Source organism: Schistocerca cancellata, chromosome 2 (assembly GCF_023864275.1).
Source record: "Schistocerca cancellata isolate TAMUIC-IGC-003103 chromosome 2, iqSchCanc2.1, whole genome shotgun sequence".
Classification (NCBI taxonomy): domain Eukaryota; kingdom Metazoa; phylum Arthropoda; class Insecta; order Orthoptera; family Acrididae; genus Schistocerca; species Schistocerca cancellata.
Genome location: NC_064627.1, coordinates 831,085,311 through 831,662,026, shown reverse-complemented (window position 1 = coordinate 831,662,026; position 576,716 = coordinate 831,085,311). Strand labels below are relative to the sequence as shown.

Here is a 576,716-nt window from a genome sequence, read left to right as displayed (position 1 = left end):
TACGGTTGGAAACGAGTTCTTAGCCACGTTCTCAACTGTCTCCGATGGTCAGGACTGTAGCGGGTGTCCCAGAAAGAATGGTCAATGTTGAGGGATATGACAGGAGCGATCATTGGAAGTAACTAAGTATAGTAAACATAGCCTCTAAAAAGCATACCTTCAGAGCTAAGAACACTTGTTCATCTTTGACACTGTGAAAAAAACTCTTCTACTGCAGGCTCTTTGCTTTCCATCTTTTCTACATCTACACGTGACGGTGTGTAGCGGAGGGTACTTTGAGTACCTCTATCGGTTCTCCCTTCTATTCCAGTCTCGTGTTGTTCTTGGAAACAAAGATTGTCGGTATGCCTCTGTGTGGGTTCTAATCTCTCTGATTTTATCATCATGGTCTCTTCGCGAGATATACGTAGGAGGGAGCAATATACTGCTTGACTCCTCGGTGAAGGTATGTTCTAGAAAACTTCAACAAAAGCCCGTACCGAGCTGCTAAGCGTCTCTCTTGCAGAGTCTTCCACTGGAGTTTATCCATCATCTCCGTAACGCTTTCGCGATTACTAAATGATCCTGTAACAAAGCGCGCTGCTCTTCGTTGGATCTTCTCTATCTCTTCTATCAACCCTATCTGGTACGGATCTCACATCGGTGAGCAGTATTGAAGCAGTGGGCGAACGAGTGTACTGTAACCTACTTCCTTTGTTTCCGGATTGCATTTCAAAATGGTTCAAATGGTTCTGAGCACTATGCGACTTAACTTCTGAGGTCATCAGTCGCCTAGAACTTAGAACTAATTAAACCTAACTAACCTAAGGACATCACACACATCCATGCCGGAGGCAGGATTCGAACCTGCGACCGTAGCGGTCGCTCGGTTCCAGACTGTAGCGCCTAGAACCGCACGGCCACTGCGGCCGGCGATTGCATTTCCTTAGGATTCTTCCAATGAATCTCAGTCTGGCATCTGCTTTACCGACGATTAATTTTATATCGTCATTCCATTTCAAATCACTCCTAATGCCTACTCCCAGATAATTTATGGAATTAACTGCTTCCAGTATTGTAGCAAAATGATAAAGGACCTTTCTTTCTATGTATTCGCAGCACGTTACACCTGTCTACAATGAGACTCAATTGCCATTCCCTGCACCATGCGTGAATTCGTTGCAGATCCTCCTGCATTTCAGTACAATTTTACATTGTTACAACCTCTCGATATACTACATCATCATCCGCAAAAAGCCTCAGTGAACTTCCAATGTTATCCACAAGGTCATTTATGTATATTGTGAATAGCAACGGTGCTACGACACTCCCCTGCGGCTCACCTGAAATCACTCTTACTTCGGAAGACTTCTGTCCATTGAGAATGACATGCTGAGTTCTGTTATCTGGGAACTCTTTTGAGAGGGGAGGTCCGATTTGTGGGAGCTTCAACACACTTCCTTTCCATATTTTGGGAGGAGGTAGTATGGACCAAAACAAGAAAAAATTGTCCAGTATACATTGGCTCTGACATGCATACCTTAACATCTATGAGCACTTGTTCATTGGACTCTTTTCTGTTTGGTCCACACCTCTCAAAATATGAAAAGTAAAGAGCTTGCAGTAGAAGAGGTTTATTTCGCAGTATCAAAGACAAAGAAGTGCTCATAGTTCTTAAAGTATGCATTTTAGAGCCCTTGTTTACGAGACGTTTTTGCTTCGAATGATCCCTGAATATTGACCATTTCTGCTGGAGCACGCTGTATGTATGCTTGTATTGTATTGTATTGTATTGTATTGTATGTTGACCGGGGGCCTAGGAACGACGGAGAGGCTCCGTCCCCGCCGCAGCTGCAGTGGTCCACAACCCCACGACGACTACCGCAGTCCACTTCATCCCTCCGCCGCCCCACACCGAACCCAGGGTTATTGTGCGGTTCGGCCCCCGGTGGACCCCCCCCAGGGAACGTCTCACACCAGACGAGTGTAACCCCTATGTTTGCGTGCTAGAGTAATGGTGGTGTACGCGTACGTGGAGAACTTGTTTGCGCAGCAATGGCCGACATAGTGTAACTGAGGCGGAATAAGGGGAACCAGCCCGCATTCGCCGAGGTAGATGGAAAACCGCCTAAAACCATCCATAGACTGGCCGGTTCACCGGACCTCGACACAAATCCGCCGGGCGGATTCGTGCTGTGGACCAGGTGCTCCTTCCCGCCCGGAAGGCCGTGCGTTAATCCGCACGGCCAACCGGGCGGGCGTATGTATGCTTACTAGTCGTATTGGCGCGATTTCTCTCACGTTTATTGTTTTGCTTTGCATGGGTTAACTGAATCTTACTGCCAACATTTTGATACAAATCTAAAATCATATATTCAGAAAAGCCTTGACTATATTTAGCTTGAACAATGATTTACGATAATAGGATATTCATCAGTGCTATTGCTACTGTTATACATGACAAAAACTGCCGCAGACTATTAAGAAATATACCCGTCCACGTACAAAGCGTTGTGCAATGGAAACCTGTGCACAATCAAAAGTTGCCACCTACTGACTTCATCTTGTATCAAGTGTTAACAGCTTGAACACACATGATGATTATGCTTACTAGTAACAAAGGAGTAGTTAGGCGTATGTAAAATTACGTTATTATGACGTTACTCATGCCGTGTCCATGCAGTAAAATCTTCTCGGGTTGGTCGCCGCGTTAGTCCGCTCTGTGGCCGTGACTTTTCGAAGACAGGATCTCTCCTTCCATCTTCTCAGTAACGACAAAATATCGTTGATATTGTTACGAAGCACACACCGTCACGCGCTGTTCCTTAGATGCTGAGCTACGTAAATGTGGGAAATAGAATTCTACGGCCCCTGCGACCCCACGCCGCACAGGGTTTCATAACAGCTGCTGCTAATTTGCATACGGCTTCTTCCTCGCCAGCAGTTTTCAGCGAATATTGGCGTTCCTCACCGTTTTAGGTCTTCCCATTGTACAGAGAGTCCGCTCGCAAAGACGAGACGGCTGTTGTCGTACCACGCTCCTGCCCCAAACCGTGGAAATCCAACCTGTGTCTCTCTTTCATGTTTTCAACTCCGTCACTTTTCCGGCCAGGTGATATTTCGAGTGTGTGTGTGTGTGTGTGTGTGTGTGTGTGTGTGTGTGTGTGTCAATAAATGTGGAAAATAGTTTTCAATGTTTTGATGCTTTAAACCCCGACACTAAAACTTTGAAACGTCATGTAAGCTGCGATATGGTTGTTCTGGTCTTCAGTACGAAGACTGTTTTGATGCAGCTGCGCACTCTACTCTATCCCGTGCAACTACTGCAGTCCACAAATATTTTAACCAGCTCACTGCAATCATCCCTTGGTCTCCCTCAAGGATTTTTAACTCCCACACCTCCCTACATTGTCAACTGATCATTCCTGGGGCCAGGGTGTGTCCTATCAACCGATCCCTTCTTTTAGTCAAGTTGTGCCATAAATTCATTTCTTTCCCGTTACGATTCAGTACCTCCTTATTAGTTACTAGTTGTAAAAAAAAAAAAAAAAAAAAAAAAAGTTCAAATGGCTCTGAGCACTGTGGGACTTAACATCTGAGGCCAACAGTCCCCTAGGCTTAGAACTACTTAAACCTAACTAACCTAAGGACATCCCACGCATCCATGCTCCCGAGGCAGGATTCGAACCTGCGACCATAGCAACAGCGCAGTTCCGGACTGAAGCGCCTAGAGCCGCTCGGCCACAACTGCCGGCCTAGTTCTGTCCTTTTAATCTTCAACATTCTTCTGTATCACCACGTTCCGAAAGTTTCTGTTCTCTTCTTGTCTGAACTGGCCCATCATTAACGTTTCGCTTCCGCGCAAGGTTACACTCTATCCAAATACCTTCAGAGAGCGCTTCTTAACATTTAAAGTTGTGTTAGATGTTAACAGATTTCGCTTTTTCAGTAAAGTTTTCAGTGCTACAGCCAGTTTGCATTTTGAATCATCTCCACTTTGTCCACCATCAGTTATTTTGCTCCCGAACAGCAAAACTCATTGACTGCTGTTAGTGTCTCATTCCAAGTCAACTACCTTCAGTATTACCTGATTTCATTCGACTACATTCCAATACCCGCGTTTTACTTTCAGTGATATTCGTTTTATAAGCTCTTTTCAATATTCCGAGTCTACAGTTGCATCAAACGAGTCTAAGATCTAAAGACCACACAAAAACCAGCAACATTTAATTAAATGAGTGAAATGTTGTGATGCGTAATGTTGGTGATTATGTCCCAGTAATAATTTATGCTTACAAACGAACTTTCAGTGATGCGCAGTTCCCAAAGTGCCGCGTCGATTTAAAGACTTGATTACTTTTTGGTTCACATAAGTTTGCATTAAGAGAAGGATACAATTTTGTAAGTCGAGGCTGCAATTAATTAATACTATGAGTGTTCAAAATGGATTTGTTCCGAAAAATGCTCAGAGTATGGAAAATAAAGTATAAGTTCCAGCTCAAAGGTTGTAAACATGTCGTATTTTAATATATACTTGTTATGCGAGAGACATGATGGTAGCTCTACTCTAGGAACTCGCTGGATGAGGCTGCAGAACTCTGCGTTTAGGTAGACCGATAAACAGGCAAATGTACATCAAAGAGTCAGTCCGTCACTGATGACTGAAGTACACAAAACAGGATGTAGGTTTGATATGGACTGAAGCCAACTTCACATAAGGGACTGTACCATATTTCTGTGGTGCAGAGCTTTACATTTTACGTATTGCCTGCTACTGTTAAGTGCTTGTTATGAAGGGGAGTCTTGGTTCTCAATTTGTTTGTGATCGTAGGCAGTGAATTTTTGAAGATACGGTTGGCTTCATCTCGTGGTGTAAGTGGCTACCCAATAGGGCCAATATAGCTTGCAGGAGTGTGTTTCTTCACTCCGCTGCCCGAGGCGGCGTATTAAGGGACTGTGAAAGATCCTGCCCGTATAGTGAAGTTCATGGCAGTATAGCTGGAATTGTCTTATGGCTGGTTCTTGCCGAGTCTCTTGATGTAGAAAGCACGCTGGGAAGTTTCTTAGACATGGAAGAAGTGCCACTGTGCCTTTTTTTGGATTAACTTCGAAAACGATTCGCATACTCAGAACGAAACTACCATCTTCCAGCATAAGCTAGAATTTGGACAACGCTACATATCTGTATTTCACCATAACTTTGATATCGTATTCACTACAGGCGACGCTAGAATCCGGTCTGTCGCCACAATTAGTATTTCACAAAAAAACAGACGCCAAAAAATATTGTCGGTGTTCTGTTATGTTTCTATTCGCACAGTTACGACGGTCACATGCCATAACGCAATGACGTCACGGGAAGATACCAAAAGAAAAAGAAATTTGCTAACATAGAATATACAGTTCAGTGTTTTTCAGTGTATTTTCTGAAAGTAGCTGTATGGAGTGTTGCCACATATGGATGAGAGACATGGATGGTAAACCGTTCAGACAAGAAGAGTACAGAAGATTTTGAGATGTGGTGCTACAGAAGAATGCTGAAGATTAGGTGGATAGAGTACGTAAGTAATGAGAAAGCACTGAAAAGAATTGGGGAGAAAAGAAATTAGTGCCACAACCTGACTAGAAGATAGGATCGGCTGAAAGGATACATTCTGAGACATCGAGTTATCACCAATTTAGTATTGTATGTGTGGGGTAAAAATTGTAGGAGGAGACCAAGAAATGAATACAATAAGCGGATGCAGAAAGCTGTAAGTTGCAGTAGTTACACGGATGTGAAGAGGCTTGCACAGGATAGAGTAGCATGGAAAGCTGTATCAAACCAGTCTTCGGACTGAAGACCAGAACAACATATAATTAATGTTATTGAGCATTAAATATTGTAAATACATGTTGGAAATAAAGAAATGTACTACAAGATTGGCAAACTACAATTGTTATTCCACAATTTAAAAAAAGAGGACCGGACGATACGTGACCATTATCGAGCTATTAATCTTTTGAACTCTAGTTACTACATATAGTGAAAGTAATAACAAATGGACCAAAGATACCTTCAGAAACTTTTATTACAGAAGAACAGAATGGGATTCGGATAGGAATATCTTGCTTGGACGTGTTTCCCCAGTCTGACAAATTATTGAAGGAAAAAAAGCAGAGAATACAATCATCCCATATACATCGTGTTTATCGACTGTGAGAAGGTTTTTAATAAAGTGAACAGAGTAAAACTGTGGGAAATTTTAGAAAAGAATGATATACCTCAGCATGTAATGAGTGTAATTCAGAGTAAGTACATAAGCAACAAAATTAAAGTACAAAATGGAAGTCAATTTGTGAGAATCATCTCTCAAGGAATGAGACAAGGGTGCACTCAATTACCTACTGAAGGATAACACTAAAAAATTGGTTTCCATGGTGAGGAGCAGTTAAGAGAAAATTGTAATTGATGACGAATCGCTAGAACTAATAAATATTTTTAAAGACCTGAGATTTTTCAAATCTCTTCTATTACAACCAGTTATAAATAATACACTCTGCAAAAACTTCAGCTATAAGGTGACCCACTAGCTTGTTGCAAACTTATTGATACAATAAAGAATTGTGACATCAGAAATGAACTGGGTGTCGAAAGCCTACTTCAGAAATAGAGGAGTGCAGAAAGAAATGGCATAAATAAATACAAAAAAGGATGTAAGCTCAACGAATACGTAAATTAATATACGAGGGTATCTCGTAAAGTAAAGATACACTGTACGCCAGAGGAACAGAAGAGTTTTGGCGAGAAAATTGGCAACACTGGTGTTAACCTTGAACCGTTAGCTTTCTCCTCGCGGTCGTTCGGCAGTTGAACGTTGCTTCTGGTTGGAGTAGGTCGTGTTTAAAATGGCTGCGCCGATGCAGAATCCCGCCAAATGCGAAGTGCGCTCCGTCATACGTTTTCTTCATGCAAAAGCGGATATTCAAAAAGAAATTGTTTCTGTTTATGGGAACATTATGAATCGACAAAATGTAACGAAATGGTGTCGTCATTTTTCTGAACGTAGGACCGATGTTGATGACGAACAAAGAACAGGTCGGCCATCTGTGATCTCTGATGCCCTTCTTCAGGAAACAGAGGAAGCAATTCGTGCGAATAGACGTCTCACATTGAAAGAATTGCATCAGATCATACCGGATGTGTCAATGATAACTGTTTATGACGTTGTGACTGTCAAGTTAGGGTAGAGGAAATTGTGTGCGTGCTGGGTTCTAAAACTGTTAACGGAAGAATACAAAAAGAAAAGGATGGGCTTTGCACTCGACTTCCTCACACGCTATGCTGAAGCAGGTGATTAGTTCCTTGATCACATTGTGACAGGTGACGAGACGTGGGTTTATCACCATACACCTGAATCCAAGCAACAATCAATGCAATGGCGCCATTTGAATTCACCAAAAGCCAAGAAATGCAAAACGTCGATTTCAGCGAAGAAAATCATGGCTTCTGTTGGAATTTATGGCTCCTGGAACGACAATTAATGCTGCTGCATATTGCCAGACTTTGAAACGTCTTCGAAGGGGAATTCAAAACAAACGCAGGGGAATGCTGACGAGTGGAGTCCGCTTGCTTGATGACAACGCTCTCGGCCTCATTCAGCGCTCGTGCCCAAAGCACTACTCAAACAATTCAAATGGGACGTTTTGGACCATCCGCCATACAGCCCGGACCTTGCGCCCACCGACTTCCATGTTTTCCGTTACCTGAAGTCACATCTTGGTGGAAAATCATTCCACGACGATGAAGAGATCAAAGATGAAGTTGAAATGTGGTTCCGACAACAGGCGGCAACCTTCTATGACTGTGGGATACAAAAGCTTGTGCATCGACTTAACAAATGTTTGGATAACGAGGGTGATTATGTCGAAAAATAACAAATATTCCAGTTAATAAGATGTAACTGACGTTTTCTAAATAAATGTTCTATTTAAGGACTGTGAGCCATTGTATCTTTACTTTTGAAAATGCCCTCGTACAAATATACACCCCAAGTGACGTGAGATGTTTCGCGTCCTAAGAAGAGATGAAAGATCAGCTACAGTCTACTTGAAATTGAAAGAGGAGAGTCTGCTTAAACCAAAACTGGTTATAATTATTATTGTTATTATTCAATTAAAGACGACTATGTTTTCAATTCTGGAAGTAATTTGTTGGTAAGCTGGATGCCGATCTTTTGACTACATTGTTTCCCAGTCGCCAGTCCGTTGTACATTTCTCGAGCTCTCGACGAAAATCCTGTAATTGGTGTAGAATTACAGCAGGTGATCGCCTTATGGAAATTAGCGCGGCGTCATCTGCGTAGATGTACTAGGTGGTGCGTGGTACAAGACAAGGTAAATCACCGATCCCTTGGGCAGTTCTCTCGTTAGGAGGATACGCTGTTTGCAGGTCGCACTGTGAATTTACCTCTACTGACGTAGCACAACAAGTAGGACTGCTGGTGGAGGCGTTGAGGCGAGTCGCGGGTTGCCTAGCCGTCAGGCGCAGTGCCGGGCAGCTCGGGTCGATACGCGGCACCTGGCCTCTCTCTTTCTCCCTCCTCACTCTCTCTCTCTCTCTCTCTCTCTCTCTCTCTCTGTCATTGCAGCTGCCGCTGGCTGTCGCTCAACATGAGATTCCGCCATGCGCTGACTCACGCCTTGCAGTGACGCGGGACCAACCAAGCGGCGGTGCTACTGCGGAATCTTCACTTGCCATTAGCACCCCTGACCACAGAAACCAGGCGACGAATGCTTACAGTCCGTATTTTTCTTTAAAAATTCTATTGGGACGTCTTCTCTTTCTGATGTCGATTTCCCTCTTACCACCAGCAAGTCAGTTACGCTGAAAGCGCAGTTATGCGATCACGAGGACAAAATGAGTACGTTGGTGGTAGCGTTTTACATCTCACTTGTTTACACTGTTCTGAATTTGAATAATAACAATGATAATAATAATAACAACTTGGATAATCTGATGAGAGACTTCAGACTGAAACTTACGTTGGAAAACATTATCCATGAAACCCTTGTGGACACATTTTAATATACGTATAAAAAAATACCATTGTGTTTGATTTTTGTATCGATAGTTTCTTATTAATTTTTATTTTTATATGTTTTAGCCCTTCCAGCCCCTTGTAACCCAATTAAATCAGTATATTATAAATCGCATGTGATCAGAAGCGGATATTTTTTTAGGGACTCCCAGTGTAATTTGGATGCAATGAGTTATCTATACAATTGGGTACCAACAAAGCGTAAAAATACTTTAAATTTAATTTGAGTTGTAAGACACGCCAATATTATGACGAAAGAATTGTTTCACGCCACGGGATTGACTTCACAAATCAGTAGAATAAAAGAATCCGCCTCAGTGGAGAGCGGGCAGTAACACTTGGGCTGTCGTGTGGCCAACCGTTGTGGCGACAGTCTCGGCAGACGCGGCTTCTGGCCACGGAGTTGACTGACCTGTTGACGTTAAGTTTGGGTTACCTGCTGTGACGTCAGGAAAGCGACTGCGCGAGAAAATCCTCTACACTACTGGCGATTAAAATTGCTACACCACGAAGACGACGTGCTACAGACGTGAAATTTAACCGACAGGAAGAAGATGCTGTGATGTGCAAATGATTAGCTTTTCAGATCATTCACACAAGGTTGACGCCGGTGGCGACACCTACAGACAGAAGCGCCTGCGATGGAGTACTCAACGACGAACCTGGGTGCACGAATGGCAAAACGTCATTTTTTCGGATGAATCCAGGTTCTATTTACAGCATCATGATGGTCGCATCCGTGTTTGGCGACATTGCGCTGAACGCGCATTGGAAGCGTGTATTCGTCATCGCCATACTGGCGTGTCACCCGGCGTGATGGTATGGGGTGCCATTGGTTACACGTCTCGGTCACCTCTTGTTCGCATTGACGGCACTTTGAACAGTGGACGTTACATTCCAGGTGTGTTACGACCCGTGCTCTACCCTTCATTCGATCCCTGCGTAACCCTACCTTTTAGGTCCTGTACGGGCCTTTCTGGATACAGAAAATTTTCGACTGCTGCCCTGGCCAGCACATTCTCCAGATGTCTCACCAATTGAAAACGTCTTGTCAATGGTGGCCGAGCAACTGGCTCGTCCGATTACGCCAGTCACTACTCTTGATGAACTGTGGTATCGTGTTGAAGCTGCATGGGCAACTGTACCTGTACACGTCATCCAAGCTCTGTTTGTCTCAATGCCCAGGCGTATCAAGTCCGTTGTTACGGCCAGATGTGGTTGTTCTGGGTACTGATTTCTCAGGATCTATGCACCCAAATTTCGTTAAAACGTAATCACATGTCTGTTCTAGTATAATATATTCGTCCAATGAATACCCGTTTATCGTCTGCATTTCTTCTTGGTGTAGCAATTTTAATGACCAGTAGTGTACTTATGCGATGGCCTGTCTACAACCGAAGTTTAGCGGGTGTGAGGGGGCGCTGTGATTAGCACAGTGGATTCGCATTCGAGATGACGACAGTTCAGATCCGAGTCTGGCAGTCCAGATTTACGTTTCCCGTGGTTTTTCCGAACCGCTGCAGGCAAGTGCCGGGATGGTTCCTTCGAAAGGCGATGGCCGATTTCCTTCCCCATCCTTGAAACATTTCGAGCATGTACTCAGTCTCTAATGACCTCGACATCGGCGGGACGTTAAACTCTAACGTTCCTTTTTTTAAGGGAAAACTTGAATGCAGCGGCTCCGAACCTTACTGATTTACACCATCTCGTGGCTTTATTAATTTAGCTGATCGGTGAATATCAAATATGGTCGCTTACCCCCAACCATCCCATGGTCGTTATGCTGATTCTAGGTTATTTCCTCCAGATATGTTTCGCATTTTACTTATCACATGAAAATTGTGAAGAAATGTTTCGCATTTTACTTATCACATGAAAATTGGGAAGGAAAAAATTTCATAACAAGAAAATGTGCTTATGTTTCGTAAGTGAAGTTACAGTGCGACGTCCAGCATGTGACCAGATGAGGGGAAACGCGGATACCAACCAAAAACGCGAACTGTAAGTAATCACTTATTTAGGTATTAAACAAGACGTGAACTGTTTTGTAATCTACAAATATCGCATATCAAAACAAAACTATATCATTCAACATTCCACTGAAGGCGCCTTTAACTAAGATGCGAAACGCATCTGGAGGAAATAAAACACATTGTAGCAATAAAAGGCAGCTTTTGTTTACAAAATGAATATTTATGTGCTTGCTGCGCATGATGACCGCGCAAACAAACTTGTCATCCGATGGTACTTTACCTAGGCAAAACATAGATGGGTCCAGATGGCTGAGGAAAATTACTGTTAATGTATACATTTTAGTATTAAATATATCGACTTGTCAATTAAATATGCAGCCTACATGTGATTATTATCATTGGAATCATATTTAAGTACACAATTTTAATCGGTGATTGGAAACATGAATATTACGTGATTCATTCTTCGTATGGACTGGACTGCACAGCTACTGATGGTTCTTCATATGTGTGATACATCTCAGAAAAGCCTCAGGTTTACAAGTTGTCGGAATAGTTTTTCACTCACTGCACATAAGACGTGTCTGCCATTAGGTACAAACTTTGTTGAATGATGCTAAAGCATAAAAGAGCAAAATAAATTCGTAACTACGAATTATTCCAATGTAATATGTATTATGAACCAGAACAATTGTCGTCAACTTGCTGGAGGCACTAATGTGTAGGTAATGTAACAACTAAATTGTCCAATGAAGCCGCCAACCAGATGGAGTTGCCTCATGCATGTGTATCACTGATTGTATGACAAGGTATTCGGCAGCTGGGTGATCATGTTAAGATTCTGTGTCGCGGTCATTAGAACACAATGGCGGGATTTGGCGGTGCACTTTCAGCGCAGGTGCCGCGTCACTTAGTAACCCTAATATCTGTCGCCATAGTCTAGTAATGCCAGTCGTAGTTTTGGCTGTTGTCAGTTCGGTGTTGTTCTATTTCTCCAAATAATCTTTCTGAATTGATGGTACAATCGAAAATCGGCTGTAATGACACTGTGGACGAGTTGCAGCGATTCTCTGTGCTCGAATTACTTTTCTTTTTTGTTTTCGTTTTGCTGACCATTCAGACCTCTTAATCCTCGAACCTACGTCGTTATGCTGTTATTCCTGTTTCATGGTAACAAATGCTCATTGAGCGACGGCGACTAATAGTTAAGGCTCTAGACTCTGATTCAAGAGAATAGGGCTCAAATCCTTGTCCAGCCTCCCAAATCTAGGCTATTCTGTGATTTCCTAAATCGTTTAAAACAAATGCCAAGATGTTTCTTTTAAAAAGGAGGTTACCGATTTTCTTCTCAAAGTTTGTCCTTCGTCTCTAATGACCGCACCATCGATGGGACTTTAAATCCTAATCTTTCTTTCTCTCTTTCTTTCTCAAGTACTTGGTGTGGGCGTCCCGTGCATTCGTAGGTGATCGTAGTTACTTGATTAATGCTGGTCTTACAGTTAGGACAATGTGCTTTTGTTCGCCAGGAACGATTTGCAAACTCTGTGTAACCTGCTGATTTGGGTGTTTAAGGTTTCCCTGAAACCACTTCAGATTGATGATTCCGCCATCAACCTTTATCAACTGGTGGTGGTGGTGGGGGGGGGGGATCTTGCATTTCTTTTGACAACGATTTCTGCGACACGTTAAAGATTTTAATCTTATGCTTAATGTCATGTGCACATTTCAGTTATTGCGTGCTGTAAAATACTATTCCACTTCTGCTACAATGATCTTTATTACTGATACTACCACATTCGGAGGGTTAATCCTCCATCTTCAGACATTTTTAACACTGTCAATTACAATCGTACGGCAGAGAATTAATTATCACCTTCAATTTTTGTAGGGCCATCACGCTAGCAAGCTTAGCATCAAGAGCCCTTACATCGATCGTGCAGCAAAACATGTCGCCTTGCCTTTGTCTTAAGTTTGGGAGTAAGATACGGCATTTGTTGCACCATCGGTTTATGGGCTTCTGATATTAAGCTAAGCTAAGATTGAGGATTAATCCTCCGAATTAGGTTGCATTATTAATAAATATCTGTGACACATGTAGAATTTCATTTACTGCATCTTATCATTTTTTTTTCTTCATATGTAATTTCTGTGATAACGAGACTTGACCTGACTGCCTTTTGCTTGAAGTGTCTACAAAGTTGATTCATTGGTAAATGTCAACCACAACTATTCAGACGTGAAGTTACACCTTCTCTCACGAAATGGTCTCCAGCAGTTAATGTCTTCTTGATCTTGTCAGTGATGCTGCCTTGATCTGTAATGTGACTAGAAAACGCTGCCGAATCTGCTACAGTCTTTCGCCACATGCCCCTAAGTTTGCAATAATTACGTGGGTACGCTCACTTTTGTAGGTCATATTCCTATACTAACTGCACATACATAATTTATTACACTCCTGAGTCAAACAGATCTTTGATTTGTTTATAACACTGCTCTGAAACGTGACTCTACTCCGATGTTCTTCGTAGAGAAACGGCATTTAACGTTATACACCAAATGCTGGTTTTAGCTGCTGAGTTGTCACTTTGCTTCGTCTCTGCTGAAGGTGAATTTTTTTCTGGTTCTGACCGCTAACTTCGCCACTGTTTTAAAATTTGTAATTGCATTTTGGTCGTTAATACAGAATTTTGCTGTCTTCTGTAGAAAGTTTCCTCAGTGAAGGCGGTAATATCCCCAAAGTTATCTTGCTGGAGCATATAAATGTGCTGTGTTCAAGCTGCCTTTCGCAGTCTCAGTTATAATTACTCCAGCCTTTTACCCGCTCTGGTTTGGAAACTTTTCAAGGCCTCACTAGGGGACCTGAATAGGAATAAAAAAGATCTTTTTAGCCTTCCTCATCTACATCCACAGCAGTTTTCTCAGCAAAATGTGTAGAAGCTGTTGCGGACCGACTTGCCTACTCTTATTTTAGTAGTTCTGTGCGTCACTGTTGTCCCTAAGAGCTAGTATCTTCATCACAGAAAGATCCTGCATACTGATGCGTGTGACTAAAGTATTGTTCTGTAATCACAACGTAGACAAAACTCAGTCACGCAATGTTCTTTGCGAGTGTGACAGAAACGCAGCAGGAGTAGCCACAGGCTTAAAGAGAGCTTTCAGTTCCTTCATAATAACAATATCACTCATGTAGCGATACTATGACGCCTGGACGTGCACCACATAGCACCCACGTTCCAACTCAACGAAAACGAAAAACTCGCCTACATACACAGCCTGACAAAAAAAGTTAAGCTCCCAGAAAGCATGGTCCGATGTCAATGTGACCTCGAACTGACGCAAATAGTACCAGGTCGTACGTAAATGATGAGAGTTACAATCCTCTGTAACGGTAGAACGGAGATCAGAGTGATTTAGTGTTGTTAGCGTTTAGTGTTACCAGCCCCAGTCAGGTATATCAGGGCCGTGAATAGCGTCAGATTGAAGTAATCACTTTGCAATACAAGGCGACGCTGCGTAATCATGTGAAACAGCACTATCAGCACGTGACAGAGTTTGAAAGGGGCCTCATTGTGGGTCTACATTTCGTCACCTGGTCAAATCGTCCAATGTACAGATTTGAGAGGCATTCATATGTGACAGCAGCCCGATGTTGAACTGCACGAGAACGTGAAGGCAGCCATACTCGCCGTCAAGATTACAGTCGACCACGTCAGACCACCACAAGAGAGGATCGCCGTACTGTGCACCAGGCTCATCACAGTTTTTCACATCCGCGGTATGCCATCACAGAAAAGTAAAGCAACATTCTGTCATCCCGCATCATTGGTAGGAGACTAGCAGCACCCAGACTAGGAATTACAATATCATGCATTGTTGTTGTTGTGGTCTTCAGTTCTGAGACTGGTTTGATGCAGCTTTCCATGCTACTCTATCCTGTGCAAGCTTCTTCATCCCCCAGTACCTACTGCAACCTACATCCCTCTGAATCTGCTTGGTGTATTCATCTCTTGGTCTCCCTCTACGATTTTTACCCTCCACGCTGCCCTCCAATACTAAATTGGTGATCCCTTGACGCCTCAGAACATGTCCTACCAACCGATCCCTTCTTCTAGTCAAGTTGTGCCACAAACATCTCTTCTCCCCAATCCTCTTCAACACCTCCTCATTAGTTATGTGATCTACCCATCTAATCTTCAGCACTCTTCTGTAGCACCACATTTCGAAAGCTTCTATTCTCTTCTTGTGTAAACTATTTATCGTCCATGTTTCACTTCTATACATGGCTACACTCCATACAAATACTTTCAGAAACGACTTCCTGACACTTAAATCTATACTCGATGTTAACAATTTTCTCTTCTTCAGAAACGCTTTCCTTGCCATTGCCAGTCTACATTTTATATCCTCTCTACTTCGACCATCATCAGTTATTCTGCTCCCCAAATGGCAAAACTCCTTTACTACTTCAAGTGTCTCATTTCCTAATCAAATACCCTCAGCATCACCTGACTTAAATTCGACTACATTCCATTATCCTTGTTTTGCTTTTGTTGATGTTCATCTTATATCCTCCTTTCAAGACACTCTCCCTTCCATTCAACTGCTCTTCCAAGTCCTTTGCTGTCTCTGACAGAATTACAATGTCATCAGCGAACCTCAAAGTTTTTATTTCTTCTCTCTGGATTTTAATACCTACTCCGAACTTATCTTTTGTTTCCATTATTGCTTGCTCAATATACAGATTGAATAACATCGGGGAGAGGCTACAACCCTGTCTCACTCCCTTCCCAACCACTGCCCTTTGATGTCCCTCGACTCTTATAACTGCCATCTGGTTTCTGTACAAATTGTAAATAGCCTTTCGCTCCCTATATTTTACCCCTGCCACCTTCAGAATTTGAAAGAGAGTATTCCAGTCAACATTGTCAAAAGATTTCTCTAAGTCTACATATGCTAGAAACGTAGGTTTGCCTGTCCTCAATCTTTCTTCTAAAATAAGTCGTAGGGTCAGTATTGCCTCACGTGTTCCAATATTTCTACGGAATCCAAACTGATCTTCCCCTAGGTCGGCTTCTACTAGTTTTTCCATTCGTCTGTAAATAATTCGCGTTAGTATTTTGCAGCCGTGACTTATTAAACTGATAGTTCGGTAATTTTCGCATCTGCCAAGACCTGCTTTCTTTGGGATTGGAATTATTATATTCCTCTTGAAGTCTGAGGGTATTTCGCCTGTCTCATACATCTTGCTCACCAGATGGTAGAGTTTTGTCAGGACTGGATCTCCCAAGGCCGTCAGTAGTTCTAATGGAATGTTGTCTACTCCCGGGGCCTTGTTTCGACTCAGGTCTTTCAGTGCTCTGTCACACTCTTCACGTAGTATCATATCTCCCAATTCATCTTCATCTACATCCTCTTCCATTTCCATAATATTGTCCTCATGTACATCGCCCTTGTATAGACCCTCTATATACTCCTTCCACCTTTCTGTTTTCCCTTCTTTGCTTAGAACTGGGTTTCCATCTGAGCTCTTGATTTTCATACAAGTGGTTCTCTTTTCTCCAAAGGTCTCTTTAATTTTCCTGTAGGTAGTATCTATCTTACCCCTAGTGAGATAAGCCTCTACATCCTTACATTTATCCTCTAGCCATCCCTGCTAAGCCATTATGCACTTCTTGTCGATCTGATTTTTGAGAGGTTTGTATTCCTTTTTGCCAGCTTGATTTACTGCGTTTTTATATTTTCTCCTTTCATCAATTAAATTCAATATTCCTTCTGTTACCCAAGGATTTCTACTAGCCCTCGTCTTTTTACCTACTTGATCCTCTGCTGCCTTCACTACTTCATCCCTAAGAGCTACCCATTCTTCTTCTACTGTATTTCTTTCCCCCATTCCTGCCATTTGTTCCCTTACGCTCTCCCTGAAACTCTGCACAACCTCTGGTTTAGTCAGTTTATCCAGATCCCATCTCCTTAAATTCCCACCTTTTTGCAGTTTCTTCAGTTTTAATCTACAATTCATAACCAATAGATTGTGGTCAAAGTCCATATCTGCCCCTGGAAATGTCTTACAATTTAAAACCTGGTTCCTAAATCTCGGTCTTACCATTATATAATCGATCTGAAACCTGTCAGTATCTCCAGGCTTCTTCCATGTATACAACCTTCTTTTATGATTCTTGAACCAAGTGTTAGCTATAATTAAGTTGTGCTCGGTGCAAAATTCTACCAGGCGGCTTCCTCTTTCATTTCGTAGCCCCAATCCATATTCACCTACTATGTTTCCTTCTCTCCCTTTTCCTACTACCGAATTCCAGTCACCCATCACTATTAAATTTTCGTCTCCCTTCACTATCTGAATAATTTCTTTTATTTCGTCATACATTTCTTCAATTTCTTCGTCATCTGCAGAGCTAGTTGGCATATAAACTTGTACTACTGTAGTAGGCGTGGGCTTCGTGTCTATCTTGGCCACAATAATGTGTTCACTATGCTGTTTGTAGTAGCTTACCCGCACTCCTATTTTTTTTATTCATTATTAAACCTACTTCTGCATTACACCTATTTCATTTTGTATTTATAACCCTGTATTCACCTGACCAAAAGTCTTGGTCCTCCTGCCACCGTACTTCACTAATTCCCACTATATCTAACTTTAACCTATCCATTTCCTTTTTAAATTTTCTAACCTACCTGCTCGATTAAGGGATCTGACATTCCACGCTCCGATCCGTAGAACGCCAGTATTCTTTCTCCTGATAACAACGTCCTCTTGAGTAGTCCCCGCCCGGAGATCCGAATGGGGGACTATTTTACCTCTGAAATATTTTACCCAAGAGGACGCCATCATCATTAACAATACAGTAAAGCTGCATGCACTCGGGAAAAATTACGGCTGTAGTTTCCCCTTGCTTTCAACCGTTCGCAGTACCAGCACACCAAGGCTGTTTTGGTTAGTGTTACAAGGCCAGGTCAGTCAATCATCCAGACTGTTGCCCGTGCAACTACTGAAAAGGCTGCTGCCCCTCTTCAGGAACCACACGTTTGTCTGGCCTCTCAACAGATACCCCTCCGTTGTGGTTGCACCTACGGCACGGCTATCTGTATCGCTGAGGCACGCAAGCCTCCCCACCAACGGCAAGGTTCATGGCTTGCATATCATGCATAGGCTGCCGTTAATATCACGACAGTGACTGTGAAGCGTCTAATGCTGGTGAATGGCGACGCATTGTGTTCAAGGTTCTGAAAATGGCTCTGAGCACTATGGGACTTAACTTCTGAGGTCATCAATCCCCTAGAACTTAGAACTACTTAAACCTAACTAACCTAAGGACATCACACACATCCATCCCCGAGGCAGGATTCGAATCTGCGACCGTAGCGGTCGCGTGGTTCCAGACTGTAGCGCTTAGAACCGCTTGGCCACCAAGGCTGACCAAGGTTCTGAATCTCGGTTTTGCTCTACCCAGGATGACCGTAGTTTGCAAATATAGCAGCGAGCTGGGAAGAGGTTCCACTCTTCTAATGTTTTGAGGAGACTCCTAGCACTATGATCTGGGGAGAATCGCGTCTGACTTCAGATCACGATCGGTAGTGATTGAGAGAATTCTGCCAGCATAACGAGACGTCACAGACATCCTCCGTCCTGATGTATTACCTCTCATGCGACGGTATCAAGGAGCTATTTTTCAGGTCTGTCAAGAGAGCCAGTTGCAAAAGAAATAAGATACATAATATACGAAAACAAGAACAACATATTGACAGGAACAAAAACTGAAGAAGAAAAACCACGCAGAAAAATAAAAAACAAACTTAAAAACAACGAGGCACTCATTACAAGATCAGACAAGGGCAGCACCATGATAATAATAAAACAGGATGAATGCAAAGATATAACCTTAAAATTTCTGAAAGACAACAACATAACGAAGTTAACCAACGACCCAACACAAAGATACCAGAAAAACACACAAACACTTCTAAAAAATATCTTACATATATTCACAAAACAGAAAGCGAAATGGCTGAAATAAAAGAACCCCCAAGCACCCACACTGAACAGCCTACTAAAGCTCCACAAGGAGGGCTTTCCGATATGCCCCGTTGCAAATCTCAGAAGTGCACCCACATATCACTTAGCCGGAGAAATGCACACATACTTACGGAAACATTACATATACACAAATAACAGAATCATCCACAACACCGAAGAGCTGATACAAAAAATCAATGACATCAACGTACTCACGACAGCCACACTCACATCATTTCACATCACACCACGTACACCAATATCCCCACGACAGAAACCATCAACATCATCAAACAACAATTAGAAGAATAGGCAGAAATTCCCAAACCCCACATAAAAGAAATAGCTAGCATTCTAAACCTAATCGCAGAGCAAAACTATTTCTCATTTGACAATCATTTCTACTCACAAGAAGCGGACTTCCAATGGGGTCACCCGTCAGTGTACTTCTAGCCAATATTTTTCTTATTTCATATTGAAATTAAAATATTTGAAACAATAGTAGGACCCAAACAATACCATATAATGTATTGGTATCGTTATCGAGATGACATCATATGCCTTCTAGATGAAACACCCAGTCGCGTCCAACAACTCCATAGTGATATGAACAAAGTCCACCCAAAAATAAAATTCACCTTAGAAGCAGAAAACAATAAAATGTTAAATTTCCTTGACCTCACAATATACAGACACAACAACCAACACCAGTTCTCCATATTCAGAAGAGTAACCACCACCAGCACAGCCGTTCACAAACATTCCAATCATCCGATTACATACAAACTAGCTGGTTTCCGATATATGCTACACAGATTGAATAAAACTCCACTCACTGAAAGCGACTATAACAATGAATTACAGACAAACAGACAAATAGCTGCAGAGAATGGATATGACACAAACACTATAGATAAACTGAACCACATACACTCCTGGAAATTGAAATAAGAACACCGTGAATTCATTGTCCCAGGAAGGGGAAACTTTATTGACACATTCCTGGGGTCAGATACATCACATGATCACACTGACAGAACCACAGGCACATAGACACAGGCAACAGAGCATGCACAATGTCCGCACTAGTACAGTGTATATCCACCTTTCGCAGCAATGCAGGCTGCTATTCTCCCATGGAGACGATCGTAGAGATGCTGGATGTAGTCCTGTGGAACGGCTTGCCATGCCATTTCCACCTGGTGCCTCAGTTGGACCAGTGTTCGTGCTGGACGTGCAGACCGCATGAGACGACGCTTCATCCAGTCCCAAACATGCTCAATGGGGGACAGATCCAGAGATCTTGCTGGCCAGGGTAGTTGACTTACACCTTCCAGAGCACGTTGGGTGGCACAGGATACATGCGGACGTGCATTGTCCTGTTGCAACAACACGTTTCCTTGCCGGTCTAGGAATGGTAGAACGATGGGTTCGATGACGGTTTGGATGTACCGTGCACTATTCAGTGTCCCCTCGACGATCACCAGTGGTGTACGGCCAGTGTAGGAGATCGCTCCCCACACCATGATGCCGGGTGTTGGCCCTGTGTGCCTCGGTCGTATGCAGTCCTGATTGTGGCGCTCACCTGCACGGCGCCTTACACGCATACGACCATCATTGGCACCAAGGCAGAAGCGACTCTCATCGCTGAAGATGACACATCTCCATTCGTCCCTCCATTCACGCCTGTCGCGACGCCACTGGAGGCGGGCTGCACGATGTTGGGGCGTGAGCAGAAGAGGGCCTAACGGTGTGCGGGACCGTAGCCCAGCTTCATGGAGACAGTTGCGAATGGTCCTCGCCGATACCCCAGGAGCAACAGTGTCCCTAATTTGCTGGGAAGTGGCGGTGCGGTCCCCTACGGCACTGCGTAGGATCCTACGGTCTTGGCGTGCATCCGTGCGTCGCTGCGGTCCGGTCCCAGGTCGACGGGCACGTGCACCTTCCGCCGACCACTGGCGACAACATCGATGTACTGTGGAGACCTCACGCCCCACGTGTTGTGCAATTAGGCGGTACGTCCACCCAGCCTCCCGTATGCCCACTATACGCCCTCGCTCAAAGTCCGTCAACTGCACATACGGTTCACGTCCACGCTGTCGCGGCATGCTACCAGTGTTAAAGACTGCGATGGAGCTCCGTATGCCACGGCAAACTGGCTGACACTGACGGCGGCGGTGCACAAATGCTGCGCAGCTAGCGCTATTCGACGGCCAACACCGCGATTCCTGGTGTGTCCGCTGTGCCGTGCGTGTGATCATTGCTTGTACAGCGCTCTCGCAGTGTCCGGAGCAAGTATGGTGGGTCTGACACACCGGTGTCAATGTGTTCTTTTTTCCATTTCCAGGAGTGTAATTAAATAATTGTGAAAACACACAACACAAACGAGCACACATGAAGAAGAAACACCCACATCAACAAACAAGTGGTTCACTCTCACCTACAACATTAAAGCAGTCCACATAATAGGCAACACACTTAAAAAATAAGGGCTAAAAATAGCCTACAGGACAGATAACTTATCACCGAGGAAACTAAGGACATCCAACACAAGCACAGACAAACACAACACATCTGGTATTTACCAACTAACATACCAGGACTGCAAATCAGTTTATATAGGACAGACAAGCAGAAACTTAAATACCAGATACACAGAACACAGAAGGGCATTATAAAGTGACAGCTGTCATTCAACATTTGCTGAACACCTTATGGACAATAAACATAGCTCAACAGACATCAACACTGATTTGAAAATTCTTAAATGCAGCAACAGCCCCCCATAAAGACTTATGACTGAAGAAAATTATCAAATAAAAAAAGCCATAGTTGAAGGAAAGCAAGTAATAAATGAATACACAGCTCTCTGCAAAGGAGCTCTTTCCTCTGCCCTCAAAGAATTATTAGATAATACCAACCTATAGAGCCCCCATCCCCCTCACACGTACAAACAGACACATACATACATACACACACATAAAACTAAAAATAAATAAATAAATATATAGAATTATAATAATAATGATAAATCCTCAAACCTGCTCTCTCTCTCTCTCTCTCCGTAATTTTTGCGTAAATATTTTGCCTACTTTAAGTTGTATATAGTTGCAGGAGACAAACTGTAAAGAAAAACATACACTGTAAAAACGTAATGCAGCAGGAAAACCACACAATGTGGTAAGAAGGTGTGAATACACAATTTTATGTGCTCTTCAGAAATCTGTAATTACGATTTAGAAACTAATATTTATCAGTATTTAAACAGTAAAGAACATTCCTTATGTTTTACAGCCATAACAATAAAAAACACTGATGATGCTGCAACTGCACTGGTACATGTCTGGGACAAAAAACAAAATTGTGTTTTGCTAAAGGTGTACCACACCCAAAAACATATGTAAATGACTTTATTTTAACTGGGAAAAACAAAACAAACATAAAGTAAACCATGAACTGAAAACAGTTGAGATTAATGATGAATTTGCAGTTAACAACTCCATTATCATAAACGCTGTTAAAGGGAACACCGTAATTGTCGTAAATGAACGGTCTACGTGAGGAATGGTCCACGGAAAACTGGTGTATTTGTTACTTATGTACCACCCACCAGCTTCCTCACGAGGTTCACTTGTGTTTGTACTTTGTTAGCTGTGTTGGAAAGATGTTTATTATATGTCAGCATCCTGTCTAATATGACACGAATATATTCTGGCTTATCGTTATATTTCACTATGCCAAGAGAACCAAATCGTTGGCTGATCTTTGCTGATGCTAGACGATTAAAGAGGTGAAAAAAAAAACGTATTTCTGTTTTGGAATAATTAGATCTAATTGGCGTGTCTTACAATATTAATAGGGTTTAGTGAGGCTGTCAGGTGTTGTTCTCATTCAGAAAGATATTGACTCTGATATTAAATTGCATGATCACCTGCATATTTGACTTTCCGGAAGGTCAAGTTCGGCAGGTTTCCTGTGTACGCTGGAGCAAGAACAGAGCCTTCAAGCAAGCCATCATTGAGTACACAGCATCTGCTGTTATTTTCACATTGGTATACTTCTAACTGCAGATTGCTCAACATGTTGCTTAAGAGGTTACGTAGTGTTTTACAATACATTATTTTCATAAAATTCAATATTTGACCCTCGCGTTGCACACTAACGTAAGTTGCCAGTAGGTCAACGAAAACTGGTAGCCGGCATATGCGTGAGTGGTCAGTAGAGCACTAGCTCGCAGCAGCTTCCATGACATCTAAATCCAGGATGAGTGGCCAGTAACTGCATCGACCATGGACGGCAACATAGATTACCTCTACCAATAGCACAAAACCGACGAACACAGGGATTGTGCATACAAGAAGAGCCGTTAATGTTGTTAATTGCTGCTGTCACTACTCTTTAATTGCTTTGTCTCCCAAGATGTTTGCATGCATCTTTGCTCACTGATTATTTTCGCTGAGTAACTTGAGGCAGTCGCTGGAACTATGTAATACGATCCACAGTAATGAAATTGCAGAGACTGTGGAATATCACTCGACAGAAAAGACTTGCGACGTCGTGAGCCCACTTCTCCAGCCGCTCTTCCGGTCCTCACGATATGGAGAGTGACACTTCTGCTTGCACTACAAGGCAGCACTCTCACTTTTCACCAGAGTTGATAGCATGGCTCTGCACTCCAAACTCTGTGAATATTTGTAGTACATATATCGCCAGATGCAATTGTGCTCAGAGACGCAAATGGAATAACTGAATTGCAGTTAACATTCCAACCAAGTCAAGGGTTCTCTGACGCAGTGGACTGTGTTTTAGTAGCCTCCTTTCATTAAATATCTTAATTAATAACTCAGTTGCATGTTTTCATGTATATTATTCTCTGTTAGCCTTCTCAAAGCACAACTCTTTGATTTCATCTTCGATTATTCACCTTTAGAAATCAGGCGATATACTTCTTCCAAATGTAGACTTAACAAAGATAGATCTACCAAATGACTTGCGCCCAATGTAGTGCTACCAAAAATAGTTACTACATAATCGGCACCGTAAATGGGACTTGACAGAGCTTGCTACAGTACGTTAAATTTTTTTTATGTTGAGGGTCAGTTGCTAATAGTCGAGAACAAGCCACCGACTTTTTAAAATTCAGAAGTAACTCTGAGAAGCAAGCAACTCGGAGAAGAGCAAAGAGAAAGTATGTTAATGACATCATCGTGAGCCGGAAGCAGACTTTAAAGAAGACCAGGGAAAGGTATCAGACAAAAGTTTGTCAAAGACCTAACCAACGATAGTGAAATCGCCGAAAGATGAAATGAGTACTTTGACCAGCTTTCTAACTGTATTGAACACGAAGTACGGTTTTATTTCCCATCTGTAACCACCTCTGACCCAGATTAGACTCTGCCGACATTGGATGAGATCAAAACCAAATCAAATGGCTTAGGAAGAATGCGAGCCAAAATGAAGACGGAATACAGGTCTAGGTGATAAGGGAAGGAGGCGAGAAACTTACAGAAAGACTACACCAGCTGATACAAACAATCTGGACCACTACCAGCAGAATGGAAAACGGCTTTGATCTGTACAGTCCATAAAAAGGATGACAAATTGAAATATGACAGCTATTCAGTAGTCACTCTGCTTAATGTATGCTATAAGATCCTGTCCAACAGCCTCAATACATAGGAATCAAAGCTTTTTAGAATCATTAATTGGTGAATATAAGAAAAGTATTCGATCATGGTGGTCAGTGGTAACGTCACGTTTTTGTTCTCCCCCAGCGCACTGGAAAAACAAGAGAACACGGTAAATAACTGCACATTTTGTTTGTTGATTTAAGGAAGGCCTATGACAGCATATGCCACAAGAGTGAAGCTAGGTGGCTATGGAATTTTTCGTGTAATAAAGGTTATTTATTATTTGGGGTTGAAGTTTAATTATTTCTGGCTGTCTTTGGGTTTATCTGGTGGAGTTATTGTTAGATTTATTTGTTTTCGTCAGGTTGATTTAAAGTCTTTAATTGCTTATTCTTCTGTTGCTCATATAAGAATAGTTATTGGTGGATTAATTACTATGAATTGATGGGGTTGTATGGGTTCACTTTCTTTAACAGTCGGTCATGTTTTATGTTCTTCTGGTTTGTTTTGCTTCTCTGATATTATTTATGAACGTTTAGGTAGACAAAGATTATTAATTAACAAGGGTATAATTAATTTGATGCCTAGGGTTTGGAATGCTATAGAAATTCATCAACCTAGTATATATCGGCCTAAATGAATCACACGGTAAGCTGAAGATGGAAAACCGAGCAACAATTTACTTCGAAATTGTGACGGGTCTCAGCTACGGAGATGGTTATCTCCTAACCTGTTCAATTCCTGTTCAGTTTTATCCTTGAGAGGATCATATGTGAGGCTTTTAAAAAGAACATCGAAGGGATCCAACTTGAAGGAAAAATCTGACATATTTTCCTTCTCAGCAGCTCTGAAGAGAAACAGAAACAAATGGCCAGGGCGCTGGAGATAGCCGCCAGCAAATTCGGCCTACACCTTAACAAAACCAATACGGTTTACTCGTTATGACTGGTAGCCAAGTTCACGATACTGGACAACTACAACACTGCAGATGGGATACTGGTCCTCCAAGAGTGTCCACGAATTTAGATTCTTTGTAAGGTAGCAGAATAAATGGTCAGATTCTCACCTTACATGAGAGCTTTATACAACACAATAGGAAGGTGAATATGGCACCTAACTTAATTCAGCGATAATAAGCAAATTTGCCTAGCAGTATGTAATGCAAAAAGGGATGACATTCAATCGACAGTAATTAACACACTGTTCCTATAATGCATGTTTGAGTGAAAGGTGAAACAAGCAGTAAGAGGCGTTTTAGTTTGGAATTCAGAGGGACGACGCAGAGGCAAGGCCGCGCTACAGTGGGTGTCATGGAAACCACTTAAAGGGGTGTCCCAGGCGGAAAGTCAACAAACGTCCAGGTGACTCAGATGGGGAGAGCGAGTAAAACGGCCCATTTGAGGGAGGACAGGAAAGAAAGCTTTTAGAAAACTGCATTTCGGAGTTCGAAATGGATACGAAACAAGACCAGTGACGCATTTTCGATCATATGTCCAGCGAGTGGTATACACGTCAGAGTGTCAATGTATGCATTTAGGCGTCTGAAACGGGCACAAAACGTCCGATTAGCGGAAACGCGCTAGGAAGGAGCCAGAGTTTCGACGCAATTTAATGGTAGGGACCTTGTGATTGGTAGAGAGAGTTTCCACAAAATAAGAGGAACGCTCCTATTGGTCGAAAAAAGCCATGACGTGAAGAACGGAAGAACCCAGGTGGGGAGACAGTTCGGCTGTGAGTAAGACAAGACAGAAATTTTCTGGGACTCTTCTCTGAATTGGCGTCAAGTGCAGAATGGAGCGCATAACGCTCTGTACGACGCAGAGGAGTAATTTGTGTGAACACTGCATTCACAGCGGCTAATATCCAGCTAGAAATTATCTGTAGCATCGTTTAGCTCCAACTGTGGAGAAATGAACCAGCCAATTAGTTAAGTGTTCTTGTGAGAACTGAGAGGACATTGTAATATGCACACTGATCCAACCATGTGCATGTATATCGCCACATTCTAAGACTAGGGATGAGTACATGTTCTCTTGCATAACGAGAAACATAGGGAAAGTTTCTGCTGGAAAATTCTGCAAAGTTGCAATTAGTTTCAGAGGAATCTCAGCAGAAGAGAGCGGCCTAGCAGACGACAGCCCATTGCAGCTTAAGGTAAATACCGCGTACAGAGGTGTAAACTTGTTGGTTCACCAGCTTGCGTCCACTGTAAACTCGAGCGACCTTGGGTGATCTTTTGCTCAATTAGTCACATAACTAACCATCCACAGTAGACTTGATTGTCACCCTAAAAACAGTGCCGAACTTTGAACCGGAATCGGACGATTTTCGTAGTACTGACCAACATCATAACGTAAGTGTAGGAACAATTTTGTAAAGAAACTTCTAGTTAAACTTAAATATTGTCGTGTTTAGGATAATTTAACCTTCTGAGAGTTAATATTTAATATTGCTGTGTTTAGGATTGTTTCATTTTTTATGTTGACAAGATGCGTTATCCTGACAACTTTTTTTGTTGTCACATTGAAAACTGCGTAAAAGCATGTATTTTTGTGCTAATGTTGCGACATTAAACATGTCATTTCAGCTTACACAGATATGTTCAATCCTAGAGTAAGTAAACCAAAAAATATTGCACCTTACAACCTGGTAGCACATATCACGGAGAGCTTGTGATGTGAAGCAGAGATCAACGCCTTAATCCAGCAGAAAATCGATCCTCCTACAGCCTAACACAACAGCTTCGCTCCAGATGTCTCTTTAGACGGCTCAGGATTCGGCTGTATAAAACCTTGATCCATCGCAGGGGACTTATATGGCCCTGAGACGAGGAGTACCCGAAAGCAAGACTTCCATGAACTTCTCATATTTGTGGAGTAGTGCTGTGGAAGATCTTGGATGCTGGACTCAAAGACGGGTGGATGGAGAATCAGACACAGCGATGAATTAGATGAACTGCACTGAGCTGCCAATATAGCAGCAATCATCAGAAGCAAGCGACCACAGCGACTGTGCTGTGGCTCGGATGGATGGCGAGGAAGACGACGGGTGGTCATGAAAGCTGCTGGATTTCATCCCCACAGGTGGGCGACCCCGGGAAGACCAAGGAAAAGATGGAGGGATGGTATCCTTGACGACATGCAACAGTCATTAATTGTTACTGAACGGAGGGCAGATGGCAGAGATTGATAGAAGACGATGAAGAAGGAAACATGTTGCAGATCGCGATCCGTTGGGCCAGATCTCGTAAAAGTAGAATAAGTAAGAAAATACATTGAGTCATGTGATACCTCCTAATATCGTATCGGACCTCCTTTGCTCGGCATAGTGCAGCGACGCGACGTGGCACGGACTGAACAATTTGCTGGAAATCCCCTGCAGAAATATTGAGACATTCTGCCCCTATAGCCGCCCATAAATGCGGAAGGGTTGTCGGTGCAGCATTTTGTGCACGAGCTGAACTCTCAATTATGTCCCATAAAGTTTTGATTGGATTCATGTCGGGCGATCTGGGTGGCTAAATCATTAACTAGAATTGTCTAGGAAGTTCTTCAAACCAATCGAAAATAACTGTGTCCTGCACCTATAAAAATTCCGTCGTTGTTTGGGATCATGACGTCTATGAATGGCTGTATACGGTCTCCAAATAACCGAACGTAACCATTTCCAGCGAATGATCGGCTCTGTTGGTCCAGACGACCCAGTCCGTTTCATGTAAACACAGCCCACACCATTACGGAGCAATCACTAGCTTGCAGAGTGTCTTGTTGACAACTTGGGTCCATGGCTTCGTGAGGTCTGCGCCGCGCTCGATCTTTGCGGTCAATTCTTACCAACTGAAATCGGGACTCATGTGACCAGGCCAGGATTGTCCGGTCTTCTAGGGTCGAACCGATATGACCACGAGCAGGGGCCCATTAACGCCAAATTTCGTGGCATTGTCCTCACGGATACGTTCGTCGTACGCACCGCATTCATTTCTGCGGTTATTTTAAGCAGTGTGGCTTGTCTGGTAGCATTGACAACTCTACAAACAGCTACTGCTCTCGGTCGTGAGGTGAAGACCGTCGGTCACTGCATTGTCCGTGGTGAGAGGTAAGACCTGAAATGTGGTATTCTCGGCACACTCGTGACGCTGTGGCTCACGGAGTACTGAGCTCCCTAACATTTTCCGGAATGGAGGTCCCATGCGTCTAGCTCCGTCTACCAATCCGTGTTCGAAGTCTGTTAATTCCCGTCGTGCGGCGATAACCACGTCGGAAACCTTTTCACTTGAATGGAATGATCACAAATGACAGCTCCGCCAATGCATTGTCCCTGTGTTCCTTCTGTACAGGACACTACCGCCATCTGTATGTACACATATCGCTATGCCATGACTTGTGTCACCTGAGTGTATCTGTTCACACGGAGGAAACCAGTTCTGAACGACAGACTCCAAATAGCTGACCGATTTATCCCATGGTCGCCGGGAGTGATGTATCTCGGTGTCTACCTTGACAAAAAATTACTCTTTACGCAGCATATTGACGACAAGAAGACGGCCGCCCAGAAGATGGCCAGGTCGGTGATTCCGTTCCTGAAGAGTAAGGATCTCAACCCTAAGACTAAACTCCAATTGTATAAGGCAACGGTGGAACCCACAATGTTGTATGGCTACACCTCGTGGGGAACTACGTGCGTCTCCAACTACAACAAACTCCAAGCGCTGCAAAACATTTGCTATCGATGGATCACAGGAGCTCCATGGTGGACAAGAAACGTCGACATCCGCACCGCACTCCACGAGACCACCATACAAGAGAAGGTCCGTGACAAGGCTCTACGAGTTTTTGACAAGATCGATGCCCTTAGGGACGAAGTTCGACAATTACAATCGGTAGGAACGGTAAACCCTGCAAGATGGCACAAGTATCGCGTACCGAAGTCAATAACGTTTCACCCCCCATAGGCGCTCTGTCATAACACGAGGAAGCAGTCACACATAACAGCCTTGACACATTTCACCCTCCACAGGAGATAGACATCACCAAAGACAGCAGGCTAAAGGACCCATTGCGTGCCCAAGCCAAACTGAATGCGTAATAAATAAAGTGTTTTCCTTTTATCCTTACATCCCATCCTAGAAGAATAAGTCATCAAGGATTATCTCTTCAGTCCACACTACACACACACACACAAAGAAAAAAAAACTGAGTGTATTTTAACCATTCAGAAAGTTAGGCGGATGTTCCATGAGGTCATGCTTAGTTCACGTTTGCCGACTGTACAAAATATTGCTTACGTGGTGGTGGTGTGGTCTTATTGATTGTAAACTTTCGTCGTTTTCTTGATTCACTGTTATTCGGATATTATGCTAGTTTCTATTTTTGAACAAGGTTACTTTTTTACCGACAGTGTGCTCGGTGCGTGCAGAGTTCACTCAAAAGAAGGCAACTTCGCCTGAATCGCTGCTAAACATAGCGAGGCGCACGCATCCCCGTGCCGCCGTGGGCGGGCTGCACGCGACGCCCAGAGTGGCAGTCGAGTTCCGCCACAGAAACGCGTTTGAGAGCGGCGCCGGCCGTGCAGCGCCGAGCTGTGCTGTACTCTGCAAGCGGCAGCCGCCGGGCCGCGCCGCGCCTCGGGTCGATACGTCCTCCACCCCCGCACGCGCCGCGTCGGCCGTTACGCAAGGCCTCGTGACGTCACGTCCGGCGCCCTGAATGACTGCTGCCGTGGGTGGATCGCGCCGACGGGCCCGAGAACGACGGTAAACAAAATAACGAAGTATGGAGCGAGCATCGCAAGAGACGTGTAGGCAGTGATCCGATACTGTTTGTTAACGGGCTACAAAATCAATAATCTCAAACGAAGTCGTTAACAGTTGGGTGGCCGAGTGCCAGTGGGACGTGTTGTAATATTTGAGGAAAACAATATTTTGAAACTCGCTGACAGATGAAAACTGTGTGCCGCACCAGGAAAGTCAAGATCCCAGAGCCGAGACCCGGTTCGGCAGAATGCTTTATGTGAATTGAAGGTGCTGGGGGAAGAGGGGGGAGGGAGCGACAGAGGAAAGGGAAGAAACTATTGATATCAGCTCCATCAGGACTTCATGCAGAATCAGCGGCGAGTGAAAATGTTTGCTGGACCGGGATTCGAACCCGGGATCTCTTGGTTACTAGGCAGTCGCGTTAACCGCTGCCCCATCCGGACACAGTGTTTATCGCACGTGCGCCATTTATCTCGGGTCGCTTCGCCTCTCCACCGACTCATATTCCCATCGAGCGCCACCCATTCCCACTCCCCGTCCATTTCCTCTTTACTCGCTACACTGAAGCGCCAAAGAAACTGGTATAGACATGCGTATTCAAATAAAAGAGATATGTACCGGCAGAATACGGCGTTGCGGTTGGCAACGCCTATATAAGACAAGCGTCTGGCACAGTTGTTTGATCGGTTACTGCAACTACAATGACAGGTTATCAAGATTTAAGGGAGTTTGAAAGTGGTGTTATGGACGGCGCACGAGCGATGGGACACAGCATCTCCGAGGCAGGCGAGGAAGTGGGGATTTTCCCGTACGACCATTTCACAAGTGTACCGTGAATATCAGAAATCCGGTAAAACATCAAATCTCCGAGCCGGCCGTTGTGACCGAGCGGTTCTAGGCTCTTCAGTCCGGATCCGCGCCGCTACTACGGTCGCAGGTTCGAATCCTGCCTCGGGCATGGATGTGAGTGATGTCCTTAGGTTATTTAGGTTTAAGTAGTTCTAAGTCTAGGGGACTGATGACCTCAGATGTTAAGTCCCATAGTGCTCAGAGCCAACCTCAAATCTCCGACATCGCTACGGCCGGAAAAAGATCCTACAAGAACGGGACCAACGACGACTGCAGAGAATCCTTCAACGTGACAGAAGTGCCGAAAGCCCACTCGTGTACCCTTGATGGCTCTGCAGCGTAGTATACGCTGATGTGAAACTTCCTGGCAGATTAAAACTATGTGTCGAACCGAGACTCGAACACGGGACCTTTGCCTTTCGCGGGCAAGTGCTCTACCAACTCAGCTACCCAAGCACGACTCACGACCCGTTCTCACAGATTTACTTCCGTCTCCTACCATCCAAACTTCACAGAAGTTCTCCTGTGAAACTTGCAGAACTAGCACTCCTGAAAGATAGGATATTGCGGAGACATGGCTTTGTCATAGCCTGGGGGAAGTTTCCCGAATGAAATTTTCACTCTGCAGCGGAGCTTCGCAGGAGAACTTCTGTGAAGTTTGGAAGGTAGGAGACGAGGTACTGGCGCAAGTAAAGCTGTGAGCACGGTTCATATGTCGTGCTTGGGTATCTCAGTGGTAGAGCACTTGCCCGCGAAAGGCATAGGTCGGTGTTAGAGTATCGGTCCGGCACTCAGTTTTAATCTGCCAAGGAGTTTCCGACATTGGACTATTGATGATTGGAAACATGTTGCCTAGTCGGACGAGTCTCGTTTCAAATTGTATCGAGAGAAAAGCGACTCCAAAAAAATGGTTAAAATGGCTCTGAGCACTATGGGACTTAACTTCTGAGGTCATCAGTCCCCGAGAACTTAGAACTACTTAAACCTAACTAACCTAAGTACATTACACACATCCATGCCCGAGGCAGGATTCGAACCTGCGACCGTAGCAGTCGCGCGGTTCCGGACTGAAGCGCCTAGAACCGCTCGGCCACCAAGGCCGGCAAAAAATTACTCCAATTCGAACAAACTATGCTCGTGGCACTAGCCGTCTTGAGTCTATTCATTGTTTCCCTGATTATTACCTTGAGCAGAATATAGTACTGTAGCTTGTGTACAAGCATCACGCTTTCCACTTTGCCGTTGCCGTGAGATGACACCCTCCAGCATGTGGTAAACATTCATCACAACCACTCTCCTTTGTCACTTCTATGACTATCTCATGTATGGCGCCCCGTGGTGCAGGGTGGGGCGGCTATGAGCCAGAATGACGTGAGAGGCTGGGTAGAGGCGAGATGGGAACCCAGGTGTCTCCAGGGAAAGGCAACTGCTAATGTAACAAGTTCTTTTACTGACATATCTACGCTGCTTGCCACACTCGGTCAGTGACCGGCTGGCCACTGACTTGGTGATGGGCTGGCTGCCCACATACCCCGCGTTGCCGACACGGTACTACGCCGCGCCGACGGCCTCGTTATGTAAGCTGGCTACGTGGATCCCGCGCCAGCGGTATGCTAAGTCGACGTTTCTGTGTCCACTACGACGTCCGGCACTGTCCGGTGGTGTCACAGCGGGGATGTCCACAGCACTGAGACGCCCCGGCGGCTGGTGTGCGCGGGAAGCGACCCGCTGCCCCTGAGCAGGAGTCAGTTTTGCTGCCGGTGATGACCAAGCGTCGCCGGCTGTGTCGTGGCAGTAATCCGTGAGGGATTGCAGAGCTGTTGTCCTACCGTGGCCTCAAACCGGTAACCGCTGTTGGCAGGTCCATCTGGCGTCCTCGTCGGGCACAGACATGTCCTGGTGGGTCTGCGAGACTGAGAATAATTCTGTTACAAAAATGACCAGTACTTATAGTCAGCAGCGGTTCCGCAATACACTGCTATGGCTCGCGCTAATATACTCATTACACGCTAATAATTCTGATATTTGATTTATGATAATAAGGTCGTGGTCCAAGGCATAATTCTCTGCCTGACATTTCGTCTTCCGAATTGGAGACTCAAATAAGCTCAGCAAGCCGAACTGTTTATATACATCCACGCTACGGTCGAATCGTGACATTGTGAGACCTCTGCCTAAGATCGCGGAGTCGCACCGACGTATGCTATTGAGCTTCTAGTGGGAAACAGTTGACGCTGTTTGTTTTATTTAGCACTAAGGCTCACAACTTCTCTAATTTCAGTTCGCTTCCTTTTCTGTTGAAATAGCTTTTTGAGCTTTTGAATTTCTATGGCTTCTCTTTACGTCCCTGTATAGTAATAATTAGAACCTCATAATGAAAAAGAATCAGCTAAAAGAAAAGTTTTCCCTCCATTTGTAAAAACCGTCACAGATTGCAGTAGAGTACTCTTGCTACAGTTAGAGTATATAAATCCTTAGTACTTGGCATCAGTTGGTATATAGAAACTACGAAAAGAAACATTAACACTCACCTGCGGGAGAACAAGAGCGATTGTCGTCTGGGATAAATCAGCAGTAGCAGATCATGCACTGGGACAGGGAACCGCGAAGTTTGTTTCCCTGATAATGTTGTTTTATCATAAGCTAATCGTTCTGCGCTGTAGTGTACAGAGAGGCCATATAAATTCAAAAGCATAAAAATCATATTTACCAGCACCAACTCTTGCCCATTTCAAGTTCGGTAACATACGTCGCGCTCCTCCGCAATCATAGGCTGAGGTCTGATGACGACACGAACCGCCTGTTGTGTGGATACATACAGACAATTCGGCTTGCTAAACTTGTTCGAGTCTCTAACAGCTTTCTGAGTCGTTAAAGTCTCTGATGAAGTCTTTAGCATTGGAAGACGAAATGTCACGCACAGAATTATACGTTAAACCATGGCCTAATGCGATAAAAGAAATATCAGCAATGACGCAAATACCGGTCTTGAAAGCCTTCATCCTGTGATGTTCTGTTGATCTCGTATCTCCTGTTCACGTTCCTCAGTCTCTTATTAACTGAAATCCCTTGTAAGTAGGAACAAAATTCGTTGTCTTTCGGGATCGAGACTGAGTTATATCTCAGTTAAATTTACTGCGACTTGAAAATTTGTCCTCAAAAAGGTAGAACCACTTTCTGCTTTTTGGAAATATTTTGATTTTTGTCGTACTGTTGACGACCGGATGCTTGACGCTTAGAACACAGCAGTGGCTGTTACAGTACTGCAAGTCATTATTCCTCTCCTATTTTTCTTTTTCTATCTATCGAAACATTGTCTAAAGCTGCCTTAAATACGGGATGGACTATATAACTTACGAGGGTTGTCCAGAAAGTAAGTTCCGATCGGTTCAAAAATGGTTCAAATGGCTCTGAGCACTATGGGACTTAACTTCTGAGGTCATCAGTCCCCTAGAACTTAGAACGACGTAAACCTAACTAACCCTAGGACATCACACACATCCAAGCCCGAGGCAGGATTCGAACCTGCCACCGTAGCGGTCGCGCGGCTCCAGACTTAGCGCCTAGAACCGCTCGGCCACTTCGGCCGGCAGTTCCGATCGGTCGCGAAATGGAAACCACTGGGAAAATCCGGTAAAGATTTGCACAGATGTTTTGGACAGTGTCTCTAGTATGCCCGTCAATCGTGACGTGTCGCTCTTTTCAGTTTTGAGTGAACTGTGAGCACGAAAAGATGGGTAGGGAATAGCGTCTCCCGCCAAGTATGAGAGCCTGGTTAGAGATTTCGCCTGTGTCATGTAGCCCACATAACACAACTGTCGGGCAATTCCTTCTTCATGCTAATTCTCGGCCGCACACTGCAGGGCAGTGAAGACGCTCCTGCAGCGTTTCCGATGAGAAGTGTTTGCCCACCCACAATACAGTCCGTCATTGGCTCCCCCTGAGTCTCATCTCTGCTCACGAGAACTGCTGCCTATGAAGACATAATTTTTCTACAGGCAACGAGCTGCAGAGCAGTGTAGCTAAGTGGCCGAAAGCACAGGCGGCTGCTTTCTATGACGAGGATATTGGAAAGTTGATACAACACTACGACTGAACTCGAAGTTGGAGCGGCGACTATGTAGAGAAGTAGGTGGAGTGTGTACCTAACTAAAGGCAAATAAAACGTTTCTGGTTTTCACTATGGTTCCCATTTCGCGACCGATCGGAACTTACTTTCTGGACAACCCTCGTACATCATCAAAACCTGGGGCACATGGTGTACGTCGGGTTGCCTATTTTAAGGTACATGGAATATTTTCCGTACCAGTAGTATTTTTGACTGCCAGGTACAAAAACTCATAAACTGCTCCTATTGTTGCCTGTACAATTTTAGTTTCCTTGTGTTTATTCGACATTAATTTAGTATTGTAATAACTGATTTTCAGGCCTACCTTAAAAGTTACTGTATTGATCATCTTGTGGTTGAAGCTTTTTTCTTGTCCGCGTGTGCTTCCTCTTAATCAATGTCGATAAAAGTTAATTCTGACCTACACGTAAATTATTTAAAGGCTTACAAACTGTACCATAATCAAAAACTGATGTTTCCAATATAGAAACATTACAAATACGAGTATGTACTCTACGGCTATTTGTGTTTAGCCAGTTGTAACAAGGAAATATGGTTCTGCCGTGACCAAACACATTTCTTTTCTGTTTTACTACTCAAACATGTTCGGAGCAGTTTCTACACATTCAGCAGGTTCTAACATAATGACAACAGCTCTATAAAACGAGAAAATAAAAAAAAGACATTTGGAAAAGAAATATCCTATGGCTGATTATGTGATGCCTCCTAATTTCTTGAGCGCTGTACTCGTATATATATATATATATATATATATATATATATATATATATATATATATATATATATAAGTCTATATACCCTAACGTCTGTTGCTTATTTCAAAAGAGTGGTAACGCTGTGGGGGCCTTTGCACCCCATACCACTCAGTCGGTTTAGCGTCCGATTTGCGTTGCTTGTGTGTTCGGGACTTCTTAATATTGTATGATTCATGTCTTCTGCTTCTCCACAAGTACAGGAAGGACAAACGATCAGTCCCAGACGATGAAAGTATTTTTTTAAAAACAACCGTGATTGAATATATTTCGTGTAATGGTTGTATCAAATCTTGTTGACTTAGTTTGCTTAATATACCAATGACTTGTCGAGATCACAGGGTGAACTGCTCTATAATGTTTCCCTTTCTCGTTGCTCATGCGCTCATGTATGAGTCCTGTATTCGGTACCTTTGGATGACGTGGCGCTCCTGAAACTGCGCCTTTTTAGATGGTTAATCGGTCTGTTCCTTCCCGCCGATGTAGCTGTGTCCTTTGACCAAGCGTAATGTACTTCCTGTAGCTCATTTTTAGCCTACTAACCGGATAAATTAAAAACAGTTGTTTGTTTATGAACATGTTACGCAAATTCCTTATGACTCATTTACTCCTTTTCACACTTTTCGAAGTCGGCAGGTTTTTTCTCTCGCCGCTAGCAGAGTCTACAATTGAAAAAAACTTAATTGCACTTTTACCCTTCGCCATTTTCTGGCTTTTAGGAATCCGTATTTTTTTTTGTGTCGAAGAAAAAACTTGCCTGTTTCCAAACATGTAAAATGGATTAAGAAAGGCTGTGAGTATATTGTGCAACACATTGATAAGTAAAAACTGTTGCTAATCTATAAATGTCAAAATGTGCAATATTCACAGAGCCATCAGTGTATATGCTTTGAAACTAGCAAAGAATAACGTCTGTTGGTAATACTCTGTTAACCTGCAGTATTCTTCAGATATAAAAACGAATAACAACTGATAAATAAAAATTTAGTTCAGATAGAGGAATGATGTCTCAGATAATCAGTATTTAATCAATGTCGTTAAAAGTTAATTCTAACCTACATGTAAATTATTTAAAGGCTTACAAACTTACCGTAATTAAAAACTGATGTTTCCAGTATAGAAACATTACAAATACGAGTATGTACTCTACTGCTAAGGCCACACATGCGGCTGGCATGTTACGAGGACGCTGAAGGCTGTCATGACGAACTGAGGTATGGGTGCAGGCGTATCCAAGATGGTACTCTGTAAGCCGAATTTTGTTCCCTGCTTGTGCGATACAGAAGTCACCGCTACTCGCATTACGAAGCAATGCTGTCTATTCAAGTGCTACAGTCTCAGCGTCCAGATAAAGTCGTAGCATTCAGTCTCGTATCCGTCACAGCAGCTCGCCAGTCACTGCTGGCTCCGAAGTGGTTCTAGTTACAAATAGGCGATCACCATGTTAACAATTACAGTAAACAGAGGACTGTTCCACAGCACCTACACGTGAAGATACTTCCAAAGCAGTCACAGGGTAGACTGAAGACAACAAGTAAGTATTCTCTTAAGGTATAACGAATCAGCTCGTTACAGCTGTAATTTCACAGTTTGGATACATAGCCGTTAAAATGTCATAAACGATTTTTATTAATAAGAACTTAATTTTTGTGAGAAGGTCTTATGGGACCAAACTATTGAGGTCATCGGTCCCTAAGCTTACACACTACTTAATCTAACTTAAACTAACGTACGCTAAGGACGACACACATAGCCACGCCCGAGGGAGGACTCAAACCTCCGACGGGGGCTGCCACGCGGACCGTGACAGGACGCCTTAGACCGCGCGGCTACCCAGCGCGGCTATTAATAAGAGGCGGCCATGTTGCAGACGACATGCTGTATGTGAAACGCACAACAAGGAACGAAAGTAGAAACATTCAAAAATGCAGAAAGTAAAATGTACTACGTCCAACATTAGCAAAAATTAATACAACACAGCATTAAAAAAAATACATTTTTCTCTATGTAATTACCTATATTTCACATGTTATAGAATGAACGAAAACCCACTGATAAGGGATAGCTATCGGCGAAATTAATTTGGGGAGAACAAACAAAATATTTTCATCAAGGCGGGCCCACAAATTCCATATTTCCGATTGATGATGGGAACCTTCTTCGATGTGTAGCATTCCTTGACTCTTGGGACAGACGAATTGCGACATATCCGATGAGAAACGTTGGAGAACAAATAGCTCACAAACATTTCGTAAGGAACACGGAGAGATGGAGTAGTTGTATGGCTCGGTAAATGTCTTCAAGCATTTTCTACGACCAGCTATCCACACGGGGGCCCTCCACTGAAATTTGGTTAGTAACCTATCCTATGAGGTCACATTCATATGTCCATATGACCAGTAATCCATACGGGGGCCCTCCACTGCAGTTTGGTTAGTAACCTATCCTATGAGGTCACATTCATATGTCCATAGTTATTGATTTCCCTGGGTAGAGGGTCTCTTTCAGCAACATAACATGCGCTGCCACACGAGAAGTAATACGAGGGGCTTCAATAAATCATGCAACAAATTTTTTTTCTCGGACAATTTTGGTTTAAGAAATGTGCTATTTGCTATGGGATATCGTGGAATATTCTCGCTTCAACCCCTAGAGTTTCATGAAGTTCTATTAGGTGGCGGCACTATGCGTAGCCTTCAAAATGGCATCTTTATGGAGGTGCGATCCAAGCAGAGAGCTGCCATTGAGTTTCTTTTGGCGAAAAACCGGGGCATCGCAGATATTCATATGCGCTTGCTGCATGAATACGGAGACCTGGAAGTGAACAAAAGCACAGTGAGTCGTTGGACGAGGTGTGTGTCATCATCGCAACAAGGTCACGCAAATCTCTCCTATCTCTCGCGTGCCGACCAGCCGCACACAGCTGTGGCACCTGCAATGTCGGAACGTGTGGACAGTTTCATTCGAGGTGATCGACGGGTTGCAATCAAACACCTCGCTGCACAATTGGACGTATCTGTTGGTAGTGCGGACACACTGGTCCACCAATTGGGGTAGTCAAAGACGTGTGCGCGCTGGGTTCCCCGCCGCCTAACAGAACATCATAAAGAGCAACGAAGGACCATCTGTGCGGAATTGCTTGCGCGTTACGAGGCTGGTCGTGACAATTGTTTGTCGAACATCGTACCAGGCGATGAAACATGGTTTCACCTCTTCGATCTGGAAACATAACGGCAATACATGGGGTGGCGCCACACCACCTCTCCTCCAAAGAAAAAGTTCAAACCCTCACCTTCATCCGCTAAATTCATGGCGACGGTCTTCTGGGACTCTTAAGGGGTTATTCTAATTGATATCCTCCATCATGGAGAAATTATCGGCTCTGAAGTGTATTGTGCTCCCTCTAGGAAACTGAGGAAACGACTTCAGCGTGTTCGTCGTCTCCAAAATACAGCCCTAATCCAACGCTAGGCCTAACACAAGCCTGTGCGCCCGAGAGGAGCTCACAAAACATAATTGGACAGTTCTTCCTCATCCATCCCACAGCAGAATCTCGCATCCTCCGACTTCCCTCTGTTTGGTCCAATGAAGGATGCACTCCGCAGCAAGCAGTAACTGGATGATGGGGAGGTTATTGATGCAGCAAGACTTTGGCTCCAACGTCGGCCAGTGGTACCATACGGGCATACAGGCCGTCCTGGTAGGGTGCGTAAGGCTGTCGCAATGAACGGAGATTATGTTGAGAATCGGAGTTTTGTAGCTAAAAGAGTGGAGAATAATATAGTGTATTAGAATCACCAAAAAAACCAACGTGCTTTCAGAAAAACAAGAATGTGTTGCATTACTTATTAAACGCCCCTCTTAAATGGCTTGAAAAATATAAGGTACATTTTTAAATACTGTCCTTGATCCCAAATTTCCAGAGTTTAATCCAGTGAAACATCTACGCCATCTCTTCAATTTTCTCATTAATTCCCAGGTCGCAGATCTGAGTCCAGTTACTAGAATTCTTCTGTTGATGTTACACATGTATCTCTGTACTTTCCAGATAGTGGGCTGGAGCTGAGAAATTAGTACTTTTTCAAATATCGAGTATGTGAGCCAAGTACAAGGTATGGGAATTACAACCTCCCACATGGTTAGGTATCATTGATAATGTTTTAGGAGGAGGAGGAGGAGGAGGAGGAGGAGGAGGAAGTGGAGGAGGAAGGGGAGGGGGAAGAGGAAGAGAAAGGGGAAGAGGAGTATATTACTATTACTACTAGTTTCCTACAGTACTGAAACATGAGTCCAATGCCTCACCAATTGGGCTATAACTCGTTGGAGGTTCGAATCCTCCCTCGGGCATGGGTGGGTGTGTTGTCCTTAGCGTAAGTTAATTTCAGTTAGATGAAGTAGTGCGTAAGGTTAGGGACCAATGACCTCAGCAGTTTGGTCCCATAAGACCTTACCACAAAATTTGGGTTATAACTCCTGCACCTTACAACTGACATGGATATGCAGCACTTGAAAAAGTACAGCCTCTCGACGTCAAACTCACGATATGATAAGTAAGGAAATACTTGTTTCATGAAAATAGCAACATTCCCCAATAAAATTCAAACTTGTGATCTGAGAAGTATGGAAAACCTGTGCAAGTGTCGAAATACCGAAAATATCATAGTCCCCTAAACGGGTCTTGAACGAAGAACTTTACAGGTGGAAAATCTCTATACCGGAGGAACGACATGTAGGGTATTTCTAACTGAATGAGAGTTCTTTATTATTATTATCATCATTGAACAATCTGTTTTTTATGAATTTACTGCCCCCATCCACATTAAGTACCGTTAGGGCAGTAGTTAGAATTCTCGTCCAGCATCTACTCATATTTACATTGCAAGTCTTTCTCCATACAGCCATCTACAGCAGCGGGTAGTACTGCAGATAAGATGGCGCATGATACCTGCAGAAATCCATCAGCACATAACATGGTCTCATCCACATGTACCTGCTGTGCGTGCTGCAAACGGCAGTTATTCTGAATACTAATAGATGTTCATAACAATGTAACATTGCAGTGTACAATACAAAGTTAATCCTTTCCTTAAACTTCGTGCACTGTGTTGAGACTTCCATGCGTACGTAGGGAATTAAAACTTGTGACACGAATTATAACATTTATTCTTCGTCATAAGTACTATCATCATCATCATCATTATTATCGTCACCAACTTCTTCAAGCATTTGAACGACGAATGTAAACTCGTCTCTTCGTGCTAGGTTCGTTATTTACATTCAGTCGGCAGCCGCCTTTAGTTGGACAACGGAATACCGTGTGCTCTTTGTTTTACAGCTCAGTTTCAAAATTACACTTTTTGATTACTTTCCCTACGTCAAACGCAAATCGTTGTAATACATCTTTATAGCAGGAAAGTACTAGTTGGCCTACGCACAAATATGAACGTCATAATAGCACAATGTAACATTTGCAAGTTGTTAACGAAATTATATAGACTGATGACCTCGCCTTTTAATCCCATAACCCCACTGAATCAATCAATGAAATTATAAGAAAGAACGATGAACGTTAATTACCATTTTGAATGGAATTAATAGATTTGAGACAGCCTTTGACTGAGTATCAACAAAACCTTGTAAGCCAGAAACATTTCCAATAAGTTTAGAACACATGTCGAAGTCTCAGCATTTTGTGCAGTCCGGTACCACTACAATAAAATAATCGCCACGTCTTGGGTCACAGATCCGGACTGTTTAGCAGTTACCAGTTAAATGGAACTAGACACAGGGCTGTAGACCAATTAATTAAAAACTCGACGAATTTGATCTCTGTATTTACACATTAAAAGTAATTTTCCCAAGATCCTGGTCACTCTGAGGGAGTAGAACGGAAACGAAGAGTCGCATTGCATGAATTACGGACCTCTTGTACTACAGTCTCTTTGCTTTCGTTGTTTGGGAGCAGGCAGTATGGTCCTAAACCAGAAAAAAGGTCCAGTAAACATGGGCTCTAAAATGCATACCTTATGAATCTTTGCTGCTATGAAACACATTTCTTGTACTGAGCAAGTTCTGATAGCTCTTAAGATAAGTACTTTAGAGCCCAATTTTACTGGACGTTTTTCTCTTGTTTGGACCATACTGCTTACTCCCAACAAATGGGAAACAAAGAGCTTACAAAATGGCTCAAATGGCTCTGAGCACTATGGGACTTAACATCTGAGGTCATCAGTCCCCTAGAACTTAGAAATACTTAAACCTAACTAACCTAAGGAGATCACACACATCCATACCCGAGGCAGGATTCGAACCTGCGACCGTAGCGGTCGCGCGGTTCCAGACTGAAGCGCCTAGAACTGCTCGGCCACTCCGGCCGGCAAAGAGCTTACAGAGTGACAAAGAAGGAGTAGCCCATACCATCCAACTTTATTTACACTCTTAATTTATAAGATAAAGCATAAATTTTTTGTTGATAATATTCATTTTCAAATATTAATATTAATATTAAGATAGTAAGCACATGTTACATAAAATGTCAATTTTGCATAAACGCAAATCCCCTTCAAAACCTCATTATGCAGGTAATCCCATTTAGTTTCTGATTGTATTGTATTAAGCCGGCCGGAGTGGTCGAGCGGTTCTAGGCGCTACAGTCTGGAACCGCGCGACCGCTACGGTCGCAGGTTCGAATCCTGCCTCGGGGATGGATGTGTGTGATGTCCTTAGGTTAGTTAGGTTTAAGCAGTTCTAAGTTCTAGAGGACTTATGATCTTAGAAGTTAAGTCCCATAGTGCTCAGAGCCATTTGAACCATTTTGTATTGTAATAATTAATTTCACTAGAAATGCAATGCTCGGTAAGGATTGTACTTATAAAATATCGTACAGTCAACTGTCCGTAAATTCGTTTGAACTAATACGTTAAACCCAAAGGTAAGATCCCATTCACTACGAAGAGTTATTTACCCTTATTTAAGTAATGCAATTATAGTTGCCTAAACTTAATTAGTTTATCAGATGTAGTTAATTAAAGATTTCAAGTAGCCTAAACTTTCAGAACAGTCTATGACAAAATTACTGTAACATTCCAGGATTTATTCACATACTTTTGTTGATCTGAAGTTTCTGCATCTAATGACATCCATATTATGTGACAATCTTCATTAATTAAGAATTACTTAACTTTCAATAACTAAATTTCATCGTTCAGTGTGGTTGCCATACTTATAATCCAGTGAATCTCAGAACGTATCATAGTTTTGTTTTGTACATTTTAATAGCTACTGCTCATATCCAATATTTTTTAAAACCAAACTTTACCATACTTTCTACTGCTATTAAAGAATGAATATTTTAACCTACAGAATTTTCGAACTACAACTGAATAACCAAATTGCTTAATATCCTAGAGCGAGTCTTCATAAGGCCAAAGCTCGCGCCATTTGAGTTAGTTTGCTTTGACTCTACGTTAGTCTACGTTCAGTCTTAACTTCGATTCCATGTCGGTGAGTTCGCGTAGAGTCTCACAAGTCTTAGAATTGCATGGATCACGTCATTGGATTGCGTTTGTTATTCCTTCAGCAACACGTTTCTGTCACAGATAAGTATGCAATGCATCTTCTATTTGCGTTTATTTACAATAGCCTCGGGAACCGTTATATTTGCAATAAACGTTGCGTAAGGAATACCGTGTGAAGCCATCTGCAGGTTGTAAGCAGTATCTGATAGTATGAGAGTAAAATTCTTTGAGTAAATGTGCAGTTATTGCCACTGTATGTTGTAGGAAGATTAATAATATTTCGTGTGCCTGTAATACATTTCAGAACCGCTTAGATGGTTGTTAATGAACTATTATTGCCACTATTAGTAAAGATCTGTAAATCACTTCTGTAAAGACCAGCAGAAAACGTGACATTTAATGTTCTTTTGCGTGATTCGCAAATGTCCATCAGTGTCAGAAATGAAAAGAGGAAGAATTTTCCATGTGAAACTATAAAGTAACTGAAATTACAGTGAAATCCAGACCATTAGCTGCTTACAGGCGTTGATAAATATCAATGGGGACAGTTGAAAATGTGTGCCCCGACCGCGACTCGAATCCGGGATCTCCTGTTTGCATGGCAGACGCTCTGTCCGACTGAGCCATCGAAGTCACAGACGATAGTACGACTGCAGGGACTTATCTCTGGCACGCTCCCCGTGAGACCCACATTTCCAAGCATGTAAGCAGGACATCCCGGTTCGAGTCCCGGTCGGGACACACAACTGTCCCCTATGATATTTATCAACGCCTGTATGCAGCTAATGGTCTGGATTTCACTGTAATTTCGTTCTTCGAGAGCTGCAAGATCACCAACGGTATCTGTTCTTTCGGACATCTTCATATAAAGTAACTGTTTGATTTTTCATTTAGTTGGACACGGAATCCCGTGACATAAGTTTTCAGATGGTGAACCAACGTGCCTGTGGAGCTACCGAGTGCAGGTAATTCTACAGGTTTGTGCCGAAGAGTGACAAGGTCCACTGTCAGAAGTATCAGAACGTTTTCGCTGATAACTTCCAATTCTGTCCCTTACCTCAAACTGATACATGTACTCAGTGCTGGTTTTAGAACGTTTTTCCATACAAGCGACTTATCATTTGGCGTCCCTGCCTCCCCCCTCCCTACATCACCCTCGGACCCATGTCAGTTCTTGCTGCTAAACAAATCTTCCACTTGGGCGCGCCGACGCCCCCCTCAGCTTGACGCGCCAAACGGCCGCTATGAACTGTGATACGTCCTGTGCAGAAATCTCACAGTTGTGCCTCCCTCCCATTCTGGCGCCCCAAGCGTTTGGGCTTGTATCGCTTGGGCCTTAAACCGGCCCTGCATTTATCCTTCCCTATCATTCCTAAAATACTGTAACATCGTCATGGAAAACAATTTACAACCAAAAATTAGTTCAGAGACATTTGGCATTTCATCCTAGAAATACATGGAAATCCAAGGAAAATGTGTTGCTGAAACAAAGTGACTGTATTCATGACTCACTGTCGCCACTGAGGAATGCCAATGGTTAAGGCTGGCAGTTGGGCAGTTAACAGGGTTCTTCTCTTCGCGTCTCTCGCCTGCTAAAATCAACCTAACACTTCGGTAGAGCATAAAACTCACAGAGCGTGTGTTTCGTGATGAAAGCAGTTCTGTCCTGCTTTGTACACTACCTTCCATTAAAATTGCTACACCACGAAGATGACGTGCTACAGACGCGAAATTTAACCGACAGGAAGAAGATGCTGTGGTATGCAAATGATTAGCATTTCAGAGCATTCACACAAGGTTGGCGCCGGTGGCGACACCTACAACGTGCTGACATGAGGAAAGTTTCCAACCGATTTCTCATACACAAACAGCAGTAGACCGGCGTTGCCTGGTGAAACGTCGTTGTGTTGCCTCGTGTAAGGAGGAGAAATGCGTACCATCACGTTTCCGACCTTGATAAAGGTCGGATTGTAGCCTATCGCGATTGCGGTTTATCGTATCGCGACATTGCTGCACGCGTTGGTCGAGACCCAATGACTGTTAGCAGAATATGGAATCGGTGGGTTCAGGAGGGTAATACGGAACGCCGTGCTGGATCCCAACGGCCTCGTATCACTAGCAGTCGAGATGACAGGTATTTTATCCGCATGGCTGCAACGGATCGTGCAGCCAAGTCACGATCCCTGAGTCAACAGATGGGGACGTTTGCAAGACAGCAACCATCTGCACGAACAGTTCGACGACGTTTCCAGCAGCATGGACTATCAGCTCGGAGACCATGGCTGCGGTTCCCCTTAACGCTGCATCACAGACAGGAGCGCTTGCGATGGTGTACTCAACGACGAACCTGGGTGCACGAATGGCAAAACGTCATTTTTTAGGATGAATCCAGGTTCTGGTTACAGCATCATGATGGTCGCATCAGTGTTTGGTGACATCGTGGGGAACGCACATTGGAAGCGTGTATTCGTCATCGCCATACTGGCGTACCACCCGTCGTGATGTATGGGTTGCCATTGGTTACACGTCTCTGTCACCTCTTGTTCGCATTGACGGCACTTTGAACAGTGCACGTTACATTCCAGATGTGTTACGACCAGTGCTCTACCCTTCATTCGATCCCTGCGTAACCCTACATTTCGGCAGGATAATGCACGACCGCATGTTGCAGGTCCTATACGGGCCTTTCTGGATACAGAAAATGTTCGACTGCTGCCCTGGCCAGCACATTCTCCAGATCTCTCACCAACTGAAAACGTCTGGTCAATGGTGGCCGAGCAACTGGCTCGTCACAATACGCCAGTCACTACTCTTGATGAACTGTGGTATCGTGTTGAAGCTGCATGGGCAGCTGTACCTGTACACGCCATCCAAGCTCTGTTTGACTCAATGGCCAGGCGTATCAAGGCCGTTATTACGGCCAGAGGTGGTTGTTCTGGGTACTAATTTCTCAAGATCTATGCACCCAAATTGCGTGAAAATGTAATCACATGTCAGTTCTAGTATAATATATTTGTCCAATGAATACCCGTTTATCATCTGCATTTCGTCTTGGTGTAGCAATTTTAATGGCCAGTAGTGTATTTCGGGGTGACGTAATTGCAGGCATCCGACGTTCAAACCATGGTGAAAATGAAATATTGCTATTGTGGAGTCTAGTGTAACCGCTATTATTTGCCTTTTTCTAGATGGAAAATAGGGGAATTAGTGATTACGGTGAGCGATATATGTACTGTTAAAAAATAATTACGGAAGTAAATGTACAGCATTTCAGTAACATTTGTAATCGTGTGAGCGTCAGAATACTTGGCAGAATTTCAGCCTTTTCGAAACTGTGGAGCTACTCTTATAATGAGCAGGGGAAGCGGTTGGTCACAATGTGGCTGCGTCTATTTCCTAGGGTGCAGACGGCACTCTGTGTTCAGCGTAACTACCTTACCCTCCCACGTGTGCTTGCCTAGTGACGTCACCTCTACTCTCTCGAAATACACCACTGCCGCTCCGGCACACACTCCCCTTGATGGAGCTATAACAGTATCGCAACTGTATCGCTTAAACGAATTAGAGACAAATTCGCTACGCGCATTTACTTCAAGATTATATCTCGGCACTTCGCTCCACTCTAGTAGGTCAGGGGTCACCGGCAGCGAACCAGACCGGGGTAGGGTGCGAAAGAGGCTTTAAACCGAGGTCGGTATTGTCGTTCCCGGCACTACTTTGTCAGCAGCGTGAAAAACTTGTGAAGCTATTTACACGTCATTTACGAAAATTGTTATTTCTTTACCAGATCCTTATACGTTCCAGAATGAGTCATTAACTCCGCAGACGCTGTCGAGTTTTCGAGATTTTTCAGACACTCTAGCAGATTAAAAAAGTGTGCCTGTCCGGTACGCGAGTAAAGCGTTTACCTGATGACCTAGCCAACCCCGACTCAGAATTGCTTAGTCACAGTTTAGGGCGTCTTTTCCAGAACAGCTTTTCATTCTGCATCGGAGTTCGTGCGGATTTGAAGTTTTCTGGCAGATTAATACTGCGTGCCATGCCGGATACTGATCCCGAAAGGTTGCCTAGGAGCTGTGGCTAACAAAGAAAACATACGACAATCGGCTATTTGTACGAGTCAATGCAGTCAAAACATCCAGTCATTTGTGTCACATACTTTGATACTCGCAAACTCACTCATCAAGATCTATATTGTGCTTCCCATTGATCTAGAAACATGGTATTCACAGTGGAAGTAAAGTAAATAGTCTGAAACTTGTTAAATTGTAATTATAACACATAAAAATATATTTTGGTATTTGAACGCACACTGCATTCATCATGCGTCAAAAGCAAAATCGTTACTGCACGAAAACGTAAGCAGTAAGTTGTTGTGCCCGCATCTCGTGGTCGTGCGGTAGCGTTCTCGGGTTCGATTCCCGGCGGAGTCAGGGATTTTCTCTGCCTCGTGATGGCTGGGTGTTGTGTGCTCTCCTTAGGTTAGTTAGGTTTAAGTAGTTCTAAGTTCTAGGGGACTGGTGACCATAGATGTTAAGTCCCATAGTGCTCAGAGCCATTTGAACCATTTGAGTAAGTTGTTGTCATGTTTTAGTACGTAAATAATAAATGTTTTATTAAGTCTTCTCTCTCTCTCTCTCTCTCTCTCTCTCTATATATATATATATATATATATATATATATATATATATATATATATATATATAAGCTGAAATTTCCATCTCGCTTCTTTTTGTACGTTCGGGCTAGCCTGAGGAACTACTGCAGAGATTTAGATACGGTCTTGGAATTCCCCGGACCAATATGTTACCTGTATCGGTACCGATAACAGGGAAAAATCTTTGAGATTCTCGGTTTCCAGGATTGTTGAACTACATGTTTAAGTTTGCATGGAATCCTCAATGCACAAGTTCTGCTCTCTCTTGGCCATTTTTTTTTATTTTAAATTTAAACAGTCTTGATAATTGATTTAATAAGAATTTATAGTTGCAATAAAAACTGGATTTTCATATGAAGTATGTAATTAGAAATAAGAAAACGTGCATTTTTCATAAAATGGCAGATATATGTTAATTAGCGTGTGTTTGGTTATTTTCATATTTAAATTTTGTGGGTATTCGAACTGAATGAAAATAAAACGGAAAATTATGACTGAAACAAGATTTGATTCAGCGAGTACCAGTCTCGAGCGCTGCAGATATTTTTTCGACCTTTATGTATTTTCTAGATCATGCGCCTTTGTTTAACAATTTGGATCCGCCAGGAATCAAATCCAGGCCTCACGCATGATAGACAAGCTCTCTACCACAGAGCCACACTGAATGCCGAAAATTCAACCTTACTCTAGCATACTAAAGATAGTCGGAAAACTTCAAAGTCGACATTCTCGAGAATTTTTTAGAGTTTGGTGGAAATGCTTTGTCGGACTGACAAAGCATTCACGTACCATAAATATTAAAACGTCACAAAATCCGATTGCCGTTTGTCTCCTCGTAAGCCATTTCGCCGCAATATTATTTTCCAGGAGGGCTAGTCACTCAGGATGTGCAGGAGAACTTCTGGGGAGGCGAAAAAGTAGGAGCCAGGCACTGAGGGCGGGTCGTCAGTCGTGCCGGGAGAGCTCAGTCTGTAAGAGCACAGCCCCGAAATGCAATGACGCAAAAAATCGCAACTCCAAGGAGGAGTTGTGTGACGTGAACTTAAGTTGGTAGGCGTGTTTCTACATCTGAAAAATGGTGTTTGTTCAAATTTCGCTCCAGTCGCATTAGACAGCCGACAGCAATTCCACTATGAGGGTGCAAATCAGGTTTGCCTTAAATACACTCTGTAAAGCTCATGAGCGTTATTTACCTTTAAGACTCGATGTGCTGAATTGATGTTAATCAAGAATGCCTTTAAGGCGAGAAACACGCAACTGTCAACACCTGGCTGAGTTTGAGCGAGAAGTTGTACTAGGGCTCCGGGAAGCTGCATATTCCTTCTGCGGTATTGCAGGAGGACTTGACAGGAATGTACCCATTGTACGCGATTCCTGGCAGCGGTGGTCACGAGAATGTACGGTCGCAAGAAGACCGGGCTCCGGACAACCGCCGGCCGTTGTGGCCGAGCGGTTCTAGGCGCTTCAGTCTGCAACCGCGCGACCGCTACGGCCGCAGGTTCGAATCCTGCCTCGGGCATGGATGTGTGTGATGTCCTTAGGTTAGTTAGGTTTAAGTAGTTCTAAGATCTAGGGGACTGATGACCTCAGATGTTAAGTCCCATAATGCTCAGAGCCATTTGAACCATTTGAACCGGACAACAACGTGGCACTACCGAGAGGGAAGATCATCGTGTTCGGAGTATGGTTCTGGTGCATCGTAGTTCATCTACAGCTGCGATCTGAGCAGCAGTTGGCACCACAGTGACACAACTAACTGTTCAAATCGATTACTTTGAGAGGCACCCACATGCCTTGCTCATACTGTGGCATCAAGCAGTCAGGCCTGCAAGATGAGTGGTCTGCCAAGCGAGTGGATTCATTCTTATTTATCGAGTAACATGAACTCTAGTACTCACAATTAAATTACAAATTATTCTCGTGTATGAATATTACGCAACGGAAACGCACATCTGACTATTAGTAATTTACACAACTCTGACTGTTCACTACGCACTGCCAATACCACATTTTCGTTCTTATTCAACGGCTTTGATCAACACGTGGCCATCGCACTGCATATGAATGGCGCACACATTATAAATTCTGGGTATCATGGCAACACACTATTCGAAGGAAAAGGCCACCAGTCTTTTTCTTTTCACTATCTTATTTATTCCGATAAATTCTATAACCTAAACACACAAATTCTATAACCTACAACAATAACACATGAGAAATTCCGCCCAGTGGGCATGGCTTTACATTGGTGATTCTCTATCTTATGGTCTCGTAATTATTTAACGCTACAGTGCACTTTCTGGATACAGTGGTGGATCTTTTGCTATATCTCACACTTCGACTCCCACAACCATCATCACGAAACTTTCCTCCAGACCGAGCGGTACAAAAGGAACATCGATAACCCACTACCACACATACTTAAATCACATGACATACACCACACTGCAACATGGAACACAACATAAGGAATAGTCACAACATTATAATCACATCACTTTCAGCTTTCCCACTTCAATTAGTATTCATCCCAGTTTCACACGACACTGCCCCACTTCGTAACTTTTCTTTCCTACTACGAACTCTGGACGATATATGCACGTCTTCCTGTGCAATGCAAGCCAAGTGGCGTTGCTGGATAGTACTTCTCTTTATCCTTTGTCTCATACACAGATTGAGACTCACACAGTACTCACCACGTGGAAGTACTCGTCTCTAATTTCAAGTCCTGCACACGCCATTTCTTAAATATTTCCAACTTATAGTACACACGCTAGTAATTCAGCTTAACTTAAGCACTCGGAAGTATTTCAACTTATTGCTACACGTGGTTTCATTGTGACCGTTGGTCACTTCCGAAGATTACTACGATCTCATTAATATTACCTGCCTGACATTTAATTCTCCCCACAAAAGTTCCTGAAATAGAGAAATTATTATTCTAAACTACTCTTATGTATTTCACATGCATACCATGTCTCCACTCTTTTGTCCTTACGGAGCACGCCTAAGACAGGTCTTACCAACACTATATCCAGCGGCAGAGTGCTGAAACATGGCCGTTCTTCAGGTCATCTCACACCTCTCTCGAGGTGGGGGAAGACCATGCTGCTACCGTATTGGTCAGCCACATTTCAGGCGCTCAAAGCCCCGGTAAGTTTCATCTCTTTGGTTCCACCAAAGGTGGCCAAAGGATGGTCTCAAAGATGATCATATATTCACATTCACTATCTGCGGTTAGCAGACGACCATACCTTCATTCATTTCACAGATCTCACCAAACTGGATGTAGGGATTTATTTTGTGGGAGTGCACATGTGATCAATTAAATAAATAAATTGTCATTCTTTCCCGCACTGGTATCCGACTTCCCTGCATTAATTGAAATTGAGTTATTTTTACAAAAAATATGTTGTACTGACAAGAATAACGAAGAATGTTGTACCTATTTTCAATGTCGGGCGGTACTGTACCCTTTCAACTTCAAGGACAGCGCGGAGCCAGACTGCCCTGTATCGTGCATTCCACTGAATGCGGACCGTCGCCTTTGCCTCTTCAGCAGTGTCAAGCGAGAGCTCATTGGAGGGCTGGGTGGAGGTTGAAAGGAGTATACTGGGGCACACCCGTAGGTGTATATTAATAAATTAAATTGAAACTAGTATACTGTAAACGATGAATGTCTCTGATAGGCTAGATCAGTGGTTCCCATCAGGTGGTCCGCGGACCCCCAGTGGTCCACGAGCTATGCCAGAGGAGTCCGCAAGATGCTATTAGAATAAAAAATATATTAAATATATTTCGTATGATAAAACAGATTTTTTTGTTTTGGCCGCTTCCTGCATGGGCAGAGCTTTAGCGAACGCTAACTTCTGACTCTTAATTTGGCTTTTTTAGGTGCTTGGTACTGTGATATGACAAGGTACCAATCATGAGGGGTCCTCGAGAAAATTTTTTAAGTACCCCTGGGCTAGATAATACGGAACGCTAACTGTGCGCTACCGCAGAGCCAAAGATACTGTACTGCTAATGTTGGAATAAGAGAGTGCTAGGCGCTCAGTTGTAGGTAGTTGTCTGTGAGGAAAAGACGATGGAGTAGGCAGTCCTTGGGGTGTGCTGCATGAAGCCACCAAGACTTATACTAACGTAGGAATGTTAATATGGTTGAACACGGAAGCAGAACAAGATTGTTTGTGTGGCCGTCCTCCGCAGCAAGCACAGAAATACTTGTTTTGTAAATAAAACCACCTTTTCCTGCTGCCACTTAATTTATTTATCCCAGACGCGTTTCGCCTTTGTTTTTGTTCTAAGGCATCGTTAGTGGGATCTGTAACGATACAGTATTTTTAGTTTTAGATTATTAAACAGTTCACGTCACGTTCTTTTATGTAAAAAAGTAATTACTTACGATTTGCTGATCTTCGTTTCCTCTCATCTGGTCTGGAAGTCGCAATGCCACTTTATTACTGACATACAGTTACAAGGTCAGAACGCAAAGTTGTGCTTGTATGTCAGTAATAAAGTGGCAGTGCGACCTCCAGACCAGATTAGAGGAAACGAAGATAAGCAAATCTTAAGTAATTACTTTTTTACATATCATTATATTCGTCACATAATCATGTTAAAAGAAGTGACGAATGAATGACAGAGTTAACAAAACAAACAGCCAATACCAAAACAGGTGAGTGTGGAACCAAAAATCGGTACTGATGCCAGGAAAAGAAGTGTGAGAGAGAGAGAGGGAGGGGAGAGACGGCATGACAACAGTCAGGGGGTAGCGACATGCACATACATAGATGGCGGTAGTATCGCGTAAAGTCCCGCATGACCGAGTAAGCAAGCACGAAATACGAGACGGGGCTAGTACACCCTAACTGGATTGGCTGCCTGCTCTAGTACTAGTGACCGAGCATAGAAGCCATGACCGAATACGTAGCAGGTAACTTCAATCACATTACACGTGTCAGTATCCGTGTGATACTGCAGCCAGTACGGGTTTCTCATTTTTCGTGTGTATCTCTCTGTAATGATGCAGCGCGAGGAAGCCAGTGCAGTAAGACGTAAGATTAAAACCAATGTTTACACACTGAAGAAACGGGAAGGTCTAAAAAGCCAAGTGTGGAGTACATTTCTGTTGGTTGTAGACGAAAGCAGTGCGTCCACTGGGTACGTATCGTGCATAAACTGCTCCACATTATTGTGTTTCCAGTCCAGAACCACTCATTTAAAGAAACACAGTTGCAAGAAACCTCACAAAGATACCGCTCCTTCAGGATACCGGTTGTAATAGAAAATAGTAACACAGCAAAGTGTGTTGCAATGTTTGCTAAAGATATTAGACCTTTTAATGTTGTTTCCAGTGAAGGTTTCAGAGAACTAGGCCAAGAATTAATACATCTAGGTGCGCATTATGGAGAAGTTAACGTGGCAGATGTCATGCCACATCCCTCTACTATAAGCAGTCATGTCAAAGAACAAGCTGATGCAGTACGAAACAGCATATGTTATTGCGGAAGTTATTAACAAAACAGTGCTGCGACAGTTGATATGTGGACTGATTGGCATAATCAGGTGCACTATTTGACGCTTACTACAAATTACATTAACACAGATTGGTCTCTTGTGAACGATGTTTTATTTACAACAAAATTCCCGGACGTTAAGAAGACGGGAGTAAATATTATGAAAGAAATTGAAGAGAGGATGGCTGATTGGGACATTTCGCCGGACATGTTGCACAGTTTTGTTTTTGTCTCCGACCAGGGTGCCAATCTAATAAAGGCTTTGGAAAATCACGAAAAGACTCCTTGTACTGCTCATTGTATAAACACAGCACTTAGCCATACTTTCGATGAAAATAACTTCTTGTTAAATCATGCCCCGAACATCGCATCAACAATAAATACTGCAAACTCATTGTAAGGTACATTAACAAAAGTGGCCTGTGCTCGTCTTTGAAATCACCGTTGAAACAAGAGGTCTGCACACACTGGAACAGCTTGTACACTATGCTGGAATCCTTACACACTCAGTATAACGAAGTTGCTGCTTTGCTGACGGAAAAGGACTCCGCTTACAGTTTGGAAGGATATGGCAATGAGCTTACAGGAAAACTTGTGCGTTTTCTGAAACATTTTAAAGAGGCCACAGATGAATTAAAAGGCGAAAAAGAACCGACAATCCAGTTAGTTCTTCTTTGGTTTCACAAACTGCAACAAATTTGCAGTGTCAATGACACTAACTGTCAGGTGATTAATTGCTGCAGTTAAAAGCACTGTTTCATTGTGATACACAATAGATTTATAATTAACTAGCGTAATTGATGTGTACTAACAGATATGTATTTTTTAACAGGAGGTACAAAGGATTAAAAATCCTGCCCTGACTTTCGTTTGTGAGAAGCTTTTAATCACTTCCAGGCATAACATTGCTACGTTTCTTTGGCCGTCTTTCCGTGATCTTAATATGCTTGAAATAAATGAAGCCAACCGATCTGGCCGAGCGGTTCTAGTCGCTACAGTCTGGAACCACGTGACCGCTACGGTCGCAGGTTCGAATCCTGCCTCGGACATGGATGTGTGTGATGTCCTTAGGTTAGTTAGGTTTAAGTAGTTCTAAGTTGTAAGGAACTGATGACCTCAGATGTTAAGTCCCAAAGAGCTCAGAGCCATTTGAACCATTTCAAATAAATGAAAAGCAGGAAATTCTTAGCAATGTGCGACAAATGTGTGCTACTTACGAAGGTACAACATGCAATCATTGGCATAATCGTTTTTGCATAGTTAGTGGATAGTGTATTACAGAGAAACGGGAATGTTATAATTCGTATAATATTTCATTAACGCAAAACACCTCGTTTTTACGGGAACGTTTCGATGATTTCCACATCAGTTCTGAATTACTTGTCTCTTTTGTTTATTATCATAGATCCTTCAAGTACTATGTCATCACCACCCAGAAAGAGAGATCGTTTCAAGGAATGGAGGAACAACAAGACATCCGCAGCAGATGAAGTAGATTTCTACATTTTAATGCACCCCGGAGATGATGATGACATCTTAAAGTGGTGGAGCAGACATAAAACGGATCTGCCAGTCCTGGCTGCAGTTGCAAGACGTATTTTATGTATCCCAGCAACAAGCGCACCCAGTGAAAGATACTTTAGTAAAGCCGGCATGTTACTAACAAATCGCCGCAGCCAACTAAATCCGGAACGCGTTGGTGATTTACTGCTGATCAACAATATCTATAATTTTATTTCTGTTGCAAAGAAGTGAAAAGTATGACGAGTTACGTCTGCAAATGGTTAATGTTCTTTGTATGCTTTATTTATGAAGATGGTTGTCTTCTAGATTACAGGGACAACACTTATTTAATGTTTCCTGTTAATGAAAGGAAAAATATATCTTCTGTTCGGAAATGAGACTCGTCGTCTATCCGCGATTGTATTGCTACATCATTTTACTTTCGAAGTGATTTATGAATTTAGCTGTGTCGCGTACCTGTTCTTGGAAACGTTACTTTTGTATTAAAATAGAGAGAGACAGAGATAAATACATTGTGTGTGTGTGTGTGTGTGTGTGTGTGTGTGTGTGTGTGTGTGTGTGTGAGAGAGAGAGAGAGAGAGAGAGAGAGAGAGAGAGAGAAGAGTTGGATTTGTACAGTACAGTGCAGCGAGCAGGGGCGAGGCGGGGTGAGACGTCAGCGGTGACCGGTCATGCTCGGTTATCCGCGTGTCCGGAATCCGGACAACAGACATGGGGCGAGTACGTGACCGAGCCGAGTCGTGTGCGGCGAGCCGTGACCGGTCAAACATTGAGTGTTGCAGCACTCTAGTATCGCGTACACAAGGTATAAAATGGTACAGAATTGGCGGAGCTGTCATTTGTACTCACGTGATTCATGTGAAAAGGTTTCCGACAGGATTATGGCCGCACGGCGGGAATTAACAGACATTGAATGCGGAATGGTAGCTGGAGGTAGATGTATGGGTCACTCCTTGTCGGATATCGTTAAGGAATTCAGTATTCCGAGATCCACAGAGTATGCCGAGAGTACAAAATTTCAGACATTACCTCTCATTACGGATAACACATTGGCCAACGGCCTTCACTTAATGACCGAGTGCAGCGGCGTTTGCGTAGAGTTGTCAGTGCTGACAGACAAGCAACATTGCTTGAAATGGCAGCAGAAATCAATGTGGGACGTACTTTGAACGTACCCGTTAGGATAGTGCTGCGAACTTTGGCGTTAATGGGCTATGGCAGCAGACGACCGACTCGAGTGCCTTTGCCAACAGCACGACATCGCCTGCAGAGCCTCTCCCGAGCTCGTAAGCATATCGGTTGACTCCCACACGACTGCAAAACCGTGGCAGGATCAGATGAGTCCCGAATTCAGCTGATGACAGCTGATGGTAGGGTTCGAGTGTGGCGTAGACGTCTACGTGATTACTCTGCTATTCGCAATAAAGTGCCTGGCAGAGGGCTCAACGAACCAACTTCAAGCTGTCTCTCTACCGTTCCACTCTCGAACGAAAAATGGCTCAAATGGCTCTGAGCACTGTGGGACTTAACTTCTGAGGTCATCAGTAGAACTTAGAGCTACTTAAACCTAACTAACCTAAGGACATCACACACAGCCATGCCTGAGGCAGGATTCAAACCTGCGACCGTAGCGGTCGCGCGGATCCAGACTGTAGCGCCTAGAACCGCTCGGTCACGCCGGCCGGCCCACTCTCGAACGGCACGCGGGAAAAACGAGCACTTAAATTTTTATGAGCAAGCCCTGATTTATTTTATCGTGATGATCATTTCTTTCTATGTAGGTGGGTGCCAACAGAATGTTTTTGCAATCGGAGGAGAAAACTGGTCATTGAAATTTCATGAGAAGAAAGAAAAACGCCTTTGTTTTAATGATTGCCACTCCAATTCACATATCATGACTGTGACGCTATCTCCCCTATTTCGCGATAATACAAAACGAGCTGCCCTTCTTTGTACTTGGTCATCCGTCAGTCCCACCTGATGCGGATCCCACACCGCACAGCAATACTCCAGAATAGGGCGGACAAGCGTGGTGTAAGCAGTCTCTTTAGAAGTCCTGTTGCACCTTCTAAGTGTTCTGCCAATGAATCGCAGTCTTCGGTTTGCTCTACCCGCAATATTATCTATGTGATCGTTCAGATTTAGGTTATGTGTAATTGTAATCCCTAAGTATTTAGCTCAATTTACAGCCTTCAGATTTGAGTGACTTATCGCGTAATCGAAATTTAGCTGATTTCTTTTAGTACTCATGTAAATAACTTCACACTTTTCTTTATTCAGGGTCAATTGCCACTTCTCGCACCATACAGATATCTTATCTAAATCATTTTACAATTAGTTTTGGTCATCTGATGGCTTTACAAGACGGTAAATGATAGCGTAATCTGCAGACAATCTAAGACGGCTACTCAAATTGTCTCCTATGTCGTTAATATATATATCAGGAACAATAGAGGGCCTATAACACTTCCTTGGGGAACGCCGGATATTACTTCTGTTTTACTCGATGACTTTCCGTCTATTACTACGATCTGTGACCTTTCTGACAGGAAATCACGAATCCAGTCTCACAACTGAGGTGATACTCCGTAGCACGCAGTTTGGTTAGAAGACCCCACGAAGCCATGAACCCAAGTCGACAAGGCATTATGCAAGCTGGTGGTGGCTGTGTCTACATGGAATTGACTGCGTCCTCTGGTCCAGCTGGACCGATCGTTGACTAGAAATGGTTATGCTCGGCTAGTTGGAGACCATTTGCAACCATTCATTGACTTCATGTTCCCCAACAACGATTGAGGTTTTATAGATGACAGTGCACCATTTTACCGGGCCGTAATTGTTTGCGAATAGTTTGGAGGACATTGTACACAATTCGAGCGAATAATTTAGCCACCCATATCGCCCGACATGTCCTACCGAACATTCACTGGACATAGTCGGGAGGTCAGTTTGTGCACGACATCCTCCACCGGCAGCACTTACCCAATTATGGACGGCTATCGACGCGGAATGGCTCAATATTTCTGCAGGGGCTTCCGACGACTTCTAGAGTCCATGCCATATCGAATTGCTGCGCTACTCCCGGTAAAAGGAGATCCGACAAGTTATTAGAAGGTATCCAATAACTTTTTACTCTTAAGTGTATACGTAAAGATTCATACCTTCTGCTACAAAATGTGATTTGATTTAGAGACCAGATATACACGACTGGCCATTAAAATTGCTACACCAAGAAGAAATGCAGATGATAAACGGGTATTTATTGGACAAATATACACTCCTGGAAATGGAAACAAGAACACATTGACTCCGGTGTGTCAGACCCACCATACTTGCTCCGGACACTGCGAGAGGGCTGTACAAGCAATGATCACACGCACGGCACAGCGGACACACCAGCAACCGCGGTGTTGGCCGACGAATGGCGCTAGCTGCGCAGCATTTGTGCACCGCCGCCGTCAGTGTCAGCCAGTTTGCCGTGGCATACGGAGCTCCATCGCAGTCTTTAACACTGGTAGCATGCCGCGACAGCGTGGACGTGAACCGTATGTGCAGTTGACGGACTTTGAGCGAGGGCATATAGTGGGCATGCGGGAGGCCGGGTGGACGTACCGCCGAATTGCTCAACACGTGGGGCGTGAGGTCTCCACAGTACATCGATGTTGTCGCCAGTGGTCGGCGGAAGGTGCACGTGCCCGTCGACCTGGGACCGGACCGCAGCGACGCACGGATGCACGCCAAGACCGTAGGATCCTACGCAGTGCCGTAGGGGACCGCACCGCCACTTCCCAGCAAATTAGGGACACTGTTGCTCCTGGGGTATCGGCGAGGACCATTCGCAACCGTCTCCATGAAGCTGGGCTACGGTCCCGCACACCGTTAGGCCGTCTTCCGCTCACGCCCCAACATCGTGCAGCCCGCCTCCAGTGGTGTCGTGACAGGCGTGAATGGAGGGACGAATAGAGACGTGTCGTCTTCAGCGATGAGAGTCGCTTCTGCCTTGGTGCCAATGATGGTCGTATGCGTGTTTGGCGCCGTGCAGGTGAGCGCCACAATCAGGACTGCATACGACCGAGGCACACAGGGCCAACACCCGGCATCATGGTGTGGGGAGCGATCTCCTACACTGGCCGTACACCACTGGTGATCGTCGAGGGGACACTGAATAGTGCACGGTACATCCAAACCGTCATCGAACCCATCGTTCTACCATTCCTAGACCGGCAAGGGAACTTGCTGTTCCAACAGGACAATGCACGTCCGCATGTATCCCGTGCCACCCAACGTGCTCTAGAAGGTGTAAGTGAACTACCCTGGCCAGCAAGATCTCCGGATCTGTCCCCCATTGAGCATGTTTGGGACTGGATGAAGCGTCGTCTCACGCGGTCTGCACGTCCAGCACGAACGCTGGTCCAACTGAGGCGCCAGGTGGAAATGGCATGGCAAGCCGTTCCACAGGACTACATCCAGCATCTCTACGATCGCCTCCATGGGAGAATAGCAGCCTGCATTGCTGCGAAAGGTGGATATACACTGTACTAGTGCCGACATTGTGCATGCTCTGTTGCCTGTGTCTATGTGCCTGTGGTTCTGTCAGTGTGATCATGTGATGTATCTGACCCCAGGAATGTGTCAATAAAGTTTCCCCTTCCTGGGACAATGAATTCACGGTGTTCTTATTTCAATTTCCAGGAGTGTATTATACTAAAACTGACATGTGATTACGTTTTCACGCAATTTGGGTGCATAGATCCTGAGAAAGCAGTACCCAGAACAACCACCTCTGGCCGTAATAACGGCCTTGATACGCCTGGGCGTTGAGTCAAACAGAGCTTGGATGGCGTGTAAAGGTACAGCTGCCCATGCAGCTTCAACACGATACCACAGTTCATCAAGAGTAGTGACTGGCGTATTGTGACGAGCCAGTTGCTCCGCCACCATTGACCAGACGTTTTCAATTGGTGAGAGATCTGGAGAATGTGCTGGCCAGGGCAGCAGTCGAACATTTTCTGTATCCAGAAAGGCCCGTATAGGACCTGCAACATGCGGTCGTGCATTATCCTGCTGAAATGCAGGGTTTCGCAGGGATCGAATGAAGGGTAGAGCCACGGGTCGTAACACATCTGAAATGTAACGTCCACTGTTCAAAGTGCCGTCAATGCGAACAAGAGGTGACCGAGACGTGTAACCAATGGCACCCCATACCACCGCGCCGCGTGATACGCCAGTATGGCGATGACGCATACACGCTTCTAATGTGCATTCACCGCGATGTCGCCAAACACTGATGCGACCATCATGATGCTGTAAACAGAACCTGGATTGATCCTAAAAAATGACGTTTTGCCATTCGTGCACCCAGGTTCGTCGTTGAGTACACCATCGCAGGCGCTCCTGTGTGTGATGCAGCGTCAAGGGTAACCGCAGCCATGGTCTCCGAGCTGATAGTCCATGCTGCTGCAAACGTCGTCGAACTGTTCGTGCAGATGGTTTTTGTCTCGCGAACGTCCCCATCTGTTGACTCAGGGATCGAGACGTAGCTGCAGCATCAATTACAGCCTTGCGGATAAGATGCCTGTCATCTCGACTGCTAGTGATACGAGGCCGTTGGGATCCATCACGGCGTTCAGTATTACCCTCCTGAATCCACCGATTCCATATTCTGCTAACAGTCAATGGATCTCGACCAACGCGAGCAGCAATGTCGCGATACGATAAACCGCAATCGCGATAGGCTACAATCCGACCTTTATCAATGTCGGAAACGTGATGGTACGCATTTCTCCTCTTTACACGAGGCATCACAATAATGTTTCACCAGGCAACGCCGGTCAACTGCTGTTTGTATATGAGAAATCGGTTGGAAACTTTCATGTCAGCACGTTGTAGGTGTCGCCACTGGCGCCAACCTTGTGTGAATGCTCTGAAATGCTAATCATTTGCATACCACAGCATCTTCTTCCTGTCAGTTAAATTTCGCGTCTGTAGCGCGTCATCTTCGTGGTGTAGCAATTTTAATGGCCAATAGTGTAGATATCCGGATTTGACTGAGAATTCTGATCGCTGAAGTTTCCCCAGTGCAGGTAACTAATCGCTAGCTACGTAGTAAGATAGTGGGTCTGACACCTTAGGTCTCCTGAATTGTTCGTTCCAAAGCAGTACTAAAGGGTCATGCTTTATAATAAGTTTCGCATTATAACTGCTTTGGTTCTGTATAAGCTACCAGCTTGGAAATGACATACAGAATAGTTTAAACATCAAATGATGCAGGGTACAATATACAGAACACTTCTCAACAAACTGCGCACGGTGGCGCTGGCAGCAGTCCACATGCGCAGAGGTGCGTTAGTGCACGTCAGAGTCGGTGCAGCGAGTAAGTGTGCAGACGTTTTCAGACGTACTAATGGTGACTGTGTGTTGAAAATCGCTCAGAGAAGACGTATTAATGACGTTATGAGAGGTAGAATACTAGGGCGACTGGAGGCTGGTCAAACACAGCAGGTCATAACACGGGTCCTCCGCGTGCCACAAAGTGTGATCTCAAGATTATGACAACGATTCCAGCAGACAGGAAACGCGTCCAGGCGTTACTGTACGGGACGTCCACAGTGTAAAACACCACAAGAAGGCCGATATTCACAATCATTGTCCGCACACGGGCACGGGGTACTGCAGGTAGCCTTGCTCGGGACCTTTTGCAGCCACTGGAACAGTTGTCTCCAGACACACAGCCTACAGACGACTCAACAGACATGGTTTATTCGCCTGGAGACCTGCAAGGTGCATTCCACTGACCCCTGATCACAGGAGAGCCCGTATAGCTTGGTGTCAAGAACACAGTACATGGTCATTGGAACAGTGGTCCCAAGTTATGTTCACAGACGAGTCCAGGTATAGACTGAACAGTGATTCTCGCCGGGTTTTCATCTGGCGTGAACCAGTAACCAGATACCAACCCCTTAATGTCCTTCAAACGGACCTGTATGGGGGTCGTGGTTGGATGGTGTGGGGTGGGATTACGATTGGTGCACGTACACCCCTGCATGTCTTTAACAGAGGAACTGGAACAGGTCAGGTGTATCGGGACGTCATTTTGCAACAGTATGTCCGCCTTTTCAGGGGTGCAGTGGTTCGACCTTCCTCCTGATGGATGATAACGCACGGCCCCACCGAGCTGCAATCATGGAGGAGGTACCTTGAAACCGAAGATATAAGGCGAATGGAGTGACCTGCCTGTTCTCCAGACCTAAACCTCATAGAGCACGTCTGGGATGCTCTCGGTCGACGTATCGCTGCACGTCTTCAAACCCCTACGACACTTCAGGAGCTCCGACAGGCACTGGTGAAAGAATGGGTTAAACCCCAGCAGCGGTTCGACCACCTGATCCAGAGTATGCAAACCCTTTGTGCGGCCTGTATACGTGTGCATGGTATCCCATATTGATGTCGGGGTATATGCGCAGGAAACAGTGGCGTTTTGTAGCCCATGTGTTTTTTCTACTTATCTCTACTTTCTCTACTTACCACCAATACCGTGGACTTACAGATCTGTGTCGTGTGTGTTCCCTATGTGCCTATGCTATTAGCGCCAGTTTTGTGTAGTGCCACGTCGTGTGGCACCACATTCTGCAGTTATCCTTAATTAATAATTAATGAGGCTTATCGAAGGTTAAATAATAGGGCACTGGCCATATAACTTTGTAATATTGGGGGTTGAGCAAAGTGAAAATTAAAGTACTGTAAAACGTACTATGCACCTGTCTGCTACACGATTTACAGTAGTGTGTGTCGGAATCCACAACCCATTTTTCAGCCAGTGTAGCAACGCAATACTTCGACACCGAGGACAATCATTAAAAAAATGGTTCAAATGGCTCAGAGCACTGTGGGACTTACCATCTGAGGTCATCAGTCCTCTAGACTTAGAACTAGTTAAACCTAACTAACCTAAGGACATCACACACATCCATGCCCGAGGCAGGATTCGAACCTGCGACCGTAGCGGTCGCGCGGTTCCAGACTGAAGCGCCTAGAACCACTCGGCTGGCATACAATCATCAACAAACAAAGAATTAAAAGCAGGCGTAACCGCCACAAGGGCCCCCCCTCCCAAACCAAACATCATCATCATCATCATCACCACCACCACCACCATCTCCCACGTGCTGGCCGCCCTCAGGAAATTGAAGAAACGACTTCACGCTGTTCGTCACCACAAACGGTAAACGGACTTCTCCATGAGAAAACAAGGCTTCACATAAGTCTGCACACCTGAGAGTAGCTCACCAAATTTCATTGGACTATTCTTTCTCATCTATCCTACAGGCCGGATCTCACAGCTTCCTACTTCCATCTGTTTGGCCAATGAAGAATGCCTTTCGCGGGAAGGAGTACGTGGATAAAGGGTAGGCTATCGATGCAGCAACACGTTGCCTCCGGCGCCGACCCGTATAGTGGTATAGTGGTACAATGAGGGCACACAGGCCCTCCTAGTAAGGTGGCGTAGCCGCTCGGAGTGGCCGTGCGGTTCTAGGCGCTACAGTCTGGAACCGAGCGACCGCTACAGTCGCACGTTCAAATCCTGCCTCGGGCATCGATGTGTGTGATGTCCTTAGGTTAGTTAGGTTTAATTAGTTCTAAGTTCTAGGCGACTGATGACCTCAGAAGTTAAGTCGCATAGTGCTCAGAGCCATTTGAACCATTTTTAAGGTGGCTTAAGGCCGTCTCATTAGATGGAGGTTATGTTGGAAACTGGAGCTTTGTAATCAAAAGAATGGGGGATAATACGGCATATTGAAATCCTGAATGAAGGGAACCTGCTTAAAAAAAAAGTGTTATATTACTTATTGAACGCCCCTCATGCTTTCTTTAATATTATGTTTGTATTTATTCGCAATCTGTAGGAATGAAAAAGTATTTTAGTTTCTATTTGATGTCTTGTGTTTTTTGTTCTACATTTTAATATTACTGGGGTATTCTCATTTTCGTGCGATTAGTAATCAGAAATAAATGATGCATTTGTAAGTTATGATTCAGTATTTGTTAATAAACATCCAATCTATATGAATAAAAATCAGTAGCCGCATGTCTGAAAGACGGCTCGGCCGATTTGGCTATTTTTTTTTTTTTTTTGTGGTTGTAACTATCAGGACAAGGTTTGTATGAAATAAAAGTTTTGGAAAATCCACCGGAAAAGTCGGTGATTTAGGTGGTTTCTGTATGAAAAGCCCAATGAAAGAAACGTGACTTTCAGTTTGACAGTTCTGCTGTCGCACTTTTTCATTATGACAACAAATCCCGAAATTCCGAAATAGAATATATTGAAAGCCATATCTCAATGTGTTATCGATGGTGATCATATCTTTGATGTGTTGCAAATGTTGAATTGATGTCAGCTCGTGATAATTGGTGTGATGCAAACATTCAATTGATTTCTGTTCGTAGTTTATTTATTTGGAAAAAATGCTACCGGTGAGGCGTTGAAATACCGCTTGGCGTACTCGCAACGGAAGCCAACTACCTGATCGTCTAGTCAATGGAACTGTCGAAGAGCGTAGGCAGCGTTTGGAGGCAAATCGAATAAGGCTCATATATCAATGATTCCAACGGACTTGCCCATTCATTCTGGCTTCTATTCCAATCAAGGTTCCGTTTATAACAACAATAAATAAGGTCAGAGAGAGGGAGGAGGAGGGGATGCACAGAGGCAGTGAGTGTTAAGAGATGTGCAGGGAGACGTGGGAAAGGTGATATATAGAGGGAGGGAGAGGAGGACACGGATAGAGAGAGGGTGGAGAAGGATATTAGGACATACAGGGTGTTAAAAAAAGATACGGCCAAACTTTCAGGAAACATTCTTCACACACAAATAAAAAAAAGATGTTATGTGGACATGTGTCCGGAAACGCTTACTTTCCATGTTAGAGCTCATTTTAGTTTCGTCAGTATGTTCTTCCACCTACGCTCAATGGAGCACGTTATCATGATTTCATACGGGATACTATACCTGTGCTGCTAGAACATGTGCCTTTACAAGTACGACACAACATATGGTTCATGCACGATGGAGCTCCTGCACGTTTCAGTCGAAGTGTTCGTACGCTTCTCAACAACAGATTCGGTGACCGATGGATTGGTAGAGGCGGACCAATTCCATGGCCTCCACGCTCTCCTGACCTCAACCCTCTTGACTTTCATTTATGGGGGCATTTGAAAGCTCTTGTCTACGCAACCCTGGTACCAAATGTAAAGAGTCTTCGTGCTCGTATTGTGGACGGCTGTGATACAATACGCCATTCTCCAGGGCTGCATCAGCGCATCAGGGATTCCATGCGACGGAGGGTGGATGCATGTATCCTCGCTAACGGAGGACATTTTGAACATTTCCTGTAACAAAGTCTTTGAAGTCACGCTGGTACGTTCGGTTGCTGTGTGTTTCCATTCCATGATTAATGTGATTTGAATAGAAGTAATAAAATGAGCTCTAACATGGAAAGTAAGCGTTTCCGGACACATGTCCACATAACATATTTTCTTTCTTTGTGTGTGAGGAATGTTTCCTGAAAGTTTGGCCGTACCTTTTTGTAACACCCTGTATATCCAATTCCCATACATATTTAGAAATTGCGAAGCATTGTCGGGTTCGCTGGGTTGATTATAAACATAGAATTCAAATAAAGATAAAACAGTTGCTTATAACTAGAATTAAACACCGACCTCGAGTTTGTAGGACTAGAACGCTAGATACACAAGCCACAGGCTGATATTTTGGATTCTACGATAATTTTTGTACTTAAAAGTGTTCGGATCTTAGCCATGAGCCGATATGTTGATTCTACGAAAATTTTGTGCTTAACCGTGCCTGGGTCTCCAGATATCGAAGCCGATTTTTCCAAGTGTTTTTGAGAACTGCGTCGCACTGCTGTGTGTGACTGTTGCCTGTGCCCTGACCCTGAGTTCTAGAAGTATCAAGAAAACGGAAGAGGACGTGTCCGTGACATGACCTTGGCTGGAACAGCAAAGAGGCCTAATCCTTGACGTGAAGATGGAGGAGAAGAAGAAGAAGAAGAAAAAGAAGAAGGAGCGGTGGAAGTGGAGACGTATATGTAGTGGTGAAGGTAGATTAGGGATGGGGTTTATCGTTGAAACAACTGGTTTCCGATAATATCGGTTTTTTCCCACGTCAGTTTAACCTGGTTGTTAAAACCGCTAAAAATAGCCGGTTTCTGAAGTAAACGATTTTCGGTTTTTTACTCCCGTTATCTTTTGCAGTAAACGTAGAAGTCGAATAAAGATTGAAAAATGTTGACTCTCTCAATTTCAAGATACATAGAATCAAAATATTACATTAAATCGGCAAATAAAAGAAAACTTAGCGTGTCCACCGTTCGCTGCTTTTCTCGAAAAGTTATAAGTGGCTGAATAGTCCATAAAAATCACAATTATTCTGCTTGTTGTTTCTAAGTTTTTGAAACTTTGCTCAAAATCATGTTGTAATGGGGCATCATACCACTGTTTGGGCATTACGAATAGTGAATGCTAAACGGTGGAAACTGAGATTGAAGTACTATGTTCTTAGTGTTGATTTGTCCGTTTTCAAGGGCTACAAGCAGGTAAAGGTATATTATGTAGACCCAAGAAGGTGATCAGCTAAGAATGAGATTTTCACTCTGCAGCGGAGTGTGCGCTGATATGAAACTTCCTGGCAGATTAAAACTGTGTGCCGGACTGAGACTCGAACTCGGGGCGTGAGTCATGCTTAGGTAGCTCAGTTGGTAGAGCACTTGCCTATAATGATTTGTTGTTAAATTTTAATTTATTTGTTTTGGATCGTGGGGCGCTCAGCTGTTCGGTTATCAGCGTTTTAATTTATTACTTTTATCATAATTTCCTTCCTCTTTTATTATGTCATAGAAATGGCAAACAAATTTTTAATCTTTTAAAACAAATGGAGTATTGTATTTTGATAGCTTACTTGTTGTTGTTGTTGCGGTCTTCAGTCCTGAGACTGGTTTGATGCAGCTCTCCTTGCTACTCTATCCTGTGCAAGCTTCTTCATCTCCCAATACCTACTGCAACTTACATCCTTCTGAATCTGCTTAGTGTATTCATCTCTTGGTCTCCCTCTACGATTTTTACCCTCCACGCTGCCCTCCAATACTAAATTGGTGATCCCTTGATGCCTCAGAACATGTCCTACCAACCGATCCCTTCTTCTGGTCAAGTTGTGCCACAAACTTCTCTTCTCCCCAATCCTATTCAATACCTCCTCATTAGTTATGTGATCTACCCATCTAATCTTCAGCATTCTTCTGTAGCACCACATTTCGAAAGCTTCTATTCTCTTCTTGTCCAAACTATTTATCGTCCATGTTTCACTTCCATACATGGCTACACTCCATACAAATACTTTAGAAATGACTTCCTGACACTTAAATCTATACTCGATGTTAACAAATTTCTCTTCTTCAGAAACGCTTTCCTTGCCATTGCCAGTTTACATTTTATATCCTCTCTACTTCGACCATCATCAGTTATTTTGCTCCCCAAATAGCAAAACTCCTTTACTACTTTAAGTGTCTCATTTCCTAACCTAATTCCCTCAGCATCACCCGACTTAATTCGACTACATTCCATTATCCTCGTTTTGCTTTTGTTGATGTTCATCTTATATCCTCCTTTGAAGACACTATCCATTCCATTCAACTGTTCTTCCAAGTCCTTTGCTGTCTCTGACAGAATTACAATGTCATCGGCGAACCTCAAAGTGTTTATTTCTTCTCCATGGATTTTAATACCTACTCCGAATTTTTCTTTTGTTTCCTTCACTGCTTGCTCAATATACAGATTGAATAACATCGGAGTAGCTTACTTAGTAAAAATATTTCCAGAATATAATGGTGCCGTTCTGCAGTACAGCAGGTGTCTGTGCAACAACGAGAGACTACGTTATAGACCCGGTGGGGGCGAGTCTTGGACGCTGCGCGTACTCTCGTAGCTTAAGCCACGACACAGGGCAACAGGGACAGTGTGTCTCAGCAGTGCTGTACCAAATCCTACGCCACGTGTTTGTTTCTGTCTACATTGTTATTAAAATAGCACTGATCGCTTTCTCATTTTCTACAGTAACCGAATATTTAGATCCAATACAAATTTTGTACGAATAAAAATTACTCCTTTTTTTTTAAAAAAAAAAAAACAAAAGAAAAGGTTTGTTCAAAGACGAAAAATTTTAGCACTACTACTATGGCTAATTTAGATTTTGGTTTTTTAATTCGGTTATTAGTAAAAAGTGAGAAACAACAGTTATAACCGATACCAAAGAAATATCGAACAATGGCAGCTATTCAGATACCGGTATCGGTTTTAACCGGTCGGTTTTTCCTATCCCTAAGGTATATACAGAGGTAGATTATATCTCCTTCCTGACGCAAGTGTAAATGTGATACGGTGTTTGTTAATCACATGCCGTGTTTGTGAAATGGTAGTGTGCATCAGTGCCAGAAGTCCTCGTTAAGTCACGACACGGCACGCAGTGTTAACTCCCACGACTGTAAGGAGCCGAGCCCTTTTAATAAACGCCCATAGCCACTAACGCCACAGTAGTTAGGGGTAGCGACGGCGCTCTCGGCGCACGTCCTCACTCCGCCTCTGCAGGCGCTTGTCTCGCCGCTAAAGGTCAGAGTTCAGTGGAAGACGGCAGAAGTGGCGGACGGAACGCGAGAGACGAGGCGATTCTGCGCAGCGGCTGACGTGCAGAGGTAACGAACTGCGGGCCGCGATGTGTCGGCGCCAGACACACAGCTACACGCTCTGATGAGCTAACGAGGCTTCCCCGGGGACCAGTTAATTACCCGCCTTGCCCCCAGCTGTTTGCGGCCACCGCCAGCAGCGCTTCGCTCGCCCGGGGTCACAATTACCTCCGCCCTGCAGGCCGTTTGCTCAAGCTAGTGACGTCACCTTGACTCGATACTTAAGGCCCCCGTACACACTCAAACAACTTGTCAATCGGTACTATGTACCGTACTGTTTGGCTTGTTTGTCAGTCATAAATCGTGTTTGCGAGAAACCTTGATTGACGGAAAATGTGACAAGATGGTGGTCGTTGTTTGAGTCGATATTTCGCCGCATATGTTTAGTGAAACATATTACCATCTAACTGCCGGCCGGAGTGGCCGAACGGTTCTAGGCGCTACAGTCTGGACTCGTGCGACCGCTACTGCCGCAGGTTCGAATCCTGCCTCGGGCTTGGATGTGAGTGATGTTCTTAGGTTAGTTAGGTTTGAGTAGTTCTAAGTTCTAAGGGACTGATGATCTTAGAAGTTAAGTCCCATAGTGCTCAGAGCCATTTGAACCGTTACCATCTAACTCACTACATCGTGAGTTTCCACAAAATGGAAACTACGTTAAAGTATAAAAATAAAACAGCACTGACAGTTAACGAATTAGCAGAGGTATCACATCTTTCCCAGCCATATACACTGAAGAGCCAAAGAAACTGGGACACGTGCCTAATATCAAATGTTCAAATGTGTGTGAAATCTTATGGGACTTAACTGCTAAGATCATCAGTCCCTAAGTTGACACACTACTTAACCTAAATTATCCTAAGGACAAACACACACACCCATGCCCGAGGGAGGACTCGAACCTCATCCGGGATCAACCGCACAGTCGTGACTGCAGCGCCCGAGACCGCTCGGCTAATCCCGTGCGGCTGCCTGATATCGAACAAGCCCCCCGCGAGCACGCAAAAGCGCCCCAACATGATGTGGCATGGACTCGATTAATGTCTGAAGTAGTGCTGGAGGGAATTGACACTATGAATCCTGCAGGGCTGTCCACAAATCCGTAAGAGTATGAGGGGGTGGAGAAAAGCACGTTGCGAGGCATCCCACATATGTTCAATAATGTTCATGTCCGGGGAGTTAGGTGGCCAGCAAAATGTTTACACTCAAACGAGTGTTCCTAGCAACTCTGGACGTGTGGGGTGTCGCATTGTCCTGCTGGAATTGCCCAAGTCCGCCGGAATGTACAATGGACATGAATGGATGCAGATGATCAGACAGGATGCTTACGAACATGTCACCTGTCAGAGTCGTATCTAGACGTATCAGGGGTCCCATATCACCCCATCTGCACACGCCCCACACCATTACAGAACCTTACCAGCTTGAACAGTCCCCTGCTCACATGCAGGGTCCATGGATTCATGAGGTTGTCTCCATACCCCTACACGTCCATCCGCTCGATGCAATTTGAAACGAGACTCGTACGACCAGGCAACATGTTTCCAGTCATCAACAGTCCAACGTTGGTAATGACGGCACCAGGCGAGGCGTAAAGCTTTGTGTCGTGGAGTCATCAAGGGCAAACGAGAGGACCTTCGACTCCGAAAGCCCATATTGATTATGTTACGTTGAATGGTTCGCACGCTTGTTGATGGCCCAGCATTAACATCTGCAGCAGTTTGCGGAAGGGTTGCACCTCTGTCACGTTAAACACTCGTGAAATGGTCGTACCGGAAAATCCCCACTTCATCGCTAACTGGGAGATGCTGTGCCCCATCGCTCATGCGCCGACTGTAACAACACGTTCAAACTCACTTAAATCTTGATAACCTGCCATTGTAGCAGCAGTAACCGATCTAGTAACTGCGCCAGACACTTATGTGTCCTATATGTCCAGTTGGCGACCGCAGCGCCGTATTCTGCCTGTACCACATATCTCTGTATTTGAGTACACATGCCTATACCAGTTTCTTTGGCGCTTCAGTGTATAACGCAGAATGAGTTCATGAACAAAATCAATATTGTACACATAAGTAACAAGCGGAAGCCCCATGAAATAAAAGAAATCTAAGGTCTCCGGGTCTTCCACGGAAGATGTGGGCTACATGTCGCCACTTTGTGGTATTTTAATGAGATAGAACCAAGTAGAAGAGAATAAATTTTCTCTTACGTGCGTCTTTTTCCAAATGTGATGGCGAAGTAGCTTTAAAGAACTTATTAAACGTTTCATTGTCCATCTCAGCAGAAAGGTCATGTGATCATCAGGCTCTGAGAGTAATCTTCCTTTGTCCGCCCGGTTAGCCGTGCGGTCTTACGCACGGCTTGCCGGATTGGGTAGGAGCGCCTGGTGCCCAGCACGAGTCCGCCTGGCGGACTTGGTCGAGATCCGGTGAGCTGGCCAGGCTGTGGATGGTTTTTAGGCTGTTTTCCATCTGCCTCGGCGAATGCGGGCTGGTTCCCCTTATTCCGCCTCAGCTATACTATGTCGGCGACTGCTGCGCAAACAAGTTCTCCACGTACGCGTACACCACCATTACTCTACCACGCAAACATAGGGGTTACACTCGTCTGGTGTGAGACGTTCCCTGGGGGGTGGGGGGTGGGGGGGGTTCCACCGGGGGCCGAACCGCACAGCAACCCTGAAGGACTAGTTAGGTATGGGGGGGGGGGGGGGCGGGCGGAGGGGTGAAGTGGACTGCGGTAGTCGTCGTGGGGTTGTGGACCACTGCGGCTGCGGGGGGGACGGAGCCTCTCCCGGCCGACCGGGGTAGCCGAGCGGTTCTAGGCGCTACTGTCTGAAACCGCGCGACCTCTACGGTCGCAGGTTCGAATCCTGCCTCGGGCATGGATGTGTGTGATGTCCTTAGGTTAATTATTATTATTATTATTCGTTACAGTCAACTTTGGACTACGCTAAGCATCAGTCATTTCTTGTGCTTTTTCTTGCGTTCTTCCCAGTACTTCTTCATTTTTTCTGAGTGGGCTTCTTTACGTTCTTGCGACCAGGTTGTTCCCGTCTTCTTTGATTGCGTTCGGTCTTTGAATCCCTGTATTTTGTTGATGGCATTCCTATATTCCATTCTGTTGTAAACTGTCTCTGGTATAATGTTCATTTCTGCAATGTCTTCTTTTACTTCTTTCAGCCAGTTAATTTGTGTCTTCCTGCTTTCCATGTATTCCAGGATTTTCTTTGCCGTTCTTTCTGGTGCCATTCTTTTGACATGCCCATAGAAACTCAGTCTTCTCTTTTTAAAGGATGTTGTCAGTTTTTCAATTTTCTCGTATAACTCTTTATTGGATCGCAATTTATATTCTTGTCCATCCTTTTTAGGTCCTAAGATCTTTCTCAGTATTTTTCTCTCTTTTATTTCCAATTTCTCCAACAGACGTTTTCTGTTCAGTGGGATGCATTCAATCGCATACAAACTTTCTGGTTTTATTACCGCATTGTAGTGCCTGAGCTTGGCATTGATGGAGATCGACTTTTTATTGTATACATTTCGGCATAGCTGGTATGCCGTTTCCATCTTTATTGCTCTTTCCTGTAGTGAAACATTTGGTAACCCTGTCGGTGTAATCCATTCCCCTAGTGATGTTAAACTGGCAAAATCTTTGTACATGTACTGGCTTGTTTAATAACTCCGCTGCTAGACAAGCGCGATTTGGCAAACATTTTTGCTCGTTTACCAATAGTTCACTCCTCATCTTGACGCCAGTCTCTCTCTCTCTCTCTCTCTCTCTCTCTCTCTCTCTCTCTCTCTCTCTCTCTCTCCCCCTCTCCCCCTCCCCCTCTCCCCCTCTCCCCCTCTCCCCCTCCTTCTCGCCACGACGCGCTTACCGATACCAAGTACTGTATCAATAGTGCACCTACAGAAACAGTATTAAATGTACCAGTAAGCCAACATTTTGTTTATAGAATGAAATTTTCACACTGCAACTGATTGTGCGCTAAAATGGAGCTCCCTGGCGAATTAAAACTGTGTGATGGACCGAGACTCAAACTCGGGACCTTTGCCGTGCGCGGGCAAATGCTCTACCAACTGAGCTCTCCAAGCACAACTCACATGCCGTCTTCACAGATTTACTTCCACCAGTATCTCACCTCCTGCCATCTAAATTTCACAGATGTTCTCCTCCGAAAGGTCCCGAGTTCGAGTCTTCGAGTCTTGGTTCAGCACACGGATTTAATCGGCTTGGAAGCGTTACATTTTCTTTGAATACTGGTCTGATCTAGTATTTATATTTCTTTTAACGCCCCTCAAATGTCCACGGGCAATCGCCTTGCAAGTGGGGCAGGTTGTGTGGAAATGGGGAGAGAGCGTGTTGGAGTCGGGGAGGGGGGGAGGGGGGTGGAAGGCGCAATACCAGATACTGGGCACTGGGCACTTTCTGCCTAGCAGAATCTGGAACACGGGCTTTTAATTCACTCTAGAAGTCTCACATATTTTTAGAAATGATTGTGTTTCTACTACACCACAGATTAAGTTTTGGCGAGCACGATGGGGTGTACTGTGGCTTTAGCAATCACTGTGGTTTATTTGGTTGTGCTGCTACTCGTGGGATATATCGTGGTTTTGTAGGTGTGGCCGTGGTTTCGACGCTACGCTGCAGTCAAGGCAGATGGTAACATTTACAGGACATTACCGAAATACAGTCCCCAGTATTTTCTCTGTTCTTCTTCTAGCCCATGCTGAGCTCCAAAAAGAACACTCCCAACTTCTTAGTGCATGGTGTCCATCAACAGTTCTCAGAACACTCTTCTCTTCTCTCATAAGCGCATGGCTGTAATATACCTCGCCGACATTCATCTGCAATTCCCACAAGGCCATCCCCCTGCCCCGCCTTCACCTACACCAGGGCCGGCCACAGCGCGCACGGCTAACCGGGCGGGCTATTTAAATATTTAATTGGCAATGAATGAGCAAAACATTACAACGATGGATAGGCGCAATTCCTTCTGGTGTACATCAAGAGGCAATTTGTATTAAGTTTACAGGCTTGGGGCACATGAGGAAATTGGTGATAAGACTAGTACATGTTCTGACGTCACATGTATTATTCCGCTGTCAGTTTTTTTGATGGAACTGAACGAAGAGTATGGAGATTTCATATTTTACTGCAAAGTACATTCATTTTGTCAAGAGGCATGCGTGAAACGTTTTTTAGATTTAAACCCCGTTGTTGTTAGATTTATGAAGAAAAAATGACTACAGAAACGAAAATTAGAACATCCAAACAGATTGCAGACCTCGCATTTTCAGTGGAGTTGAATGCACACTGCCCACAGCAAGACAATCCAAGGTATGGAACAACTTATTTATTATTTGACTGGGATGCTTTTAAAAAGAAAATTACACTGTAGAAAGGAAAAATTCTGACAAATGCTGCCCTCTTACATAACTCACTGACATTAAGGAAAATGCGAGATTTGAAGAACTATTGTGGCTTTGAAAGAATTACGAAGGTATTTTTCCTGGACGTTTTAAGAACACTGCCTATCTTACGTAAGTTTTCCAGCCGTTTTCGAGACTGCCGTTTTAGTTGAAAGCGCCCCTGTGCATGTGCGCATGAAATTGATTGATATGCCATATAATTCTCCGTTTTAAAGATAATCCTTTTACGTTGAAGTTATCCACGACATCTACATTGTTTTCTTCAGAGTTCGCACGTCTCCAAAATGAGGTTGCAAAAATGACAAACTGAGTCCAAAAATCTGTGAAACTGTTCTGTCTCTCCACTTGCTGACCAGATAAAAATTGGGCCGGCCGCTGTGGCCGAGCGGTTCTAGGCGCTTCAGTCCGGAACCGCGCGACTGCTACGGTCGCAGGTTCGGATCCTGCCTCTTGCATGGATGTGTGTGATGTTCTTAGGTTAGTCAGGTTTAAGTAGTTCTAGGGGACTGATGATCTCAGATGTTAAGTTCCATAGTGCTCAGAGCCATTGGAAATGAAAATGTAAATGAGCGTTTGGCGTCATTGGCCGGGAGGCCCCTTACGGGGCAGGTCTGGCCGCCTCGGTGCAGGCCTTATTACATTCGACGCCACATTGGGCGACCTGCGCGCCTGATGGGGATGAAATGATGATGAAGACAACACAACACCCAGTCCCTGAGCGGAGAAAACCCCCGACCCAGCCGGGAATCTAACCCGGGCCCCTTAGCGACCCAGCCGGGAATCGAAGCCGAGACGGCAGTCCGTCACTCTGATCATACAGCTATTGGAGCGGGCGCTCAGAGCCATTTGAACCATTTGACAAAAATTGTTATGTCTTCAGCGCGCCAGAAATAATTAAATAATACTGAAGATTTGTTTTGTTTTTGATATATGTTGTTGAGAAATGTGACTGCATTGCCATTTAAGAGGCCTCTCTTCAAGCTCAGACAGCACGCAGTGGTTCTAGGAGTAGTGTGCAGCTAGGCTGAGCACTATGTCACGACTGACGAGCAGAGCTCTGGGCCGCCCCTGCCCTAGACTTTCACACAACTTAACCGCAGCAACAGTTTACCTTTCGTCTGTGTACAAATAAGGCCCACAGTAGCTGAGCGTGGATTTACTTGGCAGTTGGCACGACTGCTCCTTAACGTGGCTGACTGGGGAGACGATGACCGCTTTTCGTCAGTTAACCGTTGGTTCTACTGGCCATCTGCAGCGAAGTTATTGGATGTTCTCTACATTCATCTAGTCAAATGCTGGACCTGGGATACAGATTACAACAAACAACAAAAGACATACAGCTTTCAAAACGTGTTTGTTGATTTCTTTCATTCGATATTAAAATAATAGAAGACATGAAAAACAAGCAGTACATCGTTTAACTTGATGGGTTGTGAAGTTTTGTAAGCAAATAAACTATTATAAACGTCATCAAAAATAGAATAACCGAGTTTTTAAATTATTTCGTGTTTTCCTGTTTTGGGAACTATATTCAGTGTCATCTTTTGGTGATTGTTCTTACTGACATCCTACAGGATTTGCTCAGCTGTTCTTTATATATATTGCAATTGACATTGTTATCCATAGATGATTGATGGATGAAAAAAAAAATTGTGAATTTTTCTAAATCTGTTTCCTAACTTGCTGGTTATTTAGTTGGATACTTGTTAAATAACAGGAAGATAAATTGCCAGACAAGTAACTAAAAAAGTTTTGGTACGCCTAGTCGTAGTAATGATGTAAAAACATACGCTTTGTGTATACTAATGAAACACTGTAACTTTTTAAGTATCGAAGTTATCTAGCTTCAAAAAATATTGAGGGGATACATTGCAATCCTCGGAAGTACAATAAGTTTCGAGTAACCTCTGTTAAATTTAGTTATTGGAGCGCATTGCGCGTTCCCACTCATGGAATCATTTAAGTTGAAAATGTATATTCTTTCCCCCTCTTAAACAAATTTCGGTGGACGCCCGTGACCGCTGTTAAATAATTTACCATTTTCACTGAGTAATTTTGATCTTAGAAAAATGAAACTTTATGCACTCAATTAGGTGAATTTTAATGAACAGTGTAGTCAAGTTGCATCCACTACTCACTTTCGTATTGAACACACTTCTTGGTCTTGTCGGTTTGTCCATGGCACAGGCTTTTATTTCACTGCAGCATGACTGTTCTTATTCTGTTATCTTTATGCCTTCTATACATGTAACAAATTCCACGTTTTCTTTTGCGTCCTTGGTATCCGATTCATCGAAACTGTTCCTGGTGAAAAAGGTGTGAAGGTGTTCGAAGTAAGACTCGTTGTTTCAAATGTTCTTCATAACACCAAAAACAAGTCTTTTGTCTCCTATCGTTAGTATCAGGAACATTGCGTTCGAAAATTATATTAGATTTACGTGCAACAAACTATAAGAATGCCTTGAAGAGATAATAAGTTCACAAGAATAAAACTGTAAACACGCTACTCAGTTTACAGTCCTCAATAGTGGCTAACTTCTTGTCAGCAAGAAATGCACCCATACTGTGACTATTGACATTTGTTACGATAAATAAATTCGTGTATCTATTTGCACCCTGCCATTAATGCTGTCTATGTTATAATAAAAAAAACGTTCTTACCCAAGGTAGATTCAAATTTTTAGTCATTCATAGAAGGAGACGAATTTTCCTTCGTCATCGCCACCAAGCGAGGTGGTAGAGTGCATCTAATACTCGGGCCAATGATAACAATGAATTAGGTGGTTTTTGGCGTAAAATTCTAATACACCGACGAAAGGGAACATGTCATAGCATGTAGAATTTTTGTAAAATAATTATTTCATAATCTTTTAATGTTAGTATGTGCATTTATGAATGTACTTGGTAGGTGGGTATCGAATTTCAGAAAGGTATCACAATAATTCAATTAGTATAGCTGCCGGTTGTTGTCTTCAGTCTGAACACTGGTTTAATGCAGCTGTCCACGGTCGTCTATCCTGTGCAACGCTCTACATCTGTGAGTAGCTATTGCAACCTTCTGTTTCGAACAGCATACTATACGCATAGCTAGGTCTCCCTCTACAACTTTAACTGCCTCCCCCTACACACACATACACACTTCCCTCCATTACCGAAATGCAAATTCCAGGATGCCTCAGGATGTCTCCTATACATGATACCTTCTTTCAGTTAAGTTGCAACATAAATTTCTTGTTTTACCAGTTCCATTCAGTACCTCCTCATTAGTTACTCGATCTACCCATCTAACCTTCAGCATTCTTTTATAGCACCACATTTCAAAAGATTCTTTTCTCTTCTTGTCTAAACTGCACATTGTACATGTTTCACTTCCGCAAAATGTTACACCAAAAACAAATATCTTCAAAAAAGAATTCTTAATACTAAAATTTATATTAGATGATAAAAAATTACGGTTTTTGAGAAACGCTTTTCTCGCTATTTCCGGTGTGCATTTTATATCCTTTCTACTTCTGCAATCATAATTTATTTTGCCGCCCAAATATGAAAACTTTTCTACAACATTTACTGTCTTAATATTAAAGAACAACTTCCTAATGTTCTGCAAAATTATATATATTTGGTCGCGAACCGGCTTTCGGCCTCTTAGGCTATCAGTTGACAGAAAAATAATAAGTTTTAGTCTCGCAGAAATAGCCACATTAACTAAAAAAGGAACAAAGTTTTTATGTACGTGGTGTTTGCGCTTTCGGACATGTCCGAAAGAACAGATAGCACATATATATAATTAAGGCGAAGACGGTCAATGATCTCTCCAGAGCAGATGCACAACGGTCTCGAGCTCTCGCGGGAATCGGCGGAATGCTGCGAATAGTGAGAATAACGGGCATAGGGCACTACGTTAGTTGTTTGTGGCTAAGTTGAGAATTTGGGTCTGAAAGGAGGCTTATTAGGGTAGTCCGTGGAGTTGCGATGACCACTGTGTCTGTATAGCGCAGTCGTCAGCACATCTGTCTAGTAAGCAGGAGACACGGGTTCGAATCCTGATCTAGCACAAAGTTTCAACTTGCCCCATTGATATAAATCAATGTACACAGACAGCTAATGTCTTCAATTTCTTTGTGTCTCAAAGTTTCTATGTCGAGATAGCCATGTGACAAAGCTTGCACTTCATTTATTATTGCTGACGATCTGCCCCTCTCAGCCCAGTATAAAACATCTGAAAGCGTCGAGAAACAACTTTCGTCTGTTCTTGACGGCCCGAGAGAATATTACAAAATGAACAGCTTGAAATCAAACGACATTCAGCGCCTTCCACCTCCACAATATACATGCCAACTATAAGTTAAAAGTCTCGTGGCTATCTCCACTCAATCACGGCTCTACCCCCAAATACTTCTAGGGTATTCTATATAGTAGTCTGACATATAGGCAGCAATGTGACAGCGTTAAAATGAAAATCGCAGCACGAAACAATAGCTTAAAGAAACTCAAAAGCCGGCCGCTGTGGTCTAGCGGTTCTAGGCGCTCAGTCCGGAACCGCGCGACTGCTACGGTCGCAGGTTCGAATCCTGCCTCGGGCGTGGATGTGTGTGATGTCCTTAGGTTAGTTAGGTTTAATTAGTTCTAATTTCTAGGGGACTGATGACCACAGATGTTAAGTCCCATAGTGCTCAGAGCCATTTGAACCATTTGAAATTCAAAAGCACAAGTTCGGGAGAAATCCCACATTTGCTTCGGATATCGGTTCTAGTATTGTCTTACTCTGCAGCAGAATATGCTTCTCCTGTGTCGTACCAATCTTGCCACTCGCAACGGGTTGACATTGCCGTTCACCAAAATTGCCACAGGATCACATAATGCTTGGCGCTAGCATCAAAAATGGCTCTGAGCACTATAGGACTTAACATCTTAGGTCATCAGTCCCCTAGAACTTAGAACTACTTAAACCTAACTAACCTAAGGACAACACACAACACCCAGCCATCACGAGGCAGAGAAAATCCCTGACCCCGCCGGGAATCGAACCCGGGAACCCGGGCGTGGGAAGCGAGAACGCTACCGCACGACCACGAGATGCGGGCGCTAGCATCAATCGAGACGATCCAAGCTCTGGTCGGAGTAGCACTTCATGGGAATCAACCTGCTGTTCATCGTCTTTGTAGCAGGAAATGCTTTACCTCAAATACCGCTCCCTTTGTGAAGTCAAAGGCGGAAGAGAGGCTTCAGCGCTTGCTGGACAGAGCTAAATTGGATACTACCAAAAGAAGACCCTCAGGAAACAGCCTGTCACGACCGACATGAATATTACTTAATCGTCTTCTACATCAAGATTCTGCAAGCCACGTGACGGAGTTTGGCGGAGGATGCTCTGGTACCACTAATGCATTCCCCCTTTTCTGTTCCCCTTGCGAAAGGCGCGTGGGAAGACTGCTTGTCGGTAAGCCTCTGTACTAGCTCCAATTTCTCGAATATTCTGGTCGTGGTCATTTCGCGAGATGTATGTGGGAGGAGGTAATACGAGGGGCGTTTGAAAAGTCCGTGCAAAAATAAAAACTACTTACCTGTTTGGGGTAAACCTTTTTTATTTTTCGACATATTCTCCTTTTAGACTTATACACTTTGTCCAACGCTGTTCTAATTTGTTGATCCCTTCCGAATAATAGGAATTGTCCAAGTCTGCAAAATAGCTATTAGTTGCTGCAATCACCTCGTTTGAATAAAATCTTTGTCCCGCCAGCCATTTCTTCAAATTGGGGAACAAATAGTAGTCCGAGGGAGCCAAGTCTGGAGAATAGGGGGAATGTGAAACGAGTTGGAATTCTATTTCCATTCATTTTGAGACCACAAGTGCTGAGGTGTGTGCTGGTGCATAGTGGTGGTGGGAAAGGACTTTTTTGCGGTCCAATCGCCGGCATTTTTCTTGCAGCTCGGTTTTCAAACAGTCACATAAAGATGAATAATATGCACCTGTAATAGTTTTACCCTTTTCCAGATAGTCGATGAGGATTATCCCTTGCGAATCCCAAAGACAGTCGCCATAACCTTTCCGGCCGAAGGGATGGTCTTCGCCGTTTTTGGTTCAGATTCTCCCTTGGTAACCCATTGTTTAGATTGTTCTTTGGTCTCAGGAGTATAGTAAAGGCCTGCGGATTCTTCCTGAACAGCTGCAAACCATCCTTGCAACACTTCACACGATTCCGTTTTTGGTCAAGCGTGAGCAGTCGCGGAACTCATCTTGCGGATAGCTTTCTCATGTCCAAATGTTTATGCAATATATGATGCACCCTTTCATTCGAGATGCCCACAACACTAGCAATCTCACGCACCTTAACTCTTCTGTCATCTATCAACATTTCTTGGATTTTATCAGTGATTTATGGAGTCATAATCTCCACAGGGCGTCCAGAACGTTCAGAATCACTTGTGCCCATACGGCCACTCCAAAAATTTTGAAACCACTTATAAACTGCTCTAATCGAAGATGCAGAGTCACCGTAATGTTTATCAAGCTTCTCTTTAGTCTCCTGAGGCTTTTTGCCTTTCATAAAGTAATGTTTAATCACCACACGAAATTATTTTTCGTCCATTTTTTGACAAGCGCTCGACTTCTTTGATTCACACTAATGCCAAACACAAAGAAATAGACCAATATGGCTGAAACTTGGTGTGCGTTCTTTCCAAAGATGCTACTAACTAAACATGACTTCGATACGCGCCGGTGGTGCCATCTCCCGGACTTTGCACGGACTTTTCAAACGCCCCTCGTATGTTGTCCGACTCTTCTCAGAAAGTGCTGTCTCGAAATTTCAATACTAAGCCTCTCCGTGATGCAGAACGCCTGTCTCGTAGCGTCTGCTACTGCTTTTTGTTGACCATCTCGGGAACGCTCTCGCGCCGTCTAAACTGTCCGTGACGAAACGCGACGCTCTTCGTTGGTTCTTCTCAGTTTCCTCTACTAGCCCTACCTGGTAAGAGTCCCATATTTATTAACACTACTCAAGAATCGATCAGACAAGCTCCTTATTTCCTTAAGATTCTTTCCATGAATCTGTCTTGCATCTGCTTTTCTTACTATGTGATTTATGAGGCCATTCCACTTACGGTCGCGCTGGATAGCTACTCCTTGATATTTTACGGTAACTACTGGTTCTAACAGTTTCTCTCCAATAGTGTAGTTGTACATTAGTGGATTTCTTTTCCTATGTATGCTTAATATGTCACGTTTATTGACGTTCAGAGTCAACTGCCAGTCCCTGCACCATTCATCAATCCTCTTTAGGTCCTTCTGCAAACTGTTGCTGTCATCTGATGTTCCTACTTTCTTATAGACAGCCGTATAATCTACGAACTGTCTTAAAGAGCTTCCAGCACCCACTCCTAGATCACTTATATACACTGTAAACAGTAAGGAACGCGGTATCGACCTGAGTGCCGTTGTCTACAGCACTGTGGATCTCATGGAGGAACAGAGCGAGCTGAGTTTCGCAAGATCTCTGTTGCGCAATCCATGTTGATTTTTATAGAGGAGATTTTCGCTCTCGGAAATCGTCATAATTATTGAGCATAAAACATGTTTCTTAATTCTACAACAGATTGACGTCAACGATATAGGCTTATACAGTGAGATGACAAAAGTCATAAGATACCGATATACACACGTACAAATGGCAGTAGTATCGCGTACAGCCGGCCGTTGTTGCCGAGCGGTTCTAGGCGCTTCAGTGTGGAGCTGCACGACCGCTACGGTCGCAGGTTCGAACCCTGCCTCGGGCATGGATGTGCGTGATGTCCTTAGGTTAGTTAGGTTTAAGTAGTTCTAAGTTCTAGGGGACTGATGACCTCAGGTGTTAAGTCTCATAGTGCTCAGAGCCAATTTTTAGTATCGCGTACACGACAGACCACGACATTGGCAAACTGTCATTAGATGGTTCATGTGAAAAAGTTTCCGACATGATTATGGCCGCACGACGGGAATTAACAGATTTTGAACGCGGAATGGTAGTCACAACTAGATGTATTGGACGTTCCATTTCGAGAATCGTTAGGGAATTCAGTATCCCGAGATCTACAATGTCAAGAGTGTGACGAGAATACCACATTTCAGGAATTACTTCTCACCACAGACAACGCAGTGGCCGACGGTCACCATTTAACGACTGAGGGCAGCGCCGTCTGCATAAATTTGTCAGTACTAACAGACAAGGAACATTGCGTGAAATAAGTGCATAATTCAATGTGGGACATACGACGAATGTATCCGTTGGGCCAATGCGGAAAAATTTGGCGTTAATGGACTGCAGCAGACGACCGACGTGAGTGCCTTTGCTAACAGCACGACATCGCCTGTAGCATCTTTTCTTGGCTCGTGACGGTATCGGTTCGACCGCACACGAATGGAAAACAGTGGCCTGGTCAGACGAGTCCCGATTTCAGTTGGTAAGAGCTGATGGTAGGGTTCGAGTGTGGCGCAGACCCCACGAAACCATGGACATAAGTTGTCAACAAGGCATTGTGCAAGCTGATGGTGGATCCATAATACTGTGAGCTGTGTTTTCATAGAATGCAGTGGGTCCCCTGCATGATCAGCTACTTGAGGATAATATACAACCATTCATGTACGTCACATTCCCAAACAACGATCGAGTTTGTGAATGACAATGCACCATGTCACAATAGTTCGCGATTGGTTTGAAGAACGTTTTGGACAATTCGAGCTAATGATTTGGCCGTCCAGGTCGCCCGACATGAATACCATCCAATATTTATGGGACATAATAGAGAGGTCAGTTCGTGCACAAAATGCTGCACCGGCAACACTTCCGCAGTTAGGGATGGCTGTAGATGGAGTTTGGCTCAATATTTCTGCAGGAGATCAACGACTTCTCGAGTCCACGCCACGTCGAGTTACTGAACTACGCCGGGTAGAAGGACGTCCGCACGAAACTTGGAGGTATCCCATAACTTTCGCCACCTCAGTGTAATTACCTGCACCTGTTCTACGGCCCTTCTTGAAAACGGGAATAGTCTGTGCTTTTATACAGTCGCTAGGAGCCCTTCGTTGCTCCTCCGAGCTACAGTAAAATGTTGTTAGTAGAGGGAGCAAGTCCTGTTGAAACGTCCCCTTTGAACATTTATACAAGACTGTGCTTAAACTGACACACAATATTTTTAGCGCAACGCAATTTGACTTTCAATAATCCCTACAAAAGAATGGCCCTGACTAACATTAACCTATACCTTTCACAAATCACTTACCTCACCAAAAATCTTCGTTACTCGAACTACTGCAATACAGCGAGTGCCACTACTGCCAGCTAAATAAAAGATTCAAACTACTGAAGGACTAACTACAGATAGGCATAGTTAGCAAATGAAAGATTTTAATAGAGAACAAACAATGTATTTACCTTAATAATCATAATATATATAGCAGTTCATACCATCCAGTCTTACAAATTTCAAATCTCCGCCATTTCTCTCCCCACATCCACCACTGCTGGCGGCTCACCTCCAACTGCGCAACGCTACGCGCTGTTAACATCCAGCTGCCACTGCCCAACACTTCAATGGCAGACAACAATGCAAACTAGCCACAGACTGCACACAGCACAGCCAGTGATTTTCATACAGAGCGCTACGTAACGTTGCCAATAAGAAAACATAAACAGCAATGCAAACTAGCCACAGACTGCACACAGCACAGCCAGTGATTTTCATACAGAGCGCTACGTAACGTTGCCAATAAGAAAACATAAACAGCCTACTTACACTGTCGCAAAATCTTTGTAAAATCTTATGGGTATCTCATTTGGTGCTGATGCCTTTCCACTACTAAGCGATAGTAGTTGTTTTTCTTCGTGTGGGAACTAGGCAAAGTAAAACAGCCATGTTAATACGGAGATTGTGTGATAACCAAAGTGTGTCCTGTGCGTGTGGTGCTGAGTAGACGATGCACCACATCTTTCACTACCCTGTTCCCACCACCTCATTGTGACGCGAGAGGATCTAACATCAGCAAGCCCAACAGCAGTGTACCTTGCTAAGGCGCTACTCTTCGTTTAAATGGTTGTCGTTGGCACACTAAGAAGAAGTTATCAAGACTGCTGCCACACAACGACAATCCCGCTTCTCTGTAACGGGAATGCCTGCAGGCTTTCGCTCAAGTGTTCGCAGGCGTTTGGAGTCTCTGCTGTCCGTCAGTCTTTAAACGGAACAACCGTTTCAGAGCGAAGCTAACACTTCATTTAAGTCGTTCCTTTCTGACTTTCGGGGAAGCGTTACTACCTACAGGTGCGGCTTAGGTTGACCCTTTTGTCCTGCGAGCTTGGCGGTGAAGTATTACAATAGGAGCCAAATACAGTAGTTTTCGGCGCATGTCAATGCATCGTGGTTGCCAAAAAATCTCTAAAAACAAGCTAACAGCTAGTTAACAGCAGTGAGGAGCGTCTTGCAAGCAGAGGGCTCTGATGTGAATCTTTTATTTCCAGGTTCGCGGATGGCGACTCTGTAGAGTGTAGACCATCTGGGAAAGTCCACCAGCACACCAAGGTAAGTGACCACAAATGCTGTGGAGAGGACAAGACTACATACAAGAGTGAGTTGGGGCAATAAGAAACCCATGAAAAATTTAATGTAGTTATTAATTTAATTGGGAAAAGTTTAACGCTTCCAGATCTGTAAGTCATTTTCTTCAGTAGATCAGGTAGTTCGTAATCAGCCTAGCAATACATTTTTTTGTACCACTGTTATAATGTATGAAATTAAATCCGTTAAACTTGTAGATCACCTTATACGAATTTACGCTTAAGGCATGGCTTTTGCAGTATAATGAAAGAATTATAATCTCACTAAGTGCGCAGAAAAAACAATTATGCAATTAGTTTCAAAGCATCTACCTCTTCGGAGACTTTTTCCTGTGCACTTCTTAATTTAAATCTGACGTTGGTGAGTTTCAAGGAGTCCAGGAGTGGACTGACTGGGCCGATTCAGATGATTTACTGTGCATTTGATTTCGATCAGTGTTTAAAACGACAATGTATGATTAGGAGACGAATTTTTGATAACTTAAACATATTTTGCAGTTGTTTTATTGTTAGTTTCTAAGGGAAACCAGCGAATACGTTAATACGTAAAAGGTAGTCAAATGGAAACGATACAGCTAGGAAAAGACTAATTAAACTGATTATTGTGTCAAAAGTAATAGGCATAACTCTTAATGCGCTGGGGAGAGATAGGGTCTGTATGGCCCACGTTGTTGCCGATGCTGTATCGACTACGCTGCAGAAGTTTCGCTGGGGATCCCTTACACATCCTTCATATTGCCCCGATCTCTCTCCATGCGATTTCTGCTTTCATGGCCACCGATTTGCTTCGGACGAAGAGATGCACGCTTGGATAAATTCCAGAATAGCGACGTTAGAAGAAAACAATGGAAATTCTGCCTTGAATTTGGATACGGTGGAATATTAGTTAACGCCACAGCAATTCCTTTTCTATCAATACACAGTCATGGTACAGTGACACTCTAAGGTCTGGTAGCGTAAATTACCAGCTACCAGCTCCTTGAACTGCGATCGCAACGACGCCTGCAGACGCAACCTTCTTCACGTAGCTATCCTGCCCGCTTGATGTATCAGAGCGTGCTTTCGCTCTGTAGGGATTCGGAAAGTACCGTGGTTACCTCCACTATTGCTGTAAGCCAACCAGCATCCCATAAGATTTTCCTGAGAACTTGGTTAAGGGTAGGCTCTATATCCACTTCTTTTCTCCGCAATTCACCTTATCGTGTTTGACAGAGGGTATTTTGTGAACCACTGTCACTTCCCCCCTTTCCTGTTGAAGTCCCGACCGGTGGTCAGGAAGAATAATTGTTGGTAGACCTCCGTGTGATCTCCAACCATTCTAATCTTACTTTCGTGGTTTGCTCACGATATACGAGTAAGAGGAAGCGCTATGGTTGACTCTTCTAGGTACGTATGTTTTCGAAATTTTAACAGACCATACCATGGTACGTGTTGCTTTCACGATTAAAACGAACCTGTGACGAAACGCGCTGCTCTTCTTTAGGTATCTACGTTTCCCCCATCAGTGTACGTCCCAGATGATGAGCAATAAGCGAGTATCAGTCGACAAAGTTTTGTAAAGTACTTCCTTTGTGGTTTTGCTTCGCTTTCTAAGATCCTTACAATGAATCTCAGTCCGGCAGGTGTCATTCCTATAACTAGCTTCATGAAGTGGTTCCATTTTAAATCGATCCGTGTGCATATTGTTAGATACCCAGTCCCTCTGAAACCGTCACACAACATATTACAGAATATAGTACACGATTTCTGTCGCTGCATAATTCAGTTTAAGAAAAGAAAAAGCAGTACCGCGAAGAAATTATTCGAATGGGACTAAAATCTGTAGGTGTGATGTACATGTACAGGCAAACAAATGAATACAATTTCAGAAAAATTGGACGATTGATTCAGGAGAAAGAACTCCACAAACTGTGCAAGTTAATAACGCGTTGGTACACCTCTGGCCACTACACAACCAATCATTTGGCTTGGCATTGATTGATAGAGTTGTTGGATCTCCTCCTGAAGGATTGGTGCCAAACTCTGTCCAACTGGCACGTTAGATCGTCAAAATCTCGAGCTAGTTGGAAAGCTCTGCTCATAATGCTGCAAACGTCCTGAGTTGGGGAGAGGTCCGGCGACGTTGCTGGCCAAGGTAGCGTTTGGCAGGCACGAAGAAAAGCAGTAGAAACTCTCGTTGTGTGTGGGCGGCCGTTATCTTGCTCAAATGTAAGCCCATGATGGCATTCCATAAAGGGCAACATAATGGGGTGAGGGAAATCGTCGACGTACCGTAAGGGTGCCGCGAATTACAATCAAAGCAGTCCTGTTATGAAAAGAAATAGCACCCCAGACCATCACTCCCGGTTGCCGGTTGGGCGGCAACCAGGCTGGTATGCCATTATTGGCCAGGGCGTCTCCAGACACTTCTTCAATGGTCATCGGGGCTCATTTTGATGCGGGACTCATCACTGAACAGGATTCCACTCCAGTCAACGAGATTTCAGGCCGAAGACGTTTCTGGAGACGTCGTGGACAGCGGTAGGATACCAACTCACAGTCGCCTGCCATACGGCCCGAAACCAGGAGTGATGCTCTGGGGTACTATTTCTTTTCATAGCAGGCCCCTTTTGGTTGTCATCCTCTGCACCCTTACAGCACAGCGGTAGTAGACGATATTCTAGGCACCGTTTTGTTGCCCTTCATGGCGAGCCATCCTGGGTACACATTCACCAAGATAATGCACGCCCCCATACGGCGAGAATTTCTACAGCTTGTCTTCGTGCTTTCCAAACCCTCCCTTGGCCAGCAAGGTCGCCAGATCTCTCACCAATTGAGAGAAAGTTTGGAGCTTTATGAGGAGGGCCCTCGAACCAGTTCGCGTTTTTTATGATCTAAGTTGGACAGAATGTATGACGATATCCCTCAGGAGGACATCCTACAATTTTATCAACCAAGCCGAATAACTGCATGCATGAGGGCCATAGATGGACCAACGCGTTACTGAGTTACTCAATTTGTGAAGCCTTTTCTTTTGAACAGATCATCCATAAATGGTTCAAATGGCTCTGAGCACTATGGGACCAAACATCTGACGTCGTCAGTCCCATAGAACTTAGAACTACCTAAACCTAACTAACGTAAGGACATCACACACATCCATGCCCGAGGCTGGATTCGAACCTGCAACCGTAGCGGACTGAAGCGCCTACAACCGCTCGGCCACACCGGCCGGCAGATCATCCATATCTTCGGATATTGTAATCATTTGCAAGTCTGTACATGTTCATCACATCTGCTGTTTTCCATCCCATTTGTGCAATTCTTTCTTGGTGCGTAATTTTTTTTTTCTTAAAGCGTAATTGCAATCAAAATTCAGTATCGCCAGTGTCCCTTTTGTTGCGTTTTTCCCTTCTCTTTTTATCTTGGTGGAGGACTGCAGATTTGAAAGTAGTCAAGCAGGTTGGGAAGAGGGAAGTGTTTTTGTTGAAAGCCAGGGGCGATATACTTCTAAGGGCCAAGGCAAAGTTTCAGTTCTAGGTAGCTAGGAGCAGCATTCGCGGCCCTCATCCACACTCTCCGGGCAAGACACGGAAAGGCCTTTCTGCTGGAAAAAAAGAAAAAGTAACAGCAGCATTGTCTGCAGAATCCTTTACAAATACAAAATATCTCTAGATAGCCGTCCCTCTCCAGAGGCTAGCGTGTGAATCTCCGTTACCTCAGGAGATACGCTACGAAATAATGTTGGATTTAAATTTCAGAATCCAGCGTTCTGATTGGTTCATATTGTTAATTTCCGTCATATTGTCATATTGTTAATTTCTCGTCTGTCCCTACATAGGAGGGTATCATAGGTCTGTCTCAGAACAGTTTAGCCGGCCGGAGTGGCCGAGCGGTTAAAGGCGCACCAGTCTGGAACCGCACTGCTGCTACGGTCGCAGGTTGGAATCCTGCCTCGGGCATGGATGTGTGTGATGTCCTTAGGTTAGTTAGGTTTAAGTAGTTCTAAGTTCTAGGGGACTGATGACCATAGCAGTGGAACGTCCCCTTAGAAAAATTATACATGACTGTGCTTAAACTGACACACAACATTTTTAGCGCAACGCAATCTGACTTAGAAAAATCCCTACAAAAGAATGGCCCTGACTAACAATAACCTATACTTTTCACAAATTACTTACCTCACAAAAATCTTCGTTACTCGAACTACTGCAATACAGCGAGCGCCACTACTGTCAGCTAAATAAAAGATTCAAACTACGGAAGGCACTAACTACTGATGGCATAGTTAGCAAATGAAAGATTTTAATAGAGAACAAACAATGTATTTACCTTAATAGTCATAACATGTATAGCAGTTCATGACATCCAGTCTTACAAATTTCAAAACTCCGCCATTTCTCTCCCCCACACCCACCACTGCTGGCGGCTCATCTCCAACTGCGCAACGCTACGCGCTGTTCACATCCAGCTGCCCAACGCTACAATGGCAGACAACAATGCAAACTAGCCACAGACTGCACACAGCACAGCCAGTGATTTTCATACAGAGCGCTACGTAACTTTGCCAATAAAAGAACATAAACAGCCTACTTACAGCGGTTAAGTCCCGTAGTGCTCAGAGCCATTTTTCAGAACAGTACCACGGGGTGGGAGACATTTTCTGTCTTCTTCGTCACCCCAGAGCACTACTGGTTAAACATAGCGCAAATCAGCAAGAGTACGAGATCGTTTGACATCTTTACTTAAATTGTACTGGAGAGAACTGGCAAAGTCTACCACCATTGGCCGGCTAGATTCCGTCTCTGACAGAGACTGTGAAGATGAAGAGTGTTAGCAGGGAAGACAGAGGCTGCTAGAAGACGGTGAAGATTTGTTGCCGGACGACTGATAAGCGGAGCCTTGTGGTCACACAGAAGGATGTTTCCACTTGAGCACTGAGTACACACACAGCCCTGAACTTAGTGTCCAGCACTGCCTACCAAATTACGCTGCGAGTTTGGTAAATGGGCCAACTTTGCTATCACCGAATTCGTAGGGATACAATGTTAGTTCGCCCCCTTCAGATGACAGTTACTTAGTTTTGATGCTTTGCAGCTAGATAGTTACCTTCAGTAAGTGCTTTGGCGATTTTACTGGTGTTCAAACCTATTTTTCTGTGATCTTGCTGTAATTTACCAACTATGCTTAGTCACTGGCCATATTCGTGTATTATTCACGTAATTTTGTTTTTATTGTGCTCACCCGCCTGTTCCAAGGATAGAGTTTATCATTAACGAACCCTTATACAAGTGTTAAATGTTCAGTTGTTTCTATCAGCGGTTAAGTTTTGTGTTTTGCTTTTTTGATAATAAACTTGAGTGTTACAGTGACCACTTCTTTCTGTTACAGAATAGATGATACCACATTCAGTAAATGTTTCCGTGCATGATATTATTATTTCGATTAATTAATTTTCTTGGTCATATGGGGTGCTCCCATTCTCTGCAGGTCACCAGAGATCGGACTATAGCATCAGAGGGATATTGTAGTGCTTCGAGAATATACACGTAAATTCTGGAACCACTCAACCTTCTGCCACCTCGAACACGCGATATTTTAAAGAAAAATGTGAGGGAGAGCCTATTTACTGCGCAACACATGTCTGTGTGTGTACAAGAATGACGTTGGTCTTTGGAGGACAGGAGTTGCGTCAGAAGAGCAGCGCCGACAAGTTTTAGCCGCTCGCGCCATAGACGCTGGATGTGACGTACAAAGAGCAAGCACGCGTTATTCTTTGACAGTGTAATGATTGTAATTGTTATGAACAATTGAAACATGTTTTGCCTAGAGACTCTTACTTAATCTTGGTGGTAGACTTGCGAGAAGCAAGAACTGTTTTTGAATTTCTGGTGGTTATAAAACCCACCACAGTGTATTTATTTTTGATAATATCTAACGGGTATCGTCGTAGTTGACTTGCAAGAAATTGTATGTTTATGTGAAACTCGTGGAGATGACAATGTACCTGAACTGAAAGTATGAGGTTACCGAGCTATTTCTAGTGAGAGAGAGAGAGTATTTGTTAGTTCATCTAAGCAGCACTATTTCTTCGGAGATGAAGTTGTGGAGATCGACGCAGCCGCATATACAGAGAAGAGGATAAAAAAATGGCTCTGAGCACTATGGGACTTAACATCTGAGGTCATCAGTCCCCTAGAACTTAGAACTACTTTAACTTAACTAACCTAAGGACATCACACAGCCGGCCGGAGTGGCAGAGCGGTTCTAGGCGCTACAGTCTGAAACCGCGCGACCGCTACGGTCGCAGGTTCGAATCCTACCTCGGGCATGGATGTGTGTAATGTCCTTACGTTAGTTACGTTTAAGTACTTCTAAGTTCTAGGGGACTGATGACCTCAGACGTTAAGTCCCATAGTGCTCAGAACCATTTATTTGACATCACACACACCCATGCCCGAGGCCGGATTCGAACCTGCGACCGCAGCGGTCGCGCGGTTCCAAACTGAAGCGCCTCGAACCGCTCGGCCACACCGAACGGCAGAAGAGGATCGGCCAAAAGTATCAAGTAAGTCAACTGTAGTAAGAGAAGTGTGAAGTTCGCAGTCGAGCTTTGCATCGCTTCTCTTGTCGACGAAATCGTTAGAGTATGCGAACCAGCACAACCGGCATCCCACAGTACCTCAAATGTTTAATGGAGATGTTTACTTCGAATGATTGATTGACGATTGGATAATAATAAAATAAATTATCTTGCCAGCTATTTACCCACAATACTTTACATTCGTTTGTGTTGAGAGTAAAGCGCACTTCTTCCTGTACGTGGGTACAATTTTCTAGCTTTGCGACTTCTCTATACACAACAGCATCATTCCTCAACAGCCTCATGGCCGCTTCAGACGTTATCAGCTAGGTCATTTACATATTTATTGTGAAGAGTAATGACCTATAATACATCTGTCGGGATTCTGTCATTGATTGTTACCATTAATTCAGCCCAAACGTCAACGGTAGCAGGAAACTTAATTCTTACTATTATTCAATAAAGTGCGTGTCTGTTTGTATGCTGGGACTATCATATTATACACATTTTTAACAGGGTGGCACTATAACAGAAATGAGGCAATACAATAAGGAAGGACCAACAACATCTATTAACAGTGTCTTAGAAAACTTTGGTTAACTGTTAGTAACAGGAGAATGCGTGGCCCTTGATGTCCTATACATAAAGCAATGAAATTTAAATAACTATAGCCGACATATTGGTTCTGAGAGAATCAGCAGCTGTATCGATATTTGAAACAATTCTCAAAGTACTTGGAGAGAAAATACTGACGCAACTACTTAGATCTGAAAGTGATCCAAAGAGACTGAAATATGTCATGTACAAGAGTCGGAAGGTGTGCTGAAAACTAATGCCTCTGAATTTCTTATGCCACAACTCTTAAAGCTTTATAAATAAAACAAACTTCATTAACTTTCTACTGAGTGGTTATAACTGAAGTGCAGCTACTTACAGAGGTCGAATCTATGACAGCTAAACTTGGTAAATATTCAAATGCGTTAACGCAGAACCGATTTACGTTGGAAAAAATTAGTCGCAATTTTGGACACCAAGAGCAATTTTGACGCTGTAAATTCAAGAAAGAAGTGTAGAAATGCTTCTGTCTGTAATGGATTAGAAAGGGGACGTACGAAGAAAATGTCAAATAAGTGGGAAACGTATAATTTCGATTTTATTATTAACTGTTGCTTACACAATTTGTTCCAAATGAGTATGGGGGTCGTCGACAAGAAACTGTACAGCGCCAGATTTGCACCTAGTGGCCAAAATTGGAACTAATTTTTTCCAGCATAAATCGGTTCTCCGTTGATGCATTGGCAATCTACCAAGTTTCACTGCCATGCGATACTTACAACTCACACTGGATCCTCGTGAGAAGCTTCACTTTATTCTTCATGTTTATAGATTTGTTTTTCAACATAGTCACCTGGGGACAAACTCATTTCTCCTAACGATAAACCAGCTTTTTTTTTTTTTTTTACACCGTCTCTGTAGAATGTTTGACTCTATTGACGAAGTCACAACCCCACCTCTGCGAACATGTCTTCATCACTATCAAAGGGAAGTCCGCGAACGCGTCCTTTAAGTTTTAGAAACGGTGAAAATCGAAGGGGTCTAAGTTGGGACTGATGGAGGATGATAAATGACAGTGAACCCAAGGCATCGGATTGTTGCAGATGTCACAGTGCTCGTGGTCTGGCATTGTCATGCTGAAGGAGAGGTGCTCAACATGTGGATGAACTCTTCGAATTCAAAACTCGATTACAGCACGCCGCTTCTCAGGCGGCTTATGCTACACACCGACATTTTAAACGCTACTATCTGGAACCCTCTAGCGGTAGAGGGCAGCGAATATGTAGACACGAAGAATAAAAATGTAGAATGTCAATGATGATTGTTTTATTTAAAACGCCGACGTAGTTATTTTATACACCACCATGTGCCACGCTACAATTTGGAACTCTATAGAGGCAGAGGATTCCAAGTTGCGTCAGCGAAGCAGGGAAGTTGTGTAATACGCATGTCATGTAGTATGTCAGCCAATATTGAGAACAAAGGAAAAAGTTCGGGGGCATCACTTTTCAGCACGCCCTCACAACTAAAAATGTATAACTGAGAGTGAAGAATAAATGAGAGTTGTTTTAAAAATCTAAATAATTTGGCTGTCTCCTGGCAGTCTATGATATTATCTCTATGTCTGACAAGGGGACCCTCCATACTGTAAATCACGGATTTTGATGCGCTTCAAATATGTTGTAGAGGCACTTACCCTAAGTATCAGGCCATCCGGTTTTTTAGCGACAGGCCTTAATTTTTGAGGAAATCGATTTTGAAGTACATAGCGTACTTTGTATATCGGTAACATTACATACATCTCGAGCAAGTCAGCGTAGGGCAGTGGTAAAGGTTCACGGCTGCCGCGCTGGAGGTACCGTGTTCGAATCCTGCTTGTGTAATTTTTTTTTTCAAAATCGACCGACTTTTTCAATTTTATTTCAAACAATATCAACAAACAGGGTAAAGTGTGCGAAATTATAAATGCTCCCGACTTGATGAAAGATAGTAGAGTGATCGCTTCTAGGGAAGATTCGATAAAATTACATTCGCTAATCCTACATCAATTCAGCGCACCTAATTTTGAAAGCATGATTAGATACGCATGGTTCGCATCGAAATTAGCGGATGAAAGAGAAATATTTTTGAATGCAAAAGAATTGTGTTACCCGGTATTGCTCATGAAGAAACCGTGCGCCTGCAAGACAGTTGCTTCCATAAAATGCGCGTGGTGCTGCGAAAATTTGTGCTTCTGTTGTTTCTGTGATAAGTATCACCCACAATATTGTTCTGGCATATCAAGCAACGTGGACGATGAAAAATAAGATTTTGTAATATTGTATGAAAGAAAAAATTAACAACTGAATATATCTTTATAATTTCGCACTCCTTACACTGTTTGTTGATATACTTTGAAATAAAATTGAAAAATTCGGTCGATTTTGAAAAAAAATTGCACGAGCACGATTCGAACTCGGTACGCCGTGAACCTTTACCACTGCCCTACGCTGACTTGCTCGAATTGTGTGTAATGTTACCGGTATACAAAGTGCGCAATGAACTTCAAAATCGATTTTCTCATAACCCAAGGCCCGTCGCTAAAGAACCGGATAGCCACGTACTCAGGATAAGAGCCTCTACAACATATTTGAAGAGCATCAAAATCCGTGATTGACAGTATGTAGGGTCTCCTTGTGAATGTAATCATGTGGAGATCGGAGTCTTCCGAAGTTTGTCTCTTACCCCAGTCCCATCTTCCCCTCTTCCTCCTTTTCTCTTGCCTCTTCTCTGCCTCTCTCATTCTTTTCCATCTCTCTCCCTTCTCCCCACCTCTCTTTCTCCCCCCCTCCTCCCCCCTGCGTTCATTCCTCCAACTCTTTTCTTTCTTCTCTCTTCCTTTCTCTCCTCCTACTATCCCTCTCTTCCTTGCTTTCTTTCTGTTCTAATGTCCCACTCCCCTCTACCTTACTCTCTCTTCCCCTACCTCCTTCTCACACCTTCTCTCCCGCTCCTCGCCACCTCTTTTATCACTCTTGTCTCATGCCTCCTTCTGCCGCTTTTATTCCATTTATTGACGCACGCTTGTGCGTTTGAGTGAGGAAAGGCAGGAACAGGAGAAGAGCTGGAGCCAGTATTGGGAAAGGCAGACAGCGTGTGTGGCTCGTCCCGAAGGCCAGCTGACGGCGAGAGGCCGGAAGCGCGAGTCGGCCGCAAGCGCCACGCACGGTGTCCGGAGTGGAGTTACACACATCCGCTACCTAATACGGAAAGCTCAGCTGCTGGAATGCGCAGGCGTGCCTCTGTTTCGTAACCACGTCCCGTGTGTAAACGATGGAGACGATCTAGGCAGTACCTGCGGAATTCACTTTCGGGACAGATGACGCTTCTTTCTTCTTCTGTAGTGGTCAACCAAGGATTGGTTTGCAACAGCTACAATGGCAGCTTGTCTCCATCTGTGCGTCTTTCAGCTTTTCTCTTCATTTCTTTATAGGTGTTGCATCCCACATCTTTCACGATTTGATCCATGTACCTCAGCTGTGGTCTTCCTCTTGGTTTTTTTCTCCCGACATATTCCTCTATGATTGTGTTCAGGAGTCCTTTTTGTCTTAATAGATGACCTGTAAATTGCACTCTTCTTTTAACAATGAAACTCCAGAAGCTTCTCTTCTCACCTGCTCTTTCCAGAACCACTTCGTTTGTGACCTCGTCGATACATTGTATTTTGAGCATGCTTCTATAGCACCACATTTCAAAAGAATTTAGCTTCTGCTCTTCCTCTGTCCCGAGAGTCCATGTTTCACACCCATAGCATGCCACATTCCACACATATGATTTCAAAAATCTTTTCCTGATTTCAAGGCTGATGCTCTTAGATGTTAAGAAGTTTTTCTTCTTGTTAAATATTACGCAATTCGTTGGTTTTGTGCTAGCGTCGCTTCTGTACTTTGAATTTGTATTATTTATTTACGCAGTGTCTACATAAACAAAAACAAAACGTAGTAATTGCGTGAACTGCAGGCGGCCGTGCTAAATACCTGTATGTTAAACTTGGACAGGAGAGGTGGCCGAATATATATCTAAGAAGTAGGATAAATGTAGAAGGAAGACGCAAGAAAGACACAAGAACAAAGACTGAAAAAGATAAAAACGCTTTCTACAAAAAGAAATAGTACATTCTCAGGATTAAAATGTATACTGCAGGTTATTCTGTAAGTACTCTACACAGAAATAACATATTGTTAGGGAGTTCTTCAATCCATATGTGGCATACAACAAACCAGTGCTTAACAGCATTGGTTAAAAAACAGTCTTGGTTGCAATTTTAGTTTTTTATTTTTCAACGACGCGTTTCGCCTTATTTAGGCATCTTTAGGTTATCTTAATTTGGTATTTCTTAGAAGAATCCTTTAGTCAGTGTAGCCAAAGGGCATCGTCAAATGTATCAGGCCAACATTCTGACATGTTCCACATCCTGGAGGACCTCCTCACTACGGATCAAATGGAATGAAAGTAAATCTAATCTAATCTAATCTAACATCGCCTTCGTTGAACTCAGTAAAAACTAGAAATATAAAATAGTAAAATCATTCAGAATGATTTTACTATTTTATATTTCTAGTTTTTACTGAGTTTAACGAAGACGATGTTGGCCTGATACATTTGACGATGCCCTTTGACTACACTGTCTAAAGGATTCTTCTAAGAAGTACCAAATTAAGATAACCTGAAGATGCCTAAATAAGGCGAAACGCGTCGTTCAAAAATAAAAAAAAAATAAAATTGCAACCAAGACTGTTTTTTAACCAATGCTATTATTAGGGAGTCTCTCTTCCTTCATCAAAATTTATGGTCTTGAAAAGTAACGATTGATAAATTTTTTCCGACTTTTTACAGAAAGAGTTTGACTGACTCTCTTGCATGATAGAAAAATTTAAAAAAATGTATCCCTGTTCATTTCATGCTGAACACACAGATTTTTGAATTATTCTGCTATCTTTTGAAATAAGTTGGAAATTAACCTTCCTGAAAACCACGTTCTCCATTAGAAAATGCCTAACAATCATTTTCAAAAATGGCTGCCGGAAAGAAACTAAAACTTACCAAAATTTTTCAGTGTTTTGTGTCTACCTATAGGGAACACATGATAAAAAAATCGGGTAAATAAAAAATGTTGAGCAACATTGCCTGGTTGACTTCAAATGGATTGACCCAGCTGCTAACATCCAAAAATATAAACAGTGAGACCAGAAAAAGATTTATGAATAGTTACGTTGTAGCGTACAGCTCTGTACTGACGTGAAACATTAACTGTGAAGAACACAGTATGGAAAGGACTAAAAGCCTCTTAAATGTTACAGGAGGCTGTTGTAGATCAGACGAACTGATAGAATTAGAAATGAAGACGCCTGACAACTCACGAAGAAAGAAAAACGCACAAACAACATAATCAACCGTAGAGTTGGATGGGTGGGCACATATGGCATGAGACTTTGTTGAAAACTGTAGGCCACGCCGAATGGCCGGGCGCTTTGAGGCGCCATGTCACAGACTGCGCGGCCCATCCCGCCGGAAGTTCGAGTCCTGTGTTGTTCTTAGCAAAAGTTAATTTAAGTAGAGTGTAAGTCTTGGAATTCACACACGTTTGGAAACTGTAGGTGAACTGTTGACAGAAGCGAAAAATCATAGGGTTCTTTTGTGACGTACGTTATTTCTACCACATCACTCCTGCCTATGAACAATTATCGTGTCTACGTGCCGATAATATGGGATGCTGTGTTTACGCTAGTATGTATAGGGTTGCTGGCAGTCGACCGGAATGGAGAACTGCGTCAGACCAAACTTAAGGTTGATAACCAAAACACCCCAAGCAACATTTACGTAGTAAGCGCTTCCTGTTTAGTTCCATTTCTCAGGCATCTGTAATGAGATATCCCCAGTTATTTTACACATTCTGTTAAATAAGTTTGCCAATACTAATTGCAATTAAAGTGTTCTTCTGTTTTAGAAATGAGTCTCGGGATATTGCAGCTCATGTTCTACGAATTACAAAGAAAGTTATCGAATGTCTCGAACAGCTGAAGAAACCTCTTCTCCCAATACAGCGTTAATTGAAGCTACAGACGATACTGGAAATAAAGCATTAAAGTTGTCTGGTGTAAATAAACACCGTAAATTTGAGTTGCGCAACAGGCGTTAGCATGAACTCAACATATCGTGACGCAACATGCTACCAATAACGAAAAATATAAAATTCTTATTTTCTCGTTCAATAAATGAAATAATAACAAACAAAATGGAAGTGCTTCAGATTAATTTAATCGACTATATCAAATAACATATTAAAACTGAATTTAACTCCGTATCTTAGGGACTGTGACACAATCTACTATCACTCATTTCGAGAACATTTTAGCTTAGTGTGGTTGGCAGCTATGTGGGTTAGTCCACAAATCTAAAAGTTCGAGACCCAGTCCTTGTTGCTCGTAGAATTTTTCCCTCTCTTGTCCCTTCTTTCACCGTTGGTAAAGCTTTAGTAGTGTGAATAATGCCAGGCTGCTGATAGCAAACCTCCTCCCCCCCCCCCACACACATACGTTTATGCATACACTTACACCACACCTCATTCGGCAAAAATGCTGCCTTCTATCTCAAGGGTGGTTCGATCAATGGAGTGCTTTCTCATGCACGGTGCTGTTGAAGTGTACCATCTATAGCGGCTCTACAATTAAGCACGGGCTCCGAACCAGGTTGGACCACAGTGCTCCGCTTACACTAAATATCCGCTCAGACGATAATACAATTGTATGAAAAGTACTTAAATAGGCATCGAACTCAGTAGGCTTCTGAACGAAGTAGGAGCCGATATATTCTTTCTCCAGGAACAATATGTTCGTGGTGGAAAATTTCCATGGTTTCCAAAGCATTATAAGATAGTCACAGGGAGACACAAGAAGCAAAGCCTGCGATATAGTAACGAACTCGACTTCCCGGTAACAAATATTACACTGCTCTCTTCAGAGAACATAGCCACAGCTCGAATCGCTCACTGTTGAAATATACCGATGATTACATCAGATACAACAGATACTAGAGGACAAATAATAGCCGGCCGGGGTGGCCGAGCGGTTTCAGGCGCTACAGTCTGGAACCGCGCGACCTCTACGGTCACAGGTTCGAGTCCTGCCTCGGGCATGGATGTGTGTGATGTCCTTAGGTTAGTTAGGTTTAAGTAGTTCTATGTTCTAGGGGACTGATGACTTCAGAAGTTAAATTCCATAGTGCCCAGAGCCATTTGAACCATTTTAACAAATAATAGTTGACATCGTAAATGAATACAACCTCTTTGTATTAAAGAAAGCATAAGAAGCGTCGACATATTGTAACCCTAGAGGAGTCAGTATATTGACATATCACTAGCAAACAAAAGCTCACAAGCACACAAAAAGTTGGAAGCACTGAACAAAGCAACACACAATGACCACAAGGTCATAATCATTCACACAGGTACAAACGTGAACACACACACACTGCGACCTCACAACATCAGCGACTACTTCTAGGCTGTACCAACTGGCAAAAAATTAGAGACGAGGTAGAAGATTTCTCCCTAAACGCTACACAAGCAGACTACAAAACACGTGTTGTAACAAACTTACTCCAAAGAGCGCTGTCGGGAGCCATTCCGCGAGCGAAAGCTGGGCGGAAACATTAGCTACTGGTGTCTACGGAGTTGACAAGGCTACGGAAAGACTCACGTGACTAAACAAGATACTACCAAAGGCGTAAGACAGCACCAGAACGACAGGCCAGACTTTACTGTAGTGCGAAAAGAACCATAAGAACAAGACTATACCACTGGAACAACATTGTTAACATGCAACTGCAAAAGAACATATGGAGAGAACTGTTTAAGCTACAGACAGAATGAATGAAGATCCTATCAGCTCTGTCACCATTGATGACACAGGGCTGAAGATGGTTGGCAGAGTATGTGCTTAGCAACCTCCTGCCTGCTAATGAACACAGACACGACTAACATCCCCATTGGGCTTACGTGACCGATGAACAATATTTACCTAACTGGCGGTATTACCATCACTTTCGCCCCTGAAAAGGTAACGCTAGCCGGCGGGAATGGAATACATTCGGAAACTCTTAAAAATACTATCACATAGATCGCTCCTTCTCTAAGCGACTGATAAGCGATGCCTTAAAACAAGGGAAAGCTCTTTGCAAAATAGCCAACCTGCTCATTATTAAGAAATCAGAAGACAGGGACCCAACTGATCCCAAAACGTACGGGTCAATTTGCCTCCTAAAAATATTGAATGAGGTACAAGAGCGACTCCTTTTTGATCAGCTGCAATCGCACTGGCCAACACCAAGTCCACACCAATAGGGTTTTAGGGCAAAAAGATCAGTAACCAACGCAGTCAACCGCACTTTAAAAATAATGCACACGACAAACGATAAATATGCAGTTGGGATTTTAATCGACATCGCAGGGAACATTGCGATCAAACCATTCCTAAACAGCTTGGATGCCGATGACAGGGAAAACGGAATATTCGCCTACGCGGATGACTTGTGAATTGTTGTACCAGCATATACACGAGCACATGTAAAAAACGAAGCACACTACGGAATGTATCCAAAACAGTCTCAAAAACAAAACACTATATTTATGACACGAATAGGAACTAAAACGGAACCTAATTATCAAGTTGGATAACATTAACGTAAAGAGGAAACAAGTAACACAATATTTAGGAATACATATTGACGAACTCTCAATGTGAACAACAGACTGCCAATTGACAAAGCGACGAAACTAATGCCCAAACTTGCAAGGCTAAATACCACACAATACAGACTACCTCTGAGCACGCTACGAACATATCACACAGCTTTCTTTGAAGCCGTAGTATGCTTTGCGGCAAATGCGTAGGGACACCGCCTGTGTCTAGTGTCCTATAGAAACACAATGAAGTAAGCAGACAGGAGCGTACTACTCACTTGTCAGAATGTCGCGTGCTTTTGGCACCACATTCGTAAAAGCCTTGTGTATGGTTCTGTGGACTTTCTCACTTGGTATCACTATCTACCAAAGAACAAAGGCATACTGGGTAAAGAGCGACAAACACGACAACGTCCGGGAAAAAAACATTGTACACGATGGAGATCTAAACAGCTGGCGCCTTTACACGTATCAGATATAGTGGGAGGCGATCGACAAAAGCCGTCGCGTTTTCTCCTTCTTCCCCAGTATACGGGAACGACTGAAGCTGAAACAATGCGCTTCCAAGTCGATGCATGTTTCGCTTTTGACCGGCTACGGCTCATACCCGGCACAACTGAACAGCGTGGACCTCAGCCAGGAAGCTACGTGCACGCGTGGGGCATATTGATCGCCTAAACACGTGGCATTACATTACAACAATTTCACACGTTAAGAACTGTAACAGAATACAGTGACATCAAAGAAATGTTACGAGATGCAGACAAATGATGTACTCTAGGCAACATCGCTGATAAGGTTTCAAGAACACTGCATGGCGTCTACAGACAAGAAAATCCATAAAGTAGAGCCATGGTATGACACAAGCTCAGACTCAGACATAGACACTGATGCAGAAGCAGACACAGAAGACGACACAAACACAGCAACAACAACTACTACAACATCAACAACGACACAGGTGGATACATAAGGAGTGTAACATCTAAAACAGATAAATAAGACAATTAAACTGAAGACCCAAAGAAACTGCTTAATATACTGTAGAGCCCCCGCGAGCTCGCACAAGTGCTGCAACACGGTGTGGAATGGACTCGCCTAATGTCTGAGGTAGTGCTGGAGGGAACTGACACCGCCGGCTGGAGTGGCCGAGCGGTTCGAGGCGCTTCAGTCTGGAACCGCGCGACCGCTACGTCGCCGGTTCGAGTCCTGCCTCGGGTATGGATGTGTGTGATGTCCTTAAGTTAGTTAGGTTTAAGTAGTTCTAAGTCCTAGGGGACTGATGACCTCAGATGTTAAGTTCCATAGTGCTCAGAGCCATTTGAACGGACACCATGAATCCTGCAGGGCTGTTCAAACAGTAAGAGTACGAGGGGATGGAGATCTCTTCTGGACCGCACTTTGCAGGGCATCCCAGATATCCTCAATAATGTACATGTCTGGGGAGTCTGGTGGCCAGCGGAAGTGTTTAAACTCAGAAGAGTGTTTCTGGAACCACTCTGCAGCAATTCTGGACGTATGGGGTGTCACATTGTCCTGCTGGAACTGCCCAAGTCAGTCAGAATGCACAATGGACATGATTGGATGCAGGTGATCAGACAGGATGCTTACGTACGTGTCACCTGCCAGAGTCATATCTAGATGCATCAGGGGTCCCACATCACTCCATCTGCACACGCCCAGCACCATTACAGAGCCTCCATGAGATTGAACAGTCTCCTGCTGAAATGCAGAGTGCATGGATTCATGAGGTTGTCTCCTTACCCGTACACGTCCACCCGCTAGATACAATTTGAAACGAGACTTGTCCGACGAGGGAGCATGTTCCCAGTCATCAACAGTCCAATGTCAATGTTGAAGGGCTCAGGCGAGGCGTAAAGCTTTTTATCGTGCCGTCATCAAGTGTACGCGCTGTACATTCAGCTCCGAAAGACCATATCGATAATATTTCATTGAATGATTCGCACGCTGGCATTTGTTGATGGCCCAGCATTGGAATCTGCAGCAATTTACGGGAGGGTTGCACTTCTGTCACGTTGAATGTTTGTCTTCAGTCGTCTTTGGCCCTGTTCTTGGAGGATCTTTTTCTGGCCGCAGCAGTGTAGGAGATTTGAAGTTTTACCGGATTCCTGATATTCACGGTAGAATCGGAAAATAGTCGTATGGGAAAATCCCCGTTTCATCGCTGCCTCAGAGGTGCTGTGTCCCATCGCTTGTGCGCCGACTATAACACACCGTTCAAACTCACTTAAATCTTAATAACCTTGTAAGGTGCAATATTTTTTGGTTTACTTATTCTAGGATTGAATACAACTGTGTAAGTTGAAATGACATGTTTTAATGTCGCAATATTAGCACAAAAATACACGCTTTTAGACAGTTTTCAACGTGACAACAGGAAACAGTTGTCAGGATAATGCATCTCGTCAAAATTAAAAAGTGAAATAATCCTAAACACAACAATATTAAATATTAACTCTCAGAAGTTTAAATTATCCTAAGCACAACAATATTAAAGTTTAACTAGAAGTTTCTTTACAAAATTGTTCCTACGCTTACGTTATGATGTTCATCAGTGCTACGAAAATCGTCCGAAACCGGTTCAACATTCGGTACTATTTTAGGATGACAATCAAGGCTACGGCGGACGGTTAGTTGTGTGACAAATTGAGCAAAATATTACCCACGGTCGCTTGAGTTTGCAGTGGACGCAAGCTGGTGAATCAACAAGTTCAGGCCTCTGCACGCGGAATTTACTAGATTCCAGCATGACCGAGTAAGTGAGCGCAAAATACGAGATGGGGGAAGCACACCCTAACTGGATAGGCTGCCTGCACTAGTTCTAGTGACCGAGCATAGAAGACGTGACCGAATACGTAGCACGTAACTTCAAACACATTACACTTGTCATTATCCGTGTGATACTGCAGCCAGTACGGGTTTCTCATTTGTCGCGTGTATCTCTCTGTAATCATGCACCGCGAGGAAGACAGTGCAGTAAGACGTAAGATTGAAACCAATGTTTACGCTTTGAAGAAACGGGAAGGTCTAAAAAGCCAAGTGTGGAGTATATTTCTGTTGGTTGTCGACGAAAACAGTGGGTCTACTGGGTACGTATCGTGCATAAACTGGTCCACATTATTGTGTTTCCAGTCCAGAACCACTCATTTAAAGAAACACAATTCCGAGAAACCTCACAAAGATACAGCTCCTTCAGGGATACCGGCAGTAATAAAAAATAGTATTACAGCAAAGTGTGTTGCAAAGTGTGCTAAAGATATGAGACCTTTTAATGCTGTTTCCGGTGAAGGTTTCAGGAATTAGGCCAAGAATTAATACATCTAGGTGCGCATTATGGAGAAGTTAACGTGGCAGACGTCATGCCACATCCCTCTACTATAAGGAGACATGTCAAAGAACAAGCTGATGCAATACGAAACAGCATAATGTCTTCTGTTATTGAGGAAGTTATTAATAAAACATGTGCTGCGACAGTTGATATGTGGACTGATTCGCATAGTCAGGTGCACTATTTGACGCTTACAACACATTACATTAACACAGATTGGTCTCTTGTGAACAATGTTTTATTTTCAACAAAATTCTCGGACGTTAAGAAGACGGGAGTAAATATTATGAAAGAAATTGAAGAGAGGATGGCTGATTGGGACATTTCGCAGGACATGTTGCACAGTTTTGTTTTTGTCTCCGACCAGGGAGTCAATGTAATAAAGGCTTTGGAAAATCACGAAAGAATTCGTTATTTTGCTCATTGTATAAACACAGCACTTAGCCATACTTTCGATGAAGATAACTTCTTGTTAAATCATGCCCCGAACATCACATCAACAATAAATACTGCAAAATGCATTGTAAGGTACATTAAGAAAAGTGGCCTCTGCTCGTCTTTGAAATCGTGTTGTCTTCATCATCATCTCATCCCCATCGACAAATAAGTCGCTGAAGTGGCGCCAATTCAAAAGACTTGCACCAGGCGACATGTCTACCCGACTGGAGGCTCTAGCCACACGACATTTCATTTTCGTTGTAACACGCTGGAAGAGCTTGTACACTATGCTAGAATCCTTACACACTCAGTATAACGAAGTTGCTGCTTTGCTGACGGAAAAGGACTCCTCTTACAGATTGCAAGGATATGATAGAGAGCTTGCAAGAAAAACTGCGCATTTTCTGAGACCATTTAAAGAGGCCACAGATGAATAAGAAGGCGAAAAAGAATCGACAATCCAGTTAGTTGTTCTTTGGTTTCACAAACTGCAACAAATTTGCAGTGTCGTAATCACTGCAGTTACAGGCACTGTTTTATTATGATATGCGACAGATTTATATTTAAGTAGCGTAATTAATGTGTACTAACAGATATGTATTTTTTAATAGGAGGTACAAAGGATTAAAAATCGAGCCTTGACTTTCGTTTGTGAGAAGATTGTGATCACTCCCAGACATAAAATTGCTACGTTTCTTTGGCCATCTTTCCGTGATCTTAATATGCTTGAAATAAATGAAAAGCTGGAAATTCTTAGCAATGTGCGACAAATGTGTGCTACTTACGAAGGTACAACATGCAATCGTTAACATAATCGTTTTTGCATAGTTAGTAGATAGTGTATTATAGAGAAACGGGAATGTTATAATTCGTATAATATTTCATTAACGTAAAACACCTCGTTTTTACGGGAACGTTTCGATGATTTCCACATCAGTTCTGAATTACTTGTCTCTTTTGTTTATTATCATAGATCCTTCAAGTACTGTGTCATCACCACCCAGAAAGAGAGATCGTTTCAAGGAATGGAGGAACAACAAGACATCCGCAGCAGATGAAGTAGATTTCTACATTTTAATGCACCCCGGAGATGATGATATCTTAAAGTGGTGGAGCAGACATGAAACAGATCTTCCAGGCCTAGCTGCAGTTGCAAGACGTATTTTATGTATCCCAGCAACAAGCGCACCTAGTTAAAGATGCTTTAGTAAAGCCGGCATGTTACTAACAAATCGCCGCAGCTAATTAAATCCGGAACGCGTTCACGATTTACTGCTGACCAACAATAACTATAATTTTGTTTATGTTGCAAACAAGTGAAAAGTATGACAAGTTACGTCTGTAAATGTTTAATGTTCTTTGTATGCTTTCTTTATGAAGATGGTTGTCTTCTAGATTACAGGGACAACACTTATTTAATGTTTCCTGTTAATGAAAGGAAAAATATGTCTTCTGTTTGGAAATGAGACTCGTCGTTTATCCGCGATTGTATTGCTACATCATTTTACTTTCCAAGTGATTTATGAATTTAGCGAATTTAGCTGTGTCGCGTACCTGTTCTTGGAAACGTTACTTTTGGATTAAAATAGAGAGAGACAGAGATAAATACATTGTGTGTGTGTGTGTGTGTGTGTGTGTGTGTGTGTGTGTGTGTGTGTGTATGAGAGAGAGAGAGAGAGAGAGAGAGAGAGAGAGAGAGAGAGAGAGAGATGGGAGTTGGATTTGTACAGTACAATGCAGCGAGCAGGGGTGAGGCGGGGTGAGACGTCAGCAGTGACCGGTCATGCTCGGTTATCCGCGTGTCCGGAATCCGGACAAGAGACATGGGGCGAGTAAGTGACGGAGCCGAGTCGTGTGGGGCCGGACACGAGCGGATTGGACCCCCGTCAACAGGCGAGCCGTGACCGGTCAAACATGGAGCACTGTAGTATTTACCTTAATCTGCTATGAGCTGTCATCTGCTAGGCCGCTCTCTTCCGCTGAAATTCCTATAAAACTAATCACACCTATGCTGAATTTTCCAGCAGAAACTTACCCCCAATGTTTCTCGTTACGCGAGAGAACATATACTCATCCCTAGTCTTAGAATGTGACGATATTCGCGCGCATGGTTGGAGCAGCGTGCATATTATAATGCCCTCTCAGTTCTCGCAAGAACAATTAACTAACTGGCTGGTTCGCTTCTCCACTGTTGGTGCTAAATGATGCTACAGCTAATTTCTAACTGGATACCAGCCGCTGTGAACGCAGTGTTCACACAAATTATTCCTCTGTGTCGTATAGAGCGTTATGCACTTCATTCTGCACTTGACGCCATTTCAGAGAAGAGTCCACGAAAATTTCCGTCTTGTCTTACTCATAGTCGAACTGTCTCCACACCTGGATTCTTTTGTTCTTCACGTCACGGCGTTTTTCGACCAATAGGAGCGTTCCTCTTATTTTGTGGAAACTCTCTCTACCAATTGCAAGGTCCCTACCATTAAATTGCGTCGAAACGTTGGCTTTCTTCTCCTTCCTGGCGCGTTTCCGCCAATCGGATATTTTGTGCCCATTCCACACACATAAATGCATACATTGACTCTCTCACGTGTGTACCACTCGCTGGACACGTCACTGGTCTTGTTTTGTATCCATTTGGGATTCCGAAATGCAGTTTTCTAAAAGCTTTCTTTCCTGTTCTCCCGCAGATGGGCCAGTATACTCGCTCTCCCCGTCTGAGTCCCCTGGTCGGTCTTTGACTTTCCGCCTGGGACACCCCTTTAAGTGGTTTCCGTGGTACCCTCTGTAGCGCGGCCTTGCCTCTGCCCTCGTCCCTCTGACTTCCAAACTAAAACGCCTCTCGCCGCTTGTTTCGCCTACCGCTCAAACATGCATTATAGGAACGGTGTGTTGATTACCGTCGCTTGAGTGTCATCCCTTTCTGCATTACATACTGATAGGCGAATTTGCTCATTACCACCAAATTAAGAAAGGTGCATATTCACCTTCCCGTTGTGTTATGTAAAGCTCTCATGTAAGGTGCGAATCTAACCTTCATTTATTCTGCCACCTTACAACCTTTCATTGTAGCAGCAGTAACCGGTCTAACAACTGCGCCAGATACTTGTTGTCTTGTGTAAATGTTACCACCCACAGCGCCATATTCTGTCTGTTTAGATATCTCTCTATTTTAATATGCATGCCTACACCAGTTTCTTTGGCGCTTCAGTGTATAAGAAGAGCAGACATGGCACGTTATTGCTCCATGGATCTAAACTGCATTTTGGCCATGTCAACTAAACAAAGTATAATGAATAATGTAAACAATGAGACAATCACCTAAGGGAAACGCCATCCGGATACAACATGTAGTACTAAGTCTAAGGATAGGAACACAAATAGTGCAGTGGCCATGCCCTACATAACCATTTAAAACATGTAGCAAGTAGTACTAGATCTTAGACACTAGATGGTTCAAATGGCTCTGAGCACTATGGGACTTAACATCTGAGGTCATCAGTCCCCTAGAACTTAGAACTACTTAAACCTAACTAACCTAAGGACATCACACACATCCATGCCCGAGGCAGGATTCGAACCTGCGACCGTAGCGGTCGCGCGGTTCCAGACTGTAACGCCTAGAACCGGTCGGCCACACAGGCCGGCATAAGACAAGGGTCTGGCGCAATTGTTAGATCGGTTATTGCTGCCACAACGGCAGGTTATCAAGATTTAAGTGAGTTTAAACATGGCGTTACAGGCGGCGCACGAGCCAAAGGGCACAGCATCTCCGAGGCAACGATGAATTGGGGATTTTCCCATACGACTATTTCACGAGTGTACCGTGAATATCAGGAATCCGATAAAACATCAAATCTCCGACATCGCTGCGGCCGGAAAAAGATCCTGCAAGAACTGGATCAATGAAGACTGAAGAGAATCGTTCAATGTGGCAGAAGTGCAGCCTTCTGCAGATTTCAATGTTGGGCCATCAACAAGAGTCAGCGTGCAAACCATTCAACGAAGCATCATCGATATGGGCTTTCGTAGCCGAACGCCCACTCGTGTACCCTTGATGACTGCACGACACAAAATTTTCCCCCTCGCCTAGGCCTGTCAACATCGACATTGGATTGTCGATGTCTGGAAATGTGTTGCCTGGTCGGACGAGTCTCGTTTCAGATTGTATTGACCGGATGGACGTATACTGGTATGGACACAGCCCCATGAACCCATGAACCCTGCATGTCAGCAGGGGACTATTCAAGTTGGTGGAGGCTCTGTAAGGGTGTGGGGCGTGTGCAGTTGGTGTGATATGGGACCCCTGATACGTCTAGATACGACTCTGACTGGTGAAACGTATATAAGTATCCTGTCTGATCGCTTACGTCCATTCATGTCCATAGTGCATTCGGACGGATTTGGGCAATTCCAGCAAGACAATGCGACACCCCACACGTCATGTATTGCTACGGAGTGGCTTCACGAACACTCTTATGAGTGTAAACACTTCCACTGTCCACCAAACTCCCCAGATATGAACATTATTGACCATATCTGGGATACCTTGCAACGTGCTGTTCAGAAGAGGACTCCACCGCCTCGTACTCTTACGGATTTATGCACATCCCTTCAGGATTCTTGGTATCAGTTCCCTCCAGCACTACGTCAGACATCAGTCGAGTCCATGCCGCCTCGTGCTGTGGAATTTGTGCGTGCTCGTCGAGACCCTACACGATATCGGGCAGGTGCAACAGTTTCTTTGGCTCTTCAGTGTATAATCTACCTGGGAATTGTACACAGTTAAAGCGAAATGGTAAGTTGTTACGAGTAACAGGTATTCAGGGTATAAAAACTGTCTTGCCTGTGCCAGTTCCCATCAAAATATCCGCTTCTATGACGTTATGTTGGAGGGAACGAGATAATGCGGCTCTCAGAGTTACGTCGCGCCTCGCTTTCGGAAGATGTTTCCAGAGAGTGAGTTAAAGCCTGATGTTCTCGATCTGCAGCAAGTCTCGCTTCACGATCTTCATTGGATTCTTGAGATCACATAGTCCTCAATCTTTTAGCTGTTCTGGTGTATTCAGAAACACTCGACAATTTTCTAGGCATTTTTATTCGTAAACAAAACCAAATCAAAATTTAATAAGTAGGTACCTAAGTCACAGAGCAAACTTGATAAACTCGTTTTTTTTTTTCTAGCAAATAAAATCTGACCTATCGAAAGAAGCAAAGTAATGTCATAAAGTTTTTAGTACACAGTGAAATCAGTAAAACTGTATATTCTGGCCAAGTAAGTGTTCTACTAGTTTGTATTGTTAAGGATAAGGCTGCGGCTCCTAATTCTGTCAAGGACATAAACTTCCAAAAATACCCGTCAGATTAACCTCCATTAGGAACGTGGGTGCACTCAACGACTGTGATATGACTTTCAAATGATAAAGCACAGCAATCAGTCGTCGTTTTCCTAATGGTGCATTGGTAATGGCTAGGCAGTAGCCGAAATCTAGATTTTCCGAATAAAATCTGCAAGAAAAGGACGACTGATTGGTGTGCACTGTCATTTGAAATTCGAAAAATACATTTGTCACAGAGTCGAAAAAAAAGCGCCGTCTATTGGTTCGTTGGTGTACTACGCCGTGATAATTAAACATCTGAACTACTAAGCTGAGCAGACGATTTTAGATAAAACTTTAAATTATGTTTTTTTTCTTTTTCGTGATCCGATTTTGATAAAAGAAAGTCTGTACGTTGCCCCAAGCTACATTCAAATTACCAGTGAAAATCCCATGAAAATTGACTTAATAGTTTTCCGAGATTAGCGTGTTCAAACAGAGACACAACAGTTTTACTGTTTTGTTATTAGTATAGATTTCATTTTAACAGCAAAATAAAATTTGCAAATCGCCCTTTCCTGTCTTTCTATTATTTTCTTCTAAATTACTAACATTTATATTTTTCATATTCCGTTTCCTGCAACTAATTTAATTTTCTTGGTAACTCATTGTTATTTCTCCGGTTTTTATTGCACAAAACAATTTTTACTAGTAACGTGAAACAGTGTACGATTTGGCGTCAAATTAAAACCTTAAATATCTTTTTCTTTTTTGTTTTGAACAAACGTGACACAGAAGCGTGCTATTTTTTCGCATAATCTCCATGTCTTTCAGCCGGCCGCTGTGGACGAGCGGTTCTATGCGCTTCAGTCCGGAACCATGCCTCGGGCATGGATGTGTGTGGTGTCCTTAGGTTAGTTACGTTTAAGTAGTTCTAGGTCTAGGGGACTGATGACCTCAGATGTTAAGCCACATAGTGCTTGGAGCCATTTGAACCTGTCTTTCAAAACACTTCCTCCAGCGCATGGGAAGTGCACGGATATCTGTGGAAAAAAAAGAAAAAAATAAATTCTTTTGGTCGTATGCGCAGCCACTCAAGGACAGCCTGCTGCACCTCTTCATCAGAACGCAATTTCTTTCCTCCCATCGCCTCGATGAGTGGTCCAGACGTTTGGTAATACTCGGTGCGAGGTCTGGTGAGTATGGTGGATGTGATGGAGTATCGCTGTTTCAGCTCTGGAGCGAGATGGCGTGGCAGCCGTCTTACAGACACTTCCCGAAACTTCAGCACTTCATGAATCATGTGAGCGCTGAGCCATGACTAATGTTCAGATCTGCGGTTATTTCATCCACCGTCATACGACGATTTTCCATCACAATAGCTTCAACTGCTGCAGTGGAATCTGGTGTCACAATGCGGCGTGCCTGACCCGGGCGCTGAGTGTCAGTCACAGAAGTCACACTATTTCCGAACTTCTATCGCATACACTTGCTGCAGTGATATACGTACATGCATCACCATACTGGAACTCCATTCGACGCTGGATTTCAATAGGTTTAGTATCTTCACTGCTCAGAAAACGTATGACAGAATGCTGTTCTTCCGGGGTGTGCGTTACACTTGGAGGAGCCATTCTGAACGGGTTCAAATGGTTCAAATGGCTCTGAGCACTATGGGACTTAACATCTGTGGTCATCAGTCCCCTAGAACTTAGAACTACTTAAACCTAACTAACCTAAGGACATCACACACATCCATGCCCGAGGCAGGATTCGAACCTGCAACCGGAGCGGTCACGCGGTTCCAGACTGAAGCGCCTTTAACTGCACGGCCACACCGGCCGGCCATTCTGAACGGGTGTTGAGGCCATGAACAGTACTGCGAACTTACAGAGCAATGGCGTGAAACGCCGATTATTAATTACGCTTTAAGGTTCTTATTTGACTCCCCCTCGTATTATCATATGTAAAATTGTAAAATGTGTGATCTGTTTTTAAGACATTAGGTAGTTGATCTTAAATATACATCAAAGTAACGTCGGTTTGATGCAGCTTTCCAGTTCTGTTTTTTGCCCAGTTACTCTCTTCATCTGAACATAACTACTATCTCCTACACAGTTGAAGAGCTTCTTTGTGTACTCATATTTAGACCTGCAACCTGCAATTCTTCCCTTCTACCATCCCTTCATTTCCAGTTTTCCGCAACGGTTCTTGTCATACTGCTTGCGCACCTATTCTGTGTCTTAGATTCATTATATTCGTGTCATTTTTTCTTGTTGTCCAACGCAGGACGTCTTCATTTCTCACCCTATCAATGTAATTGATCTTCCACATTCTCGGGTAATTCCTTCTAATTGTTTTAGTTCTATCTTTTTCGTTATTTATATTTTGTACTATTGAAGAACTGTGCACTAAGGGTATGTTTTTACAAATACAAGGGTCATTCTAAAAGTAAAAAAGTTTGTTTCTCCAGAGGTGCAACATATTTTGATATCTTAGCTATTTTCCTGGAAGAATCCTGGAGATACTAAAAGGTATCAGATAGATTATATAATGGTAAGACAGAGATTTAGGAACCAGGTTTTAAATTGTAAGACATTTCCTGGGGCAGATGTGGATTCTGACCACAATCTATTGATTATGAACTGCAGATTGAAACTGAAGAAACTGCAAAAAGGTGGGAATTTAAGGAGATGGGACCTGGATAAACTGAAAGAACCAGAGGTTGTAGAGAGTTTCAGGGACAGCATAAGGGAACAATTGACAGGAATGGGGGAAAGAAATACAGTAGAAGAAGAATGGGTAGCTCTGAGGGATGAAGTAGTGAAGGCAGCAGAGGATCAAGTAGGTAAAAAGACGAGGGCTAATAGAAATCCTTGGGTAACAGAAGAAATATTGAATTTAATTGATGAAAGGAGAAAATATAAAAATGCAGTAAATGAAGCAGGCAAAAAGGAATACAAACGTCTCAAAAATGATATCGACAGGAAGTGCAAAATGGCTAAGCAGGGATGGCTAGAGGACAAATGTAAGGATGTAGAGGCTTGTCTCACTAGGGGTAAGATAGATACTGCCTACAGGAAAATTAAAGAGACCTTTGGAGAGAAGAGAACCACTTGTATGAATATCAAGAGCTCAGATGGCAACCCAGTTCTAAGCAAAGAAGGGAAGGCAGAAAGGTGGAAGGAGTATATAGAGGGTTTATACAAGGGCGATGTACTTGAGGACAATATTATGGAAATGGAAGAGGATGTAGATGAAGATGAAATGGGAGATAAGATACTGCGTGAAGAGTTTGACAGAGCACTGAAAGACCTGAGTCGAAACAAGGCCCCGGGAGTAGACAACATTCCTTTTGAACTACTGATGGCCTCGGGAGAGCCAGTCATGAAAAAACTCTACCATCTGGTGAGCACGATGTATGAGACTGGCGAAATACCCTCAGACTTCAAGAAGAATTTAATAATTCCAATCCCAAAGAAAGCAGGTGTTGACAGATGTGAAAATTACCGAACTATCAGTTTAATAAGTCACAGCTGCAAAATACTAACGCGAATTCTTTACAGACGAATGGAAAAACTGGTAGAAGCCGACCTCGGGGAAGATCAGTTTGGATTCCGTAGAAATGTTGGAACACGTGAGGCAGTACTGACCTTACGACTTATCTTAGAAGAAAGATTAAGAAAAGGCAAACCTATGTTTCTAGCATCTGCAGACTTAGAGAAAGCTTTTGACAATGTTAACTGGAATACTCTCTTTCAAATTCTGAAGGTGGCAGGGGTAAAATACAGGGAGCGAAAGGCTATTTACAGTTTGTACAGAAACCAGATGGCAGTTATAAGAGTCGAGGGGCATGAAAGGGAAGCAGTGGTTGGGAAAGGAGTAAGACAGGGTTGTAGCCTCTCCCCGATGTTATTCAATCTGTATATTGAGCAAGCAGTAAAGGAAACAAAAGAAAAATTCGGAGTAGGTATTAAAATTCATGGAGAAGAAGTAAAAACTTTGAGGTTCGCCGATGACATTGTAATTCTGTCAGAGACAGCAAAGGACTTGGAAGAGCAGTTGAACGGAATGGACAGTGTCTTGAAAGGAGTGTATAAGATGAACATCAACAAAAGCAAAACGAGGATAATGGAATGTAGTCAAATTAAGTCGGGTGATGCTGTGGGAATTAGATTAGGAAATGAGACACTTAAAGTAGTAAAGGAGTTTTGCTATTTAGGGAGTAAAATAACCGATGATGGTCGAAGTAGAGAGGATATAAAATGTAGACTGGCAATGGCAAGGAAAGCGTTTCTCAAGAAGAGGAATTTGTTAACATCGAGTATAGATTTAAGTGTTAGGAAGTCGTTTCTGAAAGTATTTGTATGGAGTGTAGCCATGTATGGAAGCGAAACATGGACGATAACTAGTTTGGACAAGAAGAGAATAGAAGCTTTCGAAATGTGGTGCTACAGAAGGATGCTGAAGATAAGGTGGGTAGATCACGTAACTAATGAGGAGGTATTGAATAGGATTGGGGAGAAGAGAAGTTTGTGGCACAACTTGACTAGAAGAAGGGATCGTTTGGTAGGACATGTTTTGAGGCATCAAGGGATCACAAATTTAGCATTGGAGGGCAGTGTGGAGGGTAAAAATCGTAGAGGGAGACCAAGAGATGAATACACTAAGCAGATTCAGAAGGATGTAGGTTGCAGTAGATACTGGGAGATGAAGAAGCTTGCACAGGATAGAGTAGCATGGAGAGTTGCATCAAACCAGTCTCAGGACTGAAGATCACAACAACAAACAGCTATTTTCTTAAGTAGTCACCGTTCAGAATTAAACAATTGTTGCATAGGTCTACAGGCTTTCCTGAAGGTACACTCAGCCGAAGCAGCGTTGTTGCGAAGAAGCACAATGCCTCTGCACAACAATCCACACCGTCCCTTTTGAACGGCACGGGGTAGTTGGTGTGAACGCACTGGCATAAGACCTTTGGATTTATGGTGCCTCCTCTACGCCTAAAGCAGATGACTAGGACGCCCTCTCGACCGTTAAACACAATAGCCTAACCTTTTTTTTTTGTTAAGAATTTGATAAAGAACTGGATCGTGAAATCCCAGGAGAGCACAAGCTCAGTCCACAACAGCGAAACATCAATCCTGTTGAATTTTTTTCTCAATCCTTGAGTTTAGTTCGTCAATCACAACTAAAAGTCTCCCTTATCGTTGTCCATTATTGGCTTTTCGTTCGTCCGCCATTAAACGTGCACCAGTTTCGAACTGAAACCTACTTCATCACATTTACATAGACTTCGGCTATGTGCCTGTTGCTTTCCATGAGGCACAGTTCGGAAACCGTATCTCACTACGAACCTCACACTTGGTGGAATCGTTAATTTCGTTACATATTTTAAAATCCACATCTATACTCTGCAAGCAACAAATCTCATGGAATGTTTGAAGTGGGACACACTTGCAGATAGACGGCGCGCTAAACGGAAGGGGCTGCTCACTTAATTCCGAAATCCGATCTTCACCGAGGATGTAGAGCATATATTATTACCACCAACTTTCAAATCGCGCAATGATCACCATTCAAAGATAAGGGAAATTAGAGCTCGTACTGCGACGTTCAGACAGTCGTTTTTCCCTCGCGCGATCCGCGAGTGGAACAGAGGGGGGGGGGGGGGGGGGGGGGGAATATGACTTTGGCGCGGATTGTGCCCTCCGCCACACACTGCTTGGCGGCTAGCGGAGTATATATGTAGATGTAGATGTAGACAACATTACGGCGTGCGCCAGAGGGTATTTTATGTACTCGGTCAACGTCGTGATTTACCGCCAAGAGTTGCTGATAAAATTTATTTACTTAACAACCAGTTTTGGTCATGGACAATCTTCAGGTTCATAAAAGCATTTACAACAACACATTACGGCTTATAAAATCATTGGCATCAGATCTGTATATGAGCTAATAATAAAACCGCCGTGTCTGTCTTTTTGAACATTCTTATCTCCGATACTACTAGACGAATTTTCGTGGGGTTTTGGTTGGTTGGTTTGGGGAAGAGACCAAACAGCGAGGTCATCGGTCTCATCGGATTAGGGAAGGACGGAGAAGGAAGTCGGCCGTGCCCTTTCAAAGGAACCATCCCGGAATTTGCCTGGAGTGATTTAGGGAAATCACGGAAAACCTAAATCAGGATGGCCGGACGCGGGATTGAACCGTCGTCCTCCCGAATGCGAGTCCAGTGTGCTAGCCACTGCGCCACCTCGCTCGGTTCGTGGGGTTTTCACTTGTAACTTGAACGTAGCTTGGGGCGACGTGCAGGCTTTATTTCATCGAATATTGTAATTTAAAGTTTTATTCATAATCGTCTGCTCAGCTTAGTAGTTCGGATGTTTAATCATCAAGGCGTAGGACACCAAAGAACCAGCAGATAGAGCTGTTTCTTTTCTTAACTGAGTTACAAATCTATTTTCGGACGTTTAAGTCAGCGACAGAATTAAACACTGCAATCTTATCTTTACGAATACAAACTAACAGCGAATCTCCAATCATACTACTTTTGATGTTGTACACAAAGAAGCTTTGTAAGTGAAAACTAAATTTCACGTACACGAAGCCTCTGGCAGGTCAGTGAACCGTCAGCCCGGGTTGGGATTAAAATGGTAGACTGGACGTAATATGAACACAAACACACGTAATGAATACCTGGGCAACGCCGGATCCCTCAGCTAGTAATAAAATAAAATCCATGTATTCGTCACTATTGTCACATAGCAACTTAAATTACATCTCCAGTCATAAACTGCACCAGACAGGGCAGTACTTATACAGTACGCGGAATGACCTTACCGAGCGCTAATGCTAACTGCTGATGTATCACTTTTACAAGTATAAATTATGAGATAAAAATCCTAGTGACGTATTTCTACATCTTCATACAGAAATATGAGTTACAGTCAGTATTAGCAGCATATTTCTAAATATTATAGTTTATTACGCCTCAAACGACCAAGAGTTGTAAGTGGCTTTTCAGATTTACTTTGGTTTCCGGGTCAATGTCTTTTCATAATCATTCCCCGTAGAGCAAAGAGATGAGCGCAGGGTTCCTACATTATTTTATTTATTTATGCGTTCTATTCAGCAAGACAAGGGACCTCAGACCCTGTCTTGGACCTGCATCAAACCAGACATCGTTACATAATTAACACAGCAGTTTGCATAACATCAATCCGTTACATGATGATAATTATGACTATTATTATATTTAGTCCATTAAATTTCGAGCATTACGCCGCGAGAAGTTGAAAATGCACATTATTATATTTATTAATGAATGTATTACAGTAATGTTTATCGTATTGGCATTGCTGTAAGTGATTTCCTCACAACATAAAGTTCCTGTCGAATATCTGCAATGACATTCTAACAGATTTGCACAGCAGCTGTACAGATGAGATCAAATCTGGAGAAGGAATTGAGTGATCCGAGGAAGAGCGAGAAATAGTAGAATAATCTCTGTTGATGCATCGTGGCTACGGGACGGCGGCCGGGCAAATATTTACCAAAGAAAGATACCTCAACATCCGTATGTTTTCAGAAGTTATTTTATACAGACGAGCAGTTTCGGCATCACATTAACGCCATCTCCAGGACCCTATGCACTCCGTGTATAGATAATCAGATACATCGATGTTTGAGTGATTGGAGCCATCAGTAGCGCGAATTTGTATGCCGACTGTGTACTGCGGAGACTTGATTTGAGCTGTTTTCAAGTCTTCGAAGAACACACTCCACAAACAAATTCACGGAATCAGGATATTGGTGGCCTCAGTTATGCATGCATGGCTGTATCTGATTTGTCTACACATGGAGTACATAGTAGGCTGAATTAATGAGACGCCGAAACTGGTCGTCTAAATAAAATAACCTCTGAAAACATGCGGTTGTATGGCGATTTTTCTTTGGTAAATGGTAGGGTAATTATGCATATGACACAGAAGAAAAAGCGAGAAACAGATATGGATTAGGAAAGTTGTGACAGCAATACTCGTTTCTCTGTTGAGCAGAATGAAAATAGCTGGGATATGGCGAGAGGGAAGCTACGCCGACGGTAACGCTATCATAAATAAATTGTTTCCGAAAAGTTCCATGTACTCTCATTTCTGCATACGCTATCGCATTACAAGCATGAATTAATCTTTAGCTATTTCATTCGAAGCGATATTGATAGATCCATGAGCCAGTTTTCGAGTGATATAGCGCGCTTACTGCATTTCTGTAATCCAGTGAACTGTTTAACCAAATCCCGCATTTCATTGTGAGTAGATGCGTGGGTGAACCCGCGAAACACGTGTCAGTTTCCCAGGATCTGCACATTTGATGGAAATGTCACGCTGGGGCTCTATTTACACGCGATACTGCAGAAATCACGCTATGTAAATATCTCATTTTCAACGAGAAGCGAAACAAATCATGCGTTGCTTTCAGATGTCTCATCTGTGTGCCGGATCACGAACTCGAATCGTAATAGGCCGGATTATGTACGATATGGAACCTTTAGTGCATTGGCATCGGACGTATCTAATAACAAGAGATACGTATACGAAATCTTCATCCTTCTCCCGGTTACTTTTTTTTACAGAACACACATCGCTGTATGGAAGTCTGGAGAATTAAATTGCATCACACTGTGCTGTACTGGTATCTTAGTGATGGTGGACTAATTGTGATACTGTTAATAGTGAAGGCAGTATATTTCTAAGTAATATAATCTCTCTCACACACACACACACGCACACACACACACACACACACACATTGTAAGGTGCGATATACTACTGCGATGTTTCGACACAGTAAGACATCACCTTGCCTTTAACTTGGCTCCCTGTTACGCTGATACTCAGGTACAACAACCATCTTATTGTTTATCGGAACACGTGAACCCTAACTGAAGCGTGTTCCAAGATGGCCGCCGAGTAAGTGACGCCAGAAACCATTTCCAGAAAGTTAAGTGATTTAGACAGGAATATAATTTAGTTTAACGCCGATAACAAATTAAATACATGCATTAGTGTATCATTTAGTCTTGCCGTTAAAGGTTTGACTTTTCTTTGCGTATTTTTTCAGAAAACACGAAAAGATCGTAACTTCGTGAAGTCGCGCTTAGGCTTAAATTTTGTAATCGTGTTTGTTTCTTGTTTCACGGTAATTTAACTAATTTCTAGATAACAAATAAGTAAACTACCGTAAATAGCGTATAACTTCATTGTTTTAATACAGATTTCAGGAAAACGGCGTAACTTTATATCAGAAACTTGCTTATATACATTTGTTTATAGGCCTAATTCTCGTAACGTTTTTGGAGAATCAAAGTTAAAGTATTTCGTTTAATTGACCTTTTTTACATTCCATCGAGTGAAATATAAAATAAATAGCGTATACCTTCATTGTTTTAATACAGATCTCAGAAAAACAGCGGAATTTTAAATCAGAAACTTGCTTATATACATTTGTGAATAGGCTTAATTCTTGTAACGTCTTTTTTGATTTTCGGTAATTTAATTGATTTATTCTAGCTAAAGTATTATTTTTGCCATGAGTGAGAAGTGCCAGACTTGCCGTAGAATTGTTAGTTCCGGGATTTGGTGTGATGGATGCAGTAGTTTTTTTCACTGGGGGGACTGAGTGGCGTGGGTGTCGGGAAAGTGGATCAGGCTCATCAGTGGTTATGTAGGATTTGCAGCAGAGATAGGAAGATAGTGGAACAGGACGGGAAAATTGCTGCCCTTCAGGCTGAGCTAGATCAGGCTAGGGAAGATCTGGACAGGTTAAGGAGGGAGAAGGGCAAAGAGAGGTGGGAAGTGGCAACAGGTAGCAGAAGGAACAGGCCTAGAACTAAGTCTGACTGTTTTGTGGTGAATGTCAAAAATAAGTTTGACCTGTTGCTTCAGTTAGAAACTGATGAGCCTCAAGCAGAGGTAGGTGTAGACAGGACACAACAAACTTTCAATAGGAAATTGAAAAAGAATGTAGGAAAGCCATTGAAAAGGAAGAAAGTTTTGTTGTTAGGTAGTTCTCATGCCAGAGGTGTCGGCCAACTTCTGCAGGAGGAATTAGGACCAGAATACCAGGTCACAATTTTTTTCAAACCAAGTGCTAGTCTGGATCAGGTGACAGAGGATTTAGGTTCACTCTGTAAAGGATTTACCAGGGAAGACACCGTGGTTATTGTGGGAGGGCCAGGGAACAGCATCGACAGAGATCCTGGGTACAGTATAGAGTGTGACCTGGTAAAGATTGCGTCGGCATCGAGACACACCAGTGTTGAGTTTGTATCTGTCCTGAGACGCCATGACCGGCCTCATTTGAACTCTGCTGTTGGGAGAGTTAATTTGGAGTTGGAACGGCTGCTTGGGTCGGGTGCGGGGGCTCATATTGGTGTGGTTCCTGTTGATTCTCTCAGTAGGTGGGACTATACCAGGCACAGCCTACATCTCAACAGGAAAGGGAAGGGGAAACTGGCTGGGGTAATAGCAGGAAATTTAAGGGGGGGAGGCACTGCCATGAATGGTAAAATACCAGTGGTTACAGGTGTTGGAGCAGCACCTTTTTTAGGATAGGTAAGACAGAAAGATGTCAAGTTCTACGAAAGGTCAGGATTGAAACAAATCTTCAGTTTAGGAAAGAAATTAAACAGCACAATTCTAGCACATTGGATCACCAATCACCGCTGCCAATTATAAATTTTCACCAATCACCAGAAATTTTATCTCCACCAAGTTGTATCTCAGTCCTAGGTAAAGTATAATTAAAAATAATGTAAGTATATTTCATCAAAATATTGGGAGTTTAAAGAATAAAATAGATGAGCTTCTGGTTTGTTTAGAAGATTTAGAAGCTGAGGATGAAATAGATATACTATGCCTGTCTGAGCATCACATTGTTACTGATATGGATAAGGTAAATGTAAGTGGATATAAGCTCTCTGCACATGTAATGAGAGAAAATATGGAGAAAGGAGGAGTTGCCATATATGTCAAAAGTCATCATTGTGCAAAAAGTATAGAAACAAAAAAGTTTTGTGTAGAGAAACATATAGAAGCATGTGCCTGTGAGCTTAAATTAAATAAAGGCACATTTATAATTGTAACTGTATATAGGTCCCCATCAGGAAATTTTCATCTATTTCTGAAAAATTTGGACTCCTTGTTGTGCTATCTGTCAGACAGGGGGAAGCAAATTATTATTTGTGGGGACTCCAATGTAGATTCTCTGAAAGAGGGTAATAGGAAAAATGACCTTGAAGTATTACTCAGTTCTTTCAATTTGACACCCGTTATTGATTTTCCTACTCGGGTGGTAAAGGATAGCAGCTCACTGAAAGATAAATTCTTTATAGACCAAGATAAGTTTAACCAGATAAATGCTCAGCCTGTTGAGAATGGTCTTTCTGATCATGGTGCACAGCTAGTTACAATATATGACATAGCTCCATTCAGCAATACTAAACAGTCCTCCAAAGTAGTACGTTCAGTCAACGATTTAACAATTGCAAATTTCAGGGAAAGCCTACAGCAGTTAGACTGGGATGAGGTGTACCGTGAACCTGATGCCAATTTAAAATATAATTTATTTCATGACATTTTTGTAAATGCATTTGAAAACTGCTTCCCCAAGAAAATAGTTAAATATACTCGTAAGAAACCTTGTAACAAACCATGGCTTACTAAGGGTATTAAAATATCTTGTAACCAGAAAAGGGAAATGTATCTGACAGCAAGAAAGAGTAGTGACCCAGAAACTATCAAACATTATAAAAACTACTGTGTTATATTAAGAAAAGTTATTAAAAAATCCAGAAGTATGTGTATCATGTCTGAAATCAGCAACTCTGATAATAAAATTAAAACAATTTGGAATATTATTAAAAGAGAAACAGGTCAACCAAGAGCACAGGAAGACCGTATTACCATCAAATTGAATGAAAACTTTACGAACAAAAAGTCAGAAGTTGAAAATATTTTTAATAATCATTTTCTAAATGTTGTGGATATAGTAGGATCCAGGTGTTCATTAGAAGATGCCAGGCTGTTATTGGAAGAGGCCATACCTATGCAATTTGATACAATTGAAATTTCACCCACTTCTCCCTCTGAAATTAGGAAAATAATAAACTTGCTTAAAAGCAAAAACTCACATGGAATTGACGGCATTTCCAGCAAAATACTAAAAGCTTGTTCTCAACAGATAAGTAAGATTCTCAGCCACCTGTGTAATAGCTCTCTGGAACAGGGCATTTTCCCTGATAGACAGAAATATGCTATTGTTATATCTTTGCATAAAAAGGGGGATAGATTTGATGTCAACAATTACCATCCAATCTCCCTTCTAACAGCTTTATCCAACATTTTTGACAAAGTAATGTATTCAAGAGTAGCTTCACATATCTGTAACAAACAAGTACTAACAAAATGTCAGTTTGGTTTCCAGAAAGGTTTTTCAACAGAAAATGCCATATATGCTTTCACCAATCAAGTTTTGAATGATCTGAATAACCGAACACCACCCATTGGGATTTTTTGTGATCTCTCAAAGGCTTTTGATTGTGTAAATCACGAAATTCTGCTAGACAAGCTCAAGTACTGTGGCATGAGTGGGACAGTGCACAAATGGTTTAATTCGTACCTAACTGGAAGAGTGCAGAAAGTTGAAATAAGTAGTTCTCATAATATGCAAAGATCAGCACATTCCTCAAACTGGGGAACTATCAAGAATGGGGTTCCACAAGGGTCAGTCTTGGGTCCTTTGTTGTTCTTAATATATATTAATGACTTGCCATTCTATATTCATGAAGAGGCAAAGTTAGTTCTCTTTGCTGATGATACAAGTATAGTAATCACACCTGACAAACAAGACTTAACTGATGAAATTGTCAATACTGTCTTTCAGAAAATTACTAAGTGGTTCCTTGTAAACGGACTCTCACTGAATTTTGATAAGACACAGTACATACAGTTCCGTACAGTGAATGGTATGACGCCATTAATAAATATAGACCTTAATCAGAAGCATATAGCTAAGGTAGAATATTCAAAAATTTTAGGTGTGTCCATTGATGAGAGATTAAATTGGAAGAAACACATTGATGATCTGCTGAAACGTTTGAGTTCAGCTACTTATGCAGTAAGGGTCATTGCAAATTTTGGTGATAAACATCTTAGTAAATTAGCTTACTACGCCTATTTTCACTCGTTGCTTTCATATGGCATCATATTTTGGGGTAATTCATCACTGAGGAATAAAGTATTTATTGCACAAAAGCATGTAATCAGAATAATAGCTGGAGTCCCCCCAAGATCATCCTGCAGACATTTATTTAAGGATCTAGGGATATTCACAGTAGCTTCTCAGTATATATACTCTCTTATGAAATGTGTTATTAACAACCAAACCCAATTCAAAAGTAATAGCAGTGTGCATAACTACAATACTAGGAGAAAGGATGATCTTCACTATTCAAGATTAAATCTAACTTTGGCACAGAAAGGGGTGAATTATACTGGCACTAAAGTCTTTGGTCACTTACCAAATAGTATCAAAAGTCTGACAGATAACCAACAAGTATTTAAGAAGAAATTAAAAGAATTTCTGAATGACAACTCCTTCTACTCCATAGAGGAATTTTTAGATATAAATTTAAAAAAACAAAAAAAATTAATAAAAAATATAAAAATAAAAAAAACACAAAAATGAAAAAGTTGTTATATTAACTTAAGTATGTTGTTAAATTAACGTAATTATGTCTTGTATTGGAAAATTTGACTCGTTCCACATCATTACGAAATATCGTATTCATGATCCATGGAACTAGTATTAATCTAATCTAATCTAATCTGACGATTCCGTATTGTGTTCGGGGTTAAAAATAAATTCAGTATATGGTTAGCGATATAAGCACACCTATCAGTTAACACATTTAGTAGTTTTCTATACTTCACTCTCTCGGAAGATCGTATTACCGTTTCCTAATGAGGTAAAACAAGCTTTTGTAATCATACCGTTGCACAATACTCTGAAAAATGTATCGCAGACCTGAGCGCCTTATAAAAAAATATCTCAATCGACACAGACTCTATTCAAGATTAACAGGGAAATAAAAGATAAAATCATCACGGACTTATATTAAGAGACGCCAGTATAGGCGGAAATTTACTTACTCAAAAAACGGTTTAAGATGTTTCCTGCCTTAGCGTATGATATTGCCTTCCTTGGTGTTTACAGACATTAAATACATTTATTTACCTGATTACGTATTCTTGAGCTGTTTCATTCTACTACGATGTTATGGGACTGCATGAATATCTCTTTTTCTTATTACTTCCTTTCATTATTTAAATCCATTTCGGCATTTAAATCATCTGCGCGTCCAGCTGTTCTCAATATACGGCAACGATATCACTAACTCTGTTCGGTTGGGATACCATTCGACAAGTAACCGAAATGAGGTACTATCCGTTATTGTTTTCTGTTAAAAATCTAATTACTTATTCGTTTTCATCTCTTTTTATTTTTAGCTATTTTTAGTGCTGGCTAGTTGCCGAACTGAAAGTTGACCTATTTGTCCATATTTGCTATAGAAATAGTAAATTTACGACTAGCTAACACTTCGCCAATCTAAGATGTTAAAATCTTTTGTTATTTTCTTTCAGATTTTCTCTTATCCGTAATCCTTGTTGGTTTTCTCACCCCGAAGTGAATCAAACTAGCATTCTTTCTATTCTTTTATCTTTACTAGCTAGGCGTAATGTTAATTTAATTCTGTTCTTAGCTTTTTTGTGGTGAAAAATATGTCTACCTAGAACATTGTACATTCTGTACTACAGCGTATCCTTTAGGTTCCAGAAGCTCTGGAGTACTTAAATAAATACATCTACCAAAGAGAAAGTTAAATTGAATTTTCTTTAAAAATTTTACAGCGGAAACCACTCGGCTTGGTAATTCTGAATTCGCGCACAAATATTCATATTGTCTTATCCTTGGCCGTGATCTAAAGTAAATTCCAGTTGATTAGTATCATTAAAAATGACAGCATCTACCGAAACTTTGACTTCATTATTAACAGTAAGGCGTGACCTTTTTCAGCATAGCAGTTGTAGTGGGACGCCTAAGGCCAACGCCTGAAGAGGTAGAGCTTTTCATGACGGGACTAGGTCTGTCTTGGGGGACACCTCATAGCTACCTACGTTAACGGCAGTCACTTCTCAGGACTCGACTTACCGTACCCGTGAGCCTGCTCTCCAAAAAATCTGAGCCCACCAGACACCAACTATGACCTACCTTCTCTAGATGAAATGACTTCTACGATGATTCAAACTAGACTTCCTATCTCTCTCATGCAAAAGCTGTTCGGAACCATTAATTTGAACAAACATGTAGCGCCACCTCAAGTCTTTACAATAACTTCATTGTCGGTGTTGGCCTGCGGTGCATCTGAACGGTGGCCGGCTGCCCCGTTGTGTTGTGTTATCGCTGATTTCTGCTGTGACCAGAAGCTGCCTCACTGCTACCACGTGCATCAGCTTACTCGTGACTTCATACGAACCGGCGCATCTAGACAATATTAACAACAAATATACATAAGCAACCATACACATATATTTCCGTAGATTACCATTGTTTCGATACGCATTTATAACCGGTTGTCGAGCAAGAGTAAAGGCAAATCAAAATTGTCCTCCTGGCACAAAACGCACGCACGCACGTGCAAACACACACGCACACACACACAATTGAATCCAAGAGCTGCATCTAAGAACGAGCTATGTCTCAGGTAAGAAGTAGTTTCGTCAGAAATTCACTTACGCCTCGGTTTACGCGTTTATGGTTTACCTTAAAAATTATCAATGAAGTTCCAAGTCTTTTTTTATCATTTGATGTTTGATATCTTACCGAGTCGAAAATATATAGTGATGTGAATGCAGTTAAATAAATGTATTCAAACACCACCTAATTCAGAGAGTCGTGGACCAAATAAGACATCATTCTGGATAATGTCGTGAATGATTTTGCACACTATGGTTGCAATGCACCTTGCACAGAGTTTGACAGAAATCTCTGGTATATTAATCGTATGAAATTATGTTCCAGAGACATGCATAGTGAGCAGGAAACTTGAGATCGAATCTCAGCCTTGGTATCAATTTTAATTCATTGATTTGGCCTGTATTCGTTATCACAGATGAAATTGATAGTTAATCTGTCTCTGGAACATACAATTTCATATGATTAATGTATCACGCACTCTTGAGGTACAGGCGGCTTTATGCCCATTTCATTCAATGTTGTCTGAAGTTATTAAACGAATATACAGTTGGGTATAACTAAAAATGTGCCTATATCTCTATAGTGACAGCATAAGTTAACAGATGCCACTATTACATTTCAGATTATCTGAGCATCTCTGCTTTTTTCCCCCTAAAAGTGGTTTCACTGTTTTGTTCTATTATTTGCGGGAGAAAGCTTTTCAAATCCAAATCTCTTACGCGTTGAAACATTCATCACAGTGTAGTGAAATATTTCTAGGTCGTCGCAACAATGTTTAATTGCCTGTAAAAAGTGTCATGTTAGCGCATAGAGATCGATGCATTTAAAAAATTGTTCCTCTGTAGCTTGTAATATTTTCAGAGTGATGAATTAGCTTCTGTACCCTAGAGATTGCGAGTATTTTGACTTAGAGCACATCGCGCGCCGTACTAGTAGTATCCGGCCGCAGCGCGGCGCCACAGTCGCGCTCCGTATTGACGCAGGTCGCGAGCCGTATATCGACCAGGCAGCTCGGTCAGCGCCGGGGATGCGCGCGCATCGAGGTGACGTCACTGCAGCCGCTCGGGCTCTCGAGCAGCGCGCTGCCTCAGACAGTTGACAGCCACCGAGGAAGGAAGGTTACGTTTCGGCGAAAAATGTGCGCACCCGCAAACGCGAGACGCGCCACCCCGGGTCCACCGCAGTGACGTCACGCGATTCTAGCCAAGTACACCCTTTTTCTGCACGGCAGACGCTGCATCCCGCTCTAGTGTGCTCCGATTCAGAACCGTGAGAGCTGCAAACTGTAAGTACATCTTTGGTGTGTCCGTTGGAGAAGCGCTGGCGACGCATCTGCGAGAGAGGTTCGCAGCTGCGGTGTAGCGTAGAGTTCAGCTATCAGCCGCTGCGCGATGCTATTGTCGGCATGATGAGTGACACGGCAGCACAGATTTAATGTGGCTTTCCATAATTCTAAAGATTAACTAGGAATTCTCTAGATCACTTAGCCGAAGAATTGTGGCTATGTTAATAGTACACAGACGTCTCGTAGGTCAACATCATTGGACACATATACAATTGACTTGCGTTTACAAAGGAAAAAGCGGAACCAGCAAGCAGACGGTTTCCCACCGAAACGGCGCTTTGTGTTCAACCAGTGTGACGACGACCCGGTTGCGAAGCGAGTTTCATTCTGGCACAGTTCTGTTGGCATGCAGTGTTAACTAGTCGCACTGAAAGATATTTTTTATAATACGTTAGTGCTTCTTTATTGTTTCTTAGCTTAAAATTGGGTGGTCAGCGTTATGGCCATCATTTGGCAGTGGACGATATTGTGTTGCTTGCCGTGTATGTGACATTTGCGAGCAGTATTCTTGTGTTCCTTTACGAGCGTAAATTGGCGTCAAAGCACAATATGGGAACTGCCGCGAATTAGACGATCGTCATTGTTTCGATGATTACTGCCCTCTTTATCATTAGGAGTAAAGCTGACAGTAGACGCGGCGCGAATATCGGGACTCCAATATGCAACGATTTATTTTTATATGTCATTTTATTGGCCTCTGGGTACACCGATACAGCCAGTTCAAGCCTACGGAGTTACCTTTCAACAAAGGGCTAATTAATTTTTTAAAAAAAATCCACAACACTTAAATAAGTAGAGCGGCCAGAAATCTTCTGCATCATACATGAAGAAATAAACAAAGTAAAACACACACGCACACACACGCACGAAGTAATCGATTACGCTCTGATAGCAACATGCAGCCGCTGAAAACTTCTTGGGAAAATATTACATTTTGTTATGCTCAGAGTTGAAGAGATATCGATTTTTTGCTCGAATAGGATATTTTATACCATATTTAGATAAAATATTCATTGGGAATAGATTGTGTTATTTTTAATTTAAAAAAATGATATAAGAAACGCCTTGATACCAGGACGCAGGATCATTTAAAGAGTAAGAAGTACGATCCTCCCCCACCTCCCCCTCCCGTTTCCTATACATTTTTTATAATTTACGTACGCATGCTCCAAAATACTTCTCGGAGATTTATCTGACATGTATTACAGTTTTTCTGTATTTACCTTGCAGTTTATTTAATTATAATGAAAAGCAAGTTGACAATGGGGAGAACGTAGACGTCGCGCTACAGACGGGTCCGTCTGTTACCACGACATCTTTCGCATACACGTTGGTTGGCTTCGTCGACTTTCAACCCATCCCTCACACCCCCATGAACCTATACCTGAGGCTACGGTACACATTATTTCAGATCGCAAACAAGTTTTCGAGGGCGGGGGGAATCTCACACTGGAAATTCTTCAAAGGTGTAACGGGAGGGAGAGAGAGAGAGAGAAATACCACTGTGTGTGTGTGTGTGTGTGTGTGTGTGTGTGTGTGCGTGCGCCAGCCCCTGATTGCCATTGTATGTGTTAATAATAGTCACGCGCAGTGAAGCAGATGTGAACGGAACCTGTGAGAACTGCGCTTTCAGCAACACAGTGACAGATTGACCTGTACTGTGAGCCGAGGCAGTGGAGAGAACAGGTGCGGCAGTGGCAGCGGTGAATGGCGAGGTGTTGGCTGGTTGTGCAGCTGTCCGCCAGTTATCGATCGGCAAGCTCGCGCCCCGCCGGCACCGACCCCCGGCTGTGTGTGGACCTCTGCCTCTAACACCGACACCCGCTCTCGACCTCGCCCTCCCCTGAGCCGCTCCTTTTAAAGACACATCACCCGCCGCGTGTCGCAGCCATCATCATATGGACCGCCCCTCCATATGTTTCACAGGAGCTCACTGTTTGGAACTTACCCTGCCCCGGTATCTTTTTTGGAAACGAGTGCCATTATTGGGAGTAGGAATCAAAGTGTCAGGGAGAAGAAATAAAAACTTTGAGGTTTGCCGATGTCATTGTAATTCTGCCAGAGGCAGCAAAGGACATGGAAGAGAAGTTGAACGGTATGACAGCATCTTGAAAGAATGATATAAGATCGACATCAAGAAGAGCTAAAGATGGATAATGGAATGTAGTCGAGTTAAATCAGGTGATGCAATGGGAATTAGATTAGAAAACGAGACACTGAAAGTAGTAGATGAGTTTTGCTATTTCGGCAGTAAAATAAATGATTTTGGCCGAAGTGGAGAGGATATAGGATGTTGACTGGCAATGGCAAGGAAAGCGTCTCTGTAGAAGAGAATTTTAACATCACTTATAAATTTAAGTGTTACGAAGTGTTTTCTGAAGGTATTTGTATGGTATGTATATCGATGTCAAACATGGACGATGAACAGTTTAGAGAACAGAAGCTTTTGAAATGTGGTGTTATAGAAGCATAGAAGAATGCTAAATACTAGAAGGGTAGATTGCATAACTAATGAGGAGGTACAGCCTTTGAAATGCTATGCTTTAGAAGAATGCTAAATATTGGAAGGGTGGATTGCGTAACTAATGAGGAGGAGGTGCTGAACAGAATTAGGAGAAAAGAAATTAGTGGCGCAACTTGAATAGAAGAAGGGATCGGTCGGCTGATCGCATTCTGAGACATCAAGGAATCACCAATTAGAGGGAGGTGTGTGTGTGTGTGTGTGTGTGTGTGTGTGTGTGTGTGTGTTTTAGAGAGGGAGGAGAGCCGGAGGCTAAAATCGTAAAAGGACACCAAGAGATGAAAACAGTAAGTAAATTCTGATGAATGTAGGGTACAGTATTTATTCGGAAATGAAGAACTTTGCACAGTACAGAGTTGCGTGGAAAGCTGAATCAAACCAGACGATGATAACATAGTGGACTGGAAAAAAAATGGTTCAAATGGCTCTGAGCACTATGGGACTTAACATCTGAGGTCATCAGTCCCCTAGAAATTAGAACTACTTAAACCTAACTAACCTAAGGACATCATACACATCCATGCCCGAGGCAGGATTCGAACCTGCGACCGTAGCGGTCGCGCGGTTCCAAACTGAAGCGCCTAGAACTGCTCGGCCACAACGGCCGGCGGGAAAAAAAGCTATAATGTTTATGACTATATGCAACACCTTGCAGAAACGGCTTAAATCAACACCACCCACACTTCGGCAATGCAACAAGACCGTCCACTATGAAATATGGGAAATACAGGGAAAAAAGTCGAAAAACATCGTGAAACAAAAAAGTGTAACTTATAACTATTTATATCAGTCTCAGGCGCGATACAATAAAGTTTCTACATCTACATACAAGCTTCGCAAGCCACCGTACGGTATTTTGTGGAGTTTACCTTGAACTACTACTACTAGTCATTCCTTTTCCTGTTCCACTCGCAAATGGAGCGAGGGAAAACTGATGTCTGTCTGCATCCGCATGGGCCCTGATATCTCATATCTTGTCTTCGCGTTCCCTACACGAAAAGTACATTGGTGGCAGTAGGATAGTTCTGCTGTCTGTCACAAATGCTGTCTTTCTCAATACTGTTTCGCGAAAAGAACGTCTTCTTCCCTCCGGGGATTCCCATTTGAGCTCACGAAGCATCTCCGTAGTACTCGCGTGTTGATCGAACATACCGGTAACAAATCTAGCACCACTTATCTAAGTTGCTTCGATGTCTTCCTTTAATCCGATCTGGAGAGAATGTCAAATACTCGAGCGGTACTCCCCAAGCTCAAGAATAGGTTGTACTAGCTTACTTACACGGTCTCCTTTATACATGGGCTACACTTTTCTAGAATTCCCTAAGTACACCAAAGTTGACCATTCGCCTTCCCTACAACGGACCTCGTTGATTTTGTCCCGCTTTGCAACGTTATTCCTAGGTATTTAAAGTTTTCCACATTCAGAGCAAGCTGGCATTCATCACACCAAATGAAAATTCCATCCAAGCTGCCCCCTTTCCTTATACAATCACTCAGACGACAGTTTCTTGTACACTGCGGCCATAACAGCGAACAGTCGCTGATGGCAGCTCACCTTATTAAGACTTTCGACCATCTTCACATATTTTTATCTTGTTTGCAGTGGAATACACTAAATTTCTCCGTCGCGTAGGGCTGTCTCAACACTAAAATTCGTTCGTATTTTAATGTTGGAGCCGACATGCACAACGACGAACTGACGTGTTACACTGAAACGAAATTAAAATATCCGAAGACTTTCGCTGATGGCTGAAATCGGTAATCACGTGTATCGCTTCTAAACCTCGACTTTAATAAATATTAAATCATATATTTTCAACGGTAACTGTATCCTCTGGAAGACATGATGTCGGCTCATGCAGTAGAAGTAGCTAACTGTCTTCAGTGTCTTATTCACCACTGAATTTGTAACTGTCACTTTACGTAAAATCCAATACGGATATGAGCATTTCTAAAACGGCTGTCTAGAATTCCGTCGCCTGCGATTTCCGGTGGTTCATGATTGGAAGTCATGACACGTCTACATCTTCAAAAACTTGTACAGCTAGCCATTTTCTGAGCTGTAATAGCGCTCTAAGGGAATGTCCGCAAATATCTGTACTGTCGTGTTGGCAGTCTGCGGAGTGCATCGTCTTAGTTGAAGATAACTGCAGATCTCGGCTTTCTACCTCATCCTTCCTGAACGGCACAAGTGTTTTCAAAGTGAATAATAATACGCCTGAGGTGTTATTGATGTCTATTGTACCATACAGTTCACCACGCCGCATTTTGGAGTTTTTCACCATTGCTGAATCAGAATAACATCAATGCATGGTAAAAAAAAACGCATTTCTTTACTACCAGACACGAAGTAGAAGAAAATATCCTCTTCATATCTCCGTTGGCGTCTAAAAATAAGTGCCCAAATGTCATTGTTTTTCTTTTGCGAGGATCTGTTCGTGTTTTTGATATGCACATTGCCCACAGCTTCTAGCTAACAGTTCGGTGCTGTGGAACCCAAACCACCTGTTGAAAATTCATAGTAAGTCGAAAAGTAAGCCGGCGAGTATCCAGCACTTCCATTCATGCGCTTATCGATGTCTGAAAAGTGTTTAGTGCACTTTCCCTGCCACTACTCAACGTCCTCATTCGTACGTCATCCGCTAAATGCTTCACATCAGAGCCTTACTTTTTCGCCACCCGTTACTTTTGGTCCATGAACGTCACACAAATCAAGACCAATATCGGCCACATTACGCATGAAGAAATGAATGCGTCAATGTGTGACTGGCTGGATACTGGCTGGATACCCTGACTTGGACGTAACGTCACCTAAGTACTCGTACCACTGACATGTTTCTTGCGGCCTTTTGATAATTATGTATTAACGACGTGATGAACAACACAGAACATTCAGTTCAATTCCGGCTCCAACTTGTGCTTGTTCATACACTGTACACGGGTACTCCGCCAGCCACCTCATCTTAAGGATACTTCTGCCATCACATTCATTTGTGCCCCTTCCTGTTCCAGTCGCGACTGGGGCGTCGGAAGAACAACTGTCTATCAGACTCCGGATAAGCTCTAATTGCTGTGATTTTGTCGTCGTCATTTCGCGAGATGTATGTTTGAGGAAGTGACATGTTGCCTGACTTCTAAGAAGGTACGCAGTTATAATTTTAACCGTAAACGGTGCGCAGAGCTAATCCTTTAACATCTGTCTCTGGAGTTTGATGAATAGCTCTCTAAAACTCTGGCACTTACTGAACGAGCCCGTGACAAAATGCGCCGTTCTTCTTTAACTCTTCTCAATCTCCCCTATTAATCCCACCCATTAAGGCTTCCAGTTTGAGAATCAGTACTGAAGGCTTGGTCCAAACGTTCAGACAAAAAAGTAGTCTCCCCAACAGAAATCATTACAAACATCATTTAATACTGGGTAATCCTTGGACTTGATAACCGCCTGGATTTGGTTAGGAAGTGAGTCCTCAAATTGCTGCAGCACCCAGATTAAGCCATTCGCGGAGGATTTGATCGCGCAATTCCATCAAATTGCGGAGATGATGGCGTCGGTGTCTTACTTGCTACTCCAACATGTCCCATAGATTTTCTACGGGGTTCAAATCAGATGATTTTCCAGGCCAGCCGATATGTAATAGGGTGGGGGAGTGTTCAGAAAACCCATCACATCTCCTTCCAACCCGATGAACTCTGCTGTTCTGAAAAGTGGGTGTGTCAGTAGCATACTCGTCATGCGCTGTTGACTGAAAGGCAACACCTGCTCATTCAGAATGTTTAAAGAAACGTGGTGGTTCATGTTAGTTGTTACCTCAATGAGCGGCCCTAATTCATGATAAGAAGAACTCCTTCAAAACTATACAGATCCACTTTCGGCTCGAGTCTGACTCTGCGCACATTCGGGATGAAACGCTTCATTTGGCCTTCAGTGTACTCGACGTCGTGCGTCATTTGAATGTAGGAGACAACGTGATTCATCAGATCACATTGGTTCCGCAAGTCAACTACTGTCCACGTTCGATGGTTTCCAGCCCACTAAAGACGCTCAGCTTTATTTTCCTGTGTGAGAAATGGCCTCACGTGAGGTGACCAACTCCCGATATTAATTGCATGCATTTCCCGTCACAATATTCTCTCTCTGACAGGTAGGGGTGGACATTATTAACTGCCTGCAACAATTCCTGTCGGGTTTGGAAGAGATTTTGATTTACAAGCCGTCAAAAGAGTCCCGGTCCCTCTCAGGGAGGATGTTTTTTCCGATCTCAATTTTGACGTCGTATTCCGTGGCCACGTGGGTTACACCACCGCTTGTAGACACGTTGCAACTTCACACACTGTATGGCCATGAACGCGGCCAATCATAGTTGTCCTTTTTTGCCACTGTCACGTCTTTACATTTACCCATATATACGTACAATGTCGGCATGAAACATAAATGTTTCACTGATCAGTACTTCCTTGTACTCACGTAGAGGCACTGCACTCGCAGTTGAGCACCTGACTAGATCTTTGTGCCGTGCGTAAAGCCTTAGTGACAAGGGTGACTGACTGTTCGTTCGTTGAGCTTATAAGGCGCCTCTTTCGTGGATGAATGACGTGTTCTCAGAAAGTGCCTTTTACCTCATTTGTAATGACTAGTTTTCAGACAGAAACCTACGATCGTGCATCTCCAATAGGAATCGTGATGTTTGGCTCAGACTAATTGCTGTTCGGATGTTGTTGTTGTGGTCTTCAGTCCTGAGACTGGTTTGCTCCAGCTCTCAATGCTACTCTATCCTGTGCAAGCTTCTTCATCTCCCAGTACCTACTGCAACCTCCATCCTTCTGAATCTGCTTAGTGTATTCATCTCTTGGTCTCCCTCTACGATTTTTACCCTCCACGCCGCCCTCCAATACTAAACTGGTGATCCCTTGATGCCTCAGAATATGTCCTACCAACCGATCCCTTCTTCTAGTCAAGTTGTGCCACAAACTTCTCTTCTCCCCAGTTCTATTCAATACCTCTTCATTAGTTATGTGATCTACCCAACTAATCTTCAGCATCCTTCTGTAGCAACACATTTCGAAAGCTTCCATTCTCTTCTTGTCCAAACTATTTATCGTCCGTGTTGCACTTCCATACGTGACTACACTCAATACAAATACTTTCAGAAACGACTTCCTGACATTTAAATCTATACTCGATGTTAACAAATTTCTCTTCTTCAGAAACGCTTTCCTTGCCATTGCCAGTCTACATTTTATATCCTCTCTACTTCGACCATCATCAGTTATTTTGCTCCCCAAACAGCAAAAAACTCATTTACTACTTTAAGCGTCTCATTTCCTAATCTAATTCCCTCAGCATCACTCGACTTAATTCGACTACATTCCATTATCCTCGTTTTGCTTTTGTTGATGTTCATCTTATATCCTCCTTTCAAGACACTGTCCATTCCGTTCAACTGCTCTTCCAGGTCCTTTGCTGTCTCTCACAGAATTACAATGTCATCGGCGCACCTCAAGGTTTTAATTTCTTCTCCATGGATTTTAATACCTACTCCGAACTTTTCTTTTGTTTCCTTTACTGTTTGCTCAATATACAGATTGAATAGCATCGGGGAGAGGCTACAACCCTGTCTCACTCCCTTCCCAACCACTGGTTCCCTTTCATGTCCCTCGACTCTTATAACTGTCATCTGGTTTCTGTAAAAATTGTAAATGGCTTTTCGCTCCCTGTATTTTATCCCTGCCACCTTCAGAATTTGAAAGAGAGTATTCCAGTCAACATTATCAAAAGCTTTCTCTAAGTCTACAAATGCTAGAAACGTACGTTTGCCTTTCCTTAATCTAGCTTCTAAGGTAAGTCGTAGGGTCAGTATTGTCTCACGTGTTCCAATATTTCTACGGAATCCAATATGTTCGGATAGGGCCATTGCTCATAGACATCATTCATGAATGTAACAGCGTGAAGAGTTGATATATAGTCAACCGAAGTATCGTGTCCCATATACTTTACATTGGCTACCAGAAGGTAGATTTGGACGTTTTCATAAGTAATTTCAGTTACCACATGAGAGGTATCGTTAGGAATAGGATGTTTCGGTTAGTGAAAACTCTAGACCAACAAGTCCAAATATTTTACTTTACAGAGAAATAACATTTATACTTCATAAGACATTTTATGATGTGTGTGGTGGGAGTTACTTTGTGTACCACTATCATTTGAGAACGTCACATCGGAAGAAATTCTGTAAGACTCCGAATGAACACGAATTCGTTTGATTTTTCCCTTTATGACCATTTCACGACATCTACATCGCAGAAATAAACATGTTGCCCAACGCTTCTTGGAACGTTTTCTGCCAGGAATTTCAACCGTGAAATTCCCACGATACACAATGCCTCTCTCGCAGTGCTTGCGACTAGAATTACATGAGCCTTCTGTGCGACATACAGGGACGTCTGATGCATAGTTTGATAATTTCTCTGTCTCTCCTACACTGCTCAACAGAAGTTTTGAATACTATGCTGTCTACGTCACTAGAGGTGTCGTTGACCCAGGTACTTCATGTATTATCCACTTAGTCCATATACTGGATGGTGTTTACTAATGGCATGCGTTGTGGCCGTTTCCCAGTCGTGTAAACACACAACTGCCGCAGCGGCACACCGCGAGCAGTCCAGCATCAACAACAGCTTCATTCTGTTTGTGTTCAGCACTGCAGTAACATGCCACGTAAAGGCATACAACATTTTGCTAGAGTCGGGATAGTGGCTTTACTTTCAGCAGATCGTACACAACAAGATGTTGCCGATGGGTTACATGTCACTCTAAGTGGCGTATAAGGTGTGGAGAAAATACAAAGAGACGGGAAATGTGAACGCTAGACCTCGCTGTGGTCATACTCGTATGACAGCACCAATCCAGTGTCGTTTCCTCCAACTGTCGGCTCGCAGGCGCCCAACATCAAGTGCCAGAAATATTATCAATGACTTCTCCCGGGCAACAGGGATTCATATCTCAGACCAAATAGTGCGTAGAAGTATGCAACGAGAAATTTTGCACTGAACCAACGGAATCGACGCTGTCGAAGGATCCGGGCTCCTGCACATCAACATTGGACATTGCAGATTGGTGGTGGGGGGGGGGGGGGAGGGTTGTTCTGAAGGAGGAGACCAGACAGCGAGGTCATCGGTCTCATCGGATTAGGAAAGGACGAGGAAGGAAGCCGGCCGTGCCCTTTCAAAGGAACCATCCCGGAATTTGCCTGGAGCAATTCAGGGAAATCACGGAGAACCTAAATCAGGATGGCCGGACGCGCGATTGAACCATCGTCCTCCCGAATGCGAGTCCAGTGTGCTAACCACTGCACCAGCTCGCTCGGTGCAGAGTGGAGTAATGTCATGTTTGCTGACGAGACCAGGATTGGTTTTCGACCGGAGACTAGACGTGTTAGGTTTTGGAGAAGCGCTGGACGACACGAGAAACGCCGATACGTTCAGAAAGTCCATCTGTTAGCAGGTTGAAGTGTAATGTTGTGGGCGGACAGCGGACCCCTCTAATTTCCGTCTATGGCAATTCGGCTGGTCCCTGATACACACAAGAGGTCTTAAAACGATTGTAAGGCCCTACAGACGTGAAGTCGGTGACAATTTCATCCTAGTCGATGACAATGCAAGACCGCACCATACTCTAGGAATGGCTCGGTATCCCCAAAGATGCAACATCAACTGAATGCATTGGCCAGCACAGTCCCCAGATATGAGTGCAACTGAGCACGCATACAACCTGTTTAATGTGGCGTCGGAATCCATCTGACAGTCTCCAGGACCTCACTGCAGCTGCCACTGAGTAGTGGGACCTCATACCCCAAGATGAACTTGATGGTCTCATACAGAGCATACTTCGCACAGTGAAAGAACTCATCCGCGTACGGGGAGGATATATTCACTACTAAAGACTGACAGTCATCATAATGAGATAAAGATTTTCACTGTTTCTGTTTTCAAGTTGTGCACTTAGGGGAGAGCTTCCTTTGCTTTGTAACGATTTTTTGTTCAAAAAAATGGTTCAAATGGTTCTGACCACTATGGGACTCAACTTCTGAGGTCATTAGTCCCCTAGAACTTAGAACTAGTTAAACCTAACTAACCTAAGGACATCACACACATCCATTCCTGAGGCAGGATTCGAACCTGTGACCGTAGCGGTCGCGTGGTTCCAGACTGAAGCGCCTAGAACCGCACGGCCACTTCGACCTGCTCGATTTTTTGCGACTAACCAAAATCGTTCTTGTTTTCAGAAGGAATTACATTTATTTTGTTAACGAGATGTTGTACAAACCTCAATGGGTGTGCCATAAAAAGTCATTGTAATAAACTCTATCGTATTCCAAAGTTTTGTTGGGTGTATACATTACTGTTTGTAAAAACTGCAAAATCCAGAAGCGGTGGTCTAAATGACTCCAAAATCAGAGGACGTATAGAACATGGAACCATGATAAGTGATTAGGTGTGCAGAGAAGTGATATGCACGTAGGCCAGAAAGTGCCCTCTTATGTGTGACTGGACAGGCAGTGTAATGCCACGCTGCGTCAGTGCAGAAGTGTCAAAAGGTGTGGAAACGTGCAAGCAAGTTTCGGTGTACCTCGTCGATGTAAAGACCACAGTACCAGCATCTCAGTTCCAACGGGACAGTGATTGGTCTCTCGGGCAGAGGTTTGTCATGCCGTGACATTGTGACTCGTACGTGTGGAAACAGTGGATAGAGGAGTGTCGCGCGCACCGACTAGCGGGTACTGGGCCACACAGTGAGAGCGTAAAGCGGGATGGCCGTTATTCCGTTATTTTGACCGTGTGGTCGTTCGTCTACTATGTTGGCCCGACAACGCAGCGCTGCCTCGGGTGTGAACATGACTGTGTCGGCACCATTGCTGAGGTTTGGACGCATGCCATTGCGTCCATTTCCATTGACCAGTGACTATCAATGCCACGGTCTGCACTGTGCACATAACGCCGTCACTGACGTGCTGAGTGGCAAAACGTGTTGTTTCTGGACGATTCCCGCTTCAGCTTGTCCTACAGTGATGGCCACGTACGTATTTGACGCTACCATTGTAGGCACAATCGGAAAGACTGCATTGTTCAGTGGCGTATCGTATAAATGCAGTGTTGAGGCTTGGGGCAGCAGAGCTATAATATGTTCTCTTGCCTCCTACAAATTGAGGGCTACCTTAATAGCAACCTCTACATCAGGAAGGTTTTAGAGCCCGAGGCAATGACCCTCCAAGTGCCATATGTAACCAAAACAGTGCCTGGCCACATGTGACGAGGAATGTGCAAGCCTATTTCGGAGAATGGAAGGTATCATATCTTCCCTGGCAACCATGTTCACCTTAAATGCCAATCGTAGAACACATCAGGAATATGGTGTGTCATCAACTTGATTGTGCTGGTCGTTTTGCGGTGATTTGTGGACGCTCTTACAAACCTCGTGGTAATGTGTTCTCCATCAGCATATCCAGGTCCTCTTTGATTCCATGTCACGAAGTCTAGAGACTCTGATTACAGTACGTGGCAGCTTCATACTGTATTGAATATGCACGGTCAACGTGCATGTACAATTCTGCAATTCTAATCATTTGTGTACTTCATCTCCCTGGTGTGTGGAATAAATTTCATTGTGATCACATGTCTCGTTCTTGCTGTTGCAATTTTCATAAATAGCAGTGTATTAATCGAACTTGGTAAAGGTGAACAGACCGACGAGCAGTACTGGAAATCGGTGCAAGGAATGTTTTGTGAGATACTTCTTTCTTGGATGAATTACATTCAAAGAAGCGCCGTAGATACACTGGAATATGTCTTCAGCGCTGTAGGGAAACCATGGAAAATTTGAAGCAGGGTAGATCTCACGAAAGAGAGTTCTTTGTTTCAACCACTACTTCAGCTCGCTCGGTCCTGACCGTAAAGAATACATGAACTCGCACAATTAAAAGATCAGAGGAACACAACCGTTGGCCCTCGTCACGCACGACGACTTGAACAAATGCAGTCACATATTTATATTCGCTTAGTGTCTCTCGTTACAGACTCGGAGGTTCCAGGTTCGATGCCTCGTGACCTTTCAGATGTATGTGTTGGATCATATCTTCTCGTTTGGCGTACACTTATCTTGGAGAAACTAAACGAGAATGTGATTCAGTAAATAAGCAGCGGTACTGACACGCAAGTAGTCGGAGTGACGTCAGCTTAATGGTCACACACCCACCTGGATGTTACACCACTTTTTACTATTTGTATACACTATCGCTGTTCTGGAGTTTCTGGACCGTCATCTATGATAAAAATTTATTGTGGTAAATAAAAGTAACATAAATTCGGTTTTGATCTGTTTGCCCCGCTTTCATGCTTTGCAATGCGAAACCATTACACTACTCCATTTTATTGTTCATCTTTCATGTGCAACTCTTGTTATGATAAGGAACATTGGTAGCGTCTACGCAGACAGATACAGTTCCGGAAACAGAAACCCACAACTCCACGTTCGTCTCACAGGCATTGTAAATTTAGTTCATCAGCAAACCAAATATGAAGAACATCAACATGCTGCTGACTCGACCACACCAAGGCATTTAGTTACCTCTGTGTGTCCGTCAGCTGTCACCGAAAATACTGACTCTGACTCGTTGAGTTTGTGAGACCGTAGTTTATTGATTTGGTTACGTGGCGAATAGCGTTAGTGCTATTTAAGTATAGCAACAGCGTTTCATTAATCTGATAGCGAGTCCGATTACGGTGTAGCAAGAAACAAGCTCACAGCTACATCTGCCGTAGAACTGAGTGGTTCACGTCACGGAAAATCTTCCAGACAAGTGTGTAAAATTTGTGGAGAGTTAAATCCTGTAGCGCTGGTGTAGAGAAAGTAGACAGCTGCTGTGGATATCTGGTTAGATAAGAGTGGGAGTACGTTAAACCAGCGTGCTGAAACCAGTAAGAGCAGCCAAGTCACGCCCCGCGGTCTCTGAGTCACTGGGCTCTCCTTATTATATTGAACCGTTGAGTCTTAGTGCAACAGTATAAGAGGTAAGAATTGTTTACTGGGGCACCATTAGAGGTTTGGTTCAGCCGCCTAATTAAATAGGATTTCTTTTCTCGTGCTTAATGACCCACTACTCTCGCCAAGTGCAGGAGTTGCATCTTAGGTGTATCGGGTGGAGTTTGATGACGATGAAAGGGGTGGTGGCAGGCGGGGGGAGGGGAGGGGAGGGGAGCGGGGAGGTGGGCGACCAGATGCTCGCATATAGTCTACTCCTTCAGAATAGCACCAAGATGACTGCCAAGTTTATCATTCCTGTCCCAAGGACGAATAAGGAAGAATTACGTCACATGGCCTCACTCTGTGACCCACTTCGGAGAAGCTTGGGATTTAATCCAGGCCTTAAGCATAAAATATGGTGATCGGGAACTTGACACTTTCCTCTCTTCTCCTTTTGCTGGCTAGGTACTTGCGGTGAAATTTTCTTTCACGACAAGGCTTCCAAACGGCTTCCTTTGAGCTAAGCACCTTTTAGCGACCTGTGATATAGAGGGGGATTTGTTGAGTAGTGAACATTCGAAGACTGTTCGCTCATATTCTTCAAAAAATATTGCGCAAACATTTCTTCATACTGTTCATTGTCGTTCTGTTCTTTCTCGTGTGTATGTATGTACAGTACTGGACAGGGTCCGAGAAACCAAGAGATGAGCTCTCGACACATATTCTGTGTTTTGAGTATTTGTTACTTGCAAGGGCCATCCTGTGAAGATGCTATGAATGCTCAGTATCTGCAAGGACGGTCGATTTCTTCCCAGAAGATTATAAAATTCTAGTGTCATGCTTATTTCCTTAAGACAGATTTCGATGGCAATCCACCAAAGAGGAGTGTTCTCCCTTCAAACTTTCCTGATATGAATTTTTGCGTGTAGCTTCCTTCCGTCTTGCCTTCGCTTTCAGCGTTGCACTCTGTAGGATGTAGAACATTGCGAACGAGGGCACGTTAGATGTTCCTGTGTGCACCACTGAGTGCTGGCAGTGTGAAATGTTTGGATAACGGTCGTCCCACAACACTGTGCGAGATATACTGAGGTTCTTCAAAACCATTTGGAAATGGCATAGATAGTATAATAAACTGAATATTATACCACAGGTAGTCGCCTGGCGAAACTGTTCTCACGTAACAAATATTAACCAATAGTGTTTGGCGAGAACAACGTTTTTCTTCCAACGATTCCCATTTAAGTTTATGAAATGACATTTTCGGCAGACGGCTGTAAGATAGGTGGCATCCAGTTTATTTTATCATTGATTTCGACATGCAAGAAATTTTAAAGCTGTTTTGAAGAACCTTATTACACGTCGCAATTTAAGGTCTGACTACGACGCCCCAAACCATTTTACACAGACAATCTTATGATAGGGTACATGATGCGCGCTCTTCCAACAGTGTACAAAGTCAGATGGACTTCACATAACAACCTTAATTATCATGTAATAAAAGCCAACTACGCCCATGAAACATGATGATGATGGTAATGATAGTATTCCTTGGCGGCTACTTTGGTGTAGAGGTCTGCATTTTGGCTGATCAGGGAACTTTCCGTCTCGAAAATTTTAGAAATCCGTGTCACGGATTGGTTTCTTCATCCGAGGAAATAGGGACAAATCTCGACACATGTCATAAGAATATACGTGGTGACTGGGGGAGGGGGGAGGAGGGGGGAAGAACTGGGGAGAGAGAAAGCTCAAGGAAGCAGCTTTGCCGCACTGGCGTGGTATTCTGCAGACTCCATCCATCCAGTGGGTGGGTCATGTTCAAAACGTCGTGCAAGGTATTGAAAACTGATTTTCAGTTTTTGCACTATCGCCTCGATTGTGATATGTACGATACTCCACTTTCTCAAAGGGCTGCGGATTTTTTTTTTTCAACTGTTGAACCTATCCCACTAAGTATCGGAGTTGCATTCGGATGACGCCAACATCTTCCACTATATTTCAGCTGACAACCATTCAGCCGTCTTCAGGTGAGTGATTTACATTCGAGACTGCTGGTGCACGTCGCTAAATTTCTACCAAAAATTGACGCGGGGACGCATGCGCATAGGTTGCTGCTACCTGAGCGACCTCTGTCGAGTTAGCGCCCTCTTCGCATATTGCTCAACTGTGGGGCGCAGGCGCATGCGTAACGGTGAGACCAGATGCACGCCCTCTATCGGAATGCGTGCCGCCGAAGCCAAAATTCAGATGTCAAATTCATAAAATTAACTTTCGCTAGTCTTGTCATTAGGCATAAAATGTTTTCTATCTTCAGAATGGAACCATGGGGTCCCACGCCTTATCCAGCTGCAAGCCGCCATCACGATTAATAAAATCGTCCACTAAAAGTATTTTCACTGATTCCTTAATACGAAACTAAATCCCAGAAGGAATCCGTCGAGGCCAAGATTTCCGTGGCGTGGCAGTCGATAGAACGTCCTGTGGAAATACAATGCACGGCTATGGCTGACTTACTGCTCAGCGAAAGGCGAGTGATGCGATCATGTACAACGCACCTTTCACGTACTGAGGGTGCGGTTTGAGCATTGTAGGCTTTGCTACAGTGGCATGGTATTCTGCAGACTCCACCCTTCCGCAGTCCCAGGTCGTCCTTTACAGAACGCAGAAGAGCACCAGGCTTGCTTTGTAGGTGGCAGGAAGACGACTTGAATATAACGTTTCCTTAGGATTCTGCTTGATCTCGACGAAACATTGGCGACGCATCGGAGGAACAAGAACGCCCTGGACTTGAACAGCTCCTTTTCTTCTTGACCTTGTGAGTGGTCACGCTTTTTCCTTCTTCTTAAACCTGTGCTGATATCATGTGGAGAACATTATCTTTGTGCCGGCCGTTGTGGCTGAGCGGTTCTAGGCACTTCAGCCTGGAATCGCGCGACCGCTACGGTCGCAGGTTCGAATCCTGCCTCGGGTATGGATATGTGTGATGTCCTTAGGTTAGTTCGGTTTAAGTAGTTCTAAGTTCTAGGGGACTGAGGGCCTCAGATGTTAAGTCTCGTAGTGCTCAGAGCCATTTGAACCAGAGCCATTATCTTTGAACACAGATATTAGGTATTCCAGCTCCTTTACAACGCTGTCTCTATTAGAAGCAAATTACGCCTGGTGCACCAAAGGTCGAAGGACGGGCAAAGTTTGTGAAGGTTGGTGACAGCTAGACGCCTGCAAACACAGGTCCCTATGTAGGCACTTACTGTAAACGGAATGCCCCAGTGATCCATCCGCTTGCCGACTGACCAAGGAACGGCAGGCAGGCGCCCTTTTCCGGAAGTCTGGAGTCTACACAGTACTTTGCCAGTATGGCCAAGTCTACATTGGGCAGACCACACACACATTACGTGGAGAGTGCGTTGAACATGATAACCATAAGTCACCAAATCAAAATTATTCTTTATTAGATTCGTTACGTTTTGTAGATTATTCTACCACGGAACTCTTGGTCCCAACGAGATCCTTCCGGGATTAAATTATTAAGGAATGTTGGAAATACGTTTGGCGGAAGATCTTATTACTCTCGGTGGCGATTTCCAACTTGATAAGATGTGGAACGCGAGACTAGAAATCTACTTTGCATGAATCAGCATGGGTTTCGAAACAGACGATCGTGTGAAACCCAGCTAGCGCTATTCGACCACGAGTCTCAGAGGGCCATAGACACGGGTTCCCAGGTAGATGCCGTGTTTCTTGACTTCCACAAGGCGTCTGATACAGTTCTCCCACAGTCGTTTAATGAACAAAGTAAGAGCATATGGACCATCACACCAGTTGTGTGATTGGATTGAAGAGTTCCTAGCTAACAGAACGCAGCATGTCATTCTCAATGGAGAGAAGTCTTCCGAAGTAAGAGTGATTTCAGGTGTGCCGCAGGGGAGTGTCGGAGGACCGTTGCTATTCACAATATACATAAATGACCTTGTGGATAACATCGGAAGTTCACTGAGGCTTTTTGCGGATGATGCTGTAGTATATCGAGAGTTTGTAACAATGGAAAATTGTACTGAAATGCAAGAGGATCTGCAACGAATTGACGCATGGTGCAGGGAATGGCAATTGAATCTCAATGTAGGCAAGTGTAATGTGCAGCGAACACATAGAAAGAAAGATCCTTTATCATTTAACTACAATATAGCAGGTCAGCAACTGGAAGCAGTTAATTCCATGAATAATCTGGCAGTAGACATTAGGAATGATTTAAAATGGAATGACCATATAAAATTAATCGTCGGTAAAGCAGACGCCAGACTGAGATTCATTGGAAGAATCCTAAGGAAATGCAATCCGAAAACAAAGGAAGTAGGTTACAGTACGCTTGTTTGCCCACTGCTTGAATACTGCTCAGCAGTGTGGGATCCGTACCAGATAGGGTTGATAGAAGAGATAGAGAAGATCCAACGGAGAGCAGCGCGCTTCGTTACTGGATCATTTAGTAATCGCGAAAGCGTTGCGGAGATGATAGATAAACTCCAGTGGAAGACTCTGCAAGAGAGACGCTCAGTAGCTCGGTACGGGCTTTTGTTAAAGTTTCGAGAACATACCTTCACCGAAGAGTCAAGCAGTATATTGCTCCTTCCTACGTATATCTCGCGAAGAGACGATGAGGATGAAATCAGAGAGATTAGAGCCCACACAGAAGCGTACCTACAATCCTTCTTTCCACGAACAATACGAGACTGGAATAGGAGGGAGAACGGACAGAGGTACTCAAGGTACCCTCCGCCACACACCGTCAGGTGGCTTGCGGAGTATGGATGTAGATGTAGACTTCTGTAGTATCTTCAGTAAGAAAACTTTTACGCTTAATCTGACATGAATTTTAACTGTGCCCGCCCGTATTCCCACAGAGGGCGTGTATGTTGTATCAGCATGACGCATGTGCCTTCCGAAATATCATGGAAACATGTCGATGTCATCCGGTTGCAATGCCAAACTTCATGGAATACTTATTACACCGGGAAAATTTTAAGACTCACGACTGTTGAAACTGTTGCCAAGTTGAAAGCAACGTTGAATGTTAGGAGCAGATTCTATGTCCGGCCGATCTGCGAACCTCGAGCCGCACCTTATTCTAAAGCTATCTGACTGTGTTATTCGCCACGTGAGACATGTCGGCCACTAGAGCACAAGTGTTCAGATGTTGACGCGACACAGCTTCCCGATGAGTCAGGCAATTCCCAGAAGGCCGCGCGGCAGTTGTCACCAAAGAGAGGAGACGGATGCAGAGCAGCGTCAGAACTGGAGCATTTAATCTGAAAATAGTAAACGTACCCAAGGTGAAATTCTTCAGGCCTTTAGAGCAGAAAACAAGGAAGTTGCGCACCTAATAGTGTGATGAGACGAAATGAAACATGACTGTACTGTGATAGGGGATGTTGAGCGTTCTAGTCTGGGTGTGAAGCCATCTATTATCCAGAAAGGAAGGAAGAAAGTGATTCGAAGTTCGGACGAAACTTGAGGCTGATCGGGATAATGAAGCTGTGGGCATATTTAGGGGATGTTACATTATAATATGCACTTTTGCATCGACCACAATAAATAAAAGGCTAAGCGAAAGTATGACTATAGAAAAAAGCAAATATTTTTCTTCTGATTTTGCTGATGCTGTTCTAATCGATATTAGGTCAGGAATATGGAGCAAAAGGAAGATTATTCGCTGAAAGAGTACAGATTGTGAGGCCCCTTGGCGGGACCGAGAAATGATGCGTGGGGCGGCTTCCTTTTTCATAACAATTACTGATTTTATTTAAATGTTGTTTAAGATTGGCTTCAATTCCGAGTGAGAAACTTCCGTAAAAATTTAACTTACGTCTTCTAATGTGAGTCGGGTGAACCGCCCGCCGCGTTAAGGAGAAAGGCATTTGGATAAATTATGTTACCAGTATAAAAGTCGTAACTGGGGCTTGGCATCTGATACTATCGGAAATGATACACCCCTACGGGCGCTGCTAACTAAATATTTGAACACAAAATTTTAATCCAGGGAATATATATTTGGCTTGGCTGCACACAATGATTTAATAACTGCACGCTGTGTAAAGCTACTGAAAATAAGCAAACACTTCTACAACAGTTAGTCTCGTATAAAATACGATACAGTCTTCAATAACATTACAGGTAATGAGTCTCGTAGAAATAACTTGCTAGCAATCATTAGGAAGTATAAATGGTAACCGCAATAGCCCTCGCGGAATTACAAAGCGGTCAGCCAGAACGAATACAGTTCAAAGACTGACTGTATTACGGTGTCGTTTTTGTCTTGATTTCTGAGGAAACAAAGGCTGATTGTGGGTGCCGTGACTCTTTTTCTTACGTCATTGCTCCGCGCTTTCACGCATTTACGTAACTTTCTCGTATATGTGAAGCTGGGTGGCGGTTCGGAAGTTTTTACAGTATGCATGCAACAGATTTTTTTTAAAAAAAGAAAAAAGCCTGTAATAATGTACAATGGGGAAACATTTCCAAAAATTTTGAAAAGTTCTAGCCAATTTACTTCACATTTTTACACGATACTTTTATAAACATTCGGATGGACATATGATGTACACTTTTTAAACGACAATGTGAACTCGATGCTACTCTCTAGAACAGTGAAAACATACGACTTGACTGGAAGGACAAGAGAATGATTAATTCACTAAATTAGAACCAGGGCACAAAAATAAACATCAGTAACGTAGAGGAAGAGGTCAGGATTAGAAAAGGATGGCCCCTATCCCCATATTTAATGTGTTCATTGAGAAATCTATTCAGATAATGAAGGACAAGACAAAGGGAAACAAAACGAATGGTGAAGAGATACACTGTATTTAGATTTGTCGATGATATTGTGATATTTGCAGAATCCAAAAAGAAATGACCATAATATTGACAATCCTATCAGACACTAGTAACCTATGGAAATTAAAATTGAACAATCGGAAAACAGAATTAATGGTAGAACAGAAAAGTGTGGGAGAAATTAAAATCGATATAAAAATTGATGAGTCAGAATAATGCAGGTGAAACAATTTTATCATCTCGGTAGTATATTCAAAGAGGACAGTAGATACTTAATGGAAATGAAAATAAGGACAGCATTGGGAAAGCAGGCATTTATGACTAAGAAAAAAATTGTAACCAGCAAACATATGAACATAGTTGTCAGACAGTCCTTTCCCAAATCATTTGTTTGGAGTAACTTATCTATGATAATGAAAGTTGGACTCTGGATAAATTGGAACGGAATCGACTGGAAACTTCTGGAAGGTGGATATGGCGGAAAATGACAAGAACGAGATGGACGGAAAGAAAAACCAGCTTGGAAGTCCCGAGAGAAGCGAAAGAAGAGAGGCGATTGGTAAGGAAATGGAAAAAGAGAAAAATAAAATTTTATTGTAGATGTCTTCAGACACTGCACATTCATAATTAATATTCTTTTTGGGAAAGTACTATTAAAGAAAGGAAGAGGATGACCTAGACTGAAGTATTTGGAAGACAGAGAAAAGGATAGGATGTGACAATCACATGGAACTGAAATGAGCAGTCAATGACAGAAGAGAGCGTTTGCGTCGACAGGGCATTAGCCCTTAAAATGTGTATGCATGTACAGATTTTCGGCTAAAACCTAGTGGGGAGGTCTGTCTCATATCACATAGACCAATGATACCAACAGAATTACGCATTCAATTTAAGCGAGTGAAGGTATCGTTTACAGTAATAATAAAGATGGCTCAAACTCGGACATTAAAATACGTTGGAACTGATTTACAATCAGAATGTTTTTCCTATGGTTAATTTTAAGTGCCCTTTCACTAAATCTTTTCAGCCATAGTTACGCAAAAGCTAAAACTGTATTCTTTACTACGGGGACACAGGCTATTAATTTTTTTTTTAATCTAAAGTTGTATACACAACAATATGTATAGGACGTCTCTCCTAAGAGTCCTCAGGAACATTTTCTGTAGTGTTTCAGCAGATGTTTGCAATTTCCTTTTTGCCTTGTGTAGCTGGAGTCAGCCCAGGCAAAAATAGTGGTCATCACGTCCTTCATGCGACACGCAGTGTCGGCGGAAAGTGTCAGTTTGTTCCCAAGTAGAAACAAAATCATTTTCAAAGCGGAATTTTACGTGCCCATTCGATAGTACAGTGCCAGATTAGTCTAGTGCGATATCTGTTTTATCGCTGTATATTAACAGGGACAGTAAAACATGAAGAATAACCAGTACACCAGCGGCGACTCAGTAGCGCTGAATACTTGGCGGTAGCGGGCAGCGCAGGCTTCCTTCGTGTTTTACTGTTCCCGTTAATATACAGCGATAAAACAAATATCGCCCTAGACTAATCTGAGACCGCTCTATCGAATGGGCACGTAAAATTACGCTTTAAAAATCATTTTGTTTCTACCTGGAAAGAAACTGACTCTTTCCGCCAACACTGGGTGTCGCATGAAGGACGTGATGACCACTATTGTTGTCTGGGCTGACTCCAGCTACACAATGCAAAAAGGAAACTGCAAATATCTGCTCAAATACCACAGAAAATATTCCCGGCAACTCTTAGAAGAGACGCCGCGTACACATATAATTGTGTAAATATACTGTATTGTTTTCTTCTCACAGTCGTACTTAACTACGATAGCAAATCATTTAAATAATTCGACAAATTTTTCACATAGTTGGTTGTATGGTCTCATTTGACGGACTGGTAGTTCAGAAAACCAGTCCATACTCTTGCCACACTGTATCCAACAAAAATAAAATGTACATGCTGAAGTTTTGTAATTGTAATGTTTACAAAAAAATTAAATACCTTAAAACAATAAAAACCTAACCAGCGGAGTCTTTTACATCCATATTCTGTATTATTTATTATAATTTCGAGTTCCATACCTTCAAAGCGGGCGAAGTCGCAACTAGAAGCAGAAATTTGCGTCCTGACGCAATTCCCAAGGATGCCCCAGCTTAGGACGTATATCCAATTCCATATACATGTAGCTATTGCGAAGCGCTGCCATCGTCGCTGGTTATTAATGAAAAGCTCTTTTCCCCACCTGTCATCCTTCACTCATCACTAAGTAATCAGTTAGGATTCATAATCTTCTCTTTTACATTTGGAATTAATATTTTAGCTCGGAATTAAATAAAATACACATAACCGCACCGGTACATGCATTAGGAAAGTAAATTTGCCATTTAGAACCTATGTGCACAAAGGAGTTATGAAGGAAACACGGAGCAGCTGCCTGGATGTCGTCCAAAGAGCGCTTGCAGATCGGAGCCGTCGGTCTTCAGCTGCAGCCAGCAGTCAGTATGTAACTCCTCTCCCAGAACCCCTGTTGAACGAGACCAGCGGCGTTTGCGTATAGTTGTCATTGCTAACAGACAAGCAACACTGCGTGAAATAACCGCAAAAATCAGTGTCGGACGTACGACAAATCTATATACTTATATGGATATGGTGTCTGTTCTTTCGTACATTTTTCTGACCTGCAACTGTCTAGAATGAAATTAGAATTATATATTAATACATTCAGCTGCTGATGGGCGTTGATATGTATCAACGGGGACAGGTGAAAATGTGTGCCCCGACCTGGACTCGAACCCTGGATCTCCTGCTTACATGGCAGACGCTCTATCCAGTTGAGCCACTTAGGATACAGAGGATAGTGCGACTGCAGGGACTATCTCGCGCACGCCTCCCGCGAGACCCACAGTCTCACCTTATAAGTCTACACACTACATTCGTAGTGTCCCTACCCAACACACTCATTACTCGTGGAAGAGATTCTTATCAAGTCCCGTAAGAGTTCGGGTAATATGTGCGCATCCGCACAGAAGAAGAAGGTCATGGCTGGTATTGCCATGTCCGAAAGAACAGACACCATATCCATATAAGTATATAGTCCGGCAATACCGGTCATGACCTCCTTCTACTGTGCGGATTCACACATATTACCCGAACTCTTACGGGACTTGGTAAGAACCTCTTCCACGAGTAATGAGTGTGTTTTGTAGGGACACTACGAATGTAGTGTGTGGACATATAAGGTGAGAATGTGGGTCTCAAGGGAGGCGTGAGCGACATAGTTCCTGCAGTCGCACTATTCTCGGTGGCTCAGATGGATAGAGCGTCCGCCATGTAAGCAGAAGATCCCGGGTTCGAGTCCCGGTCGCGACATACATTATCACCTTTTCTCGTTGATGTATATCAACGCCCATCAGCATCTGAAGGTATTAATATATAATTGTAATTTCATACGACGAATCTGTCCGTTATGACAGTGATACGAAATTTGGTGTTAACGGAGAATGGCAGTAGACGACCGACGCGACTGCCTTTGCTAACGCCACGACATCACCTGCAACGCCTCTCCTACGCTCGCGACCATTGGACCCTACACGACTGGGAAACCGTGGCTGATCAACTGAGACCTGGTTTCAGTTGGTAAGATCTGTTGGTAATGTTCGATTGTGGCGCAAAGCTCACGAAGCCGTGCACACACGTCGTCAAAAAGGCACTGTGCAAGCTGTTGGTGGCTCCATAATGGTGTGGGCTGTGTTTACATGGTATGCACCGGGTACTCTGCACCAACTGAACCGACCATTGCCTGGAAATGGTTGTGTTTGGCTACTTGGAGACCATTTGCAGCCATTCATAGACATCATGTTCCCAAACAACGATGCGACACGTCACCGTGCCACAATTGTTCACGATTGGTTTGAAGAACATTCTACACAGTTTGCCCGACATGAATCCCATCCAACATTCATGGGATGTAATCGAGAGGTTAGTTCGCTAACAGCGTCGTGCACCGGCAACACATTCGCAATTATGGATGGCTGTGGAGGCAGCTGTTGTTGTTGTTGGGGTCTTCAGTCCAGAGACTGATTTGATGCAGCTCTCCATGCTACTGACTGCAGCTCGTGGTCGTGCGGTAGCGTTCTCGCTTCCCGCGCCTGGGTTCCCGGGTCCGATTCCCGGCGGGGTCAGGGATTTTCTCTGCCTCGTGCTGACTGGGTGTTGTGTGATGTCCTTAGGTTAGTTAGGTTTAAGTAGTTCTAGTTCTAGGAGACTGATGACCATAGATGTTAAGTCCCATAGTGCTCAGAGCCATTTGAACCATTTTTTCCATGCTACTCTATCCTGTGCAAGCTTCATCTCCCAGTACCTACTGCAACCTACATCCTTCTGAATCTGCTTAGTGTATTCATCTCTTGGTCTTCCTCTACGATTTTTACCCTCCACGTTGCCCTCCAATACTAAACTGGTGATCCCTTGATGCCTCAGAACATGTCCTACCAACCGATCCCTTCTTCTAGTCAAGGTGCGCCACAAATTTCTGTTCTCCCTAATTCTGTTCAGTACCTCCTCATTAGTTATGTGATCTACCCATCTAATCTTCAGCATTCTTCTGTAACACCATATTTCGAAAGTTTCTATTCTCTTCTTGTCCAAACTATTTATCGTCCACGTTTCACTTCCATTCATGGCCACACTCCATACAAATACTTTCAGAAACTACTTCCTGACTACTATACTCTATACTCGATGTTAACAAATTCTCTTCTTCAGAAACGCTTTCCTTGCCATAGCCAGTCTACATTTTATATCCTCTCTACTTCGACCATCATCAGTTATTTTGCTCCCCAAATAGCAAAACTCATTTACTACTTTAAGTGTCTCATTTCCTAATCTAATACCCTCAGCATCACCCGATTTAATTCGAACACATTCCATTATCCTCGTTTTGCCTTTCTTGATGTTCATCTTATATCCTCCCTTCAAGACACTGTCCATTCCGTTCAGCTGCTTTTTCAGGTCCTTTGCTGTCTCTGACAGAATTACAATGTCATCGGCGAGCCTCAAAGTTTTTATTTCTTCTCCATGGATTTTAATACCTACTCCGAATTTTTCTTTTGTTTCCTTTACTGCTTGCTCAATATGCAGACTGAATAACATCGGGGATAGGCTACGACCCTGTCTCTCTCCCTTCCCAACCACTGCTTCCCTTTCATGCCCCTCGACTCCATCTGGTTTCTGTACAAATTGTAAATAACCTTTCGCTCCCTGTATTTTATCCCTGCCACCTTCAGAATTTGAAAGAGAGTATTCCAGTCAACATTGTCAAAAGCTTTCTCTCAAGTCTACAAATACTAGATACGTACGTTTGCCTTTCCTTAATCTAGTTTCTAAGATAAGTCATAGGGTCAGCATTGCCTCACGTGTTCCAACATTTCTACGGAATCCAAACTGATCTTCCCCGAGGTCGACTTCTACCAGTTTTCCCATTCGTCTGTAAAGATTTCGTGTTAGTATTTTGCAGCCGTGACTTATTAAACTGATAGTTCGGTAATTTTCACATCTGTCAACACCTGCTTTCTTTGGTATTGGAATTATTATATTCTTCTTGAAGTCTGAGGGTCCTTGTTTCGACTTAGGTCTTTCAGTGCTCTTTCAAACTCTTCACGCAGTATCATATCTCCCATTTCATCTTCATCGACCTCCTCTTCCATTTCCATAACATTGTCCTCAAGTACACCTCCTTGTATAGACCCTCTATATATTCCTTCCATCTTTCTGCTTTCCTCTCTTTGCTTAGAACTGGGTTTCCATCTGAGCTCTTGATATTCATACAAGTGGTTCTCTTTTCTCCAAAAGTCTCCTTAATTTTCCTGTAGTCAGTATCTATCTTACCCCTAGTGAGATATGCCTCTACATCCTTATAGTGGAGGCAGCATAGCTCAGTATTTCTGCAGGGTGCTTCCAGCGACTTGATAGCCCATGCCACATATCGAGTTCGCTCGTACAGCGGGCAAAAGGAGGTCCGAACTGGTATTAGGAGGTACGCCGTGACTTTTGCCACCCCAGTGTACTGGGGGTAGATAGTCAGTAACTCAGCTTTCATGGGAACAAACAACAAGCAACCTCTGCTGAGTTGACGGTCTTACTTGCCACTTGGCCACACTGAATTATAATTGAATAACAAAAGAACAAAAACTTAAGGAAAAATTCGAAGTAATATACTGTCCGGGCGAGCTGTGCTGTTGCTGCTCGTACGTTTTAAGATAGAATTTGCATGTGCACGGATAGTCATAAAATTATAACGCCTCTTTTCACACAGAAAAAAACGGCTGTGTTGCCTGGTGAGGTGAAACAATCCTCGGGAAAGCAAACTTCGGTCGGTATCGTCCTAGACCTTGATGGCTGTAGGCCAAACGTGCGAGGATACGGGTACCAGCAGGAATCAAACGTACAGTAGTTGTCACATGGAAGCATTCAACTTCACCAAGGATATCTCTCTCTCTCTCTCTCTCTCTCTCTCTCTCTCTCTCTCTCTCTCTCTCTCTTATCCTCTTACTGAGGCGATGTCTATCACATGCTGACGATATTTACAAAAGGTAAATAAGAACAATTACACTTTTGTTCTTAAGGCATCTCCCTCTGTTCTGGGGATCTGGGTAGAGAGAACGTGCAATGCCTTCTGTTTTTTCTAGACACTACTGTTTTTGATTTCTAATAGTATTTGCCAGCGACAGGTGCTGCTTTGAAACATTATACGACATTTATCAAAAACGAAAGAGGGTACGACACAAGCAGGAGAATTTAAAAAAAGGAGCTATGCGCTTTCACTTATCAAACTAATGGATAAATTGTCAGAGGATCTATTAAAAGGAAAAAAATTCCTTTGAGCATCGAGATGCGGGAATACTTCTGAATGAAGTGTGTGCGTCTGAGCTACGAGGGAATTACTCGATGCCCCTCTAGGAAATAATTTATTGAAATTCAGTGGAAAAAAATCCAAAGCCACCTCATTGAAGCAGTTTAAATGTGGCTCATGAGCTCATGGAACACACGAAATAAATAAACAAGGATCAACATGGATGTGATATTGCACAGAATAACTAAAATTCCTACACACAAAGAATAAAATATGCAAGTAATACAAGGAATTAATTAGAAGATGGTATTTTTGTAACGCTATAGAAAACAAGCTAAATTAAACAAATAGGGCAATCAGTTGCAGCTAAAGCTTCCTGAACAGCTTTAAAAGAAAGGTTCTTAACATAAAATGAAATGATAGACCCAGGTCATGATAATTGGAAAAACATCAGTAGAATGAAACGCGCTAATTGCAAATGGCAGCACGAAAGAATGGCTATACCGACAATGCTCTATGATTAGGATATAAGCATCATCAACTTATAAGTATTTTGGCTTGCTTTAGTGCAGTAGAAACTATTACCGCAAGTATAACTTAAAACGTGCATCGCGGATTGTAACACTAGCCGGTAAGAGCTGAAACCAACACCACGATTAATACAGACTGGACAACCACCTTCCATTCATTAGCTGATATGCTGGCGTGTGTGTATTCCATATTACAACGAAAAATCACAAACAATGCCACGTCTCCGTAAGATAGTCTTACCTTCAAATAGTGTTTCTGACAGGGAAGAAGCTCATATATTTAACGCACCTTTCAGTGCTTCATCTCCTTGTTTCGCCTTTCCCATCCTTCTTATCCTGAAAACTGAGAGATTCGGCATGTAGGATGTATTTATTTTATACACGCAGTACAAGCTGGGATGTTTAAATGTACGACGGTACTAATGCATCGTATAATGTAACGAGAAAGCCTAACTAATAGCCTATAAAATTTAATAACTATTTTATTCTTGCAAAGGACAATAAGCAACAACAAGTATCCAGAATTGCCATTGAAAATAATTTGCTGAATTTCACGAGACCTTCAGTATAATGTTGCGGACACCAGCTGGACGTTGGTGAAGCCTTTTTATGTACACTGCAAAGATGTTGTAGGGAAAAAAGAGCCTGTAAATATTTTTTTATCCATTGATGAACTCTCTTCATACCACCTAAAACGTGGGAGATTATATGACTTAAGTGAGGCATTCGGACCAGCCGTCTGGTATCGTCTATGTCTTCCCACTACCTGCTGTCTCATCGACAATTTATTTGACTGAGCAAAAGCTTCATTTTGACTCTGAAAAGGGAGGCTCATGCCGTGACTTGTCAGAAGAAAGAGCAAGGCATTTGCTGGAGGTGAATTTGGAAAATTCCGTAAAGGATTACTAGGTACAAATTCGCAATCGTTTATTCCTGAACAACTGTATATTTTGATTCTGTACCATCTGGCTCGGTGTTAGGTACATATTGTTTTATGCTAAAAGGCGCTGAGCTGCTGCAAACAGTCTTGATGTAACCATGATCTACACCAAAGTGGAGAACAAAAGCGGAGAACATTGCACATGATGTGTTTATTTGGGATTTTTCTTCCTCAAATGATGACGCCAGAAACTCGGATAGAAATCCGAAAGCACACAACCAGTTACATTGAGTAGTCCTTAGAAAACACACGTGGATCTTTGTAGCGATGTACTCCAGGGTATCAACGATAGTGTGTTCTATTTCTGTTTCTATGACTGAGAGAGTGAATAAGCCAAACGAGAGATTGGGCCATTTTTTATCTTTATTCACTCTTTCAATATTGCTAGTCATATGTTTCCCACGGGAACATGCTATCGTGCACTCTACGCATACCTCAATATTCTGTTGCGTGTGTGAAAAATGCGACCGGCCGCTGTGACCGAGCGGTTCTAGGCGCTTCAGTCTGGAACCGCGCGACCACTACGGTCGCAGGTTCGAATCCTGCATCTGGCATGGGTGTGTGTGATGTCCTTAGATTCGTTAGGTCGAAGTAGTTCTAGGTTCTAGGGGACTGATGACCTCAGATGTTAAGTCCCATAGTGCTCAGAGCCATTTAAAACTGCCCGTCAATCACAGGCATCTGGTGTCACAAACCTCTGGAAACCTGTCAAGCACTTTTCGAATCCATAGCAGGCGGAATCATTGCTGAATTGCGTTCCAGAAGTGGACCAACACGCTTTTAAGTAGGCCGTAATGTTTTGGCTCACCAGTGTAGAACTGCAGTTCTTATCAGTGACGTACTCGCCGATGGTGTGTACGTGTACGATGTTGCTTTGACATTCCACCATGCCTTCTGGGTTCTTCACTTTCTTCGTCTTGTAGTGTAGAAAAATTGTAAAGTGGAATTCAGTATATTCCTTAGCAAATTTGTGTCAATATTTGACAGAAGCTTTTCTGAGAAGTTACCCAGAAAGTCTATTAAAAGAAAGGTAAGCAGTGGATAACTAAAGGGATTAAAATCTCATATAAGAAGAAAAGGGAAGTGTATACGTGAAGATCTGACATTACTTGCATTCTGCAACAAAATACTGTAATATTTTAAGGCAAATATATAAAATATCCAAAAATCTGTACATTCTTAGAAAAATAATGCAGATGATAAGATTAAAAATGTGTGGGATGTCCCGAAACGGGATACAAGACAAACAATCGGTGCACAAGGTACCATCACAATTAAACAAAAGGACTAAATGAAAAAAATGTGCTGAATAATTCGAATATTTTTGGAACGAGAGAAAGGTTTAATGACTAGAGGGAAAAAAAAGAATAATCAAAGGTGTCCCACAGGGGTCAATTTTGCGTCTCTCCTATTCCTTATACATGCGCATGACCTTCCGTTTAACGTTCACCGAGCAGTATTCGTACTTTTTGCAGACGATACCAGTGTAGTCATAGATACCATTAGAGAGAAAGTAATAGGAGAGGTTGTTGATGATGTGATATTGGATGTATCTCTCCAAGGAGTTTGACATATTAACTGCTCCATCTCAATATCTACATTCGCTAATGAAATTAGTCATAAATAATACAATCACAGTTTTGAGAGGAATAATGATGTCCATACTTACAACACTAGAGGAAGAAATGACCTTGTCACCCATTGTTAAAGCTGTCAGTCGCTTAGGAGGGATTCGGTATGAAACATCAAAATTTTTTCACCCTTTGTTTAATAATAAGTAAAATGTCTGACAAGTAGCACACCAAGTACGAACGTGATTTTGGCTTAAAACTAATGGTGTTTACAAATCTTGTACAGTAGCTCGTTCCACGTCATTTCCATAGTTCTGGAGGACAAGAGAAACGTTTCGTCAGGAAGCTCCACAACAGGGCGCACCCCGTTGCTGAGTGAAAGATCCATTCACGTTCAGGGTCTCTCTTTGAGCTTCTGCCAATTCATATTTGTTTTGTTCCATGACATCCTGTAATCTCGGTGCCCCGTGTTAGTCCAACTCGATAAGACTCCTACACACAAGCAGCATTCCAACATAGGTGGTACATCGTGTGTAAATAGATTTCTGTTTCCAGTATGATACCAATGAATTGAAGGCTGTCACTTCCACAAGCCACGACAGTAGTTTCGTGTTAGTTCCAGTTGATTGCCCCACGGTTTATTTCTTGCAGTGTTTGTATGGTACGTTTGACGCTTGCTAGGTATGAGGCTTGGTATGGTATGGTATGATATGGTGTGGTATGGACATGTTCTGTCCGCAAATGCTGGGTTAATCTAAAATCGTATGTTTTCCGAATGTCAGTATCCACAGAGAACCTTTTTATATCGATCTTCGGCCCTTCAAAGCATCATGTGTGAGGTGGCTATCTTAGAATCTATTTCATCGTGAGATTTATTAAATGTAAGAAATAACTTTTTGTTCAATGTAATTTTTTATGTTAAAATTTCATTAGAAGTTAGCGGCAGCTTGATGTTTGTTTTATAACGATAATTCTTTGCGTCAGTTATCCTACTCGGTTTATATAACACTAAAGACTGGCTTATGACGGTGAACACAATGGCAGAAACAGATCCGATGATTTTAACAGGAGCGAAAATTTCTAGGCAGAACTCAGTTTCGCTAACTCGACGGTTTCTCTCATTAACGGCAGCTTAGTGATCTCTGGGCAAACGAAAGTGACCTACTGAGCTGTATACACATGCAGAGAGAGTACGAAAAGCAACAATCCGGCCTGAAACAGTTTCCATTTCATTTGATCTGACGCAGTAGAAATCTGAAATTCTTTTCCTGTAGTGGATAATATATAGTTAGTGTAAAACCTATGTGCTTTTTCAATGTTTCACCCTTAACGCAATCATTCATTAATAATCATTTAATGTATCAAAATGGTTCAAATGGCTCTGAGCACTATGGGACTTAACTACTGAGGTCATCAGTCCCCTAGAACTTAGAACTACTTAAACCTAACTAACCTAAGGACATCACACACATCCATGCCCGATGCAGGATTCGAACCTGCGACCGTAGCGGTCACGCGGTTCCAAACTGAAGCGCTTAGAACCGCACGGCCACACCGGCCGGCTACTTAATGTATCTTGTTGACACTTACATCCTCTCTAGTTTCGTTTCATCTAGATCAGACGTAACAGATGGTATCCAGAGTCCTAGAAATGTTTTTCACTGTGAAGGTCGTACTACTTTTCTTTTGTGAAGCTTTAGCAGATATCTTGCGGTTTTCTGTTGCTGTCGTTGCTTGATGCGCTGGTAAGTTCACAGAACTTAATATGCCCATGCTATAACTCTGGTAGAGTGCCAATAACCCACTAATGTAAGCTTCCCATCCAGTATAGAAAGACTGATAATATTATGTGCCAATGCAACAGGAAATTGTATTAGAAATATTCACGGTTACGAATTTACGTCTGTATTTGTGGGTGCTGTTTTTCCCCGCATCTGCAAAGGTTAAGCTGTCCTCAACCCGAAGGTTGGTCTGAACGCCTCACTGTTTTCTCAAGCGTAGGCCAATTTTTGATATATTCTGGCAAGATTGCGGCTATCAAGCCCCCTCGTATGTCTAACCAGGATTTAACATACTTTACGTTATTTTCATTACGACAAGCATGTTATAAGTTACACCTAAAACAGTTTCTGTTCGTTCTTGGTTACTGGAAAAAAACACACAAATTACAGACAGGTAGATTTAAACTACGAGCGCTAGCAGCAGTGGACTTCCAATTGTAAGTGGTAACACAACGTTGCTCTGTCCTATGGACGGACGATAAGCAGTGAATTATAGGTGTTCTGGCTCGTCTTGGCAGAAACAAGGAACTTTTTCAATAACACGGCCTTTGTAAATATGTGCTAAAGGGTCGAAGTTCATATTTTATATGAAACTATTGATCCTTCTGTCTCTCAGAAGTGGCTAGATAGTCTCCTACACAACCTGGGGCAAGTGCGTATCGTTTCTTGCAATAGTAGTAGTAAGTCGTTGCGCTGTGAAAGATAAAGAAATAATCACGGAAAATCTAGACATAAATACCCACTACCTTAGAGTAGTTACATTCGGTTCGCAGTTTTTCGTGTGGTAGATTCTCCTGGCAACTCATACGAGATCCAAAATGAAGCGCAGGCTTCAAAACCACATCTGTTCTGTAGGACATTTGCAAACTGCTGTTTCCGTAAACAACTGAAAGTGAACATTCGTAGGCGTGGCTGGTTGCCCTTCTAATTTTCTGAGTAATTGGTATGAAAAACGGGCGATGTAAAATATTTCATCACTGAAAAAATTTGCTGTTTCCCTTACCGTTTTCCCCTTCCCTTGCTTCTTCCTCTTATAGTTCTACTTGCCTTTGACTTCATCGCGTTTCTCGCCTTTCGTCTCCTTCCCTTCTTTCTGTGAGTCTTCTCCTGTTCCTCCTACTTTTTCCACAGCATCCATTTTCTATTCTGTCCCAGCCTTCCCTCCTTCGTTCCATCTTTTCACACCCAGGCTTCTCTTTCCTTCCACCCATCTTTGTATGCTCCTCCTCGTACTGTTACAACACTTATTCTCTCCATCTCTCGTCTCGCTCTTATTCATCTCGTTTGTTTCTCGACGTCTTAATCTGCTTTAAAAATTAAATCTTTATATTCACTTATTACATACTTTGCTTAAACTGCATCTGATTATTTTTTCCCCTATTTTAAAGCAAGATGATACATTTTCCCCACAATGGAACAAGCTGCTATCATTCACTATTGCACTCTTACAGCCTCCAACCCAAGGTTGCTGAGGCACGTTTGCAGCGGCAACCAAGTGGAAGCTGGTTCGAATGTTAGTGGTAAAATAAATTTTCATCATCAATATTTCTCCGGTGGGAACAGGTGATGGTAAGAAATTACTGATTGTCTTACTATGGGCTAATGTACTGAATTAAATCCCTAACTTCTCTGAAGTGTCTCTTGCTCTCAAAGCATTTAGCACTGTTGGTAATTTTCTGTCGGATGTACGCATTACACATAATGCTCCCCTTGCTGTCACTTACGAGAAATAGACTACGCCGCCGCCAGTGCCTCCTCCCTCTTCCCTCTTCCCTCTTCCCTCGTCCCTCTGTGTCTTCGTCAACGGTCACGCCCTCAGTTACACTCTTCACACAGTCATCATTCCTCACAGTTATACTTAAAGCAACAACAACGACACTCCAGAAAGAAAAGCTGTGCATTAGATTCGAGTGAAGAAATTTCTAAGATTTACCTCGCTGCACATTAGAGGACATCATAACCGACAATCTCACACGTCATTTACATATACACATGTGTTATCTGAAAATAATTATTGCATACTTAAAATGTGACGATAAAATTGTCTGTGTGTAGTGTGTGGCTTTTGGTTTTTGTTTCTGTTACGTGTTTCACTTTCTCCAGGTTTGTAGGTTACGTATGTCCCAGAACACCTCACGTGAGTGTTAGGTAACATGAGAGAATTACGGAGATACTCAACAAACAACAATGTCAGACACTACAAGAGTTGACGGGTGATTTTGGCGGAGGAGACCAAACAGCGTGGTCATCGGTTCTATCGGTTTAGGGAAGGATGGGCAAGGAAGTCGGCCGTGTCCTTTCATAGGAACCATCCTGGCATTTGCCTGAAGCGATTTAGCGAAATCACGGAAAATCTGAATCAGGTTGGCCCGACGCGGGTTTGAACCGTCGTCCTACCGAATGCGAGTCCAGGGTGCTAACCACTGCGCCACCTCGCTCGGTGGACACTGTAACAGAGGCGTTGCGTATCACAGAGTTCGCACTTGAAATTCCGAGAGTCCGCGTTTCAAAATATTACTTCTTCCCATTCCGTCTTGCGAAATGACCAGCTCGTGGGAAGGCTTATGGACAATTGCTCTTATTACACAACATTCGCGCATGGAATATGGGAAGGGGGGAAGTGATTGTGATACTAAAAGCACCCTCCACCGCACACCTTAATGTAGCTTCCGGAGATAGATATAGATGTAAATGTGGAGCCAAGCAGCTAGCAGAAAATGTCGTTATTGTCCTCACGTTGTCGACGATAAACTGTAATTGCTGATAACATGTTAGGTTTGTACTTCACATTTTATCTCTAATGAAACAATTGGTGCGCGATTAAAAACCGTGCAATGGACTATTGCATGTAATCGCTGCATTGCTGGACGGTTTTCTCCTCACTTGCTATGGTTGTTTGTCTTGCTCTATTTGACTAAATTATTTCAGTACTTACGAGGAAAGATTTTACATTGATGAGCCAAACATTATGATTACTGGCCACCGCGAGACTGAATGCCACATGGTAGCGTTACGACTACGTGACGCAGTTAGGAAAGTGTTTAAGCAGAGCTGATACGAATGGGGAAACACTGAAGCAGCGATAAGGGGAGCAAATCGTGAAATCCAAAGACATGACCGACTGAGTCAAAGGACAGATCATAAGGGCCCCGCATATGACAACGATTATCTCAAAAAAGTACGAAGCTGGCCGGCTGTTTGCGTTTGTCTGTCGTTAGCATGTAGGCAGAGCGGTTAAATGACGGTCAAACCACAAGAAGTCGACAAGGTATTGGACGCCCACTGCAAATAACAGAACATGGAGATCCGAAGCTTGCCGACTCTGTAAAGTAGAATAGTGGCGATCTGTGGCGGATCTGGCGATAGCGTGCAGTGCTAGTGATGGCAGAAGTTTTTCGGAGCGCGCCGCTCAGCGTACATTGTTGAACATGAGAATCCGACCAGAAGAATACTGCACGTTCACATGTTGACCGAACAACATCGTCAGTTAGGATTGGTGTGGGCACGGGATGATCGGGGTTGGACGATGGACATGTCACCTGGTCGGATGAATCATGTTCCTTGTTACTCCCAGGTTAAGGGCCCTGTCCGGATGTACCATAATCCGAGTGAACGGCTGTTCCAGATATGCATCGCGCGAGGGTGGCAGGCCTGTGGGTGTAGCATTATGCTATGGTGGATATTCACTTAGACTTTCATTGGGTCTGTTGTAGTAATCGAAGGCACCATGACAGGTGTGGACTATGTTAACATTATTGTCGAACATCTGCATTTCTTTTTGCTTGTTGTCTTCCGCGCCGACGGTGAGATCTTTTAGTAGGAGAACTGCCCATATCACACTACCAGACTCATGCAATACTGGTTTGAGGAGATTGATAGTGAACTCACATTGATGCCTTGGATGCCAAATTCGCCTGCTCTGAACGCGATGGAACGCAACAGAAACATTATAAGGATCCAGCTCTGTGCCCACAAACCATCAGCCCATAATGTATGGGAATTGCGTGGAAATACGGTGCCACATACCTCCGGAAACCTACCAAAAACTCATCGAATCCGTGCAGTCCAGAATCGCTTCTGTACTGCGTTACAAAGAAACACCAACACGCTATTTAGCAGGTGGTCATAACGTATTGGGTCATCAGTGAGTATTCTCACAGTGGGCACTAATAACACCCTCTTTTGCTCGGGAAAATCTATATTGTTTGTATGTGCCAATATTTTTAAAGAAATGTCTTTAACCTCTCAGTGCGTCCAGTCGTTAGATTTACGGAACCCCATGGTTCTGAAGTACGAACAGCTTTCAGAAAATGAGAAACGGTGACGGCAGAGAAAAGGAAAACTAAATTCTGGTATAGATAAAACTTATTAAAGAAAAAAGCTTAATGAGAGCGATTGTTTTGCAGACGAATTCACGCATTGCAATTTATATCCCACGTTTCAAAGTAACAGTCACTTTTCTGTTCAAGTTTCGTGTGTTCGATTGGTGACTATTACGCACAAGCACAACTTACTAAAATAATGTATTTAAATGTGTGGTAGCGATGGCCGACAGAGCACTAACGGGCTATGTTCATCCTTCCGCTTGGAAACGAGAGCAAACTACATCCGTTTAACGTTGACTGTGACAAGCACGCGGCAGGTGGTTATCATTTAATCAACGCGACCTATTTGATCAAACAATTCAAGTTTCACATCTGTTTTAATAGTATCGGAGACTGCCTTTGTGTACGATGAGTCTTTCTCAACTTCCAAATGAAGAGGCGCGTTAGAGATGCACCACACAAACTGGTGGAGCAGAAGCACAATTTAATACTGTAGCAGTAACGTGTGCGCGATACCAGGAGAGACCTATGCACATCATCAAGTGTGAGTGGCGGATCGATTGGTCATTCCTGGCGTAAGCCCCTTGCTTACGGACCGAACATTGGTATCTCCGGCACAAAATGAGATTAACATGAAATTAAGATCAATATTCGTATAACAAAGAACCCGATAGTATCAGATTGCAAGATCGTGGCGAACATCTCGAGCTAGTCACATTAGCTAAATATTTTGAGGCAACGATATGAAGCGATTTGAAACAGGACGAACTCGTAACAACAGTGTTAGAGAATAGTAGAAGACTTGGATTTGCCGCAAGGGTTCACGGAAATGTGTAGTGCATCTACTGAAGAGCCAAAGAAACTGGTACACCTGCCCAAAATCGTGCAGGGCTCTCGCGAGCACGCAGAAATGCGGCAACACGACGTGGCATGGACTCGACTAATGTCTGAAGTGGTACTGGAGGGAACTGACACCATGAATCTTGCAGTGCTGTCCATAACTCCGTAAGAGTACGAAGAGGTGGAGATCTCTTCTGAACAGCACGTTGCAAGGCATCCCAGATACTCGTACGCTCAATAATGTCATGTCTGGGGAGTTTGGTGGCCAGCGGAAGTGTTTACACTCAGAAGAGTGTTCCTGGAGCCACTCCGTGTGTGGGGTGTCACATTGTCCTGCTGGAATCGCCCCAGTCCCTCGGAATGCACAATGGACATTAATGGATGCATGTGATCAGACAGGGTGCTTACGTATGTGTCACCTGTCAGAGTCGTATCTAGGCGTATCAGTGGTCCCCTATCACTCCAACTGCACGCGCCCAATACCATTACAGAGCCTCCACCAGTCCCCTACTGACATGCAGGGTCCATGGATTCATGAGGTTGTCTCCATACCGGTATACGTTCATCCGCTCGATACAATTTGAAATGAGACTCGTCCGATTAGTCAAAATGTTTCCAGTCATCAAAAGTTCAACGTCGGTGTTGACGGGCCCAGACGAGGAGTAAAGCTTTGTGTCGTGCAGTCATCAAGGGTACACAAGTGGGCCTTCTGCTCCGAAACTCCATATCGATTTTCGTTGAATGGTTCGCACTCTGACACTTCTTGATGGGCCAGTATTGCAATTTGCGGATGGGTTGCACTTCCGTCACGTTGAACGATTCTCTCCAGTCGTCGTTTCCGGCTGCAGCGATGTCGGAGATTTGATGTTTTACCGGATTCCTGATATTCACGGTACACTCTGAAATGGTCGTACGGCAAAACCCTCACTTCGTCGCTACCTCGGAGTTGCTGTGTCCCATCTCTCGTGCGCGGACTATAACACCACGTACAAACTCACTTAAATCTTGATAACCTGCCATTGTAGCAGCAGTTGCCGATCTAACAAGTGCGCCGGGCACTTGTCTTATATAGGTGTTGCCGACCGCAGTGCCGTATTCTGGATGTTTACATATCTCTGTATTTGAATACGCATGCCTATACCAGTTTCTTTGGCGCTTCATTGTGTAAAGGACATTGCATTTAAGATGGCAATGCGATCAATTCTAGTCTTACTTCAGCGTCAGGAGTTCTTATCACGCTGGCATGACAGGAGGCCGAAATAACTCAGAGGCGCGCTTCTAGGATCGTAACTGGTGTTTATAACCAATACGAAAGTATAGCAGAGAGGTTTGAGAAACTTAAATCGGGATATTTGGGGAAAAATTCTTAGGATTTTTTGTTAGATAAATGGATAGAACCGGTATTTTACGAAGACTACGATAGTTCTGCTGCCACAATCGCGAAGGGATCACGAGAATGAGATAATAAAGATTAAGACACGTACAGTGGCATATAGACATTCATGTTTTCCTCGCTCACTATGATACTGCAATAATGGTTACATAAAACCTTTGTAGGTGTAGCGAATGATAATAGGTCGGAAGATAGCGCAGGTTTGACTCTTTGAATCTGATGATGACCACTAGGCGGAACTATACAGCCTGACGGAAAAAACGAGCACCATCGAAGGTAGGAGGAAACGAAATGAACCTTCACTGGTCAAAAAGGTACATGGTGTTTTTTCAGCGATTATAAAATCAAGCCAGATTTACAAAGATCATGACAGTGTAAAGTTGCATCCGTTCTGGTCTGGATGCTTGCACTGGTTCGTTTGGGAAGGGTGTCATAAAGCTGTGTGTCTTCCTTTAGGACAAGCTGGCCCTCAAGTGTTATAAATGGCCCTTAATATCCCGAATATTGGAAGTGGGACGGAGTTGACGTCCGAGCTGGGTCCACAGATATTCTATCGGGGACAGAACTGAGTGTCTTGCTGGTCACGGGAGTACGTCAGCATCACGCAAACAGTTCGTAGAGACACGTTCCATGTGTGGACGAGCATTGTTCTGTTGAAAAATGACACCACAATAAAGTCGCATGAGAGGTAATGAGGACGCCTGATGTCCGTGACGTAACGTTCTGCAATCAGAGTTCCCTCAATCGCTACCTTCAGTAACCGATGGTTCCACACACCATAAGACCAGGAGTAGAATTTCTGTGTACTTCCTAATCCGGCTGCTGCGAATCTCTGCCCGGTGGTGCGTGATGACACAGAATATTGCAGGCAGCCCGTTACTTGTTCCCGGTAACATACGCAGATGGAAGAGGATTACGATATGGCTGCTGTACAGTACAGTTGTTCTCCCTTATGGCATTAGACGTGGTCGACCTGAAACTCGTCTACTAGCGTGCCTGGCCTCACGTCCCCATGCAGTAGAACGTCGGTCCACTGTCACATCCGAACGCCTCACATATCTGTATACTACACGACTCGACCAGCCGGCCAAATGGAGACCCACAATGAGGCCCCTTTCTGGCTTTTCGACATGGTATCTCCGTATCATTCACAGTGAACACTAACCACATATGACGCTTTTCGTGCCTCTTATATACCCTGCCAGGCCTGTAACATCATTAAACACGAACAACACTAACGCACTCCAATGGACGACCTACCCGACACAGGGAATTCCAACTGTAATCACCTGTCGATCTGAGCCGCCAGCAACGTTCCAGAGAAATATATACCACAAATTTACATAATGCGAGTCTTCGTGGTTGGTGTCTCACAGCATCTTTCCTTTCATCCGACCACGTCTTCTGGATGCTACTTTTTTTTATCAGGCAGTGTTACTATTTGGACAGATTATTGAATATAATTGATATTTTGATAGTGCAGTTTAATAGAGTGTTATTAAAGGAGATTGCTTACTGCTATTGACACTCTACCTTCAAGAATTACAATATACACAAATCGTCATCTGTTTATCATTATTCAGTTTTCTCGTGTTCTTCGTAATTCCAAGCGAATGTTATATTGTTTACTAAAACAAGGTTGTCAGTCTCCCCTTTCTTCGTATATCTGAAAAAGTGCTCCGTCTGATTATTTCGTTAACTTCTATCTGACTTGGGAGAGACCTGCTATGTTGGGGTTAGCACGAATCCTCGCATACAGTTCGGTTACGCTTTGAAATTTTGAAGGTAGCAGGGATAGAATACTCATCTGCATCCGGAAGGTCGTTGTAGTTCGGTATGCGTCTCTTTATCATGATGTACTGGCTATTCTTGGTTGTCTCTTGGCTATGTAGACTTGCAGTCCTTAAGCTGATCTTTTGGCTGTCAGCAAGCTCAGCTTGTGCCTTAGCTTCTCATCCCTTGTCATGCTATAGACCGGTGTATTAGCAAAGAAATTCCTGTCCTGGTCTGTGACATCTTGTCCACTGACACACCCTAGACGATCTGAGCCGCCAGCAACGTTCCAGAGAAATATATACCACAAATTTACATAATGCGAGTCTTCGTGGTTGGTGTCTCACAGCATCTTTCCTTTCATTCTTCTGATCCCCACGGTTGTCATACGTTGAAAATACACGACTCAGTAAAACGCCCGGAGAATGTAATAAAAATGGAAATGCTTCCAAAAACTTTTTGTCATTTGAGGAATATAAGTTGTCATCCACGTGCAGTTAGCTTTGAGGCGACAGCTTTTTTTTAACTGGGGCGCTCATGGCACACGTTGGCATGTAAGAAGCCCAGTGCTTGCACGACCTTGTACATGGGATGTTCCATGACTCATGTGCCCACTGTTTTGGCACCATTAAGTGATCTGACAAAGAGTTTCTTGCCACTATAGTCATCTTACACGCAGAACTACTACTAGCATCGTGACATCAGGAGTCTCTCTCTCTCTCTCTCTCTCTCTCTCTCTCTCTCTCTCTCTCTGTTCCTCTCTGTCTCCCCCTCCCCCCTCTCTCTCTGTTCTTCTCTATCTCCCCCCCCCCTCTCTCTCTCTCTCTCTCTCTCTCTCTCATTCTCTCCAACACGAGCTACTTCTAGTGTTATTCCATGCGGACTACGTGTACAATGGCGCCAGGAAGACTTTGCCGCAGTCTACTTCCCCTCCTGCTGAAGCCATAAATCCTCTTTCTTTGATCAGACTTCCTCACAAACAGTGCTGGAACTTATACCATGTAACATTCGTCTGCAAATACAGATAACCGCATTGATTGTTCATTTCCGTGGCATTTCCGGCCTGCAGGAATTATGGCGCTCCCACATTTGTGGACTCCTTCCTTTGCACTGAGAAGACACTTTCGCCACTTGCGGAATCGGTTTGAAATAAAAAAAATGAAATGGATATCATTCCAACACAAGAAACATGGTTAAGGATGCTGCGCATTCCAGCAGAAGATAAATGAAATAAATGTCAGGCATCTTAGCAGTGATAGTCATCAGTGATGTACCCATGGAAAAATTTCACTTCGCGTTAAAGCTTTGGCATAAGAAACCAAAAACCTCTTTTGTTGCCTTTCAACTACGGGTAGTTTACGTGGTCCCAGCCCGACGACCCCTCAGTTAAACCTTCTCTGCACGTCAGACACGCAGACATTTCTTCGCGAACGTTTTTACCGTTTCAGGGGGTCAGCATAAAATTCCGTTGTTGTTGTTGTTGTTGTTGTTGTTGTTGTGGTCTTCAGTCCAGAACCTGGTTTGATGCAGCTCTCCATGCTACTCTATCCTGTGCAAGCTTCTTCATCTCCCAGTACCTACTGCAACCTGCATCCTTTTGAATCTACTTAGTGTATTCATCTCTTGGTCTCCCCCTATGATTTTTGCCATTCACGCTGCCCTCCAGTAGTAAAATGGTGATCCCTTGATGCCTCAGAACATGTCCTACCAACCGATCCCTTCTTCTAGTCAAGTTGTGCCATAAAGTCCTCCCCAATTATATTCAATACCTCCTCATTAGTTATGTGATCTACCCATCTAATCTTCAGCATTCTTCTGTAGCACTACATTTTGAAAGCTTCTATTCTCTTCTTGTCTAAACTATTTATCGTCCACGTTTCACTTCCATACATGGCTACACTCCATACAAATACTTTCAGAAACGACTTCCTGGCACTTAAATCTATACTCGATGTTAACAAATTTCTCTTCTTCAGAAATGCTTTCTTGCTATTGCCAGTCTACGTTTTATATCCTCTCTACTTCGACCATCATCAGTTATTTTGCTCCCCAAATAGCAAAACTCTTTTACTACTTTAAGCGTCTCATTTCCCAAGCTAATTCCCGCAGCATCAACTGATTTAATTCGGCTACATTCCATTATCCTCGTTTTGCTTTTGTTGATGTTCATCTTATACCCTCCTTTCAAGACACTGTCCATTCCGTTCAACTGCTCTTCCAGGTCCTTTGGTGTCTCTGACAGAATTACAATGTCATCGGCAAACCTCAATGTTTTTATTTCTTCTCCATGGATTTTAATTCCTACTCCGAATTTTTCTTTTGTTTCCTTCACTGCTTGCTCAATACACAGATTGAATAACATCGGGGAGAGGCTACAACCCTGTCTCACTCCCTTCCCAACCACTGCTTCCCTTTCATGCCCCTCGACTCTTATAATTGCCATCTGGTTTCTGTACAAATTGTAAATAGCCTTTCACTCTCTGTATTTTACCCCTGCCATCTTCATAATTTGAAAGAGAGTATTCCAGTCAACATTGCCAAAAGCTTTTCTCAAGTCTACCAGTGCTAGAAACAAGATTTCCCTTTCCTTAATCTATTTTCTAAGATAAGTCGTAGGGTCAGTATTGCCTCACGTGTTCCAACATTTCTACGGAATCCAAACTGATCTTCCCCGAGGTCGGCTTCTATCAGTTTTTCCATTCGTCCGTAAAGAATTCGTGTTAGTATTTTGCAGCCGTGACTTATTAAACTGATAGTTCGGTAATTTTCACATCTGTCAACACCTTCTTTCTTTGAGATTGGAATAATTACATTCTTCTTGAAGTCTGAGGGTATTTCGTCTGTCTTATACATCTTGCTCACTAGATGGTAGAGTTTTGTCAGGGCTGGCTCTCCCAAGGCTATCGGTAGTTCTAATGGATGTTGTCTACTCCCGGGGCCTTGTTTCGACTTAGATACATGTTGGGAATTACTACTGATGTGGTATTGCAGCGCTTGTGTCAGTATTTACTTTCCGTTTAATCCTATATTCACCTCCCAAAAGATCATTAGGTGCCTGGAGTGGTTTAGAGCCAGGACAACTTCCGTCTGCAGACGGCACGGATCCCGGCACCGGGCGATTGGGCGCAGCAGCTAGCACTCCGCACTCAGATTCAGAAGGAGCGGAGTTAGAACACTCTTCGGAGTATCCACATTTACGTTTTCCGCGCTTTCCCCAAAACATTTATGTGACTGCCGAGTGGTTCTGCTGAAAACACACTATTTCTTTCCCCAAACTTGTCCGCACTCTATCTATAGTGACGAGACACATCTTCTCCAATCCTACATCACGTTGTCTGCGGTATCTGCGATACCAGTTCAGATGGCTCGTTGTTCCTAATTAATATATGAGGGCCTCCGGACACAGTATGTATGGGACGACAATTTATTAGTTGCATGTACGATTCGAAGTATTTCTGACTTAGCCCAAGACTGGTAATTCGACACTGGAATAGTTATAATGTTGTAAGAGCTTCCTGGTCGTTGTAGCTACGAACCAAGTTGATATTTACAAGTTGATAGTTAGGAACCGTGCGTATTTATGGCTAGTTAGGTATAAGTGTGGTGATACTAAGAAATTTCTTACATATTTTATAGCCAAGTGGAAGGGCATGGTGAATGTATTTAATCTTGAAAAAAGCTGTTGATGCCGCCGTTGTGGTATCGAACGATGGGCTTAGAGAACTAGGAAAGGGAAAAAGTGATGGGATCAGATTGGATTGTTCTGAGGAAATGGCATCGCATTTGTCGTGAGATAACGAATAAAGCTCATGAATTATTCATAAGACCTCAGACTGAGAGGAGATAAGTTTGAAGAGCTGTTTCGGTTAAGGGAACTTCGTATTGCCAAAACGAATACGTTAATATTATGTACAGTTCCGTAAGAACCGTTCTCGGTGTAGAACTTTGATATATTAATCATCGAGAGAATCACTTTCTTGCCTTTCCGCTTACAAGAATTCTAGCGAGCAATTCATCGTTTTATTATTATTATTATTATTATTATTATTATTATTACCGGAAACACTGCTGGAGGTGCTACTGTGTTGCATGGTTTCTGGGATATGTAATTTGGCTATTGAAAATACTTTTACCCAGACACAGACTTTTGTTTTCAGTCACAATATACACGTTGTTTGGCAAGTAAATCGTCTTGCAGTATATCTCCATTCTTATTTCAGTAATCAGTTTCCTCATAGTATATGTCAGGTAATTTTTTGTTGGAGTAACCAGCTTGCTGCTATATTGTGTCATGCTTCTAATACGTTATCCGTTTATGAGAAATGGATCGTCAAAGAAAGAGTACAGCAACAGAATGAAAACTAAGAGGATGTGTAGAGCAGCGTATCAGTAATAAGCGATTAAGATAGTTCACAGATGTCTGCCGTACAGTGCCATCAGCGCACTCCTCGTGGGTACCAGAAAGGTTAGTGTGCAGTGTGTCACCGAATTCGTGGAATGAAGAGGAGTCGTAGAATGGAAACGTGAAAAAAAAGAAACACCAGTATGCTTTCGTCGACGTGGAAGGGTGTATCATGAGCATGTGAGCTCGAGCGGGTCAGAATATTAAGTCTCCGGACTATAGGTCTTCATACGGCGACTGTTGGCACTTGCACGGAATGGTGCCTCGACGGTGATTCAAGTAGAACTGCGCGATACAGGTCATTCGAACGCTGCAGCGTGTGGATTTTGAATCACGCAGTGTGTAGCGGAAGGTGGAATGAATGCCATCTTGTACTTCTGCCAGTATCTCGTCTCCTACCTTCCAAACTTCCAGGCTGTGGCTAAGCCATGTCTCCGCTATATCCTTTCTTTCAGGAGTGCTAGTTCTGCAAGGTTCGCAGGAGAGCTTCTGTAAAGTTTGGAAGGTAGGAGACGAGATACTGGCAGAAGTAGAGCTGTGAGTACCGGGCGTGAGTCGTGCTTCGGTAGCTCAGATGGCAGAGCACTTGCCCGCGAAAGGCAAAGGTCACGAGTTCGAGTCTCGGTCGGGCACACAGTTTTAATCTGCCAGGAAGTTTCATGATTATGATAACTTCTAATACGATCTTGGATCGACGCTACCCTCTGGAACGCCTGTAGACCTGTTTGCGTCGTGTCGGTTTGGCACCCGCTGTCCATAAAGCACAAATTCTTCGGCCTTACTGAACATGTGAACGCTATCTCTGGCGTCCCCAGTGACAAAATGTACTCTAGTGTTTTTTACGTTTACGTTCCACTTCCGTCTCCCCTTCCACAATACGGAAGACAGACTTCACACCAGTATTTGAGCCGGCTGAAGTGGCCGAACGGTTCTAGGCGCTTCAGTCTGGAACCGAGCGACCGCTACGGTCGCAGGTTCGAATCCTGCCTCGGGCATGGATGTGTGTGATGTCCTTAGGTTAGTTAGGTTTAAGTAGTTCTAAGTTCTAGGGGACTGATGATCTTAGATGTTAAGTCTCATAGTGCTCAAAGCCATTTGAACCAGTATTTGAATGGCACGACGGACGAATACTAAGCGTGATGGTTCGGTGTCATATTGGATGCGAGATGCGATTGTTACTCCTGTATACTGATGACAATCTGAAACTCAACCGTTACATAGTAGTGTTACGGCGCCCGATATTCTGTCTTCTCCTAAGGAAACTCCAAGTCCTTTATTTCAGCTGGACAATGTCCAGCTACATGTGGTGAGGAATGTACGAGACTGTTTCTACGACCTTAGACTGCAACTGCTTCCCGTGAAACGCATCTGGAATAAGGTTGACTTGCAACTTGTGACGGTCTTCCAACAGTTGCTGTTGATGCGTTGTGGGTACACATACTGACGCGTGAAGTTGTATTCCTCCAGAAAATATCCAGGCCACCTATGATTTCGTGGCACGACATTTGGGGACTCATGACAGCGCCTTGTACGAGCTCCACACCACGTGAATTCTCAAAACCAGAGATACTGTACCGTTGTGTATTCGCAATGATGTGTGTACTACCACGTACCTAAACTGTGGTAGAAAGTTCTTCGTATTGCTATTTCCACAAGCATTCAAAGCAGTATCACGATTAAGTCAGAGAATCAAAAGATGTTACTGTTTTCGCTGGCTGACAATTGAGTAAGTAGGTACCCAACAAGCTAAAAAAATCACGTCATAGATACGCGCATTGCATACTGTCGGAAACTACCTAACTGTCGGGGGATACTGGATATATTCCCTATCCGCTAGCACCTGCTGCTCGTAAACTAGCTCCGATTCTTCTCATTAGACTCTGACACTGGATGTAAGCGTGATGAAAAAGTAGGTGATAACTGCCAAATATTTAGATTCCGTCTGTGTTACAGTTGTTGCTTCCAGAGAGCAAAGTTTTCTAGAGCAAGGTGCTGTTTTGTTTCTAATTGGAGGAGGCACAAATATGACAAATCTGTACGGTATTACAGGTATCTTCTACATAAGAAAATATTCGTGTGGACACACTTCGTCCTAAGGCCGAGAATGTATCTTGGAATATACTACCTCTCTGATGTGTGCAATTAGAAAAAATCAGAATCCAAGTCTCTGCCGTGCGCCAGTGTCTCGTAGAAGGAACTTTTGCATTTAAAATAAAAGCTGTAAATCACCAGTAGCATTGTTATTACTGTTACTTATTAATATTGTGTACCGTATACAGCCTTAAATTGCTCAGCAATTGATAAGTAGTAAAATCAACATCTTCAGTATACGCTGTAATGGTATCAGTCAAGTCACATTTTGCATCCAAATGTATTACGCTGCAGTCAACACCAGCACTACTCAGGATGGCTACTTCTGCCTCTGCCTCAGAGTGGCGGGGCAGGAACCGTGGGGTGCGATTTACCAATACCACAAAGACCGCCGATTCAGGAAAGCTCATTCAGCACCTCTTCCGTACAAGATATCGGCGGCGGCGAGTGTGGTCTTCGAGCTGCAGCGGCTTGTCTCCGTATGACGGGAGACGCTACACTCACCTCGGTAACACTTCTCCGTGACGTCACTGTGACGTGTACATTCTCAGATTCGAGAGTCCGGGCGTCTGTCGACTTCCCTGTCCGTGTCTAGTTCTGAAAAGTGGGAGAAGCCATATTCGATAGGTTTTAAATAACTACGTATGTCCTGTGAATATAAGCTGCTTCAAATATTGAAGATCTCTCGAAAACGCAGTGCTGTAGGTATCATTTGTTATAATTAAATATAAGGCAAAAATATAATGGTAGCTGAAGTCTTCACCGTGTTTAAATATGGAACGAAGCTGCAAGGTGCAAGGTACGTAGTGGTTAGTGTGTCGGGTTATGAAAAGGAATCTAGCTGGTGCGTCGGTTCGAGACCTGCTACATCAAAATTTTATCCTCATTCGCTTTTTTAAAAAAATTCCAGGCCCTTATTAATGTAAGGGAAGCATGTTCTTAATATTTTATGTTGTGTTCATATAAGAGCGCTCTCTCCCAAGAATGAGTTGTAACTATCAATAATTTACAAATTAAGCATGAAACACGCAAATGCCAGTAAATGTTCTAAATACTTTCATTGTCTGGTAAAACAAAGTAAGTACCACTCAAAATAAAAATAAAACTTAGAAAAGAGTGATACATTTGAAAAAGAATTAAAACATAACTTAGTCTCAGCCGTCTACAAAACTATAAAAGAAAATTTACAAGATACTTTTTTTAGGAGACTTCTTTTCCGAAAAAGAACACCTTATTCGCAAGCAAGCGCAATATACTCTGGTACATGAATGTACGTGCAGCTCTTTTTTTTTCGTTGTTTCAGTTACTTGCAAAAGTGCAAAGGAAGCAGTTGATTTTTCTAGCGGGGAGTTGTAATTCTACCCACAAATTAGAACACACTTCACACAACCACTACACTCGGTAAATGGTTCAAATGGCTCTGAGCACTATAGGACTTAACATCTGAGGTCATCAGTCCCCTAGAACTTAGAACTACTTAAACCTAACTAACCTAAGGACATCACGCACATCCATGCCCGAGGCAGGATTCGAACCTGCGGCGGTAGCGACCGCGCGGTTCCAGACTGAAGCGCCTAGAACAGCTCGGCCACCCAGGGCGGCCAATCACTACACTTTTAGCAATGTTAAGTACTTTCCGTAATACATAATTACGGTATGTTAATAATGAGTATGAAATTGGCAGGTTCTCAGTATCAAAGAACAAAGAGGAAAGCATAGTTTCCCGAGTTGCAGTGAATGTACCAATTGAAGATATGAGTTGCTGCCTTACTTCGCGAGCAAGAATGGCTACCACAATCACAACGATACTCTGTATTTACAATTTTTTACGGTTTCTGAAGAATGTTACGGTAATACTACGTTTATTATACTGGTGTGCGGAGCATGTATAATTTTATATGTGTAACTAGACAAAATGACATTATGTATGTGGTCCTCAGTCAATAAACAGATTAATAAAAACAAAGCCAATAGACAAAATCGAATAATATGAAGTAAGATGTGACTTATCCATTGGTACGTAGCCAATAAACCCGTGTCAATTTTTTAATGCTAGTAGGCACAAGCAATGATTGGGTATTTGCAAACCATTTCTGAAAAGAACATAACTTTCTTGTTACACAAATTACTTTCATGCTTGGAAATATTAGGTAGTGAAAGCAGCAACCAGTCACGTTACATCAGATCGGTAAACTGCCATGTGGCATGTATCAATACGACGATGGAGGCAACTTCCAAGTGAAATCGTGAAAGTATAGGCTCAGCGAGGTGACACCTCTCCTTAAACAGAAAATGGATGACCATTCCACGGGAGGCTCAGACTCGCTACGATCACGAAAGTCGATAGGCGTCCAGGACGTCCGAGGGCCAGGAGAAAGACAGGCCGCAGCGCTGACGTCACAGCGCGTGACAGTGCAAGAGTGCCAGCAGCCGTTTCCGTCGCAGAGCAGCAGTTAAATAATTCTTAACTGCGCATGCGTGCAAGCTCACGATATCATAACAAAAGTTACGACCTTGAGTGGGCACGTTTTCATTGGCATTGATTTGCCCGTAGGCGCTGTACGGAGCCGAGCGTTCGCGAAGTTTGGCGGACAAGGTGACTAGTGTGACGTCGCAAGGCCGTCGCGGGGCCCGCATGCCTCGTCGGCCCCGTACACGTCATAGTGACGTCACGGAGAAGTGTTACCGAGGTGATCAAAGCGTCTCCTCAGCAAGCGCATGGCTCTGCAGCGACGCGTGTGCTCACCGGGTAGCGGGCTTGCTGTCACAGCGAAGATACAGTGGCCGGTGTAGCGGCCTTGCTGACGCGACGGTGGGGTCATCATGGCAGCTTGCAAGCTTACGCTGGACCGTAGACAGCTACAAAGAGCAGACCAGGCGTGCAGAGGCCCTGCGCCGAACCCAGGACCCTCAGCGTCTCTCAGAGTGTCAGACGATGACACCTTGGAAATCGTCTTCACCCGACGGCACCGGCTCGAGACTCGGAACCGTCAGGTCTAGCTGACGGCTCACAGATCAGCGGCTTCGCCTAGCTGATGACGCTCTTTGATGACGTTGAAGCTGCTCGGTCCTACATTGGACTGTAGGCTGACGTGGATTCTTCTGTTGCCACCAGTAAAGATTCCTCTCACGAATTATACTCTAAGGTGTTGTGAATCCAGGGCACCTCAGAAATAAACTATATTCTTAATGATCGCCAACTCCACCAACACCTGATCACTTACTGCTTCCTTAATGGCTTTGGCTACAACTGTCAGCAACTGATTTCGGCTGTCAAATTTCGCTGCCAAGGTTCGCAAGCTTACTTTGTTACTTTCATACACTACTGACCATTAAAGTTGCTACACTACGAAGATGACGTGTTACAGACGCGAAATTTAACCGACAGGAAGAATATGCTGTGATATGCAAATTATTAGCTTTTCAGAGCATTCACACAAGGTTGGCGCCGGTGGCGACACGTACAATGTGCTGACATGATGAAAGTTTCCAACCGATTTCTCATACACAAACAGCAGTTGACCGGCGTTGCCTGGTGAAACGTTGTTGTGATGCCTCGTGTAAGGAGGAGAAATGCGTACCATCACGTTTCCGACTTTGACAAAGGGCGGATTGTAGCCTATCGCGATTGCGGTTTATCGTATCGCGACACTACTGCTCGCGTTGGTCGAGATCCAGTGACTGTTAGCAGAATATGGAATCGGTGGGTTCAAGAGGGTAATACGGAATGCCGTGCCGGATCCCAACGGCTTCGTTTCACTAGCAGTCGAGATGACAGGCATCTTATCCGCATGGCTGTAACGGATCGTGCAGCCACGTCTCGATCTCTGAGTCAACAGATGGGAACGTTTGCAAGACCACAACCATCTCCACGAACAGTTCGACGTTTGCAGCAGCATGGATTATCAGCTCGGAGACCATGGCTGCTGTTATCCTTGACGCTGCATCACAGATAGGAGCGCCTGCGATGGTGTACTCAATGACGAACCTGGGTGCACGAATGGTAAAACGTCATTTTTTCGGATGAATCCAGGTTCTGTTTACAGCATCATGATGGTCGCATCTGTGTTTGGCGACATCGCAGTGAATGCACATTGGAAGCGTGTATTCGTCATCGCCATACTGGCATATCACCCGGTGTGATGGTATGGGGTGCCATTGGTTGCACGTCCCGGTCACCTCTTGTTCGCATTGACGGCACTTTGAACAGTGGACGTTACGTTTCAGATGTGTTACGACCCGTGGCTCTAACCTTCATTCGATCCCTGCGAAACCCTACATTTCAGCAGGATAATGTTCAACCGCATATTGCAGGTCCTGTACGGGCCTTTCTCGATACAGAAAATGTTCGACTGCTGCCCTGGCCAGCACATTCTCCAGATCTCTCAACAATTGAAAACGTCTGATCAATGGTGGCCGAGCAACTGGCTCGTCACAATACGCCAGTCACTACTCTTGATGAACTGTGGTATCGTGTTGAAGCTGCATGGGCAGCTGTACCTGTACACGCCATCCAACCTCTGTTTGACTCAATGCCCAGGCGTATCAAGGCCGTTATTAGGGCCAGAGGTGGTTGTCCTGGGTACTGATTGCTCAGGATCTATGCACGCAAATTGCGTGAAAACGTAATCACATGTCAGTTCTAGTACAATATATTTGTCCAATGAATACCCGTTTATCATCTGCATTTCTTCTTGGTGTTGCAATTTTAATGGCCAGTAGTGTACTTTTCAGTAACCCCTGAACATTTGGTGATAACTATAATTTATTACAAGTGTTGCGTCGTTTGTGTAGTGTATCTCCGGGTAGATCAAAATATCTGCGATACATTTGGTTGTAGGAGAATATTCAAGATCGTAAGAGCTACTTGAAATTTGATTTTATTCACATCGAGAATAATAAAAAAGAGTGAAGCTTAACTACTGCTACATGAACGGCGACACCGCATCCCAGTAGCAACTTATTTTCAGTTTCGATCATTAATGTAATGCAACTCGTAAACGTCTGTTGCTTAGAATCTGTAATTTGTATTTTTCAGCTACACTCTTTTTAATAGACTGGTCTGTTCCGTATGCAGTATCAAACAAGGAGTTATCTTCAGCCATACCCAAAAGGGGTGTTATCTGACCGTTGCTGTTCGCGATGTACACAGCTGACCATTAAAATTTCACCACCACATAGAGCGAAATTCTACTTATTGTGCGTATATTGTATATTACGAAGAACAGGGTAAAATAGGATAAAACCGGGTGTGCGGGTCAAATTGGGTAGCTTCATATTTCCGTGACTAGTGCTGCCGTAGATCTGATAACATCGACTAGCAATCGTCATTCTGGGAGTCAAAATAGCCGTCATTATCGGCCGCCTGTCACGTTTCCTTGTATACAGTTTTCAACTTTTTACTGACATTTTGCGCGATGTTGGTGCTTCTTGGAGCAATGTCTTGAAGAGTAAAATAGCCCGATAAAAAATAGTTAACTATTTCGATTACCCATGTTTTTACTGTATTTCAGTGTAGTATATTTAAGGACTTATATACGTTTTCATGTGCTTTTTTGCAGCAGAATAAAACTTTTGTTGTTTTTAATTTTTTCCATTCATTTAAATGGGTAACCCATTTTACCCTAGGGGGGGGGGGGGCAAAAGCGGTTTTTTTGTACCTAACTAGGTTTATTAATTTTTATGCTGTATCAAGTATCACGTGTTGCCCGTCCTGTTAGCCGTGCGGTCTGACGCACTGCTTTCTGGGCGGGAAGGCGTGCCAACCCCAGCACGAATCCGCCCGGCGGATTAGTGTCGAGGTTCGGTGTGCCGGCCAGTCTGTGGATGGTTCTTAAGGCGGTTTTCCATCTGCCTCGGCGAATGCGGGCTGGTTCCCCTTATTCCGCCTCAGTTACACTATGTCGGCGATTGCTGCGCAAACACTTGCTCCACGTAGGTATACACCATAATTACTCTACCACGCAAACATTGGTGTTACACTCGTCTGGTATGAGACGTTCCCGGGGGCGGGGGGTCCACTGGGGGCCGAACCGCTCAATAACCCTGGGTTCGGTGTGAGGAGCGGAGGGGTGCGTGGACTGTTGTATCCTGTTGTGGGGTTGTGTACCACTGAGGCTACGGCGGAGACGAAGACTCTTCGTCGTTTCGAGGTCCCAGTTCAATTCAGTCATGTTGTTGAATATGTAAAAGATCTGAATAACGTCGATCACTGAAAATAATTTATATAAATTAAAAGTTAAGGTACCTGGTTTTACCATTCTTTAACTAAATGATTAAACTTGTAGGTCATTTGGGAGTAGGGCCTATACACCTTGCAAAATTTAGCTCACTGAGGTGCTACCTCAGGTAACAACAGCCGGTCTAGCCTGGGCGGCCATCAAGTCAAACCGAATTTGGGTGACGGATACGGGTACGTATTTCCTTCCTCCTTTAACTGTATGCTAGCGGTCATCAATCTTAATGGCTGGGAAGAGCAACCTACGACCACATCTTTTCAGTTGGTAAGAGATATGAAGAACGTCCTGGCCAGAGCAACAGTCGAAGGTGGGTCAGAACACCACGGGCAGCGTGCGGTGCAACGTTACATGGTTGAAAGATATCATCACTGATATCTAGATGACAGGGCTAAGACATGGGTCTTAACACGTCAAAAATGTAACGGCTGCTGTCGAAATTATTGGCTGTCCGAACCACGGGTGCTCCTGTTGTGTACCCAGTGCCACCACATACCATCACGCCACGTTCTGGGTCCGAACGTTGATGGCGAAAGCATCTTGGCAACATTGATTCTCTTCGGAGTGTCCGCAAAGGGAAAATTCCGTCGTGATGGTGTACACGAAAGCGAGAGTAGTCCGTAAAGACGAGGTGGTGCAATTTCCGTCTCCAGTGTTATCGTTAGGTGGACCGCTGTCGACAAGCACCTTTCTGCTGCCGCATCTACATCTGCATCTACATCTAGGTTTATACTCCGCAAGTCACCCAACGGTGTGTGGCGGAGGGCACTTTACGTACCACTGTCATTACCTCCCTTTCCTGTTCCAGTCGCGTATGGTTCGCGGGAAGAACGACTGCCGGAAAGTCTCCGTGCACGCTCGAATCTCTCTAATTTTACATTCGTGATCTCCTCGGAAGGTATAAGTTGGGGGAAGCAATATATTCAATGTCTCATCCAGAAACGCACCCTCTCGAAACTTGGACGGCAAGCTACACCGCGAAGCAGAGCGCCTGTCTTGCAGAGTCTGCCACTTGAGTTTGCTAAACATCGCCGTAACGCTATCACTCTTACCAAATAACCCTGTGACGAAACGCGCCGCTCTTCTTTGGATCTCCTCTATCTCTTCTGTCAATCCGACCTGGTACGGATCCCACACTGATGAGCAATACTCAAGTCGAGAGAAGCCGCAACAATAATCGCCGTGCAGAGAGGCCGTGGTGTTGCAGACGTCGTCGCACTGTCCACGTGGATACTTGTCTTGATGCAGACGAGTCTATTTCCTCACTTAATGTAGGGTGTGGCTTTACGATTCCGCGCGGCCCAGCGTACAATACACCTGTCATCTAGAGTGGACGTCACATGGGGCCGTTGACCTCTTCCCTGCTGTTGAGTATGGCCCTTCGTGAAACCATCGATTACATACACATTCGCGTGACTGCCATGGGATCGCGACTAACGCGAGGAGCAAGCCGGTACACGTTGCTGCTCCTTGCACAAAGCATAACACGACCTTCCCACAAACAACAACATTCAGATGCGATTTATGAATGGAGAACCCGCTGCGTAATCTAATGTTTTGTACAGAGTGTACGCTGCGTTACTGCTACCTACTTTGTGCGATTGTACTGAAGTGCATTTGCATGCCAAATGACAATTTGACGCTTGTTGCGTGCCGTCTACATCATGTTGCAATTTTAATGGCCAGCAGTGAGTGTGTGTGCGAGGGAGGAAGGGGCTGGGAAACGAGAGGGGGGGGGGGTGGCGCAGGGAAAAGAACAGGTGAAGTCAAACCAGTGTAATACAACACAGTGACTCGAGCAAAACTTGTTAGAAACCGTATGTCTGGAAAGTACTGTCCTTGAGCTGCGGCCGTAAAAGTTAGTTAACCCGCGACGAACGCGAGAAAGGAAGTCCGTTTAAACCTAATTTCCTCTGGTTAATACCTATTACGCTTTAGAGCGCAGTCGCCCAAGAAACAGATCAAGGTAACCGTTTAAGGTGAATAGTCAAAGCACGACAAACTCTATGCTGCCACCCATGGCCAATTTCGTATACTTTTCTGGAGAAAGTTTCGTTATTAAATAATTTATGCCATAACTGCCGTAATGACGATAGGCGTGCTGAAAAGTAATGCTTTAGATTTTTTTATGTGAAAACTCAAAGCATTTTAAATGAAACAGACGTTATTAGCATACTACAAATTTATTTTTCATGTCTACATATCTGCAGCCGCTGCCCCTGGAGAACTCAGAATAGTGTTGTGTAACAGGGCGGAGTATAACGTAACTACGTCGGTGCGTGAGAAACAGCGGGCGATAATGGAGTTACGAATTCGAAGAGTTCGTCCACACATGAAGTACTCTTTCCTTCAGCATGACACTGCTGGATTTCCGGAAGGCTTTTGACACTGTACCTCACAAGCGGACTGTAACGAAATTGCGTGCTTATGAAATATCGTCTCAGTTATGTGACTGGATTTGTGATTTCCTGTCAGAGAGTCACAGTTCCCACGCCCGGGTTCGATTCCCGGCGGGGTCAGGGATTTTCTCTGCCTCGTGATGACTGGGTGTTATGTGATGTCCTTAGGTTGGTTACGTTTAAGTAGTTCTAAGTTCTAGGGTACTGATGACCATAGCTGTTATGTCCCATAGTGCTCAGAGCCATTTGAACCATTTAGCCAGTCACAGTTCGTAGTAACTGATGGAAAGTAATCGAGTAAAACAGAAGTGATTTCTGGCGTTCCCCAAGGTAATGTTATAGGCTCTTTGCTTTTCCTTATCTATATAAACGATTTGGGAGACAATCTGAGGAGCCGTCTTCGGTTGTTTGCAGATGACGCTGTCATTTATCTGGTTCTAGGCTCTTCAGTCCGGAACCACGCAGCTGCTACGGTCGCAGGCTCGAATCCTGCCTCGGGCATGGGTGTGTGTGATATCCTTAGGTTAGTTAGGTTTAAGTAGTTCTAAGTCCAGGGGACTGATGACCTCAGATGTTAAGTCCTATAGTACGGTACTTAGAACCATTTGAACTGTCGTTTATCGACTGATAAAATCATCAGAAGACCAAAACAAACTGCAAAACGCATTAGAAAAGATATCTGAATGGTGCGAAAATTGGCAGTTGACCCTAAATAACGAAACGTTTGAGGTCATCCACATGAGAGCTAAAATAAATTCGTTAAACTTCGGTTACACGATAAATCAGTGTAATCTAAAAGCCGTAAATTCAACTAAATACCTAGGTAAAGGAAAAAATTTCAACAACGAAATTAAAAAAAAGTTATTGTACGGAGAAAACGAAGGATCTATTATTGCGTCGAATATGTCAGTAAACCAAAAAGTTGACAAAAATAAATCAGAATTTAAATTTTAAATACTCTAGTATTTTCGGATATATTTAGTGAAAATCTTCGAAATTTCTACCTGCAACATAGCTACAAAGTTCACGTCCTCGAAGAAGTGGTTGACGCACCTTCTAGAAAATCATTCTCTTCTTGACAATGATTCTCTTTCCCTCCATTATCCTCACTACCAGCTCATCCCTGACTGGCTGCCGTTTTGTGGCTCACCCAGCTCCTGTGACAAATGTTACAAGATGGGCGTTGTGCCTCAACAAGAGATTTGTTGTCAACATTTCCAGAGCCCACGTTCCTAGATGAGTCGAGCAATACATTCCACCTTGCAACAGACACCTCGCGAGATGAACTCTTCCCGCCTTCTATTCGTTATCGTTTTACCTGTCTAGCTCGGGATCCGCTGTTCTCAAGTTCCTGCAGTTGTATTTTTGTTTCAATCGGCCCCCGGAAGCCCTTCCTGTTCATAGTCGTCAGTTACTTGAAACTGTGTCCGCCCCCTGAATCTGAATTGTTCTGTGCGTGACCGTCTATTTTAACTGTTTCTGTACAGTATTTTCTGTCGAGGAAGGTGGGGACCAGCAGAGCACTTGCATACACGAGCGTGGGAAACCACCTAAACACCACACTCAGGCTGCCCGATGCCCCAGCCACGGTCATTAATCCGCCGCGCGAATTGGCTCCGGATCTAGCAACACGTTCCGTTACGCTATACGAACAGGTATCGCCAAATCCCGTTGGCGATAACATTTGAACTAATGCAGAGACCGCCCAAAATTCGCAGATGGAATAGAATAGATGATACAGATACTGATACGTGAAGTACTCTCCGCACATTGTGCAGTATGATTTGCGGAGTATACAGGGTGTTACAAAAAGGTACGGCCAAACTTGCAGGAAACATTCCTCACACACAAATAAAGAAAAAATGTTATGTGGACATGTGTCCGGAAACGCTTAATTTACATGTTAGAGCTCATTTTAGTTTCATCAGTATGTACTGTACTTCCTCGATTCACCGCCAGTTGGGCCAATTGAAGGAAGGTAATGTTGAACATGTGCCTTTACAAGTACGACACAACATGTGGTTCATGCACGATGGAGCTCCTGCACATTTCAGTCGAAGTGTTCGTACGCTTTTCAACAACAGATTCGGTGACCGATGGATTGGTAGAGGCGGACCAATTCCATGGCCTCCACGCTCTCCTGACCTCAACCCTCTTGACTTTCATTTATGGGGGCATTTGAAAGTTCTTGTCTACGCAACCTCGGTACCAAATGTAGAGACTCTTCGTGCTCGTATTGTGGACGGCTGTGATACAATACGCCGTTCTCCAGGGCTGCATCAGCACATCAGGGATTCCATGCGACGGAGGGTGGATACATGTATCCTCGCTAACGGAGGACATTTTGAACATTTACTGTAACAAAGTGTTTGAAGTCACGCTGGTACGTTCTGTTGCTGTGTGTTTCCATTCCATGATTAATGTGATTTGAAGAGAAGTAATAAAATGATCTCTAACATGGAAAGTAAGCGTTTCCGGACACATGTCCACATAACATATTTTCTTTCTTTGTGTGTGAGGAATGTTTCCTGAAAGTTTGGCCGTACCTTTTTGTAACACCCTGTACATTGAGGCGACAAGTCATGGGATAGCGGTATGCACATATACAGATGGCGGTAGCATCGCGTATACAAGGTACACTCATGCTCATAAATTAAGTATAATGCTGATACATGGTGAAACTACGCTCTGGTGGACGGTTTGCGGGTTTAAATCACCTCGGGGTATGACCATGCGGAGCATATGACATGCGGTCGTCGCACGGTGGCGCTGGCAGCAGTCCATATACGCAGAGGTGTGTTGGTGCATGTCACAGTACGGTGCAGCGAGTAAGTGTGCAGACGTTTTCGGACGTGCTAATGGTGACTGTGTGTTGAAAATGGCTCAAAGAACACATATTGATGACGTTATTAGGGGTAGAATGCTAGGGTGACTGGAGGCTGATCAAACACGGCAGGTCGTAGCACGGGCCCTCCGTGTGCCACAAAGTGTGATTTCACGATTATGGCAACGATTCCAGCAGACAGGAAACGTGTCCAGGCGCTACAGTACGGGACGTCCACAGTGTACAATACCACAAGAAGACCGATATCTCACCATCAGTGCCCGCAGACGGCTACGGAGTACTGCAGGTAGCCTTGCTCGGGACCGTACGGCAGCCACTGGAACAGTTGTCTCCAGACACACAGTCTACAGACGACTGAACAGACACGGTTTATTCGCCCGGAGACCTGCAAGGTGCATCCCACTGACCCCTGGTCACAGGAGAGCCCGTAAAGCCTGGTGTCAAGAACACAGTACATGGTCATTGGAACAGTGGTCCCAGGTTCTTTTCACGGACGAGCCCAGGTATAGTCTGAACAGTGATTCTCGCCGGGTTTTCATCTGGCATGAACCAGGAACCAGATACCAAACCCTTAATGTCCTTGAAAGGGACCTGTGTGGAGGTCGTGGTTTGATGGTGTGGGGTAGGATTATGATTGGTGCACGTACACCCCTGCATGTGTTTGACAGAGGAACTGGAACAGGTCAGGTGTATCGGGACGTCATTTTGCACCAGTACGTCCGCATTTTCAGGGGTGCAGTGGGTCCCACATTCCTTCTGATGGATGGTAACGCACGGCCCCACCGAGCTGCCATCGTGGAGGAGTATCTTGAAACAGAAGATATCAGGCAAATGGAGTGGCCTGCCTGTTCTCCAGACCTAAACCCTATCGAGCACGTCTGGGATGCTCTCGATCGGGGTACCGCTGGACGTCTTCAAGCCCCTAGGACAGTTCAGGAGCTCCGTCAGGCACTGGTGCAAGAATGGGAGGCTACATCCCAGCAGCTGCTCGACCACCTGATCCAGAGTATGCCAACCCGTTGTGCGGCCTGTGTACGTGTGCATGTTGATCATATCCCAGATCGATGTCGGGGTACACGCGCAGGAAACAGTGGCGTTTTATAGCACATGTGTTTCGGGACGGTTTTCTCAACTTATCACCAATACCGTGGACTTACAGATCTGTGTCGTGTGTGTTCCCTATGTGCCTATGCTATTAGCGCCAATTTAGTGTAGTAGTATGTTGCGTGACACCACATTCTGCAATTATCCTTAATTTATGAGCATGAGTGTATAAACGGGTAGTGCGTTGACGGAGCTGTCATTTGTATTTAGGTGATTCATGTGAAAGGGTTTCTTACGTAATTATGGCCGCACGACGGGAATTAATAGACTTCAACGCGGAATGGTAGTTGGAGCTACAGAGTGATAATTACTGAACTATATGAACAAAAACGTAAATTAGTTACAAACTACGGCGTGCACACACTTTATTCGACATGTAAACGTGACTACAGATATTCGAATTTAGGTTATGTCATGTTCGATATGCCTGCCATCATTGGCGATGAAGTGGCGCAGACGAACAGCGGAGTTCCCCATGACAAGCTGAAGTGTCGGAACATCGATACTGTCGACGACCTCCTGAATGGCTGTTTTCAGCTCAGCAATGGTCTTGGGGTTATTGCTGTATATCTTGTCTTTAATATAGCCCCACAAAAAGAAGTCGCATGTGTTCAAATCCGGAGAATATGGCGGCCAATCGAGGCCTATGCCAGTGGCCTCTGGGTGTCCCAGTCAGAATGCTGTCCCCAAAGTGCTCCTCCAGGACATCAAGCACACTTCTGTTTCGATGCGGTCGAACTCCGTCTCGCATGAACCTCATCTTGTCGAAATCAGGGTCACTTGGGATAATGGGTGTGAAATCGTCTTCCAAAACCTTCACGTACCGTTCGGTAGTCACCGTGCCACCAAGGAATATCTCACCGATTATCCCGTGACCGGACATTGCACACCACACAGTCAGGGGTTGAGGGTGAAGAGACTTCTCGATCTCGAAACTCGGATTCTCCGTCCCCCAAATGCGCTGTACCATGACATTTTCATGCACAAATGGCCGACAGCGACAAGGCGCGTGCGCATGTGCATACTAATTCCCATCACGCCCCGCAGCCAACCGTGCAGTTTGAACGTCCCAACGCAAACCGTTCAGAGATTATGACAATTTTATTTCATATAGTTCAATAATTGTCAGCCTGTACGCACATGGGACATTCCATTTCAGAAATCGTCAGGGAATGCAGTATTCCGATATCCACGGTGTCAAGAATGTTCCGAGAATACCGAATTCCAGGCATTATCTCCCACCACGGACAAAGCAGTGGCCGACGGCCTTCTCTTAACGACCGAGAGCAGCGTCGTTTGCGTCGAGTTGTATGTGCTAACAAACAAGCAATACTGTGTGAAAACGCCGCAGAAATTAATGTGGGACGTTCGACGAACGTATCCGTCAGAACAGCGCGGCGAAATTTGCCTTAATGGGGTATGACAGCGGACGACCGACACGAGTGCCTTTGCTAACAGCTCGACATAACCTGCAGCGTCTCTCCTGGTCTCGTGACCCTATCGGTTGGACCCTAGACGATCGAAAAACCGTGGCCTTGTCAGACGAGTCCCGATTTCAGTTGATAAGAGCTAATGATAGTAGGGTTCGAGTATGGCGCAGACCTCACGAATCCATGGACCCAAGTTGTCGACAAGGCACTGTGCAAGCTGGTGGTGGCTCCATAATGGCGCGGGCTGTTTTTACATGGAATGAAGTGGGTCCTCTGGATTTCGGCTATTTGGAGACTATTTGCAGCCATTCATGGACGTCATGTTCGCAAACAGCGATGGAATTTTTATGGATGGCATTGCGTCGTCTCAGCGGGCCACAGCTGTTTTGTGACTGGTTTGAAGAACATTCTGAACAATTCGAGCGAGTGGGTTGGCCACCAAGACCGCCCGACATGAATCCCATCGAACATTTATGGGACATTCTGCGGGAGACTTTAACGAATTGTTGAGTCCAGGCCACGTCGAGTTGCTGCGCTACTCCGGGCGCAAGAGGTCCGACACGATATTTGAAGGTATCTCATGACTTTTGTCATCACAGTGTAATCCGATGCGCAAATACGATCCGGGTCTGGCCCCACCTTCTGTCCCGCGAGCTAGCACGCTGCGCGTTACGCTATACGAGCGGTTATTTCTTGAAGTTCCCACGAGGGGAAAATTCTAGCTAGTGACAAGAGCTAGCAACATTTGCAGATACAATAGAAACTATGAAAAGGTTAGTGATACGCGAAGTACCCCCCGTCACACTCTGTAACGTTCTTGCAGCCTGCATGTGCAAGGATAGATATAATTAAATGTTTTGAGACCTGTGAATGTATCTAGAGTGCTCCCTGGGATATTATTACTTTATTTATTACAAAAATCCCATTATGTTCTATATAAAACAGGCTATTTTAATTCACTTTTATTTCTACATTAATTTGCTCATGTTGAGCCAGCCGGTGTGGTCGAGCCGTTCTAGGCGCTTCAGTCTGGAACCGCACGACCAGTATGGTCGCAGGTTCGAATCCTGCCTCTGGCATGGATGTGTATGATGTCCTTAGGTTAGTTAGGTTTAAGTAGTTCTAAGTTCTAGGGGATTGATGACCTCAGACCTCAGATGCTGCCAGCCGGTGTGGCCGTGCGGTTAAAGGCGCTTCAGTCTGGAACCGCGTGACCGCTACGGTCGCAGGTTCGAATCCTGCCTCGGGCATGGATGTGTGTGATGTCCTTAGGTTGGTTAGGTTTAATTAGTTCTAAGTTCTAGGTGACTGATGACCTCAGAAGTTAAGTCGCATAGTGCTCAGAGCCATTTGAACCATTTTTGAACCTCAGATGTTAAGTCCCACAATGCTCAGAACCATTTGAACCATTTCTTTGTTCATGTTGATAGCGGCTGTAGTCAGTGGCTGTGGATTGAATTACTTGAAGAAAAAGAGCAACCATACACTTTTCGTGTGGCTTCATTATACCAAGACGCGTTTCGGTCTTTCACTCGTCTCCAATTGACATAGAACGTATATCTAGAATTAAACTGAAAACCAAGCAATATCAGTATTTTCATCGCGAATTGTTTTCAAATAACGTTGTTATAAAAGTTATTGAAAAATTACTGAATAGTCTTTGAGGACATCCATGGGTTTAAGTTAATGCAAATGAAAGGCACACATGGTCCAATACTATTTAAAAAATACCTATTAAATGAAATGTCGCGTGGCCTACCAGCCTGATGCATGTCTTTCTTCACGCGCCACTCCCGTGGCTTGCGTGCCGATTTCGCTGCTTATTTTAAAATATGAAGCCGCTTTTTAGTTGGCATCACGAAGCTGAGTCGACCCGTTTGAAACGCGCCCATCATAGAAAAAAATCTGAGGTGATCTCCAGGAATCAAATGCACGACATCCGCCTTATTAACTAGCGAAGCTAACCACTTTTTTACGAGGATTACGAACTTTATTTATATTCTGCTTTTAAAATTTGCCTCTAAAAAATACGTATCGTTACACAAATATTTACAGAATTGAAATTAAATACGCATATTCCACTAGAGTGAGCAATGTCCAGGCTCTCTGTTCGAATTTCACAGTCAACGAACAGACCTAATACACACGTGTGCGCCTCGTCCTTGGCATCGTACTACCTGGTGTCATTACTGCTTGTACCGGAGTTTTCCTGTGATCAGGAGTCCTCTGTCCTCAGCACGTAACGCCAGTGAGGCGCATCCTGTATTTTGGGGTTCTGGGATCAGGAAATACTAACGCTAATTTCAAAATGGTTCAAATGGCTCTAAGCACTATGGGACTTAACATCTGAGGTCATCAGTCCCCTAGAACTTAAAGCTACTTAAACCTAACTAACCTAAGGACATCACACACATCCATGCCAGAGGCAGGATTCGAACCTGCGACCGTAGCAGCAGCGCGGTTCCGGACTGAAGCGCCTAGAACCGCTCGGCCACAGCGGCCGGCAACGCTAATTTAAAGTGAGTTCCTTTGCATCGTGCTTCTGGATTATCTTCCTTCACTAGGCTAGTAATTTCTCGCATCCATCCGTGCATATACACTCCTGGAAATTGAAATAAGAACACCGTGAATTCATTGTCCCAGGAAGGGGAAACTTTATTGACACATTCCTGGGGTCAGATACATCACATGATCACACTGACAGAACCACAGGCACATAGACACAGGCAACAGAGCATGCACAATGTCGGCACTAGTACAGTGTATATCCACCTTTCGCAGCAATGCAGGCTGCTATTCTCCCATGGAGACGATCGTAGAGATGCTGGATGTAGTCCTGTGGAACGGCTTGCCATGCCATTTCCACCTGGCGCCTCAGTTGGACCAGCGTTCGTGCTGGACGTGCAGACCGCGTGAGACGACGCTTCATCCAGTCCCAAACATGCTCAATGGGGGACAGATCCGGAGATCTTGCTGGCCAGGGTAGTTGACTTACACCTTCTAGAGCACGTTGGGTGGCACGGGATACATGCGGACGTGCATTGTCCTGTTGGAACAGCAAGTTCCCTTGCCGGTCTAGGAATGGTAGAACGATGGGTTCGATGACGGTTTGGATGTACCGTGCACTATTCAGTGTCCCCTCGACGATCACCAGTGGTGTACGGCCAGTGTAGGAGATCGCTCCCCACACCATGATGCCGGGTGTTGGCCCTGTGTGCCTCGGTCGTATGCAGTCCTGATTGTGGCGCTCACCTGCACGGTGCCAAACACGCATACGACCATCATTGGCACCAAGGCAGAAGCGACTCTCATCGCTGAAGACGACACGTCTCCATTCGTCCCTCCATTCACGCCTATCGCGACACCACTGGAGGCGGGCTGCACGATGTTGGGGCGTGAGCGGAAGACGGCCTAACGGTGTGCGGGACCGTAGCGCAGCTTCATGGAGACGGTTGCGAATGGTCCTCGCCGATACCCCAGGAGCAACAGTGTCCCTAATTTGCTGGGAAGTGGCGGTGCGGTCCCCTACGGCACTGCGTAGGATCCTACGGTCTTGGCGTGCATCCGTGCGTCGCTGCGGTCCGGTCCCAGGTCGACGGGCACGTGCACCTTCCGCCGACCACTGGCGACAACATCGATGTACTGTGGAGACCTCACGCCCCACGTGTTGAGCAATTCGGCGGTACGTCCACCCGGCCTCCCGCATGCCCACTATACGCCCTCGCTCAAAGTCCGCCAACTGCACATACGGTTCACGTCCACGCTGTCGCGGCATGCTACCAGTGTTAAAGACTGCGATGGAGCTCCGTATGCCAATGCAAACTGGCTGACACTGACGGCGGCGGCGCACAAATGCTGCGCAGCTAGCGCCATTCGACGGCCAACACCGCGGTTCTTGGTGTGTCCGCTGTGCCGTGCGTGTGATCATTGCTTGTACAGCCCTCTCGCAGTGTCCGGAGCAAGTATGGTGGGTCTGACACACCGGTGTCAATGTGTTCTTTTTTCCATTTCCAGGAGTGTATGTGTGGTTCAGTTGATGCAACATTTCCTCTACTATGCTCTATAAGACTGTGATTTTTTTCCTGTACTGTACAACACTCTTACGAACAATGGACAAGTATTCTCTGTCCACGGGTATTTCTGGCTGTTATTTCTTCGATGATTGGCTCGATTGCTTCCGAATTCAAATTATAATTACGAGCACGTGCCGAAAAGTAATGCCTCAGAATTTTTTATGTGAAAACTTTTAAAGCTTTTAAAATAAAATTAACGTTATTTACATTCTATATTTTATTCTTCACGTCTACATATTTATTTCTCAGCATAGTCATCCTGGCGACGAACATATTTCTCCCAATGAGAAACCAATTTGTTCATACCGTCATTGTAAAATGTTTGACTTTGTTGTGTGGGAATGCATGGAGGATGATGGACGACAGTAAACGCAAGACGTTGGCTTGTTGCAGATGTAGCAGCGCGAATGTATGGTCAGGCATTGTCATATTGAAATGGTTCAAATGGCTCTGAGCACTATGGGACTTAACTTATGAGGTCATCAGTCCCCTAGAACTTAGAACTACTTAAACCTAACTAACCTAAAGACATGACACACATCCATGCCCTAGGTAGGATTCGAACCTGCAACCGTAGCGGTCGCTCGGTTCCAGACTGTAGCGCCTAGAACCGCTCGGCCACTCCGGCCGGCTGTCGTATTGAAGGAGAGGGTGCTCCATGTGTGGACAAACGATTCGAATTTGTGTTTACAGTTTTCTGAAGGTCTCTCACGCACCGACATAGTTACATTGCACACCACCATGTGACAAGCTACAGCTCGGAGCCCTCTAGCGGAAGAGGGCTGCAAATAAGTAGACATGAAGAATAAAGATGTAGAATGTTAATAACGTTTGTTTTATTTAAAAAGCTAGAAGTTCTTATAGTGTTGTTGTTATGGGGCCCATTGAGCACCGTGAACACTGTTATCAACAACCTCTCAACACCAGCAACAACAAACTACCGCCAGGCCTCAGAGACGAAAGTATATAATTGAAAGTCACATTCTTCTTTTATAACAAGCGAACAATTGAAAGTGGTGCCCAGGTTCCCGCAATAAAGAATCCACTGGAAGTAAAGGGAAGCTAGCACACCCGAGAGACGGGACAGTCAACTGTTCTCGTTCCGGTCTCGAATGCCGTCGACACGAGCCGATGTGCTACGTGAAACCGGAGGTCTTGTTCTCGGACGCGGTATTCGAACGCTGGAATAGAGAATATCTGTGTGCTCGGAAATGCCCAACAGTGGCCTGCAACATCGATTTGCTCCAGCGCAGCTGCGGACGTCTGACCGGGGCAGCCGGTCGGCCGGAGTGAAGGTGTGACGCAGCGAGAGCGCCAGCGTCGTTATGCGCGTGCGCAGTGCGTCGCCCGCCGTATCGACCGCGGGCTTCCTCCGCCTGTGCCGGCGGCGCCGCCTCCGCCGCAGCGCCCCGGGCGGCAGTGGTGGGGGCAGCTGTGCGTCTGCAGCCCCACGGGCGCACCAATCACCTGCGCCGTTTCTCACTCGCGCGCCCCCACTACGGTGCCCCGCGCAGCGCAATATCCGATGTCTTACCAGTCCGCACCCCGCCTTATTGCTGCTTCGGTCTCTCCCCAGCCCGATAAGCGATATCGATTGTTGACCTTGTTGCTGCTCTGTCTTCAAACTAGTAAAAAAAGGGACTAGCGGTACTTCGTATTACTTAATCTACGGATGGCAGAGAAGCAGTTACTTCTGTAAAATATCTGGGAACGATTTAAAGTGGAATGATCATATAAAATTAATTGTTGGTAAGGCGGGTGCCAGGTTGAGATTTATTGGGAGAGTCCTTAGAAAATGTAGTCCATCAACAAAGGAGGTGGCTTACAAAACACTCGTTCGACCTGTACTTGAGTATTGCTCATCAGTGTGGGATCCGAACCAGGTCGGGTTGACAGAGGAGATAGAGAAGATCCAAAGAAGAGCGGCGCGTTTCGTCACAGGGTTATTTGGTAAGCGTGACAGCGTTACGGAGATGTTTAGAAAACTCAAGTGGCAGACTGCAAGAGAGGCGCTCTGCATCGCGGTGTAGCTTGCTGTTCAGGTTTCGAGAGGGTGCGTTTCTGGATGAGCTATCGAATATATTGCTTCCTCCTACTTATACCTCCCGAGGAGCTCACGAATGTAAAATTAGAGAGATTCGAGCGCGAACGGAGTCTTTCCGGCTGTCGTTCTTCCCGCGAACCATACGCGACTGGAACAGGAAAGGGAGATAATGACAGTGGCACGTAAAGTGCCCTCCGCCACACACCGTTGGGTGGCTTGCGGAGTATAAATGTAGATGTAGATGCACACCAGACAAAAAAGTGTAGTCATCCACAGGGGACAACCGTCTCCGTAGCGCAGCGGTAGCATTACCGCCCATCATGCAAGGGGGCCCGGGTTCGATTCCCGGCAGGGGACTAGGTGTTGTGTGTCCTTCATCATCATTGACACGCAAGTCACCGACGTGGCGTCAATTCCTGCCTCGGGCATGGACGTGTGTGATGTCCTTAGGTTATTTAGGTTTAAGTAGTTCTAACTCTAGGGGACTGATGACCTCAGATGTTAAGTCCCATAATGCTTAGAGCCATTTGAACCATTTTTTATTGAGTTTTGTTAGACAAGTTATCGTTCGTTGAGAAAATATCACGGGAAATATGCAAATAACTAAATTAGTTCACGGAAATTATGACGGGGAAAAAGGAGGCAGAGAGATAGAGAGAGAGAGAGAGAGAGAGAGAGAGAGAGAGAGAGAGGGTACGACCATTGGCTGCCGTCTGGTGCCTACCACTTATCTCGAGGAAACATCAATCACGAAACGTCATTGCAAATATACAAACACACCAACAGCTTGTACCCCCGTCAATTTGAAACTACATGTATATCAATTAATAGTACAAATAGTATATCTATCTGCATATTTTAAACCATAATCAATATATTAGTCCAACCTTAGCTTAGTTACAATAAATATGTATATTCCTTCTTCCCCGTCATAACTTCCGTGAATTAATTTAGTTATATGCGTATTTCCCGTGATATTTTCGCAACGAACGATAGCTTGCCTAACTCACAAAACTCAATAGTCCCAACTAAATAAAATCAATAATTTGAACCCCCATATCAGCCTGATATATATATATAGAGTGTATCTTTCTACATATCTTTCCCTCGGTATCAATGTATTACTTTGGCATTTACTTAGTTATAACAGGTGACAGGTGTAAGTTTAACAAACACACAGCTGTACAGTATCCAAAACTTAGCTCTCTTTCTCGCACTCGTTTAGTCCTTTATCTCTAAATCAGAGCCAAAATTGTTATTTATGTATAATTTAACACTGTTGGCAACATAATGGTCCACTTAAGATTTGTAACACGTCACGTGCTTGCATAAACGAGGACAAAAGTTAAGCTACATAAATTTGACAGTAAACGACTTATATGCCACCTGAAGTATTTACTCCAAAAGTGTGTTCATTAACTCAACCAAATATGTCCACAACGCATTGACTGTGAGATAATAGTGTTGTTTTGCTATCTGTTCTTTGTTCTTCTAAATGCTGTTTCCGTTTTTTCCTATATGTTATTTGAACCAAGTAGTTTCCAGACATCTTTTTTGTTTACAAAGTGTAACAGTTTTTACATAAAGTATTACGACAGGGAAAGGAGCCTGTGACCACTGGAGGTATTGTTTCGTTTTCAAGTTTCCCTTTACGTTTAGTTTTTAGCCAGAAACCTCCCCAAAACTATGTTCTGCAATAATGTTTTGTTTCTCCACTAGACAGTGCCACACACACATGTTGTATTAAATCCACCTGATGATGGAGGTTTAAACCTTTGAAACGTGTTGTGGATGTAAATAAACATTGACTGTTAACAGTAGACTTGGTTGTTTCATTCGATATCAATAACAGTCACGGTAAAGCCTAACCTAAAATGTTCGCACTTAAAGTAATCAGGAAGTTATTTTAAGTATAGTATCGTCTAGCACTGCCTCTAATCTTGATAATGGCGTCCACTCGACGAGTAAGATACTCGGCAGATTTAATGAGGTGTGCCATATTCAGCTGAAGCCAATCATTCATGATTAGACAGCGTAAAAGTTGCAGGGATGTTGACTGCTACATTTCACTCACTGTTTCAAATAGTCCCAGGCGTATTCTCTGGGAATTAATGGGACAATCGAGATGAGATAAGATGTCTGAGTATTCATTAAAACAGAAACGTATGCGTGCAGTCCTGTGAACACGGCTGTAGTCATCTTCAAAGATGAAAGTATCCATAGCATATTAATCGACTACAGTATTATTGCACCTGGGAGTGAGGGCACTTCGGTCGACTCTTGTGTTTACCTGTGGGCTTGAAACCGGTCAGAATGTGTTCAGCTGTTCGAACTACCAGACAACTTGCTCCTGAAGCTGTTGGGACTTCCACGGTATATACGACACTCGAACAAATTAATGTGGATTTTTTTGACTCTAATGTCAGCGCGCGTTTTCGATAACGACCACGGGAGGCCAAGTGCAATACGAGGTGCATTCAAGTTCTAAGGCCTCCGATTTTTTTTCTCCGGACTGGAAAGAGATAGAAACATGCGCATTGTTTTAAATTGAGGCCGCGTTCACTGTCAATACGTCCCAGAGATGGCAGCACCGTACGGCAGACGGAATTTTACCGCCAGCGGCGAGAATGAGAACTGTTTTAAATACTTAAAATGGCGACGTTTTCCTTACTTGAACAGCGTGCAATCATTCGTTATCTGAATTTGCGTGGTGTGAAACCAATTGAAATTCATCGACAGTTGAAGGAGACATGTGGTGATGGAGTTATAGACGCGTCGAAAGTGCGTTCGTGGGTGCGACAGTTTAATGAAGGCAGAACATCGTGTGACAACAAACCGAAACAACCTCGGGCTCACAAAAGCCGGTCTGACGACATGATCGAGAAAGTGGAGAGAATTGTTTTGGGGGATCGCCGAATGACTGTTGAACAGATCGCCTCCAGAGTTGGCATTTCTGTGGGTTCTGTGCACACAGTCCTGCATGACGACCAGAAAATGCGAAAAGTGTCATCCAGGTGGGTGCCACGAATGCTGACGGACGACCACGTGACTGTCCATGTGGCATGTTGCCAAGCAATGTTGACGCGCAACGACAGCATGAATGGGACTTTCTTTTCGTCGGTTGTGACAATGGATGAGACGTGGATGCCTTTTTCAATCCAGAAACAAAGCGCCAGTCAGCTCAATGGAAGCACACAGATTCACCACCACCAAAAAAATTTCGGGTAATCGCCAGTGCTGAAAAAGTGATGGTGTCCATGTTCTGGGACAGCGAGGGCGTAATCCTTACCCATTGCGTTCCAAAGGGCACTACGGTAACAGGTGCATCCTACGAAAATGTTTTGAAGAACAAGTTCCTTCCTGCACTGCAACAAAAACGTCGGGGATGGCTGCGCGTCTGCTGTTTCACCAAGACAACGCACCCGCACATCGAGCTAACGTTACGCAACAGTTTCTACGTGATAGCAACTTTGAAGTGATTCCTCATGTTCCCTGCTCACCTGACCTGGCTCCTAGTGACTTTTGGCTTTTTCCAACAATGAAAGACACTCTCCGTGTCCGCACATTCACCAGCCGTGCTGCTATTGCCTCAGCGATTTTCCAGTGGTCAAAACAGTCTCCTAAAGAAGCCTTCGCCGCTGCCATGGAATCATGGCGTCAGCGTTGTGAAAAATGTGTACGTCTGCAGGGCGATTACGTCGAGAAGTAACGCCAGTTTCATCGATTTCGGGTGAGTAGTTAATTAGAAAAAAAATCGGAGGCCTTAGAACTTGAATGCACCTCGTAATATTGTGGTTGGGTAGTACTCATCACGGAAATGTCGAAGAAAGGGCAACACTTAGTTAGCTAGAATCTGGATATTGACTAGGATGGTCACATTCGAGGTAATGTGAATGAGTTTGCCAAGAAACGGTACGAAAGACACCTTCAAAACATCACAGAAACATGTCTGGCTTAAACTACGCCCTCCGACACTGCCGGCTGAATACCTTATCGGGCCGTCGGTGCAGCCATCATTTGAGGAGAGGCAAAATGCTGGCTTGTCGGACCACACTACACGCCTCCAGTCAATCTGCTAATGCCAATCTTCTGTTCTGTGTGGCCCATTGGAGACAAGTAACTGTGTGTCACTTTGACGGACGGCCTTTTGCGAGGTACCCGATTCCAGATGACCAGTGTATGCAGGCCTCTGCGCAATGCTTGCTGAGGAACGTCTTGAGGTGGACGTGCATTCACTGGCTGCTGCAATTCCTGTATGGTTTGAGAGTGAGTGCCATTGACAAGGCGCGAGGTTCGTCTTCTTCGTCTTCAGTCCCTGTTGGTTAAGATCTTTTTCTTTTTTTGGGGTTCAAATGGCTCTGAGAACTATGGGACTTAACATCTATGGTCATCAGTCCCCTAGAACTTAGAACTACTTAAACGTAACTAACCTAAGGACAGCACACAACACCCAGTCATCACGAGGCAGAGAAAATCCCTGACCACGCCGGGAATCGATCCCGGGAACCCGTGCGTTTTTTCTTTTTTTTTTTTTACGTGCACTCTTCTTACGCTGTGTAACATGACTGTGATTGGAACAAAAAGGAACGAAGGAAAATTAGGGTTTAACGTCCCGCCGACATCGTGGTCATTAGAAACGTAACACAAGCTGGGAACGTTTCAAGGATGGGGAAGCAAATCGGTGGTGTCCTTTCAAAGGAACCATCCCGGCATTTTCCTGCAACAATCTAGGGAAAACACGGACAACCTAAATCTAGATGGCTGGACGCGGATTCAAAGCGTCGTCCTCCCGAATGCGAGTCCATTGTGCTAAAGACTGTAAGTCACTCGCTACGAGTGGAACAGCATTCCTTGTAGACGCATTGGACAATCCGCGTTGATACCCCAACAAATAGAGCAGCCTCATACAATGTGTGGTAATGGGTTCGTCCAAACACAATAGTTCATTTTTGCCATTCTATTGCATCTCCTAACCGACCCATCTTGCTAATTCGGTGGCACATACACACAATTGTACTGCCGTCAGCGGTGGAGGGACAGATAAGTCTCGCGCTAGTTGTATACTATCAACAGCGCTTCAAATCTACCGTTGTGCTGTCTTACGGGATTGACCAGTATTTTATACCGTGAGCCTACAACATCTATACTACGTTCTCCCCGAAAATTACAAGCGAGAGCAAAATTTTTCTGGTTCATTTTCGGTCTGTACATGTTACGTTGCCGCAAAACTTTTCCATTATCATTCAGCCGTAGGCAGGGCTCTAATAGTGACGAGGAGCTTTAATTCCGAAAAAAAGCTCTGCGTATTGTTCATCACATAAAAAGCCCATCGCGCTTATGAGAGGAATGCGTAGCGAGGGAATGCTGCATCCCTTCTGTATTGGCTCCCATCGTTTCCCCTCCCTCTGCTCCTCGTCCCCACTCCCTTCTTCCCACACCCGACGAGTGAATGTGGGTCAGTAGGTCGCAGGGGAAACAGTGAGGAGGGGTGACGTGGGGCGGAGGCCACTGCTAACTCCCTCCCGCAGGAATTCCCTCTGAATAGCGCCTGGGGAGATCGTGCTAATCCTCTGCCTCTGGATGGTGCGCTTGTACGTCAGTGAAACCAGATAGGTTTCAGAAGTACGCTGATCAAATAACCAGTGAATAGCGATAATATCATGCCATATGAACTCGGCGTATTTTTGTCGTAATACTGGCACGAGACAAGTGTGTGACAATCGGGACCTGATTTGGAGCTCTGGCGGTTGTGACAACGCGGAGTTCCCCGAGGAAATCCTAACTTAATAATGTTTTCTTAGGAGCTCTAACATAACTCTGTCTTTTTAGCACTGTTTTAGCATTTGTCAACCCATAAAAGCGTCCGATAATATCAAATGGTGAAAGATGTTTGGAATTCTCAGACAAAAGTTACAAGCTATAAGAAAATACGGATAATGCACATCGGTATCAGTACACGCAGAATATGAAAAATAACAAAAAAAAGGTTTAAATGGTTCTGAGCACTATGGGACTTAAAATCTGAGGTCATCAGTCCCCTAGAACTTAGAACTACTTAAACCTAACTAACCCAAGGACATCACACACATCCATGCCCGAGGCAGGATTCGAACCTGCGACCGTAGCGGTCGCGCGTTTCCAGACTGAAGCGCCTAGAACCGCTCGGCCATCCCGGGCCGGCGATAAATAACAGAAAACGGATCCTAATAATTATAGAGAAATCTCCCTTTTACCAGTGACATAATCAGATCTTGTCCAAAACACGTTGAAGGAGAGTTGAAGCAGTATTAGAGACACAATAAGCAGAATATCAGACAGGATTTAGTAAGGGAAGGCGCTGCGCAGAGCAAATGCTAAATCTAAAGAATATATTCAGCAGTAAGGAAGAGCAGAAACTTTAAATATACCGAGCGATGTGACGCAGTGGTTAGCGCACTGGACTCGCATTCGGGAGGACGACGGTTCAAATCCGTGTCCAGCCATCCTGATTTAGGTTTTCCGTGATTTCCCTAAATCATTTCAGGCAAATGCCGGGAGGTTCCTTTGAAAGAGCACTGCCGTCTTCCTTCCCCATCCTTCCCAAATCAGATGTGATCGATTACTCGCTGTTTGGTTCCCTTCTCCGAATAAACCAACCACACTTTAAATAACTGATAACTTTTATAGATTTTTTTAAAAAAGGCGTATAACTTAATTGATAGAAATGCATTGTCAGCATTATAAAGGATTCGGACTCAATAATAAAACAACACAAATAATTAAAGGAACTTTAATAGGCACAATATCAAAAGTAAAATTTTGAAATAAAATCAGGAGTAAGGCTTTTCAACTGCACGTTAGGAAAGCAGAATGCAAGAAATACACCAACATTAAGTATGTTCAGCTAGGAACAAACCCAAATAAAATGATCATAGACTGCCTAGCCTCTGAAGATGACATGACATGGCATTAATTACTGACTCACTAGACAGCGACAAAGAACAAATCACAGAAATACACAAACAAGCAGACAAAACAGGACTAAAGGCAAATATCAGTGATGCCCCCCCTCCTCCCCGAAATCTTAAAATTCATAATAGCACAATATCTAAAACGAACTGTTCTAAATACCTAGAAGAATGAATTACAAGCAACAAAAACAACAGATAGCTATAGAAAATAGAGTACATAAAATGGAAACGGCATTCCGCACGAAAAAAAAACGTAAATAATAATCAAAGATGTCCGATGCCAGAAGGTTTCGACAGTTAAAATTAGTTATCAACGGCTGAGGTTGCATAACTCTGTCCTGCCATTATTTTTTTTTTTATATGATGGAGACCGGGATTCTATGCAGAATTTGAACTAAAACCTCCATCACTATTTTCAAGGTTACTTGCTAATTTATTCTCAACTGCTTTCTTAATAACACTATATCAGTAGCTGAAAGAGCATCTCCATGTTGTTATATTCTATAGAATAAACGGTGTCAAGACATTGTTCTCCAACATCCGACTTATACGGCTGTTGTAAGCGTGTATGGCGCTTAGCTTAGTACACAGTTTCTCCACGGTCCTGATAATCTGAACAGTATCAGACATGCCACATCTACAAGGAATACGATTCGCAAACAACAATAGACATCCCTTTACGCAAACAAATACCAGACTTAATAGACCCTAAAAGGATCCTAATCTTAGACCGAGAGGTCGGTCAACTCATTTCGCATCATATTTCCGCAAAATACCGCCAATCTTGTTGGAGATGCTCCCTGCTTAACGCAGAAAGACTGTAGACCTTGGTACCAGCTCGGTATTATTATCGCTCACCAAGTGCACGGTTGATCGATAACGTAACGCACGTTTGATCTGTCTTTTACTATATCCACTATGACGAAAGATGACCTCAATACGGATTAAGTCAGCTGACAAACTTTCAGGGCCTGACATGACGTGGGCCCTGTGAACCGAGATAGGCTACGAAATACTCCTTCAAAAAATGGCTCTGAGCACTATGGGACTAAACATCTGCGGTCATCGGTCCCCTAGAACTTAGAACTACTTAAACCTAACTAACCTAAGGAAATCACACACATCCATGCCCGAGGCAGGATTCGAACCTGCGACCGTAGCGGTCGCGCGGTTCCAGACTGTAGCGTCTAGAACCACTCGGTCACGCGGGCCGGCAGATATCCCTTCAAGCTGAGCTGGACGGTGACAGCTATCAGCCTGTAGATAAAAGTCAGCGTGTGTAGGCTTCCTATAAACAGTATGTCCTAACGTGCCGTCAGATTTCCTCCTGACCAATAGACAAAGGAAGAGAAGGCAGCTACCCTTTTCCACTTCCATCGTGAAACGAGTATGCGTATGAATTGATTCAGGTGTTATAAAAATTTGTTCAAATTTTCACTGCCATGAGACCAAACGACAAAAATATCGTCTACATCCCTGGAAAAGAAAGATGCAGTTTTAAAAGCTACCGACTCCAAGGCTCGTTCCTCGAAATCTTCCATAAACAGATTTGCAATACTAGACGACAACGGGCTTCCCACTGCAACTCCATCTGTCTGCTTATAGTACTAGACACTGGATAAAAGGTAAGTGGCAGTGAACACATGTAGAATTAGGTTCGTTAATTCAACAGCATGCCTAACTTCAATTAATCGTTACGAATTAGACAGAGAAACATGCGTGAAGATAGAGGTCACATTAAAACTTAACTGGAATATCAGATTCAGTCGTACGCATTCCGTCTAATTGACATAGGAAATTCGCCGAGTTCTTAATGTGATGCTCACACCGACCAACTAGTGGCTTCAACAGAGTAACAAGATGTTTTGCTTCACGACATGTCGGAGTAGTGTTACTGATAATCTGATGAAAAGGAACGCCTTCTTCGAGGATCGCCGGAAGGCTATATAACCTAGGGGGAACAGGACAATAAGTATTAAGACTCTGATTTTCTCCTTCGACAAGAAACTTTTCTTCGGGAATCTGTTAGTCTGTCTCTCACGTTTTTCTTCTTCCTTGTCAAAAAACAGTGGGACAGAGTTAATACTGTCTCGCCGGTTGTTTCGCAATTTTCGGTATCGGTAACTTCTGGAGTCGATCATCTTTGGTTGTGTGGTGGCGCCAGTGTTTACGGCGTGTGCGTGTGTGTGTCTGTGTTTTATTTTATGGTTCTGGTATTGCTCTGCAAACCGAGGTCTTAAATTCACTTGCACAGCGCTTACTTGCTGCAGTTTTACCTTTTTACCTTGATAATGAGTGGGTGGTCACCTGTCGAAATATAGGTGGTTGTCGACGACGGCACACGGATGCATTCCCGTAAGTTATTTGAGCATTGTGTCTTCTTGTGTTTTACTTTTCAGATATTTGATAGTTGCTCCACACATCACGTTAAACCTCTCCACTTTGTTTAATACATCCTCATGGTTATCGTAAGAGATGTTATGATCTATATCACAGAAATATTTCACTCAGTGGAAAGAGTATCGCATGACTGGCTATACTTCTACAGCTATTGATCCTCACTTCTACTACTTTTTTTTGGATCAGCCCCGTACTAGCGACAAGATGGTGGAATAGCAAAATGCCTGTCATTTTGAGTTATCCACAGATTTCTTCAAATCTAAAAGCAGCCACCTCTGTGCAGATCGCTATTGGCTGAAGGAGAATTCTTTTTGTTTAATTTATAACCATGTTTCATTTATAACAGTTCTTGGAGCTAGTCTACCTCTTCATTACAAAGGCTAAAGCAAACCATCCACGTTACTAGGACAGTACATTTCAAGAGAGGTAGACTGTACTACTGTGTACTTGACGGCGGCGTTTTGAACTGTAAAGTTTGACGCCGACTGATCTTCAGTGCATCCATGGAGTCACTCAGTCTCTGACTATATGCAGCACTTGAAGACGAGCTCCAACGGTTCGAAATGTATCATAATTAAATAAGTCAAATAACTCTAAAATTTTACATAGTTTTTGGTGACGAAAAATGTGTATATACTAAATAATACCACGTGTCCTATAGCTTTAGAGCTTTAGATACTGATCTGCTACATCTTGTGTAGATGTCTCTTGTGATCTTAACATGAAATAAAAAGAGTCAGTATCTAGAATTGCTTCCCACTCCTGAGAGGTTACAGCCAACTCCATATCGTCCTATCGAAGATATTTAATTACATGCACATTATAATAACATACTACAGTTAACGTTATGGTACGTTAAAAGGTAATCCGTATCACTACAGCGAATGAATGAATTGACTGGGAGAAAAATTGTGAATCAATATTTCGTACAGAAAACTTTGTCAAAAATTGCCGAGTTGGCAGTTGCTCTTCCAGGATCCACTCGGGCTGCATCTCTAAAGATTCCGATTCTAGAATACACTGCCTATGTCACCAATGCACTCCTAGTGACATTGACCTCCTGTTGATGAGAATAGCAGATGGGATGCATTTTCAGCAAACGGCACTGCTGATAAGGCTGTTTCCTTCAACAGTACGATATATCTGTGTATCAGAGGTTAGTTTTGGCTGGATGTTCAGTTAGAGAATAGGCACTCAGTTGGCACATGACTGAGCGGCGATACAGAGGGGAAACCATTGTGGTAGGCCTCAGAGGAAGTGACTGTAGTACCGAGACACTCAAATAAATTTACATCTTTGTGTTTTCCGGTGAGTTGAACTGATATAAAGTTCTCTGGTTTGCAGCCTTGTACGTTTGCCGAAATCACGTAACAATTCAACACTTCGCCTTAACATGCACAATTTCGAGAAGCTAACCCGACTTGGAATCCGAGAACTTTGTACTAAATGAAACTAAATAGTTTTCGGGGGTGAACACTATCGATTTTAACTTACAAATTATCTTTTGATCCACACTTTTGTAGTAAGTTGTTTGAGACAAATACATGGATTTACCGCTGTTGAAACGTCTAAAATAAACTAATCCCCCTTATCCTTTTTCAGCCCGACCACTTTTTTAAGAAACTGGGAGAATAAGTTGAATTCTTCCATAATTTTGGCGTATTAGACGATGGAAAAAAAATAATTAAAAAAATCTTTACCTAAAAATTTAATGGTAAAAGTACAAGTGCGATCATGCGGTTTAGGTTTTATTTCAATTTAATTGTTCCGTTTTACTGCAACATATTTGATATTATGAGGCACAGTAATTAATTAAGGCTTGTTTTTATTTTACTTTTATTTGTTAGAAACGCTATCAAAATGTTACATAGTTACAACTCATATTTTATGGTATAAAACGTAATAATCGCAACAAATTTGTAGCTCTAGTAATACAAAGACATGGTGCAGAATGCGTCACATTTTGTGGAAGAGTTTGAAACAATTCTTTCCCTTTGCACAAAAGAAGTACTGGTTCTGTATATTCGTGGCCACAAAATAGGATAGCGATCATACTCATCGTATCGTTTGTCCATGCCTGATCTAAGATTAAGTTAGTGTATTTTTCCCTTTTCGAGGTGGTTAACTCATCTTTTAATAGTGCCTTTCACTTTTCTGCCTGGACAAGACAAAAGATACTCTTCGAGAGACATCCTGAGTAGAAGAATATCCATAATGCTCTTTTTCGCAGTCTTATTTACTCGACTCTACGTTCTGTACAGAAACTAGCAGTTGACAACTGAAAGATCTACGAAAATCAGTAAACACTGACGAAACGCCACTCAAATCAGAATTCTCTAAGACAGAACTAATTTTATAGTTTGTGAAAAATGCAAGTAAGAAAGCTAATATGTGTCCAATTTTTGCCATAAAAATGTAGAAATAGCAGCGATAGAGGAACACACAATATTCTCCATTCAAAGCCAAAGTTATGCAGTAAAGAACTAACTCGCTCAGTCGCGCTAGTTCAAATTTATCGCAACATTATTGTGCACTGAGCGGTTCTAGGCGCTACAGTCTGGAACCGCGCGACCGCTACGGTCGCAGGTTCGAATCCTGCCTCGGGCATGCATGTGCGTGATGTCCTTAGGTTAATTAGATTTAAGTAGTTCTTAGTTCTAGGGGACTGACGACCTCAGAAGTTAAGTCCCATAGTGCTCAGAGCCATTTGAACCATTATTGTGTACAGACATGGCATTACTAATAACTGGCGATATTAAAACATTATACACTCCTTTCCAAACAATCATACCCAGCAGATCGCCGAAACAACTCATTTTAACTTAAAAACGAGCTCTCACCTGGCGACGGCAAGGTGCATTCATCCTGATAAAACTCAATTACGTGTACCGCAATCTACTGGCGCCGAGTGACAGCATAAACAAGCGAAATGCGTAGCGCTGAACCTGCACAATCGTTGCAGGTCGGTTGGGAGCAAGGCAAGATACTCAGGCCGACAGAAGAAAATAAAAACTGAACCCGCATATTAGTGTGGGTTGGGATGGAAACGGATATGCATACACTTTTTAAACGGCACTAGGAAAGAGTAGCATGCTACGCGGTAGTGCCTACGTAGACAGACGTAGCTCGTCATTTATCCCTGACGAAACATCGTAAATGAAAGGAAACATAGGGTTTAACGTATTGTGGACGAGATGGTAATTAGATACGGAACAAAAACTTACATTGGATAGCAGTAGCGAAGGAAATCGGCCGTGACGTTTTCAAAAGAACACACCTGATATTTGCCTGAAAATATTATGGGTAACCACCGTGAACTAAGTCTGGATGGCCGGACGTGTATTCGAACACCTTTCCTCCCGAACGTGAATCCACTTCCTAAGCCAATGCGCCACCTCGCTCGTTGATAGGTTCGATGAGAATGTTTCGGCCATACTCTGCAAAAGCGCTTCCTCTGCTACAGCTAGCTTCCTTTCTAACACAGAAACAAACACAGATTTACTAATTTGGTGCTGCATCAGGCTTTCGATTACTCTTTCACACAGAAACTCGTCTATCGCCATTAAAGTCGTCGAAATAAAGCTAGTCTTCCGGTAGCGGCAAGCCTGTCCCTTCCTCTTCCTTATCTATTAACTCTTGTGGCACAATCTTATCTTTGAAGCGTCAACTTGACAAATCAGTCTGCGGGCATCTGTATGACTAGTATCTGGTAACTGGCAGACTTCCTAAACCCGTCCCATCAACTACGAGGGTCACTTCAAAAGAAATGCACACTATTTTTGTAAAAATACAGTTTTCATTCTGCGTGTGTGAAAGTTTTACAGTGTGTAGATACATCCTTCCAGCTTGTTTTCAAACTTCGTTCAACCTGTTACCGAGAGTGGCGGCGTCACAGCATGTCTTCAAGATGGCTGCTACACTTGACGTTCGTCAGAAGGAACGTGCTGTCACATAATTCCTGTGCTGTGAAAACGAGGCAGTGGGAAACATCCACAAGAGGTTGAAAAAGGTGTATGGAGATGCTGCTGTCGATCGTAGTACAGTTAGTTGGAGGGCAAGCAGGTTACGTGATGAAGCGGGCACGGCAATATTGAGGGTTGTCCTCGCAGCGGCAGGCCTCGTGGTGCACACACTCTAGACAATGTGCAGAGAGTTAACGAACTGGTAACTGCTGACAGACGCATCACAGTGAACTAATTGTCACGCTAGGTTGGGATAGGGGAAGAAAGCGTTTGCAGAATACTGAAAGTGCTGGCGTTAAAAAAGGTTTGTGCCAGCTGGGTTCCCAGGATGTTGACAGTGGCTCACAAAGAAACAAGAAAAACGGTATGCAGCGAACTTTTGGAACAGTATGAGAATGGTGAAGATGAATTTCTTGGAAGAATTGTGACACGTGATGAAACATGTCTCCATCATTTTTCACCAGAGACGAAGAGGCAATCAACTGAGTGGTATCCTGAAAATTCATTTAAGAAAAAAAAAAAATTCAAAAACACACCATCTTCTGGAAAGGTTATGGCTACGGTGTTTTTCGATTCCGAAGGACTCTTGCTTGTGGACATCATGCCAAGTGGAACCACCATAAATTCTGATGTATATGTGACAACACCGAAGAAACTTCAAGCTCGACTGAGTCGTGTTCGACCACATCTGCAAAATCAGGATGTTTTGCTGTTGCACGACAATGCACGTCCACATGTCAGTCAAAAAACCGTGGAAGCGATCACAAAACTCTGATGGGCAACACTGAAACACCCGCCTTACAGTCCTGACCTGACTCCGTGTGACTATCATCTTTTTGGGAAACTGAAAGACTCTCTTCGCGGAACAAGGTTTGAAGATGATGACTCCCTTGTGTACGCTGCCAAACAGTGGCTCCAACAGGATGATCCAGAATTTTACCGTGATGGTATACAGGCGTTGGTCCCAAGATGGCGTAAGGCAGTTGAGAGGGATGGAAATTATGTGGAGAAGTGAAAATATTGTTCCTAAAGGATGTATCTACACACTGTAAAACTTTCAAACATGTAGAATAAAAGATGGATTTTTAAAAAAAATAGTGTGCATTTCTTTTGGAGTGACCCTCGTGCCTGTTTCTGCCTCTAATGTAAAGGAGACGGTACGGAAGTGAATTTTACGGGAAAACTATCAAACGTTGTTGCTATAATTACAGAAGCGCTTCGTAGCGCTATATACGAGGGCGTGCTGAAATGTAATGCCTCCGAATTTTTTATGTGAAAAATCTTTAAGCTTTTTAAATAAAGTAAACGTTATTAACATTCTACGTCTTTGTTCTTCGTGTCTACTTATTCGAGCCCTCTGCCGCTAGAGGGCTCCGAATTGTGGCGATGTGTAACGTAACTATGTCTGAGCGTGAGTAACAGCGTGCTGGAATCGAGTTTGGAATTCGAAGAGGTCGTCCCTCAAAATGTTCAAATGGCTCTGAGCACTATGGGACTTAACATCTGAGGTCGTCAGTCCCCTACACTTAAAACTATTTAAACCTAACTAACCTAAGGACATCACACACATCCATGCTCGAGGCAGGATTCGAACCTCTGATCGTAGCAGCAGCGCGGTTCCGGACTGAAGCGCCTAGAACGGTCACAGCGGCCGGCTCGTCCACACATGGCATGACAATGCCAGGCCATACACGAGCGCTGCTCCATCTGCCACAATCTGACGCCTTGGTTTCACTGTCGTCGATCATCCTCCATACAGACCCGACTTGGCCTCATTCGATTTTCATCTGGTTCCAAAATTTATGGAACACTTTCGAGGACCTCAATTTGATAGTGATGAAGCGGTGCAAGCAGAGATGAGGTTGTGGCTCCGTCAACAGAGTGAAACATTCTACAGTGACGGTATCAACAAACTGGTCTCTCATTGGAGGAAATGTGTTCGTCGCCAGTGTGACTATGCTGAGAGATAAATAGGTAGACATGAAAAATAAAGATGTAGAATGCTAATAACGTTTGTTTCATTTGGAAATCTTTAAGAGTTTTCACATAAAAAATTAGGAGACATTATTTTTCGACATGCTCTCGTAATTTTCTACAGAGATCTCACGAACAGCCACTTACAGAGGTAACAGGATGTCACAGATCAACAATATCTGCGACTGTTAGCGTGATAATGCGTTGTCATAGCAATTAATGATATTATTAGTCACTGGACGCGGTAGCAAAAACCTTTCAATCATATGGAACATTGAATTCCGTGTAGTGGATACTTCTTGAATTAGTTTGAAGTCTGATTCTTTTTTAACTCATCACTTCCTGCTACACTAAGTTTAAACCACTTTGCAATCCTTTTCACTCCAATAATGAACGCAGGTAGTTTTTCAGTCTTTTAAATATGATTATTTACTTAAAAGAAAGGTCGTGGGCAAAACGCGACATAACTTTTTCTTCTAAATTCCTCTTTTATTCCTTTTTCCTTATTAACATTTGGGGCTCGCCATACAGCAATCCATCAGTTGTTTCTACTCCTTAGTGACTGCATTGATGTAGTTACGAGATATATCAGATTTTTTCTAATTACGAAAAAATTATTGATAGTAGTAATAAGTAGAATTTAAATTTATCCACAGTATGTGGAACAGTTTGAGGTACGCGACTGTATTGCAAATTTGTGAAATAATTTCTACTGATTCAGTCACTTTTTACAAATATTTATTAGCATGAAGCGTTTCGGTAGTATTCTGCCATCATCAAGTGCATTACAGTTACACCTACATTAATGTGAAGTGTGCTGATGTTCTTTTGCTAGGTGTTGCTAGTGCGGTTATGCAACTAAATATAACGCTGCTCAGAAAAATACATTTATTTTAATGTGTACCTTAAGTGAGTTTTATGTTTAAATCATTTCATTAGTGTATTTACTTACAAATTTGCTGGAAATTTATTTCTCTGGCACACAGAGCACAGTAACAAACAGATCATAACTTACATTCAGTGACTCCTAACTGCTAAGATAAGCTAGTTTCAATTGCTAACCTTTTTTTGTGTAGGCGTATTTTACGTTATAGCACATATTAAATAGTGTGATCGTTTGATATTTCTTTGTTATACAATAATGTTTAAAAAATTTCAAGTAAAGTAAGCACTCCACATTGGAGAAAAGTGTACCACCCAAATTCCCAGCAAAAATGCCAGTAAATAGACTAATGAAACGATTTAAATATGCAATTCACGTAATATACACGTTAAAACAAATGTATCTTTCTATACATATTTATATTTCGTTATATAACCTCTATGGCGAACCCATCAAACGAAACTCATCATACTTCAGGTTAATGTGATATGCATGCAACAGTAATGCACCAGATGGTGACCGTATGTTGCCGAAACACATCAGGCTAATGCACATTTTTAAAAAAATGACTGAAGCAGCAGAAATTATTTCATAAACGAAACCGATAGTCTGTTTTTGTTAACATGGAAACCCACTAGAAATCAATAATCGTTTCTTGTTAACATGGAAAATCACTATTTTCTCTTTAACATCCACGATAAGATGTCTGAAAGACTTCAGAACCGATACTGAAACAGCGAAGTTTAAACTCCCAACATCGATATTTTGTAAACATCATTGATCATCGCATATATCTAACCTTTAGTAACACATCCAAAAGAAATATCAGAAATTAACAGTGAAGTCATAGAATCAGTGTAATTTAGTATCGTTCCTGTAATATTTATAATGATTTATCTCCACTAGAGCAAGCGTACATTGAGTCTTGGGCCTTCGACGATATTACCTGTGATGGATAGTCATTAGTGTATCCCTGAGGAGCGTTCAAGATCTGTAATTTTAGAAAATGGCGGACGCACTTAAGACGTTGTGTGAATTTTTAATGAGACAGAGAAATAATAATTCGCCTCAGCTCTTACTTGCAGTATCATTTAAAGGAGGCAATAAAAGAAGAGTTGTGTGTTGTCCTCTAAAATAAAAAAAATCTCGGTCTTATCTTCCCGTAGTTTATGTGACTGATGAGGCATGTCGTCTTCTTGTCTTTGGAGCCCCTCTTCCTTTGGCGCGGCTTTATAATCTGAGAGCTATTCAGTATTTTGTGAATGTATGAAGTCTTGAACCAGACACGATTCAGTTCATTTAAAGCGTCTATTGTGATCAGTTTCTTTGACTCTTTCGTAGTTTCCATGCTTTTTTCTATACGCAGGCGTTCGATTTTTATCACACTCCACTGCACTGACTCACAGTAATTTGTCATTTACATGTTTTTGTATATCTACATTCACCTTGTGTACTGTGTGTACACATGAGTGCATGACGTGAACTTGGATATATAGAAACATCACTTGGTTACACCAGCGTTATATTACTACTTATCATCATATGTCGGTAACGCCACAAACCATAACGGCAAATCCAGTAGCAATCAAATGCATTCCAATGTCAGCCCCTAAAAATACTATGTATCATGCCACAAGATGTTGAACATGACCGTTTCAGGTTGCGACTGTCACTTAATACTTTATTTTTTATTTATTGCGATTATAATTTCGAGTATTAGTCATTATCACGCGGCTTGAAGCGTACCAGCGGTTCACAAAAATAAGCATTTTTTTCTATATAAAATACCAAAAACTTCGGGAAAGCTCGTCCAAATGCCAAAAGATTACTAACGGTGCCCAAATAAGGTACACGAATAATCACAAAACCAGATAAAACCCCCAACAGTTATACGCTTATTATGGTCCAATGGTCCCGGACAGTTGGATAACAAATATGGCAGATGGACGCTCTGCAGACAACTTCATAGGTTATATGACCCTAGCGGTGCAACGAAACTAGGCAAAGTGTGTACAGAGCCTCGCATGCAGTTTTTCAAGCCTGTACCTAGAGGAAGCAGCATTTTAAGAATTGTCACTTTAAGGCTACAAAACAGAATTAGATGTTTAAAAGGAGCTGGCAGAACAGTAAAAATAGAAGCATCATAATAAGCATGTGTTACAGTATTAAGTGGTAAGAAACAGTCCTTAATGGTAACCTTGAGATGTAAGTTCAGTGTAACACAAATAAACCCAAGAAACTACCAGAGAGGTTGTAGCATGATATTGTGTTTATTTTTCTGAACCGCTGTACTTACTGATTTGTGATATGATTCCAGATCCGTAAAGATGGGTAATACTCGAAACTGCAGTAGCAAAAAATAAACAATACAATATTCTTTGGCAGCTGTAAGCGAAAATGACTATGATTAATAATTACACGAGGACTGTAGAGCCATCTCACACCAAATTACAAGATATTTATATAGTAAAATATTGATCTTTTATTAAAATTAATCCATCAAACAATTCAAGATTTCCTGATTTTTGCTATAATGTGTTGGTACAAACTATAGCAAAAGGGAAAAAAATTATAGTTATTGAAGGCTCTGCATTAGCATTCTGAGCAAGTTTCAAATCCTCGTTATGTCATGCTCAATTAGGTCTTCCGTGGTTTACTGAAATGACGTCCTCTGAGTGTCTGGTTTGTTCCTTCCACAAGTCCAATTCAGATTCCATCCTTAACTTTTGTCCAACTTAGACAGTGTTCCAGTATCTTCGGTGTCAAAGTGCACCAAGGCTCAGATTTTCATTCCATTTTAAAAGAACCCTTATAGTCAATCAGGGTAACTTTTTACCAGTCACGGTATCCTTGGATCACTTGCTACTTTTATTTCAAATGCCTGCTGCTCCACCTGCTTGGACTTATTTATTTATTTATTCCAGAGGCGGCAGTCTCATAACTTCTTTGATTTCTGATTAGTATTTTAGTTGTCGTTCCACCTTCTTACACGCACTCATGCTTGTGATTGACCTTTAATTGCATTTGCTGTGAAGAGAGCTTCCGGCGACAGTGGTTTAAATTGAACAATTCCATAGCTACATAAATGTCTTGATATTTCAAAGATATTTCAAGTGCACCCATACTGAATTAAAACTATTGTTTTTACTTCTTATAAACACCTGATTGCCTTCTGACGTGATCTAAATTTACGCAGATTGTTAGATGTATAAAAAAATACTATGTTTTTTTAAGAGTGGCCTAAAGTTATCGAAATGGCAATGTAACTTTGTACCAGTATTAAAACAGAAATTTTACTCTAATACAGCATAGTTAGTGTACATTTTCACTTTCCTAAGCAGTCAGTAACTATAGGTGTAAAATGTTACAGTGTCTGTTGTGATGTGTAACATATTTTGTGTCCAGCATTTAAAAAGAATGGAAAGAAAGTGATACAAAGCTACCCCAATTGACTGTAGCAAATGTGTGCGATTCCGATATGCTCACACAGAATACTTTCAATATACGTGTGTGTGTGTGTGTGTGTGTGTGTGTGTGTGTGTGTGTGTGTGTGTTTTGTTTCCTTGCATGATTTCACAGTATGTTCTTAAATAGCTTCTGTCACGTAATTTGGAACTAGTAACGGATAGGTTATAGTCGCTTTACGATACTTTTCTAGATGAACTGAAAAACATCTCGGATAAAGAGAGTTGCAAGAAAAGCGAAACTCATCTTCATGTTGCGAATGTCAATGTCAAAACTGCTGGTTAGTGTATCCTTGTACTCACAGTTGCAAGACTGAATGCGGTGTGGTGCACGACTTTTCAGTTTTCGCAACAAGCATACGGCATGCATGTCGAAAATACTTGCACATGCTGAAGTATATCTCTGAACTGCATGTTTGATTTAATGTACACAGCCATTTGCACTACCTCTTTATGAAAACAATTGTTGTTACGCCTTTAGTCAAACTACCACATGGTAAGCAACGTAATAAAACCAAATGTTCCACTTCGTATTAAAGCCAACTGTTACTGCTACCAAAAACATGGTTTATCTACTTCATAAATAACAGTAAAAGCATTAAACATATTTCTACGTACGTTGTAATTTGTAGTTCTGTAATAAGGCTTCTTATGCGTTTTAAAAAGATCATGCACCCGTAGCTGCTTGAAACAATTGCTCGTAGCTGGTATATCAGCGATAGTTCGAAGCTGCGAACTGTCTGTTAAAACATATTCTCGCTCGTTGCGTATATCTTTGATACGAGTGCTTAAAGAGAAGGGACATTCACAGGCGTCATCAAAACAACAAAATTCGGCGAGAACTATTGTTTCAATTTTTCTTCGCCTTGTTTTGAGTGCAAGAATACACTTGTTCATCGATTATTGTGCCACGTCAGCGGAACATCGTAAAGATGTGATTCGTCAACCGTGAAGCCGTGCCATATCCCAGACAATAATATTTGCACTCGCTCGACTGTGTCCCTGGGCACGGACATCTGGTATAGCGACGCTGGACCAGCTGCGGCCTCTTCTGTCTTCTCTTTCACGTGTGCCTATCTTTGGGTAAGGTTCGTAATTCTTCCTTTCATTCTTTGTAGTAGTAGTAGTTTCCTAGATTTTAGATTATGTTTGCTTTAGAACGAGTGTATTGACGTAGCACTAGTTAGATGTAGAAAATGTTGATTAGCAAATTCTCATCGTGTGACCATGGGACGTCACGTCAACATACAGTACGACATTACACAAAATTACGTGTGTAATACATGTCAAGATAGAGTGGACTACTTCCAACATTCACACGGAATATGAAATATCAAGATATGTGCTTAAATATCCACAAAAATGAAATACTTGCATTTACATTTTTTTCTCTGTACTTTTTGCAGAGAATCCATAGCAAGAACCAGAGTTAATGTGTCAGAAGGGGAAGATAGGAATGTCGACCTTAACTTACACTTAGGCTGCTCAAAATACTCTATTTTGAGTTCTTTTTACACAATATTTATTTATTTCCTCATCTTTTTCGTGTATTCCATTTTAGTTCTTTGGTAAGCGACAGTACTACTGCCGACATCAGCTTTGTCGTGGTAAATGAAGACTTGTAAATTAAGCTCAAGTATAGTACCACCAAGTTTTTCTCGCAGAGTCTGTTACAATCGGCAGGAATAAGAGTTTTTTCATTATCCTTAGTTTCTTTTAAAGCATTAAAAGTGATTTTTGATGAACTAATCTATCATCATTTAGCGCCACACACGCGGACAAACTCACAGACGCTTATTCAGTTTGCAGGATTCTGTGTGGTATTGTACTGTGCTAGGTACAAATTCTGTAGCATCCTCAGTTGCAATCGATGTTTCCAAGAGATTTAATTAGTTAGCAGATAAAAGTTTGTTAGTCTCATTTGAGCTTCTCCTCGCATACACTTTCTTTGTAAATAACATGTCTTGCAACAGTGTACCCTGCTCGTTACGAGCATGGACTGAAAGGGAAAAAAACGGTAGATATAATTCAGTACACCACGAATAAGACGTACCGTCACACCTCGTTAAGTTTTACTCTCAGACATTTGGACTGCGATGATATTTCGAGGTTGAAGAAGTAAGAGACATGTACTTATAAACTGAAACTGCCAGTAGAACCGTGAACTGTATGGATTGGGCCGACCGAGGTGGCCGAGCGGTTCCAGGCGCTACAGCCTGGAACCGGGCGACCGCTTCGGTCGCAGGTTCGAATCCTGCCTCGGGCATGGATGTGTGTGATGTCCTAAGGTTAGTTAGGTTTAAGTAGTTCTAAGTTCTAGGGGACTAATGACCTCAGAAGTTAAGTCCCATAGTGCTCAGAGCCATTTTTTTGTGTGGATTGGTTCAGTAGTAGAGCGTTTCCTACGAACGTTTAAGATCTATCTACTGATCACGATTCAGCGTACAGTTTGAGTTTCATTTGAAGCGACATTATTTTAGAAATGGTACAGAAAAGATTTAAATTCCATTGTCTGCAAGATAAATGTTGCAACTAGACCGTTCCTCTCTTTTTCATAATTGAGACTTCGTGCCTCACAATTCCTGCTTGCTGAAGGGGGCTCGGACTGGAGGAAGTAACTCGGGTAGGACGGTTATAATGGAAACTGAACGATACGCGCAAGGAAGGACAGAAAACTTCATTATCTTTTCACGCATCAGGTGATATTAACAGCCCTTATAACAATGCCGCCTATACTCTAGGGATATCTTCACAATGCGCCGTAGTAGCAGCAGCACTTGCACGAGACGTATCTGTGCTCTCAGTAAGTATTTGAAAACCGAGAAAATTTCGTGCTGTGTCCTTGAAGTGGAGAGCATTGGTCATCTTCGTTCCCCGTTTGAGCTGTTAAGTTGAGCGTGGTTAAGACACTGGAGTCATGCTTGGGATAACGGATTTAAGGTCACTGTAGTTGTCTTGAATCCCTTTTTTCATATTATCCCATGATCACTACGAAAGTTGGGGTGACTTTGTTATCAAGAACACATTCAATTTCCTTTCATACACTTTAAACTTACTTTTTTTCTCGTGTCCGGAAAAATTTCTTTAAAAATTTTCAGACCAGTGGGGGACCACGTCCAGAGCTTTTGTCCTTGTTATTGTTACTGGCCATCTGATGTTAGACAGGGTAGCTCTTCGGGGGCTCATTTAGTTCGGTACTAAGGAATCTCTTGCCTGGTCTGCATGAAGCATCGTGTAGGCGGTGGCGCTCATTGAAAGTCTGTTCAAATGTTTCTGTGTGTTCACGTGTAGTTCATCGGGATTCGACATCTGATCTAATGCATCGCCTCTAATGACCACCCCTTATACAGGACGTTAAACCAAGAGGAAACTCAGGATCTGAGCTAGGGGAGAGACAGAACTCAAATTATTTTCGCGATGAATGACGGAATAGTGTTCAGGTTTCACGACAAATGGTTCTAGATACACTTGCTCCTAGGCCGTAACCATTACATGTGCATCGAGCGAGGTGGCGCAGTGGTTAGACACTGGACTCGCATTCGGAAGGACGACAGTTCAATCCCGCGTCCGGCCATCCCGATTTAGGTTTTCCGTGATTTCCCTAAATCGCTCCAGGTAAATGCCGGGATTGTTCCTTTCAAAGGGCACGGCCGACTTCCTTCCCTAATCCGATGAGACCGATGACTTCGCTGTCTGGTCTCCTTCCACAAACAACCCAACCCCAACCCATTACATGTGCCGCATTTGTACAAACTGATACTGAATTTACTGACTCACGGAAGGATGTGAGTTCGGTTCGTAAAGATTTTTTGCCCCTTTGCCATCCCCCCCACCCCCCTCCCCACCCTCGCACTGATTTTGCCCAGACGTTAAAATGCGGTTTTTCTTCTTTGTGTTGTGTTAGACCCTACTCTGTAGGATAATGAGGTCTGCGCTGAGGTTTTGGAACCCTGAGCGGCAGTAATTGTAACTGTTAAATGATGTAGCGGATTTGCGTGGAAGTCCCACGGTACACGATGAGTAATTGCACTGTGTTTGCAATTTCAGTGCGGTATTGTATTGTAAGCCGTTTAAGACGTCATTTGGTTTTTATTACAGGTTATTCGAGTGTGGAAGAGGTTCGGTAGTCGTTCCGCCATGTCGAAGCAGCTGCTGGAATCTGAAGAGCGCTACCGCCGGCGCAACGCCGAGCTGCAGGCTCAGACGGCGGAGTTGATGAAGGAGGTGGAGGAGGTTATGAAAATACAAGAGCGCGTCTCCCGCCGTCTGGAGCAGGAGCCGCTAGACCTACAAACAGAAGAGAAAGGAGACGCGGAGAGGAGCAAACTGAGCAGCGCTCGCAAGCCGCCTGCCTCTGGCCGCGTCGTACCGCCGCCACCTGCCGCTCCTCCCAAAGCGGCCCGAAAGGCGCGGCAAGCCGACAGCGACGAGTGGGAAGGCGTCCCGCGGCTGCTGGCCTCCAAGCTGACGCAGCTGCGCGGCGAGCTGGACGCGCTGCGCGACGCCCTGTCCGCCAAGACGGAAGAGTGCCGCCGCCTGGAGGCGGGCCGCGCGCAGCTGCGGGCGCAGCTGGAGGCGGCGCGGGCGCGCTGCCAGAGGCAGGAGCGAGCGGCGGCCGACGCGGCGGCAGAGGCCAAGGGCCGCGACGCGCAGCTGGCGGAGGCGCGGGCGGAGGCGGCAGAGCTGCGCGCGCAGCTGCGGCGCGCGCGCGCCGAGGCGGAGGCGGGCCGCGCGAGGGCCGCGCGCCTCGAGGAGGCCGCGGAGGCGGCGCAGGCCGAGGGGCGGCGCGCGCGCCACGAGGCGGAGGCGGCGAGGGCGCGGGAGGCGGCGCGCGCCGCGGCGGCCGAGGAGGCGGCGCGCAGGCTGGGCCGGCAGCGCGCGGAGGCGGCGAGGCTGGCGCGCCGGCAGGCGGCGCTGCTGCACAACCTGCGCCGCCAGCGCGACCTGCTGCTGGGCGCGCGGGCGCTGCGGGCCACCAAAGAGGAGTTCGCACGGCTTCTCGACTGGCCCGACTCCCTGGACCCCCGCCGCCTCGCACCTCTAGGCTGAGCTGATCCCTCTCTGAAACCGGATGCCGCAGAAAACACGCTGAGCTTACCTCAGTAACCTTTCACAACAATGAAAGCGCACGGGATTTTCCGTTCTCGAACTATAGGCTTTTTCGCATATTAACTTATAAAATGCAACAATTAAGTCAAAAGTGCATCGAAATCATTTTTTTTTTGTTATTTTCATCTACATACACTCCTATTTTGCGAAAAATTATATCAGGCATATGTCCACCTCCACAGTCTCGGCTAGCAGTTATACGTTCTATGAAGTTCGTGATGACCCCTTCCCAGACATCTCCTTTGATGTCATTGATAAACGCTGAATTTCTTCTTTAAGCTGGAGAACTGGTTGTGGTTTGTTTTCATAGACCTTTGATTTCACACAACCCCATAAAAAGAAATCGCATGGAGTACGGCCGTAATGTCTGGGAGACCATTCTAAACCGCCGCAAAGTGAGATCACAGACTGAGGGAATTCTTTGTGGAGCAGGGTTATTGTCTCGCTTGATTCGTGACACGTAGCGCCGTCCTGCTGAAGCCACTTATTGTCTATATCCACTTAATCCGGAGCAGGCCAGAAGTTGTTTCTGACTATTTTTCGATTACGCTCACTATTAACTGTTACTGCATTACCGTCGAAATATTAAAAAAAAAAGAAAGAAAAGAAAAAGAAGAAGGGACCGATCACACCACCTGCCCATAAGCCACACCAAACTGTGGCTCGCAGTAGATGGATGTGGTTCTCTTGTATCACTCTAGGGCATTCTTGACCCCAAATACGGCTATTTTGCCGTTTAACGAACCCACACAGTTGAAAATGTACGTCGTTACTGAAGATTATTGTTTTTGTAGAATTGTTGTCGTCTTCTTGTTTTGTGAGAGTCCACACTTCGAATTTTCTCCGTTTCAGATGATCTGCAGGGTTAAGATATTGCGTCAACTGAATGTTGTATGGATGCATATGAAAATGGTTTATCAAAATTCTTTGCAAAGAGACTGTCGAAAGTCCCAGTTTCTGAAAACGACGTGATGATGATGATGATTAGTGTTTTAGGGCGCACAACAAAACGACGTCAAAGCTACTGCACCAATACAATCTGTTCTTGGATATATGGTGATCTGCGTAAGGCACACTGTTAATATCTTGCAATGCTTCAAGTTATCGAAGAAACAAGATTTGCGATAGGTTGGTAGCGTGCAAATGATAGAACATATACCTGTATGTTTAACGCTCATACGTTTTCGATCGAGATTTAGATGAAAGTAAACAGTTTTTGATGTTGCTGAGCAACAATACAACCATACAATAATTTTGAAATGATCACACCGTCTTTTGACTGTATTGTTGTTTATTAATTGCGACACAGGTTTCGGCCTTTTATGCTGTTTTCAAGTGATTGACTTTATGCCAATAATATATATTACAGGACATCAACCTCAAAATTGGCCATAAATTAAGAAAAATATTCGTCCCCCCCCCCCTCCCCAATCTGGCGTTTCGTGGGGAGCGAATATTTTTCTTAGTTATCAAACTCAAAATTGGCCATAAATAAAGAAAAATATTCTCTCACCATCTGGCGTTTCGTGGGGAGCGAATATTTTTCTTAATTTATAGGCAATTTCGAGTTTGATATCCTGGAATATCTATTATTCACATAAAGTCAATCACTTGTAAATGGTATAAAAGGCCAAAACCTGGGTCGTGATTAATAAACAACAATACAGTCTAGTGGCGGTATGTTCATTTAAAAATTAGATGAAAGTATAATTTTTAATGATATGGCAATGTTTATTTCCGCGAAATTCGTGAATTCGTGAAAAAGTGTCTTCGGTAACATCATAATCGCTAAATTTTGCAATTAAACCTTTCGTTAAAGAGTAATTTCGTTATATGTTGTCAGCTCGTCGCGGTTTTCCGTCCTTTTGTTTTATGTGTAGAGGAAAATGGAGAGTAAACTGTGGTACCACGCCAGTCTTAGATATTTTATTTAGTACATCAGGTCAGCAGAAATCGTCACTGCTAACAATGACAAGCGTTGTACCACTGTTCTCTTTTCAAATTCTTGCAAATCTCTGTACAAAAAGACGTCGCCTCTTCAAAATATTTTTAATTCAGTGTCTCCTAGTAAAAATTAAGCAAATTTTAACTGTACAACAAAATACTTACCCCGTTCGCGTGCCCTCGCTTGTTGAAAATCTCTTTCGATATCTAGAACTGCTTATGGAATATCAGTGCGTGTACATTACACAAGACTACCAGTAAATTTATCGATGGAACGTCATTACTGAAACATATGCCATCCGCTGTAGTAGACATTGTTTAAAGTATTTTGGAGAAAATAAAGGTACCTAACTTGATACATGACACACAGCCTCAAAATAATTTGAAAGCGCCTTCAAATAGGTCACTGAAAAATGCCTCTCGTGTTCCCTGTTAGATGAGCCGCCACTGACACAAATAATTTGTTCGTTATGCACTTCGGTTTTGTATAACGGTAAAGGCCATACCGTTTTCACGATCACCATTGTGTTACGTGCAAAATCATCAGTTTACCCTCTAAGACCAGAACTCTTTAAGCTGTAGGTCGACTGTACCTTTCGCCCGTATTAGCATAGGGTGCGAAGCGTTTAGAAAGACACCCAAGTGCGTAAGCATATAAATCTGTGGTAACTGTCCCATAACGAGAGCCATTTCCTGATGTGCTTGTCTGAATCCTCCTCCCCACTACAAAGAGTTGTTCTGTAACATCATATTCATTCAGTCTGTGTATGTAAATGTTTATAACGCGAGAAGACGCTGGATGCCTGATGCTTAGGGGGATCTTCGTGACCTGACCTAGAAAAAAAATATTATCCTAGTAGATAATTAATAGAATTACGGGCAAGGGCGTATATCGTCACATGACCGTCATGAAATGTAACATATTTTTTGTTGTGTTGTTGCTGTTCTGACTGATTACACCACTTGTTTCCTAAATGTCTACCGTAGCCTTGCTTAATGCTACAAACTACGAATTAAGATATTGTCAACACAAAAGACAAAGAGGGGGTTCCAGAAACGAATGAAGCTCTCTGGACGATGGGACACAGGGAAATAATGACTTGTAATGAACCGTGAGATGACTATTCGGTGTAACTTACGATCTCATAAACGCTGTCAATTGTTAGAGAGTTAACAGCTGTGTCAGCCAGAACATAATTAATTCTATAATAAACAGGATAAAATGTTATGTCAGATGACCTTTCTTTCAATTGACTATGGATCTCGAATCGTAATAATTACGAAACCTGTATAAAAATGCAAATGTCTATGCATACATAGTATTACCATTTTCTCCCCACAAACTCAGAGCACAGTTGTTGTAACAGGTCTATTGTAACAGATCTATTCTTTCCTTTTTGACTGCATTGCACTTGCAATGATTCAATATTTCTCATAATGTGTGTGTTTGTATAGAACAGAATTATTGTGATTTTTGTGTGTTTTGTATGATTTACTTCCTTGTAAAACTTTCTGAAATAAAGATATTTTACAAACTTTTTATCGCAGTGTATGTTAATTAAAACTGTGTGTGGTGTTGACCGCACCATTTCCTTAGAGCCCTTTTAACCTATGGCGCATCCTAACTGCACCTTCACTACATGCACGTATTTCTTAACGAAATGCATTATAAATAAACCATCAAAATTTGGAAAAAATAGTTATGTCGACAGCTATAACACTAGATGAAACGAAGACCTCCTTTTTTCAACGTTAAAGCTGTCCGTAATTCGGGGAATTATTCATTATTTTTCCATTCACATAAAACTTTTGACACACGGGAAAGCTACTTATAAATACTAAATAAAATCTTTCTTTCTCGACACCTCAAACTATTCTATAGACGAACTTTTAATTAAAACTAATAATGTGGTACAGAAGACAAAGATTTTTAGTTTCCTCAAATTCAGACATGCTACACTTATGACGTAATTAGTGTCAGTAACCAATATGTTCACGTTTGTTACATTTAGTGATCTGTAAATTATTAACATTTAATCATACAAGCAAACAAACCTAGTATACGTAATATGTAAACTGATTCTAGATTCGTTCCACATTATTTCGACTGATGCTTTGAAACGACCCATAGGGTATGAAATTAACTAAGTATTCAATGGGAATGAACAACAGTAGTATAAAAGTAAATTAGTCCACAATCATTTGAGAACAAATTTATTCTAATACTAATTAATAGATAAGCTATTCTTTTTGCGTTAAAATAACAATAATATATTATCATGTTACCCTCCATTCAGAGGCTGTTGCACGCAGCGACCGCTATTTTGATTTGTAAATAATAGATTTCAGCTATCAGTCGTCCTTTGGAATTTTTATTGGCAGATCTAGATTTCAGCTAGAAACTAGCCATTCTCAATGCACTATCCTTTTTTTTTGTCAGTGCATGTAATGCCTGTTGGTCTGGCTTTGTACACAGTTCATTGAATACTCTATTCAATGAATTGTGTACAAAGCCAGACCAACAGGCATTACATGCATTGACAAAAGGATAGTACATTGAGAATGGCTAGTTTCTAGCTGAAATCTACATCTGCCAATAAAAATTCCAAAGGACGACTGATAATTGAAATCCATTATTTACAAATCAATCATATATTAGGCTGAACGATTGCGGTCCTGTGGTTATCTTGGTCACCTGTAAAATCTGGCCGGCCTGTGTGGCCGCGCGGTTCTAGGCGTGGCAGTCCGGAACCGCGAGACCGCTACGGTCGCAGGTTCGAATCCTGCCTCGGGCATGGATGTGTGTGATGTCCTTAGGTTAGTTATGTTTAACCAGTTCTAAGTTCTAGGGGACTAAGGGCCTCAGAAGTTGAGTCCCATAGTGCACAAAGCCATTTGATGAACCATTTTGTAAAATCTGTCGGTTGACCATACGACACTGAAGTTTGTTGTGCAACTAGTCAGCACTGCGTGATGGATCAAGTCACTCTGGGTATCCGAAGTTCGAACGTGACGAGAAAAGGAGAAAAATTAGTGTTTGCGTACCGTCGACGATGGGTTGCTATAGACGGAGCACAAGCGCGGATTTTGGAAACACGTGTAAAGAAATCGTCCGTATCCTATACTAAGAAATCATTTCGACATTTTCCTTAAACTATTTAGGTGCACTGTTCAGGTAAACCAACCTCGTCCTTTCGAAAGTAAGTCCCAGTGTCTTAGTGCGATGAGGAGATTAATGGTTTTTATCAGTACTTTATAAAGAGGAATTTTCAGTGGCGAAGGTGCTTGGTGCCTCGACTGACAAGCAGCTGAACTTACAGGACATTCACTGTCGTGGCTCTAGTGTTGCAGGAGTGGTGTCAACAGAAAGAAGAGAGACTGAATGACGTGATAATTACTATTTCCACAAAGGGCCTGTTGAGGCTGGATTGAATTAAATGCATTGAAATGAAATGGACGGATCGACGGGGATCAAGTCCACGGAGATGCAACGCCATGAAATGGTATCAGTGCAAATCGATCAGTGAAGGTGAATGTGCAGTCTAGTGAAGAAGTCGTGACAGAGCTATACCAGGACTTCAACTCTGATATCCTACTTCTCGCGAGCAGTCGCCTTAACCATTAGGCTTTCTGAGCACACCTCTGCACTGACCCAGACTCTCCTGCCTCTGATGGTTCCCGGTACACATTTTCAGTTTTCGCGACATACCGGGTGATCAAAAATTCAGTATAAATTTGATAACTTAATAAACCACGGAATAATGTAGATTGAGAGTTAAAAATTGACACACATGCTTGGAATGACATGGGATTTTACTAGAACAAAAAAAAAACACCCCATATTGCTAGAGGCGTGAAAGATCTCTTGCGCGCGTCGTTTGGTGATGATCGTGTGCTCAGCCGCCACTTTCGTCATGCTTGGCCTCCCAGGTCCCAGACCCCAGTTCGTGCGATTATTGTCTTTGGAGTTACCTGAAGTCGCAAGTGTATCGTGATCGACCGACATCTCTAGGGATGCTGAAAGACAACATCCGACGCCAATGACTCACCGTAACTCTGGACATGCTTTACAGTGCTGTTCACAACATTATTCCTCGACTACAGCTATTGTTGAGGAATGATGGTGGACATATTGAGCATTTCCTGTAAAGAACATCATCTTTGCTTTGTCTTACTGTGTTATGCTAATTATTGCTATTCTGATCAGATGAAGCGCCATCTGTCGGACATTTTTGAACGTCTGTATTTTTTGGTTATAATAAAACCCCATGTCATTCCAAGCGTGTGTGTCAATTTGTACCTCTCTATCTACATTATACCGTGATTTATTCAGTTTTCAAATTTATACTGACTTTTTGATCACCCGGTATTTACTACACTGCAGGTTCAACATTTCTGTCCACGTCCACCTATTCATTCATTTCAGTACATGAAATTCAATTCATCTGCGGGGTGTCCCAGGAGGAATGGCCAATTCTCAGGAGGGATCATTCGAAGCAAAAAAAAATCTGGTAAACATTGGCTCTAAAATGCGTACCTCAGAGCTGTGATCACTTCTTCATCTTCGAGTCTGTGAAACAAATCTTTTCTGCTGCTGCAAGCACTTTGCTTTCCATATTTTGAGAGGTGATATTTGGGCCAAAACAAGAAAAAAATGTCCAGTATACGAGGGCTCTAAAGCGCATACCTTAAGAGCTTTGAGCACTTGTTTATCTTCGCTGCTGCGAAACCCATCACTTTTACTGAACAAGTGTTCATAACTCTTACGATATGTATTTTAGAGCAAATGTTTAATTAGATACTTTTGCTTCGAATGATCGCTCCCGTCATATACCTGAATACTGACCATTCCTCGCGGGACACCCTGTATATCCGTTGCGGCGATCCTCTATCAAATATGTACCCTAAGTGCAGCGGCTCTGGTCGCAGTGTTGAGAAATCGTACATGGAAACAAAGTTTTGTTGAGGCCAGAGGCTTGATCAGATGTCTAATGGTTAAGGCACAACCAGGAAATCAGGTTTCTGAGCCGTGAGTCTTATTTGCGCGACCAGAACGTTTTCAACGGCATTTCTTACATGTTTGGATTTTGTGATGCATTTCTGTAGGCCTGATCCCGTTTCGATGACTTTTGGACTGCTCTGTATACTCTACAGGGGCACTGTGCGAAATCTCTGAATTTTGTCAGGGGCAACTCCCTACCGATATCTTTTATGTATTTTAAATTTTGACTACGGTGTTTGCCTGCTAAGACATTTGCGTGGACATCAGTCGATGTGTTTAACACCTGTTGTGCCAGCCAGTCTTAAGATGCCGCAAGGAAGGGGAAACGAGTTATTTGCAAAATACGAAACAATATAAACTATTCTGCAGCCAAGATTCCTTATCTCTTCAAAAGAAAAATAAGGTTCGTTACACAGTGCCGCTTAATAAGGCAGGAGAACAGTTAAATTGGACGTGAGTTAGCTTTATCACTTTAGTCTTGAAAGGCAGTAACATAGAAATGATCATCAGAAAGTTGCGCTAACTAGTATAATTACTATTGGTTTATAAGTGGGACATATAAGTCTCTGCAGTATGCAGGATATAAGTAAAACATAGGGATGCTGAATCTTATGGTCTTACTTAAGTTGTAGTCAGTTAAATTTATTAGAACACAAATGTGTCTAGAAAGATTATTGTACTTCATAAAACCTGTCACTGTACAAATTACTGATCTACTGGCTCAACATTAAGAGGGGCCCAGAAAAGGTACTGTCTGTTAGCTGAGTTTAGTACAAACATTTCTGACCAAGCGTAGTACAGGTGCACACACAAATGAAAATATTGGAATAAAATCACTATTATATACCTGCAAAGTATAGAATAATTGTCTTGGCATTTAAACTGTAATGACGTATAAATATTTTTAATAATAACAACTGCAATATATTACTTCAGGGCCGGCCGCTGGTGGCCAAGCGGTTCTAGGCGCTTCAGTCTGGAACCGCTCGACCGCTACGGTCGCAGGTTCGAATCCTGCCTCGGGCATGGATGTGTGCGATGTCCTTAGGTTAGTTAGGTTTAAGTAGTTCTAAGTTCTAGGGGACTGATGACCTGAGATGTTAAGTCCCATAGTGCTCAGAGCCATTTGAACCATTTGAATTTATTACTTCAGTGCCGCGCAAAGCTTTTGATAGGAATGAAAATGGAATAACGTAATTGGTCTCTTTTCTTAGAAATTATTCTTTTGCAATACTTTTACTGAACATGTGGAGCATTTATACACACGAGAAAATTATAGCTCCACAAAAATAGATAAAACTTTTGCAACAGTGTGGAAAGCCGTGGAGAACAGAGGAGTAGCAAAACAGATTATTTGGAGAATAAGGGAAATGTACCATGGAAGTGTGAGCTGTGTGAAAGTGGGAGGAGAGAGATCAGCTTTATTTGAACAGAAGAATGGCTTGAGGCAGGGAAGTGCACTTTCACCATTACTCTTCATTGCAGTGGTCGATGATATAATGAGTACAGTAGCACAACCAATTGGTGAAGGAAAGATGAAAGCTATAGTGTTTGCAGATGATCTGATGATTTGGGGGAAAAAGGACGAAGTACAAGAGCAGATGGAGGTGTGGGAACGAACAGTACAAGAATATGGGATGAAATTTGGTATAAGTAAGAGTGAGATGATTATCGCAACAGGAACGAAGGAGAGAGGAACAACTGGAATAACAATTGGTGGGGAACGGTTGAGGAGAGTGGAGAGTTTCAAGTACCTAGGAAGCCATTGACATGCTGAACTTGTGAAGCTCTTTCTCTAATTTTTCTGTAACTGTAATCATTTGCTTGTCTATACATTTACGTCACGTCTACCGATTTTCCTCCCATTCGAATAATTCCTTCGTGGTGCGTGGTTCTTTCGTCTTAGAGTGTATGTAAATTATTTAGGAGCCAATCTGAGCAGCCACTTAGATTGTTTGCAAATGATACTGTCATTTACCGTCTAGTAAAACCACCAGAAGATCAAAACCAACTGCAAATAAATTAGATAAAATATGTGCATCTTCAGCTACATCTACATGGTTACTCTGTAATTCTCACTTAAGTGCCTGGCAGAGGGTTCATGGAACCATTTTCATACTACTTCTCTACCATTCCACTCTCGAAAGGCGCGTGGGAAAAAGGAACACCTAAATCTTTCCTTTCGAGCTCTGATTTCTCTTATTTTATTATTATGATCATTTCTCCCTACGTAGGTTGGTGTCAACAAAATATTTCCGCATTTGGAAGAGAAAGTTGGTGATTGACATTTCGTAAACAGATCTCGCTGCAAAGACTGCCACCCCAACTCGCCTATCATATCAGTGACACTCTCACCTCTATTGCGCGATAACACGAAACGAGCGGCCCTTCTTTGCACTTGTTCGATGTTCTCCGTCAATCCTACCTGGTAAGGATCCCATACTGCGCAGCAATATCCCAGCAGAGGACGGAGAAGTGTAATGTAGCTGTCTCTTTAGTGGGTTTGTAGCATCTTCTAAGTGTTCTGCCAACAAATCACAGTCTTTGTTTCGCCTTCCCTGCCATATTATCTATGTGATCTTTCCAATTTAAGTGCTCGTAATTGTGATTCCTAGGTATTTACTCTAATTGACAGCCCTTAGATTTGTGCGATTTATCGTATACACAAAATTTATCGGATTTCTTGTAGCATCCATGTGGATGACCTCGCACTTTTCTTTGTTTAGTGCCAATTGTCACTTTTCGCACCCTACAGAAATTCTCTCTACATCATGTTGTAATTGGAATTGGTCGTCTGATGATTTTACTAGACGGTAAATTACAGCGTCAATGGAAACAATCAGATTATCACCTAGATCATTTATGTAAATCAGGAACAGCAGTAAGGTGCCAAAAGTGACAATTGCCCCTGAATAATGAAAAGTGTAAGGTCGTCACAGGAGTACTAAAAGGAATATGTCAAATTACAGTTACATGATAAATCACACAAATCTAAAAACCGCGGATTCAACAAAATATCTAGGGATAACAGTTACGAACAACTTAAATTGGAGCGATCACATAGATAATGTTGTGGGGAAGGCGTAACGAAGACTGCATTTTATTGGCGGAACACTCAAAAGATGCAACAAATCTACTGAAGAGGCTGCCTAGATTAAGCTTAACCGCCCTCTGCTGGATTATTGCTGTTCGGTATGGAATTCTTACCATATAAGATTGTCGAAGGAAATCGAAAAAGTTTAACGAAAGCAGCTTGCTTTATATCATCGCGAAATAGGGGAGACAATGTCACAGATATGATTCGCGAGTCGGTGTGGCAATCATTAACACAAAGACGTATTTCGTTGCGGCGATATATTTTCACCAAATCTGGACTACCAACATCCTCCTCCGAATACGAAAATATTTGGTTGACTCCCACCTACATAGGAAGATCTGACTATAGTAATAAAAGAAGAGAAACCAAAGGTCGCACAGAAAGATTTGGGTGTCCTTTTCCCCACGTGCTACTCGAGAGTGGAACTGTGGAGTAGTAGTCTGAAACGGGTCGATGAACCCCATGCCAGACACTTAAGTGTGAATTCAGAGTAGTCATGTAGATGTAGAAACCCATCATACTGCTGTGTATCATTGTCAACGCACAAAAAAATGGTTCAAATGGCTCTGAGCAGTATGGGCCTTTACTTCTGAGGTCATCAGTCCCCTAGAACTTAGAACTACTTAAACCTAACTAACCTAAGGACATCACACACATCCATGCCCGAGGCAGGATTCGAACCTGCGACCGAAGCGGTCGCGCGGTTCCAGACTGTAGCGCCTAGAACCGCTCGGCCACTCCGGCCGGCGTCAACGTACAACTAACACTTCCCAAGAAACAGACCCGAGATAGAACTGAGCAGTGTTAAATGAATCCGTGACTGCAAAAAGTAAAATGGGGACCACTGCTGTTAACAGCGAGTACCGTGAACTAGTGGAATAACTTTGTTTCCAGACAAGACACACGGAGTGTAGCGTTGACATTTTCACTGTCACGCAGAAATTTTCAGTGCAGTATAGACACAAAGATAAATGGAGTCAAGAAATCAAACGAAACGCAATTACTTTGTAACAAGTCACTTGCGACCTCGGGTTCCTTATCCCAACACATTCAGAATACAACCTCCGAAATTCTGGCGGAGTTTGCACAGCACACCTAATCTGGAAAGCACGACCCGTTGTCCTACTAGTAGGACGAGTTTCTAGAGGACAGAAAAGCGCTTTGACATTTTCTCCAAAATACATATGAATCAAATTAGAAACGCCCGAAAAAGCAATATGGCTCCAAATGAAACACAATAAGCACAAATAATTAATCGCTGGGTACTTTAATACGACGCTGGATAGTAACGCACTTGTATTTCACAACACAGCCACATGCAGGTGGTTATAACTAAAATTTGATACCTGAGAGGTGCCTTCGTAAAAAACGAGTAAACGTAGGACAGTGAAACTTTGTGAAAAAAAAATTGTAAGGACACGCGGAAGAGAGATAACGACCAAGCCATTGAAAGAAGCACATTTTAATATTCACGTGGAAGCGTAACGTTTGTTAACTGGGTACCATGTTTACATTCCACTTTACAAACGTTGCTCAGTCTGATGACCACCTGCATACACGACAGCCTGGAACTGCACTAGAGACACCATTTCACAACTGTTCGTAGAACTTTTTGAACAGTGGAACATGGAATGTTCAGCTGTCGTGACACAGCTCGTGCACTGCTTCAAGATCGCACACTGCGTCCAGCATTCTCAGCCATAAGCACCATAACTTCTTCAATAACTTGTAGCGCAATGGGCCGTCGGTTTCCCCGCGAGCAATTCCCTCTGTTTATTCGAACTTCCGAATCATATCCTTTAACCACTGTGCGTGAAGAGGATCTCTCCATATTCCTTTAATGCGTCGATACTCGCGAAGGACAGCAGCAACATTGCTGCTGTTTTGATAAAACAGCTTTATGATGGAAGCCCTGCTCACCTTGTCCAGACCCACGTTGACTGCCTAAAATTGAAACGCACACTGATGCTTGTGTTTCAACCCTACATCGCCATACAAGCACCTGCGACAACGGCAAGTAATGACACTAACAACGCAAACACTGCAGCGGACGGTCTGAACATAATTCCTGTTAAGTTGAGTGCCCATACGGTTAATACACTCCTGGAAATTGAAATAAGAACACCGTGAATTCATTGTCCCAGGAAGGGGAAACTTTATTGACACATTCCTGGGGTCAGATACATCACATGATCACACTGACAGAACCACAGGCACATAGACACAGGCAACAGAGCATGTACAATGTCGGCACTAGTACAGTGTATATCCACCTTTCGCAGCAATGCAGGCTGCTATTCTCCCATGGAGACGATCGTAGAGATGCTGGATGTAGTCCTGTGGAACGGCTTGCCATGCCATTTCCACCTGGAGCCTCAGTTGGACTAGTGTTCGTTCTGGACATGCAGACCGCGTGAGACGACGCTTCATCCAGTCCCAAACCTGCTCAATGGGGGACAGATCCGGAGATCTTGCTGGCCAGGGTAGTTGACTTACATCTTCTAGAGCACGTTGGGTGGCACGGGATACATGCGGACGTGCATTGTCCTGTTGGAACAGCAAGTTCCTTGCCGGTCTAGGAATGGTAGAACGATGGGTTCGATGACGGTTTGGATGTACCGTGCACTATTCAGTGTCCCCTCGACGATCACCAGTGGTGTACGGCCAGTGTAGGAGATCGCTCCCCACACCATGATGCCGGGTGTTGGCCCTGTGTGCCTCGGTCGTATGCAGTCCTGATTGTGGCGCTCACCTGCACGGCGCCAAACACGCATACGACCATCATTGGCACCAAGGCAGAAGCGACTCTCATCGCTGAAGACGACACGTCTCCATTCGTCCCTCCATTCTCGCCTGTCGCGACACCACTGGAGGCGGGCTGCACGATGTTGGGGCGTGAGCGGAAGACGGCCTAACGGTGTGCGGGACCGTAGCCCAGCTTCATGGAGACGGTTGCGAATGGTCCTCGCCGATACCCCAGGAGCAACAGTGTCCCTAATTTGCTGGGAAGTGGCGGTGCGGTCCCCTACGGCACTGCGTAGGATCCTACGGTCTTGGCGTGCATCCGTGCGTCGCTGCGGTCCGGTCCCAGGTCGACGGGCACGTGCACCTTCCGCCGACCACTGGCGACAACATCGATGTACTGTGGAGACCTCACGCCCCACGTGGTGAGCAATTCGGCGGTACGTCCACCCGGCCTCCCGCATGCCCACTATACGCCCTCGCTCAAAGTCCGTCAACTGCACATACGGTTCACGTCCACGCTGTCGCGGCATGCTACCAGTGTTAAAGACTGCGATGGAGCTCCGTATGCCACGGCAAACTGGCTGACACTGACGGCGGCGGTGCACAAATGCTGCGCAGCTAGCGCCATTCGACGGCCAACACCGCGGTTCCTGGTGTGTCCGCTGTGCCGTGCGTGTGATCATTGCTTGTACAGCCCTCTCGCAGTGTCCGGAGCAAGTATGGTGGGTCTGACACACCGGTGTCAATGTGTTCTTTTTTCCATTTCCAGGAGTGTAGTTTTCAATCTACACTGCGTCACGTAGTGAAACTTTAGTTATAACTTACCCATACGTCATCCGCCAACGGCCTTGCAGCAGTGGTAACACCGGTTCCCGTAAGATCACCGAAGATAAGCGCTGCCGCGCTTGGCTAGCACCTGGATAAGTGATCATTCGGGTCTGCTGTTGGTAAGCGGGGTGCTCTGCAGCCTTATGAGGCCAGTTGAGGAGCTACTTGATCGAGAAGTAGCGGCCCTGGTTGCGAAAACTGACGACGGCCGGGAGAACGGTGTGCTGACCACATGGCCCTCCGTACGCACATCCAGTAACGCCTATCGGCTGAGGCAGACCCGGCGGTATGCCGGTACCGTTAGGCCGTTTGAGGCCTGTTCTGAGAGAATATCCAGTACATCAACTCGAAAGTGGCGAAAGGAAAAAAAGGAAACAAATCCACTCACAGAAACATATTAGAACATCCATATTGTATTCAGATACATACACACAAATCATAGCATATTATTGCAGTGACCACTGTAACAACGAGATAGTTTTGCCATGATTATGCAAGTGGCGGTCAACAGTTTTGTGCAAGACTAGTTTTTACCTACGGCTGGTCTCACATATCAGTAGTTTTGTTGTGATGAATGATGGTGAATAAATAAGCTGTTGTACGTGCAATAATATCAACTTTACCTAATGTGTTTGCCTGTTTCTGTAAGTATATCGGTTGTTGTACACCTCCCTCCCACCCCTCGCCGTCACACTGCCCCAACGTGCGAAGCGCCGGCATCCGCGTCATCGCTGCCGAGCATTGTGCAAGAAATTTAATAACTTTTGACATAGTTTATGTTCACTGATGTAAAAAATACGTTCCATCCCCTACTTCACAAACATAGGGTTCTGTTTTTGTTACATATATTGTTTGATATGAGAAAAAAAAGTTCCGGTACCGTGACCTTCCAATGGTTTTTTTTAGATTTCTTAAAACGTCATTTTAAAGTTTTTCTGAGCATTTTAAAACTGTGAATATAACATTAGTTTTACATCACGTCAGCCATAGCAAAAATTCTCAAAATCAACACTTCTGATTTTTTTCGTCATGGGTACCGGTACGGCGGTTTGGTGCATGGTGTCACAAATCAAGTATTGAATGAATGTGTATGAGATTCCAACCGAACAGGCCTCAGAAGGCCCAATGTACCGAGCGACGTGTCACTGTCAGCTGATAGGCGTCACTGGATGCGGATATGGAGGAGCATGTGGTCAGCACGACGCTCTCCCGGCTCTTGTGAGTTATCGTGGCCGCGGTCGCTATTTCTGCATCAGGTAGTTCCTCAATTGTCCTCACAAGGGCTGAATGCAGTCCACTTCCAAACAGCGCTCGGCAGAGCCAAACCTGATAGCGCCTCACTTTGGTGATCTGATGGGAACCGATGTTACCACTGTGGCAAGGCCTTGGGCTTAGAAAATACGCACGCACATACTTTCTAAAGTAACATATGGTCTTCCACAGGTTTCAAGCTAACTCCATACCAAATCACATCAAAATCGGTTCCACAGTTCAGTCGTGAAAATGTAATAGAGTTACGTAAATATTTAGTAATATTAGCATTAAATTATCAATTAAACACGTTAATTAGATAAGCATTCTGTTAATTGACCTAAATCGTATTGCGTGGAACATATCAAACAATAGAGCATTTTCACAAATGTGATACAGTTCGAACGTCAAAGAGTAAGCAGCTTTTTCGAAGAGCAAATATATTTCCCTTTATATCATACCTATTTTCCGTAAACCAGTTTTTATGAAATAAAGGCCATACGTTGCCAGAAGCTACGCCCTAGTTACCTGTGAAAACACCGTGAAAATTCGTCTAGTAGATTTGGGGATTAGCGTATTCAAATACACTGAGGGACACGACGCTTTTGCAGTTTTATTATTAGTACAGAAGATCATTTCAATAAGCTGTTATCTGCATTGCAGTGTGAATTGGTACTTAAGTTTTTATCGAAATACAGTGGTGGTAAGTTTTCACAAACTTTCAAATTTACTTTATACAGGTTGTTAACTGCAGTAGTGAATACTTAACTATCCAGCACAGAGAAAGCGATTTCACTAAAGAATGGCAAAGTAACAAGATTAAACATACTGTTTTACGTGAACTTCAAATATGTCACTCAGAAAGACTGATTTTAATCAGTTGTTCAGATCCCCAAACAAGTTAAGCCCTATCTGAAATTGCCGGCCGGTGTGGCCGAGCGGTTCTGGGCGCTTCAGTCTGGAACCGCGCGACCGCTACGATCGCAGGTTCGAATACTGCCTCGAGCATGGATATGTGTGATGTCCTTAGGTTAGTTAGGTTTAAGTAGCTCTAAGTTCTAGGGGACTGATGACCTCAGAAGTTAAGTCCCATAGTGCTCAGATCCATTTGAACCTATCTGAAATTCCGGAAATAATTTCGTCGTGTTACGAGTGCCAATTGACAGAGGATGCCCTTAACACTGCTTCACATCGCTAATTAACAAGAATAGATTGGTTATTAACCTTTATTGACGCGTTTCAAGCATAGCCCATGATCAGAATATCAGAAGCAGCTTGATACAAAGTATCGTGTCAAGTGGTAAGACTACTAAAATCGGTGACCTCATGTCGCAAGTTAAACCAATGCGGATGTCGTAAAGTAGCCGTGGTCGGCGCATCCAGTATCCTAATTATGCTCCGGCTGTCACTAATTTAACACTTAGAGTGCCATGCCCGTCATATTACGTTGTTTTCAATGTTTGAAAGAATGCGATCCCCGTAATATTACTGGCACGATATCTTAATGAGGCCTGCCACGCCTGCAATATTACGGGCGCCGTTCTTCATTCAACTGTTAGCTCACGTGAGTAATATTGGACGGCCAGCAGATAAGAGAAGGCTTGTAGCACACATTTCTGCCAGGCTGGCTCACGGCATTGGTACCTGATAATCGAAACAATCAAACTAGTAAGCTGAAGCAATATGTGTGCCTCGAGTCCACTCAGTGGCGCAGAGATTCTTTGCGATCTCACAGAATGTGAAGATGACCGTAGGAATCGTTTTGATGCTGATGACATGGATGAGATACTACTTGCGATGTCTCTGTTGCGAGTCCGCAGCTCGTGGTCGTGCGGTAGCGTTCTCGCTTCCCGCGCCCGGGTTCCCGGGTTCGATTCCCGGCGGGGTCAGGGATTTTCTCTGCCTCGTGATGACTGTGTGTTGTGTGATGTCCTTAGGTTAGTTAGGTTTAAGTAGTTCCAAGTTCCAGGGGACTGATGATCATAGCCATTCTCTGTTGCGGTGTTAACGGCAGCCAAAGCAAGGGACGGAAATTCTCTAGTCCGGCTGCTGCTGGTTTCCGGCCAATAGTGCAGAATTACCCAGAATGTTAAAAGGAGTCCTCTACTTGTTCTTGGATAGCAGGCGCAGATGTGAAGGGGTTACGATGTGCTTCGTGTCGAATACGGTGATCATCCGTTGTGGCACTCGCACGTGGTTGACCGGAACGTTGACGAGTCCCTCACGTTCCCATACTGTCCAGTACAGGACCACCCTGTCACGTCTGAATGCCTCACAAATTTGTGTACTCCACGGTTTGACCAGTTGACCAAATGAAGACCCACAGTGAGCCCCCTTTCAAACTCTGTCAAGTGCTGATAACGCTGTCCCACACGAATATGCGGCTACTCTGTCTTTCAGTGATCACGCAACGTCTGATGCTGTTCAGACTCCTTATATACCCTACCAGACCAAGTAACAATATTAAACACGAGTAACGATAATGCCCCTATCACAGAGAACTGCAAACCCAACCACTTACATATAGGCCGATGGTGTGAACGTGTACGAAGTTGTGCTGACAACCGACCCTGGCTGCTGAGTGCTTCACTTTTTTTGTCAGGCGATTTATACACTGAAGAGCCAAAAAAACTGGTAAACCTGCCTAATATCGTGTAGGGCCCCCACGAGGATGCAGATGTGCCGCAACACGAAGTGGCGTGGACTCGAATAATGTCTGAAGTAGTGCTGGAGGGTACTGACACCATGAATCCTGCAGGGCTGTTCGTAAAACAGTAAGAGTACGAGGGGTTGGAGATCTCTTCCGAACAGCACGCTGCAAGGCATCCCTGATATGTTCAATAAAGTTCATGTCTGGGGAGTTTGGTGGCCAGGGGAAATGTTTAAACTCAGAAGAGTGTTCCTGGAACCACTCTGTAGCAATTCTGGGCGTATGGAGTGTCACATTGTCCTGCTGGAATTGCCCAAGTCCGTCAGAATGCACAATGGACATGAATGGATGCAGGTGATCAGACAGGATGCTTACGAACGTGTCACCTGCCAAAGTCGTATCTAGACGTATCAGGGGTCCCACATCATTCCAACTGCACACGCCCCACACCATTCCAGAGCCTCCATCAGCTTGAACAGTCCCCTGCTGACATGCAGAGTGCATGGATGCATGAGGTTGTCTCCTTACCCTTACACGTCCACCCGCTAGATACAATTTGAAACGAGACTCGTCCGACCAGGCAACATGTTTCCAGTCATCAGCCGTCCAATGTCGGTGTTGACGGGACCAGGCGAGGCGTAAAGCATTGTGTCCTACAGTCATCAAAGGTACACGAGTGGACCTTCGGCTTCGAAAGCCCATATCGATGATGTTTCGTTCAATGGTTCGCACACTGGCACTTGTTGACGGCCTAGAATTGAAATCTGAAGCAAGTTGTGGAAGGCTTGCACTTCTGTTACGTTGAACGATCCTCTTCAGTCGTCGTTAGTCTCGTTTTTGCAGGATCTTTCTCCGGTCGCAGCGATATCGGAGATTCGATTTTTTACCGGGCTCCTGATGTTCGCGGTACACTCGTGAAATGGTCATGCGGTAAAATCCCCACTTCGTCGCTACCTCGGAGATGCTTCGTCCCTTCGCTCGTGCGCCGACTATAGCATCACGTTCAAACTCACTTAAATATCGATAACCTGTCATTGTAGTAGCACTAACCGATCTAACAACTGCGCCAGACACTTATTGTCTTATATAGGCTTTGCCGATCGCAGCGCTGTATTCTGCCTTTTTACACATATATGTATTTGAATATGTATGCCTATACCAGTTTCTTTGGCCCTTCAGTGTAAAAACAGCATAGAGATATGTCTCTACTAACTAAGCAAAGATTAAGTGCGCCTGAATGAACTTCACTATTTACAAAACCAAAGCCTTCAGAACCATGACGTCACAGCCTGATCTGAATTCTACTTGAGCACGTTTGGGACACCATGGAGCACTATGCTCGCCCCTTGAACCCAGCAATAAGCAATGTCCGTGTGTGGTGTGCGGCGGCTGAGTGGCCATTAACCATACTGGTTGCCCACGGCTCTCGCCGCCTCGTCGAGTCCACGACACGATGCATCAGGGCGATAACAGGCACTACACGCTCCTAGTTAGCTGTTACTCATGATTTCATACTGATTGTGAGTGAACTTCTTTAAATGCAATTATATAGCTAATTTTGAATTTTTTTTATCACGGAGTGTGTTATGGAGCATCTTACGCCAACTGCCTGATTCCCAGGAACGCCACAGTATTTGCCATCGCATCGACCGTCCACAATATTTTTACTACAGTGGATCTAAACTGCTCAGAGAAATGATGATTGCTACAGAAACCCACAAGCCTCTCTGCCAAAAACCAGTTCTGTTAAGAAATGGTGTACAGGAATGAACTGGCCAGCAAGTTTCGAATAGGATAATAGATAAGAGACGTTTCAGTATTATATTCGTTAGGATATTTATAGATACCACTACTTAAAATATTATTAATACCGTGACAATACCTGATCGAAAGTATCTACATCTACAGTATCGACTGCTTATCTGCTTTTAAGCTTTTGTTTGACATACATAGACTTATTTAAATACAAAGCTAATTCAAGGAAATTATACCCTATTTTCATCAAGCAAAGTGAGCATATGCATTCAATATATGGGTCATGGTGTAAGCTTTCTGCCATTGATATGCCTCACTGTTATTACAGACCATGTTGCAAGATTTATTGAATATAAACAATCTGTCATAATAAATTTTTCTTAAAGACGAGAGCACTCATTTTCAGTACAAAACAAAATATGGGAATTACGTTTGCACTATCTAAGACTATTAAATCAATACTTGAACCACTTTTCTAGCTTAGTAAGCGGAAAATCCGCAACACTATTCGAACTTTCGATACCAATGCTCTATTTTTTAAAGATGCTATGAAGTAATCGAATACTCATTATGATGCAGGACAAAAGTACCAGTAACTTGTCATATATGTGTGATATTGGTATAACCTTAGATATAGATTCTCTGCATCTAAATTAATGTTGTGAATAAATGAGACTGGTAGCTGTCTTCGTTGCAGTAATGCTTCATGCTGTTGTTGTTGTTGTTATTGTTGTCGCCTCTTTTGTGTGTCAGACATTAAAGGTATATTTCCTTTGTTTGCAGAGCCACCAACATGTCGTCTGTGAAGGTAGCCGTGAGGGTTCGACCCTTCAACAACCGCGAGATCTCGCGAGACTGCAAATGCATCATCGAGATGGGAGGCAACACCACCTGTGAGTACAGTACAGACATTTCCACACAAATACAACAGACACCATCCCCCTCCTTTTTTATCAGAGATGTGCTGCTACTCCAAAGCGAAACAGGATTTCGAGATCTCCAAAACCTTAGTATGAGGATATCCCAAAATTAATCTGTACTGTGGCTACCTTCAGGTTCACCTTACTTCATTCTGAGTGTGCATACTCGAGCCAGTAGTAATGTGGTCACGAGTTAGAATTTTGCCCTGGACTGCGTCAGTTTCATTGCTGCTGTGCTTACATACATACATACATAGATCATGAATACGACATTTCGTAATGATTTGGAACGTGTCGTTTTAACATAAGATTTCTTTACACAAAATATTTTTTTTTTTTTTTTTACGGTTACTACTTCATATCAAAAAATTCATCTGTTGAGAAGTAGGAGTTGTCATTCAGAAATTCTTTTAATTTTTAAATGTTGGTTGGCTGTCAGACTTTTAATGGCATTTGGTAAATGAGCAAAGATCTTTGTGGCAGCATAATTCACCCCTCTCTGTGCCAAAGTCAGATTGAACCCAGAATAGTGAAGATCATCCTTTCTTCTAGTGTTGTAGCTATGCGTTTCGCTGTTGTCTTTGAATTAGGGTGGGTTACTACCAACAAATTTCATAAGTTAATGTACGTGTTGCGAAGATATTGTGATTATCCCGAGTTCCTTAAATAAATGTCTCCAGCTGTTATTTTTATTGCACGCTTTTGTGCAATGAATACTTTTTCTCTTAATGATCAATTACCCCAAAATGTGATGCCATATGAAAGCAGTGAATGAAAAGAGCCATAGTAGGCTAATTTACTGATATGTTTATCACCAAAATTTTCAATAACCCTAAAAGTAGCTGAACCTAACCGTTTCAGCAGATCATCGATGTGTTTCTTCCAATTCGATTTCTCATCAATGCACGCACCCATGGATAATTTGTACGATAAATCGTAATGATGTGGAACTAGTAATTTTATATTGTTATCACAAATTGTTTTTTGAACATGCTACATGCTGATCATTTACAAGTTGTTTCTTTTTTCTATTTTCCTTGAATAAAGACACCCAGCACCTTGAACACAGTACAGAAATAGAAATTCTTCTGCGAAATAGGAGTTCTCAAGGAGAAACATTTTCAGTTTATTTTCCAAATTTTACTTTGCTGCCTGTCAAACATGTTATATCATTGGGTTGGTGATAAAAATTTTGGTTGCAGCATTGTGCATTCCTTTTTGTGCTAAAGACAACCTTAATGTGGGTAATAAATGTCATTTTTTCTTCTGGTATGGTAATTATGTGCATCATTGTTCCTTTTGAAATGCAGTGGATTATTTACAACAAACTTCACGAGGGAACAAAAAACGTGAAGCAGGTATCAAACTGCTTAACGCCTTAAACTGGTGTCTACAAGAAGATCGTGGGTGAGCACCACGTATTATTCTTATAGCACCTTTTTAAGCAATTAGACTTTCTTTCTTAAACATGAGTTGCCCCAGAACATTATTCCATATTACATTATTGAGTTAAAACATGCAAAAGACGTCAGCTTACTGAATCGTGTCTCCCCAAAGTTTGCAATGATCCTGACTATTTCTTATTTTATCTCCCTGTGGTCACAGATCAAATGTCGCTCTTGCAGTTCACTTCAGTTGCATGTATTCTCAGCGTAATAAACTTCCGGAAGGCGTTCGATACAGTTTCGCACTGCCGTCTAATGAACGAAATACGAGCGTACTGAATATCAGGCCCGCTGTGTAACTAGTATGAAGAGCTTCTAGCAAACAGAACACACTATGTCATTGTCAATAGAGGGGAAACTACAGACTTTTCACGATATGTATAAATGACCTAGTGAATTAACTTGGAAGTTCCATGAGGCTTTCCATCGATGATGCCGTTGCATAGAGAGTAGGTTCAACGATAGAAAACGGAAGCGAAATATACGATTGCAGAAAAATCACTGTAAGCCTTCATATTCATAAAACATCTAGGAGTATGTGAACGGAACGATTTAAAATGGAAAGACCACATAAAACTAATCGCAGATAAGGCAGAGCCAGACGGTAATTCATTGGGAGGATCCTCAAGAAATGTTGCCCTCCCACAAAGGCAGTACCTTAAAAAACACTAGCCTGACCAATTTTTGAATACTGCTGGTCATTTTAGGATCCGCACCAGGTTGGACTGATAGATGAAAAAGAGGAGACACAAAAAAAAGCACCGCGTTTCGTTATAGGTTCATTTAATAAGCGCGAAAGTGTCCCGGAGATCCTCAACTAAATCCAGTGGCAGACGCTGCAAGAGAGGCATTCTGCATCACGGCGTGGTTCACTGTTAAAGTTACTACAAGAGCCAACCAATATATTGTTCCATCCTACTTATATTTCGCGAAAAGACTACGAAGGTAAATTCGAACGCGAACGGAAGCTTACCAGCAAATGTTCTTCTCCCGAATCATCCGCGTCGGGAACAGGAAAGGGGTGAAGTGACACTGGTACACAAAGAACACTCTACCACACATCATAATGTGGTTTGTGGAATATCGATGCACATATTCATTTCGAAATATTTTTATCGTGCTCTATCAGACGATTTTCTGTGCGCGCTGTATTGTTTAAACATTTCATTAACGACCTGGCACGAGAACTGTTGCTGTTTCGGAATCGAAACTGTTTGTCTGCTTGGCGTCACTTCTCCAGTTTTTATGAGTTAGTGTTGCAATACTCCCTCTCCCCTCCTCCTCCCCCCCTCCTCCTCCTCCTCCTCCTCCTCCTCCTCTCCCTCTCCTCAGGACCAGACGAGAAGGTGACAACCACCTCCAGACACATACAAGACAACTAAGACCTGGCAAGCAAACAGTTCTGAAGGCCACAAGTTCAAATCTCCATCACGCCGTCGCGATGTAGGTTTCCGTAGTTTCGCAAAATCGTTCAGGAGAAATGCTAGGCATATTCCTAAGAACGTGACACGGTATACGAGGGTTGAAACTTTAATAGTGGCAACTATTTATTTACAACTCGTACAAAATAGATAAGTGATTCAAAGTTTTACTGACCTTCAGAGTAGTCACCAGCATTGTGTAAAACCCGTTGCCAGTGATGTGGAAGTCGTAGTATACTCTTAGCAGTGCCAGTTGTGTTGACAGTTCGAGCGGTGCGGTCTATTGCCCGACGAATTTGTAGCAGTACTGAAGCGAATGCCATGAAGTGTTTCCTTCAGTTTAGAAATCCTGCAGAAAGTGTCATCACTTCTGTATCTGTGCTGTTCATTTTTGGAACACAACCTATGACCAGCTTAGAGACAGAATTGATGACGCTTTCTGCAGGACCTGACCATCATTTTGCAGGACAATCCTCAAGCACGTACAGTGCAAGCTGTTACTGATTTATTATACTGATGGGGCTGCTAAGTGCTATACCACCTACTGCACTCCCCTTACCTAAGCCCTCGTGAGTTCAACTCGATTTCTAAACTGAAGGAAACACTTCACGGCATTTGCTTCAGAACTGCTACAAATTCGTCAGGCAATAGACCACGCCGTTCGAACTGTCAACACAACTGGCAGTGCTAAGAGTATCCTACAACTTCAACATCGCTGGCAACGGGTTATACGCAATGCTGGTGACTACTTTGAAGGGCAGTAAAACTTTGAAACACATATCTATTTTGTACGAGCTGTAAATAAATAGTTGGCACTATTAAAGTTCCAACCCTCGTATTTCCTTACCTTGCCTTCACTTGGCCTATCTTATCCCATCTTACTTTACTTTACCTTATACCTTATATTACAGCTTACCTTCATCAGTCTGTGTGCTTGTCATTTAATGGCGTCGTCAGCGATGAGACGTTAAACACCAATCGTCTTCCTTCCTTTCTTCGCAAACAATCATCCTCCGAAACACTATCGGCACTAATCGCAAACATGTGAATTGGTAGACAGATCGCCAGTGAATTGTTTTTAAATCACGGTGTGAGCACAATACAAAATCAGATAAAACGAAACAGTGAACAATTGTGACCGGTAATGCCGCCGAAAATGCAAGAGAAGTGCTTGTACAACTTCCGAATGTTCAGCATTCAAAGGAAATTCTGTCGTTACGTTTTATGTAAATACCAGATTGTAGAGTATTTTAGTCTACGATTAAATAAATAAACGGTATAAAATTTCATGTATCGCCATTAGAGACATGAAAGACTTATTTTTTGTTTTAGTCTTCCGAATATCGTGCCTCGAAACCACCTCGCTCCCTCCCGCATATTTTCCGCTTGGACCGCTCTTCGACGCTCTATCGTCATTTTTTATTGATAATGAAATGCGAAGATGCCACATTAACAGCAGAGCTAACAAAGCGGAAAACCTTCACGTGGAAGCGATACGTCCAGGTGTACTAAAATGGAAGGAAACTAAAAGGAAAAACGAAGAACCTTTTCAGATTTTACTTTTCTATAGCTAAACCATACTGAGGATAATGTTTGACGTCCCTTCATATTCCAGCTGGAGAAACTGCGGAACTGGATTTTGTAACATCGTATGTTCACTATTGCCTGAGAAAACCGCATTACTCCTAAAAACGACACAATTGCTGTGGTTCAGTTTTACTCAGGGACTACTATGGTCGTTCAGGTCAGTGGGAATTGAGTGCAGTGGCTCTATAAACTGCACACTACGTTTCTCAATTCCAGGCCTGGCAATAGGTCGCCACTTGTTTCGTTACGGTAGCGCTGATCAAGGTCTCTAAGTCCGACAAAAAACTCTTTAGCCTCCAACAGTTCCCTGTTAGTCGCGTTCATGGCTGCTACTGCTCGAGACGTGAAGTGTGCTGTGGTTGACACAATAAATTCCTCAAAGCGCACAACGGGCTCTGTGGAAACAAATATACGACATTAACTCTACAATGGTCAACTTTATAAATCATTGATGAACATTTGTTGTATACCGAATCACGAACAGTGGCAAAAGGAAATAAAATATCAAATGTAACAACGCAGCTATTAAAGATAGTCCCAAAGTTACAACAAATCGATAATAGCAACATTATTACGTAGTGAGACCAAAGATGCTGCTGCGTTTGATTATATCGTTTATCACAATAGACCTATTTCGGAGTGATTGCCATCTTCCGGTTATCCGTGAAACTACACAGTTTGCTACAATATTTCAAATTTTAAGTAGATAATTTAACCTGTTATAGGGTTATGTTTTGTTACGTACATCAAGTGGTCTTGATGCACTGATAATTCAGTTGCTGTCACACCTCTATTATAGCTCCAACAGCGCCAAAGGAGCAACTTTATAAAATGGTGTGACAGCAGTTGAAACATCGATGTCGTATGGATATCAAGACCACGCGATGAACGCAGCAACAAGTTAAATTATCTACTTAAAAATTGGAAATATTGTACAAAACTTCCGTAAGTTCACAGATAACCTACAGACGGCAGTCATGCCGAAATAGGCCGATTGTAATAAACAATATAATCTAACACAGCAGCGTCTTTAGCCTTACAACATAATATCATAATGCCCTTATGTGATATATACGACGCAGAGGGCACAGATCAGTGCAAATATTAGGAACATTATAGAATATGCTAAATTAAATAAAACTGTCCAAAGTGGCTTCGAGAGAAAATACAGTGAAAACCTGGTAAGAGAAACAGTTGGAAACAACGAGTATACATTGACGGGAAAAAATCGCAACTCCAAATAATAATTAATGTAGAGTAATGGAATTTAGAGAATACATTCGTCTAGGTAAAATATTTTAGTGATTAACATTGCAAGATCACAGGTTAATGTAAGCGCGAGATAAGCCATTGCAAACGTGAAATACTGGTACATTAATAACCAGTGTAACCGCCAGAATTTTGAATTCAAGCATGCAACGCGCATGCATTGTGATGTACAGGCGCGGGATATCAGTTTGTGGGACGCAGTTCCATGCCTGTTGCACTGGGTCGGTCACTACCGGGACGGCTAATGCTGGTGGTGGATGACGCTGGAGTTGTCGGCCGACGATGTCCCATATGTGCTCGATTGGAGACAGACTTGGTGATAATCGTGTGAAACCCTAGCTCGCGCTATTCGTCCACGAGACTCAGAGGGCCATAGAGACGGGTTCCGAGGTAGAGGCCGTGTTTCTTGACTTCCGCAAGGCGTTCGATACAGTTCCCCACAGTCGTTTAATGAATAGAGTAAGAGCATATGGACTATCAGACCAATTGTGTGATTGGATTGAAGAGTTCCTAGATAACAGAACGCAGCATGTCATTCTCAATGGAGAGAAGTCTTCCGAAGTCTTCAGGCGCGTAATGGGGCCCCTTAGGGATATGGCAGCAAGAGAGGGGAAGAAAACCAAAGTGCACTCCGTGTGCATACCGGGGGGAATCATTCCAGATGTGGAAAGGGTCCTTCCGGATGCCATGAAGGGTACAGGGTGCACCCATCTGCAGGTGGTCGCTCATGTCGGCACCAATGATGTGTGTCGCTATGGATCGGAGGAAATCCTCTCTGGCTTCCGGCGGCTATCTGATTTGGTGAAGACTACCAGTCTCGCTAGCGGGATGAAAGCAGAGCTCACCATCTGCAGCATCGTCGACAGGACTGACTGCGGACCTTTGGTACAGAGCCGAGTGGAGGGTCTGAATCAGAGGCTGAGACGGTTCTGCGACCATGTGGGCTGCAGATTCCTCGACTTGCGCCATAGGGTGGTGGGGTTTCGGGTTCCGCTGGATAGGTCAGGAGTCCACTACACGCAACAAGCGGCTACACGGGTAGCAGGGGTTGTGTGGCGTGGGCTGGGCGGTTTTTTAGGTTAGATGGCCTCGGGCAAGTGCAGAAAGGGCAACAGCCTCAACGGGTGCGGGGCAAAGTCAGGACATGCGGGGACCAAGCAGCAATCGGTATTGTAATTGTAAACTGTCGAAGCTGCGTTGGTAAAGTACCGGAACTTCAAGCGCTGATAGAAAGCACCGAAGCTGAAATCGTTATAGGTACAGAAAGCTGGCTGAAGCCAGAGATAAATTCTGCCGAAATTTTTACAAAGGCACAGACGGTGTTTAGAAAGGATAGATTGCATGCAACCGGTGGTGGAGTGTTCGTCGCTGTTAGTAGTAGTTTATCCTGTAGTGAAGTAGAAGTGGATAGTTCCTGTGAATTATTATGGGTGGAGGTTACACTCAACAACCGAGCTAGGTTAATAATTGGCTCCTTTTACCGACCCCCCGACTCAGCAGCATTAGTGGCAGAACAACTGAGAGAAAATTTGGAATACATTTCACATAAATTTTCTCAGCATGTTATGGTCTTAGGTGGAGATTTCAATTTACCAGATATAGACTGGGACACTCAGATGTTTAGGACGGGTGGTAGGGACAGAGCATCGAGTGACATTATACTGAGTGCACTATCCGAAAATTACCTCGAGCAATTAAACAGAGAACCGACTCGTGGAGATAACATCTTGGACCTACTGATAACAAACAGACCCGAACTTTTCGACTCTGTAAGCGCAGAACAGGGAATCAGTGATCATAAGGCCGTTGCAGCATCCCTGAATATGGAAGTTAATAGGAATATAAAAAAAGGGAGGAAGGTTTATCTGTTTAGCAAGAGTAATAGAAGGAAGATTTCAGACTACCTAACAGATCAAAACGAAAATTTCTGTTCCGACACTGACAATGTTGAGTGTTTATGGGAAAAGTTCAAGGCAATCGTAAAATGCGTTTTAGACAGGTACGTGCCGAGCAAAACTGTGAGGGACGGGAAAAACCCACCGTGGTACAACAACAAAGTTAGGAAACTACTGCGAAAGCAAAGAGAGCTTCACTCCAATTTTAAACGCAGCCAAAACCTCTCAGACAAACAGAAGCTAAACGATGTCAAAGTTAGCGTAAGGAGGGCTATGCGTGAAGCGTTCAGTGAATTCGAAAGTAAAATACTAGGTACCTACTTGACAGAAAATCCTAGGAAGTTCTGGTCTTACGTTAAATCAGTAAGTGGCTCGAAACATCATGTCCAGACACTCCGGGATGATGATGGCATTGAAACAGAGGATGACAAGCGTAAAGCTGAAATACTAAACACCTTTTTCCAAAGCTGTTTCACAGAGGAAGACCGCACTGCAGTTCCTTCTCTAAATCCTCGCACCAACGAAAAAATGGCTGACATTGAAATAAGTGTCCAAGGAATAGAAAAGCAACTGGAATCACTCAACAGAGGAAAGTCCACTGGACCTGACGGGATACCAATTCGATTCTACACAGAGTACGCGAAAGAACTTGCCCCCCTTCTAACAGCCGTGTACCGCAAGTCTCTAGAGGAACAGAAGGTTCCAAATGATTGGAAAAGAGCACAGGTAGTCCCAGTCTTCAAGAAGGGTCGTCGAGCAGATGCGCAAAACTATAGACCTATCTCTCTGACGTCGATCTGTTGTAGAATTTTAGAACATGTCTTTTGCTCGAGTATCATGTCGTTTTTGGAAACTCAGAATCTACTATGTAGGAATCAACATGGATTCCGGAAACAGCGATCGTGTGAAACCCAACTCGCTTTATTTGTTCATGAGACCCAGAAACTATTAGATACAGGCTCCCAGGTAGATGCCATTTTCCTTGACTTCCGGAAGGCGTTCGATACAGTTCCGCACTGTCGCCTGATAAACAAAGTAAGAGCCTACGGAATATCAGACCAGCTGTGTGGCTGGATTGAAGAGTTTTTAGCAAACAGAACACAGCATGTTGTTCTCAATGGAGAGACATCTACAGACGTTAAAGTAACCTCTGGCGTGCCACAGGGGAGTGTTATGGGACCATTGCTTTTCACAATATATATAAATGACCTAGTAGATAGTGTCGGAAGTTCCATGCGGCTTTTCGCGGATGATGCTGTAGTATACAGAGAAGTTGCAGCATTAGAAAATTGTAGCGAAATGCAGGAAGATCTGCAGCGGATAGGCACTTGGTGCAGGGAGTGGCAACTGACCCTTAACATAGACAAATGTAATGTATTGCGAATACATAGAAAGAAGGATCCTTTATTGTATGATTATATGATAGCGGAACAAACACTGGTAGCAGTTACTTCTGTAAAATATCTGGGAGTATGCGTGCGGAACGATTTGAAGTGGAATGATCATATAAAATTAATTGTTGGTAAGGCGGGTACCAGGTTGAGATTCATTGGGAGAGTCCTTAGAAAATGTAGTCCATCAACAAAGGAGGTGGCTTACAAAACACTCGTTCGACCTATACTTGAGTATTGCTCATCAGTGTGGGATCCTAACCAGGTCGGGTTGACAGAGGAGATAGAGAAGATCCAAAGAAGAGCGGCGCGTTTCGTCACAGGGTTATTTGGTAAGCGTGATAGCGTTACGGAGATGTTTAACAAACTCAAGTGGCAGACTCTGCAAGAGAGGCGCTGTGCATCGCGGTGTAGCTTGCTCGCCAGGTTTCGAGAGGGTGCGTTTCTGGATGAGGTATCGAATATATTGCTTCCCCCTACTTATACCTCCCGAGGAGATCACGAATGTAAAATTAGAGAGATTAGAGCGCGCACGGAGGCTTTCAGACAGTCGTTCCTCCCGCGAACCATACGCGACTGGAACAGGAAAGGGAGATAATGACAGTGGCACATAAAGTGCCCTCCGCCACACACCGTTGGGTGGCTTGCGGAGTATAAATGTAGATGTAGATGTAGAAGTAAAAGTGATTTCAGGTGTGGCGCAAGGGAGTGTCGTACGACCGTTGCTATTCACAATATATATAAATGACCTTGTGGATAAGGTCGGAAGTTCACTGAGGCTTTTTGCGGATGATGCTGTAGTATATCGAGAGGTTGCAACAATGGAAAATTGTACTGAAATGCAGGAGGATCTGCAGCGAATTGACGCATGGTGCAGGGAATGGCAATTAAATCTCAATGTAGACAAGCGTAATGTGCTGCGAATACATAGAAAGAAAGATCCTTTATCATTTAGCTACAATATAGCAGGTCAGCAGCTGGAAGCGGTTAACTCCATAAATTATCTGGGAGTAGGCATTAGGAGTGATATAAAATGGAATGACCATATAAAATTAATCGTCGGTAAAGCAGATGCCAGACTGAGATTCATTGGAAGAATCCTAAGGAAATGCAGTCCGAAAACAAAGGAAGTAGGTTACAGTACACTTGTTCGTCCACTGCTTGAATACTGCTCACCGGTGTGGGATCCGTACCACATAGGGTTGACAGAAGATATAGAGAAGATCCAATGCAGAACAGCGCCCTTCGTTACTGGATCATTTAGTATTCGCGAAAGCGTTACGGAGATGATAGACAAACTCCAGTGGAAGACTCTACAAGAGAGACGCTCAGTAGCTCGCTACGGGCTTTTGTTGAAGTTTCGAGAACATAACCTCACCGAGGAGTCAAGCAGTATATTGCTCCCTCCTACGTATATCTCGCGAAGAGACCATGAGGATAAAATCAGAGCGATTAGAGCTCACACAGAGGTATACCGACAATCTTTCTTTCCACGAACAATACGAGACTAGAATAGAAGGGAGAACCGATAGAGGTACTCAAGGTACCCTCCGCCACACACCGTCAGGTGGCTTGCGGAGTATAGGTGTAGATGTAGATGTAAATGTAGGTGATCGAGGAGACCAAGACAGCATATCGGCACTCTGTAGAGCATGTTGGTTTACGACAGGGGTATGTGGGCGGGCGGTATTCTGTTGAAAAACATCCCCTGGAATGCTGCTCATGAACGGCAGATCGCCAGGTCGAATCACCAGACTGACGTATAAATTTGCAGTCAGGGTGCTTGGAATAACCATGAGACAGCTCCTGCTGTCATTCGAAATCGTAACCCACATCATAACTCCGGATGTAGGTCTAGTGTGTCTAGCAAGCAGGCAGATTGTTTGCAGGCCCTCAACTGGCCTCCTCGTAACCAACACACGGCAATCACTGGCACCGAGGCAGAACCAGCTTCCATCAGAGAACACAACAGGCCTCCACCCTACCCTCCAATGAGCTCTCGCTTGATACCACTGAAGTCGCAAACGGCAGTGGTTTGGGGTCAGCGGAATGCACGTTAGAGGGCATGTGGCTTGGACGTGTGCTTGAAGTTACCGATTGATAATGCGGATTTATATGCAGATTTATATGGCAGAAAATCCAAAGAGATTCTGGTCGTATGTGAAGTATGTTAACGGCAATAAATAATGAGTGCCTTCCCTGCGCGATAGTAATGGCGATACTATCGAAGACAGTGCTGCCAAAGCAAAGTTACTTAACACAGCCTTCCGAAATCCCTTCACGAAAGAAGACGAAGTAAATATTCCTGAATTCGAATCGACGACAGCTGCCAACATGAGTAACGTTGAAGTAAATATCCTCGGAGTAGTGAAGCAACTTAAATCACTTAATAAAAGCAAGTCTTCTGGTACAGACTGTATGCCAATTAGGTTCTTTCGTGAAGCAACTTAAATCACTTAATAAAAGCAAGTCTTCTGGTCCACACTGTATACCAATTAGGTTCCTCTCTGAGTATGCTGATGCATTAGCTCCATACTTAACAATCATATACAACCGCTCACTCGACGAAAGATCCGTACTCAAAGACTGGAAAGTTCCGCAGGTCACACCAATATTCAAGAGAGGTAGTAGGAGTAAGCCACTGAATAATAGGTCCATATCATTAACGTCGATATGTAGCAGGATTTTGGAACATATATTGTATTCGAACATTATGGATTACCTCGAAGAGAACGGTCTACTGACAGAAAGCCAACACGGATTTTGAAAACATCGTTCTTGTGAAACACAACTAGCTCTTTACTCACACGAAGTGTTGAGTGCTACTGACAAGGAATTTACAATTTATCCCATATTTGTAGATATCCAGAAGGCTTTTGACACTGTACCACAGAAGCGGATCATAGTGTAATTGCGTGCTTATGGAATATCGTCTCAGTTATGTGACTGGATTTGTCAGAGAGGTCACAGTTCGTAGTAATTGACGGAAAGTCATCGAGTAAAACAGAAATGATTTCTGGCGTTCCCCAAGGTAGTGTTATAGGCCCTTTGCTGTTCCTTATCTATATAAACGATTTGGGAGACAATCTGAGCATCCGTCTTCGGTTGTCTGCAGATGACGCTGTCGTTTATCGACTAATAAAGTCATCAGAAGATCAAAACAAATTGCAAAACGATTTAGAAGAAATATCGGAATGGTGCGAAAAGTGGCAGTTGACCCTAAATAACGAAAAGTGTGAGATCATCCACATGAGTGCTAAAAGGAACTCGTTAAACTTCGGTTACACGATAAATCAATCTAATCTAAAAGCCGTAAATTCAACTAAATACCTAGGTATTGCAATTACGAACGACATAAATTGGAAGGAACACATAGAAAATGTTGTGGCGAAGGCTAACCAAAGACTGCGTTTTATTGGCAGGACACTTAGAAAATGTAACAGACCTACTAAGGAGACTGCCTACACTACGCTTCTCCGTCCTTTTTTAGAATACTGCTGCGCGGTGTGGGATCCTTACCAGGTAGGACTGACGGAGTACATCGAAAAAGTTCAAAGAAAGGCAGCACGTTTTGTATTATCGCGAAAAATGGGAGAGAGTGTCACAGAAATGACACAGGATTTGGGCTGGAAATCATTAAAAGAAAGGCGTTTTTCGTTGCGACGTATTCTTCTTACGAAATTCCAATCACCAACTTTCTCCTCCGAATGCGAAAATATTTTGTTGACACCGACCTATTTAGGGAGAAACGATCACCACGATAAAATAAGGGAAATCAGAGCTCGCACGGAAAGATATAGGTGTTCATTCTTTCCGCGCTCTGTACGAGATTGGAATAATAGAGAATTGTGAATGTGGTTCGATGTACCCTCTGCCAGTCACTGGAATGTGATTTGCAGAGTATCCATGTAGATGTAGATGTAGATAACAGTTCGTTGTATTACCGTGGTGCCAAGTGCTGCTCAAATCGCTACTGCAGATGCAATTTCCCCAGAGCCATACGCCGAACACGATGATCTTCCCCGTTGATAGTGCCACTTGGCCGTCCGACTCCGACTTCTTGCGATTGTACATTCTCGTGATCACCGCTGCCAGCAATAATGTTCAGTGGCTACATTCCTGCCAACTTATTCTACCTTATCGTGAAGGGACCATCCAATTTCTCGTAGCCCTATTACCCGACCTCGTTCAAACTCGGTGAGGTGGTTTTAATGGCGTCTTTGTCACTTTAAAGGCATGCCTGACTAACATCAACTCACCAAGTCCTCTCTCAAAGGTATTAACGCTCACGCCGGTTACAGCGCATATTGTAATCAAACGTTATTTGCATCCCGATTGTGGCGCTGCCAGCGTCACTCTTATGAGACTGGCGTCAAATGTGAATAGACGTCATCTTCCAGGTGTAGAAACGCGCCTACCAGCTTTCTTTTATGTCGTAAAACTCCTTGCTGGTTTTCCGATTTTTTTTTCCGTCAGTGTATGAAGACGAAGCTGCACGCTGTGTTATGGGGGCATCACATTTCACCAGTCAAGATAGCAGACTGCGTAGCAATTGACAACGGGGAGGATACTGTACAAGCATTCGAGGACTTCTGTTTGTTCCGTTAAGATGATGGAGGGCAGGCAAAGATACTTCATAATGAAAATAAAAACATTCCGTAAATATTGCAGCATTGTGTGTACAATCCATTCGAATTATGAAGATGGTGTCTCCATAGAAATCATGTATCCGGAGTAAAAGTAACAAAAAGGAATCTGGCAAAATTGTTTACAGAATGTCTGCGGAGGAAGAATAAATCCAAAAACTGAAGTACTGTTGTAACTAAATTACCTTCCAAGAAAGAAAACATGTAAGACATTAAGTAACGTAGAATCATCAACCCCTTCTCCATAATGTGCGAAATATTGTCACCAGGTATATGAGAAAAAAACTTGAGTTTAACCAGGCAAGTGAAGAAGCACACTTTAAAAGACGATGTGGCAAACTGGACCATGTGCACCTCGCGGACGAAACTGTAGGCTGAGGAAATTAATGTGAATTACTGCTTTGTTTGCTGTTCACAAACACTTCTGGCTTTTAAAACAGCAACGCCAATGTAAGCGGCTTCCATCAATCGTCGAATTTGCACGAAGTGTACTACACTCTTGGATTTGGAAATTATCAGCATCCCAGCACAAGTGGGTAGGAGTAATGCCGTCTACATTCTGTATTTAAGGAAAGATGCGACAGCGAGTTTCTCATTCAGAATGTTGCTTGCTGGACAGAAGACCAACTGTCATGTGAATACGGGATCGGAAGTTTCACCAGGAGCATAATGCCATGTAGGATCAACGGCCCCGCGCGACTAGCGCTCGAGAGAACAGACATACTGATCGCTCGGCCGTGCACGATAATACACTCATGTCACGCACCTGGAGCCGAGAAAGTCAAGTAGGCCCTATCCACAAGGACAGTGCAAAAATGCCTGGAGCGCCACGGAACGTCAGCACGGCGATCATAGTTGTGGCTTCTCTTGACGTGGCTGCAGGAATGGCGCGCCCAACAACAACATTCGACACAGGTATGGATCCCATATGGGGTCTTTTCAGACGAGTGCCCGCTCAGCGTACAGAACCAAGATAGACATATCCGTTTGTGGAGGCAGAGAGTAGAGCGCACCTTCCAAGATTGCACTGAGCATCGTCATGAAAGCCCAGCCGAGTCGTACGTGAAAGGTTCCCGTAGTCAACAATCCATCACCTGTCGTGATGGTATGGATGTTGGATGGATGGATGGAGAGGGTTTTATAGGTGCACGACGGCAAGGTCATCAGCGCCCGCTCAGTAACAGATTGAGACGGGTGTCAAGAAAAGACTCAGAACAATAAGATAAAACAGAACGTTAGACACTGATGGTATGGAGTGTTACTGGATACACAATACTAGCACATCTGGTTGACATAGTCGATAATGTGAACAACAGTTAAGTTTCTGGCGCGTTAAGTCCATTGGCTATGCTCCTTCTTCCAGGTCTCTGTGTCTTTCAACAAGATAACGCAAGATTGCATATTGTCGTTGGTTCTACAGCACGTTTTCCAGATATCTCACCCGTCGAAATCATGTGGCCATAGATTGCCGACAGACTGGCACTCCATCACTCGCCTGGCACTACGAGTGATGCAGTTTGCCAAAGAGTTGGTTCCAATGGCTCTAAGCACTATGGGACTTAACTTCTGAGGTCATCAGTCCTCTATAACTTAGAACTACTTATACCTAACTAACCTAAGGACATCACACATGCCCGAGGCAGGATTCGAACCTGCGGCCGTAGCAGCAGCGCAGTTCCGGACTGAAGCGCCTAGAACCGCGCGGCCACAGCGGCCGGCGCAAAGAGTTGGAGCAGCATTTTATAACGTGCCCGTACCTGTCATCCTACATCTGTTCCACTCGACACCCACCCGGGTTAGTCATTGCTGCTGCCAGAGGTGACAGTTCGGCGTGGTAAATCCGAACGCTGTTTACCCTTACATCTCCTACAAATTTCATCACGTATTCTTACTATCGTACCGTATGCGTACAATAAGTATAATTTTGCTATTTGTTGTCCTTCCTGGGACAAATGTAGATATACGTTCTGGACACGAGCCCGCGATTACAAGAGAAGCTGGGATATCGCAGCCACATGACAAGACAGTCTGCCCTACTAAGATGCTCCGCTACACTCTGAGGAGAAAGCAACGCTCGTAGCGCGCCAGCGCGCAGTTTATGGTTCGCAGCGCCTGTCGTTTCGCTACACTTGCTGGCTCTTTGTTGGCTTCACATCCGCGTAGGGTAACTGCCGTGACTCAGCTGCCTGGAAAGCAGTACACTAGATACTCTCTCTTTAGTCCCGGTCTCTCTCTCTCTCTCTCTCTCTCTCTCTCTCTCACGCACGCACGCACGCAAACACACACACACACACACACACACACACACACACACACACACACACACACAAAGACAAAGCCTTGTGTACTTCCTTCCTTACGTTGTGCGACAAGGTTCTGCAAGTTCTGATTCAAATGAAGTCTCTACAGTCCTTAATACACAGATATTTACTGCTATGGTTAATTACGACTTCCGCCATATCTGAATCCATCTTGTAGCTGAAATAACTTCCGCACGATATAATTTTTAGTTATAATGATGTACAAATCATAATTTATGTTTTGGCTAGATGGGTGGATTTAAAATTACTGGTCGCTAAACAGCATGGTCATCAGCGTTCTTTCTCATAATTGTGGTACTCCTGTATGAGCAATTACTCTTGTTAAAACCAAAAGCAAAGACCACATAACTATGGGCATGGTCACAAAAAATTCACGTAAAGTCTCCAGTATAGCTATTCATACTGTTGTCATACATTAATAGTATTAATAAGACAACGGATGGCATTAAGATTCCGGAAAAAATCGCAGCAACATAAAATGCACTACTGGCCATTAAAATTGCTACACCAAGAAGAAATGCAGATGATATACGGGTATTCTAGAACTGACATGTGATTACATTTCAGGCAATTTGGGCGCATAGATCCTGAGAAATTAGTACCCAGAACAACCACCTCTGGTCCTAATAACGGCCTTGATACGCCTGGGCATTGAGTCAAACAGAGCTTGGATGGCGTGTACAGGTACAGCTGCCCATGCAGCTTCAACACGATACCACAGTTCAGCAAGAGTAGTGACTGGCGTTTTGTGACGAGCCATCATTGACCAGACGTTTTCAATTGGTGAGAGATCTGGAGAATGTGCTGGCCAGGCCAGCAGTGGAACATTTTCTGAATCCAGAAAGGCCCTTACAGGACCTGCAACATGTGGTCGTGCACTATCCTGCTGAAATGTAGGGTTTCGCAGGGATCGAATGAAGGATAGAGCCACGGGCCGTAACACATCTGAAATGTAACGTCCACTGTTCAAAGTCCCGTCAATGCAAACAAGAGGTGACCGAGACGTGTAACCAATGGCACCCCATACCATCACGCCGGGTAATAGGCCAGTATGGCGATGACGAATACACGTTTCCAAAGTGCGTTCACCACGATGTCGCCAAACACGGATGCGACCATCACGATGCTGTAAACAGAACCTGGATTCATCCGAAAACATGCCGTTTTGCCATTCGTGCACCCAGGTTCGTCGTTGAGTACACCATCGCAGGTGCTCCTGTCTGTGATGCAGCGTCAAGGGTAACCGCAACCATGGTCTCCGAACTGACAGTCCATGCTGCTGCAAACGTCGTCGAACTGTTCGTGCAGATGGTTGTTGTCTTGCAAATGTCTCCATCTGTTGACTCAGGGATCGAGACGTGGCTGCACGATCCGTTGCAGCCATGCGGATAAGATGCCTGTCATCTCGACTGCTAATGATACGAGGCCGTTGGGATCCAGCACGGCGTTCTGTATTACCCTCCTGAACCCACCGATTCCATATTCTGCTAACAGTCGTTGGATCTCGCCCAACGCGAGCAGCAATGTCGCGATACGATAAACCGCAATCACGATAGGCTACAATGCGATCTTTATCTCCTTACACGAGGCATCACAACAATGTATCACCAGGCAACGCCGGTCAACTGCTGTTTGTGTATGAGAAATCGGTTGGAAACTTTCCTCATGTCAGCACGTTGTAGGTGCCGTCACCAGCGCCAACCTTGTGTGAATGCTCTGAAAAGTTAATCATTTGCATATGACAGCATCTTCTTCCTGCCGGTCAAATTTCGCGTCTGTAGCACGTCATCTTCGTGGTGTAGCAATTTTAATGGTCAGTAGTGTAATTAATGTAGAGAAATGAAGATGTCAGTTTGTGGGATGCAGTTCCATGCCTGTTGCACTTGGTCGGTCAGTAACGGGACGGTTAATGCTGTTTGTGGATGATGCTGGAGTTGTCTTCCGATGATGTCCCATATGTGCTCGATTATAGACAGATCTGCTGATCGAGCAGGCCAAGGCTCCATGTTAACACCCAGTAGAGCATGTTGGCTTACAACAGTGGCAACTGGACTGGCCTTATCCTGTTGGGAAACACCCCCTGGAGTGTTATTCATGAGTGGCAGCACTAAGGTTTGAATCGCCAGACTGACATACAAATTTGAAGTCAGGGTGCGTGGGATAACCGCGAGTGTGCTCCTGCTGTCATACGAAATCGCACCCCAGACCATAACTCCAGGTGTAGCTCTGGTGTGTCCAGCACGCAGACAGTTTGCTTGCTGGCCGTCAGTAGGCCCCCTCCTAACCAACACACAGCCGTCACTGGCACCGAGACAGAACCAACTTTCATCAGGAAACACGACAGATCTTCACCCTGCCCTCCAACGTGCTGTCGCTTGATTCCAATGCAGTCGCAAATGGCAGTCGTTTGGGGTCAGTGGAATGCATGCTACAGGGCGTCTGGCTCGGAGCTGTAACAGGTCGTTGTATTACTGTGGTGCGAACCGCTGCTCAGATTGCTCCTCCACATGCAGTACGATGCGGCATACGCCGAACACTATAGACTTCCCTCCCGGTAGTGGCACGTGGCCACTCAGAGTCCGGTTTTCTTGAGACCGTACTTTCCTGTGACCACCGCAGCCAGCAATCATGTGTAATGGCTACATTCCTGCCAAGACTTTCTACAGTATCGCAGAAGAAACATTCAGCTTCTCGATCCCTACTACACGACCAAGATCAAAATCATTGAACTGCTGATAATGGCGTCTTTGTCTCCTTAAAGGCATTCCTGACTAGCATCAACTCACCACGTCCAGTCTCAAAGGCAAGTAACACTCTCGACCCTTACAGCATGCCGGCCGGTGTGGCCGTGCGGTTCTAGGCGCTTCAGTCTGGAACCACGTGACCGCTACGGTCGCAGGTTCGAATCCTGCTTCAGGCATGGATGTGTGTGATATCCTTAGGTTAGTTAGGTTTAAGTAGTTCTAACTTCTAGGAGACTGATGACCACAGATGTTAATTCCCATTGTGCTCAGAGCCCTTACAGCATGTTTTTAAAGCAAACCTGATTTGCGTCCTCATAGTGGCGCTATGAGAGCCACTCTTATGCAACTGGCTCCAAATTTGAATAGACTTCGTCTTTCAGATTTAAAGACACGCCTACCAACTTTCGTGTTATGTCTCACAGCTCTTTCTTGCTGTTGCGATTTTTTTCCGTATTTGAATAGACTTCGTCTTTCAGATTTAAAGACACGCCTACCAACTTTCGTGTTATGTCGCACAACTCCTTCTTGCTGTTGTGATTTTTTTCCGTCAGTGTAATAGGATGAGCCGGCCGCCCAAAAAGATGTAAAAACCGTCGTCCAATTAAATTGGGCCGGAGTCCTGGCGCCTCACAAAAGTCAACAATTTCCTTGCTATCATTTCATCGTTGCCAAAAATTGATTGAAAGTCCCTTGATTGACCAAAGGCTTCCGTCTTATTGACGTACAAAACGACGAATACGTTTGAGGTCCACTTCGTCCCTTCTTGGAGTTTGAAAGGAAGAGCACCGTTGTCAAACACCTGGTTTGACCAACCGCAGTTTGTTCTTGGCCTGGCCGAGCGGTTCTAGGCGCTACAGTCTGGAGCTGCGCGACCGCTAAGGTCGCAGGTTCGAATTCTGCCTCGGGCATGGATGTGTGTGATGTCCTTAGGTTAGTTAGGTTTAAGTAGTTCTAAGTTCTAGGGGACTGATGACCTCAGAAGTTAAGCCCCGTAGCGCTCAGAGCCATTTTTTTGTTGTTGTTGGCCACTTCCAGCCACTATCTTTCCCACTAGCCGTTAGTTTCTTCGTTACCACGACACGATAGATTGCAGGGGGACATTAAGGGTTGGGTTGTTTGGGGGAGGAGACCAGACAGCGAGGTCATCGATCTCATCAGATTAGGGAAGGAAGTCGGTCTTGTTCCTTTCAAACGAACCACGCCGGCATTTGCCTGAAGCGATTTAGGGAAATCGCGGAAAACCTACATCAGGATGGCCGGACGCGGGATTGAACCGTCGTCCCGAATGCTAGTCCAGTGTGCTAGCCACTGCGTCACCTCACTCGGTGTTTTCCCGGCAGGCTGCCTTCGCTGCAGTGTCAGGTTTCTCATTCCCCTCGATTCCCATGTGGGGAGGTACCCAGCAGAAGGCCACCTCTTTTTTTCGCCTCTGCAGGAGGGGGATAGTGCCCTGGACCATTTGAACTAAACTATCCACTTGCAGCATTTGTTGAATAGCCTGTAGAGCGCTAAAAGAGGCCATGCACACAAGAAACTTTCCTCTACAAAAAAAGTATAATGCGCTCCAGTGCCCTCTTCACAGCCCACAGCTCTGCATAGTACACAGAGAAGTGGCTTTGTAGCCTGGTTTTAATGACGTAATGTTATGACTTAAATGTGATGCTCGACTCAATTAATTTATTGGATACCCTGCGCTGTAATCGTCTATCAATGATTGCATGACCTTACAGTTGCAAGATCACACCCAATTTAATATGCCCACCAATAGCTAATATCTCTAGCAGCTCAGGGGCTCTAAAGATAGCGGTCGGTGATCGCCATCAGGGGCTTGCGCAACGTGTCACGTAGGCCCAGCCGCTCGCAACACGGCCACAGGCCGGCAACTGTCAGTCTAGTACAGCCCGTTGCATAAGCTGCTGTCAATCACGCCGTTCTGCTTATCGGATTTCGACCCTGCACCGTACCTGCACTTCCCTGTTTTCATATTTGTCATTCATTCAGTGTTCTGATTTCGTCGAACCTGGATTTGTTTACGGACTAAGCGTTCCTGTCAGGAGCTGACACACAGCACGAGGCAACTTTTACGATATTCAGAACTTGGATTTAAGACTGCAGAGCGAGCAAAGTTAATATTTGTGTTCTGGTTGATAAACTATTTACAGAATCATACAGTTCAATACGGAACTCCAACATCCACTAGTATGTACAGGTAGAACAAAGTATTGTATCAGTGAACATGCCATCTAAAGGACTGTAATACAAAGAAAACAAAATAAAGGCAGTTGAGCATCTTCGGCTTGAAAATACATATTTAAAATTTTGCCTGAAACCATTACAGAAGTTCTGTAAATAGCGTTATTGGCAACCTATAGTCAATGAAGTTTCTGCCAGCAGACGTCCAAGTAAGTCGTATATTCAGTTAGTATTGACCCAGTACAATTAGAACGTTTTTTGCTCCACAAATGACTGTAGCTGAATATAAGTGTACACCTGGAGAAATGACTTTAGCATAATTACGAGAGCTCACAGCTTACCAGTTTACAGTCTCGTTTTCATGACGTATTCAACAAACTTAGTTCTTCATTTCACAACTAACATTCACTTTTATAGGTCCAGTTACAGACGTTTTTGAGTACGACACTGTGTATAGTACACTGTTTCTTTATGTGCTTCTGAATACTGTTGTAATTGACAGTAAATAAGGACCCCACTGAAACAAACTGGTGATACGCCGCATTATACAAGACAGAACCACGCACCTTGCTATAATTTAAGTGCACTCATACGTTACTTTTGAATACATCGTGATAGCGGACAGTGATCAATGTTATTACTAACAGTTAATATTAAAATCAGTCCTAATCACAAAAATTTTTATTCTGGTAACCGGTTTCGACCACGCCTGTGGTCATCTTCAGACCTACACGTCAAATATAAAGTCTGATCAGAGGGCATCATACATTAAAGAAAATCATATAAAACTACAAAGTTACAAAACGATGAATTACCAAAATTCTGTATGAGCAGGAGCCTCCTTCTGGTGGTAAATTACTGCCAGATAGAGCAGTGCAAGTCTTACTTATATAGTGGAGGCTTCGCCCACTTGTGGCAGAATGACGTCATCGCTAACCCATGAGTTAAACGTGTAATAACAAAGTAAAATTTGGTAGTGAAAGAACAATGACAAGAATGAAAAATAAAAATACATGGAACTTAGCTGGTTCAACAGCTATTGTCAGAGAAAATACGTGAAAAGCCTTCAGCCTCCAAACACGTCTCCGACGATTGTCGGGTTGAAGGCATATGCGACACTCACTGCTGAAGAGAACGTGATGCCAATCCTGAGCGGTCCATTCAGCATGTTGTTGGGCCCATCTGCACCGCGCTGCGTGGTGTCGTAGTTGCAAAGATGGACCTCACCATGGACGTCGGGAATGACGTTTCGCATCATGCAGCCTATTGCGCACATTTTGAGTCGTAACACAACGTTCTGTGACTGCACGAAAAGCGTTATTCAACATGGTGGCGTTACTGTCAGGGTTCCTCGGAGCCACAATCCGTAGGTAGCGGTCATCCAAAGCAGTAGTAGCCCTTGGGCGGCCCGAGCGAGGCATGTCATCGACAGTTCCTGTCTCTGTGTATCTTATCGATGTCCGAACAACATCGCTTTGCTTCATTCCGAGAGGCTGGAGACTTTTGTTGAGAGCCTTTCCTGGCACAAAGTAACAATGCGGACGCGATCGAACCGCGGTATTGACCGTCTAGGCATGGTTGAACTGCAGACAACATGAGCCGTGTACCTCCTTCCTGGTGGAATGAGTGGAACTGATCGGCTCTCGGATCCTCTCCGTCTAATAGGCGCTGCTCATGCATGGTTGTTTACATCTCTGGGAGGGTTTAGTGACATCTCTGAACAGTCAAAGTGCCTGTGTCTGTGATACAATATCCACAGTCAATGTCTATCTTCAGGAGTTTTGGGAACCGGGGTGATGCAAAACTTTTTTTGATTTGTTCATTTCTGGTGATAGGTTGTACATTGATGCATTCTAGGTGGTCTATATTCTTTATTGTTGTATTGTCACGTCCAGCCACACACAAGTCCAAATCCGAAAGCAGGGTCGTCACTGAAATACAACACGTAGCGCTGGAGGCACGTTCATTACGAACACTGACTGACCTGCTGGACCGAGAGTGCGGCTAGTATTTATACGAGCAAGAATATTCCAGAATATCGAAACATTGCAGACATCAGATATTTCAATAACATTCCAGAACTGTAATTGCTGGTGGTCGGGTTTGAACTAATGACCCACGGCACGCCAGCCAGCGATGATAACCATTACGCCCCACTGCATGCATCACAGGCCTCGACAATAGGTTTCTTTACATCGCGTCAGAAGATGAGTTGCAAAATTTCTAAATCAGGCATTCGAATTAAATGCCATCAGAAAAACAGTTGAATGTTTTATTCAGTAAGAGTATATCAACAAAACATAACTACAATCTAATGAACAAACTCATTAGAATATACCATAGCAGCTGTCCAGTTTATTAGCTTCTTTCCTGCTGCTTTATCTTTTTGCTCCGTATTATAGTGTTAGCATCTTATGTGTTTTATATTTTTCCGTATTACATTGAACGTAGGCTGCACTGCGGATCTTGATTATTTTAAGCGCTCCCACTTCGACAGTGTGTACTAACGTGAAAAACATGCCACCGGCACTAAAGGAGCTACAGAAAAGAGGATTAGTCAATTACTGGAGCAGAAACTCAATTTTTCTCCAGTTTTGAAAATAACAGCACAAATCAAAGAGAACGTGACATTTCGGTGACCCCTACGCAGTGAAATTTTCTCTAATTCCAAAAATTTATCTGTGCAAGACCACCAATATGAACTTTTATCAGAGAATATATATATAATGTGCGTGTGTGTGTGTGTGTGTGTGTGTGTGTGTGTGTGTGTGTGTGTGTGTGTGTGTGTGTTTGTTTGTTAGATCTTCCTGTAGCGGTCTGTGTACTTTTGACTTCCGGCGCGACGGAAGTTTCCATGATTCGATGGTCTCTGGAAATTTGCTGATGGCCAAAGTTTGCAGAAGTGACGTGTGTTCTGACCTTTGACCTATGTGATATTAACTGCTACGTGGGTGCGATGCGGAACTGTCAGCTAACAATGTATCGAGTTGGGTGCACTTAGTAGTGTAAACGGTTTTCCCTTGCTGTTAGCCCGCTTTGTATTCCCTACAGCGCTTCCGGGTACTTCAGAGGCAGTAACCGCGCTTTTGTGCGCCAGTAGTGATTTCCAGTTCTGACGCTGACTCTCAGTTAAATACAGGAAATACTTTCAAACATTTAAATCTATATTCCGTAATATTTCTCTTATTCATAAATGCTTTTCTTGTTATTGCCTGTCTCTGCATTTTTACATCCCCACTGCTTCGGTCATCGTGAATAACGTTGCTGGCAAAATACGAGAACGTGCTGAAAAGTAATGCCTCCGAATTTTTTAATGTGAAAACTCTTAATGCTTTTTAAATAAAACAAACGTTTTAACATTCTACAACCTACTCTTCACGTTTACTTACTTGCAGCCCTCTGCCGCTAGGAGAGACCGAACTGTAGCGTGTAACATGGCCGTTTGTAACGTATACAGGGTGGTCGGAAATTCCCGTTACAAACTTCTAGGACATGTAGAGGGTAGTGAGTACATAACATTTTGAGTAGGAACCCCTTGTCCGGAAACGTATCGTTTCCGTTCTACTGCAGTTTCATTGCAGATTATCTCATCCACACCCACGTGAGAAATGTACTTAGGCATGACCTAGTACAATTGTTGCAATCCATTTGAAAAGAATACTGACTCGTTCCGTTATTACTTACGCATTTGCATTACAACTTACACCTTATGGTTTACATTAGGCGACAACAACAAGAACCCCGCATCTACGGCAGCAGCCACAACGTACCGATGCATTACAACAACGGCTCGATGTGGCGACCACGAACGTTGTTACACACATTGTATCTCCGAAGCATGTTCTGGTACACACTCTCCATCCCGCCTGGTGTCTCTTCAGTGTCTTGTGCAGCCAACAGAACTCGTGCCAGCAGATCTTCCTCTGTCTCTGCAGGTGTCTCATAAATTAGGCTCTTCATACGACTCCACAGGAAGTAGTCCATAGGGGTTAAATCCGGCGATCGTGGCGGCCACGCGGTTGGACCACCACGGCCTATCCATCTTTCACCATACCGTCTGTTGAGATGTCTCCGGACGGCCAGTGAAAAGTGAGGTGGTGCTCCATCATGCTGAAACCACATTTCCTGACGGACGTTCAACGACACAGCTTCCAAGAACGGGTCCAGCACATGTCGTAGGAAGACCAAGTATGCGGGACCCGTGAGCTTGGATGGAAGAAGGTATGGTCCAATCACATGACCGTTCAGAATACCTGCCCACACGTTAATTCCAAACCTGTCTTGAAATCCCTAAACAGGCGTGGCATGAGGGTTTTCGTCCGCCCAGACATGGCTATTTCGAGCATTCAGAACACAATCCCTTGTGAACCTACATTCATCTGTGAAGAGAACTCGACGTGGAAACAGGGGCGCGTCGATGCAACGGTGCAGGAACCATGTGCAGAAGACGACGCGTTGTGGAAAGTCTGCTGGATCCATAGCATGTACCCTTTGTAAGTGGTACGAATGTAACTGTTGCCCATGCAGGACGTCCAAGACGTTACTGTGACTAACAGCCATTGCACACGCAATTGTTCGCGAACTCTTCGACGGGCTATCTTCAATGCGACGCAGTACACCTTCTTCAAATTCGGGAGTGCGACGTCGCCGTGGAGCACCACAGTCCTGCCTCCTCACGGTGAAGGTACCCGTTTCTCGTAGCCGTTGTGTAACTTGGGCAAACAGTTTGTGCGATGGAGTGTGACGGTGTGGAAAACGTTCGTGATACTGCCGACTAGCAGCTCTTCCGTTACCTCCAGCTTCGCCATATACAAGGAGCATGTCTGTGTATTCCGCAAACGTGTACTGCACCATGTTTCCTCTATCGGTGATGCACAGGTATTGACTCGGCCTCACGGCAAAGCGGACAATAAGTGGCATCTGGGGACCGTTTGACGTCATCGTGTCTTCCCTGTTGCATACTAGCACAGGGAACTCTGAGGCGTTTCTCATGCCCTAAGCAGACATTGACGAGGTACACATCTGAATTGAATCTGTAGTAGAACGGACACCTCATTTTGATAGTGATGAAATGGTGCAAGCAGATGTGGCGATTTGACTGCGTCAACAAAGTCAAACATTCTACAGTGACGGTATCAACAAACTGGTCTCTCGTTGGGAGAAATGTGTTCGTGGTGAGGGTGACTACGTTGAGAAATAAATATGTAGACGTAAAGAATAAAGATGTAGAATGTTAATAACGTTTGTTTCATTTAGAAAGCTTTAAGAGTTTTTCTATAAAAAATTCGGAGGCTTTACTTTTCAGCATGCCCTTGTAGTTGTTCGCCAAGAGTGAGTCGAAGATATTTGGCGTTGGTGGACTAAGCAATTTTGTGACTGTTGCTTCCGATGTTATTTCTTCAGATGGGAAACTTTATGGAAAAGACTATAGCTTCTATCTTGTCATTGTTTCGAGTCATTTTGTTTAATCGACACCACTTCACTGTAGCGATGATTTGTTTTTTTAAGTAAATCGATTTTAGTGGTATGTTGACGATTTCTTGTAATCAGGGCTGTATCGTCAGCGTATTGACCTAGTTTAACCCTTGAATGAGAGGTCAGTTGTTAATCAAAAGGTAGAAAATGGTAGGTGAAAGCACCAATCTTTGCGGATTGCCGGCATCTGTTGTCTTGATCCCTGATCGTTTTCCATCGATGGACGTAGTAAAACATCTGTCAGTAAGGGAATTATCTATGATTTTGGTATAGCAGTTAGCTATAGTTGTCTTTGTCAACATTTTCATGATAAGTTTATCTTTCCATACTTTGTCATAATCCTTCGTCCACTCCATACGTTTTGCTACCGTTGGTTTCGAGATGTTGACGTAGCTGACATTTTCGATCAAAGGAAGTCCTCGCGTTTCCGCAAAGAGCTCGTTCTTAAAAACCAAACTGCTCCATACGAATTGTTGTTTTCAATAAGAGGCTGCTGAATTATGTTTGGAATGATTTTTTTCTAGAACTTTACTCATTTTGGTTAGTACTCTGATTGCTCTATAATTGTCAGGTTGTTTGAGTTCTTTTTCAGATTTTTGGAAGTGGTAAAGACGCGAACGGTTTTGCAGATTCTGGAAAATAATTTAGTAACAAACATTCATTTAAAATTCGTGTTAATAGAAACATCGGTTTCCTTGGTAACTATTTAGCTCTTCAGTTTGTTATTCTGTCAAGTTCTGGATCTGAATTCCTTTTTTGTTCTTTTGAGTATTCCTTATTTCCGAAGGAGTCGTCAGTTGTGGGTAATTTTCAGATTACCTACTGCGGAAATTGGTCGCAGTTCGGGTAACAATTAATTCATCAGCAATTTCATCTGGTGTAAGATTTAGGGTTGGCAGCATGTTTTCATTTTCGTGTGTATTTCCGTTGTCGCGTCACTATTTGTAGATGAGTACGCCTCACGTCGGCCTCTACGCTCTTTGATCGTCATATCTTTTTCGCAGCCCGCATTGTCGTTCCGTGACCTCAGAGTTCCCAGCTCTGGTGGATGAGATGGCGGATGATATCTTAAAATATTGAATGCAAGACCCCAAGCCTTGGTCAGAATAAAATCCCAGCCTCAGTTAATTTCCATAGACTCCTTAATTACGCTGCTCCAGAAAACTGAAAGTATGCGCTGCGATATACTGGTCTTGTATTTTACTTCATGACGATAGCCTGCCCCTACGTAAATAAATTGACTCACATCACCGTGTTGTGCCATTCGCAACTACATTAAATGTTGATGATTTGGTTATTTAATTTTCGCTTTAAACAGTTTAATTATTATAGTAGTCCTGTATAGGTTTCAAATATTTTGCTAATTTTGTGACAAAGTACCATAAATAATATGCCATATCAGCTTTTTTATGTCTTCTATTACATTCCGCTTGGAGACCGAATAAATCGTTGTATTAGTGTTATAGCCAAATGTATAATCAAGTATGGTGTTTTTTCTTTATACTAACAGCTCCACAACTACCTACAACAAAGGTTAAAAAATTCAATGCCGATTTATGGCTAGGGAGGCGTTTGTTGAAATGAAAGAACAAGGGAGAGGCAGGGTTTATACATTGAAGAGCCAAAGAAGCTGGTACACCTGCCTAATACCGTGTAGGGCCCCCCGCGAGCCTGCAGAAGTGCTGCAATACAACGTGACATGGGATAGACTAATGTCTGAAGTAGTGCCGGAGGGAACTGACACTATGAATCCTGCAAGGCTGTCCATAAACCCGTAAGAGTACGAGGAGGTGGAGATCTCTTCTGAACAGCACGTTGCAAGGCACCCCAGATATTCCCAATAATGTGCATGTCTGTGGAGTATGGTAGCCAGCGGAAGTGTTTAAACTCAGAAAAGTGTTCTTGGAGCCACTCTGCAGCAATATGACGTGTGGAGTGTCGCATTTTCCTGCTAGAATTGCCCAAGTCCGTCGGAATGCACAATGCACATCAGTGGATACAGGTGAACAGACAGGATGCTTATGTACGTGTCATCTGTCAGAGTCGTATGTAGAGGTATCAGGTGTCCCATATCACGCCAACTGCACACGGCCCACACCATTACAGAGCCTCCATCAGCTTGAACAGTCCACTGCTGACATGCAGGGTCCATGGATTCATGAGATTGTATATATGTCTATCCGCTCGATACAATTTGAAACGAGACTCGTCCGACCAGGCGACTTGTTTCGAGTCATCAACAGTCCAGTGTCGTTGTTGACGGGCCCAGACGAGACGTAAAGCTTTGTGTCGTCCAGTTATCAAGGGTACAGGAGTGGGCCTTCGGTTCCGAAAGCCCATATCGACGATGGTTCGGACGCTGACACTTGTTGATGGCCCAAGAATTGAAATCTGCAGCAATTTTCGAAAGGTTTGCACTTCTATCATGTTGAACGATTCTCTTCAGTCGTCGTTGGTCCCGTTCTTTCAGGATCTTTTTCCAGCCGCAGCGATGTCGGAGATTTGATGTTTTACCGGATTCGGTAACAACTGCGCCAGACACTTGTCTTATATAGGCGTTGGCGACCGCAGGGCCGTGTTCTGCATGTACATATCTCTGTATTTGAATACGCATGCCTATACGTTTCTTTGGCGCTTCAGTGTACAAGTCCTCTTAAGCTGCTGGATTTTCAATTCTCATAGTACTGCTCACAGAACCTCGATATCCAGTATTGAGGTCATAGTGAAACCCAGCCGCAATATGTTCCAAAGCTCCGAAGGAGTTCCAGCGTACCCACTTCTGGATCCTTCGGAAAATTAATATACCTCTAATGGATCGACAAATACCATGCGCGACCTAGTGTTGAAACCTAAATACAGCGTACAGTGGAAGTTATATTTCTACATTCGCATGAGTATAGCAGACTGCGAATCAGTACACATGAATGCAACTTGGCTTCGCTACGAAGTTTTGTGCCGATGGACGGCAGATAGAATTCCTTATAGGTTTTTGTTTACGTGAACTTAAAATCAAACTATGGAAAGTTTTGTGACCTAAAAGTACAACGACTAATACAACGTAAGCTGTATGTTCTCCTAACTGCGGTATTCAGACTAGGACTAAAAATCAACATTTCCCTTTACGTACCTGTGAAAGGCCTCTTTCATCCAGATGCTAATAACACAGGACAATCACATAAATTGAAAAGTCCAAAACGTCCCCTTAGAAAATCATGTGTTACTGTGCTGGTAAACCTCTTACCTTATTTGATTTTCAAACAGCTGAGCAAAACTGAACGTACTCGGACATTTCTCTCTTTACTTATTCTGATCATCACTAAACTGACACACAATATTTTTAACGCTAGACAATCTGACTTTCAATAATCCCTACAAAAAATGGCCCTGAATAACAATAACCTATACCTTTCATGAACCACTTACAAAAATATTCGTTACTCGAACTACTGCAATACAGCGAGCGCCAATGCTGCCAGCTAAATAAAAGATTCTAACTACAGAAGGCATTAACTACTGATAGGCATAGTTAGCAAATGAAAGATTTTGATGGAGAACAAACAATGTATTTACCTTAATAATGTCCTATATATATATCAGTTCATGATATCCAGTATTACAAATTTCTCTTTCTGACGAACACACGTCCATATCGTCCGCTCTCAAAACTCTGGCATCTCTGTCCCCGTATCCACCACTGCTGGGTTGCTGGGGGCTCACATCCAACTCAACTGCACAACGCTATGCGCTGTTCCAGTCCAACTGCCCAACACTACACAAGCGAATATTCCAACAATGAGTCCAACCAGCCACAGACTGCACACAACACAGTCAGTGATTTTCGTACAGAGCACTACGTGGCGTTTCCAACATAAAAACCTAAACAGCCTACTTACAAAATATTTTACTCCCAGTTAACAGTTCCGCCCAACATTGTACTAGCTCAACTAATGCCTTCGTAATAAAGGATGATTTCTCAGTTTACCAGAAAGATAACAGCGACATTGGCAGGACGTAATTGAGATTCAGTAGAGGTCGCAATAGAATACTTGTGGGCTCGTGCCAACTTATAGAACTGAAGAAGATGACAGCAGTGTCCTCCAAGTCACCACAAGCATACTGCAAAAGCAGTGTAACATGGGTGCGGTGTAGATACTGGTCCAAGTATCCATGATTGAAGATCGACCGTGCTTGGCTAGTTCTGACGCCACTTGAAAATAGAGCGTCTTCATTCCTTTGTAGTACTGACAGCGAGGGGAGTATACACGATCTGATCAAAAGTATCCGGACGCTCTGTGTAACGCAGAATCGGCCTCACTAGAGGCGGGGAGTACTGAGTTGCCAGTAGAGCAACAGTAACAGCTCTATGAGTTGGTCAGGAGAGCTCAGTGACTGAACGTGGATCTCACCTGAGTAAAAAAATCCACCAGGGGTATTTCAAGCTTCCCCCGTCGACTGTTGGTAGTGTGATCGTGAATGAAAACGCGAAAGAACCAGAAAGACCTCGCATGATGACGGACGGGGACCGTCGAACATTCTGGAGGGTTGTTAGTATCAGCATGACAGTACACCCTATCATAAAGCAGCATCTGTGAAACAATGCTCTGTGGATAATAATATTCCTGAAATTATTTGGCTTGCCCAGAGTGTCGACCGGAACCCAATGAAACACCTTCGGGATGAGACAAAATGTCGACTTCCTTCCAGACCCAAACGTCCAACGTAACTACCTTCTCTAGTTTCGGCTCTTGTAGAAGAATGGGTTGTCATTCCTCCGCCGATATTCAGTCCCCAGTAGAGTTCCAGCCTTCATAAAGGCAAAGGGTGGTCACACCCCATATTAATGTCCACTAAAAATGTGTACGGATGCTTTTGATCAGATAGTTTATGTGCATAAGTCATTGCCCTACTTCTGGAGAACTCACTGCCCTGGATGAAGCGCTAACTCTTCGTAGCAAATAGGTAGCTGGAATTCCACAATGGTAATTACGCCAGCGCTAGTTGCCTGGTTACCCAAAGCATCTACTATTTTACCCCTTGATGCTGCAACGTGCCTTAATTCAGCAGAGGCTGACCTCCCTTTGACGGCTTTGGAATCATTGTTGCAGCTCCGGTAAGTCGTGCGTGACGAGCAGATCAATTTTTCGATTGAATAAATGATTCAGGATGGTAAACACTCATTTGGAATTTGATAACATCGCGATGGGATTATTACTTCTTGGTAAACCTAGTGTGGTGTAGCGCTGGATGGCATTCGGAAGGACGGTGGTTTATATCTCCGTCCTGCCATCCAGATTTAGGTTTCCCGTAATTTCCTGGAAACGATTATGGAAAATGCCGGGTCGGTTCCTTTGAAATGGACGTGGCTGATTTCCTTGCCTAGGCGAGCTAGTGCTCCGTTTATAATGACCTCGTCAATGAAGTAACTTTAAACCCTGGCGTCCCTCCCTTTTACTTGTTAGTAAGAGTATTGGAGCCAAAGTAGGAGGGCCGACGGGTCTGCAATTACAGTAGCACTTATTTTTCTTTACTGTATGCAACAGAATCGCACTAAACACCTTCGCATTCTCCTTCGCTTAGCGGAATGTCGGTGTGGATGGACCTGATGCTTTTCCCTGTGGAGAGAGGATGCTGCAACGAGGGCGATCAAAACGGCGACAGCCTGCATGTTAGGCAAACTGCCGCACACATTTGCTTTCGAAGTTGCCTAATGCGTAGGCGAACTGTTCTGTGATCTGCTATGGCAGGGTTTGTCAAACTTTTTCTCTGACGGAACACTTTGACAATCTTAGCACTTTCATGAAATACCTTATTTATTTCGAAGATTACTAAAATTCACAAACTTTTCAGAAAGGAGAAAAACTTGTTTTATTCAGTGATTACTTCAATTTTACATCTTAACCAATAACAGAATTCATAATGAAATTTTGAAAAACCAGAATAAAATGTCGAAGAATTAAGAAAACGCTATGTTATTAATAGTTTCTCGTGGAGCACTCATTCGTTTCCCGCGGAACACCAGTGTTCTGACGAGCTCAGTTAGGGAAACCCTGACATGGACCTACACGCTGGCTCCTTCGATTTTATTCACGCTTATAGCATATGAACGTCATTGCACGGAAGTCCGTTTCCTAAAGCAATACGATGCAACACTCAAAAAGCTACAAAAAATCGCTTCTAAAGTTTTGAATATTGCCGAGCACGTCATTACACGGAAATCAGTTTCCTAAAGCAATACGATGCAGCACACAAAAAGCTACAGAAAATCGCTTCTGAAGTTTTGAAAATTTCCCAGTACTGTGGTAGTACAAAACAGCTGTTACCTCTTAACGCAATAGTCGTTAGTTGAGCGTGTACCCTGAGAGCATGGTAATTGTTAAGTCACTCGTTCCAATGTCGTCAGTGACAATAAATTTTTGCTATTATTTAAACGTCATATTTATTAGAACAATTAAATGCTAATTAACAAATACTGAATCATAATTTTATTAAAAGTAACTAATTTTTATTTTTAGTTGCTAATTGCAAGAAAATTCCAGTACTCACAACAGATTAAGATTTCGTGCAAAAATGAATATCTTCAAATAGAAAACAATTACACTGCTCTACAAAAACTAACGACATAACACATTAACAACTTAGTAGAAATGAATGAAAGTGGGGGGGGGGGGGGCAATGTTGCCAGAGGTCTCCCAGTCGTGCACAGAAAACTGGACGTCACATGGCATGACGTCAGCATGAGTGTACCGCGAAATAGGGATGGCCACTCAGTACGAGGCAGTAGAAGCAGTACTAAGCACTTCCTTTCGTAGAAGGTACACGTTGTAAGGTCTCTCTGAAAACGTGGAAAGTTGATTACATCGCGAAGGATGGCAGCAAATGTGTGCCAAGATTGATGCTAATATTGACCGAGTACGTTTCATAAAATACTAAATGGATCAGTCAGTGGGAATGGAACAATAAACGGATGAATTGGGGCTCTTTAAAGCAATGACCAGGTTGTCCGAGTAGGCAGTTGATTAATATCGTCTGTGGAAAACATACAAATCGACTCATAGTAAACTTTCAGCTGGGCATACTGTGGAACTGAGATGTTGGATTGTGGTATATCGACGGAACAGCTTGGAATAACTTACAAAACAATGCAAATCTGAACAATTGCACATAGCGGGGTCAGGAAAGGCATTCAGCACGTTCCGATCGCTTGTAGAAGGATTGCTGTAGCACAATATATGTCGCGGGAACACGCGATGGGCTTCTTAGCCATGTCTCAGACCACTGTTCCGACTCTGTCCGCATCGAGACACAAATAACACCGGGGCGCAACTCGCTACCATTTCTCAAAGGGAATGGCCATTTCCTAGCACATTTCTCCGTTCACCAGTTTTGATTTTTCTTTTATTTATGCTTACTTTACTGGATTTATTAAACAAGTTTCTATTCTTAGGCAGATATTGATATACAGGGTGTCGAAGATCTTCTGTAGCAGACTTTTTTTTATCGAAAATGATGTAAGTTAGTTTTCTTTCGTTTCATATGCGTTTTACCAATGTGTCAAAACATTCATGCGAAGATTGCTCCTACACTACTGGCCATTAAAATTGCTACACCGAGAAGAAATGCGGATGATAAACGGGTATTCATTGGACAAATATATTATACTAGAACTGACATGTGATGACATTTTCACGCAATTTGGGTGCATAGATCCTGAGAAATCAGTACCCAGAACAACCACCTCTGGCCGTAATAACGGCCTTTATACGCCTGGGCATTGAGTCAGAGCTTGGATGGCGTGTACAGGTACAGCTGCCAATGCAGCTTCAACACGATACCCCAGTTCATCAAGAGTAGTGACTGGCGTATTGTGACGAGCCAGTTGCTCCACCACCATTGAACAGACGTTTTCAATTGGTGAGAGATCTGGAGAATGTGCTGGCCAGGGCAGCAGTCGAACATTTTCTGTATCCAGAAAGGCCCGTACAGGACCTGCAACATGCGGTCGTGCATTATCCTGCTGAAATGCAAGGTTTCGCAGTGATCGAATGGAGGGTAGAGCCACGGGTCGTAACACATCTGAAATGTAACGTCCACTGTTCAAAGTGCCGTCAATGCGAACAAGAGGTGACCGAGACGTGTGTCACCCCATACCATCACGCCGGGTGATACGCCAGTATGGCGATGACGAATACACGATTCCAGTGTGCGTTCATCGCGATGTCGCCAAACACGGATGCGACCATCATGGTGCTGTAAACAGAACCTGGATTCATCCGAAAAAATGACGTTTTACCATTCGTGCACCCAGGTTCGTCGTTGAGTACACCATCGCAGGCGCTCCTGTGTGTGATGCAGCGCCAAGCGTAACCGCAGCCATGGTCTCCGAGCTGATAGTCCATGCTGCTGCAAACGTCGTCGAACTGTTCGTGCGGATGGCTGTTGTCTTGCAAACGTCCCCATCTGTTGGCTCATGGATCGACACGTGGCTGCACAATCCGTTACAGCCATGCGGATAAAATGTCTATCATCTCGACTGCTAGTGATACGAGGCCGTTGGGATCCAGCACGGCGTTCCGTATTACCCTCCTGAATCCACCGCTTCCAAATTCTGCTAACAATCATTGGATCTCGACCAACGCGAGCAGCAATGTCGCGATACGATAAACCGCAATCGCGATAGGCTACAATCCGACCTTTATCAAAATCGGAAACGTGATGGTACGCATTTCTCCTCCTTGCACGAGGCATCACAACAACGTTTGACCAGGCAACGCCGGTCAACTGCTGTTTGTGTATGAGAAATCTGTTGGAAACTTTCCTTATGTCAGCACGTTGTAGGTGTCGCCACCGGCGCCAACCTTGTGTGAATGCTCTGAAAAGCTAATCATTAGCATACCACAGTATCTTCTTCCTGTCGGTTAAATTTCGCGTCTGTAGCACGTCATCTTCGCGGTGTAGCAATTTTAATGCCCAGTAGTGTATATGGCTGTAAAAACTGGATACTGTAGAAGGCAAAACAAAGCACTAGCATGCCAGACAGCTTGACAGGAAAAGTGAACCACCGAAATGACACTGTCAGCTACCAGTGTCAATGTAACCTCGTATACATGCCCACAGTCGGCGGATATGTCAATGATCAGCGTTGCAATTCTCTGTGAGAGGTAGAAAGGCCACCAGAGTGCATTAGTGCTGTTCATGTTTTTTTTACCAGTCCGGTAAGGTACGTAGAGGGCATGAACAGAGTCAGACTCTGAATGATCACTGTGAAGGACACGTAAATGCCACGCACTCGTGTGAGACTGCGCTATTATCATCTGACAGTGAAAGCCGCCTCGTTGAGAGTCTCTATTTATCTGGATGATCGAATCATGCAATATTCAGATTTGTATGATATTCAGATGAGACAGTCACCTGATGGTGGAGTGTACAGGAACGTGAGGCCAGACATATTCGTCGTAAAAAGTTGCGGTCGACCTCGTCTGATCCCCAAAACAGAGGAATACTGTCTTGTGAACGAAGCTCTTCGTAGCCTTTTCACTTCCACACCTGCTATCCGAGAACAAGTAGTGGGCTTTCTACAAGATTGTGTCTTATCCTGCACCATTAGTAGAGACTAGCAACAGCCCGTCTAGGGGAATTACCGTGCCGTGCGTAGGCTGCCGTTAATACCAGAACGCAGTCAGCTGTGTTTGATGCGGCGCGGTGCCGTGACCGGAAAGCATGGACTGCTGATGAAGTCGCGTTGTGTTCAGCGAGGTATGGCCGTTCTGCACTACCCCGGATGCCCACCGTCGGCAAGCGTGGCGGCTCCCTGGGGAAAGATCCCATTCTTCTAATGTTATGGACTGGCTCAACGGCGCTGCTCCTGAGCAACTCTGAGGGCACACCTGTGCATCACATACGTCCTGCGCCCTCGTGTCATGCGATAGCATCGTGGTGCCATTTTTCAACAGGACAATGCACGTCGGTATTTGGAAGGTGTTAATATGAACTGTCTGCTTGATGCTGAGATTGAATATTTTATGCACTGTGTCTTTGGATGCACCGAGTTCAAAATCTTTGATTTTACAAAATTCACAGCTCCACATATATGCCTTTGTGCCTGATGATCTATGCCTAAATGGATACTCTGCAAATCGCGTTTAGGAGCCTGGCAGAGGGTACATCGAAACACCTTCACAGTAGTTCTCTATTATTCCAATCTCTTGCAGCACGGAGAATAAACGAGCACCTATATCTTTCTGTGCGGGCTCTGATTTCCCTTATTTTATTATGATGATCGTTTCTCCCTGTGTAGGTCGGTGTCAACAAAATATTTTCGCATTCGGAGGAGAAAATTGGTGATTGAAATTTCATGAGAAGCTTCCGCAGCAATGAAAAACACCTTTGTTTTAATTATGTCCACCCCAAATCCGGTATCATTTCAGTGACTCTCTCTCCCCTATTTCGCGATAATACAATACCTGCTGCCTTTCTCTGAACTTTTTCGGTGTACTCCGTCAGTCCTATCTGGTAAGGATCCCACACCACACAGCAGCATTCTAAAAAAGGACGGACAAGCGTAGTGTAGGCAGTCTCCTTAGTAGGTCTGTTACATTTTCTACGTGTCCTGCCAATAAAACGCAGTCTTTGGTTAGCCTTCACCACAACATTTTCTATGTGTTCCTTCCAATTTAAGTTGTTCGTAATTGTAGTTCCAAAGTATTTAGTTGAATTTACGGCCTTTAGATTTGACTGAGTTATCGTGTAACCAAAGTTTAACGGACTCCATTTAGCACTCACACTTTTCGTTGTTTAGGATCAGTTTCCAATTTGTGCACTGTACAGATATCATTTATACATCGTTTTGCAATTTGTTTTGATCTTTTGATGACTTTGCTAGTCGATAAACGACTGCATCGTCTGCAAACAACCTAAGATGGCTGCTCAGATTGTCTCCAAAATCGTTTATATAGATAAAGAACAACAGAGGGCCTATAACACTACCTTGGGGAACGCCAGAAATCACTTCTGTTTTACTCGATGACTTGCCGTTAATTACTACAAACTGTGACCTCTCTGACAGGAAATCACGAACCCAGTCACAAAACTGAGACGATATTCCATAAGCATGCAATTTTACTAAAAGCCGCTTGTGCGGTACAGTGCCAAAAGCCTTCTGGAAATTTAGAAATACGGAATCAATTTTAAATCCCTTGTCAATAGCACTCAACAGTTCGCGTGAGTAAAGAGCTAGTGGTGTTTCACAAGAACGATGTTTTCAAAATCCGTGTTGACTTTCTGTCAGTATACCGTTCTCTTCCAGGTAATTCACAATGTTCGAATACAACATATGTTCCAAAATCCTGCTGCATGTCGACTTTAATGATATGGGCCTATAATTCATTGGATTACTCCTACCATCTTTCTTGAATATTGGTGTGACCTGTGTAACTTTCCAGGCTTTGGGCACGTATCTTTCGTCGAGCGAGGGGTTGTATATGATTGTTAAGTATGGAGCTATTCTATCACCATGCTTTGAAAGGAACCTAACTGGTGTGATAACCCAACATCAGGCCAGTTAAGTAAAAAGTATTGTAGAATCTTACACAGGTGTCATGTGTTTCTCATTCATAATTCATATAAATAATTATATGACATTTTCAATCGGCATATAAATCTGCATGATACCTAATTGTCGATGGGGATGTGCTTTACCTCCAAATTTAGATGATGATAAAACCAACATGTAAGTAGATGATTATATGAATGTTCTCAGGGAAATATTTGGCGTGTACTAAGAAATTATTGCATATAAGAAGCCGCTGGCGACGGGCATGCACGCCTAATACTATTTCGGTAATAAGTTTCTAAAAAGTACGCTCCTCTGGGCACGTTGGGAAAATTTACTGAGTCTCCGTAAGTTTTAATCAGACAATGAGGGAAACTTTTCGGGTAGAAAACCAGGGGGAGACCAAGAAAAAAAATAGACGAATATCTACTGGAAGTAACAAACCATCACAATTATCAAGATAAATAAAGCTTTCAGGGAAGGATAATGATTATTATAGTGTTTTGGGTGAATCCATAAAGTGTGAATTGAATGGTGAACTTTACATTATCTGGAATTTTCTGGCAACTGGAGGAAACGAGCTTCACAATTTCAAACCGAAAGACCGACTGAAATTAGTGTCGCCAAATTCCATTACAAAACTTACATTCTTGCTTCTAAAGTTTTTTGTACGTTGCATCTGTTAGATTACGTCATCAACACAGTTATTCTGATGAGTTGAACAGAATTTAAGAACGAGAAATATTGTTGGATGATGACTCTGCTTAGAAGTATGTTTCCAATTTTGTGGAAGGAAGGAAAAGTGAGAATTAATAATCCGTAGACATCGACGTCATTAGCGTCTGATTTTCAGTAAACCAGCGACAAGATTTAAACATCGAATTCACGGCGAATCATATCTGTAAAACGTCCAAAGATAGCCACAAGCCATGCCATGTTAGTTGAAGTTCTTTGAATAACCGGGTATATTGTAGTTCGGCTATATAGCGTTATGTTCGACATGAGTATGCACATATCGCACAATCTCATTAGGGTAGAGGACGCAAGTGATAGCATCATTCATCAGAGGTAACGAGTTCTCGTGACAATGACCGGCCGATAGTGTCTCGTATTGCGTGATGGGGCCCTACTGTAAATACAGCAACTTCGCTCTCAGCGAACTGCTGCCTGCATGAGTCCGCATGTTTCCAGGCCGTATAACAATTTACTTTATCCACAACTGAAGTCTTGTGCAGTTAAAGAGTGGAAGTGGAAAACGTTCTAAGCGTCATTTGCCCACAAAACTCGTTTTCAGTGCAGTTATACTCTCGGTGCTCTGTTGCATGTCCCTAGATATGATCCAGGTGCCAAATCATGGAGAAAGTCTTTCAGACATGCTCTAGTAGATGGCGCATGGTGTTTGTGCTTCCATCTAGAGTTCCAAAATTTAAAAGATATGAGAAGTGGTTTCTTTTATCTACAGTTCTACTAGTTAAAAACCTAATGTTGTATTTCTGTACTTGTATTGTCGCAAATAAAACGTAGTGCCTCAGTATTAATGGCACTTGAAACAAAAACTTTCATCCTGCCGTTTTGTCGAAAACCAACATTTCTGAGACCACGGCTGTGTACAAAATACAAGTTGAGTTTTGCGAAGAAAACCGCAAGCAGACACTGTTAGTGACGCAATTTATTTCCACAAATCTCGTCATTATCGGTTTCGAATCAGCAGTTTCAACTTCAGACGATTGTTCACGTTTGTATTAATTTGTTGTTTTTTCGTTAACTGTTGAAAAACAACCAGCAACTAATACAAACAATTAACGTAATATAAACGTGAACAACTGTCCTAAGATGAACATGTTTTTCAAACCGGTATCGATCCTATTTGTGTAAATAAATAGCATTATTAACTGTGGCTGCTTGCGTTCCATTTCTTATGCAAGAATCAGTTTGTAAAAACTTTGTTACTGGCCCTTAGAACCAGCCAGTTTCCTGGTACGACACAAAGAACATTCTTAATATGTTATTTATTTTCTTGTTTCTCTCACAATTTTTTTGCAGTGCTGCGGTGAGCACCATAATTGTGTTGTATCAGAATATCTACTCATCTTTTAATATAAAACAGTTACGTAAAAACAAAGATACAGTGTTTTTCATTCTCGTTACAAATGTGAGATTTGGCAGTTAGAAACTTTTCCATTTCCACTCTGAAGTTAGGTGTGCATCTGAACAGCGCCCACATAGACTTTCTCTGAGTGCAAAAACAATGGCTTCAGCCGTGTATATCTTCGCAAGAATTCTCAAAACAGGGTGGCGTACGTCCTCTTCCACAACGAGACAAACAGTATATTGATGAACAGTTTTCGCTTAATTCCAAGGAAGTTTCTGCACTTCACCTCATAAAAAGACCCCATCTCGTTCATTCCATTTACAAACAGAAATAACAAGTACTTGGCGGTACAAACGGGATTCACCATCCACCATAAATTTTCCTTCTGAGGGTCACCCAAGTGAAAAAAGTTACGTCGTCTGACTTGACCAAAGAGCTATCCCATCCGCATTTGAAGATATAATAGCTGATATCATCTTCGTCTTCTTCAGGCAATACTTTATTTTCTGAACCATAATTCTTTTGTCGCGCCAGCTCATTTCAGATACATGTATGTCTGAAATCGCGGACACACAAGATGTCGTCCAAGAACTTTGTTTCAATGGCCCCTTATAGTTTCCACAAATTTATTATGCCCCAAAAATGCACACAGAAATAATAATCTCTTGAGAGACGCGTTTGTCCAGTAGTAAATGAAAACGGTTACTGCTTTGCTGCTGCTGCTGCTGCTGCTGCTGCTGCAGCTGTTGTTGTTTATGATGATGATGATGATGATGATGATGATGATGATGATGATGATGATGATGATGATGATGGTGGTGGTGGTGGTGGTGGTGGTGGTGCTGATAATGACGATGGTGATGGTGATTATACACAAATTATTAATTAGAAGGTTCCCACTGATACCTACAAAACCTTATCAGATGAAGTCCAATAATGCAACTAATTTCCATTTATTAGATGTAAACCGCAGGACTGCAAGAATCTTCAAAGCGGCTGACATTCTTCCGTGAATTCGTCTTGGCACGTGTTCTGTTTATCTGTATCTAGTAACCTCTCTGTCGACGGCATGTTTGAGCACTATGGGACTTAACATCTGAGGTCATCAGTCCCCTAGAACTTAGAACTACTTAAACTTAACTAACCTAAGGACATCACACACACCCATGCCCGAGTCAGGATTCGAACCTGCGACCGTAGCGGTCACGCGGTTCCAGACTGAAGCGCCTAGAACCGCTCGGCCACACCGGCCGGCCTTTGATAACAGTCACAAGACATCTTCTATTCCTATTTTTTGTGTTACATTTTCGTGTGTGTCCTGCTCCTTCTCGTAACATCTTTCTATTGCTTATTATTTAGCCAAAAATTATTGGATGGTATTCATGTTAAATTTAATGTAGGAAAGTTTTCCCTAAATCGCTTAAGGCAAAGGCCGAGATGCTCTGTTTTGCAATGCCACAATTGACATCCTTCCCCAATTATAGTTTGTGTTCCGTGTCTACTGACCTCAGTGGCAATGAGTCGTTAAATCCATATAATCTTGCTGTCGGGGATAGTTTCCGGCCGCGCGGAGTGGCCGCGCGTTTAGAGGCGCCATGTCACTAATCGTGCGGCCCCTCCCGCCGGAGGTTCGAGTCCTCCCTTGGGCATGGGTGTGAGTGTGTGTTGTCCTTAGTGTTAAGTTAGTTTAAGTTGTGTGTAAGTCTAGGGACCGATGACCGCAATAGTTTGGTCCCTTTCACACACATTTGAACATTTGATAGTTTCCGTTTCAGTAAGGTTCCACTTTTGAATGAGACGCTGTATGGACCTCTGCCATTTCTTACTCATGTTTGTTCATCTGCTCATCAGTCTCAGTTGCTCCAAGTACACGAAGTCACTGGCACAATAACATTATGATTATCCCTCATTCAACTCACTAATTAGAGCTCGCCTTGATCTTACTGTATTTAATCTTTATTTCTACTCTCCCAGTTGCCCTGCTGTGTTTATCCACACTTTGTTGAACTATTTATTCAGTTGAAGCACACACAGCAATCAATACTCTGTTGATGGTTCAAATGGTTCAAATGGCTCTGAGCACTATGGGACTTAACTTCTAAGGTCATCAGTCCCCTAGAACTTAGAACTACTTAAACCTAACTAACCTAAGGACATCACACACATCCATGCCCGAGGCAGGATTCGAACCTGCGACCGTAGCGGCCGCGCGGTTCCAGACTGTAGCGCCTTTAACCACTTGACCACCACGGCCGGCACTCTGTTGATCTAAGACAGTTCAGACACTAAGCACTGATGTGTACCATCCTTTCGTTACAATTCAATGACTTGAAAAACTTCTTTCGATGGCGCAGAAAATAGTTTTGTTGAAGTGGGCATCACGTTAGATAACTCAGCTGTCAAGTAAGAATTTTTTGAACTCCTGATGTTATCTAACTATGTGATGCTATTTAACTATGAGAAGCTGAGTGGTATTAGGCGACAGTCTAAGGGCATTGTGTACAAGGCGTGCAATTTTTTTTTTTTTCAAAACGCTGGAAAACTGCCAAGAAAAGGTTTCTGATTTTTTCAGAGATATGCAAAAAACAACCGCTTAAGCACGTCAGGTCTCAGTAAGAACAGTGCAAGGCATCTGTGAGGAAGTCAATACAAGTGTAATCGAAAATGAAGATGCCCTTTGGCGAAACTTTTCCTCTCCAAGAAAAAAACATTACATGCCAAAAACCAGTCACAGGGTTAGATGAGTTCCAGAAAGACGTAATCCTTCGCTCAGTTCAGGAACATCCAACACTTTAAAAAATTAAAGCTGTTTTAAAAGCTAAAATAGGCAATGCAGGAGGTATTACTTCTCTGCATAAAATTTTAAGAAAACTTGGCTTTATATATCGAAAAGCTAATGACGGTCAGAGACTTTTGGTGGGGAGAAAAGATATTGTAGCTGTAAGAGCCTCATTTTTAAGAAGAATACATGAGATAAGGAACGAAGATCATCCTTGTCCTATTATTATTTATAAAGACGAAACTTGGCTCAATGAAAGCCACTCTAAAAGTTTTATCTGGCACAATTCTAAAAGAAACCATGGTCTAAAGGCCCCGTTAGGTAAAGGATCAAGTCTGACAATCTGTCGTCCGCAGCTCGTGGTCGTGCGGTAGCGTTCTCGCTTCCCACGCCCGGGTTCGATTCCCGGAGGGATCAGGGATTTTCTCTGCCTCGTGATGACTGGTGTTGTGTGGTGTCCTTAGGTTAGTTAGGTTTAAGTAGTTCTAAGTTCTAGGGGACTGATGACCATAGATGTTAAGTCCCATAGTGCTCAGAGCCATTTGAACCATTTGACAATCTGTCGTGCCGGATAGGCCAAATACGGTTTCATAGAGAGGCCATAATTGGTTCAGATGGTTCAAATGGCTCTAAGCACTATGGGACTTAACATCTGAGGCCATCAGTCCCCTATACTTAGAACTACTTTAACCTAACTAACCTAAGGACATCACACACATCTATGCCCGAAGCAGGATTCGAACCTGCGGACTGAAGCCCCTAGAACCGCTCGGTCACAGCGGCCGGCGGTAGAACTGGTGTTTCAATCTAAAAGCGGTGTTGATTATCATCAAGAGATGAATAATGTAGTATTTAGCGAATGGTTTACCAATTTTCTTCGAAGCCTGGAAGAAGGATGTATGATAGTCGTGGACCATGCAAGTTATCATTCCATACTTAACGGAAAAATTCCCAACACAAATTCCAAGGAAGCTGACATTTTAGAATGGCGGAAAAGCAAAAGCATACATCATGATCCCACACACACGATAGCTGAATTGCTTTGCATTATTAGGCAACACAGCATCAGTTATAGCTGACATGAGCTCGATGACCTAGCTGCAGAAATGGAACATGAAGTAATGCAGCTTCGTCCATGTCACTGTCAGTATAATCCTATTTAACTGATGTGGGCTCACATAAAGCAAGAGCTGGCAGACAGAAATTCTACATTAAAATTAGAGACGCTAGAAAATTAATGCAGGACCTTATTAAACACGTGACAATAGGATTGGCAAAAATGCGTTGCCCCACGCGGAGCGACTGCAGGAAGAAGACACCGTGAAGGAAGGATTTCGACAAAGGTAGTAAAGATGATGTCTGCCCGCTATAATTTGTATTTGTTGGGTTAAATTTAAACTTTTCCTTTTCTTTCCCTTTATTAATACAATTATTTTAGCGTAATAATCACTAGAGTCGTGTATAAACACTTTGCAACCTGCTAAACAATGTTCACTGAAATGTAATATATTAATTCTACAAACCGACAATGGTTATCATCATTGATATCTTGTTTAAACGACAATAGCTGTTGACAGTGCAGTGAGCTTTCAAGGAAGTAGGGGGAGCGTGTAGAAAGCTACTTGACCTTGAGCCTCCTGGTCAGCGTGAAAAAGAATATTTTGAAGGCCTGATCATGCGTCGACCGACAGACAGACAGAACTTCGGTTACAAGAAAGTCAGTAAAAATCTATAGTCCTTAAATTCAGCTAAATACCTAGAAATTGCAATCACGAACAACTTAAATGGGAAAGAACACATAGAAAATGTAGTGGGGAAGGGAACCAAAGGCTGCGATTTATTGGCAGAAAACGTAGAAGATGCAATAGATCTCCTAAAGAGACTGCCCATACTACGCTTGTCCGTCCTCTTTTGGAGCACCGCTGCGCGGTGTGGGATCCTTACCAGATAGGATTACTGGAGTACATCGAGAAATTTCAAAGAAAAGCAGCACGTTTTTGTATTATCGACAAAGGGGGAGAGAGTGTCAAGGACATGATACGGGATTTGGGGTGGACATCATTAAAACAAAGACGTTTCTCGTGGCGGAAGGATCTTCTCACGAAATTTCAATCACCAACTTCCTCCACCGAATGCGAAAATATTTTGTTGACGCTGAACTACTTAGGGACATACGATCATCATAATAAAATGAGGGAAGTCAGAGCTCGCACGGAAAGATGTAGGTATTAGTTTTTTCCCGCGCGCTGTTCGAGAGTTGAATAATAGAGAATTATTGTGAAGCTGGTTCGATGGACCATCTGCCAGGCACTTAAGTGTGATTTTCAGAGTATCCATGTAGATGTAGACGTGTGTAGGCGTTTGAGAAACCCCACCGATCAATTTTTCTTGTCCGGTAGTCGGGCGGGAAAGACAACGCGACAGCCGACCTGTTCACTCGATCCGCACCAGTATTTCACCCAATAAATTGTAGGGCTGTTATGACAGCTTTACGACTAACGTTCGTTGGATGATCGCGTGATTTGTGATCAGCATGTCGCCAGTCCCTCCAGCCGCTACTGCCAGCAGGTGAATCCAAACTATGCCGCTGTTTTTTTTCTTCAAGCAGCTCTTCATTTGGCCCTACAAGGCTGAGTGGACCCCATTCAAGATATCCCTACCCCACAAATGCCCGAAGTACTGGGTACCTAATCCAGATATTTCCACACCGAGGGCAGCAACACAAACCATTCGACTACAGAGGCGTTCGTCTGTAATGTATATAAATAAAAAGTTCAGTGTTCACGAACATGGTAAAAGGCACAGTGAAAAATGCTACTTTCAGTCAATAAGTACATCAGCTTTCAACTGCCTTTGTTTGTGCTAACAGTAACAAAGCGGACGCGTTTTTGATAAATCTTCAATGCGCCGGTGCCTTGAAACGGCACACTTTCATAGCACGCAAGTTGCAATACGAAAAGCACCAATTACAAAAAGGCTTCAACCACCGGCATAGCCGGCCGGAGTGGCCGTGCGGTTCTAGGCGCTACAGTCTGGAGCCGAGCAACCGCTACGGTCGCAGGTTCAAATCCTGCCTCGGGCATGGACGTGTGTGATGTCCTTAGGTTAGTTAGGTTTAATTAGTTCTAAGTTCTAGGCGACTGATGACCTAAAAAATTAAGTCGCGTAGTGCTCAGAGCCATTTGGACCATTTTTGAACCACCGGTATATCGTATAATAAATCGTACCAAATACGATGCATTTTCGCGAGAATATCAGTGCTAACAGCGTGAATTGACAGCCTTTGAGTTATAACGTAAAAAAAAACACCAAATATGAACATCAGCTATGAACGACTTAATCCAATATTTCGTCTCCTATTTTCTGCATGTGACGTTAGTAAGCGATCTTTCAACTCACTGGCCGCTTTTCTCCACAAAGGAAAACTCTTGACGTGCCTGATTCTGATTTTCAAGCTTTGGAGTGCTCTCCAAAGTGAAATTCCACGTTGTGACTTCAGAAAACCCGACCAGCTCTTCAAGTGCACGGTCGCTTTCACGTCCCTTGTGAAGACGGATTTAGTGTTGCAGTTCCGTAATAATTTGACTTGTAGTAAAAATTTAGTTAAACCTTTTGTGATGTATCACCTGTGTCTGTGTTCTGGATCCACTTTCGGCTGAGGAAAACGGCTCGCGAAAGCCAACTACAAAGTGAGCCTCGAAGGGAGGACAAGGATGACGTAACGGCCAAGACGGCGCGGGCTGACGTGTCGCTAAGAGGGCGAGCAGGCGGGCAGGGGGCGCCGCGGCGGCGCCGGACAGTCTGGCGCCGCCATCGACTAGACGCGCCGCTATCGACGCGGCCGCGATCGATGCCTGTACAGGCCGGCTCGACGACGCGACGCGAGGCAAACCAGCCGGGTCGCCGCCCCCCAACGAGCACTCAAAATTACGGTGCGCGGCGCCGGGCGGTCGCCCCACAAGACTTCCGCGCTACACGCGACGTGACTTCCTTAATCTCGAATCTGTCACTGAGAAGTACAGCGATATTACTAATTATTATTACTATTGTTATTATTTTATGGGTTCTTTACTGCCTTTCGGCTTTTTCGCCATCCAACCATTTTCCGTAATACACACACACTGAAGATCCCAAGAGACTGGTACACCTGCCTAATATCTTGTAGGGCCCCCGCGAACACACACAAGTGCCGCAACACGACGTGGCAAAAACTCGACCAATGTCTGAAGTAGTGCTGGAGAGAATTGACGCCATGAATCGTGCAGGGCTATCCATAAATCCGTAAGAGACGGGGTGGAGATCTCTTCCGAACAGCACTTTGCAAGGCATCCCAGATAAGCTCAGTAATGTTCATGTCGAGGAGTCTGGTGGTCAGCGGAAGTTTTTAAACTTAAAAGACAGTTCCTGGAGCCACTCTGTACCAATTTTGGACGTGTAGGATGTCGCATTGTTCCGCTGGAATTGCCCAAGTCCTTCGGAATGCACAATGGACTTGATTGGATGCAGGTAATCAGACTGGATGCTTACATACGTGTCACCTGTCAGAGTCGTTTCTAGACGTATCAGGAGTCCCGTATCACTCCAGCTGCACACGCGCCACGTCATTACAGAGCCTCCATCATACTGGACAGTCCCCTGGTGACAAGCATGCTCCGTGGATTCATGAAGTTGTCTGCATACCCATACCCGTCCATCCGCACGATACAATTTGAAACGAGACTCTTACGGCCAGGCAACATGTTTCCAGTCATCAACAGTCCAATGTCGGTGCTGACGGGCCAAGGCGAGGCGAAAAGCTTTGTGTCGTGCAGTCATCAAGGGTACACAAGTGGACCTTCGGTTCCGAAAGCCCATATCGATGACGTTTCGTTGAATGGTTCGCACGCTAACTCTTGTTGATGGCCCAGCACTGAAATCGGCAGAAATTTCCGGAAGACTTGCACTTCTGTCCCGTTGAACGATTCTCTTCAGTCGTTGTTGGTCCCGTTCTTGCAGGATTTTTTCGGGCGGCAGTAATGTCGTAGATCTGATGTTTTACAGGATTCCTGATATTCGCGGTATACTCGTGAAATGGTCGTACGGAAAAATCCCCAGTTCATCGCTACCTCGGAGATGCTGTGGCCTAACGCTCGTGCGCCGAGTATAACATCACGTTCAAACTCACTTAAATCTTGATAACCTGCCATTTTAGCAGCAGTAACCAATCAAACAACCACGCCAGACATTTGTTTTCTACCACAGGCGTTGCCAACTGCAGCGCCGTGTTCTGCCTGTTTACATATCTCTGAATTTGAATGGATATGCCTATACCTGTTTCTTTGGCGGTTCAGTGTATATACACAGTACGAATATATATATATATATATATATATATATAATTTTTTTTTTTTTTTTTTTTTTTTTTTTTTTTTTTTTTTTTGTCATCAGTCTGCTGACTGGTTTGATGCGGCCCGCCACGAATTCCTTTCCTGTGCTAACCTCTTCATCTCAGAATAGCACTTGCAACCTACGTCCTCAATTATTTGCTTGACGTATTCCAATCTCTGTCTTCCTCTACAGTTTTTGCCCTCTACAGCTCCCTCTAGTACCATGGAAGTCATTCCCTCATGTCTTAGCAGATGTCCTATCATCCTGTCCCTTCTCCTTATCTGTGTTTTCCACATATTCCTTTCCTCCCCGATTCTGCGTAGAACCTCCTCATTCCTTACCTTATCAGTCCACCTAATTTTCAACATTCGTCTATAGCACCACATCTCAAATGCTTCGATTCTCTTCTGTTCCGGTTTTCCCACAGTCCATGTTTCACTACCATACAATGCTGTACTCCAGACGTACATCCTCAGAAATTTCTTCCTCAAATTAAGGCCGGTATTTGATATTAGTAGGCTTCTCTTGGCCAGAAATGCCTTTTTTGCCATAGCGAGTCTGCTTTTGATGTCCTCCTTGCTCCCTCCATCATTGGTTATTTTACTGCCTAGGTAGCAGAATTCCTTAACTTCATTGACTTCGTGACCATCAATCCTGATGTTAAGTTTCTCGCTGTTCTCCTTTCTACTACTTCTCATTACCTTCGTCTTTCTCCGATTTACTCTCAAACCATACTGTGTACTCATTAGACTGTTCATTCTGTTCAGCAGATCATTTAATTCTTCTTCACTTTCACTCAGGATAGCAATGTCATCAGCGAATCGTATCATTGATATCCTTTCACCTTGTATTTTAATTCCACTCCTGAACCTTTCTTTTATTTCCATCATTGCTTCCCCGATGTACAGATTGAAGAGTAGGGGCGAAAGGCTACAGCCTTGTCTTACACCCTTCTTAATACGAGCACTTCGTTCTTGATCGTCCACTCTTATTATTCCCTCTTGGTTGTTGTACATATTGTATATGACCCGTCTCTCCCTATAGCTTACCCCTACTTTTTTCAGAATCTCGAACAGCTTGCACCATTTTATATTGTCGAACGCTTTTTCCAGGTCGACAAATCCTATGAAAGTGTCTTGATTTTTCTTTAGCCTTGCTTCCACTATTAGCCGTAACGTCAGAATTGCCTCTCTCGTCCCTTTACTTTTCCTAAAGCCAAACTGATCGTCACCTAGCACATTCTCAATTTTCTTTTCCATTCTTCTGTATATTATTCTTGTAAGCAGCTTCGATGCATGAGCTGTTAAGCTGATTGTGCGATAATTCTCGCACTTGTCAGCTCTTGCCGTCTTCGGAATTGTGTGGATGATGCTTTTCCGAAAGTCAGATGGTATATCGTCAGACTCATATATTCTACACACCTTGTTGCCACTTCCCCCAATGATTTTAGAAATTCTGATGGAATGTTATCTATCCCTTCTGCCTTATTTGACCGTAAGTCCTCCAAAGCTCTTTTAAATTCCGATTCTAATACTGGATCCCCTATCTCTTCTAAATCGACTCCTATTTCTTCTTCTATCACATCAGACAAATCTTCGCCCTCATAGAGGCTTTCAATGTATTCTTTCCACCTATCTGCTCTCTCTTCTCTGCATTTAACAGTGGAATATAAATATTAATTAAGATGCTGAACGGGTCATGTATTAGTAATGAGTGTGTAGATTCACGTTTTCAAAAAGTAATAGAAGAATTACGACTGTCATATCATAAACACTGCAATCATAATTTTTCAGTCACTAGTATTATACTTTTTCTATTGTGGGCAGTCAAATGAAAACAGAACGCCCACCACTGCGAGACTATGTAACGGTTCCATTCAAAAGTAATCACCACACTCGTTAAACATTTATCCCCCTGGAAGACGAGAGCATCATTTCCTGTTTGGTAGAATGCGGTCATCCGCTAACTGATGCACAGCCACATGCACTCTTGCACTTCCTCGTCCGTCAGAAAACCGATGTCCAGGCATGACTTTCTTCAAGTCGCCAAAGATACGAAAATCACACAGTGAAAAATCTTGGTTGTACGGAGGATGTTGCATTGTTTCCCAACCAAATCGCTGAAGCGTAGCCTCCGTCCGATTGGCAGTGTAGTAGTGGGCGTTAACGTACAAGATGAGAATTCCGTCCGACAGCGTTACTGATCGTTTTGACTTTTGGTGTGTCAAAGTTTGTGCAATGCGTCTTCAGAGCGCTGCGCATTGATTGTGGTTCCACGCTCAAGGAACTCGACGAACAGAGCACCCTGCAGTCGGACGAGGTCGTCGTCATGACCTTGTGCGAACAATTTTGAACTTCATCGGAGTGGAAGATGTGGGATTTTTCCCCTGATGGCTTTGCCTTTTGCCCTCGGGCTGTCGGAATGTTGCCGGACGGAATCTTGCTGTTGTACGATGGCGCCTTCCCCCGCAATGCCAATCGGACGGCGGCTACGCTTCAGCAGTTTGGTTGGGAAACACTGCGACATCTCCATACAGCCCGGATTTCAAACTGTGTGACTTTCACATCTTTGGCGACCTGAAGAAAGAGGCACGCGTGGACGTTGGTTTCCGTCGGATGAGAAAGTGCAAGACGGGGTGCGGTTGTGGATCAGTCAGTGGCTGACCGCGTTCTATGAAACAGAAATTGATCATCTCGTCCCCCAGTGGGATAAATGTTTTAGCGCGTGTGGTGATTGCTTTTGGATGGAACCATTACATGGCCTTGTTGTGGCGAGTGTCTGTTTTCATTTGACTGTCCCTTATATGCGTGTATATAGGTACTTTTCTTATTCTGAACATACACTAACGTATATACACTGAAGCGCCAAAGAAACTGGTGTAGGAATGTGTATACAAATACAGAGATACGTAAGCAGGCAGAATACGGCGCTGCGGTCGGCAACGCCTATATAAGACAAGTTTCTGCCACAGTTGTTAGTTCGGTTACTGCTGCTACAGTGGCTTGTTATAAGATTTAAGTGAGTTTGAACGTGGAGTTACAGTCGGCCCACGAGCGATAGGACAAAGCATCTCCAAGGTAGCGATGAAGTAGGGATATTCCCGCACAGTAATTAGAAATTTAAAAAATTTGTGGTAAGCTCTTCTGGGACCAAACTACTTAGGTCATCGGTACCTAAGCCTACACACTACTTAATCTAACTTAAACTAACTTACACTATGGACAATACACACACCCATGCCCGAGGGAGGACTCGAACCTCCGACGGGGGCGAGCCGCGCGAACCGTGACAAGGCGTCCAAGACCGCGCGGCTACCCAGTGCGGCTGCGATCATTTCGCGAGTGTACCGTGAATATCAGGAATCGGGTAAAACATCAAATCTCCGACATCGCTGCGGCCAGCTAAAGATCCTGTCGAGAATCGTTCAACGTGACGGAAGTGCAACCCTTCCGCAAATTGCTGCCGATTTCAGTGCTGGGCCATCAACAATTGTCAGAGTGCGAACAATTCAACGAAACATCGTCGATATGCCTTTCGGAGCCGAAGGCCCACTCGTGTACCCTTGATGACTGCACGACACAAAACTTTACGCCTCGCCTTGGACCTTCAGCACCGACATTGGACTGTTGATGACTGGTAATATGCCGCCTTGTCGGACGAGTCTCGTTTCAAATTGTTGTATCGAGCGGGTGGACGTGTACGGATATGGAGACAACCTCATGAATTTCTAGACCCTGCAAAATAGCAGTAGTCTGTTGAAGCTGGTGGAGGCTCTGTAATGGTGTAGGGCGTGTGCAGTTGGAGTGATATGTGACCCCTGATACGTCTAGATACGACTCTGACAGGTGACATGTACGTGAGCATCCTACCTGATCGCTTGCATCCATTCACGTCCATTGTGCATTCCGACGGATTTGGGCCATTCCAGCAGGACAATGTGACACCCCGCACGTCCAAAATTGCTACAGAGTGGCTCCAGGAACACTCTTCTGAGTTTAAACACTTCCGCTAGCCACCAAACCCACCAGACACTAACATTATTGAGTATATCTGGGATGTCTTGCTGCGTGCTATTCAGAAGAGATCTGCTGCCTCTCATATTCTTTCAGATTTATGGAGAGCCCTGCAGGATTCATGATGTCCATTCCACTTCATGTTGCGGCACTTCTGCTTGTTCGCGGGAGCCCTTTATGATATTAGGCAGTATACCAGCTTCTTTGGCTCCTCGGTGTATAAATTACTTTTGTATACGTTTTTTTCACTATCTATGATACCTACTGCTGCTTCCAAGAGACTTGACCACGCAGAGGTACGTTTTTCCTTGACAGATTCTCAGTAGTAGTTCTTGTTGAATCCTTAATAGGGGGCGTGCAAACGGGTGGTTGTTCACAACAGCGGCTGCTTCATTTCCGCGTTCACAGTGAAATGTCTCACCAAGACCGTAGGGATACAAATGGCTTGAAATATTGCCGTGGTTTAACCTCATCCTTATTAAACTGGATATGCTTCTCGTGCTGTAGTTTGTTTTGTGGAACCAAGGTGTGGACGGCCGGCCGGTGTGGTCGAGCGGTTCTAGTCGCTTCAGTCTGGAGCCGCGCGACCGCTACGGTCGCAGGTTCGAATCCTGCCTCGGGCCTGGATGTGTGTGATGTCCTTAGGTTAGTTAGGTTTAAGTAGTTCTAAGTTCTAGGGGACTGATGACCTCAGATGTTGAGTCCCATAGTGCTCAGAGCCATTTAAACCAAGGTGTGGACGGGATCATGTCTTGTAGTGACTGCAATTTAATTACTTCCAATCTTCTTGCCAAAGGGAATTAGTGTTGGATTTGACAATGTTATAAAATTCTATACGTGTCAGCTTTATACTTCATTAATGTATCCCCGTTGTTATTGCTTTCTTCACAAATTCCTCCATTTTTTAATTGTTTCTGACAACATAATGTGCTTTCACTCAAGTCAGCTCTGGGTTTTCCTTTTCTGTTACACTGAATGCGCTGTTCTGTTATACTGGTAGTACAATTATTCAAAGGTGCTCTCTAGTTTCTTGTTGACATTGAATTTGAAACGGACGTCGAATCCACGACTATTGAAATTTTATTTGGAACTATGTGCATACTGTACTTCAGGGTCTTAAGAATATCGATTTGTTCCGCATAAAAACTGAGGTGTTTTTTGATAACTGATATTTTCTATACGCTTCTGATAGTGGGCAGGGAAATGCGCATCCTACATACCCATTGAAAGTTCGCTTGTATCCATCAGTGTAGATGAAGAAATTATCTGGTCATTTACAGAACATCTCCTCACGGATTTTTGAAGAAATATTGACAGGATTCCTCTCTGGACTAACAATTAGACTTACAGGCGAGTGGTGCATTATAGCGGAATAATCAGATTCGTAGACTGGAGGCTTCTTCCTGACAACTTTCATTTTTAAATAATTCCATCACTTATGACTATGGTATAAGGCAGGGGTGATTGTCCTACAGTTATCTTTGGCTACAATAAAGTATTAGTCTATGTTTGTTATTGCTGGATGCTCATCAATGGACAATCTGTTTAAACTGTAGTTACCTATCGGTAAGTGTCTTCGTTGATAAAGTGGAGTTTCGTATGCTTTAACTGAGAGAGGATTATTTAGAGTTAATGTCATTGTTCCTAAGCATACCCTGATGCAACTGTACTGCAATTTATCCTACTAGTTTAAACTACACTTCGTTGCACTCTGATCTATAAAAGAGTGGTAGTCGATTTTGGTTCTTATGAGTGCTCTGAACATGTTGAATAATATTCTAGGATGGGCTCCCCGCCACACAAGACATATTGCTCTAATTATATTAACAGCTTTCTCTCAGGACTGCGTTAAATTGTTTATATGAGGAGCCCATGTTAAGCGACAGTCAGACAACAGTCCTTCAAATTTAGTATGCGTCTTTGCTGGGAAAGGTTTTGTAACTAATAACATCTTACTTGCTGCCTTGTGAAGATTACTGCCGTGGATTTTTGAGTTGAGGTTTCTAATCCATTGTGAGGGAGCCATCCATTTGTGCATTTAATTGCCTTTCTCAATTTCCTCTACCACTTGATACACGTTCTTCCTGCAGGAACAGATAGAAATATTATCTGCATATTGTAGTGTTTTCGCTGGTGGAGGAATAACAATTTAGAAATCTAGTTTATAAATAACATAGGGTGAGGGAATAAGAATTGGTCCTTGTGGTACGCTAGTATGTACTAATCTTGGACCAATAATTTTATCTTTGAATCTAATATAATTTCTCTCACGAAATTACAGATTCCTACTATGAACTTCGTTGGTATACCACGCCTTGCCAATTCTTGAGATAATATATTTATTTTTACATTGTCCTATGCCTTATCAGTATCTAAAAATGCAGTAATTAGTGTTTCTTTTCGTTTAAAAGCTTTAAGTATGTTAGTATACAACACGGCTCGGTTATATGTTAGCGCTTTACCTTTCCTGAAATCAAACTGAGGCTTTGGTAGAACGTTCCTTGGCTGTAACCATCATCCTAGCCTTTCCAGGGCTTTCCTGTACAAGATGACAGTGCTATTGGTCTATAAGATTCGGCAATTAGAGGATCTTCATTGAGGTTCAGTATAGAAACAACAACCTGTGTCTCTGCATTTCCTGTTCTGTGAAAGGGGAGAGGAGAAAAGTTTGCTAACTACATTGTTTTCGGATGGTAAATATAGTTTACGTGGCACAGTTGGTGGCGTTATTTTATTTACAAAGGTTTCCAATCACGAAATATCATCTGTTTTTGTACCTGGCCCAGCTGTTTACCGCAAAAAGCTTTGCCTTCTTTACATACAGGATCTATTATTAAGCGAAGACTAGTAAGTTACCCAGGAGGCTTTCTTTTGTCGTTTTTTTAATCCCCTTAACTTCGTCATTAATGCGTTTGTATTTTGAGTGATTATCCGTCTGTTTCCCATACTCCGTTAATGCTAGACGTCTTCGAGCTATCGCGCTTGAACATTGCTGATTGCACCAAACCGTCGGGTGCTGTTTAGCTTCGATTTTTCTATGTTCTGTGGAATGGAATATGTTGCAGCAGAATCTATTAAATCCAGGAACGAATAATATTTTTCAGAAATTGTATGAATTTCATTCAACCGCTGTATTTTTTTTTCCTTTTTTGCAGTTGAAGCGTATTTAGACAAACATGTTTCTTTAATTTTCCATTTCTGTCTTTATTGGTACACTACCAAAATTTCCCTGCAAATACTCAATTTAATTGCACGGAAAAAGGTGAGAGGTGTGTAATATCATCAGCAGATCTCTCACCTGGCTAAATAAGTATCATTAATTCCCATAAGGCAGGAATATCAGAGTGAGCACTCAGATGCGCAGAACAGGATTTTTGTCGCCAACATACATGGATTCGAACAGTTACGTGACTATGGTGCGTCACAAGGATTGCCTGTAAGCGCCCAGCAAATTCAGACTGTAATTACAGCGTCAGTACAGGCAGGTTCCGTTCAAAAGTACCGTGGATTTTGCACCCATCTTAGTAGGTATCTTAACAATTTACTTACGATGTGTGGAATGAACATCACTTCAAGCCACTGTCTAATCAAAAGTACGCGGACAGCCATCCCAATGGCGTTCCATCGGGTTCAGGTCGGCAACTCTGGGCAGGCCAGTACATATCAGAAATGCTATTGTCCACAAACCATTGCCTCACAGATGTTGCTTTATGACAGGGTGCATTCTCAGGCTGATACAATCACCGTGTCTGAACTGTTCCCCTACTGTACGTAGTAGACAATGCTGTAAATGTGTTCATATCCTTCCGCATTTAGCGTTTTCGTAATCGCAAGAACGAGACAGTACCCTAACCACAAAAAACCACCCCCGTGTCACTACGTCCTCGATACTTCATTTACACATGTTGGCAGGTAACGTTCCCCAAGCACTCGCCAAAGCCATCCACTTTCATCGTTTTGCCACAGGATGTAGCGTGATTCATCAATCCAAATTACTCATTTCCAGTCATCCGGGTTACATTGATGTTGCTCTTTACACCACCTCAAGAGTCGCTTAGCAATGACTGCAGAAATTTTTGGCTTATGGACAGCTGCTCAGTCCTTGGCCTGCCTCCCCCCACCCCTCCTTTTTTCCATTTTAATTCCACACGCACAGTCATTGTACTAGCTGGACTGCTGGTATCACTTTCGAATTCACGAGTGATTCATTCTGCTGATTTCATATGACTTTTTACAACCACCCTCTGTAACGCTCGGCGGTCCCTGTCCGTCAATACTTGAGGTCTGAAATAAACACTCTTAATGAGCCAACGTTACCTGTGGAGGACAGAGGTTCAGATTTGAGTCTCGGACCGGCACACAATTTTAATTTGTTAGGAAGTTTCAGGATGCTACGAGTCGATAAGCTACGCTCTGTAATTCGGCTAAAATACGTGGTAGAACAAAAAAAATTATACCTGGCCGTGTCCAAACGGTGTAAAACACATGACGTGTCATCTAGTTTTCAGAATACTAGCTGTTAGCCGCAGCTGCACTCGCATAAAAGTGTTTTGTTATAATGAGAGATGGTGAGTAAGTAAGCTACATGCAGTAACATCGGGTGACCTCACATGTTCGCATGTCAATATGCAGTAGGATTTTGCAACATATACTGTTTTCGAACATTACGAATTACCTTGAAGAAAACGATTTATTGACAAACAACCAATAATGATTCAGAAAACAGCGTCCTTTTGAAACACAGCCAGCTCTTTATTCTCACGAAGTAATGAGTGCTATCGAAAGGGGATGTCAAATTGATTCCATATTTTTAGATTTTCAGAAATCTTTTGTCACAGTTCCTCACAAGCGACCTTTAATCAAATTGTGTGCCTATGGAGTATCGTCTCAGTAGAGCGTATGGATTCGTGATATCCTTTCAGAAACGACACAGTTCGTAGTAACCGACCGAAATTCAATGAGTAAAACCTAAGTAATATCTTGCGTTCACCGAGGAAGCCTGATCTACGTAAACGATTTAGGGGCAACCTGAGCAGCCCTCTTATTTGCAGATGACGCTGTCATCCATGCCCGACGGTGAGGGATGACACAGAATGTTGAAGTGAATCCATTATTTATTCTCGACTGGGAGGCGCAAGATGTGAAGGGGTTATTATGTGCTTGCTGTACGATACAGCAATCCTGCTTTGTGGAGATCAGGCGTGGTCGATGGGACCTCGCCGATGAGCATGTCTGGCTTCAGCTTCCCATGCATCCAACATCAGGTCACTGTCGCACCCGAATGCCCCACAAATGCGGGCATTGCACTGTTCGACCAGCTGGGCGAATAGAGACCAACAGCGAACATCGTTTCAAACACTGTCAGGTATTGATATCGCTGTCTCGCAGAAGTACTTGGCAGGTCCGTGTCCTTCACAGTGATCCACTCAACATCTTACGCTATTCACTCTCCCTCCCCCGTTTATATACCCTACTACGCCTAGTAACAACACTAAAAACCAATAACACTGATGTACTCTGCTGGCGGTTCTGTCACAAATGATTACAGTTGCAGTGGTTTGGTTTAAATGGCTCTGAGCGCTATGGGACTTAACATCTGAGGTCATCAGTCCCCGAGAACTTAGAACTATTTAAACCTAACTAACCTAAGGAAATCACATACATCCATGCCTGAGGCAGGATTCGAACCTGCGACCATAGCAGGTCGCGCGGTTCCAGACTGAAGCGCCTAGAAGCGCTCGGCCACCCCGGCCGGCACAGTTGCAGTACAATGGCATCCGACCATGTCTTCTGAGTGCTTCACGTTTTTATCGTGTTTAGCTCCACACGTACACAGACGAAAAAAATTCGGAACACCAAAAAATAATCAATGTATAGTACTGAAATTCCTGGAATGCATTTGTCTAGGTAACATATTTAAGTTATCAACATTGCAAGCTCACAGGTTAATGTAAGCCCGAGGTAAGCCGTTGCAAATGTGAAGTGTTGGCACATTTATAACCAACGTAACCGACAGAATGTTGAGTGCAAGCATGCAGACATGCAAGCATTGTGCTGTACAGGTGTCGGATGTCAGTTGGTCGGTCAAGACACGGACGGTTAATGCTGTTTGTGGATGAAGGTAGATGACGTTGAAGTTGTCATCTGATGATGTCCCACATGTGTGCAATTGGAGACAGATATGGCGATCGAGCAGGCCAAGGCAACATGTCGACAGTCTGCAGAGCATATTGAGTTATAGCAGCGGTATCGGGGGACGTTATCCTATTGAGAAACACCCCATGGAATGCTGTTCACGAATGGCAGCTCAATATGTCATATCACTAGACTGACGTACAAATTTGCAGTCAGTGTGTGTGGGACAACCACGAAAGTGCCCTGCTGTCATACGAAATCGCACCCCGCATCATAACTCCAGGTGTAGGTCAGGTGTGTCTAGCACACAGATGGGACAGATGACCTCGCCGTTTGGTGCCCTCTTCCAAATCAACCATGCAACCTAGCACGCAGACAGGTTGGTTGCAGGCTCTCAATTAGCCTCCTTCTAACCAACACCCGGCCATCGCTGGTACCGACGGAGAACCAGCTTTGTTCAGTAAACACAACAGACCTCTACCCTGCCCTCCAATGAGTACTCGCTTGATACCACTGAAGTCGCAAACGCCGGTAGTGTGGGGTCACTGGAGCGCACGCTACAGAGCGTGTGGCACGAAGCTGTCCTTGAAGTAACCACTTTGTAACATTTCATTGTGTCACTGCGATGCCATCTGCTGCTCAAATTGCTGCTGCAAATGCAATACAATGCACCAGAGCACTACGACAACACGGTCTTCCCCCTCAGTAGTGCCAAGTTGCCGTCAGGACACCGGTCTTCTTGCGACCGTACATTCTCGTGAACACCACTGCCAGGAATTATGTACAATGGGTACATTCATGCCAGCTGTTTCTGCAGTATCGCAGGAGGAACACCCAGCTTCTCGTAGCCCTACTACAACGTCCTCATTCAAACTCAGTGAGGTGTTGATGATGGCGTCTTTCTCGCCCCAAAGGCATTCTTGATTTACATTAACTCACCACGTCCAGACTCAAAGGTACGAGGGTAACCCCAAAAGTAAGGTCTCTTATTTTTTTATAAGTACAGAACTCTGTTTGAGTGACAGCTGGTCACACTGTTATGAAGAGTACTTCACGCGCTGTGTGTAAACATGCGCACGCCGCGCTGAGGCGCTCAGTCTTGGCTTGGCAGCCGTTGAGAATGGAGCTCCCGTTGGATGTTACCGCCAAGTGCGAATTGCGCGCAGTTATTCAGTTTTTGAACGCAAAGGGCACTGCGCCGATTGAAATAAATCGCAAATTGACAGAAGTGTATGGTGAGTCGTGCATGGATGTCAAAAATGTTCGTAAGTGGTGCAGAGAGTTTGCAGCTGGTCGGACCGAAATTCATGACGAACAGCATGGCGGCGAGCTGGTATGACATGGGCATACAAAAACTGCCACAGCGTCTACAAAAATGCATCGACATAAATGGTGATTATGTCGAAAAGTAGCTAAATGTTCAAGGTGTAAACTGATGCAAACCTGATGGCTCAACACAAAAGTTTTGTCTCGAGCACAGATAGTGTTGAGGATCAGTGGACAAAGTTCAAAACCATCGTACAATATGCGTTAGATGAGCATGTGCCAAGCAAGATCGTAAGAGATGGAAAGGGGCCACCGTGGTACAACAACCGAGTTAGAAAACTGCTGTGGAAGCAAAGGGAACTTCACAGCAAACATAAACATAGCCAAAGCCTTGCAGACAAACAAAAATTACGCGAAGCGAAGTGTAGTGTGAGGAGGGCTATGCGAGAGGCGTTCAATGAATTCGAAAGTAATGTTCTATGTACTGTCTTGGCAGAAAATCCTAAGAAATTTTGGTTTTATGTCAAAGCGATAGGTGGATCAAAACAAAATGTCCAGACACTCTGTGACCAAAATGGTACTGAAACAGAGGATGACAGACTAAAGTCCTAAATACTAAATGTCTTTTTCCAAAGCTGTTTCACAGAGGAAGACTGCACTGTAGTTCCTTCTCTAGATTGTCGCACAGATGACAAAATGGTAGATATCGAAATAGACGACAGAGGGATAGAAAAACAATTAAAATCGCTTAAAAGAGGAAAGGCCGCTGGACCTGATGGGATACCAGTTCGGTTTTACACAGAGTACGCGAAGGAACTTGCCCCCCCCCCCCCTCTTCTTGCAGCGGTATACCATAGGTCTCTAGAAAAGAGCGTAGCTTTCCAGAGGATTGGAAAAGGGCACACAGGTCATCCCCGTTTTCAAGAAGGGACGTCGAACAGATGTGCAGAACTATAGACCTATATCTCTAACGTCGATCAGTTGTAGAATTTTGGAACACGTATTATGTTCGGGTATAATGACTTTTCTGGAGACTAGAAATCTACTCTGTAGGAATCAGCATGGGTTTCGAAAAAGACGATCGTGTGAAACCCAGCTCACGCTATTCGTCCACGAGAGTCAGAGGGCCATAGACACGGGTTCACAGGTAGATGCCGTGTTTCTTGACTTCCGCAAGGCATTCGATACAGTTCCCCACAGTCGTTTAATGAACAAAGTAGGAGAATATGGATTATCAGACCAGTTGTGTGATTGGATTGAAGAGTTCCTAGATAAAAGAACGCAGCATGCCATTCTCAATGGAGAGAAGTCTTCCGAAGTAAGAGTGATTTCAGGTGTGCCGTAGGGGAGTGTCGTAGGACCGTTGCTATTCACAATATACATAAATGACCTTGTGGATGACATCGGAAGTTCACTGAGACTTTTTGCGAACGATGCTGTGGTATATCGAGAGGTTGTAACAATGGAAAATTGTACTGAAATGCAGGAGGATCTGCAGCGAATTGACGCATGGTGCAGGGAATGGCAATTGAATCTCAATGTAGACAAGTGTAATGTGCTGCGAATACGTAGAAAGAAAGATCCCTTATCATTTAGCTACAATATAGCAGGTCAGCAACTGGAAGCAGTTAATTCCATAAATTATCTGGGAGTACGCATTAGGAGTGATTTAAAATGGAATGATCATATAAAGTTGATCGTCGATACAGCAGATGCCAGACTGAGATTCATTGGAAGAGTCCTAAGGAAATGCAGTCCGAAAACAAAGGAAGTAGGTTACAGTACGCTTGTTCGCCCACTGCTTGAATACTGCTCAGCAGTGTAGGATCCGTACGAGATAGGGTTGACAGAAGAGATAGAGAAGATCCAACGGAGAGCAGCGCGCTTCGTTACTGGATCATTTAGTAATCGCGAAAGCGTTACGGAGATGATAGATAAACTCCAGTGGAAGACTCTGCAGGAGAGACGCTCAGTAGCTCGGTACGGGCTTTTGTTGAAGTTTCGAGAACATACCTTCACCGAGGAGTCAAGCAGTATACTGCTCCCTCCTACGTATATCTCGCGAAGAGACCATGAGCATAAAATCAGATAGATTCGAGCCCACACAGAGGCATACCGACAATCCTTCTTTCCACGAACAATACGAGACTGGAATAGAAAGGAGAACCGATAGAGGTACTCAAGGTACCCTCCGCCACACACCGTCAGGTGGCTTGCGGAGTATGGACGTAGATGTAGATTGTTGAAATAAACAGGTCTATGTACTTATAAAAAAAATAGAGTACCTTACTTTTGGGATTACCCTCGTAAATAACGCTCACCACCGGTACAGCGTGTGTTTAAAGCAAACCTGATTTACATCCTCATAGTGGAGCTACTAGCGGCTGTCTTTTGCGACTGTTGCGAAATTGGAACAGACTTAACGTTTCAGATGTAGAAACACACCTAACAACTTCCGTTTATGTTGCACAACTTCTTCTTAGTGTCGCGATTTTATTTCCGCCAGTGTATGAATGCACCCGCACACAAGTGCACGTCTGTACCTCGCGTAACTGGCCTCACTGCTGTCTGAGATGTTTGGAGACAGAAGCAGGGGAAGTTGACCGCCACACCCGATTTATAGCTACGTTTGCACTGGGCGGTAACGCCAGCTGCAGCTTCGCTAATGAGCAAGCCATCAGAGGGGCACAAGTCTCGTCTGCCACCGTATGTACAAATGTCGGCGATGAACACGGCTGCGCTGAATGAACGTGTGGGACAGCAAGACAGTTTCGTGTGGCGGCGTAGTAAAGGAACTGACAGAGGCCGTGGAGCACGCAATCCGGATGGGCGATAAGGACTCGCGTGCTGACACAGGCGGGGGCTGAAGGGGGATCCCGTCGACACCTGCTGTCGTGGTGTCCTCTTGTCACGCACCTCGGGATTCCCCGTGATCGGCGTGCGATAAGACTCGCGTGGGGGGCGGAGCTTCCCGGGAGTAAACACCACCAGTGCCTTTGATGAGCTGGAGACGTTCGTGAAGTATATTACTCTGGCGCTCGTGACTGAGAAACTGTTTGTGGTGCGGGTGCAGTGTGCAGCTCTAATGCGGGCGCATCTGGCAGGACGTAAAGTGGCGCGTTGCAGGTAATTTTTGGGGTCTTGCCTGTCGATCTGCGTATCAGAGAAAGAGTTGCCATCTTCCGTATGAAGAAAAACAGTCTAAATGAAGTATAAAGAGTACCTGGAACTTATGAAGATAATAACATCTCAGTCAGAGAAGGTGAGAGCGTACGTGGATTTGTGGGGCATTAGAGATGGGACTCCTCCGACCCTCCACGTTAGCTGAGAGCGCTAATGCGCTGCTTCCTGGACTCGGGTAGGCGCGCCGGCCCCGGATAGAATCCGCCCAGCGGATTAACGACGACGGTCGGTGTGCCGGATAGCCTGGATATGGTTTTTAGGCGGTTTTCCACATCCCCTAGGTGAATACCGGGCTGGTCCCCACGTCCCGCCTCAGTTACATGGCTCGCAGACATCTGAACATTTCGCATTATTACATGGCTTACACTAGTCGCAGACAGTTTGGGTACACTAATTCCGTCCTGGGGCGTACGGGATGGCGGCAGGAAGGGCATCTGGCCACCCCTTAATCTAATATTTGCCAAATCCGATTAACCCTGCTGACCCTGCGCACCTGCGGGACAACGGCACAAGCGATAGATAGATAGAATAGAGATGGGACTTCTTTGCCACTGGGAGAAGGATATGTTGCCCCTTCCCCAATGTAAATACAACCAACTTCTGGTTTTGAACATTTTCTTGCAGGATACAGTACCCAGATTATGTGCATAAAATCCTGTAGAAGAACAATCAGCTGTGATTGCGGAGCAATAGGTACACCCGACCACGCCCTCCTGGACTATCCAGTTTCAGTCCTTGATTGCAGAATGGAGACGCCAGCTTCAGGATAATACTGTCTAAAAAGCACTACGTAATGACCTGAAGTTTGGCAGCTTAAATGAAAGGCTTCAGTCTTCTCACAGACAGCCAAATGAGAGCATACAGACCATTACTGCATGCCCAGGACAGAAGAATATTACGTACTGTGGATGAGGGGAACAGTTCGATACCAGGTGCATCTATCAATGGAGGGAAAAATGTTTAATAGACCGTCAGCCTGTCTTCGTTTATGAAACATTGTTGTCTTCGGATCCGGAGTGGAGTCTGAAAGGGAAACTGTATCTTCAGTACCTCACTTATCAACACGCGGTGAAATAATACTCCGGTACATCGTCATTAGCTTTCAGATCCGCGAGGCACCTAAATCCTTTGCGAAGATGAAACTGAAATTACTTAAGATTAATCAGATAAATACCTAGTACTTGTCTTCCACATATTTGTGTAATAATGACAAAATCTTCAAAATATTTATCTTCACAGCCTCAGTTGTAAAATGTCACAAATGATTGCTGGTTTCGATCCTTTAATGATCATCATCAGAGGTGATTAACCAAAATCAAGAATTTTAAATATATTTCTCTCCTTCTCATTTCTGTTCCTCTTCCTGCTCGTTCTCGCTCTCGCTAGTTTTCAGTTTTCAATTATTAATATTAATTTTTTCTGTGGTGTTAGGTGGAGGATAGCTTTAATGGGTAGGTCTAACGGATAAATTAGTAATAGCTTACAAAAGAAACAAGCTCAGAGGAATGCAAATCCCTGGAATCGTTATCCACTGGCAGATAACGAGGTCGCTACTATGTATTAGGAACTCCAAGAACTGACAACAGAAATATATTTTTTCATTTTTATAATCTGCTTCAAAATATAATTCAAAAACGGTCCATTTAGTTAACTAGGTGATGTAATATCAAAAAATAAGTAAATATAAAAAAGTGTTAACCTCGAAGGAGTACGAATGGCAAAAATGCTGCAAGATGTCTCTAGCGAAAGAGCTACATGGTTACTATGCAATTCACACTTGAGTGTTTGGCAGAGAGTTGGTAGAACCACTTCAAAGCTGTTTTCCTACCGTTCCACTTTCGAACAGCATGTGGGGACACAGAACACCTGCGTGTTTCCACGTGAGCCCTTGGTTTCCCTCATTTTATCACGAGGGTTATTTCTCCGTATGTAGGCTGGAATCAACAAAATGATCTGGCAGTGAGAAGATTTGGTGATTGTAATTTCATGGAAACATGTCGGTGCAGCGAAAAATGCCTTTTTCTGTTGTTAGTATTCCTTCCAGAAGTTGTCTGCAATAAGTGCTTCTGCCTCTGTTAAGCTCCACATTCCTAAAGGCTTTCCTTATGACGGGGTTTACAGAACATTGTGTGTGAACGAATGTATGAATTAATAAATGAAAAACAATGCGACAGTGAATTTTCTGGCTACCCCAGCATCTGCATCTACATCCGTACTCCACGAGACACCTTACGATGTGTGGTGGAGGGTGGTTTCTGTATCACTGCCATTTCCCCCCCTGTCCTGGTCCAGACCCGCAGGAAGAACTATTGCTGGTAAGATTCCCTGTCTGCTGGTGTTTCTTTAATTTTACCATCCTGGTTTTCCCGCTGAATTTACGTAGGAGAAAGTAATGTATAAGTTGACTCTGCTTGGAATATACGCCCTCAGAACTTTGACAGATGCAGAACGCCTCTTGCAGTGTCTGCTTTTGGATTTGGCGGAGCTTTCGCGCTTTCTGGATGAATCTGTAAAGAAACGCGCTGCTCTTCTTTGGACCTATCTCTGTTTCCATTATCACTCCTATCTGTTACGGACCCGGCCTGACGTTCAGTATTCAAGTACAGGTCGAACATTTAGTGAGCTACCTCCCTTGTCGGTGGACGAAGAGTCTTTCACGGAATCTGCCTTACCTGCGATTAGTTGTATGTGACCGCTCCATTTCAAATCACTCCGTGCGCACACTCCTAGATAATAAAATTTTCCGGTCTATTATGCAGTGGTCGAATGGATTTCAGTTTAAAACCCGACGTTTCGTCGCCATCTGCGGAGGACATTTTCAAGGGGGATCGAGCTTTGTTGAATATCCGATTCACACCCTGGCTCGCTACTGACTGCAGCAAAATTCCACTTCCACGAGCTTCCGCGCAGTGGCGTGACGTCACATGTTTCGAATACCCGAGCCCAATTGGCCGTTGTCGACTGCCGTCGTCCCCTGTTGCTATCATCCCATGGCGGAAGAGTGGTACCCATCTTCTCCAGCACCGGAATCCAAATGTTATTCAGTTTCACGTTCTCCTCACTCGTACTGAAACTCCTGCGGTGTTTTGCAATCTCTGTGGCCTCTCTGTATAGCCTTTTATGATATCCGCTTGCTGCTGCCAATACTTGAGTCCTATCAAAATGAATGTGGTGGTCTCTTGGCTGTAAGGCATGTTCCACAACAGCTGATCTGTCAATCTCCCCTCTTCCGCAATTGCCCACCTGCTCTTCGAGTCGTTTTCTGACAGTTCTTTTGGTAGAACCCCCGTACACTCCCCCCCCCCTCCCCCAACTACACGAAATCCTATAAATTCCATCTTTTTCAGCGGTTGGCGACCATCCTTGGCCGATTTTAGGTGATCTTGTATCTTCCGTGTAGGTGTGTAGATTACGCGATGTTCCGCTTTTTCAGGATTTTTCCTGTGTGGTCAGTCACGTCCTTAATGAATGGCAGGAAAACTTCCGATTTCACTGGCTCTTGAGCATCACTATAATTTCCACAGCAGGTCTTCAAGCCCTTTTCACCTCAGTGAACGAATAACCATTCTTGAGCAATGCATTGGTGAGATGTTTTAATTCTGCATCAAGCAGGTCTGGTTCGCAGATTTTTCTTGCTCTATCCGCCAACGCTTTTATGACGACTCGCTTTTGTTGTGGGTGGTGGTTCGAACCCCTGGTGTAGATAACGGTCTGTGTGCGTGGGTTTTTGGTAAACCGTGTGGTTTTCTTTCTTGAAAACTAGTACATCAAGAAAATTTGCCTGCGTTCTCCTCCTTGGTAAACTGAAACATGGGACTGATCCCGTTCAGTTGTTTGTGAAAACGATTCATATCCTCCCCGCCATGTCGCCACAGAACAAACGTATCATCCACGTAACGGAACCAGATATTCAGCTTCTTGTTTGCAGTTTCCAATGCTTGATCCTCGAATTTTTGCATAAAGAAGTTCGCTATAACCGGGCTCCAGGGGATTCTCACAGTGATACCATCCGTCTGTTCGTAGAACTCTTCGTTCCATTTGAAATACGCGGTTGCGAGGCAATATATAAACAGTTCTGTAAAATCAGGAGGAAAAATCCGATTCAGCTGTTGCAACACTTCATTGAGTGGCATCTTAGTGAATAATGACACCACATCAAAACTAACTAATATGTACTCTGCCTGTACCACGCAGATGGAGACGAAACGTCGGGTTTTAAAGTGAAATCCATTCGACCACGACGTAGTAGTCCGGAACATTTTATTCGAAAATGGCTCTGAGCACTATGGGACTTAACTTCTGAGGTCATCAGTTCCATAGAACTTAGAACTACTTAAACCTAACTAACCTAAGGACATCACACATCCATGCCCGAGGCAGGATTAGAACCTGCGACCATAGCAGCAGCGCGGTTCCGGACTGTAGCGCCTAGAACCGCTCGGTCACCTTGGACGGCAACATTTTATTGATTGTGACATTTCCGGCCGTGAAAGTTTACATTTTAGACGCTCCTAGATAGTCTAAGATTGCGAAATCGTGTTCAGATAAAGCATTAGTGGTGTCCTGCTTGACACAATTATGTCTTTTAAGTATCTGGGCGTAATGTTGCAAAACTATATGAAATGGAAAGAGCATGTGAACATTGTGCTAGGAAACGCGAGTGTTCGACTTCGGTTTATTGGGAAAATGTTGGGGAATTGTGGTTCACATGGAAAGGAGACAGCATATAGGTCGCCAGTGCGACCTATTCTTGAGTGCTGCTCGAGTGTTAGGATCCATACCAGGTCGGATCAAACAAAGACAACAAAGCAGCTCAGATGCGCGCTGTTATATTTGTTACCGGGAAATCAAATAGGGATATCTGGAGAGAAGGCGGCGTTCTTTTCGAGGAACACTACTGAGAAAATTTAGAGAGCCGCTATCTGATAGCAGAACGATTCTGCCGCCGGCAACACACATTTCGCGTAAGGACTACGAAGATAAGATACGAGAAATTAGGGCTCATACGAAGGCATGTATACAGTTATTATTTCCTCGCTCTGTTTGCGATTGGGACAGGAAAGGAGTATGTATGTATGTAGAACCACAAGGTCATTTTCATACATTGTGAAAGTACGGCCGAAGTTACTTTTACACCTGGATACTTTCCTCCGTTGAGAATGACATGGTGTGTTCCGTTTGCTAGAAACACTTCAGTCATGCCACACAGCTGGTTTGATATTCTGTTCGCTCCTGTTTTGCTCATTAGGCGGCAGTGCGGAATTGTATCGAACGCCTTCCGGAAGCCAAAGAACACGGCGTTCAAATGGTTCAAATGGCTCTGAGCACTATGGGACTTAACATCTGAGTCATCAGTCCCCTAGACTTAGAATTACTTAAACCTAACTAACCTAAGCACACCACATGAATCCATGCCCGAGGCAGGATTCGAACCTGCGACCGTAGCAGCAGCGCGGTTCCGGACTGAAGCGCCTAGAACCGCTCGGCCACAGCGGCCGGCGAACACGGCGTCTACCTGGACGTTGGTGTTTACTGTTTTCCAGCTCTCGTCGACAAGGACAGCACGCTGCGCATCATACGATCTTTGTTTTCGGAACTCAGGTAGATCCCTACAGAGGTCACCAAAGATGTCCTTTAAAAAGTTCATCCCCTTGTGGGCTTATGTGCAGCCGCCCTATCCTGTTGGAACCAGGCATTCTCAATTTCGTCCTCATTCAGTTCAGCTAGGAAGGGCTCCAGAATGCATGTGCAGTACTGTTCTGCATTTATAGTCTCCTGAAAGAAGATCGGCCCAATGATGCGCTTATGAGTGACGGCGCACCAAACACCAACCTTCTGATCCTGCAGTGGGGACACCTTAAATTCATGTGGATTCTCCGTAGTCCACACACGACTATTCTGGCTGTTCACGTAACTGGAAAGGTGAAACCGTGCCTCATCCGTGAAAAACGTTGTGTCAAGAATCCCCTCACCATTGACCTGCAGAAAGGACAGAAACCAGTTGCAAAAGTTCACATTAACATTCGGGCCTGTCGGTGTCTCTCAGTTCATGCACGACCGACATTTTGTACGAATACATGAACAGTGACGTCCGGAGAATCTCGTGAGGGGAACCCACGGACACGTGGACCTGCTGAGCTAGTCGTCTAACCGATTTCTTTGGGCTTTGTAGCATCATCTCTTGCACCTCCGCCACCTTCTCTTCGGGCGTGGTTGTGAATGGCCTCCCTGATTTTGGAGCATTATAAGCGCTTCCACTCTTTCATAACTTGGTGATGAGGTTCTGTGCAGAATTGCGGTTAGGCATCTTCACTCCTGGGAACTTTGCTGCAAATGCAGTTTCTACTACTGACAAGGAAACCTCCCCATCGCACCCCCCTCAGATTTAGTTATAAGTTGGCTCAGTGGTTAGGCCTTGAAAAACTGAACACAGATCAATCGAGAAAACAGGAAGAAGTTGTGTGGAACTATGAAAAAAATAAGCAAAATATACAAACTGAGTAGTCCATGCGCAAGATAGCCAACATCAATGATAAAGTGAGCTCAGGTGAGCCGTAGTCCCGTGGTTAGCGTGAGCGGTTGCGGAACTAGAGGTCCTTGGTTCAAGTCTTCCATCGCGGGAAAAGTTTATTTTATTTTATTTTATTTTATTTATGATTATCACATCCATAAGAAAACCTAAACCGGGCAAGGTAGAAGAATCTTTTTACCCATTCGCACAGTGTACAAGTTAGGTGGGTCGACAACATATTCTTGTCATGTGACGCACATGCCGTCACCAGTGTCGTATAGAATATATCAGACGTGTTTTCCTGTGGAGGAATCGGTTGACCTATGATCTTGCGATCAAATGTTTTCGGATCGCATTGGAGAGGCACGTCCGTTCGTATACTAATCGCGCTGTTTTGCGGTGCTGCCGCAAAACACAGACACTAAACTTATTACAGTTAACAGAGACGTCAGTGAACGAACGGATAGATCATAACTTTGCGAAAATTAAGAAACAAAATTTTTTTCACTCGAGGGACCTCTCATTCCGCAACTGCTCACGCTAACCACGGGACCACGACGCACCTGAGTACGCGTATGCCTTGATGTTGCTTATGTTGCACATGGACTACTCAGTTTGTAAATTTTGATTATTTTTTTCATAGTTCCACACAACTTCTTTCTGTTTTCTCGATTGATCTGTGTTCAGTTTTTCAAGGCCTATCCACTATGCCAACTTATAACTAAATCTGAGGGGGCTGCGATGGGGAGGTTCCCTTGTGAGGTAAACTTGTCTCCATTGCAGAACACATGCTCCACAAAAAACACTCTTTGTTCAATCGTCAACATGATGATGCGGATCACAATGATCTTCAATCAACCTGGACCTGCGAACAAATACAAATACCTGGTCAAATATAGCTCAAATGTGTTAAACAATGGTAAATGTTGTATTAATAATTGACAATCATATCAGTCATTACTTATCACACCACAACGTGGCACTGCATAGTTACTTTCTGAACACCCGGTATGTTTCGATACCCTTACAGTAAGAATGTCTGGACAGATAGCTTCGATATGTTACTGACTTAAACCGAAACTTCATAGGATTTTCTCTCAAGTCAATAGATGTAATTTTACTTTCGAATTCGTCGAAAGCTCCACGCATTGCTCTCCTTAGGATAATTTTCACCTCGTTCGGATTTTGTGTGTCACTGATGCTTTGGCTACGTTTAAATTTCCAGTGAAGCTCTCATTGCTGTAGTAATAGTTTTCTAAAACGGCTGTCGAACCACAACGGATCTTTCCCATTTCCCACAACTTTGCTCTGCGCTTAACTGTATAAAGCGTGTTGTACGGTACATTTTGTCCATTAATGCTCAACGTTGTCAGTGCTGGAGATGAAATTGTCGTGATGACCGCGCAGGTAATCTGAAATCTGTTTCTTGTCGCTCTCGCTAAGCAAAGACCTGTCTTTTATATTACTACTGACAACCGTATGCAGCAACGATGCTGCAACGCCATTATGATCACTGCTCCCTTGTTCTACGCTGACAGTAAGTAGTAACATTCGGGCCTGTCGGTGACCCGAAGTCGGTTCTCTGCTTAGCTGCCCAAGGTAGTTTACGGATAAGGCGTTTAGAACAATTTCACATGATTCCTTGTCTCTACTACCTGCCTTAATCACTTGAGTCTCCCAGTCCATCGATTCAACGTACATATTGGATATGACTTATACGGCGCTGATCCCCTAAGAGTCGTTGTTTGAAACGGAACAGTATGACGCTAGATTGAAATACATAATAGGTTTGAGCCCGTCTCTTTGGCGTTACAGGAATCATGCGATATTGATATATATTAGGCAAACTTTAGGAATTCATAGAGGAACGCTGGTAAAATGTTGTCGATGGGGCGAAGAGAAGCACTAGAAGACTGGTAACATTTCAAGGAAAGAACTCCTTTCGTCTACCTTACAAAAAAAAAAAAAAAAAAATAAGAACGGGGTGGGGCATTACGACATTGGACTCGCATTCGCCGCGCAGGATTAACCGAGCGGTCTAAGGCGCTGCAATCATGGACTGTGTGGCTGGTCCCGGCGGAGGTTCGAGTCGAGTCCTCCCTCGGGCATGGGTGTGTGTGTTTGTCCTTAGGATATTTTAGGTTAAGTAGTGTGTGTAAGCTTAGGGACTGATGACCTTAGCAGTTAAGTCCCATAAGATTTCACACACATTTGAACATTTTTGAACTCGCATTCCTGAATCGTTGAAGGCACTTTGCCTGATGGTTCCATTGAAAAGGACTCGCTCAATTTCTTCCCCAAGTCTGTTGTGTTTTGTCTTGAGCGATCTCGACGTTAAACGCTCACCTTCCTTCCTTCTTTTTACCGTACAGAAAGAAACATTTTTGCTTTACGTATCAGAATTCAACTGCCTCGGAAGTGGCAAACTCTTCGTCATAGACAACACTGTTTCGTTTACTAAAACATCAGTACAGTATTTTTAATGACGTTGTTATATTGCGCTTCTGTTTAAGGCTCCCTTGTCAAACAATTTAAACAGACAATTGAATATTCAAATGAACATTGTAAGGAAAGATGTTTTAACAATATTTGAAAAACCTCGTTTTCATTCTTCTGTTGCAGATATAGTTAATCCTAAAGCACCGCCTGGCTCTAAAGATGCAACTAAAAGCTTTAACTACGATTACTCATACTGGTCACATAACGTAAGTATTACATCCACCGCCAAATAAACGTGTCTTACAGCCACACTTGCTCCAGAAATGTCAACTGTTTTTTATTCTTGCAGCCAGCAGACCCTAACTTCTCAACGCAAAGGATGGTTTACAAGGACATAGGTGAAGAAATGTTACAGCACGCATTCGAAGGTAAGAATTTCGTCAAGTTTCTTTTACGCATTCATAATAGTGCTTCGGCCAACTGTTAATAGTATATCATTTCCACAGGATACAACGTTTGTATATTTGCTTATGGCCAAACTGGAGCAGGAAAATCGTACACCATGATGGGCAGGCAAGAAGAAGAAGGACAAGAAGGAATAATTCCGCAGATCTGTAAAGACCTATTTCGAAGAATACACAACACGACAAGTTCAGATTCTAAATACACCGTTGAAGTAAGTTCTTTTCTTTCTTGCAGTGTTCACGAGATTATTTTCCTACGGACTACTGTGCATATTTTAGTTTCTAAAAATATGCAAGAATATTATTATGGAAGTTGATATCGTACTGCCTTGAACATTTAAAGCTAAGTCCCGATTATTCGCTGTTATAATAACCAAAATTACCGTGCTTCGATTAATAGACTAATTGTTCAGAAAGGGTAAATGTTAGGGGAGAAGGAAAGCTATCTAATGCATGGCAGTAGAGTACAGATACTTTTTTTCTTCAGCTCGTAGGCGGAGTTCTAAATCGATAATAATCGGAAGACTTCGTTGGACGGCGAAACAATCAAAAGTGAAACAGCCAACCTTAGCGGTCAAACAATATCAGTGCTTGTTCTACTGGCGACAACTTATATATTTTCTACTAATTGACGGACTACTGCAATCATTTATTTACTTATTATGAATCATCTTAATATCTTGTTCTTCAGCCATATTACGTATGTAGGTAGTTGAATGGAATCACACGCAGGCCAATTAAAAATGGTCATATGAGGGAAAAGCGACCTTACGCAGGACGAATCTCCTTACGATATCCGCGTCCATTGTCATTTTTGTGGACAAAGTTACATGTACTTGTTCGCCAGTTGAGTGAGTGTGAGTGAAAACTGAGATAAAATGAAATCGCTGTTACGTGCTGCGCAAGCCTGTCTTTGCAAACGGGAAGTGTTCAACTGCGCTCATCGGGAGACGTTTGCCGGAAATGGGATTTATTAAAGGGCAACACCTGTAATGGGTATGCGAATCGTGGTAGCAGAATGTCCTCCAAGAACATAGTTTCATGGTTCAGCCAGGATAGAGCAGCTTAGCAAAATGCGATATCGAGAATAATAAAAAAATTAATACTGTACCCAACATTTTTATTTATTTTACTTACTTATAGCGAAAACTTGTTTAACTCGAATGATCGGGACTTACCTTTGCGTGACTAAGATAGTTCGTAAGTTTAATTTAACGGTATTGTGAACAGTGTTACTCTAAGCTCTGCACTGGACTGAGTCGCTCTTTTGTGGAACATTTAGGTAAGCTACATGGAGATATATTGTGAGAGAGTGCGAGATCTGCTAAATCCGAAGAACAAAGGTAACCTGAGAGTAAGGGAACACCCGCTGCTGGGACCTTATGTGGAGGATCTGTCCAAGCTTGCAGTCACGTCTTACCAGGACATCCACGACCTCATAGATGAAGGAAACAAGGCCAGGTAGTGACAGTAACGAGTCTCTTGCCTTTTATTCATTACCGATACTTATTTTGATACAGAACTTAAGACAGTTCAATTGATTCAGCAGTTCTTGCTAGAGATTGTGCTAGCAGTACTCTGAAGAAAGTAGTTTTAATTTCCTCATCTGAATATGTAACCGCCTCTCCTCTTGCCTTTTTTACGTTTTTCACTTGAGTCTTTGGTTAGTCACAGCCACTGCTTCACAGTTTTTTTTTCAAAAATAGTCTCAGTGATAAATGCTTTACAGTACATCTGTGCCTGGTATTCGTTGCTAACAATAATCAATTTCGTTTGAACAATTGTCTTCAATAAGCCCCCATTAGACATAACAAAAAAAAAAAGTAAATCCCTAAAGCACAAACAAAGAAGTGTCGACCATTTCTCCAGAAGTGTCTATATTCAAGCACTGAATATTTCTATCGAGTATATGATAACTAGTAATGTTTCTCGGTCCACACATCATCCATCACTACTAAGAACTTCATTTTTTATTTTTTGTGCAAACGGAGAAACACGCCAAAAACGAATATATGTGTAGAGTTTTTCGCTGTTGTGGAACACGCCTACCACCGCATCTCAAGTACCGCATGCCATTTAGCAAACAGATAACTGGTTTTCCTACTAATTTTGCTGTGTTCAGTTTAGCCTAAATAAACAGATTGTAGCGTGTTAATGATAGTTTATTATTAATTTTTGTGACAGCTGAATTGTCGTGCGCTGTGACACCTTTTACGTCAGTGATGTGACTCATGATCATGAGTAAATAAATGAATGTATAAATGCTACAGCCTTAATTTGCCAAGATAGCCGTATATTCTGATCAGACCATCATGATGTATATTTTCTACTGCGTCCTTAAATCGCACTGTGCAAATAGTTGGTTTTTCATCTTAAATCATGACTGCTATTGTTTAAACTGAGAAAAAGAGTCCTTTTTTCAAATAATGTATTAGAAATACTTCCAATTTCAGCAGCTTTCTGTTAATTTACTGATGGGGGACCAATTTCACACACTTCAATAGAATGTAACTCCCATTCAGCATGGTCAGAAATATGCCAGAACCAAACCATAATGTTGATTGTAATGGGTAAATTACATGCAGGAGCAAGGAAAGCTCAATAAATGTAATTTGCAAAGCTAAGAGACTAGGTCTTGTTCTTGAAATTTTGTATCCTATTAATATATCACAGACAATCTTTTGATAAATGTGGGTTATATTTGAGCAACTTTATAAACGTTGATTTCATGCCTACCATAAACATTTTACGTTGAATAGATCATATACTCTTCCCCAATGCTCCTGAAGCATCTTCGATGCAACAATAGTTAATAGCTACATGTAAGTCAGAGGTGTGAAACATTGATTGATAGTGTATTTTCAGTGAAAAAAATCTGTGCTGCCACACATCAGTTTATTGGAGGCAGTACAGAGTAGGATACTGAGAAAAAAGAACAAAATGGAAAATCTCACATGAACACTGCTAGTTTGTATAATACGTTTCAAGTTATGAAAGGAGCAGCCAGAGAAATAACATTTCATTCTGTTATTCACATGGGAACAGTGTAAATCCATAGAGGACTCTCAATGCTTTATCAGATTTTGATTGTTTCCATACACACCTTCTCTTCTTTCAATTCTAACCAGAAAGAATTTTTTTGTCATTTATCTATGCCAAACTGGATATTATTTGCCTCAGTGGGGTCTTTCTTATCTTCTGTTTCATTATGAGAAATAGATATTCTGCATGTTATAATACACAGTAGTTTTTCAGAATTATCTCCACAGTATTTTGACCGTAATGATGGCAGCTTTCTCGGAATCAGAGTACACATGGTACACCATTTATGCTGTGGCATGTGAAAGGCCCATTGCCTCTACAACCTCATATATGGAGTGTCTCATGCATCGGGCATCCACAGTTGGGTGACAGTGAAATGCACTGTTGTGACGACAGCCAGTAAAAGGGCTAGGCCTAATGACATCCCAGTCATGTAATACCCTGAACAATTCCATTCACTGAGGCAAGCATCACAGTCATTTCTGGCATGGAGTCTACATTACTCTGGATGGCAATGCATGTTTTGCATTTCAGATAAAATGTTGTTTGTTTCTGGATGATTTTATATGTTCCATGGACTGACAGACATGCTCTTGAAACGTTACGAATATTTAAGGACAAAAAAAATTCTTCACATGGGTCTCGCTCATCTTACACACATCAGGATTTAAACTATGGAAAATGGAAAATCCACGATAGAATGATGCCAATATTATGAAAATGACAGATTGCTGCTCACCGTATAGCGAAGATGAGTCGTAAACAAGCGCAACAAAAAGACTATTAAGCACGTAAGCTTATGACCAGAAGGCATTCTTCCAAAATAGGCATCATACTCACACATATTCACGCAAACTCAGTTCACACAAACACACGCGACTACTGTCTGTGTTTGAATGTTTGTGTGTATGTTGTCTATTTCAGAAGAAGGCCTTCTGCCCGAAAATTTACGTATTTAGTAGCCTTTTTGTTGTACCTGTCTGCAACTCGACATCTCCACTATATGGTGAGTAACAGTCTTTCCTTTTCATAATATTGTCATCAGGATTTAAATAAGACATCTGTCTGGCTGTGTGCAGTAGTCCCTTTCATCTCAAAGACAGTAATAAGGTGTGATGCCATCTAATGCATGACATACTGAAAGTGTTTGGGATCCGTCCTGATCTGTGTCTGTCCTACCAAGCCCCACAACTCATAGAAATTAGTCAGGACTGGTTCAGAGCTCACATATCACTCAGTGATTCTTGGGTGTACTCAAAAGAACGTAGTTCACATCGCATGGTCACCACACAAACACCCCTGTGTCTGTGGAGTATTTAAGTCATTCTCACAGTTTGAGAACAAAGGACCTTATTCAGGTTGGCAGGGGTTGCTGTTGGCAAGCAAATGAATACACAAGATTGTACAAAAGATAACCGTATTGTTTGCTGATGAGATGATATCATATGTGTTAGTGATCATATTTGATTCCATATAAATGTCCCCCACATGAAAATACTTCTACCATCTGCCTGAATATTACCTAGTTGGCAAGCTGAGTACATCTCTTCTCGTTTTTGATGTAGGCCTTACTTGCATCATGTTGTCAGCCTAGGCCTGTACCTAATGTGTACTGCGAATCATCAGTCCTCCATCCAAGCTAATCCTTGAGCCTTGTGTGTCCAGTGAGCAGAGGTATGTCTCTGGGGCTGTAGGTTCTACACCCCGTAGTAAAGAGGTGGTTCTAGACAGTATGGCTGCTTACTTGCTCTTGTGTCCAGCAGAATCAGCTAGTGATTTGCTGCATTGTCTATCAGTTGTTGCAGTCCACAATAGTGAACATAAAGCCTTGTCATCAACATGTTGTTGTCCACCCATTTTACCCTAATAATTGTGGTTTTCTCTGAATCAGAGTACAAGTGGTACAGCATTTATGCAGAGATATATGAAAGGCCCATTACCTGTAAGACGTCATGTATGGAGTGTCTCCTGCATCGGTCACCCGCTGTTGGGCCACAGTGAAATGAACTGTCATGATGATGACAGCCAGTACAAGGGCTGATAACACCCCTGTCATGTAATACTCTGAACAATTCCATTTACTGTCGCAACAGGAGTATTACTTCTCCAATAAAGCATTTATTTCTGTTCAGTCTTCTATTAATGTGTGACTGGTTCAGGTATATATTTGCAATCTTTTGTCCCTTATGCATGTATTAAGTGTATTAACTTAACATGAAAATTGCTACCCATTATGGTGTGAGGTTTCATATCAGGATATAATCTCACACCTGCTATCAATTCCCCTCTCTCCTCCTCTCCTCTCCTCTCCTCTTCTCTTCTCTTCTCTGTTCCCTTCCCCACAACCTCGACCTTTCTTTCTCTTTTGCCCTATAGGTGGAACATGTGGCTCTAAAAACAAGTATTTGCTTTTTATTTTTCCTTTTGTCCATGATATTTGGTACACATTCTGTCAATTCAGCAGGCACTGGATTGTCTCTTTCTTAATTTAACAATAATTAAACAACATAGAATCATAACGATATCAATCAGTGAGTCAGTCAATACAGTACACTATGTCAGTTAAATATAATTGCATATTGTTTCTTGACATTAAATTGTTTCTTTTACCAAGGTTATAAGTTATAGGCACTGCATGCATAATTTCAATGAACAATCATTATTAGTTTTTTTGATGCTTGCCTCTGCCAAATGTTTCATAATTTCATTTCCTACCAGTTGTATATGCATAAAAAGTAGAGTGCAGTCAGGATGGGAGGCTGTGCGTCGAAATGAGTGCTCTCAAAGTAAAATAGTGAAATGTAGTAAACTTAGACTTTGTTCTGAAATTACATACTACAGAAGGGCTCACCTTGGGCAGGTGTAAAGGACGACTGTCAATCTAGGTGAAGAAGGGGAATAAGTAATGTGAGAGCACATGGTTCAAGTTCAAGTGGCTGGTGCCCAGACTAGGAGAAGGCTGAGGAACAAGAGAGCATCTAGGCTATGCCCTGCCCTCCAAGACACTCCAGCAACCACACACAACTTGTTTACCCACATTCCCTATTGGTCGCCTGGGTGGCATGTGTAGAAGGTTTATTCAGCAAAGTGCTGAAAAGTCTACCCTTAACAGAAAGCTGATGCAATGCTGTTTCTACGGTTCTCACAGACTGTAAACACTGTACAGATGTAAGAAGTGGAGCAGGACAAGTGTTTGTAAGATAGGGCCCATAACTTGTAAATAAAATTTTGTATAAAAATTCTAAAATAAATTTAGGCTAGCTGTTCACCCTGTACAACCATTCCCCCTTCTGCAGGGGTGGTGGCTCATAAATTTTATGGTTCACCAGCCATTGTCTTGGAAAGAGGGGACTTATGGGCAAGAGGAGAACAATTGTTAATTCATATTTCAGATTTGTCAGCAGGGGTTGTAACAATAACATTTGTTTTGAATGAGGTAATTTGAAACTGAAATAATCTTTCCAGTATATGTTAATAGTAACAATGTAGCAGTTAGATATTAAATTAGTGGCGATTTACACTAAAATAACGAAGATTGCAGATGATCTCAGAATAATTAGTAAAAATCAAGTCTAAGTACAGAAACACTTCTTTAAACAATATCTACACATTATTTCCATGTATGAAATTCCTGTTTGCTCAATCATTCACAATGCACTAATCTTCCTACAACATAAGTCTTTTCATTGGTTTCTTATATTCACATCATCATGCTTCATTGCTTATTCACAAGACCTATACCATACATTTGTACAAGCAAGGTTCTAATACTAAAATCCCTGGTAAATTAACAACCAGGGTGGGTACAGTGTGCAAAACTGCACACATGCAGTATGAGGCTCAGCCTGTGTTGACACTACTCTGTACATCTCAGCTTTGTTTGATCCTTCTCAGAACTACTCTCTACAGCCTGACATTTCATTTAACAGTGTGATGCCACACTGTTTCTTCCGGCATTTGGTGTGGTGCTTTTTGGTTGGGTTGACTGTGTTTAATTTGGCAGAAAAATAGTGGCAACACTATTTTTACTTGGCTGTTTGCTCATAGTATAAAAGATGTTCAAAAAGCCAGTGACTTTTTACATAAAAAGAGGCAGTCTAGTGATCTATCATCACAAGCATTGAGAATTCCCAATAACTATTTTGCAGTCGTGTAAGTGACGGATGCTGCTGATTTGCTATAAGCTGGCATTATAACACTGTGCACAAAGAATTGAAAGATTTAATTGACAATGAAACAGCAAACCATTGCAACAGTTAATGTTCATTTGTACAGTATTCATTTTTTAGTGTGTCAGTTAGTGCTCATGAAGCACATGATGAAATTGGTGATACAAATAGCAAGTTTTCTGAAGTCACACACATTAATACACCATCAGTTTCAAAAGTTTTGGTGGAATCAAATGAAGTGCATATAGACATTATGTATTACTGTGAAGTATGTTGGTTAAGACGAGGGGCATATCTGGAACTATATTTTGATTTAAGATCTGACATTGTTGAATTTCAGAGGGGAAAAAAACAGAAGCATGGATCAAAATTAGGAGATACAGAATGGAATGCATTTTATTGGACTTCAGCACATAAGTCTGTGTTAAGATATTTAAAAAGAAAATCACGTTGTGGAAGGGACAGCTTCTGACAAAGAATTTCTCAACTGTTTTTGAGCTCTTTTTATGACTGTTTGTCATTTCTGTTGATACTTCTCTGTGCATTTGCAGATGGAACTGATCACTCTGCAGTGTAATTGCTGTTTAGTAGACAATGTCTTTTACATTTAAACTGTCATGGCTTTCTATGACTTTTTCCTCGTGAAGTTTTTCTCCATAATGAGGCTACAACCATGGTATCAATGTTTTAATCAATGTACATATGTGAAATGGATTAAAAAATTAAATAAGTCATGATTATGTGGTAGCCTTAGTGACAAAAATCTGCAAAACTGATTTGTTTGTCTGTGTGCTGATAGTTTGTGCAAGATATAAACTTTATTATGTCTTCATCAACCCAAAAATAATTAAATAATAGTGAAAATTTGTCGTTCTGGTAATTTGTGTTGTTGAGAAGTGTGAAATGTGAAACTAAACAACATGCAACAGTTCATTGTTGTTTGCTTGACTGAACTGCAATCTAATATTGTGTGGCACAGTTTCTCCACCTTACTGCTTAGACAACATGATGTGATAGTTGAGGAAGTGCGCAGTTAGATGAGAGATATCTGCATGTGTGCAAGAGCTCTGTATGCATGCCGAATTCTTATCCCTCCCTTACTTAGGCGGTGGAGTCATAATACAAAATCAAAGATGAACCATTCCTAACAGCAGAGCCTTAGAAATTGTAATGGTTGAACTCAATGAGAAGGGAAACAAAATACCTCAGTAATTGTCTGTGAAAGACAAGATAGAAAATACCAGTACTGCCAGAAGGAATTCAGCATTAACTATCCTTCTTCAACAAAAGAAGGAAAACAGAATAGTAGCAACAGTACAGCAAGATGGTAAGAATTAAGAGGGGTGGGTATAAAATTGGCTGGACAGTATCAGACTGCAGTCGCCCACTGATGTAAAATTACAGCACAGATTGACAGAACACATAACTCTGCCCCCCCCCCCCCCCCCAACCTCAGCAGTGTGAAGAAACTATACCACTGAAAAATGTTAAACATCAGTCTGGACTTGCTGCAGGAAAGAGAAAGGCAGATACCAAAACTCAAAAACAGAGCACTGAGCAAGGAAGAAACTCAAGAATGAATATGAGATAATGCTTGGGATTATATTAATACTAAAATTAAAATTCTATGGAGCACAAAGATAAATTAAAATTTATGGCCAGATACTGCACTTCAGTTGATAATTGATGTGAAGATGGATGAATATTCATCCGAAACTAGTAATCACTTAATGTTATATGATTGTGATCTGGACTATTACAAGATACTGTCTGTACAAAAATGTTTAGCTTCGTTAAACTTTTAAATTGCTTGTGTCCTCATTACTATATCAGGAGGTAACATAATGTGTTGTCAAATATGCATGAAAGATTTCTAAAACACCACTGTCCTTATAGTACAAATGGCTGCGATACTTTTAAGTTTCAAATAATACAGTGACAAAACGAATGTGTATTTACTACTAAATACAAAGTTTAAATTAGTAGGCATAATCCTAACAGTTGTGTAATATATCAGAATTCATGTTACATGGTAGTGCTACAATGGCAGTTATGATCTTTCTAGAACTGTGACAAATGTTTACTACAGCTTCGACTGCATTGAGGTGCAAGGCAAAAGGCTTGAGACATGAGACAGTGGGAAGCTCAGCTGGTGCAGCTGTCCCATGGTGATTTAAACTTGATTGTAGCAAACCACGTATAGGAGGTAGAAGTGGAGTTCATGATATTACCCACATCAACACCTGCTGTATGTTTAGTGGTGGAAAAGGAGGGGTAGCTGTGCATCTTTGTGTGGCTTGTTTATCTCATCTCAGATGCAAGAGCAGTGTGCCAGGCCGTGACAGGAGCTGCACAATGATTCACACTTCACCACATACCGTAGAGGTAACTCATGTTCTAAAAGGGGAATTCCAATACTTGTGCAACTCTCCACATTAATTCATCTTCAACTCTATAATATCTTTACATTATCTCTCAACATCAGTCTCAACTTCCACTTACCTCACTTCTCTACAGAAGATGCCAGTGGAATACGAGCAACAGTATTCAGTAAATATATCATCATATTAATCATAATGCTTCATTAGTTTTGTGTGCCATGACACATTACAATCACTTCCATTGCCACTCCATATTTTTTTGTAGAGACACATTATGGAACAAAATATTTGCCGAAGAAGAAAAGAAAATTAATGAAGCTGAAGGAGAAAGGAGAAAAAGACAAAGGGGGAGGGGGGATGAATCAGTCGTGCAACCTGGGATGTCACACACTATTCTAACAGCATTGGCGACAAAAGGTGCTAATCATATTTCTGGGACAGTATGATGCCCCTGCATGTTTATAGTCGCCTATTCTCACTAGTAATCTGTTCGACTCTTCCAGAATTGTCAGAATGTAATGGTTTGCAGCTTTTCTGGAAGACCTAAATGCTGGTGTCAGGTCTGTATCTGGCCCTGAAACAAAAACTCGCTCCCACCAAAGTTTACGTCTTTTGGCTAATCCCATGGTGCACAGATATTGTTGGTCTTGGGTGAGACCCGGCCTCTGAGTAGAATGTATTGCAAGGCCCTCAATGCTCTCACATATGTGTAGGTGGAAACCCATTCCCATCAGTGGCATGAAATGGTGGGCAGATGTTGACACGATAGATGGAGAGAGACTGTGGATCCTGACATGAAAACAAAATGGAAGAAAATTCCACAGCCAGATCAGGGTCTCTGTGACTTTACTCAACAACTTGCAAGTTGCAAGGTCCTGTATAAGAAAAATTTCTACCCAGTAATCATCTTAAAAGTCATACCTAACAAACACACATCTATTGATATTTCTGTCCACAGACAGTGTCTTCTTACTTATTCCTTGTATCCATACCCAACTGTCAAAGAAGCAATGTTGCTAGTGCAATAGAGTCTCGGAAGTGCAAGGTAACTTCTCTATTCTGACCACAAATCTTACAAAATAAAGTTATGTGCAACAGAAGTCTCTCCTTGAAGCGTACACACCCAAATATTCCTACTCAAAAAGGGTAATAGCTAGTTTCCTAACCTTACCACATTTGCATTTTATTCTACCCGTAGTCTTCTCTGTAAATTACAGTTGAAGATGAAGAAATAAAATTCTCTTGAACACTGTCCATTAAAAACTATAATTGCAAGTGTACTTACCAAAGTGTGGCACAATGTGCGTAGACAGAGTTATGCCGGTAGGCTGCAGGTAGCTAATGGGGAAACATCTGTGGGGCATGGTGTGTCGTAACAACCATAGACAGCATGCCCATGCATTTGACCTGTCACAGATGACCCCTGGCAAGGCTGCAGGAACAGCGTGGACTCATCACGATTTGCAAGCATCATGCATGCATACAGGTTCACAATGATGTGCGGCAACTGGAAACCTCTGGCCAGAGCTGGCTGGCAACACCAGTGAGAGGTGCCAACTGATACACAGCACATGTAAGCAGTGTGCTGTCTTACTGCACAGCTCTGTGAACTAGCGGTGTGAGTAGGGCTGCACTGGCCGACAGGCAGCATCCTGTGGACTCAGATACGGACTGTGCCTGCTATGGTAGTGGAATGTGCTGGTGCAGTGCACTCCAGGCAGAACTGCTGATGCACTGCTGCATCTAGCATGTGGAAAAATAACAGCAGTGACATCTTCTTCCACTGGCCACACAGCATTGAATGTGAACCGAAGTTTTGCAGCCTGCTTTCAGACGGAACAGTGGGAAACCCTGACTTCTTGACACCAGTTTGTACGAGCCTAAAAAGTAGAGTTTGGTTGGATGGTAGAGGAAGGCATTGGAACAGAAGTTTTCAAGACAAAAGAGTAAACTGAAGTAAACCTGGACTATATTCTGAAATTACAGAGTACAGAAGGGCTCACCTGGGGCAGGAGTAAAGGACCACTGCCAGTCTAGGTGATTGAATACAAGAAATGGAGTAGGCATTGTGAGAGGACGTTGTTTGTATTGAATGACTTGTGGCAGGTCTCGGAGAACAGAAACAGAGGTAGGTGACAGTGAGCCGTCTGCTCTATCTGAAGGCTGAAGTACAAGGGAGTGTCTAGATTATGTTCTACCATCTTTCCAGCAACCACACATGTGACTAATTTCCCACATCCCTATTGGTCACCTGGGTGGTGCATGTAGGTGATTCAGCAGAGTGGTGAAAAGTATACCCTTACTGGAAAGGTGGTGTTATGCCAATTCCATATTTCCCACAGGCTCATAGGCAATGTACAGGTGTAAGGAGTGAAGCTAGATAAGAATTTGAAAGATGTGGCTGATACCTTCTAAATAAAATTTTGCATAAAAATTCTGACATGTGTTCAGCCTGGCTAGCCATCCTGTACGCAGTGACATGTTTAAACCTATTCTTAAAGCTGCCGCTTTTGTTGTAAAAATATACATTAAGTCTCAAACTGTGGCATAGTATTATATATCGTTCAGTTTATATATAATTTGTTTGTTGCCCATTGAATTGAAGATGCCATTAATTACCTGTATGTTTTGCTCAAAAACATGTATTTCATTTGCAGGACAGTGGCAGCAACAAACATGAATGAGACATCTAGCAGATCTCATGCAGTGTTCACAATATTTTTTACTCAGCAACATGTTGATAAGGGTACAGAGTTAACTACTGAGAAAGTAAGTAAAATCTCGTTGGTTGACCTTGCTGGTTCTGAAAGAGCAGACTCTACTGGTGCCAAAGGTACAAGACTCAAGGAGGGAGCCAACATCAACAAAAGTCTCACCACATTAGGAAAAGTCATTTCAGCTCTGGCTGAAGTGGTGAGTATGGAAATGATTCTTATACATAATTTTTTGCAGTATTTCTGTGTAAAAAAGTATTGAAATATAATTCCATTTTTTCCCTTTTCATGCTTATTCTGTAACTGTCTGACAAGGCGGTGAGTAATCTTGCTTGTTTCTGTCTTTTTTTCTTGTAAGAAGAAATATGCTCTAAGTGATATATCTGCATTTTATTTTCAGAATTAAAAAAATCTGGTGTATAATTGAGTTAAAAAATATTTCAACAAGAGACACTTATAATGGAGAAGTCCCAAAATTATTGTTGCTCTGATACACCAAAGGATATCTGCAATAGATTTCTTTCATGAAATAAAGAATCTTTTCAGATATAGTTAAAATGCCAAAAAATGTCTCAGAAATATTTTTAGTGTAATCATGAAGTATTACACAAGTCATTCTTTAGATTCAGAAGTGAAGTGGTGCTTAGGTTTAAATATTTGACACATTAGGAAAATTTCATGTTACATTAGAAATGTTTGAAACTTGTCAGAAGAGCTTTGTCCCCCACAAGAGTGACAAAGAACTGCACAAGCTTGATTGATAATATTTCTGTAGATAATAACAGAATCAGCAACATGTGTGTAAGACAGATTGTAAGTGGCGCTTCTGGCCATGATGGACAGCTGTTGAAAATGCATGTAGTAAGCCCTGCTAACAAGAGTTGTTATATCAATAGATCCTTTAGATTAATCAACAGTAAAAATCTGCAAACGTTCAGTGGGCATTTGCAACATTTGAAATGGGGCACAGTGTATCAGATTAAAATGGCAGTGATAAATGTTACATGTTCTTGAACGAATATGTTTCACTGTTTGGTGCTGTATTTCATAAGAAAGTCAAAAAGTACCACCCTGAGTGATTGTGGGAGACTGGCTCATGAATGGAATCAATGCATCCTGTTCAACAAAGAGAACACTTTCTACTTCATTCAGAATAGTAATAAACCTCACGATAGGGAGCGCTACAATTTATAGTGAAGCATACTAAAGAATATGATTTAAAAAATCAAGAGTGTGTTCACTAAAGCAGAAACTGACAGTATAATAATTAAATAAAAACAATTGGGAGGTTCTGAAAAGGGAGACAGACAAAAGTTCAGAGGCTGTAGACTGTACCAAAGTTGGTCATAATGGCAGCATAGTGGATGAAGATGAAATAGAAGCCAATATCTTCAACAGCCATTTTTGACATTAGTTGATCAAATTGGTTGTAAAGGGTCTTTAAGTTAGAGCCATGAACCTTCTACAAAAATCAGTGAACAACAGAATTAGTCAGATGCACTGTATAGCAGATGAAATACAGAGTGTGGTAAGAGACATGAAAAAGAAAAACTCCTTTGACGGGGACAATATATTAACCAAATTACTTAAGATCTCCTGTAAATGTATTCTTATAAAGTTCTCTGTCACCTATCTAAATAGTTTCTAAATCTAAATAAATTTAAGGTTTGAATATAATGGAGGGAAACATTCCACGTGGGAAAAATATATCTAAAAACAAAGATGATGTGACTTACCGAACAAAAGTGCTGGCAGGTCGATAGACACACAAACAAACACAAACATACACACAAAACTCAAGCTTTCGCAACCAACGATTGCTTCCTCAGGAAAGAGGGAAGGAGAGGGAAAGACGAAAGGATGTGGGTTTTAAGGGAGAGGGTAAGGAGTCATTCCAATCCCGGGAGTGGAAAGACTTGCCTTAGGGGGAAAAAAGGACAGGTATACACTCGCGCACACACACACACATATCCATCCGCACATACACAGACACAAGCAGACATTTGTAAAGGCAAAGAGTTTGGGCAGAGATGTCAGTCGAGGCGGAAGTACAGAGGCGCAAAGATGTTGTTGAAAGACAGGTGAGGTATAAGCGGCGGCAAATTGAAATTAGCAAAGATTGAGACCTGGCGGGTAACGAGAAGAGAGGATATACTGAAGGGCAAGTTCCCATCTCCGGAGTTCTGACAGGTTGGTGTTAGTGGGAAGTATCCAAATAACCTGGACGGTGTAACACTGTGCCAAGATGTGCTGGCCATGCACCAAGGCATGTTTAGCCACAGGGTGATCCTCATTACCAACAAACACTGTCTTCCTGTGTCCATTCATGCGAATGGACAGTTTGTTGCTGGTCATTTCCACATAGAAAGCTTCACAGTGTAGGCAGGTCAGTTGGCAAATCACGTGGGTGCTTTCACACGTGGCTCTGCCTTTGATCGTGCACACCTTCCGGGTTACAGGACTGGAGTAGGTGGTGGTGGGAGGGTGCATGGGACAGGTTTTACACCGGGGGCAGTTACAAGGGTAGGAGCCAGAGGGTAGGGAAGGTGGTTTGGGGATTTCATAGGGATGAACTAAGAGGTTACAGAGGTTAGGTGGATGGCGGAAAGACACTCTTGGTGGAGTGGGGAGGATTTCATGAAGGATGGATCTCATTTCAGGGCAGGATTTGAGGAAGTCGTATCCCTGCTGGAGAGCCACATTCAGAGTCTGATCCAGTTCCACAAAGTATCCTGTCACAAGTGGGGCACTTTTGGGGTTCTTCTGTGGGAGGTTCTGGGTTTGAGGAGATGAGGAAGTGGCTCTGGTTATTTGCTTCTGTACCAGGTCGGGAGGGTAGTTGTGGAATGCGAAAGCTGTTTTCAGGTTGTTGGTGTAATGGTTCAGGGATTCCGGACTGGAGCAGATTCGTTTGCCACGAAGACCTAGGCTGTAGGGAAGGGACTGTTTGATGTGGAATGGGTGGCAGCTGTCATAATGGAGGTACTGTTGCTTGTTGGTGGGTTTGATGTGGAAGGACATGTGAAGCTGACCATTGGACAGGTGGAGGTCAATGTCAAGGAAAGTGGCATGGGATTTCGAGTAGGACCAGGTGAATCTGATGGAACCAAAGGAGTTGAGGTTGGAGAGGAAATTCTGGAGTTCTTCTTCACTGTGAGTCCAGATCATGAAGATGTCATCAATAAATCTGTACCTAACTTTGGGTTGGCAGTCCTGGGTAATCAAGAAGGCTTCCTCTAAGCGACCCATGAATAGGTTGTCGTACGGGGGGGCCATCCTGGTACCCATGGCTGTTCCCTTTAATTGTTGGTATGTCTGGCCTTCAAAAGTGAAGAAGTTGTGGGTCAGGATGAAGCTGGCTAAGGTAATGAGGAAAGAGGTTTTAGGTAGGGCGGCAGGTGATCGGCGTGAAAGGAAGTGCTCCATCGCAGCGAGGCCCTGGACATGCGGAATATTTGTGTATAAGGAAGTGGCATCAATGGTTACAAGGATGGTTTCCGGGGTTAAGAGACTGGGTAGGGATTCCAGGCGTTCGAGAAAGTGGTTGGTGTCTTTGATGAAGGATGGGAGACTGCATGTAATGGGTTGAAGGTGTTGATCTACGTAGGCAGAGATGCGTTCTGTGGGGGCTTGGTAACCAGCTACAATGGGACGGCCGGGATGATTGGGTTTGTGAATTTTGGGAAGAAGGTAGAAGGTAGGGGTGCGGGGTGTTGGTGGGGTCAGGAGGTTGATGGAGTCAGGTGAAAGGTTTTGTAGGGAGCTTAAGGTTCTGAGGATTCCATGAAGCTCCGCCTGGACATCAGGAATGGGATTACCTTGGCAAACTTTGTATGTAGTGTTATCTGAAAGCTGACGCAGTCCCTCAGCCACATACTCCTGACGATCAAGTACCACAGTCGTGGAACCCTTGTCCGCCGGAAGAATGATGATGGATTGGTCAGCCTTCAGATCACGAATAGCCTGGGCTTCAGCAGTGGTGATATTGGGAGTAGGATTAAGGTTTTTTAAGAAGGATTGAGAGGCAAGGCTGGAAGTCAGAAATTCCTGGAAGGTTTGGAGAGGGTGATTATGAGGAAGAGGAGGTGGGTCTCGCTGTGACGGAGGACGGAACTGTTCTAGGCAGGGTTCAATTTGGATAGTGTCTTGGGGAGTTGGATCATTAGGAGTAGGATTAGGATCATTTTTCTTCGTGGCAAAGTGATATTTCCAGCAGAGAGTACGGGTGTAGGACAGTAAATCTTTGACAAGGGCTGTTTGGTTGAATCTGGGAGTGGGGCTGAAGGTGAGGCCTTTGGATAGGACAGAGGTTTCGGATTGGGAGAGAGGTTTGGAGGAAAGGTTAACTACTGAATTAGGGTGTTGTGGTTCCAGATTGTGTTGATTGGAATTTTGAGGTTTTGGGGGAGTGGAGCTGGAAGTGGGAGATTGAGTAGATGGGAGAGACTGGGTCTGTGTGCAATGAGAGGAGGTTGAGGTTTGCTGGAAAGGTTGTGAAGGGTGAGTGAGTTGCCTTTCTGGAGGTGGGAAACCAGGAGATTGGATAGTTTTTTGAGGTGGAGGGTGGCATGCTGTTCTAATTTGCGGTTGGCCTGTAGGAGGATGCTCTGAACAGCCAGTGTGGATGTGGGAGAGGAAAGATTAAGGACTTTTATTAAGGATAGGAGTTGACGGGTGTGTTCATTAGCTGAGTTGATGTGTCGGTGAAGGATTAGGTGGGTGAAGGCAATGGATTGTTCAGTTTGGAACTGGTATAGGGACTGATGGAAAGAAGGGTTACAGCCAGAGATGGGAACTTTAAGTGTGAGGCCTTTGGGGGTAATGCCAAATGTCAGACAAGCCTGAGAAAATTCCCGGGATTGGAATGACTCCTTACCCTCTCCCTTAAAACCCACATCCTTTTGTCTTTCCCTCTCCTTCCCTCTTTCCTGAGGAAGCAACCATTGGTTGCGAAAGCTTGAATTTTGTGTGTATGTTTGTGTTTGTTTGTGTGTCTATCGACCTGCCAGCACTTTCGTTTGGTAAGTCACATCATCTTTGTTTTTAGATAAATTTAAGGTTTACTTGATACCTCCATTACTAAAACATTCATCTCAGCTTCCTCTCAGCACCCAGTAGCCTACACACATGCAGCATTCCACCACATGATCTGTCATCTCCTTTCTATCGCTGTGTACCAAGGAGCCTGTGACCATGAACTTGATACAATAGAAACAATAGTTACTAATAATAAATTTATATCCAATCTTATTGATAGCATTCTCAATTAAAAAAAAAACTAATGAAGGAAGCCAAAAGCAATATTTTAAAAGGTGAAGAGTTTTTCTGTGATTTCCATGTTCCACAGTGATTAGGTAGATGTTTCTTCAATACAAAGGATAAACAACTGGCCGTTGTGAAAAGTGGAGTTTTTAAGACCATCTACTGAGAGTGTCAGTCTTGCTATACTGGACTGACAAAGAGGTCAATCTGTACTAGACTGAGAGACACCATAGAGGCTGGAGATGAAAGAATGCAGATTCATCCTTTGCTGAACAGTGGTTAAGTGATAACCACAAATATGTAGTAGATGTAAAAGTCCTACACATAGAGGGAAAGGTGGAAAGCTCACTCAGTTAGAAATAGTAGTAATTATAACAAAGAAGTGGGTATCCACCCCATCTAGTACTGAATGAATAATCTCAATTCAATTACTCATCCCTTTTAAACAACACCATAACCTCTACATAGGAGAAGAACCCTGATACCATCTTTCATAAATATATAATGACACAAATACCCGTTCCTGTGCACGTAGCTTTACTCCAGTGTGTGTTTACTCGTAGTTACAGTAAATGCTGTCCTAATGAATGTTGTACCATACAAAAGTAACATTAGCAAAGAAGTCAATAGAGATAACTTTTATAGTTTAAATCAAAAAATGATAGATTAAGATTGTCAGAAAATGGTAGATTAAGATTGTCTTTGCTTGATTGTCATCTTTGGAATCAGATGTGTACTAGAAAATGGGCTTATAATACAAGACTTAGGTCATACAAAAATAGTAAAGTATTGTGAAACAAGGCAAAAATGTGGTTCATTTAGTTACTGCAGTCTAATTATGGCAGAAGACAGATTATTTGAAATGAACTCACCACATTTTTACCATACCCTTTTATTTAGATGATTGTACAAATATGTAAATTAATACTTTGTGCCAATATTAACCTGTTTACGTTGTATTTTAAATTAGGCAACTAAGAAAAAGAAGAAAGCAGATTTCATCCCCTACAGAGATTCAGTGCTAACATGGCTACTTAGAGAAAACCTTGGTGGGAATTCCAAAACTGCCATGGTTGCAGCAATCAGTCCAGCTGATATTAATTATGATGAAACATTATCCACACTAAGGTAAGCATATCACAGATATTTTTAGTATTTTACAAGCAGAAAATATTTTTGTAGTGCAAAGCTTGTCCAATTAAGTCAGTACTTTTTCTTCAGTGGCATAGCTTTCAATTCTGACATCTTTTACTTTTCTGTTACACTTTTTTTAATTAATTGAAAATATTTGAATTTTTAATCCCAGTTGTACCAAAGAATGTCAAAAGAGCAGCAGATGATAAATAACGAGAAAGAATAAAGCTGATGAAGCAGTGACTGGCTACACTGTAAATGTTAAATATCTCTCAAGGAGCTGAGTAATGTGTGCAGCATATTTGTGTGTTATCACAGTCACAGTATAATTATAGTGTTTTAGAGTTGTGCATGGTGGGAAACACATTGCATATCCCACAACATAATAAATTGACAGAATTATTCAAAACAGCACTTATCAGCCTTTCAATACAAAAAATTCTGTGACCTAATCATGCAAGCATGTTTTCACCACAAAACGATTCATTGCCTGAGCAAATTACACACAGATGTAATGAGAGCTAACAGGAGAACATAACAAACTACTCAGTTTGCACCTAAATTTTTAATTTATGCCAGGTATCTCAGTGATTAGGCGCCATCAGTGGAATGTCATTTGAAGCATTCTTCTAATGATCAGGTAACATAAAGCAGTGCAGGAGCTGCAGGTAGACATTGTATGCCTTCAAGAACCACCCACCAACTAAAGTTAGATCACTCAGTTCATACCCGAAGTGAAACTAACTATGAGTTACGTAAACCAAATGGTGAGATCATGACAGATAATTAATAGATCATTAGAAAGGTTATTCAGCCTTGTTCTCAAGACACCATGTTTGACAAGGGAAAAGGAAACGATGGAAATAGCTTATGTTTGTGACCAAACAGTGGAAAGTCTGGGATGCAGTGACAACAATATTATGAAAATGATAGCTGGCCGTTGTGGCCGAGTGGTTCTAGACGCTTCAGTCTGGAACCGCACGACAGCTACGGTCGCAGGTTCAAATCCTGCCTCGGGCATGGATGTGTGTGATGTCCTTAGGATGGTTATGTTTAAGTAGTTCTAAGTTCTAGGGGATTGATGACCTCAGATGTTAAGTCCTATAGTGCTCAGAGCCATTATGAAAATCATAGATTGCTACTCACCATATAGAGGAGACGTTGAATCACAGACAGGTACAATGAAAAGACCTCATTTCAGAAATCCAACAGGATCTCCAGTCCCTCCTCAAATTCTTTGGACCCACTGAGAGGATCTTTGCATTTGTGGACTAACACCTTCAGCCTATTACGTGTAATCCACCCTCCTATATAAAAGACACCAAACCATTTTTCCCACCACCTCTCCGTAGTTCCTGTTCCTTTATCACACGGTGCCATGTATGTCACTGTTGATGCCACCTCCTACTACACTAACATCCCCAATGCCCATGGTCTTGTCATAATTGAATTATACTGCTCCCGACACCTGACAGACTCCAGACTTACAACCTTCTTCTTGGTCACCATGACCAACTATAACCGCACCCAAAATTATTTCTCCTTCGAAGGCATCACTCGCAAACAAATCAGTGGTATAGCGATGGGGACCTGCTGGGTGCCACCCTGTGCCAACACATTCACAAACAATTCAGAGGAATTCTTCCAAACCCCTGTCTTGGTTCAAATTCACTGATGATGTCTTTGTGATCTGGACAAAGGTGAGGTCGCCTTACTCACATTCCTCCAGTGAGGATGGCTACATCAGTACCTCTGTCCATTTCAAACCTACCAACTACCAGCAAAACTGCCATTTCCACAGCTGCCATCCATTCCATACCAAAAAATCCCTTCCATACAGCCTAGCCATCCGTGGTTGTCACATCTCCAGTGATGAGCAGTCCCTCTCCCAATATGTCAAGCACCTCACTGAGGCCTCCACAGATTGAAACTACCCACCCAACCTTGTACAGAAACAGATCAACTATTCCTTGTCTCTCTGTTTACTTGTGTCCTCCACATGCCTACTTTCCACCCACAAAGGAGTACTCCCCCATGACTCACTGCCACCCAAGATTGCAGCAACCGAATCACATTCTCCACCAGGGTTTAGACTACCTCTCATCATGCCGTGAAATGAGAAATATCCTACCCACTATCCTTTCCATCTCTCCAAAGCAGTATTCTGCTGCCCAACAAACCTCCGCAATATCCTTGTCCAACACTACTTCACCACTGCCCACAGCCCCATGCCTCGTAGCTCATATCCCTGAAATAGACATAGGTGCAAGACCTGTCCCATACATCCTCCCACCATGACCTACTCCATCCAGTCACAAGCATCTCATATCCCATCAAAGGCAGGTTACCTCTAAAAGCAATCATGTGATGTGCAAACTAAGCTGCAGTCAACAAGCTGCTTTCTAAATGGGCATGATGCCAACAAGCTGTCTGTCCACATGAATGGCCTCTGACAAACTGTGGCCAAGAGACAGCTGGCTAATCCAGCTGCTGAAAATGTGCTTCACTTGAATGATCAACATCTGGACCCTTCCTATTAACACTGTTGTTGTTGTGGTCTTCAGTCCTGAGACTGGTTTGATGCAGCTCTCCATGCTACTCTATCCTGTGCAAGCTGCTTCATCTCCCAGTACCTACTGCAACCTACATCCTTCTGAATCTGCTTAGTGTATTCATCTCTTGGTCTCCCTCTACGATTTTTACCCTCCACGCTGCCCTCCAATACTAAATTGGTGATCCCTTGATGCCTCAGAACATGTCCTACCAACCGATCCCTTCTTCTGGTCAAGTTGTGCCACAAATTCCTCTTCTCCCCAATCCTATTCAATACTTCCTCATTAGTTATGTGATCTACCCATCTAATCTTCAGCATTCTTCTGTAGCACCACATTTCGAAAGCTTCTATTCTCTTCTTGTCCAAACTATTTATCGTCCATGTTACACTTCCATACATGGCTACACTCCATACAAATACTTTCAGAAACGACTTCCTGACACTTAAATCTATACTCAATGTTAACAAATTTCTCTTCTTCAGAAACGCTTTCCTTGCCATTGCCAGTCTACATTTTATATCCTCTCTACTTCGACCATCATCAGTTATTTTGCTCCCCAAATAGCAAAACTCCTTTACTACTTTAAGTGTCTCATTTCCTAATCTAATTCCCTCAGCATCACCCGACTTAATTCGACTACATTCCATTATCCTCGTTTTGCTTTTGTTGATGTTCATCTTATATCCTCCTTTTAAGACACTGTCCATTCCATTCAACTGCTCTTCCAAGTCCTTTGCTGTCTCTGACAGAATTACAATGTCATCGGCAAACCTCAAAGTTTTTATTTCTTCTCCATGGATTTTAATACCTACTCCGAATTTTTCTTTTGTTTCCTTTACTGCTTGCTCAATATACAGATTGAATAACATCGGGGAGAGGCTACAACCCTGTCTTACTCCCTTCCCAACCACTGCTTCCCTTTCATGTCCCTCGACTCTTATAACTGCCATCTGGTTTCTGTACAAATTGTAAAAAGCCTTTCGCTCCCTGTATTTTACCCCTGCCACCTTCAGAATTTGAAAGAGAGTATTCCAGTCAACATTGTCAAAAAAGCTTTCTCTAAGTCTAAAAATGCTAGAAACGTACATTTGCCTTTCCTTAATCTTTCTTCTAAGGTAAGTCGTAAGGTCAGTATTGTCTCACGTGTTCCAGTATTTCTATGGAATCCAAACTGATCTTCCCCGAGATCGGCTTCTACTAGTTTTTCCATTTGTCTGTAAAGAATTCGTGTTAGTATTTTGCAGCTGTGGCTTATTAAACTGATTTTCGGTAATTTTCACATCTGTCAACACCTGCTTTCTTTGGGATTGGAATTATTATATTCTTCTTGAAGTCTGAGGGTATTTCGCCTGTTTCATACATCTTGCTCACCAGATGGTAGAGTTTTGTCAGGACTGGCTCTCCCAAGGCCATCAGTAGTTCCAATGGAATGTTGTCTATTCCGGGGGCCTTGTTTCGACTCAGGTCTCTCAGTGCTCTGTCAAACTCTTCACGCAGTATCATATCTCCCATTTCATCATCATCTACATCCTCTTCCATTTCCATAATATTGTCCTCAAGTACATCGCCCTTGTATAGACCCTCTATATACTCCTTCCACCTTTCTGCTTTCCCTTCTTTGCTTAGAACTGGGTTTCCATCTGAGCTCTTGATGTTCATACAAGTGTTTCTCTTATCTTCAAAGGTCTCTTTAATTTTCCTGTAGGCAGTATCTATCTTACCCCTAGTGAGATAAGCCTCTACATCCTTACATTTGTGCTCTAGCCATCCCTACTTAGCCATTTTGCACTTCCTGTCGATCTCATTTTTGAGGCGTTTGTATTCCTTTTTGCCTGCTTCATTTACTGCATTTTTATATTTTCTCCTTTCATCAATTAAATTCAATATTTCTTCTATTACCCAAGGATTTCTACTAGCCCTCGTCTTTTTTACCTACTTAATCCTCTGCTGCCTTCACTACTTCCTCCCTCAAAGCTACCCATTCTTTTTCTACTGTGTTTCTTTCCCCCATTCCTGTCAATTGTTCCCTTATGCTCTCCGTGAAACTCTGTACAACCTCTGGTTCTTTCAGTTTATCCAGGTCCCATCTCCTTAAATTCCCACATTTTTGCAGTTTCTTCAGTTTTAATCTACAGGTCATAACCAGTAGATTGTGGTCAGAGTCCACATCTGCCCCTGGAAATGTCTTACAATTTAACCCTATTAACACTAGCATTCCTGAATTGCACAAATGGGAACTCTCCCTGCAATACATTCTACATTCCCATAGCCCCCTGACCTCAAACTTTCCTAGTCCCTGTCCTCCACTTACTTCTGCCTTCACTCCTTCACAACACAGTCTTCTACCCCACCAACACAACCACTAGTCCGAAGTGCTGAAAGATGTCCCTTTAAACTATATTACCTAATAGGCAGGTCTTAAGAGACAATTGAAATAGTGATATAGCCTTTATTGTTTTTATATAGTGAGATAGTTCATTACATAGTTATTTCCTTGTGTACTTCTCTCTTTTCCACTACCCCCACCCCCACAAATCTCATGACTGAACCTAGCCACCCTATCCTGTCCTCAACACATCCCTAAATACTCCCACAAGCAGCACTACACCTTCCTCCAATCTACCTGGAACCCCTCTCCCCTCCCCAACCCAAGCCTCCTCCTTATCCCCAGTTTGCTGCTGCCCAGGTACACTACGATTCAGTCCAGCCACAGTGGCCAGAGACAGTGATAGTGTGTAAACAAGTAGTGCTTGTGAAGCAGGTGTGTGGGTTTCTACTTCAGATGAAGGCCTTTTGGTCGAGAGATAGAGTGCATATCATGTAATGATGACATGATAACATGATCATGTACACATTTAAACATACAATTAAGTAGACAGAATATTTAAAGTGACTTATTACTTTAAGTGCTAAAAGATATTCCTTTAAATTATATTACCTAACATGCAGGTCTTAAGAGACAATTGAAATAGTGATATAGTATATATTGTTTTTACATGGTGGGATAGTTTAATACATGGTTATTTCCTTGTGTTTAAGAATACATTTAAATTATGAAACAGATTTTAGTTGTATTTTATTGCTTGCTTCATGGCCACAAAATAAAATTAAACGAATATGCTGGATACCTTTATACATTATTCTGTGACTGCGCAACAGTTTTCATGAATTAATTAATTTAGGAGAAAGAATACCAGAAATCTATAAAGAATAAGAAAGGAAGTCTAACAATGAATTTGGAAGCAGTCCACCTTGCTTATGTGTGTCTAGTATGGACAACATGTAGGTTGTTTTTAGCCATCAGATTCTAGAAGTCAATACTTCCACTACCAAACTCTTTACTTCTCACATTAACTGTTTTGTATTTCATTTTGTAATTTTCAAATTTTAATTATTGGAATATATCTGAGATGACAAATGATTTATTACCATTTGCACCAGGTATGCAGACCGTGCAAAACAGATAGTATGCAAGGCAGTTGTTAATGAAGACGCAAATGCTAAACTTATTCGGGAGCTCAAAGAAGAAATTGTACGTCTTAGAGATTTGCTTAAGGCTGAAGGAATTGAAGTGGAAGAAGGTTTGTGGAAATTGAATTATTTTATTGTGTTTTGCATTGATTACAGTACAATGGCATACATGTTATACGTACCCAGCTATAAAGATATATTTTCCTTAGAATTCTCTTGAAAATTCCTTCGCACAGACACCAGTGACCAAGAATTGTGCATGTGAGCTGTTACACATTCTTGTGCAATTATTTCATATTATCTTATATATACACATTAGGCAGCAAATTTTCATAACATTGAGCAAATGTTATCTACTTACAATGGAAGTAAAATATGACTACTCACAATATTTATGACAGTATTTGTCAGCATTGTCCCAATTGTTCCTGTTTCTGTGCAAGGTAAGTATACACTCCTATTCTGTCATAAATATTGTTAGTAAGTGGTCTTGTGTATTTTTCATGTAAATTGAAAATTATAAATGTTAATGATTAAAAATGAAGATTCTTTCTTATTTGATAACACTGAAATAGTGTGACAGCCTGACAGGGAAAGCAAACAGCTACATACCACTCAGAATGTTTTAAAATTGCTTTGTCAGATGATGACATGAAAGCAGGTCTGTAAGATAACAATTACAAAAATTGGCATATGAACCTGAAACTTTCTTAACTCTCCTGAAAGGATGAAAAATTAAAAAAAAGGTATAGTTGTTCATAGTTTCTTTTCTTTATATCAGCTCACATTTGAGACTTATTTCCTCATTACCACAAATGATTTATCAAATGGTGCATTTGTCAAACATGACTGTGGAAACTTCCTGGCAAGTTAAAACTATGTCCTGAACCGAGACTTGAACTCAGGACCTTTACCTTTCGTGGGCGAGTGCAGTACCACATACGACTGTTTATACAAATCATGCATTTATTTAAGGTGTGAAAGGCCAGTTGTCTCTCAACAAGCATGATACTGTGACAATCCAAATTTTTCACTGTTGCTGATACATCATTACCTGCAAACATCAGTTATATTTTCTTAATCAATCAGTACAGTCAAACTATTTGAAGCTTCGCTTGGTTCGTGTCATCCTTTTCTATTGCAGAACAAGAGATTTAAGTTTTCCCTGTGGTACTTTCAGGGTTTTTATATAGATATATAGTTCACTTATCTGCCATGCAGTCATTAATCAGTGCTACCATTTTTGAGTATGCACTTTTACAATCAACATGAAGTGTTTCCTCTGACCGGAATCATGTCTTTGTCCTTGGTAAACACTAACATGTCACCTTAATTATATGAGCATGCTGCCTCACTGATAAATACATTCAAAGCTCAAAATCTGTTGGTCCCAATTTATTGAAACTCTCCTATAACTACTGTGTATGTTCTTTGGATCATACAGCTCTAAGAGAGAATAGGACTTAACCTGTTCCCAAGATTTAATCCTAGAACAAGTATTTCATTATACAGATGTAGTTGTGGGTGGCTTGATATTTGCAGATACTTGTATCATTGTATTTAACTGAATTTGTGTTGAGAAATAGATAAATTATTTCTCTTCAAATGGGTGATATTTTGGAAGATGTACAGAATTTTTATTATTCTTTGGAGCAATAAGATCATAAGAGAAGTGCAATGCACAGTTGTCTGTCAGTATACAGATATGAACTAATAATCTGCTGCTGCACAACTTTAGTAGCTGGTTCTCTTACCCACAAAAATATCAATTTAGGACTGTGGTGAACATACAGTGATATTTCAGATATCAACAGCAAAAACTGAGCATGAAAAAGTTTACTATTAAATACCTTCCTTTTGCAGGGTGAGTTATATACCACATCTTACAAAGGTATTTTTTTCTCAAATTTGCTGTAAAACTTGGAAAGAATTTTTTTCTCCTTCCCCTAAATTGATCTTCTTATTTTTTAATTGACCTTCATATTTATCGTTCGAGTATCTCATTTCAGTGCCTGTCGTGTATTTAATAATCATATTGGATATTTAATTTTCCTGTCTGTCATCATCTCACTAACCTCCCTCTCTTTTTTTTGTGTATGTATGTACTTCTTCCTGCTCTATATATCATGATAGTCATTCATACTGTTGACATGTTGGTTATGAAACTGAAACTGCAACAGTCATGTGATGTTATTAAAAGAAGTGTACATACCTACTACCCAATATATAACAGTTAATTTTTAATTTGGGGAAGAAGATACTTTTACACACATTTTTCTCCTATCACAGCATATATGGTCATGTAACATGAAATGTGGAATGATAGAGCATTGGAAAGCAGGGACAGGGAAGATCATATACAGTGGAGTGCTGTAAAGGCCAGGAAAGGATTAAATTTGGTGTTTGTAGAGAAATCCAAAAGCCGCAGAGAGAACCATAGTAGACAAAGAGAGAGATAATATCCACATGCAGAATGGAATGGTGCAAATTGAAGAATACATAGTGAAAAGAAGAGATTAAGTGTATAATGTAAGGATCCAGCAGCTGCAGTGAAAGAACATGAAGAATACAAGAAAATAAATAGTAAAAAATATGGAAAAGATGTAAAGTGAACTGAAAGAAAGTGGAGAGAAGTGGGAAGGTTTGGGGAACTCAGGATCAGGAAAGATGTTTGGCAAATCAAATGTACTAAACAGAAGTAGTCTATCCCAAATGAACTGCAAGATCTCAAATGGCAGAGGAGCAAATGTTAAAATTAAAGACCAGTACCCAGTAGTTCACAAATTTCTTCACATTCTCAAGATGTTGTTTTCTGCATAATCATTCTGTAATTCTCTTGTTTCACCCCTACCTTCCTCTTTAGTTTTTTTTCCTTTGAACACCTTCTGATTTCATTCTGAACATATGTTACCCATATTTTCTTACCTCATTTCACATCTTCGTGCATACTGATAAATTACTTTAATTTACGTTTTAAGCTTTCCATTGAAGTTTTAGTTAAGATTTGTTCACATTGGCTGTCTGTTTTGCCACATCTTACATTCTTGTAAATAATGAGAGTGCCGGTCCACCTACCAGTCTGGTACATGTGAGATGTTTTCCTTAGATTTCTATTATACAATATGTAAATGTAGATTGTTGGAATAGGAATTTAACTTAACAGCTATTTTGGAATAAGGTGGATGTTCTGGTGTCTACTTAGTAAAAGGCAGCATTACTAGGCACATGCTGATCATCACACAGTCCTGTTACATACCACTCTTGGAATGAGAGGTCCTTGCCTCTGTCCATGTAAAGGGAAAAAACTTGCTTTGACATTCCTTTCAAGGCTTCAGTCTACTTGACCGATGGTTTCAAAAACAGTGTATCACGTACAAAGGTGGTGAAATGGTGATACTTTATTCTGTTCTTCCTGACGTAGGCTTTCTCTGGGATGGTTTCATTTGACTGTAAAATCATCTCCAAGACCTGTCTTCCATCTACTTGCATACTAGACCCTTTCTGCAGTGGCCTAGGCATTGGCAAGATGTTACATTCTGACCTACCTTCCATCTCTACTTATATTTAGTGTATAGAGCATGGTATCAACCATCTGCTTTGAATGTTATTGTTTCATTTGTATTAGTGATGATATTTTTTGTGAATAAGTACCTGCTTTAACTCCCTCTTGTCATCTTCCTAATTCTAGAGTAATAGATAATTGGTAAACATTTCCTACAAATGATAAACAGACAAGTTTGAATACTGGTCAACAAAGAGTTTTAATCTTAAAAGAAGATACATTCTCTTTGTTATTGACCACTTTGATTCAAAATTAGTAGTAATAAAGTTAAATTAATATTTGGAAGCAACTCTTGATGTACACCTTGTAATATCATCTCTCATTTACCTTTCAATTTTCTATTTTTTAAAAGAATTCTTTCAATATTTACATTTTGTAAGTACTTCTCCTGGGTCATACGTGTGCATTATAAGGAACTCATACAACTACCAACTTACATCTTACAGTGCAGTCAACTCTTTCATTGATAAATGCCATCTGTTTATCACTACTTCACTTGTATTCTTATACTTCTCTCTCTTCTCTTTTTTGAGTAGCTTTCATGTTCCTGGTCATATTACACACACTCTTCCCTTACTCCTCTTCATTACTGATATCAGAGAAGAAATCCCCATACACCACCACTCTCTCTCAGCTTTTCACTCCCATTATCCCATCTCTGTCATGTCATGCCTTTTAGAGCTTAAGCATGTTACTGCCCAATGTATTATGATTTTTAGGATTAGTTAATATACCCATATTTTACAAGGCAACCATCTTTTTTGTAGTTTTAACTGTTAGATTTTGTTTGTGTAATATACGGCTGACTTATAAGAAGTCAACGACTTCTCTGTTTGACTTTTTAAGTATGCAGTCTTTAATATATACTGCCACAGTGAACAAAATAGTAGCTGTTATCATTACAGGACCAATGGTGTTGCAAATGTTGTCATTATTAGAGTAACTGTAACTTTATTGACATTCTGTACTTGTTCACTTGTCTTATCTCTGACCTCATGAAAGAAATATTGATTTCAGAATCATTAATTTGGGGAACATAATTGCTAGTATACATAACTGTCTGATGGTCCTGTTGTGAGCACAGCTCTCTTCATTGTAAAAGTATTTGTATATATATATATATACACATGTATCCACTGCGGTGTTAAAACCATTCATAAGTTTTTGGAATGTGTTATTTGAAAAACAGTGGAAGCTAGTATTATCTGACTATGGCTTTAAGGTTTCCTAGCTTCCTGGAAATAGTAACATTCTGCTTTATTTTTGTATTATTCCTACCTAGGGCCAGATGGCAAAGTGATATATGAAAAGAAAGAGAATAATAATAGTAACGACAACAGTAATAGTAAGTAAATATACTGCTCTATGAGAAGAAACATTAATGCTTTCCAGTTGCTTTCTTTTATTTTTCATTTTGGGTAACTCGTCATAGCAAAATGAGAAACTGAGACAGCCATTTCTGTAACAACTTTATAGAACAGTGTAGTACTAAGTACTTTGGGCACACAAACATAGCATTAATTTCATATCGTCAAAATTCACAAGAAAGCCTCATTTTCTCATTTCATGTATGAAATTTTATTTCCAATTTTTTTTTCATTGTTTGTCTGGCTGTTTTCTCCTTTAGTCATTGGCTTCTGGCTTTTGCCCTATTGAGTTTAGCATCAATTTTCATAATTTATGTATTTACCATTCCCTGACAGTTACTTTGTGCAGCAATGCGGAAACACTTTGCACTCTGTGTTTGTTATGAAGCAGCTGTAATCAATATCTATGAAATACTTAAACTGAGATAGTGCTGTAGAGTTGAAGATATCATAGGATTAAGCAGTTCATAAACAGTGCACAGAGCTAGAAAGTAGCAAAATAACAACTTAAAATGAAAATTTTAGTGCACTTTTAATTGTCTTGATGACACACAGCTGACAGAGCAGAGCAGGATACTTGTCTGTATTTTAATGGATTATGAAATGGCTTTGCTGTACAAGATGTTGTTAGGTATCTGCCACTGCACCTGAATTTGGTATATTAATACAGAAAAAGTCCTTATTGTTCTGCTTATGTTAACTGTGCTTCTTTTTTTGTTGTAAATAATGTGGTGTACAGTGTAATAAATTTTTAATTACGTATGGAAAATCCCAAAAAATCAAATGCCTTTTATATGTGTCAGTCATAAGTGTGCTTTGCATTTGTACGATATTTATTTGAAGTGTTTCTTCTTTACCAGTCTTGTTCATGTGCTGATCTTTGTTCCTTGGTCATGTAATGCTACTTTCTTTTAGATAGTTTATTGACATGAAATATTATTTCCATCATGTATGAACTATCTTCTCTGCTTGCAAAATTGCTATGTACAGCAGAAATTCCATTAGAATTGATGGCAAGCATGATGTGCTTAAATTCTAAATAAGATGTATGTACTATTTTTTGTTCTGGTGAGTCAGTGGAGCAGTGCATCTAAAAGAGTATTTAATCATATGGAACAACATTTAAAACTTCTTCTGCACATTATATTTTCTTTACATTCTGAATTTTTTATGGTTTAATATTTGCAGGGCAGATAAGACATACTCAGACAACAGAATGAAGGGAAGCAAAAACAGCTGGCAGATAGGGTTTTGTTTGTGTGTGTGTGTGTGTGTGTGTGTGTGTGTGTGTGTGTGGACCACAAATATACGTAGATGACAGAAGATTTTTGCATATGGTTTCCCTGTTCTATTTATTATTGACACCAAGAGAAATTGTGTACAGAAAGTTTCTCACTTGATCCATTTTATAACTTTTTTCCTTGTTATTATCCTTCACCTGGTATTATGTTTACGCATTTTTAAATTTTCATTGAGATAAGAGTGCAAGTATCTTAATTTTTATAGACCTAACAATTATGTTAAATTCAGTTGCATCCAAAACAAAGAGTTTGTAGGTTGTTAGGCCAAGTAATGTGCTTTCATATTTCTAATACTTTGATGATTCAGTGCCTGAAATTGTTAGAGGGTAGTCTATTGCTGCGACCTTCAATTTTGACCATGGATTGACATCATTCCCAAAATATGTATTGTTAATCTTCATTGTGTTTGTGTTTTGCTGATATCTTCCAGCAAAAGATTGTGATAATGGTGACGCAGTTTACTGTTTAATCTTATTCATTTTTTGCTACTATTAAAGTTGCCAACAATATGGTGAATTTAGGTACTGTCTCTAAGTAAGAAAGTGTGATAATGGTTGGATTTTGAGTGAACTCGCATGTTATCGAAGTAGGTTTCATGTCAACCTATTAGAAATCAATCCACTGGCATGAAAAGAGGGAGAAAGGGTAATCACTGCGAATCTGAGTAGAGAAGCATTTATGTGATCAAGACTACCTGCCAGAGATAGCATTCGGTCTTGCCCATGAGTTATGGTAGTGCAATTGTTATCATGGGCTGTAGTAGTATGAACGGAAGATCAGTGAGTTTATGGATCCACTGAGCTATATGGAACTGGGCTTAGGTCCTAGACAGCTCATAACAAGAGATATCAGTCAGCTGATTAATAAATTTTCCTTATTTAAAGACACACAAAGGACTGTGTGCCTTAGTAGCTCTCTCATTTTATCTGTGTCAAGTAGCTGCATGAGTCTCTTGGATCCCATGTATCTGAGAAATATATACCTCATTGTTATTGAACACTCTCTCTCTCTCTCTCTCTCTCTCTCTCTCTCTCTCTCTCTCTCTCTCTCTCTCTCTCTCTCTCTCTCTCTCCCCTGCCCCCTGCCCCCCCCCCCCCCCCCCCCCCCCCCACACACACACACACACACAAAATCACTCTCTGCAACACCGTTGGGCTATGGGTCTACCTCAATTCAGAAACATGACAACAGCTGTAATAGGGCAAGAGATTAACAATGAAATTAAAATTTAGTGTGCGAAAACTATTATGTCTAAACTCTGCTACACAGTGTAATTTTATATAAATATGGAAACATACCATCTGTGCCTCAACACATCCTCTATTAATTGCATCATCACAGTAATATAAAATGTACACGCATCAGTGAAATTATGATGTAGTTGAAAGTTTATTTATGTCAGTGTAGGCTTGAATAACAAAAAGTAAATTGTTGCCGATTTTCAGTTTTTAAAATCAGAATTTTGTGTTGCGATTGTTGTTAAATGGTTAGATAGTCTTTGTGATATCTACAGAACTAAAAAATGCTAAACATGGTAATTTGTGAACAGAAAAATGGAATTTTCAGCTGAAAGAAAGCTGTATATTTAACATACATTGCACATTTATTTACTTCTAGATAATTTATAGAAACCTAGATTTGAAGTAATGAACCTTCCTATTCAAGCATCCTTTTAATATATCTAATTGTTTTTATTGTTTGATGTTGTATTGTTCTAGCTATGAAGTTCTGATCTCTACATTTAAACTGAGAGTCATTCAGAAACATATCAACATATCACATTTGACACACACACACACACACACTCTCTCACTCTCTCTCTCTCTCTCTCTCTCTCTCTCTCTCTCTCTCTCTCTCTCTCTTTGTTCATCCCTCATCATCCCATTATCACCTCTCACACACATCTCTTATCTCAAAATTGATCTCTGATATTCCCCTCTTTGGTGCTCCAAATGTTTCAATAGGATGACGTATCCCCTTTCCATTTTTATTATAATTCATTTTTATTATACTTCGTTATTTTTGTGTTAATGTTTAGTGGTACTGATTTGGGGCATACACATCTGTGCATTAGACTACACTGCTTTCTTTTAACTTGGTGTAGAAGATTAAAGATTATGTTTCATTCTAAAATTATGTTTAACAGGAGAGGAGGGAGTGACGGTATCGAAAATGGTGAAACGAGATAGTGAAAAGCAGCTGCCTACCACTCCATCAACACTTGCTGAAGAAGCTGTGGACCAGCTGCAGGCGAGCGAGAAGCTTATTGCAGGTTTGTTTCTCTGCAGATTTTTAATTTATTAATTGTATTATTAAATACTTGCTTTTTCAGAATCCTGTATGTGTGGTGTCAGACATGTCTGAAAGAACAGACAGCCATTATGAATTAAGACACAGAGGAAATACAGACATTGGCTGTGAGTGGGCGTTGATTCAAATCAATGGGGAAGGTTGAAACTTTATTCCTGATCAGGGTATGAACCCAGATCTCCTGCTTATTGGGCAGATGCTCAGACCACTCTGCCATCCGGACACAGTAGCTGTTGCAACCACATCAACTACCATAGCATGCGTCCCATCAGACCAAAATTCTCAACTTATCCACACACTAATAATGTAGTATGCTTGTCCGTTATTCTCATTACTCACTGCGTTTTGCCAGTTCCCGTAATTTTTTTTTCAGTTTTACAAGGAACTGACTTCCTACCTTATAGAATACGTGTGAATATACACATACACCATGGCCCGCACGTTCACCGGATCTGACGTCCCCGGATTTCTTTCTGTGGGGGATAGTTGAAGGATATTTGCTATCGTTATCCACCGACAATGCCTGACAACATGCATCAGTGTATTGTCAATGCATGTGTGAACATTACGGGACACGAACTACTCGTTGTTGAGAGGAATGTCGTTACACGTACTGCTAAGTACATTGAGGTTGACGGACATCATTTTCAGCATTTATTGCATTGATGTGGTATTTACAAGTAATTACGCTGCAACAGCATGCGTTCTCAGAAATGATAAGTTCACAAAGGTACATGTATCACATTGGAACAACTGAAATAAAATGTTCAAATGTACCTACATTCTGTATTTTAATTTTAAAAACCTACTTGTTACCAACTGTTCGTCTGAAATTGTGAGCAATATGTTTGTGATTCTGACAGTGCCATCTATCACAAAGCGAAAAAAGTGGTCTAACTAAAACATTCATATTTCTTTACGTACTACGTGAATATGTAATAAAAAATGGGGGTTCCTATTTAAAAAAAATGCAGTTGATATCCGTTTGACCTACGGCAGCACTGTCTAGCGGGCCAACCATAGCACCATCTGGTTTCCCCCTTCAAGCTAGACAAGTTTCGTTCTTTGTAGTTTTTTCGTTTGATGCTTATTTCGTGAGATATTTGGCCCGGTCACGATCAATGGACCACTCTGTATATAGTAAGAAAAATATATAGCCTGTGCGTGTCAGATTGTTCAGTAGAGTATCATGTAAAAATTTGAAGTGAATTGGTCAAGTACTTTTCAAGATCTTTGATAACAATGACTTTTCTTTACTAATGTAGATTTTTGTATGTAGGAATGTCAGGAGACAATAGTGTGTGTGTGTGTGTGTGTGTGTGTGTGTGTGTGTGTGGAGGGGAGGGGGGTGCATGCGCTAGCTCAGAAGATGAAACTTAACCAAAAGTAAGCAATTTACCATTTTCTGTTTGCTGCTCAGCACCACCTCCATTTAATGAGTAATGACTTCTCTTTGTAATTACAGTCCATCCTGAATTTTCTGTAATTAAACATGTTAACAACCCTATGTACGTTGAATATGATAAGACTGGGCACTAACAGAATTTTTCGGTTTTATAGGGAACTGACTTCCTACCTTACAGAATACGCATGTTTGTTTATTTTTTTGGGGTTATACCTCAAATGAGTACTACCTCCTCCTACTTTCTCTTTCTGTTCTTCTTCTAGAGGAGGTATATACTGACCATGTTCTAGCGAATTGTGATTATCTGTTACACCCTAGGAACCTACCCTTCCTCTGTCAACATAAGTTGCAAATACAGGCCACACTTTTTTTTTTCTAAATTTTGGCTTGAAAATTCAAGATGTGGTCTGTAATTGAGATTTTTCTCTTCAGATCATAAATCATCATTTTCAAAATGAAATGTATACATATCTTGTGGTTTTAAACTGATACCATTACAAGTTACTGCATTGTAACAGCATGAGCACTTACAATAATACCAGCTGTGAAGCTTTCTGCCTATGGGGGCTGGGGGGGGGGGGGGGTTAGTGGTTTCCAGTTAAAAACTACATACAGTGGCAATTTTTGTGCATGAGCTGTAATACTCTACATCACTGTGCACTGCTGCCTTTCTGCACTACATGTACATTGCACACTGTGTAATAGACATTACTTAAGTGCTGTTCTTTATATCAGAATAGGCCAGCACTTGGTCTGCATTCCCTATTTTTGAATTAAACAAAAAATTTTGAGTCGAAGTTGGAATATATAATGCTGAAAAGATATCTAACTGTTTCCGTAACCTTGAGCTCTTTTTTGCTCAATTGTAGTTCTGTGAGGAACAGCTAGATTATTTCGATGCATAAATCACCAAACTCACCCATATGATACTTTAAATTCCATTGGTGAAACTTTTCTGTTATGGAGGATCCATTTCCATATGGACCCAATTGCTCTTCACTGCCCAATTGTTATGTAGGAGTGTCGACATAATTACTGTCTGCATCATCTACCTAGGAGTAGTACTTCATAATTGGAGATATGTTAGCTGTTTTATCTCAAGCCACAGAATGTGCTTGATGAAACTGATGAAGTGTTAGTATATGTCATAATCGTGTGTGTGTGTGTGTGTGTGTGTGTGTGTGTGTGTGTGTGTGTGTGTGTGTGTGTGTGTGCTTCTAGAAGTACTTTCTTGTGAATTTAATAGTGTGGCAGATTTACTTTTTACCATTGCATCGTGTGAAAACTTTAGGTCTGGCTTATACTCATGCTAATACTGTACTTAAAATCTCCACTGTATCTATTTATAAATTACTTTTATTTTATTTGCTCATTTAGACTGCCAATTATCCCACAATTAACAAACATTGTGATTTGTACGTTCATCATGTACAAAACATCTTTATAGTATCGCTAGCAGCTAGTTACGGATTATTGAAAACAACTGCTCCTGATGTACAGTTCTGATGGTTTTGATGTTTGTCTTGTGAGTTACATGTATAACTATATAAATATTGTGCATAGAAACAAATTTGTTGTTGTGCTTTGTTATATATATTTCAAGTGATTATAGTTGTTGCTGTTATTGTTGTTGTTTTTAGAGCTCAATGAAACATGGGAAGAAAAACTTAAGAGGACTGAGGTGATTAGACTACAGAGGGAGGCTGTATTTGCTGAGATGGGTGTTGCTGTGAAAGCAGATGGAAACACAGTGGGCGTCTTCTCTCCGAAAAAGGTCAGCATGCCAAATGAAACACTAAGTTAAAAAAAAGTCTTGCTTTAACAAATGGTATTTGATCCAGAAGAATGCATGTAACAGATTGGAGTATATATTCTATGTTAATGTTTTTCAGACGCCACATCTTGTGAATCTTAATGAGGATCCTTCTATGTCTGAGTGCCTAATATATTACATAAAAGATGGATGCACTCGGGTAGGCTCAGCGGAAGCCAGTATTCCGCAAGATATCCAACTCAGTGGTTCACATATTCTTAAAGAACACTGTGTCTTTGAGAATAATGATGGTGTCATCACAATGACACCAAAAGAAGGAGCCCTTTGCTACATCAATGGCCGTGAGGTCACAGAAACAACAGTTTTAAAAACAGGTTCCAGAGTCATTCTTGGAAAGAACCATGTATTTCGTTTTAATCATCCAGATCAAGGTGAGATATTTAACTGAGTTGTAGAAACACTTCTAGCTAAGTACATGACTTTTTTTTACCTAACAGTTTGTGTCCGCTTCATAGAAACCTTAAGGTACATATCCCATTTTGATTGTTGACCAGTCATTTACCTTTCTAGGCCCCAAGATACGGTTCATTAGCACTGCACATTCTTTCACTCTTACATCTGTTACCTAATGTCTCGTGTGCATTGCTTCAGAAACTTTGATCCTGGTCAAAATCATATTGCAGACATCATTTTGAAAATTTTAAAAATATTCTTATCATATATTTTGGGTTATGAGAAATTTCTTGTAATCAATTGCCACCCCAGCCCATTAACTTCAACATTTTGCTCCTCTATCAACTTTACTATTTTCTTATGTTTCTGTCATTGTTATTATTCCCTCTTCATTCTTCCCCCACCCTCTGCACCTACCACCATCTTTTCTTTGCATTCTTTTTTTAATAAAAATTCCACTATTGTTCTTTATTGACAGTTCATGTTCTACCTCCCATTTTCTGATTTCTTTAATTTGTTGGTAACCAGTCACATGCTGCAAAAAAGTGGGAAGTGAAAGGTGAGAGCAGAGATCAACTGAATTTTTCTTTAGTGCACAATTCGACAATACATCCATCCACAACAATAAAATCAAAGTGGTGGAATTCATAAATATCATAAAAAGGTAGAATGGTTAATGACCATGGAAGCAAAATGGAAAAACAGGTAGTCAGGGAATGTAGTTTCTTATGTTTTATGGTGATTATTAATAATAATTTACTTCATCTATTTAAATTTCTAGTCCCTATGCAAGTAGCACACCAATGTATCCCTGTAAGATGTGTATGAGTAACATGTAAGAAGAAGATAATTCAATTTCTTATAGCTGAAACTGCTTCAGTTGCTCTTTGGATGAAGTGAAAGATAACAGCTGAGGTTTATCACCTCAAAAGACTAAGAGCGGGTATAAATTAGGAACTGTTTGCTGTGAAAGCAGGGAAGAAAAACTCCACTGAATTATGTGAATTGGAAATAAAATTTCTTGGTCTCTTAACTTCCATTCCTCATATTTCCATTTAATAAACTCTCAGCCAATGTGCTTCTTTAAAATTCTGATTATATTCCAACTCATATTCTGCCTAGTGCAAATGAGCACATTACTCTAAAATTAATCTGTGAGAGATGTAAATAGTGATAGAATGCATATTTTATTGCAAGATTTTATGAGTGATTTCCTTCCTTGTTAGATAAGACTGATACTTATCTGTTAAATCCTCTAGTAATGAATTGTAGTTGCCTTGTAATCATTCTCCCATTTACAAGACTGTTTTTCAGTTACTTTTATTATTATGTGATAGAGCCATAATCACACATTTGCTTGTTCATTAGCTTTCTGTATATTTTTCCCTTGCTCAGATAGGCTGACGATAAAATCCACTACTTTCCATGCCTCACTCTGTAATAATGGTACCCTTATAGGCTCACTGTGTTGTCCATCTGTCTGTCTATGGTCCCTTGGTGGTATAAAAAATTTAAGCTTCTAAGACAGTGCAGTCAAAGGATATGGTCATTTATGTCACACATTTTGATACTCACAAACTCACCCCCTGACAACCCACAAATGAACTATCTATATACATACCATATATACTCGAATAATCCACACCCTCAAATAATCCATGCACCCTAATTTTGAAGGAGAGAATTTCTTTTTTTTATGCTTTAATTTGTTTTATTTACGAAAAAATTATTCTAACGTAATGATATGTTCAAAATTATATGTAATATCAATTGGTTTTAAGAAACACATCATAAATTCCACATGCTATTTTGCAGGTTGATAAACCACTAAAATGTAATTGATTTGGGTAATCCAGCTGGCTGGCTGGCGGGTCTGCCAGCTGGCCTGTTAGCTAGGTGGCCTGCCGGGCAGCCAGCTGGGGGACATTGTCCCCGCCAGCCAGGACTCTAGGTCTGCCTACAATAGCTAAAGAAAAAAGAAATGCAAATTACCATTTTTAAGAATTTAATGTTAATACTGTATGAGCAATATATTTTAGTCAATACGTATGCTCCTTTACCTCTCCATCCGTCATCACTTTCGCCGTCATCACTAGTGGGAGAATAATTGTTGTCTTCACCATCTTCCCATAGAGTGTCGTCCTCTATTCCATCCAATGAATTTGTGATAGCACATTTTTTGAAGGATTTTTCCACCAGTGGTTGCAGAATGGAGTCCCATGCACTTTTCACCCACACACAAATCTGGGACAAATCCGGCCGTTTGATTTTTCAACTCAGTGTGGACTTGGGGTTTTCATCAGCCATCCATAGCGTATATTGCTGTGTAAGTGCAGCTTTGAATGACTGATTTATACACACATCTAGTGGTTGTAGGCTGGATGTTAGGCCTCCAGGGATAATGACCAAGTTAGTTTTCCTTTTTTGTAATTTGTCTCGACTTCCTTGGTTGTATGTCCATAAGAGTTGTCCATGACCAACATGTTACGAAATTCATTAATACACCATCACAACATTGCCAAACTTGCTTCATCCAGTCAGTCACAAGTTCATTGTCCATCCAACCTTTTGGATTCGCTTTCACTAATATGCCTTTCACTGATATTTTCGGAATAGTTTTTCCTTTTAAATATCGCGTAAAATGGTAGCTTCCATCCGTCGCCAGTTACACACAAGGTCACTGTACACCTTTGCTTTTCACGGCCACCAGTTCATATCATGATAATAGATTCTTCTTTGCTGTTCACAGTGTTGTTGAGTGGCATCTCAAAATAGACTGGCATTTGATCCACATTACCAATTTGCGATAATATATAGGACTCTTTGTGTCGCAGTTTATCACATAGTGATGAAAATGCACTATTTTTTCCTCGTAATCACCTGGAAGCCGTTGAGCAATGGTAGTTTTCCTCTGGAATCCTAATCCATTTTGGTTGAAAAATCTTGATAGCCAGCCCAGGCTAGCTTTGAAACTGGTAATGCCTAGTTCTTTGGCTAAAGCCAGTGCTGTAAGTTGGCACATATCACTCGTCACCGCACATCCGTATTGGCGCTTCTTATCTACATAATCACAGAGTCGTTTTTCAAGGTCTGGAGGCTTTGCGTTTTGGCCACGGACTGCCCAGCAACTACTGTTAGTTTCTTGAAGCTGTTTCTTTTTTTCGCCAGTCACAAATACAACTCTCCCTCACATCATACTTTCTTCTCACTGCAGCGTTTCCAATGTTCTCAGTTTCTTCAATAATTTACAGTTTTTCTTTAGCAGTGTATGAGTGATAACGATAATTAACAAGTTTGTGGACATTGTTAATACTTAACTTGTAACATGCTACTGACATGTCACAGACTGAGGCCACAAAAATGCGATTGTATAATGTGATCTATTATTGGAGGTGGAGCAGGACCAACCTTGTTTTGAGTAGTCTGCGCACCTCAGTTTTTCATCCTTAAATTCAGGAAAAAACATTCTCGGATTATTCAAGTATATACGGTATTGTGCAGAACCCTCATAGTGTAAACACTGCTCACAGTTATCAGTTTTTTTTGGTATTATATACATCCTGCAGTTAACTTATGTTCTTATAGAAAAACTGAGTGTGTGAGTAATTTTGGTCAGTTATTTTTTTACAGTTATTCCAGATGTACAGGTTGACTTCTCAATGGAAAATAAAATGACATACATCTAATTAATAAAGGAAACAAAAAGTTATGTACCATTTTTCAAGCTGTGTAATATTAAGAGAGCTATAAATATTTTTCTGAACCCACAAATGACAAATCAGACAAACTTAAATTTACTAATTCATACATGAAACGATCACATTATAAAGGTTTCATGGAGCCACTCCATTTAAACTGAGCATGTTCATCACAAAGTGTGCTATATGAGCTTTGCATGGGTCCAAGGGCGGATTAAAGGGGGGGGGGGGGGGGGGGGGGGGGACGACAATCATCTCAAATGGTAATTTTTGTAATCTGCACCAAAGTTAAGCACATGAATGAAGGGTGTTGGTCAGTGGATTTAGTCATTTAATTCAGTATTCCCCAAGCCACCTTGGTTTGTGTGCCTGAGTTAATGTACTAGCTGTACCAGTGACTTGTGCTCTCCCTCCTGCTCAAATTCTGGGCACCACATATTAGCAGGGCTCCCCCATCTGCCACAGCAGCATGCGCGTCACGTTTCCCTTAGGGCACTATCTGCTTTGTTCCTTTTGTTTTCATTGCTACATTTAGTAGACTGCTTGCCCAGAATTGAGGAGTATATCCAAACAGTTTGTGCCACTTCACGTGATGCCACCAAGAAGTGCTTCTTTGCATTGACCGAGCCTTCACACAGCACAGTGCGGTATATGCTCTGATGCGCAATTAGTGCAAAACTCAATTGGTATCATTACAGGAGTTGTCTCCTTTTGTACAGCTTTGCCAAAAAGAAATGCTGTGCTCATAAAGTATGCAGGGTACCAGCTACCATATTTACTCGAATCTAAGCTGCACTCGAATCTAAGCCGCACCTGAAAAATGAGACTCGAAATCAAGAGAAAAAAAATTTCCCGAATCTAAGCTGCACCTGAAATTTGAGACTCGAAATTCAAGGGGAGAGAAAAGTTTTAGGCCACACCTCCAAATGGAAACAAAGTTGGTCCATTGTAATATGAGACACAATTTAGGACGAATGAATGACTATACAGCTACAGTAGTTTGGTTTGAGTCGTAAGCTTAGCAGTTAAGCTTTACCAGGTAGCCATTGCTATTCATCAGGCACTCCGTCCGTATTTATACAGGTACCCTTCGTTTTTCACGTGCTTCGTCTCGTTTGAATTGATTGCTTATTTTTCTTTGATCTGATAAGTGCCATTCTCTTTGTTACAGGTGTTTATGTCACTCTAAGCTGAAAATGCATTACTGTACTGTGTCATGCATTGTTTGTCGCGTTCTGATAATGAGTCTTTACAGCCTGTCACCATTCGTGGCATGGCTTGCTTTTGTGCATGCAGAACCTGTTGTAGGTTTGGAAAACACAGCATTCACTGCATGTGCACGAGCCTGTTTTTCTGGGAGTGGGCAAAATTGGTGTTTTTGTGCCATTGCAAACAAACTGCTAGACATGACCTTTTTTTTTCCACATGTGTAACATATTGCGTTTTGTGATGGGCAATCCTGACTTTTATGACAAGCAAAAATTCTAGGGCAAGATTTCACTAAGTTCACAGGTCTCTTTACCTGTCTACATGGGTGTCAGCACACTGTGTACGCGCACATTGTTGTGGCTGCTTAGGGTGCTCACGAACAAGGGGCAACTTGACCCAACAATTTGGGGCCTGGTCAGACTTATCGGCCACTATGGCACCCATATCATATTGCTCTAAGATTCGCAACACTTGAGGAAGTGATGGATCAGATTACTTTAGGATCTGGCCGTATTCTACTATATGGGACATTGAATGTTATTGCATCCCTAATCAATAAATCACTGTAAAAGTTGCCACATCTACACATAAATTTACACTTCCTAGTCATGCCTGTTAATTCTGTGTACCACTGATGGTACATCTGTTCTGGCTTTTTCTGCAAGTGAAAGAATTGATATCTGGCTGCAGCTACTTGGACTTGCTGGTCATAGTACTTGGTTAATGCAGCGATTACTTCGTCATAACTGAGTTCATCAGGAGACACTGTTTTTATATCAACCAGAGCACTGGGGACCCTGCAATGGAAATAAAGTGTTGTTGCTTTACAGCACCTTCAACATGATGAACTTGACAATGTGCATGGAACTGTGTCAGTTATTTGAGCGATTCCTCTTTGGTATCGTTAAGTTGCCAGAATGTTGGTATGCTGGTCGGTGGCACTTGCTGGGCTAGTCGGTCGGTTGGTCAGTTGTTGTGCTGCCAACCTAACTAGTGCAGCCAGAACTTGTTGTACCGTCATCAGCAAAGCAACAATTTTTTGGTTCTGAAACTGAAAAGCTTGTCTTAGATCCCATCCTCGTCACCAGTTTTTGTGTTGTCTCATTGTCACTTTAGGCTTGTACCACAGGAAGCAAAGAGAGAATGTTGTTTGGTGGCAGTATCCTCTTTCTATAACTCAACTGCATGCATGTATTACCAGGGTTATTTACAAAGTGCTACTTATCTTAAGATAGTCCAGGTGTCGTTCTACAACCTCTTCCATAATAGTCCTCATTGGCCTCACTGCTGGTGAAGTACAAGTTCTGCTATGCACATGACTAGTCCCTATGTGCTGCCTGAGACAGAGGTTCTGATTGCAGCTGAGGACTTTGCTCGTTGACTCATTGGATCACTGACTGATTGGGCCTCTGGTCCGCAGCGACAGTATAAATACTGGTGGTCGAGACTGTGTTGATGGCCCGTTGCCCGCGTGTCTGTTTTTGGCCTCTCTCCTGATAGGCGCATTGCCTGCACCTACTATTGGTCTTCTCGCAATCTCTTTGCCACCTGGTGTGCTGGTGACAGTTTACACCAGCACACTTAGAATTTGTGTTATACACAGATTAGAAGGGAAAATATTAATACAAATAATTTGCATATAACATCAAAGTCAGCAATGAACAAAGACATATTTTAAACAAATTGGTTCATAAAGGCTTTGAGTGTCAATTATGCCTAACTTTAACAAACAGTAATAAACTGCTTAACTATTCCAATTGCTAAAATTAACAGAATCTTTAATGCTAAAGTTACGTTCTTTGATACACCCAACTATCTCATCAACCAGGGTAAAGATTACTATCAACTGAATTTGGTACAATTTCAATAATTAGTCATGACATTCACAATGTTTTTCTAGAGCTTTCTGTTCATTGATATTACATGGAATAATTGCACCACAGAATTGTCAGTAGTACTTCCAAATTTGGTAACCTTGTTTCAGCCAATCACCAACTCATAAATACACTATTACAAATTATCAAAATGTTGTGATTTTGACAATGACTCATTGTATTTACCATCAACAGACACACAATTCACAATTTTTTCATACAATATTAAATAATAAAAAATAAATGTGAAATGTAGTAATACAATAACAATAAAAGCAACATGATACAGTGTATCGTGTTGTTCATTAATCAGATATGGTAATCGTACAGAAAGTGACTCTCAGACTTTTACAGTACATACCCTTTCCAGTTTCAGTTTTAAGGAACTACTGAAAAACAGTCCGTTCAATTCCTAATTTTCTGGCAGTTTGTATATACTCATATCTAAAAGCACACCAGTTTCACTTTTAGTAGTTATTTGTTAATTTACTGTAGATTCTTCATGCAGTCATTTTCCTGAGTACAATGACTTATCTCAACATATTGAGTGCTGCCGTAATAGTAATACATTTCTGAACCAGATCAACATAAATATTAAGTATTGAGTATTGTTTGTGTGTGTGTGTGTGTGTGTGTGTGTGTGTGTGTGTGTGTGTGTGTGTGTGTCTGTGTTTGTGTGTGTGCACGCATGCGTGTGCATGCGTATGTGTGTCAACTGTGCTGTGATTTAAATATCCATATTTGCAGAAATTTTTGTTTAGTGCTGATCATTCCCCCTATGTTTTCAGCCCGTGAGAGAAGGGAGAAGACCATAGTGGAAAATCCTGGTAAGAGAAACCTCAATTTTTTATGAGTTAGACTACAGGTTCAAATAACTGTTTTTAAGGTGTTGGTTTAACAGTAGAAATCAGTTAATATTCTGTAAATAATCGAGAAGTCAGTTCCATAATACTTTGAATTAGTTTTTAATTTGTGTGACATACAAACAAAACAAATTGTAGATTTATATTAACAGTGAAATCAGTTCTCACTAAGCTATGCACAAGGAACAAAAGTACAAATTATTATTCATCATAATCAGTTTTTAAAGAAACTGAAACATTTATATAACAAACAGATTGTCATTTTATTGTTATGGGTTTGCTGCAGACAAAAACAGGAAAGGGTAGAGGAAATAACAGGGATCATTTTATAGGATGGCTGGAGGAAAAAAATAAGTGGCACAAAAGGGATTATTTCTAGAGGTTGCTATGAGGTAATCACAAATACTCAGTGCTTCCAGAATGAAATTTTCACTCTGCTGTGGAGGGTACACTGATATGAAACTTCCTGGCAGCTTAAAACTGTGTACTGGTCTGATACTCTAACTTGGGACCTTTGCCTTTCGCGGCACAAGTGCTCTACCAACTGAGCTACCCAAGCATGACTCATGGACCCATCCGCAGAGCTTTACTTCCGCAGTACTTTGGAAAAAAGTTTGGAAGGTAGGAGATGAGGTACTGGTGGAAGTAAAGCTGTAAGGATGGGTCGTGAGTCGTGCTTGGGCACCTCAATTGGTAGAGCACTTGCCCGCGAAAGGCAAAGGTCCCGAGTTGAGTCTCGGTCTGGCACACAGTTTTAATCTCCCAGGAAGTTTCATACTCAGAGCTTTCTCAACATCAGTATTACATATTTTACATTGATGGGGCAAAGTATTAGAGTATTACCTCTAAATTTATTCAATTTCTGGCAGATAAGTGAAACTATTTTCAGTCATTTATTTACATAGTTAAAGAGCTACATAATGATTAACTTTTATTTTAGCATCAGAAATTATTGAGAAGGCATCACCTGCAGAGACACCAGGGAATGGTGAAAATGTTTGACTGGGACTTCGCCTCAAGTGGAGCTATTGGAAAAACAAGGAATTGATTTGAAAGCTGAAATGGAGAAACGGCTGCTTGTCTTGGAAGAACAGTTCCGTAAAGAGAAAGAAGAAGCTGACCAGCTCTTTGAAGAGCAGAGAAAGGTATGTTTAGTTGTGTAAATGAGGACTGGCACTCAGATAACTGATTTTTTTACATGACCACAATTATCTAGCAGTGAACAATGTCTAATTTAAAATTGATTGAGCAGTAAATGTTTCAGCTGTACCTTCAAATATATTTGTTGTCATAAATAAGAGCATACATTAAAAAATATTACCATACCATATAACATGAAGAAAGCTACATTCTGTACAGGATAAATGTAGACATGTGCAGAAGCAAATTTCTAAATATCGAATAGTGTTCAATTTTTTTAAAGGCTAATCACAAATGGTATTCAAGGATTGAGAGAGGAGTTCTGAAAACATAGTTTTTGATGGTACATTGTTGAACAAATGCTTCACAGAGTGCTTGGTGTGCTAGATTTGTATTAAATCAATTTATCCAGGATAAAATACAAATTTGAAGCAACAAGAACTCCATGAATCATTTATTCTTCACTAACTTTGATACTGAATCTGTGCAAAGAAGCACAGTGCCAATTGTCCATGGGTGAACCTGTGATATAAATAAAGATGGGCTGTGGCAATTCTGTGACTGTAAGCCTCTACTTACATCTACATACTTGCTCTGCAAACCACTGTGAAATACGTGCCAGTGAGTACTTCCATTGTGCCAGTAATTTAGGCTTCTTCCCGTTCCATCCATGTATGGAGCATGGGAAGAATGACTGCACAAACATTGCTGTGCACACTAATAAATCTAAATTTGTGTTCAAGACCTCTACAGGAGCAATACATAAGGGTGCATTGTAGTATATTCCCTATACTCGGGCTGGTGAAACATGTCACTTGATAGCTCGCATGTGGTTGGCTATACAGCGATTGTGTGGTTTGCAATAGCTACCACCACACATGCCCACAACTCCGAAGTTACGTTTTGTAAATGTAAGCTATGGTCAACATTTATACGTTAAGTGCAATAAAGTATGTTTTTCTAACAATGGAGAGAACGACGACGGAGACTAAGTGTTTTATAAAAACACCTGAAGTTAATGCAACAGCTGTGAAAAGTCGTTCCAAACTGTTACTGTAATGGCTGCATGTAAAACGTTGTATAATAATGTAAACCTAAGCATACCAAAGAACACGCTATCCACACTCATAGAAAGAATTAAAGCAAAACATGCATAGCCAACCCGATTGCAGAGAGAAAGAATTAATTCTGTATACATTTACACTCACCAATTTATGATGTCAATGATGCGATTCGATCCAATTCTCCTTCTCTATCATCAGAATCGGCATCAAAATTGTCATCATCATCATCATCATCATCATCATCATCAAGAGAAATCATTAATTGTTGATTTTCATTTGTAACGGCATCTATAGTCTGTGCTTCTCTTATGAGTTTAGCAACATGTCTACTTTTTTCCTCCATGAGGTAGAGTCTACAATAGCAAGACCTTCACGTAGCAGTCTTTCCACTTCTGTTGTAGTAAACATCTTATTGTTACTTCTAATGTACGCCTTGACATCACTCCAAACCAATTCAATAGGATTAAAATGACTGTGATAAGGTGGTAGCCTAATTACCAAGTGACTCTGTTCACTTGCAATTTCATCTACAACGTATTTAGGCATCACAGGCTTATTTTGTTTTACGAGCGAGTATAACAGCAGCTTTGTCATGCTCATGTCCACAGCAATGTCTCTCACCTGCAACCACTGCACCATAGTTTCTTTACGGTCAGTAGTGGTGGGAGTTTTATCTAAAATCATGGAATGGTATGGTGCATTGTCCATCACAAACACTGTCAGAACGCTAAACTGGAGCAACAAATTTTTAAACCACCGTGAGTGGTCCGTATCCTCATGATAGCCACTTTTTTTATGGAAAAACTAAAAGTCCTTCAGGCACAAAGCCATTTGAAGATCCTGCATGGGCCACAATTAATCGAGATCCTCTTCCTGTTGGCTGATGACTGCTGCTATTCGGAATATCATCTGTCCAGCATTTCTCAACTGATTCTCCAGCATTGGCCCAGGTTCTGTCTAACCATATGACTGAGTGTATGTCCTTTCTTACAATTTGGATAAGAAAATGGCACTAGCTGCAAAGACATGAGCTTTTTCAAGTAACAGTTTTCGTCCATCTAACTTTTTAAAATGGAAGCCCATACTTTTTAATATCATGTTAAGTGACATTTTCCCCCCTGAGAAAAGTTCACTTTCTTTTAAAGAAATTACCATCTTTTTGGGGTATTCTTTCCTTTTATAGTATCCATATCTGTGCTGATGAATTGTATTGGATTGGAAAGAATCAATATATGTAACAGGATGAGGCTGCTTTTTTTTTTTTTTTTTTTTTTTTTTTTTTTTTTTTTTTTTTTTTTTTTTTTTCCCAGAGTACTTAAAAACGCACTGTTTCTCCCACGGGGCTTTCTTCCACATGGTTTACTTCACTGTCATGTAAGTCTTGAAGTAGTGTCCCTTTCCTTAGAACTGTTCTTTCACGGAGTCCTAGAGTTTTTGAGATATGCTCTAAAACTTTATCAGCAGGTATCGACACATTACCGTGAACAGAAACAAATTCTTTTTCTTGCTCGTAAAACTCACACGTCCTCTGTAGCAATTACAAAGCCTGACTATTTAATGGCACTCCACGGTGCAATGAGTTATTGCTTGGTGAATGACATCGTTTTGGTGACATTGTTTAACAAACAAAAACTGTAGTCGAGGCGGTAACACAACACAACAGCAGGCGTTTGCGCACTAACATACAAAGTTTACACAGAAGCCGGCAATGTGGTAGCGTCGACACCAGAACTGGCTTTTGTTCGGTGCTGTTATTGGTTCAGAAGACATAGCGCCTTGCATTCCTCGCTTGTTTGTTAGTTATATTACCGTCTCTACCATGCTTGGGGAGTGACCTTGAACTGACATGTTTCAGTGGCCTCGGTATAGATTCAATACTTAAAGATGACAAGGTCAGTTTTTTTTCTGCATCTCCATGATGCTCTTCCATGGGTCAAACAAACATGTGACCATTCTTGCTGCCCTTCTTTGTAGACATTCAATTTCCAACATTTGTTCAATTTGGTATGATTCCCACACACTTGAGAAATATTCCAGAATGGGTCACACAGTTGTTTCAGAAGCAATCCCCTTTGTATACTGATTGCGCTTCCCTAGTATTCTAGCAATGAACTACAGTCTGGCTCCTTCTTTACCTGCAGCCGATCCTATGTCATCATTCCATTTCATATTCCTACAAATTGTTACAGTTGTATGAGTTGACAGACTCCATCTATCATCTATGAGTCATTGATATTGTAATCGTAGACTATTAGGATCCCCCCCCCAAGTGCAAAATTTTACATTTATGACCCATTAAAGCAAGTTGCCAACACTGGCACCGCTTTGAAATCTTATCAAGATCTGATTAACATTTATGCAGCTTTTCCCAGACAGTACTTCATTATATATACTGAGCGTGGTGGCACGGTTGTTAGCACACTAGACTCACATTTGGGAGGACGACAGCTCAAAACCTCATCCAGATTTAGATTTTCCCTGATTTTGCTAAATCACTCCAGGCAGATGCTGGGGTGGTTCCTTTGAAAGAGCATGGCCAATTTCTTTCCCCATCCTTGACACAATCTGAGCTTGTGCTCTGTCTCTAGTGACCTCTATGTCGACAAGACATTAAACCCAATCTTCCTGTGTTGTTCCTTTCATTATAGATAACTGTGTCATCTGTGAAATGCCTGGCGTTACTATTAATATTGTCTACAAAGTCATTAAGATACAATATGACCAGCAAGGATCCCAAAACACTTATCTGAGGCACCACTGAATTTATTTCTACATGTGTCAATGACTCTCCATCCAAGATAACTTGCTGTGTCCTTCATACCAAGAAATCCTCAACCCATTCACAAACTCTGCCTAAACTCTGTGTGATCATACTTTTGATAATAAGCATAGGTGTGACATTGAGTCAAATGCTTTGTGGAAGTCAAGAAATACTGCATCAGCCTGACTGCTTTAATCCATGGCTTTCAGGATATCTTACGACAAAGACACAAGTTAGGTTTTACATTATCCATGTGTAACCTTCTACCACCTCCTCTTCTCTATGCCCCTTTAAATGTAATTTTGATTTATGTAAGGGTAAACACCAGTTTTGGCTTTATTTTGTTGCAACAGGCTTGTTTGTGACTACCATTTCTTTTCTTTCCTGTCTTTTCTTTCCTATATGATTTCATAACTGATTCATATCCTTACATATAAAGTATTTAAGAAAATACAACCTGATACACCCACCCAAGATGTCTTAATCCATTTCACCTGTACCTCTAGCGAATTTCGCCCTGCAGTTTCATTTTCATACATTTCGATGTTTATGATGTTTATCTCCAGAAATATGACCCCTACGATGATATAACTGTGTAGATACATTCAGTGCCATAATTGGATATTGTCTGCAAAATGTGTTATGAATAGAGTTAGTAGCAAGTAAATAATAAATTTAAACATCATGCATGATGTGGCATTTTTTCAACACATTTCAGTGTTTATGAGATGATATCTCCAAAACTGTGTCATACGATGATATAATTTTGCAGTTATGTTCAGTGATATATATGAATACTGTGTGCAAAGTGTGTTGCAAATTCAGTTGGTAGTGATGTCCTCCTCGCCGTGTCCGGCGACAGCGACTCCGTCAGTCTTCTCTGTCCTTGTTGTGGTAGGCTCAGATGTGGCTCGCGAATCCGAATTTCGCTTTGAATATCCTGTTGCATGGAGCACAGTGAAGTTGACGAGCAGAGTTGTAAGTATACGTGTAGACAGGCTTGAGCTGAGATTTTCGGAGCTCTCTTTTAGCATCCAGGTCCATTAGACACTTTTGCTCGAATTGTTCGATGCTCTTATGTACAGTTGATCACCACTCCGATCGGCGCAATGCTAGCTCCTCCCAACGGTTGCTTGGGATGCCACAGGCTGCAAGGTGGCGTTTAATGGTGTCTGTATATCGCAGGTGTTGACCACCTTTCCTCCTCTTCCCGCACGAGAGCTGCGAGTAGAACACCGCTTTAGGTAGCCTACTGTCATCCATGCGTACTATGTGACCACTCCATCTCAGTTGATGTTTCATTATTAAAGCTTCAATACCAGCCAGTTTCACGCGGCGCAAAATCTCCGTGTTTGGGACACGGTCTTCCCATTTGATGCGCAGAATTGATCTCAGACATCGAAGATGAAATTTATCTAGCTTCAGTTGGTAGTAAAGAAGTAATGAATTAAAACATCATGCCTGATGTGACAGTTTTACTGCATGAACAGCAAAAATTAATAAGTGGTAAACTTTTTTCCTTTCATCATTTTAGCAGTGAGAAAAAGTTTTATAAAGGTTCAAAATTAAGTATAAAGTTTTTTACTGGCCGCTAAGTGTTCTCCTTCTCAGATACTGGACAAGAGAAAAAATGTCTGGGTATTCACGTGTCTTGGGTTACACTTTGTTTTCACCCCCACCTTCACCCCTTTGATAGATAGGTGGTTCTTATCCCATAGTGATTCTATCCAGACAATAAGTGAGATGTGTACCAAGTTTGGTTGAAATTGTTCTTGTGGTTTAGGAGGAGAGTGGAACATACATACAAACATTCTTACAGTATGTATGGAAGTGGTCATCTTCACTCCTTAAATTATTTATGAAAAACAATTGTTTTTTTAGGGGAATATAAAGGGAAAGGGGTTATAATATGTGAAAAATTTATAACCCTTTCACATCATGGTAATGTGCAAATAAAGGGCTTATGAGATAAGTGTTCTGATTGATGAGGGAGTTGGCAGTGAATAGTGTAAAAAATGGTTCAAATGGCTCTGAGCACTATGGGACTTAACATCTATTGTCATCAGTCCCCTAGAACTTAGAACTACTTAAACCTAACTAACCTAAGGACAGCATACAACACCCAGTCATCACGAGGCAGAAACTTCCCCAACTAAATGATTAATAAATAATTCTGTAATGAATTCTAGGAGGTGTATCTGAATGTTGTATAAATGAATCAAAGCAACATTGTTTGCATTTACAAATAGATGATTGTACATAGGAAACACTGATATTAAAATAATTACTTGAATTTGGACTGAAACCCGTCACAGCTGAGTGGGAGTTAATGGCGCTACTGTCTGACTTAACAGCAAGTTGACATTACTCAGGAAAAATAAAAGGCGCAAGTGGGATGGCAATTTAAAATAAATAGTATTTCTTATGAAAATCTGAAAACTTTGATATTGCATTTCAGCACATTTTAGTTCATTCAATTTTAAACAAATATAATTTTGTTTTAGCAGTGTCCAGGGCTTGTATCTGCTTATATGATGTAACAATTTTAGGATTTGGTTCTGTTATTCTGCACGTTAATGAAACCATTTACTTCCTGTTCTGCCAAAATCAGTCATTCTAGCAACTAATTCATTCAGTCGTATTCATCATATCACCACAATGGGGGAATCCCTCAGGGGTGTGGAACTAGTCATGAAATACAGTACCACAGTGATGTGACTGTGATAGAATCCTTCTGTAGATTATATTAGCAACTATCAATCATTATTAAAAAAAAAAAAAAACGAATGGTAGCTACATGACCATAAGGTAAAAATTTTGCCATTGCAGTTCACGTGTATCGTCCCAGTAGCTGCCTTGGTCCTGTTCTGTTTGTAGTGCAAGTAACATTTTTTCCCTTCTTATATATAGTTAAATTGCACTTCCTTGCAATAGTAATTACCTATTCCTATACACGTTCATTCATCCCCCTCTCTCTCTCTCTCTCTCTCTCTCTCTCTCTGTTTTTCCCATCTCATGACGTACATTAACAATCCATTTGGTTTGCGTACAGGAGACATGTCAAAAATTGATACTACAGCTACAGTGATTTTTACACTAATAAATAATAACACTATAAGGATAGTTCTTGGAATGTGTAACACATTGTATCTAGCTCAAATTTCCAGTTTTTCCTGCATGAATTCATCCACTGAGTAATAATGCTTCAGTGTGAGTACCTCATATAGCTTTCTTTTAAGTGAACCTAAATTCATCTGCGTCAGCTTGTTCCCTTTTAATTTATTACAAATTTTCATTCCTATGTATTGAAGTCCCTGGGCATGCAGTCTGAGGTGGTGGATGGGGAGCATAAAATTTTCTTTGGTTCTAGTATCATGTGAATGGACAAAATGGTTTCCCTCAAATAATTCGTGTCTGGTGTACAAAACTATAATAATCTCATGTATTCTCTCTCTCTCTCTCTCTCTCTCTCTCTCTCTCTCTCTCTCTGTGTGTGTGTGGGGGGGGGCAGGGGGGGGGGGGTGGAGAGACAGAGAGTAATTTAGTTGTGCTTGTTTTCTTGCAATGGTTTCTTGTTCTTATTAATCTTTCTTGCATTTCATTAGATCTTCTCTTTCAGCTTTGTTTGTGTTGTTATTGGTTTTTAATTTAAATTTCTTTTTTCCCTAGGTGTCTTGGCACATTTAAGACCACTTAATTTTATTGTGCATTTGTGTAGTTCCTGATTTGGAGTTTCATGTGAAAAGTGAAATTTTCAGTTACTGGAAATCTTTTTTAATTTTCTACTTTTTTGCCCTATCTATTGTTTATATAATATTGTGAGCTAAATAGCAAAACATAAAGTAATCATAGTTCTGGATTTTCATTTCTTGACTCACAAGAACATATAAAACATTCAGATATATCATTAAATTCATTTTACATGTCGATGATCTCACTCAGCATATTACTCTGTATTTAGCACAATGTGCTGTTTTGTTTTAGCGTTTCTTTTGTTCTGTTGTACAATTTAATGGATTTAATCATTTCTTTAAATTCAGAACTATGAGGCCAGAATTGATGCACTACAGAAACAAGTTGAAGAACAGAGTATGACTATGTCAATGTATAGTTCTTATACTCCAGAAGATTTTAATAATGAAGAGGATATATTTGGTGAGTAATTTAATGCCATTTTCTTCCTTCGTGGAATGTTAAAGCTGTACAGCTTGTATTACAATTTTACTTCAGAGGCCAATATGTCCACCTCTTTCATATTACTAAAATGAATATTTTTCTGCTTCTAGCATGCATAAGTATAAAATTTTGAGTTTCCATCACTGCTTCCTAACATTTTAGTTCCTCATCAACTCTCAGAGTTTTGTAGAACTCTAATGAGCAGATACACAACGGGCTTTTGGACAGGGGCTTTGCACGCCATTAAAATAAATTAAAGTATGCTGTTCAGTGTACAATCTAGTTGTGTCTAATATTTATGTGCATATGTATTCTAAAATTATTATTAGATATAATTGTTCTGTAAACTGTGTGTATTACATACATATAAAGCCAGTAAACATTATTTTGAGTTTTGTTATTTTATTTTTGAAAGCACTCCCAGTAAGCCTCCCAGATAATGAGCACTGTCGCATGAGCGTGTGTGAAGCTCTGTTAAGTTAAGTGTCTTTTTAAACTCTGAGTCTTGCTGGGTGTTGTTGCTGACTGTGGACTGCCTGCTGGCATTTCAGTCAACCCCTTGTTTGACGCAGAGTGCAACTGGAGTGACCGACAGTACCAGCTGGCCGCGTGGGGCTTCCGCAAGTGGAAGTACCATCAGTTCACCTCTCTACGTGACGACCTCTGGGGAAACGCCATATTCCTCAAGGAGGCTAACGCCATCTCTGTCGAGCTGAAAAAGAAGGTGAGATGTTGTAACTTTGTCCGTATTATTAATGTGATGAGAAATTTGTCAGCAAGTAGAAATGTGTAAAGATAAACATAATGCTATAATAAATGAAATGCAAATTCTAGGACAGAAGCACATCATATAATTACAGCCATTGCAAATTATTTCAACAGCAATAATTACAATATATTGATCAGAGAAGGCACTGGCTTTGAAATTCATCATTTTGTTGTTAAAAACTGAGACAATTAAATAAGAGTGTTTTGCCAAGCATGGTATCTGAGTGCTTTCTTATATTTATTTCGTCAGGATTTATGTAAGGAAGCTCCATCTTTCACAGTATGCTCATAGTGGGTACAGCTTTTGTTTTGCCTAACCCATGTCATGGTGTGGTGTTCTTTGAGCCTGCAACTCGGGCCATACATTTTGTTTCCCTGCCTTGCTCTGCACATACAGTGCAGTCGGCCATAGTTCCAGCTCGCCAAGGTGGCTCTGTCCTTTGCTGATGCACTGGTAGCTCTTCTGTTTCTTGCCTCAACAATATGCTGCTTTTAGTCTAGTGTCTCACTTTCACTCTTTGGTTATAATGTAGGCTGTTTTCCATTATCCATCTTCTTATTCATTGACTTTCTGCCCAGTGGACATTATGGTTTAACTATGATGGTAGGGTCTTCTGTCTTGTCCTCCATGTGGTTCACTATGTTTTAATTTTTGTAAGTACACTTGTGTTTTTATCTGTTCTCATTATTATGTGCTTTTTGCTCAGGTATTATATGTTTAGGGGTTCAGTCACTGCCTTTGCTTATTTCTTGTTATGTAGATACGCATCTGATGATGCTACAACCATGAAACCTGTAGTGCCTTAATAAAATTGGTTCAAGATACAACTGTTTACAGAGTTATTGCTATGAAATGTACTACCACAGCTGTGGTTGCCCTGACCACAGAGCCTTTTGTAAACTGATAATTTTTTTAGGGATGAAACTTGGCTTTTTTTACTTTAATTTTCAGTTAGTTATCATTTCCTATTTGAAGGAATTTTTACCTGTTGCTAACTTCAGATTTCATTTCATGTCAGCATTTCCACCTGGCGTTCGGCATGCACACTCTGCAGAAACCCCCCAGGCTGCTCTTTGTGTGGACCTTTTAACATGGACGTTTAAGGTGGAGGGTTTTTTGAACTATGGTTGTGTTAATACACCAGAAGGGGTCAGGTCTGTACTACCTTATGTACAGCACTGCTGAACTCAGGGAAGTTATGGTAGCTGTTACCAAATGCATTGTGTACTTCACTTGGCTTTGTGTTGTGTGTTGCTAATTATTATTATTATTATTATTATTATTATTATGGAATGAGTGAGGAGATTATTCCATATCCCTCACAAGATTCCAGTACGATTCTCATGACAGCAAAAAGAACTGGCTATCAATACCATCATGGATCACTTTTGCTTTCACGGAAGCATATATCGTGGGTGTAAGCTACCAGTTCTGTACATGGGAGGTGGGACCTGATCACCGACACAGCTTGTCTCACCATGGTAGTTTATGTTCTCATTTTCTTATCCCTGTGACCAACTCCACATTAAAGTGTCTTCACTTTACATTTATCTTGATAAAAAAAAAAAAAAAAAAAAAAAAAAAAAAAGCATCACAAGACTGTTCTGCATGTGACATCCACTACTGGTGATGTAACATGATTTTAGGCTCTAGGTATTAAATGATTTTTCTTCAGTCAGACACTACAATTTGAAATCTTTTACCGAATAACAGCATTTCTCGATTACTAAATTCTTCACTTTATTCTTTAAGATATTTAAATTAGCTATCTTAGAATCAGATGGTAGCCTGTTCTAAAAATCATCCCTATTGAATGTGGACTGCAGTTTATTACCTGTAATTCTGTTTAAGTTTTCCCTTCCTCATTTGTTGTAGTGATGAACATTGCATTATGTTCTGTATTTAGTTTTACAAACATAATTGCCTGCAGGATGTACAGAGAGCAGAGATGGATCGGCTGTCCATATTTACCTCCAGAAAGCACAAGACCTTGCTGTCGTGTACTCACACCACTGTATCATCATCATTGTCATAAGGCACAACTCCCAATTCAGAAACATGCGAAAATAAATAACAGCATTTCTATCTTCTGAAACAATGAGTTCCTTTTTTAGCAGAGAAAAGAGAAAATATTTAACATGTTCTATCTCTCCTCATTACATCTAATGTGCTCAAAAAAAAGTTTTCCATTACCCACACAACTTTTATAGATATTTTTTAGTCCCCACCCCCACCCCCCATCCTCCCCATTAATCTCTTTACGAGTACTCTTTTGACCCCAGAAAATGGATACATACAGTAACCTGTATATTGATTGGAGTTTAAGGTAAACCTGTATTTTAAGTATAGTTCAGTAGAGCGTATAATATCTCAGTTGTAGATGGGGTAAAGCAGCTTTCGACAACTGTTCAGTCTATTGACATGCCTCATAAAATCATTTCGACTATGGATTGTGCACGCTTTGTCACTTTATAGCATCTTGATAAGTTTGCTGCCATATAAGTGTATTACAGTGAAGATACTGGAACATTCAACTGATATTATGACACACTAAACATTGAAGATATGCCTCTTTCTTTGTCCACAGTCAACAACATTAACTGATGATTGCAATCAACAAATTATGGCTCATTAGCACCATGAAGAGAATGCAACAGAACTACACACTGCCATGGGAGGGGTCTGTTGATATATATAGTATACAACCACCTACACACGATCAATTTGGCCCAAAGGCACACATTACAAACAGCAGTACAAACCCCTCAGCACCAGGGTATGCAGATAAGATAGGCAAGATAACACTAGGGACGAAACCTGGATCAATGGAGTCGAATCCTCTTCACCAAAAAGTGCAGGATTTGTGTGATGCCTGATGATTGTCATAAAAGTGTATGGAAGCATCTAGGTATCAATGCACAGCCCAAGCATGCAGTCCCACAGTATCAAGAGGCAGGAGAGTCAGGCAGTATCATGTACAGATGTCTGGACTGTATCTTCACCTATCAATAATTTGAATGCTTTGCAGCTTTGGAACAGGATCTTCCAACTTACTGTCAGCCCTACAGTCAACATTCTAGTGATGAGTTCATCTTTCAAGACAGTAATAAACGAATGTGCCATACACACCTTGTGAACGCTTGCATCCTGGAGCCATGAGTCAACTAAATGACTAAATGGAATTGCCTCCAGGATCTGATAACATGAACCATCTGAGCATGTGAGCATGCTTGAGACAAGTTGAAGCTTTCAGTATGTTGTCGCAGGAACCTTCGTCACACACTTGATGACTTGTGAAGAGCTGCAGCTGAATAGTGGGGCAGGCTTGAACATCAACCAACATCGAATAATGGGGCAGGCTTGAACATCAACCAGCATCTTGACAACCTTCTGGACAGAGTGCCAAGGAGGATCCAATCATGTTATAGTGTTTAGGATGGGACAACACAATATTGGACTTTCCTAGTAGCATATTTCAGTTTCACGTATGCACATAGATTTGCACTTTCAAACCGACTGCCTTAATTTTGGTTTTTGGATATGTCATGCTACTTTTATTAAAGTTTCATAAGGCTTATCCCTTCATTATCTTACCCTTTCAAATCTTAAGATCTCACATGTTCACAAACACAGGTGGTACAAAATGTTATTTGAGCAGTTTGTATCTGATCAAAAGCAGAGCTCCAAATATCTCTGTAGAACTGGTGCCTGTAAGCAACAATGTAGTGCAATGAATTTTTTAGCCATAGTTCATGGTCTTCCCCATGATGAACTCTTCGCTCAGATAGTTAACTAATTATAACACTTTAGACTCATATAAGGGAGGAGTCACATTAGTTCTGAATGGAGTCACAATTGTTTATATTCCCCTTCATTTCATGCAAATATTGTGATTACTCTATAACAAAAGAGAAGGAAAATCGTTAGTAAAATTAAAAGACTGCTGGCATGACCAGTTGACTGTAATCCCAGAACTTCACTGAGCAATATTGAAAATACGAATATTCAGAAGTCATTTAAAAAATATTCTTGTAATTTTCTCATTAAAGATGACATTCCTCTACTTTATCAGCAACTATAGCCAATCTTTGGATGAACATATGTTTGCTACTCATATTTTCTTCTTCCTGTAGAGCGCTAAAATTTTCTTTTTTATATTTGTCTAATAAGTTTCACTGGCTACTTTCCAAGCACAATAAGGATATCATTAATATTTGAGAAACATCAAGGGAGTTTTTTGGTCCTTAAACATAACTTATGAAACACATTTTTTGAAACTACTGGCAGTTTTATTTATATTATTTTGTGAAATAGTATTATCAGATCCCAAAAAAATGTGACTTCAGCATGCCCTAATCAATAGTAATTTGTTGCAGGTGCAATTCCAGTTCACACTTTTGACAGATACTCTATACTCTCCACTCCCTGCTGACCTGTTACCAGCTGTTGATGATGATGATGACGATGAGCGTCCTTACCCACGAACCATTGTTGCTGTTGAAGTGCAGGATACCAAGAATGGTGCAACACATTACTGGACACTGGAGAAGCTGAGGTAAATTTGTACTGTTGGTCCACTGTTCTTTGTTGCATCAAGTTTCTATATATCAGTGCCAAATTTAGCACAAGATAAAACAATAACCCAGCTGTTGAGTGAATAATACTGCACAAAAATGAACTTCAATTTGAATCTTTTGTTACCATATTATGTTTCTTAATGAAAGGCAGATGGACAAGTTAAGGAGAGGGAAGTAAATGCAAGGCTCACTCAGTCAGAACACATTGGCAACCAAAAAAAATAAAAAAGTTACTAAGGTAACTTATGAAACATGTATGTATCTATTTTCTAAGTACTGAATATTGCCTCCATCACAATATGGCTTGTTTGTGCTAGCACTTCCAAGAGTGCTGCATGTTGAGTGCACTGCAAAAAAGTAATCCTTTTTTCATAGTTTATGAAACAAATGTAGAAAACACTTCCACTTACCAAGTTTTAACATGACAAAAAAAAAAGAGAAAGACACACAAAAGCTATCTTTCAAAACCAAAGGTTCTTTCATCAAGGAAGAGCAAAAACACTTGGAAAAGTTCCACTTGTGTGATGTTTGGGTGCTCATGCCCTGGTATTCACAGAAAATAATGGTAACTTTTAAGATCTGTGAAACCATTTTAGTTCACAGTGTTCATTCAGTTGCTCAAGCATTACTCCCAGCAGCAGATTTCAACTTTCAAGGTAATGATGCATTCCAATCACATGGCTAGAAGTGTAAAAGTTTTGTTTGAGAAGTGTAAGGATTAAAACATGTTTTCCCTGGTCTCCATAATAGCCAGATTTTAATCTTATCGACTGATGACCATAGATGTTAAGTCCCATAGTGCTCAGAGCCATTTTTAATCTTATCAAAAAATTTGTGGTTTATTTTGATAAAATAATCAAAAGCCCATTACTGTCTTCCAGCATACCACAAGAACAGTTTCTTCATGGGAAGACATCCTGTTATATATCATTCAGGTTTTATATACACTGATACTCCAGGATATTTGATCTTTTTTAATGAGTTTATATTATTTTTCCCATCTTTTATCCTTAATGGAAAATCCTACATGGAACACAAAGGATGATATAAGGAAAGAGAAATATTCTCCACACAGATTCAGTGATGAGTAGATAATTTGTTTCTCAAATGCATTAGTTAATAGCTGTTATAAGCACAAGAATATAATACACGTGATGAAAAAGAAAAATTAAAGTAATATATTTGCTATGCATATAAAAAATAAAGCCTGTTAATTGCAAATCATTGTCTTAGAAAGCTTTTCTTTTCTTGTGCATATAGTGATTGATATATTTTAGAGGTAATGAGTACCAGACAGGCAACAAAAAGGATGATACTTTGTAAGCTTTTGAACAATGTGTCTCAGGAGGGTACATGGCATGCATGTGGAATGCACTAACAAGAGGGGCACAAAGAAGAGAAAAGAAAAAGCAGAGAAAGAGAATGTACAAATGTTGAAAGGAGAAACTCAACCTGATAAACTGCAACAGAGGAGAACGAGCACTGGATTTCAGAATGAAAGGGAAGCAAAATAAGTCAGATGCTTTTATCATGGAAGATAAATCCAATGGAAAATGAATACTCATAAATCAAAGAGAGGAATTCAACTGAATGCCCTTCATGCTATTGTGTCTAGTGCAAACAGTAGATATTGGGCTGCTGTTTTTTTGTTCTTCTGGTATTACCTGTCGTATTGTATAGATTTTCATTTCTTCCATGTCTTATTTGTCGTGACTGTGTTCTGATTTTGTGTATAATGTATGAAATTCATGTTAATATTTTTAAATATACGACCAATGTAATTCCTTCAGAATGATTTCAGATCCAAAAAATGATAGAATCATTTAATTGCATGAGGGAATTAACAATGGAAAATAATGTAAAATAATAGTGATCTAATTGTTAGAGGCAGAAATTGATTGATTCTGTAGTCAAATATTATTGTGGCAGAAATTACAAGTGAGGTGATTTTTTGGCTTTTAAAAGGAAAAGTAACTTCCAAGGCAAAAGATACTGCATAGTTGATCATCATTTAAAGCATGCATTTAATTTTATGTGTTACTTCTGTCTGCAGTACAGGTGTTCTTCTATTCAGTGTGCATTTGACACTTTTTGTGATTAACAGCATCATTTCCTGTATTGTAGACATCGCTTGGAACTCATGCGTCATATTTACAATGAAGATATTAGCCCGGAGACACCGGATGTGAAGGATGACGTTTTCCAATGTCTCACTGTGTGTCCTAATCAGAAGTTCTCACTTGCAAATCTTTTGCCTTCGAGGTTGGTGTACTCCTTTACAGCATAAATGTACCTGTGAGCTGATCTGAATGTGCTCTTCGCCCACCGACCCTGAGCTCCTGGCATGGCATTTTGTGTGCACTGAAGCTGGTGTTTTATATTTGGATATGCACATACATGCTTTCCTTCTGTAAAATATGTTCTTCTCCTCCTCCTTCTTTACTTCTTCTTCTTCATCTTACCTGTTACTTAGTTCTGCCTCATCCAAGGACATCATTAGACAGAGCTTTTTGTGAATTTTCACTGGTGCAAATCACTGCTTTTGTCTTCATCATATTTAATGTTTGCTGAACTTTTTTATTGTGTTAATATTTAAAGTCTTCTTCTCAAAATCTCAGTGTGTGTGCTGTGAAGAACATTTGCTTGTGTTTTTTTCCTAAACTGAACAATGAAATGTTTGCACATAAAGAATCCACACTGTTCAGATAGGCAATGGGCGTTGTGAGTTTGCATGCTTTGTTGCCCTGACTAGCATGAACTTGCAGTAAATAAATGCTTTTATGAATCACCAAGCATATTTGTAAGATAAATTCTGTATTTATCAACGTTTCTGACAAAATTTTGCGTAAGTTTATCATCTAATAAACTTTAAGGGTCATTTCTATATAAAGATATATGAAAATAAGTTTCTATATAGAAAATTTATTACTAATATTTCAGATGTGTGCCACAAGCAACACAGAAAAATGGTCTAAAGGTGACATGGGCCCAGGTTAATTTTTTGGATTATTTGTTTGCTATTTACAGCATTCAGTAGATATTCCTACAGCTGCAGCTGAGCTCATGTTCTTACATAGTCCGTGTAACAAGCAAATCAGTATGAGAAGTACTGATAAAATGTAAATAAATTTAGCTAACAAAAGAGAAAGAAATTCTTAAATGCAGAATGAAATAAAGAGTGGTTGCCTCTGCACAGCAAATTATTCTTTCAAATAGAAGGCAGTAACACAAGGTGTCTCTCAAGGTTCAATCTTAGTACCTATATTGTTTCAATTCTGCATTAATAATCTGTCAATCAGTATAACTGCCCCATCAGTTTTATTTGCAGATGACACATCTGTATTAATAGAGGATTGTGAGCCAGAAACTATACCTGTGTGCATCATCAATACAATAGGTCATTTACAAACATGGATTAATCTCAGTGGATTAACTCTGAATGTCCCAAAAACCCATGTGATCCAGCTCAAATCAAAACAGTCAACACACCAGGAAATTAAAATAAACCAAAAAAATCAAAATCTAGAAGAAGTGGATTCTGTGAATTTTTTTAGCATTAAATCTAGACAAGAATTTAAATTGGAACAAACATGTGGGATATCTAGTAAACAAATTATATAGCTTTGCATTTGCAGTGAAAATATTGGTAAACACCACTGACATAGACAAAAGGAAAGTTGTATACCATTGCAATTTCCAGTCAGTTATAAGGTATGGTATTGTTTTTTGGTGAAATTCGAGCAACTTAATGTACATACTGAATTTACAGAAAAGAATTATTAGATGTGTGTTGTGCGTCCAAGGAAATCATGTTGCTCATTGTTTAAAAATTTTAAAATATTGACAGTACCCTCCTTATATATCCATTAAATTATCATTTGTTTGCATACCAATTTAGAATTATACAAGGAGAACTGCTTGTTCACACTTATAATACAAGAAATTTAAAAAACGAAAAATGTGCTCCCTGTTCATCATTTAAACTTGCTCAGACTCCCAGTATATGAGAATGAAAATTTATAACAAATTAAAAGCCAAGAAATTTTGGGTATGAACTAAGATTCACTGAAAAGAAAGCTGCGTGTTCTGCTTCAGTGACGCTACTATTCAGCTGAAGATTTCATGAATGATGAACTGAATATTTGAGCATCCCGGATTTTCCATTGTTTGATTTGAGCAGGATGTAGTTTGTAAATTGTCTTATTATTTGAATATGTAAAGGTATCTTTTCACAAAAAAGTTTCATTAATGTTTAAATACAACTCCAGCTTATTAACTGTCGCTTTACAACAATATTAGGAAAAGGATAGCTGCTACTCACCATATAGCGGAGATGCTGAGTTGCAGATAGGCACAACTAAAAGACTGTCAGAGAGTTAGCTTTCGGCCAACAAGGCCTTAGTTGCAAACAGACAAAAAACACACACACACCTCACACGCGCACATGCAATTGATGCAATTCACACACACAACCACAGTCTCTGGCTGTAGGGGCCAGACTGTGAGCAGCAGTGCATGGTGGGAGAAGCAACTGGGTGGTGGGGGTAAGGAGGAGGCTGGGGCAGGGAGGGGGGAGGGATACCAGGGTAGGAGTGGGGGACAGTAAAGTGCTACTTGTGGCTTGTGGAAGCTTACAGGGACAAGGTGGAGAGAGGGTAGGGCAGTTAGTTGCAGTCGGGTCATTACACAGAGAGCAGAGGGGTGGGGGGAGCAGAAAAGTAGAGAAGTAAAAAGATTGAGGATGTGTTTGCGTTGCTGGAATATAGGGCTACATAGTGCCAGAATGGGAACAGGAAGGGGGCTGGATGGGTAAGGACAAGACTAAGAAAGATTGAGACCAGGAGGTTTACAGGAATGTAGGATATATTGCAGGGAGAGTTCCCAAGTGTGCAGTTCAGAAACGCTGGTGTTGGTGGGGAGAATCTAGATGGCACAGGCTGTGCAGCTGTCATTGAAATGAAGAACAATGTGTTGGGCAGTGTGCTCAGCAATGGGGTGGTCCAGCTGTTTCTTGGCCACAGTATGATAGTGACCATTCATGCAGACAGACAGCTTATTGGTTGTCATGCCCACAGGGGCCAGAACAAATCACAGTGGTTGCATCTTAGCTTGTAGGTCACATATCTGGTTTCACAGGTAGCCCTGTGTTTTGTGGGATAGGTGATGCTTGTGACTGGACTGGAGTAGGTGGTGGTGGGAGGATGTGTGGGACAGGTCTTGCATCTAGGTTTACTATAGGAATACGAGCCATGAGGCAAGGAGTTGGGAGCGGAGGTCTTGTAGGGATGGACGAGGATATTGTATAGATTCAGTGGGTGGCAGAATACCCCTGTGGGAGGGGTGGGAAAGGTCGTGGGTTGGATGTTCCTCATTTTAGGGCAAAGCGAGAGGTAGTCGAAACCATGGCGTAGAATATAATTCAGTTGCTCCAGTCCTGGGTGGTACTGAGTCAAAAGAGGAATGCTCCTCTGTTGCTGAACAGTGGGACTTCGGGAAGTGGTGGGTGACTGGAGAGATACGGCATGGGAGATCTGTTTTTGTACAAAACTGGGTCTCACTGAGGCCTTCACGGACCATAATCACCCTCACCACTGCCCATTGAACTTACACAATATCCTCTTCCATCCATACACAACCCTTGCTCTCAATCCCTTTCCTGATGGCTCATATCTCTGTAATAGACCTAGATGTAAGACCTGTCCCATACATCCTCCCACCATCACAGACTCCAGTCCGGTCACAAACATCACCTATCCTATCAAAGGCAGGGATACCTGTGAAAACAGTCATGTGATATACAAGCTAAGCTCCAGCCACTCTGCTCCATTCTGTATGGGCATGACAACCAACAAACTGTCTGTTCACATGAATGGCCTCCGATGTACTGTGGCCAAGAAACAGCTGGACCTCCCCACTGCTGAGCACACTGCCCAACACAATGTTCATTTCAGTGACAGGTTCACAGCCTGTGCCATTTGGATTCTCCCCACCAAAATCAGCTTTTCTGAACAGCACAAGTGGGAACTCACCCTGCAATATAGCCTACATTCCTGTTAACCTCCTGGTCTCAATCTTTGTTAGTTTTGCCCTTACCCATCCAGCCCCTTTCCTGTTCCCATTTCAGCACTACACAATCGTCTATTCCACCAACTCTCACAGTCTTTTTTACTTCTCTCCTTTCCTGTTGCTCCCCATTCCTCCCTCCCACCCTCAGTCTAACCCCCTCGAATGCACCTAACTGCCCTACCCTCTCTTCACCTTACCCCTGTAGGCTCCCACAAGCAGTGCTTTACCATCCGCCACCCATACCCTGCTATCCCTCCCCCTCCCCGCCCCAGCCTCCTTCTTATCCACGCCACCTGGTTGCTTCTCCCACTATGCACTTCTGCTCGCAGTCTGGTCCCTACAGTCAGAGACTGTGTGTGTGTGTGTGTGTGTGTGTGTGTGTGTGTGTGTGTGTGTGTTTTTGTCTATTTGCAATGAAGGCCTTGTTAGCCAAAAGCTCACTTTCTGACAGTCTTTTCTGTGACTCAGCATCAGCCACTGTATGTTGAATAGCAACTATCCTTTTCATACTATTGTTACATTCCATCCTGGATTTTCCATTTTAACTATAGCTTTGTATCAGTGAAATTGTATTAACCATATTTTGATGTATCTCCTATACTGCAATTAAATGATTAGCATATGTATCTTAAGAGTTGAATAAATCCGAATTCACTATCCAGAGGAGTGTGTTCTGAAATTATCAGATCTAATCTTATAATATATGTATTAGTGCCTCTGTACAGGTGAGAGAATCAGGAGGGAAGTGCTTGCAGATATAGACTTATGAAGACTGATCAGATGGTTGGGAATTTCATATGGAGGCAAGGTGGAGTTTCAGGTTCTGATACATTTTAATTTGATGTAAAGATTTAAAATTATAAACAAAAGTTCAGGTGACATTTTACAAGAAGAGCAAGGGAAAAAAGTTAATTCAAAGATACTGTAGATGATAGTTTAAATGTTATTCTAGTTTTCCTTAATGTAAGAAAGTGTCTGATGAAAAGAGAAGAAAAAATTGTAGTATCTACAACTAAATCACATGGTACCAGCAAAAGAAAAAACCATTTAACATGGAGTTTCCGAAATCAATTATAGCCAACCCAGTTGGTGGAAGGGTTGCTACAATGACAGGATAGCAGGCAGTGGAGGGTTGAGGTGGAATAGCAGGCTGGTGGAGAGCCAGAAAGGTGTGGGTGTCACTATTTTATTTGCGTGGGGTAGTAACCATTCAACAGAAAGATGGTCAGGTGGCCCGTGAGATGTCATCTGCTGTCCAGTCAGTTGGCTGCAACATGTGCACATCCAGCTTTGGTGATGCCCATTCTCAGCAAGTGGCAAATGACCCCATTGTGTGAGTCATTCCGCAAACACCTGGTGTCAGCGGCACATGAAGACAGTAGGCAACCTTGCTTCAGTAGTCAGCTCTGTGGTGGACAACTACATCCCGGTGGCTGTTGGCGCGCAGTGTGAAGGCCTGCCCACCGCAGTGGCAGAAGACATCCGCCATGCATGGGATGATACTCACTGCCCAACAGGAGTCCTGCTGCTGCTGCTGGAGTGAGCCCAGAAAGCCCACTGTGTTGTGGCACTGAGTCCAGAGACCTGGCTTAGTGCTGGAACCCGGTACTGCTACACAGACTCAAACTCATGACTGCTGCTGGTGGCTCGATGTCGTCCCCTCAACTATGGTAGCCCCCATCCCTGGTAAAACTGCTAGGTTGTGGATAATGACACTGGCTACGAGCAGCTGCTGCAATATTCTCACAGATTTGCCCATACAATGGTTGCAGCATTACGCTACCCCTCCCCACAGAAAGACCTGGCCTGTTGGGTCTCACTTAAGACTGACCTACAACAGCATGTCACATGTACAGCACAAGTTTCTATTGTGAGTAGCTAGTAACCCAACTCACAGGTTCGAAGACAGCATTTGATCTTACAAACCTTATTTGCTAGATTTCCTCTTACACTTCTCAGTTGCTTATTCCTACCCCACTGAACAGACCATTTGTTCCTCTGGAATGCACGTCACATCATGCCTTTATACTTCTACATCCTGCCAGTCCTGTGCCCTTCACAATTCTTTTTGCAAACATACCTAACTCATTCTGTGACCTCCTACCTCTTAAACTCTAGGAAATACATTTGTCATCAATAGTGACTGTTGTGACTTGGCAAGACAGCCAAGCCACTATGATTGGTAGCCGAAAGGCACGCGTTAAGCTCACGCAGGCTGGCGTGAGGTCTGGAACAGTTAAAGGAGTTGAGTCTAGTAAAAAAAGTACGAAGCTTCTGGAATACTTAACTTTAATTCATAATTGGTGAACATTGGTCTGGCGCTACATGCATTACAAGATAAATAGCAAATGATAATGGCGCCTCGCTAGGTCGTAGCAAATAACGTAGCTGAAGGCTATGCTAACTATTGTCTCGGCAAATGAGAGCGTAATTTGTCAGTGAACCATCTCTAGCAAAGTCGGCTGTACAACTGGGGCGAGTGCTAGGAAGTCTCTCTAGAACCGCCGTGTGGCGGCGCTCGGTCTGCAATAACTGATAGTGGCGACACGCGGGTCCGATGTATACTAGCGGACCGCGGCCGATTTAAAGGCTACCACCTAGCAAGTGTGGTGTCTGGCAGTGACACCACATTCCTCCCCCGCAAATCGGCGAACGGTTGTGTTATAAGGTTTCCGCCCGCCGTGGGGTGGACGCCATGTTGACGTATGCGACGAGGTGGGGAGACTAACAACAGGCGAGGCTGTACCACCCGCACCCTGGCATTCGGACCGAGGGGAGCTAGGAAACGCCTGAAAACCTAGTCCAGGGTGCACACCAACATGCGGTGAATGCACCCGTAGAAAGACAGGAGGGGCCGAAGGGTTGACCTCCATCGAGCTGGGGCACCCGACGGGCGAAGACGACATGTGGTCCGGAGCGGGCAAGAAGTCCATGGCGGAGGACAACAGGTCACGGGAAGCGATCGGCGGCGCGTGACCTAGGGAGGGGCCTGGTGGTTGCAGCGACGCGTCCACGGCGGGCGTCGCCGGCGGGAGAACAGGCTGCGGCGATGGCGGCGGCGCGTCGCCATGGGGCAAAATGGAAGGCAGCGTCGTTAACACCTGGGGCTGAGGCGAGCCAGTAGATGGGTCCCCAGGGCGCTGACCGGACGGCACCATCGCTGAAAGCAGACGGGGAGCAGCAGATCCCGTGCAACGACAGAGGCGCAGCTGAATGAGATGCCGACGCACCTCACCAGAGGCCCCCAAAACCAGATACATAGCGCGGCTGAGGCAGTGAAGAAAAGCGCCCTGCGAGCCAATGCCGTGAACCTCGATAGTTGCGGTAGTAGACAAGATCGCCTGGGGCAAAAGCAGGTGTCTGCCGCTGCACAGGAACCTGATGCAGCGGATGTAGCAAAGACATCAAGGTTCGATGAGGGCGACCGTGAAGCAACTCAGCCAGCGAGCGACCATCTCGGGGCTGAGAGCGATACGAGGACAAAACGAGCAATAACACGTCCTCCCGAGAATGCGACTCTTTCAACTTCAACATCTGTGACTTGAAAGTCCGGACCAAACGTTCAGCGGCACCGTTTGACTGTGGCAAAAACGGCGCGGACGTCAGATGTTGAATACCATTGGCCTGGCAGAATGACTGAAATTCTGCAGACATGAACTATGGGCCATTGTCGGAAACAATAGTCTGCGGAAGACCTTCAATGCAAAAGATAGCGGACAATGCTTGAATGGTGGCAGAAGACGTCATAGAAGACATCCGGACAACAAAAGGAAAATTACTGAATGAATCTACCAGAACCAACCATCGAGCATTCCAGAAGGGACCAGCAAAATTGATATGTAAGCGTTGCCAAGGGGAAGTGGCTTTCGGCCATACAAAGAATTTCCGCGGTGGTGCTGATTGTTGTTCGGCACACACCATGCAAGAAGAGCACATTTGTGTAATCGCAGCATCGATTCCTAACCAAGTACAGTGCTGACGAGCAAGTTGCTTCGTTTTCACTATACCCCAATGTCCTTGGTGGAGAAGCCGTAAGACAGAGGACTGTAACGAACGTGGGACCACGACCCTGGACTGATCATTATCAGAACGCAACAACAAAACACCACGTCGTACTAAAAGTCTCTCCTTGTGAGCAAAAAATTGGCGAACCAACAGATCCCCGATCCGTGACTTTGACAAGGGCCATTGCGTAGCAACAAAACGCAAAACGGTAGCAAGGACAGGGTCGGCAGCTGTGGCTGTAGCTACATGACGAAAATCCATTGGAAACGATTCGACCACGTCATCGGTTTCCGAATCAATGAACGTGCAAGCAAGTTCGGAGGAATCGAATGCTCTATCCTCAACAACAGGCAAACGGGACAACGCATCTGCGTTTCCGTGCTTAGCAGTGGACCGATACAAAATATCGTAGCGGTACTGCAAGAGGAAAATAGACCAGCGAATGAATTTCTGCGCTGTACGTGGAGGTACAGGCTTGGTCGGATGAAAAAGCGATTTCAAAGGTTTGTGGTCTGTGATGATGGTAAAGTGATGACCATACAAGAAATCATGAAACTTAGTAACACCAAATACGAGAGCCAATGCTTCTTTCTCGATCTGTGAATAATTTCTTTGCGCAGACGACAGCAATTTGGACGCAAAGGCAATAGGGTAATCGTGCGATCCATCTTTGTGCGCAAGCACAGCACCGATCCCAAAATCCGATGCAGCCACCATCAACAAAAGGGGTTTCTGGGGATCGAAGGGCGTAAGGCAAGTATTGAAAAACAAAGCCGATTTCAACTGGCGAAAGGCGCATTCGCATTCCGTCGTCCAGACGAACGGAACACCCTTACGGCGTAAGCGATGAAGCAGAGCTGAAATGGAAGAGGCGTGGCGCACATAGCGATGATAGTAATAGATTTTGCCCAGCACACTCTGTAGCTGCTTCAAATTCTGCGGCGAAGGCAAGTCTTGTATAGCACGGAGGTGCTCGGGACTGGGATGTATGCCTTGGGCATTGATTACATGTCCCAGATATGGCAAATCACGAGCAAAAAACATACATTTGTCCTTCCGCAAGCGAAGACCATTTTGTCGCAAGACCTGAAATAATGTTCTGAGATTGGCTAAATGTACTTCTTCTGTCTTTCCGGAGATCACAATATCGTCCAGATAGTTTGCTGCAGTAGGGACCGACGCACAAACAGTTTGTAGATATTGCTGAAACAATGCAGGGGCGGATGCACACCCGAATGGCAGTCGTTTGAATCGGTACAAACCAAGATGCGTGTTAACCACCAATACGCGCTGGGATTCTTTGTCCACCGGTATTTGCAAGTACGCATCTGCTAGGTCCAACTTCGAAAAATATTTACTGGGGCACAGTTTGTCAAAAAGATCTTCCGGGCGGGGTAAAGGAAAAGTTGCTGTCACTAGTTGTGGATTCACTGTTGCCTTGAAGTCCACACAAAGTCTCAATTTTCCGGAAGGTTTTTGCAAAATTACTAAGGGTGAAGCCCAGAGAGAAGCCTGCACACGTTCAATTACATCTTGTGATTCCAAATCGTGTAATGTTCTTGCGACCTCATCACGCAATGCGTGGGGAACATTGCGCGCTCTGAAAAATTTCGGTTGCGTGTTTACTTTCAGTTCCAAATGTGCTTTATAGTTCTTAGCGCATCCAAGGCCCGGTGCAAAAATGTCTGCAAATTCTTCACATAGACGAGAAACACCGGCTGAAGGCACAGTCTGGTTCACTGATAGGACCTGATTTACTATAGACAAGTTAAACAACTGAAACAAATCGAAACCAAACAAGTTCACTGCAGAAGAAGAACGAAGGATGCAAAATGACACAAGTTTTGTTTGTCCCTTGTATGTTGCAAGAAGGCTGCACTGTCCTAACACAGGGATCGCCTGTCCGGAATAACTAGTTAGCTTAACATTTGGGGCACGCAATGGAGGTGTGCCCAGCTGTTTGTACGTGTCGTGATTGAGTAGTGAAACTGCAGCTCCGGTATCGAGCTGGAACGGTATCACTTTACCATTAATGTCCAAGTCCACAAAAAGTTTATTGTCCTGCTGACGACAAGAGCGACTGTCTCGTGCAACGTGAAGTGACACTGGTACAGAATCACTTGCGACATGACGGGATTTCCGGCGATGTCGACGCACACTATGTGTGGGACGAACACAGTCACTGTTAGAGAGGGTAGCACTGGGCGGAGTGGCATGAACGACATGAATTTCCATGGGCGAAGTGTCGCGAGCCGGCGTGAAGCAAAGGGCCTGGAATGGTTGTGAGTGTCCGATCTGAGCTTTTTCTGGCAAACACTTTGAACATGTCCTTTTTTATTACAGAAAAAGCAAATAGCTTGGCGTGACGGGCAATTCTCGCGCGAATGTCTAGTAGCACACCGCGGGCATGATTTCACTGCATTTGCAGGCCGGCGCGGGACACATGGCTGAGAGCCAGGCGGCTTTAGCGCGGCCGGGTGCGAGGACTGTTCACTATTCCGTGCAGCTCGCCCGGTGGGCCGGTTAACGTGACACACAGGTGGCGAAGTTTCAAATGATGCCTGAGCAAAGTCAAGTGTGTCCTGCCAATCCAATATGTCCATCACTTGTTGAAGGGAGGGATTGACTAGTTTCAAAATCTGTTCCTTTATGCGAACATCAGAAACATTCTGGGCAATTGCATCACGCACCATAGTATCTGAATAAGGGAGTCCACATTCACACTCAAAAGCACAATCCCTAGTAAGGCCTTGCAAGGTTGCAACCCACTCCCGATTAGTCTGACCGGCCGTATGTTTTGTACGAAAGAACGTATACCGTTTGGCAACTACATTGACTGAGTCTTTGAAATATGCATCTAATGCAGACAAAATTTCTTCGTAGGACAGAGTTGCTATGTCACGTCGGGGAAATAATTTCACTATCACATGGTAGGTTTGGACACCTACGGAGGAAAGGAGAAAAGGCTGCCCCTCATTACCTTGAATTCTGTAGGCGGCGAGATGGAATCCAAATTGGCGTGACCACTCCGTCCAGCTTTCCAGTGCCGCATCAAAAGGATGAAAAGGTGGTGCAACTGTGTGTTGTGGCGGCGGTAGCGATGAAGCGGCGGCTGCCGCATCGGTTTGCAGTGCACGTTGACCCTGGACGAGCTGTCCAAGGGCATCCAATAAGGCCTGTGTCTGCTGATTCTGCAAGCGATAAAATTCGGACAGTACCTCTGGAGAATGTGGCGAAGCCATTACACAAGTGAATCAGGGCAGGAGCGGTAGTATTAGTACAAATGCGAATTGGCTCATCGCCAATCCTCGGCGCCAAATTGTTGTGACTTGGCAAGACAGCCAAGCCACTATGATTGTTAGCCGAAAGGCACGCGTTAAGCTCACGCAGGCTGGCATGAGGTCTGGAACAGTTAAAGGAGTTGAGTCTAGTAAAAAAAGTACGAAGCTTCTGGAATACTTAACTTTAATTCATAATTGGTGAACATTGGTCTGACAGTACATGCATCAGAAGATAAATAGCAAATGATAATGGCGCCTTGCTAGGTCGTAGCAAATGACGTAGCTGAAGGCTATGCTAACTATTGTCTCGGCAAATGAGATCGTAATTTGTCAGTGAACCATCTCTAGCAAAGTCGGCTGTACAACTGGGGTGAGTGCTAGGAGGTCTCTCTAGACCTGCCGTGTGGCGGCGCTCGGTCTGCAATCACTGATAGTGGCGACACGCGGGTCCGACGTATACTAGCAGACCGCGGCCGATTTAAAGGCTACCACCTAGCAAGTGTGGTGTCTGACGGTGACACCACAGTGACTCTTCATTATTCCACATTCACTCACTTTTGTGCTGTGAGGATCCATTCGAGCAGAACCTGTTCTACTGATGCATCAGGTTGATGGATGGCACCCTGCCTGGGACAGATGTAGGCTATGCACAGCAGGGTTGGATCCACTGTGGCATTAGGTACTGCAATGCTCAAGATCATGGTACTCGTCATTGTCCTTCCCTAAATTACTCAACATACTGCATCAACTGTTTGCCTGATATCCACCCTTCTGGACAACCGTTAATTGTTTCAGGGGATGGATCAGGTCCAGTTTCAATGTGTTGTTCAGGATGGTTATATTCTGCTATTGGAGAACCTCTTAGAAAACTGTGACTGTGTTACTTTCAGCTGGCTAACTCTCAAAACCATGGCTGGTAGATGGAAGGTTGGCCGTGTTGTGTCACATGCTGTCCCATTAATCAACAACCCACTTCCCCTCAGATCTGTCCAGCTTGCTTCTATGAGCCTTCCACACTCGTAATAACTCACCACCAGTACCACATTATCACATACAGAATAACTCCATTGTCGCCCCACTTGCTGAAAATAAGGTTTAGGTTCCACACTGTCCCTTGACCAACACTGTCCTTCCTTTCTGCCCATGAATAGCTGCACAGTGTATGCATTTGTGCCAATTTGAATCAATTGAGCTGAACACTTTCTCCCTCCAAAAATGTTGCAATTCCTCCTCTGTCATCACCACATGTCTGTCCCCCTCATGAGAGATCCACTGAATTTGCATTCGGGAGGACAACAATTCGAACCCATGTCTGCCCATCCAGATTTAGGTTTTCCGTGATTTCCCTAAATTGCTCCAGGAAAATGCTTGGATGGTTCCCTTGAAAGGACATGGCCAATTTCCTTCCCCATCCTTGACACAATCTGAGCTTGTGTTCTGCCTCTAATGACCTCGATGTTGACAGCACGCTATACCCAGTCTCAACAACACACCTCGTGTCCTCACTTGTATGAACTTCCTTATGCCTACCTGTTGAAGCCCATTTCCATGCATTAAAAACTAAACTTGATATGGTGGCTGATAACTACCATGTTGGCAGTAAGAACCCCTTCCTCCAGGTGCTGATTCCATAGCAGCCTCGCTCCTTTCTGGGCAAAGACATTCAGCACTGGCATGACTAGCAACCTCCCCACCCTCGCCCCTGATGTATAGCAACCCGAGGGCAGGGACTACCATGATCCTCCCTGCCCCTCAGAAAACTGCTGCCACCCATGAGCACCCACATACAAATACAATCAGAAGAACCCTTTGTCTAACACAAAAATTCATTCCTCAACTCTTAGTATTTTATAACCTGACACCTCACACATAATACCTTAAATGTTCATCAGTAACACTGTAAAAATACCTCTGTCACTTCCTTGACCTTAGTGCATATGGTGCCTTTCATGCAGGTCCATCCACCTTCTTACGTCTATCCCTTTTTTCATCTTTCTCAGGCTCTTACTACTCTTCATATTGCATCCAGAGCACCACAGAATGGTCACAGGCATCCAACATTTACTATTCTTGACCAAGTCAGCAACTGCAGCCTAATGTTGACTGGTGACATAGTCTCAACCACGTCGTGAAGTCTTCAGTACCTCTTTACAAATTTCTTAGTCTTACTCTTCATTTTGTAAGGACCAAACAAAATTACCCACTGCCCTACTTTGTAATGTGGTAAGCTGCTTGTGTGACTGTAACTACTTGGTAATTTGGCATAGCATTCACCTCCACACACTGAGAAAAGTGATCTATTATTGTCAACACAAAACTGTTTCCTGCTGGTATCTGGTTAAACACTCCTAACACATCCTCATCAATCATTTCAAAGAGCTTTGATGCTTCTGGCAGTTTCTGTAATGGTATTCACTGATGACTGAAGTACGCATGCTACATACACTGCACACAGTTCCTCATGTACTGATCCACATCTCCCTTCCTTCCCTTCCATCAGTATCTGTCTGCCAGTCTTTGGTTTGTTGCTCAGCACTGTCCATGGCCAGACAACACATGATCATGTGCCCTTCTCTGGACTTTCTCTTTCAACTTAGCCGATGATACTACACACGACCCTAACTTAATTACCTACAACAACAGACCATCACACATGCTGAACTGCAGCTGCATTTTGTGCAGTTTTCAGTCCCTATTAGCATTCTGGGCTGCTTGCCTTTCATCAGTGCCTTGATAAAGTACCTGTACTATTGCTACCTTTCTGTTCGCAGCATCTACATTTCACTGGTTTTTTCTGGCTTGTGCATCAGTTCACCACTGATTCTTAATAACGTCAATCTTGGTAGTCTGATGGACAAGTCTTTTTACTCTAATTACCGTTTCAGAGAGGCATGGTTGGTCACTACTTTAAATTTTTCTTGTAATGGTAACATCAAAAATATGTGACTCCATATATGAGGCTAAACATCTCTTTCTCGGTGGCTGAATAGTTTTCCCCTGCTCTATTAAGTTACCTCAGTGCTGAAAGCCACATGATGTTCCTTACCATTGACCTCTTGATTTGGGACACACAGCAAAGTATGCGCCACAAGATAGTATAAACTCTATCTGAAAATCTGGAAAAATCAATACTGGACTTGATATTAAAACTTTTTTTCAACTCTTCAAACACACTCTGACACTTCTGTGTCCCCAAAAATTTTGCACCTTTTTTTCAACAGCTGTGTGAGTGGTCGCATTATATTGGGGAACCTCCTCACAAATTTCCTATAGTATTTATATGTGCTGACAGTTCTTTCAGACACGTCTGAAAGAAGAGACACCATTTTGATCCAGCAGCCATTATGAATTAAGATGTAAATGAATTACAGATATTGCCTGTGAGTGGGCATTGATTCAAATCAATGATGGAAGTTGAAAAGTTGTGCTAGAGCAGGATTTGAACTTGGATCTTCTGCTCACTAGGCAGATACTTTGACAACTATGCCATCTGGACACAGTGGTCATTGCAACTGCACTGACTACCCAAGCATGCCTCCCATCAGACCCAAATTCTCAACTTATCCACACACAAATAATGTAATGCCCCTTCCCCATTATCCTTGTTACCCACAGCATCTTGCTGATTCCCACAAGAGTTCAAGCCTGGTGTGCATATGCACTGAAGAGAGCATCGGCCATCTCGCTTTAATTATGTATATGTGGTGTCAGTGGTAAGAGTCTCAGGAGTGTCCTTTGCATGGCTTCCTGCACAAAATATTATTTGCTTCATCATTCTCCCCCAACTCATATGTATGTTCATTCACCTTCCTTATTGGGCCAGAAAAATCCTCTGTGGCTTCCCCATGTCATTTCGTAACAATACACAATTGTTTGTGAAAAAACCTTGCATGTCCTGCTTCTTGTACCTCTGCAGGAGCCCCCACTTCAACTGCTTGAATGTCTCCACATTCCTCAATGTTTTTGTTCAAATCACAAAGGTTTTTGTCACTCTCGCTAGACTTACATTTACCACTATGACTGCCAACCATAACTGACTAACTGACCAACCATCCATACCCACCAATCTTGTGGGATCCCCCACAAATCATCCCATATCCTCAGATTACCTTCAAAGAAAGGGAATAATTAGACTAGTGGCAGTTGGATTTACCTCATGATCTAGTGTCTGTTGCATTTCTGTTTTTTCATCCTTAACTGCAATTTGCCCCAACAAATGCACTGCCTCTGGCTCAAAAACACCCCGCATTTCTGACTCTTCCATTGCAACGCCTTTACCCCTCATTCACACACAATACACAGTATAAATATGCAACAACTCAAAAACTGAAAAAATAAGCAACAAATTACATTTTATCCCCCTTTATCGACTAGATTTCCTAAGTTGCCAATATGCTTGTAATGATGGTAAATAAAACAAGTTACAGTTACTAACTCAACGCACAGTGCCCAAGCAGATTACTCTCAGAATATCTAACAGGCTCCATGCTCCTAGTAGCTGCCCGAAAATTCCGACAGATCAGCCGGTTCCTCTCACCTAAACAAAGTAAGCCTCAAGCCTTGGTAACAACCCTTCGTAGATCCCATGCCTGTCATACACAGCAAAAACAATTAACAGTTCTCTCACAAACTACACTGTGTTGATTGACACAGCAGGTCATGGTCAGGATGTCATGCTGCATGGATGACGAACCATCTGCTACCCGCTGAAGACAGTGCCATCACTTCTGCTGCCAAATACAGCCAACACCATCATTGGAGGGGTAGCTATGATGTTAGGATAGTAGGCAGCAGAAGATTAAGGAGGACTAGAGGGCCGTTGGAGGCTCAGAAAGATGTGACTGTCAAAATTATGAATCCATCCTGGATTTTCCATTGTTTGACTATGAAAATTAATACTTCATTGTTTGCTCGTACATTAGTGCTGCATCAGTATGGACTAGTGACCGTGCCTCCACTTTATGCGTGCATCCAGCTTTTGCTGACACCTGTGCTCAACACCTGGCATGGAGCCCCACTGTGTGAGCTGTGCTGCAGACACCTGGCATGAGCAGTGCACAAAGATGGTTGACAATCTTGGTGTTGTAGCCATCTCTATGGTGGATGACGCCATCATGGCGGCCTTTGCTATGTAGCATGGAGGTGTGTCTACCATAGTGGCAGAATGTGGCTGTTGCACTGGGGATGTGACCTGCTGCCCCCTGGACAGGGGCTTGGCTGCTGATGGAGTGAGCCTGGAGGTCCACTGCACTATGGCACTAAGTTTGGAGGCCGAATGTAGTGCTGAAAGCTGGTACTGTGCCAGAGACTTGTGGCTGCTGCTGGTGGCTCCATGTGGTCCTCTCATCTGGCATAGCCCCCATTTCCTGGTAGATCTGTTGGATTGCAAATGAAACTGCTACAAAAATGACAGCTATTTATACAAGATAGCAGTGCACATGTTATGCCAATGCACTACTTCTAGCCATTTTCCCAGACACACCCCAGAAAAACACTAGTGGAGGAATTCCTTTGCCTGTACTGCAAGAGCTGCACATTACCACTGCACTGGCAAGTATCATGAAGCAAGCTTGGCTCATCTTGCAATAATTCAACAGCTCAGTCACTATAATCGAAATCGTAACACCCTATGCCCATCAGTTAGAAGTGGCTGCTGCAATACTCCTCCATATATTCTCACAGATGTGCCAATATAATGGTAGCTGCGCTACACAGCAATTGAAAATGCTCTATTTATGATATGGTGTTATATTATGGAACAACTCTGTGCACTCATTGAGAATATTCTTAGCCCGCTGTTAGTTTGTGAACTTCGTGTAGATTGCTGTTCAGGTATCTCAGAATTCTAACTGTACTCCCTCTGTACATATATTCCATCGTGGGATTTGTCATTGACAGTACTGATTCATTTGGAAGCAACTGCAACATTTGTTTTGTGAACACTGGATGAAACAGCATTATACACTTGGCTAACACTTCTTTAAGCATTGTACAGAAAAGTGCACACTACACAAAAGGTTTTATTTTCAGTAGGCTTGCAGCAAAACTGAAAAAGTCAAGTGGTGAACCACAAGTATTAAAATTCAAATTGAAAGTTTTCCGTGTGGTACACTCCTTCTATTCTGCATGTGAATTCCTCACAATAGTTCATAATTTTTCTCTGTAATGTGTTATTTATTCATATACTCCCTATTTGTCATGTTTTATTTATAGTCCAATTCTTTGTTTATAAATTTTCTACTTGGTAAATTTTGTACTAACTCATTCCATGACCAAGTAGCATTTCACTCACATGGTCCTGATAAATAAATATAACAGTGTGCTAGAGAGTAATGCCTCCAAATTTTTTATGCTGCTTTCGATATCGGTTGAGGTATTACATGTGATGCATATTGGTTGACTTCCGTGCTTAACTGATGCAAGTTACAACCATCTGCCTCTAGAGGGCTCAAAATTGTAACATGTAACATGGTGGTTTAAATGTAACTATGTTGGTACAAGAGAAACAGTGTGCTGTAATCCACCAGAAAACTGAAAGCCTGAATTTGAAGAGTACCCTTCCTTTCAGCAAGACAATACCAGACCACACAAGTGCTGCGACATCTGCAATGGTCTAACGCCTTGGATTCACTGTGATTGTTCATTCTCCATCTGAGTTTCATCTGTTTCCAATACTTAAAGAATACTTTCTAGGACTTGACTTTGATAATGATGAAGCAGTACAAGCAGAGGTGAGGCTGTTGCTCTGTCTACAAAGTCAAACATTCTACAGTGACGGTATCAACAAACTGGTTTCTCATTGGGTAAATGTGTTCATTGCCAGGCTGACTATGTTGAAAAAAAAATGTAGACATGAAGAACAAAGGTGTAGAATATTAATAAAATTTGTTTGATCTAAAAAGCTAATAGTTTTCACATAAAAAATTCAGAGGCCTTACTTTTCAGAATGCTCTCATAAATAACTAATGTACTGCAAAATACAAATACCAAATGGAAGACAATATGCATACAATATAAATACCAAATAGAAAGACAGTCTGAAGTATTATTAAAATAAAATAACTGTAATAATTCTACCCATTCATAAGAGAGGAGAAGAACATGTCTGTATAATTCCTTACATTCGTCTCAATTATTATAGAGAAAGTAGTATACCTTATAGGCTCACTGTTCTGACAGTAATGTGTTAACCACTTCATTGTTTAACTTCTAAGATATTCCTCTAAAAAGAAGGCCATTTTTAATACTTTCAATACTAGAATTAAAAAGAAAAAAAATTATGTGAACATTTTCTGTGGCCTTGCAAAGTCCTTCAGTTTAGAAGGTCTTAAAGTTTGACTGTGGAATTAAAATGTAGCAGCACAAGCAGAAAACACAGCTAAGAGAAGTAAGGGTCATTTCAGAATGTAGATTAAGAAAGGTGAAAAGTCTAATATTTAGAAAGTTCAGGAAACTAAAGGTTTCCTGTTATTAGTTCGGCAGTCATGTTGCAGTTGATTGTTGCAGCTACTGCTGGATGGTGCTCCTCTTGTCTCACAGTTCTAACTAGCATTCTTGACTGTCATATTCTGAATTTACAGCATTTATCCATGATAAATGAAATTTACCAGTTTATTTAAGAAGACATAACCGTTTATAGGTCACTAACATATCTCGTTATAAAATGGAAAATGTAATAAAAGTTATACTTGAAATGCTTTCATTTTGGCTGTGTTTCACAAACCCTTACATTTTCACCACTCAGGTTGCTTCTTATTGTCCTATTTTCTAGCCTTTCTGTGCCATAACCCAGAAGCTAGATAATTTGAAAATAAAAAAAAAACCTTTTGGAACAGATGAAATAAATGTATGTAACAAGTTAAAAACTATGGCTCACACCAAGATTTTAACTCAGGTTGTTGCCTTTCATGGACAGTGCACTACAAATTATGTGATTCAAACAGCTAAAATCTTCAGTGTGTTGTTAGCTCCTTTCTTTCCATCCAAACTCTTCAGACGTTCTCCCATGGTGTTATGAGACCAACACTTTCATATGAAAACATGTATCACGAACTTTAGATTGCCCACAGCCTCAGATTAGTTGTTGAGAATTACTGTGAATCACAGTCTGTCACACAGTTTTAACTTTCAGCATACAGTTATCATACAACATACTCTGTTCTGATTAAAAGCTTTAATTCTCAGACAAGATGTTGGTTTCTTTAATCTGAAATATTAGAATGCCTCATGAATATTCACTACTAATTCAGCAGATACAGTTAAAAATCCAAATTTCTTTGAAATAGTACCATGAACAAAACCTAACTGTTTTGTAAATAGCTTAGGTATGGGTAATTTGAAAGTTGGTGTGCATAGCACAAAATCCATCTGTATGAGGTGCAAACTAATTCATTTTTTATGTCTACAGACAACGTCTTGAACTTATGAGGGAGATGTATCACAACGAAGCAGAACTGTCACCAACATCTCCTGATTACAATATTGAATCCTTGACAGGTGGTGATCCCTTTTATGACAGATTTCCATGGTTCCGAATGGTTGGCAGGTAAGCACATGTTCAGTAAGTTTCTTTTGTTATTAAATAAAAGAAGTACATTGGTTAAACCATGAAATTGTGTATTAAAAGGTTAAGTCAATAAAAATGAGAATGATTTTTCCTCCTCTTCACATCCACTGTGACTGAGAAGGTAAAGATAGTCGATCATAATTAATGGAGTTGTGACTTGTTTCTAACAGAGCTGCGATTGTTGGAGGGGAAGGGGGAGGGGGGAGGAGGATGACAATATTGACAGACTGTACTATGATGGGTATTATCTTTCAGAAAAACGGTCATTTACAGTGAACAGTATGAGGCTGATAAAGCTTATAAAATGCTAGCTTGGGCATAATAAAAATGAAAGTTACATTTAGGATCAGAAAAAGTGATTCGTGTACTTACTTCTACTAGAGCATGTTGTATTATTATGCACAAAACGTCTGTGAACCCTCATTAATTTTCTTTACAAATGCAGCATAAGAACTGATCCAGTTCTTTAGCTAAAACTGTTACTAATTGCCTAGAAGACAGAAATGATTGTGGTGTGCATCATATGTACTACTCAGATTTTGTTCATTTTTACTTTTTCCCCACTTCTCTTTGTCTCAGTGATATGGTTATAATATTGCTATGTGTTGTCTTATTGTTGCAAACATCTCAAGTAATTTTATTGTTTTGTTCAAGAACCTGTTTGTTCGCTGTTTTTAGTGACTTAATCTGTTTTAAGCACCATGGTGCTGCAGTCTGTGTCTAATAAATAACAATGACTTGTTACAAGTTCCAGTTATGATTGATTAGGAATTATTTTGTCAGGTTTTTGCAACAAATCTCCGCAGTGGGTGAATTAAACTTTCTTCAAATTAATCTCTCTAGCTTCTGCCTTTCCCATAGCTAGATTTATTTTTTTGTGCCATCTTGAATCACTCAGTTTCACTAAGTCCAATGTCTGATTGCTGATCATGTGCTCAAATGATATTGAATATTTTCATGTATTTATGCTCATTACATTACATATGTGTATGTGGTGGGTGAGATACTCATCTTTGCACAAAATGTTGATCATCAAGTTATGCTGCATTTCATAAGAATTTTATCTCATGTATACAATCATGCCGTTTGCAAATGGAATTAGACAGCTAAAACTATTGTCTGTTGTGTTGCTTGGATATATCATGTACTGTAATGGTCTTATCAGACTTTCCTGGGGAATATCGGACACAAATGTTTGGTTCTGGCCAAAACAGCAGCCCCACCTTAATTAACATATGAAATTCATCCTCTTTTCTAAAGTCTTAGAACCATCTTATTGCTATAGCTTGAGGTAATGCATCTTCAGTCTACACTGCCGATCCAGCAAGTTCCGAGGTTGATTTTATTTCTGGTGTACAGGCTGCATCAGCACAGTAACTATGGTGACAGAATCGACTAACAACTGTAAACAGCAGATATGCATTTGATCAGTGAGTTGTGAGCAGGCAGTGTTAGGCAATGCATGTGCAGCTGTAGTGGGTCAGTGTTGTTATGTCACAAATTTCAATGGAGCAGCATCTGTAATTCAAGTGTACAAGACTTTTTCAGGAATGTTTTGAAGAAGAAGAAAAATGTGTACAAAGCTTGTCGTACACATCTTGACTCCCAGACAAAAATGACTGAACACTTACCATGATTCGATTGAAATACAAAACACAGACAGTTATTTTCATCTGACTGATGAGATGTAGTGTTGTCAATATGAACCTACCACAAAATGACAAAGTACAGAAATTCACATGAAGGGTCAACACTTTAACATCATAATCAACTTTCGACCCAGTGTGATGCGTGCATTTAACACTATCCCGAAGGAGGACTTCCCTGACAGTTTCATATGGTTGGGTCAGTGTTCTTTCTGTACTCTGTGCTTGTGTTTGTGTGCATGGGGAAGGGGACCATGTAGAACACTGGAAACATTAAAACTATTTTAACTTTTCTCTTATTTTTTATTAATTCTGTCTCAAAACTTTTTGGACTGATGGGGGTAAACACACTGCAATTCTCTTGAAGTTTGTTGTGTAGTTTTCTGTAAACAAGATATAAATTATATCATTCCATATTGATTCTACCATGCAACCTCTGCTCATTTGTTGAAATACTCTTTCCAGTTATGAAAGGTTATATTTAGTGCTTTGAGGAAACTGTGCAGAAAAACTTGTCTGATTCTATTTTTATGATCAATTTTTATTTACATGATTTGAGTAAAAATTTATGTTTTTGTTTTTGGTGCAATTTTCACCCTTGCTTAATAAATCCAGAGTTTGTGTTGTGTAACTCAGTCATTGATAAATGCAGGGTGGCAATGTTAAAAGTAGCCTGTCTCCACTTCGAATGCAATTGCAATGTTTTAGTTTCTAAAATAGAGGAAACAGCTACAACAATGGACAGTTTTATGCTGTGATTGATTGTTAGCATTCTTCTACCAGCATTTCAGTTTATTTGTATTGTATTGTATTGTATTTATTGGTCCAGTAAATCTTACATGTACAGTACAGCACATCAGATATTGGACAGGTCAAAGTATATCTTACAATTAAAACACTTTAGAAACTAGAAAATTATGTTCACAAAATTTTACAGCACTTCATATACTGGGCAAGTCAATGTGTAAGTTATAATTAAACCACATCAGAAACTTGAAGTTTACAACTGAATACATGTATAAGCCAATATTAACGATTAAAGTATTTGCATGATCCTCTCTTAAGCTCTAAGGATTTTTGAGGAACTCTTCTACACTATGAACTGACATGTACACTAGAGAATTACATTCACAGAATTTTACTTCATATACTGGGCAAGTCGCTATACAACTTATACTTGAACCCCATTATAAACTTGAGAATTACATCTGAGTGTATTTATAGGCCAATATTAATGGTTACAGTATTTGCATAATCATCACTTAGACTCTCGAGGATTTTGGAGGAACTCTTCCACACTATAAAAGCAATGTGTCAACAGATATTCTTTTAATGCTGCTTTAAAATTTTTTACATCTGTCATTACTTTAATTTCTCTTGGCAATTTATTGTAGATAATTTTTCCATGGTGTAATGTTCCTTTTTGGCACAAACTGGTTTTTGTATGGAGTACATGAAAGTCAGTTTTCTGTCTTGTATTATGATGATGAACATTTTCATTTTTGGGGAGGATACTAGGATTTGTTATTGTATATTTCTTTATAAACATTGCACTTTCAAATAGGAAAATACATGGAAGGGGAAGAATCCCCATCCTTTTAAATAATGGTCTACATGGTTTGTTCCTTTTTATTCCAGCCATGATTCTCACTATTCTTTTTTGCATCCTGAATAGTTTTAGGCAGGATGGCGAGTTACCCCAAAAAGTGATCCCATATTTTAGGACAGAATGTATATTAGAATAGTAAACTGTCATTAGACAGTCCTTATGACAGCAGTTTTCTAGCACTCTCATTAAATAACACATGGTACTTAGCTTCTTTAATATGTTGTCAATGTGAGTTTCCCATCTAAGATTATCCTGTAGCCAGATCCCCAGAAATTTTGTATTAGGCACACTTGCAATATCCGTGTCTGACATCTGAATTCTTATATCCTCTTAATGTTTCTCTTGATATTATGAAAATTTGATGCTACTGTTTTGCTTTTATTTATTATTAGTTTGTTTTGGTTGAACCAGTTTACAACATTTGTTAATGCCTCAGACAGTCTTGTCTGTAGTATCTCTGCAGTCTTCCCGCTGACTAATATGCTTGTGTCATCTGCAAACTGGATAGTGCTATGGTACTGGTTGGCTGATGTTAGGTCATTTATATATATCAAAAATAGGATGGGGCCAAGTGCCGAGCCCTGCGGTACTCCATATTTTACTGCTTTATAATCAGAATAATGTCTTGTTGATTTATTTTCTTTGTGAAAATGTATTTCTACTACTTGCTTGCGGTCAGTAAGATATGATCTAAGCCAGCTGTTAGGCATACCTCTGATTCCAATTCTTTCAAGCTTCTGCAGCAATAGAGTGTGGTCTATGATGTCAAAAGCCTTAGACAGGTCAAGGCATATGCCAGTTACTTTTTGTCCACTATCAATTTTTTCAAGTACTTCACCCAGAAATTCATATATTGCTGTTTCTGTTGATCGGCCTTTCCGGAAGCCATGTTGGGTTGTGGATAATATTTTGCACTTTTCTAGAAAATCTAGCAACCTCTTACGAAAAATTTTTTCTAGTATTTTAGAAAATGTAGATAGCAAGGCAATAGGTCTATAATTGGCTATGTCTTCTTTCTTACCCTTTTTGAACAGTGGTTTTAGTTTCACTGTCTTTAAGCAGGAAGGAAAGACTCCATTTGTTAATGAACTGTTGAAAATGTGGGCTAATGGTATTGCAATGAGGTCCCCCACATTTTTAATGACATAATCTGGAATCTCATCCACACCTGTTGAAAATTTTGTTTTTAACTCTCTTATTGATAGTATAATTTCCTTAGGGTTGGTTGGAGTAAGAAATAGGGAGTTGCAGTTTCTATTTTGATTGGATGGTGTTGTAGCAGGATTTTTATTTGAAGATTTTATGTCAGATAGTAATTTTTCACTAATATTTGCAAAGTATGTATTAAAAGCATTGGCTACTTCTTCTGGATTTGTAATTTTTTTGCCATCTTGGATTACCTGGAGATTTACATTTTGGGAGGTCTCGTTTCCTACTTGTTCTCTGACTATCTTCCACATGGCTTTCATTTTGTTCCTGGCCATTTTTATATGGTGATCATTTGTTGTTTTTTTAGATTCTTTTATGACTTTGTGAAGCACTCTCGTATAATTCTTGAAATGCACCAGAAATTCTTCTGTAACATTTTGTGTTTTTGAGATTTCATAAAGTCTCGTCTTTTCAGCACATGATATTTTAATGCCTTTCGTCAGCCATGTAACATTTCTTTTTTTAGTTTTTAATGTTTGGTTTTTAACTGGAAAAGAAATATTGAAATAATGGGAGAATATTTCCATGAACATGTCAAACTTTTTACATGTGTCCTCATAGTTGTCTATATCATTCCATGTTTCTTTTTTCAGTAAGTGCCTGAAGTGTTCTAGGTTGTGCTTGCTAAAATTTCTACCTTTTCTTGTCATTTGTTGTTCAGTATTTCCTGCAGTGTCTACTGGGAATTCAATAAACTGTTCATAATGATCACTGAAACCTGTATTCATATTTCCAGATTTGTATAAATATTTATCTGTATTTATTAGTATCTGATCTATAGCACTGCTTGACGATTTGATGACTCTGGTGGGGGATTTGATAGTTGTATGTATGTTGTAGGTTTTTAATAAGGCCTCAAGGTTTAATCTGTCTTTTGAGTTCTTGTTGAAATCTATATTAAAATCACCACATATGATGGTTGTTTTACTAACTATTTTTATACTGTTAAGTGCCTTCTCAAGATTTTCAACGAAAGTAGTTACGTTTCCATCTGGGCTTCTATATATGCAAATAACAATTATATTTAAATTTGTCAGTTCTGTAGCAGAAATTTCGAAGTTTTGCTCTTCCCCTAGCTGGTTAGTGAACTTTAAATTTTCGTGTTTGACGTCCTCTCTAACATATATGCATGTTCCTCCATGCATGGAGGTTTTCCTACAAAAAAAAGATGAAAGGGTAAAGCCCTCTATCCTTGTGTGATGTAACGTATTTTCGGATAACCAGTGCTCACTAACACGTATAACAGACACTTCTTTTAGTTCATCTGATAACAATATTTCTATCTCACTAACTTTATTTGATAAGGATTGTACATTTTGGTGCAGGAGCATAAATTTCGACGATGACTTATTTACTAGGTTGTTTTGGCCTACCTTATGTTCGACAGCTGCACATGACATATCATTTTTAACACTTTTACAATTGAAGTTTTCTTTCCAGAGCGATGTTTTAGAAGATGAAATCAACATTTCTCTGGAATCACTTGCCATAAAAAACGTTTTGGTTCTTTCCTGTTTCGTGTTGGGCGAGTTGACTTGTAGTGTGATGGCATTTCTGCTGTAATTTTTGGAGTTGTAATTTGAGGAACCGCAACCAGGCTAGATGGGGATCCTCTTCTTGCCGCTTCAACACTTCCTGAAGTCATTGGAGTAATATTCTCTTCATTTGAAATTGGTGATTCCGTTGCTGCTGCTGCTGCAATTGGAGGCTGCACTAAGCCTGGCTGATTTCGGTTTAATTTTTCCATGATTGCATCGCACAGTGTTACTTTCCCTTTCTTGTTTCTGTGCAATCCATGGGTAGTGAAATTCTCTCTTTTTTGACTGTCTGCATTAATATATGTCACATTGCTGAAGAGCTTACATATTTTCTCGAACTTTCGGTTAGTTGCTTCGATTTCTGCATTCACACACGCTGTTTTGATGAGATCATGTCTCATAGGGATGCTTATTACGAAAACTTTCATGTCCATAACTTTTGCCAATGTTTCCCTTAAAGATCGCAAAGCGAATTTTGCCTCGTTCTTGTAGACATCGTTTGCGCCAGCTAAAATAATGCAAGAGTTACAACTTCCATGGTTACTGTGTGTGTCAATATGCTGAGTAACTTCTTGCAGTGGAGCACCTGGCTTCACAAATCCAATAACACTTTCATTTATTAGTTTTTCGTTCATGATCTTTGCCAGTCCTTTTCCATGACTATCAGAAAATAAATAAATAAATCCAGCATCTTGTTTTTTACGTTACTGTTTTCGTTTGTTGTTTTCGGTTCCGAAACTTTCGTTTGTATATCTGCTTCACTTTGTCTGTTCGATTTTTGTGATAGCACACTGAATCTGTTTTTGCACACGATATTAGAATCAGTCAATAACTTTCTTTGAGAATTTGACAGTTTACTTTTCACTACCGGTATGTTTGGAAGTTCGCGATTTCGAGGAAAGTTTGATCTGTTTTCATGCTTTTCCGCTACCATGTTATAGTTGTTTGTTTGCACACGTTTTGGTTTACTTTCAGTTCCTTGCAACAGTTTTTCTTCAGATGGCTGTATTCCATGATTTACTACACTCGATTTTTGCACACTGTTTTTTTGTATTAAAGTTACACTGCTTCTTTGAGATTTATCTTCCTGGATAGAGTTTTCTTCGGTCACTGATTCCCATTTTCCTGTGGAGGCTGTGTCTTCTTGCTTCCCGTATTTTCCCGACTGAAGTTCTTTTATATCCTGTTTTAGAGTACTGATTATGAATTGTAGACTTTTTATACGTTCATTTAGCTTTGATATCTCGTCCTTACAACTCATACACGATTTCTTTTTTCCATCGAATTTTACTTTTTTTTGCGGAGATACACGATTTACTTTAACACTAGCCACCATCTTGCGTATTCTTCTTTCAGCAGTAACGTTAGACATTTCTCTTTGTTGTTGTTGTGGTCTTCAGTCCTGAGACTGGTTTGATGCAGCTCTCCATGCTACTCTATCCTGTGCAAGCTTCTTCATCTCCCAGTATCTACTGCAACCTACATCCTTCTGAATCTGCTTAGTGTATTCATCTCTTGGTCTCCCTCTACGATTTTTACCCTCCACACTGCCCTCCAATGCTAAATTTGTGATCCCTTGATGCCTCAAAACATGTCCTACCAACCGATCCCTTCTTCTAGTCAAGTTGTGCCACAAACTTCTCTTCTCCCCAATCCTATTCAGTACCTCCTCATTAGTTACGTGATCTACCCACCTTATCTTCAGCATTCTTCTGTAGCACCACATTTCGAAAGCTTCTATTCTCTTCTTGTCCAAACTAGTTATCGTCCATGTTTCACTTCCATACATGGCTACACTCCATACAAATACTTTCAGAAACGACTTCCTGACACTTAAATCTATACTCGATGTTAACAAATTCCTCTTCTTGAGAAACGCTTTCCTTGCCATTGCCAGTCTACATTTTATATCCTCTCTACTTCGACCATCATCGGTTATTTTACTCCCTAAATAGCAAAACTCCTTTACTACTTTAAGTGTCTCATTTCCTAATCTAATTCCCTCAGCATCACCCGACTTAATTCGACTACATTCCATTATCCTCGTTTTGCTTTTGTTGATGTTCATCTTATATCCTCCTTTCAAGACACTGTCCATTCCGTTCAACTGCTCTTCCAAGTCCTTTGCTGTCTCTGACAGAATTACAATGTCATCGGCGAACCTCAAAGTTTTTACTTCTTCTCCATGTATTTTAATACCTAGTCCGAATTTTTCTTTTGTTTCCTTTACTGCTTGCTCAATATACAGATTGAATAGCATCGGGGAGAGGCTACAACCCTGTCTTACTCCCTTCTCAACCACTGCTTCCCTTTCATGCCCCTCGACTCTTATAACTGCCATCTGGTTTCTGTACAAACTGTAAATAGCGTTTCGCTCCCTGTATTTTACCCCTGCCACCTTCAGAATTTGAAAGAGAGTATTCCAGTTAACATTGTCAAAAGCTTTCTCTAAGTCTACAAATGCTAGAAACGTAGGTTTGCCTTTTCTTAATCTTTCTTCTAAGATAAGTCGTAAGGTCAGTATTGCCTCACGTGTTCCAACATTTCTACGAAATCCAAACTGATCTTCCCCGAGGTCGGCTTCTACCAGTTTTTCCATTCGTCTGTAAAGAATTCGCGTTAGTATTTTGCAGCTGTGACTTATTAAACTGATAGTTCGGTAATTTTCACATCTGTCAACACCTGCTTTCTTTGGGATTGGAATTATTATATTCTTCTTGAAGTCTGAGGGTATTTCGCCTGTCTCATACATCTGGCTCACCAGATGGTAGAGTTTTGTCATGACTGGCTCTCCCGAGGCCATCAGTAGTTCCAATGGAATGTTGTCTACTCCCGGGGCCTTGTTTCGACTCAGGTCTTTCAGTGCTCTGTCAAACTCTTCACGCAGTATCTTATCTCCCATTTCGTCTTCATCTACATCCTCTTCCATTTCCATAATATTGTCCTCAAGTACATCGCCCTTGTATAAACCCTCTATATACTCCTTCCACCTTTCTGCCTTCCCTTCTTTGCTTAGAACTGGGTTGCCATCTGAGCTCTTGATATTCATACAAGTGGTTCTCTTCTCTCCAAAGATCTCTTTAATTTTCCTGTAGGCAGTATCTATCTTACCCCTAGTGAGACAAGCCTCTACATCCTTACATTTGTCCTCTAGCCATCCCTGCTTAGCCATTTTGCACTTCCTGTCGATATCATTTTTGAGACGTCTGTATTCCTTTTTGCCTGCTTCCTTTACTGCATTTTTGTATTTTCTCCTTTCATCAATTAAATTCAATATTTCTTCTGTTACCCAAGGATTTCTATTAGCCCTCGTCTTTTTACCTACTTGATCCTCTGCTGCCTTCACTACTTCATCCCTCAGAGCTACCCATTCTTCTTCTACTGTATTTCTTTCCCCCATTCCTGTCAATTGTTCCCTTATGCTCTCCCTGAAACTCTCTACAACCTCTGGTTCTTTCAGTTTATCCAGGTCCCATCTCCTTAAATTCCCACCTTTTTGCAGTTTCTTCAGTTTCAATCTGCAGTTCATAACCAATAGATTGTGGTCAGAATCCACATCTGCCCCAGGAAATGTCTTACAATTTAAAACCTGGTTCCTAAATCTCTGTCTTACCATTATATAATCTATCTGATACCTACTAGTATCTCCAGGATTCTTCCAGGTATACAACCTTCTTTTATGATTCTTGAACCAAGTGTTGGCTATTATTAAGTTATGCTCTGTGCAAAATTCTACAAGGCGGCTTCCTCTTTCATTCCTTCCCCCCAATCCATAATCACCTACTATGTTTCCTTCTCTCCCTTTTCCTACTGATGAATTCCAGTCACCCATGACTATTAAATTTTCGTCTCCTTTCACTACCTGAATAATTTCTTTTATCTCGTCATACATTTCATCTATTTCTTCATCATCTGCAGAGGTAGTTGGCATATAAACTTGCACTACTGTAGTAGGCATGGGCTTTGTGTCTATCTTGGCCACAATAATGCGTTCACTATGCTGTTTGTAGTAGCTAACCCGCACTCCTATTTTTTTATTCATTATTAAACCTACTCCTGCATTACCCCTATTTGATTTTGTATTTATAACCCTGTAATCACCTGACCAAAAGTCTTGTTCCTCCTGCCACCGAACTTCACTAATTCCCACTATATCTAACTTTAACCTATCCATTTCCCTTTTTAAATTTTCTAACCTACCTGCCCGATTAAGGGATCTGACATTCCACTCTCCGATCCGTAGAACGCCAGTTTTCTTTCTCCTCTTTGCAGTGTGTAAAATGACTTTCTCAGTAGAAGAAATAGTTGAAATTGCAGAAGCATATGTGAAAACGCATTCGGTTAAGGAAAGTTATGAAATTTTCAGTGTCTCAAGTATCTGGATAGAGGACTACCAGAAAAGGGAGCAATACAGAGTCCGTATTAAAAATTGGTGCACCCACAGATGAGTGCAAAATGCAAAATGACAAAGAATTCCTTCAGTTCTCACACCAGTAGTTATTGCAGACATTTGCCAAAGAATTATTCAGAGCCCAAAGAGGTCTACATGTTAATTGGCCCAGCAGGTGCATATAAGCAGGAGGGGTTGCCAGCATATATTGAAAAGTCTTAATTCGCAGCCGTATTGTGTGATGCTTGTGCAGCAATTACAGGAGGATGACAATCAGAAACATGTAGATTACTGCACATAGCTTTTGAATATGATGGTTTGTTAGACCCTTTCCATTACATCATGAAGGGTGAAGCAGGGTTTCATATTTCTGGTCATGTGAATTTACAGAACATGAAGTACTGGGCAATGAAGAATGCTAATATTGTGTGTCAGCAACGACTTCATGATGAAAAGCTTGCATTTGGTACAGTGTAAAAGGAACGCACATCATTGGACCAATATTTTTTTCATATTACCCTTAACATGGTTGCATATATGGAAATTTGTGATACATTTTGTGCTCAGCTCACTGAAAGTGAAAGACAATACTGCTTTTCCAGTAACAGGCAACATGTTGCTCATCTAACATATCTTGCAATGAGTCCATGATGATGTCTTCACTAGGAATGAACTGTCAGCAAATATTTATGGCCACCTCATTAGCTGGATCTAAGATCACATGATGTTTTCCTGTGGGGACACTTGAAGAACAAGATCTATGAGACAAATCCACACACAATACAACTGAAAGACTATATCAGTCATGAAACTGCCACCATCAGTATCGGAACATTACGCTGAGTGTATGTGATTATACTTAGATATGCACAGCCCACCCGGTTAGCCGTGCGGTCTAATGCACAGCTTTCTGGATTGGGAAGGAGCACCTGGTCCCCAGCACGAATCAGCTCGGTGGACTTGTGTTGAGGGCCGGTGAGCTGGCCAGTCTGTGGATGGTTTTTAGGCAGTTTTCCATCTGCCTTGGCGAATGTGGGCTGGTTCCCCTTATTCTGCCTCAGCTACACTATGTCAGCTATTGCTGCGCAAACAAGTTCTCCACATACACATACACCACTATTACTCTACCATGGAAACATAGGGGTTAAGGGGTTACACTTGTTTGGTGTGAGACGTTCCGTGTGGGGTTGGGGGGGGGGGGGGGGATGAAGTGGGCTGCGGTAGTCATCGTGGGTGGTTGTGGACTGCTGCGGGGATGGAGCCTCTCTGTCATTTCTAGGCCCCCGGTTAACATACAATACAATACAATAGATATGCACATCTGTGTATCGATGTTGCAGCTGGTCACTTTCAGCGTCTTCTATAAATTTGTTTTTCATTGTAAATAAATTGTACGTCCATTTCAGCTCTTCATTTCTGTAATTTCACTACATTTCCTTTACACTTGCATGGACTTCTTTTATCTGTAGCACCCTGTACAAAACTGTTACATGTCAATGACTGTCATTGTGTTAAGCATGTAATGGATGAGATTTTCATAATATTGTCAGTAAAAGCAGTGTGATTCCTGTCATTTATGTATGTTCTATTGCTACTCAGACCTTTTGTAACTTTGCATTATATATATGCTTCCTTTGGGCTGCAAACCAAATTTTTTTTATTTCTGTGAGTAGTTACTAATACGCTCATAAAAATCAGGACTTTTGCACAATCCTTATAATTCCAAAATGGCCAACATATCAGTAGTTGAGACCAACCTATTGCAATCCTAGTTATGTAAATAATGTAATTCTGTATGTTGTCATGCAAATTTTTTTTTTTTTTTTTTGTAAAAGTATTTGATGTAGGTACTTACTCTTTGTCACATTTTTTCAGGGCATTTGTTTATCTCAGTAATCTTGTCTACCCAGTGCCATTGATTCATAAGGTTGCTATTGTGAATGAAAAAGGAGATGTCAAAGGCTACCTCAAAGTTGCTGTGCAGCTTGTAACGGGTGTGTACCATTGTTCTTTATTACTAAAAGTGATCTTTTGTACACTGATATTGTTGGTGTAAAAATGTTGTGAGTATTGTTTGTGTCAGAAATGCTGTGATGTTCCACATTTTGTCAATAAAATATGATTAGTGAATAATGCTTTAATACATAATAGTTGCTTTTTAGTTAGGAAAAATGTCTGTCACAAGAATGAATGAAAATAGAGTGCCTAAAATAGTACCAGTAATGAATTATTGAGATATATGGAAAAGATCTATAGGTAGACCAAGAAAGAGGTGGAAGGGTCAAATAGTAACTAATTACCAACACTTGAAGGAAGGGAAGGAAGAAAAATGTACCCTGTATCATGAATTTGTCCCCTGTCTAACATCTTACGCATAAGCTGCTTTTGTATATGGTGGACCAATGAATATTCAGTATGACGCAACACAAATAGATGCAATATGAATGTATAGGAGAAAATCAGTATAATAATTTTTTGCTGCATATGAAACTGTGTAAGTAAGAAGAGCATTGGGCACATTAAATTTGTGACATGGTTCAAGCTAAAATTGAAAGTAAGTAACAATATTCGTCATGTCTGATAAGAAATGAAAATACTTGGGGAAACGGGATGGGGAGGGGGTGTTACATACTCATGTGTTGTAAATTATAGCAAACGATAACATGTTGTTCTTTGTATTTTGTGTCACAGATACTTACAAATGTAAGACACCTTATTTAAATTACAAAGAATGTGACATAAAAGTAAGGGAATTCATGCAGGAGGATGGAAGGAATTGAATCACTAGAAACACTTTATGAAACTTGATAACAAAATATAGGGAGGGATAGCTGTGGATACTGTGGAGAAAGAGCGCCTTCTACATTTTGTATCAGTATATTAATAATACTTTTGTTGGAAACTGGACAATACTTGTTATAAACTTCTTGCAGATATTCTCTGTCTACTCAGTTTTGTGTGTTATTAATTTTTGTGTTTTTCTCTTGCTCTTTTCCTTTTCAAAATGTAGTTCATTCCTTTCTTTTCTCTGTCACTACGTTACATTGCACATCCAGCTGCTCTTCAATAATAAAACTTAATGTGGGCAATCCCAAAAAGCATCCCCTTTTTTTTGCAGGGGGGGGGGGGGGTGATGTAGAGAACTGTTAATATGGTAATTGGCCGTACTGTTGTGAGTGGCTTACCTCTTTACCTGTGCGTCCAAGCAGGCCTGTGTGTGTTTTACTCAGATGCTCAGTCTTGGTTTGGCAGCCATTCAAAATGGATCTCCCATTGAGTGCTACACAAAGTGTGAAGGTTGTGCAGATATTTGATTTTTGAATGCAAAAGACATTAATCTGGTTGAAATTCATTGCAGTTGTTGAAAGAATATGGACAGCTGCATATGGATGTCAAAAATGTTTGCTTATGGTATAGAGTGTTTACAGACAGTCACACTGACATTCACAACAAAGAAAGGGATAATATTCTGTCGATTTCTGATGAGGTTGAGGAAACCATATTTAAAGATCAGAGGATCACTGTGAGTGCTTTCTGCATTTTGGTTCCTGTAGTTTCCTGAAGCACCATCCCCAGAATTTTAACAAAAAAGTTGCAATATCGGGAGGTACGTGTGAGTCAGGTGCGACGTATGCTTAGAGAAGACAAAAACAGCAAAAAGTTGATTCTTCCTGTGAATTTCTTCACTGCTGTGTAGATGAAAAGAACAACTTCTTGGATTCAATTGTGATGGGTGATGAAAACTTGGACATTTCACTTTACACCTGACAAAAAACAACAGTCAAGTGAGTGGCAGCATCCCTCTTTGCCCAAGCTGCAAAAATTCAAACAAATACAGTCTGCCAGTAAAGCAATGACAACTGCGCTGGGTAGACTGTCTACCTGCTGGGACAACAATGCTGGAAGACACAGTAAAACACTGAAAAGACTGTGAAGGGCAATTCTGGAGAAAAGAAATGTTGAACAAGAGCATTAGCATTCTCCATGGCAACGCACAGCCACACATCCCCCTCAAACCATTGTTCCACCGTAAAACGTTGCTTGGAAATTCATCACCAACCCACCATACATTGTGGACATGGCACCAAGTGCCTACCAGTTGTTCCCCAAGTTGAAGGAACATTTTTCTGTACTAGTGTTCTGCTCCAATGGCAAACTGAAAAACCTGGCAGAAAGGTGATATATGACAGGGGTGTTGTAAAACAGCCTCAGCATCTATGAAAATGCATTTTCAAAAATGGCGATTATGTAGAAAGATAAAGCATTCTTCAATCCTTAAAAGGATGTTAATGTTATAAACAATAAATGGTTGTTTGTATATTTAAAAAATATAGGAGACCTTACTATTGGGATTGCCCTCGTAGTTTCAGTTGTCCTGCTGTTCAGTCGTCTTTTCTGTAAGAATCGGGTATGTCATGCAGCAGCTCACCTATGCTAAGTGGAGTTCAATCAGGACACACTATTAATGGCCTGGGTTTGAATTTATTCTGAGTCATGGGAAAGATCCCTCACGTACAATGCTAAGAACCCCATTTAAGGCAACATTATGTTCAAACAAAGTTGTGTTCTGTATATGCTTCATCAGCTATCACAAACTTCCATAAGACCAGACAGTTCACAAGTAGAATTCAAAGTTATGAAACTTTTATTTTAAATTAAAAATTAAACTGTACATAAGTAGATTTTCCTGCTATTATTGGCCCATATTAATTTTCGTATTTAATTTTGTATTTGTATATGCTCTGTGTGAGTGACACGGAAATGTTCCAGAAGAGGAGAACAGTGACTATTCGTGGGGAGTCCGGCAGTCTGCTCGAATATCATTTGACGATGAACTTTTTGGCAACCAGCGACATTCAAAACGCTCTTCTCTGCTAGCGCAGACACTGGACAAGAACTTGCAACAGCAACTGGAAGAGAGGATAGTTGAAGGACAAGGGAACATATTGGAATTCAGCAAGGATGAAAAGAATGCTGATGATATAATCAAAGATGACTGTCAGGAAAATGCAAAGGATCTATGCAAAGATGGTCAGTATCTAATATCAGCATTAGATGAAGATCTTTAATTAATATACCATTGCAGCCAAGTAAGAATTTTTAATTTTTTAAAGGATTGAAAGACTTTTTTGAAATATTACTTTCATGTCATTCTCTTATTCTAAAATGAAATAGGTGTTTTAGGATTGTATTTGAAATAAAATAAAATTGCTTGTCTGATGTGAGTGCATATTCCTGTTCATGCCAAAGTAATTCACTGTCCTTCTAGTAGTCAGCTTCTCATTTACTACTACTATTTATTTATTTATTTATTTAACCCATTGATCATAATTATGCAGTACAGTGTACAAGATGATATTGGACTTGATTTACATTTAGTGTTTGCAAAGGTAATGAAATTTACCTGCAGGCCACACAGTGAATAATTTCAAAAATTTTAGGTACTGGAAAACAGCTCTTCAACCATACACCAACAACAATCCCCCCCAGCCATAAAAATCACAAGTTTTGATTTTTGAAAACTTGAAATCATTTTTTACAAAATACTGTTCGAAAATTAAGGATTTTAAAACATAATTTCATGTAATGAAAACAATGAAATTACAATATTTAACATAAAGGTGATACGTACTGATCACAGCTTCAGAACGAATCCCAACTTCTCTTAGATATACTGTAGTCTGTTGAGGTTGCCGGCAATTGTAAACAAAAGACAGTTGACATAAATGTTACTGATATATGCCAATCACAACTTCAGAATGTAGCTTAACTTGTCATGTGTATACCGTGACTTCCAGCCGAAATTAAACCATGGACCTACATAAAATTAAATAGACTGAAGTACATGTATTCACTTATGAATAGAAGCAGCAGTACTGTAGATCTTTCAGGTGCATTTATATTTGGTATACATATCATCTGACTGCTTGTTGAACAGTTTCATTCCCATATAGCATGTACCTTTCTGACACAAAATCAGATTACCTGGGTGTAGTAACACTGTTCACGTTACGTCGCACTTCACTTAGCGTAGACCGGGACTGTGTCCTAGGCATGCCCGATGTTGACTGACTGCGCTCCGCCTGTCCTGCCGGAGTTGTTGTTGTTGTTCGTGTTGTTACGCCGGCAGAGGGCGCGTCCGAATTCTCGCGTGCCCTCTGGTGGACGGGACTCTACTTGCGGCAACTACCGTCCATGACGCGCCGTGCCAATGTGCGCCTCCCGCAATCTTTCTGGTGGCTACTACACTCCTCCTCCTTCGGGGGGTGAAGCCACTGTGATCCACTGCGTCGGAAGGTGGAGCGTCGGGCAGGAGCGATGACCTCCACATCCATGGGATGGCCGGAGTCGAGGGAATCTGCCAACCCTCGAGCCGGAACCTTCGAATACGGCTGGAAGTGACCCACATGAAGAGGCCCCCGTCGTCCCACAACCGGAGCCCGGGACAGAACGGGCGACAAGCTGTCGAACTCTGGATCCTGTTCCACCTCAGGAGGGGCAAGACCCAGTGGCGGGGACGAAGGGGAAGGGACGACCACAGGGGAACTAGCCCCCTGCGAAACCGGGCCGGCTAGGGGGGCCGGCTCTCGCTGGGGCAGCTCGAATGACGGCAATGCCGGTGCTGGAGCCACTGGAGGCTGCCAAGGCTGAGAACCATCACAGTGCGGCAGAGTCACAGCAGGGAGAGGAGGTAACGTCCCCTGTGAAACCAATACAGGTGCCGGCAATAGGGAAGCCGGTGTCCGAGAGGTCAGAGGGTGGGTGCCCGAACGTGGACGTAGCTGATTTTGGTGACGACGTACCACCCGGTCCCCCACCTGCAAGGTATAGAGCCGGCGGCCATGGCGGTGCAGGACCACCGCCGGTATCCAACGTGGATTGCGACCAAACCCACGGGCCCAGACTGACATACCCAGTGGAAAACCAGGTACTCCGTTTTGGGAAGACTGGCGAGGACCAGGCTGGAGGAGGTGCAGTAGAGTCCTAGGTTGACGCCCATGGAGGAGCTCTGCGGGGCTGCGGTCTCCCATTGGTGTGGTCCGGTATGCCGTCAAGAAAAACGTCAATGCTTCCTCTGCAGGAAATTCGTGCACATACTTTTTCATCTGAGTCTTAAAGGTGCGCACGATGCGCTCAGCTTCCCCATTCGATTGTGGATGGAAGGGGGGAGAGCAAACGTGCCGAATACCGAAGCGCCTACAAAAATCCTGGAAGGTCTGCGAAAGAAACTGCGGTCCATTGTCCGAGACCAGGGTGATTGGCAGACCTTCCACAGAAAAGATTTTTGCTAGTGCCTGGATTGGAACTTCTGAAGTGGTTGAGGAGCAGCGAACCACATATGGGAATCGGGAATAAGCATCAATGACAATGAGCCAAAAGCCATTGAGAAACGGCCCCGCAAAATCGATGTGAACACGTTCCCACACCTGGGTTGCCGGCGGCCATGAAGAGAACGCTGCCTTGGGAGATGCTTGTTGGCTCGCACACTGGGAACAGGCGGCCACCAAGTGCTCAATTTCTCTGTCAATACCGGGCCAGTACACATGTCTGCGAGCCAAGGTTTTAGTACGGGAAACACCCCAGTGCCCCACATGTAATAACTTGAGGACCTCCCGTCGTAAACTTGCAGGAACAACCACGCGAGGAGCTGTATCATCGGTAGCCAGAAGGAGAACTCCTTCCAAGACCGAGAGATGGTCTCGTAGAAGAAAATAATTACGAAGAGGATCCGAGGCCCGGCCCGGAGGGCGGGACAACCACCCCTGCTGAATGAGGCGAACTACTTGCCGGAGAACCGGGTCAGCCGCCGTTTCCCTGGCGACTCGAGAACTAGTGATCGGGAAGCCATCAACCGCCTGGCGGGACGCCACATCCAAATGAAAACACATAATCTCCTCTCGATCAAATGTAGGGTCCGGGCCCACCGGAAGACGGGAAAGAGCGTCGGCGTTGGCATGCTGGCCTGTAGGGCGAAAACGAATGTCATAATGGTACTTAGAGAGGAACAAGGCCCAGCGCTGTAGTCTGTGGCCCGCCCTATCCGGAATCTGAGAGGCGGGGCCAAATAACGATATTAACGGCTTATGGTCAGTGATTAACTGAAACTTCGTGCCATACAAGAAAGGGTGAAACTTGGTAACAGCGTAGACAATGGCCAAAGCCTCTTTTTCCACCTGGGAGTAATGGGCCTGCGCGGGACTAAGCGTTTTCGATGCAAACGCCAGTGGTTGCTCGGAACCATCTGCGACGCGATGGGCCAGGACCGCCCCCACCCCATCCTGCGAAGCATCCGTAGCCAGGACCAACGGCTTATGGGGATCAAAAGTAGCCAAACAAGGGGCTGACATGAGGAGGCCCTTCAACAAGGTGAACGCTCGCTTGCATGCAGGCGACCAATCAAAAGGAACACCCTTGTGCAGAAGGCAGTACAGGGTGTGGGCTATAGTGGAAGCCCTGGGAATGAACCGGTGGTAATAGGCTATCTTGCCTAAAAAAGCTTGTAACTCCTTCAGCGATGTGGGCCGAGGAAGGTTGACGATACCTTGGACCAAACTTCCTAGTGGCTGGATGCCATGCCGAGAGATGGTGTAGCCCACATACTCAATGGACGGTTGGAAGAAGGTTGACTTATGCAGGTTGCAATGCAAGCCCACAGACCTGAATTTGAGAAAGAGGGTGTGAAGGTTGTGCAAGTGATCCGTCGTGCTGCGGCCCTTGACAATTATGTCATCCAGGTAATTAATACAATGAGGGATTGTCGACGTGACATGCTCAAGATAACGCTGGAATATCACCGGGGCACTGGATATTCCAAAAGCCAACCGCTGGTATTGGTAAAGGCCAAACGGGGTGTTGACGACTGCCAGCCGTTTGGAGTCCTCATCAAGTGGTATCTGATGATAAGCCTCTGACAGATCGATTTTCGAAAAATAGTGGCCTCCCGCCACGGCGGAGAACAATTCATCAGCACGAGGCAAAGGATAGGTGTCCACCACCAATTGGGAATTAATGGTGGCCTTAAAATCGCCACAAAGACGTAATTTTCCCGAGGGCTTCTTGACAATAACGAGGGGCGAAGCCCACTCACTGGAAGAAATGGGAAGAACGACCCCTAGGGCTGTCAGCCGGTCTAGCTCTTCCTTCACCTGAGGGCGGAGAGCCAAGGGGATCTGCCTCGCGCGTAGAAAACGCGGGCGAGCCGACGCCTTCAACGTTAAGTGAGCTTCAAAATCTGAAACACGCCCCAGGCCCTCCTCAAAAATATCTGGAAAGTCTGAGATCAAAGATTCCGATGAGTGATAGGGAACGTCTTCGGAGACCAACTGTATGGTGTCAGCGATAGAAAAACCGAAAGCTTGAAAGGCATCCAGGCCAAAAAGGTTAGCGGAGCTCGCATCACTGACAACAATAAAAATAATAGGCCGAGTGACTGATTTGTAAGTCATGTCGGTAGTGAATTGACCCAGTAGGGGAATGAACTGTTTACCATAACCGCGTAGACGCTGGTAAACTGGCGCCAACGGGGGCGATCCAAGGGCGGAATACGTTTGTGCATTCAACAACGAAACTGCCGCGCCCGTATCGACTTGCAGTTGTAACCGGCGCGACCGAACTGACACCTCGATAAAGAGTTTGCGTGCCGATGCGTCGGGAGCCTGGCCTGACGAAACTTCCTGAATGTCAACGTCCACGTCCTCTGTACTTGCTTCCTTCGATTCTTTTGAGGCTGAGCGGCAAACTTTAGCAATGTGACCGTTTTTATTACATTTGCGACAAACGGCCCAACGCTGGGGGCACTTCGACCGATCGTGACGTATATAGCACGACGCACAGGACGGCAACAGGGGCCGGCGGCCGGAATTCTGTTTACGCGCCGCGCGGGAGCGGCCGTAACGGCCGGATTGTACCGCTCGCACGTCGTCCACCCCGGACACAGTGGACGCGGCCACGCCGCCCTGAACCTCCGCGACGTCACACCACGCTTCCAGCTGTTGACCTGCTGCGTGAGAGACTTCATACGATTGAGCAATGGACAGGACTTCTTCGAGGGAAGGGTCTTCTAACTGCAGGGCCCGTTGCCGGACCTCCCTATCAGGGGCCGAACGAACAATGACGTCGCGTACCATAACATGGGCATACGACTCCCGCGACTGCTCCGTGACAAAATGACACTTGCGACTAAGACCGTGCAGGGTTGCGGCCCACGCCCGGTAAGACTGATGGGGCTGTTTCTTGCACTGATAGAACTCGACCCTAGCCGCCACAACATGCGTGCGGCGGCGATAATATGAAGACAGCAATGAACACAATGCGTCAAAAGACAAGGACGAGGGTTCCTGCAACGGCGCTAGCTGCCGCAAAACTTGATACAGCGAGGGAGATATCCAAGACAAGAAGAGAGCACGACATACCTCCGCATCGGCAACATGAAACGCCTGGAAATGCTGCCGAAGGCGATGTTCATATGCGTCCCAATCCTCCGCCATCTCGTCATACGGGGGAAAGGGAGGAGGGAACGGCGCCGGAGCAGACGGCGTGGAGAGCAACGCCGGAAGCACTTGTTTCATGGTGGCGATGAGCTCCGTCTGCTGCGCAACCAAAACCCGCACCAAATCCTCCATGCCGTGGAGAAACTGCGAAACCGGAACAACGACGCAACACGCGAAAGAACGACCCTACTCGTCGCCAATTGTGTAGTAACACTGTTCACATTACCTCGCACTTCACTTAGCGTAGACCGGGACTGTGTCCTAGGCATGCCCGATGTTGACTGACTGCGCTCCGCCTGTCCTGTCCGGAGTTGTTGTTGTTGTTCGTGTTGTTACGCCGGCAGAGGGCGCGTCCGAATTCTCGCGTGCCCTCTGGTGGACAGGACTCTACTTGCGGCAACTACCGTCCATGACGCGCCGTGCCAATGTGCGCCTCCCGCGATCTTTCTGGTGGCTACTACACTGGGTTTACATCTGAGTTCCTTTGTAATTTTGTATGTCACCATTCATTCTTATATTAGTGTCATTGCCATTTTCATACACATTAGTGTGTCTGTAATACGTGCATGGTAGTGGTAACATTTCCATTGTTATAAACAGTAGTTTGAATGTTTGTCTTATCATGCTAACACCCCTCTTTTGAACTCTGAGAGCACCCAAAGCTGCTGGAGAATTTCCACAGACTATGCACCCATGTTTCAGATGTATGTAGTAAGCACTCATAAGTGACTGCTCATTTATGCATTATGTTAAGTCCCTGTACTCAGCTTGGAACTGATGTATTTATGTTTGCCATGTTTTGGTTCACTTTGTATCAGAATACCAAACATTTCACTGCCTCTTTATTTACAGTGGTTTGAATTTGATGATGACACCTAGAAAATGCAGTATGTTATTTTGATAGTTATGGAAATTTATTGATACTGTTTTCCTCTTTATTTTGAGCTGATTTTTGTTCTTAACCATTTATGTAGCTGACTTGTAATGGGATTTATTACATATAGGAGATCTTCAGTTTTTGCTGCTTTTACTAACAATGTCATACCATCAACAAAAAGAATTGTTTTATGTGAATCAACAAGCCCCTCCAGATCATGGATGTAAGAAGTTAGCGATAGAGGTGGTTTCATTATTGACCCTTTAGATTCCCTATAGATCAGGGGTTCCCAAACTTTTCCTCTGACAGAACACTTTTCATGGAACACTTTTTAATAAAATTTTTATAAAATGAGAACAAACTTGTTTCATTCAATGAATACTTCTATTTTAAATTATAACTAACAACATGGATATCATAACAATTTTTTAAAAAATTAATGTCATCAAAATTTCAGAAAATACCGCCATATTAGTAACAGTTTTTCACAGAGCACTTATTCACTTCCTGCCGAACACTAGTTTAAGCAGAACACAGTATGGGAAAAACATCACCATAGATAACTGATTATTCTTACGACAAATATTGACAAATATTCTGAGACTATCTGTAATTTTACATCTTCATGTCATTTTGCTTGCTGTTAGTACGAAATGATTGACTTGTTTCATTAGACAATGTCTTAGTGACATAGTATTCATGCTTGTTTGGGAGAGTACTGTGGTTTACCATATTGAAAGCTTTGGTTAAATCTAAATATATATCTGCTGTTTTTCATCAGTTATTTTCAGAATATCTTCAATTGCCCCCATCCACAACAATGGGGAGCCAGGAACAACATGCCAATATCCATTGATTTTTAGTTGTTGTCGTTGTTGTTGTTGTTATTGTGGTCTTCAGTCCAGAGACTGGTTTGATGCAGCTCTCCATGCTACTCTATCCTGTGCAAACCTCTTCATCTCCAGATAACTACTGCAACCTACATCCTTCTGAATCTGCTTAGCGTATTCATCTCTTGATCTCTCTCTATGATTTTTACGCTCCATGCTTCCCTCCAGTACTAAACTGGTGATCCCTTGATGCCACAGAACATGTCCTATGAACCGATCCCTTCTTCTAGTCAAGTTGTGCCACAAATTCCACTTCTCCCCAATTCTATTCAGCACCTCCTCATTACTTACATGATCTCCCCACTAATCTTCAGCATTCTTCTGTAGCATCACATTTCAAAAGCTTCTGTTCTCTTCTTATCTAAACTGTTTATCATCCATGTTTCACTTCCATACATGGCTGCACTCCATACAAATAGTTTCAGGAAAGATTTCCTCTCAATTAAATCTATACTCAGTGCTAACAAATTTCTCTTCTTCAAAAAAGCTTTCCTTGCCATAGCCAATCAGCATTTTGTATCCTCTCTACTTCGGCCACCATCAGTTATTTTGCTCCCCAAATATCAAAACTCATTTACTACTTTAAGTGTGACATTTCCTAATCTAATACCTTCATCATCACCTGATTTAATTTGACTGCATTCCCTTATCCTTGCTTTGCTTTTGTTGATGTTCATCTTACATCCTCCTTTCAAGACACTGTCCATTCCATTCAGCTGTTCTTCCAGGTCCTTTACTGTCTCTGATGGAATTACAATGTTGTTGGCAAACCCCAAAGTTTTTATTTCTTCTCCATGGATTTTAATTCTTACTCCAAATTTTTCTTTTGTTTCCTTTATTGCTTGCCCAATATACAGATTGAATAACATTAGGGATAGGCTACAAAACTGTCTCACTGTCTCCTCAACCATTGCTTTCCTTTCATGACACTCGGCTCTTTATAACTGCCATCTGGTTTTTGTACAATTTGTAAATAGCCCTTCCCTCCCTGTATTTTACCCATGTCACCTTCAGAATTCAAAAGAGAAATTCCAGTCAACATTGTCAAAAGCTCTCTCTAAGTCTATAAATGCTAGAAATGTAGGTTTGCCTTTCCATAATCTATCTTCTAAGATAAGTCGTAGGGTCAGTATTGCCTCACGTGTTCCAACATTTCTACTGAATCCAAACTGAACTTCCCCAAGATCAGCTTCTACCAGTTTTTCCATTCATCTGTAAAGAATTTGCGTTAGTATTTTGCAACTGTGACTTATTAAACTGATAGTTCGGTAATTTTCACACCTGTCAACACCTGCTTTCTTTGGGGTTGGAATTATTATATACTTCTTGAAGTCTGAGTGTATTTTGCCTGTCTCATGCATCTTGCTCACCAGACGAAAGGATTTTGTCATGCCGGTCAAAGTGGCTGAGCGGTTCTAGACGCTTCAGTCCGGAACCACGCAGCTGCTGCGGTCACAGGTTCGAATCCTGCCTCGGGCATGGATGTGTGTGATGTCCTTAGGTTAGTTAGGTTTAAGTAGTTCTAAGTTCTATGGGACTGATAACCTCAGATGTTAAGTCCCATAGTGCTCAGAGCCATTTGATTCTGTCATGCCTGGCTCTCCCAAGACTATCAGTAGTACTAATGGAATGTTGTCTACTCCCAGGCCTTGTTTTGACTTAGATCTTTCAGTGCTCTGTCAAACTCTTCACGCAGTATCGTATCTCCCATTTCATCTTCGTCTACATCCTCTTCCATTTTCATAATATTGTCCTCAAGTACATTGCCCTTATATAGATCCTCTGTATACTCCTTCCACCTTTCTGCTTTCCCGTCTGTGCTTAGGATGGTTTTCCATCTGAGCTCTTGATATTCATACAGGTGGTTCTCTTTTCTCCAAAGGTCTCTCTAATTTTGCTGTAGGCAGTAGCTATCTTACCCCTAGTTATACATGCTTGTACATCCTTACATTTGTCCTTCAGCCATCCCTGCTTAGCCATTTTGCATTTCCTGTTGATGTCATTTTTGAGACATTTGTATTCCTTTTTGCCTGCTTCATTTACTGCATTTTTATATTTTCTCCTTTCATCAATTAAATTCAAGATCTCTTCTGTTACCTAAGGATGTGTACTGGCCCTTATCTTTTTACATACTTGATCCTCTGTTGCCTTCACTATTTCATCTCTCAAAGCTACTCATTCTTCTTCTACTGTATTCCTTCCCCTGATCTTGTCAATCGTTCCCTAACACTATCTCTGAAACTCTCCACAACCTCTGGTTCTTTCAGTTTATGTAGGTCCCATCTCCTTAAATTCCTGCCTTTTTGCAGTTTCTTCAGTTTTAATCTACAGTTCATAACCAGTAAATTGTGGTCAGAATCCACATCTGCCCCTGGAAATGTTTTACTATTTAAAATCTGGTTCCTAAATCTCTGTCTTACCATTACGTAATCTATCTGAAACCTTCCAGTGCCTCCAAGCCTCTTCCATGCATACAACCTTCTTTCATGATTCTTAAACCAAGTGTTAGCTATGATTAAGTTATGTTTTGTGCAAAATTCTACTAGGCAGCTTCCCCCTTCCGTTCCTTATCCCTTGTCCATATTCACCTACCACTTTTCCTTCTCTTCCTTTTCCTACAGTTGAATTTTTTCCTTCTCTTCCTTTTCCTACAGTTGAATTCCAGTCTTCCAATGACTATTAAATTTTCGTCTCCCTTAACTATCTGAATACTTTCTTTTATCGCATCATACATTTCTTCAATCTCTTCATCATCTGTGGAGTTGGTTAGCATATAAACTTGTACTACTGTGGTAGGCATGGGCTTTCTGTCTATCTTGGCTACTATAATGCGTTCATTATGCTGTTCATAGTAGCTTATCTGCATTCCAATTTTTTTTATTCATTATTAAACCTACTCCTGCATTACTGTTATTTGATTTTGTATTTATAACCCTGTATTCATCTGACAAGAAGTAAGTTCCTCTTGCCACCAAACTTCACTAATTCCCACTAGATGTAATGTCATCCAATCCATTTCCCTTTTTAAATTTTCTGACCTACCTACCTGATCAAGGGCTCTGACATTCCATGCTGCGATCCATAAAACAGACTACTTTACATCCGGAATATTTTACCCAAGAAGACGGCTGTAATTTCCCCTTGCTTTCAGCCGTTCACAGCACCAGCACAGCAAAGCCATTTTGGTTGGTGTTACAAGGCCAGATCAGTCAGACATCCAGACTGTTGCCCTGCAACTACTGAAAAGGCTGCTGCCCCTCTTCAGAAACCACATATTTGTTTGGCCTCTCAACAGATACCCCTCCATTGTGGTTGCACCTACAGTATGGCTATCTGTATTGCTGAGGTATGCAAGGCTTCCCACCAATGACAAGGTCCATGGTTCATGAGGGGAAACAGAAAGAAAAATGGTTTAAGTGTTGTTGACAATTGTGCAACAAAGAGCAAGAATGAAGAATTTTTTAGAAACAAAACAAAAAAGAAAAGAGTATGAAGTTATAAATCAGCCAAAATCAAATAATTATTATAATAATAGTAGTAATAATAATAATAGTAATAATAACAACAACAACAATAACACAGAAACTGCAGTAAAGCAAACTGACAGCATGAAAGAGAAGGCTGAAAATGATGGCATACAATCTCCTTCGAGGAAATAGAATATATGTCAAGCACAAAAAATGGCAAAATATGGTGAAATTAAGAGATGAGTTCACAAATCCCACTATTTTGGGTAGATAACACAGGCAAATGGGATAGAGAAAACAACTCATACACAGAGAAATCAAAAGATGATTAGACTATTCTGGAAGACTGGAAATATCTACAATCAACCATGCCCATCACAAAACTGAGACATTACAATGCAGTCATCAAGCCAGAAACTATGTAGGCACCAGAAGCATTGCTTGTGGATTGGAAAGGTGCACTAAAATATATCAAGAATCTAGAGATAAAAATCACCAGAAAAATCGTAGGACCCAGGAAGACAGAAGAAGGCTACAGATTGTGTAGTAGACAAGAGACCAAACAGATATCTAAATACTACATCATATGAGGAAATGTTGACTGAAATTTTATGGGCATATCAGGAGAACACCAGACAAACTAGAAAGATCTTGGAGTACTCAGAAAGCAGTAAGAACATGTAGTGAATCACTGAAATGAGAAACAATCGGATGGATGATCTGAAGGATGCTGGCATAAGAAGTTAACATATACAAGTCAAAAGTCCAACAAACATTCAGCCACAAAGCACTCATGTGGAAAGTGATCCAAGAGGTCAAGAAATTCAAGAGAGGAACAACTGGGTCAGAAGAAAGGAAGAAAATGTGTAGTGAAAAGGTGAAGGCACCCGAGAAATTCTCTCATCAAGTAGACACTTCATATGGTCCTCTAGCGGCTTGTATGTGTGTAATAATAATAATAAGAAGAAGAAGAAGAATAAGAATAATTGTTTGCAATTGTTTGAGAAAAATGAAAACAGAAATTTTACAGTGGCACAAATAAGAAACTAGAATTTGAAACCAGTCTATTAGGTTGGTGGGTTAGTTTGTAGCATTTTTGTTTTGCATGTTGGTATTCTGATTGCTATGGGTTTATTTATCAATTGTCATTTTTTATTTGTAGTTCACTGTTGTTATCTGAGTTGACATTTTGTCATTTGGAGACAGTGAGTGGAGCTGTGGGTGCTAGAAAATGGAGTGCTAAGTGGAGAAATGGAACATTTCTGACATATTCTTGTGTTTGAGTTCAGTATAGGGATGACAGCAATGGAGGCAGCCGCAGACATTTCTGCCATGTATGGGGATAATACTACTGAATAGAGCTTGACAAGAAAATGATTTTCTCATTTTAAGGAGGATTGGTTTGACATTAGTGTATCTCCACATTCAGGAAGACGTTTGGGGTTTGATGAAGATCACTTAAACTCATTAATCCATAATGATAAACGTCATTGTACTTGAAAAGGAGCAAATGTGATGAACTGTGATCATTCCACATTGTGTGACATTTGCATACAATGGAGAAGATTCCAAAATCAGATGTATGGTAATCCATAATGATAGACGTCATTGTACTTGAAAAGGAGCAAATGTGATGAACTGTGATCATTCCACATTGTGTGACATTTGCATACAATGGAGAAGATTCAAAAATTGGATGTATGGATACTGCATGCTCTAAGCCAAAATCTCAAAAATTAGTGGGTGGCCATATGAACATTACTGGTTGCTTGTCTTCAATTGGCTCATGAACAACACTGATCATTCCTATACTGTATCATTACTGGTGATGAAAAAGTGTCTCAGTGTGCTAACATAAGGACAAGACAGTATTCGTTGAGCACAAAAAAAGCAGTAGCTCCCCATATTACATGGACTGTATATCGTGGCAGTCTGCCATGACTCTAAACAAATGAGAACTTAGGCAGCCTGAGGGAAGAGGAGTGGTGCAAAGGAGTAAGCCCTACCTCCCTCTTGAACAACTGCCATCCTACATCGGTGTTCTGTGCTTCCACAAAAGCATAATGGTCATAGGGATCGCTGTGATTCATTTTGTTGTGGTGAAAGTCGCATTTGAATCCCTTTATGCATCAGGATTAGTCTCTTCACTCATTTAAAAATGAGGAATAAAAACAAGCAATTCACAACACAAAGAAAACTGGAGTACACAAAGCATTTGGTAGTGGCTACAGCGCAATAGAATGCTGTAGTTGGCAGTGGTGGTTCAGGCCTGACCTCTACCGGTATCTCATGCAACGATAGTTCAAATTACTCTCCACCTAAAACTGCCGTGATGTAGTGTCTGCACAATACAAAGACCTGCACACATCCACAAAAGATAACGTGATGCATCTAGTGGAACAGCAGTGGTGTGGTGTGCTACGAATTGCTTTCCTGAGGTGTAACTGTTGTAGCAAGAACAAACACGATTTAAGGAACATAGTACTTTACAGAGCCAATGTACAATACAGTGAAGTACATGTTGCACATAGCACTGAACACATTGAATGGACAACAGTAATACAGGTTACAGAATATGACAAACACTCATTTGCAATCACTTAAATAATATTGTTTCTCTGATGGCTCACCAGAGTGCTCCACGTGGCCAAACCAGGTGGTCTCAATAAGTGGGCCTGTGAACTGAACAATCTCTGAAATCACACACATCATGAGTGAAGGTACATCATAACCATCATTGCTGATATTTATTGTCAATAACTGAGATGCCTTGCAGCTGCAATCCAAGCATGACATCCAGGAAGACTTGTGAAGTGGTGCCACTCCACAGTCATGCCTGCCCACATTCTTCTAGGCTGATAAAAAACACTATATAGGAATTGTGTTGGAAAGTCTTTCTGTACTTACCTTTATTACCTGATCTTGTACCCTCAGATTTTCACCATTTACAATCTCTATTGAACAACTCTCAAGGAACTTCTTTTGTGGAAGACACTGTGCTCCAAACATGGCTCAACGAGTTCTTCACCTCAAAACTGTGCGATTTCTAGACAGTCAGGGAATCAAAAAGTTAGTCCAGTATTGGCAGACAGTTGTAAATAGTGAAGAAGAATATATTGTTGATGACTAAAATCTCTTTGAAGTGTGTCTATTGCATTAATTAAACTTACAGAAAAATGTTATGAACTTACACGTCAACCCAATATTAAACTCCTTTTGAGATGGTGATTTGAATGCCTAGTGCAACTTGTTAGGTTATTTTATTTCCATTTACAGGTATTTGATACTTGTTATTTTGAAATTTCCATTTATGCTCTGTGTATTTTGTCTTTCAGACCTTGATGGTGATGCAGATAGTGGTCGTGGTGATAGCTCTGTATCATCAGATATTAAAGAGGAAGACCTCCCAGAACATCTACAAATAGGGAAGGAATTTAAATTTAGGGTCACAGTACTGCAAGCTGTTGACATCTCTACGGAATATGCTGACATTTTCTGTCAGTTCAAGTGAGTGTCCTAGCTTGTCACTTAATTCATTTTACACTGGAATAGAGCAGAAATCTCAACTGTGCACCAAGCAGCTACTGTTGTTTATACATTCTGTTCAATATTTATTGTGGTTGAATTTCAAGTCTTTGTGGATGATAAAATATTGGACAAATGACATCCATTATCGCTGCTAATATAGTTACTGGAATGTCTATATAGTGTCTTCAACCAGCCCACATAATTACAAGCTTTATCAAGAAGAAGATACTTTATTACATTTTACTCTATAGTTCTGCAATACTAGGTTGGAAAATAGTGAGAACAGTGCATTTTCTCAGTTATAGGAAACAGAGTATGCCCAAAAAATAAGGATCTGGTAGTTAATTTTCCTCTTGAGGGTGTACATTAGGTGTATATCCTGAGATATAACACTGGAGTGAATATTGACATTAAAATCCACATAAGAGAAGAGATGAAATTTTTTTAAGAAAAAGTTTCAGAAGTATAGGTGTGATTATTTTCACTGATTTAAACAAAGATTTTGACCATTCTTCATGGGTTTAACCGTCACACATATGTGAACATCGAGAACTTCATAAAATTGTAATCTGTCCCTCTTGAATTACTGACGAAACTGTGCAGGTAAAATATCATAGCCAAATATCACAGCAATAAAAGGAAGCTCTACTTAATACACTTGAAAGGAGCAGAAGCAAAAGTAGTTGCAGATTTTTTAAAGTAATGAGTGAGACTACATGTAATTTACAGCACAGAATGGGACTAATACATTAAAACACAAAGAAGTTCTGCTTACCAGGCACAATGAATCAACAGATACCATAGACATTTGACTTACAGCCTCTTCTAATCCAGCTCCCTTCCTCTTTTTCGTAAGAGTAGGTGGGTACCAGGAAGCAGTAACATGCTGTACAGCAAATACAAGAAGCAGAACGGTGAGCAAACGATACAGAATTAAAGGAACCAAGCTGGCTAGGTAGTTAAATAGGTATTGTTATGTATTTAGTCTGTTTTACGCAGTAATGTGCATCAAAAGGGTGCCACCTTCCAGGCACTCTAGTTATGGTGCCACACTGAGTTCTAATGTATTGCATGTAGATGACACTCACAAAAGGACCAATTTCTGCTTCCGCTACAAGATTGTCAGAGCATCATGTTCATCCACAACTAATGATATCATTTGCCACAATGTGCACTGATATCCTGATCTATTTTTGTGTTAACCAATGCAAGGTTATATTGCCAGTCACAGTATTAATAGCAACAAAAGGTGACTTCCACTTAGTTCATGCAACAGTTCAAAGTCAGGTCAGTCCAGTTCACATCTGTCTCAAAAAAAATCCGAGTGCCTAAAGTTCTACAGTTCCTGTCCATGCCAATCAACACTATCTTCAGTTTCACATACAATTACGTACAAGTAATTGTCATTCTGATCAATGACAAATGTTAAATGAAATTATTAGTCAGTAACAGAATTGAGTGCTGTCCAATGCAGCAGTTCTGCTAAACACTTTTAGAGTAGATAGTATCCCCAATACATTAGGCTAGGCAAGATGGACATTGAATACCAAGCCACCATGTGTCAACACTAAAAGCTGAGTATTACTTTTGTACACAGACTTAATAAATGTTTACTACTTGACTATTCGGTTGTCCAATGTATGTATGTTGGTTTAAAGTCCTCCATTTTCATAAAGAAGCAAAGTGCGCATGCCAGCGAACTTGCAGTGCAGCTAAATATCAGCAGCTGGAAGTTTGCTACCTGTTGTGATCAATACAACAGGCATCTTCTACATTGCAAAGAATACTCTGCTACAGTATTTGTCATGCAATGCAGTCATTCGCTGGCCTATATTAACACTTGGACTGTCAACGACCTTAAGACTAGTTTGAACACCAGAGTGCTTCACTAGGCATAGTCCTACAGAAGGAGGTGTGCTGCTGCTTTCTTATGAACTTAACATTAACTCTAAACCATGGGGCAGCATTTTTCATATTAACGAACACCAGAAAAGAATCAAACTCCCAATTATAAAACAGCTTCAAATGCCTGATTTCTTTACATATGAGTTAATGTTTTAAAAATATTTGATGATAGGCTTGTAAGGGAGAAAAAGTGTAGAAAAGGTTTGAAATTATACTTAAAAAAGTTCATTGGAAGTCACTAAGGACTATCTTTGTGAGACACTGGATAAATACAGCGTCGGTAATTTGAACTCCATTTTAAGCAGAAACAAATTTTTCACATGTCATTGTTTATGACATATCTCGTGAACTATCGTACGATAATATACTTACATTCAGTAATACATGTATATAGTTTCTGTAAAGTGTATTGTGAATAGAGTTAGTGGTAAAGTAGTCATAAATTAAATGGCATGCCCAATGTTGAAGTTTTACTGTGCACCATTTTATGCAGAAGCTAGTTTTTCATGTATCTAAATGTCTATGATGCCACACCTCCAGAACTGTCATACAATGATATAATTTTGGAAGTACATTCTGTGCTATATGTGGATCCAGTCAGCAAACTGCATTGCAAATAGAGTCATAGTGAAGAAATAATAAATTAAAATGTCATTTTTGATGCTGAAGTTTTACTGCTTGAAGTAAGTGATAACTTGTTTTTTTTTTTTTTTTTCCTTTGATCATTTTGTGGAGATGTTAGCGAGAAAAGATTTCATAAAAAATTTGAAATTATGTGTGAAGTTTGTTGGCTATCACTAAGTGCTCTTATTCTCAAATACTGGATGAATAAGGTCTGTGGCCTTCAGGAGCTCAGCACTCATTTGCTTGGCGACCCCTGGGTTTCTGAGCTGGGAACTGGTAAGTGCTGCCAACCCCCATCACTGTAAGCTCTGGGCATGCTTCAGCAACCACCGTGCAGTGTGTCGGTGGAATATTGTTTGTCTCAGGGAATGGGGATCTTGGCTTGACTGCCCGGATTAGCGAGGAATGAAAAACTTGTATAAAAAAACCTCAATCTCGAGGTGTGGTCTGTGCCAATGGGATACATGTGTACATGGGCAGGGAAGGGGGAGGATTACGTTGACAATGTACAGGAGGTCAAGCAGTCAGGACATGTGAGTGGGCATCCAGTACTGCTGTTAAATGACAGAACAGGAAATTAGGTAAAATAAAGAGAATATATTTCAGTGTACAGTATACAAAGTGTGCACCTAGGGTCAGAAGTTACCAGGTTTAGGCCAGTCTAGGAGGTCGAACAACTAATTGAAGTGGGCAATGGAAAGGGAGGCAGTTCATGTTAATTGATATTGGTGGCCAGTCATGGAATGCAGAGCCAGTGGCTCTGCCTCCCACAAAAGACGTCTGTTCTGCTTGAGGTCTGTATCACAAGAGAGAGAGAGGCAACTGTGTTTTGCAATGCAGAATCCTCCAGTGTCCATGTGAGCTGTATCCCAAGCATGCTATTGGCTAAAACTGATGGCATGAATTTGCCAGTCATCTCAGCAGAGGGCTGAGGGCATCTCTTGTCAACACCTTTAACTGGACAGAACTCCCTCAGTTCTGAAAGACAGAAACTTGTGTCGTGTAGGCACAGCTGAAGTTTCTCTGGGAGAAAACTTGTAAAGATGTGACTGGGCTTTCGAAATAAAAATTTTTAACCAATTTCCTAAAATATTCCTTGACTGGCTGCCACTGTGTACAGAAGGCTGTCGAGGTTGAACAGTCTTTAGTAGGCAAACTCTGGGGAACCTGCCACACCTCAGTTGTGTAAGGCTTACTCAGGCATGTGGGGCTCTGTCTGAGTGAACTGTTATTTCCCTAGCTGCTCATGGCACCAAAATGGAACCTCAGAAATTTTCTTATCCTCCTCCCAGCAGAAAGGGTGGGCCACTGATAGGTACCAACACCCATTCAAGTAAGAGGGCTTGTGTAGCCAGTTTTCCTGACTCATGAGCGAAATCTATGAGTTTCAGGTCTAGTAATAGAACACATGCTACCAGTCAGAATGTGTTTTTAATTGTCAAAAGGAAAGAGGACAGCTTTGAGAAAGTTTCACCTTTCTTTATTAAAAGAGGGCTAGAATGCATTGCTGGCAGTTTAAAATGTGTTAAGCAATTGCATAATTGGACACTGCTGGAGGAAACCACTAGTTTCCAACAAGGTAAGAATCTACAGAATGCACAATACCTTGATGAATATGCCATTAAAACTGAGCTGCACACCACCTTGAATTACAGCAAAGGTGTTTTGATGTGCAGGGATCTGGTGGACATTCCCAAGGAGGAACTGAAAGATGAGTGGGCTCCAAAAGGAATAGTTGACATGCAAAATACAAGTATCATGAAGAGGGTGGATTGGGATCTTGTAAAGTCTGACTCCTTTCTCCTGATGTTTAATAGCATGAAACTTTCTGAGCATGTTAAGGCAAGTTTCCTCTGCCTAAGTGTGCAGCCTTATGTACCCAACCCAGTGCAGTGTTTCAAATGCCAGTGTGTTGGGCCCACTACTGTTGGGTGTCAAGGAGAAGCTACTTGTGGCAAATGTGGTAAGACCACCCATGAAGGTGCTCCTTGTTCATTTTCACTGAAGAGTGTGAATTGCTCTGGAGCTCACCCTGTCTGGAGCCGGCACTGGAACGTGTATCTGCAAGAACATTAAATACAAGAGCTTAAAACTATGAACCACATCCTATATTATGAGGCCAAAAAAATTTAGAAAGCCATGCTGTCCCCAACTGTTGCTAGCTCCTTGACTTTGGTTGTTAAACAGCTAGTGCGGAAAGTTGACGCTGCTACGCAAACAGGGGCTGCTAGCGGTAGCACTAGTACCTGCATTTGTCCATGCACTTGTGCTGCTGCAGTCATTTCTAAGCCTGTTCCTCTGCCCAGAACTTCAGAAAAAGATGTGATTGCTGACATTGCGGAGCTCCATGCTTCTGCAAAGATTTCATCTGGTACGCTGTCCAGTGCTGCCACAACCACAGCCACAGTTGTGGCTGCAAGCTCTACACAAGGCAAAACGTCCACCACGGGTAGAATCATCGCCAACCTTTCTGACATCTGTCTCGATTCTTCTTTAGAGGCTATGGAACTTGATATTGGACTGGGGTGATCCCCTCGCTCCAAGATTGAGCCTCCATCTGTTGTGGGCTCCCCTCCACAGCTTAAAGTCGGGATAAAAGTGCTACCCCCTTGATAGGTGGCTCTCATCCTCCAATGGAATGTTAATGGGCTCAGGACACGTGCAGGAGCTGAAGTTCCTGACACAGAACACCCCCTGTGCATGTGTTTGCAGGAAACAAATTTTAAGGCATCTGTTGCCCCTGTCCAATGGGACTGTACACTCTATAGCAAGGATGACCTGACTATGGAAAGGGACAAGGGAGGGGTTGCCGTGTTTGTCAAAAATGTGAACCACTCCTCTGCTCTCCCCCTGGCTACTGACCTGCAAGCAGTTGCAGTTAAAATTCGTGCAGCTGACATTCATGCATACCGCAGAGGATTACAGTTTCCTCTCTGTATTTACCTCTGCTGGATGCAGTAGACTCCGAGGCTCTCACAGATCTTATGGAACAAATCCCCTGACCATTTCTCCTCCTTAGAGTCTTCAGTGCCTATTACGTCCTGTGGGGCTCGACCTCTACTTGCCCATGGGGTCGGGTTTTGGAGAGCCTCCTGACATCCCTAGAGCTGTGCATCCTAAACACTGGTACTCCCACTCATTTCTGTGCTGCTGCTTTGTCATTCTCAGCCACTGACCTATCTCTCTGCTTCCAATAATAAAATACCAACAGCCGTTATTTTGGCTTTATTTGTTAGGCAACCAGTTTCGACATTACATTATGCCATCTTCAGGCCTATACAGTAAAGGTTACAAAAGAGCAATAAATACATTGAAAAAAGCCAAAGAGTATTATCTAAATAAAGCAAGTGTTACATACTAATTTACGTAAGTAAAAGTAATCAGTCTTAATTAAAATCTACATTTTGCAGCATAATATGTACTATCAGGAATTAACCAATTATTCATGCATAATGTGAAAACATCAGTAACCTAACAGAAGTAATGATAAAACAGAAGTGTCAAAGTAAGGCAACCACCAGTCTTGTATATCCATTGTCTGCAAATATGTATGGAGATTCGTGACAAGACATTACCGATTTTTTTCAAGAAGTGTCTTGTCACAAATACCCACACATATTTGCAGACAATGGGTATACACGACTGATGGTTTCATTACTTTGACACTTCTGTTTTATGATTACTTCCATTAGGTTACTAATGTTTTCACATTATGCATGTATAATTGGTTAATTCCTGATTGTACATATTATGTTGGAACATGTAGGTTTTAATTAAGACTGATTTCTCTCACTCATCTAAATTAATATGTAACATTTGCTTTATTTAGATAATAGTCTCTGGCTTTTTTCTACGTATTTATTGCTCTTTTGTAACCTTTGCTGTATAGGCCTGAAGATGGCATGATGTAATGTTGAAACTGGTTGCCTAACAAATAAAACCAAAATAATGGCTATTGGTATTTTATTATTGGAAATCAAGCAGCTGAAGTCCTGCACCCTGGACATAGGATGGAGTTACATTTATCTCTCTGCTCTCCAGCCCACACCGACTCTGTTCACTGGAGGGTCATTGATGATGTTTATTCCAGTGACCACTTCACAATCCGCATTCATGTACTGGGTGGTGGATTGCTGGAACAGAAGTCACCAACATGGATACTTGACAGGGCTAACTAGTCACTGTTCAGCCATTTGGCATGTTTGAACACCGTGACAGTGTCCAGGAATGGGTGGACCACATAACGTGTGTGATCCATCATGCCACTAACCCATCCATACCACAGTCTTTGGGTCCTCTTAGGTGGCCACTTGTGTCTCGGTGGACATAAAAAGTCCATTCAGCCATCCAGGCCAGGCGTACAGCTTTTTGATTGTTTAAATGCCACCCAGCAGTGGACAACCTCACAGTCTTTCAACTCGCGAGAGCCTAGGCTCAGCGCATCAGTAAGGAGAGCAAAAAATGGTCATGGCAAACGGTCCTGCACTCCATCAACAATTCCACTTGTTTGACAAAAGTATGGGAAGACATCCAGAGGATTTCCAGTAAACACAGTCATTTACCAATAGCAGCAGTGTTGAAACAGGGTTGTCTCCAAATGATGCCCAGAGTCATTGCTCAGCTGCTGGCCAAACATTTTGCAAAAACTACAGCTGATGGAAGCCAGGATCTGGCATTTCATCTCTACCGTGCAACTGTAGAGGGGGGGCAAGTTGGACTTCAGATACAACTGCTCTGAGGCCTAAAACTCTCCTTTCTCCATGTGGGAGCTCGAATCGGCACTGTCTGAGACAAATGATACTGCACACGGTCATGACCGAACCCAGTACTACATGCTTTGACATTTGCTAGCAGCATAAAAGGAAATCCTCCTAAAATATTTTAATCTTATATGGCAGATAGGCAACTTCCCCAGCTCATGGAGAGAGGCAGTTCTGATACCTCTCCTGAAACCAGGAAAGGACCATACTTTGCCCAATAGTTACAGGAGTATCACCTTAATGAGCTGCATAGGAAAGACCTTGCAGCAAATGGTTAACTGTTGTCTGGTGTATCTGTTAGAGATCAGACAACTCCTTAGCCGCTCTCAGTGTGGATTCCAGAGATTTCAGTTCACTTTCGACAACCTGGCCCTGCTAGAGATGACTACTCAGCAGTCTTTCCTATGCAACCATCACTGTATTGGTATATTCTTTGGTATCAGTAAGGTGTATATGACCACTTGAAGACAGTACATTCTTGCACAACTGCATGTATGGGGCTTTTGTGGCCACCTCCCCATCTTCATATGGTCATTCATGTCTCAACAGCTTTTTCAGACCCAAGTTGGTGACGCCCTGTCAGATTGTATTGAGCAAGAGAATGGTGTCCTTCAGGGCAGTGTTTTAAGTGTTTCCTCTTTGCCATAGCCATAGACAGTGTCATGTCTGCAGTAAAGAGTCCCATACAGTGCTCCTTATTTGTGGGCAATTTTGCTGTCTTCTGTTCCTCTTCCAGTGTTGCAACTTGCAGTGTGTAGTTTAGAGGAATGGGCTGCAAAGACAGGTTTTCAGTTTTCTGCAGATGAGTGTGTGTGTGTGTGTGTGTGTGTGTGTGTGTGTGTGTGTGTGTGTGTGTGTGTGTGTGTTCATTTTAATTGTTATCACACCTGAGAGACCTGAAAGCCAGAACCCTGAAGGCACTAAATCTCTTAAAGTGCCTTAGCAACAAGTCTTGCAGAGTGGACAGGACGGGTCTCCTCCAGTTTTATTGGGCTTTCATGCATTTGCTGCGAGACTATGGATGCACGGTGTATGGATCAGTGAGGCCTTCTTACATGAAGATCAAAAATGGTTCAAATGGTTCTAAGCACTATGGGGCTTAACATATGAGGTCATCAGTCCCCTAGACTTAGAACTATCTAAACCTAACTAACCTAAGGACATCACTCACATCCATGCCCGAGGCAGGACCGAACCTGTGGCCATAGCAGCAGTGTGGTTCCGGACTTAAGCACCTAGAACCACTCAGCCACAGCTACAAAGATCATTGTTGCTGTCCACCACAAGGGGATTCGGCTGGCCACAGGTGCTTACAGGATCAGTCCCATACCCAGCCTCCATGCTGAGGCCAAGGAAACCCCACTTAAGATCTGGTGGCTGCTCTTCGTGGTGCATCAGGCATGTAAGATCCTCGCAGCTCTGACTTCACCAGCACACCATATTGTTGCTCGTCTGCCTCTAGAAGGCCTCTTCTCCAACCGTCCATGAGCCACAATGATGTCTGGGGTCCACGTGCAGCACGTGCTGGAGTCACTCGGTGTTGAGCAAGTACAACCTCAAATCCCAAGTTTTAAATATCTGCTGCCCTTGTTCCTGGAGAGGCCCAGTGTCATTTTAGATTTAGTGCAGTACTGGAGAGATTGCACTCCTGCTTCTGTTTTTAATTCAATATTTTCAGACATTTTATATGAGCACCACAACTAAGTAGCTATCTTTACAGATAGGTCTAAGCAAGGGGATTCTGTTGGTTGCTCTGTCATTTTCCCAGATCGTATCCTCAGGGTCCGATTGCCTCAAGAATTTATTATCTTCGACGCAGAATTATATGCTATCTTGCGGGCGCTGGAGCAGATGAGACCTTCCAGTGCCAAATTTCTTGTCTGTTCAGATTCTCTGATCGCCCTTTACTATCTCAACATTTGTACCCAGCAGATGAAGTCATCCAGAATATCCAGGACGCCCTCCTCCAACTACAATGCCTGGGGAAGGAGGTGTCTCCCTGCTGGGTACCTGGTCACATGGGAATTTTGGGGAACGAAAGGACAGATTGAGCAGCCAAGGAGGCATGTCATGATCACCAGCTATTTTAGTGTGCCATCCTTCTACGTGCTACCACCTCGCTGTTGAGGTATAAAGTCCTGCATGAAAGGGAAGATGAGAGGCTGGAAGTGACTGACAACAAGCTCCGTGTCATAAAGCCCACAACTCGGCCACGGCATACTTTCTTCCAGCAAGTCGATGGGATGAGGTCTTTCTTACTTGTCTTCACATAGATCACAGGCTCATGACACATGGATTCTCACTCCAGTGAGAGGACCCTCCAATTGTGGTGCTTGTGGCTTCAGATCACTGTGTGTCACATTTTACTGGACTGCATTTTATTTGCTGACCATTGAACTACAGCAGATTTGCCAATGGCTCTGCCCTCCATTTCGAGCAATGTTCTAACAAATGTGGTTAAAATTTTAAAGTTTTGTGAATTGTGCTACATTTTTAACAAGATTTTAGGCAGATGTTTTTTAATGTGTCAACAGGGTGACTGGCTCACCCAAGTTTTTTGTAAGAGGTCAACCAGTCACATTTCTCTGTGCTTTTCTTTTAGCTCTTTTGCATTTTAATTTAATGTATAGCTGCTTTTCCTTCTAATTGGTTTTAGTGCTTGTGAGACAGAGTGACTTTGTGGTCATTTCAGGTGCATGGGGGTACAGCAGTTTTAGTTTATCTCCACATTAAGCATAAGGGCACTGATGACCCCACTGTGACACCCCCATAAGATACACACACACACACACACACACACACACACACACGCACGCAACAGGTACAACTCACACACACTGAAGTCTGGGTATTTGTATGCTTTCAGCTATGCTGCCTCTAGAAAAACACACTGACTCTTACTATAATACTTGTTATATTATGTTATATAATAGAGGGAAACATTCCACGTGGGAAAAAATACATCTAAAAAGAAAGATGATGAGACTTACCAAACAAAAGCACTGGCAGGTCGATAGACACACAAACAAATACATACATACACACAAACTTCAAGCTTTCGCAACAAACAGTTGCTTCGTCAGGAAAGAGGGAAGGAGAGGGAAAGACGAAAGGATGTGGGTTTTAAGGGAGAGGGTAAGGAGTCATTCCAATCCCGGGAGCGGAAAGACTTACCTTAGGGGGAAAAAAGGACAGGTATACACTCGCGCACACACACACATATCCATCCGCATATACACAGACACAAGCAGACATTTGTAGACATTTGTAAAGGCAAAGAGTTTCAAAACTCTTTGCCTTTACAAATGTCTGCTTGTGTCTGTGTATATGCGGATGGATATGTGTGTGTGTGTGTGTGTGTGTGTGTGTGTGTGTGTGTGTGTGTGTGTGTGTGTGTGTGCGAGTGTATACCTGTCCTTTTTTCCCCCCTAAAGTAAGTCTTTCCGCTCCCGGGATTGGAATGACTCCTTACCCTCTCCCTTAAAACCCACATCCTTTCGTCTTTCCCTCTCCTTCCCTCTTTCCTGACGAAGCAACCATTTGTTGCGAAAGCTTGAATTTTGTGTGTATGTTTGTGTTTGTTTGTGTGTCTATCGACCTGCCAGCACTTTTGTTTGGTAAGTCTCATCATCTTTCTTTTTAGATATAGTTTATATTATGTTAAACTTTTAACATATGATTATAACTCTTAATGAGTAGATTACTACAGCATTTAAAATTTTTAAATTTGATCAATAATTATAGAAATATTTAAAGTGAAATTTTTGTTGCCCATGGAAGCCATTAGGTAGGCAACCTGCAACTCGTGTTGGGTTCTGGTATAGTTGCTCAGTAATATAGACTGCCAGAGGCGAAAGAAATCGAGCTAGTTTGCATACATTTCTTCTGAGTCTTATTATGTTGTCACCCATTATTTCATTAAATAACTGAAATATTATATCCCACAAGCCTTAAGGTTACTTGATTTTTGCACTAATAGTGCTGCCTCAGGATATTTCCCGCTTAGGAACATTTCTTACGCAGAATTCATAAAGTTTAATTTTAAAAACTTACTAAAGTTTTTGAGTAATTGTAACTGTTGGTAAGGACCAGTAATCAGTAGGAATGAAAATGATCAAACATGTTTTAGAGTTAAAAAAGATAAAAAAGCATAAGTTCAAACATTTACGTTGAAAAGTAAATACATTGTAACACACCCTTATTCTCCAAAATAAGTAGTCCATGTTCAGAGAGTGTATCAGCAAGATGATTTGTAGTTTCTGTCTCTTGGGTTTTGAGAACTCATCAGTTGATTAACAACAAAAGCACTGTGATGCAATTACACTAGTCATTTTATTAATATTTTTTGTCACAAAATTCCATACAATGTTTCACTAAACAACAGTTCAAGAAATAGCAACTTTCCTATGAAGATTTGCAAGGCATATACTGTGGGAAATTATTCTAACATTAAACTGAAATCATGCCAGGCAAACACAACAGTTGGGAAATTTAACACAAGAGAGCTGAAACGGAAGTAACACTGGCACACAGTGCCAGTTGCCAGCTGTGTACTCCTACATTTACTTCCTGCATATCTGATACAAATCAATATTATCTTCTATACTATATTCTACATCTACATTATATTGTGCAAACCACTGTGAATTGCATGGCAGAGTGTACCAGTTATTATGGCTTCTTCCAGTTCCATTCATGTATTGAGTGTGGGAAGAGTGATTGTTTAAATACCTCTGTCTGCACTGTAATTAAACTTATCTTGTTCTCACAACCTGTACGTGAGCGATAAGTAGGGAGCTGTTGTAGTATATTCATAGAATCATCATTTAAAGCTGGCTGTCGAAACTTTGTAAGAAGGCTTTCTCAGGATAGTTTACATCTATCTTCAAAAGTCTGTCAGTTCGAGTTTCTGCATGATCCCTATGACACTGTCCAAAGGGTCAAACAAAAGTGTGACCATTCATGCTACCCTTCTTTGTATATGGTGAATCCATTAGTCCTATTTGGTACAGGTACCACACACTTGGGCAGTATTCTAGAATGGGTCACATGAGTGATTTGTAAGCAATCTCCTTTGTAGAGTAATTGCATTTTTCCAGTATTCTACTGATAAACCAAAGTCCACCAGCTGCTTTACCCATGACTGAGCCTATATTTTATATCCTTATAAAGTGTGACATCAGTTATTTGTGGGAGTTGGTCAATTCCAACTGTGAGCCATTGATATTATAGTCATAGGATACTACATTTTTTTGTTATGTGGAGTGCACAATTTTACCATATCTGAACAATTAAACAAATTGACAATTTTTGCACCACTTTAAAATCTTGTCAAGTTCTGACTGAATATTTATGCACCTTCTTTCAGACAGTACTTCACCATAGACAATAGCAAGGGTCCCAACAAATTTCCATGAGGCACACCCAAAGTTAACTTTTACATATAACTACGATTTTTCATCTGAAGTAACGTTCTGTCTCTCCCCACCGAAAATCCTTTGTTTGATATCCATATGTTCGTACTTTTGACAATAAACAAAGATCTGATACTGAATCAAATGCTTTTTGCAAATCAAGAAATACTGAATTTACCTGACTGCCTTTGTCTGAAGCTTTAAGTATGTCATGTGAGAAAAATGCGATTTCGGCTTCACGTGATCTATCTGAGATTCTACACCAAATCAGTTTCATGTGTCATCATTCCCGTAACATCAAGCAAGCCCTACATCGGAAATACAAAGTGTTTCACAAATCTAACGAATATTTCCACAATATTCTGTAACACCAAAGGCTAATTTTCAGTATCATTCAGTGGATCAAAATTGTATTTAGGGACCATCGTAGATTGCCAGTTCTCTTTGCATGCAAATCTTGTTTGTAATATACTGACTCAACTGTTTGGACATGGGAAGAGATAGGCTAAAATATTACAAAAATAAAAATCAGTGTGAAAATGTCAAAATCAAAGCTAAACAGAATGTGGTTCATACACACATTAAAAGATGTCATAGCTTACAAATCTGAACATGTATTTTTCCAGGACACAGTTTTCCATAAGTTATCAATGCATTTGTATTAATTTTTCAATAAATTGATGTTAATTAGAACAGTGGCATTGTAAAAGATGAATTACCTGTATTGAGATATTTTGACCTTGTATATTGACTGTGACACTTTGGTGGCTCTTCAGGTCAAGCGTACATTAATATCAGGCTTTCCAGAGATAGTTCTTGGAAGCTATCATCCACAAAACTTATTATGTCACAGAGAATAAGAGGCAGTTCTGAATTCCAGTAATGTTTGTAATATTGGGGATAATTTCTAACAGAGACACTAAATACGAAAACTTGAATCCCGTAAACAATGCTGATATACACAAGTAAAAAGATTGATATGGAAACAGAGAGATAATTTCAAGCAGTTTTATGAAGTAAATGAAACACTACCTTTCACAACATGATTTGGACTCCAAGACCACTGCCTCATTCCCAACTTCATCCTAACTCACAACAACTTCTCCTTTGAATGGAACATATACAAACAAATCCACAGCCCAGCCTCATGAGAACCCACATTACACCCTCCTATACCAAACTGTTTATGACCCATCTAAAAAAGAGCTTCCTAGCCTTCCTAAAAGACAAACCCCTTTTCTGGTTCAGGTTCATTGAGAACATCTTCATGATCTGGACTCAGGGCCAAGACACCCTATCCCCATCCCTTTATGGCCTCAGTACCTTCTCTCCCATATACTGCACCTGGTCCTTGACAACACAGTGTACCACCTTCCTCTCTGATGGCTCCATCCACATCTTTGTCCATATTAAACCCACCAACCACGAACAGTACCTGCATTTCTACAGCTGTCATCCCTTCCACACCAAAAAATCCCTCCTGTACAGCCTGGCCACCCGGGAACATCATACCTGCAGCGACAAGAGCTTGCATGCCCAGTAGCTGAGTGTCTCACAAAGACCTTCACAGACAAGCCCTATCCCCCAGACTTAGTCCATAAACATCTGTGTCATTTTCTCACACACTCCCAGTTCTCCCACCACCCCAGAATCAGCTACAAATAGTGCCCCCTTCATCACCCAATACCAATCCAGACTGGAACAACTGCGACACCCTTCATCAGAGATTTGATTACATATCATCATACCTTTAAAAGAGGTGCATCCTAGCCAAGATTCTTCGCATGCCTCCTAAAGTGGTGTTCTGTCGCCCACCCAACCTCCACAAATCCCTAGTCCATCCCTGAGCCACTACCAATCCCAACCCCTTGCTACAGGGATCATATCCCTGTGGAAGATACAGGTGCAAGACCTGCCCAATCCACCCACCTAGCATTGCCTATCCCAGTCCAGTCACAGGCTTATCGTACTGCATCAGAAGCCTGGCCACGTGTGAAAGCAGCCATGTCATATACGAGCTCTGCTGCAATCATTAAATGGCATTTTATATTTGTATGACTACGAACCAGCTGACCAGCAGGATGAATAGCTGCCATCAGACTGTGGCCAAAATCAAAGTAGACCACCCCGTAGCACAACATGCAGCTGAACATAACATGTTTGTTTGTTTGTTTTGTAAATAAAAACCACCTTTTCTTGTTGTGCTATATTGTATTTCTCCCAGACGCATTTTGCCTTTTTCACTTAAAGGCATTGTCAGTGAGAGAGTTCATCCCACTGATGATGCCTTAAAGTGAAAAAGGTGAAACATGTCTAGGAGAAATAAAATATAGTGCAGCAAGAAATGGTGGTTTTTATTTACAAAACAAATATTTCTGTGCTTGCTGAGGAGGATGCCCACACAAACAAACTCATTATAACATGTTTGATTTCAGTGGCTGCTTCACAACCTGGTCCATCTGGATCCTCCTCTCCACCATCAGCTTTTCTTAACTGTGTAGAAAGGAGTTATCCTTATAATGCTTTCTCCACTCCTGAAAGTGTCCCAATCTCAACCTACGGTAACCTACTGTCCCCACACACTCCACCAAACAGTTTCTGCCCCCTCTGTCCTATTACATTCTTCCTATACTCATCCCCCAACCCTCTCCGTCTGCTGCTCTCTGCCAATGCACCTGCCCTTCTTCCCCTTCCCACTCCTCTCCTTTTTCACTCCTTGTCCCCCTCACCTCCCCCCAAACCCTACCTCACAGCCTCCCAACACTGTACCTCTTGTCAGTCTAGTCACTGCATGCTCCACCAGACAGTGCTTTCTCTCTCCTTATTGTATCCCCATATTCTGTAACCCCCCCACTCCACCCCCATACCTCCAGATTGCTGCCTCTATTCTATATGGCAGTTGTATGCCGTTTATGTGTGTTTGTTTCCTTTTCTGAAGAAAGCTTTGGTCAAAAGCTAATTGCGTAACTGTCTTTTCATTGCTGCCTGTCACCACGTTATCTTTACCATGGCAGCAGTCTATCAGTTCCTTATGTTATTGTAAATGAAAGTGCCTGTTCTTTTTCACCAGAACTAACTTTTACTATGCAGAAATTTAGGTTGTGATGAACATGGGTCCTTCTTCTTAAATAGTGCAGAGTAGTTTCAGAAATGTGTTTTCTGGTGTTTACGTACTGTTATATCAACTCATTCGTTTTTCTTAAGAGTGCCATCTGAATGTTGTGAAATGTAAAAGCCCACAAAGATAACGGAAAATTATGTAACAGTTATATAACAGTTTTCTCTAGATAATATTAGCAGCACCTAATCAAATAATATGCAGCAGCAGTATTGTATCATGGTGGCGGTGACTGTGATTGTGTTGCTGACAGTAATGATAACAGTACTGGTAGTGAGTAAGAATCCTTTTCGGGTATATTTTTTGAGAGTCATTGGAATTTTAGAAACTCAGAACCATCCAGAAATATGTTTGTTAACAAAGTTCTAGTATAATTTTAGATTTTCAAAGTAGTAATTCAAGTGTTGGTGTAACTACTGACAGTACATCAACATAAGTAAATTTATTACAAACTTTAAAACTTATAAAGAAATTACTCTTCAAAATTAGAACATTTAGTTGTTATTGAAAGGGAAATAATGCTGCTGCTTGTCATTTATTGGACTATTGATTTAGTGAAATATAAGGGTTGTTCAGGAAGTAACCTCTGTTTGGCTGTAAATAAAAAACTTGCATAGAAAAAACATTACATACACCTGGAAAATGCAGCTTTGTGCTCTTTTTCAACGTAATCAGCATTTAAATTTAAGCATTTGTCATAGTGTTTCAATAATTTCCAAATGCCTTCTCCATAAATTGCTACCACCTGGGCGTGTAGCCAATTTTTCAGGCATTTGGAAGTTCATCATTGTTGAAGCACTGTGATGTAAGCCACTTCTTCATGAGAGCAAACAGATGAAAATCACATGGCACAAAGTCTGGGCTGTATGGAGGATGATAAAAAAAATCCCCTTTGAATTGCTTGAGGCTCAGAAGGCCTACCATTCCTCTCTTCGTAATGAATGCTTGTTCTACCACTTTTAAAAAACCAGACCAATTGCTGCAGAATACCTTAACTCATAATGTTTGGACCATACACAGTACACGGTTGACAATGAATGTCTACTGCTGAAATGTTTTGCACTGAAAGAACTCCTACTGCTGCTCACACTTCACATTTTTCAGGATTTTTAATTACAGTACTCATATTTTGGGGTGACAACAAGCAAAATCGTGAATGAATGAGGTTCACACATTCACATCTGGACGCTTATTGAATCAGAGAACATGCAAATATGACAGTTTCAGTACTCTGCGCACAAATACTAGTGCCACATGACTGTAGAAATGTGGCTACTTTCTGAACTGCCCTCATATTCTTGAAGGGTATATATCTTTAATTCTAAAAGTGCAGATTTATGTTTTTACTGTTGTTTCTTTTGATGGTCATTTTGTGCCTTATTATCTAATATTCCTGAATGTTTTTCATTGTATTGTATTGTATTGTATTGAACCTTCTTTTTTTTTTCTTTGATTGTATACAGCTTTCTGCATCGACATGATGAAGCATTTTCTACAGAGCCTGTTAAGAATGTTGGAAATGGATGGCCCATTGGATTCTTTCATGTTCAAAATGTTAGTACAATTTTTTAATTATCTATTGAATGTTCAGTAATATTGTATTTCATTTTTTTCATAACAGTCTGAGAATTGTTCATTTGTGTAGGAATATTAATTGAGAAAAAATTTTACATGTGAACTTTTTTCATTATTCTGCTTCTAATTTGATGTTTTTTAAGTGCCTCTTGTTTCTCTCCGCATTTTTTGACTTTTTATATCAATACAGCCATGTTTTTTTCTGTTCAGTGCTGATGTTATTGGGTTAATGTTATTATTTGACATACGGTATTCAGATTAAGATTCTTTATTAGTCATTTGACATAAGTATGTAAAATAGAATTCATCACTACACTCAAGTAATAGTATTAATATTTTTTTTAATATGAAATTTTGCATAAATAGTTACAATGTTATACTCATATTGTTGAACGATATGATAAGTTTTATGATACTTTTTTACATGATTACAACCTTTTTCAGATAACAGTTACAGTAACAAAATCATTTATAGAATACTTAAAGACACAGCCTATTGTATTTGAAGTTTTTGGCCACTATCAGAAGCACCCACTTCATAGAGATGCAAAGCAGGATGGTGGACAGTTGTAAGTACTTTCACTTGTCAAATGTATAATAAATTCATAATTAGTAGAATTGTTAGTACATCAATAAAATTTATTTTGCAGTGTTCGACAGCCACCAAAGCGTATGCTTCCGCCATCAATACCAATTAGCCAGCCTGTACGGTCGCCAAAATTTGGAGTATTACCATCACCTTGTACTAGTCATGTACATGCCAAGTATGATGTTCTTGTTTGGTTTGAAATTTGTGAATTAGGTAAATATTGTTACTTATATATGTTCGTATGACTAAAGTAGTTATAATAAATATACTTGTACTGATACAGTCCAGTTTGTGTTATACTTGTTCAGTTTCAAACTCTCTGAAATTTCTGGTTCTGGTTACAGCACCTAATGGTGAGTACGTGCCAGCAGTTGTGGATCATAGTGATGATCTCCCTTGCCGTGGTCTGTTCTTACTCCACCAAGGTATCCAGCGCCGTATTCGCATTACTATTGTACATGAGCATGCTGCTGAACTTCGATGGAAGGAAGTTAGAGAACTAGTTGTTGGTAAGTTACCCTTTAATGATAATACCTGTTCAGTGTTGTGTTTGGAAGAGTATTTGGCGATTTGTACAGTCAAATCAATCACAAGGCAACATGCAGCACTTTCAATGAAAAGGCTCATTCTGAAATATATACTGTAAACCAAATTTTCCAGATTAAAAGTCGCTTCCCCACATAACAGAAAAAGTAACTATAGAATTATTATCGAAGCAGTTCTGGAGTAAGCCTATAGGGAACTTTCACAATTTCAGTTTAAAAACAATATATTTCTGCTCAACAGTGTCACACTTCAATATCAGTATTACTGCTTGAAAGGCCTACCATTTCTAATAGTTGTCAACTGGATGACTCACATGTAGGATTAACTAACATGTTACAGTCATAATTACATAACAAATTCAATCTATGAGGGTTGAACTTTAATAGTGGCAACTATTTATTTACAGCTCATACAAAATAGATATTTCAAAGTTTTACTGACCTTCAAAATAATCACCAGCATTGTGTATAACCCATTGCCAGTGATGTGGAACTCGTAGAATACTCTTAGCAGTTTCATTGTGTTTACAGTTCGAGCAGCACGGTTATTGCCTGACGAATTTTGTAGCAGTTCTGAAGCAAATACCATGAAGTGTTTCCTTCAGTTTATAGATCGAGTTGAACTCATGAGGGCTTAAGTCAGGGTAGTGCAGTAGGTGGTATAGCACTTAGCGCAGCCCCATCAGTCAAACATATCAGTAACAGCCTGCACTGTACATGCTTGAGCATTTTCCTGCAAAATGATGGTCAGGTCCTGCAAGAAGCGTCATCACTTCTGTCTCTAAGCTGGTCATAGGTTGTGTTCCAAAAATAAACAGCATAGAGGCAGAAGTGATGACGCTTTCTGCAGGACCTGACCATCATTTTGCAGGACAATTCTCAAGCATGTACAGTGCAAGCTGTTACTGATTTGTTTGAGATGGGGCTGCTAAGTGCTATACCACCTAGTGCACTCTGCTGACTTAAGCCCTCATCAGTTCAACTTGATTTCTAAACTGAAGGAAACACTTCACGGCATTTGCTTCAGAACTGTTACAAATTTGTCAGGCAATAAACCACGCTGCTTGAACTGTCAACACAACTGGCACTGTTGAGTATCCTATGACTTCCACGTCACTGGCAACAAGTTGTACGCAATGCTGGTGACTACCTTGAAGGTCAGTAAAACTTTGAAACATATATCTATTTTGTATGAGCTGTAAATAAATAGTTGCCACTATTAAAGTTCCAACCCTCGTATATGTAAACTTATACCTTACAAAAATAATACCAACTTACCCATGATAGTGCAATTAAAACTTTTAATGACAAGGATGCACAGAACACTTAATTTAAATCTCAACACTGGTCACATTGTGCATATCTAAACTACACTGTTGATTTCATTTGGATTTGCACACCTGTTCCAAGAAACAGAATTGACAACAATAATGAAACAGGACTCATTCACTCATGCACTCACGTCATCTCAGCCTAATATCATTCACAATCACACACATTTAATAAATGTGAAGTCAAATATTTAAATAATGAGCAGCAACAGTGCAATGATGCAGTTACAGTCCCCCCTAATTGAGTGCTCAGTGCAAAATGTCTTAACCAATTTCATAACTTTTACTATTGTATCTTGCATGCTTTTCTAGGAGTTCGTAATGTCAAAATAATTCACCAGTGCAGAGGAATTATTTGTTGAAATCAGTAAATAACTCTGCTTGAATACAAGTTTTAGTTTTGTAAACTGACATCATATATCACCTTTCGAAACGAGTGCCCAAATTTGCAATGAAAATCTAATTACTGTCCTGCAAATAGCTCAGAGGCAGTGCATTACCAGAATTGTTAGTTTGATGAAGTTGCAATTCACACTCTCAGCCTTGCGGTTGTCAATGTACCTCCACTCATTTGCATATCTATCTCTGTCAGGTTGTACCTCCCCTCAGACAAATGAGCAGTTACCTATGCTCATTGCAGGTTCAGTCCATGCCAAGTTACAGAATGGCTAACAACAACTATGACCACAATGTCTTTTTCATCACAAGACATCACGTGTTTCAGTGTCTTTCACCCAACTCTCCCATCTGCACACAGCGCATTAACATCATATTTTTAAAGTGACAACACTTGACCATTAGTGCTGATATTATTTTGCCATTCTGCATTTCTCTGTCTTATTACACTTTGGAATATTAATGTTTGTAAGGCTAACATTTTTATCTTCTGCAATTAACTATTTAATTACAGATTGAAATATTGTTCGCTGAAGATAAATAGGAAGAATGCAAAATATTACACAGCAGATCATGTATGAGAATTGCATAACACTTCAATTACAAGATTAACAAAAAATTAATTTAGCTGTTTCATTAGACACCTACAATCTGATTTCTGCAGTTTATTTATTGAAGCTTCAGTAATGTTATTAGGTATTTAATGTTTATCATGCATGCTTGCTGAAATAGCAGATATAATTTTTGTGATGTTACAGTGAACCCTGAAATTTGTTATCACCTCGAGAATTGTTTGAAAATTCCAACATAATTTACTTGTGCCTGGAACTTTGTTATTTGCTTGTAAGAACCATTGCCAAATGTATCATCTCCTATTTATTTTTCTTGCATTTTAAAGGTTACTTCATCTTGCTGCTACTTGCACAGTTCACATAAGCTTTCCTTTAGATATTATTGTCTATGGCTGAGTGACCATTGCCTTCTGTTTTTGCCGTTGAGATAAAACTGATATAGTGTTTTCAGACCAGTGGGCTCTTATTTGGCCCTGAAGAAATGTATGTTTTCAGGGGGCCTTGGTTTGGTATGCTTTATGGTTACAGAGTTGAGCAAATACACCAAGACTTCTTTAAAAAAAATTACACAGCTCGCCCTCTCCCTCCCTCTACTCCCCCCCCCCTCTCTCTCTCTCTCCCTCCCTCCCTCTACTCCCCCCCTCTCTCTCTCTTTCTCTCTCTCTCCCTCCCTCCCTCTACTCCCCCCTCTCTCTCTCTTTCTCTCTCTCTCTCTCTCTCTCTCTCTCTCTCTCTCTCCCCCCCCCTCTCCCCCCCCCTCCTCCTCCTCCTCCTCATGTTTCTTCTGACTGGTTTGATGTGGCTCACCATGAATTCACCTCTTTATCTCAGAGTAGCACTTGGACGTGCCATCCTCAATTATTTGTTAATTTCATCCCAATCTCTGTCTTTCCCCACAGTTTTTACCCTCTACAGCTATCTCTAGTACAACACATGCCATATTATCGTGTCCCTTAAAATAGTCAGTGTGTTCTGTGTTTTCCTTTCTTCACCAATTCTTCAGATAACCACCTTATTTACTGCCTTATCAGTCCAAGCTCTTTTTGTTCCAGAATTGTATGATAGTTGGGTACCAAAGAATATGGAACGTCAACACAAAGCTTACGCATGGAAGCAGCATAGATTGTTCTGCAGTTATCTCTGGCTGGACAACTTGTCTGCATAGTGGTAGTAAAATATGTGTAGACGTCTTCCTCTTGAACCAGTCTATTTGTGAAAACCGTATCAAAATCCCTACAGCAGTTCCTGAAATTCACATCCACACACAGCCAGGAAAACAGGCTGGGGGTCTTTAATTAATAGTACGCACAGAATACAATAAGCTATTTGATAGGATCTTGGTGATTAAATAGCTGCTCTCCCCTGTCCCTTGTTGGGTATGCCCTTGCACAACAGTGACAAGATATGGACTTATGCCACAGACTGGTTCTTACCCTTGACAACAAAGTACTATGATGGGAGAATAGAGAGATTGATACTATGGTCCTACAAGCACTTCAGTCCCAGTGGTGAATGTTTTAAGCAGAATAACTGATGTATGCAGTAGCCCAGTGGATGTTTTCTTCTCTTTAACAATCTGTAGAAAATCGCTTTCTGGTTAAGTCTTATATTTCAATATTGTATTTCACTATTTGTAAGTGGTCATTTCAGGTAACATTTAAAGTCAAATGATACTTGAGTGGTTTACACGATTAGAGATGACGGAAAATATTTATTTGAAGGAAACATTCAATTTTATTTCTGCAAAGAGATCCCACAGGGTATTGTTATACTGCCAGGTACACACCTTCATTTCAGATGCAGTGGGGCTTACTAGACCTTACAATTTTCAAAAACTAAAAGTTATAGACAGCTCTATACTTTGCTTCTTAACACAGAGGAATAACGACTCACATGCCCATATTGAGAATGGTATTGAAGGATGTTTGTCACTGCATTTATCCCCAAAATGGACAGTAATTAGATTCACAGTCACGACATGTAAAATGAAGCAATAACTATGTGTAGAGTCATGAAGTCAGAACTGAATGTATACAAGCATGATAACATTCAATGGTAAGGATCATATCATAGACAAAGTACTGTCAGGCTTGAAGCTGAATGGATACATTATTAGTTTGCTACAAATTGTGCAGAAATTTAAAAAAAAATAAAGTGTTCAAGTAATTACTAAAAATTAATCGTAGAATTAATCTGCATTCTGCAATGCAACTTCATTTTAATTTGATACTGTAAGCTGATCTGAGATACAAACCAAAACTGTGCTTTTTTCTTTTGCGAACACTGGAGATTGGAAAGTATGGTGGTAGTTTATTGGTGACTGAAAAACTAAAGTGGGCCTGGATAGCACAGCTGGTGAGAGAAAAATGAGGCTCATGATTCAACTTCTGTTTTTGCACAGTGTCTTAATTTGTTGGGAAGTATCAATTAGGCACAGCTTTTGATACACTTTTAAGAAATTCTGTGCTTTTTTTTAACAAAATTTTAGTATCTCAAAGAAATAAGAAAGGACTGTATGTACATGGAAAAGACAATGGACATGAAAATTAATTTTTAAATTATCTCCTAAGTTGTTTAGAAGTTTGAGTCTAAACTGTAGCTGCAGGAGTGAGTGTTTGGACATCTGTGTGATTTTGTGTGTGAATTTGAATGTCTGTACTTTTGATAGAGAAAGAGCAAGAGCTTGAAAGCTAAAGTAAATACTATAATCTGCTGAATGTTTCCAAGTGGCACAAATCAGTAAGTTATTGGTGAGTGGTTGCCTTTCCTTTATGTTAGGTAGAGTTCCACCCAGGAATTTCCATGAATGTTGTGTGTTGTTTGAATGTTCATTTTTTCATAAGGGGAAGGGATTAAGTTTTGGGTTTTGCATCCTGCCTGTTATTCAATCATTACAGACAGAGCACAGACACAGATAGGATATCTATGGAAAACAAAACATAGTGTGATTTTGTAAAGGAACTATCCCAACATTTGCTGTAATCGATTCAGGTTACCCGTCAGAAGCTTCAATTTGGATTGCTGGTTGTAGATTTGAACACCCCCCCCCCCCCCCCCCCCCCCCCTGTTCGTTAACATGAGGTCAGTGCCTTAACCATTGCACTAATGTGATGTTTTCTTGTTGTTAGTCAGTTAGTTACTTGGTCCACAGATCTTTTAAATTGTTATTTTATCACTACGATGTGTAACAAGTCACTTTACAGGATTTGCAGAGTATCCCTTTTAGAAGACACTAAAGTCTATTTTCTCTGTTATTTCAGAAGATATTTTCAGTTTCATTTTTGTTATGTGTAGCTGAAGTCAGCCCAAATAAATACGGCTCATCATGTCTTTCATCTGACTCTCAGTGTTGACAGAAAGTGTTCTTTCCATTATGAACAAAATGATTTTATTTTTATTATTTAACAACATGCCCCATTACACACTATTTGTAATACTACATGTACATATTTGTGTGTGTGTGTGTGTGTGTGTGTGTGTGTGTGTGTGTGTGTGTGTAAAAAAGTCAGTATTAACATTAATTGACATATTTCTCAGTTGTCGTCATGCAGCTACACTTAAAAACTAGTTTTTATCAGAATACCAGTTTTTAATATAAAAATTTGTGTGTAGAATAGAAGGAGATGTACAGGAAAAATGATTTTAGGTTAGATTTAAAACCTAGTTTGCTACCTACCAGATATTTTATCATGTTGCCACATAATGAACTCCTTTTTGAGCCACTGACAGCTTTAACAATGGGTAATAAAGGTTATTTTTCCCTTAGGTTCATAGATATGGTCATCACTGTTCTTCTCAAATTGTGATGGATTATTTATGATGAATTTCATTAGCGAATATGTGTTGTGATTGTGTAGTTAAAGACTAACTCCTTGAAGAGGTGCCTACATGGCAACTGTAGGTTAACACCACATAAACTTTTGTTCTCTGTGCTTAGACTATTGTTTGTGTCTAGCATTACAACACAACTGGCAATGAGTCTGCTGTTGACTTCCACATGCTCAGTCTGTTTGCTATTTCATCAGTTCTCGTGGCCACAGTGGCAGTGTCCAATTTCTCATCAAGCAGCAGCAGGCTCTTACAGTTGCTATCACAAATTTGTCAGCCACATCAACTATGCAGGCGTCTATGCTGTTGGCATACCCTCCGCCTTTCCCACTTATGTTCTGGATTGATATCATCCATATATAGATATGTGGTTGATGTCCTTTGTTTTATTGATGAATCATCAGCAAAAATTGACTGGTTCTATGAAAATATAAACACAATACACAAAAAGAGAATATTCACAATGAAAACAAACAACCAAATAAACTTAATAGAAGCAACCATTAAAAAAACCTAATAAACTTCTTAGATACAACCATTAAAAAAGGAAACAGGATAGCTTTGATTTTACTGATAGTTGTGATTTTACTGTGAACCTGCAACACTGATAGAATCATACATCAGACTTCAAATCACCCACACTCAGTGAAACATCTGATACGTGCTTAGACACTCACCACAGTACCATTTAGCACAGAAATCTAACAGAAACAGTTAGACATCTACATACAAATAACAACAAAGAATGGGTACAATAATAACATAGCCATAAAATTATGCAAAGAAAATTAAATAACAAATACGGTCAATAAACACAACACATACATAGTTACAAACAACAACACAATAAAACACCACACAAAAGAAGCACACACAATGATAGAACAACAACAGCACAAAGAAAGCATGATAACAAGACCAGGGTGGCTACTAAACAGGAAAAACTGAGAAAGTTGGCAGCTCTTACAAAAATATACTCTAGACACAGAAAATGGCAGTTACCAGTCCTACATTTCGAAAGCAGAGTGGGCACAAGAAAAACTACAAGCCTTTAACCAGTATTCCACATCAGAGAAAGCTGTTTGGTGTACTAATAATGAATTAGATGCTGATAACATCTGTCACTTCAGAAATTTCCACATTTTCTAGAGATATAAGAAGCTCCTCTATCTTGTTTTTCAGTCCCCTAATGTTCTGATGAAACAAACTAATTTTACTTTTGTGGAAACTGTTACATGTATTATGGTCCTGTTGTGTTATAATTTTATTTGATACTATCTGTCTATAACCTGACTCTAACCTGAAACATGTTCCCTTCAGTCTCCAGCAGTAACTGTACATGTTCTGCAGGCTTCTCAGATGATCTGTCCTTCTCTCTTATAATCAGCTGCAGGCCACAATTTTTTACATTCTCACCTCTCAATTGCTACAACAGGTGCAGCACATATATGAGACTTGGTTTCAGTCAAAAGAATCCTCTCAGCTCTTTGTTGACATGGCTGACAGCTATGTTAATGCAGGACTGGACATGCCTCTGCAAAATCTCCACAAATCCCACATTAGTGTCTGCTGTTGCTGCTCTGTTTCTTCCATGTCACCTTTAATATTATACTATGAGTTGCTATCCAGGCATTTCCCCACTCTTACTACTATAATAAGTAACTGATCTTTTTCCCTAAACAATAACAACAACAATAATTATTATTATAATAATAGCAGCATATGTCTTAGTTGTAGTGTACAAAATTTTGTACAGTGCCACAGTCGCAACGTGCATGAGTCTTGGGTCCCTAGCTGTGGTAGTAGAATGAGTCAACAACACAACTGAAAAATATAATTAGTTCAGTATACTTGGAAACAAAATGGTAAGAGATGTTTCCTTTATGAGCCAGGATAAGCCATGGATTTTTTCATTGAAAATAAATCTGTCAATGTAGACCCAGTTTTATGTACTGTCTTGTGCATGGGTGTCACCAGCACTATATGATTGGGAACTGGGGAGGGGGGGGGGGGTGGCAGTAGAGAGGGCATAGATCTCAAGACGGTCTGAATGGGACATCCCTTGAAAACAAGTTGAAAAAATTAGGACCTGAAACCACTTTGTAGCGTTCTGGATGCCTCAGACCATATATTTCAGCAACACTTGAAATATAAAGGTAACACATGAAGACCATTTTTTAAATACTCTATAAATATGATTATTAAATCTGGTTTAAGAAAATAAAAATAATCTGCCAGCAAAAACAAATCAATGTATTTGGTAGTTTAAAGTAGAAGCCTGTACTTCTCAGACATGTAGAATACTGGGAATTTATTACTGTACAAGAATATCATCCAAAAATTCACATTGCAGAGGTTTCTTTTCCTGAGTGATGCAGATGAAGCCATATTGGCTAAATTGCTAGTTTATTGTAAGCCCCTAATGTAGGGAAGAATTTAGGCTATATTTAGATCAGTTAAAAAAAAACTGATAAATTCCTATGGACTAAGTGTTCTACTACATTGTGTCTGTGCGCCTAGGCATTGAGGCAAACAGAGCTTGGATGGCGTGTACAGGTACAGCTGCCCATGCACCTTTAACACGATACCACAGTTCAGCAAGAGTAGTGACTGGGCGTATTGTGACGAGCCAGTTGCTCAGTCACCATTGACCAGACGTTTTCAATTGGTGAGAGATTTGGAGAATGTGCTGGCCAGGGCAGCAGTCGAACATTTTCTGTATCCAGAATGGCCCGTACAGGACCTGCAACATGCGGTTGTGCATTATCCTGCTGAAATGTAGGGTTTCTCAGCAATCAAATGAAGGGTAGAGCCACACATCTGAAATATAATGTCCACTGTTCAAAGTGCTGTCAATGCGAACAAAAGGAGACCGAAACATGTAACCAATGGCACCCCATACCACCACGCCTGGTGATACGCCAGTATGGCAATGACGAATACACGCTTCCAATGTGCATTCACTGCGATGTTGCCAAATATGGATGTGACCATCATGATGCTGTAGACAGAACCTGGATTCATCCGAAAAAATGACATTTTGCCATTCGTGCACCCAGGTTCGTCGTTGAGTACACCATCACAGGCGATCATGTCTCTGATGCAGCGTCAAGGGTAACCGCAGCCATGGTCTCTGAGCTGATAGTCCATGCTGCTGCAAACATCATCGAACTGTTCATTCAGATGGTTGTTGTCTTGCAAACATCCCTATCTGTTGACACAGGGATCGAGACGTGGCTACACGATCCGTTACAGTCATGCGGATTAAAATGCCTGTCATCTCGACTGCTAGTTATACAAGGCCGTTGGGATCCAGCACGGCGTTCCGTATTACCCTCCTGAACCCACCGATTCCATATTCTGCTAACAGTCATTGGATCTCTACCAATGCGAGCAGCAATGTTGCGATACGATAAACCGCAATCGCGATAGGCTACAATCCGACCTTTATCAAAGTTGGAAACTTGATGGTACGCATTTCCCCTCCTTACACGAGGTATCACATCAACATTTCACCAGGGAGTGCTGGTCAACTGCTGTTCGTGTATGAGAAATCGGTTGGAAACTTTCCTCATGTCAGCACGTTGTAGGTGTCGCCACTGGCGCGAACCTTGTGTGAATGCTCTAAAAAGCTAATCATTTGCATATCATAGCGTCTTTTTCCTGTCGGTTAAATTTCGCGTCTGTAGCACATCATCTTCGTGGTGTAGCAATTTTAATGGCCAATAGTGTTTATATATTAATTGACTTGAACTCTCTTTATAGCAATGCCTCTTGACACATGTGCTATCTATAGCATTATTATTATACCAACACTGGATTGTTGCAAGGCATTTGATTGTTCTTGCCTCTCGGCCAACCTCCCCTCCACTCCCTTTGAACTTGCAGCAAGACCAAGCAGATTCATGCTTACATATGCTAGTCCTTCATCACTCATTTTCGTACCAACTCGTTTCATTAAAACTTGTAGTTCTGTCTTTATAGTGAATAATATAAGTGAATTCGATTTACTGGCACATTAGTAAATCCTGCTAACCATTAATTCTTACTGTATATGAACTTTTAGTGCGTGTAATTAGTTTAGCATGGATATATTCGTTCAGTGGTGTCATTTTTTGTCAACTAAGACTCAACAAATTAAAATTGCTTTTCAAAAAATATGAGGGGTGGCATGCGTCGACACCACCCCCTCCTTCCCTGTGCCCTCCTGGTGGTGATGCCCATGGTCTTGTGTGTAATAAATGGGTTCATGAACCACATCTCCACAAGTAGTGTCTTAATATGTTCTCCACAGGAAGTGCATGGAACATGTTTATCAGTAGTTCGTAAGTACTGGAGAAGCCAGATTAGTATAGCTAAGCAGATAACTGTCATTGGGACAGCCTGACAATTTGTGCTTTACCACACAATAACAAGAACCTCAGCAGTTCATTTCCAGCTTCATAACTTTCTGACTTTGGGTGTAGGTATAATTTTGTCCTATATTTCTTTAAGTAATGCACACTACCTTCATTGATTCAGTTTATGGTTATTTGATGATGATGATGATGATGATGATGATGATGATGATGATGTCTTGCTATTATTAACTACACCTGAAGATAGTTTGTCCTATAAACAGTGGGGATCTGATTGCTGAGGTTTATTGTATCTTGCCAATACCACTTCTTTTCAATAGGATAATTTGCAGAAATCTTTCTCAGCAGTATTTGTATGAGAAACAATATGTGTGTTGTGGATTTGAAGTGAATTTCATGGATTGTGTTGTGAAATACAGAACATATAATACTTACAGTTATCTGTTTCGTGTATCCGGAAGTCATCAGCTTCAGATGCCGATTTAGTTATCATGACTTAATTTTCCTGTTTCCATGCATTGTTCAGGTAAATGCCAAAACTGTTCCTTCTGGCAGGTGTGTGTGTGTGTGTGTGTGTGTGTGTGTGTGTGTGTGTGTGTGTGTGCCGGCCGCGGTGGTCTAGCGGTTCTAGGCGCTCGGTCCGGAACCACGGGACTGCTACGGTCGCAGGTTCGAATCCTGCCTCGGGCATGGATGTGTGTGATGTCCTTAGGTTAGTTAGGTTTAAGTAGTTCTAAGTTCTAGGGGACTGATGACCTAAGATGTTAAGTCCCATAGTGCTCAGAGCCATTTTTTTTTGTGTGTGTGTGTGTGTGTGTGTGTGTGTGTGTGTAATACCTGAAAATGAGAACAAATATCAGTATAAATGTGTTGATTTGGTGTGAATTTTTAAAGGTGTTAAGTCCACTGTTCTGTACACAGGTCGGATAAGAAATACACCTGAACCGGAAGAGGAAGATAATGATAACTCCGTGCTGTCTTTGGGCCTCTTCCCTGGAGAATATGTGGAAATTCCTGGGGATGACCGTTCCATGTTCAGGTTTGAAGCAGCATGGGACAGCTCTCTGCACAATTCTCCTCTGTTGAATAGGGTTACCTCATATGGAGAACAGATATTTATGACTATTTCTGCTTACCTTGAGGTTAGTATACAGCATTCTAAAAGGTGTTTTTTATGTATGTAAATCATCTTGTAAGATATATATAATCAATATTTAAGTTTCCCATCAATTAATTTAATAAAACATAAAATAGAGAAAAAGGCAGTGACTTACCTAGTGGATTGATGTGTGGAGCACAGAAAAATGTAACAGAAAACAGAATTCACACTAGCTTTCAAGCACTAGCTCATTTCTAGCAAAAGTACACACATTCACACTCAGACACCCAAAAGCACATCCCGTGGGCCACAGCAAAACTAATTCTTGACACTCAGTTATTGAAAGCAATTGCCTGAGCTGATGGAAGTTGGGTCTGCCATGTAAGCAGGAGATCCCAGGTTTGAGTCCCAGTCAGGATACACATTTTCAACTGTCACTGTTGACATATATCAACGCCTGTATGCAGCTATTTCATTGTAATTTCATTCTAACGAGCTGCATGGTCACCAATGGTATCTGTTCTTTCAGACATGTTCGAAGAGAGAGAGATAATTCACACATTGGTGGAGGAAATGTGGTTGGAGAAAACAGTGCAGCACAAATTGGATGGTGGAGGAGTGGTGTGGACAGAAGAGAAAAAGGAAGACGTAAGGAGAGGCAGTGGGAACTGGTTAGCAGAGGTTTAGTCCAGGGAGATTGTGAGAGCACAGGATATACTGAAGAGACAATTCCCACGTATGCATTTCAGAGAAACTTATGCTGGATGGGAATATCCAAATGCCCTGTATAGGGAAGCAGCTGTTGAAGTCATTAGTGTTGTGGTGCACAGCATGTTCGGCAACTGGGTGCCAAGTTTGCCACAGTTTGGTAGTGTCCATTCATTCAAGCAAACAGCTGGTCATTTGTTATGCCCAGATAGAATGATGTACAGTAGTTGCAGCATAGCTGATATATAAGATGGCTGCTTTCATATTTGGTCCTGCCTTTTATTGGGTACAAAATGCCTGTAACTGGATTGCAGTAGGAGGTGGTGGGTGGATGTAAGGGACAGGTCCTGCAACTGGGCTACCCACAGAGGAATGATCCATGGGCTGCAGGATTGGGAGTAGGATGGCACCCCATGGGTAATTCATTTGTGGTCATGCCCCCAGCTCCCTCTAGTACCATGGAAGTCATTCCCTCATGTCTTAGCAGATGTCCTATCATCCTGTCCCTTCTCCTTATCAGTGTTTTCCACATATTCCTTTCCTCTCCGATTCTGCGTAGAACCTCCTCATTCCTTACCTTATCAGTCCACCTAATTTTCAACATTAGTCTATAGCACCACATCTCAAATGCTTCGATTCTCTTCTGTTCCGGTTTTCCCACAGTCCATGTTTCACTACCATACAATGCTGTACTCCAGACGTACAACCTCAGAAATTTCTTCCTCAAATTAAGGCCGGTATTTGATATTAGTAGACTTCTCTTGGCCAGAAATGCCTTTTTTGCCATAGCAAGTCTGCTTTTGATGTCCTCCTTGCTCCCTCCATCATTGGTTATTTTACTGCCTAGGTAGCAGAATTCTTTAACTTCATTGACTTCATGACCATCAATCCTGATGTTAAGTTTCTCGCTGTTCTCATTTCTACTACTTCTCATTACCTTCGTCTTTCTCCAATTTACTCTCAAACCATACTGTGTACTCATTAGACTGTCCATTCCGTTCAGCAGATCATTTAATTCTTCTTCACTTTCACTCAGGATAGCAATGTCATCAGCGAATCGTATCATTGATGTCCTTTCACCTTGTATTTTAATTCCACTCCTGAACCTTTCTTTTATTTCCATCATTGCTTCCTCGATGTACAGATTGAAGAGTAGGGCCGAAAGGCTACAGCCTTGTCTTACACCCTTCTTAATACGAGCACTTCATTCTTGATCGTCCACTCTTATTATTCCCTCTTGGTTGTTGTACATATTGTATATGACCCGTCTCTCCCTATAGCTTACCCCTACTTTTTTCAGAATCTCGAACAGCTTGCACCATTTTATATTGTCGAATGCTTTTTCCAGGTCGACAAATCCTATGAAAGTGTCTTGATTTTTCTTTAGCCTTGCTTCCATTATTAGCCGTAACGTCAGAATTGCCTCTCTCGTCCCTTTACTTTTCCTAAAGCCAAACTGATCATCACCTAGCACATTCTCAATTTTCTTTTCCATTCTTCTGTATATTATTCTTGTAAGCAGCTTTGATGCACGAGCTGTTAAGCTGACTGTGCTATAATTCTCGCACTTGTCAGCTCTTGCCGTCTTCGGAATTGTGTGGATGATGCTTTTCCGAAAGTCAGATGGTATATCCCCAGACTCATATATTCTACACACCAACGTGAATAGTCATTTTATTGCCACTTCCCCCAATGATTTTAGAAGTTCTGATGGAATGTTATCTATCCCTTCTGCCTTATTTGACCGTAAGTCCTCCAAAGCTCTTTTAAATTCTGATTCTAATACTGGATCCCCTATCTCTTCTAAATCGACTTCTGTTTCTTCTTCTATCACATCAGACAAATCTTCACCCTCATAGAGGCTTTCAATGTATCCTTTCCACCTATCTGCTCTCTCCTCTGCATTTAACAGTGGAATTCCCGTTGCACTCTTAATGTTACCACCATTGCTTTTAATGTCACCAAAGGTTGTTTTGACTTTCCTGTATGCTGAGTCTGTCCTTCCGACAATCATATCTTTTTCGATGTCTTCACATTTTTCCTGCAGCCATTTCGTCTTAGCTTCCCTGCACTTCCCATTTATTTCATTCCTCAGCGACTTGTATTTCTGTATTCCTGTGTATTCCTGATTTTCCCAGAACATGTTTGTACTTCCTCCTTTCATCAATCAACTGAAGTATTTCTTCTGTTACCCATGGTTTCTTCGCAGCTACCTTCTTTGTACCTATGTTTTCCTTCCCAACTTCTGTGATGGCCCTTTTTAGAGATGTCCATTCCTCTTCAACTGTACTGCCTACTGTGCTATTCCTTATTGCTGTATCTATAGCGTTAGAGAACTTCGAACGTATCTCGTCATTCCTTAGTACTTCCGTATCCCACTTCTTTGCGTATTGATTCTTCCTGACTAATGTCTTGAACTTCAGCCTACTCTTCATCACTACTATAATGTGATCTGAGTCTATATCTGCTCCTGGATATGCCTTACAATCCAGTATCTGATTTCGGAATCACTGTCTGACCATGATGTAGTCTAATTGAAATCTTCCCGTATCTCCCGGCCTTTTCCAAGTATACCTCCTTCTCTTGTGATTCTTGAACAGGGTATTCGCTATTACTAGCTGAAACTTGTTACAGAACTCAATTGGTCTTTCTCCTCTTTCATTCCTTGTCCCAAGCCCATATTCTCCTGTAACCTTTTCTTCTACTCCTTCCCCTACAACTGCATTCCAGTCGCCCATGACTATTAGATTTTCGTCCCCCTTTACATACTGCATTACCCTTTCAATATCCTCATACACTTTCTCTATCTGTTCATCTTCAGCTTGCGACGTCGGCATGTATACCTGAACTATCGTTGTCGGTGTTGGTCTGCTGTCGATTCTGATTAGAACAATCCGGTCCCTGAACTGTTCACAGTAACACACTCTCTGCCCTACCTTCCTATTCATAACGAATCCTACACCTGTTATACCATTTTCTGCTGCTGTTGATATTACCCGCTGACCCCTACTATATCTAGATTGAGCCTTTGCATTTCCCTTTTCAGATTTTCTAGTTTCCCTACCACGTTCAAGCTTCTGACATTCCACGCCCCGACTCGTAGAACGTTATCCTTTCATTGATTATTCAATCTTTTTCTCATGGTAACCTCCACCTTGGCAGTCCCCTCCCGGAGATCCGAATGGGGGACTATTCCGGAATCTTTTGCCAATGGAGAGATCATCATGACACTTCTTCAAACACAGGCCACATGTCCTGTGGATACACGTTACAAGTAACCAACTGTCTACTCACATGAATAGCCACCACAAAACTGTGGCATACAGCACACTTGGCCACCCAGTTGTTGAACATGCTAAATGCTACAGCAGAAATTATTCCAGCAGCTACTTCCCTAAGCAGGCCGTTTGGATACTCCCTCCCAACACAAGTTTCTGTGAACTACACAGGTGGGTATTGTTTCTCCAGCATATCCAGCAATCTTTCAGTCTCCCTGGTCTAAACCTCCTCTAGCCTTTTCCCTCTGTCTCAACTTGCCTATCCCTTTCTCTCTTTCATCCACACCACTCCATCTCTGTCCAGATTGTGCACTGCCTGCTCCCACCACTCTCCGTCCTCCTCATCCCTCCCCCCACCCATGCAGACATTATCTCCCCCCCCCTCTCTACATATCTCTCTGTCTCCCTCTGCCCCCTCTCCCTCCCTCCCTTCCTCCCTCCCTCCCCGTTTCCATTCCTCTCTCTTCTCTCTACTCTCCCTTTCTCTCTTCATCTTCACCTTCCTCTTTCCCCTCCCTCCCATTTTCCCCCTACCTTTATCCGCTCAACATCTTCCTGCTTGTGTCTGTATACACTCCTGGAAATTGAAATAAGAACACCGTGAATTCATTGTACCAGGAAGGGGAAACTTTATTGACACATTCCTGGGGTCAGATACATCACATGATCACACTGACAGAACCACAGGCACATAGACACAGGCAACAGAGCATGCACAATGTCGGCACTAGTACAGTGTATATCCACCTTTTGCAGCAATGCAGGCTGCTATTCTCCCATGGAGACGATCGTAGAGATGCTGGATGTAGTCCTGTGGAACGTCTTGCCATGCCATTTCCACCTGGCACCTCAGTTGGACCAGCGTTCGTGCGGGACGTGCAGACCGCGTGAGACGACGCTTCATCCAGTCCCAAACATGCTCAATGGTGGACAGATCCGGAGATCTTGCTGGCCAGGGTAGTTGACTTACACCTTCTAGAGCACATTGGGTGGCACGGGATACATGCGGACGTGCATTGTCCTGTTGGAACAGCAAGTTCCCTTGCCAGTCTAGGAATGGTAGAACGATGGGTTCGATGACGGTTTGGATGTACCGTGCACTATTCAGTGTCCCCTCTACAATCACCAGTGGTGTACGGCCAGTGTAGGAGATCGCTCCTCACACCATGATGCCGGGTGTTGGCCCTGTGTGCCTCGGTCGTATGCAGTCCTGATTGTGGCGCTCACCTGCATGGCGCCAAACACGCATACGACCATCATTGGCACCAAGGCAGAAGCGACTCTCATCGCTGAAGACGACACGTCTCCATTCGTCCCTCCATTCACGCCTGTCGCGACACCACTGGAGGCGGGCTGCACGATGTTGGGGCGTGAGCGGAAGACGGCCTAACGGTGTGCGGGACCGTAGCCCAGCTTCATGGAGACGGTTGCGAATGGTCCTCGCCGATACCCCAGGAGCAACAGTGTCCCTAATTTGCTGGGAAGTGGCGGTACGATCCCCTACGGCACTGCGTAGGATCCTACGGTCTTGGCGTGCATCCGTGCGTCGCTGCGGTCCAGTCCCAGGTCGACGGGCACGTGCACCTTCCGCCGACCACTGGCGACAACATCGATGTACTGTGGAGACCTCACGCCCCACGTGTTGAGCAATTCGGCGGTACGTCCACCCGGCCTCCCGCATGCCCACTATACGCCCTCGCTCAAAGTCCGTCAACTGCACATACGGTTCATGTCCACGCTGTCGCGGCATGCTACCAGTGTTAAAGACTGCGATGGAGCTCCGTATGCCACGGCAAACTGGCTGACACTGACGGCGGCGGTGCACAAATGCTGCGCAGCTAGCGCCATTCAACGGCCAACACCTCGGTTCCTGGTGTGTCCGCTGTGCCGTGCGTGTGATCATTGCTTGTACAGCCCTCTCGCAGTGTCCGGAGCAAGTATGGTGGGTCTGACACACCGGTGTCAATGTGTTCTTTTTTCCATTTCCAGGAGTGTATGTGCGGATGGATATGTGTGTGTGTGCGAGTGAATACCTGTCCCTTTTTCCCCCTAAAGTAAGTCTTTCTGCTCACAGGATTGGAATGACTCCTTACCCTCTCCCTTAAAACCCACATCCTTTCGTCTTTCCCTCTCCTTCCCTCTTTCCTGATGAAGCAACCATGGGTTGCGAAAGCTTGAATTTTGTGTGTATGTTTGTGTTTGTTAGTGTCTCTATCAACATACCAACGCTTTCGTTAAATAAATGATTCAGGTGCCTTTTCAATTTTATCGTCATTTAATTGTTCTCCACATGATATAAACAGCATTCTAAAAGACCAACTGTCCAAAGCACATCAAGGCAAAACACACTGAGAGATAACACTGAAACTGAGACGAAAGACTGAGCCCCTTCACCAGTGCTGCATTCCTTTATATACAATTTTAACAATGAATTTCAAAATAACCCATTATTAATTTTAAACAATTTCAATGTTACAATTAAAATTTACAAAACGTAAAGAAACTGATGTTACAGCCAAATAAGGTATAAAATACAATATCGAATGGCATAATTTTTGTAGTATCATCTGTAGTTTTAAATCGTCCGCCCCCAGTAGCTGAATGGTCAGCGTGACGGATTGTCAATCCTCTGAGCCCGGGTTCGATTCCCAGCTGGGTCGGGGAATTTTCTCTACCCAGGGACTGAGTGTTGTGCTGTCCTCATCATCATCTTATCATCCTCATCAACTGCAGGTCACCGAAGTGGCATCATATTGAAAGACCGGCACCCAGCGAACGGTCTGCCCGACGGGGGGCCCTAGCCATACGATTAAATAAATAAATAAATGTATTTTTAAATATGAAAATCAAACTGAATTTTAATTACAATAATGTCTCTTGTATTATTTTAGTTATGTAATTAATTACAATTTGGATTTGGTTACTAACATTCAATGACAGTACAGAACTCGTGCTTTATCCGATTACATACGTAAAATTCACAAACAAGGCCTCAAATTCTGGAAATCTGAAAGTTGTGTGATGTAAACACTTGGAGAGTTAATTAGAAATGTAATTACAAAGAATATTAATTACAGAGAAGGACATAAAAATAATAGCAAATGAAAATACATCACTCGGTAATAACTTTTAAGCTGTTTCTCAAGATAGTGAGGTTTTCTGTTACTGGATTTTTAGTTTATCATTTTGTTAATTAGAATCATTTATTTTTCATGCTAACATTTCTGCAGTCTCTAGTTATTTATTGCTAATCACTTATTACTTCAATTTTCTCGATCTGATATTTAATATGCATATGTACATAATTTTGTTAATGACAACAGTCTATTGACAATCACGAGAATTTATGCCATTACAGAATATTCTATATGTGTTTACAAAGAATAAAAGTTTTTTGGCAAATTGAACTGAATGTTACCTATAAAGATACACATAAAAGGCCTTAGGAAGCACTGAACCGTATGATAAACACACGGATGCATATAAAAAAAAGGTGATGTCAGACACTTCATAAAAATCTTAGGGGAGGCTGTAGCATTATAATATGTCATGTAATTTTTCTGTCACCAACATGTGGGTGGCACCCAATGAAATGTTCAGTATTTCAGAAAGTGATCTTAAGATAATTCATCGATCCTCTCTCACAATGACAGCAGCTGTGTTGTTGTTTTCTTCCATGAGAGCAGTAACTGGAGCACCGGGTCCACCTTCCTTTGAAATTGATTGTCTCCCCTTTTTAAATGTTTTAAACCACCTTAGAGCTATGCTTCAGGGAAGAACAGACTCTCCATAGGCCTCCTGTAACTTTGTATAGGCCTCCACTGAAGATTTGTTGCACATTAAGCTAACAGAATATCATAAGATTAAATTTTAGCGAAAACAGCCCTCATATAACTTATTTGCTGAAGAATGGTACTAATTGGCACAAAATATTACTAATCACAAAAATATACTGAGAGATTTTAGAAACTGTATACTATAATTATATTTAACTGAATCACACATATATAATTGAGAAATATAATTTTGTTTTCAATAAGTAAGTGACAATGTTAATCAGAAATATTGGTGTTCTGAAACTCCAAGTACCATTAATAAACTCATTGAACTCATATTTTCCCATAAAGAACAACATTGTATTAAATTTAATTTTATTGTTATATTCCCCACCTACTTCTCCTCTCTGGAAATACGTTGCTCTCAACTTTTCTAACTTCAGCGTTGATAAACTCATTACTGGTGTCATAAACTCATTACTGGTGTCCAGTCACTTTACATTTCATTCACATTGGTATCACATTTATTTCAGTGTTCTGTTTCTTCATAAATGTAACCTGTTTATGAGAAATAGTTATTTGTTTCCCAGAAATTTTTAATGTCCTTTGTTAGTTTCCAGCATGACTTAAAGGGTTTTTCACCAGTAACACTTTTGTGTATATCTGTATACCTCGTTGTGCTGATCCTCACTTAAGTAGCAATATCTCATGTGAACCGAATGAGGCAACAGATAACAATTTCGTCAGCAGCACTTTTGCAATTTCTTGAGATTGATTGCAGACATACTTCAGAAAAACAGAATAGTAAATACTCAATTAAGTGCCTTTGCATTATCAAATGTGTACATGATGGAGCATATGATGATGATGATGATGATGATGATGATGATGATGATAAGTTATGTTGCCAAAATATTGTGCAGGAACACACGAAAAACTGGTAGCATCTGAGAGGACATCATGCAACTCACCTTTATTTTTCTGCAGCGTTATATTGTACTCGTACATTCCTTTATTTTTCAATTCATGTCCTGGCATCCTTTATTTTTCTGTGTTTACATGTTTGCATTTTCCTCCATATGTTAGTTTCCATGTCTATTTTACTTCATATTTAACGCTCTTTACCACCACCACCTTCCCTCCCTCTTCCCCCCCCCTCCTCCTCCTCCTCCTCCTCCTCCTCCTCCTCCTCCTCCTCCCTCTCCCTTATTATTTTATTCTGTTTGTCCATATTTTGCATTTTCTGTTTTATAATAAAACATAATATGTGCTTAGATACACACACAAACAAACACAAACATACACACAAATTTCTAGCTTTCGCAACCAACAGTTGCCTCGTCAGGAAAGAGGGAAGGAGAGGGAAAGACGAAAGGATTTGGGTTTTAAGGGAGAGGGTAAGGAGTCATTCCAATCCCGGGAGCGGAAAGACTTACCTTAGGGGGAAAAAAGTATACCCGTCCTTTTTTCTCCCTAAGGTAAGTCTTTCCGCTCCCGGGATTGTAATGACTCCGTACCCTCTCCCTTAAAACCCACATCCTTTCGTCTTTCCCTCTCCTTCCCTCTTTCCCGACGAGGCAACCGTTGGTTGCAAAAGCTAGAATTTTGTGTGTATGTTTGTGTTTGTTTGTGTGTGTATCGATGTGCCAGCGCTTTCGTTTGGTAAGTCAAATCATCTTTGTTTTTAGATATATAATATGTGCTTAAATATATATGTTTTTTTTTTTTTGAGCTGGTGTGTTGTTACAAAATGTTCTGCCATCATACCACGCTTTTTCTTTAAAATAATGCTGAACTGTGCATTCTGAGCTTTCTTTGAACAGTTTTGTCTCACCCTTTTGCTATAACTAGAGACTAAAGATAATTACCACAGTAAGAATCCAAATGCTAATTTAAGCAATGTGTTTCTTGCATGAAAATTATTTTAATCTTTGATTCATGCACTTGTGAGACTGCAAATGGTCCTAGTATTATTTTACTGAAAAGGCTAATTTACTTAATTGCTTCATTTATAGCTGGAGAACTGTGGGCGTCCGGCAATTATCACCAAGGATTTGAGCATGATCATTTATGGACGAGATGCGCGAACTGGCCCACGATCACTGAAACATTTGTTTTCTGGGCATTATCGTAATGCTGAGGCAAACCGTCTGTCTGGTGTCTACGAGTTAGTGCTGAAAAGAGCATCAGAAGCAGGTAGTCCAGGTTTGTTCCCCTTTGTCCCAGATTAGACTGTAGGAACGCAGCCAGTACCTTGAACAGAGAAATAACTCTTAACCATTATATAACTGTGACCTCTGTAAGGTGAAGATTAAGCTGTTTGTGGATGAACAGTTAAATGTCTTATTAATGTTTAGAAGCACCAAATGTTGGTATTCATGACTTTAGTTTGATAATTTTTTTGAGAGAATGATACCTATGAGATGCTGCCCAAAATGTAATGACATGTAATATGTAGGTAACATTATTTCCTCTATAGAAACAGTTACACTTCACAAGTCACCATGTGGTGTATAATAAAGAGGATGTATGTTGTCGGAATTATTTTCTTTCTTTGCGTCCCATTCACAAGTGCTTATGGAAAAATAAATGAACCTTTCTGCATGTAATTAATCTCTTTAATTTTATCAGTGTAATCTTTGTGTGTTATGTACACACACATTGTTTCTATGCTGATTTCAGGAAGGAGAATGAGGGTCATCCCATTTATGTACTGTTATAATAATACTTAATTAATACTTAAATAATAATAATAATTATTATTATTATTTCTTGTGGATCTATGGTGTGGTCCAAGTCTTCCAATTGGACATCACTTTGGTGACATGTATTTTCTTAACCTACCCAAGTTACCCAACTTTGGAAAAGGAACATACAGTTTAATGTAGAATCCAAATCGTGGGTCATTTCAGGTGAATTTCCACATCATTGAGAGCCAACTGGTAGGTTAAAATGCAGACTAAAAGACCTGTGTTCCAACAGGGAGTTGATCTCATGAAGTTTTATACTTTACAGCTATACCAGCAGGTCTGACATTACGTACTTCTCCATCAAGGGAATTGTGTACTGTTTAGTTCAGAGCACATAACCATAGAGCAGGAATATTTATGAAGTCACCAAGATACATTGTCTCTAAAGCCACAAGATTTGAGTAAGGTGTGGCTTTTGCCTATGAGTGCCCTGCAAGTTTTGAATGTGATTGCATTGTTAGCACAAACAGATCTCATTCAGTAGCATTGTGGATTTTGTACACACATTTCATAGGCACCATAACAATTTGCATTTGATATTTAGAATGAACTTGGTTTAAAGCAGTGATGAAATGAATCCAAGGTCATTCACGTGTTTGTGACAATTGTCACAGCTTAGAGACCACTGTTCCGTTTGTTATAGGAAAGGAAAGAATAGGCAAAACTGTATTTTAGGTTTTATTCCACATTTCATTTTATTTCCAATTCTCTGTTTTAATAAAATACTCTGTGGCAGCATTGAAAAATGGCTTCCTAGTGTTGCCAAAGTGAATGTGTTCTAACAAACATTTAATTTGAAGCTATATGTATGCAGCATATTAGTGATTTGTCACATTTTGAAATATTTTTAGTGACAATAATCTTCGTTCTTATTTTCTGGTTCGATGTTTTTAACATTCATTCATCCTTAGCAAAACTAAAATCTCCAACTTATAGGTACTAGGACTATAGATTCCTTTTGTAATTACTTTAAAATAAGCACAGTGGTTTGAAGGCCTATGTTCTCTGTCATGAATAAATCATACATGCAGGCAAAAATTGCTCAAATGTTTATACATTTTACAGATCGACTGGCAGGACACTCCAACACTACAATGTAGCACTTGTATCTTACATACATAAATCAGTCCTTTAAGTCTTTATTAGACTGTGCCTTGATATTTGTAACATGTAGAGCCCCACTTATTAGTATGATAACTACTATTAGATATCTGGATTATTTACCTATGAAAAGTAACTTTTACTGCTTTGATATATTCTGACTTGCATGCATAGCAACAACATTTATTTACCAGTGCTGTTACCACTATATAAATGTGTAAAAACAGGACAAATAATTGTCATATTAAAGTTTTGCTCTTAGTGCAAAATGTAAACAAACAGCATATTGATGATGTATGACATTTCTGGTTTGATGAACACACAGAGTTAACAAATGCTAAAATGTTTCATGCAGTCAAAGCTAAAACTTTATCTGTGAGATGTAGTGAGTGTTATCTGTGAAGGATCCCGTTGTGCGATATGTACTGTTGATCAAATGTGTTCAGGCAGTTATATCTGAGTCTTCTTCATAGTACCCATGCAGTGTTTGAAGAAGGGAACAGTAGTAACTTTTAAGCAAAGGAATTTCACATCTTGCAATCTCAAGTCTGGACAGGAAGCATGTTACTGAATGACTTTGACTTAGTCACTAATTTAACATGTGAACATTGTAGGAAAAGACAGAGTGTTACTTACGGTAAAGAAGACACATTATGTTGCAAACAGGCACAAGTAAAAGACACTTACATAAAGCTTTTTGCCACAGTCTTCATCAGTAAAAGATAGTCAAACACTATTTGTACACACAAGCAAGCGCACACCTCATGCGCACATGGGCTGAGATGCTAGAGTTGCTGATCATATGTGCATGAGGTGTGTGCTTGCTTGTATGTATGGATGGTGTGTGTCTCTCTTTTGCTGATGTAAGCTGTTGCTGAAAGCTTTATCTAAGTGTCTTTTAATTGTGCCTGTGTGCAACGTAATGTGTCTTCTTTATAGTAAGTAGCAATCTGTCTTTTTGTACATCGTTGGAGTGTCCATTGTTTAATTTCACACGTGATTCAGAGGAGGATTCGTTTGATGGATCAGTACACTTAGAAGAAATCTCAAGTTCATTTAAGGCTCTCAATGCCCTCACCATCTTTCTCTCAATTTAATTGGATTTCTACATGTTTGCAGTCTTGTGACTTCATTTATATCTGTAGGGCTGCTTTCTCTGCTTACACATCAGATCTTGAGAAAAGCCATTCCAGTATCAATAGTAAAACATATATGCCGATAAATGTACCACACATAATCTACAGTCATTCTCCAACTAAGTGCTTTTTTTTCTAGGCATCTGTACTGACTTTCATCTTAGAAAAAATTTCTTTCACTTCTTTGTGTTGACGAGACTGGTGTGATTATGAAATGATAAAAATTTTCAAATTCTGATTGCAGTTGCCCTTTGAAAATAAAAATGTGATTGCACATAAATGTTCTCATTTTAACCTTACAGTTTCTGAATACCATATTCAATATGACATTTAAGTGATTCCATCATGCCTAAATAAGTTAGATTAGATTTGATGTTGTTATGGTCTCCTGTTTCTTGAAAATATGAAAATGAACTAGAAACTAATCATTCTTAAAACTTTCAGAGTAGCTGAATAGTGGTTTTGACAAACCATTTTTTAAAACCCATTAGTTAGCATGGTGAATACATATAAGTGTGTAGATAATGCCATTGATCGATGAGTACATGTAGTTTTGGGTAGCATCCCATAACAAACAAACAAAAATTAGAATTATAGTGGTGGGGGTATGTAATTTGCCTCTGTGTTTGTCTGTAGCCTGTATTCTTAATCTGTTGCTAACTTTTCTTTAGAAGGAAAGGCTGAGCAAGTTCCCTCAAACCAGAAAAGCAGATCTCACACATAAGACTGTGAGTAGCATGAGGCATCCTCTTAAACTCAAGTGTACTGGCAACACTTAAACTGGTCAAAGACTGGCTGCTTTTAGTTTAGATGTCCCATACCCTTTTTAACAGTAGTACTGGTTTGATGTAGTTATCTTTGTCTAGTGTGTAGAGCAATGTATTAATATTTAGCACTTCTATAGTTAAGTATCAACAGCTTAAATAGATGTTGATTGTGTGTTGAATTTTTAAGATTTGCAATATTATTATTCCTCAATCACAAATAAAAGTTCCATTACTTAATTGTCTATTTGTTATGTGGTGTTAATACATTATGTTTCATGCAAACACACATTTATTTATTTACTTATTTATTTTATTTATCCATCCATTGACAATAAATATTGTATGGATGTTGTCAAGGGTACATGTAAGCCGTTTCAAAGAAATGGGACACAAACAATATATACGTAAAAAAGTACAAAACAAAATAATACAATGAAGTTAATAATAATACAATGAAATTAATATAGCCTATTAATATAGCCTGTTTTTCATAAGGCTTTAGTTTTGTCCTCCCTAAACGGCAAGTCCTTGTATACACAACACTGCTTAAGTATATATTTACATCACACAACAGCTGTCCTTTAAGTATGTAAATGTAATTAATGATTAGATAATAATGATTAGGTACAGATAGAGTATTTTCCATTTTGCCTTTATAAATATCATCAGAAAAAATTTATTGACCTACATAGACATTTACAGAATAAAAACATTGTTCTACTAGAATTTTTTTAAATTCTGTTTTAAATTTGTTATCATCTTCTAACTGCCTAATGTTGACTGGCAGTTCATTGTAGAGTTTTGCACCGATATGGTGCACATGCCTTTGTGTATTCGTTCTTTTTGTTCGCTGAGTATGGAGTGCTGCGCTATTATGGGTATTATAGTTATGAAAGTCAGCATTTGTCTGAAAATCTGCAATGTGGGTCCTGACATACAATACACATTTGTATATGTATAAAGATGGTATAGTAAGTATTATAAGCTTTTTGAATATGGGTTTGCAGTGTGTCTGTGGATGACTGTGAGTTATTATTCGGATGGCCCTCTTCTGCAACAAAAAAAATTGTTTTAGGCCCCGTTATGCAACCCCAGAATATTATTCCGTATGTGGCAAGAGATTGAAAATAGCCGAAATATGCCATTCTGGCACCCTCTGAGGTACAAACATTTGCAATAATTCTGAGGGCAAAACAAGCTGAATTAAGTTTCTGTGCAAGTTTTATTACGTGGTCATTAAAATTTAAGTTTTCATTCACATGAATCCCCAGCAATTTTGTGGATGACATTCTGTCTAAGGCTTTGTCACCCCACACCAGATCGAGATTTACGTTTTGACATCTTTTCCCAAACTGCATATAATTTGTGTTTTTTTTTTTTACATTCAGTGTCAACCTGTTTACATTGAACCAAGAGTGGATGTAATTTAGTACTTTATCAGCAGTTGTTGATAGCAATTACTTTGGTGCACTTATCACACTAGTATCATCTGCAAATATTATTGCTTTGGCTGCATCATCTGAGGTGTGAAAATCATTTATATATACAAGAAACAATATGGGGCCCTAGGCTGCTGCCTTGTGGTACTCCTATATCTACATTTTTTTGCCTCTGATACTGAATTTATTTTGTGGTTGGAGTAAGTTGATGTCAGTCCTACAACCTGTGTTCTGTTTTTTAGGTATGATTCAAACCATTTTTTTCCTGTCCCATGTATACCCAACGCTTCCAGTTTTTCTAAAAGAATGTCCTGGTTCACAGTGTCAAAAGCTTTGGAGAGGTCTAAATTTACTCCAACTACACTATAATCTTTTTCTAGATTTTTGATTATTTGTTCAGTGTAGTGCATTACTGCTGTTTCAGAATTTTTACGTGCTTGGAAGCCATGCTGATTTCTGTTTAGTAAATTATGGTCATTTAGATATTTGTTGATTCGGTGCTTCATCAGTTGTTTTAATATTTTTGAAAATGCTGGGAGGAGAGATATTGGGCGATGGTCTTTTACTTTATACTTGTCTCCGTTTTTAAATAATGGCTTCACTTTTGAAATTTTCAGCCTTTCTGGAAAAGCTCCTTCACTGAATGATAAATTGGCTATGTGTGCAAAGGGCTTTGCAATTTGTGGTGCTGTCCTTGTTATGATTGGCACAGGCACCTCATCTATGCCAGCCGACATTTTGGGTTTTAAGCTTTGTATCACTTTCAACACTTCACCCTCATTTGTTGGCTCTACCCTCATCCTACAAGCTGTTTTTGGATATTCATGTTTTTCTTCGTTTGTAAATTTTAAGCTTAATGAAGATGTTGCATTTATGAAATAATTGTCAGTATAATTTGGCAAATCTTGTTTATTAATATTGATATTTTTAAAATTTTTGAGGCTAATGTCGTGGTTTTCACAACTCTTCCCCGTTTCAGTCTTCACAATACCCCATATGGCTTTTGATTTGTTTTCAGACTGTCTTATAAAACTATCATTACTCATGAATTTTGCTTTAGCAATTACTTTTCTATATACCCTCTTGTAATTCCTGACATATTCTATGAATTGTGGGTCTGTGGATGTTTTCATTTTAGCAATTAGTCTCTTTAGAGTTCCACAGGGAGGTTTGATGCCAACTGTGATCCAAGAACTTGGCTTTGTATTGCCATGTGGCCTGATTTTTGACAGCTTTTTTGGAAAACACATTTCAAAATATCCCATGAAAATGGAAGAAAATGTGTTATATGCATCATTTGTATTTGTTAGGGATAGTACTTCTGCCCAAGGTTCATTAGTTAGCATATATTAGCATAGTGTAGTTAGGCAGTAAATTTACATACATCAGAAACCTCTGACAGTATTTCACACTTGAATGCACTTCACATAATATATGATGTAAACTGGAGTAAAATTCTTCTGTTGAGTGGAAAATACTGGTTATGCTGCACCTTAGTTGCTTGATGTACTGATAGAGGGCAGTCTTGTGTTATGACAGTGTAGTGAAAGGATCATGTTGTTGTATCTTACAAATTTACATGTGCATCGAAGAGGCCATTGGTGAATAATTCAAGCTGAACAGCTAGCAGGGGATATTAGAAAAAAAAATGGAGTTATGTAATTATCATATTGTTCCATCAACATAATCTCGCTCCAATTCTGTGGCCTTATGCCACCGTAATGTGAGATCTGATATGTTTTCATTTTACCACTGTACAGGCCTGTCTGTCAGCCAAGTTCTCGCTGTGATGATAACTTTCCCATTATGGCTGTGGTCTTAGGTTCCTCTTCACCATGATAAATCTGTTTGCATTTTTGTGGCCATGAATACACTATAGTTGTTTCTCTAGTTTTCCTGAAGTTTCACAATAGACTTAAGAGTTGTTTGTTTGGCCATCAGGGAGGACATCAAACAGAATAAATCCTTCAGAGTCCCTGAAGCCTGTAACCATGCTTTACCAGCTGAGATTACTGTCTTGAATTATGTTTTTGAAGGAGATTTTGTGTGGTGCTACTCCATGGATTGCTGTTTTGTTTCAGGCTGAAACTGGCGAATCCATGTTTCATTGCCTGTGACAATTTTTGACAAGAAATCATCACCATCAATCACATAATGAGCAAATAATTTGGCACAGATGTTCTTTCTTTTTGGCATGCGAGTATGCACCACTACCTGCAGAGATGTCAAACTGAGCACTGGGTTGCTTGATTGTTAGTCATTGATTGCCTCAAATAAGAGTTTCTCACCTGCATGGGGTCAGCCTGCACTTGGAAGATCAGAGAAGATTTTCTTCTCCTTATTCTGTTGACAGTACACACTTCAGCCAGTGACTTACTGTGCTTTGATCCACTGCGCGATATCCGTATGCATTCTGTAAAAGCTTGTGAATATTTGTGATGGTCAGGTCTTCCACCAATGTACCTCAGTTGCAGATGCCATTTTGAAAACTGGTTATAGTGCTGCCATCTACCAAGAATTACTGAAAATACATGAGATGATGTGGAAATGTTTAAGGATGTCGCAAACAAAATTACAATTGGTTTGATCCAAAATTGGTTGACAAAGAAAGTGTGTTGTATTACTTTTTGTATCAAAATTGGCTGAGGAAAAAATGTGTTGTTTACTTATTGAATGCCTCTCATACAACATTGATGAAATCTGGATTTCAGCGACGCCACAAACTAACTCCAGTTTTCATAGATATGCTGTGTGATCAAAAGTATTCGGACATCTGGCTGAAAATGACTTACACGTTCGTGGCGCCCTCCATCAGTAATGCTGCAATTCAGTATGGTGTTGACCCACCCTTAGCCTTGATGACAGCTTCCACACTCGCAGACATACATTCAGTCAGGTGCTGGAAGGTTTCTTGGGGAATGGCAGTCCATTCATCACGGAGTGCTGCTATGAGGAGAGGTATCGATGTTAGTCGATGAGGCCTGTCACAAAGTCAGAGTTCCAAAACATCCCAAAGGTGTTCTATAGGATTCAGGTCAGGACTCTGTGCAGGCCAGTCCATTATAATGACATTATTATCGTGTAACCACTCTGCTGCAGGCCATGCATTATGAACAGCTGCTTGATCATGTTGAAATATGCAATCACCATCCCTGAATTGCTCTTCAACAGTGGGAAGCAAGAAGGTGCTTAAAACATCAATGTAGACCTATACTGTGATAGTGCCATGCAAAACAACAGGGGGTGCAAGCCCCCTCCATGAAAAACATGACCACACCGTAACACTACCATCTCTGAATTTTACTGTTGACAGTACATACACTAGCAGATGATGTTCACTGGACATTCACCATACCTACACCCTGCCATTGGATCGCCACATTGTGTACCATGATTCGTCATGCATTCGCCATACCCACACCCTGCCATCGGATCGCCACATTGTGTACCGTGATTCGTCCCTCCACACAATGTTTTCCACTGTTCAGTCATCCAGTGTTTACACTCCTTATGCCGAATGAGGTGTCCTTTGGCATTTACCAGCGTGATGTGTGGCTTTGAGTAGCTGCTCGACCATGAAATCCAAGTTTTCTCACCTCCCGCCTAACTGTCATAGTATTTTCAGTGGATCCTGGATGCAGTTCAGAATTCCTGTGTGATGGTCTGGATAGATGTCTGCATATTACACATTAGGACCCTCTTCAACTGTCGGCGGTCTCTGTCAGTCAACAGACAAGATCAGCCTGGACGCTTTTGTGCTGTATGTGTCCCTTCACGTTTCCACTTCATTATCACCTCAGAAACAGTGAACCTAGGTGTAGTAGCCACCAGAAAGATCGCGGGAGGCGCACATTGGCACGGCACGTCACGGACGGTAGTTGCCGCCAGTAGAGTCCCGTCCACCAGAGGGCACGCGAGAATTCGGACGCGACCTCTGCCGGCGTAACAACAAGAACAACAACAACAACAACTCCGGCAGGACAGGCCGTGCGCAGTCAGTCAACATCGGGCATGCCTAGGACACAGTCCCGGTCTACGCTAAGTGAAGTGCGACGTAACGTGAACAGTGTTACTACACAATTGGCGACGAGTAGGGTCGTTCTTTCGCGTGTTGCGTCGTTGTTCCGGTTTCGCAGTTTCTCCACGGCATGGAGGATTTGGTGCAGGTTTTGGTTGCGCAGCAGACGGAGCTCATGGCCACCATGAAACAAGTGCTTCCGGCATTGCTCTCCACGCCATCTGCTCCGGCGCAGTTCCCTCCTCCCTTTCCCCCGTATGACGAGACGGCGGAGGATTGGGACGCATATGAACATCGCCTTCGGCAACATTTCCAGGCGTTTCATGTTGCCGATGCGGAGGTATGTCGTGCTCTCTTCTTGTCTTGGATATCTCCCTCGCTGTATCAAGTTTTGCGGCAGCTAGCGCCATTGCAGGAACCCTCGTCCTTGTCGTTTGATGCATTGTGTTCATTGCTGTCTTCATATTATCGCCGCCGCACGCATGTTGTGGTGGCTAGGGTCGAGTTCTATCAATGCAAGAAACAGCCCCATCAGTCTTACTGGGCATGGGCCGCTACCCTGCACGGTCTTAGTCGCAAGTGTCATTTTGTCACGGAGCAGTCGCGGGAGTCGTATGCCCATGTTATGGTCCGCGACATCATTGTTCGTTCGGCCCCTGATCGGGAGGTCCGGCAACGGGCCCTGCAGTTAGAAGACCCTTCCCTCGAGGAAGTCCTGTCCATTGCTCAATCGTATGAAGTCTCTCACGCTGCAGGTCAACAGCTGGAGGCGTGGTGCGACGTCGCGGAGGTTCAGGGCGGCGCGGCCGCGTCCACTGTGTCCGGGGTGGACGACGTGTGAGCGGTACAATCCGGCCGTTACGGCCGTTCCCGCGCGGCGCGTAATCAGAATTCCGGCCGCCGGCCCCTGTTGCCGTCCTGTGCGTCGTGCTATCTACATCACGATCGGTCAAAGTGCCCCCAGCATTGGGCCGTTTGTCGCAAATGTCATAAAAACTGTCACATTGCTAAAGTTTGCCGCTCAGCCTCAAAGGAATCGAAGGAAGCAAGTCCAGAGGACATGGACGTTGACATTCAGGAAGTTTCATCGGGTCAGGCTCCCGACGCATCGGCACGCAAACTCTTTATCGAGGTGTCGGTTCGGTCGCGCCGGTTACAACTACAAGTAGATACGAGCGCGGCAGTTTCGTTGTTGAATGCACAAACGTATTCCGACCTTGGATCGCCCCCGTTGGCGCCAGTTTACCGGCGTCTACGCGGTTATGGTAAACAGTTCATTCCCCTACTGGGTCAATTCACTACCGATGTGACTTACAAATCAGTCACTCGGTCTATTAATTTTATTGTTGTCAGGGATGCGAGCTCCGCTAACCTTTTTGGCCTGGATGCCTTTCAAGCTTTCGGTTTTTCTATCGCTGACACCATACAGTTGGTCTCCGAAGACGTTCCCTATCACTCATTGGAATCTTTGATCTCAGACTTTCCAGATATTTTTGAGGAGGGCCTGGGGCGTGTTTCAGTTTTTGAAGCTCACTTAACGTTGAAGGCGTCGGCTCGCCCGCGTTTTCTACGCGCGAGGCAGATCCCCTTGGCTCTCCGCCCTCAGGTAAAGGAAGAGCTAGACCGGCTGACAGCCCTAGGGGTCGTTCTTCCCATTTCTTCCAGTGAGTGGGCTTCGCCCTCGGGAAAATTACATCTTTGTGGCGATTTTAAGGCCACCATTAATTCCCAATTGGTGGTGGACACCTATCCTTTGCCTCGTGCTGATGAATTGTTCTCCGCCGTGGCGGGAGGCCACTATTTTTCGAAAATCGATCTGTCAGAGGCTTATCATCAGATACCACTTGATGAGGACTCCAAACGGCTGGCAGTCGTCAACACCCCGTTTGGCCTTTACCAATACCAGCGGTTGGCTTTTGGAATATCCAGTGCCCCGGCGATATTCCAGCGTTATCTTGAGCATGTCACGTCGACAATCCCTCATTGTATTAATTACCTGGATGACATAATTGTCACGGGCCGCAGCACGACAGACCACTTGCACAACCTTCGCACCCTCTTTCTCAAATTCAGGTCTGTGGGCTTGCGTTGCAACCTGCATAAGTCAACCTTCTTCCAACCGTCCATTGAGTATGTGGGCTACACCATATCTCGGCATGGCATCCAGCCACTAGGAAGTTTGGTCCAAGGTATCGTCAACCTTCCTCGGCCCACTTCGCTGAAGGAGTTACAAGCTTTTTTAGGCAAGATAGCCTATTACCACCGGTTCATTACCAGGGCTTCCACTATAGCCCACCCCCTGTACTGCCTTCTGCACAAGGGTGTTCCTTTTGATTGGTCGCCTGCATGCGAGCGAGCGTTCACCTCATTGAAGGGCCTCCTCACGTCAGCCTCTTGTTTGGCTACTTTTGATCCCCATAAGCCGTTGGTCCTGGCTACGGATGCTTCGCAGTATGGGGTGGGGGCGGTCCTGGCCCATCGCAACGCAGATGGTTCCGAGCAACCACTGGCGTTTGCATCGAAAACGCTTAGTCCCGCGCAGGCCCATTACTCCCAGGTGGAAAAAGAGGCTTTGGCCATTGTCTACGCTGTTACCAAGTTTCACCCTTTCTTGTATGGCATGAAGTTTCAGTTAATCACTGACCATAAGCCGTTAATATCGTTATTTGGCCCTGCCTCTCAGATTCCGGATAGGGCGGCCCACAGACTACAGCGCTGGGCCTTGTTCCTCTCTAAGTACCATTATGACATTCATTTTCGCCCTACAGGCCAGCATGCCAACGCCGACGCTCTTTCCCGTCTTCCGGTGGGCCCGGACCCTACATTTGATCGAGAGGAGATTATGTGTTCTCATTTGGATGTGGCGTCCCGCCAAGCGGTTGATGGCTTCCCGATCACTGGTTCTCGAGTCGCCAGGGAAACGGCGGCTGACCCGGTTCTCCGGCAAGTAGTTCGCCTCATTCAGCAGGGGTGGTCGTCCCGCCCTCCGGGCCGGGCCTCGGACCCTCTTCGTAATTATTTTCTTCTACGAGACCGTCTCTCGGTCTTGGAAGGAGTTTTCCTTCTGGCTACCGATGATACAGCTCCTCGCGTGGTTGTTCCTGCGAGTTTACGAAGGGAGGTCCTCAAGTTATTACATGCGGGGCACTGGGGTGTTTCCCGTACTAAAACCTTGGCTCACAGACATATGTACTGGCCCGGTATTGACAGAGAAATTGAGCACTTGGTGGCCGCCTGTTCCCAGTGTGCGAGCCAACAAGCATCTCCCAGGGCAGCGTTCTCTTCATGGCCGCCGGCAACCCAGGCGTGGGAACGTGTTCACATTGATTTTGCGGGCCCGTTTCTCAATGGCTTTTGGCTCATTGTCATTGATGCTTATTCCCGATTCCCATATGTGGTTCGCTGCTCCTCAACCACTTCAGAAGTTGCAATCCAGGCACTCGCAAAAATCTTTTCTGTGGAAGGTCTGCCAATCACCCTGGTCTCGGACAATGGACCGCAGTTTCTTTCGCAGGCCTTCCAGGATTTTTGTAGGCGCTTCGGTATTCGACACGTTTGCTCTCCCCCCTTCCATCCACAATCGAATGGGGAAGCTGAGCACATGGTGCGCACCTTTAAGACGCAGATGAAAAAGTATGTGCACGAATTTCCGGCAGAGGAAGCATTGACGTTTTTCTTGACGGCATACCGGACCACACCAATGGGAGACCGCAGCCCCGCAGAGCTCCTCCATGGGCGTCAACCTAGGACTCTGCTGCACCTCCTCCAGCCTGGTCCTCGCCAGTCTTCACAAAACGGAGTACCTGGTTTTCCACTGGGTATGTCAGTCTGGGCCCGTGGGTTTGGTCGCAATCCACATTGGATACCGGCGGTGGTCCTGCACCAACATGGCCGCCGGCTCTATACCTAGCAGGCGGGGGACTGGGTGGTACGTCGTCACCAAAATCAGCTTCGTCCACGTTTGGACACCCACCCTCCGACCTCTCGGACACCGGCTTCCCCATTGCCGGCACCCGTATTGGTTTCACAGGGGACGTTACCTCCTCTCCCCGCTGTGACTCTGCCGCACTGCGATGGTTCTCAGCCTTGGCAGCCTCCAGTGGCTCCAGCACCGGCATCGCCGTCATTCGAGATGCCCCAGCGAGAGCTGGCCTCCCTAGCCGGCCCAGTTTCGCAGGGGGCTAGTTCCCCTGTGGTCGTCCCTTCCCCTTCGTCCCCGCCACTGGGTCTTGCCCCTCCTGAGGTGGAACAGGATCCAGAGTTCGACAGCTTGTCGCCCGTTCTGTCCTCTTCATGTGGGTCACTTCCAGCCGTATTCGAAGGTTCCAGCTCGAGGGTTGGCAGATCCCCTCGACTCCGGCCATACAACGGATGTGGAGGTCATCGCTCCTGCCCGACGCTCCACCTTCCGACGCCGTGGATCACAGTGGCTTCACCCCCCAAAGGAGGAGGAGTGTAGTAGCCACCAGAAAGATCACGGGAGGCGCACATTGGCACGGCACGTCACGGACGGTAGTTGCCGCCAGTAGAGTCCCGTCCACCAGAGGGCACGCGAGAATTCGGACGCGACCTCTGCCGGCGTAACAACAAGAACAACAACAACAACTCTGGCAGGACAGGCCGTGCGCAGTCAGTCAACATCGGGCATGCCTAGGACACAGTCCCAGTCTACACTAAGTGAAGTGCGACGTAACGTGAACAGTGTTACTACACTAGGGATGTTTAGTAGTGTGGAAATCTCACATACAGATGTATGACACAAGTGACACCCAATCACCTGACCACATTCGAAGTCTATGAGTTTCGCAGAGTGCCCCATTCTGCTCACTCATGATGCCTAATGACTACTGAGGTTGCTGATATGGAGTACCTGCCAGTAGGTGGCCACAAAATTTCTCTAATATGAAAAACTTATATTTTTGGGGTGTCCGGATACTTTTGATCTCACAGTGTATGGCTACAGTGTGACAAGACAGTGTGATTCTAAAGTTTGTTGATATAATTCTGTATCAGAAGCTATGAGTTCACTAAACAACATGTTCTCTGATCTATGTTCTTCAGTCTTTTTGAATGAAGAAGCTAGGAGACGAAGTACCCCAAACAGTTGTGTGCCACAAGGATCAGTTCTGGCTTCCATTTTCTTTAATTTCAATGTACACAACATGCCAGCTACAAATTTCAACAATGCTCTGGCGTTAATATGTCAGAACAAAGACATCAAGCAGTGCAGGAGTACATTTTCACTTCAGCTCACTGTATTGAATGAGTACTTTTCCAAATGGAGAATCCAGCCAAACCCAGTTTATATGGAGGTTCCACCTGTAATTAAGAGAGGCACACAATAATTTCCCATTCTGTAATTACCTTGGTGTCACCCCTGATCAGGTACTTTCATTTAAGCAGCACTCCACCAGCCTATTGAAGAAGCTGGGCTGAAGAGTGAATCTACTCACAAAAAGTAGCTGAAAACAACTGGGAAGCTAATGCAGATACAATACTTAATTCTGATATTTCACTTATATATTCAATTACTGAATATTGTACTGTTATATAGAAAAACAGCACACCTACAAATAAGACAGTTGTACATCTGATTGAAGCCACAAGCACCATTTCTGTCATTCTCACATCAGCTCCCATTTCACCAACCAGCACAGGTATCAACAGTCCTTCCTTTTCACCCCACCCAGTAAGTCTCCCCTGACCTTGGGTTCTAACTTACTATTCTGTAACTCTTCCCTTTTCTTACATTTCACCAGTCCTTTTCCTTCATCTCTCTTCCTTTCTCTTCAACCATTCCGCCAGAATGAGCCATTGCCTGTGAAAGGTTGGACATATCCCCATCTTTTATATTTCTCCTGCCCCCACTGTGTGACTACATACTTCTAAGGTTACAAGTGTGCTCTTAAATATATTCATTGGCTCCCCTGACAAAAATGATTAGCAGTTGTGTCTTGTTTTGACAAAATGTGAGACAGGGTTGGATGGTGCCTAGCCCAGTCTTTCTTATCAGTATCATCTTTTGACCAGTTGTAGTAATATTTGCAAGTAGTGTGACACCTGACACATCTCTCGTATTTAGGTATGACAGTAGGATTCTATTGTAATTAGATGAGGATAAACATGATTGTAAAAGGGTTACCAAATGCCATGTGAATGTATGACTGTGATTATGATTGTATACAGAATGTCCTAGGAGGAATGGTCAATATTCAGGGATATGACAGGAATAATCATTCAAGCCAAAAAGATCTAGTAACCATCGGCTCTAAAATGCATACCTTAAGAGCTATGAGCTTAGTGCAAAACATGTCTCTTCTATTGAGAAAGTGTTCATAGATCTTAATGTATGCATTTTAAACCCAGTGTGCAGATATCCACCAGATACTGTCTCAATGAAAGAAGAATATTTTCTAATAATGAAGGAAATTGTCAGCTGTGCTGATATTGATAAGAAGTCGCTTTGTCAATATGTGATTCACGGTGTAAGGGAAAAACCAGGTATTATGAGAGAGATTTGATGAAGTCATTGCCAAAAAGAAATAACAAAACTTACAGCAATGAAAATTTAAACTCCAGTAAGAAAGATGCTAAAGATGCAAATAACAGAAATACTAAAATTGCAACTTGGTACCCAAACAAAAAATGTTCCAGTTGTGGTGCCAGTGGTCATGGACCAAGTGATTGCAACCACAATCACAAGAACAAGGGAAAATGACACTTCTGTTGCAACAGGTTTAGTCCTATCTCATCTGGAGGCACAAAGTTTTAGTTGTTGTTGAAGGAATGCCTGGTGTATTTACTAGATATATATTTTAAAATTGTAATGCACCATGCTGCATTCCAAAAGACTATGGAGAAGAAGGACTTGTCACCAAGAATAGCAAAATGGGCCTTAGTCATGGAAGAGCATTACTGTACCATTGAACACCAATCTGATTCTAGGATGAAACATATAGATGCCTTAAGCCATTTTATGAATGTATTGTTTGGTTTTTCAGGTAGTTTGATAGCTAGAATCAGGAGATCTCAAGAGAATTATGATGATTTAGCAGCAATTAAGAGCATTCTCAAAAACCAGCCCTATGAAAACTTTTTAACGAGAAACAGAATTCTTTTCAAGTTCTGTGACAGAAGAGAGACTTTAGTGGTTCATGCAATATTCATTGTGAAATCATCTAGCTTGTGCAGTTAAGCAAACTGAAGAGGAGGTAAAACAAGATTATTATATAACAGATTTGACTGGAAAGATGAAAAGAGTTATTTCTAATTGTGTGAAATGTTTAATTGTTAATAAGAAATCAGGAAAGAAGGAATGTTTCCTTCATCCCTTATTCAAAGAAAGTGAGCCAGTATTTGCTTATCACTTGGATCATATTGGATCACTTAAATCAACACACAAAACATACAAGTACATTCTAAGTATTATTGATGCACTTACTAAGTTCACCTGGCTGTATGCTGTAAAGAGTACAAAATCAACAGAAGCAATTTGTAAGAAGGAATTAGAGAAAACTAATTTTGGGAATCGAGTCTAAATAACTACTGATAGAGGAACTTGCTGTACTTCACGAGAATTTTAGGAACACTGCATTACAGCAGGAACTGAACACATTTTAATAACGGCAGGACTACCTACAACTAATGGACAGGTTGAGAGGATCAATTCTATTTTTGGCTAAAATCATTGCTAAGCTTAGTATTGATAGCCATAATGAACAGTATAAGATGGTAACATCAATTCAGTATGCCATAAATTCAGCATACCACAGAACACCATTTGAACCTTTGATAGGAGTTGAGATGCACAGACAGACTGAACTTCACATCAGCAAAAGTATTAGAGGAAGAAATTATTAATTCATTTGAAGAGAAAGCAGAAAACTGAAAGAACATGCTAAGCTGAAAATTGACAAGGTGCAAGAAGAAAACTGTGCTAGCTTCATCCGTTGTCAGAAGAAAGCTTCCAAGTACAAAATTCATGATCTGGTGGTAATAAAACATACACAAACTGTAACACCATTAAAGATGAAGGCCAAGAATCTAGGTCCCTATTGAGTTACAAAAGTTAAAACAAATGATACCTACAATGTACGCTGAGAAGTTGATAACCACGCGAGGATCCCAGGACTACAACTAAATGTGCTGAATTCATCCAACCTTGGACAAGTGACTGCTCATCATCCACATTGGATGATTGTCAGGATGACTGAATGTGTGATTCGGATGGGGCATTTAAGGGTTTCCCTGCCAACATGACTGGTGACTCGCTGGAGATGCTGAATATTGGACAGTAATTTTGTATCTTTTTGACAGTTCAGTTTTAAAGGTTGAAACCAGGAGACTAATAAATTGTTCTTCATGACAGTGGACACCATTTTTCCTACCAACCATCAGTGCCCAATATAAAGTTAGCAGGAAGAGAAACCCCTGCCATAGCTAAACGGAAGTGGCCTGTTTGCACTCTAGCTACAACTCTTCACACTACAATATCTCTAAAATAAAATCACAACACAACACATGAGAAACAATAACAATCATTTATTGTAATTAGATTCATCAAAATATACTCAGGTTTGGCTTCCAGAGGTGTGGCATCGTGTAAAGTTTTGCAGCTAAGCCAACCTAACACAGTATATGATTACTAACTAATCTAATTGACGTTCAGTTTTAGAGAGTTCATGTTCAGGCTGTCAGTAGGTAAACTCTTTGACTGTCACTTTTTGTTATGTTTGACACTCTCTGTAATTATCTGACAACTAACATCATCAGCGCTGTAGATACCTTGTAGGCAACTGTAGAACTGAAGAACTGCTGGAACTGGGCAATAATTGCAGGATAACTGGCTGAGTGTCAGTGTGTGGTCATTTCAAATAATGCACTCAGCATACGAATGTCATTGTGTGAAGTATTTGGTGGATTCATCTAATAGTTTCAGGTTGCAGCTGTCTCTGTGGTGAGAGACCTAAATATTGGTGGAGGAATGGCCTATTTCAGTGTCCTGTTGGAATCATAAAGTAGTTCTTGGTGTGAGTGCAACCTAGGAGACAACTGACTATACCACTTGTGTGGTGCCATATTGTTACTGTCTGGTGTGAGGTGTCCTCTGAAGATAATGCTGTGTATTGCATCTGGCGGAGACACAGCTACAACACATTTATGTGAACTTAATGTATAAGTCACTTCATTAATTATCTAAATTGAAGGTGGAGAGGGAGAAAGGAAAGAGAAGGAATTAATGATATCAGCTGCATCGGGACTTTATGTGCAATCAGCAGTGATGAGTGAAAATGTTCATCGGACCAGGCCAGAAAACCCGAGATCTCCTGGTTACGAGGCAGTTGTGCGTTAATCACTGCACCACCTGGACACAGTGTTTATCGCAAATGCACAGACTATCTCAACACATTCCCCCACTGACCCACATAATACCACCTATCTACATTTCCCATCCATGTTCTCCATGCTCGCTAATTTTCGACTCCCGCTAGAGGTCAAACATAAATGTACATCTGCACTGAAGGTTGTGGATTCATTGCCCATTAAGGTGAATCAATTAAATGTTAATTTTTACTTAACTGTAGGTCAATTTGTAGTGCAAGAACACAGCACAGCCCAAAAAGATGTCACTTCGGACTTTTAATAATGTAGGAATTTTTTATGCTCCATTATTGTGCTGGGATAAAAGATGTGGGACTTGTCTTTCTTGAATTCATTGTAAGTTTTTAAAGCATTCTAAAAAAATTATTATTTGGTAATCTTTAGGGGTTTTAGTGTCAGCACATATGCAACTGAAAATTGTGATACGTTGTTACCCAGACACACTTAACTTTTTTTCTACAAAAGTGTCATAAGTGTCATGAAATAATATTATGGTTATAAACATACCTCTATTGTTATTGCACATACCCAATCATATATTCATAAGATTAGTTGTTTGCATACAAGTTGTATGGCTTGTTAATTTTTTTGATAGAGTTCGGGGTTGTTCTTATGGCTTTTTTTTCTGAAATTGCAACATAGGCACTACAAGTTCCATATCCATTTGGTACAATAACTACTCACAGTTTGCTCATGGCAAAGCATCATTATGTGTACACTCATACCACTTTTCACTTATATAAAGTTCATATGAATTAAAATGTAGGCATGCTGTGCCCTCATCAAATAATTGGCAGTTCTTGTAACAGAAGAACAAGAACACTGCAAATGCAGAAATTTCAGAAAATTTGTAAGTTCTGCTCCAAACTTTCTTAAAACATTAATAGCCATACAGATTGTATGAATGTGTGGCGCCTGTTCTTTCAGGCATGTCCAAAAGAACAGACATCACTCAGGATCTGCAGCTGTGGAACATATTATGTGGATTGAAGGAGGAGGTAATGATCAGTAGTAATTGTTAACAAATCAAGATGGTGTCTCCATGTGTTACTAGTGGAGATTTCTGTAAATATTTCGATATCTTTTTCTTTCCTGCATATTTCTGTTTCATCCCTCAGTGCTGCAATTTTATATGTTGACATAAGAATGATGTTTTGTTAACATTGCAGATTGATGTTTGTTTTATTGAGAATGTCAAGAAGTACTGCAAAGGAAAAGTGATATTGCACACCATTAGTCATTTTTTGTGCACTTCAGACACCTACAAAAATGTCTTATCCTATGCACTTCTATGCTATTTGTTCCTGTCCATATTGAGAGGTGCCTGCTGTAGTTTATTCTTACATTATATGTGTGCTCTATATGTCACAGAATGCTTTACCATTGTATGAATTTTTTGTGTGTTTTTGTGTATTTATTTTTATTTATCCTTCTTTGCACTCCCGATATCAGCTAGCTATATAATGATGAGCCAAAACATTATGACCACCTGCTTAATAGCTTGTTTGTCCATCTTTGGAATGGAATACATGACTCTGCATATCATGGATCTGACAGTTTGTTGGTAGGTTTGTGGAGGTATGTGGCATTAGATGTCTATGCACAGGTCATGTAATTCATGTAAATAATGGGCCGCTGATCTGCGTACGCAGTGATGGTGCCCAATAGTGACCCAAATGGATTCCATAGGATTTACATCAGGCTAATTTGATCCCAAGACATCAGTGTGAGTTCACTATAATTTTCCTCGAACCACTGTAGCCTGGTTCTGGCGCTGAGACAAGGACAATTATACTGCTGAAAGATAACATCGCCATTGGGGAAGACATGAATCATGAAAGGATGCAGGTGATTTGCAACTATCTGTGTGTCTTTAATTACTACTACAGGCCCCATGCAAGCACAAGTGAATATTTCCCATAGGGTAGTGCTGCTCCCAGCAGCCTGCGTCCATGCTGCGCTGCACGTTTTGAGCCACCATTCACCTCAATGCAGGCATTTGTGGAGATGACCATCAACCTAGAGTAGTTTTCAACGAACTACGGTCAAATCATGATGGTCCCGTGCCCACTACAATCACAACTGTTGAAATCATTGGGTCGACAAGTGAACAGATAGGGATGGTGTGCTGCGGAGCTCCATGTTCAGAAACGTACGATGAACGATGTGCTCCAAAACACTTGTGTGTGCACCAGGATTGTGATCTTTTGGCAGAGATGCTACATATCACCATCTATCCTGCTCTACAGAACAGACAAGCCTCGAAAACCCCACTTTCTGTTACATCCAACTATTTGGTGTCTACTGGCAGTTTCACTGTACCTTCTACCTGTTTCCATGGATGCTCACAACATTAGCAAGTGAACATTCGACCAGCTTTGCAGTTTTCAAGATACTCATTCACAGGCTCTGCACAATAATTATCTGCCCATTGTCAAAGTCACTTATCTCAATGTATTTCCCCATTTGCAGCCCATATCTTCGCAAGAGTGATCCCCCATCAGTAACTGCTCCACTTACATACTTTTGTTACCGCAATGCCACTAGGTGGCATACAACATCATGGTGGGCAGTGGTCATAATGTTTTAATTTAGCAATGTATATCAAAACACAAATAATGTGCATGTCACTAAACATCACATATTTTGATTGATACTCTAGTATTTGTAACTTTCACCTAAGCTTTCTGGAACAATCCAAACATTGTAAATTTTATTGATATTCTTGTGAGAGGAAAAGGAAACTTAATATTCAAAAGAGTGAGATCAGCACAAGAGCCAAACATTATTTATTTCACAGGAGTCCAAAGGCGACAACGCCGAGTGTTGGACACGAGCTCAACATATGTGCGTGGTGAAGAGAATTTACACGGTTGGCGACCCCGTGGAGACAGTCTAATTTTTGATCATCAGTGGGAACTTGAAAAGCTGACACGATTGGAGGAAGTGGAGAGAGTTCGGCACATGTTGCTCCTTAGAGAAAGGCTGGGGATTGACAGGAATCCATCCACAACTTGCAGTCATGACTTCACAAAGTCTGAAAAAGTAAGTCAATTAGTATTAGCATCTCTATCCATTATCTATTCAGAACATACTTTAGTACTGGCATCTGTATGTATTATCTATGAAGACATATTTTGTCAGAAATAGTGGTAGTGTTTGCGTATGTGTTTGAGCTTAATATTAGACATGAACCAGCAATATCTGGACGCAACTGAAACTATTTTGTATATCAGCTTAAACAAATTATTCTCAAAAGATAGAGTGTCGTGGGAATAAAAATTGTTATTTTCACAACCAGAACAGGAGTTGACCCTACCCTTTAACTGTTTTGATCTATGACAAGAATTTGTTTGAATAGTATGGTTCACAGTGATTCAGTAATCATTGATGGCTTCATTTTTCCAGTAGTCATGCCCCATAAACTGTAGTGACTCTTACAGCATTATTATCACTTTGTCCTTAAGTGTATTATGTTAAGTACTGAATATTCATTATTTGTAGTGCAGACCTTGATGAAGAAAAGGGAGCATTTCAGTGTTCACCTTTTTTTTAACACTGCCCCTCTAAAAATGCAGCAGATTTTTTTACTGGAATCATTAAGTGACAGTGACTTGTTTCTGTTTTGTTGCTAAATGTCAGAATATTTATGGCATTCAATGCAGAATTAGACAATGCCAGCAGTATATGTTGATAAGAATATAGAACCACAGAATTAAGTTATGCAGTTTCATAATAAAATCACTCATTTTCTTTCACTTTGTAATACACTTGGCATTTGTTTAAATTGCCCAAGCTTAATTAGCATATTTATCATAAGTTGTATTGCATATGGCTCACAAGTTATTTTTTAAGTCATTTAAACATAACTTATGAAACAACACAGATTTTTGTCTTGTGTAACCAAATAAAACGACAGTATTAAATTATTTTCTTTTTTTGGCAGTGCTCATATTTGCAGCATGTTATTTACACCTGTTTACGAATACAAAATAACTGCATTCAGCCCTGTCACATTCCTGTTGATCAGTTAAAACATTTGAAATATAAAGTAAGTGTCCTGAGTTCACAAGCCATTTTCCATGCATGTGATTCTCCGTTTACTACGATTTCATATGTCACATTCATTGAACAACTCTTTCTGACAAATTTTGCAGTTTTTTACTTTGCATGGGGTTCAGCTGACTGATCTTTGCTTCCTAAAATCCACATGACAGATGTGTCAGCAGACAAAGATGTATTAATGTCTTCCGCATGTTTCTGGCTTGCAAAAAAAGGGAACATACAAGCCATAGCCATGTCATTGTTCAAAAGGACAATGTTGTTGTAAGCTACACAGCTTCAGATATTGCCTTTTCTTGGTATTCACCCTCTTCAAGCCTTTGTTTGTGTTGCTGAAATTGTAAATCTTTTGGTGAACAGTCTGACATTTATCATCAAAACTGAAATATAATATACATGTGTTGCAAGCTTGTTTCTCACTCCAAAGACACTTTCTTTAGAGCTTGCCACCCTTGATGTGAAAATTATTTGTCACCCTTCCTTGTAGATATTTTGTAACTAATTCTTACAAGGAATGGCATTATTGAAAGAATTTGTACTGTTAGATCGCTTTGATATGCAGTCAAGATACTTGTGGTTGTATTAATATTTCGTAAGGGTAATTCCCAAACTCACAGTGTAGTATTTGAATAAGAATTATATATCATATTAAGATATTGCACAAAGTGAAAAAATCATAGCTAGTAATCCGGTGGAGCAGTTCTTCTTGCTAACAATGTATTAGAGAAAATCACTGCGACAGTTTTATGCTTATGTTCTCCAGTTACTTTTATACAAAGGGGATATTTTTTTACACAATATTATCTCATTTGCATTCCATACTACTACAGAAGTAATGAGTGTTGCACCTAAGCTATTTGTAATTGTTTGAAATACCCTTCCTCAGCAGAACCACAACTTAAAGTGCTTATTGTTTAAGAACTCAAATGGATAAAGCTTTGCATGAACTAATGAAGAATACATCCCAGCTTTACACTTTTACACTTTTAGAGTATACAGTTTATGACACAGTGCATTAGCTTGGGAATTGCTCACATTTATACTATTTTATTTATCTTCTTCTTGACATCTCCCTTTGCAAACCTATGTTCTCAAGCATCATCAGCTGCAACCAGCCATTTACACTTGAAATTTCTGTTTTGTAAATTGTGATGTCTGGTGTGAACAACATAGAAATTATTCTGTATAACATCCTTTTTTTGCAAAAAGCAAACTGTTTGCAATAAATGAAATTCCCATAAAATTTATTGGGTGCGCAGAGAACCACCCCATCTGGAGCTAAAAGTACTTGATGTCCACAAAAGAAACAAGACACAGTAACTAAAAGCTAATGTATGAATGTACATACATACAGAAATCGTATAACCCTCTGTGGTGTTCAACATGACATGTACCTTATCTTTCATTTCAACTATCATAGTGTGTTCCATGTGAACACAACAAAATAAATGTCAATCAAATAATTGTTAGAAATCATATTTTGCAAATCCACTTAGATGAGTTCACTTGAGAAAGCTCAGGATAATAGTTATAACAAGATTGCAATAGTCTGTTTGTGAAAGATGAGTACTTTGCATATGCATTCATTTTGGGATTCCATTAAATCCATTTGACTAATGTGTGGAGTTCTATTATTTCAACAATTTGCTTTTGGCGTAGTTATCTATTTTCCTTTATGCAATCTTGTCTAAAAGGTTTTACAAAAAAAATCAACATTCATTGAAAGCTCTGAAAGATTTGGATGTCAACAAGGAAGTAGAACCAATAGCATGCCCTCCTATGGACTAAAATTGTTTATATAGAAAATTGAAGATTATTGAGTCTGGTATCCAAAATATACTTGACTAAATTGATCAGTATTATGGGGGAGAAAGTTTGAGTAACTAAATAACAAATCTGTTGAACCATCAATTCAGCATTTTACACTTTTGAAATTGTTGTGTATTGCAGCGTATGAACTCACCTAGAGAACTGCTCGATGGGAATAAGTATGTCACTAGAACCCAGTGATATTTTTTAGTGCTAAATGTAATTGGATCTTGTGGAATTTTAAGGAAATTAGAGGTTTAATATAGAGTGATTGATAAGCAGTTTGTGGATCTTATGGCAATAAAATTAGAGTAATAACATCAAAATATAGAAAGGAAATCTCAAGACACTTATTAAAATAGTACTACTGAGATTGTCTTCCTACAGTCTCCTTGGCAGCTTTTTCCTTATGTAATGCATGAGGATCAGAACCTCAAGCATAGTAATCAGTCCTGGAATGGAAATAAATGAATAGTGCCATCTGGATAGAAAGATATCAACAATTTTTTTAAAAAAATGGAACAGTTGGGACACATGATATAGAATTTTATATGGGAATAAAAGAAGAAAGATGCTGTAGAAAGGTGAATAACAATATTCTAAAGATATAAAATAGAAAATATGTATTACTGGAAGAAATCAGTTGTGATAGTTAGGACACAGGAACTCAGAAAACGGAAGAAAGGATTACATAAAACATTGTTTATCTAAAATTCAGAAACCTGCTAGTGTTGAACATTTTCATATATATCACCCATGTTTTTTCAACTTTTTAAAATTTATCTTGTGCTAGCTCTATTCACAGTGCTTATAAGTTTCTTCTGCCATTGTTATATTACCTTAAGTAGCTATTAATTGAAGTAATTCACAATTTCTACTCCTAAAGAGAAATAGTTTTTACCTTATTTTTCGAATCAGAGCATTATTATAATGGTGTCATCAATGTAAAACAGACAATTCAGTTGTTTACTTTCTATAGTTAAACCCTATGTTTTTTTATAAAGGAAGTCTGTAACATGGTGGCAAAAGCAACAAATGAAGGTCGGGCAAGCCCTGTAATCCTCCAGCCACCATCTAAGGATGTCTATGAACCATGGGAGATGACTGAACATGAAAGAGAACTGGCAACAAAATGTATTCGTCTCATTCAGGGCAGGATACCTACAAAGGTAAAAATTTGTTTAAAGTAGATTGTGCTCAGTATCATTTCTTTCTTACATTGTTTGCATCTCTTTAATTGGAAATTGATTTGCAGGATTTACCATTGGCAAAACATGCAGATCTTTCTCCAACTGAAGAGACTCCTGACATGTCATCGAGTGTTATATCCACCTCATCAGCTGAGTAAGCATCCTGTTATCATGCACATTACGTAATCATTGTGAATATATATTTGTTTAACACACTTGTTCATAAAATTACTCAAAATGGAAGAAAAATATGAATACTAAAAATTTTTATGAGAGAAGTAGAGCATCTGCTTACCAACCACCCGAAACAAAGGTCAGCTGGTAAAGGACAACATACAGAAACTTAAAACATAACTGAAGACTGGCAGAGTCCCAAATATAAAGCAAGAAAGAAGCAGGGTGCAGGTAATGAGTATAGGCTAACGGTGCACTAGGCCATTTGCTTATTGTCAATGTAAATTCCTCTTCATCCCCCCCCCCCTTTTCTCTCTCTCTCTCTCTCTCTCTCTCTCTCTCTCTCTATCTCTCTCTCTCTGCCCATGAAAGCTAGGACAATGACATCACTTTTACTTTTAAATATGTCTATACTATACATGTCAGTACAACACATTTTGCCTCTAGAATGTAATAAAGATCAGCAAGTCTATCTCATATTAGTTTACTCAATTATTTATGTTTGATGCAGTTCTTCCTTCAGCATCCAGTTTTAAGTGTCAAGAAACTGCCTACCTATGACTGTTGCAGACTGTGTTCACCAGAAAAAATGAGAGCAGTGGCCCCTGAGCCATTCTGCTGTAACTCAGCATCTGGAGATGCGTCTACACTTGTGCAAGACCAATCGCAACAGCAGCAGACACCAGGGCAGCAGGAAAGTACAATGTCAACAAGCTCTTCTCCTGGCCTTGTCCTGTATGTTCCAGAAATGGAAGAAATCCGCATCAGCCCAGTTGTTTCCCGGAAAGGCTACCTCAATATCTTGGAGCATAAGACTAATGGCTGGAAAAAAAGATGGGTGGTAAGTTATCCAATCATGACATGTGTAGTTATTAAGACGCTAAAAGCCAAAGTAGCTGTTTAAGTCACTAAATCGTAATTATTCACTTGTGGTTGCCTCAGCATGATGGGTTGAAATCTGACTGTAGAAGGAATGTTTGTTGCCAAAATTTGATTGTGAAAGATTGTACTGTTGGTGGTCTAGAGTTTTTGATCAACATTCTGTGCAGCATTTGTAATTGTTTGTTTCAACATACTTCCACAATATCTTATGGAATGTGATCACAAGATGGTGATCTGTGCATTAAAATGTTAATTTTAGCAAATCACTCATTGCTTTCAGTATGTATGGAATTACTTTAACTAAACCATTTAGTTTACTAAAAACTCTCCAGTCTATTTTTACTCTACATCTACATCTACGTGGTTACTCTGCAATTCACACTTAAGTGCCTGGCAGAGGGTTCATCTAACCATTTTCATACTACTTCTCTACCATTCCACTCTCGAATGGTGCATGGGAAAAAAGAACACCTAAATCTTTCCATTCGAGCTCTGATTTCTCTTATTTTATTATGATGATCATTTCTCCCTACATAGGTGGGTGTCAACAAAATATTTTCATGTTTGGAATAGAAAGTTGGTAATGGAAATTTTATAACTAGATCTCGCCGCAAAGAAAACTGCCTTTATTTCAGTGACTGCCACCCCAACTCGCGTGTCATATTAGTGACACTCTCACACTTATTGTGCAATAACATTAAATGAGCTGCCCTTCTTTGCACTTTTTCGATGTCCTCTGTCAATCCTACCTGGTAATAATCCCACACCATGCAGCAATATTCCAGCAGAAGACAGACAAGTTTAATGTAGGCTGTCTCTTTAGTGGGCTTGTCGCATCTTCTAAGTATTCTGCCAACAAAGCGCAGTCTTTCTTTTGCCTTCCCCACAGTATGTGGTCTTTCCAATTTAAGTTGCTCGTAATTGTAATTCCTAGGTATTTAGTCAAATTGACAGCCCTTAGATTTGTGCGATTTATCGTATACCCAAAATTTATCGGATTTCTTTTAGTACCCATGTGGATGACCTCACACTTTTCTTTGTTTAGTGCCAATTGCCACTTTTTGCACCATACTGAAATTCTCTATAGATCATTTTGTAATTGGAATTGACCATCTGATGATTTTACTAGACGGTAAATTACAGCATCATCTGCAAACCATCTAAGGGGGCTGCTCAGATTATCACCTAGATCATTTATGTAAATCAGGAACAGCAGAGGGCCTATGACACTACCTTGCGGAATGCCATATATTATTTCCGTTCTACTCGATGATTTACTGACTATCCCTATGAACTGTGACCTCTCTGAGAGGAAATCATGAATCCAGTCACACAACTGAGACGATACACCATATGCACGCAATTTGATTAATAGTCACTGGTGAGGAACAGAAAGCCTTCTGGAAATCTAGGAATATGGAATCAATCTGAGATCCCTTGCCAACAGCACGCATTACTTCATGGGAATAAAGAGCTAGCTGCGTTACACAAGAACGATATTTTCTGAATCCGTGTTGGTTATGTATCAGTAAGTCATTTTCTTCAAGGTGATTCATAATATTAGGGTACAGTATATGCTCCAGAATCCTACTGCAAATTGAGGTCAGTGATATGGGTCTGTAATTTAATGGGTTACTCCTGTTTCCTTTCTTGAATATTGTTGTGACCTCTGCTATTTTCCAGTCTTTAGGAAAAGACCTTTCGTCAAGTGAGTGGTTGTATGCGATTGCTAAGAGAGGCGTTATTGCGTCTGCAAACCCTGAAAGGAACCTGATTGGTACACCATCTGGACTGGAAGACTTGCCTTTCTTAAGTGATTTGAGTTGTTTCGCAACACCTAAGATACCTACTTTTATGTCACTCTTGCCAACAGATGTTCTGGTTTTGAATTGTGGAATATTTACTTCGTCTTCTTTCGTGAAGGAATTACAGGAAACTGTATTTAGTAACTCCGCTTTAGAGGCACCATCATCGGTAACATTTCCATCGCTATCGCGCAGTGACGGTATTGTCTGTTTCTTGCTACTGGTGTACTTTAGATATGACCAGAATCTCTTTGGGTTTTCTACCATATTTTGAGACAATGTTTCATTGTGGAAACTATTAAAAGCATCTCCCATTGACATCCGCACTAAATTTTGAGGTTCCATTAAACTTAGCCAGTCTTGGGGATTTTGCTTTCTTCTGAATTTGGCATGCTTTTTTCGTTGCTTCTGCAACAGTGTTCTGACGTGTTTTGTGAACCATGATGGATCAGTCCCGTCTCTTATTAACTTATGTGGTATGAATCTATCTATTGCTGTCAATACTGTATCTTTGAATTTGAGCCATATCTGGTCTACACTTACATAATTAGATTGGAAGGAATGGAGACTCTCTCTTAGGAAGGCATCGAGCAAATTTTTATCTGCTGTTTTAAATATATATATTTTATGTTTATTTTTAGTGGTTTTGGTTGATATGGTTTTGAGCCTTGCTCTTTCGTTTATTCCTTTTATTGACCACCCAATCATCTTCAAATGCCCTAAACTTAAATTTCATTAGTTATTAATATGACATTATTGTTCATTTGTACTATTTTAATTCTTATGTGTTGACTACACATTGTTTTAGTTTTTTATAATTTTTCAAACTTTCTCTATTAAATTCTTCCATTCATTGTTGGAGTTTATCTACTGCTAAACAAAGGCAGTTTGGCTCTGTTCTGTTAACGTCTGCCATGAAGATTTTTTCCCAGTTTAAGTATTTAAAAACTCTCAGACTCCTGAAAATAGTTTTGGTGCAATGGAATATCCTTGTCTGATTCTTATGATGTCCCAAAGAAGTATAATCAGTGCTGTAGCATCCATGTGTATATTCTTCAGGAAGGATAAATAACGTGTTTCTCAAGTACTGAGAAGACGTTCTCCATCCTGATTATTTCAGATATTAATCTGGTTCCTTTGACTCCAAATTTTTGAAATTACAGCTGTCTGTTGTAGTCAATATTTAGCAGAAGTTTTGTGTATCATTTCTGCAAAAATTTTATTGCTAATTAGTATCTTTACCTTGAGGTATAAAGACTGTATTACACATTGACTTGATAAAAGTATTAACAAGTAATACAGTCTTGTTGATGATGTCATTGGAGAAGGATTGGAAGCTTCTGGTTGGCTGGGCCATCAAAGTTTTAATGAGAACCATCCTGACATTCAGCAGAAGTGATTTAGGGGGAACTTTGTAGACATGTGGATGGCCAAAAGGCAATTTTAACCCAGCTGATAAACCAATGACTTTATCTGACACATTTCAGATAGAACCCAACCTCAGATTGTCTGCAAACCAGAAATACAGAGCAAGTAACAGAACATATAACTATACAAAGACTATACGAAACATAAAACTTCAAGTATCATCAAAATTAAACAGCTTAAATACACACCATGAACATCTAAGTGGTTAAATATATAAAGACAATATGTAACAAAGCTCTCATGGCAGACTAACTGACTAGCTACAACACAATAACCAGGAAGACAATTTAAGTAATGTCTCATAGTGACAAAACCACATACTTTTTTGTCAGAATTTTTTAATATGCCATAGAATAGAACAGGCATTCTTTTTTAATAAGTTCTGCAGTGATTGTAGATTTCTTACACTTTCTCTGTCAATTGTGCCATATTTTCTGGAATAACTGCTAGTCAGCAACATGAAGGTGTGACAATCTCTTCCTGACATGTGGCAAACTGGAAAAACAACATAAAATATTTCATGGAAGTTTCATTCTGTATAGGCAATCATTTACGGGGCAGCCAGATGAAAACTGCTGTTCCTACAAGAGTGAGTCTGAGACTGGGGAACAACGGTACCCTGTGCCTGCTGTGGCCTCAGTGGGTAACTTGTGCTGCAGACACGTAGAGCAGTCTACTGTGGCGCCCACCTATGTAACTGTTCAATGGTGAGATGCTGGGGAATCCCCTCCATTACTACAATTGGCTAACCAATTTGCTGACTTGGTCACTAGAGCCTGAGTAATCTCAGATGGGGACCTGTCCTGCTGGTGTGAACTGTCAAGTTTTGCCATCTGCCAGTTATCCAAAAACACATTTTTCACTGCAGCAACCAACTCCTCTGATTTTGCAATTAGTGCTACCTCGTCTAACATTGCATCTAAATGTACTAACACTTTAGTCTGTACTGTCCTATCTGGCACCAGCCACACCATGACATCACAAATTAGAGCTTGTGCAGGATATGCTGCATTGTTTACGCTCTACATGTCATCTACATCCGAATCCCCCTGTAAGTTGGCTATCCATATTGCATATGACTGCCCGGGATGCTTATGATGTTGACTGAACTTTAAGTGGGCAGTTACCATGTGTATTAGTTGACCACTGTAGTACATTAGTAATGTATCCAACTCTGCAAATTCTAGTTTTTCAGGGTCTGTAAGGAGCCACAATTTCTTTATCACCTAATACAAACCACTACTATTCGACCTCTTGACCACCAGTCGCTGATCTAGTGTAAGTCCATCATCATGCCTCTGGCATCCTGGTAGATACTACCCATGCAGAACCCCTTGCAGATACTTCTGTTAGCCCTTGTTCCTTGGTGACTCTGGTACAGTCTGTGGCATTTTTGGCCCTGTCTGCCTCTAAACAGGGGAAGGTATTTAGTATCCCCCACCATACTCATGTATGTCATACGAGGAGTTGTTCGTGTATGTCATACGAGGAGTTGTTCATGGTCTAAGAGTCAATTTCATATGTGACTGCATCTTAAGTGATGTTAGTGGCATTGGGCACTGCACTAGGAGGTGTAGTTTTCCTGGTGCAACCATGCAGACTCCAAAGTTAGCCACATGCCATTTCTAGCTCAGCTTCTTGTTTCCTTCACTTGCACTCACTTGCATTTGCATTGTGAATTCTTCACACTGTAAAGCTGTCATAGTTCTGTGTTTGTCCCTGACCATGCACTCAGACTCTCTGCTCACTTACTACATTGATACCCAATGTTTTTCACAGGCAACATGCATTGTGGTACTCCACACTCATTCCTGAGCTTTTTTGCAGAAGCTATCATCTTGCTACAAAACGTACGAAATAAGGTATAGTAGAAACACAGACAAGATGGCTCATACTATATTTTCTATGGAATAAAAATACAAATTTATAAGTTCTACACTCAGACGTATGGGGCTTAGTGCTACAGAGGTTTTTCTTTTCAACGAACCGTTTTTGCTCTTTGGGTTTACATCTAACAGACTCTTAGAAACATTCTATCTGAATTGTTCAGTAATGGTGCCAGTAAGTTGTGAATAATTTATGATTTATAGAGTTGTATCACACTGTTGCGATACAATATTTCAAGACAGGTACATGATTTAATATTTAATCTTTTGTAGGCTGTACGAAGGCCATACGTGTTTATTTTCCGAGAAGAAAAGGATCCTGTTGAACGAGCACTTATTAATTTAGCTACAGCACAAGTGGAATATTCTGAAGACCAACTGGAAATGGTTAAGGTGCCAAATGCTTTCAGGTGAGCACTCCTATTTTTGGATTAATTGAGAGTTAACTTTATGTGAATGGTTCAGTGTAACATTATTATCAGTAACATTGATGCAGCCCTTAACTTAATTAAACAGCAATTTATGTACGTAAAAATTTAGAACAAAACCTTGCAGTCATATACTTAATGGCACCTTTTTCAAGGTGAGTTTTGTTAATTAAGAGGAATAAATAAGTAGTTTATGTCTGCAGTGGTAGTAGTGTGGAAGTAAGGGAAAATGTGAAGGCTCTTCTTCACAGTGGGATTCAGAGAACACATGGTGTTGGTGAGTTAATGAAGGGATGAATGAATATGAGAATTTGTCTTGCTGAACTGTATGTGAGACATTAATATTAATTTTGCATGTACATATTAATTTACAGGGTTATTACAAATGATTGAAGCGATTTCACAGCTCTACAATAACTTTATTATTTGAGATATTTTCACAATGCTTTGCACACACATACAAAAACTCAAAAAGTTTTTTTAGGCATTCACAAATGTTCGATATGTGCCGCTTTAGTGATTCGGCAGACATCAAGCCGATAATCAAGTTCCTCCCACACTCGGCGCAGCATGTCCCCATCAATGAGTTCGAAAGCATCGTTGATGCGAGCTCGCAGTTCTGGCACGTTTCTTGGTAGAGGAGGTTTAAACACTGAATCTTTCACATAACCCCACTGAAAGAAATCGCATGGGGTTAAGTCGGGAGAGTGTGGAGGCCATGACATGAATTGCTGATCGTGATCTCCACCACGACCGATCCATCGGTTTTCCAATCTCCTGTTTAAGAAATGCCGAACATCATGATGGAAGTGCGGTGGAGCACCATCCTGTTGAAAGATGAAGTCGGCGCTGCCGGTCTCCAGTTGTGGCATGAGCCAATTTTCCAGCATGTCCAGATACACGTGTCCTGTAACGTTTTTTTTTCGCAGAAGAAAAAGGGGCCGTAAACTTTAAACTGTGAGATTGCACAAAACATGTTAACTTTTGGTGAATTGCGAATTTGCTGCACGAATGCGTGAGGATTCTCTACCGCCCAGATTCGCACATTGTGTCTGTTCACTTCACCATTAAGAAAAAATGTTGCTTCATCACTGAAAACAAGTTTCGCACTGAATGCATCCTCTTCCATGAACTGTTGCAACCGCGCCGAAAATTCAAAGCATTTGACTTTGTCATCGGGTGTCAGGGCTTGTAGCAATTGTAAACGGTAAGGCTTCTGCTTTAGCCTTTTCCGTAAGATTTTCCAAACCGTCGGCTGTGGTACGTTTAGCTCCCTGCTTGCTTTATTCGTCGACTTCCGCGGGCTACGCGTGAAACTTGCCCGCACGCACTCAACCGTTTCTTCGCTCACTGCAGGCTGACCCGTTGATTTCCCCTTACAGAGGCATCCAGAAGCCTTAAACTGCGCATACCATCGCCGAATGGTGTTAGAAGTTGGTGGATCTTTGTTGAACTTCGTCGTGAAGTGTCGTTGCACTGTTATCACTGACTGATGTGAGTGCATTTCAAGCACAACATACGCTTTCTCGGCTCCTGTCGCCATTTTGTCACTGCGCTCTCGAGCGCTCTGGCGGCAGAAACCTGAAGTGCGGCTTCAGTGGAACAAAACTTTATGAGTTTTTCTATGTATCCGTAGTGTGTCGTGACCATATGTCAATGAATGGAGCTACAGTGAATTTATGAAATCGCTTCAATCATTTGTAATAGCCCTGTACAATAGTTATTTAACAATTCCACATTAAATCTCTCCCTTCCTCTATTCTTTTACGATTGTCTGCGACTTTGTTGGTTATTTGTTCTATGTTCATTCTTCATGATTTCACTAAATCAAACACTGTTCAAACAAATTTCGGGCTTGCAGCCAGTCATCGTTCAATACTTCGCACGATATTTCAATTGGGCACCTGCCAGTCATCTTCAGGTGAGCCGTCACAGACGACCGGCTGCAAGCCCGAAATTTGTTTGAACAGTCAATTCGCCGGGAAAATTTTAAAATTAAATCAAACACTGCTTGAGTAAGAACAAATATTGAAAGCAGCTGGACACTAATTAATTATTAATGCCATTTCTAAGGGCTGCTTCACTTTATCTGTGTGTACCTTGACATGCTCCACATCTCTAAAAGTTTGCCTTCGTGTTGATATCAACAGAGTGCAATGACTGAATGAAATGAGCATTGGTAATTTCATACCAGTGAAAATAACACACTTTCAATCTTTTTTTTCAGTGTTGTAACGAAACACAGAGGATTTTTATTACAGACTTTGGGAGACAAAGAGGTGCATGACTGGCTGTATGCCATAAATCCTCTGTTAGCAGGTCAAATCAGGTAGGTCAAACTGATAGCAACTTCATGTATTGATTTGTCATGCGATATCTTTTTTTATATTATAATTTTTAATATTGTTGTTTGGCATCTTGGCCATACAGCCAGCTCAGTAGTATTTTGAAAGTTCCTGTTTATATAGTGATTTTAATATTTTCACTATATTGTATAACACAGCTATGCAATATTTAAAACTCGCACACAAAAACGAGACAAGACTATTATTTCCACAATCTGCATTTTACAAGATATCGGTATTACCTCAGGACTCCATGGACTGGCAGTTCCTTAATTATTTTGTATTCCATACTCATTACTCACCCCTCTTCCCTTTCATGTTGTGCCACTGAGTGAGGTGCAGGAGCAGTTAAGACACTGGACTTGCATTGGGGAAGTATGGAGATTAGATTTCCATCTAAAATAAATAAATAAATAAATCTAGCAATAAAGACTGGGATTTCTATAGTTTACTCAAATCACTTCAAGCATACTGTCTCCAATAACTTCTAGTTGATGGGACATTAAATCCTAACTTTTCCTTGTTCTCATTGGTTGTAATGTCAGTCAAATAAAATTAAGTCTGGTATTCAGTCTAGTACTGTATTTTGGTTGTGCTGGTATGCATCTTGTATGCCACTAGGATGAACCATTGTTGATCCAAAATGTGAGTTCACAAACAACTGGTGGGGACCATGTACCTTTAAGTATAAGAAGCTATTCCCCTACCCCTCCCCTGTCCCTCCCCACTCCCAAGGTCCAGTCAGTTGTGGAATTGAAGCTTTGTGCAAATGTCACTAGTATGTCTCTAGTCTGCCTGTCGATCAAGTCACATCACATACCTAAAACAACAGTGTCTCCTGCCAAGTGTGAAGTACATGCTGTCATTCAATGTCTTCATGCTGAGGAGCACACTGCAGTCAAAATTCATTGACAAGTGAGTAATGTGTACAGTGTGTTTTTAAGCAGGGCATACAGACATTTATGATACAGACCGTCAGAGAAGAAAGTGAGTGTCATTTGATGATATTGTTCAATGAGTAGACCAGGCTATTCAAGAAATTCATCAGCTCACAATTTTTGTGTTGAGTGATTTATTTCTTGAAATTTTAGTGTCAACTTTCTATACTATCATGAATGAGACACTTCAGTACAATGAACCCTGTGTGAGATGAGTTCCAGAGATGCTCTCTCACCAACAGAAAACACCATGAATGGACACTGCCTTATCATTTTTCCAGTGCTAACATGATGAAGGAGAAATTTTTTTTAACAAAATTGTCACAGGGGACAAAACATGAGTCCATTTCGAAAATAAAGAAACTAAAGAGCAATCCAAACAATGGAAGCATATCAAAAAGTGTATGAGTACTGTGTTCTGGGAACAAAAAGGAGTTTTGTTGGTGGAATTCATGGAATGTGACATGACCATCACTGCAGCACCATACACCCTTACTCATCAGTGCCTACATAGGGCAGTTCAGAACAAGCAAAGAGAAATGTTGTCATCAGGAATTGTCCTTCTTACTGAGGATGCTCAGCCAAAGACTCCAGTTGCAACGAAGACTCTCCTGCAGCATTGTCGATGGGAAGTGTTTGATCACCCACCACACAGCCTGGACTTGGCTCCCTCTGATTTTCATCTCTTTGCTCACATGAAACACTGACAAGGAGAACAGGTATGTTGGAGCAGCTACTATGTAAAAATGTAGCTGGAAGGCATAGTTAAATGTTTCAAATACACTTTTATGATTTTTCACTGTGGTTTCCATTTTGTGATCAAGTGAACCTCAAAAGAGGGGCAGGGGGAGGGGGAATTTTGCCCTCGTACACTAAAAGTCTCATTTTCAAAACTTGACACAGTGCTGAAATAGACTTGTTCAATGGTTTCTTACATAACTGTTGTCTATTTCTTTAACATCACTTGATGGTGTGAGGCACTCTGAAGTGCACTAGTAAAAAGTGGTAGAAAGTTCTGCTTGAAACAATCAGAGGAATGTTTCACACTTTCTTTGCAATATAGTACATGCATGTCCGCTAAGTTTATGTGTGCCTACAACATAAACTGTCAAAGAACTGCACAAGGAAATACCTATATCCATAGTTAACAATAAGTTTTTAGGGGTGATATTTCAAAGATGATAGCTTAAACTTGAAGTAAGTAACATGGTGCAAATGGAAACAAAATAAATGTTGAAAATGTTTGTTTATATCAGTTCAAAATGATGTGACAGATGAGAGGCAATTTCACACTGTTCATGAATGACCTCTGGTGTTGTGTTAGATTTTTAAAAGTAAGAGGTCACTTGAAAATTAAGTGCATTTGAGTTTCATACCTAATTATATAATTCTTAAAGTAAAATATAGCCAATAAAATAAACAATAAATCTGTTTTAAAACAAGTGACTGCATATTTCATTTCCAGTAATATTATGTCAAATTTTGTAAAAAAATTTTGCTTGTTGCCTGTTCTTAAAGTCCCATCAGATTGCTAAACAGCGCGTCCTCGCCAGTTTTGTGTTTCACGGTGGGGTGCAATCTTTGCATCTGAGTTTTCTGGTAATACCATCACAGCATTCATTCACCTTCAGTATTAGCAGCTGTAGTCTTTCTTGCTGTTCATTCATATATTTAGTAATGTGCAGTAATCTTACACCACTTTATTTCTTTTGTAGGTCAAAACTGGCACGAAGACGGCCAATTGTGCCACCCGTTATTCCCACAATACAGCCAGCAGTACAGGTGACAAAATGAAGAGACTACATTGGCATTTCATGAGCTGAAAGTCAGTTATGCACACTTCCTTTTGCAAAGCAGTTGCTTGCTTTGTTCTCTGACAGTTTCCTGTCTGATGAATTCCCTAGATGAATCACTGGATACAATTCTGTTAGATTACACTACCCAGAATTTCATTAATGATCTGAGTTTTTTCATGAAGATAATTGTTTTATGTGAGGACATTTCAAAATCCTCTAAGTGGTTATGGACAGTATAGATCATCTTTTTTTACATAAACTAGCTGGTCCAGTACCAACACTGGCAAGCAAGTAAATATTATATTCTGTTTGGTCCTTATTGTTAAATTTCAGTTTGTAAAACAGGCTTAGACACACTTTTCAATATCAGAAGATGTATTTTTGCTACTATAGTGCAGTTAGTGACCATTTAATTTTCTAGCAGTTTGTGAAGTGTGGCTCTGAGGAATGACCAGGAAGTGTATTTAGATAAGCTGTCATGATTGTGAAAGAAACCCTCTTTGTTTCCTATCACAGAGCATACAGATCCATGAATGTATCAAATAGTAGTGTGACTGGTTGGCCAAACTGGTGTTAAGATAATCATATGTAATTATAATTTCCATAATTGGTCTCAATGTTAATAAAATAAAAATTGAACTGTTTTCTTTTGTGCCCTGTGTACAAATAGACTGCATATATTAAACATTTAAAGACTGCCAAATTCATGTACATTACATTTTCTTGCATGAAACACATTATAAAAATTATGAGTGTTGTATAGTGGTATGTAATTAAGATTATTTTTAATGGAAAAGCACGGCATTCTCTTCCTTTCCTTATAGGTCTTTTCTTGGATGTTGATGAGGTTGCTATTAGTAACTACTTGTAAACTTCTGTTTCACATCCAAGAGTGACCATATGACATTTATTATACATATGTACAAATTATATAAAGAAAAAATCATACACTCTTTATACTTCATTTTAATGCTTGTGCTTTGTATCAGATTTGTCTTGGTGAGCAAATGTACGCAGTGTTTCCATAGAGACCCATAGGTGTCTTGTAAAAAACTAAAAAATATATGTTATTTATCCAACCAAATGGCTAACCTTACTTCCATTGAGCTACAGTGTTAATAAAAGCTTTATTTCCAAGTATTGTTACTTTTGGTACAGAATATTAGTTTTAGATTTTTTTTTCAATGTGTGTGTGTGTGTGTGTGTGTGTGTGTGTGTGTGTGTGTGTGTGTGTGAGTGAGTGAGTTGAGTGTGAGAGAGAGAGAGAGAGAGAGAGAGAGAGAGAGAGAGAGAGAGAGAAACACCCATTTAACATTCAGAATAATTGTGAAACACAAGTGCAGTTTGGGGTTGTGAATTGACTGAAGTATTACATTGTTACTAAAATGGAACAGAATTGTAAATATGTAAAACCATTTTTTAAGTTCTTTTAATCTCTCTATATTGTTCAATGTATAATCTGTATGTGAGAAGATATGGCTGTACAAGATAGGTTAGAGACTTTTCTCCATATTATGTGATTCTTCAATATTTATGTTGTTTGAAAATAGTAACCATTATTTATTGTTAAGGGAGGCTGTTCTTAAGAGTTTTCTGGGTTCACTCTTATGGTTTGATAAAAACAGTGAACTGCGAAGAAAAACTTAAGAAATGATAGTAGTATGTTAGTGTTGTAAAATTCACAAGTGTATATGAGTCTTTGTATATAATAGTTATATAAACATACTGCTCACTTCAGTGTAAATTCAGAAAAGTTGTTGCTAGTAATGAAGGAATCTTAAAACCAGAAAAAGTGAGATGAATTCATGGCACTTCTACAGAACATCTTTTTTGTGTAGGTTTGTCTTACATGTATGTGTCATCACCAATGATTGCTTCAGACTCGTATTTGAACATGAAGTTAACTCCAAGTCTAGGCATTCACTTTTCCTGTGGTAGTTGAAGCTCTGTTTAACTTTTGTGTGTTGTGAAAATACAGATAAATGGAATCTCAATTTGCATAAAATGAGAAACTTGTTATTATTAAATGTGACACAGTATTACAAAATAACTTTTCCACATCCAACATGTGCCATAGACACAGTCTTGTCACCAAATTTGGCTGAGAAAAATTTTCAGCATGTAGATGAGGGCAAAGTATTTGTTTATTTATTTTCACAATACTGACCTGCAGAACATGCAGAGTATATCTGTTAGTGTTAAATGTTTGCAGTAAAAGTCCCACATATGCACCATTCTTATCAGCATCACAAAACTGAGACCTCATTTTAGAAACATTGCTCAGTGGAAGTAGGGTCAGTTGGTTTCAACATATTTCATAAACCTACCCTGACTTAGTCTTTCACATCACAACTACATTCCATAAAGGAAATGACTCTTATAATTGTACAGTGACCTCAAAAATATGCCAATACAAAATGAGAAGCAACACTCAGATTTTCAACATGTATGTGTATAAAACTGAAAAAAGATCATCCAATCCAGTGAATAAATAAACATTGAAGAAAATTGAAGGATTTATTAACATACCTTACACATGTCTTAGATTATTGCCTTTGGCATTGTTGATCCATAAATAAAGTATTTTACCTTAGAAGTATCCTGGACAGTGATACTGTTATTTGAAAGGGCAGTTCATTACATTTCATTCCTTAAAGAATTAACTTTCACACCTTTTGGAAAACAGTATAATAAACATAAAAGTCTGTTTTAATTCATCAGTCATTTTCACATGTAAAATAACATTTTTATTTCTGTTGATGATTTACATTGTTAACATATGTTAACTGTTAGATGCTTTACGCACCACAATATTTATTTCAGATGTTTTAATTGCTATATTTTTTATACTTCATAAATATTTTATAAATGATTCTCATAATCATTTAAGGGAAAGTAAAGGCTGTAAATATTTGGATCAATAGATAAATATACAGAGCTGCTAATTTTTTAATGCAGTATAATATATAATGTGAAAATTCCCATAACAGATGTGTTAATTTGGGTTCTCCATGCCACAGCAATGGTATATTTATTGAGATGTTCAGTACTGGATAGGCATTATCAGTATTATTTTTGTTCTTCAAAATAAAATAAAATTAAAAATTATCACAAAATTGATTGTCACCCTTTGTTTTTCTTCATACCCCAATGGTATCAAGTGTTAAAATGTAACAGTATGGAAACATAAACTTGGGTTCTGTAATTAAAATTATGAATGATGCCCGCATAAAGAAGAAACAGCATCCCCTGAAAACTGATAAATGTTTCTAGGTCAGTTAATAACCAGTAATTTAATTGTTATTGGTTTGACATTTCTGAGAGCTATTGGGATATTTCATTTGGTGTGAAACACCACAAAAAATATAAAACTGAACAGTTTATCCATATCTAAATAAATATATAGATCTTACTGTCCAAAAATAAATACAGCTGTTCTTTCTTAATTTCTAATATAACTAAGCAACCTATGCTGTATAAATTTTGTTTGAGTGGTATGTTTTAGAAACAGTTTTAGAATTAGCAGATTTTGTGGAATTTGTAAAAGTGTGATATTTTTTCTGTAAAGAAACAAAGGATGATTGCTGTAGTCTCACAATTTCATGTGGAAAAGCTCTAAAATATTATGAGAAAGTACATGTACATATTGTGATATTATCATTGTTATACCAAGAGAAAATTTTGATAGGAGCGTTGTCAGCATGACATAATAAAATACATTTTAAGCATTTTGTGAAAATACATTTAAAACATTGCTGGTGTGGAGAAGCAACAATGGTTATAATGTGTTCTGAAATTGATTTATTATTAATAATTTCCCATGACAGTAGTCACAATCAAAATTACTGGGATATATGTTTGGACAAAAATGAAAATGTGGATCAATGTAGTCTGTGTTCCATTTTTTAACTTTGTGGTATAGTGGTAGGATCAGGATCTACTGAATGTTGAGAACTCACAGAGGAGCTGAAATTATTACAAAACGACTCAATGATCTCTACAGTTACTTTAGTAATATTTGCAAAAATTTCCCTTCGATATAATTGTGCCTTAGAATTTCCAATCAGGTATCCGGTCATATCAGTCTCTCTCTCCTTTTACACTCTCCTCTATCCTCAGACACTACATTGTCAGAGTTAATTTTTGTAACTTTGCTGAATTATGAGGTTTTCAAAACATTCCATTTCCAGTCTTTGTTAGTGCAAATTCATTATCTTACATGTGAATCGTTAGTTTGCTTTGTTTACAGTCTCTTACTTTCTCATATAAAACAGAAAATATAAAGAACTGTTACATTTATAGTTAGGTGCCACATGTTGCACTTCATAAATGTACTGAAATATAATATGTATACAATTTGTTCCAGAAAGGCCCCAGGAAAGTATACTTTTCTCAGTTTCCTTAAAAATTATATCATTTGAAGACACTGTACTACTACAATAAAAAGCAGTAACATCATGGTATGCAATGGTAATAGTGATGCAGCTGTCGAGTAAGCTAACATGCTGTTCCTTCACTAAAGAAGATAAATGATAAACATCATATTTCTGATTATGGGTTCACTGTACCTTAGTGTAGATTTACTATGTCTACATTTGAAAGAGTGAACTCTTACAGGTCACAGAAGACAGTTCTTTGCTGACCTATGATCAGGTTTTCTTGCAGTTTTGCATAATTGAATCAAATACTTACATTCAAAAGGAAGATTTTACATGAAAAGACATGCTTTCAGTTATTGTCTATAAAATCTTTCATGTGCCATCCTAATGTTTCTTATTCATCCTCTTTTTGTGTATCTTGTGTAATTTATGTGTAAAATACTTTTCTATTTTAATTTATTCTCTTGACATTAAGGCAGCTGTTGCTCTGAAAAGCAATGTATGTGGGATAAATAAAAAATTATATAAAAAGGTTATGCCTGTTTCTCTTCACCACTTATCTTTTCCTCTTTGTTTATCCATTATTTCATATTAACAATGTAGCTGAATAAATGTGTACAGCAAATTGAGGATATTGATAGTGTCTTTTGTCCACTGTGAAATTCAAACTTATCATTGATTACAGCATAGAAACTTGTGATTCCATTTCAGTCAACAAGTTAATTTCATGTGTTATTTCAGTCCAATTTTCTTATTTCTTCTCAGTCCTTTTGATCAAATTTTTATATTTTTGTTGTCAAGATAACTAATAGACATTGGATTTATTTCCCATGTTTCTAATCAAAGTATGTATGCTGATAATAAAACTGTATAACCATTGTGTCTGTCTGTTTGAACATGCTAATCTCCAAAACTGCTACACAAATTTTCACTGCATTTTCACAGGTGACTTGAGTGTAGCTTGGGGCAACACACGAGCTTGATTTCATGAATATCAGACCACAAAAAGAAAGACATTATAATTTAAAGTCTTATAAATATAAAAGTTCATTTGCCTGCTCATGACTAAACTGCTGAAACGATATTGATGAAATCTAGCATGATGCATAGAAGTGCAAACCTGCCCACTTTCATCTGCATGCACTGTTTGGTAGCAACGCAATAGGCATGCCATGTTATTGTGTGTCGGGTTAGTTGGAGGGAAGTGCATCTATACGTCATGCTACACTTACCTTAACAGGTGAACATGTGAAAGCAACTGAGCATGGATAATAGATTACTTACTTACCATCACTCGTCATAACAACATTACTTATATGCAAGTGTAGCTGTGAGTAATGTATAGCACAGCATAAGTTCTGTTTATCTTGAACAGTAGTTGGTAGTCTTGCTGCTTGAGGCTGTTGCAATGCATTTGATTGTAGTACGGAAACAGTCTGCTTGTGGATGGATCATCTGGAAAGTTCTCAGTGCAAATTAGAGTTTGGCTTCTATACATGAATTTGTAGTTTAGCACTCAAATTTGACAAAAATAATTCTTGACAACCAGGAGATGTTACTTTAATTATCTTTGACGACAACCCAAACAACCTTTAGTTACACAATCACTGCACAATGTTTCAGAACAAAACAATCACCAGTATCCCTTCTTGAGCATAATGGGCTTCTAATCCACATTTTATTATTCACCACCATTTAGAGTACCAAGGACCTATTATTATGACATTTTACAAGGGGGGATACAACAAAGACAGAAACAAAAGATTATAGTTTGTTTATGTGCTCTGACTTATTTTATTTGAAATCCAGGTTTAGGAGGCTGTTAAGAGCAAAAGTTGATATTTAACTGAAGTACCAGTCATCAGTGCTGGGTTAAATAAAGGAATGTAGTTGTCATTACTGTACCTGTCAAGTGGTCAGCATAGCCTCCATTTGTTGATCCATTCCACAGATATAATCACAAAAACTAACATTAGTAGTAGTATAATAGCCTTTGTGTTTTAAAAACTCCACAACTGTACAAATTCATTTGACAAGATCCAAAACTCTGAAAAACACTACTAATCCTGAAACTTCCTGGCAGATTAAAACTGTGTGCCGGACCGAGACTCGAACTCGGGACCTTTGCCTTTCGCGGGCAAGTCCTCTACCACCGAGCTACCCAAGCACGACTCACGCCCCGTCCTCACAGCTTTACATCTGCCAGTACCTCATCTCCTACCTTCCAAACTTTACAGAAGTTCTCCTGCGAACCCTGCAGAACTAGTTTCATATCAGTGCACACTCCGCTGCAGAGTGAAAATCTCATTCTGGAAACATCCCACAGGCTGTGGCTAAGTCATGTCCCCGTAATATCCTTTCTTTCAGGAGAGCTAGTTCTGCAGGGTTCGCAGGAGAACTTCTGTAAAGTTTGGAAGGTAGGAGACGAGGTACTGGCAGATGTAAAGCTGTGAGGACGGGGCGTGAGTCGTGCTTGGGTAGCTCGGTGGTAGAGCACTTGCCCGCAAAAGGCAAAGGTCCCCGAGTTCGAGTCTCAGTCTGGCACACAGTTTTAATCTGCCAGGAAGTTTCATATCAGCGCACACTCCGCTGCAGAGTGAAAATCTCATTTTGACTACTAATCCTGTTACACTGTTGAGCTGCTGGTTATCTACTATGGTTGATAAATACTTGCAAAAGGAATAGTCATGGTAAAGACATATACACTTCCAAGTAATTAAACTGATAATAACTTACATGTTACATTAGAGTACCACAGTGAACGGAATAGTTCAGCATGTCACTGAGATGTAGTCTGACCATACCCTAGTCATCAGCATAACTCGAGCAAAGGATGGGCAAGACAGCAGACAGTAACGCATTTTATTGCAGCTAGATTGTAGTCCCAACACATGGAACACTCCATCTCCAATATCTTTCAGGAACAAGGCTTTTAAGTTGCCATTACATCAAGTGTATATCATTAGTGCCTTGATTTTGGGAAACTAGCCACAGCAGGATTCATCTATCATGGGCAAAAATGTGTTCATGCTGACTGCAACAGTGGGGAGATGAGCCTCAATGCTGCAGACCACTCACCAATTCAGTGTTAAACAATAGCAAATGAGCTGCCATGCCATCCAGGATTACCTCCTAGCTATGACATACAAAAGCAAATGATCAAAATGTCAAAGACTGCCAGTGTTAGTGCTGGACACACAATGATTAAGGTAACCTTGATGGATGAGTTGCAAAAGATATTTGTACACATGAACCACATACAGTGTGCTGTTCAGGTGAATGGTGGAGGTATTTTGCTTTGGGGGAAGTAATCCTGGAATGAAATGTGACTCCTGATATGTCTGCCATCATCTCTCAGTGGTAAACAATACAGGAATCTAAGTGTAATCACAAGCATCTGTTTGTTCATCTACAGTTCCTGCTGGGTACCAGTCCACCCAGCAAGACAATTCACCAACCCATCATTATTGTGTTATGTCAGAATGCTTTCAAAATACAGGCATGTGGGTGCTTGTGTGATCATCTGGCCTCAGTCCTATTGCTTATATCTGGGACACCGCTAAGTGCACCTTGAACCCAATTGCTACTAATCTTCTTGAGCTGAGGGCTGGTTGAGAAGGTATGGGTTAGTATGGTTCCCCAATGCTCTGTGATTCACAGAATCAGGGCAAAACTGAGGTGCTACTACTGGGTATGTATGCCTAATTCAAATACTTATAGGTACAGGCCAAAGTTAAAGCTCTCGGCCTTCCAATGAAAGACCATATTTTCAGGCAAACAATGCACAATTTTTCTGAATAATACATTTCTATGCCAATTTGATTTGTGAACTGTTTCTACAGTATGTTATGTAGATTGCATTCCTGAAGTGTGATTATGGAAAGTCAGCCAAGAACATCTCTATGGGTTGTTGTTGTTGTGGTGGTCTTCAGTCCTGAGACTGGTTTGATGCAGCTCTCCATGCTACTCTATCCTGTGCAAGCTTCTTCATCACCCAGTACCTACTGCAGCCTACATCCTTCTGAGTCTGCTTAGTGAATTCGTCTCTTTGTCTCCCTCTACAATTTTCACCCTCCACGCTGCCCTCCAATGCTAAATTTGTGATCCCCTGATACCTCAGAACATGTCCTACCAAACGGTCCCTTCTTCTTGTCAAGTTGTGCCACAAACTCCTCTTCTCCCTAATTCTATTCAATACCTCCTCATTAGTTATGTGATCTACCCACCTAATCTTCAGCATTCTTCTGTAGCACCACATTTTGAAAGCTTCTATTCTCTTCTTGTCCAAACTATTTATCGTCCATGTTTCACTTCCATACATCTCTATGGGTACTACAATCTATTCAATAGCTTTCCAACTATAAGTAATATCCTCAGACATGAGATATTCAGTTCACTGCACATCAAATGTCATACAAAGTGAGTGCTGGAAGACATAACACCAATTTTATTTTGTGAATCATTCAAGAACGAGGTGTTCAGCAAATAATAGTAAGCAGAGGAACACACACTTCTGTCATATGTTCAATGTTTTGAATTCTTATACCAACTGAGAAAGTGAAACAAGTATTCTTTTTTTAATAGGATGATGAATTATTTAAAGGCATTTAAAAGCACTGGAAAAAACGAGTACTTTGATATAATATTTGTTAATGTTGCTGTTGAAAATGTTCACAGAAATATCTGAGTGAAATGCTAAAGCTGTAAAACAAGATGGTCAAAATAGGCTGTTTTGTGGCATAAAGTGCGACTCTTGTGCTGCACTTCATCATTAAATACAGCAAGAATATAGGCATATGCAAGGCCAATTTGAGAACATTTTTCCACACAAGCAAAATATAATTTGGCACTTGCCTGGCCACTCCACCCTCATGCTTCTTGCCCCTCCTTCAGATATTAGTTATGTTTCCTTGGGAATTTGGTAAAAACCTTCAAAAATAAATTTAAATCTAGTGATTGTGGAAATTAAAAAAAAATACATGTTGGGCCCATTACATAGACATTCATCTGTGATAAAACAAATTTATGAATCTTCTTCCAATGCTAACTATTGAAAGAAAAAAAAATTGTTTGCGTTTAAGGTAATTCCTCAAATCTTTAAAAGCTTCTAGTGAGAGTAGAAAGGACTGCCATAGTCCTAATGTACACTGAAGTGACAAAAGTAATGAGAAACCTCCGAATTTTGTGTCAGACCTCCTTTTGCTGGCGTAGTGCAGCAACTCAACGTGGCATGGACACAACATTTCTTTGGAAGTCCGCTGCAGAAATATTGAGCCATGCTGCCTCTATAGCCATCCATAATTGTGAAAATGTTGCCAGTGCAGGATTTTAGGCCAAATCTTTCACTACTACTGTCAAGAATATTGTCCAAACCAGTCACGAACAACTGTGGCCGTAGCCTGGTGACATGGCACATTGTTGTCCATAAAAATTCCTTTGTTTTTTGTAAATATGAACTCCACAAATGGCTGCAAATGGTTTTCGAGTAGCTGAACATAACAATTTATGTTCAGTGATCAGTTCCGCTGGACCAGAGCACTCAGTCCATTTCACATAAATACAGTCAACACTATTGCAGAGCCACCACGAGTTTGCACAGTGCCTTGTTGACAACCTGGAGCCATGGCTTTGTAGGGTCTGCGCCACATTTGAAACCTATCGTCGGATTTTGCCAACTGATATCAGAACCCATATAACCAGGCCACAGTTTTCCAGTTGTCTAAGGTCCAACAGTATGGTCACAAATCCAAGAGAAGTGCTGCAATTGATGTAGTGTTAGCAAAAGCTGCCGTGTCAGTCATCTGCTGCCATAGGCCATTAATGACATATTTTTCCTCACTGTCCTAATTGATACGTTCTTCATATGTCCCAAAGTGATTTCTGTGGTTATTTCATGCAATGCTGCTTATCTGTTGCACTGACAACTCTATGCCAATGCCGCTGCTCTCAGTGGTTAAGTGTAGGCCATTGGCAACTGCATTGTCCATGGTGAGAGCTAATACATGAAATTTGGTATTCGGGACACTCTCTTGACACTGTGGATTTCAGAGTATTGAATTCCCCAACAATCTCCAAAATGGAATGTCCTCTGCATCTAGCTCCAACTACTATTTCTCGTTCAAAGCCTGTTAATTCCGGTTTTATGGCCATAATAATGTCGGGCATGTTTTCACTTGACTCACCTGAGTACAAATGACAGCTCTGCCCTTTTATATCTTGTGTACATGATATTACCACCATCTATTTATGTGCATACCGCAATACCATGACTTTTGTCACCTCAGTGTATTGTAGCTTCAATAAAAATGTGCTATCTGTTAACTGAAGCGGAAAGAATAAAAATATAAAAATTGTTATATTTTTAGTTTAATAAAGAGATTTTTGAATTCGCTATTTTATAAATAATTTTATTTTCCATCAGAAAAAGTGGGACAGAAATTCAAAAAAATATTATCTAACTTTATGAATATAATAGAGGGAAACATTCCACGTGGGAAAAATATATCTAAAAAGAAAGATGATGAGACTTACCAAACAAAAGCGCTGGCAGGTCGATAGACACACAAACATACACACAAAATTCTAGCTTTCGCAACCAACAGCTGCTTCGTCAGGAAAGAGGGAAGGAGAGGGAAAGACGAAAGGATGTGCGTTTTAAGGGAGAGGGTAAGGAGTCATTCCAATCCCGGGAGTGGAAAGACTTACCTTAGGGCGAAAAAAGGACGGGTATACACTCGCACACACACACATATCCATCCGCATATACACAGACACAAGCAGACATTTGTAAAGGCAAAGAGTTTGGGCAGAGGTGTCAGTCGAGGTGGAAGTACAGAGGCAAAGATGTTGTTGAAGGACAGGTGAGGTATGAGCGGCGGCAAATTGAAATTAGAAATTAGTGGAGATTGAGGCCTGGCAGATAGCGAGAAGAGAGGATATGCTGAAGGGCAAGTTCCCATCTCCGGATTTCTAACTTTATATTGACATGTCATACATTATACACTGTTTAACTGTGTGTGTACTTGTTGCAACAACAATAACAATAATTTTAAATATCAAAGATAATCAAACTGATCAGGATTGATATATGGAGGAAACAAAACCTCCCGTTGCTAAAAGGACTGGGGAACAAACTGTATTGGATGTTTGGATGAGTGTCTGCTGTGCTAGCAAGCAAGTGTGCTGAAGTATTTTTTTGCTTGTGAATGGGATATGAATAAAGCAGTTGTTATGTTTCAAAAAAATGGGACTTAACTTCAATTACTTAAACCTAACTAACCTAAGGACATCACACACATCCATGCCCGAGACAGGATTCGAACCTGCGACCGTAGCGGTCGCGCGGTTCCAGACTGTAGCACCTAGAACCGCTTGGCCACTCTGTTTGGCTGTTATATTTCAAATGGTGCATTTGATCGTTATTAGTTCTGATCCACTAATACCAGATAACTACAGTGGTGACTCCTTTGCCCCCGATAGCAAACTTACATCACCAGCAAGACATGCAGCTTTTCAGTCAGAATAACAACTTCAACAGCAAACTGCACACCATCACTATTACATCAGCACAGGACAAAGCAAATTGGGGGAGGCAGTGACTATAAACTACTTGGACAATAAAGATAATGGCTGACCATACCACAAACAAAGCAACCAGCAGCAACCCTCATATAATGTGGGCACAAACATGTCCAGTGGTGCCATAGGTAATCAAACCTTCAACAAAATCTCACATTTGGGACACTTCCACAGTCAATCAGTTTTTTGGAGGACACACACACACCAGATTCTACCATGCTAAACTGTAACCCAACATTTCTGCTCACATTGCACCATACTGTGTAACCGTGGGAGCTGCGTGATGTGTACTTCGATTTTCTTACCGTGCCAGCAATAGCTGCATAGCCACACGAGACACGCACCAGGTGTACAACAGTGACACAATTGTGCCAGGAACCTTCATTGTCCTAATCTGGTAGAATGATGCACTTTCAACAAGTGATAAGTGACAAGCCACAGAGAACAGGAATTATTCCAAAACTACGAGCATTCCAGCCCAACCAACCGAGACTTCAAACAGTCAAATTAATTCTACAAAGTTATGGAATAACAAATGTTTGTAGCTGTGCTGAACAATTTAGGCCAACATTCTCCGCTTATTAGTGGTGTTATTGCCACTTCAGCTACATCAAACAAGTTTGATATGATAAAAAAAGACTTTATTGACACATTGGTTGAAGGCAGCTGAATGACAAGCACATCAGGCTTTGTTCGAAGAAGAAATTGGAAGTAGAATGCCTTCTCAACTATGCTGGAACATGGGGCAAGTTGTAGAATCCAACATATTTTTGGATGACACCTTGTGGAACGTATGGATACTTAAACTACCATCTTCAGTGCAGGCCACACTTATTTCGAGGGATCAGGAATTCACAGAGATCAAATTAGAGTTGGCCGACAGAATTCATGCAACATTGCAGTTATATAACAAGCTGAATTCGAGTATCAAATATATTCCTAATGCTATGCAGTCAGCCATGTTTCTACAGAAAGGAGGGTGTAGCCCCAGTGAAATACGAGCACTTACAAACTCACCCAAGGCCATTCGTGTGAGATGCAAAGAGTCACGGGACCCACATCGATGATGTGGGACATTAGTTAACCAAGCTACTGCGGAAGCAGCTGACCCCTCCTGACTGAGAGATGCAGCCTGAGGTTGTTTGGCTCGCAAAGTGATCACAGCAACATATCGTGTACTGGTAACTCATCCCTTCAGCAATATGTTGGTATCATGAGAAGTTTGGCACAATGGCACACCAATGTGTTTCACTGTACAGTTTCAAATATCAACAAGAGCCTACTATTGGAACACTGGATGGCATAAGTTGAGATGCGAGCTGGTTGCAAGGGGAAGATTTCCAGAAGGTTTTCGACACTGTACCTCACAAGCAGTTGTAATGAAATTGCGTGCTTATGGAATATTGTCTCAATTATGCGATTGGATTTGTGATTTCCTGTCAGTGAGGCCACAGATTGTAGTAACTGATGGAAAGTCATCGAGTAAAACTGAAGTGATTTCTGGCGTTCCCCAAGGTCATGTTATAGGCGCTCTGCTGGTCCTTATCTATATAAACGATTTAGGAGACAATTTGAATAGTCGTCTTACGTTGTTTGCATATGCTGTTATCTTTTATCGTCTTGTAAAGTCATCAGAACATTAAACCAAATTGCAAAATGATTTAGAAAATATATCTGTATGGTGCAAAAATTAGCAATTGACCCTAAATAGCGAAAAATGCGAGGTCGTCCACACAAGTGCTAATAGGAATCTGTTTAACTTTGTTTACAAGATAAATAAATCAAATCTAAAGGCCATAAATTTGACTAAGCACCCTTACAGACAATTTAAATTGGAAGGAACACACAGAAAATGTTGTGCGGAAGGCGAACCAAAGCCTGCACTTCATTGGCAGAACACTTTGAAGGTGCAACAGATTTACTAAAGTGACTGCCTACACTATGCTTGTCCATCTTTTTTTGGGAGTACTGCTGCACGGTCTGAGATCCTTACCAGATAGGATTAATGGAGTATGTAGAGAAAATTCAAAGAAGAGCTGTAGTTTTGTATTATTGAGAAATAGGCAAGAAAGTGTCACAGACTTGATACAGGATCTGGGATGGACACCATTAAAACAAAGGCATTTCTTGTTGGGATGGAATTTTTGCACGAAATTTCAATCATTAGCTTCATCCTCAGAGGGCGAAAATATTTCCTACATAACAATGTAAAGGAAATCAGAGCACACACAGAAAGATATAGGCGTTTGTTTCTTCCCTGCACTTTTTGAGAAGGGAATAACACTTAAGTGTGATTTGCAGAATATCGATGTAGATGTAGATGTAGAGTACCAAAACAAGATTATACTCTATCAGCCTATGGACCCAAGATACTTCATGTGGGATCAGATGTCATGACACGAGTTCCCAGTAGACTCATGACCAGGAGTTATCACCATACGAACAATCACGTTCAGCTAGCAAATCAACAAAACCCTTTCTGCGCACTGTTAATGACACACTTGTTCATCATTGTGAAATAAGAAAGCTTACAGTGGATTTTGGACCTCATGGTAGCAAATGTGTCAGTGCCAATAGCTGGGTTGGAGTTCCCTTGCCACCAAAAACTTTCACTAGACTTAACTATGGGTGTGGTTAGATGTCCTGTTACGAGGCAATCAGTGCAGGCATCCAAGGACTCTGACACCATACGTAATACCATCACAGTTGGAAAGTAAAGACAAAATTATGAGATTAATAAATAATATGAAACATGATATTGAAACTACTAACCACAAATTGCAGGATGTAGTACATTACAAAGTGTTATTAAATCAAGAGAATAATGAACTATGGAATAAAATAAATCATTGTCAAGAATAATTGCACATCACACGTAAATGGATAGCTGAGCAGCATCCTCAACTATAGGTGGCATCAAGTACTACATACCATATCAACAAACGTTCAGCACACAGGTTGGAGTAAAGGTCAGCCATTGTAAACCTAGTCATACCATGGCCATAACCTGTTTGGAGGAGTTGTCGGAGGGACACAGCATTACATTCACACATCGAGAGGTCTCCTGATCTGCACAAAAGTACAAAGACTTGTACGAATAGGTGCCAAACATCTAAACAAACTGTAGAGGAACTTTTGCAGGCATCAGTAGTTTGGCCTACAGCCAGCCAATGGACTTCACTGATTCACACTTAGTGCCTCAGAAAGACAATTTTTTTTTTTTTTTTTTTTTACTGTGTGGAGATCATCAATCACTGAACTCTCAAATTGTACCACATATGAGTAGGTACCCTGTTCCCTACTTATAGGATTTTTCACATCTGTGGCAGATGCGAACATATTTAGTGCAATAGGAAAAAATACCAGAAACTGCAATCATCACTCCCTTTGGAACTTCTTGCGTTTTTGCACTTGTTTTATGGGCTAAAAAATGTGCCCCAGATGTGGCAGTAGTAGGTAGATGGCAACGTCACCCCAATTTTGATATCAAATTGATATGCAAATTAATAAATTGATCAATTAGACCCCCCCCCCCCCTCCCCCCGACCCCGACAATGCCCATCCCCATCCCCGACCATGCCCAACCCCACCTCTGGATGATGTCATGTGTTTTTCTCAGCCTGCACTTGGGCCCCAATCCCCTCTCCCCCTCTCCACCCATCCCTTCCCACTCTCTCTCCTCAGTCACCTATGCTATTGGTGGGAATTACAAATTTTGCCGTGAATTTCGAATTTTGGTGGCCATTCCTAATTTTCGCTGTACAAATCAATTTCTGCTCAGGGGATGTAATATTAATAGAAACTGTTGATGGAAATTGTTTATAAAATGGGAATAGGTGGTAGAAACCAGAAAAAAAAAACAATTCAGAGGACAGGAAATTGGAGAATTATGCTCTGAAAAGGACATAATTTGCATTTCCCAGGACATGGATACTCTTGTTTAACTTCCGATTGCTTCATCGCTTCATATAGTGTGATCACAAAGTCATTAAGATGCTCCGTGTTGCGCTGCTGGATTCACACATTACTGACCTTCACCTTGCGTAGGGACTGGGCCATTGTAGCTTCTGCCCTGCCCCACACAACCCGCATCACAGCTTGCTGGCCCGGCTGCATTCATGACAGCCGCCTTGCAGGATACTGCAGGACATTCCTACCCCTGGCTCCTGGCCAGCTGTGGGCCTTTTGACACAAAAGGCACCACGGGACACAAGCTCTTAATTCTCAGGCAGCCTAATGACACAACTACAGCACATGCACCGCTTGGCCACATGTCCAGAGGTCTACTGATGACCACTTGTCTGCCACCAGCCCTCGACTTCCACACCACAGGGGGGTGGCAGCCAGTAGCTGGAAATCGGCAGAAGATTATAATGTACAATGCCACTCTCAAAGCGTGCTTTGTTGGTCCTTACCATGAACAATAGAGTTGTTTTCGAAGGTTAGCATCATCCCCCACAGCTCTGTCCTAAGGAAAACAGCAACATATATTTTGAATGATGTAGCTGGCATTGGGTGTGTCAGACTATCTATCTGTCTCAGGCTGAAAAAAGGGTTTTTTCCTAAAGGTAGCAGATGTGTACAATTTTCCATCCACTTGCTGGCAAACAAAGGATGTTTTCAGAAGGGGCATCTGCCTGTTTCATATAGGTATGAAAAAGAGGTCACTATACTGTCAACTACCTTTCAAGGTCATCTGACTACCCACTTTCCACAGCCAAAATACATGCTCGTGGATCATTGCATACAGGAAATGTCCCAGGATTTTTCATAGATTAGCAAATAAAAGAAGTAAATATTCTAGTACCAAATCTTTATTAACTTTAGCATTTACATTTATGTACAGAAAACACCTCTTTCTTTATTTTTGTTTGGTGTAGTTTTAATAATGTCCAATTTAATTTTTAACTTATAACTTAACTCCACATCTGAATCATATATTTCTTTCTCTAGCTAGTAATTTGACAAATACAGAGAAGGCATGTTTTCGTGCTCCAGTATATATATATTTTTTTCTCTAAACTATCTCTTTTACAGCTTTAACAATTAGTTCTGTTCCATCCAGCAGTTTTGCTAGACAAGAGCATTTGGGGATTTTAATGTTTCCTCTTATTTACTGCTTGGTACTGTTGTTATAACACCCACATCCACCTGGGTGTAAGCTGCAAGTTCTTCTGCTGCACATTCTTGCAGAATTTCGGTATAGAACTTAAAGTTTACACTTTTGCAAATGAATTGCCACTAAAAGCTGTTATTCCATTGATTTTAAGCTCTGCAAATGGTTTTTCTGTTGCTAAGTGTATGACATTGAGCCCACCACATTTCGATACAGTGTGTCCATCCTTTTTAAGCAGCTCCAAGGAGGAATGGAGTTTGATAAAGAGATTTTTTGTGTGTCCTTTAACATAGTAAACATTCTCCAGTCCATCATTTTTGGCCAGTATGCCAAGATATGGCCATTTACCACTGTTCTTTACAATAAACGCCTTTATCTTGTATTCCCCAGTCATAGCTAGATTTCTCCATGAACTGTGTTTAAAGCCATATGTAAACCTGACCCGCACATCAATAGCCTCTTCCTTTGCCATCACAAAACAGTTCTGTAATAGGTGTAAGCACTTTTACATTCTTCTCACTAAGTAGTTTACCATTTTCTGTTTAATTTATGTTGCCAATGTCAGTAGCCAGATTATCCACGTTCTGTTGTAATAACCACAAATGGAAGCATACATCCATTGGTCTTGTCTTCCTCCCTAATAGCTAAGGGATGTTTAGCACTTTGGAGGAAGCCATGTTGACATTTTCAACTACTGTGGAAGACGGATCAGCTGCGTCTGTCAAGGCTTCTTTTATACTCTAAACATCCAAGATGATTGCACTTCTGGTCACGTGATTTCCAGTCATACACTCTGCTTAACTCCTACCCCAATTGTGCTATTTTGTGTGCAAAGTGTCCGAAGCAGGCAGGATGACTGCCACTCGCAATTATCACCCTGTCCCAAACCACATAATTCTGCTATCATGGTTGGGTACAGCGCTGTACCCGGACACGGTTTCTGAAGTGGTGGTACAGTGTAATAGATGTAAAAGAGGTAGTGTACAGGGAAAAAATTAGATATATACTGTAGTTTGAAAACATACCTTCTCTGTATTTGTCAAATTACCAGCTGGAGAAAGAAATAGATGATTCAGATGTGGATTTAAGGTGTAAGTTAAAAATTAAATTGGACATTTTTAAAACTACTCCTAACAAAAACATGGAAAGAGTTGTCTTCTGTACATAAATGTTAATGTAAAAGTTAATAAAGATTTGGTACTAGAATATTTGCTTCTCTTATTCACTAATCTACAAAAAATCTTAAGACATTTCTGATATACCATACAGAGATCCATGGGCATGTATCTTGGTTGTGGAAAATGGGTGGTTGGATGACCTTGAAAAGTAGTTGAAACTAGGTAGTTGAAAGTACAGTGACCCCCTTTTCATACCTATATGAAAGTAGTGTTGGTCTACTTATCAAAATATGAAATTACTTTTCAGTTGTATTAATGTAGGTAAATGAATTTTTTACTTCACATTCTGTATTTTTCTTTCTTTCTATCTAACTCCTACTTAGATAGTATGTAGCTTTGCCCAGATCCTATGTCTGTGGCTTTGTTCAAGCACAGGAGTTATAATTTCAGCCATGTTTGCAATATGCTTTTGGAAGTGGACATGATCACACTCCACCTGTTCCCAAACACCTACACATGCAGCACGATAGGCAAAATCCCATGAAATCATTACATATGTTTTGTTTTCCTCCATCTTAAACATCACCTCCCTCATGCTTTAAACTAATATCTTGTGCATATTGCACAGCCTTTACATTCATTTGCAAGGGTAGGCACTTGTGAAATAACAACAAAGACGTATGGTAACAAATAACAATTTTTTATTCAGACATAATCACTCACAGTAGTAATACAGCTTTTCATCCACAAATCTTGTTGTTTTTACAATACACGAAGTAATACTGATTTAAATTCACAGTTCTTGTTACTGTTTGAAATTTTTTATTTACAGTTGTTGATTTTTAAAAAACAGTAGTACTGTGGAAACTTTTTCTGTACTTTACATTGCAATACTGTTTACAGCTACTGCAGAGGTATAGTTTCTCTTATACTAATACTATTACTAGTGAAATTCCCACCCAAACAGAAGACTTAATTTATACTTTGAACTGGATGGCTCTAAACATTTCCCACCTCAAGCAGCTGAAATTATTTAATAATACAAGGAATCAGATGACCCTAAAATGTTCATTCCAAACAGCTGCACTAAAGAGAACTGGGTGGAACTCACACTTAAAACTAGTATGATTTGGATAGCTAGCGGTGGGTGAAACTTAAAAACTAATCTATTTACACATGTACTCCTACAATCACACACTCATGTGAAGTTCAAAAGCAAGAAATATGGTACACAATTTTTTTCCTTTCGTTTACAATTTTTTAACATTTTTGATGATTTTGGTTCACACACATATTTACATGGACATCCGCACTCAAACGCACACACAAAGAGACACATAAGCATCACACATGCAGGCATGCCATACATCACACATACAATATTTAAACTACGATAAAAGAGCTATACTATTAGGTACAAGCTCTCACTCAGCCAGTCATGCACTCACTCTCTCTCAATCACACCATCGGGAGCCCCCACCCCCTCTCGTGCTTCGAGTAAATAGTGTGAGTACTGGAGGGTTTTGATCCCGTCATCACAAATGGCTCTTTTATCATCTTGAGGTGACAATACAACTCTAGACTGCAGCACAGTGTACACCTCATGACCTCATGTTTGAATTCTAGTTTGCTGTACCAAATGCTCAGATTGTGGTGGAGCACTGCAAATGCCACTGTACAGGCAATGCAAGTAGTCTTCAAATGTTAGGACACAGATGCAGCACATCGAACACCCCTAGCCTGCCCCTGGGTGGATCCATCAATTGTATGACTTGCATACATTTTGGATCTTAGACCCACAAACTCCACAATCGACAATCCTTTTGCTTCTTCTTTCATTAAGCCAATAACCTTCATGTTCTGCGGAACAATACCATAAGGATTATTGGCTGTGTATCCTGATGTGTCAGATTCATTACCATGGCCCTAATTACTTCATATGGATCACAGTTCTTCACCCAGTGGACGAAGCTATCTGTGAGCATATAAAGTAACTTTGGTTCTACAAAATGAGTTTTAGCAAACTCATAGTGGAAACAGTACATTTGGAGTTTGGAGATGTCCAGTATACACATACCCAAATAGATTGGTTTCATAAAAAACTCTACTGAAACCTTTGACATCTCCACAGAAACAAAGTTCTCCATTGAAAATTGTGACCCACTTAAAATTTGGTCTGGCAATGCACTTTCTTACATTCCACGGCCCATCCCATTCGGCCCTAATCAAAATATTGTGTTAATTTCTTACATTCTGCATGGTTTTACCAAAAATGGAATTATTCATCAATTTGTAAAAATCTTTTTCGAAATCACTAGTCACACCTGCCCTCTTTTGGTACTTAATTCAAGATACTCCTTCAAACATACCTCTTCTTGTGTCCAACAGTGGTCATCAGTTTAGGGACAGTGTTTCCTCATGGAACTTGTTGCTCTGAACATAACAGCAAGTCACTTGTCATTTCTTGAAAACTGCCAGGATATGTGAGGTCTGCCTCCACCACATACCCTACATCAGAATCAGCCACCAGTCCCAATATTTTTCCACCTAATCCCTCTAATTCGTTTTTGGGCTCCCATTGAAACCCACCAACTGGCAGTGGCTGCATCAGGGCGTTCCGATATACGTTATTCACATCCAAGTATAGAATATAACTTGAATTGAGGGATGCATTGAACACTGCATTCATACATGGATTATTTGCCTTGTTGCGTCTATGGACACACTGGCAAAGTCCCCCACAGATCCCACACTCAAAGAAAAGAAGCATATTGGCATCAGTCAAAAGTTCAATGTTGTGCCTTGTTTTCTTGAGCATTGTGTCCCAGAACAACCTAGGTGCCATGTAATAAAGGGCAGGCTCCAGAGAGTATGTGGCCATGCACACATTCCGGAACTTTTCAAAAACATCTGCAAGCTAGCACACACCAGTGTTCATGTATAGTCTTGCGTGTTCACCCAAATTTGGAATGTTGAATTCCCACCAGACATTCACGGCTTGCTCATAATCTGCACTAGTTATGGCATCACCTGTGAGAGTACTGGTAAATGCAGGTATGTCAGGTAGCCTGGTTTCATCGAGTTTGGCCTTATTATCCAGATGTTTTTCAAGCTCAGTGAACAACCAATCCACAGGATTATCCCCAACATAAGATTCATAGTGGTTAAGACTCGAATTATATGAACATGCAAGTTGGTACGCACCCACATATGGTAGTACGTATTTTTGCATGAAGATGGTATGTGAGGCTAAGGGGTTCCCTTCACAGTGAGTAATAGAGGCAAGGAGACATTTGAAGTCTGCATATACAAGAAATGGACAACATTCCTGGTGGTGACCATTCTTGAATTATAGAACTTGTTTTCTTCTGTAGGCATAACAACACATACCAGTTCCTTAGATTCACAGTCCTTTGGATGCCTTTTTAAATACTTTTCTTTTGAAAAGGTATTTAGACACCTGAAGTAAATGTGTTTTTTATGTTCGTGTTTCAACAATTGGCTGACAAGGATGTGGTACATGTCTTTGATCCATATGTAATGCTGATTATTACCTTCAGAGAAGAACAGCATGTTTACCTGAAGATCACACTCACCTGCATATTTCGAAAAATGGAGTGGTCCAACTATAGTATGCTTGTCCTGCTCATCTGGCTTGCTTTTCTCTTTCTTCTTTAGGCCATAAACAAGAACCGATATTCCGGGATTTTGTGTCTAAAATTTTGGTATGTCCTGAATCTTTACAGGGAACTTGATACCATCAAAATTATAACCTCTGAGGATTTTATTCTTTTGTACATTGTATGTTGTTGTGTGCTCGGGATGGTATCTGTAATGGTAATTTCTCTCACAAGCCAGAACTGACCATGCAAAACAAGCATTATCATTTTCATTTTGAACATTAATGCAAACCTGCTTCTTCTTAATATCCTCAGGGAGTTTGGTATAACTGGACCCTCCATTTAAAGCATCATAGACATGAATGGCGAGATGTGGTATTTGGCTGAGTGCTTTAGCTGACTCTCTTCCTTCCATCTTGGAAAACTGGGCAAGTATAGCAGCCAAGGTGGATTCAAGAAACCACTAGGCAATTGATGTACTCCGAGATATAATGCCTTTACCACCCTAGATGTAGTGCAAGGTTTTCTCCTCAGCAGCACTCTGCTGTTTGGAGGGGTGAGTCAACTCGCAGCAGAACAATGCATTACATTTAATTGCATTATATCTTGGATTGTCTAGGGCTTTCAGGAGCTCTGCCTCTAGCACCAGGAGGCACACTTCTAGAAACCTGACTGGGGCACGATAACCTCCAGCCTTATTCGCAGTTCTAGTAAATAAGATACAGCCGCCAAGTGTTCTAGAGGAGTCATGTTGCCACTAATCTGATGTCCTTCACTATCAGGACAGGATAGAGCACTACCGCTAGCCACAGGTTCATTATCATTAATACTACAGCTAAGTGACGACTGCGTCCAACTGGTGGATGAGGGAGCTGGGGAAGAGGCACCTTCAGTAGGAAGGGGGGGGAGAGGCATGCACCGAGGCATACAAACATTTTGCTGCTGGCAAGGGCGAGCAGCCAGTGTGTTTGTAGTAGGAGGCAGTGATGGTGACCTTTGTGGGAGCACCCAGGCTGGGGTGAGGCACCCCTTGATGCTCCTGCATATTTGAGCCTACACCATTGCTAGCCTGGGGGGGGGGGGGGGGGGGGGGAAATCATTGCTCTGACTGTACCACCCACGGACACCAGAGGGTATGTGGTGGCTTAAGGGCTGGCACTACAGCAGCCATGGCCACTTCTCACACGGCAACAAGCTGTGCTTCGCACAACAGTGCACACCGCTCGGGTGTGTGTTTGACACCCGCCCCCACAATCACTGCTCTAAATGCACATGCCACAGCAAGCTCTTGTCACAGTGGTGTTGGTGCCACCTCTGTAACATACAAATATTGGGAAAAAATTAAGCACAATGCTCAAGATTTTTTTAAATGCTGTAAACAAAAAGTACAATTAAGAGCATCAGCATTCCTGAACAATAATTATATGCTTTAATGATGATGGTCACATTATAATCACCTTTTACATTCTGGTTCCCAGGATTGAGCAGTTCAGTTGATCTTTCTGCTAGTTCTCCCAACCAGTCAAATATCTCCATCTCTTGTTCCAGAATGGAGAGATCACACTGCCTTTCAGCAGCCATCATCTCACACTCCCAATCAAGAATTTCACCCTCATCAGAATCGTTGTTGTTATGGAGCCATCAATCCATCTCATGGGAGTTGTCTACAGCAAGATACTGATTAGTAGAAACAACAACAAAAACTTTGTACTGAATTTGACTTCAGCGAGATATTGATTATATGTAACTACGAAAAAATTGATTAAATAAGTAAAAAGTTCATACCAGATAGAAGTGATGACGCCTGGTCATCATTCTCGATGCATACTCCTATCAGAACCTCATTTTCCTCTTGAGCATTAGCAACATCTACAACAATGAATAATATATACCTCACACAACTGTATATGATGAAAAAAGAGTCTAGCGGCACTATATTACAACTGTACTTACTTTCTTGCTGCATTTCAGACTTCAGAAGCAGCTCAATGTCCATCAGCTGTGACTCTAATGCTGCAGCAGTGAGATCAAAAGTTTCATAAATGCTTGTTACAATCTGAACATGTAAACTACCACACAGAATTTGGAGATGTACTTACGTAATGGTAGCACAAGCTCTTCCACTTGATGGAGACTTTCAGCTGCTGCTGGTCTAATGCTAGAGCAACAGTAGAAGTGTTACAAGAACTTGCTACAATTGGAACACTTTAAGAGTTGCTTCCTGAACATATAACTATCACACACAGAATTTTGAATTGTACTTACATGATCGGCCAATGGCCTTGCCGTAGTGGTAACACCGGTTCCCGTCAGATCACCGAAGTTAAGTGTTGTCAGGCTGGGCTAGTACTTGGATGGGCGACCATCCGGTCTGCCGAGCGCTATTGGCAAGCAGGGTGCACTCAGCCCTTGTGCGGCAAACTGAGGAGCTACTTGATTGAGACATAGTGGCTCAGGTCTCAGAAAGTGAGATACGGCTGGGAGAGATGCATGCCCCTCCGTATCCACATCCGGTGATGCCTGTGGGCTGAGGATGACATGGCGGTCCGCCAGGGCCTGTGGACAGAGTTTATGGACATACGTTTACATACTTACATGATGGTAGCACATGATCTTCTGCTTGCAGGAGACTTTCAGCTTCCAGCTGGTGTTCTAGTTCCATCAACATTTCGGGAATGAATGGTGTAATAGTAAGAAAAAAAACTTTTATAACCATTTGTTACAAAATGTATCACAATCTCGAAAATTTTGAATACTTTGCTATGAAATTTTATAACTGTTGCTAGTTGAACTCATAAATTTTTTTTTATAAACACTTACATGGCAATTGACCCAAGTTCGGCCGTTTTCCACTACCACTACCACTGGCATCATTGCTGGCTGACCGTTTCATGTTGCAGGAATCACATTGACACAACTATGCACTGTCAAAGACTGGTGATTGTGGTGGGGGTTGGGCTTTATATAGCTTCAGACTCCACCCTCTGTTTAGTTGAGGACCATTGGGAACTCAGTGCCATTCCAGCAACTTATAACTTGCCTTCTTTTTTCTTCAAGCAGGCTTAGTGCAGCTGTTTGAGGAAAATATCATATCTGTGGGGGAGGGAAAAAATGATCTGAGATAGATGTGCTTTGTTTGCTGGCAAGTGGTTGACATATTGGACACAGCTGCTAGCTTTAGAAAAACACTATTTGTTCACTCTGAAGAAAATAGATGGCTTGATATTTCTGACATCAGCTGCACCCTTCAAATACATGTTGTTGTTATTCAGTGCATAGCTGTGGTGTGAGGACGCTAACTTCACTTTCTTTTTCTTCTTGGTGCAGGCAGTTGCAGTGGGAGACAAAAAATTCTATAAAACAAATAGAGGCTCCTTTCTGAAAACATCCTTTGTTTGCTGGCAAATTGGTGGAAAATTGTACACATCTGCTATCTTTAGAAAAACACCCTTTGTACAGTCTGAGACAGATGGATAGTCAGACACACCTGATGTCAGCTGCATCCCTCGAAATATCTGTTGCTGTTTTCCTTAGGACAGAGCTGTGGGGGAAGACACTAACCTCGAAAACAACTCTATTGTTCTTGGTAAGGACCAACAAAGTGCGCCTTTAGAGCAGCATCATACTATAATGTACTAAATGCCTATTTCCAGCTACTGGCTGCCACCCATAGAAGTCGAGGGCTGGGGATAGACAAGTGGTCATCATCAGATGCCGGACACATAGCCAGGCGGCGCACGTGTCGCAGTTGTGTCATTAGGCCACCTGAGAGTTAAGAGCTTGCATGCTCTTGCACCTTTCATGTTAAATTACCCACAGCTGGCCAGGGGGCATGGGGGTAGGTGTGTCCTGCAGTATCCCTCGAGGCAACTGTTGTGAATGCAGACGGGCCGGCAAGCTGCTACCTGACGGGGGGTGGAGGGGTGGGGAGGCTGGAGGTGTGGAAGCCACAATGGCCCAGTCCCTATGCAAGGCAAAGGCGGTAATGCCAAGGCGAGCAGCACAATGCAGAGCATTTTAATGACTTTGCGGTCGAACTATACAAAGTGATGAAGCGATCGGAAGTTAAACAAGAGTATCCGTGTCCTACAAAATGCAAAATATGTCCTTCTCAGAGCATAATTCTCTGATTTATCCTCCTCTGAATTGCTTTTTTCCAATTTCTACCACCTATTCCAGTTTTATAAATGATTTTTATCAACAATTTCAGTTAATATTATGTCCTCTGAGCTGACAATTGATTTGTACAGCGAAAATTTGGAATGGTCGCAAAAATTCGAAATTCCCACCAATAGGGTAGGTGATTGAGGAGGGAGAGTGGGAGGGGGAGGGTGGAGAGGGTGGGAGGGGTTTGAGGCCCATGTGCAGGCTGAGAAAAACACATGACGTCTTCTGGGGGTGGGGTTGGCGATGGTCGGGGCCGGGAGGAGGGGGGAGGGGGGGGGATTAATTGATCAATTGAATTAATTTTCATATCAATTTGGCATCAGAATTGGGGTAATGCTGCCATCTCCCTACTACTTGTGGCAACTTTCTATTGACCAATATTAAGAAAACTTTTGTTTTGTTTTTTCTATTTGGACGATATAGTGGTCTCAAAAACTGCTGAAGAGCTCAAAAGACATTTCAAAATAATTTTGGACACCCTGTGAAAACATTACATCATCGCTAGTGAAGAGAAGTGCGAACTTGGGAAAAAGTGAGGTAATCTTCTTGGGTCATTCCATAAAGTCCATAATTAAACCCACAGCGAAACAGGTCGAAGCAATACATTCCATACTGAGATCTACAATCAGGGCTGTATCTAGGCGGCAAACTGTTGCCACGGAAGAATTATTTTTTATGTATATTTTAATGTGTATAACATCAGCATTCAACAATTTATTGGCAAAGTGTTGATAAATAATTGTACTTGTCATTAAACTCATATTTTACTCTTGGTCCACCTATATAATGTCTTCCATGAGCGCATTAATCTCATAGGTTACGTTAGGAGATAGTTCTCCACGAATCATGTAGCCTACAACATCTTGCTTGTGGCATGTTGTTCCAATTTTTCATCTATTCATCGTAACGCTGATGTCATACACAACACAATACCATTCCATGTTGTTCTCCACTTAAAATTAAGATATGTAATTTGAATACTAACTGGTCATAGTGAAGTAGATTTTGTAGTATTTGATAGAATCAAAATATGTTCCCTTTGCAACACTTGACATCACTGTGGTGGTACTATTGGATGATGCAGGTCAAGGGGCTCTGCATATTGAAATAAAGCTGAAGAAAAAAGACAGTAAACTTAAATACCGGAAACGAACTCATAGCTTAATGGTAAAAACAAAACTAAACTCTGTTGCTCTGAACATTCGAGTAAAGTTACGGATCAAAACAGTATCAAAACAGTGTAGATGTGGAAGCAAAATTAGAGCTCTAAATGGTAAACATAATGCAGATGCCCTAACTAACTTCAGGAGTTCCAGAAGGATGTCAAGAATCTACATGCTCTAAGCCAGACAATTTTCCTGTTCCCCATAATGATCTATATCATCAGGAATATGCTGACTAGACAATGCATTATTTGGTAAAAATGGTATCAATCAAAACATAAATGTTGATATTTCTATGTCCTCATAGTAGTAATATGCTGACAGATACCAGTGATTTTGCTGCAAAAAGCTGCTTCAGAGGGGCCTACCACTAAATGCCAATGGCATTAAAAGACATACCAGAAATGGCAATCATCACTCACTTTTAGACTAGATTAGATTAGATTAATACTAGTTCCATGGATCATGAATACGATATTTCGTAATGATGTGGAACGAGTCAAATTTTCCAATACATGACATAATTAAGTTAATTTAACAACATACTTAAGTTAATATAACAACTTTTTCATTTTTTTGTGTTTTTTATTTTTTATTTTGTTTTCGTTTTTTTGTTTTTTATTTATATCTAAAAATTCCTCTATGGACTAGAAGGAGTTGTCATTCAGAATTTTTTTTAATTTCTTCTTAAATACTTGGTTATCTGTCAGACTTTTGATACTATTTGGTAAGTGACCAAAGACTTTAGTGCCAGTATAATTCACCCCTTTCTGTGCCAAAGTTAGATTTAATCTTGAATAGTGAAGATCATCCTTTCTGCTAGTATTGTAGTTATGCACACTGCTATTACTTTTGAATTGGGTTTGGTTGTTAATAACAAATTTCATAAGAGAGTATATATACTGAGAGGCTACTGTGAATATCCCTAGATCCTTAAATAAATGTCTGCAGGATGATCTTGGGTGGACTCCAGCTATTATTCTGATTACACGCTTTTGTGCAATAAATACTTTATTCCTCAGTGATGAATTACCCCAAAATATGATGCCATATGAAAGCAACGAGTGAAAATAGGTGTAGTAAGCTAATTTACTAAGATGTTTATCACCAAAATTTGCAATGACCCTTATTGCATAAGTAGCTGAACTCAAACGTTTCAGCAGATCATCAATGTGTTTCTTCCAATTTAATCTCTCATCAATGGACACACCTAAAAATTTGGAATATTCTACCTTAGCTATATGCTTCTGATTAAGGTCTATATTTACTAATGGCATCATACCATTCACTGTACGGAACTGTATGTACTGTGTCTTATCAAAATTCAGTGAGAGTCCGTTTACAAGGAACCACTTAGTAATTTTCTGAAAGACAGTATTGACAATTTCATCAGTTAATTCTTGTTTGTCAGGTGTGATTACTATACTCGTATCATCAGCAAAGAGAACTAACTTTGCCTCTTCATGAATATAGAATGGCAAGCCATTAATATATATTAAGAACAACAAAGGACCCAAGGTCCACAGGTATCTGAGAATCTTACTTATCTGTTGAGAACAAGCTTTTAGTATTTTGCTGGAAATGCCATCAATTCCATGTGAGTTTTTGCTTTTAAGCAAGTTTATTATTTTCCTAATTTCAGAGGGAGAAGTGGGTGAGATTTCAATTGTATCAAATTGCATAGGTATGGCCTCTTCCATTAACAGCCTAGCCTCTTCTAATTCTTGATAGTTCCCCAGTTTGAGGAATGTGCTGATCTTTGCATATTATGAGAACTACTTATTTCAACTTTCCGCACTCTTCCAGTTAGGTACGAATTAAACCATTTGTGCACTGTCCCACTCATGCCACAATACTTGAGCTTGTCTAGCAGAATTTCATGATTTACACAATCAAAAGCCTTTGAGAGATCACAAAAAATCCCAATGGGTGGTGTTCGGTTATTCAGATCATACAAAATTTGATTGGTGAAAGCATATATGGCATTTTCTGTTGAAAAACCTTTCTGGAAACCAAACTGACATTTTGTTAGTATTTCATTGTTACAGATATGTGAAGCTATTCTTGAATACATTACTTTCTCAAAAATTTTGGATAAAGCTGTTAGAAGGGAGATTGGACGGTAATTGTTGACAACAGATCTATCCCCCTTTTTATATAAAGGTATAACAATAGCATATTTCAGTCTATCAGGGAAAATGCCCTGTTCCAGAGAGCTATTACACAGGTGGCTGAGAATCTTACTTATCTGTTGAGAACAAGCTTTTAGTATTTTGCTGGAAATGCCATCAATTCCATGTGAGTTTTTGCTTTTAAGCAAGTTTATTATTTTCCTAATTTCAGAGGGAGAAGTGGGTGAGATTTCAGTTGTATCAAATTGCATAGGTATGGCCTCTTCCATTAACAGCCTAGCCTCTTCTAATGAACACCTGGGTCCTACTATATCCACAACATTTAGAAAATGATTATTAAAAATATTTTCAACTTCTGACTTTTTGTTCGTAAAGTTTTCATTCAATTTGATGGTAATACTGTCTTCCTGTGCTCTTGGTTGACCTGTTTCTCTTTTAATAATATTCCAAATTGTTTTAATTTTATTATCAGAGTTGCTGATTTCAGACACGATACACATACTTCTGGATTTTTTAATAACTTTTCTTAATATAACACAGTAGTTTTTATAATGTTTGATAGTTGTGGGTCACTACTCTTTCTTGCTGTCAGATACATTTCCCTTTTCCGGTTACAAGATATTTTTATACCCTTAGTAAGCCATGGTTTGTTACGAGGTTTCTTACGAGTATATTTAACTATTTTCTTGGGGAAGCAGTTTTCAAATGCATTTACAAAAATGTCATGAAATAAATTATATTTTAAATTGGCATCAGGTTCACGGTACACCTCATCCCAGTCTAACTGCTGTAGGCTTTCCCTGAAATTTGCAATTGTTAAATTGTTGACTGAACGTACTACTTTGGAGGACTGTTTAGTATTGCTGAATGGAGCTATGTCATATATTGTAACTAGCTGTGCACCATGATCAGAAAGACCATTCTCAACAGGCTGAGCATTTATCTGGTTAAACTTATCTTGGTCTATAAAGAAGTTATCTATCAGTGAGCTGCTATCCTTTACCACCCGAGTAGGAAAATCAATAACGGGTGTCAAATTGAAAGAACCGAGTAATACTTCAAGGTCATTTTTCCTATTACCCTCTTTCATAGAATCTACATTGAAGTCCCCACAAATAATAGTTTGCTTCCTCCTGTCTGACAGATAGCACAACAAGGAGTCCAAATTTTTCAGAATAGATGAAAATTTCCTGATGGGGACCTATATACAGTTACAATTATAAATGTGCCTTTATTTAATTTAAGCACACAGGCACATGCTTCTATATGTTTCTCTACACAAAACTTTTTTGTTTCTATACTTTTTGCACAATGATAACTTTTGACATATATGGCAACTCCTCCTTTCTCCATATTTTCTCTCATTACATGTGCAGAGAGCTTATATCCACTTACATTTATCTTATCCATATCAGCAACAATGTGATGCTGAGACAGGCATAGTATATCTATTTCATCCTCAGCTTCTAAATCTTCTAAACAAACCAGAAGCTCATCTATTTTATTCTTTAAACTCCCAATATTTTGATGAAATATACTTACATTATTTTTAATTATACTTTTATGAGAACCTTTCCTTATTCTAACATTTGCAGTACTCTCCTGTCTGAGTTTCTCATTGTGCTTAGGCCTAGTTGCTATACCAGTGATCACATGGTGTTCAGAGAGGCAGATTATGTCAACTGGGTTGGGTGACTTTAATTCATCAATGCAATTACCTAGGACTGAGATACAACTTGGTGGAGATAAAATTTCTGATGATTGGTGAAAATTTATAATTGACAGCTGTGATTGGTGATCCAATGTGCTAGAATTGTGCTTTGGAAATGAGGAAATGTATACCGCAGAGACAGGCTGGACAGTGAAGGGGGAGGCGTGTTTATAGCGATAAGAAGTGCAATAGTATCAAAGGAAATTGAGAGAGATCCGAAATGTGAAATAATTTGGGTGAAGATCACGGCTAAAGCAGGCCCAGAGATGGTAATTGGATGTCTCTATAGGCCCCCTGGCTCAGCAGCTGTTGTGGCTGAGCACCTGAATGATAATTTGGATAATATTTCGAGTAGATTTCCCCACCATGTTATAGTTCCAGGTGGAGATTTTAATTTGCCGGATATAGACTGGGAGACTCAAACGTTCATAACGGGTGGCAGGGACAAAGAATCCAGTGAAATTTTTTAAAGTGCTTTATCTGAAAACTATCTTGAGCAGTTAAACAGAGAACCGACTCGTGGCGATAACATATTAGACCTTCTGGTGACAAACAGACCCGAACTATTTGAAAAAGTTAACGCAGAACAGGGAATCAGCGATCATAAAGCGGTTACGGCATCGATGATTTCAGCCATAAATAGAAATATTAAAAAGGGTAGGAAGATTTTTCTGTTTAGCAAAAGTGACAAAAGGCAGATTTCAGAGTACCTGATGGCTCAACACAAAAGTTTTGTCTCAAGTACAGATAGTGTTGAGGAACAGTGGACAAAGTTCAAAACCATCGCACAATATGCGTTAGATGAGTATGTGACAAGCAAGATCGTAAGAGACGGAAAAGAGCCACCGTGGTACAACAACCGAGTTAGGAAACTGCTGCGGAAGCAAAGGGAACTTCACAGCAAACATAAACATAGCCAAAGCCTTGCAGACAAACAAAAATTATGCAAAGCTAAATGTAGTGCAAGGAGGACTATGCGAGAGGCGTTCAATGAATTCAAAAGTAAAGTTCTATGTACTGACTTGGCAGAAAATCCTAAGAAATTTTGGTCTTATGTCAAAGCGATAGGTGGCTCAAAACAAAATGTCCAGACACTCTGTGACCAAAATGGTACTGAAACAGAGGATGACCGACTAAAGGCTGAAATACTAAATGTCTTTTTCCAAAGCTTCACAGAGGAAGACTGCACTGTAGTTCCTTCTCTAGATTGTCGCACAGATGACAAAATGGTAGATATCGAAATAGACAACATAGGTATAGAGAAACAATTAAAATCGCTCAAAAGAGGAAAGGCCGCTGGAACTGATGGGATACCAGTTCGATTTTACACAGGGTATGCGAAGGAACTTGCCCCCCTTCTTGCAGCGGTGTACCGTAGGTCTCTAGAAGAGCTTAGCATTCCAAAGGATTGGAAAAGGGCACAGGTCATCCCCGTTTTCAAGAAGGGACGTCGAACAGATGTGCAAAACTATAGACCTATATCTCTAACGTCGATCAGTTGTAGAATTTTGTAACACGTATTATGTACGAGTAAAATGACTTTTCTGGAGACTATAAATCTACTCTGTAGGAATCAGCATGGGTTTCGAAAAAGACGGTCGTGTGAAACCCAGCTTGTGCTATTCGTCCAAGAGACTCAGAGAGCCATAGACACGGATTCACAGGTAGATGCCGTGTTTCTTGACTTCCGCAAGGCGTTCGATACAGTTCCCCACAGTCTTTTAATGAACAAAGTAAGAGCATATGGACTATCAGACCAATTGTGTGATTGGATTGAAGAGTTACTAGATAACAGAACGCAGCATGTCATTCTCAATGGAGAGAAGTCGTCCGAGGTAAGAGTGATTTTAGGTGTGTCGCAGGGGAGTGTCATAGGACCGTTGCTATTCACAATATACATAAATGACCTAGTGGATGACATCGGAAGTTCACTGAGGCTTTTTGCGGATGATGCTGTGGTGTATCAAGAGGTTATAACAATGGAAAATTGTACTGAAATGCAGGAGGATCTGCAGCGAATAGACGCATGGTACAGGGAATGGCAATTGAATATCAATGTAGACAAGTGTAATGTGCTGCAAATACATAGAAAGATAGTTCCCTTATCATTTAGCTACAAAATAGCAGGTCAGCAACTGAAGGCAGTTAATTCCATAAATTATCTGGGAGTACGCATAAGGAGTGATTTAAAATGGAATGATCATATAAAGTTGATCGTCGGTAAAGCAGATGCCAGACTGAGATTCATTGGAAGAATCCTAAGGGAATGCAACCTGAAAACAAAGGAAGTAGGTTACAGTATGCTTGCTCGCCCACTGCTTGAATACTGCTCAACAGTGTGGGATCCGTACCAGATAGGGTTGATAGAAGAGATAGAGAAGATAGAACGAAGAGCAGCGCGCTTCGTTACAGGATCATTTAGTAATCGCGAAAGCATTACGGAGATGATAGATAACCTCCAGTGGAAGACTCTGCAGGAAAGATGCTCAGTAGCTCAGTACGGGCTTTTGTTAAAGTTTCGAGAACATACCTTCACCGAAGAGTCAAGCAGTATATTGCTCCCTCCTACGTATATCTCGCGAAGAGACCATGAGGATAAAATCAGAGAGATTAGAGCCCACACAGAGGCATACCGACAATCCTTCTTTTCATGGACAATACGAGACTGGAATAGAAGGGAGAACCGATAGAGGTACTCAAGGTACCCTCCGCCAAACACTGTCAGGTGGCTTGCGGAGTATGGATGTAGATGTAGATGTAGAAATTATCAACTGTGAAATCTTGTATATTTCCCTACCCAAGAATCATTGTTCTGTGCATGTTGTAAAGTATTTGGTGGTGCATCTGTCTGCAACATTTGGTTTCACTGAATGGAGCCAAGCTGGAATATGAAAATCTGGATATGAAAATTCTATCTCCCATAGAAACTGCTTGTCAAAAATGAAAAACAGAGGAAACCAGATGATTAGAACTGAAAAAGGTTGCTTATCGAACATGAACATGAAGTTACATATTGAAGAAATGTACTAAAAAGTTATTTCTATAGTTAAGAAGCTAGCTTCTAGGGGTCTAGCATTTCGTGGAGACAGAGGTGTTCGGCTCTGTAAAAAATGGAAATTTCATGATGTGTCTGGAATTAATTGGAGTATTATTCTTTTTTGGCTGACCGTATAGCAAGGTTTGGTAACCCCAGAAAAGGATTTACTTGATAGTTGTCACCAGCAATTTATGAAGATTTAATCATCTTAGTAGGGGGCGGATGGTTGGGGGGTGACCATCAGTAATGAAGTTATTTATTCTAAATATTTTTCAGTCATTGTAGATCGTACATCAGATATATCCCATAATGACCAGTTAAGTAATATCATCAGACAGGTAATGTAAGATGGCCTCTCAGTAGAGAGATTCCTGTGTTCTATAAAAAACTACATGGACTAAAACTTGACAGCTGCAGAGATCAGTTATACGCAATGGTGAGTAGGTGAGGCAACTAGTAAGAGTATGAATGCAGATTGGAAAGCAGTGTTTTCTGCATTAAGGAGAATTTCAGAAATAGAGAATGGAAGTGCTAGATTTGAAGCCGAAGATCTTCTTATAACATGAAGTAGTATTGAGATAGTGTTCATTACATCTCTGTGCTGCTGTTTCCAGCAACAGTTTGGCAAAGCATTGGGAAAACTTCAAGCTGAGGATACAGATATTTATACTTCTGTAGTAATGTATGACTCTATTGCAATGTTCTTAGCTGAGCTTCCGATATCTTTTTCAATTCACAAGGGTCCAGCTTGAAAGAAACTATTAGAGATGAGGAATTCAGAATCAGTTCCATCTTTTTCAGCTGCTGAGAATCAAAAAAGAAAACGTCAAATTAGAGGTAATGGATTCTTTGATGAATTCTTTGATGAATCATCCAACTCTGAAGAAGAACCCAAATGACCTGAATAAGAAGCAGGATTAGGTTGTGTTGAGATCAGGAGAAGAATGAAAGCATGAGTTTCTAAGAATTTACAAACTCTTCAGGTGAGTTAGAGAAGATAATTAATGTCATAGAGAATACAATTTAAGATTTTCATTTCACTCAAATATCACAGAACTAGAAGCTGTTCAAATTTGTGAGACTGCAGTGAAACTTAAGAGCCATTTATAATCATGTAATACAGAAGAACACAGCCTATACATTTTAAAAGCTACCTGTTGTCTATTAAGAAAGTATGTGGTGTCAAGTTGTCCTCTTCTATTTCTCTGTAGGATGATGGTTTGAAAAAATTGGTGATCTCTGTTCAAATGTGTATTCTAACAAAAGAATGTCCTGCTGAAAGGTCCTTTTATGTTTCAAAATGGATTAAGAACTACCCAAGGCCAGAAGAGAATCAAGAACGAATGCGCCATCTTGGAGTACTAAGCACAGAATCAGGAATGACTGTCAATCTGGATATTGAGGAAGTGATTAATGAATTTGCTAATATGAAAGTGGAAAGGAAGCCATTTGTCTAAGTTTGCTAAATTTTGGAAAAGACCAGTTAAATGGTATTGTATCATGTATTTGGAGCTGACTAAGTTTTACATTTAAGTGAAGTAATTTTGGTATAGGGTATTAATTAAATTGTAGTGATTTTCTTTGTACTTTTACTATACAGTGCACCCAAGTTTTATGTTTCTATGGCAGTTTTTCAGTACAAGTGGCTGTTGCACAGTAGTAGTTATTTCATTATTTTTGAATATTTAACTTGCACGTGTGCTTTTTTATATGTTATTTAAATACTTTAATAAAGTTTAAAATTGATGTTATTGACTACACTGTTTTATTGTTGCTAGTACGTAATGAATACCAGTGCTGAAGTTTAGGAACAAGGGCGTAAAACAAATTATTGCATAGGGGCTTCACACACCCTAAATACGACAACCTTCAGGGAACTATGCCAATTCCTAGACACAGTTAACTTTTACGGGAGGCATTTGCCACTAGCAGAGCAATTACAGGCACCTTTGATGAATGCATGGGTGGGAAAAGATAATCAGGGGTAGGAAACATGTGCTTACGTGAATAAACGACATGCAAAAAGCATTTGAGAAGATCAAACACAGCTTAGAACAGGCGGTTACACTACCACACTTGTTAAAAGGTGCCCTTTATCTATGACAGCTGATGCAAGTATGTGGCAAAGGGCACAATATTGCACCAGATAACTGACACAAAACAGTAGCCAGTGAGATTCTTTTCAAAAGAATTTATTCCGGCTCAGTACAAGTGGTCCGCATAATATTTACGGGCCACCACACCCTCGTGGATGCGTTCAGGAATCCCAGTAAAGATTGCTCACATCAGCATTTTAGGCACTTGAATCTGATCAGCTATTTCTCCACAGACATAGTTCCCATGAAAGGGGTGGATAGTATTGTTGCCGACTACCTCTCCAGAATCAACTCACTGTCACTTCATCTCAACTTCGACGACCTCACGGTAACTCAAGAAAACACTGAGGAAATCCAATGGTTGTTAAAAGAACCAATAAAATGAGTCTAAAATTAGAATGTCAGCAAATCACTGGCATAGTAGATGTCATATGGTGTGACTTATCACAATTCGTACCCAAAATATATAGAAAAATCGTCTTCAAGAACTAACATGGATTGGTTCATTCAGGAATACGCCCGTCTAGTGACAGAAAATATTTTGTGTACGAATATTAAAAAGGAATGGAAATTTGAGGCACAGGCATGTGTGGAATGTTGAAGGAGCAAAATAGGAAGACACCTAAGCCCAACTTTAGGCACATTCAGCATCCCATCTGGCCACTTGCAGCATGTACAACTGGATTTGGCTGGCCCCCTTTCCAGGTTGGGGGATCTTATCAGTTATTAACAGAGCATCATGATGGGTGGAAGCCACTCCATTATCTGATGTCACAGCAAGCTCTACAACAAAAGCATTTATAGAGATGTGGATTGCCCAATTTGGATGCCCAGCCACTGTCACAACACAATTTGAGTAGGCCCTGTTCTCGAACCTTTGTAAAACGTACGGAGTGAAATGCTTGAGAACCACTACCTACCATCCCCAAAGCACCTGATGGGTAGAGAGGTAGCAACATACATTGAAAGCTGTGTTAATGTGTAACGAGTGGTGAGGGTTCGGGGGGGGCGGGGGGGGGGGGGGGGGCGGGGGGGGGGGCGGTGGAAGCAGAGGCGGGGGGGGGGGGGAGGGGAGAGGAGAGGTGGAGTGGCACGAGTCGCTCCCCTGAGTCTCATTAGGCATGCGATCTGCATTAAAGAAGGACCTCCAAACATCCTTGGTATAAATTCTGTATGAACAAGCACTAAACCTACCAGCAGCATTTGTCAAATTGGTGACCTTACCACATTCCACCGAGTTGCCAGAATTAGTACAACATATGAAACTGCCTATTGGCAATATTCACACTCCTGGACAGCCTCAAGGTTCTCAATGAGTGTTTGTACATAAAGAGCTGAAACACTGATTTCGTAATGTTTCTCGATGATATGGTGAGGCCATCACTCCAACAGCCATATTCGAGTACACAGGGGATAGCACATGCGACATCTTCCTATATGGAAGATCCTCAACAGTTTTAGTACACAGGCTGAAAATGACGTGGATAATGCAAGATGGAGACACAGCACAAGATTCGTCGACTATATCCGCCTTGCAGAATGAGTTAGTGGATTCACGCAGCTGACTTGACCTTCCCAGACCACACCCATAGCCGGCTTGGGTGGCCGAGCGGTTCTAGGCGCTACAGTCTGGAACCGCGCGACCGCTACGGTCACAGGTTCGAATTCTGCCTCGGGCATGGATGTGTGTGATGTCCTTAGGCTAGTTAGATTTAAGTAGTTCTAAGTTCTAGGGGACTGATGACCTCAGAAGTTAAGTCCCATAGTGCTCAGAGCCATTTGCACCACACCCATATCGCTACAACAGCTGATGCGACACACACTACGGACGCTGGCGCGGATCATCGGCCCACTTGGAGGACTATTTCTTCTAATAGGTCGAAGAACTGTTATTCTCAGTGAAATGCTATGCCATACCAATCAAAAGTGCGTATTTTGTCAAATATTTTTTTCTCTTTTCTGTAAATTAATCACTGTCAAAATGCTGAAGGTGTAGTTACCTTATACTTTTGTATAACTTCATATTAATTCAACATGCCATATTATTCAGGTAGAGATTACAGAAGCTTAAGGGGAGCTGGAGGTGCCTATGCTGCCCATGTTAAAATCACTAAGTTTGAGGAACATTTATGAATAAACTACCAAATACAAAAATTTGAATTTTTTTTTACATATAGAGTGGTTTAGTATTGCAGTTATGACAGAGGGATTTTGGAGTATCTTTTCTAGTTTCCTTCCAATTATTTTTTTTATTAATGACCCAAATTTTTTTACAAATAATTGCTTTATAATTAAACTGAAATGAAACTACTGAACATATTGCCAAATGGCTGTGTTACAATGTAAGTTTGACCACTAGGAGTGCTGTATAAAAATTTCATCTCTCTAGCTTGAGTGGATTTTGAGAAAATGTTCCTTATATTTGAAAAATTCTAATTTACGGAAAATGGCTATCAAAGTTTCTCAATACATTCCTGCACTATAGGATGGATTATCAGGGTCTTCTTCTTCATCCTCCAAAAGCTTCCTCTTCTGTCTTCTTTTCTGGCCTGTTGTTCCATCATACGTCATATGCCTTTCTCTTCTTTCTCCTCCTCTTATCCTTTCTCTGTCAATATTTCTTAGTGCTCGTACAGTGTTCACCCCAGCTGTAAATCCTAATGCCTTCAGAACTTCACACTGTTCCCTTGGTTGTAGGTTGCTATTGCATCATAAACGCCAAAGTGCAGTGTTTTTATGCTTACAAACACTCTTTTAGGAATCACTTTCCAAATCAAATTGTTTACGCTCTCATTAGGATTCTGCGTCTTTCCGTGTAGACATTTGTGTGACAATTCTGGCTGTGATGAGCCATGAAAAATTGGTTTTATTGTTCCCTCCTGATTCTTGTACATACTGCATATTACCCGCTTTACACAAGAAGTATAATACTACCAACAACAGGCGCAACACTGAACTAATTCGAAACAGTAAACAGCAAAGAGACTATGTTCCGCGCTCTTATTCATTGTAGTATCGCAACTTGGTATTAGTGACATAAGGCGCTGTATCCGTAACAGGCCGAGAAAATCCCAAGCAGTTCGCCAGGAAGTCACGAGAGGGTGTTAAGATGCATTCAGCGGCCGCCCATTTCCTCTGCAGGCGTTGGGGAAAATGGTAATAACTCCACTTCTAGGGCGAGTAGAACAATAATTCAAAGTTTACATTAAAGAGGAATGTACCAATTAATTTTCGGTAGCAAAAAAAAAAAAAATCGTAATTGTTTGGATTTGACCATCTCCGGCTCCCCTTAAGGGAATAATCAGCTAGATGATGTCATTGGTCTTGTCACAGCTGATGGATTGATTCTTTTGCCAGGTCTATCAAACTTTGTATTGTCAGTGATGTTTATCTTGTATGTGTAACAGTTATATAATATACAGTGTTTATGTGCATCTACATCTACGTGTGTACTCTGCAAATCACACTCAAGTGCCTGACAGAGGGTTCATCGAACCACCTTCACAATAATTCTGTATTATTCTGTTCTCGAGCAGAGCAGGGAAGAAACGAAAAACTATATCTTTCCATGCGAGCTCTGATTCCCTTTATTTTATTATGATCATCGTTTCTCCCTATATAGGTCAGTGCAATAAAATATTTTTGCATTCGGAGGAGAAAGTTGGTGACTGAAATTTCCCGCCTCTGTTTAAATGATGTCCACCCCAAATCTTGTTTCATTTCAGTGACACTCTCTCCCCTATTTCGCGATAATACAGAACGTGCTGCCCTTATTTGAACTGTTTCGATGTACTCCATCATTCCTGTCTAGTAAGGATCCCACACCACGCAGCAGTATTCTAAAAGAGAACGAACTAGCGTAGTGTAGGCAGTCTCTTTAGAAGATCTGTTACATTTTCAAAGTGTTCTGACGATAAAACACAGTCTTTGGTTAGTCTTCCCCACAGCATTTTCTGTGTTCCTTTCAATTTAATTTGTTCGTAATTCTAATTCCCAGGTATTTAGTTGAATTTACAGCCTTTAGATGTGACTGATTTATCGTGTAACCGAAATTTAACGGATTGCTTTTAGTACTCGTATGGATAACCTCACACTTTTCACTATTTTGGGTCAACTGCCAATTTTCGCACCATACAAATATCTTTTCTAAATTATTTTGTGATTTGTTTTGATCGTCTGATGACTTTAATAGATGATAGACGACAGAACCGTCTGCTCAAATTATTTCCTAAATCGTTTATATAGATAAGGAACAGCAGAGGGCCTATAGCACTATCTTGGGGAATGCCTGAAATCACTTTAGTTTTACTTGATGAGTTTCCGTCATTTATTACCAACTGTGAACTCTATGACAGGAAATCACGAATTCAGTCACATAACTGAGACGAGCACGCAATTTCACAACAAGTCGCTTGAGTGGAACAGTATCAAAAGCTCTCTGGAAATCTAGAAACACTGAATCAATTTGAAATCCCTTCCCAATGGCACCCAACACTTCGTGTGAGTAAAGAGCTAGTTGTGTTTCCCACGATCGATGTTTTCTAAATCGGTGTTGACTGTTTGTCAATTGACCATTCTCTTTGAGGTAATTCATAATGTTTGAACACAATATATGTTCCAAAATCCTGTTGCATATCAACGTTAATGAAATGTGCCTGTAATTTAGTGGATTACTCTTACTACCTTTCTTGAATATTGATATGACATATGCAGCTTTCCAGTCTTTGCGTACTGATCTTTCATCGAACAAGTGCTTGTATATGATTGTTAAGTATGGAGCTGTTGCATCAGCATACCCTTAAAGGAACCCGACTGGTTTACAGTCTGGACCACAAGACTTGCTTTTATTAGAGTAGCTCGGGGGAGATGCCTATCCGGGTGAGATGCCTAAAGCTGGCATTTCCGCCGGCTCTCAACAGATCGCGACACCAACTTGCACGGCAATTGCTAGCTGCAGTATGGGGCGAAGGCAGCTCCTTGTATCGCTGTGGTAATAGTTTCTCCACTTTGGAAGCAGCAATTTTTAGGGTAAGAGCTAAAACTGACGCCTTCTTAATAGTGCACAGCTATTTTGAAGAGCGTACGAGCGTTTGAATAATGTAGTACAGCCAAATGTTGCACATGTTGAGCGTAGGAGATACTTTGTAGTTTAAGTTGCCATCCGCCGTTGCCACACAACGGCCATGTTGTACCAGTCACGGGAAGTGGCATCTCACCCCGATCCTCGGGAGAGACGCCACTGTTTTCTCGGGGTAAGATGCCGAATCGTATCCCTCAGGTACACAGACTTTCTTTTCGTAGGAAATGCCTCGAACGTATGTTAGAACGTCAAACAGGGGTCAGTGGCCTGAAGAATCCCTACAAATGGCTATGGAACATGTAAGGACTGCTGGAATGAATTGGTTTAGAGCTTCCCAAGAATATGGGATCCCATACAGAACTCTGAAACGACGTCTGGTGAAGAAAGATGAAAGGAAGCATGGCATGGGCCCACAAAGTAAGCAGTATTCCATTAATTATAATGTTTTCTTTGATTCTGGAGGAAAATGAGAATAATTTCTAACTAAAATATTATTACGCCTAATAATTAATGATTGAATTACACTTTTTTAATTCCTCAAACTTTTCTCAGTGATGAATAACTATCACATTATAATTATTGTTATTATTTATAGGTAGCCTTGGTGAAGAGAATAAGAAACAATTGCTCACTTACACAAGACAGTTGTGAATGTGTAGATTCCAAGCAACTGGAGAAACTCTTCACAGGCTGGTATTCCAGTTTGCGGAAAGAAATGGAATTCCTCATAGATTTTCTAAAGAAAATCAAATGGCAGGTTGGGACTGGTTAAGGTCCTTTCTGAAACATAACCCACAGCTAGCTATTAAAAAAGCTACAAGGTCTCTCTATTCATAGGGCTATGGGAATGAATAGAGAAGCTATTGAAGCGCATTTTTCTTTAGTTCTGGATGTCTTAACAGCGAATTCTTTACTGGGTGAGCCTGGACGCATGTACAACATGGATGAAACTGGGTTTCAGATGAATCCTAGGCCATACAAAGTGGTAATAGAAAAAGGTTCTCCTTCTTTGTATCAAGTAACTTCCCAAGAAAAAGGGGAAACCATAACAGTAATCACTTGCTGCAATACTGAAGGCAAGTTCATTCCTCCAGCGTGCATTTTAAAAGATAAAAGAAAGAAGTCTGAATGGGAGGCTGGACTTCCGAATGGTTCGATTGTATTTATGAGTGAGAGATCAGGGGTTGTCAACTCTGATATATTCATGAGTTGGATGAAAGACCACTTCATTCCCAGGAAACAACCAGGAAAAGTAGTTCTGCTTCTCGATGGGCACACCTCACATTCTACTGATCCAGATATGCTTGATTTTGCAACAGAAAATGATGTGATAATGATTTGTTTACCTCCGCATTCAACACACTACCTTCAGCCTCTTGGCAGGTGTGTTTTCAAATCACTGAAACGAGCTTTTTACAGAACAATGCGAAACAGGACATTGTGTCATCCTTGACGTTAAGTCTCAAGAGCACAGTTCCCAGTCTTCCTCAGCGAAGCCTGGAAGAAAGCTGCAGTTCCATCCAATGCTCAGTCTGGATTTGAAGCTTGTGGCTTGTACTCATACAACCCGGAAAGAATTCCAGAGGAGACATTTCAAATTTCTGATTTGGTTGCTACTGGTGTGGCAGACAAGAATGAAGGATATAACACTGACTGTAGAGGATGTGCTCAGGTTGTTCTCCCACAGAAAGGCAATAGAAGACTTGAAGCACAGGTTGATAATGAGCCGATGACAGGAACATCATTCGAAGAAATTACTCATACGCCTATCTTGGATCCTTTACCATCTAAGAGCAGAAAGAAAACCGCTGAAGTTCTCACAGAAGGGAGTCACAAAGAAGCAGCAAGAGCTAGGTCACAGGAATTAAAAGCAAAAAATCAACTCCAGGTCGGTCTAAATTTAGCACACCAAGTAACTCAGCAGATGACAGCGATTATTGTGTTGAGTGTGCCAAGAAGTACAGTGATAAAAATGGACGTCAGGTGGATTGGATTCAGTGTGTCATTTGCAATAAATGGTTGCATGAAACCTGTACAGAGTAAGAAAACGTGCAGTAACTGTGCAAATGAATTCTGATTTAATTTGGATGCTTTCTTGTCATTTGCTTATTCTTAAATGTATTTATATATTTGTTTTGTATTCTAGTCCTTAAAAACGCAATAAATTTGCTTTCTGAATTACTTATGTAGCTATGTTGTATAATAAATGCACGAAACTAGTGCTGAAATCTCTTTGCAATATAACTGTCACCTCACCCTGATGCCTGGGGTGAGATGCCTAAACGACATTGTTCATAAAAAAATTAAATACGCATATAATTACTAATGGTTTCGTAACGCCAGCTGGCCTTTACATAGAAAAATCTCATCAGTGAACAATATGTCAGTGGTGATCTTAAATCTCCAATTCTAATTCGCCTTTTGATCCTCCAAAACTTAAGTACGGCATCTTCCCTGATCTACTCTAAGTGATTTAAGTTGCTTCAGTACTCCGAGGATATCTACTTCTAAGTTATTCATGTTGGCAGCTGTTCTTGACTCGAATTCTGGAATGTTTACTTCCTCTTCTTTGGTGGAGGAATTTCGGAAGGCTGTATTTAGTAAGTCTGCTTTGGCAGCGCTGTCGTCAATAGTATTTCCATTGCTATCGCAGAGCAAAGGCACTTTATTGCATCTTGCCACTTGCATACGGCCAGAATCTCTTTGGGTTTTCTGCCAGGTTTCAAGACAAAATTTCGTTGTGGAAACTATTATAAGCATCTCGCATTGAAGTACGTGCTAAATTTCGAGCTTCAGTATAAGATCGCCAGTCTTGCAAATTTTGCGTTCGTTTGAATTTGACATGCTTTTTTCGTTGTTTCTGCAACAGTGTTCTGAGCCGTTTTGTGTACCATGGGGGATCAGGTCCACTGTTTGTTACTTTATTTATTATTATCTTTGTTGATATAGTAATTGGACTACAAAACTGTTGAATTGGTCGACATCGAAGACTCTAACGACAAAGCACAACCTCGAATGACGTCAAGAATGGGAAAGGAAATCAGCCATGCTCTTTCAAAGGAACCATGCCGGCATATACCTGGAACAATTACGAGAAATAACGAAAAACCTAAATTTGGATGGCCGGACGTGAAGTGGTGTGTGTGTGTGTGTGTGTGTGTGTGTGTGTGTGTGTGTGTGTGTGTGTAATGCATTTCAAGCTTTACTGCCCACTCACATGTCTTACAGTGTATACGGAAATGCTACATGTACAATAGTACATCCCCCATTCCCCTAGTGCTCCACATTGTGACCGGGGTCGGGGGGGGGGGGGGCGGCTATCTAGCAACAACAATAGAAATGACATTAAATATCACAGTTAATCAAACTGATCAGGATCGATATATGAAGGAAACAGTACTTTCCCACTCGAAAGGGACCTGAAAGTGGATGGTTTTGGATGCTTGCATGGGGATCCGCTGATTTAACATGCGAACGTGTTGAAGTATTTTCGTGCTTGGCAACAGAGTAGGAATAAACTAGTTATTGTCTTTCAAATAGCCTGTTCTATATCGTCAGTTCCAATCCGCTAATACCGTATAACTACATAAGAGCTACCCATGAAGAACTTCACCAATAAGTAGCTAAATTTTAGAAAAATTCACCAAGTAGTTAAATTTTAGAAAATTGAAAGCAGCTGAAAGTGAAAGACGGCGGTGCCTTCCAGGCAGGCCACTGCCGTGGTTAATACCTGTCAGGCACCTCCCCTTTCATTTTTGTTTCGGTTATTATCATACAGTTTTTTCCTGATTAATATTAATCCGATGGACTGTTAGGGTTAGGATAAACCACTGATTGATCTCACAGTACTTGCATGACCTGAGTAGCAGTAGTAGAATTAAATTCTGCAGTAGCGACAGATTTTTGGACACTAGTGGTGACCATTGCATTAGAGGTACCTTTAGAACTTTCCTCGAGCAGCAAGCGAGTTCGTGGAACCTTCTCATTGCTAGTCTCCTTTGCAGTCACCGAAACTCACCGTGGGTCCTGCAGGGGGTTTATCGGCCACCATTCTGGTGGTCGAACTTGATTCGCTAGCGGCCGAAGCAAGAGGGTAGAAACGCTGATTGCGAAATGACACTTCTTTAGAAACTGGTGGATGTGGTGTGGGAGTCTGGTCTCCTTATCCCGTGCGAGGGTCCAGCAGCGTCGGGCTGGCGCGCAGCTAGTGTGTTTATTACAAGAACAGCGTACCTTGTGAGATGGGATGATGAATTCCTCCAGTGTCGCGTTTTTAGATGCCGCCGAACCCCGCCAAAACGACGCCCACTAAATCGTTTTATGGACGGGACAGAGCTTGTTTTCACTAGGAAGCTTCCCTCATCTTGTGAAATGCGCAGGTTGGGCCAGATGGACACATAAGTATCGAAATTTTATTTCCCTTTATGCAGGTTGTACTGCCTTTTTTGTGTTGCCCCTTTGTTTTGTTACTGTGGACCCCTGTGCTTGTCTTTAAAATGTTCACAGATCTCCCAGATGCCTCCATCACGTAGGAAGACTACATTTTTAGACTTACTATCGCATGCTGGGCTTAATCATTTAGTTTTTCATATTAAATTTGGTTTTCGTTTGTGTTTAACACTGTGAATGCCTGAATGTTCAGTATATAAAAGTTGTTGGAGGATAGTTTTTAAGTACAATTAGAGTCTAAGGCATGCGAAGTTACATATAAGGTAATTAGTAAGGGTACCCCTGTCTACAGCTAGATATTAGAGTAATTTTTGTGATTTTTCATGTCTATTGCTAAGTGCCACATTTTTGTATTTTACTTTATCTATGTACACGGTAGTAATCTGTGAATAAATATTTTAATCTTTTTTGTGTTTTTGGTATCATCTAAATTGTAAATATTTGTTTTTTTTGTGAGTCAGAATCCGACGCGCTACTGTAGCTATGTACAAGATTTGTAAAAGCTGTGGACAGTGTACCAATTTGGTTTCAGTGAGGACTGTACAAGCACTGTTCATGGAGTACGAGGAGGTCGGACAAGAAACCAGCTGCCACAGGATGAGGCTAAGGTGAAAAAAATTTTGTTTTTGTGAATCTTACAGTCGTATTCCTTCAATAGATAAAGAATTGAATTTCTTTTCGTTATTTTTCATGCTTATTTTGTGCATTAAATTAAGTAAAACATTGCACAAAATTTTAAAGAGTTCACAGAGGTACCAACGCATTTTGTAAACTTCGCATATGGTTGGCTTTAGTTCATACATTTCAGTGAACGAAATATACGTAAGCTATAGAAATATTATTTAGAATTGAGAGCAGAACGATATCTCACTTTGTTCTCAAGTTATTGGGTTTAATACCTGATGGATGGTGGCGCATGACGCACCATTTCCCTCCTTGCGCACCACGAATCATGTGGTCGTAACAATTGTTATATCTCATGGAAGACTCAAGATATCGTTTTTTGCAAATGACAGCACGCACTGGGTCACATAGGTTTATGATAAATACTCTGAACGTCTTTATTCACCAAAATATGGAAGTAAATAGTCCGCAGCGGTGACAAGACAGCACCTCAGATCACATACAGACGTCCCTAGTACTGTAGGAAAACCATAGCGGTGCGGGTATACACGTCCACAGCACCTTAGGAAACGGCATACCAGGACATGTATACATGCTCACAGCAACTAAAGGGTGAAATAAAGGGCAGAATTCAGATAGTACGTGCCCAGACACACACTCCAGAACTTCTCAAAGATGTCCACAAGCAGGTGTTCACCGGTGTTCATGTAGAATCCATCATATTCTCCTATATCAGGGATTCCAAACTTCTACCAAACATTCACCGTGTGCTCATACTCTGCATTTGTTGTGTCAGTGCTTATTAGGTTACTGGAGAATGCAGAAATGTTGGGCACTATCGAATCCAAGTATTTGTATGAAAAGACCCCCTTCTTCGTCACGGTACTAAATTTTGCATCACTGGGGTATGCGGATCAGGTGATATGCATGTACTCATGAAGCAATGTATCGGCAAGTTTCTGAAGAGACGGGCGCATGAATCGAAGCGCATCCAGCAAGGGGAACGATATTTTTGGCGTGATTTTCTTGGGAAAAAATATACTTTTCAACAGTATCAGGAATGACACTGATCTTATAATCCTGCAGACCGAAATCACAACACTGTTGAAAGAGACAATGGGCATCATACCTCGTCAGATTTGTGAGAAAAGGTGGGTATGCGCCGTGGGAGATAATACTTCAAGTTGCTTGCATTGTGTGCTGCACCATGGAACCTCCTCATCAGACGACAATAGTGTCTACAGGATATTTACGCTTCTCTACCCTATGGCAGCCCACAAATGTGATAATTAACTGCCTGTTCGTACAAGGTATCATTCTCCTGTGAGTCGGTCGTGCAAACACTGTTGCAATAAATTGCATCAATTTTCCACGCAATTTTTTTGAGCTCAGTCGGCAATCATCCCACAGGATTATACACGCTCTTGGTGGTGGGCGTTCTTAAACATTAAGAACTGTTTATCCTGGGTAGGCGTTTACACACGTATCAGTTCTTGGCTCGAGCAATCAGTGAGGTGTCTTTCAAGAAAGATACTCTCACTTGGTAAACGAGTTAAGGCATCTACGGTAAAAATATCTATCGTGTTTTTTTGTACTCATTTGGATGGAAAGTTGGAGGGACATGCTTTTGAACCACATTTGGTGTTGCTTCTCACCCTTGGGAACAGTAACATCTCTACATGTTTGTGGCACTGACCAGCTAATTTTGAGAAATCGAGGGGTCCAACTACTGTATGCTTGGCTTCTGCGTTCTGCACTGTGTGTCATGATCATCTCTTCCATCTTCTGGACGCTATCATCAATATACAGGATGTATAGGTGACCTGAATAATTAGGGTTCTGCCTTCGTAATTTTGGTAGGTCGTGTAGTTGTACAGGAAATGAGATCCACTGGAACTGTTAATGCCCATGGACAAGATGTACTGTAAGCACTCGGGAACATTTCTATCGCTAGCTGGAAGTGACAATACAAAGCAATATTCATCCCTTTTTTCTATTATCCATTTCATAATGATTGACCCCTGACTTTGAGCACGTATTCTGATCACACTGCAATACAAACATCGATATGTCATAACTTACCGGAATCGTGGAAATGTCTGCTTTTCTTTAGTGAATTAATATTACATTTTAGATGAAATGACGGTGACATACGTCATAATATTTAAGAGAAATTGTGATTTTACTAGCTTTTTTTTTGGCGAGTCTCAACTTTAAGGATGCATAAAAATCAGACCATAATTAGGAGAAAAATTTCCTTTGCACTGTTTAAAGACACAACTTTGTTCTATTTATGGGCAGATTTTCGTTATTTTACGATTACTCGTTTCATCGCTATAATGTCAAACGCAAGACGCTGCGATTGGGCTTACCGTTGTAGCTATTGCGACGGAGAAAGCACTGGTGTTAAGCTTGAGCTTTCGTTGGTTACATCATATGTCTTTACCCCTCGTGTTTGTAGGTTTAGAGTTTATAAGGAAATTGCATTAGTAGCTGCAGTTTATGCGAGACTGTGGTGGAGCGTAGTTATCACACCAGCGCGCCGCGATTGTTGTAATGCGCCATCAGCGCCTGTTCACAGCGAAGAACGGAAACCTCGTAGTCGCATTCCAGTATAGCATTCAGGTTTTGTTGCGAGTAGAGGGAAAAAATATGGAAAATTGCAAATAAATGCTCCATATGCGAGCAGCTCACAATAAATAAACATTTGTAAAGCATATTTCAACAGTAAATGGAAAATTCGATTAGCTCGAATGAATTTTGCAGGAAAGAGTGTTGTCTTTCGCTGGTGGCTGAGATCTCGCTGCCGCTATTGCAGTCATCTACATGGATTAGCAGCGGTTATATTACTATGTCAAGACAGTGTGCATGACTCACTAAATTCCTTCAGTCGCTTTGGGGAACACTTTCTAGAGTGGAGTGGTGAATTTTAAAATTCCTGTTCTCCTTTGCTATCTTGTTCTTGACAAATGCCCAAATACGTTCAATGGCGTTCAGTTCGCAGTTTGATTTCCTTGCCCACTGATCGCAATATACTTTCCAAAAGATACTCTTTCACACTCAAGTGCCGTCGTACGAGTTCCAGTAGGCCAGCTTTAGTAAATTCATGATATGATGTGGCATTAGATGGAAGCTCTATCTTACTGCTCTCCATCCGTTCAGTAATAGAAACCTTCCTGCGTTTAGAAGATGGGTTTCCTGATACTGGATTTATCATCGCGTGATATGGAGCCTACTCTAAAACAATCTCAGATCTGTTTGGAAATGTTTCGAGAACGCTTCTAAACCACTCTTCGTAGTGCCTGGCATTCATTTCAGAATGATAACACTAGTCTGCAAGATATCATATGACTGAAAACTAATATGTGATACTACCGAAACTTTTTACGCCGATTCCAAAACTGTTTTCAGTTTTTTTCCCCATCGCGTACAGTTTCGCCGCAAGTCGACTTAAAAGATATATTGCAGTGCCAAGTTATGCGCACTGTTGGAGGGAAATTTCTCAGTACTGCCCTTACACCTTTAGGTTTTTACACCTGATGATGCTAGTTGTTATGTGCCCCTGAAAGTGTTGCTTGTCTCACGGGCTTGGATTACCAGTGCTATATTGTGATTTTTCTATAAATTTAAGACAGTATTAACAGAACAACTCAAGTATTGTTGATAGTTACTACTATGTCACCACTCAAGTGTGTGAAGAACCTAAGTACACTACTGGCCATTAAAATTGCTACACCAAGAAGAAATGCAGATGATAAACGGGTATTCATTGGACAAATATATTATGCTAGAAATGACATGTGATTATATATTCACGCAATTTGGGTGCATAGATCATGAGAAATCAGTACCCAGAACAACCACCTCTGGCCGTAATAACGGCCTTGATACGCCTGGGCATCGAGTCAAACGGAGCTTGGATGGCGTGTACAGGTACAGCTGCCCATGCAGCTTCAACACGATGCCACAGTTCATCAAGAGTAGTGACTGGCGTATTGTGACTAGCCAGTTGCTCGGCCACCATTGACCAGACGTTTTCAGTTGGTGAGAGATCTGGAGAATGTGCTGACCAGGGCAGCAGTCGAACATTTTCTGTATCCAGAAAAGCCCGTACAGGACCTGCAACATGCGGTAGTGCATTATCCTTCTGAAATGTAGGGTTTCGCAGGGATCGAATGAAGGGTAGAGCCACGGGTCGTAACACATCTGAAATGTAACGTCCACTGTTCAAACTGCCGTCAATGCGAACAAGAGGTGACAGAGACGTGTAACGAATGGCACCCCATACCATCACGCCGGTTGATACGCCAGTATGGCGATGACGAATACACGCTTCCAATGTGCGTTCACCGCGATGTCGCCAAACATGGATGCGACCATCATGATGTTGTAAACAGAACCTGGATTCATCCGAAAAAATGACGTTTTGCCACTCATGCACCCAGGTTCGTCGTTGAGTACACCATCGCGCTCCTGTCTGTGATGCAGCGTCAAGGGTAACCGCAGTCATGGTCTCCGAGCTGATGGTCCATGCCGCTGCAAACGTTGTCGAACTGTTCGTGCAGATTGTTGTCGTCTTGCAAACATCCCCATCTGTTGACTCAGCGATGGCTGCACGATCCGTTACAGCCATGCGGATAAGATGTCTGTCATCTCGACTGCTAGTGATACGAGGCCGTTGGGATCCAGCACGGCGTTCCGTATAACCCTCCTGAACCCATCGATTCCATATTCTGCTAACAGTCTTTGGATCTCGACCAATGCGAGCAGCAATATCGCGATACGATAAACCGCAATCGCGATAGGCTACAATCGACCTTTATCAAAGTCGGAAACGTGATGGTACGCATTTCTCCTCCCTACACGAGGCATCACAACAAAGTTTCACCAGGAAACGCCGGTCAACTGCTGTTTGTGTATGAGAAATCGGTTGGAAACTTTCCTCATGTCAGCACGTTGTAGGTGTCGCCACCGGCGCCAACCTTGTGTGAATGCTCTGAAAAGCTAATCATTTGCACATCACAGCATCTTCTCCCTGTCGGTTAAATTTCGCGTCTGTAGCACATCATCTTCTTGGTGCAGCAATTTTAATGGCCAGTAGTGTATTTTCTGTTACATTTTGAGAATTATACAGTGGATAAACAGACTTTGGGTAAAAAGCTTGCCTTGCTTATTTCAAAATGAAACTTGGTGACCAGTACAGGGGATGGGCGCCAGAGACATTTTGCGCTATTGCGTGGAAAGTTTAAGATTGTGGACAAAAGAAAATAAAACATGCATGTCATCTGTGATTCCAATGATGTGGAGGGAGCCTAAAAATCACCGTAATGACTGTTACATCTGCTTAGTTAATATTCAGGCAAACTGTGTATCCAAGCAATGATTCAGCCATTAGGCCAGTTTGCACATGGAGAAGGTCTAATTGCTCCTCTTCCTCCAGCTTTTGTAGAGATCGTGGCAGAAGATGATAAAGAAAATGAAGTTGATGTAGTTACCGAAGACGATGGTGATGTCCACCGCAGCTGCTATGTTGGTCGACTACTGACGGATGTTGAAGAGGGACAGTCATCATATATAAGGATCTGCAAGGAAGTCAAAGAAGAGAAAGTTTAAAAATTTATGGAACACTGTTGACTTCTTGTTTTTATACAAGGTAGTCAACAAACAAATTAGGGGAGTTCTGAGGAGTATTTTTTAAATGTATTTTATTTTTTAAATGTGTTCTGTTTAAAAACCCGTGTGTGAAATGGTGTATTTGTGGGTTCAGAAGCGAAAATCGCCAAAATATTATTTCTTATTTTGTGTAAAAACCTGACGTGACAGACAAAAACGGTAGTTATTCCTAGAATCAGCATAAAAAATTGATTCAAAAATGCCTGATTTTAACAAATCATCTGACAAAAGGATTTAAAATACAGACTAGTGTGATCTGGACCTCCTTCTTGCCCAATAAAACATCAGACAGAATTTTGCACGAACCTATCTTCGTTCCGAATGCGGCACATTATAATACTTTTTACAGAACCGGGTGGTGTTTGAGTTCCTCCTTTCCAGCTATTCCACTCTTGAGAACTTCCTCTGTGATAATCGCGTGCGTTTTCTAATGCATAAGGAATTCATTGTTCCTGCCAACCAAACTTTCTGGAACGATTTGCATCGCACCAACTTCCATCAGTGTAATAAACGGTCCATCCAGTGTTGCGCAAGTGTCTTATTTCCCACAAAAACTCGTCTCCTTTTCCTGCTATTTGGTTAGTTTCCATCAGCATAGGTTTTTTTGTTGAGTTTTTTGTATCTGAGGCCCAATTTTCGAATAGCACGCCGAAGGGTCTTTCACTCATATCAGGAAAATCTTCCGCTTTTCCAACACAGCTGCCACTGTTAGAAACTGCTTTTTCAGATAGAAGTCGTGGATTTTTCTTCTTATGAGACCATGTGTAAACTCGTGCAATACAAGCTTCTGTCGCCTACCATAGCTCTTTTTTGGTGATACAAGACATGAAGTTTCTCTATATACCCTTGAAATTCGCTTCACCGTACTTTCACTGCTACAAAACTGCTCGCGTCAGTGCTTTGTTGGCCTCAAAGCAAGCACATGCACTTATCACCATAAAATCCGTAAATGATGCATGGTTTCACACAAGTACAAGACAACTAATTATTACTTGGCCATTTTTTGAAATGCAAAAAAGAGGGCAGGCAAAGTTCTCAGTCATGTAATCCACATAACTACTCAAGTCATTGATCCATTTAATGGCAGGTCCAGTTACATATCTTTTCCAAAAGATATTGCTGCTAAAAAAGCATTTATTACTGACCAGAATCTATTATCCATTTCATATTGATCGATCCCTGACTTTTAGATCATATTCTGGTCACATTGCAAGACGAACATCGATGTGTTATCCGTTGCCGGAATCCTGGAAATGTCTACTCGTATTCGGTACATGAATGTTACATTTTAACTGAGAAGGAGGCAAATGTTTCGAACCAGACTGTGATTACATCGCCCTGCGATATCATGTCAGTTCTCCCCAAATTTGGTCAATGCTCTTCTCCTCAAAGCACTACTGCCTTCTTTGAGGGGTGTGTGAGCTCACAGTACAAAGCTGAATCACACTTAACGGCGGGATACTACTAGTGTTGACAATTTCGGAGAGCACCCTTTCCAAAACACTTTGACAGGCATCGAGAAAAGTTGCATCATATTTGTAGCCGACGTACGAGGTGATGTCGAAGCGATGTTGGGTGTCGTGTAGATCCACGACGATTGCAAGACAGTCCAGGGTGTGGCTGCGTCATAGGTGGACACAGAAAAACCTCAAGGATGGGGCGCTAAAGATATCTTGAGCGATCTTTACTTCTACCGTAATAAAAAAATAATCAAGTCACATGCAAATTTTAAGAAAGTTTTATTTAAACTGATCATACACATATACAAGACACTGTCATCTTATGATATAAAAATGTTACAATTGCGGTTCTCCTTCTTAAATGAATACAAAATAATGTATCGAGATCACTAGAGTGACTGCGATTTTTCTCGTGGGTACGTGTTAGCTGTCTATGTGCCAGACAGAAACGCATAAAATACGATGACGCGGACGCGCGTGCTGCGTAAGAAAGTACAACTGCTCGATAACTCGATTCATTCGAGTCGACTGACGAAATAAACAAACGAATAGCGTGCGGACCTTCGACCATAGATACTAGTAGACTGGCCTTGCTGTGCAGAAGCTGTACGGCTGGTGTGGCTCCAACATAAACCACGTGACTGTTGGCAAAACGTGGCGGGATTTCAAATCAGCGGTCTGCCATCCTATGTTTGTATCGGATTTTCCCCACATTTCTCAATTGACTGCCAAACGCTTCCAACAAAAACTACTTTCTTATTTGTGAAAAATTATGCCAGAACTACATTTGACCTGGATTTGTTCAAAGTACCATTTATAAAATCTAACAAATACATCGAACGCCACTCTGGTGGGCAGTGGGACGAAATTACTATAAACTATCAATTATAGTAAAATGTCGTTAAAATTCTTTTAAACAGTAAGAGTGGGCTCGTGTCAAACCTTTAAACATTGTATTCGCCACGTTTCGAGCTTTAGTTACTTGTAAAAGAAAATGGGCTATGGGAATTATGTCAATTATAGGTGTCAAAATTGTTTACTTTAGGAGCAGGTCCATTTTAGAGTATCAATTTTAAGTGCACTTCAAAGGTTCAGTTCCCACTATTTTTACAAAAGTTTAAACTATTAGTTTAAAAAAAATGATATTTTAGATGAAAGGTGAGACTTTGCAGTTTCAGAAAATAATTTTGGAGCCTAGGTTTAAAAATGACAGACACTGTAAATACAAATTATAGATATACATTGTAAATAATAACTAACCTATCAAAACACTTCTCCTCGAAGTGCTTCGAGCAAAGGCGCGTATGTGCAAACGGCTTAAAGTTTTTCCGTTTCAAGGCCTATATCCAAAGCTGCCTTCGGTTTTCATCCTTACAGAACCTATGAATAGGAACGAGAAACAGTTATACTTACTTCTGTAACCGAATCATCACAGATACTTTCCAAAATGTAATATGAGTCTGAGTTTACAGGCATCACTTTCAACACTTTAATTTACGTGATACTCTATTTCAAGTGTAAAAAACATATAAAAGTCACTTCAGCAGATTTCAATAAACGCATCTGCACTATCTTAGACACACTTACACGTGAAATGCAATGCCATTTCCCCGACAAAACGTTGAGTACATCCATAAGCGCAACACGAAACAACCATGTTTTGCCAACATTCACGTGACTTCAGCCCAGAGATGTTGGAGCCACGAAAATGACGTCAGGGCCAGTCTATTATATTTATGGTCGAAGGTGCGGACTGACTGGTGGGGACGGCGCGAGTGACAATGCGGGCGGCCCCGCATGGGGAGGGGGGAGGGGTTGGGAACGCCCCTCGCGTCCCCTATATGTATCCGCCACTGGGCTGCGTTGGCAGATCAGCTGTTCTGTATCAAGTTGACAATGACGAACCTAGCAGTGGTGGTGCTTGCAAGCATGGCGAACACATTGTCCACTAACCGGGCAGGTGTGATGAACGCACCATTGGGTCAGGTGGTGGAGTAGTTGTAGGTGCAAGCCCCTGTCTTCATTCAGCCTCCATATCGTCTGCGAAGAAAGAAAAAAATTGGTAAATACGCAGAGATGGTCTGAGGCATGGCTGCGTTGGCAAACGAGCTGGTGTCGTCAATGCATTCCATAGTGACGATGTGATGATGTTTGCAGGCATAGCGAATATAGCGTTGATGAACTGAGGTGGGGCAATAAACACATCATCATCCCATCAGGTCATGGAGTACTTGTTGTAGGTAGAACCCCAAGTCTGCGTACATGCACCACATCTGCTACAGGAGAGGAAGAAGAAGAAGAAGAAGAAGAAGAAGAAGAAAAAGAAAAAGAAGAAGAAACTAATAATCATAATACAGCTATAACAAGCACATACACAAACACGGGAAAAACAAAAAATCATCTTAAATATATACCTATAAATCACTCGAGTCAAGTTGGGGTTGCTTATTAGCCCCTGACGAAGTATCGTTTCTGTTAATGCGATTCGTCTGTGCTGATTATATCGGCGCTTTTGCTGTTGCTACTATCAGTCTCAGAGTGGAATGACTTCTCATACCGAAATGACTCGCATTTATAGCCGAAAGCCGCATTTCTTTGCTTATTTCAACCAATAAAAAACGAGTATTCTTATCTCTAGCCATGTCATTTTAGGCAGGTTGGCACTTGCTCGCTGTTGTGTACAAGCCACACTATCTTTCACCACTTCCGTAGTTATACTTACGTAAAGGATTATGTTTCAGTGCAGGTGTGTGTGCCGGTCCATCATGCACATTGATCATCCATTGTTAAAAGAGAGGAAGAATTTACTGAAGCTTTTAGATTAGCTGTGTGCGGCAACCAGTATCTGCAGAGCAATCCCCACGCATCAGATGCAGCTGTCAGTTCTGTTCAGAGAATGCCATACGTATTTTAGTATGCGCCTTTAGCTGGCGTCCACCTGTATGGAAGCCATCGAAGTAAACATCAGGCTCTATCTCCACGTACGCGTACACCATAATTACGCTGCCACGCAAACATTGGGGTCACCCTCGTCTGATATGAGACGTTTCCGGGGGTACCACTGGGGGCCGAACTGCACAGTAGCCCTGGATTCGGTGTGGGGTGGCGGTGAGGTTGTGAACAACTGAGTGCTACGGCGGGACGAAGCCTCTCTGTCGTTTCTAGCTCCCCGGTTCAATACACAAGTTACTCAGTCAGTTAGTTACGTGTTCAATTGATCAATAGCACGGAAAACCGTTATGATGTGGAACGTGTCAAATGCACAAGAAATGCGCACAGGAAACAAGTTTTTTTCTTTTTTTGTTTACATTATAGTGTTATACCTAATATTTCTATTATATATCCCATTCCCTTAAATGGCACAAAATGCATATATTATATCTCCAGATGTATTTACTCATATTCAAGAATTCATCTATAGTATAGAAGGAGTTGTCAAGGAGGTATGATTTCAATTTTTTTTTTAACTATTGCTGCTGTTTTTCAGACATTTTATTTCATCTGATAATTTATCAAAAAGTTTTATAGCAGCGTGTTTTACCCCTTTCTGTGCCAAAGATAGGTTAAGTGAAGGGTAGTGTAAGTCTTTGTTTTTTCTGGTATTGTAATCATGAATGTCACTGTTGATTTTAAGCTGGTCCACGTTGTTGAGAAAAAATTTCATTACTGAGTAAATGTACTGTGAAACAGTTGTAAGAATTCCTAACCTTTCAAACAGATGCCTACAAGATGTGCGACTATGAACCCCACACATTATTCTAACTACTTTCTTTTGAGCAGTGAATACCTTTTGACTGAGTGTACAGTTGCCCCAGAATATTATTCCATATGACATCAGAGAGTGGAAGTATGCAAAGTATGTTAGCTTACTAATCTCTACATCCTCAAAATTGGCAATTATTCTGATTGCAAAAGTTGCTGAACCTAGTCGCTTTAGGAGATCCAAAATATGAATTTTCCAATTAAGATTCTCATCTATATGTACACCCAAAAACTTCGTATGCTCTACCCTGACCACTGACTCCTTTTGATGTGTTATGTATATTGAAGGAATTATACATTTTGCAGCAGAAAATTGGATGTACTGTGTTTTTTCAAAGTTCAGAGCAAGCCCATTCGCAGAAGACCAATTAATAACTTTCCCAAAGACCTTATTTGTATCATTTTCTATCGGACTTTCTTTTACTGGATTAATAATTATGCTTGTATTATCAGCAAACAGTGTCAGTTTAGCATCTTGTTTCACATAAGAAGGGATGTCATTCACCTATATCAAGAACAGGAGGGGACCCATGATCGAACCTTGTGGAACACCTAACGTAATTTCACCCCAGTTAGATAAAGTGGTAAACTCCTTTGAATCACTTGAAGCATATAAAGAGACTTTTTGCTTCCTGTTCTGTGGATATGACTTAAATCACTCATATGCTGTTCCATTTATACCATAGAATTATAATTTCTCTAACACAATGTCATGTTTCACACAATCAAATGCTATGGATAAGTCACAGAATATTCCTACTGGTGACATTTTACTATTTAAAGACTCTATTATGTGGACAGAGAAATTGTATATTGCTGTCTCAGTGGAACAGCATTTCTGAAATCTGAACTGTGATTTATTAAGTAGCCCATTACTGTTGAGATGGCTAACCACTCTTGAGTACATTACTTTCTCAAAGATTTTTGAAAATGCTGTAAGCAAGGATACTGGACGGTAATTCTTGACATCTGTAGTTTCCCCCTTTTTGTAGAGAGGCCTGACAATGGCATATTTTAACCTGTCTGGAAAAATACCCTAAGTCAGTGATACATTACATATGTGACTCAAAACATCAGCTGTAATTGCTCCATATTGTTTTAATAACTTGTTAGAGATGTCATCTACTCCAACAGAACATTTATGTTTCAAAGATTTAATAATTTTCCTTATTTCACAAGAGGTTGTTAGCTGAAACTTGATCTGAGTAAAATTTTTCAAAACTGACTCTTCCATGTACTGCCTGGCTTTTTCTTTTGAACTATTCTCACCAATTTTTTCTCCTACACTTAAGAAGTGATTGTTAAATACATTGGATACCTGTGTACTGTTGGTTCAGATGATCCCATTCTCTTTAACAGTAATACTATCTACCCCAGTGGTTACTTTTCCTGTGTCCCTTCTAACAACATTCCATATTGATTTGATTTTATTGCTGGAGTTGTTAATTTCTTCTCTAACATACATATTTCTTGATTTACTTACAACTTTTCTCAGTATATTACAATAATTTTTATAGTGTAAAACTACTTCTGGATCTTTACCAGTTCTTGCTGTCTCATACAGTTTTCTTTTTCTTTCTGAAGACACTTTAATACCTGTAGTAATCCAAGGTTTCTTTGAAAAGTTTGTGGTGTTACATTTAGTAATTTTCTTTGGAAAACAATGTTCAGAAAGGGATATAAATTTATCAAGAAATATGCTGCATTTATCATTAGCATTTGGCTCATTATATACAGCTTCCCAGTTTACATTTCCTAAACTTTCTCTGAAGTGATCTATAGATACCGGGTTGAGCACCCTCACACGTAATGGTTTCTGAAGTGTACACCCTGTTAGGTTTTGTAAGTTAATCAGTTGTGCATCATGGTCAGATAATCCATTTACCACAGGGAAAGCATGTGTTTGTTCTACATCCTCTTGCTGTACAAATACATTATCTATTAGAGTACTACTGTCCTGAGTGTAGGGAAATTGATCACTGATTCTAATTTATATGTTGTTAACAACACTTATAGTTCACTTTTCTTATCAGAATTGCTTCGAATGTTAACATTGAAATCACCACAGATTAATAACTTCTTCTTTTTGTCTAACAGACAGCATAATAGGGAACTTTCTCATTCAGCATAATAGGGAGTCAAACTTTTTTATGAACAGCTCCCAATCTCCTAGTGGAGACCTGTACACTGCTGCTAGTATCAACACAACATTATGTAGCTGAAGTTCACATGTACAAATCTCAAAGTGATGATCAACACAAAATTTGCTTACTTCAACAGTTCTGTATTTATACCCTTGTTTTATGAAAATGGTAACTCCTCCTTTATCCATACTAGATCTACAAGTGTAAGATGCTTAATTATACCCATTTATACTGACATTTTCCATCCCCACAGTTACACAGTGCTCAGACAGACAAAGTATATCAATCTCATTCTTATTTTTGAGATCATCTAAACACATTATCAGCTCATCTACTTTATTTTTTATTCCCCTGACATTTTGGTTAAGTATGTTGACACCACCCTTTGCTCTACCCCTATTTGCTGTGCATGAAGTTTCTTTTCTTCTATTTTCCTTTGGTTGTTGTCTGTCTGTAATTTGGCTTTAACCCAAAAAACCTGTCTGCCTGGTCCCAATAACCACAGGGATCACCCCTTGTGTGAGTGTGGCCCCCCTTACAGTGTCTGCTAATAGAGAAGCTAGCTTATCTTTCCCCTTCCTATTAAGGTGCAGGCCATGTGTAGTGTAACCCCGCCTACCAATAGCATCAACTGGAACAACATTCATGTGAGACTTTGCCAGTGTCTGGAGGATCCCATTCTGCTCAGTGTTCACACGCCTTACAGCAGTTTTTACCCAGGGCTGATCATGGCGCTGTAAGACCTCCACAAACCCCACATTCGTGTGCCTAGTTTCTGCTCCTACTTTATCCAGGTCACTCCTAATACTATATCTTGTATTCATAGCTAGGCTGTTTCCTGCTCCCCCAACTATAATTACCTGATTTTCCTTCTCAAATTCCTTGCATAGCTGACCTAAATTTTTTGTCACCTGTCTAAGGCTAGCACTTGGTTTCACAAAACTTGTGACCTGGTACTCTGTCCCTAATTTCTCTGAAGCTGTTGGCCCACACCCCTCACATGACCGCTGCCTATAAGCGGAATTCTTCTTTTCCTATTCTGGTTTGATCCCGACCTGTCTTTTTTCTTTAAGCTAGTATTCTGCTTCAACCTACATTCAACTACATCTGAATGGGGCCCTTCCTCCACTTCTTCAGATAGCAAGCCAAACTGATTTGCTAACTGAATTTCAGAAGTTTTATCAATTGTTTCCCTTTTTCGCCCTTTGCTTGCTACCTATTCCCAGCGTCCAGAGCCCTTTTCCTCTCTTAGCTTATATATTTCCAAATTCGCGATTACTAATTCAGCCTTAAGGGCACAAATCTTTGCCTCCTGTTCCGCGATTTTTCTATCCTTTCTACATAACCTACACTGCCATGGAAGAGCCTCATTATCTACCCTCGTTTCCTCTCCTCTGCACTCGCCCCAATGCAACCGCAACTTACAGTCTATACAGAACACCCCCTCTTTTAAATTTCTACGACGACCACCACACTTGTCACACATGGTTTGATAGTAAAACGTAACACAAAAGCAGTAAATAACTTCAACGACACAATAGTTTCGTAACCTGTACTAATACGTAACTAAAGACTAATGTAAACAAATTTATAAACTTGCTTCAGAAACTTTTAACTAACCACACAAATTCTGGATGAGAGACACAAATTAATTTAACTTTGAAGCACTAAGTCTAGTCAAAAACAAATATCTACGCTAGTACGAAATTTATGCCTAGGTATGTAAACAAACTCGCTACTGCCGGCCTTTATGAAATGCTTCCTTTTTGATGTAATTACGTTTAGAAAAGCGAAACCTTCAATAGATAGGGCTGAATCAGCACTTCACTAGTCTCTGACGGGTATTTAAAAAAGTATATGATAAAATTAGAATGTTTTTACCAATAGCATTCTGCAAGGGATGTTTATAAATCATACTGTTTGTATTTTATACAAGCAGAAAATCAGATAATCGATTTCTACGTTAATCACGAATAATTAAAATTATAGACAGACGGTTAAACACCACCACCACAGCGCACTCCATCATCACCACATCGGTGTCGGCTGATGACAGAAGCTCTTCAGTCAACACAGCCATACCCTGGACCATCTCACAATTATCATGGACCTTCATTTCTAGATGCATTTGATGATAATATTGCAACAGGTCAGCAGGATACGCTGAAAATAATGATGTGACGATTGTCTCATGGTTTTATTCAGGCATTGCTAATCTAGAAGATGAGTAAAACTTCAATAGACACTTGCACATTTCATTTTTTTAAAATCATACATGGTACCTATCAATTTTTTCTTCCTTTGCAATGAAATGGAGGCCATATGCAGACATGTGCTTGCACCTAAAAATACTGCACCATGTTACCTATGAACGTTCGTCACCCTAGCACGTTTCATTGACAAAGTATTTGCCACCTTCCAGAAACACCATGGCCACCAGGTCCGTCATCATCAACACGGTACAGGCCGATAACACCATCATCTGCTGAAGCAGCTGGACCTACATGGTATCCAATATTGCTTCGACATCACTCTGGGCCTTGCAGCAGCAATACCATAGTCCACTCTCTTACGAATCACCAAGTAAGTCCTGCAGCCACACTGGACTGCTCTGAGGTTGTTGACACTTTTGGAGACAGAATCCCGGTGTGTATGTGTGTGGGTGTGTGTGTGTGAGAGAGAGAGAGAGAGAGAGACAGAGAGAGAGACAGAGAGAGAGAGAGAGAGAATGCATGTCTGATTGCAAGCTGTGTATGCGTATACTGTGTGTGAATGTGTCTGTTGTGTGTTCAGTATGTAATATTGTATGCATTTGTGTGTAAGTTATGTATGTGGCTTTTCGTCACCTTATGCTGGTAGTCACTATTTTGCATGTATATATTGTGCACAGAAAAAAGATCAGAAGTAAATCATTGAAATGAAAATACGGTGTATGGATAGAATGACTGAAATGTAAATACTGCATATAAAATGCAATAAGGAGATTTGGTTCTGCATTGAACAAATGCTGCTTTTCTTGTTTTGCTATTCATACATGTTTTCGAGGAATTTCTCCATCTTTAGTGGGTGTTATGTTTAATCTGTTGAAATATATAGTAAGAATTTGTGCATTATGATATTTATCAGTCGTATGATAATATTTAAATTACTACAATTATTGACAGAAATATTCATACACTGCCACAACAAAAATTAGTACATCTTTTTAGAGGTTTCCAGTTCACTCCAGATTTATTGTTGCAACAGTGCATATGGAATAAATAAAATGGTTACACTTACAGATCAGTAGTACAAGTGGTTCTGAGACACCAGGTATCGACCCACGCTGTTACACCCACAGTACTATATGGTGTAGAATCCATGGGTGGCAATGCAGGCGCTGAATCTGGCTTCTAGTACAGACAGCGAAAACTGTTCTGGGATACATTATTCCGCGCCTGCTCAACCTGTTCACGTAGTTCTGTAAGAGTTGTTAATTAACAAGTCGCACAAGTCACTTGTCGTCCCATCACATTCGACACTCGTATGGAGACATGGTGCTGGCCAGAGCACTTGAGTTTCATGGGCTGTGTGTGGGGAAGCATTATCCTGTTGGAGCAATACATCACCTTTGTGTTGCAAGAACGGCAAATCAATGGGTCTAACGGCAATCTGCTCTTACTGAGCAATGGTTAGCATCCCATACAGAAACACCAAAGGTGAACGAGAGTTGTAGCTTACCACATCCCAGACCATAAGGCCTGGGGTGGGGCCAGTGTGTCTTGGACGAATGCGCTCCGTGAGACAGCACTCAGCAGGTCTACATCATTTGCACAGACGACCATCACTTATGTGCAGGCAGAATCTGCTTTCACTACTGAAGACGACAGCGCGCCATTTTATCTCCCAGGTGGTACTCTGATGCACCAGTCAAGTCGTGCACATTGATGCTGTGGCGTGAGTGGAAGACGAGCTAGAGGTGTGTGTGCCCATAGCCTCACTGCAAATAACCGGTTCGCAACAGTTCGTGCTGATGTCTGGGCTCACAAGCCCTCTTATCTGTGCCGTGGGAGCTGTAGGGCCTGCCATTACTGCTCTTGCAACACTACGTTAATGGCAAGCGTCTGTGCTGCGTCGACATCCAGATCGTTGTCTGCAGGCGTGAGGATGTTCACGTAACCACTGATACCAGCATGATGCAACTGGTATAGCACGTCCAACTTCTGGGGCAATTCTCTGAAGGACCATCCTACCAGTTGGAAGGCCACAATTTGACCCCTTTCAAGCTCGCTTGGTTGGCTGTAGAAAGCACGACTGCATCTTCGTGCCATGGTTGCCTGCTTGCTCCACTCGTTTGCACCACACTGAGTTTTCTGGCTATGAGCATTCCCCATCAAAGGGTAAACACTCATGGTGTTCTCGTAACTACGCCACTACGCTATCTGTTGGTGGGACGCTGAAACCATTATCAGTACTGATACATCTACTATCTTCCAGGTGGCATATGTCATCATCAGATCAAAGTCGATGTTGTCTTTCCAGATATACTTTTTTTTTTTTGCTGCAGCGCTTTATTATTACATATTGGTATTCAGAATCTTATTTGGTATTTGCAGCACACAGTCTTCAGAAAAAATTACTTTGTGAATAAATCCAATGTGTGTGTGTGTGTTTGTGTGTGTGTGTGTGTGTGTGTGTGTGTGTGGGTGGGTGGGTGGGTGTGGGTGGGTGGGTGGGTGGGTGGGTGTACAGAAAAAAATTGTAAGAAAATCACTTTATGTCACAGAAACAAATAGGCTTGTAAACATAAAAATTGTTAATAAACAATGACAAATGATTGTAAATCAATAACACGCCGTGTGTATAACAAATAGCCTAGTATATAAAAGGAAAAAATGTTAACGAACAAGAACAAATTACTGTAAATAATATATTGCATAAAAACAAAACTGCTCATAATAAACTATTAGTTGATTTGTTATATCATTGTTGCTTACAACAAACCATAACCGTTCTCTCATGTTGCACAGACTTCTAATGAGGAGGCCTACACACATGAGCTAGTTATAAAGAATGATAATGGAGAGGAGGAGCTCGAAACGTATTGGTCAGTGGGCTTTTCCACCATTTTAATGTGATTCCCACCAATTTTATATCATGTGATCAGTATCGAATTATGTCATGACCTTGAGTATAAATGGTCCACTTGCCTAAGGTGTGTGGGAATTCCTCTGCGAGACCTTGATCAATTTGCCAGCGATTCCCTGGGCGAGGGCAGTGCGGAATGACCTTGATTGTAAGTCGCCACTGACAGTGGAAGTCCTTATCAGTAACCTTGAAACAAGATCGTCCAGAAAGAACCTCGCTAATCTACTGCCCTTTTAAATCACGTCTCTTTAAATCACATCCCTTTAAATTGCGTCCCTTTAAATCGTGCTTTCTTGAGATATATGTCCCTTTAAATCTATAACTACCATGCTATACTATTCTGGTATCCTTTCAAATTTGCCATGTTTGCTTTTCAACATATCTTTGAATCCATTAAGTTTTGTTACAAAGTAGCCAGTATCGTACCCTCAGGCTCCCAATAAATCAAATGATGCGTCAGTGGGAGGAAAAATAGCTGCAAAATATGGAGAAGGGAATTGAAACTGACAGCTTGCATCGTGATTTCAAATCCATCCCATTTCTCATCTGGATCTCTGTTTTCTTGGAAAGTGAGATCATTCTACTGCGATATTCGTGTAAGATCTTACCCAAACAAGACACTGAACTCCACTGTTTCTTTCCATCTTGATCCAGAGTCCTGATTCTTTTGGTTAACTTAAAGAAAAAGTAGCAAAGTCTTTATAAGTGAGGCAAAAAAATCTGCATCCTTTGATCTCTGACACAGCTTGTGATAGCGCTAAATTCAGTCCATGAGCGAAAGAGTGACCAAACAATGCAGTAGAAGTGTGTTTTTCATTCTAGACTGCAATCAATTCAAATTACCAGCCAAAATTTCAGCGCTATCGTTACCCTGAGCGATTAGTTTTCATTATCCTCATACCGTGTATCAGTTGTACCACAAATGACATAGTACCTTGGTTGTCCTGTCATCAGAGTTGTTCATCGATTTTAAAAATCTCTCAAGGACTTGGCCATCAGCTGTGTAGTAACGAAATCCTGAGGTGACTATTTGTGTCATTTGTTTCATCCAGAACAACTGAAACAACATTCGATTCACCTGTATCCTTTCTTATGAAACCGTTTGATACAGAAGCAGTTAAGTCACTATCTATTAAATTCGGCGCCTCTGCAAACACAGAGGAGCTTTCTAATTGATGTTTCAGCTTCACGTGAGACTCCCTGAAGAGATATACGAGGTCGTCATAGTTGCCTTTACTCAGGAACCAGTGTGATTCAAGATGTCCTCTGGAGGGCATCTCTGCCGTTGAAAAAATGCAAACTACATCAGTTAAGCGTTTCATTAGGTCCTTATCCTTTCGTACGAAGTTTTCATGTTGTAAAATACGAACTGGTTCTACTCAGCCAACATGCAATCAATTGCTCTCATGCACATTTTGAGGAATGGCATCGCTAAGTGTGTGCATTCACTATAACGAGAAAGAAGTCTGAAATAACACTTGATGGGTTCAGTTCTTGACAAATAAGGACTCTGCTGCGTACTGAAATGTTATCCTTCATATTATTTTCTTCATGTCATAGTTCAGTATAATTTCACAACTGGGTTTCCATTCTTTAACATCACAATTTCGTGACAGATACTTCATAATATTCCATGCTATAATACACCAACTTCCATCATACTCCTCCACCGTGCGAGGTGGCGCAGTGGTTAGCACACTGGACTCGCATTCGGGAGGACGACTGTTCAAACCCGTGTCCGACTACCCTGATTTAGGTTTCCCGTGATATCGCTAAATCGTTTCAGGCAAATACCGGTATGGTTCCTTTGAAAGGGCACGGCCGACTTCCTTCCCCATACTTCCATAATCCAATGGAATGGATGATCTTGCTGTTTGGTCCCCTCCCCCAACCAAACAACCAACCACACTCCTCCACATCTCACAGAAACACTACTACTACTTCTTTTGATAGTCCATAACATACTGTATTGAATAACTCGCTGACTAACTGGTACACAAAACTCAACAACATGCAGCCCAATGCTATTTGAATAAATCCATCTTTATATCCAAAGAGTCTAATGCAATTTACCATATTTTATTAAATTTTTTTCAGAATAAAGCTTACAAGTAGTAATAACGACAGTAAATTTAAATTACAATTTCAATTTCATTTTTTAACAAATCTTCTGCTGTTTTTATGTAGTAGTTTCATTTATGAAAAAATATGAAATTAATTTTGGTTTCAAGATTTACGAAAATCATTTTCATTGGATAGAGTCATAAATTTAATCTGAATATTCGATACTACGATAAGAGAGATGACAGCTCTTTCCAGTTACACTACAACAGTCATGGCGCTGCAGTCCTGCTTGAGATTCCATGCTTTCTCCGCTCAGAACCACAATACTCGCCGAGCACTATTGTCTTCCTTTCCACCAACTGCAGTATGCCTGTGCAATGCATAATTATTTATCGCATCCACAGTTTTTGAGGTGCATGACTGAAATATTGTACAAAGGTTAACAATAGTTCGGTTTATCTACCTGCTGTTTCTCATAATTTTGTCTGAAACATTTCAGTTTTTTTTGTTTTTGTTTTCTGAATTTTTAAATTTTATGCCCCCAGGATTCACAAATATACCATTCTCTGATAAATTTTTCCCATAAATTGTCTTGTAAATTTATCAGTAATATGGATAGAAACAAATACACATATTACACTGATATTTAATGAATTTTTATGTTTAATTATTTTAACTGAAAAATTGCATAAAATTTTGTATTCAATATCTTGGCGCATAAGAATGATATTAAAATTTCCCCCGTGTATGTGTTTGTTACAGGTACTGCAAATGGCATGCCAAACATCATGACTCTACTTTTTCTAATTTCTGAAAAAAAATTACGTGACTAATGAAAATGGTAATTCTGAGAAAAGCCCTTTAGAACTGAACTTACTTTTTGCTTGCCATTCCCTGTATCAGAGTGCTCTAGGACTATACAGAGTGTCCTCCTTTTCTTAAAGATTTTGCTGCTGGCTTCTCCTTCTCTATCTTGTATTCTTTACAATCTTCAATGGATTTCTCAGTTGCAGTTATACATTGCGTGTCACATCTGTTTAAGATGCGTCGTGTGAATGCTCCAGCCTAGAAGCCCATTCTCTGCAAGACATTTATCCTCTCTGATTCGCCACCATTGAATGCAATAACTGCATCATAAACTGCAATTTTAACTACTGCGGCCGAGCAAAATGTTGTTTTGGCGCAACGTTTCCTTAAACTGGCGTTCATGGACTCAGTAGAGTTCTGCGTTCTGTCGTGAGCAGACTTCTTGAGAAGCTCGGTGTTGGACAGAAACCTGAATGTTAGCTTTATGGCGTTCAGAATCGATTCAAAGAAGGCTTTCCTTTTGAGTGTAAGGAAAGCTACGCCACTCGGCCTGCTTATACCGACACATATTCAAAACATGTAGCCTCTTCAGACGTAGCCTCGTTTCCATTACTGGCATTATTAACGTGCCTACAATTTACTAAAGCATCCACACTCTTCTGCATACTTCTAAACACTTTTGGTTGTCATGGAATGATTAAAAAACAGAGCAAACTACAACGACAAAGTTATTCAAATATGCAAGCAATCACACTTTGTAAACAACGATTTAGACTGCCTATTATTTCCAAGGAGACTACCCAACAGTCACAGATAACTTATAAAACAAGTAGTAAGTTTGCTTGAACGAAGTACTCAGAAACTCTGATGATATAAGTAATACGAAGGGGCCGACGTAGTGTACCGTCCCCTCGATAATGGAAAAACAGTGAAGCTGTTTTCCGACAGAATACAATGAGTAGTGCGACAGCACTGTACATTATGCGTGACAGGTCAACTGGTCCTGAACGATAATTTGTGGTAAGGTCCTATGGGACCAAAATGCTGAGGTCATCGGTTCCTAAGCCTAGACACTGGACAACACACACACACACACCCATGCCCGAGGGAGGATTCGAACCTCAGACGGGGGAAGCCGCACGGACCGTGACAGGGCGCCTCAGACCAGGCGGCGGTCCAGAACGAGTCTAATGCGTTGTACGCTGCGTTCTAGTGAAGCAGTTACTACAATTGGGGCAAAGTTCGCGTGAAAAATGGCTGGACAGTGTGGTGGAAAGCTACAATCGCGTTTCAGTGCCAAGATAAACTACACTCCTGGAAATTGAAATAAGAACACCGTGAATTCATTGTCCCAGGAAGGGGAAACTTTATTGACACATTCCTGGGGTCAGATACATCACATGATCACACTGACAGAACCACAGGCGCATAGACACAGGCAACAGAGCATGCACAATGTCGGCACTAGTACAGTGTATATCCACCTTTCGCAGCAATGCAGGCTGCTATTCTCCCATGGAGACGATCGTAGAGATGCTGGATGTAGTCCTGTGGAACGGCTTGCCATGCCATTTCCACCTGGCGCCTCAGTTGGACCAGCGTTCGTGCTGGACGTGCAGACCGCGTGAGACGACGCTTCATCCAGTCCCAAACATGCTCAATGGGGGACAGATCCGGAGATCTTGCTGGCCAGGGTAGTTGACTTACACCTTCTAGAGCACGTTGGGTGGCACGGGATACATGCGAACGTGCATTGTCCTGTTGGAACAGCAAGTTCCCTTGCCGGTCTAGGAATGGTAGAACGATGGGTTCGGTGACGGTTTGGATGTACCGTGCACTATTCAGTGTCCCCTCGACGATCACCAGTGGTGTACGGCCAGTGTAGGAGATCGCTCCCCACACCATGATGCCGGGTGTTGGCCCTGTGTGCCTCGGTCGTATGCAGTCCTGATTGTGGCGCTCACCTGCACGGCGCCAAACACGCATACGACCATCATTGGCACCAAGGCAGAAGCGACTCTCATCGCTGAAGACGACACGTCTCCATTTGTCCCTCCATTCACGCCTGTCGCGACACCACTGGAGGCGGGCTGCAAGATGTTGAGGCGTGAGCGGAAGACGGCCTAACGGTGTGCGGGACCGTAGCCCAGCTTCATGGAGACGGTTGCGAATGGTCCTCGCCGATACCCCAGGAGCAACAGTGTCCCTAATTTGCTGGGAAGTGGTGGTGCGGTCCCCTACGGCACTGCGTAGGATCCTACGGTCTTGGCGTGCATCCGTGCGTCGCTGCGGTCCGGTCCCAGGTCGAGGGGCACGTGCACCTTCCGCCGACCACTGGCGACAACATCGATGTACTGTGGAGACCTCACGCCCCACGTGTTGAGCAATTCGGCGGTACGTCCACCCGGCCTCCCGCATGCCCACTATACGCCCTCGCTCAAAGTCCGTCAGCTGCACATACGGTTCACGTCCACGCTGTCGCGGCATGCTACCAGTGTTAAAGACTGCGGTGGAGCTCCGTATGCCACGGCAAACTGGCTGACACTGACGGCGGCGGTGCACAAATGCTGCGCAGCTAGCGCCATTCGACGGCCGCGGTTCCTGGTGTGTCCGCTGTGCCGTGTGTGTGATCATTGCTTGTACAGCCCTCTCGCAGTGTTCGGAGCAAGTGTGGCGGGTCTGACACACCGGTGTCAATGTGTTCTTTTTTCCATTTCCAGGAGTGTATTAATTGATGCAATGTCAAAAATATATTGCTGACTGTTTCTCTGCACTTCGCGTAAGTCTGAAGCAAATAATCCTCTTCTCTTCTTCATCGTCTTAGGCCTTGAATCTCGTTGACCGGGGCAGAACTGCCTCCAGTGATGAGTCCCGCTTTGAACTGAGCCCCGATCATAAGGGAAGACGCGTCAGGAGTCGCCCTGGATTACGGTGGGCTACCAACCTGACTCTCGCTCTCCTCACGGCCCGACAACCAGGAGTGACGGTCGATGGTGCCATTTCATTTCACAGCAGGACCGCTCCGGTTGCATCCGCGACACAGCGACACTTCGACGATTTTCGACGCCCCGTTTTGTTGCCCTTCATGCCAAGCCATCCTGGGCTTACATTTTTACAAGATAATGCTCTGCCTCACACAGTGAAGGTTTCTACTGCTTGTCTTCGTGCATGACAACCCTTCCTCTACCAGTAAGGTCGCCGGATCTCTCCCCATTGAGAACGTTTGGAGCATTATGGGCAGGTTCCTCGAACCAGCTCTGGATTTTGACGATCTCACGAGCCAGCTGGGCGGAATTTGACTCGATATTCCTCAGGAAGACATCCAGAAATTCTATCAATAAATGACAGGCCGAATAACTGCTCGCATAAGGGCCAGAGCTGCATCAACGCTTTATTGGCTTTTTCAGTTTGTGTAGCTCTTTCTCTTCAATAAATCATCCACTTTTTATGAAGCTGTAATCATTTGTATGTCTGTACATATACACTGTATCTTCCGATTTCTGTCCCATTCAGATAATTCCTTTATGGTGACCCTTTTTGTGTATTAGAGTGTATTTCAGATGGTTCAAATGGCTCTGAGCACTATGAGACTTAACTGCTGTGGTCATCAGTCCCCTAGAACTCAGAACTACTTAAACCTAACTAACATAAGGACATCACACACATCCATGCCCTGGCAGGATTCGAACCTGCGACAGTAGCGGTCGCACGGTTCCAGACTGTAGCGCCTAGAACCGCTCGGCCACAACGGCCGGCGTATATATTTAGTTGCAGACCGCGAACTTGATGCACGATATCTTTAGTTTGGGTCTTCTCAGGAACACTGATGTTAGGTTTCTGCTGCTGCCTCTGTAGTTTTTGACCGTGAAAGAAGCAATACACGGAGCCTTATGTAAACTTTTAGCCGTTCTGCTGGTGCAGACCGTTTACGAGGGTGTACCATCTTGCAGACTGTCTACACTTCACACCTCTCCGTTGATAACAGACTAACGGCTTCCTCTCACAGCATCGGGGAAGTCTCGTCCAAAGGAACAGAAGATCAGTTGGACTCATATATTAAGTGAGTCCAAACATTTCTAACATTTTCGTTTACACATCTGCGTCCGACTAAAGTCCAACAAATGTCGCACCTACATTGTAAAAGATACTTTCTCATTATTCACTAATCATGCAAAATGGGCCTTATTCTTTCTTTTTACATCTACATCTACGGGATTACTCTCCAATTCACATTTAAGTGCTTGGCAGAGGGTTCATCGAACCACAAACATACTGTCTCCCTACCATTCCACTCCCGAACAGCGCACGGGAAAAACGAACACCTAAACCTTTCTGTTCGAGCTCTGATTTCTCTTATTTTATTTTGATGATCATTCCTACCTATGTAGGTTGGGCTCAACAAAATATTTTCACATTCGGAAGAAAAAGTTGGTGACTGAAATTTCGTAAATAGATCTCGCCGCGATGAAAAAGTCTTTGCTTTAATGACTTCCATCCCAACTCGCGTATCATATCTGCCACACTCTCTCCCCTATTACGTGATAATGCAAAACGAGCTGCCCTTTTTTGCACCCTTTCGATGTCCTCCGTCAATCCCACCTGGTAAGGATCCCACACCGCGCAGCAATATTCTAACAGAGGACCGACGAGTGTAGTGTAAGCTGTCTCTTTAGTGGACTTGTTGCATCTTCTAAGTGTCCTGCCAATGAAACGCAACCTTTGGCTCGCCTTCCCCACAATATTATCTATGTGGTCTTTCCAACTGAACTTGTTCGTAATTTTTACACCCAGGTACTTAGTTGAATTGACAGCCTTGAGAGTTGTACTATGTGCTAATGACGCCTGTTATTTCATAGTCTTTAACCGCTGTTCATCGGATGATTTATTGCCAAATTAGCACTTCATTTGCTTCTGTAATTTGTAATATTTCGCCACCAGGCTCTGAGGACTAATCCAGCAACAGGTAAGTGACCATTTTCAAAAAGCCAGTCAGGGTTGGCTTAACTGAAATGTTTGCATCGCTCGGAAAGCGTCGCTGCATTTAAATTCTTCCGGACAGCAAGAGAGACGCCGCTGACTCGCAAGCACCTCGGGACATTTGATCAGACTACAGGCTAGAAACAAGTGAGTTTGTTGTTGGGTGGCCAGTTTCTTGCCAGCTCATGAATGCAGACAAACCCTTGAAGCAATATGCTGCCGAGCCACAGCCCACGATGTAAAGTACCACAATGAGCAACAGTGTAGGAACGAGCAAGGAGTTCCCGGTTTACACGCCAGCCACCACAAGATCTGAAGTGGTCACCCTGGAGGAAGACTGTGAGAGTTGTTTACGCAGCATCGATCTTCACTGGGTGAGACTGCAAACTGAGCCCATCAATGACAAATTCGATACAAAGAAAAATTCAACGCCATGGACAATGTAGTGGTGAAGATGAATAAAAAATAGTCAATCAGCAGAGCCAGACCAACGTGATCAGTCAAGAGACAATCAGCCGTCAGTGGAGGAGGAGGAGAGGGTGGATAATCAGGGAGAGGAGAGCTCTGAGTAGTCACTCAGTCAGCAATGCAGTGAGATAGGAATCTGACAGGAGGACAGAAACAGTGAGTTTGCCTTCTGGATGCAAGGCAACCTATTGTCGACTCTATTTTCGAACTGAGTCAGATTCCTGTAATCATCATTGTCGGCGCCATTGTGAACGCAGCGTAACAGAGCGTCGAAGATCCAGGGGTTAACGCCAGCAGGTAGGCTACCACTCTGACAGATACGTCAGTTCGTATGCTCACTTAGGGTTGCGGTAGACGCGGGTGCGTTCGACTCAGTCTTGCGTCCTAAACGTTGCTTGAACCCCTGAGACAAGTTCCGCTCGCGTTACATCAGCATACGAACTCATATTTCCTGCCGAAATGGGACAGCAGCTGGCGTTGGCTCCTATTAATTGGACGATCTCTAGTGCCGGTCAATGACCTTTTCAGACGAGGACGCCTACCCTCAATTAATTGCTCAAGATGCCGTTTACAACCCCTTGAAGTTTGCCAGTATGTATGTGAAACAGCACTGATCTGTGAAGTTACATCTTCGATGATAACACAGAACATAAAATCCGTTGTTTTACACCACAGACTTTCTTGTCTAAATTGGTTATTCGTGGTGCATACGCACCACATATTTAGTCGGTGGCGTGAATGCTCAACTGACCGTGCCGACCGTAGAGTTCTAAAATCGTGAGTAGATTGAGGATCACACACGCGCAAAGACAGGGGACGCAGGCGATATCTGCTGACAATGGAACATAACCTATTTTCGCCGCACTCACACAATTTGTAGTATATTGGGGAATTTTGTGCCGTCTTTACCTTTATTTTATTGTTTCACAGAAAATCCGTAGAGGTTTTGGTCTTATGTTAATGAGTAAACGGATCGAAGGCGTCTGTCCAGACACTCTGTGACCATAATGGGATTGAAACACAGAATGACACAAAAAAGGCTGAAACACAAAACATCTTTCTCCAAAACTGTTTCACAGAGGAAGATTACACTGCACTTCCTCGTGTAAATCGTTGCATGAACGACAAAATGACAGATGTTGAAATAAATGATCAAGGGACAGCAATCAACTGAAAAGGCTCAACAGAGGAAAGGCCACTGGACCTTATGGAGCGGCAATTCGATTCTATACAGAATGTACGAAATGATTTGCCCCTCTTCTAGCCGTCGTGTAGAGGAACGAAGAGTTCCTAATGATCTGAACGAGCACAAATCATTCCCGTTTTGAGGAGCGTCGCCGAACAGATGCACAAAACTATCGGGTTATTTCTCCACCGTCGATCTGTTGTGAAAGTTTGGAACTTGTTTTATGCTCGCGTATTATGACATTTCTGGAGACCGAAAATCTTCTCTATAGAAATCAACATGGGTCCCAAAAACAAAGATCGTGTGAATCCCGGCTCGGTCTGTTCGTCCACAAGACCCAGAAGGCAGGAGAAACCTGCGCCCAGGTAGGCGCCACGTTCCTTGACATCCAGAAGGCATTCGATACAGTTCCGCGCTGCTCCCTACCGAACAAAATACGAGCATACAGAATATCAGAGCAACTGTGAGTTTGGATTGAAGAGTTTCTAGCAAACAGAAAGAAGACTTCACACATAAAAGAGTCAGCAGCTCGTGATCTAGTGGCTAGAGTTGCTGCCTCTGGATCACGGGGTCCCGGGTTCGATTCCCTTCCGGGTCGGGGATTTTCTCCGTCCGGGGACTGGATGTTTGTGTTGTCCTCATCATCTCTTCATCATTCGGGACGTGCCGAGACTGAAAACAGAACGATTTTGAACTTGTACGGGCACTGATGACCACGATGTCGAGCGCCCCACAAATCGACATCATCATCACACATGAAATAAGGACGGGCATGTCTCTTGGGAGTGTTATAGGACCATTACTTATCACAATAGACAGGAAACAGTCGGAAATCTTGCACGGGTGTTGCAAGGTAGCTTGTGCTGACAAATAATTGTTAAGAAAACGATTCTGTACGTTGCGCCGTTTCAGAGTTAATTATCATTGAAGCTAGCCAATCATGCCGTTGTGCGAGCAAATTCAAGCTGCCCGCCACATACAATTACTGTCAATTATTGTCATAGCGTAAATGATAGCGTACGAGACTGGTCAGTCATTGACTCGGGTTCGATCCATACTATAGTCCCAGGTCCAATTTGTGTATCGCTCTCTTGTTTGGTGAATCGGAAACGGCGCGACATGTCAGATTTTTTCGTAAGGATTATTTCTCACCAGATCCTACCCTGCAACGCCCCCACAAACTTTTCAAACTGTTTCTGACCACTCTGTACAAGGAACGATCAAGAAGTTTTCGTTTCAGGGGGTTCCTGCAGCGTATATGCAACGCAGTGAGTCTCCGATGCGGGTATATAAACACCGACATATAGGCAGAGGGTTAGTGTGGCCTTCGAACGGAAACCTTTTGGTCGCCCCTTACATATAAATGAACTAGTACAGGGTGTTCAAAAAGTCTCTCCGCAGTGCCGTATTATTGTTAGCCGTGTGTGCCGTATGATTGTTCGCCTGCCTGGGTTACTTCCCTTCAAGTGGACTCTCCCAACATTCCACTGTTTCGTTTATCTCAACCAGCGTCAGTTTCGTTACGTGTTGACGTGAACGTTTAAGTTTAGTTCCTTTGTTCGTTTGTTTCATTTTTGTCACTGTTAAAATACTAACCATTGAAGAACGTGTGTTTTTAGTCGAACAAGTGTTCAAAGCTAGCGGTAGATACACAGTTTCAGTTCGTCAAACGTTTAATACAGTTTTCCCGGATATCTGATTAACAAATTTCGAAGTACGGGTTCAGTGTCAGATGCACCGAGAAGTGGTCGTCCTAGCGTTTTGTCTGAGGATAAACTACTCGATATTTCCGATAAAACGTGCATGAGTCTGAACAAATCAGTAAGAAAACTCGCCCAGGAAACCGATATTAGTGTCGGAACGGCCCACACAGCTGTAAGGAAAAAATTAGAAATTTTCCCATACAAAGTGACAGTGGAGCAAGAACGGAAAAATACTGATCATGGCAAGAGACTGCATTACTGTCAATGGTTCAAAAATTTCGTTCAACAAAATGGAAGGAATATTCTTAATGAAACGTTTTTCACTGATGAGACGTGGTTTCGTTTATCCGGGTACATGAACTCGCAAAATTCTCGAATGTGGAGTACTGCAAATCCATTGTGTATTCAGGAGGAACCACTTCATTCTGTGAAAATAGGAGTTTGGATTGCAATTTATAGACGTTGGATTGTGGGTCCCATATTTTTCAACGAAACAATAAACGCACAACGATACTGCAGTGATATTCTGTACCCATTCATAGGAGAACTTGTGTTGAGTGAAATACTGAATGGGTTATTTTCAACAAGACGGTGCAACCGCGTATACAGCTCACGTTTCAATGTCACTGCTTGCTGATGTTTTTGGTAATGGCATAATTTCATAGCGACTTTGGCCTCCACGATCGCCTGACCTAACACCACCTGACTTTTTCTTCTCGTGTGCAGTGAAAGCAACTGCCTATAAAAACCGTCCAAAATCCATCCATGAATTGAAAACTGCGATATCCACTTTCACTGCTTGTGTTACAGAAGAAATGTTAACAGCTTGTGTTTGTGGAAACATGATTAGGCTAATTGAATTGTTTATTCAACAACAGGGGGGACACTTTCAACATCTGAAGTGAAAATTTGTAAGTAAAAACGAATATTCAATAAATTAATAACTTGTACTTCACTGAGTTTAATCTCGGTATATTCACTGCGGCATAAGGCACGCGCGGCTAACAATCATACGGCACTGCGGAGAGACTTTTTGAACACCCCGTATACAACGTCGGATGTTCGATGCGGATTTTCGCAGGTGATGCTGTTGTACACAAAGAAGTCGCAAAGCTAGAAAATTGTAACGAAATGCAGGAAGACCTACAGATGATCGATGCTTGCTGTAGGGAGTGGAAATTGACTCTCACTATACACAAACGTAACGCATTGTGAATACGTAGACAAAAAGACCTTTTGTTGTATGATTACACGATTCCAGAACAGTTACTGCAAGCAATTATTTCCATGAAATACCTGGAATTATGCATACGGAACGATTTGAAGTGCAATGACCACATAAAATTAATCGCGGGTGAGACAGTTGCCAGACTCAAATTCACTGGAAGAATTATCATGAAAACGACTTAGAAGAAATATCGGAATGGTGCGAAAAGTGGCAGTTGACCTTAAATAACGGAAAGTGTGAGATCATCCACATGAGTGCTAAAAAGAACGCGTTAAACTTCAGTTACACGATAAATCGGTCTAATCTAAAAGCCGTAAATTCAGCTAAATACCTAGGAATTACAATTACGAACAATTTAAATTGGAAGGAACACACAGAAAATGTTGTGGGGAAGGCTAACCAAAGATTGCGTTTCATTCGCAGGACACTTAGAAAATGTAACAGACCTACTAAGGAGACTACCTACACTACGCTTGTCCGTTCTCTTTTAGAATACTGTTGCGCGGTGTGGGATCCTTACCAGATAGGACTGACTGAGTACATCGAAAAAGTTCAAAGAAAGGCAGTACGTTTTGTATTATGGCGAAATATGGAAGAGAGTGTCACAGAAATGATACAGGATTTGGGATGAACATCATTAAAAGAAAGGCGTTTTTCGTTGCGAC

At 41.9% G+C, this 576,716-nt stretch overlaps 1 protein-coding gene and 1 pseudogene across 1 annotated transcript; both read left to right on the top strand.

Annotated features, from left to right (window-relative positions):
• Positions 1-127,021: 127,021 nt before the first annotated feature.
• On the top strand, positions 127,022-500,427 carry LOC126162724 (kinesin-like protein unc-104). The gene is given in 37 exon segments (XM_049919386.1): positions 127,022-127,201; positions 239,058-239,167; positions 311,098-311,180; positions 311,264-311,342; positions 311,421-311,590; positions 312,661-312,839; positions 323,628-323,883; positions 329,917-330,074; positions 336,077-336,216; positions 344,483-344,608; positions 347,692-347,825; positions 347,944-348,256; positions 355,848-355,886; positions 356,863-356,921; positions 356,923-356,937; positions 356,939-357,067; positions 364,928-365,042; positions 365,615-365,787; positions 370,209-370,387; positions 372,534-372,671; positions 392,169-392,306; positions 404,595-404,713; positions 407,490-407,750; positions 421,779-421,950; positions 439,256-439,346; positions 439,812-439,936; positions 440,018-440,169; positions 440,301-440,465; positions 451,908-452,128; positions 461,863-462,052; positions 483,240-483,484; positions 487,315-487,479; positions 487,566-487,654; positions 488,245-488,515; positions 493,949-494,085; positions 496,331-496,432; positions 499,102-500,427. Coding segments are annotated over 36 exon segments (5,307 nt in total). The 5' UTR covers positions 127,022-127,201; positions 239,058-239,067; the 3' UTR covers positions 499,181-500,427.
• A 22,838-nt stretch (positions 500,428-523,265) lies between these two features.
• LOC126163846 (5S ribosomal RNA) lies at positions 523,266-523,383 on the top strand (annotated as a pseudogene).
• The last annotated feature ends 53,333 nt before the right edge of the window (positions 523,384-576,716 follow it).